A 447,334-nucleotide genomic window follows, 5' to 3' on the forward strand; every position below is an offset into this window, starting at 1 on the left:
GTACAGATGTGATGCTTATACCTCAGAATGAATCAGAAACACATAAATGGTTAAGCAATGTATGTGCTCAGACTTGCTTAGTCTGAGTCAGAACCCTTCTTCTCTCCATGAACTTCATGAGCATGGAGAGACATTCCACAACTTTCTAGACTAATAGAAAAAAATACAAGCAAGGAAAGAAGGGAGTAAATAAAGAAAATACTTGAGAGATATTTTTGTTTCAAGGACTTTAAAGATTATTAACTTAATTATCAGATTGGCAATTATTAATAACTTATAATTAAAGACTAAAAAATTTTTAATAAATTGAACATCTACTTGACATTATTAGAAGCCAACCTGAACACTACCACTGTAATGGAAGTGTTGTTGCTCATTTTGCCAGGAACTAAACACTTTTATCTCTACATTTCTTGCTACATAAACACACTTTGTCTTCTGGCATCACACCGAAATATCCCTAAGAACATATTTGTATGATTCAGTGCTTTAGTACCTGGGTTGCTTCCCCCAGAATTAGATCAAATACCTCATATTGGTTAAGAAAGTAATTTTTAATAATAACTTCCCACCATTTCTAGAAACAAAATGGCAGAGAAATTACTCCATTCCATGGAATGCATTATTAAAGGTCAGTATTAGTGAGGGAATTTATCAATTTGCATCTGAGCTTTGTTCGTTCTCTTCACACTGTTGCCCAGCTCACACAACCTAAGCAACCACTCCCAACTGACAAGACAGCAGGAACAATGTGCACTTCATTTTCCCCCTAATTTTTTTAAGACAGACTTCTTTTCATCTTTGAGCACAAGTTTATACTGCACTGATTTTATTCAGCTTGCTATAATCTTTACCCTTAATGCAAAAAAGTCATCTGCTATGTGCGTTAGATGGGGAAAATACATTATGCATGCAACAGAGAGAATGCACTGAGTTAGATCTTAGTAAGCATCTACATCTGCCACTCAGTCATTGCTGATAACATTTTCCTGAAGCCATATATATTCCAAACTTTGGTTTAGGAGTTGGGGGGGGGGGAGTGTTGTCACTGAAGTAAAAACCACCAAAAACTGAGACAGAAATACTGAAGTGTTTCTACCTCTGATTCTAGCAGTGTAGTACCTGTATTCACTAATTTCATACAGAAAAAGCATGCAGCTATACAAAAAGCAGAAAATCCTTCCAAATTCATTGTTTCATAAGCAAGTGAAAAAGTTGACTATGTAAACACATCAAGGTTGTACTGATTATGGTCAAAGGAACAAAAAATGAACATACCATCTAGAACTGTTGTTCCTGGGAACCTTGAGACACTGAGATGCATTAGTGTATAAAACAGAACAGGTATCTCGACTTGTTAATGTGATTAAGTGCCATCACAAAGATTCTACAGTACACAGGACAAAAACACAACACATTTAGCCAAAGCATGCTTGTGCTGTGGCTATTTGGCATTTTATCCTTGAATTTAGACTAGCCTTTGTGTGCTCTGAAGTGCAATCTTGCTTTCTGCCTCTGTTATTGGTCAAGAAGTTGAAAGTGATCAAACATGCAACAGCCCAAAGTTAAGACAAGGCTCTCTGTCCAAGAGCTGTCAGCATTGTGCTTTCCTACAGCCAGCTACCACAGTAAAGGCTTGACTTGAGACTTCGTGAAGGATAATAAATGTTCCTTCCTTCCCCTTGCCTTCAGCAGCTTATTTCCACCCCAGTATACATATTTTTGGAAGATGTGCTAAAGATGGCAGTGGAGAAAACGTGTAATTTTCACAAAATGAAGGATTTAATATACACATATACATTTTAACTCCAATAACAATCTCCCCGGCATTCTTCCCAAATGTGTTAACATTTTTGATGATATAAACATGAAAAGCAGTAACAGCTTTTTATTTCCTCCTTGACTGCAAACATCTCTCTCAGCATAATCCAGAGCAAGGTTATCCTACACTAGTGTTTGACAAATTCCTATCAAACATTCCTGATGTAAGGAGTGACTACACATTTGCTGTTAGCCCACACCAAGTGCCAAGGGAAACCCTAACAAGTGCAAAAGCTTTCAGAATGGGACATGGAACATATTCTTAATTAGCACTTGATCACATTTACATTTGTCATCTCAGTTGAAAAGGACCCCCATGAAAGCCTGAGCTTTAAAATAGGAGCTTGAAAAACACAATAGCAAAATGAAAGGCAACATGGCAATTCTAGACAGTGCACTTGAAAGAACAGTATTTTTTTTCTGATTTTCTCCCTGAAGGATGATAGGTACAGAATCAAGCTTAAAATCAGGAATAAAACAGAAGAATATTAAAGTTATATTTTGTTTATTCTTCTTTGGTAAACTTTACTGTCTACGTAAAGCACTTAACATAAGGTCAGTTTCATGGTCCTGTGGCACTACATAAAGTTCCTCAGGCACTTTCCTGTGCCAAGTCAGAGCAGGTACTGAAATGAGTCCTACAAGTGCAGCCCAAGCACCTTGGGCATGCAGCTGGCAGCTCTCTTGCCACTCATCAGCTGCACCACCTGCTTCTAAACCTAGGCTGCAACTGTTCTCCTCTGCCTTTTCCCAAGAACAGTCATATCCAAAACCCCACACCCACTATGGGAGCATCCCACTCTTGAAGGGAAGTGCAGGACTCACCTCCAGCATAGAGACTTACCAGTGTAAGTATGAACTGTAATTACAGTGGGATAATTCCCTGAAACACACAAACAAAACTACCTTCCCTTGGAAACAGAGCACCTGTGCCTTGGACAAACAGGTATGTTGGTACGATGTATCACTGCTCATTAACCTGCTTCCTCAGCTCAGCTCCTCTGCTGCAGGGGACTGTCTCTGAAGTCTGCTGGCAGACTTGCTCCTCTGAAGGCTCCTGTAGCCTGCTTCAGTCAGGCTTTCATATTCCTCCAGCTAGTCCACACCATTGTGACTCACTGAGGTTAGAAAACACAGTATGACTAACTCTACAAAGAGCAACTAAATAATGACAAATAGTTAAGTGCATCTTTCATCACCACAGATGGATGTGGATCTCATCAAGTATCTAATCAGTCAAGGACACTGAAAGAGTTCCTCCAGATTCACACTGGCTGTGTAGCTACATTATTAAGCTTCCTGAGATCAAGAACCCTTGAACATTACATTCCAAGTGAATTTGGGGCCCACTCTGCTAAGTCCCTATATATTTGAAGACTAGTAAGAACTGTCCCTCTTGAGCATTCTGTTCCAAGTTTTTGAAAGTGACTCCCACTGCTGCAGCTTAAAAAAAAAAATTAAAAAACAGGTATTAAAATTTTGAATGCCATAAATGAAGAGTGACAGTAAAGAGGGATGTGAAAGTTGCACATTACTATAATTGAATTTATAAAACTAAACTTTTAAAATTCAAACATATATTCAAATATGAAAGTTACATCAATTAGAAGTGTCAGGAAGCACAAAGAGGTACAACTTTGGAGAAAAGCTTTTGGATTTATGAGAGGAAGATAATTTGTAATATTATATCCAACAGCAGCCTCAAGAGAATTTTATGAAATATTCTGTTCACAAAGACTACACTATAACTGGACCATCAGAATTTTTCCCCCCCTCACATCTTTTGAGCATCTCCACAAGGCAATACCAACAGTACTCCTGACCCCTTGATGCAGAAATTTTCATTTCAACAGTTAAATACAGTCACACAACAGGACTCAGTTTGTAATGTGTCTTATACTCACAGGTGCAAAAAATGGAACAAAACCAGATCTGTCCTATTATACATGAGCATTCTTAAAATAGAAAGGATTAATTTTGAAGTTTCAGGCAGCATTCCTAGACTAATCTTGTGTTAGACAGTTTGTATTTTTTTGAACTGTCTTTTAGAGAAACAGCATTTAAACCTACAATGAAACATGTTGGCAAAGTTTTGATGTACGTGGATTCTGCTAGGGATTCAAAACTTCTGTCATTTGAGAATGACGAAAGCTTACAAATATGGGGTCTTCTTGCTACAAGAGAAACATGTTTAAAAAAGAGTAGTGCTGCTAAATGGCAATTTTTAGAATTAACAATCATCAAATCTGCATGCGTCCATGCCACTGGTTTAACAACTGAGCTGAGCAGACTCTTCATAGAAGGTTTTTTTTTAAAAAAGAGAACCTAAATTACAAAAACCCACGTAATCCTAATCTTTTGAGTACATAAGCTTGAGCACACCACAGAACTCTGAAAAGTGACAATTAATATCAACAGCAGATTTTACATTTCTTTTGGCCTCAGCCCAAGCTTGCCATTTATGTGTGAAAGATGATGCCCTCAAATTACTAGTTTTACAAATGTGAGGAAACTTGAGCTCTGCATTATAGGTGGAAGTTTTCTGAACCAAGAACGACTACAGAGTGATTAATGCAGTCTGTAACCCAGAGTCCTGTTTTCTCTCAGTGCTTTTAAAATCTGTGTCTATCTTGATACAGTCAAGGATTTTGAAGGCCAGTGTTCTATGTCCTGCACGTGGTTTCCGCAACAAGAATTATGTTTCAATTAATTTCTACTGAATGTGTTGTCACATTTGTAGGAACTCAGTTCTCACTGAACTGCTATTTCCAGAGCCAAAGTGTCTAAAAAAGTCTAAAGAGACATCCTTCAAGTCTGCAGAAGAACATCCAATGATACAGAAAGGGCTCCTCTCCATATGTTGTCAGTGCTCCCACCTCTCATTATACGCACACTTAGCACCCTCAAAAATACTAATTGAGCACGAACAAGATGTTTTAGACAGTCAAAATCACACATCCACACAGCAGCCACTGTGAACTTTATTAAGAAAATAAATGTTTGCCAATTAAACTGCAATGACTTCACTGACTTTCCCATTCACTTGTAGAAAATGAGTTCTTTCATAACGGCTCTGGAAATCATTTATTGCCAGGTAAATGCCGAATCCCTGGCTGTGTCTGGTCTGCTCAGAACCCTGCCAGCTTTACCATGAAAGGTCTATATACACCTCTGCAAAATGCAAAGTCAGCAACACATCTTTCATTCAAGCAACAAAGTCATTTTTTGAGGCAGATGTCACACTAGCCAAATAGCAAAGCCACCTTTACATTAAGCAATCCTTTCTATCATGACAGTTCCACAGATGAAATGTAATTTTTGAGGAAAACAATCCATAAGATACCAGTCACAAATTCTCTTCATGTAACTGTTTAGTCAAGTCTTATTTCTCAGGCAGGAGAGGCTGAGCTACAATGAAACACAGCATGGTGATTTATCTTCATGAGAATGTCCTGTTGCCAATGCATCTGCTTTTGCCTCCTTTGCTTTTTATTACTCTGTGTAGTCCTGTGCAGTAAAGTCAGAACAAGGCTTCTTTATTCATCTGGAGTCAGATTTATAGCCAACCCTCTAAGTGACTCACACCACTGTTTATACACATCTGTGAAAAGTAGTTCTCCATTCCTAAGTAATGCAACCATCATAAAGATATTTTTCAATGTCTTCAATTCCAGAAGTTGTTTTAATTCCTTTCTCATCTTGTAGCCATGTAGCAGAATAGCATTGTCATGGGCTATGTATAGTAGGATTTAATCCTTATTAATAGCTTCAGTAGATGGCCCGAGGATTTTTAGTACTGTAGTAGGCTTCACATGCAGCTACATAAGCAGATTCTGGGAAGAAATCATCATGGTATTCTGCTAAAAACCTGAGAAGAAAGCACACCAAAAAAAAGAACAGAATATGAAACATTTAAGAGAAAAGCTTTTTTCAATTTGATTTTTAAGCTCAGCAAAAACACAGCCTGGGAATTAAGAATTATTACTCTTTGAAATTTGGCATACAAAGGATTTGCCCTATTTTTTACAAGTTTCGCATAGTGAGAAACAGCCTTCCTCGAGCATTCTGAAATCCAACAAGCATTTTAAAAAATTCCTCAAGCTCAATAAGAAAACAAAAAAAATCTGGAAGTTAAAGCTATACTCAGAAAAAGAATTCAAATAACTAGGACAGAAGGAAAAAAAAGAGATCTTTCTGCAACTTCTGTAAGTTACCTGCTTAGCACACTACTTTCATTTTTGCCCAAACCAGTATTTTCAGTTATCACTTTGTCAGTATCTTATACAAATAGCCAGGAGCCATTAAGTCAAACTATAACTTTTAAGGCAAGTAAAGCTATGATTTTTCATATGTTTCATGTGCCTTCATCTTTCTGATTTAAATATGGGTTTCAACGACAAAACACATCCTTTGCAAATTCAGTTCCTTAATTTCATATTTCTGCAAGATTGTCTGCAAATACTATTCAAACCATCAAGCACCCAATATTTTATAATGCTTTCCTGCTCTGCTAACACACAACTTTTTCTTTGGTTTAGGTCTGAAAATGAAAATAAACAGTGTTGCTACAAACACCAATAACAAACAGCTAAAATGACTATAAGCTCTCTGCTCCTTCCTTTGATTTCAAAGACACTGGGTACATAAATGGGGGCAAAAGGGCAAAATGGTTATTAAACTCATGATTACATTCAAGCTGTACTTCACAAAAAAACCCACAGACCTACAAAATACCTGGATATTAAAGATCAGCATCAATAAACATGGCAAAATGCTCACTACATGTTTTAAGAGTAGGAAGCAAAAGAAACAACAGAAAACAATGTCATTTACAGAATCTGTGTTCTTTCAAGAAACAGTGGCTGGGGTGATGACTTCACTATTGGAAGCTGAAAATATCAGTTCTGCATAGCCAATACTTTGGACATAGAAAGTCCAAATTAAAAAAAATGTTCATGTGAATGGCATAAAAACTACAGGCCTTCTCCAACCTCAATAAATGCTGCACCGCCTGAACTAGGCATGTTCTTCGATCCAAAGAGAGCCAAAGCATCAAAGAATACTGGCAAGATCCTCTAAATAAAGTGCTTAAATTTAATAAGAAATATATTTATTGCTCAGAGCTCATAGAAAATGGTGACAGTACAAAACTACAGATAAATGAAAAAGGGTTGATTTTTCCCCAATACTTTCAAGTGCTAAATAAGTGCTAAACTGGAGGAATAACTACATCCTACTAATTCTAGAAAAAGCAGTGACAAATAGAAACTCTTTTAAAAGAAATCAATCCTATATGGTGTCGCTGTTAATTTAGAAGGCACATTGTCAACTTCTTCCATACTTCCTTATTTCACAGCAGCTCTATAATTAACAGTATAGAGAGGGACCTAAATGGTTTCTGATGTAAAATGTTTCAAACCACTAAAAAAGAACACTCAAATTATAGCAATTTAGAAGCTAATAAAATACCCAAGTCATCAACTGCTATGACCTCTGACTTTAGTTAGCTACAAATCACTTTCTAGGATGAGGGGTTGGTATGAAGCAAGTGTGGAAAAGCCTAAAACTTAACCAACTTGAACCTAACTTTGAATGTACTTAGACTGTATACAGTTAAGATGAGCAACAAGTGGTATTTGATTAATAATTCTTCATTAACACACATTAATGACTCTAAGACATTAAAAAAAAACACAGGGGCTGATGAAAATCTTACTATCTTTGGATAACATTCAGTAAAACACAGTACTAAGAGCTAGATCATACAAGAGAACATGTTTTAAAAGAACCTTCAGAAGGCATTTGGGTAGCTGACAGTTCCCAGAATTTTAACAGCAAGTAATGGGAAACAGGTTCACTTTCTCTTACAAATTTCCTGACTTTTGCTTAAATCATCAGTGATACATGCCAGTTTGGTGCATGCTAGAGTGACAGCTGGTACAGATGAGAAATTTTAGCTGAGGTGGTGGGCCACAGCTACACCTCAAAAAAAAGGCACACAGTCAAACATACATCTCCCTGTTCTTCATGTAAGAGTTGTGAAAAGCAAAATACCCCAGAGCTAGCAAACACAAATTATTTTCTGCAGAGAAGTAAACTACTGAAGGAACACAGTCAGCCTCTGTCCCACCCCCTTCTATACCTGCATACAAAGAGATGGGGCCCTTCTGAAGCTGCTTTCTATTCAAAAGGCATCAGAGTGCAGAACGCTGGCACAGAAATATTAGGAGTCTCCTAAGACTTTTGCCTATCAGATATTTCACTATGGCTTTGCTCTTGGACAAGCTAAAACAGCACCAAGATCAATTACACTGCTACCTGAAAGTCATGAGCCAAGATTTGAAGACGGAGGGAGCTGTAATTAGCAGACAGAGCCAATGTTCAGCAATAGATCAGAAAGCATATTGCTATTGAGCTATTCAGAAATTGTTTCATTCTTAACTTACAAATCTGATCCATTCAGTCACCTGTTGCATTATTGCCTTTTTCATTTTTATACTTTTTACAGAGTTCATATGCATACATCTATAAAGCAAGACTGCTGATGAGCAACCAAGTTCTGGGATGCACAGTCCATATTGATTTGACACTGCGTGCATTTTTCATAATGAATGTTCTTAAAAACAAACTCATGCTTTATACTCATGCTTAGAGAACAGAGGTAACATGGCACAACGCAGTTATTTTCCTCCCTACCACAGGTTCCTAGAAAGGCAACACTTCAGAAAGTTCTAGAGGGGATGGAGACAAGGGAAAAAGATGTGGGCAACTTAGGAATTCTTCAAGCTATGTTCTGATCTTCAAGTGTGGGTGTTTTTAAGCAAGCAATAGCCTCACAAATACACTACCATCTGACTGACTTATACAGGTAGATCTACCAAAAAGAAGAACTGAATCACTATCCACATTAGAAGGCCATTTGACACATGTCATGAACGTATCTCAAAAAGAGTCACTGAATTAGTATGAGTTTTAAGAGCATACTCTGGTGGGCCTTGCCTTGACACCACCAACAAAATTTATTACTGGAAGTCTCTGAATGAAGAAAAAAAACTTTTAAATGTCAGCTACCATCACATGAATAAATTTAGGGACAGCCCAGAAAGTGTGAAAATGACAAAGAAAACCTTAGTTTTTAGAAAGATATCCTCAGCCATTAAGGTATAAGAAGACAGAGTCCAAAGGAAAAGTTCCCAAGAAGGTGACCTTACAAACTTCTCCAACAGAATTTTAAAAGGTAAGCAGATGCTTTGATGAGATCAGTGACCTGTTTGAAAGGCTACTGTAATGATCTATCTAAATTTGCTAGAAGACCTATTATGAGTCCTAACTCTGTGAGTCACCTCATCAAAAGAAATGTCATTTGCAGATTAAGAAGTTACCCCATCTCTGACACTACTACTCAAATGCAGGATTTGAAAACTAAAAGGCTTTAGGTTCATGAAGAAATGTATATGCCACCATCTGACCCTCACCCCTCCCCAATTTGTAGGCCTGTCTCCATCTGGAAAGCAGTTCAGATGACTAAGTCCATCATAACCCCATTGCAGTCAACAGAAGAAGTGAATTGAGGTTTCAGATGTTTGTTCTAATAACCAATGGCTCAAGAACCATGCTAAAGGAGTAAACTGGAGTTTAAACTGGATTCCTGTCACTCACTGATATATAGAAACTGAGATAACATTCCTTGGCCTTTTAAGAGGAAGTGTGGAGAACTCTGAAGATACCAAGCTACCATCATAACATTTCCAAGAATCAGATTGAGTAAGTGAGAATTTAATTTTCCCAAAGACCTTTTGGGAAAACAGTCCTAAAAGAGCTCAATACAGGAGTCCTTGGTTTGTCTTGAGGATGAAGACCCTGTGACCAGGCCAGCACAGGTCCCTAGAGCTGCTTTCTAAAAAAGCTACCATAACACATTTAAAGTACTTGGGGCAACCTCTAAATGTAGATACATGATCCAAATCTCAGCTATTGACTAGCAATATGCTCATTCAAATTCCCAGGCACCTGATGATTGGAAAGCAGAAGGAAGAGAAGCAAACCACATGGAGAGTTTCATTAACAGTTTTTGGCAATGTAACAAAACCTTAGTTGAGGGCAATAAGCACCAATGAGCACATTCTGCAGACCAAGCAGCCAACAAAGCCCACTGAAAGTAAGAACCTGCACAATATCAGGTACTCACTAAGAAGCATTCTACCTGAAGGTGCCAAAAGTTTGAGCGGGCCCCTTGTTACCCAACTGTGCCAGGAGAATTCCTTCAGTTCAAAGTGTTTCAAAACTTGGAAAAAAATGTTGCTTTACATGTTTGTGCACTCTAAACCCAGGTCCCCATTTATACTCAGAAACTTGATTTTCTCACATTTAGGTTCCAAGTCCATGAAGTTTTCTATTGTGTCATAACCAAGTAACTGGTTAATTAAAAAAACTGAGAGGAAAAAGCCCAGTATAATTCAACAACATTAATCAGTTAAGAATACAATATAAGAAACACTGGCACAATTGCATTCTTTTCCATCTTTCAGAATGTGATTTTTAATTACTTGCCCTTTTGCAACTGAAACCACAATGACTCACAATGAACAGGAACTCTATCACAAAGCAACTTGGCCTAACTAAAGATGTCTTCTAATCCATTCACCATTTGCAATGATTAATTTTTTCATTCTCAGACACAAATAACCTCTCATAATTGTACATTAGCACAGACTAGTGGTGATGATTCACCACTGCAGTTATATATAATAAAATTACTACACTCAAAATGTGCTGTCAGCACCAGAGATCTATTTCTTAAGGTTACATGAAACAACTTGTCATCTTTGTATATACACATTTTATTATTACAGTCCTCTGATTTGGCTTCCTTCTCAGAAAAATTCATCAGTATCAAAATATTTTCCTACCCATGGAGCAGAGTGGCACAATAGATACAAGCAGATTTTAGAGCATCAGTGGGGGAAAAAAAAAATTTAAGCTTAAAGGAAATACTGAGTTTGAAATACCTGTGGGTTTTTAACAAAACTAAAATATTTGACTATTAGCTCTCCATAATCTGAACTAATACATTGGCCTCATCTAAAAAGAAAACTTACTAGAAATTTTAGAAGCAATATTTTAGAAATATTTCATCACTTATTTATTCTTCTGTATTTCATCAAAGTCAAAATATCTGTCTAAACAGTTCCACTACATATATATATATATATATATATATATATATATATATATATATATATATATATAATATACCACTTCAAATGACATTCTCTGAAATTACCTCAGTGAAGACGGGTCTTGCTCTTGTAAAAACAGACATACTGTATCCTCCTCCTAACTCTTAAGCAGCTCCTATTGGTTAACAGACTTGGGAGGGAGCCTCTGATTCCAAAATGGTTTTCCAAGCCAAGGCTGTGTGCAAGTTAATGGAAACAGCAAAACAGAAACAGGCACCTTCCTGCCAGTCATTTCTCATCACTGAGGCAACCTTTGGAGGCATGTTAGGCACCTTACAATGTCAGGGAATTGTAAAATAGAGCATTTGCAGCATTTTATTTCAAAAGCAGCTGAAATAATGGAATTAGTTTAAAGCTAATACTTCCTCTTACTCTAAAGCTATTAACAGGCAAGGAGATTTAATCAGGGGTGTTTCACTAGTCCAATTACCAGTTAGCACCAGTAAGCACCAGCTAAAGCATTAGCTCCCACTGCTCGGTCCTAAAGACTAAATGTGCACTAAGTGACAGTCACTGAAACCAACTAGTGAGTCTATTTAGACTGCAAGTACTATGAATTATTTCAGAAGTAAATAATTTAAGATTCAGAGTTTTGTACTTAATTTGAGAATCTGATTTTATTCTACAAATTCTATTATTAAGAAATCAACTTTCCTGTTCTCCATGAAGAAATTTTCATTTTGCACACTTGTAGAAAGCTGGACTAAACACAGAGGGTAGAGTTTCTACTTAACAAGAAAGTAAAAAAGACGCATTTCATACATTCCTTAAAAATATCTGTTGTCTGGGAAATTGAGAAAAATCTTGTCTAAGCAGCAGTCTGAGGGCATGACTGGAAAACATTATCCATGTAGCATCACAACGCTAATTTAATGCATCTATCATGGACTAAGCAAACTCAAGACAACAAATGCCCAGAAAAAGAATTACATTACATAAGTGTCAGTTTCTCAGTCCACAGGAGATTTATAGTATAAATGGTAAACTATAAATTTTAGCCACAAAATCGTAATTCAAAATTATATCAGTATCTATGCAAGAACTAAATCAGTTGTGTACTGCATGAAAGTTTTATTTAAGAATACATAAACTACTAATGCTTGGACTACTCTACTAGACATCAAAGAAGATTCAGGAGTAGTTTAATTAATGCAAGCACACCCATCAATCTTTTGCCTTCTATTAGAGAAATAAAGAAAAGGAGAGTACTTCAGCTTCTCACTCAAGAGCAGTTCACTAAAAAAAACCCAAAAATAATTAAGCAGTCCTAAGTAAACTGGGTGCTATTACCTAATGCATACAGATGTTGTAGGGAAGACCTTACTGTTCAAAAGTTAAGCCAGAACAGAACTGATATAAAATATTTATAATAATCATCCATTAATCCTTTAATTCCCAAAAAAGGAAACGACAGAATGTGAAAATTGAAGAACTAGTACTGATGCCTAAAGATTTTTAGCTTTTTGTATCTTTCATGTATTTGTAGCTTTGTAGATTGCTAAAGCATGGGTGTAGTTTCTAGCAATTTTCCTACCTTTCTTCCCTACATTTAGAAACTATAAGCTAACCTTATAGTGTTTAGTCTTACTCCAAGAACAAAACCAACTACACAGACATTCTGTTTTCCAACCAGAACCTGGACCAGACATAAAAGTGGGGCAAAAGAAACCTCTGCCTTCAGTGGGGCAGGACCCCAGGGATTATTATCTAACCAATTAACCTTTTAATTGGACAGTATATGGTACATATACTACTTGACTGACTTAATAAAAATTGTGGAATTACTATACCACTTGTGATTTTTGCCATATTGTCTATCTGAAAGCTTTCAAGTAAAGATTTGCTTTTGTATTCACTCTAACATTGTTGGGAACATCTATGCTATTTTCCAGGCATCAGTACAAGATGTCACCTCAAACTCAAGTTTTCTTGTGATTAGAAACAGATAATGCAGAACTATTTCTGTGACAAAAATCAAGCATGAACAATTGTCTAGAAAATAATTGTTTGACCACTTTCAATGACAAGCAGCATGAGACATAAATACCCAAATGAAAAACTTTTCACAGCCCCATGTGAATACATGTTGAGAAAAAAGTATCTAATAATTTGTACTGGATTCTGCTGCCCAGTAGCATAGCTGACAAGGAAAGTAGACTAAGGAAAGTATTTATTACAAAGCTACCTAAGATCAAATGCTTCCTACAGCAGTAACTGTAACTTTGAAGCTTCCTTGACACTGTCAAAAAAGAAAGTGCTTGGAAAAAACAGCTTTCAAATATTTTGCTGTAACAGATACGTGATATCCACATTATGCTTGCCTTGTAGGGCTCATTTTGGTTTTGTTGTAGCCTGGCCTCAAGGACTGAAGCACACCTCTGGTTAAGTGTTTTCTGAAAGGAGCGCAGGTTGTGTATTTGGAGGGCTCTCCACCATGACACAAAGCACAGGAAGGGGGAACTACTGAGAGATTTGTTCTATCTCCCCTAAAAATGCTGATGTGGAAACATGATTTTTAGTTATATTTATAGACGACTACACATTTCAATGGAAAAGTAAAACACATACAGATACTATCACTAGAAATTTCAGTTCCCTTAAGCAACCCTTTCCCAATAAGCAACCTTTATTTTATGGGGTGTAGGGGACATGTTTCTCATTTCATCTATTCTAATCCAATAAAGCTTATCCACAGAATGGATATGAAAACATGGTTATTAAAGACACTAAAGAATAGAGATCTGCTCTACCAACACAGAAGAATCTGAACAGTCAAAAGTCTGATAAAAACTGATCTGATCCACAGTGACTTAAGCTCCCTGCTTAAATATTCACTTCAAGCAAAAACAGTCTTCCAACAATGAGCTCTAGTTATGTCCTGTTTAATTTAAAGGTATTTTGAATGCCAACAAAAATCTGACAAAAGAGATGCAAAATGGAATCAGTTAAACTTGACAACTAACTGCTCTCAGAGAAAAATTGTGTATTGTAGAAACTTTCACATTGGAAACATCTCCAATTTTCAGTAAGCAATTAAAGTAAAAGAATTTTAAATTTTTCATCTCCCTGATATCTAATGCAAGTGGTTTTTTATGCTGGTGTAATACTATGTTACCTTTCCCTAAGTGGCTACTGAAGTCACTGACCAAATTTACGTTACAATTTCCATATCTGTTCCATTACCATCTACAACACCTTCTCCTGAAGGTTTCCTTGGTAATTTTGTTTTCCAGTACTGACTGCACACAACACAGTGCCAACACTAGATATCTAACCACATCCTCAATGTCATGCAGAAATACTAATTACACTACCTGATAAACCAATCTGATCATGGTGCAAGTATGACCTTACTGAGTCCAGTGGTGGAGCTAGTGTGGTCAGACAGAGTTGTGTATCCCTACAAACAACTGTGCTACATTACAGAGAAACCTTTCTGTTCAAAGCTCAGTTAAGACAGACATTTCTTTTAAGAAACCATCATAATTAAAAACACGTTTTAAAGAACAAGTTTCTCCTCCTGCTAATATTGATAAAAAATACCAATGCAGACTCTGCATTTCTTCATAAAACATGCTACTTAACCAAGTCAGACTTGTCATTCCATACATATCAACAAACTTTCACACTTCAGTTCTATATCAATGTGTTTATCAAAATTCAAAGTAGAAAATTCTGGTTCCCTTCAAGTGGAATTAAAAAATAAGAAAATCTTATATTCATCTTTACTCAAATTGCTATTGTTAAAATGGTATACTAATTTTATCCTAATCTTGTAGTTGTAGAAAATGAGTATCTTATCTTAAACCCCCTTTACCATTGCAGGACATTTAGATCTATGTAACAATAGAAACACTGCTGTGGTACAGTGTGTCATATTACCTCAGAAACATCTCGAAGTGTTTTACTAAAGCCTTTAGGTTTTTGTCAGGAAAGCACATCTTCCCCAGTATTTCTGGTAGTTTTACTGTGAATAAAAGAAATAATGTTTATACCTCTTCTTGTACATGCAACTTTAAATTACTTTTATCCACTACGTAGAAAAGAATATAAAAGTTTCTTCTCAGCACAGACCCCACTTTTCCTCGCAAGCTACTTTTGATCTTTCAAAGCCTTACTAAATAGAAACATGCTGAGAAGGTGAATGTTGCTGGGTTTAATGATGTTTGATAGTGTACTGGAACTAACACTGCTTTGCCTTTCTTAAATGAAGGCTTACAAAGCCAATGAAAGATAACCAAATCTATGAATAGCCTAAAAGTTCCAAATAGATTAAAATGTACATTCCTGCAAGAATAAAATAAATTTAATAAAGGAAACAGAAAAATCACAGATATCAGGACTGGAAAAAAAATAAAGCAACTTTGATTGAGCAGAGAATTTTGCATTAGTTTACCAAACATCCTCAGCAAATGTTGAGATCCATAGATATATGAGGGAGGTGGTGGCTGATCACTTGGTGGATAATTCTCTGGCATCAATTTCCAGGACAAAACCTATATATAAAACACGAAAATACTGGTTATGAAAACTTTATAACATCATAAATAATTTAGTCTGTACAGAACTTCAAATTCAAAGCTGAAGTAAATAATACCAACAAAATCTTTTCTTACATAGCCCTACTCTGAGGTCCACAAAACATTTAATCATTAAATCTAGGAGAGTAATATCAAAATGCTACCTCATTCAATTCGTTGTTTCTTCTACCTTCAAAGCCAGTAAACACCGTGCTCCCTTCTTTGCTAGGAGTCAAAGTTATAGGTGAAGACGACCCGCTATGGACAGGGGTTTCTTCAAAACAAAAGGAAAAACAAAACAAAAGAAGTAAGAAAAATTTTACTACTTGGAGCTATAAGCCATTAAATGCATCTAAGGCATGCTGCTAAAATGTTTGAAGTCTTAAAAACACTGAAATTCAATAAAGGTTACCCTAAAACAGACTCTCAGAAAAGCAGCTCATTGCATTCTGTGGAAAAATATACCAAAGTACTGACAATATTGCCTTGTATTTCTCTCTTTGGTAATAAGGCTTCATAGCTAAAGAATTGATACATAAAGTTAACTACTTCAATTTCTTTCACTGAGTTTACAGCCCATTCAGCACTAAAAGAAGAACACAACTTTATGCTTTGTTTAGGCCCACAGCGTAAAAAGAAAAGCCTACTTTTTTCCAGGTGCAGGAAGAGCTTTGGCATGGACGCGGGGGTGTCGAGGTGCCTCCGTTTGGGCTGCGGGGATGCGCTGCTCTCCGATAGCCTGTCACAGTTGGAGCTGTGGCGCGTCGAACGCCTCAGAGACTGCAGGATTTCAGGCTCAGCTTTCCTCCTTTTCGGCGTGGCTGGCTCCCCTGTGGTGGGCTGGCTGTCAGTTGACTGAGGCGTGGGAGGATTCAGCAGAGGAGGGCTTGGGGAAAGTTCCTCCTGATTTCTAGGAAATTATGGCAGGTTTACAGAATTGAAGAGGTCAGGGCTCTAGACACAAAAGAAATTCTTCTAGTTTCACAGATCTTATTTGTAGCTATGGTATTTTCTGAAAAATCCTTTCTTTAGGATTTTTCCTCCTGAGAAGCTGAGAGGCCTCAGGAACAAAATGTAAACAACGATTATCTGCAGCTGTGGAATGCAACAGGTGCATCTGTGATTGGTCTCATGCAGTTGTTTCTAATTAATGGCCAATCACAGTCAGCCGGCTCGGACTCTCTGTCTGAGACACAAGCTTTTGTTATCATTCTTTCTTTTTCTATTATTAGCTAGCCTTCTGATAAAATCCTTTCTTCTATTCTTTTAGTATAGTTTTAATGTAATATATATCATAAAATAATAAACCAAGCCTTCTGAAACATGGAGTCAGGTCCTTGTCTCTTCCCTCATCCCAAGACCCCTGCGAACACTGTCATGCTTATTGAACACTTTTATTCAGGTACAACAGTTTCCTCCCAATAACTACTAAAGTGATGAGCTCTTCTATTAAATTCTATTTTCCAGAAGTATACTTATCTTCAAATTAGTTAAAAACCATGAATACCACATTCTCCTACATTTTGAGATAAGGCATATTAAACTTCTTATATCTAACCTACCTGTTGGTATTTGTTGAGTTTTCTTTGATGGGAAGAAAGAATTTTGATGAAGTCACCTTCTTAAATTGAGCTTGTTCATAAGGATAGAGCAAAATTAAGGGAAGTGTGAAGTCAAAGGTTATTCTCAGCCCATCCACCATCTCTTTACATAGCTCGACACTAGAGGGGAAAAAAATATTAATTTCTAAGTTGCATGGCACTATTTTTCAGCATAATTGCACAAAATTGCTCTTTAATACAGTCCATTAACATCATAACTACAATATGCTGATTCAATCACTAAGTCATGATAAGCAAATAAAAACACACTTTAAAAAGAAGGTGATTGCTCTTGTTAACTTCAGAAATACAAGTTCTTTTAATAGGTCTGCTTCATAACCTCAAACAAAATCAGACAGCTGTTGTATTATACTATTCACTAAACTAATAAAATCTACTGTGGAGTAAATCAAGTTAGATGTTTTTCAGGTAAACATTCTTTTGGTTTTCCAAGTTCACTACACTGAAAAAGAAGCACCTGCCAGAACAAGTACAAAACACACTGAATCTCTGTCTAAAAGGCAAAAGCAGAATTTGACCTATAGCCACTAAGCTGCAGTTAAGGCTGTGCTCAAGAGATATCCAGTGAACCAACAAAACGAGATAGATTTGCATGGGAGAGCAGTTTCCGGTGATCTGCACTGCTAATCAGAGCACTACATTTGGAGGCTACCGAGAATTTCAGTTTCAGGTCTGTGTGAAAGACTTACAAAGTTAGATATGAGTACATGAGCTATTACAAGAGCCAAAAACACAGACTGCAGCACACCTGTGACACCTCTCACCTTTGTGAAGGTCCTCCCCTCTCATGTTTCAAGTGCACACATGTGTACAGTAAAAGAATTTGATTCTGCCAAAATGATCCGTGTTTGAAATTCCAAACTTCCAATATTTCGTATCACCTACCAAAACTGCTACACATGAATTGGGTCAGGGGACCATCATGTGCAGAAATTCTATAAATCCAAGAAGGTCAATAACCTTCAGTGCTAGAGCAGTAAGGGAAATACAATGACGATGCCAGCTGAATCTCTCCTACTTAATGATCACTGAAACTATACCCAATTTTTTAAGTAAAGCACTGTTTTTATTGAGGAAGTGGCTTGAACATAAACCTGTAAAAATCATAATGTGTGTAAAACCTTCTGTTCATATTTCTGATATTTTATCTAACCTTTTGTTTGGGAGATTATACTACAAAGAAGGAAAAGTGTCATTCTGTCAAAGAATGAATGACACCAACATAAAAATAGCATAATTACACACCATTGAAATAGAACACTAACACAAGTCAGGATTTCTCGTTGATAAAATAACAAGATTTTACCCCATTGTACTTAGATAGAAGCAGTCTCATCTAATATCAAAAATCTTTAACTTAAGAGAAAAAATCCCCAAAATAATCAAAAACCACCACACTGCAAACATGCATGGTTAATGCATTTGTAACATGGTAGAATAACACACAGCTCAGCTGAGAAAACAGACTAGAACACGAACTTCAACAAATCACGATTTGTATTACCACAGTTCCCCTACACGCTGACTCTAGGATTTAAGAGCATATGTCAATTTAAAACAAACAACTTGCACTTGGAAATCTCTATAAGTGTTTGTATTAAATTTTTATCCTTTTTAAAATGTGAACCTATTCAAGTTTCTCTAAGTAGGCTATTCTTATATTAGATATTAAATTCTCCACATTGACAACCGCAACACATTCTTCAAAGCAGATCTCAATATCTGTAAGAATTTACATGATAAAACAGAATATTGATACTTTTGCATAATGACTTTTCAGAGTACAGGGACTCTCTCACTGGTAAACAAATTATCAGTGTTACTCTGCTATAGTTAGCTGTCAAATACTTTGAGCCCTGTAAACAGATATACACAATGGTATAAGCTCACAGAAGAGAACAGCCATAAAACACAACACAGAATGCAAGGTCATTCTTCTTGTAACAACAGCAGTGGATGAAAGATTACTCACTTCTTCTCTGGTGGCACATAATGAAGATTCATATTAGCATGTGGAGCCATCTGATGGTGCCGAGACCTTTCATTGGCTGAAAAAGCAGCATTAATTGCAAAGTGTTTTACATATGACTCCAAGATGGTTATTATATTTGTCTGGCAAGGAAGCTTCACTAGCTGAAAAAGAAAAAAAATTAATGTCTTATAAAAACAGTAAGTTGTAATGTACCAACTAATTCAGTAAACATCTAGTGCATAAAGCAAATCCACGACTATAATTTCAACCCTTAAACTGCATTTTTTATCAACATCAGGAGAAGCAAGAAACATGGTCAGATTAACAAGGCTGCTGCATTTCCAGCTTTCAAAAGCAATCTGCATTCTAAAGCACAATCAGGAACCAAAACAGTACACTGCTAAATATGACAAACTGGTGTTATAGCTATAGAGAACTCTACTCCCTACACTCTTTGTATTCTTCCTTGCCCTGTCTGAACTCAACATGAAGCTAGAAAGGTGAAGTTAAAAACCTCCAGGAGCTGTAAAAACAAAAACTACTTTTGACACCCTCCTCACACCCCTATGCACATTAGAGCCCCAACTTTTATTTTATACCCTTTTTCTTCTATTAATATAGTAGCAGTCTTCCTCAAGCTTCTTTTTCAAGACTTCAGGAATTTCTATGCTTATTGCTCTTTCTTCCATGTCCCTTTTTGTATGAGCGTCTTGTTCTTCTTTCTACAACAGATCCGTGAAAGAAAACAATATTTGGTTGTGAAACAATAACTTCAATAGTAAGGATACAAGTGGATAATAGCCTTAAACTATTTAACAATACTGCTCTTCAAAATATCTGCAAATTCATTTTTTAAACTTTTTTTTTTAATTTAACGTTCTCTTAAGTATTTAACTAAAAAAAAAAACAGAAATTTGTTAGGTGTTGCTGCTTCAGATCACCCACACTGTAGCAGTAAAAATCTACACATCTTCAGACCAACTGTTTACTGTAGAAAAAGAAATGTTCCTTTTTCTTGAAAACAGTCTTCTCTACATTTTAACTTAAGACATGCCTGTCTCACGGTAAAATACAAGACAAACATCCTGCTGCTATCAGGGTTTGTCCAACCTGCATAGACAAGCAAATTTTTACAGCACCCACAAAAGTGGGAAATCTAGTCTGCTACATTTTCTCCACATAAGCCTTTTGTGTAGAATGAGAGGAAAAGATACAAATGTGTATTTTTAGCACTATATCATACAGTTCTGTAAGTAAATGACATTGTATAATTTTCAAAATCACAATCACAGTAAACACCAGGAATAAGAAAATTATGCTTTTAATTCCAGCTAAATTACCAGTTGTGGCCTATATTTCATCTACTTCAATTTTCCCAGAGTTTCAAGTGCAGATGTTTAAATTCTATTAACTTAATGAACACACAAAAATACCATTTCTGTCCTCTCATCTATGTCACTTTCTTCACTCTTTATTTCTTCATCTGTTCCTTCATCACTGTCATCAGAAGAAGAACTACTTATAGCTGCATAAAAGAGATTTCATATATTTATTATTACATTACAGAGCTTATGACAAATCAGTTTGAGGCCTCAATGCAAAAAAAACCCTCAAAAAACAAAAAACCCAACCCACTAAAAAACCACAATTATCTTGTTATATTTAATGAGGATGAGTAATTCTAATTGAATTAAACATGCATTATTTACAGCCCACTACAAATATTTTAAACATGTAAGATGAGTTAATAGGAAGTATTCTTGCCTCCTCTCTAACTGAAAAACACTAAGTTTTAAAAGCTCCCTACATTCCTGAGCACCCACATTTTCATTGGACTTGAGTTCTGCACAGGGGATTAACATATTAATCATTCAATCAAAAGGCATGAATCTGTGCAGCAGCAGTTCCCAGAACATCAGCTAAGTGCCAGCCAGTGTTCCTGCTGGCTTTCTAGTCACAAAGGAAAATGCAGGAAATTAAAAATCTGGCTTGAAAGTGAAATCAGCCAGTCAGCTGACAAGAAACAGACCTTTGTGTGAGGTAGACTGGGGAAAAAATAATCTTATTGCCCTCAAAAATACACAAACACTAGCAGGGAAATGTTGTGTTTCCGAACATCAAACAAAGAAATCTGAGGGGTTCTCACACCTATTAATACTACACTAAAGAAAACAGCATTGAGCTCTGAAATCACTGATTAAAACAGTTGAGTAGAAGAGATGCAAGGAGAAGCCTCTGGACTACAAGAAGAAAACAGATATTCCAACTTAACAGATGCTTAGCATGAAACATAGTTCCCACTCTTCATATGACTGCCTTTGAATATTTCAGATAGGGCCATGATACTCTCATGGCAACTGACACCATGCACTTATCCCCCAGATCAAGGCATCCCACCAGTCACCAAAGGAGGAAAACAAACTCACAGTTTTCGCTACTCTCATCATTTTCTTCAGCAGGAAGGCTTTTTAACACAGAGTCAACACCAGGCAACCTGCAGCGTCTCTTCTTTCTTCCCTTTCTTCTCCTACAGAACATAAAATGATTCACTGACATTTGGGTATTATTATTTCATTTGTTTATCCTAACTAATTTGATTATGTGCAAATGCACAGGAAACCTATGCTTGAGTTATTTTCATTAATTAAAGCTGAAATTATTTGGACAATGCTTATTTGAGAGTGGATACCCCAATGTCTGTACATTACCTCACATTCATGTTCTCAAGCAGATCCTCTAGCCATGGCCAACCAATATTAGATTATTGCCTTTGACTCAAAAATACTTCAGGTTTTCCTGAAGTACATTTCTTTGGGAAGATGCAGATCCAATACACAGGCATTTCACAGCAATAGCTAAGAATAACACAGCTATTGAGTTGTTAGTCTTTTAGAGTGTTAGTAACAATCCACAGGTCTCTAGCTTAGAGTAGCTCTCCAGAATGCACTGACTGCATTATGCATAGTTCTACCACCTACAGCATGAGCTGAGATGCCAAGCTCAGTTGTAGACACCTGGATATATTTGTCTGAACCTGAAAATTAATCTCATTTATTTTAAGGCCAAAAGGATTCCTTACATGCGAGCTACAGCCTTCCGTGCCAATTTACGCTGTAATCTGCGGTTTTCGTCTGTATCCCGAAGAACATGATCTTCAGCTGCCCATCTATCCCAGCTAAGGACAGGTCAAAAGAAAGTAAAGAATGACTATGAATATATGCCACTCAAGATTACCAATGAATTAATATACTTTAAGTCTACAAAGGACTCGTTTAATGTCATTCAGAAGCGACATCTGCATCACAAGGTTTGCACTCTTCTCTGTTGACGTGGCTTCAGCTCTCACGTTGCCATCTAAAATCTGTCAAGCCTTGACTTAGCCCAAAACAGCATTTCTAGCACTGACACATACTATCAATTGCAGTCAAGACATTGCACTCATGTACTGATAATCAAACAATCCAGAGCTAGATTTAACAAAGCATAAACCTTTTGTTAATGGAAATTTAGGTGCCATAAGTAGATGCCACAGACAGATACCCCATAAGGTTTAAACTCATGTCTATCAAATAGATTCACTAAAATTTATGGATACAGACCAATGTGAACATTAAAGGCATCCACAAAAACAAAAATACTCCTGCAAACATTGGTCCTTTGATATTCTATGCAAAGCCTGTCTTTGCAGAATAAAAGAGAAAAAATGGAAGAACTAAAACCACACGTATAGGTTCTTACCTTCTGTTCCAACCATTAAAATGGATCAGATATTCTGGAATCTTTCTGCCTTTCTCATCTTTTCCAACAACAATATCAACAATCTGAAACAAATATTGAAGGGTACATACTAAAAGGCTTGAGAGAAAGTTTATGCACAAAGAAAGAAAGAAAAGAAAATTAAATAGACTTGATATTTTGCCAGTTAATATTGACATGAACAGAAGATATGGATTATACTAAATTATCAGAAAACCTAGCTTTCTTGTTGACTGCTCTTAACATTGCAGACTGCTCACTATCTTTGTCCTATCCTCAAAGGTTCCATGCTTTCAAGACAGACAAAGGGAGATGTCAAACAGCGCAGTAGCACAGTACGGATATGCAGATTTGGGCTACTTACATTTTCTCCCCAGTGCTGTCTGCTCAAGTGCCCTAAGCAGGAAACACAGCTCTCTATACATAAACCTCAGAAATACTGTTCTGTTGAACACGACAGTCTCTCAGCCACAAAACATTAAGAGGCTTTGGAAATAACCCTTGTTTTCTTCCATTTTCACAAATGTGCAATAGCCAGTCTGAAAGGGCCTGCACCTCAGAAGAAAAAGATATGGTGCCTACACTTGAGTAGCTTTCAATAGATCATTATCAGTACTTAGGCCACAGTGATGTTTTAATTTGGGTGTCCACAATTTAAGAACTATTGATGGATTCACAGACAATTATGCTGTTTACAGTACTTAACGGTAAAGAAGAAGAGGTACAATGCATTTTTGTACTCAGGTTATAGGTTTATAGGGATTGCAACTACAGCTCCCAGGTTGTTAGGACATTGGAGTAAATGTACAAACAAAAGGTCAGCCCAAAATATTAGAGGACAGTGGCATTCCTAAACAAAGATGTTTGAGAAACACGGATAAGCACAACTCGTAAACCTGCAGCAAAAAGTACTAATTTCATCAAAAATCCAGTTACAACACTTCCCTTTTTATCCTTCTCTATAACAAAAAACCACCCAGAACTCTGTTTCTAAGTCAGACATAGATGATTTAGGATTGAAAAATAACCATGTGTACCACTGATACCTAAAAACAACACTATTTACATAAAGCTCCGTCATTACTCTCACTACTCTTATGGTTAGGCCCTAACTGAGGCAGTCACCTCTTACTGCAACACCTACGGCCCACCGCGCACTGCTCACTCTCCTATTTCCGTATACTCTTCACCAGCGGTACCACTTATACCGTTCTGAAACGCAGAGGGGCGGGCAGTAAGCGTGGGAAAGCGTGACAGGAAATAAATCCAGCTACACTACAAAACTGCAGGGGTGGCAGTAAGACTTCAGAATTACTTTGCAGGTGTTCAGCCGGGAGCGGAAGGCGGGAAGCGCGGCCGGCACTCCCAGGGCGGCTCGGGGCCCCGCTGTCTACCTGCCGCGGCAGGCAGGCCCCATCGCCTCTGCTCCGGGCGCGGCCAAGGCCCAGAGGCTCCCAAACAGCTGCTACGCGCACCCCCCGCCCCCGGGGCTCTCGTGGCGCGGGGAGAGAGCTGAGCCCCACCGGGGCACCGGCCTGAGCCGCCCGCAGGAAAGCAATAACGGAGAGAGGCCAGGCCCGGCGGGGACGGCACCGCCTCGCTTCGTCTCCCTGTCCCGTGGCGGCCCCCGCACCGCGGCCTCCCCGCCTGCTCCCCCCTCCCCGGGCCGGCGCCCGTTTCCGCAACAAGTGCAGCTGTCGGCGGAGCCGCCTCCCCGGCCGGGCCCAGAGCCGCTTCCCGCGCCGCCTCCCGCCCGGGGGCGCGCCCAGCGCCCGGCGGGAGCGGTAACGGGAGAGCAGGAGCCGTAACGGGAGCGGGCGGGCCGCGCGCCGGCCCCGCCCCGCGCCCTCCCGCCCGGGGAGACGCGGGAGGGGGAGGCAGGAGCGCGCGCGGCCGGTCACCTTGGCATCATAGAGCACTTTGGCTTTGGTGGGGTCGGGCTCGAAGCAGAGAACTCTCTCCCCCCGGTGGAACTTAAATTTCATTCCCCGCGAGGTCATTTGTTCATCATGGCGCAAGGGAGAGGGCCCCCGCCCGCTCCCGCGGGGAGGCGCCGCGGACGGCCCGGCCCCGCCCCGCCCCCCGGCTCCTCGGGCGGGGGGCGGGCGGCCGGGACGGAGCGGGGATGCAGCGCCCGGCTTCCTCTGCCCTCGGCGGGGAGCGGCGTTCGGCCCCGGGCGCTGCGGGGACGGGCCGCCCGCCTGTGCCCGCCCCGCCGGTCACGCGGGGTGCGCGGCGCGGGATGCGGGAGCCGGCGGCGGGAGGGGCGGCAGCGGCGTGGGGGACGCGTCCCGCCGGGCGGAGGGGCGGCCGCCCGCCCTGGGCCGGGGGCGTCCCTGGAGGTGGCGAGAGCTCCCGGCCCTGGCGGCGATGCCTCGGCGCCGTGGGAGCCGGGGCGTGCGCTGGGCCTGTGCCCGCCAGCGGAGAGGGTGCGGGTGAGGGTTAAGTGCGCCCCGAGAACAACTGCCCTTCTCTGCTGCTGCTTTCCCTAAACATCAGCAGACATCCCCATCCCTCGCCCTCTTTCCCGCGTTCTCTGCTAAACGAAGAACCGCCCCTACGCCCAAGATGGCTTTGTGTACATTGTAACCTCCCGCAAGGTTTGTTTTGCTCGCCGTTGTTCTTTCAGCCTTCCTTCAGGAAAATAAAACCAGGAATAAACAGGGTGTTGGGACTAGAAACCCAATCCGCTGTTTAATTTCAGATTCTACAAGCACACATATAGTGCGGATAATCAAAATCAATACACAGCTTTCTTGCCAGTTTATACTGAGTGATGCCTGGAAGGGACCTCATGGGGCTCAGCCAGGGGAACGCTGCAGTTTCCCACACGATGTTATTAGATGCTCCCTCAGGCTGTTGTAGTTTTTATGCTAGTTCTGGATTTCTGATTTACACAAGACCATAACAGGGCTGGGAGGCCTGGGCTTAGCCAGCCTTGTGGAAAGACCAGTTAATTTGTGATTATTTAGCATTTCTGAAATTGTTTTTCTGTGGAAGCTGTTCAGGAGATGGATGACTCTAGACTGTGCCACTGTGCATACACTAGTTTGTTGTTAAGGGGAAGAGGATTTTAAATCCTCATATCTTTTTTCCAGTCACTGAGGCTGATAGCAAAGCTGGAAGCTGTAAGGAATGCCATGGGAAAGAACATGGAGTTCTAGTGTACTACCAGAAAGTTTCTGAAGGTAAAAAGTGATAGGGGGTACCCAGAAAACAAGATCCTGAGAAGGTGACTGCTCCTTGGGATAGGATGGACTGAGCACTCAATTTCTTTTGTTTCAAAACGTACATATTTTTATAGAGGGAATGATAAGAAAAGCCTGTAAACCTGCTGCTAAGACTGGGTGGGGTGAGAGAAGCCAATTGATGGAAAAGAGTGAGAGAAATTAAGGAAGCATTCCTGAAATTGTTCAGAGCCCAGTGATGCTAAGGTTAGAAAACAGGCTCCAAAAGTGCATGGATGCAATGTCAATTGCAGGAAGTGTTACTTAAGTTACTTTTTTTTTCTTTTTTTTTTTATTTTTTCAAGATAAAGAGTATGGTGTTGGACATTTGGAGAACAAAGCTGCTTCCATGCTTTAAAAATGGGGGGAAACCAGCAACAACAAAACAAAACAAAGGAAGAAGAATCACCAACTATTGCTTGTGTCCCTGCCTCCAACCTGGTGATAAGAGTACTCACACAAGAGGAGCCTCACACCACTTCTGCATAAACAGCTTATGTGTTTCCACACTGCCGCCTAGATTCCTCCTTCTCCTTCCTCCCCCCTGGTGTCCACTTGCAGACTCTGCTTCTTGTTCATCTCAGCTTCTCCTAGTTCACCCCAGCCCACTTTTGTGGCTCCCACCCAATCTACTCAAATCTTTTGACTCATATTTCTTTCTCCTTGGGTCTCCTAATACTTATATACAGCTCTCTGCCATAGCATTTGAGATCCAGTTGTTGCCCTTTCTACTCTCTCCCTGCTCCCAGGCTGGATAGATGCACATGTGCATCCATCGTATCTCCGAGCCACCTTGCTGTAGATAATCCTTGCCTGCAGATCCCTGGCCTTGCCAGATCTCCTACCAAGGCTCCTCCTCTAGCAGGGCTCTCAAAATCCTGTATGTGAGCTGTGCTTAACTAAGATCCACCCAAAGGGAGATGGGAGAGGAGAAATGCTGGTGCATTTATGGAAAACCTATGATAGTGCTACCTAGGCAATGCCTACTTCTAGATAAAATACAGAACGTGAACTTTTCAAAAGTACTGAGTTCCCCATAGTGAAGACTGCCAAATGGCTGCCCAAAATCAAAAATATAGAGTGATAGCCACTTGGAAAATGGTGTTTGTGTGTGTATGTACATACTGCCCACATAGCACCTGCTGTGAGTTGTTCCTGCCATGTACAGCACACAAACAAAAGGCGCGGTACAGACCTGTGAGATTTAGCAAAGCTTGAACTACGGCTCCTCACTCATAGGCAGCAAGGCTACGGCAAGGAGAAAGCACAGGCGGCAATGTCAAGCAGCATTGGCAGGAAAATCGTCCCAAACACGGAGGAACTGTGAAGGGGGGTGGGTTGTGGGAGAGGCCAGCGGCCGGGTTTGCTGAATATTGCTGAAGCAGGAGATGAGCTGACCCACCACGTATTTTGAGGACATTCCCAGGACATTACATCACCTCCAGGAAAGAAAAGCAGATTTACAGCTCCTCTGGGAGGCAGAGCAGCCCGGGAGTGGAGACTCCGGCCTCTTGCCAAAGTGAACCCAACGAGATCATGAGGGCTAATTCGAGGATCTGTTTCAGCTGCGCGCCTCCCCGCAGGCTCAAAGCACGCTCTAAGAAAGTTTTGTTCAAGGACAGGTTATATTTCAACAAGGCGCAGTGTTTCAAGCACGAAACCCGCGGCGTTTGTGAGGGGAAGATGGAGGCGGCGCAAGGCTCGCTGGGAGCTGTAGTCCTGCGGCGGGCGCGGGCAGCGCCCCGGCCCTGCGGGGAAGCGGTGTCGGGGTCCCCTGAACAGGAGAATTCCCTGCCTGGATCCTTCCTGCGCAGCGCACTGGGAGCACCGAGGGGAGAACAGGGGTGCCCGCGGCCTGCCCGCGGTCTGCTCTGTGCGGAGCCCCCAGTGCCGCGGTTACGCTGAGTGTACCCTCAGTTTTAGCCGCACGGCTGCTGGTGCCGAGCTTCTCGCGGCACGTCCGCAGGCAAACACAGAGGTGACAGCAGCCTAAAGACACACCCGGATAGTCTGGCAAGATGCAATATCCAAACTGTTAGTTGCTGTTGTTTGAATCTGCCCTGCTTTTCATAGTTTCTCCGGGGATCTCAGTTCAGGTGTGTATTTACCTGGCTCACCTGGATTGGTGCGGTGCCGAAGGGAAGACAAGGCAGTGGAGACAAAGAGTGTTTTCATGAACTCCAGCACCCACACTGTCACTGCTCCTTGTAAATCCCGGTGAGATTTTAGTCATACCTAAGCAATCAATAATTCTTTTAGCCCTGCACTGAGTTCTTTAAAATCCTTCCTTGGTTTTTTTCAGCCTGGAAATGGCAAGCAGACGCTTTTAAGCATTCTGAGAGTATTTTGGCTTTATGAAGCTCTCATCACATTGGCTAGATTGGAATATCTTAAAACTGTATGACTTTCTTCCTAAACTTTTATTCAACAGCCATCACCTGCATGTTCTCCTCTAGGTTTTGCTTGTTAGAAAGCAAAATTATTTGTTCTGACATTGATTAGGGTAAGATAATAGATTTTTTTTTTCTCCAGTGACATTCTTCTTTTTTGCCCCCTCATTTTTTAAAAGTAATTATAACGAGGAGTTTTAGTATTAGGATCATGGAAATTTCCCCAATAATATTACAGGACACTCAGAGGAAGCAGAAGACATCCACAATAAGCAGGAGGAGGAGGCAGTTAGAGTCAAAGCACAGCTCACAAGAAAGAGACAACAATCCTTTAAGAATAATGTATTGTATAAAAATCTTGCTGTATTGCAGTGCAGAGAATACAACTTCACTGAGTTTCTGCACATTTAATGAAGCAATAACCTACTTGTCTTCTCCCTAAAGTTAATAAAAAATTAGCTTAACACCAACATAATGCTATCCTTGATCACTTGAGGAAATCCTCAAAAAGCTCAAATGGTGAATGTTTAATAAGGGGAATGTACTTCTTCAGGACTCCAAACTATATAGAGAGATATATAGAAACACTAAACTATCTGCTTAATTTTATTACGGCAAACCCTGTTGCTTTCAAATCTCCTAAAGTCAATCCCTGGTGTTTACACTCATTTTGCTGTTTACATTGGCTTCATGAACCTTCAGTGTAAACAGAGAAAAAGAAGTAAGGACTCTTCCCATGAAACAGCTCAAGAAAGAAATTCTGACATCACTTAAATGAAGCGTGCTTCCTGTTGCAACATAATTAAATTCTGAGATCTTAAAATAAAAACAAGGAGAAGAAAAAACCACCCTAATTTACTCTTAAAGCTACAGACATCTCAAGGATAAAAAAGAACTACAGATGGTGAGATTATTGTTACCTATGAAGGACATTCCTCCTGATGTTCTTATTTGGGTGTCTGTTTAAACAGAGAGGCTTCAGCCAAAGAAATTGTTGTTTCTAGGATCAAAACTAACATTTGTTCTGCACAAGGAAAAAAATCTTTCCTGGTTCTAATGCCCTCAAGGGTTTCGGCAGGATCACAGAATCACAGAATATGCTGAGTTGGAAGGGACCCACAAGGATCACTGAATGCAGCTCCTGGCCCTTCACAGCTCCAACCCCCATGTGCCTGTCAGTATTGTCCAAATGATGGTGACCTTCAGGTGCCTTCTGCCATCCCTGTGAAGGTAAGACCAGATTCTTGCAGCTGGACTATATTTATAACACCAAATAAAACAAATAATAAATAATAAAGTGAAGGCACTTGGCTTTTTGGCCAAGTACCAAGACCTGACCAGATCCATTTTACAAACCAGTTGATTCCTTTTCATGGACCTACAATATAACTGTTAGCATGTTTGTGCTTTTTTATTGGCTCTTTCTTTTCATGAAAAAAAAAGGGTTATTGGAGTGACATTTTCATAGTATGAAGCTGAGAACACGTGTCCTATGCTCTGGAGAGTCTGAAGGCAGTGAGAAAAGGTGATGCCAGGCACAGGAAGAGGGAAAAGGGGAGGCTGGTCTGGTGTTTGCCTGGTGCATGCTGCCTGCTGGAATGGGCTGCACACTCACCATCTCCGGGTCTGGATTCTGTCTGGGACAGTGTGAGCTGACATGAGCCAAACCTTTTCCAGGACACATGCTTGCAGTTAAGCATAATAGGCAATTAGCAGTTCAGTACTTAAGCTCATTTCCAGGCCCTGTTTTTTCTAGTGCTGTGGTCATAGCTTTAGAGTCCTTTGGGCAAAAAACCCCCATCCCACATTATACTGCATGTGACTGGTAGAGATTTGTTTTATTTTAGAAGGTCTCAGGCCAGAATTCCTTGAAGAAGCTTAAGAAGTTTCTGCTGCTGGCTCTTTTCCCCCTCCAACACCAGCTGTCCTGGCATGGCTGTGTGTGCAATAAGGAGTCTCCTTGGAATATAGGTTGAGCAAATATAGCTATGGCAAAGTTGAGCAGAAGCTTGGGCTGAAGTACAAACAACTTATTAGTGACAAATATTCTTAGAAACTAATCAAGATTTTAATAACTCCAGGTAGAGTTATTACAAATACACATTACGTTTGACTTCAGTATTTTTGCCTTGGTTTCTGTCTTATGAAATAACAATAAAACTTCAATCTAGCAGAGAGCTAAAGCTAAAACTTTTCTACCTTTCTGGACTGTGAAGGAATCATGCAGCGTGAAATGGTGCTGGCATCAAGGTATGGGGCCTGCAGGTGTCCAGGCAGCAGGCTGTACAATCTTCAGGCCTTCAGTTGTATTTCCAGTTTTATCTTCAGGTTACTGGTGACCCAAGACTTTTAGGAGAAAACATACTGAACACACTTATTGTGAGAGAGGCTTGACCACAGTAGCAGAGTGGGGTAAATGAAGCTGCAGAAGTACTTAAGGGGGGGAAAAGGATAAAATAATCATAATCATAAGTAATTCAAAGGGTATGCATTGAGGCTTTATAAATGCTCATCCCCATCTGCATAGAATAAATACAAGTAAAATGGACAAAATTTTGCTGTTTTCCTTCAGGGTCTGTCATTATTTTATGTTGCTATGGAGGGCAAAAGTTGTAGGAGAAGAGGTAGAAATAAGGTATTTATACATACCACGTATCATGGAAATTATGTGTCTGTAGTAGAAAACATACTCTGGGTGTTAGGACTGTGCATACTTTTCATGGGAAAGAAGTGGCTCTCTTGGAATGCAAACCTCCCTCATTCCTGGCCTTGCACTGCGACGTCGTAAATAATACAGCAAGCTGCTGCCCCAAAGTCAGAGCTTGGAAAGGAAGAAAAAGATACAGACCTTGTGTCTGCCTTGCTGAGCAGAGAAGTGCTGAGCAAGGCAGGGTGTGTAAGAGGGTATGTGCAGTTCCAGTCAGGAGAGAACAGCTGGGGCCGCTGCAGGACGGTCAGGTGGGTGTTGTGTGGCACATCAGATGCAGCCAGGGCCAGAGAGAGCAGAGGGCACCCCAATGCCCCGAGGCCGAGGGCAGAAGAAGCTGCTTTCTGGATTTGTGGAGCCTGGCCAGGCTGTGCAGCAGCAGGCATCCCCCAGCTGTCAGCCTGGGTCACCCAGGCTCTCAGGAACACAGCCTTAGTCGTCAGCCCTTTCCATCCTGCAGTCCCATAGCATGGAAGTGTTCTTTGCTTTCTTCTTTTCTGTAGAGCCACTCCCTGGGTATTGATCTTGTGTTGCTCTAGAGCCTCTAGAAGTTGCAGGCAGTCCCTTGATGTGGTCTGCAGAGAAATCCTCAATTCAGGCAGTTGCACAGGCCGAGCTGAAATTCTTTACTTTTGCAGGGGTCTTGGGATGCACACATGGCTCTTGTTTTCCTCTTTAATGTAACCTCTGTAACCCCAGCAGTCCTGCTTTTTACCGCCTGCATTTTCTATTTCAACACTGTTTACTTTCCCCCCTTTCATTTGTATCACTTGTGATCCCACACAACCATTTGGTTTTTCTGAAGTGTTTTTCTCACCCACTTTCCGTTTTTGTAGGGTGGGGAGAGATGAACTGACACTTTGTTCCATAACAAAATGGGCTGCTTTTTCTACTTGGCATGGGACAAAATTTGCATCTGCTTTTTCACCTGAGCCTTTTTTTCCTTCTCATTCTTTAAAAAAAAATAATAATAATAATAAAAAAAAAAGTAGCTTGAGAGTACCTCCCTGAAGATTTCTAGTAGTGCTCAGGAAAGAATCCCAACAAAAGAAATTTACCCAAGCCACAGCTTCTGGTCTCCTCTCACAGCCTTCAGCTCCTCTGACATCACACTTGCTTGGTTGGAATGCATGCTCCCAGGAATGTCTTTGGATGTAAGGGGTTTTGCATGACTCTGAAAGGGAAGGGTGAGAATATGCATGGGTTCAAGATTTTTCCTCATGTTGGTGTAAGAGTATAAACTGCTAATTAATGAAAATAAATGGTGATTGATTAAAAAAACCCCCAACCAACCCAAAACTGACTTTGTGCATTTATTAAAAGAGGCAGAAGGGTTACTATAAAGTACAGGTAAACAAATTACACCTTCCCTGCTTGATCTATGAAATTACCTTTTCCAAAGAAAGGCATGTCCTCATGCTGCCAAGCATACTGTGTAGTTTCAACTGATGTATGGTACAGCAAAGTCTTTCTTTTCACATGCCCATTCTTTTGCTAAGTTCTATTTTTCATGGTCACCTTATTCCAAAGTATAAAGAAGGGGAGAGACTTTAAAAAAGAAACACCTGAGATATCAAGATACAATGTGGTCTTTTATTCTGTAAGATCATTCACTGGACACCTTCTGTTCCTCCCTTTGCTTCTTTACCTGCACATTGAACAAGTCAGCCAAAGCAGTTTGAAAAGTCAAAGTACAGAGTGATATTGACATATGATTTAGCATTCTTGAAATGTTTAGCTGTTTCTAATACAACAGGATGTGAACTATACTTGAAGATCAATGTAAAAAGTTACCAAGGTAACCTTTAGAAGACCCAAATAACAAGCCTGCTATAATGAAGATATATTTCCTTGAAGCATTCTTAACAGTTTTTCATTTGACATGACAAGAGCACTTCTGAATTATTTCTAAATGAACTGAAAAGGAAAAATCCACATGGGGGAAATTGTTTCTTGACTTAACCTACTTTTACTCTTTTCATCAAAGAAATAATGGTGGAGATAGGACCAATTTGAAAGCTTCAAATGAACATTTTCATGTGTTTGTAATCTGTCCAGTAGTTTTGATATTTTCAATGCTTTATTTGGCCCCTATGCTTTTAAGTGATTTTTTTCTTTTCAGAATTCACAAAAGTTTTTTAGGGATCCCTTAGGTTATTTAGACCCTAAACATAAATTTCCATGAGTAAAACATTTTTGGGATATGGATTTCCTTTTCTTCCTTGCATGGATAGCTCCAGAATGACTTTAGCTACAAACTTGGCATGCAGTTGCTTTGGAACAGAATGTTGTTTTTCTGAGTGTGCAAAAAGAAAATTCTCTCTGAAACAGTGAAGCCCTCCATGCTCTTCCCCACATGACATGTATTTTCAAAAGAGTGCTTTAGAGTGGCAGTCCTGATTTCATGGGAAATAACCATGAGTGGCCTTTGCTATACTCAGAGTGAGGATCTGACTGATGGCTCTTAGAAAAATAAGTATAGAAAGGAGTGTAGTTCTGGAAGCAGTTATGTGTCTTCCCATATTTTCTTCATCTCTTCCCAAGCTGAGACAAATTATTGTGGACAGACAATAGCCCTGTCTACAATTATAAAATGAAGGCTATTTGGCACGAGGTAGAGGTCAGAGGTGGGTTTATGAGTCACGGACTAGGAGTGGTGAGCAGCAGATGGTGTGGGAAAGAATTTGAGAAGCCAAATTGATCTCTGTGAATTGTCTTTGTGGTGTGAAATCCCATCCTTTCAGTCCTTCCTTTGCTTCCAAGCTCTGACTTGGAAACCAGTTCAGAAAAAAAGCGCACAAGTTCCCCATCCCTTCTTCCCACTCAGTCCATCCTAATTAATTTATAAGAAAGTCTACACAAACCAGTCTGAAAATGAGAATGGAAAAATAAAGCTTTTGTTTTCCCCACATGCTCATTGCCAGAGATTTTCTCCCATTTCTTAGAATACCACCCAACATGCAATTCGCAAAGTTGTTCACAATGAGCTTACTTCAGGCTTCCCTTAATATTGCTTTACTGTGTATAAATACTGCTGTGAAACAAGACTCAGTGATGGGGACTGACTGCTCAGGCCACTGCCTGGATCTTTCCTCCAGGAGGCAGGACCTGGACCTGCCCCTGCTCCAGGCAAGGTTTATTTACAGAGACTGAAAGATGACAAGAGTTAAAACTGCCAGTCTAGCCTAGTCCAGCAGCTGGTGACCACAGCAATTCCTCAGATACGAGTAGAGGAGGATTTAGATATCTAAGGTAGAGAAACTACCATAGCCTGGTCTACCGCACCTCCAGTGAATTCTCCTCAATGAACTGAAAATAACAGCTTTCCCTCTGATAGTTCTGTGATTTTTCCCTAATCAAACCTCTCTCATACCTAATATTTAAATTGTTTTCCCAGTAAACATGAATTTTTGATTTTTTTCTTTCACTCCATTTTAGATATAAGATTTATTATTAAAAATCTAGTAATATAAATGTTCCCACTGTCTTTTATTAGTAAAATTGAGCATTTAGTTTATGCTAATTTTAAGCAATTGCTTCCTCTTCTTGATTACTCAGGCTGCTGTCACTGTTACATAAAGAATTAAAAATGTGGGTTTATATTCTTTCAAGCCTTGAGTAACTCCTTTCTCAACATATTTATTTTGTGCTAAATGAATGTGTCTTTGTTCTTGCTTTTAATTCCTGCCTTCTAATATTACTTGGTGTACTCTGGACTAACCAGCCTTTCCCAGGGAAGAATGGTTCAACTAAAGAACACACAGCGCAATTTATTTTTTTTACCATTTGCAAATACAAGTAAACAGAGGTAATGCACCCTGGAAAGAGGAAGAAGGAAGGCTTCTCAGATGGTGGGCTCGCCTCTGTTCTTTGGTTGTTTTGCTGGAGGCTGAAAATTCAGCAAAACACATGATTAGCCCATGTTTGAAAGTCTCTGGTTTGTTGGAAATGAAGCAAGAGTTGAACTCTGTTCCTATTCAGCAAAGAATATTAACACATGGTGAAATATTAGTAGCTACTTCAGTGTGACAACAGTGAAGGTCCCTGCTTTGTCACATCCAAGTCAAGAGGTGAACATCATCCCTGTTTATGTACATGGGTTCTCCAGGGACCCTCTTGAGGGCAGAAGAACAGACTTGAGGGTGATGTCCCATCTGTAGTAGGGACAGGACATTAAATGACAAGTTAATGTCCTAATTAAATCAATCACAAGTAGTTTACCCCTTCAACAAAGCTATATTTGGTGGATACTGTACTATGATGGGGTGAAAGGGGAATTTCAGTCAGAATACAGTCAGTAGCTCAAGGCCAGGATAAAACATGTCAAAAACAGTGGACCCAAGTCTGGAGAAAATGTGAAAATCTTTAAGGATGATCTTCTTGACAGCCTACTAAGAAAAAAGAAATAGATAAGATATCTTGGAGTCAGCCAGCAAGACTATAAGATGTGTTGTGCTTATTTTCCTTGCAGGTGCCAGTTAAGAATGACTAAAGGTGGCTGGCAAACCAGAGGCCTTCAAGCCCCAGAGGAGCAGGGGCCCTCAGCCCTGGTCCAGCTCTGCTCCTGCTATGCCCAGCACCTCAGTGCTCAGGGAGCCTGGGGAGGGCTCTGGGATTCATCTTCAGCAAGCATCAGACAAGGGCTGTTTGGGGACTTCATGACAAAACCTGCAGAGCTGGTGCTGACTGAAATCTTCTTGGGCAGTGGGTGCTGAGATGAGTCTTGGGGTCTTCTCAGCTTGTGCATAACATAGGAGGAGAGCTGGGAAAGGCTGAATAAACCATGAAGTGGATCACTCCAATAGCCTAGAATATTGTTCTTTCCAGCACTGATATTGGAAAGACAGGATGTTGGAATTACAGAGTAGCTCCTTGGAGCAAGTGGCTCATTTTTATCCACTATTAATACAGCATTTGGCATCCAAAGTATTACATTTTGCACTTAGATTTCTGTGTAAACTAAATCACATTACATTACACTGTTGTTTTTTATATTTCTACTTAATTTATTTATTGAATGCAATTGTTTATGTGACACTACTCATGCAATGTCTGAACTTCTTTAGATCATGTATACTAAGAATAGCCTTGGCTACTGGAAGTGGCATAGATTTATATTTCATACATATCTGAGAATATCAAGGACTAACAAATAGTTTCTAAGAAAGTTTTAAATATCTTTTGAAAAGGAAACACAAGAAAACTGACTTATGCCTATAGGAGATGATAGAGCATAAAATGTTAAGAAACATATGGTATATATATAGAAGATGAACTTAAAAATGAAAACTGAAAGATATTTTACTGATTGAGTTCCAGAAAAACCTAACAGATGTGAAAATGGTTATTTAAAGCCTGAAAAAGGAACTCAAATACTCTTGGATTCTGACTATGTTTCAGAGAGTAAACAAATGCAGTCCTTACTCCACAGTAATGTAACCTGTCATTCCAATGCTAAACACAGTCTGAGGAAAGGAAAACACTTCATCTGATTGCTTTATGGCCATGTCCCACATTTAACGATGTCTTGAAGTGAAATCTAAATGTGGGCAAACTACAAAAGAATACAGGGACTCTTTCCAACTTAAAAGACACTATGAATTGTTATAGTTTACTTCCAGGGAGGGACTGAAGCCCATTTATCTCCTAAATGGGAGATAAGTACCCAAATAAATGGCCTGGGCTCCCCAGGCCAGCTGAGGGTATTGCAGTCTTTCACCCTGCTGGGGATGCTGTCACTGACTTGGGCACTGTGGCGCTCCCAGCAAGTGGCCGCTGCTGAGCCCCTTCTTGTGCAGGGAAGCAGGGCTTGATGGATAACTACAGCTTTCTCCTCACCTTTCGGGGACTTCTTTGTGGCACTGTTTTTTTCCTTGTGCAGTAGTTAGTTTTCAGCATTTCAGGACAGCTCTGTGTACTCTTGGCATGGATGCAATAAGGTGTATGGAAACGCCTTCAGTCCAGCTTGGCATTGCCTGGCCATAGCTCGGGTGCCAGGTGTTAATGGTGTTCTGCTCTGAGTTCAGACAGACTATTTCAGGGTAGAGGCACAGCACTAAACTGATTACCAGATTACATTTTATTTGTTAAATGTTTACTGCCAACAGTTTATAGCCTCTCTGGAGACAGATGATTATGTTTTCCACCCTATTATGAAAATAAATCTCCTGTTTTCCTCAGGATGTGTTTTCTGTTTAAGCAAAATTAAATATCTGATCTTTTGAGAGACTTGCTGTGGTCACATCACTGCCTATATTTCCTTTAGTAGTGATCTCAAAGGAGTTTGGGAAGATAGTAAAACTTTCTTCAACACTCCTAATTAGTAGGGCTGAATAGAGCCAAAAGTACAACTTCCAGAATAGTCACCCTCATCCTGGCATGGTTCTGTGTTGTTAGCAGTGTCATTTAAGCACGCTGTTGCATTTCCTGGACTTTGGATTGGGTTTTTTCATGATGTTATAGGATAGCATTTTTCAAATAAATTATTTTTGGTGCAAATAATTTGCAAAAGCATCCTTGATTCTTGTGGAGGCAAATGCAAACATTCTTCCTGATATTTGGCTGCTTCTATTAAAGAGCCACATAAGAGAATGAACACTCCATATTTTAACAACAGGGAAACACTCTTCTAAGATGTGCCCTTTTCATATTTTCAGGTGCAAAGTGTGCCTCTGATACCAGTGAGAGCCTCTGGACCTGTGGTACATGAACCTCTTGAGAATCCCAGCTGCAGAGATTGCAGAAATGTGTTATAGCAGCACTGTTTGGATCTTATCATGCAGAAAACTTCTTGTTTAATATTTCCAGCTGAGGGTGGAAAGATATTCTTCCAGCCTGGAATGATCTCTGGGGTATTAGCTAAACATTGCCAGGTTTATGGCCAAACTGAAATGTGGAAATTATGGATTAACCTCCCTTTTGTATAACTTCTCAGCTAATTACTTAATTCTGAACATGAGGGATTCCCTTGACCATGTGTGTGTTTTCTGTTTTCAGCTACATGACTGTGCTTGTAAGATTGAAATTTTACTTGAAATAGCTTGTTTTATTATGTGCTCAGGCTGTGGTTTGACATGATTATTTAGGATGTTTCACACCCTATCTAATAGACACAAATTGCAAGGTGCTGGGCAAACTCACTCTGCTGGTTCATACTGGTTCAAAAAAATGTATGTAGGAGGTATATATCTTGTCCTAGACTTACACAGGCTGTTTGAATTCTTATTACATAAGCTATATGTAAGATATTACATAAGGTATTATAACACTTTCTTTTGGCTGTGGTATTGTTTGTTCTCCTGAACCTGGCAAGAAATCAACATACCTAACATACTTTTCACTCTGATATGGCATAATGCAGAGGTGTTCACATCTGATACCAGATTTGTGGTGCCGGGTGATCCAGTAATAAAACTTCTGTATCCATTACCATGACTTACATCACTTTTTATGGGACAATCTAATCCAAAAATGAGCAAAACTCTCTCTGAAGTCAGATGGCTTTGGATCAAGTCAGTCTCTTATTTGCCTTGCTTCCTCCAGGTTGAAACAGACTGGGGATCTTAATAGGCTTTAAAAGAATGCTTCATTTTTCAAGAGAATGATTTTGACTTAAGGTCATTTAGTAAAATGCTATAAAAGTGAATTTGCCACAAATGAGGAGCAGTACATTTTATATTTAACAGTGGAATATCTTAGCTAATTTTTAAAAATTATGTTTTTATGGGGCTCTTGAAAGTAATCTTCAGTGTAGTTATTGACTTGTTCATACAGTAGTCCTGGGGAGAGCAGGAAAGGGACATGTGGTATGATTTCAGTCATGAGATCATCCCTGACTCAGCCTAAGACAGATAGCTAAGGTGTCTAACAGCAGCATCTGCTTAAGCTACAAAAATTAGATGTAGTTTGGGATTTCAAAGACCTCAAATTATGAGAGTTTCAAAGTGGCTTTAGTTTTCACCTGGCTTAATTACAATGCTCTGTTACCACAGGCTGCTGCTGGTTTCTTTTCCTAGTAGCAAACCTGAATGCACTCCTGATTCTCTTGACCACAGCCCTTCCCCGAAGTCATACCCATGATAAGGCTTGTGACTGGAGTAAAAAATAAAAGCTGCCCACAAAGCTGTGCCTCAAACCTTTCCAGACCTGTAGAATATTCCCAATATATGTTTCTCTGCCTTGTCTTCCAAAAGGAGTGCACCTGCCACGCCGAGTGGAGCCGGTCTTATCAAGGAGCTCATGGAGTTGGGGAGGTTTCTCATTGCAGTGAAACCACATTGCCTCATCTCTCCAGATAATCATTCACCTGCTTGCACACACATGCTGCTGGCTGCAGAGTCACAGTGTGACATGCTGAAGCCACAAAAAAGGGCTGTAGGTTGTTGTGGGAATAGTTGGAAAAAACAGTCAGCAGGCATTTGTGGCATTTCCTTTGAGTTCCTGCATTCTCTGCTTCCCTGGAACATGGCAGCTATAGACCCAAAGGCTTGGAAGTGGAAGGGGAGCAATTAAGCCAATTTAGGTGGTATTATGGGCATATAGGACACACTGAAAAAGGAGATTGTTGAGTGATGGCAGTACAATTTAACAAAAAATTGGCTGCAAAATTTACAATAACCCCTGCACCAGTACAGGCTGGGGGCTGATCTGCTGGAAAGCAGCTCTTTGGAGAAGAATCTGGGGATGCTGGTGGGCAACAAGCTGTCCATGAGCCAGCAGCGTGCCATGCTGGCCAAGAAGGCCAATGGGATCCTGGGATACATTAGGAAGAGCATTGCCAGGAGGTCGAAGGAGGTGATCCTGCCCCTCTGCTCAGCCCTGGTGAGGCCACATTTGGAGTGCCATGTCCAGTTCTGTGCTCCTCAATACAAGATGGACATGGAGCTCCTGGACTTGGATCCACTGGAGGGCAACAAAGATGACTAAGGGACTGGAGCATCTTTCTTGGGAGGAAGAGCTGGGGAAGCTGGGCCTGTTCAGCCTGGAGAAGAGATTAATGAGAGGGGATCTCATTAATGTCTGTTAGTATCTGCAGGGAGGGTGTCAAGAGGATAGAGCCAGGCTCTGCTCAGTGGTGCTGAGCAGTAGGACAAGAGGCAATGGGCAGAAACTGATGCACAGAAAGTTCCACCTGAAGGTGAAGAACTGTCCTACGGTGCATGTGACTGAGCACTGGATTGCTCAGAGAGGCTGTGGAGTCTCCCCCACTGGAGATATTCCAGAACTGTCTGGACTCAGTCCTGACCTTACCCATTATGTGGTTCTGTGATTTGCTTCATCTGTCCTCCTTACTCCCACTGTGTGCCATTTTACCTCTGTGATTTCTATTAGGGCAAGAGTATTTTTCTGTGTTCTTTTCTGATTAGAGACATGAAAAGCCTTAACGATTTATTGATTTATTTATTGCAAAACCAATGCCCAGGGTTTCACCCAGATCCCAGGTTGCTTAGGAATGTCAGTGGGTGAGACGGAAAATACAGCATCAGGAGGAACAGGAGAATTTCCTAATCTGAGGGCTGATTTGGGAGAGCAAATGCAGGTGTCAGGGAATCCAGTGGGGACTGGGGTGTGGGCAAGCATGAGGACCACCTGAGATTGAGAGGGACATTGATGGCACCCTGAAGTATGAAGAAAGATCAGGTGGGAGGACATGCAGAGCCTCGGCAAAGCAAGAGAAGCAGAGGATGGTGGTATGGGGAGATGGGGCGTAGAGAGGCTCTGGCATACAACACGAGGAGACAGTCGTGGGAAACTGGGTGCATGGTGAAGGTCCCAGTGGTAAGGCAAGGAAAAAAAAACTTCACAGTGGTGTTTTAAGTCAAATTAACAGTAAAAAGAGTTTTTAAAAATTAAAAAAGGGATTAATGGCAGAGGCAGAAAGAAACAAACAGCATAGTGACTATGTGTAAAGAGAAAGCTCAGAGGAAACTTTAGAAGAGGAATAGTTCAGATTTAATAATTAAATCTGTATTGTAAGTATGTATTGACAAGGAGCAAATGGCGTCATTGAAAGGCGCCTTGTCAAATTATTGTTTCTTCCTCATCAGTAAGAAATAGGTCTGTGTCTTTTTACTCCCTACAACTTCCTCTAGAATTTTTTTGCTTAAAAGGAAATATTTATTTTTTCAGAATAACAAAAATTCAGCTTAAACAGGCAGAGAGTGCTTTTTCTTTTAATCTCTTGGTTTGTTTAAGGAGCTAAAAAATCAGTCTGAGGCTCAGCCAGAGCAGTTACAGATACTTTGCAAGCTGCAAAAGTTCATCCCTCTCCAGGAGAGGCTGAAACACTTCTCTTAGCAAGGCAGAGTGGGAGCACACACAGAGTTACTGACAAGCACTTCCCTGGAACTCACTGACACAACTTGGAAACATGCCTCATTTCCATTGCTTGGCTAAGGATTTGTTCAGCACGTCCTGAGGAAAATGACAAAGTGCCTTCATCCCCACGAGCTGCTGCCAGGCTGATCCTGAGGACTGTGCTGAATTTCAGTGCTCTGCAGTAGGGACCCTCCTGCCAACAACAGGCATATTTCAGCAGTGCACTGAGTGTGACCTCTTGCTTTCAAGCAGGCATGGCTCTGATGCTGGCAGGAGACCAGATGAGTGCAGAGCAGGGCCAGCTTTGCTGATTCACATCAGCCATACATCTTCCCACACCCCTGAAATCCTCAGCTGACCTGTAATCAAGACAAAGGAGGATGGGTCCATTGCTAATGCTGTAACTCAGTCTAGCTTTATGATATTAAAATCTCACCAATTACTGATGCACTGTGGGATGGGTCTATATAGCTAATCAAAAGCAGAGCTCACACCTTCTTAAATTTTCAAGCTGAAAACAAATGAGTATCTAAATGTAGTGGGAGCAAAAAAGACTAACAATACGTAAATAACCATTGCAATATATTTTCTGTTGGTTCATCAGGACTTGTTACAGTATTCCTGCTTAAACTGAAAATGCAAATGTTAGCTGGATGTGAACATGCAGGCAGTCACTGGAAAGAATGGGCAGATTCTGTGTGTTCTTTCTTTTGATTCAAGATACCAAACTACTGCACATGCATGAGAAGAAGTATACTTGAATTCTTGCTTTCCTCTTTGGGCAGCTACTACCTCACTATTTCCATTCCAAATGTTCATTTATTTTGTTTATCTTTTCTCATCTCTTTCCCAGGACACATGGTTGTCTCCAGAACAATTTCTCCCTACTAAGTATCTGCAATGTGTTAGAACTTATTCCTCCAGCCAAAACAACAATCTGTATAATAATTTCTGCATTATGAAAACAGGCCAACTACTAGAAGTTGGTAAAAATCGAAGTACTCATTATTTCTCTGTAGTCTGCTAGAAGAATAAAAATGGAAAGACTATCAATGCCTCAGGAGCATATTGCCCAGGAAATGAAAGTTTACATTGAAACTTTGTGGATACCAAGCCTGTGCATGTGAAGTTTCATCCTGTTTTAAAAAAAGATTTTTTTTTGATGGCGGGAACTTTTCCTGGGATATAGGAATGATGAATACCAAGAGAGCAACCAAAAGACACTGTCTTACAACTGTTCATGGTCAGATTTTCTGTCCTCGTGCTGCTTGCCCAAGTTGGTCCAACTGGAGGTGCCTTTTGTGATGCACTTGTGAGATGGTAGCTGAGCCCCCCAGCCACCCCAAATTTCAGACAGGGACTGCTGTTGCAGTTAATAGATGTAACACACCCATGAGTAGTGCATCACCTGAGGCAGCTGGCTTTCCAACAGAAGATTCTCTCTCTGCTTGAGAGCTGGGGAAAATCTGATGGCTCCAACAAACATTTCTGAATTGGAAATGCAGCTTTGAATAAAACAGACACATATAGCCATTTATTTATTTTTTTATTTATTATGCTTAGACCATTGACATTTATTTAAAACTTGAGAATGAAATCCACTTGGTATTTGCATATAAGAATTTTACATTTATATAAAGTTAGCTTTATATTTTGGGGGGAGGAGAGTAAAGGTAGCAGGCACAGTGCTTTGGCATCCTGTACAGTAACTCACAGCTCAGTCACATGCAGGTTTAGTCATTGCCATGGCTGGGACTGGTGTGACTTGGGTCCAGTGCTCTCCTATGCTTAGACTGCTTTGTGAGTACATCCTAGCTCTGTACCTCACACCACAGAGGTGCACGTCTGCCTTGCCCAAAAGCCACAGATGGGCAGCAGTTCACCTCCTTTGTGTTCCTGCTGGGGATGCTGTTTATAGCCAGCAGGGACTGGGACTCACCAGGGCCCACATCCCCAGGATGCTGCCACAGCTCTGTGGCACCTGATGACAGGATCAGCTCAGCTGTCTCTGCACCTCCCTGCTCCTGCAGTGACACTGAAAGTCAGGGAGCATGCAGAGAGTCACCTCCAGGGATTTTTCATCTGTTTCTTTTTATATTGATATTGGTAAGACCTAATATTAATCTGCTTGCAAGTTTGGATGAGAGAAATTCAGTGCAGCTTTACCAAGCACAACACAGCCCAGCTACACCAAACAGCTCTCGAGAGGCATCGTGTTGCAAGTGTGGACTGGCTGGTACAAGTCATGTCCTGGGAAGGCCCAAGAGTCTCCAAAGAAAAAATCCACCCATCTGCAATCACTTGTATGAGAGCCCATGATTTCTAAATCCCTAAGTGCCACATCCTACAGTCTGCACATACCCAAAAGTATGATTAGCATTGACAGGGGAAACAGCTGCTTTAAGCAATCTTGAAATGAGAGCTTATTTGTGTTAAATACAGATTCAATTCCAAGTTTAAAGCAGCAATGAAGTTTTTAATTGCTCCTTTCAGCTGTGATTTTCTAAGTAGAAAATAACTGCACAAGTGTTGGTTAACTTAGAAAAGTCTACTTGGAAAGGAGATTTTGCAAAATGTTCAGAATAATAAAAGAGAGCCATTTTTGCATTGTGCCAGAAAAACTCCAAGTTAACAAAAAAAAGTCTGGCTCCAGGCCAGACCACCAAAATAGAAACTAAAGACAAATATAGTTTCAGAAATTGGTTCACATAATTTGTTTATCCTCTAAGTAAAGAGAGAAATTATTTTAAAATTCTGTTTTAAAAATGTTTTGAAACATCTCACTAGTATTGCAAGCCATCTTCATTAATGTAAAAGTCAAGACTCATGTTTGTTACCACACACACCTTTGTGCAGTAAAAAGTGCATGAAAAGATTGTTATAATGTACTTCTAGGGCTTTGCAGTATAGTGGGAGAAATTTCAGTGCAAATTCCTACATCAATCAAGTTTCCTTTCAGGGCATAAAAAGGAAGAAAATATCTTAGAATAATTGAGATGGGTTTTCAGGACCTTTTCTGTTTTATAGGAATTGCTTTTCTCTGGAAGAAACAAATAACTTTTCTGATGCCACAACCTGTTAAAATAACATCTTCAACAATGAAAACACTCAATTGGAAAATTAGAAATAAATAAATGTACGTGATTGGGCTGAACATAAGAGGCTCATCTGTTGAGAAAAAATGGAGTAATTTTTATATAGCTGCAGTAGGAGCAGCTTCACTTTGAACAAAATGGGCTGAATGATATTTTTTTGACATAATGCTGCATCCTAGGTCAGGTGACTAAGCTTTGTTTTAAGAACATGAGAAGTAAAAGGTTGCACTGTAAAGAACAGCACAGTGTGTCACAGGACAAGAGACATGACAGGAACAAAATAAACTCCAAGACACACACAGAAGTTGAGCTTCTCTTACCCACTACCTAGCAGAGGTATTTAGAGATGTTGGAAGCATCTTCATTCAGAAGAAATTAGAAGGAACATTGGGATATTTGGAAATTTGTGGGCTGAATAATTATCTTTAATGGAAACAGAGAAATTGCCAAGGGCCATGGAAAATTACACTGAACCACAGGAGGTAAAATCCACCCTACATAAAAGGAGCATACATGAAAGGTAAACCATGAGTGTATCTAGGAGAGCTCTAAAGAGTTTCTACTCAGGGCATTGCCACTGACTGCCCCTGGGAACTCCTAGTTTAAAAGAAAAAAAAAATAGAAAAAGTAATTCCGGGACAAAGATTGGAGTAGAAACTGCAATAGGAAACAACACAGGGAACAAATATTCATTTGGCACCCTCAACAATTTGATCTACACAATGCATCACTATAATTTATCACTCAGTATTGACTGTCCTTAACATGACACACAACAAAGTCTTACAGACTCTATTTCCTTACTGCTTGAAAGAGGCCTCCAAATAGAGTATTTCCCCTAGTTTACTGTTTTCCCCTAGTAGACTATGTTTTCTCCAGCCTCCTGTGGCTCTGCAGTTACAATCTGCAATACTTACATACAAATTTGCCAAACGAATCTTTTCTAGACATCAACTAAATTTCTGTTTCCACCATGAGCTCCTAGAGCATGATGAGCTCAGGCAGCTGTTGTGCAGCCCTGGCACAGCACAATGTGATTTCCTGTATTGCTCCCACCAGCCCTCAGCCACAGCTCACCCACCTCTCCCAGCAGCACCAGCTATTCCAGCATCACCTGGAACTCCACAAGCCAGGTGTCACAAGGAACAGGGGTGGTGAACTGACCCCTTCCTCCTGCCAAAGCCTCTGCAGCAAGCACAGCAAAGAGACAAGGAGGGAAAGCAGGGAATCTAAAGCCAGCCCCAAACTTCACCCCTTTTCTAGAGCTCTGTGTAAGTACTAGTGTGTGCGGTGGGTGCATTTCCTACTTCACCAAATCCTTAGAATGGACGCCATAGGTGAAAGTTATTAAATATTGACAACTTTCCCATCCTTACTTTCCCATCCTTACCTATCTTAAAGGACTCACTGGTCCTCACTGACCCACTCGGGTGCTGCTGGCTCTTGGCCTCTAGTCCTGCCTGTTTTCAAGATGTGCAGCAACAAAGAGGAGAACATCAGGCAAATGGCACTCTCTGAAGCTCCCTGAGTCAGTCCAGCCTTCACTTCAATGCCTGAAACTGCTCCCTTTTCACACTGGCATCTCTCCCACAGACTGGGATGGGAGGAACAGGGAAGGAGGGGGTGGAGGAGGGGAGATGATAAATCAGAAGACTAGGTCCTGTGATTGCTGTGCATAAAATAATTAATCAATAATGACACTGTAAACCTGTGATGCAACTTCACAGGCATTAAAATATGAATACATCAGTTAATTTAATTGCCAGTAGTCTTGAGCAGAGCACACTCACAGATGAAGCATCTACAGCAAACATTTCAAAGCTTTCACTTCTTGCTTGACAGGGCCCATCATTTGCATCATTACTTTTAAAACACTCTACATCAAAAAGGCACAGACACTCAAGGCAACAACATCCTCTCAAGAAAGTAACTTCTGCGCTTTGAAAGAGAATTACAACATGTTTTACTTTCCTGTGGCTTGCCAGGTTAAGCCAGAGAGTAAGTCATCTTACCAGAACACATCTATTGAGTAATTTTTACCTCCTACCACAGTTAAATCTTCCCATGCTCACGCCATTCAATATACAGGGCATGCTGTGGTACTCTCCTGGGCAACACAAGCCATAGCAATAAGTAGGTTTATCTTGTCCTCTACCACTGGGAGATATTAACCAGACTATAACAAAGAATTCCCAGACTTAGGAAAGCTAAGTAGCATTGCACTTTTCTTACACTCAACAGTAAACATCTCAGCCGTTTCTGTTTCTGTTACAGCACTTCTTGCAGGAGCTTCAGAGAACAAGGTGTCAACACTGAAGCTGCAGAATAATGGTGGGGGGGAAAGTAACACAAAAGGAAGAGTTTCTTTGTTTCCATGCTCTGCAGAAACTGCTCTTTCAGGGACTGTGGGCTGGGGAGATCAAGAGAAGCAAAAAGGTACAGTTTATTCCAGCTCAGCAGCTCTGATGTAGTGAACCACTGGGGAAGCAGGTGACCCAAGGTCTCATTCTCAGTTTCTCCATTCGGGAAAGCACTCTGTATGAACAGCTTCCTCATACAAGAGGCAGGTAAAGGATGTGCCTATCCATTCCTCCCCATCTGATGGGGAACAACTGAGATTATTTACACCTCTGTGCAACACAGGCCTGTGAACAACTTGTGCTGTTCTCAGCAGTGCAACAGCGTTGCAACCTGCTAAGCATTTGCTTTCAATGCTTTGAGCACTGACAAAAAGCCCCAAACAAATCAAACAGGTTTTTAAATGCTTGCTAACAAAAGTAAAGAACATTTTGTCTTAACACACAGGTAAATTATTATTTTCTAACCCTGAAAAATTCAATTTTACTCCATTTCATTTGCAGGTAATCAAAATGTTTAAAACAGAAAATGCATGGTAGGAAATGTTGCATATCAGGTATCATCCACTGTCCTCTCAGAAAGCATTTGCAACTATATTCCAGTCTTACAATGAAAGTACTTTGTGGCTGTGTGATTTTCTGTTGTTTTGGGTTTTTTTTAAGGCATGCTAAGGCACAAGAAGAAGAGTGGTCTTTTAAGGTCCCTCCTTGGGCTCCACAGTTCTGTAATCAGTTCCATGAAATACCCTCAAGCTTGGTGGATCAGCATCACTGACAGCCTGGTCAGCTTCACCTACTGGCCAGGGCTCCTTTTTCTGCTCACATATTGGCCCACAGAGTGCTGCAGCAATACTGGTGCACATGTAAGTTACTTTCTGCAACCAAACCCCATTGAGATATTCTGCCCAAATCTTTTCCACTGGCCACACTAAGCCACAAAGCTGCATTCTCTTTTGCTCAGTGGGAAAATAATTGACAGACTGGGTACCCTCAAAGTCACTATTTTTGCCTTTGAATACCAATTTTTTTGTGCTGCTCCTGGAAAAACTTCATGATCTTACAGGTGTAAACTCAGTCATTTCTCCCAGCAATCCCATGTAATGGTAGTGAGATCTCCCCTGATATCCACCTATACTCAATAACAAGGTCACATATCCTGCCTGGGAGAGTACTGGTGAGGGAGAAAGGACAAGGAAAATGACACAGGCAAGGAAAACAAAGTGCTTCTCCCAATCCAATACCACTTCAAGGGCTCTATTGCTTCAAGTCCACTCAGTCACACCAAGTGCAGCAAGACACACACCTGCATGCCCTGAACAAAGGCACTCTCAGAGGTTTCCCCACCTCAAACCAACCTTACTTGATTATTGCCAGTGTGGACTTGCTAACATTTGTAATCCCAGCACCTCTGTTAAGTACTTGTGTAGTTATCATTCCACAGCTAAAAGATGGGGAAAAGAATCTTTTCCCTTAGCACTGCATAGACCATCCCAGGGAGATGCACACAGCAGGGAACCATCTGCCTGCCCTGGTGGTATTTGTTTGCTCCAAACACCATCAATGACATTTCACTGTCACAAAGTGAAAAAAACCCAGGAGCTGAGACTAGGCAGGTATGGTGGGAGACTATACCATGCCAGAATGCCCAAGTGCAAGGTGGGAAGTTTAAGCAGAGGAGGTTTGAACTCCTAGGTCATGTTACACATTTCAAGGACATGCCTTGTCCCTGTTTACGCCAGCAACATCTACTCCTGGACACACAATCCAGGTCCTCTGCTACCATGCTGTCTTGCAGGTTATCAACTAAGCAGCCCAACAACCAACTTAAGCACACTTTACTGCCCACTACCTTCATGTAACCTCATATTTGGGGGTAACAGAGGGCATTTATGGACACTGACTATCAGCAATGCAGATGGTGCTTATATCAAAAGCACTTACACTGCAGCCAGTGTAAGCAATGTAGTTGGTTTTAAACAACCACTCCTGACTTCAGATCATTAGAACTGCCATTTGAAGTGGCAGGTGGGATCTTCTACACCTGCTGATGTAGGTTCAGATAAAATGTTCACATTGCACTGTTCAGAAAATTAAAAAAAAATCTGGAAACTGAATATGATCCAGGTTTTGCTATGAATGGAATAAATAACAAGCAACCTAAGTTTTGTGCAAAGGATTTTATGGACACAAATATTTGCAATTAAAAAATTTAAAGAAAACACTTTGGTGTTTTTATGTAAACATTCCCCTGCTGCCTTGGAAATATTGACACAGCAACAGTGCACTGAGACGTTGCAGAAAATAAAGTATTCTTTAAAATAAAGAAAGAGCTACAACCACACCAAAAAAGGGAAAAGTACTTATTGAATTATTTCAAGATTACAAATAGATATAAACATGTTCCTGCTATTTAAATCCCTGCTGCTCTTTTGCTGATTGCCCAGTAAACTGCTAAACTGCACCAATGCCAGGTGGTTTTGATGAGACTTTCCAGGTGAAGAAAAAAAAATCCTGGACCTAGAAGATTTTATGGATCAAAGTGTCCTTTATTGGGTTGGGCTGAGGCATGCTAAACTTCACGATAGGGTAAAAACCAAACCTGGGTACCAAAACAAGAGGGGAAAATAAGATCTTTATCGTTTCTCCAGCCAAGTTTTCAGACACGTAATCTCTTTGTAGGAAGAGTTACCAAAAGCACTCCCACAGACGCTATCAATTGTTGCAGTCCCTGTTAAGCCTATGACCTGAAAAGAAGTTTGGTAACTTCACCAGGCAACACCTCCACCAACACCAAGGCTGTTAAAACTGACTCACATCCCTTCCCTCGATAGTTACAACAGTCTTGGGGGCTTTGGGGTTTGATTTTACCAGAGGAGTGGACAGAAAAAAATGCTGCCAATGCCACTAGCTTCTCAAAACCACACAAGCCTTGCAGGCAAATGGGGAGCCTCCTGTGTGCTCTCCACCCAGCCACACCAGACACTCTCTGACTTCCTTCATGCTAGACCACACAACCTGGCAGAACTACCCACACAGAGTGAAAGGCTCTGTACATACGGACAGGCTGATCAGACGCTGCCCTCAGAAGATGTCTGCTGTGCTCACCAGATTTTTATAAAGAAGATAACCAAGTTGGTACAATGATTCAAGACAGCAGAAGATTGGAAAGCAATGTTTGAAGCTTAAATTGGAAGTCACACTGAGAAGATCTCATCAGAAGTTGGAAGTAGTTTTGGTCAACTGAAGTTGCAACAGGCTACCTCATGTGAAACACTCTGCTGCCACCTTATCTTTAAAGACACATCATTGTACTAATAAGGCCAGAGGAGTAGTAACAGCCTTGTCTTTTCAGATGCTTTAAATACCTCAAACTGAACTGCTGCACACAGGTGGAAGTTAGAAATCCCAGTTATTTGACTACTTCTGTTACAGCTCAACTCTGAACTCCCCAAGCATGTCAGCTTACTGAAAGAACTACGTATTTTAGTCTTATCCCTACATTGCAACTTGTTTTGTGTTTTGTCAGAATCACACTGCATTAGTTTTGATTTGTTCTTTGCAATAACAATGCATATAAGTCCAGAACATGAAAAAGCACATCTGTGGGGGAAAAAAAGTTATCCTGCTAGAAATCCCTAAAAATAAACTTATTTGAAATTACTCCTCAAAAGTAATTCTAGTTAACTGAGAGAAAACTGGTTTTCCATAAGCTGCTGGTCCTCCCATACAAGTAAATTCCCACACACTTCACAAATATTCCCAACTGGAAATTCCATCAGTCTTAGTGAAAAGCTTTGCATCACCTTTGCACAAATGCTCAAAATCTTTAGAGCAAAGCATAAGAGATTTCAACTATACCAAAGACATCCCCCATGCTATGAAATAGCCCTTAGAGAAATAGTATTTGTAGAAAAATAACTCCCTATGTGTCACTGGTTTCCACTGCAGATCACAGTTACTCCGAGAGGAACAGAATCATGGTTCAATCCCAAACCTCTCTCCAAGTGTGTGCTCTATCCTCACATATCACTTAATTAAAGTGTTATCCCCAGTGTCAAGGATAGAGCCAAATCCATGCAGTAACTTAACTGCTGAAATTTGAAGAAATCCCTTGAAGTCCAACATTTTAATGAGAAACTAGTGTAGAAGGAGATTTCCTGCAGAATCTTACAGCACAGCAATGAGAGGCAAAGCACACATGCAACAATAAACCCTAATGCAAGGATGCACAAGTACCACAGTGAAATTACAGGGCGGCTCAGAGTGAGGAAGAAAAACAGCAGAGGGGAGGAGGTCCCATACATTGCAAAACATCACTGCCAATGACATGAAACACAACTTCATTATGAAAGCAGGCAGTGACTTTAAAGCAGCCACTGACACTGCAGAGCAAGGTAGAGCTCTGGCAATTCTCTACAGCAGATAGGGAAGACAGGGTGGTCCAACCCAGAACCAGCAGCAACCAGGAGACTGGGTGGTGACAGTGCCAGGAAGGGCACCAGACTGTATGAAAATTGGAGAGAGTAACAAACAAACCCAAAACATTCTTGGCAGAAGGACTCAGCAAAGAACATTAGGAAGTGTTTTAGACTCCGGCTGGCTATGCTGCTTTCAAAGCAGACACAAAAACCAAAACTTGCTGCTTTGTGGCTCTGAGTCTGTAGGTTAAGACCCACACTTGTATAACTCTTAAGGGAGGCAGATGAGACCAGTTTTTGCTCACTCTTCCTCACTCCACATCCACCTCTTCCCAGACCTCTCCTCAAATCCTGACACTACAGCCCTTGCTCAGGCAGAGATCCCTGCAGTGATGGAGCAGCCATGTGGTTCATGTAGCAATGATGGTAACAAACACAGCACAGACCAGTGAGTAACCAGGTTCTGATTTCTTAAAACCGGAGGACAAGGGAAAAATAGCATGAGTGATCAGATGATTGAGCTTAAGCCCCTTCCTGAAAACAAAAAGTACTTTTGTAATGTGTAAAAGTGGTCGATATTCTACTGTATCAAATGCAAGAATCTCAGCGTTCACTAGATCAGTTTTGGAGACTATTAAGTATTTTAGTACAGAGGCTATTTCATTTTCAAGGCCCAATATGTGCATCACTGTCTCAAAAACTGGCAGATGAATAAGCTATGACAACTACAGCTACACTATGAAGTCTTTATGCAAAATCTTGGAAGAAAATTCCAAAGATTAATTTTCACTTGTTAATTAAAATTCAGTTGCGCTTTAATAACTGAAAACCAGAAATTGTGTAAAAAGTCAGGTGATAAAGTGAATACAAAAGCAAAGTGGCAATACAAGAACAAGGGAGGAAAAAACCCGGTAAGATTAAGAATAGCATTTAAATATAAAAATTTATTTAGGTGAAGTCACAAACAGTTTGATATCAATTTACAAACACTTTATGTTATGCATATTATTGGAAATATTGAGAAAGGGAGAGGACATAAGGGCAGCTTTTTCCTGAAACAACTAAAGGCAAACCCTTACCATCATGTGCATTACTGGATCATAGTATTACCTCGACCATACCCCTTAGTATGCAAGGAAAAAGGAGAACAAAACAAAATACTGAGATGCAGAATGAAAACTGTGAATCAGTGAAAAAGATTTTCATGAACACCAGACTACAAAGGTCTAGTCTGATAGTCATGATTCTAAGTAATCTACTAGGATAAAAACAAAATTATAACTTAGGTAAATCATTATAATTGATGAAGAATTTTGTAATGCACAACTGGGCTATCTGACAATGACAGTAATGGTTAATGCAGAACAATGGAAAGAGGATACTGAGCCTAACAGAATAATTCTGTTGACAACCTGAGTTATTATCCCAAGTGTATGATACTTTTCTGAGTGAAATACACATTTATGTTGCAGATACTCTCAATGAAATGGCAAAAGTAACAGCTGTAACAAGACAAGTTATGATTTATTTTTTTAAACAAATATAATACAAAGGGTTTTGAAGTGTCCGGTTGTGATCTGCAAAGATCCAGGATTGCACACAGGTTTAGTCAAATGAGAAGGTCTAATCTGCGCATTAAATTGGCTTTTACTTTCAAAGCAGTATTTTAGGGCAGGATTCTCCTCCGGGAGAGTGTTCCTGACCTCATTCAACCAGTGTTCAATTTATTCACCTTCCTGAATCTTTGCCCTCTTTGGATAGTCTGTGACAAGTGCTGCGCTGCAGGAATTCCTGTTTTCCAGCAAACTGGCTTGCTCTGCAGGTTTGTAGTCCATTGTTACAATTGCTGATTGGGTAAAATGAATTTCCTACGTCTTCTCTAGCACAGCTTGCAACGCAACAGAAGCAGAGGTAAAAGAATGCACTAGAATACCAGAGCTCCACTTAAACACCAACGGAGTCAGGCTGTTGGCACCAATAAGAAATTCTGTATTTAACAAATCTGCAAATATTTAAGATCCAAAGTTATTCAGTTTTATAAATAAACTCACCCACTTAGTCTGACTCCTATCCCAACTGGTCTTCTGTTTTCATGGAGTCTGGGGAAAAAAAAGAGTTGTCTGAAGTTATACACACAGACATAAATTTGCAGGAATGACTCTCAGCTATCCTACACACACACCAATTATCGCACTCAAACTACAACTAGGATTTCTCACTTTGCTCTTTCCATGTAATGCAAAGTTACAGCTCTTCACCAGTGCCTTAGAAAGGACAGCTGTGTTCAGACACAATGCTTTCTACACTTTGACTTAATTTCTATTGTTTAACCCGCTGTGAAAATGCAGAATTAGAGATACAGGCACTAAACTAAATGATGCTGAAATTCAAGGAATCTTGGACTAAAAGGGGGAATGAAATCCAGTCAGGCTGCCTAACACTATCCCTCAAAACTACAAAAAGAAAATAAGTTCAAAACAACAGCCTGGTAAAAAAGGTTTTTGTAAAACACCTCCTCTTCCTCTTGACAGTGTGAATGTTGAAAAGCTTAGGTTCTGTCCAAAGTCTTGAGGCCATAAAAAGGTATTCTCTCCCATTTTAATTCCCCAGTTCTTTTGCCCAAGTGATGTCACATCTTATTTTGCTGAAGTAGTTTTACACAACGTAAAGAGAGCTTGCAATGAGCTGGGGAGATATGGGGAAACACACAGGTCACCTCCAAGAAAATATTTCCTTGCTGTGGCCAATGACAAATTCATGCTTTATCCTAGGCCTCATCTACATTTGACAGCTGCCTAAACCATCATTTCATTTAAGGACATTTTTAAACAGTTATAAGAGACTATATGCTACCAATTAAAAACTGCTCTAATAACAGAAAGGTGGCTGAAACCACAACAGTTAATTGCCCAAGTTTTACTTTTTCATTGTGCTGCTAAAGTACTACTCATTTTACAAACATTAAACCTTTGATATTTTGTAAGAGTTAAAATAAACATGTTTATTTTTTTCTTTACACTTTCTGGGGGAAAAATACAACAATGCCACTGATAAAAATCAACTAGGAAGTTTCCATGAAATCAAAGGGGATTGAGACCCCCGGTGCCTCAGCAGAACACCCAGCAAAGCTCAGCACTGACAGACCAGCTGCTGTGGAAGAAGTTACAAGAGTGGTTAACATGACAAGATGAAGGTCCAGTCTCACATGAGATGAAAACCATAAGCCATTGCCCATCTGGTGCTCACATAAGATCTGCAGGAAAAACAAGAACTGAGCTGTTCACCTTGAGAATGGAGAAATGTAAACAGACATATCAGAAAAAGCTGCAGAACACAGAGCATCAACCACAGAAGGTGCAAGGCCAGCAGGCCTGGGTTTATCTATCTTACTGTGTGGTGTTTGTTCCCCTTCTTTGTCACAGGTTGGCCTAGAGAAGTTACTTTTGATATGTACCAAAGGCAAGACTTGGTGTGATACACCAAGCACTTTCAGATGCCTTGAAAAGGGACCAGGCTAACATGAGTCAAAGCAAAGAACTTAGTCCCCCTGTGCTGGCAATCCCGGACAAGCACAGCATCTGCTAAAGCAACAAAAATTCTTATGGAAGGCAAAAGTTCTTTCTACAGTTGTAAAAAATAACTGGGTAGAAATAAACATAGCAAACATAACAGAATCTCTCTGTCACTATTCAGCTGGCATGAAGCTCAACATTCAGCATTCAGCTAAATTTTTTGGGCTGGGGATCTGGCAGACTGCAGTCACCAGTGTAAGAGAAGCAGCACAACCCCTAATATAGACAGGCAGCCGGCTGTGGAGCTCAGCATCATGCCTCAGGCAGGAGAAAGGGCAGACCTGCCTGCATCCACCACAGGTTATACCAATTCATACAGTGAGGCCTGTACTGAAAGCAAACCAAGTACACAAAATCCCCCCTACTTCTCCTAATCACACTCATCATCTTTTCCCAAAAAACAGGCTCTAACTTATGGATTAAATCTAGTGAGCCCCAAAACAGGTTTAATCTTCAAATCGTGGTGAATTTGCACACTGTGGGCATTCTTAATGAAGTTTATCTTTATTCATATCAATTTTTTGCCATCCCATGCTGTCTGCAACCGCCCACATGCTCCCATAGTAACAGGAGAGTCTGTACTCTATGCCTTACATAAAGATAACTGTATTGCTGAGAAAGTTGATTTTTAAAGACAACTCAGAGGAAAAGAACAAAACCACAGAACATCTTTAGTCTAATGTCTTCAGGAAAATGCAAAAAATACACCAGAAGAAGGAATTAGTGGAGTTCCTATTTTCTGGTGGCTGGAGCAATAAATGCTCAAACATTTGCTCAGAGCATACATCCGCATGCACACTTCTCACGGTGGCCAGCTGGGCACCCGTGATACCGTGTCCCTATGGTCAACACGAGCAAAGGGTCAGGGCCATGAGATGAGAGCTGCCGACCAAACAAGGGCACCCTAACTGCCCCTTTCTCCTCTTCCCATCCGAGGGAGCGCCATGCCTGGCCAGCGGAGCAGAGAAACACGCGGCCATCGGCCCATCACACCTGGCTTTTCTCCTCCTCCTTAGGGCTCTGGCCCGGCGGTGGCGGCTGGGCCGGCGAGGCCTGTGTCTCGCTGTCAGTACGCAGACGTCGGGGGACAAGCGACTTGAGGGGCGCCATCCACTTCATCCACAGGTCCAAGTCGACGTCGCCCCAGGGCAGCGAGGGGTTCTTGGCCGCCCGCCGCCGGAAATCCTCATCGTAGTTCATCCAGGAGGTGCCCCCGTAGGTGGCGTGCAGCTTGCGGATGGTGTCCAGGTACTTGAACATGGCTCCGCAGCGCGCCGGGTGCTTCTCGCACAGCACGCTGGCGTACACCAGGAAGGCCGAGACCCACTGGTCCAGCGTGTCCCCCGGGCGCGGGCCGTGCTCGGGGGCCAGCTCTGTGTGGAGCAAGGAAAAGAGGTCAATGAACTCCCCCCGCCAGATCCGCTCCTTGGTGGCCTTGGCCAACTTGTAGCCCAGCGGCCGCCGCAGCCCCACGTAGGGGGTGGCCGCCGCCTCGGCCTCGCCCTGCCCCGCCGCCGCCGCCGCTGCCGGAGCCGGAGCAGGGGCTGGGGCTGGGGCCGGGGCTGGGGCCGGGGCCGGGGCCCCGGCCGCGCCGCTCGCCGCTGCCGCCTCGGCGCAGGGACTGGCGGCCGCCGCCGCCGCCGCCGCCGCCCCCAGCGCGGCCTGGCGCTCCAGCCAGCGCGGGTTCACGTAGACGGTCCGCAGGCGCGGCGCGGCCCCGGCCGCCGCCGCTGCCGCCGCCCGCGCCGAGCCCTCGGCGCCGGGCTGAAGCCGCAGCACGGCCAGGGCGGCGGGCGCGCCGGCGGGCAGGTCGCTGCCGTCCCGCCGCGGGGCCGGCTGGGCCGCCGCCGGCACCTGCAGCAGCGAGGGCGCCGCCCAGGGCGGAGAGCCGCCCCTAGGCCCGGCCGCCGCCGCCAGCGCCTCTAGGCCCGGGAGGCCGAGCCGCGAGCCGGGCGCCACCGCGCCGAGCACCCATCGGGTCTCGGCGATCCCGGTGCGGTCCCGGGGGCTCCGCGACCTCCCCTCCTCGCGGCGGCCGGCGAGCGCCGTCCCCAGCGTTAGCGGGGCCGCGACTCCGGCCCGGCGGCGGCGGCGGCTCCGCCGCCTCCCACGTGGCATCGGCACGGCGGCTGCGGGCGGCGCGCGCGGCGGGGGCGGGGCCGAGGGGCGGGGCCAGAGCCGAGTCCCCGCCCCCGGGCGGCCCCGGCCCCGCCCCCCGCGGTTCCCCGATCCCTGGGCCGTTCCAGGGGATTGTCCGGGCGGCGCTGGAATGCGTGGAGGGGAGCACAGAGAGCGGAATACTCTGCCTCTCGCTCAAAAAATGACCCCCAATCCCGGTGTATATATATGCATGCTCTATACATATATGTATATCTAAATGTACATATGTATATCCACACACATTTACAAATATATACCCCACATTTAGTTAGATATATGATATGCTATATAAAAGATTTGCATGCTGTATATATAACTTCTGTAAGGATATGTAGTAGGCGCCCCGATGTCATTATTATTGCTTCAGTATAGCAAATGTTTTGAGGAATAGTGGCATTACATCGCTTCTCCCTTCCAGTATGAATAAATCTCTTTTTCTCTTTACAGAAAATGGCTTTTTCTTTAATTTTTTTGGGGGTGCTGCCACACAGATTCAGCTTTCCTAGCTAAGCACTGAGTAGGTCACCAGCTGGGTGAAGGTTGAACCCCACTGGAGTAAAAGCTGGGTGCTGGCTCCTTGTGCGGACTCATGCACTCCACAGCTGCTTCCACAAACACTTCTGTAGCACTCTCTTCTGGAGGAGCAGCCTTGACTGCTGTGCTGAAATGTTTATAGATCAATTCCACTGCAACAAAGACATAAGTTCTGTAAAAAAATATACCAGTTCTTTCAGTTTCACAGAAAGACTGGAAGAGATATATTTCAGATTAAATCCTTTTTGACCAAATAATTCAAATCCCAGGAATGACAAACTCAGCAATTCTTCTGTAAGAAAAAAAAAGTAAGGTAAAGGAGTGGCTTTGGGGTTTTGTGTGGTTTTTTTTTTTAATGTTTAATAGATTCTAAAGAAATAATTAGAGTGACAAAAACTTACTATTTTCCAAATCACCTTTATTTTCAGGGATTTTTCAGAAGTCTGAACAAAACAGGCTTTATTTAATTCTTGAGATGAATACACTCTCATTTTGATAAAAAAATATTTTTTAAAAAATTCAACCAAAACAGGTGACAGTCACTTCTTCCAATTTCAGTTTAATGGGGCATTAATAAAACAAGACATTGTTAAAATAACAATAAGACCATAGTTTATCTAAAACTTAGCCATGTAACATGCCTGTTATTAAGTCAGGTGACAGGCATTTACACAAAGTCTCTGAAAATTTTATGAAGGTTAAGATTTTCTTGACTTTGCTTCAAAATTAATATTTGTTTAGAATCAGAAAGTGATCAAAGTTAGAGGGAATCTCAAGCGGTCTATACTCCAACCTCCTGGTCACAGAAGGGCAAAAACTAGTGCCTTCTTCAGTTAGATCTTGAAAACCATCAGTGACAGGGATTCCACAGCCTGTTCCATCACTGATTATTACCCTTGGTAATCACATTACTCTTCCAGTCACATTTTTCTCCTCTATGTGCCCAGAAATGGCTTCCAGAGAGAACTTGCTTTTGTGATTTTCCTGAAGTGAAGACACCAGCCTTTAGCAGCTTGGGTAGTCCTTCCTCTATTTGAAGACAGGTGCAGCATCCAGCCTTTTCCAAGCCATTAGGTATTTCTCCAAATTTTGATGGCCTTTCAAATATAAAAAGTGGCCTTCCTGACATAATTCAGCTCTTTGAGCACTCTCAGATTCATCCCCACTGGCTCCTGAGACTTGATTGGTCTGTGACTCCTCAAGAAAAGATCCATTACTTGGTCCTTTTCCCCCGTTTACAGGTATTTCCACCTTGAGGCACAAAGGGCTGCGAGATTTTGTTGGTGAAGGTCAAGGCAATGAAGGTATAAATAGAAATAATTTGGGCCACTTCTACAGGTTTTTTAAATACTTCCAGGGACAATGCCTCTACCACTTCCTTGGGCAGCCTGTTCCAGTGTTTTGCCTCAAAAAAGAAGGGCTAGCAGCATCAAATCCACTAGTATTATCTCACTAATTCTCTGCAGATATGGCTGCCCAGACAGTATCTTGTGGCTGGAAGTTATCAGGAAAATTTGGGAATTAGGACTGTGTTTTTGTCCTCTGCTAGTACACTGCCCACTAAGAGCTCAAGCCTATTTCAGGATGGTGATGCCAGGTCTCACAATAATGCAGTTCACAGTGATAATGAACAGAAACTTCCAAACTAATCAGTAAGTGCTTTTATTGCTGTTACCCCTGAAAGATGCAGACAGCAGCTAAGACCAGCAGTGAAGTTGTCTACATGGAGCATCTCTATGCATATGCTGCCTTTACTCTTTGAATTGTAGCTGTGATCCTCTCTGTCTCATGAAAACTATAATTTTTCATGGAGGCTTTAATGAAGAAAACCAGCTGGGCAATAAGTAACACCTGGGCTGAGCAGGTGGAAGGAAGAATGCTTTGCCTCCACTTCATTGAGAGCTGCTGCTTGTGACGTATGCTCCTAACTATGCACTTATCTGATCGTTTCAGTCTCCTTTCACAGGCTGTGTGTGCAGCGTGTAAGGATCTGAATCGGAAACTTGGGGGTTTGCCTGCTGGCAACTGGCTGTGCCCAGGAGTACCAGCCCTTCAAAGCGGGCAGGGCACCTCACTGCTTCAGGGAACTGCTTCTGGTGAATCTTGGAGGCAAATGTGATTGCCCTCATGTGATGAGTTCCTTACAGTTCTGAATTTCTCTCTCTGCTTTTTCCTCGTGTCTTCCTGTCCCTTTATGTTCCCATGATATTTGTACAGGACAAAAAGAGCAAATACTTGTAGCCACATGTATGTATATTTGTATTGCAGATGTGTCTCTCAACTAAACTAGTAGAATAGGCTCAGAACTGCAAAAACAAATGCAGATTGTTTTATGCTTCAGACCTTCTTTTTAGTCTCAAGCATGAGACCTTATTGAAGGCATTAATGAGGAGGCAAAATGAAATGAAGCTCTAAACAGAAACAGCTGCAACCTTAGCTGTGGAGGAACTTGGAATTAGGCAATAGGACAGTTTATGAAAATAAGAGGGAAAAGCTACTTTGCAGACCAAGAAAAAAAAAATCTCATTTGGAAACATTACCTAAAAGCAGAACACCTCCCTTTGAAAGTGGATGTACTTGTGTGCTGTTGCTGTTCATGAACCTTAAACAAAGCCACAGAGGACAGAAGTGCCTACTCTATTGATGAAACCAGAAAGTGCTGCCACAGAGCATTTACCTGCATTGGCTCCAGGACCCCAGAGAGAACAACACAACCCTGCACTAGGGTCTGAGGAGAAAATGCAGCATGAAGAGAAAATAACCCTTGTGTCATGCTAGAGCTTTTTTTTTTTTTTTTTCCAAAATAACCAGTCTTTCTAGGCAAATTTTCTAAGAGCTGCTTGCAACAGTTTTGGGGAGCTGGTGGGTTTTCAAGTCAAAAGAAGGATGCTTAGGCCCCATGGAATCAGCAGTCTAACTGTGAGCTCATCTGAGAGTCGGGAGGTTTGCCACTTACACAGGGGTTGTCCTTGAGCATCTTCAACTTACTCCATAAATAAAAGTATAGATCAGGAAGAAAAACAGGATTTGGTGCTGTGTGTTTTGCTTTCCAACTAGAAAAATTTAGCAGTTGTAGCATTCACTGACACAATAGCAACAGAAACAAACCCACCCATGAAGCTAAAGGTTACTTAATAAGGTTTAAACACTGAGTAAATGATGGTGTTGGAGATCCAGGAAAACCCCGACAAACATCGCTGCTGAACTCCCGCAGTGAGGGGAGGGGGACTGCTAATATTCCCAGCTAGGAGCAGCAGCAGGAGCCAGATTCTGCAGCTGAGGGGCTGCTTCCTTCACTCCAGGTGAGAAGGAGCTGGCTGCCTTCACGGAGCTGCATGGTATTGTCCCTCTCTGTGCATTCTGTTTCTGCATTTCTTTACAATTTTGCTTTCCCCAAGTTTGTTCCGTCTCTCTAGTAAATGTTTCCTTGCCTATGCTTGCAGTGGGAACAGAGAAAGTCTCAATGGAAGATAAACACGTTCAGTTACTTGTCCTGGGGAGGCTTAGCTTCACTGGTCCCACTCCTGTCCTTTTCTGTGGCCGTGAGGTACTCAGCAGAAGAGTTACAGGTCTCGGTGACCCATGCTGCCTGTGGGGCTCACGTCCATGCGCCCTCAAAGGAGGTGTTTCAGAGGATGGAAGAGAGACGTGGGCCAGAACACAGCTACAAATCGAGCTCCGTTGAAGACCCTGTCCCGTGTGCTGCACAGCGTGAGTATCCTGTTTGTTGCTGGAAGTTTTTTCTGGAGATATCATCTCTGCCCGACACAGGTGGGGCGGACGGGGGTTCCATAAGCAGCAGCGGGGCCGGAGTGGGATGCGGCGCAAGGCTCAGAAGGGTCAGACCGAGGCTCGGCTGCACCTCGGGAGCGATCGTTCCGGAGAACGGCTGCCGCCGCTGCTCGATCGCTCCCCAAACGCAGCTGCACCGGCCCAGGGTGGCACCCGCAGCGCCGGTGCCCGCGCAGCCCGGCGGGGCTGCCTCCCCCGCGCCCCCGACCTGGACGTCCCGCGGCACAGCGAGGTGCGGGCGACACCGGGAGCGGCTCTTCCCGCCCCGTGAGGAGAGGCGGACGGGCCTCGCCACCGCCGGACCCGACCGGCTGTGTGTGCGTGTGTGTGTGGGGCGGCCCGCGGCTCCCGGCGCATCGCGGCCGAGGGGGGAGTGACTCTGGCAGCCTGCGGCGAGCCCAGATAAAAGCTCCGCTGCTGCCGTTTTCCCTCCCCTTTTCTCTCGTAACTTTTTTTTTTTTTTCCCTCCCTCTCCCTCCCAGCAAAGTGACCGCGCCGGCGGCAGCCCCGGAGCAGCCCCAGCGCCGGACGCCGCCATGAGCCCCGCGGTGCCGCCGTCGGGCCGCGCTGCCGGGGGCTGAGCCCGGCCGTGGGGGACGCCCCGAGGGCCGCTCCGCGCCCGCCCTGGCGGGGGCTGGAGGCAAAGGCAGCGAGAGCCCAGGCAGGACCCCCGGCCGCCCCGCCGTGCCCGGGGCAGCGCCCGCCGCGATGTCGGCGCAGAGCCTGCTGAGCAGCGTTTTCTCCTGCTCCTCCCCGGCCGCCGCCGCCCCCGCCGCCGCCAAGAGCCTCTCCAAGCGGAGGCTCCGCCAGACGCGCAGCCTCGACCCCGCCATCATCGGCGGCGGCCGGGAGGACGGCGAGGGCGCGGGGCGAGCGCCGCGGGCGCGGGCCGCCGGCAGCCCCTTGGGGGAGCGCCGCGCTCCTCGGGGCGCCCCGCCGCTCCACGGCGCCTCCTTCTCCACCCCCTGCACCCCACTGGAGCGCTCGCCGCCGGGCAGTGCTCTCTTTGACGAGGAGAGCCTCCGCGGGAAGCGGAGTCCCGGCTGCGAGCTGCCCTTCCTGGCGCGCACCCCCTCGGCCCTGGCGCTGAGCGGCACCGCCAGCCCCTCCAACAGCATCTTCTCCTCGCCCCGGCGCTGGCTGCAGCAGAGGAAGGGGCAACCCTCGCCGCCCGAGCCTCGCCCCGCCGCCTACGTCGTGTGGAAATCCGAGGTAGGCACGCCCGCCCCCGGGGGACGGGCACTCGCCGCGCCGCCCTCGCCCCCGTCCCGGTGTTTCGCCGCCACCCGGCCCGGCCCGGCCCGGCCCGGCGGGGCTGCCCCGCGGGGCTCCAGCAGCGCCCGCGGTGGGTGCGCGGTGCAGCGGGACCCGTGCGGGTCTGCCCCGTGCCGCGGGGCCGTCGAGGCCGCCGCGGGTGTTGGTGCCGGGAGCTGGCATCTGCGGCGCTGGAGGGTCGGATATTTGAGGTTCCCTCGACGGGTTCCACGTGTATTTGTCCCAGGCCTGTAAAACCTTCCCCTCCCAGTTTCACACCTCTTAAACTGAAGCATGTGATGGCTTCTAACAAGACAGACAAATTATTTTTGATGTGAACACACCCAGTGAGTTGTGATTTATTTGAAAACGCACATCTGTCAGTACCACATGAAGAGCAATTGTATTCCAAGACAAATCCAACTTTGCAATGCAAGTATTTATTCATTTAACTTGGATGTCATCGATGTTGGGCTGCAGATACCATACCATGTGGATGAATGTTTTCAAAAAATGTGGCATTGTTTCCTGGTAGCAATTGCTCATCAAGTTGGTTATGCTGAGCCCTTTGTAGCAGAAGAAATTTTTTTGTTTTGAGAAATTCTCCATCCTGTTCGTGTTGATGAGGTTCCCGCTTAACTGTTCAGTAGTGCCTTCTGGAGAACTGGGATCAGAGCACAGCATTTCCATTTCCATTTCAGATGAACTTATTATAAATAGTTGGCAATAATTAGATGCATCATTAAAACAGCCCCATTGTTGCAGTGGGATGTGGAAGTCCTTGTAAAATGGTTGCCTTACACATCAATATCAGATCAAAACCAAACTGGGCATCGTGATAGCACAAGATTACAAAATGCAGTTTTCATGGGCAAAGGCTGCATCTTACCCTGAGCTCCCATATCTCCCTGTTTGCTTGGAGTATAAAAGTCGTTAGTGTCTGCCAATTGGGATGGAGTGTCAACATGTGAGTGGCAACTTCAGGCATGATGCTGGCTAATGTTGAAAGAGGTGGTGAAGAATCTTAGCAGTTTTAAAAATGGATTATTATGAGATCTTGTAATCAGAAGTTAGTCTAAGCAATATTTCATCCTGATGCTTGAATTCTAAGATAATAAAAAATTCATGGTCTCAAAGAACTTTGTGGGATTTGTAGCATCAGTGAACAGTGAGAAAGTAGGTGACCACGCTAATTAAGGATAAAAACCTCCAGTGGACAGTAAGATAAAAGGTGATCACACTACTTAAGGATAAGTTTGCCGCTTATCCACTAATGATGTTATAAGGTCTATCAGAACATACATAGGATTTCCTGTGATGAGTGTCCTGACTGAGTCCAAGACTCACAGCATGGCTTCTGGTATGTAAATCTAAGCAGGTCTTCCTTTTTTCACTGAATCTATGGTGGTGGACACTTGGGGCATTTTTTTCAGATCTGCTGTGTGTCAAAACATGCAGCACATCACATCTTCAGACTGCATATTGCAAACTACTGGTTCTTACTTAATTTGGTGTGTGTTGAGCATTTTAAAATAGTCAACGCCTTTTTTTTGGGAGGGATGTCATTGTCCCAGCAGTCACGGTGGTGAGGCTGTGATGTCAGGAGCAGGGTGTGCTGGCCTCCTGCAGTGGGCCAGTGTTGTCATTGTGAATTGGTAGTGTTTTATGTCAGTCCTCATGTAACCTGATACTTGCTGGTTTCAGAGTTGCTATTTCAAGACATTATACAGATATGAACTTAGTTGTTCAGCAAAGACATCTACAAATTATATTAATCTATATTTTAGAAGAAACTGCTCATACATAATATTTATCTTATTCTCCCTATTGTTTTAGGGATGCATCCTAATGGTCATTCAGTCTGGTCTCATTATAAAACAGCATTATTAATAAAGGACTTAGTTGTTTGCTTCCTATTTAGTGGTTATTTGAAGAGGTGCATTTTTTTGTAAGTGAAGGATTTTTTTGTCTCTAGAGCTTCATCCTGGCTGTGGCAAAGCAAATGTGCTTGAGGAGGTGGAAAAACCCACATTTTATTGGGTGAAAAGGAAGTAACTGTTTATAATATTATAGCTTTAAAAGGTCCCATTATTCAAATTATTGTATTCTCAGTAGAAGTGTGTAGTTCCATTTCTGTTCAACTTAGGAAATAAAATACATCACAATAATGATTTTACTCGGCTGTAAAAAACAACTGAATAGATGACTGCCTAATGAAAATGAACAGTGAAAGTTATAGTTGTAGTACTTAAAAATTCCCATCCTGTAAGTTGGGAATAAAATAAATGCAAAATCAGTTTTCTTTACCTTCATTCCAACACCTTCAGTTTAATTGCCCTTTTTAGGAAATACTGCTCTACAGCCACTGTGGAAGCAACAGGGTTATGGACTAGGAGATAAATGGGGTAATTATTTTCTCCCCCACTACCTTAATCTTTAAAGGAGTAAAGAGAAGTAAAAATGCCATGGAAGTTCCCTTCAGAACCCCTTCAAAATTATAACTTCTGGGCCAGGCCTCCTGCACCTGTCCCAAGCTGGATCAGTGTGGTGGCATCCACAGGGACACACTGAAGGTGGGATTTGCAGCCTGTGCTGATGAATCCTGCCCTGGGACAGCTGGTACCTTGGGGCTGTAGGGGTAGGGCACCTGGCCCAGCTCCAGTCAGGTTTTAAAGCAGGCATACCCCACTGATCTGAGATTTCTGTATATGAGGCCACAGTGTCCATATTAGCTTTGTTATGACGCCAGGAGAATAAAATGCATTGCTTATTTTACCTTTTTTTCATTGCAATTCTTTGACTTCTGCATTTTATATGACAAGTCTATCAACTGGCCTAGGGAGAGAAAGGTTGCTGCTAAGTTCATGCCACCACTCATAAATAATTTTTAGTGGAATTCCTGAATGCACAGGGGATTTCCAATTTCAGCAGCAGGTCACACCTAAATGTGTTTCTTAGGTCCACAGATTTTTGAATGCGAAGCACATCTGAGACAGATGTGTCTGTCACTGCCCAGTGACCTGGCAGTTCTTTATTGACATGTTGTTTTCTTCACAAGAACCTTTTTACAACTGTAAAGATTATTTTTTGGCAGAACTTTACTTTTATGATAAGCATTCTTTCACCTTTCTATTTTCTGCTTATGTATATAAGCTGCTTAAACATAAAACCTGTTCCTGGGTCTGTGGAAATCATCAACTACATTTCCAGTTGTTTCAGCAGGACAAGGCCAAGGGGGATTTTTAATAAGAGAAAAAAAGCATTCATCTTTAATTCCCATCTGATCTCAGCTGTCCTTTTATGCCGTTTTCCTTGAAGAAAATTCACTTTCACTTGCAAAATTAAGTCTATTATGTTTTCATTAAGTGTTTCACATGCTCAGGTAAGTCTCTAAGTAAGCTAAATATCATGGATAAGATGGTAGAAATACCTGGAAATACCTTAATGCCTTGATTCTGCCAAAATTTGTCATACATTTATGCTAACATACCTGGGTAGACCTGCACAAGTTAAGGATGCAAGTGTTTACCCTGACTGACTGACTGACTGAAATACATTTGTTGGGTCCAGAATAGCTCAAGATTAATAGATCTGTGTGAAATCTCAAGCTGTGTTAATTCTTGTGCTTATTTTTCTGTCTTAAAAATGGTGACGGAAAGCCACAGCAAGTGGATTAAAATATGACAAATCATGGGAATGTGTCCAAGTAATCTATTTGTTGTGAGAAACCAATTCTAGACACTTAAATTTATACGGCCTGATTATTTTGCTGTCATAATCTGTGTGTTACTAACCAGTTAAATATTACCATCTCCAACTAGTATGCTTTTTTGGGGGGAGAGGTGATTTTAAAGTAACGGTAGCATTAACATCTGCAGCCTTCCCACCTGCATGCCTGGCTCCTGGGAGGCAGGGGGCAGCGTCCTTAGCTTGCAGTTTGCTTCTCAGTGAAATCGGGTTGCTGCGGGTGGACAGGCCCTTCCACACCACCACCACCTCCTCCTCCTCCTCCTTCCTCCTTCCTCCCTCCTCCTCCTCCTGTCTCCTGCACTGCTGGCTGGCCAAACTGTGATGAGCTGCAAGGATGTTGGAGAAGCTAATCTGCGCTACCAGAACATTGGTTTAGCTGAATTATTTTATAGTATGGCCATCAGAAGTAGTGAACGTTCACAGCACAGGTTTCAGCTGGCAGGTGCCTTGGCAGGTCAGCTTTGGTAAATTCACTGGCTTGATACTTCAGGAGTTTAAGTCCATTGGGAAGGCAGTGTAGATTCTCTTTCCTTGTACCAAGTGGGGGTCCTCTCTTCTCTCAGGCAGGACAAGAGAAAATGGCCTCAAACTGTGTCACTGGAGGTTCAGGTGGACATCAACTGTGAGAGCAGTGTGTTACCCTTAAGCACCTTGATACCTAACCCAGAGATTTTGCTGTATGGATAGAAGACATGTTGGCACATATTCCCTTTCAGAGCTCTGATTAACTGTCCTGGAAGCAAAATGGGGGTCTAGCATGTTTAAATCTATAACTTGCATTTTTTCTGTTGAGGGGTCTTCTTAATGAGATGTGTGAAAACTGTACTTTTGAAGTTTTTTTTTTTTTTAATAAACTAAAAACTGTATGTGCTGGTATTTACCAGTGAACTGCTCTGCTCTGGAGAGATTATATATATAGAGCACTCTTCTGCTTTATTTTCTTGCCTAAGACATTCCAAACCACTGGACATACAGATTAGTCTCAGCCTGAGTCTGTTCCATTCAATGCTGTAAGTGTTCTATAATTACAAAATTTGGTGGGCAGGAATGTTGTGGGTCTCTCATGACAGGAATGCAATTAAAAGTAACTAAAAATATTCAGTATTTCCGATTTTGGCAAGTGGACTCTTCCCATTCTCGACTAAATTACGTCTGAAGACATTGGATGAAAATATGGGGATTGATGGCTAGGACAGACAGAATTTTTCAAGTGTGCATTGCTTAAGTAATGGGAAAGGAACTTGTGAAAAGAATAGAAATGAGACTGAAAAGTAATTTTCAGTAACCTCTAAAATATTAACAACCCAGGCTGCTGTCTTGACTTCACGGTGGATTTGAAGCACATTTAGTTTTGCAGACTCTATTGCATGAAAAGAACTGCACCTGTGACAGCTTGCAGGTGAAGAACATTTCAGAAGTCTCTTCTGCAGTGTTCTGGCTGTACAAGTATTAAGGCTGTACAGGTATTAAGCCTGTTTGGAGGATTTGTTTTTTCCTTCCAGATGTAAATTTCATAATTGAAAGCAGCAGGGGGTTCTGAGCAAGTAGGGCTGAAGAGTCATGATGACATCGTAGTAACTTCAGTGTACTAGTGTCAGAGTTGTAGAGTTAAAATCTTAATTAAAAAAGGTACTAAAAATCAAAATCATAATGGCAATCCTGTCTTAGTCTCCTTAAATGTGATATAACGCTGCTCATATTTGATTCTCTGGCTATGTGGCGCAGTATTTGAGAGCATAAGCACCACTGGAATTAAGTTAACATTTGAAAATGCAGCTTTTGTGCATCCTGGGTTCCACTGGTTGCTAACTGGACCAGGTGTCTGGATTGTGGCCAAATATTTCATTCAAATTGTAGAAACTGTAAGGAGAGCAATAAGGAGGTTCAGAGCAAGGTTCAGACTTCATTTGGCCTTGCAACTTATTGGCCAGTTTTGGAAGATACTGAGCTTTCAGACTTCAACAAATACTCAAATGTGTGCCTTCCTTTTGGCTGGTGACTGCTAATCAAACCAGAGCATCAGGAGGGAAGCAAAGTCTTTAGTTACCATTCAATCCTAGGAATTTACTTTCTTCACCTCACTTTAAAACCTTTGTATCAATTATTGTGTACAAATTTTTAAGCTGTGCTTGTTCAAAATAATTTTTTTAATCTTTTCTTATCCTATAACACTAATACATGTCAATGGAAATGTATGTTGAGGCTTTCTGGTCGAGTTTTAGTTTTTCCTAGATGTGTACAGACTGGCTATTTCAAGTTCCATGTTTTTTCCACTCCGGTTGTCAGCTAAGAATTATTAAATCCCCGGGAGAGTTGAGAGTGTTTTTGAAGGATTTGATGAGCTTCCAGTGCCTGATGCTTGCCACATTGTTGTACTGGAACCAGATGTTGGGTACCACATGTTTGTGTTTTTGGACCGAAGTAGGTTAGGTACTGTGTCTCTGGCTCATAAAACCAAGCATCAGTTTCACACCCTAAAGCTGTCATCCCTGGGTCATCATCCTCACAGTCCTGGCCATGGGAACAGCTTGCATCAGCGTCCCCAGTTATGAAACCAGAACTGTCTTTTCTGGATCTTCCTACTTCATCTCATCTGTATCCTCTCAAAGAAAAGACCTTCTGACTTACACTATTTACCCGTGAGGACTCTGAGTGTGTGAGGTCAGAAAGAGATTTTTGAGCACTGCACTTAGTGAGAATTCACATGAGCAGTCAGTCCAATGCAGAAACTCTCCTCATGGCTGCTGGGAACTTGTTTTTCTGTCGTGTTAGGTTCTGAGTTCTGTTCCACACACTTGGACCTTTTTATGTTGGGCTTGTCTTTTATCCATTTCTAATACACCTTGTTATGCATAGCTTCCTTTATCCTCCCTGCCAAAAATTAAAAAGGAAGATACTGTGTCTTGTTCCTTTCATCACCTGAAATTCATACTGAAAAAGAAAGGAAAAAAAAAAAGCTGCTTTACTGTAGCTGTTGCCTACTATTTGGATTGGCCAAGTCAGATGATAAGTACTTTTCTCATAATTGGACAAACTGGTTTTCAGCAAAGTACAAAGTATGTTGCAGACCTTGCTAACAAAGGAAGGATTTAGTTTTAGGTTTTTTAGTGCAATTAAGATTTCTTTTGCATTGCCTTGGAATTAGCCTGGACTTGATTTTCAGTGGTGGAACTACATGTACCTCCGCTGAGCACATATAACTGATTTTGCAAGAGGAAGACTAATACAAAATTTCCATTTCTATTTTCAGGTTTTATTTACTTTATCCCTTTGTTTTCTGCCACTGTTGTAATATGGCAAGATCATTTCTGAGCACTAACTTTTTCATTTTTCTCTGAAGGGTAATTTCAGTTGAGTAGCACCCTACTGAGACTAATGTGGTGAGAAACCAGTTGGCTGTGCTGTGTTCAGTTTTCATTTGCCTCTCTCTGTAAAAATTTAAAAATACTCCTCCTACAGGAAATGTTTTCAGTTCTGTTATGTCTTTTGCTTCCCATAGGAGGTATTCCTTTTAATTTATTGAATAAACCCATAAAAATTTTGGCACAATAGGGTCTTTGGGCAAGCTGTTTAAGAGATCTCACCATCTTCCGTTTTTAGAAGATGTGCAATTGTTTCTTTATACAGTGCTATGAGGCTCTGGGGCCAGCTAACAATTATGTGAAATGGGAGAATTTGAAGCTAAAGAATGTGAATTGACACATCTGCTGTCACTTCTCAAATATTGTTATTTTGATTGTTTGTATTTCATATTTATCCTTCTTAAACCATAATCAATCCCTTTTCTCTTTCCCCTGTCTTCAGTCTTAAAAGGATTCTGGGTAATATTTTGCACTCAGTCTCATCACCACAATTCCTTTTGTAAGTGTATGTGTGTATAGGAATATTAATAAAGCTTCATAGGAAGGTTAAATCCTCATAACGTCCTGGTTGGCAATCAGATCTGTTTAACTGTTAATTTAATTTGATGACAGTGCAGACTACTATTTGAAAGGGGGGGTGGAGAAAGAGAGATTGGGATAAATTACATTTTCATGCTCCAAAATAAGACCCTATCTACTCTATCATAAATTAGAAAAATATGGTTGAGTTTTCTTGTGGCTGTTTCATAACATTCCTACTGACAAAATATGGCGTGCCTCTTGCTCATTGCTTCACTACTGTTTCTCAAGCATGTGTTTGTGTCTGCATCCAGTGACAGCTTTTGTTCCAGCACACCACAGGGACATGTCTTGTAGGACTTTAGAAGGGGGCAGTCGACTCAGAAATGCTACACAGAGTGGGCTCTGCCAGGGAGTGGGTACCAAACCACAGCAAACCAGGAAAATGAGGCAGCCGGGTTACTTAAATAGACACAATTAGAAGTTTTTCTTACTTTAGAGATAAAGGGCCTTAATTCTGTATTCACTGAAGGAATCCAATGTAGTTGGCAGCCAACGTATATGGAGGATTTTAAAGAAACTTTTTAGCCTAATAGTTGGTAAGATTTACATTGGCAAATTGACATATTTTAAGTCTCTGGCACACTATCCAAAAGGCATCTCAGCGCTTTTCTCTTCTTGAGGTATGAGAACATATGATTTCCTCGCCCTGCCAAGACTCAGATGGAACCTTTCTGTTCCATAAACCTCTCCTGAACAGAGGCAGAGTGAATGTAACAGATAAACATACTTTTCTTTCTTGGAGTAAATTATATAACAGAGCCTCCCGCCTGTCTTTTAGCCCAAATGCAGATAAATTATACCACCTCACGTGGACCAGAGGAAAAGGAGCTAGCCTAACTCATTTAGTGAGCTGTGGAAGGTGTGTAATGTGGAGAGCAGGATATCTGCATACTGCATGAGCAGAAAGGTAACAGGCAGGTCAAGGGAAGGGATTTCACCCTTGTGAGGCCCCATCTGGGCACTTTGTACATGGGAGATGTTGACAAACTGGAGCAAATGGACTGGAGGGCCATCAGGACTATGAAAGGATGAGAGTGCTTAGTGCATGAGGAAAGGATGAGGTTTGTTTCAGGCTGGAGAAGAATCAAGGGGGAATGAAAATCCACTTTTACTACCTACATGGGGGACTAAGGAGAAGGTGCAGCTGGATATTGTCAGTTGCACAATGACAGTCACAAGTTGCAGCAAGAGGAATTTTGAGTAGATCTAAGTAAAAAAGCATTCACAGCAGGAGTGGTTAACTGTTGAGATGGGCTCCCCAGAGAGGCTGTGGAGTCTCTGTTCTTGGAAATTTTCAGCCCTTGACAGGTCAAGGCTCAAAGGATTAATTCAAATTTTGAAGATAAAACCCAGCTTTGAGTAGTAGATTGGACCAGATGACCTGCAGAGGTCCCTTCTGACCTAATATTTTCTGTGATTCTGTGACTCCAGGTATGATTTCTTTCCACAGTAGAATGAAAACTGCTGTTCTCCCTTGTGCTGCAACATACTTTTGATGGGACAGAAGTTGCTAAGTTGCAGAAATTATGATGCTCTCCAGCACCAGCATTGGAAGCAGGCTTGTAGGAAGAGTAATTTCTTTCATTCAGTCATTCTCCAAAGCTGTTGGTGTGTTTCTACTCTGTGAGGCATATCCTTACTCTTACTCCTACTCTCCTGGTGTCTCACAAATGCAAAGAAAGCCAGGGTAGCTCTTTAAAGGTATCAGTAAAATTCAAAACAAACCCCAACCAAAGCTTTCTGAAATTCAAGTGTTTTGCAGAGGCAGATAGACAGTGGCCTAGCAGAACTTCAGCAGGGATTTGGCAGGGAACTTTCAGTAACTACTTGCCAGGTTGGTTTCCTGCCACCTCATTTAACCAAGCCAGCCTGCTTCTTCCAGCACCAGGGAGCCCAGGGCTAAGAAGGGCTCACACCTTTAGGACAGCGTGTTGTTAGGACAGACTTGTTCTGACATTGAGCTTGTCTTTTTTTGTGGGTTGTTTACATTTAAAAATATTGAACATATGGCAGAACACCATTAACTTTTCCTACCATTTCATGGTAGCTCAGTGTGCTCGTGACAGGCCGTGTGATGTGCTGCCTAGAACACTTGAGTTCAATGCCTGTAATAAAATGATGGTACAGAAGCATTGCTGTCAATTTAGCTTTTCTAACTTTCATTTTTGTCATCTTGCATTATAAAAGGAAAAATAACCTGTGAGAGAAATGGAAGAAGGAAAAAAATTGAAGAGGTATGCAAGAAGGAAAGGAAATCTCCTGCCGAGCTTTGAGCTGGGAATTGCATCAAATACACAGAAAAATAGGTGTGGCAATGGGACTGTTCAGGACTTGCCTATATTGTCTTACACAGCAAGAGTTTAACCTGATACTGACCTTGCGATTTATGAGCTTAAGGGTACAGTTATGTAACTGGGATCAGTCAAAGCTAAACTGAACTGGAATAGGCAGATGGGGCCACACAGCCTGGAAAAAGCTGGTACCAAATTGGCTTGCTGAAATAAATGCTTCCATTCTGCTATTTAAAAGGAGCACAAGTCATAATTTGCTGCTGTTTATAATGCAGCAGTGGGCTTTTTTGAGCTTCTGAAGCGTGTTGATCAATATCAGACCTGTGTGTCTTTTCCTTGCTCTTAAGAAATTATTTTGAAAAGTCTTCATTTAGCTGGCAGAGGTTTTGTCAAGCAGGTGCAGCCTCCAGCATTGAGTATGAAAATGGGCTGACAGAAGGATCTTGCCCACAGTAAAACAAAGCTTGGACTCATAAGTGTTTGCAGTCTTGGTAAGTACTTGTTTCCTTCATGGACCAGAACATAAGAGGAAGAAAAGGTGATTCCAGCTGTGTGGTTCAAATAGAAGAAGACAAGGAAGGGCAGAAGACAGCACAGTATGGTAAATGAGTATGTAAGTGAACATCAGCAAGGCTGTAATGCAGGATTGCCACTGAAGTGCCACCACCGCTGGGCAGAGGAGAGCTTTGACTTCTGCTTGGGTGTCCCTGCCCTGTCTTGCTCATGGTGTGATGTCCTGCTTTACTGCTGGGAGTGCTGAGCCCAAGGTGCTCAGGTCATGGCGTGGTTCAGCACGCTGTGGCTCTGCTTGCCACACCACCTGGCCCTCAGTGTGGTTCAGTCAGATGAAAGGCTGGGGCTGGACCCAGCAGTGCGGGGTCTGTCCTGGCTGCCATGGTGCTTGGTGCTCCCTGAATAGTTCTCACCATCATCTCTGCAATGAGATTTTCTGAAGCTTTTGACTCACTTTTGAAGATGAACTTTGAGTTCCTGGATTATTTGGATAGTTTTTGAAATCTTAATCTAGATGTTCTGTATTGTTACTTTTTGTTATTGTAATTAGAGCCTTCTTTCTTTCTTCTTTCTCAGAAAAGGACTGTAATGCTGAGGTCTTCCACACAACTGAATACTTATTTTTAGCAGTAGAGGGGTCTTAAGCCTTGTTCATATGTTTCCTTGTGCAGTTTTTCATTTTAGTAGCATTTTCAGCTGTTGTTGTTTCAAATGTTCATGCTTTGTTTGTGCTTGTTTTGTGATGATAGATATGTGCTTTAGCACAACTTGCTAAATTATATTTGTCTCTACTATGATTGGTTGTTTTTTGCTTGTTATAGCTTACCTGCTTGTTTTTTTAGAAACCCATCTGGAGGCTGTATCAGTGCATTGTTGAAGTCCAAATGTGTTCATTTTAGCTCTTTAAACCAGGAGCATCCAGCTGATCAGATGGTAAATGGAAATTCTGATTGCTGTAGAATATGGGGTCTGGCATAAGTGCCAAAATTAAAAAGATAATATCTGCTGTTCTTTGATAACCCAATGTTCTTTGGTAACTTATGTGTGATAGCTGGCTGGGAGGAGACTTCCAGAGAGGGAGCTAGGCTGCACTGCTATATGAACTCTATTTGTCAGAGCTTCCTCTCTGGAAATCCTTTTTAAGCAAAGCCCTCAGGTGTTTGAAGGCCTGGTTGTTTGGGAATCTGTCTGACAAACTGGCTAGAAACTAGATACCATTTTGCTTTTTACCAGGGAAATCCTTCCCTTACCCTGACAGGCTGCTGAAGGCTGCAGCCCTGCAGAGACAGTGAGGTGCCCCTGCAAGAGGAGTGGGTGGAGATAACAGGGCATGATCCCTCTTGCCTGTGCTGTTGAGCCCTGGGAATAGAAGCACTGGGAGCAGCAATGAGCTTATCTTCGTGGCCATACTGCAGTTGTGGTGGCCATGGTCTCAGGTGGCAGGACACCTTTCCTGAGTGGTTTGAGCTCTTGGAGCCCCTTCTTTTGGACCAAGTCCAGCTACTTGGGCTTAGCATTCAGCATGAGATTTAACTATAGAACTTCTATGAGCTGAAGATAGCAGGCTTAAGATGAATTAACTTGAATTATGGGTGAAAAGAATAAGATTACTGCAGTAAATTATTTATTTCTGGCTTCCTTACAGTTTTTTGAAATACACTCCCTTAGTTGAGATGAAGGCATTTAATAACTATATTGCTCTGCAAGAGGGTGACTGGCCTCTTGTGCTGGATCTGACTCAGACAGATGGAGGTGGAGTGGAAGCCAATGGGAAAGAAAAAATATGGTTGTCAACATCTGGGCCAAATCAAAGAAAAGCTGGAAGGGAGCAGTTTGTTAGGATGTTCCCAAAGAGAATGTGAGGATTTCTGTAGAAGGTACATAGCAGGGGGAGCTACAGAAGGGCTTTCTTGCTGATCCTTCTTGAAATAAAGTCTAAGGCTAGAAGAGGCTGAAAACAGAAAAGCAGATGGGAGTTTGCATGGCATATTCCTTGGAGCCAGTGAGAAAGGGCCAGAAGAGCAAGGGAAGGGATTTGCTTCCAAGTTTGCGTGCTGGGGGTGTTGGTGCAGCAGAAGCAGCTGCTGAACTGTTGAGGACACAGAAAAATCAGCATGTGGGAAGTGTAATGGGACCTCCCATCAGGTCCAAAGATTATTTAAATTTTTTTTTTTACTATTTTGGTTATTTTATAACCCAGCCTTTTCTGACAGAGAAGCCCTACTGGGGAAAGGCCTGAAAGATTTTGAACAGACTGGGATGACTGAATAGAGATCTGTAGATCAGTGAGCATGGTGTGAGGTGGAACTGGGTTAGTTGTTCCAAGGCTTTGAGTGTTGATGCACTCAAAGTGTCATATATATATTTCAGGATAAGCAATTGAATTACTAAGATTATTGTGTGCAGTGGCAAAGCACTCTGATTTATTTGTCAAACCTTAATGAAGCTTGGAATTGAACCCTGGAGGAGAGAAATTGGGAATTACATCTCTACATTATCACATGCTCTGTGAGGCCCAGGAAAGCCGGGCTGCAAATGTTTGATGGGAGAAAGGAGAAGAGTTTGGGAGCACAATAAGGGTAAAGGAAAGTAGAGGTACTTTGGGGTGCTTGAAATTGTGAACTGCAGGGAATTATTTAACCTTTGTGACAAAACATTTTGACTGTAAAATGTATTTATATTTAATACATATACTGTTTCTTTCTAAACTTGGAAATTATGTTTGCTATGTTATATTTTTGCACGGGAAATACTTATTGTGTCTGTATTTTTTTCTGACGTGAATGATTACCACATGGAAAAATGTTAATTTAAGCATTTCACAATAATTTAAGTACATCTGGAGTCCAGGTTACTAAAAAGCTGTTACTTATACGACATTGCAATGTACAATGTCAGGGAAAAGAAAAATAATACAAAATATACTATTTCTTAATAATGTAAATCAAGATTTTATTGTCCATCTTTTTTGTTTTGTCAGGAGACATCTCCCATCCTGAGATGCTGTTTCCTGGAGATGAGACGCTGCAAAGCTGGGTGGGTGAAGGTTGTAGTGGGTAGAGCCAGGGCTCCTCAGACGTGTGTGTGAGTGCTCACTGAGGTGAGTCAGTGTGATACTGCCCTGCATTCCAGTACAGCAGCTCCACAGCTCCGTGCTCCACCACACCAGGGACCACTGTGCTCGCTTCACGTGGCATTGGGTGTCCTGACCCAGCTCCTTCAGATGCCTCCCATGGAGGAGTTTCCCAAACAGTGAGGCACAGGAGTGGTTGTGAGATCAAATAGCTGGAGGTCACTTGCTCCCAAAGACAACTGGAGGGCTTTTGCCTTTACTTTAGAGTGAGGAATTTGTGAATTATGTTCAACTGGCTCAACATCAGTGTGTAGAAAGGGATCTAACATACTGTATTTGAAAGAAATGAAGAAATATTTTTTCCGTGCTTTGTATTAGGATAACTCTGGAAATATTCTGTTTCTGATTTTGCTTTTGTTCTTCCCAGCTTTTTAGGAAATATTTGAATTAAAAGGATTAGAGACAGTGCTCAAGACCATTGAGGGAAAAATTAATTTGCTCAGCTTGGAAAAGGATCAATTACAGATTTTGCTGCAGGGACTAAGAAAGATTTTGCATATTCCTTCTTCCTCCTCTGGTGCTATGGATTAGGGCTACATCCACTCTGTAAGAGTATATAATTTATTTACAGTATGCACAGCTCAGATGCTTGTTAGAGTATCTTTTGACTTCCAAGGAGTGGGACAGAAGCAGTGGGCAAGTGATTGCTTGGTCCTTGGGAACTGCCTGGGGGTGCTCACTGAAGCACTGGGGCGGGACAAGGCTTGAAAAACCAGAGCTAGAGATGAGCCTGTGGATTTGGTGGCTGATCCACACAGGGCTGTGTGAGAGCCAGGTCTCTGTGCCAAAGGGCCCTACAGAGGAGGGCGCTGGGGCTTCGGTGGGGTTTGGCAATTGCTGCTGGGTGTGTTTCCCTGATGGGGGAAGGGGATGCAGCATCAGTTATTTCTGGAAACCACGCAGCCTAGAGAAATGATATTTAGATGTTAGATAACTGGTTTAAATTGGGATTATGCCCAAATTAGGGATGAGACGGTAAAAGTGAGTGATAAGAGTATCTGTTTCTGCCCTGACTGTGGGGGGTTGAGGGACAGAAATGGGCATCCAGCCCTGTGCAAATCCATAAAGAATCCAGAGAATTTGTGTGGGCATCCCTGCATCACAGGTTGCCCTGCATTGCAGAGGTGATTTTTACGTTACCATAGTATCTTGGCACCCTATTTGTGGGTTAGGACATCACTGTACAAGGTGTATAAACACAGGAGATTTTATTTCCAGAAGTTTTGCATAAGAGACAATAGATAGATACAGTTGCACCAGGATTTGTACAGAGACTGTTTTGTGATATATAGTGGACAAAGCAAGGAAATGTTTGGCCTTCCTAAGTTTTAGAGATTCTTAAACTATGGGGATAATGTTATAATAATAAGCATAACAATAAATATAATAAAAATATATTAATAAATATAACAATAAATATAATTCATATAATATAGTAACATTTAGTGGTAATTTCTTCAGAAACAAGGGGAGAAGGAGACAAGTTCCCAGTGCAGAAAACTGGGTGACAGAGACCTGACATGGTGGAATGAACATAGGCAGTAAATGAGGATGATGGAGAGGATGGGACTAGTTAGGAAGGAAAATGCTTAATAACTGGTGTGATAACAGGATGAGGTACAATGGAATGCTACAAAGAAAAAGATGGCATTGTCAAAGCCAAGATGCCTCTGCAGAGCATTGTGGGTGAATGTAAGCAGAGCAGCATTGTATTGGAAAGGTGAGGGAAGAGAATACCAGAGCAACGGAGAAGAAAGCAGTCTGCACAGGATTTCTACGTGGTTTTTGTATTGAAAAGGCTGTGTATTAATAATTTGTATGTAAATATAGCGTTCTTTAGCTCCTAGGCAAGGATCACTGATAGGAGGAATACTGATCTTTGTTACCTTCCTGCCTCCCTTTCCACAGGCATCAGATTTTCCTAGTGTCCTGAGGACTGTGTGTAGATGCACAATGTGGTATGGTGTGAAGATCTCTAAACTGAGAAGCTGATGCAGTGTATGGCTGTGCCACAGGGTCTGTTGAGATCCCAAAGTAGTGCAGCCACAGTCCCACAGTGACTAAGCTAAGCAATATAATAAAACCTACTAATCTGGTAAATCACAATAATAATAATAGATTAAAAGTAAATGCATTTAAGGATCAGTCTCCTTTTATTTCTACAGAACTAAGTCTGTTTGGATTAGCACATATTATAGCTTACTTGGGTGGTGTTGGATGATGCTTGTGCTGTGAAAGGAGTCTGACATCTTTATGTGTGAGATTAGCCAGAGATGAAGCTTAAAACCAAGTTCAGCTCCTGCCCATGCAGGGATAGCTCACCACCCCACTTGTCTCCTGTCCCAGCTGGCTGGATCTCTGACAGCTCCTCCCCTGGGGCAGTTTTACTCCTCTTCCCAAGAGGTGTTGTTCAATCCTTTTTGATCCCCCTGGGCAGTGTTATTGTTACCCCATCAATCTGCTGAGTGTGTGGGATGGTGCTACTTATGAATCAGTTACCCAGGTACTGTGGTGGCTGTTTGCTACCACCACAGGGTACCACCCCCTGTGGTAGGCAACTGAATCCTGGTGTCTGGTTGACACTTGATACAGCCCCGTTCTGCCCTTTTGGCTGGCAAAGGCAGAGGAATCATCATCAGAAAAGGAACAGGTTATATGTGTGATTTTAAGTACACAAATATAAACATTAGGCAGAAACATTTTTATATGAAAAAAATATAAGAGCAGCAAAAGAAAGTCTTGATGAACAATACTAATACAGAAAGCAATTCCTTTTGTTTGAAAGTTATCCGTTTATTCCAAGGACCTTTTGCAATGTTCTCTTTGCCCATTGAATGTCTTACTGGAGAGCTGGCATCTTGCTGTGAATTATTAACGCTTACCTAATGGGTGTTTACATATGTTTGCCTTGAAACTTAGCTCTGTAATTCGGTATGAAAACATTGAGTTTGCAAGCCTGTGCTTTAATGAAGGTGCAGAGGATGTAGAAGAAAGTGCCTGGTTTTTTTATGTGTAACAGTTGTGCTGAGCCTCCTCCAGTGTTGCTATTCATGAACTTTAGGGTTTCTTACCTGTTTATTATGACCACTTAACTACTTCTGAACTGTCACTCTGTCAGCAGCAGCAGCAATAGTAAGCCTCTTCTCTAAATTCCTGCTTCATTAGTTCTCCATGACAGGGTAAACCAGCCTTCAACCATACACAGTGGTCTGGAGTGCTCCATCCCTGGAGCCCCATTCCTGCCCATACCCCGTGCCGGACCACAGCAGCTGTGGGGCACAGAGCCAAGCACAGCATTTCCCTTGTCAGCACCTCAGCCCTCTGACAAGGAGAGGTGCACACCAAAGCTCCTCACTGTCTCCATTTGGATGGGTGTCTTGTGTTCTCCATTCTGGACTTTTTTGGGGACAGACTGTCAAGCCTCCACCTTGTAATTACATCTCTGGAGGAAGTGGTGGGTATTATAGCCGAGGTGGCTTGCTACAGTTCCTGATCCCAATCCTCCTGCCTTCAGAACTGTCATCCTCCCCTAACCAGGGACTACTTCTGTGAGAACTTGCTTTGCTAAGAAGGAAACTTAATTCAGTAAAAATTGGTTTTGCAGTGGCCACTTTGTAGTACTGGGGAAAAAAGGGAGAAAAAGATGCAGTAAAACCACCACAACCTGAAGACCCTTCTCTGTTTAGGAGGCCAAATATCTTACTTGGAAGTGCAAGTTCAGGAATGTGACTTGAATTATTGGTGCCTTGTTACTTGAGCCTGAATTGTTAAGAATTGTTATCTTTTGTCCTTGAAGATGGGCATTTCAGTTCCTTGAGTGGAACAGGGAGCTCCTCTTTCCAATATTTCAGCCTTGTTAGGGCACTGATGGCTTTTACAGAAGTCCTTGCCCTGGTAGTTAGCCATTACCAAGAGGAATCGATCTAATGATTTACCTTTTTCTGGACAAACACCTCCTGAAAGGAGAGCAGAAAGGATCCAGTGGCAGATGCAGCGAAGCCTGTTCTGCCAGCTCTAAATCTGTTTTTTTTGGACGCAAAGCCTTTCCTGTGCAGCGTTTCTGACATGTGGGACAGCTCTGCATGCCCAGGCTCAGCCACTACAGGGTTGCTCTGTAGCAGTGGTGGCACTGGTGACACAGCTGAACATCCCTGGCTGTCCTTGGGTGTGTGTCCCCATGCCCCGTGGGATACCTTTCTCCTAAACACATGCAACTCCATTAACAGGACAAGAAAAATTACAGTCTTGAGTGAATATTTAAATGTAAGATTTTGCATACTTTTATTTTTGAATATTTTCATCTTAAATGGCAGCGACCAAGTTGAATTTTAGAATTAGCTGAATTTTTTTTTCTTCTTAATTGATGAATCTCTCTATACTATTTGAAAAAACAAAAACTTCAATTTTAAAGGAATACAGTTGGTTCTCCCTAAAGTATCAGCTTTTGTTTGATTTCTGATCCTGGGCTCCAGTTCTGCTCACAGACATAGTAGGAGAGAGTTGCTCACATGAAGAATTAATTAGTATTTATGGTACATTTATCCTGCTAGAATGTGTCTAACTTCAAATAGCCATACTTTGATTGTTTTGTAAAAAAGGCATTAGTCTGTAGGAAAAATATTTCTAGTCAGAAAATCAGAGATTTTTGTAGCAAATTCTTTTTTTTAACAAAACAAAGCAAAAAACCAAAAATAAACAAACAAAAAAAGAAGATTGTTATGGCCAAGAAACATGAAGCTTTATCAAGCAGCATGCTGATATTAATTGTCTTGGTTTCTTTTTTAGTGGTGGTCTTATTTAAAACATGTCTTAACACCTTGTGGAATCAGTTAACTATTAGTTTGCAAATTATATGGTGTTTCAACAGATGTGTAAACACCCTGCCCTTCCTAACAGGAAAAGGTCACAAATAACTCCGCTTTAAAGTTAGGGTTGATCGTGTAATGCTCATGAAGGAAATGTGTTCTTTTATACTGGAAAAATAGAGGGTATCCTGGTTCCTATTTTGGGACTGAAGCAATATAACTTTTTGTCAGGGAATCACAACACATGGTCCATTTTTAACTAGTGTTTATTTTATAAAATGAAAAGTATTATTCAGTAAAAAAGCTGTGGTGTGATGTTGTCAGTCAGGACTCTTGTGCAGTCTTCACTTGACAGTATTTCTTTCTGTCTATGATGGGGATTTGTTTTTACAGTTATTTTGCCTCCCCATAGTAGGGAGGAATGTATTTATTAGATCTTACCCTGCCTAATCTAACCTGAACACCTGCTGGGAAGCTGTAATACAATGTCAACTGCGGTGGTGAGATAAGGACCTGATTTGCTTTTACTTGACACTGTTTCATATTTACCATATTTCTTTAAAGAACGTTTTGAAAATTTTGGTTTTGTGGGCATATTTGTTTAGGCTGCCCCATCAATCACTGCTGTGTTTCACTCCCATAAGCAATGCTGTGGCTGACTCCAGTATGTCCCTGCATGAGTGTCTTGATAATCTTTTATATGAGGTGCAATCTGTCTCCTTCTAGACTTCATACACCCAAAGGCTTATTTAATTTTGAGGCTCCTTTCACTTCACTATTCTTTTTTCTGTAGATAACTCACTACTTCATGGCTTTGGCAATTTTCATAGAGACACTCGATATCGCAGGAGGAGTAAGCAACATTCATCTAGAAAGCATGTTGCTCCTATGACTTGCTCCAAGGTATGATTATTCAGTTACCTCTTGTGCTGTTTGCAGCTGGTCAATTAACACATGAATTAATTTATGAGATAGCATTTGTGATAAAATACTTTTCATCATTTTTGTATGGGGTATTACATAGCTATTCTTACGTGTCTTACCACACTTTGGAGACAGACAGTTGATATGTCATTCATGTTAGAAATAGCATTCAACAAGATATGTATTATTTTGTCTCTATATATACAAGCAATATTTTATTCTGTATTCCCTGAATTGAAGGACATTACTCATTTTGATGTTTCCATAGAAATATAATTTTACTTATACATGCTGAGACCAGAAACAAATATGCAGCTGAAAAGATAAGATTTGAAAGAACAATATCCATATATCATTACAAATATATTTCTTGTACATCTGTATATTCCTGTATAGATTTGTGCATGAATAATGTGTGTGTGTTCAAATGAAAGACAAAGTGTTTCCACATTTGGCTCTGGCAGGCTGAATTTTATGTGTGAAAACTGCACAAACGTAAAGATTGATTATTGGCCTCACATCTGAGGAAGCTCTAGAGCATATTTTCCCCCATAGTCCTCTTTAGGCTTGTATTTAGTAAATGAGCGCAGATCTTCTGTTGAGTGCTGTTCTAGCACTGGAAAAGGAGCTTTGGCTCGTCAAATACTGCCCAGGAAACTGAGAAGTGAGTGTAGCACATCTCCACCTAAGTGCTCTGTTAGGACAGGGACCATGCTGGGGAGCTGATCCCCATCTGCTGGCGTCCAAGAGCCACCTGAATAAATTAAATCTTGCTTCCCTCGTGTCTTAACTCTTTCCTTCATGTAGAAGTGAAGAGGCCAGGGTGTGGGCTGAGAAGGTCTAGTGTGAACCAAGGTCCTGCCCCTGGGCTGGGAGAAGAGCCAGCAGGACCTAAGGGCACAGAGGACCTCCTGAGTCTGTCACTGAAGAGGTACTCCATGTAGCTAATTTAGCTGAAAATTTAGTTTGGCTGTCTCTTTGCATTCTTAATGCTTTTCTGTGTATGAGGGAGAAAATCTCTGTGTAACTGGTGACTTCTATTATGTGACTTTCACAAGTGCTCTTTGATTTTGCATGTGACTGGTTTTTCACGTGATGTGTCCACTGCTTTTTCCAACAACAATGCTATTATGTTTAGAGTTACAGAAAAAGCCTGTAGAGCATCATGCTAGAGAAATTCTGGTGATTGTGTACTTAATGACTGCTTCCCACTTGAGTTTAGAGTCAAAGTTACATGAGCAATTTTATCATCAAAAGTTTCTGGGTTTGAACACTTTGTCTTCTTATGAGGTGGCCTCTCATGTGGGATTAAATTTACCAACTGCCAAAAAGCCTGAAAGAGAAGGATGCCATTTTTCTTTTTTTATTTCTCTAAGTCAGTTTATCCAGATCAGAATTCTGGGAACATTCAAAAAATAACAGTTACTTTGTTACAGTTCTATATATGTGTGGAAATGTGGAGTGCTTGCAGTTGATTTTTTTTTGGTGTTGTTTTATTTGGCTTTGTTAATGGTGAGCTGCCAAAGAAATGATTAAAATTCCATCCACTTCAGCACAATCTGTATAAACATAGGCCTTCAGAAGGCCAGGGCTCTTTTAGTTTTAATCTGAAATATTTTCAGTCTTCATTCAGTGTCTTTATTATCTTTTTACACTCTGATCTGCTTTATTGGATCATCTGCTCAATTTAGATGATCCAAAATGCTTGATGCTTCCCTGGCTAATGACAGGGGTGGGTGAGGTGTTGTCTCCTATTCCTGCTCCATGGTTTCCTGGTTTCCCTGTTGTTTGTCAGAGCTCAGGTGAATTGTAGATTGGCTATTTTGGTGAAAATGCATTCACCTTTAACTCTTTCAAACTGAGTTAATTTCTTTAGGGTAATGTAATTGTGGGTTGCCAAACAGCCTTCAGGAATAAGGGATAGACTTCCAGGGAAAATGTAGCTAATTTGAAGTGATTTGGGGGCTCTCATCAAATAGCTTTGGCAAAGGTTTCTTCTGTGTTTTGAGTAGGTAAACATCAAAACTTTGCCTTATCCCATTACTAAAATACATGTAACTGCAGACACAGCTGTGGTTATCTAGAGAAACAAAACTTCCTTTAATCAATGAAAAGAGAAGGAAAGTGGTCACTGGGACTATCACTAAACCTGTAAAATTTTTCTGGAAAATAGAGACAAACGTGTGAATCACATCTGTAATTTCATTAAAATTACAATAAATTAGAAAACTAAGAATTATTCAGTTGTCTTTTGTCCTCAGGTGCTTTTGGCATTCTCTAAGTTTGTTATTTGGTCTTTTATGAGAACTTCGCAAGTGCTAAGGATGTCATATGCTGCCTATTATCTGAGTTATAACCCTTTGTCTCTTGACTGTGTCTTCAGTTATGTTTTTATTAGTAGACCTTTAAATCATATTTGGGGTTGCAGTTTGATTTTCATCACTGATTTTAAATGTGTACTTAATTTAGTAAGTGAGTGGCTTAAAACTTTTTGGATCATATTTCAGAGTTATTTTTCTTGCAAGATGATTTGTATTGATTGATAGCTGTTTCATGTGTTGAGTGTCAATGGCAATATAATCTTTTCCTTAATTTAGTACTTCTTTTGCTGTACAGACTGACAAATTGCATACATACTCTTTGTTATAAATGGTGAATAATATATATAACATGTGGTCGTGTTTTATTTGTGATGATGTATTGGAATTCAGTTCATGAGGCAGAAAATCAGTATTATAGAATTGGTTAAATAATACTGAGTACATATAAGAGAAGAAGTGAAAAATATGTAAAACCACATTGTTATTGAAATTAAGGGAATTATCAGAAAATCAGTTAATGTGCATTAAAATGATGAATTTAATTTGGATCAGGTGTGTGTATTTTGAACCACTCTGTTGGTTAGCTGCACTCATTGAGCTTGATTGGGTTCATATCCTGGAGCAGCCTTGGAGAATGTGGATGCAGTTGTTTTTACATGAAATTAGACTGCCAAAGGCACCACTGTGTGCTCAGCCTACATCGGGTACGCAGGATCTTTCAAAATGCAAACTGTGCTTTGCCTCTACAGCTGAGGGCAGGTTCTTGGATCTCTTGGACAGCATCTGTAGGTAGGAATATGTAGGTGTCTGAACGGACTGGTTTTGGTCTCCATTTCTTTTTTGGAGCTGTGTCAGCCTCTTCTGCCAGGTGTGTATAGATTGGAAGTAAGGACTTTTCCTCTTCCAAATCAGTTCTCTAAGCTTTAAGGAAACCTGTTCTTGAACTGAGCTGAACTAAAGAAAATGCTCTTTATTATCAACAAAATAGTTTGTGATTAGAAGTTTGTTTCTCTGTTGAGTGTTTGCTTCCTTGCAAACTTCATCAGCAGCTATTTACTCTTTGAATTTAATACAAATTCTTTAATACAATAACTTAAGTTTATAGTAATAAAATTTTCACATTCTGAAATTTAATTTTTTGGAGATATTTTCTGAGTGTTAATGACAGTCATACACTATCTGTAGCTGAGTTATAATGACTTGTGTGCTGTTTTAAAGTTTTTATCTCTACAGAAATAGTTATCTGTTCTGTCAGTCACTGATACTTCTAGTCTCCAAAAGCCTTGGATGCAAATTATACCTGGCCCTCATTATTTCTGCTCTTTCTCATGTTTATCTCTCAACAGTATATTTCAGAAATATATTTCATTTATATATAATATATAAATTTTGATATACCCTTTCTGAAATATATATATTTATATATATTTCAGAAAGGGTAATATGGATGTTACTTTGCTAATATCCTTCCACTATAAATATAGAATACAGAAGATGCAAAGAAATCAGGCATCTTTTGTGTATTTTCCTTATTTTCTTGTTTTCCTTTCTTGTACCTGTTTTGTTTGCTGCTATTTCAAAGTGGCTCTTCCAGAACATGGGTAGGAGCACCCTAGGCAGGTCAAGGGAGATGCTTCTTCCCCTCTGCTCTTGTGAGACCCCACTACCAGCACTGGATGTGCTGCATCCAGCTCTCAGGCCCCCAAAATAAAAAGGATGTGGATAAGAAGGATGTTGGAGTGGGTCCATAGGAGGGCCATGAAAATGATCAAAAGGCTGGACTGTCTCTCCTGTGAGAACAGGCTGGGAAAAGAAGGCTCCAGTGAGACCTTGTAGCACCTTCCAGTACCTGAAGGCGATAGGACAAGGGTGAATGGCTTTAAAGCAAAAGGGGATAGGTTTGGGTTAGATGTTAGGAAGGGACTTTTCTCTGTGAGACTGATGAGGCACTGGAACAAGTTATCCAGCAAAGCTGTGGATGCCCTGTTCCTGCAAGTGTTCGAGGCCAGGTTGAATGGGACTTTGAGCAACTTGGTCTAGTGAAAGGTATCCCTAATATGGTAGTGGGTAGCATGGTCTTTAAGGTCTTTCCACCCCAAACGAGTCCATGATTCTGTGTTTCTAAGATGTGGTCTTGGAGAAAATGATCTCTTCTGTGCTCATACTCAGATCAGCAGTGATGTAAGCACAGAAATGTCAGGGATGGGTGGGAAGAAAAATCATGCTCTGCTGCCTCCCGGTGACCAATTGTGTCAGCGTGGGTGTCCCATATACTCAGAGCTGTCTGTGTCCTCCTGAGACAGCTGGCGCTGGGCTGTGACAAATAAAGCAAAGGAGCAGTGCATCTGTGTGCTGGGAAGCAAGAAGTATTTCTGTGGCTGTGGCCCCTTGGTCTGTCCTTAGTGCATTTTCAGAACTGGCCTCGTGGGCTTGTTGCAGTCGAGACAGCCACGATACAGAGTATCACCATATAATATCGGAAGGCTTCAAGCACCTACCCATACAGAGTAACACCATATCACTTCAGAAAGCTACACGTCTGCCCTTCTTGTGCTTTAGCCCAGCCTTTTATACCCTTCATGTTCATGCATTGCCCCTGTGTGCCCTCTGTTCCCTTTGGTGGTTGGTCAGTGCACCTCTGCACTCCGTGGCTCATTGCTTTCAATGCAGTTCACCTGCTTTTCACAGCTGCAGCCCATGGGGGATGGGGCTCTGCCTCAGCCCCACTCCCAATTACCACAAACTGTGTACCTACATGGGCTAGTAGGGACTGTAGCGGGGGAGGACAAGTGGTTTTGGGTTTGTGACTTTGTACTTTGCATAGCAGAGTGTGAGCCCCAGCCTGGAGCTGGCCAGGCAGGCAGTGTATGAAACTTTTGTGTAGTATCCATGTATCCCATGAGAGCACAGACTATGTGCCCAGTGGGATGCAGATCAATAAACTCATTGTCCTTGTGCTTACCTGGCACAGGGTTGCAGTTGTCTGTATATGCAACAACTGAAAGTGGAGGAAAAAATTCCCCTGTTGCTTTTGGACTTCCTAGGTCCAAGGTAAGCACCGATACTGAAAAAGAAGACTACATTTTGTTCAAAGTGAGATCTTTGCAAAATCTGTGCTTTTGTCTACTAAGGAAAGTAGTAGATTCCTTTCAGTGCTTCTTTCTTCTAACTGATGAGTGTACTTGAACAATGTGTTAAGCATCACACTCCCTACTCAGAGTAGGGAGTACTGTCAACTCTTGGCTTATTTTCTCATGTGTGACTACAGCAGCAAAATTTCACAATGTGTGCACAGAGTTTTATGTCCATTCTCTACAAAGTTTTTCTTTGGCATATTATGTGCTGTCATTTGATACTGCAGTTTTATATTCTTCCCTTCCTTTCCTACCCTGCCCCTACTGTGGTTTTCATATCTGTTGAAGTGGCATTATGGCTATTTGCAGTTATTTACCTTTTTCACAACTCTAGTTCAGTGTGGTTTATATTTTCTTCCAGATTGCTACATTACACTTTCAGGTCATTAATCTCTACATTCTCTGCCCAGGGAGATTGAGGAGAATCAGACCTCGATGGTCTCCTGGAATTTTCTTTAGCAGAGTCCAAGGTCATGAGGCTGAATGCATTGTTTGAATATTCATCCAGCAGGACCTTTGGATATGCAGTGACTGAACTCAGCTGAGCACTGCTGCTTGCAATGATCAGTCTTTGTTTATTTAACCCAGGCTGTACTTTAAAGAGGTTTTGGTTACAGGCATGTTTGGAGTCCTTTACAGATCCCAGCGTCACCAATGTCCTTGTATTATCTCTGAGAATCTTTATTGTTGAGAGGGAGGCTCTATTCTTTTCACATGGTTATATAATTAATGAGTTATTCTAATGGGTTTTAAATCTTATTATTCAGGGATATTTTCAAAGTAGAAGGTCATCATTTCAGAAAAAAAGTGAGGCTGTATTTTATAGCTGAGGGAGTAAGACGCCTGCATTACCAGCTCCAGTAGAATTTAAGTTCAGCTAAAAACATCTGTAGTTCTTTTGGTTTCAGGAGGACCTCTCCCCCAGATATGCTGAGCTAAAAGCTCTTTTCCAGATTTTGCCATTAGACAGATCCAGAACTTGCCACTTCACAAACTTTGCCAAACTGCAGACAAGTGATTCTGATAACATACTGGGCAGTTTCCCTGTGGCTATTTCAATCTTTGGGACAGAAAGGAAAATGGCAAAAGTCACATGTGCTTCCACTTAAATTTCTTCTGGATGACAGGAATAGTTATAAAAGCTAGCTCATGAATATTCACAGGGAAGGAGAAATACAAACACTAAAAACTGGAATAGAGGACTGGAGGTACAGGCTTAGGATGCCTTCATCCTAGACCCAAAGTCTGAAGAACTCCTGATGGGGAAGATGGATCATCTAGAGGGAGGGAGGTAGATTTTGGGTGTTTCCAGGGAGATTTCTTGTAGGACATATTGGGAGCACTCATTCCACCTTTCATATATATTAAGAGGTTTTTTCTTTAAAAATGATACATAAATGAAAGAAATCTGCCAGACCTGCAGTGTTCAGTACTTCAGTCCCTTCGGGACTTTGAAAAGATACCTGCTCAGAGCAGGTTTGGTGTTTGTCTGTAGGTCTGTGGGGTGCCGTGTCTGTAGGTGCAAACCCATGACACTTTGTGACATCAGACAAAGAAACAGGGTTTTGTGTCCTGCTTATGATCACACTGCCTCTCCAGCTTCCTGAGACAGAGAGGTCCCCGTCCAGCTGCTCACAGGCTGCTCCTACCTGCACAGCAGTGCTCCAGGTGAGCAGCACAGCCACTTGTGGGATCCGTGCTGTGTTAAGTCTCAGTTGTCCAGGCTAGCTTCCAGTACTGCGCTCTCTTAGTGCAGCTGTTTCTGCTGAAAAGGTGCTGGAATTCTCTTGGGGGTGGCTGTGCCAGCAGTGCAGGGCAGGTGTTAATCTCCAGTGAAGGGGAGATGACAGGCAGAGGGGCAGGACAAGGGCTGTAACCTTTCAGTCAGCGCAGCTGGCATGGCAGAGCGACACGTGGCCAAATGCCTCTTCTTTGGGAAGGCACTTAATACCTACTGTGCTTTTATTTATCATTATACGCACCAAATATGTTATCTTTAACTTATGCAGTGAGAGGTTTTTGTGGTGGGGATAAAACTCATTGATTGCAGCTCATTGATTTGCAATATCTATCCATTCTGCATGGGATGTAAGAATCATTTTGCAGTCCGAAGGTTGCAATATAAATGTAGGCTCCACTGCAGCCATTTGAAACATTTTGAATGGTTATGGCAAAAAGCATCAGGAAATGCAGTATCTGGACATCACTATAAGTTAAGTTAGTGCATGCTGCTGAAGGAGCTCTGCACTCGTCAGACCTTATGCTGTGGAATCAATCTATCACTGGCTGTGCCTAATGCTCAGTTCTGTAGAAGCAGATGAAAAATTCATAATGCAAGTGTGTGTGCCTGTGTGAATACAATTACAGAAGGAATTCATCCACAGTAACTTCAAAGAGCGCTCTCCAGCAGGCAGAAAATCACAGTTTAACGCATGGAGTCTTCTGTCCCAAGACATTCGTCCGTGTTGCCTTACAGGGCACAGTTTGTCTTCTCCAGCAGATGCAGTACAAATGATGCAACCCCACTTTCAAACACTCAGCTGAGACACACAGCCCTGAGAAACACTCATTATTCCTTGGCTTCACTCTTCCTTTTATTTCTTATTTATTCAAACAGATTACATTCCCATTTGGATAGGATTAGCTGTGGTTTGAGAGTATTGCTGCGGTTTGTCCTGTGAACATGAGTGTAGTATTTAGCTGAGTGAGGTCTGTTTCATGACCTGAAACCTCTTGGATAGAGCACACAAGAGTGTCAGCATTTGAATCTAACTAGATTTCCTGTTGTATAAAGGCATGAGGCACATTTGGGGACCTCTTAGGAACTTTCCCATGGGGTAGAAACAGCATTTGGGGGTTTCTTCATAGCTTTTTATAGGAAATTTTTTTTCCTCCTTTGCTGTTGAGCTTCTGATTAACATTAACGAATGTATTCAGAACAAGCTAAAATAGTAGTGCTCAACGTTTTGCCGTGATGGGGCACACAAGAACATCCTGCAGAGTGACCTGTTGTGCATTCATGTCCCCAGTGTGCCCCCATCCCCGTATGGCCTAATGAAACCTGTATACAGCTGTTTCATAACAGTCAGCAAAGTGACTTTGTCCTCAAACAATTCCATTTTGAGGATTAAAAATAACCAGGTAAGTGCAATAAGTGTGATTTATGTTTCTGTGATTTAGTATGGCAAGTCCCAATTTTTTTTAGGCTTATGCAGTTTTTCTTCTAAATTATTTTTCAAAATGCAAAACAGGGCATTTAATCTGCTCTGAATAGCTGTGTTGCTCCTATGAACATGAAGTATTTTTCCTAATTTCATTTAATAGTTTTATTTTGGATACAAGTAATTTTGTTAGTGTTGGAAACCCATGCACTGTAACATAGCTCTGATGTTGAAGAAGTGACACTCTAATTGACTGGCCTTGCCTCTCTGAAGGCAGAGTGCAGTGTAAACAAGAAAACACGAGCCATAAATGGTGAAAAGCTTACTTTTTGGATTTTAACCTCCTGAGCTAGACTACCGAAAATTGGTGCTGGGAACTAACCTCAGTGTGAACTCATACTGTTATTTTAATAGGAAACATACAGGTTTTTATTCTCTGTAATTGAGGTATTATCAAAGCACAGTGTAACTGTTTTATGCTAAGTATGTGTTTCTTAGCACAAATTAAATTGTTCCTAGAGCCTTCCTTGGCTCAAATTGAAGTAAAGTAAGAATTTGTTTATATTAATATTAACAGGGTGCACACTAAACTAAGCTCAATGGCAGTCTCTTCCTTGCTCATTCACCCCTGGGGAAGCACTTCCAGCACCCCAAGGGAAATTTGTGTCCATCTCAGGCCATCCTTCTGCTGAGGGGGACTCGCTGTACCTGCACTGCTGTTCTGAGGTGGATGGCATAATCCTCAGGAGGTGTAGCATAATCCTCACATTAACTTAAGTGGCTTTAACAAAGCCACTCTGAGAATCCTTATCTTCAGGGAAGATATGATTACCTGTAAAGTGTCTGTGTCTGAGGAAAAAAGTTTCTAACCTTCTTAAGCATAGTGTCAGGAAGAATAGGAGGTTTTCTTGCCACTTTGGTTTTGTGTAGCAGCAGCCACAGATATACCACAAGATGACAGGTTATAAACCTGGATTGCAGATGTACATCTTAAGTTATGTGGACTCAGGCACAGTCAGTTCTTTTCCTGACTATATTTGCTTAAACGAAGTCTAAGACAGCTTAAAAATTTAAGAGTACCCGAATGTCTGCAGCCTTAAATGGGAAATAAATGTGTGTACCTGGTTACAGTGCTTTGTACTGTACCAATCCAGTATGTTTTTGATGTCCCAAATAAGTCTGTATCTCTTCATTTTAATTCATGAGCTCTGAAGAAACTTGTGGCTAGTGTTACATACAATGACTGGTGCAGAATTCAGCATCAGGAATGTGAAAACCCTGGTCTGGTGTCTTCTTTTAGCATTACTGTGCAGTTTGGCTTTTCTGCCCATAGCCAAATATCCTTTCTGCCCACAGGCATCCCTTCAGGATCTTCCTTGTGATGGAGACTGCTCTTACCAGCTGTATCCCATCAGGTGCTGATGTTGCTGTTCTATAAATGATAGTCACCTTGCATGGTCCTCTGTACCTGATGTCAAGCTCTCTGTAGTCAGAGAGAGACTTCAGTGAACTTAGTGTCAGACCCTTTCCCGGTAGGTGAAGCTACACCAAAGAACCTCCATTCCCACTAGAAATTGGAACAATCTCAAAACTCTCCATGTTCATAACTGATTGCAGCTCCTGTGGTATAGCTTATCTCATCCTGAGTAACACTGAGAACCAGAGCTTAATACTTCTCCAGACTGAACCTAGAAGAGGAGAATCAGTTCTTTGTTTCTGTTTTTATACCCCAATGAAAAGCAGTACCTAGTAGTGATTCCTCATTTTCATTTTTCCTAGACTGTTCCCATCACTTTGAGCCAGTGAATAAATTACCCCTGTGCTGTCTTGGCTATAATATATCCTCACTGTATTCCACAACTGAAATGAGTTCTCAGAGAGCAGGAAACTCTTTTCTGAAATGTATTTGTAGTTTATCCTTATTTTCTTGATAAGGTTGGACTCTTGAACTTTTTCTAGTTACTTATATGTATACATTTCTTAAGAAAATTGAATTAGTCCAATTCCCTGTTTTATCTATGTGACTCTTTAACAACATTCAGATACACATGATCAAGGTGATGGAACTGTTTTTTACAAGAATCCAGCATTGAAAGAAGGGTGATTCTTTGATTGCTTTCTGAGATGCTAAAAGAGAGAACCTTAAGTGTTTTAGCAGTATAAAGTAAGCCAGTGTATTTTTGTATTTCAAATTGTTACGTAAAGACATTTGAAGCCTCCTGTAGTTATTAGGCTTTTTCAGATGGATCCAAGGATATAATGCAGAGCTGCAAAAAGCATTTTATGATTCAGGCTGGTATCTGGTGATGCAGTCTTCAGAAGAACTGATTGATGCTTTTCAACAGCACTTTACATTTTAAGGTATACTAATAATTTTCCAGATACATTCTGAAGGGCTGGTAGCATTTCAAGAATGTGCAGAGTGACGGGGTGCAGAATCTAACAGGCAAAGCGAGGTGAGGCTGCTGTGGCTCTGTGTCCCCAGGGGTGGTTGTATCCCCAAGAGGCACGTGTGCACACTATATATGTGTGTGTGTGTGTATAAACACAGTTACACAGACACACAGATCAGCACAGACAGGATACACAGCTGTGACACAAATAAGAGTGCCATCGGTGGCCTGGTTGGTTTGTCCTCTCCAGCTGTGTAGGGTGAAAGTCAAATATAGACATCTATATAGCACATCTTTGTACACAAATATACAGTGTTTGCATGCACATAGATGCTCTCAGTCTAGCCTGTATCTGCCTCTGGATCCCTCCCAATGTCCCCAGCTCCTGGCACCTGGGCATGCAAGCCAGTGCAGTCGCTGCTACCCCAAAACGGGGACCTCTGCCCAAACTGCTGCATTCAGAGCCTTCCACAAACATGTGCAGGCAGAACAGACTTCCCACAGGGATGGCCCCCTCCTGTGATAGCTTGGGGGTGATGAATGTCTTTGGTAATTAATCAGCCACCCTAATGAAGGGGCTCTGTGCTCAGAGTTGCTGAGGCTCAGGGTGTGTGTTTCAATTGAGATGTTCCTCCTATTTCTACAAACTGGTGGGGTAGGCAGGAACCCTGAGGTGTGCTGGTACCTAAAGGTTATGAATTATGCTCGTTTCCTTAAGGACTCTGTTGAATATTTGTTACAGCATTGTTTGTCTTCTTTTCTTTCTTTCTTTCTTTCTTTTTTTTTCCTGGAAAGCTGAGTGTAAATATGATTTCTTTTGATATTCGAGTTCTCAGATTTTCTCCCACTGACTTCACACTGCTGAGAGAGGGGGACTGCACAGACATAGCTTGTGAGAAACTATAGCTGAAACCTTGTGCCCCTGTGGCAGACTGCTGGGAGGCTTTCAGGAAGGCTTTGAGCTATTCAGTGGGAAACAAAGAGAGCACTGGTTTGCCCTGGAAAGATGAGTCGGTACCCTGGAAAGAAGGAGGTCTAGGTGTGTGTCATATTACTCTGAGTCAGCTTTATCACTGAGGAGATTTAATGATAAAAGCATGTTTATTCAAAATACAGATTTACAGGAATGGAATGAAGTCATAAAAAAAGTTAAAATCACAAAAACATATTGCTAAGGGTACACAATGCAAATTCTTCTTTCCAGCTTCAGCAATTTAGATTTGTGAGGCTATTTTGCTCTTGCAGTGTGCTCTGCAAAGTACTTCCAATTAAATGATGAGTTATGGGGATCTGGCTTTGGTTTCCAGAGAGAGCTGCCCTGGGTAGTCCCCTCCATTGCTGGCTCAGGAGGGAACAAGCTCCTGCCCCTTTCCTGTGTAACTGACCCTGGTCCCTGTGGTGGGTCAAAGCCACTCACACCCACATCTCACCAGCCTGGATGGATGAGCATTTCCTCATAGCAGTGGTTTAAGTAGGCATTAAACTGCCTTCATTGTGTTTTTATACTCAATGCAGCATGTGACTTAAGGGTTTTATTTAATGAGCAATAACAGTAATAGATTTTTTTCTTCACTATATTGATTATACTTACTACTCTGCAGAGAAGCTACCCCAGGTCTGTAAACTCATGGGAGGAGGAACAGAGCACCTGGGCACTGTGATCTTTTCCTGTCTAAAAGATTAACCTCTCCAAGGACCTGCCAGAGTCTGGTTCTTACGGAGTTTGTTTTGTTTTGCTGCACTGGAAGTGGTCTTTGATGGAATGGAAATAATGAAGAGGGAATGCCTAAAGAAGAGGAAGTAAGCTTATTAGAAATTTTGAGCTTCAGATCTGGTTTTGGAACTTGAAGTAGTCAACACTTGGTTGAAATTAAAGTACAAGCCCCTGGGCTGAATTTGTGACTGAAACTGAAGGAAAGGACAGAAGATAGGCTGATCTTCAGATATTAAAAAAATATGATTCTTTTTGCATTTAAGGTGAAATTAGAAAGGGCTTCTGTCCTAAGTAGAGTGAAATTAGTTGATCCAAGGGGACCTTTTCAGTTCATTGCACTGGTTGGCTGTCCTGTAGGATGAAACAGCTGAGGACCAGAATCATGGGGATAACATCACCAGGAAGGTGTATTGATTAGTAAGATTGTCCTGAGTTGTGAGCCAGTAAACTGCATTTCAAATATCAACATTTACCCTGAAACAGTGAACCAGCCTTGAAATTAGAACAGTTTTAGTTACATAATGATGGGAGTGCTTGCAGATAGATATTTGAGATGCATACCATCTGCTGCACCAACATTAACTGTAGTCCTCAGTTTTGATGTGCCAAGTACTTCTATAGCCTAAATGTCTGAGTCTGTGATTATAATATCGAAGGTTGCTGTAGTCATGATAGCTGCTGATATGCACTGTGTTTCTCCATGGAAATAACATCATTCAAGCAGTTTGTTCCAGCTGCTGCCTCTCAGTAGGTGTCAGCTGGAAGCAATGCATTGGCACTAGAAGACTCACTGTTAGAGCAAAATTGGTGTCATTGCTTCACTGCTTACTTGGTTGACTTCATCTCGACAATTTTTTTCCATTAGCTTTGAGAGCTATCTTATATAATTCTCTGCTGAACTGCTGAAATCTCTGGTGTCCTTTGTGGGACAGATCTGTTCAGTTTTTCTAATTCAAGGAGGTTCCCTAGGTCCTGTGTTGTGAGCATCTGGTAGGGATTTATTTATTTTTTACTGTAGAAAACACTGGATTTAAATGAAAAAGCAATAACTTGACCTTATTTTAATACCAAATATTGATTTTCCCCCCTACTGATAAATGGGCTTTGGCAGTTGGTAATCAATAGTTTCAACCTTTTGAATGTTTGTGGGATGCTGCACTAGATGCAGAGCAATTAATTGTTTCTAGTTGCTGGAGAGGAATTTGAATGTTCTGCTGGGCAATGATTAAGTTTTATGGATCTTTCAACTCTGGTAAGACTCCAAAAATGTGTAAAAACTCTGTTTTGTAAACTAAGATCAGAAACTATTATTAGCTTTTGTTTGTAGTTCAAGCATGATGTCATATTTGGCATAGAGCTAAAGAAAAACTCCCAGCTCGTGGATCTGCTCTTTCTCAACTTGGTGTCTTCGGTGTTTGCTCTTGAGGCTGTCTGTCTCTCCAAAAGAGGAATGGTTTGTGTGATAGCAGCTTTCTGAGGGCTGATTTAGTGTTATCACCCTCATGGGAAGAGGGACAAGAGGCTTTGTTTGGAGCTGGTCATGACTGCATGATTTCCAGCCAGCTTATCCTTACATGAAAGTGTCACAGCTTCAACTTTTTTTGCTGGTATAAAGTTCTCTAAGGACATTCCAGATAGACAGCCCTGGCCTTTGTGGGAGGGGTGCACAGGATTTGTTGACTAATTTAGGGTTAAAAAGCATTGAGGAAGCATAATATCACAAATCCCCCTCCCCCACGTGTTTGGTTTTGTAAAGCATCACAGGAGACAACATTCTTCCAAGTTCCAAGAAGCTGCAGTGTGTTAATGGCCCTTCTGTAACATCTTTTTAAAGTCTTGCTTTTACCCCTCCACAAGGAGGGTGGAGGCTGCTGAATTTGGGAGTAACTACATTAAGTAGGAGTCACTGTAGTTGTGGAGAAATAATTTGGTCTGTAGTAAGTCTCTTTTATATCATTTGAAGTTTTCTGTAATATTTATTTGAATAAAATTTGAACTACAAAACGCTTGAAACTCTCCTGTGTATTGTGACTATTAAATTTAATTTTTTAATTTACTTTTGCTACAATCAGGTATAAACAAAGTCTGTTCATTGGAAAGGCAAGTATACAGAAAGAGGAATACTATTTATCATTCACTTAAAAAAAATTTCTTTCAAGGCAGTCACATGATCAGTTTGTAAGGACTGTCTTACTAATTTTCTGAAATTATTGTTTCTAAGTTCATTGGCCAAGTATGCATATGTGTTTAACAAGAACACTGTAGAGTTTGCAGTTAAAGGTAAAATATATATTTATCAGATGACTGGTTTCTGTGTTTTGTTTGCTGGCTGAAACATCCTCTTTACTGTTGTCTATAGAAATGTTTCCTTCTTCAAAATGTGGAGTTTCTTTCTCCTGTAACGTTGAAAAGCATGTGGTAGCTTGAAGGGCAGAGGAGCCAAAATACAGTATATTAGAATAATGGCAGATGTACAGCCTGGTAACTTGTGAATTAATAGGACCATAAAAGTAAGCCTCACACTACTAGAAAGCAAGCACTCCCCTCTTCCTAGAGGAATTGTCCAACATTTATAGTTACACTATGTCCTGAGAAGAGGCATTTTACACTGTTGTTGTATTGGGCAAAATAGAGGAAATACTAAAGAAGTAGACACTGAAGAGATAAACAGAAGCGTAAATATTTCAGAGTTGGAATTTACATTTATAACTCCACATTGAAGCTAGATGTCATGAATGAAACAGCTCAGCCTTGCAGGCACGTGGACAGAAGTGGCAGCCCAATGAATTACCTTTGTTATGGCAATGGGGAGGCAGGGCATTGTCAATAAAAAATGGCTGATGCTGTTGTGTCTCAACCTCACATGGCTCCTGCAAGACCAAGCAGTCATTCCTGCATGTGCTTTGCAGCATTCCTTGTCAGATAAGGGCTGTGTCAAGAACTGGCACCAGCCCTTGGGGCTGCAGAGGTTATGTGTGCCTTTTGTCTTGCTGCTGCCCACTGCAGGCTGGAAATTCTTCTGGCTGGATCTCACTACAGAGATTAATACAAACCTTCCCCAAACAGTAATGACTTACAGAAAACACTTGACAGCTGAGCTTTGTGGAAGGCTTTTGTTGATATTCACTTAAGATAAACAACATCATTCCGTGGTGGTTTTGCAAGTCATGAGCAGTGACATGATTTTGGAGTATTCTGTTTAAAGCCTTTTGACCATAATGGCAGTGTGTGCGTTGTGCAAGTACTGCTCTTTTGTATGGGCTTGTTTAAACTCTTAACAGGTGTCTTAAAGGCACTAACACCTCCAGAGCATTTTTGGAAATCATTATTGTATTGTAGTGTGCCATAAGTTGTCAAAATTAAACAAATGTTTCATCTTCCCTGTTCCTGTAAAAGTTCTGCCTCAAATGTTCAGCTTAGCCTGGTAAATTGTCCTGATGTGGCTTGTCCCTGTTGCTTTACGTTCTACATGTTTTGCATTTGGTCAATTATTTCTATGAAATATAACCTGATATTAAAATATCCAGTTTTCAGGGCTCTACAGAAAGTAACTGCTCATGAAGTACTGCCTCACCTTTTTACTTCAGTAGCTCTAGCCTGAATGGTAAGAATCTCATAGAGTTACAAAGGATGGGATCATAACAAAACAGCACCAAGACAGTTAACAAATGTCACCATGCACACAAATGGTTTATTAATAAATAAGCCATTTTAAAGGCTACGCCAGTTGTTACTCCAAAAAAACCCCAACAGCTTTTATTATGATAACTTTTTAAAACTAAACTTCAGGAGATGTGAAGAATGTTCTCTGTAGAACTGTGCTCACACTAACTGTTTTAGAAATGGCTTTCCAAATAAAACAGCTGGATTTTGTGTGTGTGTAAATGGTCTTGGTTTCTAACTAATGTAATACTTCAGTCAAGGAAATTCAGTATGAAATCTGTAATGTAAATATTTTTATTCTCCTGCTATCTATCTATATATATATGTAAAGTTCTGATTGTGCTGTCAGATGCTATAGGCTAATGTTTTCTGAGACTTTATGAGGCAAAGGAGGTGGCAACTCTCTGAGCTTGTTTAGTGCTCTGCTTCATATCCTTCCAGATCAGAAGACATTGGGCTTTATTTTCTCTCCCTGCTCCAAGTATTTGCAACCTCAACAGCCAGCAAAGAAAGGATAAAGAGTGACACTGCTGAAGGACATTCATGCAGGAATTCATCTAAATTCCTGCAGCAATTGATGTATCTACTGAGGATTCATTGCATTTCTGGGTACTAAATAAACCCAGACATTTACAGTTGATATTAAGATGCCATTTGTCTCACAGCCCAGCATGACTGGTTTTTTGTGGCTCTCCTATCACATAGTCAATAAAAGAATCAAGAAAATGGTTCTTGGATCTCTGCTGCTTTGCTGTTTAATTGCTATTCATAATAGTTGGAAGAAGCTTTCTGTCTGTTACTGACACATATTTAGTCCAAAATAATCGTGAAAATCAATAGCCTACAGAGCACATTACCAGCTTTAAAAGATAACTCCCACACCCCAGGTTGGATGTCCACAGGAGGTATTTTGTGAAGTTCTGTCTGAGCTTCTAACTTAAGCAGTCTTCTCATGGAGCCCCAAATGTGCTAAGTTGTTACAGGGTGCTTACCATAGTCCACCAAGGTTTTGAACTTTGCCAGCTTCTGAACAGAATATTATGCCAGAAGTGTTTATTTCTTTTTTCTTTCTCCTCTTCTCTTCCTGAGGTTCAGTAGTTTCTTTTGGAGTTGAAAACACCTAAGGCTCTTTTATAGTGCTTTGAGCAAATAGTCATGCAGTTCAAGTTTATAGTAATTAATTGAATTTAAAAATTCTAGAAATGTGATACTTGACGGTTTATTTTCCTCCTTAATTGTGGTTCTTATGTGTCTGATGGTGGATTTGTATAAAGGAGCTCCAAAAATGACAGTAGCATTTCCTTACCTTATTCCTGATGCATCTGTTCCCAGTAGTATCTGCTAACCTTTGTTATCAAGTTAAGTTTATGCTGCAGAACCAGCTGATTTAAAACAGGGAATTTATTTTATTGATTGTGAACTGAAATTTTTGTAGTTTGCCCTTATTTTCACATTGTTCAGTTTTTGTTCTTGTTTTCTAAAAACTCTTGAATGGTTATTTTTTACTGCCATTTCAGTACATACAACAAAGCAAAAGAGGTCCAGGTCCCTACTACGCTGCCTCCCAGGATATTGTTCACAAATCAGGAAGAGGAAAGTTGCATGTAGAGGATTATCCCACTGCCAGAGATGTCCTCACTGGACTACAAACTCTGTAACTACACCAACTAAAAAACTTTTGACTTTCTGTAATGCAAGGTGAATTTAACTAAACTTGAGATTTCTTTGGTTAATTGAATACATGATGGAGAAAACCTATAGTGATTATTTCATGATGGATGCCAGGAAAAAATTTTTAATATTTATGTTAGATGAGAGCAGTTAGGTTGATGAAATACAGTCTCCATTTCCTCCTTATGTTTGTGAAATCTGAGCACAAATCCAATTGTTACTGATTTGTTCCTCCACATCTTTAGGCATTGGAATTGGGGTGGCAGGAAATTCAGCTGAGACACTGTTATTTTTGTTCATCATACGGAGTTTATATTTAAAAAATAAATAAAGTTATTTTTACAGAAGGGCAATAATGCGTGTGAACATGACAGAAAAATCACAGAGGAGACATCAAATCTTTAAATGTTAAATAAACTGCTTTACAAATTAGAAGAGTTATGCCAGTTCCCATCCTATCTGAGACCTTTCTGCACTGAGAGTTTGGAAGACTGAAATGTGTGTTTTGCAATACACAACAGTGTATATTTCTGCTTTAGCGTTTTTCTTTTTTTCAAATGCAGATACATAAAGAAAATTTCCCTGTGTGCTCTTCAGATTAATTTCTGCTGTATCCAAAATAATGTATTAGAGTTTAAGGCAAGAATGGAACATGATGATTCAGGTTGACCTCTGTTGAGGCCAGCTGTTCCTATATCTACCCCAGCATCTTGTAGTTGAAATAAATCAGCTTGTGATATTTTTTTCATAAGTACAAAATTAAATGCAAATGAACAGTTCCACTAATATTTGTTAGATACATTGGCTCCAGATGTCACATACATAACCTGTTTGAAAATTTGATCCCTTTTTTCTCCTTAGCCTTTTTGTGTTTAATAGAAGAAGTATTGTGGACTGGATAACCTAACGAAATGTTTGATATAACTTATTCATAGTGAAGCTAAGCAGAGCATTATAAAAAGAGCCAAAAGCCTGAAAGCTTCCTGGTCCCCAAATTTCTGTCCTTTGGTTGGCATAGAGGCTTAACTTTAAGTCAGAATAGGTACTCCCTGGGATGGGAAGATGGTGTGTTAAAAACATGAGTGGTTAAGGAAAAATCATTAGGAAAGCAGGACACAATCAGAACAAAATCTCCACAAGAGTGGAGAAAATACTGTGACCAACAGGTTTTTCAGGCTAAGTGTTGACAGGATAGGGCTGGGAACCGTTAAAGAAACTCTCCTTGCATTGATTGTCCTGTGTAGAAGGGGAAAGGGCACTGCATGCTTTTTGCAATAGAGTTGGGCTTTATCAGGCAAATGCACAGTCCCATTGTGATTTCTTTTTCTGACATAATTAACATGCAAAAGCAGAAATTTGATTTTATGGATTAGAAATGCATAAATGCTTATATGCACTATATGCACACCTTTGAGCACACATGTAACTTACATTTCTGATACAGCAGATTAACTAGACAGAGTTAGTAATGAAGGTCAAAATCTAATAAGGTTGTCTGCTTCATTATAATTTATTTCATTTCAGTACAGAAATGGTGAAGCTGGACCTGACATCTAAGCCAATACTCATGCAAAACTAATGAATACATTTTGTACTTATTGACACAGTTTGTCTTGCTCAAACTTCTTTGGCTGCAGGAAAAAAAATAACTATTGACCTAGTTCTAAAAATATAGAGGATCAGGTAATATCTTAATTCTGATTTATTTGGTTCAAAATTTGAAACGCTATCACTTGCAGCTGGAAGATAAGCAGTGGTAGGGAACAGTGCCATCATGAAATGCTGCAGACTGAAAAAAATCACCTGCTTGTCCTGGGATGAGTGCCATTGCTGTCTGATGGAAACACTGGGCTGGTCTCTCATCCTCTGAAAGGGATGCAGATGTTTCTAATGGAAGAGGAATTTACCTGTACAGCATAGGGGATGATGCAGCAAGAGGTGACACCTAGCATTTTGCATGTGACTTCTTGTATCCAAACACTGGACTTCTTTCTTTTTTTCTTTTTCTCTAAAGGCAAGCCCACAACATGGTAAATATTAGAAGCAGATTGCTCGTATACTGGCAGAGATTCTTGGCAGCTCTTTGTTTTGGCTGACTCCATTTTAAAATAAATACCTAACAAAATCATAGAAAGAGTATATGTGGAATATTGTACCTTTGTTTGGCATTTATGCTATAGTGAACAAAGTTGCATTAGAGTTCTCATCATCATTTTTATATGGTAGTTGGGCATTTAGTCAAAACTGTGTATATTCATAAATAACTAGGCTATGCCTGGAATATTCTGGCAATATATGACATTGGTTGTCCTTATTGCCCTTGCTTTGCTCTTTTTTATTTTCTTCCTTTTTTATGGGCTGGGCATTAGATTTGAGATCTGGGTCCAATGTTTGAATCCAATTATTGGATTATTTCAGTTACTCCTCTCAGCCCTTTCTGCACAATCCTTTGATTTCTTGTATTGAAAGTGGGCTGCAGTTAATCTTCCAGGATGGTCTTACTGAACAGGGAAATTGAGTGGATTTATTGATGTTTTCCCATTTTTCTCTATCTCCTTTTAGATCCCAACCAAAGGCGAGACAGCAAAATGAAAATCAAAATCCTGGAGTCTGCAGATTAGAGATAGAGGTATCAATCTCTTGCAGTCCCTGAACATTTGCTTCAGCAAGCTCCCACCAACAGCCAATTTGTTCTGTAGGATATTGCAAGCTGCTTTTTATTACCTCTGTTGACAGCCAGTTCCTACTCTCCATGCATGCAAGAAGGTTTATGGGCCCTGAGCTGTCACCTTGCCTCCCCTTTTAACTTGCATCCTTGGATGAAATCTGGACCTTCTCGTAGACCTTCTTCCTTGCATATTTGTTTAATTTCATGCTCAGTTGACTGACTTCTTGCTCTGGACTTTGCCTCGATGTGACCACATTTTGTTTTCAGTATATAAAGTTGCAGTGAACTTATTTTCTGTTTTGTTGTAATTCTTTAATTTAGTACATTTTAATGCATCTGTCCATGTTTTTTTTTTTTCTTGCGTATATAATATCAAATAGGAAAGAAAATTCAAGATGATTTGAAGGAAAGCTTTATCAGCACTAACATGGGAATAGTTCTGTTATTTTTGGGCAACGGCCAGCAAATGAGTTATTCAGGACATGATAAATGAAGGGGAAACTATTCTAAGAAACTTCTCTATCATGTATAACCCACATAAATTACTGTATATATGCAGAGGAATACTTTCAAGATTTTTAAATTTTTGTTGAAGACTAGAATGAATTCAAAATATAAATGTAAATTTATTAGAACAATCTTACTGATTGAAGAAGCTGATGGTTTCTAGAGTAGTTTAGGTGTGGTGAATTCTTACCAAACGAAGACAGGCTCCAGGAGATGCTTGACTAGATGGGATTACTGGCTGACTCCCTTGAGGACCACATCTCCATCTCCAGTACAGTTTGTCTGTTGTGAGGTCACCACTTCCAGAGCCCATGGGCCTGAGGCAGGAGATGTTCCAACTAGGATGACCCCAAAGTCAGGAATTTCTGTCCCCTCTCTCACCTGTTTGCTCATTCACAGCCTTTGTTCTAGCCCCCCTGGTGCAGCCCAGTTAGGCACACTGTCGCTGCATCTCCAGCAGCAGTGTGCTGTTTTGCTGAGCAGGCATAAGAGGAACCAAAGAGTGCTTGTATTTTTAGCTGAACAACATTCTAGGCCAGGGTTGATTTATAATGACTTTTATAAGGATCAGGTTTGCTCAAGAAAGAAAACAAATGCACTTGAAGCACGCAGGCAAGACCCACAAAATTTGGTGAGACATGATTTTTGTCATCTCTAGTGGGGCCTCTTCCATGTTGTGCAACTGGGATCACTGGCATACCTTGGCCCTTTGCTCCAGGGACCCCTTGGAGCTGTGATGAAACACACATGTTGCCTCTGACATGAGGATCCTCTTTTTCCAGGACTGGATTATTTAGCTTGGTGCAAATGGAGTTTGAGAAAGTTCTCTGGTGGTGTAGAGGACTTCCTTTCAGTCCTGCAGAGATGCCAGCAGCCAGACTTACTCATGTGATGACCTTGTTTGTAAGAGTGCAGTTACTCTTCCTGCTTTTCACCACACTGTCTTGCCCAGTGCCTCCAACCATAACATTTTTATTCTGCAAAGTGGAAGAAAATAACATCTTCCTCTGAGATGCTTAGTCAAAATAAGTAGTTCATTTGAAGCTCACTGACGATCAGGAATGTTGAGAGAAAATCTGGTGGAGGAATTAACTATGGTTTTGGGGATGGGATATATTTGATCATAACTGTGATCTGATCCTTAAAAGAATGTAGAAAAAGCTGGGTGTGGTTCAGGTTTCTTTTATCTAATTTTTCACTGCTGATAGTGGATCTAAGCAACTTGATAGGTCTTAGGAATAAGATCTTAGGTTCATAACAGCTAATTTTGTAGACACAGTTCAGTAGCTGTCAAAAAAAGAAGAAAAAAAAGGGTTAGAAGTTATAGAGAAGGAACAAAGAACAACCAGAAACAATTTTTGAAGCAGTTGCCTGATGCATCCCTGCCTCCTGTGTTTTGGCTTGCCTGGGAGTAGCTTCAGGCCCTCAAGCTGAAGTTGTTTTAGGTGAAACTCACCCAGAAGATGGACTTGGGAAGTACACCTAATGTTTTCTATGTGCAAAGGGACATTGAGTCTTATCTGTTCCAAAATAGCGCCCCCAAACAGGTATATAGGGCCAGGTCCTCCTCTCTGCACAGCAGCCCCTGTGGTGTTGGAGATGGGGTGGACAGGAGTGTGCAGTATGGCTGAGCTCTCTGTGCCCCTGTTCTCCTCTCTGGGTGGCTCCAGGGACTGGGGACCTGACACTGGGCCAGGCTACACCTGTGGGCTGTTCTGCTTGGCTGAAGGATCTCAGGACCTGAATTGTAATGGAGACACTAATAGAAATATTACTGAGAGTTACTGAAAAATAAAAATGGCCATATTGTTTTGGGTCATTTGAGTCAGTTTTTGGGTCATTTGATAACTAGGGGCATTACCAGGAACAATGTATTTGTTGTGTCCCTTTCTCCATGCAAGAGAGAGGAACAAGCATCCTGTAGCTAATACAGTCCACATCCCTCATTAAGCACAAGCTTATCTCTCTCATGAGAATTAGATTTACTGCTGCTGTTAGCAAAGGCCTGGGAACGGGATCCTCTGGCTGAACTGCACTCCAGCTCTGTCCATCCTGGAAGCTTTGCCTCTGTAACCTTTTCATGTCAGGGGATATTTTTTTCCTCCTGGTGATGCTCCAACTTAATTCATTCTGTCCTATGTAACTTGAATATAGTGTCCTAGTTAATTGTCACCATCTGTATGTAAACCACAACAGTTTTTTTCTACCATGTCGCAAGACTAAACTCTGGCTACTTGAAATACACCCAGAAGCAGACACCTAACTCTGATCCTTTGAGTCACTCTCTGTCAGTCACTACTTCTATTTGCCAATTCCACATGTTACTTGGAATCACAGGGCCAAAGAATGGTTTGGGTTGAACGTCTCTTAAAGATCCCATGGGCACTAGACCAGATTTCTATAAGCCGCATCCAACCTGGCCTTGAACATTGCCAGGATTGCAGCATCTACAACACTGCAACCTGTTTCAGTGTCTCATCACACTCATCATAAAAAATTATTCCTCTATGTCTAGTTTCAACTTTCCCTCTTTCTTTTTTAAAACTGTTACTACATGTTACTGCATGTTGCTACATGCCCATGGGAAGAGTCCGTCCCCAGTTGTCTTGTAGCCCCCTTCAGGTACTGGAAGGTGCTGTGAAGTCTCCCTGAAACCTTCTCTTCTCCAGGCTGAGCAAACCCAGCTCTCTTAGCCTGTCTTCATGGGGGAGGGGATCCAGCCTTGTGGACCCACTCCAACAGGACCATGTCAGTCTTGTGCTGGGGCCCCCAGAGCTGGGCAAGAATCCAGGTGGGATCTCACCAGAGAAAAATAGAGAGGCGGAGCAGAATGGAGGGGAAACTTCAGCTCCTGCACTTTGGTGACTTGTTTTAGCAGTCTCAACTTGCTGGGAGTGGAAGGAATATAGACAATATGTGTTTTCTGAGCCACAAGTTACATGAAACTGCCTGGGAAGCACAACCTGGGGACAGTTAATTATAGGGGCATTTCAAGTTGCCTCCAATTTCTTGACACATAACAGTCTTTCAGTTTGATGCAATTCCTTGGTGCAGTGCCCAAACCATGTGCCATGAGGCTGAAAGAGGGTGTCAGCAGCAGAAGGTAAGCAGCCCTTTGAGAGGAAGTGGGATAGGTACAGATGCATAGAAGATTTGAAAACTCCTAATTGCTCCAGTAGTGAGTGAACTGGAAGTGAACATTTTAAACCAGAGCATTCTGCAGAAATTGTGAGACTTGAGGGAAGGCTCTGGCTCCATGCTCTCAAGGCAATTTTTTCTTTCTCATCCAGGTATCCTAAAGAATTTTCTCAGTGGCCCTGCCTACATGAGCAGTGAGGTTTTTGCAGATGTCAGTCCTATTCATCCCAAGGCCATAGGCCCTGGTATCAATCTTGGATTTTTAATATAAAAAATGATTAGTAACTAACATGCCTATGCCCATATAGCAGGAATGGTGCTGATCAGGTGGTGGGCTGTCAGTTCTCCCTCTCTCTCTGCTTTTCTCTGATTTATGTGCAGGCTTTGGCTGCCATCCCTGGAACCAGCTGCTATTGGGCTGTGGAAGATCTGATGCCAGAGCAGCATCTGGATGCCTGGCACAGCTCTTTGAACAGTTGTCTTGATTTCTATTGCGGTCAGCGTGCAGCTGGAATTTTTTATCCTGCCTGGGCAATTTTTCTCTTTGGCTCACCTTGAATTATTTGGAATTTATGTGTTTCCATCCCATGGGGGAAACAGGACTCTCTGCAGTTACTTCTCAGTACTTGCATAGAGGGTCCTTGCAGCTGAAATATAGGGAGAATTCCCTTCTGCCTTTGTGTTTGTATGTGGTTTTTACAGGAGAAACACACTAAAATTTACTCTCACTCTGAAGCTATTGCACACTCACAGAGCACATGCTGGGACTGTGAGTACAAAATGAGAAACTTTTGTAGAATTGGCTGCAAATTTTTGAAAATATGTTTTGTATAAGAAATTTCTAATTATACAAGCAGAAACTTTCTATATTGTGTATTTTTTTGGGACCTAGGGTAGGATTCCTACTGGCAAATACAGATATAAAAGAAAAAAAAACCCCATGAATTAGTAGTGATGGACCTCTCCCAGTCTGTCATCTGGCTATGAGGAGCCAGGTTCAGGGTCTTGTCTACCCTATTCAGTGCTGTAACAACCTGGCTGAAAATTTGGGGTGTTTTCCATAGCAGCCTTTTTTTAGTCTGACTGAGATGTAAGCCTCATAACTCGCTGAGGAGCATTTGTGCCTGAGACAGGGACTTCCCTGAACCAAGGGGTGAACTGGGGAGATGGAGGAGGATGTGTCTGCCCCCACAATGTTAAAGAACTATGTTTTGTGAGGTGAAATTAAGTGTCAGTTCTGCAATTTCTTGCAATTTCCTTATTAAAGGTCTTGTTTGTGACCTGGGCCATACTAAGCCACGCATATTTTTCTCGTGCTTCCTCACTCTTTTACTGCATGTGGGCCCAAGATGTTTGGGGTGCAGGTTTCATCATCCTAGAAATTCACCTCCACTGCCCTTTGCTGTGCTGAAACAGATCCTTGCCTGGCAGCAGTTTCCTTGGTCTGCAAGCAAACACACAGCCCACAGCAGGAGAAGCCAGAGGATTGCTACCAAATTAGGAGACCGGCTTGCTGGCTAGGTCAGCAGAGATACTGTGGAAAAGTAAAAGACAGCTTTCAGATCCACAGCTGCTCTGAAGAGGCCTGAAGTAGTTTCTGGATCAACAGCTATTTTTGGGATTCCAGTGGAAGAGAGCAAATGTTATTGGGTTACCTGGGGCTTCCTTTACTTAGAGCTGGGTGGTCATCACTTTTGGCACCTTTGGATGTCTTTGTTTTGGAGAAAAAGCTTCACTGTGTACAAAATGAGATTCCCAAACTGCACTGGGAGAGTCCTTCCTGGGGAAACACAAAGCAGGGTGTTGGCCCTTCTGGTGTGGCTGCTGTTGGGCTTACAGCTGTAGCCACAGTGTGAGCTGGGCTTGTACCCTGCCCAGCTCAGCTGCTCCTCTGCTGTACTGCTGGAACAGAGGAAAAGGGGGTTTGGCCTCCTCAGACTCTTGCATCTCTATGGAAGTAGCCAAGGAGCCAAAGGGAGATTTTTGCAGGTGATTGCTTTGAGTTCCACCCCTCTGAGTTGTTGGTGGCAGAAGAAGGAAAGGAGAAGCTGAGTGTGGGCAGCCAGGAATATCTGCTGGTCCTGTTAAGAATGGACAGGCTGGGGACTGCTTTCATTTGTCCCCACTGGCCCCTGTCACCCGAGGTCCCTCCCAAGCAGCAGTGATGCCCCTGCCTCCCCATGGCTAGCCCCTCTCAGGTGATTTTGGGGTGCAAATCAAAACAAGGCAGAAGTCTTGTCAGCAGATATTCGTTGTAGCTCTGACCTCTTCAAAATAATAAGTTTTATTTAGGTTTTGAACCAAAAAGGTTGGGACACCTTCAGTTCATTTTGTGCTAACAGCAAGTCAGCGGCATTACTCGGAGGACTTTCTGCAATCTTTCTTTCCTACCTGTGTTAGCTCAGTATTTCCCTCACTTGGCAGATGTGTTAACTGAAATAATAAGGGAAGATGTGACTGTGGTTGCACATGGTGCTTGGCAAGGACTCTTTGTCCTGTACGTTAGCCACAGATTTATCCTTCTGCTATGCATACCGTCAGTTTTTAATTTCCTCCCTTTATTCTGTATTCCAATTTCCCTTCTGTTTTTCTTCATTATCTTTTCCTTTGCCTAGCCTTGTTTCTCCCTGTGGTTCGGTGACTGCTGTTTGTTACCTTGGATCTCTCCTTAAGCACCAGGGAGAACAGAGAGTGTTCACACGTACCACACACAGACATTTCCAGCACACACACACACACACCATGCACTGGGATCCGTGCCTGTGAGGACACATGCACATGCCCAGCTATGTCTGGTTGGTTTTGCACCAGTAATTTAACCTAAGCCAACCAGCTTTTATTGAACCCACGACTGTCAAATAGGGTATAGGCAAGAACCACAAACCATATGTTTCTTCTGTTCCACCACATGCTGCTCTGCATGTGTCTTAGAAGTAACATGGATATGCCCCTAGGGAAGTTACAGCAAGGTGGGGTGTTTATTAGAAGACAATCTTGGGATTTGTAGTTTGGACTGATCCTACTGCAGATAAAAATCTGTATGTTCTATGCGTTTCAACTATCAGCTATTATTACTACAGGCTTTTCTTTTTTCTCTTTTAGCAGGTGAGGAGTGATTCTTGAGTATTTTCTAATATATTGCTTGTATCTTAAAGGCAGGTTATCTGAAACATGAAGCTGTGTGCTAATTCCAGCTCCATTCTAGAAGATACACATTAGTTAAAGAGGAGGTTCCAGGTTCCTGGGTGTTATCCAGAGTTCAGTCGAATGACACTTTAAATAGAGTCAGAAAAAAGAATAATTTCAGTAATTTTTCTTTCTAGCAGTCTAAGAAAATATGGAAGGTTTTATTTTGTTTTCATGGACATTTACTTTGTGGCATAATTAACTGGCCCTCCTGGTGATATATACCCAATCTAAAAATATCCCTTAATTTATAAACTGTTTACACTGGAGAATATCCTTCTTCAAAATTGTGTTGCTATTTTTAGTTCTGTTAGTGTTGGTGTATGGAGGATGACTGACAAGAACTGAACATTAACAGTGATCTTAGGCTGCTCCAGAGAATGATAATTCCTATCTGAAATGTCCTTTATAAATATGCTGTTTGAGAACTTAGTAACATGTTAATAGTTGTGTTAAAAAGCATTAAGCTCCACTTAGACTTATTGAAAAGAGAGATCAGTCTGAAATATTGTTCATTGTAGGAGAAGTAGAGGACACTGCTTTGTCTCCCACAGACCTGACTGAGCACACAAGGAGGGTGAATGGCTGTGGCAGGTCCTCTCCATCCCTCCCACTTGTTGGTTAAATCTCCCTTTCCTTGATTCTTCGTATTTCTAAAATTCGGGTTTCTGTTTCTTTTCTGACTGAGCAGTTCTAGTCTCATAAGATTTTTATGAAATAAAGTCTGGACTCATTATGGAAAACACAGGCAGTATATTGAACACCTCAGTAACTTTTCTGAAGGCAATATCATTCCTTTGTTAACCATTTATTTTCGTACAAACTGAGTGGCTGTTGGAAGGTTTTTGTTCCTCATACTGAATGCAGGGCCTGTCACCAATCCATCTAACTTTTTGGTCCTAGTTATCAGATCAGAAATGTTGTGACCCTGTGGAGCAAAGCAGTCATCCAATGTTGACTTCTTCTGCTCTTCCAATATTTAGGAGTTAACCTTATGCCAGCAAGATTTCTCTCTGTCAGATGTTGTTTTGGCCTTCTGCAGCCTGCATAACAGTATAGTGATTTGGCTTATTCAACAAAAATGTAATTGTGTGTCTGTTCCTGGCCTGGATCAAATTTCTATTGCTGTGTTATCCAGCAGTGTGCAGGGTGAATATAGTGGAGCATGGAACCACCCATGATCAAAGGCCCTTCCTGGGTGTATTTTCATAGGCTTTGCTATGACTGGACCAGGAATGAAAGGGTCCATAGTGAAATGTAGATCATCATTAGCAAATTTCAGAGTTTTATCTGTTAATGTTATTCACACTGCTCTTGGTACTTAGCATGCAGGGTCAGGCAGGCAACTCTGCACTTTTAGAACTCCAGTGATAAACCTCTCTGTTTTTGCATCTGCTTGGCCTGGAAAGAGTTGATGTTTCGTGCTGTGTGAGCTGACTCTGTGCTGCACCTCTGTGTGTGGGACAGATGTTTTCAGCTACCACAAACAGAAGCTAAAAAAAAATAATGGTGATCTTAGTGTATCATCTCACTTTCTTGCAAGTGACAAATGGAAAAATAATATTGTTTTCATAATATTTCAGGCATACTTCTTGACTGCTGTGTTACTACTCAATCCTGAATAGTTAGGAATCTCAAAGGGGAAATACAATAAAATGAAAACATTAGGAATTTTTGAATTGTCTTGCTGTATCAATTTAGCTTAGAGTACTGAGCAATGTTGTATTTTAAACCATAAAAGTTTTGCTTTCAGTGGTGCTGTGAAATTGAGCTGCCAGTCTACCTCAGTTTATTTTCTCGTAATTGTGTCACTACTTCTACGGAAGCAGCACAAAATACTGTTTTTGCCTGCTGGGATTAAGATTCATCATCTTGGGGAGATTTCATTTTTCCTTCTATTTCCATGGTAAAGCAGTGGCTGATCAAAATCATATCCTTGAATACTAGCTGAAAAATTTTAAATTGACAAAAACCATCAGTCTAAAAGAGAAACCAGCTTTGCCATAACATCTGTTTCTTTCAAGGAAGCAATAGTTTCATTTGGGATGGAAAATATATATTCATGGATATGAAAATGTTCTTTTGTGGTATTTTGGTGCATTTGCTACATTCCAACACTGCATTTTATGTTACTACAGAGAGTTTAATGCTATAAAAGAGCTGCTTGTGCTAACTGGTAGATGATTAACCTTCACAATGCAATTCATACCCCCAAGCATTTTTCACTGTAGCACATTTCCCCAATAATCCTGATTTCGTTACTTGAGCACCTGTATCATCCAAAATAGATGATTGCTTTAAGCATTAAATTCAGAGGGAAAAGCTCTGTAAAATGAAGTTGTTAAATAACATTTATCCAGGCTGGGAGAAGCTCCGACAAATGCTTTTGAAGACCTTTGGTGGATTTATTGAATTGTTATAATCACAAACCAATCTTCTCAAGAGGACAGGTGACAAGGAAAATAGCCAGGCACTGATTTTGGGAGGAGAAAACTCTTATTGGCTGACCATCATGGCAAAGGCCATGAGAGCAGCAGTGAGTAAAGCAGGGCTTGGTGAACTTGTGCTTCAGGATGCTGACTGACCTCACTGCCTTGGGCCTGAGCACGTGTGGATGCCCATGGATGAGATAAGGCATGGTCAGAACAAGCCAGGGGAGGAGACAGAGGCAGGAGGTCAGACACAACTACTCTGTGAGCTTGGAGAGCTGGCTGGGGCCTGGGACCACAGTGGGATGGAGGAGCTGTGCTGGCACACATTAAGACTAACACTTTCATGTAAAGAAGGAAAATTGTGTATTACTAATGGGAGGCTGGAGGACATATGTATACTTTAAAGACCTGATTGTGCTTAATTTTTAAGGTATTGATCTTTTTTCTTCTTTTCACTGTTTCTGTTTATCTATTAATATCTTCTTGGGTGGATAGGAAAATAACTCTCAAGAAGTGCAATTACTGATAAGGCATCAGCTGGAGAAGTGTTTCTGCTGTTCTTGTTGGAATGATCTTAACAGAAAGACAGCAAACTCTGGACATGGGCAGATCAACAAAAAAGGGTAATTTATTACACTTGGCTGTGTTTGTTGTTGTAGTGAGTGGGTGTGAGAGAAATATTTTCATGATTAGCCTCAGATTCAGGGCAGGCATTGGATCAGATTGTTAGTAATAATGTCTATCTGGTCTTAAGTTACTATGCTTACAACATGGGTTGCCTACAATTAATAGCTTGTTCCAGGGCATAAAACTTCATTGTGTCCAATTCCATTTTGTTGCAAGTCCTCACTTCATTACCATCGGGTCACTTGTGGCAGAACTCCAGCAAGGAGCTGGGGCTGCGAGTCTGTGGGGTTTGTATTCTGGGTTTGTGGAGAGGGACAGCCTCTCCCTGAAGAGGAGTCCTTGTGGCTGCCAGCAGGGAGGTCAGGGCTGTGATGGGGAGCAAGAAGGCTGCATGGGAGAAAGGAGATGCCAGTCTGTGCTGCCCACGTCCCAGATGGGAGGCACCACAGGTGATACCTGCCAGCTACCTGTTTTCAGCACCATCCCTGCTCCATGGGGTCTCTGGGTCTCCTCTGTGGATGACCTCCCCCATATTTAAGTCTCCTGTTCGATGAAAGTTGGCTCAAACGGATTAAGTTGCAGGAAGTGGTGTCCTATTGTAGCTCTGTTTTCCCTTTCTGTAATGTCATGGGATTCACCAAGAATCTCACCCATCTTCAGATGAAGGAGGTGTTATCTCTTGTAAGCAAAGGGGGAACATCCTCTTTGTGGAAATGTAAGTCAGAGATGAGCTCTAGTAAAGTTTCTTGCTCTTCTTTTTCTTTTTCTCTCTTTTTTTCTTTTTTTACAGAGATTAGTGAAGCAAAAAAACATTTGTAAGAAAGTAACTCTGGGATTTTGTAGCATACTTCAGTAATGCTCAGAAGGATGGTGATGATACGCAGCAAACATATATCATGCACTGTTGAAAAGACTGAGGAAAAAATCTTGGTGTTTTTGGAATGATAGAAACTTAATGCCCTGACTCTGTCAGGCAAAGATATGTGGAGAAAGCCTATTTAAGAGATTATGGGAATTCATCAGGCACAAACAGCTGTGAAGGCAGCCTTAAATTTTGAGATTGATGGGATTTTTGCAATACAGAACATTTTAATTACTTAATTTAGGTGCTGGTGCATTTCTTGTCAGCGTGCTGACTTTTGGCACTGGTGTCACAGTGTTTGAAAACACTGCATCATATATGGAAGCAGCAATTGCCCATGCATGCCCTTGCACTATAAAATGCCCTGGGTAGACTCGAACATTTCAGTTGTTTATCACATACAACGACGGTATGACAGGCTGGCTAAATACAGTAAAACAGGAGAAGAAGAATGTGGGACCACAGCCTTCATTTTTCTGAATTGCATAACTCCTTCGTGAAACTAATCTCTTTAAGGACAGAGGATCAAATTCTAATCTCTCAATGTAGCTGAAGTTACCCCAGCAAATCTGGAATTACTCAGGAGACGCTCAATTCCTCAAGCCCTTGATCTTTGCATAAACTCACATAGCATGAGCCACTTGCTGTGGTGGAAGCTGTTGGGCTGCAACAGCCAGAAGGACCAAGAAACCTTCAAAGCAGCAGAAACAATGGAGTTCAAAGTGAATCAACTTACCTGTCTTGTTATTCTGCTTTTGTTACTAATTTTTTATCCTTTTTATCCTTTCTCCCATTTTGCTGGGTTTACATTATAAATTTATATATTGCAACATATATGTAGCCCAGCAGTGAGCCTCCTTAAACACTCAGTCTAAACTGAGTAAGTATTGCTGACTGCATCTGTATTTACTAAACCACAAAGCAAAATATTCAATAAGGAAATAATACATAATGACAGACAGTAGTAGTAACAAAAAGATAAGATAAAAACAGATAAGGGAAGCTGCAAACATCAAAGACATTCCCTTTTCCAGAGGAGTTGCTCCATCCTTGCCCTCTTTTCACACTGAGGACCGATGCTTTTCTTGGCTAGCAGAAAGCAAAGGCACCTTCATGAAGCAAAACCCAGCACCTCCAGTAGCAATCTGTCTTGCAGACTCTGCAGGAGCTTCTGATTGTGCTTGTGGTCATCATCGCATACACAAAACCCTTTTGGGAATAAAGTTCATGTGGTGCAGAGCAGGAGAGAGCCCTTTGCCCTGGGACAGGTGCTGTGCGATGCGCTTTGGTACATGAGGTGTGACACAGCAGTGGAGCTGCAGGCATGGCTTTTGCCAAGTGCCAGTTGGAAACATGCCCATGGACATGCTTCATCTTGGCTTGAAATGCCTTCTGGGATGCTGGATAACCTGCCTTGGGATCAGCTTGTAAATTAGCCTCCTCCTACTCTCTCCATTCTAAGAGTGACCTGTTTCCTTGGACAAAGAGTTCAGGCATCATAAACGTATTAAAGATTTCATTTTACCAGAATGGTATGGAAATGCTTCAGCCTCTTTTAGCAAAGTCCTTCAAAGCCCATGGTTTTCTCTCAAAGGAAAGAAGCAAGTAGTGTTATTCTAAATTTTGCCTTAGCTAATCACATATTTTACAAGCAGGTCACCATCTGCACTGTAATGATTTTCTTCCAGGAACATTCCTTTTGTTATGTTCAAATAAATTTTTATAATGGAATTGTTTTTCACTTAGCTTCCAGTAATGCTGTACTAAGAGAAAGAAACTCTACTAGAAAAACTTCTACCTCCATGTCAGTCAAATTGTGTAAGTCTTATTACAGTATTCCTATAAATGGCTTAGTAGCTAAAGAATATTTTCAATGGAGAAATATTTTACTATTATAACTTTTATAAGTAGCAAGTTTTGACTGGTATTTGCTTGCCTCACAAAATAAAAGCACCAAGTACTGATTTTTGAGGTTTTATCTCTGTGTGTGCCAATGATGAAAATATATTTAAGGTTATGGAAACAAATTTTTTTCTGTATATTTTATAACATCCCCACACAAACTGTGAACTAGATTTTCTGATGCCAGAATTTTTTTTCTTCATCTGGTTATTCCAGTGTTACTCTTGCTTTTCTAGTACTACAAAATAAGAAATGCAAACTTTTGCTGCCAGTCTCGATAAAAGATCCTCACTTCTGAAATATGAAAAAAAAATATTCTTTGTGACGGTGGTCACAAGGGTTTTTGGGATGAAGGAAGAGACGAGATGGGCTCTATGATCAGAAGGCTTGATTTATTATATTATGATATATACATATACTATACTATACTATACTAAAAAGAAAGGAGAGTTTCCAGAAGCTGCTAAGCTAAGCTAAGAAAAGTAAAGAAGAATAACACACAAGCTGGCCTTGACAGACTGCGAGAGCCAGCTCTGCTGTGACTGGTCACTGAACTAAAACATCTACACCAGACCAATCACAGACTCACTTGTTGCATTCTACAGCAGCAGACAATCTATTGTTTACATCTTGTTGCTGAACTTCTCAGCTTCAGCAGGAAAAATTCCGAGAGAAGATTTTTCATAAAAGAAATGTCTGTGACATATTCTTAGCTTCCAGTTTCAGAGAACTGCATTACAGCTGCTTGCCTTGTACCTTGCCCTTGATTCAGCACAGCAACTTCAATGTGATTATTAATTAGATAGTAAGACATGACTAAAAAAAGTGTCCCTGAAGCAGAGTTTATAGTATACAACACACTTTTCCATTTCTTATCTACATAATAACAGTGCCTTGAGAGAGCAGCAGTACTTTGCAGGCAGCACTTCAGTTTCCATCTGCTTTGCAAGTACAGCTAGAGTGAGTTTCAGTGTTGGGTCAGCAGCCTGCTCCTTGTGGGTTACTGCTGTGGCAAAGTGTTCCCAGCCACCTTTGCCTTCCCATAGAGTTATCCTTGCTCTTCACTCTTGGGCTGGCCTTGCAGGTCTCTGGGATGAATGCTCTCTACAGTGGGGTTTCTTATAGAGCAAGTAGATCAGATGCTAAGGACAGGAACATAGAATCATAGAATGATTTGGGTTGGAAGGGACCTTGGAAGATCATCTTTCCGCCCTGCTGCCATGGGCAGGGACACCAAGATGCACTGCTGAAGTCAAGGTGGAAGCAAATGTCTGGGGACTACACTGCTAACCTGCTTAAGGGCATAAATAAAGTGTAAGTTTTTACATCAGCCAGACCTGAGGAGGCATTTGAAGGCTCTGGTAGTGTCACTGGGATGTCCTTTCACCCTCTGGTTTGTGGTATATTGTTCCTGTTCCCCATTTACAGCTTTGAGCCTGCACTTTGGTTGCTCTGGAGAATCCCACACATTGAAATTTGTCTACTGCTTTCTCAAACTCTGATCTAGCCATTCCCTCTACTCCTCAAAACACTGGTATATGAAGTGGTTTTTTTCCCAAATGTCATTTTTAGCTTCTTACCCACTTACAGGTCAGTGAAATAGTGGGAATGGTTGTCACCACCAGTTTGCTCAATTACTATTTTTCCTTCTCTTGCTAATGTCTTTGTTAGTTAGTTTGTTTTTAAGGAATAGTGTTTTATCAGACCTGGATGTGGTGCCAGAGATCTCTTACCTAAGGAGAAGGAAAGAAATCACACCACAAGGCAATCAGATTCCCATGTAAACGACATCTCTTTCTAGTACTGTCAGGGGCCATAAAAACCATTTATAACCTGAGGAGGTTTAAGTCCATAGTTGCTCCTTTGGTGTCCTTCCTATACATTTCTGCAGCAATGCTTGATATTTTAATTTCCAATTTGCACTTGAATTTTACTTTCTTATGGGTAATAGTGCTTGTTTTGGAGGAAATGAAAATGTGGCGCTTATATTTCTGTTTGTAATATACTTATAAGATAATAAATTATCTTATTGTTACTTTAACATAACCTTAATTCTAGTTTAACATATCATTTGGATAGAAAATTTGCTGTGTCATTTTCCAGATATTGTTTAGGTGTAGGCATTTAAAAAATATGAATAGCTTTTTTTTTTGGTGTCATGGAAAAATAAAAGGAAAGCACAAGTTTTAATGTGCCTGAGTCACTCTGTCTTGCCTATCATATATAGAATATATGATATCATGTTAAAGGAATATCCTTTTATTTGAAAAGGGAAAAAATCAAATCTGAACCTCTATGAAGCAACTCTTTTTCTTTCAAGCTTCCTGTCTAGACTTGTAGTTGGAAAAAACTCTCCAGGAACTGGCTCTTCCGTTGCTGTCTCTAGCATGGTGCTCCCTTGGGCTGGGTGATAGGCAGCTCCACTCCGTCCATTCAGCAGCATCTCCTGCGTCCCTCTGAAGAGTCCCAAGAAAGCAGCACCATTTTTAATCAGATGTCCACAGGATCCCTGGGGAAAGAGAGAGATGGTTTCCTATCTCTGGAGATGTCACTATAGTGTTTACATGGCTGAAGAAGAAAGGCGTGAGACAGCACTTGGGCCTACCAAGGACTTTGCAATGGTATGTGGGTGTCTGATAGTCCCTAGGTGAAGATCCACCAAGGGCCTCTCAGTATCTTGTTTGATGGTTGGGGTTTCTTCATCATATTTATGTGGATTTTTTTTTATTTTTGTTTAAAATATCAAGGGTAAAATCCTGGCATCCTGCTGCAGTTGGTGGGAGCTTTGCCAGTGGGTTTAATGGAATTCTGGAAATGTAAAAATGTTTTCTTCTGAAATGTTGCATTCCATGTTTGTTTGTAAGAAGCCCTGCTGCTGGCAGAGCAGGAAGCTTGGGCTTTGTTTGGAAGCTTGGGCTTTGGGGCTGCCCACGGACCATCAGGGTGGCCTGAGGGGCTTTGCAGCCAGGCTGTTCCTGAGCTGCTCAGCCCAGGTGGGCTGGGCTGGGCTGGGCTGGGCTGGCTTCTGCACTAGCCAGGGGCCAGATCTGGCAAGAGTTGCCTTGTGCTGCTTGCTAAGGAGAGCTGGATGGACTCTGCAGCTTGGTGAGAAGTTTGTGAGCAAACTCAGAGAAGCACTGGCTTACGAATGTAAGGACTGGGAAAGCCAAACAGGTTGGTGTAACTCCTTGTGACACTTCCAGGTTTTTTGAATGCACTCTTATCCAGTAATTGCTGCTTAAACATTGAGAGTCAGAGAAGCATACTGGCTACACCATAAAAAGCACAGGCCCTTGCCTTGAGGAGAACTCCTCTGTTCATTTTACACGTGAATTTGCTTTGTGCATGTGCTTTGGGAAATAGCAGAAGGTACTTCTGTAATTCCCTGCATGGCAGAGACCCTTCCTGTGACCTTGTCTAACCCTATGGACTTATTTGAGCTCTAGGCTGGTTTTCAGCTCCAAACCTAATGAGGAAATCCTGTTCTCTTCCCAGCTTCTGATGGAGGCTGCTCTCAAGGAGGTGTGGATGCTCCTTCAGCTCTCCCCTGGGCAGCCTGAAGTGCACTGTTATCCCAAGGAGGGTACATTTGGCTTCGCGGGCAATGCTAGTGCTTAAGGAAGCAGATAATAAGAGTATGAAAGTGTTCCATTCCTGAATTTATCATCAAGGCCAACTGGAGAAGATAATTCTTCCAGATGTCTTCTAAATGCAAATTTGTTATTTTTCATAATCATGCTATTATATTGTGATCAGAGAAAATCAAAGCAAAGCTACAGTTCTTGTTATACGGGAATTTAAAGCAGACTTCTAATGGACAGAAACCAATTACATACACTCTGTAGCCTTTGCATGTGGCTCACATCATTGCTGTTTCTTGCACAAGTCTTGCACACGCTTGTTTAGTTTATTAATACAATGTTTATTCCCCCCAAAAATTCCCTTTGGCTCTTTTGACATCAGGGTTTGCTTCTGACTGAAGGCTGTAATAGACTGAGTCCTCATACCCCATTCCTCTTGTGATCCTCTTTGCTTTGGAGAAGTGTTTCTGGGAACTTGGAGAGTTTTTGCCTCCGGCATGCTGCAGGATACAGGGAAAGCAAAGTGTTTAATCCATCCTAAAATGGTAGAAGTGTATTGAAAAAACACAGGTTTAGCACACAGCATCCCATTTCACACAAAGTTTCCTTTTTTTACTTTTCTGAGAAGGAAGACAGTGGGGTCGTCCCCTGGTGTTCCTGGCAGCTGGCCATACCAGGAGACAGGATTACAGCCAGGAGAGAGGCAGAGGGAGATACCTGCCTCAGCCTCAGGTAAGGCTACAAGACTCATGCAGTTCAATTTTTTGAAAATATGTATGTCAGGGAGAAGGATTATAAGAAAGAAACTAAAAGGACTTTATAGGAAAAGGGTTAATTGTAAACTGTTCCCTTTTTGAAAGTTGAAGGATATTGAGGTTGTGACCTGATACATGATCTCAGAGAGGACTCAGCTCCAGATGTTGTTTTTTCCTCCTTGAATGCTTATTATGAAGAGGAAATGTAAATTTCTTCACTAAGAATTCACGTGATGATTCTGGGGCTTCCAAAGAAATTGGTCTGGTTGTTTCATAGTGTCCTGTCTGGAGGAGGTGTAAGCGCTGTGCAGAAGGGATAAGAGCTCTCATAGCTGCAGAAAGGCTGTACATTTTGATCCAGACTGAAGTGGGATGAAGTTTAGCAATTATTTACAGTGTTCACTTCCTGAGTGAGAGGGGGCTTGGAGCAGTGCCCTGGTTTTGCTGGATGCAGGAAGCCTTGTCTGCCTGCATGGTGGACACTGTGGTTTCTGCCCATCCAAGGAGCAGGGGCATGTTCCCTGGCCATTAATGGTGCAGTGGAAAACCTTGGCAGAGTGCCTATGGCTGCACCATGCTGATGAGGTGTTGTATGGGGAATGTGAGGGGCAGTGGGATTCACACCAGCAGACTTCTGGATGAGGATATCGGACTGGTGCTGGGTTGCTGCACTGGAGCATCATGCCTGGGGACCCTGGGGAATTGGTGCCCCATGCTGCCAGCACAGACTTGCTGGTGAGAGCTGTGTGGTGCTGTGGGTGTTTTGCAGCAGGGCTGGACTTGGTCACCACCGTGGTGGCTCCCAGAGGAACAGGCTGCATGGAGATACTGACATATGGTCTGTGCTGCCCATCTCTGGTGCTTCCTGCTTCCAGTCCATGGTACATAAAAACCATCTGCAGCTGCTGAACGGTGCCCTGGTTGGCCTCAGCTCCAACTTCCTGCTTTTCAGACATGTAATGATGTTTTTCAAATGGTGACAGTATGTTTTGCTGTTTCCTCCCTTGTGCTTAGCTAGTCTCATTGCCTTCGATAAGGGTGTGGGTTTCAGGCCACTCGACAGAGTTTGTAATTTCCCTTCTCCTGTGGCTTTTCTTTCATTCCAGGCATTTTATCTTATAGGACACTGAAGTAGCATTCTTACAAATGGAACATTTTCCAAGCTCTCATTTAACACAACATCCAACTTAGACAAGTAGAGGATAAGTCTCAATCAGGCCATGACAAAGGGCTGGATAAATGGACATAAGCTCAGTACAGTCAAACAGAGTCACTTTAGGGACCCATGAAAATGGAAAATGCTGCTTCTCTTCATAGATATATATTTCCAGATGATGTTTCAAAAAGAGGATTTATTTTTTTTAATGTGAGGATCAGGAGAATCCTGTGCTGAAATCTGCTCAAAATCTGTAAAAGTACTTGTCCATACATGTTGTGAACTGTTCTCTGCTTTCAGCCTTCCATTCTGTTTATATTTTGTAATTATTTGTGGTCCAGCTGTTACTGCTCTGTATATATAAGAAACTAATGAAAGTTAATGGGCTTTCTCATCAGAAACCCTTCAGAATGTGTTTTGTTATTCTTGCATGTGCCATCTGTTTTTAACAAGAAGGGCTTGGATTAATCAACTATAACAACTGGTTTAGTGGTATTATATATTCTAAATAGATCGGTTTCATAAGTGTGATTATATTTGGCATGAAGAGCTGGTAGATCTTATTCCTGTATATGTAACTTTTTCTTTTCTTCAAAGGGAATTCTTTTTAACTCTGAAAAATGTCACTGTCACTGAAGAAATGTACAAAAGAGGTAAATTGTGTTTCATCAGGCATCCTAAAATCCTTTTACTCCCTATCAAGGCCATTCCTGAAGGAGTTTCTAGAGCAGACATCATTTAAGTCTTTTGTCATATAATGAATATACAATTTATCAATAATTGTTTCCATATATTTAGAGATTATAGTCAGAAATTGCAGGGTTTTTTCCCCCCATGTTTTAGAATTGCCCCCCTTTGCTTTCAAAGATGATGTTAATTTATTTACAGTTTTCCTAAACTCAGCTGGAGGCACATGAGACCCATGTGTGAGCTAATAATTCTAGATAACAGGGCATGGATAGGATCTGAACATTTGTTTCTCTTTTTCATTCTTCTCCTGGTCTATATTGAGTGGTTTTGCTAATTTATTGTATCAAATAAAATAAACAGTCCACTAAGAAGTAACAAATTTGTGTCAGAGAGTTTGGTTGAACATGGAATAAAAATGACGTACACCTTCAGTGAATAATTTCAGCTGGAAAAACAAGGAGACACATTACTGAAAAATCAAAGCATTTGTCATCTTAGAAATTAATGTTTCCTTTCTTTTATTGTGAAATAGCAATTGACACCAAATATAAATAAAATTTATTTAAAAGCAGGTAAAAAGTAGCCCCTAGCTTCCTAGAAGAAGGAATGGGAAAGACTGAGTTGATGAACTTCTTGATTTAATTTATAGTGATATTGATTATGGCCAGTTGTTTGAGGAAGAAAACAGAAATAGCTTCTTACAAGAAAATTGTATTTTCTGCAATTCTTCAGTTTTTCCATTGATTCAGAAAAATCAGTTTATGACATGAATATAGCAATACATGTAGTGTCTCAATGCCATAAGGTGTCAGAATCATATGGGTCTTCTCATTTTAAGGATATGTGTGTAATAAACAATACATATATAAATAAAAACTGCTAATGTGTAGAATCATAGAATGTTTTGAGTTGGAAGGGGCCTTAAAGATCATCAACTTCCAACTCCTTTCCATGTGCAGGAACACTTCCCCCTAGACAGGTGGTGTCCAGCCTGGCCATTGAACACTGGGGCACCTACAGCCTCTCTGGGCACCCTGTTCCAGTGCCTCACCACCCTCACTCACAGTAAATAATTTCTTCCTTGTATCTAGTCAAAATCTGCCCTCTTTCAGTTTAAAACCATTACCCATTCTCCTATCACAACAGGTCCTACAAAGAAAGTCTGTATTCTTTCTTGCTCTAAGGTTTTCCTGGAATCTTCTTGAGACTGAACAACTCCAGCTCCCTTAGTCTTGTCCTCACAGGAGAGGTGCTCCAGCCTCTCATCACGTCTGTGCTCCTCCTCTAGACTTGCTCTAACAGGTCCCTGTTTTGCTGAGCTGAGGACCCCAGACCTGGGTGCAGTGCTCCAGGTGGGATCTTACAACCTGGGACATTTATGTCACTCTTGCTGGCAACTGAAGAATCTCATCAGGTTGTTCTGACCTGATGAACACTGTTGAAAGTTTGAATATAATATTTTAGCAGATGTTGACATAGTTTTGGAAACAAGTCTGTTTAAAGTCGGGTAAATACATCTATGTTAAAAGACATTTCACTTTGACAGCATTGTATAGTTTTATAGCATTTTATTATTATGGCTTCTTATGGTCTCATTTCAGATGTGAATTGTAGCATAAACACATAAAGTGAGTTGTTAATGATCTGGGACTTGAGGTTCTGTTTGGATTTAGTCCAGGTGTAGTAATTTTACTGTACACATAAAATGAAAAGCACATGGCCTGAAACTTCAATGCTTTGCATATAAATGGTTTATTGCAACCAGTATGGCTTCATGAACGTGCTATTTGCAGGATACCCTCCATGTACTGAAATATGGAAGTCGTGAGAAAAATGTGTTTACACATGACAGAAATAGAAAAAGAGTGCATTCATAGCTTGTGTCAGAGAAAAAACCCAAACTGTTTATATACTGGTAAAATAATCAGATTGTGTGATTCACATTTTGGAGGGGCAAATACATATAGCAAACAGTTGTTTCTATTTTAAATCTCATTGCATTAAAACTGTACCTAAGTTAATTTTTTGTTAAGTTAAACATCTAATTTTAAAATTATCATTTCTTTTTAGGATGAGAAAATATGACTCTAATCTTACTGTAACAAATCAGCCTACCATATATACATACTTATATATATATATATATATGTATACACACACACACACACATACATACATGGCCTTGAAAAATATTTAACATCCTATTGAAGTTAATGCTGATGCCTATTGAGGTAGGCTAGAAAAAGTGTTATTCTGGTACTTCATTACTTGAGGAGCTGTGGGCATCTCTTGATGCCACCCAGAGACTCAAACTGCAAGTGAGAAAGGGAATAAGCTTCCCACTTTACCCCTTCTATGTCACTGAGTACTTTGTTTTTCAACCCTAAATTGCTGACTAATTGTTCTCCCTCTGAAAGTCCAGGAGCAGCTGTGCAGAGTGGGGGACTGAACTGTAGGTCAGCAGCCATGCTGCAGGACCACAGAAGCTGTGCTGCTCTCTGAAATGACAAGTTCACATTTGGGACAAGGCAATACAGCTGCTTCTCAGGTTTTTTTGCTAGTGAAGACTCATCTTGGGTGATGTGGTGAGCCAGTGCTGTTTCCCTCACAGCTCCGGGGCTGCCTGCACCTGGGGCAGTGTTGCTTTTGGTTGGAAGAAGCAAAGATTTATGATGCTCATTTTACTCTGGGAATCCTAATACTGTGGTCCCAAGAATTGGTCTGGTTTGTCTCACTGCAGGTCCTGAGTGGTTACATGTCTTTCAGATGTGTTTAAAGGTGAATCTCCACCCCTGTGCCTTTTCTAGTTTTTGCTCATATTTCCTTGGAACAAGTGTATGCTGCCAGTTCACTGTTTTGGCCCTTTTGGTGGAAATAATGCCCTTGTGTCACAGCCTGGTGGTGCTTGGGGCAAGGCAGAGTTGGTGTGACCCTGCCCTGGTGTTTGCAGGTGTGCACCAAGGGCTGCCAGCCCCACTCAGCCCCCTGGTGCTGGCCAGGATGCAGACTGGGGCAGTCTGCAGCACAGGCTGACTGCAGCTGCATTTTGACTCCAAGCTTTATAGAAGTTAAAGCAAGATTTTCTAAACCCCAAATATTTTGACAATGCTTGTTCCTTGTTGCATTCAGTTTCTCATCAATAAAGAGAGGATGAAGTGAATGAGACCACTTCTTCTGCATGTACAGGGGAGGCTGCTGAAGAAACAAAAGCACCAGCTGTGTTTCTCCCAAGGAGTCAGCATGCTGACATAAAAGGAGAATATCGTAGTCTGCTTGCACTCATTACATTCATATTCTAAACTCCTGTTTTTATTAATTTACATGTTAATTTCTACTGTGCCACTGATTATGCTCTATTTTTGTGTCTACTTCACTTTTTAATATCAATTCTTCTCTTAAACATGTTTGACACATGATTATCTCCTTTTAAAGAGAAGTCCCCATTGCTGTCCCAAAAGGAAATATGTTGGCCATTTAGATCAAGAGGCTTCATGGGTGAAAAATGGTGAAGATCAAAGATCCTCACATATCTGGTGATCTTTACAGCAAATTAAGTTTCTTGGAGAAGATGCTATTTTTGCTTAGTGTCAGGCACCAGCCTGTTAATATCATGCTCTATTTACAGAGACTGTTTTCTTTCCTTCTCTGTACAAAAGCAACTTCCTTTATGTCTCATCTGTTTCCACCATCACTGTCTGCGGGATAGAAATAAATTTCAGTGAGACTGTGAATAATAAGGAGATGAGTAAGTAAACCACCCAGAGAGAAAACAGGGAGAAGAGTGCAAAGCAGCCTAATCCTTCTGCCCTGGGTAGTGGAGGAGAAGGGCTGGGGAGAGGAGACAGCAGAAGCAGCTCTATGAGATGCCAGTGCCCATGGAGCAGCCCTTTCTGCTTCTGCAGGTGCCCAGTTCAGCTGCTAATGGCACAGGGTTCAGTTCTCCCTGTGCTGTTTATGGGCTGTAACAGGCAGTAACAGCAGGTAATGTATGGGTACAGGCACAGGGGCATGGCTGGGGGATGTTAGTGTGGGCAGCAGGCTCCCTGCCCAAATGTAAAACATGACCCCAGGGCTCTCCAACCCTTGCTTAGCACCAGCAGCTCCCCTGCTGTCCCCCAAGGGCTTCCCCTGCCAGTGGGACATATTAGAGCAAAACAATGAAAAGATGTCTACTCTTGCACCTTTTTGCAGTGAAGTATTTAAATCTCTGAAGCTGGTCTTCACATAAATTATAAAACATTCAGTTAGAGGCTGTATGAACTGGTCCTACACACAACATTCTCTGTTGTTTATAATTTGCCATTTGAGGAGGTAACATTCCCTGACCCAGACAGAATTGCCTACTGCCCAGGAAGAGTGCAGCTCAGAGAACACTTTCTCCTCTTCATGTGCCTCTCTCAGTTCTGTCTCCAAAGAAGAGCCAGCACAGGCAGGGTCATACTCTGTGACCTCTAAATGGCAATAATTTACCCTGAAAGAAGGAGGCAGAAAAATATTTTCTGAAGGTTGTTAGAAACGTTGGAGTCCGTGCTCCCAGAGGATGAGTTTTATGTAATTATAAAGGTGGCACATAAAAAGTTTTAAATAGATATCAGTGAGGGTCTTTATGCTGTCATGAGATCTGGGAGCCTGATTTTTGGTCTCCCACAGGCACAGATTGCCTGCCAGCCTAGGAGCTGTCAGGGAGGTAAGAGGTACTTGGGAAAACATGACTATTTCTTCTATAAGGATATGGGTTTGACAATATCTGCTGAAATGTTTCATGCTCCAAGAACTGTCATGTTCCAAAGGAAAAGCATTTTGCCCAAGGAGTTTCCAGGAATGATGATAGCGAGGTTTTGTGGTTTGGGATTTTTTTGGTGCTTTTTTTTTTGTTCTTGCAAGTGGGTTAACAAAATGTATATGAAAAAATAGCTAGAAAGTCCAATTGCTTTATTGTAATATTCCTTTTTTTTTCTCTTTTCTCTGACACTGTTGACAGACTGTAACATACAAGGGATATAACCTTTTAGTTGTTTCCCAGCTAAGTGAAAGAGTTGAATTTAGGACCTGGCTTTGTTTGTAGACTGTGCCAAGCACCTGTGATGCCCTTGTGAATGTGGCTGACAGACTAAAAGCTGCCTTCATACCACTGTACAGATTCACCAGATAACCTGGGGAGATACATACACGTGTCCCAGCAGCACCTGCCCCTGCAGCGACAGTGTGTGGAGACAAGCAGTTTGTTTTTTGATGTGTTTATTCAGTTGCTTTTTCAGCTGAGACTACTTTAATTTCAGCTTCAAAGTTTTAAAAACCACTACAAAGAAGCAAGTTAGAAGAACACAGCTTCATTCAGGAGAAAGATACTGAACAGTTGATTGATATCATGGAACTGCGGCATTGCTTTTGCCTGCCCCTTCCTCCTCTCTTGTCTTCAGATGTGAGAAATTTGGAGAGATGGCACCACCCAGGCCTCTATGGTATTTCAGTGTTGCTGTGATCCTGCTGCACTGGGTTATTTTTCAAACCTATATCAAGTCCCCATTTCTGTCAGTGCGTCCCTGCACTCTCTTAATTTTTCTGCCGTTGTGTATACTGAGCAGTGACCTTCACGCTGTCGTGCTTCATTTTCGTGGAACTGAGTACACCAAAGCAACAAAATGAAGTCGTTTATGTTCACATTCAGGTTTCCTTGAACATGGTGTTTATGAGAGAAATAAGCACCTTTGCAGCACAGGGAAAAGGAGAATAAATTTTGCACACATTGAACAAGTGTTGTTATGTATTATCTGTATTTTTACACATCTTTTGTCTGCTGTCATAAAATTAACATACAGTGAATGGTTGAGAAAACAGATGAATCCAAAAGTATTCTATCAATGAATCAGTTTATATTTATAGTTTCTAGGTTTGGCTGGTAAATCTTTCACATTGTTTTAGTTTGTATGTTCTGTCACATTGATTTATTGCATATTGTTTCATGGTATCTAGTATCTATCTTGAAATCTGTATATAGCTCATTTTTTCTTCCTCTCTCTTTGTGCAAACCTACATTTTCTGGACTCATATAAAATCAGTTTCTCCATATGCCTTGGCATCTTATGTGAGAATTTGCTCCTTATCACTGTGCAGTAGAAATCTTAAGGACTTTAATTGATTAATAAATATTTCAAAGGTCTTTGCTCTCCTTGTTATCTGTTTGGTTTACATAGATAAAATGCCTAGAATGAAACGTTTGGTAGCTGTGAGTGTAGGGGTTCATTTATAAACCCTCCAGAGAGAGACTGACTTTCCATTCATGTAGAAATATACTGGGAGCTCCTGCCAGCCCTCGCTGTCTGGTTGGGAACAGCTACCAGTAAAACTCCTGACATGGCAGTGAACACAGTGAGGAGGAAAGGAGGCTTTGGGTTGTCAGATAGTTTTCTCAGCCACAGAGGGAATCTGTTGCTGAGCAAGTGCTGCTCTGTGAGCAGGTATCTGGAAGGGTTTTGATTTGCAGGAAAAACACCATTTTCTAGAGTGGTGCTTTATAAACTAGAATTCTAGCAGGACAGTGTCTGCTGGGGCTTGGCAGCTGGGTGGGGAACTTGTGGCACTGCAGATGTGGAGGGGTCAGCAAATGCTTTGCTTTAGTGATTTAATCAGCCCACTGCCCTGAGCATCTGTCTGCCTCTGGCTCACAGATAAACACCAACACACCCTTTTACCACCTCACTTCTGGGGAGAATGGACATTGCTGCTGCCAGCACTGTTCTCCTTGGGGTGTACAGATATGCCCATGTGCTCTTTTAATAGTTGTGATTTTGTTTCTTGATCGGCTGTTCACAGCACACTGAGCTGTGGGCCCAAAAACTAAAACAGCAGAGCTTTGCTCTATTTTCCATCTCTATATATTTTATATATAACACAATAACAAGCTGTCCTGTGAGCAAAAAAATTAACAGAATGTGTTCCTTTCTAAGTCTCACCCTTGACTTGGTAGTCGCTTGACTTGCTAGTTGCTGGCAGTCACTGATATTTCTGGTAGTCTTTATTCCCATCCTTCCCTGTATGGTCCGTCCTGCTGGCACAGTCCTTGGCTGGGGGGAACAGGCCCTGTCCCTCCTAGGTCCCCTTTGATGGCCTGGCTGGCACATACAGTGACAGGCAGCCCAGCCCAGCAGGTCAAACAGACTTGTGCTGTGCTCACTCTGGGGTTTTTCCCTCTGGGCTTCTGCTTGTCAGCCAGGGATGTTGCAAAGTCTGTGGCAATGCAACTCATCTTCTGCCAGTCTTCTCTGCTCCTGGAGAATGTGGCTTGAGCTGTCCCAAAGTGCTGCTGTAGGAGGACTAACAGACAGACAGACAGACAGACAGACAGGAAAAAGGGCATTAACCTTGTTACCTTAGAGAACTGGACTCAAAATGGAAGAATATTTATCAAACTCCCCTTTCCAGTGTGGAGTCTTCCCTAAAAGCTGTTAATGCTTCAGGACCAAGAGCTCTGCTAAAATGAAAAGCATAGAAGTGTTTGGAGCTTCTTGTCACATCAACAGTGGTAGGAATACTAACAGATGCGTGAACAGCAGGCAAGGTTGGCTCTCTGTATGGTGATTATAAAATCAAACCTATAATTAGAGATATGAGAGTTTAAAAATTGGTGAGATTTTGTTGAATTAAAACATTTAAAATAGTTTCTTTAGGAGGAAAGACCTAGCAGCACACATTGACTAACACAGTCCATGTTACTGCTGTACAGAGACCCAGGTTTCATGAGAAGTTTTGTTACAGAATAACCCTGCCACTTTCGTTTTGGTAATCTTTAAAAAAATAGCACACCATTGTGCTTGCAAGTATACTGTTTTGATGAAAATCTACATAGAAAGATTTTTCTTCCTGTTACTTTTAAATTTTTGGCACAATCTCTGAAAGAAACTTAAAGTAACCACATTTGCCTTATTTAGGGAGGTAGCAAAGGTGGAAGAGAAAGCTCTGGGTCCTGAGTAGTATATGTTGCCATGTTAACCATTTAGGATTTTCATGCTTGAAAATGAGGCATCCTGATGTTATTCTTAACATAGTGTTTTCAGCATGCCCAGTGGTAAGGGCAAAAGGATATATTTATGTCTATCTGTCAAACATATGTATTATATGACCTCACTTAAGCAAAATATTTTGCTGCTTCTTTGTGCTGAAAGAAAATGAGATGATTCGGAACTGCAGCCTAAAAATTGTCAAGTGCTGAAGCTCTGAATGTAATTCTGTGGTTTTGCTCACACAGCTTATTTTTAGATTAGCCTGTCTTCTCCTTGCTGAGGAAATAAATCAGAAATCATTTACAAACAGCAGATAAAGAATTGCAAAATTTCAGGCTATATACCCTTAGCACAGGCTGGTGGACTGATTCTCCTGAAAATATTAGATGCCGTCCTGATTTTCATTGAGCAGTGGAGAGTGCTTTGCCTGCCAATGCATTCATCTTGCAATATGTTAGATTCAGGGTCTGATTCTTTCCCTTGCCTTTTCAACTATTTCTTGATTGATTTTTTTTCCTCTTTTCAGGGCTCATACTTTCTAAATTCCATGCAGGTGCTTCTCTGAGTATTTTTCAGTCACATTTTGGAGAGTTTTGGTTTGGTTTTCAGATGTGTACTGAAAGATGGGAGAGACAGACATCCCAAATGCACTCTGGCTTCCTGGAAGTGTCCCCAGATCTGTGTCACTGCCAGAAGTGTGAGACATGAGGGATATGAGGGGCTCAGCCCACCTGGGGGTGCACAAGGAGTTCCCACCAGGCAAACACTGCTTTTAGCAGCTGGGAGTTTATCAGAGACCGGACATGGCAGTTGTCTCTGCTTGGTCACTTCTCTTCCTGGACCCTGTTTTCAAACTGGTAGGAGTCATTAAATGATCAGTTTAATCTCAAAATTGAGTTATAATTATAGAATGAAAAAGCATTTCCCCTTACCTCCCCATCTTCCTCCCCCTCCACTGGTTTTCCTCATTAAGGGATGTCATTTTCCTGTAAGCCAAGGGACACTGAGGACAATCTCAGGGTGGATCCAGTTACTAAGCAGGCATTTGCCATGGCTGGCTTTTGCATGCTTTGGGAGATTTACTGAATATATTTAGTAACTGCAATTGTTTCTGGTTGTGCTTTTTTGTTGGGAGTGCTTGTAAGTGTAGCTGCGCTGTTTTTAACATCCTAATGTCTCCAACTCGCACTGGCAGCCATGAAAATCGATAGCGTTGGATGTGAGCCTGGGGTGTTACTGGTTTGTCAGCATGTCCAGAAATGCATACATTCCTTTGGGGTCAAGTCCTCAAAACTATTTAAATGAATCCTGGATGATAAATAACAAGCATATTTATTTCATATATAATGAATGGGACTGATTAATTTCAGGCTGAATGAGAAGATTAATTTCACAGGATTTGGTGGATTTTTTGCCTTTCAAGTATTTTTGCTGTTTATGCAAATAACATTTTGAAACTAAAAGATTGCTTTGAGGAAGCAGAAGATTGTGATGCCATGATGACTGTGTGACATGCATTGGAAAGTCCTGAGGGAGCATTTCATCTTGTACCCAAATCTGGCCCCACTGGTTTGGAAGTCCAGGAGTCCTGTGTGAGCAGCTGCTGCCTCAGGGGGTGACAGTCACAGGGTGTCAGAGGGGTAGGTAAGTAGGTAGCCTAAACCCAGAAAGGGTACTGAATCCCACATCAGCAGCTGAAGAACAAGGTGGTCAAGCATTAATTCACTCCTGAAGTTGCACCCAGTGTTCCTGGTGCAGAGACCTCAGCTAAAAAAAGGTGTTTGGTTGCTTGTGATGGCACAGAGCTGCTTCAAGCTTCCTGCAAGGACATCCCCTCATGGAGAGTGAGACTTGTGCCGCCTGTGACTTTGATGAGCAGCAGGGATACCAGAATTAGAGCTAGCTTTTGCCTTTTTGAGAATAGACTATTAGGTCTTGCCTCATGCTGCTCTATACCTTGTCAAGGGAATATCAATTAAATGACTACAGTGAAAGACGCATCTGTTTGATGCAAAGGAGTTTTACTAAGGGAAATGTCAAATTGTGGCTCCAGGAAATGATGGCAAGAATTGCAGGAAATACTCCATGTGTTGAAAAAGACAGCAGCATCAGCCTCTCCCTAGAATCACAGCATAGCCTGCCCCTCTTCCCCTCCCTCACCATCCAGAAAAGACATAAAACCAGAGGGAGCAAACACTAGTGTGGCCAGTCAGTGCTGCAGTCTGGAAACATCAACATGGAGGTATGGTAGATTTCATCTACATCTGCCCACTTCATTTATTTGAATTTTTTCCTGTTCCTCATATACTTCCTTTGCTGTATTAAAGCTTTGGAGAAGGTAATTTTGAATGTTACTGGAGAAAAGATTTTAATCTGACACAGGTCAGGACAGAATAAATTAAATTTCTGTTTGAAACTGGCTGTTAGCACTGTTTCATATTAGCTTTATTTTTCCCTTGTCACTTACTATTGGAAAATACAGCATAGGATTCCCTTCTTAAAAAATTCAAGTAATGCTTAGGCTTTTTGTTAAAGATTATATGTAAATATTTAGCACTGCAGTCCATTCATTGTTCTACTCTGCACATTTGATTTCTTAACAGAAAGGTATCATTGAACTGTGCATGGTTGAGACTTGGGCACAACTGACACTTAAAATTGTAGTAACGATTGATCCCTGTAGTAACCATGACAGGCTGGTCAGTGCCAGGCACAGGGTGTTGGATATAGGAAACTCCATTACAGCTAGGTATCCATGAAACTTAACTTGGATTTTAATCATTAACAGCAGCATCAGCTTCCAGTTAATGGACTCAGAAGCTCGCTCACAGCAGAGCTGCAGTGGGTACTGCCTTCCAGATGAGGCAGGAGCAGCAGCAGTCCTCATTCCTGCAAGACCCCTGTCCTTCAGGATGTCACTGAGTTCACTTTTTTGTCTCCATCTTACTGAGTGGCTCCATAATGACTCTTCTGTGTAAACTTTAACTCATAAGGTACTTCTCCACCAGCTGCTGTTTGCTAAAGGATGCAGGTTTAGACCTGCCATGGGTAGATTTCTGTTTTTAAAATGCCCTTTACAGCTTGCTAGAGAAAAATGTGTATTCATTTTCTCAGAATCCTGATTTATTTCTTAGGTGACCCTGGCACTGAGAGGGGCATTTGGGGTTCACAACTGTTTGGAACAAGTTGAGGTGACCTTGGCTGTCCCACCTGCTGTGAGTCCAGCAGAGGGCTCACGTCACTCCTCTTGGTCCCCCTAAAGTACATTGGAAGTGGCACTAGATGGCTGTGCTTAGGCCCCAGCGTGCCTCCCAAAATATATGCACACACCCTGATGAGCTGAGTGTTTTAGTGCCTCTGATTCTTCTGAGCTCACCCTGTTACTAGGGGGGAAGAAAGTTAAAATAAGATAGGATTATTCTAGAAAATTTTATTTCTTCTGATTAGAGAAGCATGCTAACTAATTCTTCTGATTACAGAAGCATGCTAAGAATTCAGTTCGGGATAATATTTGACTGTAAAGCTCATCAGCTGTTGCTGTGATGCTCAGCTGGTGTAGGTCTAGGACTGCCCTCATCCCATCTCAGACAGCTTTGTGAAACTACCATGTCTCTGTTCTTTCAGTACAGATGGAGATCCCAGCTGCTCTCCAGAGACTCTGTACTCTAATTTTGATCAAGATAAAAGCTGCTCTCTCTTGCTTCTTGTCACTCTGCTTTTCCTCCCTCTTTGCTTTGCTGCTCCCCCTGGATTCACTTCATCTGCTATTCTGTGTTGCTTGGAGTGACATCCAAAGGCACAAGATAAGGACAGCTTCTAGGGTTTTGGTCTAAAGTGAAGATGGCAGAAAAGAGAACACATACATAAAGCTGCCTCTTTTGTAAGGCAATTCTCTGACTCTTGAGAGTGTCAGCTGCCTCTTTTGTAAGGCAATTCTCTGACTCTTGAGAGTGTCTGATGAAGATTGTACTGTTTTGTATCATTCTAAAGCTGTACATTAAGCAGCAAGACACCACTCTAAGCTGCATGCAGCCAGGAAATGGTACCCTACCATACAGAGCTTAACCTTGGCATTTGTCATCTGTATATTAGCAGAACTCTTGAGCCACTTGGTGCAGATCTTCACTGCTGCTGCTCCATGGATGGTTGGTCCAGTGGGCTCTGTATATGTCTGCCCTATAGCACTGTGTGGAGAGGCTTTTTTCACCACCCAAGAGCAAATTGAAGGGTTTTAATATTGGAAATTTTTAGGCTTGAACACTACAAACCATATGCAGCTCTGAGGCCGTGATTTCTGTGTGAAAGAATCCTTTGAAATTTTTGTATTGAGGTTATCGATACCTGTGCATGCAAGAGAGCTTTTGTAGGTTGAGAGCTTCCCCAGAGCAAGCAAACATGTCCAGGAGTGCCCATGCAGCAGCTGCATGTCCCATTGAGACCTGGAGCAGGGAGAGCCCTCGGGGCCTCCCAGAGTGGCACACAGAAAGCACACTGCCAGCTAATGTGCCTGCTTGGCACAGCGTGCGGGATGGAGCCTCAGCTGCCCCTCGAGGGTGAGTGGTGGGTTCTGTGGGGTGGGTGAGACAGCTGGACCTCTCCCCTTGGTGTGGGGAGACCGTGCTGCCCATCTCCAGCCTGGCCCTCAGCAGCATCCTCCTGCTGGACCCAGGGATTTTAGCTGCAAAGAACTTTTTTTGTCTCTTGAGAGGAGCGCTTGTAAGAAGGGTGGACCAAAGGACCTCAGTAGCTCCAGATGAATTTCCAGCTGCCTCGTTAATCAGCTAATAAAATGCAATGAATATGTTGCACTTGGAAATCCAAGTGAGAGGCCTCACAGTCCCTTACACTGAATTTCCCACGTTGTCCTCATTTAACCTTGCTGTGCAGTGGCTTTCCTTTTTTTTCTTACATTATTTATAGAATGAATATTAGTAGAAGGCTTTCTCCTTCAGCAGCTGGTAGCATCTTCAGAAACAACAATCAAGTTCAAATGAAAAACAGAGACCCATATAATTTCTGAGTATATTTTACAAACCTATTTGTAATGGCTAGAGAAGAAAACACAGTTAATAAGGAAACAGGGAGTGGAAGCTGCATTCTTTTATCTGAATATTTGTTTTGGCAGTGATCTGGAGTTCTCTGACACATTGGCTTAATTGTCTCTTAAGTTTGCCAACTGTAATTTTCCCTCCTATTATTAGAAATAAGGGCATTTTTTTGGTTTGCTCAAAGAGATTTATTTTCATAGCAAATGCATTATGTGTATCCTGTTAATGTAAAAATAAAACTTTTTGTTAATATCTTGCATGAAGTTTATTTTATGGGCCCAAGCTCTGAGATTTAACTCTAATGTATCCTGAGTCAGATCACGTGTGAGGAGCTGCTGGCTGCCAACTGGTACCTTCTGTGGACTTTCACACACAGCCCCATCAGAGTGTAGGGCTTTAAGGGAAAGAAGCACAGTCAGAACCTTCTGACCCTTCTGAGCCCGAGCATTTTCCTCTGGTGAAGCACAGACTATGTCTCCTACATGGGTAACCTCTATATCCAGTAATGAGTTCCTGTCTCAAACTGTGCAAGTGCTTGGGCTTGAGTTCATAGCAGCCCCATGCACTTTACAGTTGTTCATTAGACTTTTAAATGTGAAATCTAAAAGCAAGGAAGAACAGCATTTGTTTCACTTTTTATATGGAACCAATAGCATTTTTCTTAACACATTTTAAAGTAGTTTATGAAGAACTTTTTCTGTAATGGAATATTCACATTATTCTTGATATTAAAACTACAACCAATTAACACTAAAACAATCACTGCCTGACAAGTGATAAAAGTATGAGAAAAGTATGAGATGGTTGCCTTTACAAAAAGATTTTCTCTGAATAGTAACTGTGCTGCTAACATTTCATGTAGAATGTGGAATGAGAAATATGCAGTGTCTGCCAGAGGGGACAACTTTGCTGTACAGTTTGGCCTCAGGGGAAGCTAAAGGAGCCATTATAACTGGCAAACTTGCAAAGTATTTATGTTTGTGTACAAATAACACAAATTAACAAAGTCACATCCATGTATGCTTTATCCATCCTGTTTTGAGGTCCTTCAAAGGAGAAGGCTTCCTCTGTCCCTCAGCACCTGCTGTACTTTTGACTGCTGTGCTGCAGTTTATGCGAGGGATGTTTCTCATAAATGTTCCTTATCCATCCAAAAAGAAAACACTCAATTTTATAATGGAGTAGAGAATCCTGTCTTTAAAAAACATCTTTCAATTTATACTGTTTGTTTTTTTTCTGGCAATTCCCTGTGACCATTGTGCTTTAATAATTTCAACATGTTCCTTTTTCTGTTTCCTTCCATCTTTTCCTATACTGTTAGAAGCAAAAATTAAACCAACCTTAGTGGTTTTTTTTCCTCATAGAATGATTTGCAAGACTAAAGTGAGAGTAACTGGTTTCTTATTGTGACACCAGCATTCTCTTTAAAAATAGGGTAGGAATGAAATTATAATTTAGAATGTTTTGTCAAGAGCTGGTTGTTATAAGTTTCATACAGCTCTTTGTAATGAGATTTCCATATTTACAGTCATCTTGCTAATTGATAATATTCTTAGGCACTCTGTAATTGTATGTCTTGTAATATTGAATGCTCTTTCTTAATACCAAAGGACAAGTTTTGTTAAACTCCAGTGAAATTTGGTAGGATATATTAGTAATGTGGTGAGGGAAGGGAACTGAATTACAAGACCATTATAGCTTCCAAACACTGCATTTGCAGTCTAAAAAAGCAATTAAAACTTAATGAAATTATGAGTTTGGGAGCACTGCAATAGATACATTGGGCGTCAGTTGCATAATCACATTACTGCTGCTCCACAGTGTACTGTATTTTAGTAAAGAAGCTGTTTTGTAGTAGTGTGTGCTCATGTTCCTTGGCCATGGAAGGGACTAAGTAATCCAATTTAGCTTAGATTGCAGTGAAAGTAGGAGAATTTAAGTTGTACTGCTTGCATTTATCTAACTCTAAGCACGTGTAAGAAGAGGTAATGTCACACCAGCTGGCACACAGGAACTTGTTGACTCCAGGGAAGAACCATGTGCTCAAGCCCTTAATTTTGCCTAGGAAGAAAATTTCCACCAAAACAACGTTCAAAAACTTTAACAGTGTTAAATGTCTTGGTCATTTTATTTCATCTTAGAAAGGAGTGGAAGACCTTACATTTAACCTAAAAGTGGGGTTTATGGGCATTTTTTTTGCAGTGGATCCACATAAACCATGAAAACCATACTTTTGAGTTGAACATTATTTTTGAAAATAGTTTGTCTCAAAATGGAGTGTGATTTCTCTGTGCAACTATTTGGAAATATAGGATGATTGGCTGAATAGGTTTGGAAAACAAAATGCTTCAGACTAAAGTGATAATTCTTGATGAAGAAGTGATAATGAATGGATTGAAGACCAAAAGGACTCAAAGCCATATCAATCATCTCTTAAGAAAGTAATATGGTCTACAAAATATATTCGAGGGTATATCACTCCTTATATCTCCTTTCAATCCTATTCCTTTAAAAACAATAAAATAAAAGACTTACATATTTGGTGAGCCCTAGGAATTAAGGGTGGGGGTGCCAGCATGGTTAGGGCACATGCTCAGGTCCAGACCTGGCCAACATGGTTATCTATGTGCTTGTAGCAGCTTGTAATTTCCAACAGCTGAGCACCTTGCCACCACCACAGCTGCTGTCCTCCCTTCCCTATGGTGATAGAAAATAGCCCAGGGAACAGGCATTTCAGTGCAAATTTTAATACTTCCTTTCACTTGCAGTAAAACCATGGGCTGCTTTTCTTGTTTAACTTCAACGAGAAAACTTTGAAGTTTTTTGTTGGTTTTTTTTCTTAAATCAGTCTAAATGTTCTTTTTCTCTTGCTGAATCTGTAAAATAATAAAGTACAAGCAGGTACTCAAACAGTTGCAATTCAGATTCATTTTGCTACCAAAACAGGTATCCCCAAGTGGGTTCACTTCTCTGTAGTTTTGACCCAAACAGTGTCATCTCTCTCACCTGAAATGTGTGGTGATCTTGCCAGCCTTGTGTGACTCCTCTTGCTGCTCACTCTGGATGTGTAACTACCAAAACTGCAAAAGATGTTGCAAATCTGGTATTGCAACAGCCTTTGGAAACTTAATCATGAAAGTAAATTCCAGAGAGTTAGAGCAATAGAGGAAAAAGTTGGTGGCAATCCTGACTATTTTTTTCTGTGTCCATTTAAAACCTCTTTCCACAGCACCTCCTTGTTTACATGGTTATTCTGGCTTGTAAGAGTCTGTCTGATACACCTTGACTTTTAACTTACCTGAAAAAGAAGTAGAATGAATTCACTTACTGTGGGCTGGTGAACTTTATACAAGAGATAGGGAGCACATTTTTAGTGAGGATATACATGATTACTGTCCTATGAAAGGATACAGTGGGATGCCTATAACCCTGTTTTAAACCAGGGTTTTCCAGCTGCCAGAAATTTGAAATGTGCTTTCTGTAGCATTTCTGTCCTTTAACTGCTTGAAAAGTTGAAAATTAAAAATTTCAAGGCAAAATTTTTTAGCTTTGGAGTCTTTTTTGATAGAATTAAAACATTTTTATACAGACAAGTCAACACATTTTTAATTTTCACTTAATTACTGTATAGTTTTGGAACATTTTGTTTTTCAGATAGTTTCTTTGTAATAGGCAAATTTTCCAGTGAAGATATATTATCTGTTAATTGGATCATGCTCCCATGGTACCTGTAGCCTAGAAACAGGGTAGATGAACATTACAAACCTATTAGAATTCAAAACCTTGGACGAAAAAATTTTTTCAGATAATTTATTTTTGCAGAACTAAGTTTTCTAAGTATGAATTCCAGAAGGATAAAATGGTTTTTATTGTTCAGTGTTGGTGTTTGGCATTAAAAGAATGCATGACATTTTAAAGAGAACAACAGGTTCCTTTTAAAAATAGTATTTAATTCAGGAATAACTCTACCCAGTGAAAGATCATGAGTGGCAAAGTGTGTACAAATGCTCACTTGAATTTAAAGACTGTATATTTTACCCTTCTTCCTAATAAAGTTGTAAATGAACTGAGAAGAGATATTGCTTGTATTTTATATATTCTATACTCTTAAGATTACAAGCCACTGTAGGAAATTTTGTGGTTTGTTTGGGTTTTTTTTAAAGAATATTCCACTAAAATCAGGAGATATTTGTAGCATAAGGCAACCTATAGTAACCCAAATCCATGCTTCTCATCAGTGTCAAGCAGGGCTTTCTGAATAGCAAAGAGGACTTTAAAATGAGCTCTTGGAGAAAGCCAGCCCCCTGCTTTCTTTTAATTTCCCTATTCTGTGGGGAAGGCAAAGTCCTGCACAGTTAAGTCACAGGTGGTCACATCCTGGGAGAAAAAAAGAGAAATTCGTGTCTGTCAAAACTAAAAACATTTTGGGAAAAAAATTAAGTGCGTGTTTCAAAATATTGTTCAGTTTGGAACCATCAACTTTTTCCTGGTCTCCATGGTGTCTGGACTGCCTTTAGTGTCTTTTGCTAGAGAAAAAAGTGACTCTGCTGCTTACCCTGGTGTCATAGACCTAGAAGGGTGTTCTATGTGGTGGAAGGGAAAAGGTCACCATTCCCAGCCATCCTTATGCTCTGAGATACCTCCCAGGGAGGGAAGTGGAGTGACAGGGACCCTCATTGTTATCAAGAACCTGCTCCCAAATGCTGCAGGCCATTGGGAAAAGTTCTTAAGAAAACTGAGTCATTTTTAAAGAAAAATTATATTTTTTCTGAGATTTTCCACTTACAAAACCTGTGCTTTTTGGGTTAATGCAAGCTGTCTTTTGAAAGTTTTGGTTTGGATTGTTTGGGTTTTTTCTTTGTGGTGTGAATGAGACTTTGAGAGACCACACCCCAGTCCCAGTAGAGAGGCCAGATTCTAGCTTTCCCTCAAACCTGGCTGCCAGATTTCATATGGGGTTTTTTTCCCTCTCTCTCTGCAGACTAGGGTGTAGCAATGACAGCAGGGACAAGCCCTGGTTAGTTTGAGGCAGGTAATTTTGGCAGGGATCACAGAAGTGCTGTGTATTCCAGAGGTGCTGTGTTGCACTGAGGTGCAGTGTGCTCCATCACGAGTGCCTCCCTGCTGAGGGGCATTCAGGTCGATTCTGAGGGGAAAGCAAATTGCTCTATAAATAGTAGGATCCCTACAAAAATCCCTTAGAGGGCATCAGTGACCATATCTAGTGTGATCCTAGAAAGCCAGAAAGCAAGGCAGTGACAAGTTTAAGTGGGATGAAAAACAGAGGCACAGCTCAGTTTTTACTGGGAGAGACAACTGTAGTGTGCTCTTGGGGTAGGTGTCTGTCTCCCTTTTTTTCCTTGTGTTTATAACTTGCTTGACTCCTGTGAATGCCACTGTGAGAGCCCAATGCTAAGAGCTCATGTGATTTTAAAGAGGTGCCAGCCTTTGGGGTGGCAGTAAGCTTGTGTGACAGAGAAGGGGAGGAACAGTGGAGCTTGGTGGGGATAGGAGAATCTCCCAGTATATACTTGGGACCCAAAGGAAAAAAGCACAGGGAACATCTCTGGCAGAAGCTGCTGCAGCTGCGGTGTCCTGCCCTCAACACTGACCCTCCAGCTGGAAATGGCACTGACCACAAAATCCTTCTCTGTGTGGTGAATGCTGGACCTCCCTATTCAGGATTTCTGTGCACAGGATGCTGCCTCTGTCACAGTCCCAGATGCAGACACAGCTTTTGTTGCTGGCAGCAGTGGAGATGCTGTCCCACAGTGGGTGAGCCCTGGGCACACAGGGAGATGCTGTCCCACAGTGGTGAGCCCTGGGCCCAGTGCTCTGCTGCAGCCTCACATGCTGCCAGCCCAGCCTTTCTGCCCTGCAAGGAGCCCCTGCTGCCAGGTTGGGGCTCAGAGCACTTACATGATCCTGCTGAGTGTTTAAAGAGGTTTAAAATAAACATGCTGGGGAAAAAATAAACACACAAAAGACCTCAGTTACAAAGACATTCCCACTCCTCTTTGCTTTCCTGTTTAAGTACTGATAGGTTATCTGTTGGGTGGGGGGTGGAAAAAGAAGAGCAAGGGTGAGGAGTGAACAAAGCAAATGACTCCTGAGTTCAAGACTCAGAAGAAATCTAAGCTCATACTGCTCATACCATCTTCTTCTTCCGTTGTCTTTCCTCTCAGAAAAACAACATGATGGTAAAAATAAAGGTGTTGTCAGCAAGAGATGTATTTTGTTAGAGGGACATGGAGCAGACCAAGGTGAATTACTCACAACTGTCCCTGTTGAAAATGCAGGCGAGCTGTAACAATTTGCTCCAATTGCACACAAGTTAAATAGATTGTTTATGTATAATGTCACATTTCTGCACCAATTCTTGATAATATCATACTTCATTTTCTTCTGCCATTTATGCACTTCCCTTCATTTGTGGCTACTGCAATAACTCCTGTATAGGAAAATAAAGTTATTTTACTTTGTTCTGCAAAGTCATTTTACTTTGTTCTTCTATTTAATATGCAGAACATTAGTTCTGCACATTAAATAGCAGAAGTTACTGTGAAGGCTCAGAACTTGTTTAGCGTTAAGCTTCTACCTTTTTCCTCTCTATAAGCTCTTGGTCCCCAAGGTGAGTCACTGGTTCTCATTTTATTACATTTGTGGTTTTTTTCTTATCTCCCATCTTTGGGTCTAATAAACACTGATGGTGAACAGGAGGATAAACTAGATTACCATACTAGAGCTTACAAATTTCAAATTAACTGTTACCATCTTTCCGAAGCAGACAATAAAATAAAATATTTCTCATGTGTACTGCATTTTAATAACAAGAAGGAGGAACTTGATTTTAGCTGTCATCTATTGCTGAATGCTTTGTTTCAGCCGCTTGCAACCACGGGTGGCCCTTCTGTTTAATTATACAGTAACTGCAAAATGCTGTGATTGGTGTGGTGGGTTTCCTTCCCCAAAACAGAGGGAGCCAGTTTTAGAAGCGTTAAGATAATGCCTTTGGGATTCTGTTTTCATTAGAATGCTGAGCAGTCCTAGATTTACAGCTCTCTTTGCAGACAGCTATTATCTCTTTCTAACGACTCTTTTGTATTAAAGAAAAATTATGGAAATCTTCCAGTACTGTTAAAGTGCTTCTAATCTTCCTCAATTTGCAGGAAGACAGCGGAAATCAGCAAAGGGTGAGAGGAAATAAACAAGGCATCCATATAAGCTATGCTGGCTAAGGAAATGCATGAAAAAGTTTTCACCACCTGGATACAGAAAGGAGCTAAGAACATTCATTCTTGGTAATAGGAGTGTAGCACATCAATAATAGTAATTTTTTGGGCCTCAAAAAGAGCATGATGTCAAAAAGGCTTGCATGGAAGTCATAGTTATGTGGAATCTGCCACATGAGAAGTGTGTTTTCTCATTGAAGCTCATACTGCAAACAGAACACCAGTCTGTGGCTTACAGAATGGATATGCCTTCTCACTTGGTATTTGTTTAATGTTGCTCAGGTTTTATTTTATTTATTTTATTAAGCTGTTGAGGGGGGAAGAGATTTGTTTCTTTTGATATTAGAAGTTTTACCCTCTGCTGCTGCCATCCTGCAGAAGACAGTCTCCACTAAGGACAGGGTGACTGTAGTTCCTCCCTGAGTTCTTGAGACTGTTTTAGGAGTCCTGAATATTTAAGTACAGACTTTTTCAATCAGCTTAAAGCCAAATATCACTTACTGGATAGGACAAGCTTTCAGGAGAAGGGAGCTAGAAAGGAAAGGTGAGTTACTGCTGCTCAGTGAGATTGACAGCAATCCCGTTTGGCATGCAGGTGGAGAACTGGATGGTGATCAGGAAAATATTTAATGGAAATGTTTGCAAGAAAGCAGCATGTCGTATTTTGAAGCTGAATTAACTCTGTGCTTTGAACATTTTTAATCAATTCTGCAGAGGATATGCTGAAAATTCCTGTCACCAGCAGCTCAATTTTATGCCTTGCATCCTCATGATTTCACCCTGTAGTGGTGTGCAGTTTTCTTTCCCATAAGAGCATCATTTTTTGTTCCCAGTGGCATTTAAGGTCACTCTGTCTCCAGAAGTGAATGGTGATTATGTTTATTAATTCTAAGTACAACTGCAAAGCTACCTCAGCAGTACAAAGAGGTGCCAGTGTCTGGTGTGTGCCTGTACTGCTGAGGCAGGGCAGGGCCAAGGGCAGAGCTGGGGGCTGTGCCCAAAGCCAGGTACCCATGCTGGGTTCAGCCTCTGCTGACTCCTGCCTGCACTGCCATAAGGAAGGTGAAAGAAAGACAGCAGAGAGAGGGTTGCTTGGAAAGGCTCAAAGTGCATCCTGTGCTTGATGATTTCTGCAGCAGTGGCCTGTTGGAAGGGTCTGCCCACGAGTGTGGCACAGATGAAGAGCTGGTGTGGGCCAGTGCTTATTAATGGATTATTTTGTTTCTTGCATGTTATACTTTGAGGTTCAACTCCATTTCACAGATATTTCTTAATTTTAATTTCATTAGATGGCACACTCTTTAATAATTTTCCCTGCCTCTGGTCCCCCCTCCCTTTCATGTAAGAAATTCCTAAAAATCATCAAAATATTATTATTGGGTTCTTCTGTGTTAATCATGGTTTTGGTCAAAGATGATAATAAGTAGTCATTTGATTGAACTGAATTTCCTGCCAAGGTTAATAAGAATGATCATAGTAAATTTTTATGTAAAATACACAGCTTGAAATTAGAAACTAGCAAGAACATGATGCAAAAACTCTGATTTGTCCAGGGAGATGCTGATGTTGTTTTATTATTCTGCTTTCCTTTTTCTTGTACATCATGTGACAAACTCTATTTGTGTGAACTTCAGATACTTTCTAGACTCCAACAGAAACTTAAGGCAGTTGATTTGGTTGGCTTTTCAGGCCCTTTTTAGACAAAACAAATATTTGGACCCAGGCAATAAGCCTAACACTTTGTTTTTAAAACATTGTATTCAGAATTGGGTAACAGGGTAATTCTAAGACATTCTGTAAGGTGAGGGTTATATCCGATTTTTTTAAAATAGCATTTGCTAATATTCTGCCATAGCTACTTATAATTGTAAGCACGTGTCTTGTGCTTGTTTTTTATTTTGAACAGTTCTCATTGCTGTCCAGAGGCCTGGGGATGCTTTACAGGTTTCTGCATTGCATCAGAATAGGTACTGGCATTTTCACAACTGAACTGAACTGCCTGGTAATGAGCTGTAGCAGTGTTGAGGAAGAAGGCAGACTACAGAGCTTGTCTCATCTCCAGCTTTTTTTGTTTACTTTTTTATTATGATTAAATGCCTCTAAAAATGAGCCAGTGATTGAATCCAGTCCTTAATTTGAAAGGATTGAGATGGAACTGGGAGTAGGAAATGTCACGCTTGAATCCCTTAATCACTGAAAATCAAAGCTTTTGCTGGTGTCCCTAGCTGAACCTTTTCTCCTCACTGGGGGCCTGTGTCTTTCAGATAAGGCAGTGTGGATGTATCTTCAGAGTAACGTGCCTGGAGCCTTGTAGGAAAATCTTTTGCTTCCAAAGAAGAGGGCAAAGTGTTCTGCCATGTGGGAGAAGACAGCCAATACTTGGGAATAAAGTGCCAATTTTAGCATTGTCAAGGCAAACCATTACTGCTGTGATGCCATGGGCTGGAAGCCACCCCAGTGCTGGTGTGTTGGATGCTCTGATTCCAGCTGGATGTGCTGGCTTCATTGTGAGACAGCCATACCAACCTGTGCCCCTGAGAACAGCTCATCCCCAGGCTCAAGCTGCACCCTTCTCATCCCAAGGCTTTCTTTCTCCCCTTCTCCTTGACCTTAGGGTAGAGATTTGTCTAGTCTAATTCTGGATGCTCTCAATGTAAATCTCTACATGGGCATTATCCCCCCAGGGTCTCTCTGCAGTCAGTCCTGTGGGGAGAATAACACCAGCACTTCTTGTACCTGTTAAAGAATGGCATGAGTACTATCCTGGAAGTGTTGCTCTTGCCTGTAAAAAGCCTCTTGATGAGCAGTTTGGATTTGCAAGGTTGAATCCTAGCCTGTCAGTCCCTGATGAGGAGTTCTTAAAAATGGCAGTTAATCTAGATGAATGGCTTTGGTTTTATCTGGATGCATATTCTAGTAATCCTTTATGTAAATAACACGTATTTCACATTTGGTTGCTCCAAGTACTAGGGTTTCAGAAGAGAGTGGAAGTGAAGGAAGTCAAAGGCATGAAGTCTGCCAGGAAGATTCCATGATTTCTGCTCAGGAAGGATGACCTAGAAACTGGTCTAAGAAAGCATTTGCTTTTCAGGGACTGTCTTTAGATGCCTTATAATGTAAGAAACAGTCACAATCATGGTTTCCCTTCAAGCAAGTATACTGACTCTTTTTTATTCTTTAATCCAGAAATCCTTTGTACTTTCTGTTGTAAAACTGAGCGTGCACTTCTGAAACTGAGACCTACACAGACACTTGTAGGCATGACATTTCCATGAATATTACAGACATAATTACAGATCTCTGAGGGCTTTCTTGTTTTGGTTGTCATTTGCTCAGCAGCCCACATTGTGCTGTCACTTGCCACAGTGTCTGTGCTTCTGACCAGAACATAGGTTGTGCTGCCCATGTGCTCTTCCCATGAAGGAATTTATTCTGTAGTCCTAGATTTTTATAAAGGGAAATCCTATCATCCTGTATCTTCTGTTTTTTGTGGAGCTATGTCTCAGGAAGCTTCAGGACTCCTGGCAGGAGAGGAGATAATGCACTAGAAAGGGATCACTGCAGACAGTGTAGGTTTGGGTCTCCCCCTTTACTTCTTTGTATACAAAAAACATTTCTCCTTGAATTAAAAACTAAGCTGGACCCCTGGCTTTGGGATGATAAAACAAACTCTTCTTGGAGAGTGGCAAAAATAAATAAAGCGTGTCCCTGTCTTTTTGAATATGTACAGTACAGTTGCTTTTCTTCAAGAAAATATCAACACAGCCAGTCCACGATCTGGCCAGGATTAGTACTAATAATCCATTTCACCTTTGGCAGGGTCAGGTTGTGCTTGGGCCTTTTGATTTCAGCCTTTTGCTTTGAGTCTTTTCTGTGCTGCTCCAGAGACACACTGGTCTTTCTCCAGATGGTTGCTGTATTACAGCATTGCTTTTGTGGATTTTTAGGGCTTCTACTCTGAGGACCAATCTTGCAGGCTGGGCCCATCAGAAGCTGGTGCAAAGGCAAGGCAACAACATGTTTTGTCCTCTTCAAGAGAAAGATTAGACCCTAAGTCAATCTTGGTGTTTGGCAGTGGTGTTTCAGCTCTGTAGAAACAACATTAAATATGCACAGAACGAAGAAAGAATGGATGCTAAGATAACACTGAATCTTTGGGGATGCTCTGGGGAGCTTTCTTTGCTTTGAATTTTCTTAAGAAATGACAGAAGTAGGGATGTCACATCCTGTCCTTGAACTCTTGGGAAGCAAAATGTTGACTGGCTTAAGAGCAGCTCTCTCATGGTGGTATACTTTAGTATAGTCACTTATGAGAAGAACTTGTGTGTCATTAAAGAGATATTGATGTTAGTGGTGGCAGAATGCTGGCAAGAAAATGACCAAATGTTAAATAAATGGTAGTTGTGCTTAAGCCTCATTGGATCCATTAAAGAAGCCTCGTTTAGATTGCTAGTGAGTACTTTTACTCATTAGTATGGAAGTGGACCTCCTGTATGTATGCGTGGGTGTTTTTGTTAAATTGAAACTCTGAAAGGATGTGGGAGAGACACACTTGGAAATTTTCCAGACTTAGACTCATCCTCTTCTTTTCACAGAGATTATTCATGAGACTTAAAAGCACATATTTATCATATAATCACAGCAGAAAATAATTGAAGACATGTTGCTATCACCCGTTTTCTTTACCATGTTATCTCCCAGAACTTAATCTGAAGAACCTCTGGGTTTAATTTTAACACTTTATTTCTGATGAAAAAAGAAGTTACTGCTAAAACTGTACTCTTTGTAGCAGCTTTCTGATTATTCCTCATGTTTGCAGGCAAGCTTCTGTGACAGTCCTTCAGTTTCTGAATCAGATGAAAGTATTTTCTCATACAGAATTTATTGCATTTTAAAACCAGGCAGCTTCCTCCAAAATGGGCTGCCATAAAGAAGAGAAGTGAGGAAGCTTAAATGTAAACACTCATTTGGTCATGGAAAATATAAAAGCATTTAAGGTCATTTGGGAGAATTATCCACAAAATGATCCCATATTAGAAGAACTCAGCTGTTAAGTTTAAGCTTGGTTTCATGCTAGAAGCATTGTGTAAGAAACATTGTGTAAGAAAGAGATGCAGGGGTTTTTTTTGCTGATTATTTATAATCGTTTCTATAGTACCTATGATTCCATGGGGAATTGTGAACCAAATATCAAAGGATAAATTGCTTATTTCCCCAATAAACAATTTCTAAATGTGGGATGTGTACCAAGCATCCTTAGCGCTTGCTGTGGTTCTGGTTTCTCACTGGTGTGAAGGTGCTGGTGTTCTGCTTTGTTGATTGACTGTGCCTGAAAGGCTCAGCATGCCAGTGGCCTGTCATGTTGGAAAACCCTTCTTCAGGGAGCTGGCAGGGCAGCTCCTACCATCCTGCAAGAATCAGATGCTGTGCTTTGAGGGAACATGGTGCGTCTGCCAACATCTTGTCTTCCCTTTGGCCTAACCACAGGCTGGCTTTTGTGGATTCTTTTCAGAGTATAGGTGGAGTTTACACATGAATAGGGAAGAGTTGAAAGGAGTTTTCTCCTCAACAAGTGTTACGGACCAGGTAGCTCCTGGGTAAAACAGCATCAGTGGCATTTACTGCATTTCTTCCATTCAGGAAGGAAGTGGCCACCAGGGCCAGTTATGGTTGGTGGAAGGCACCTGGTCTGCAGCCTAGCATGAACCCTCAAGGTCTTCTATTGTGCCTTTTGCTGGATGTGAGAAGTACTCTTTCAGACCAGCAAAAGACTTTGTAAATTATTTAACTGTGCCCCAGTGTAGCTGTAGGAGAATTACTGTCCTGAGAAGGTGTGGCACTGTATCTTCCACTTAGTGGAGGCAGTAATCCACAAGCTTGTATTTGTTCACGCTTCAGTTTCTGGTGTTGATCAGTGAAACAGTTCACTTTCTTGATCTAAAAGTCGTTTTGGTTATTCACAGCTTCAAAGGGCAGCTACACAGTAAAACATGAGTGCAGTAAAGCATGAGTATGTGTATAGAGATAGTAAAAATTAGATATTTTAGAAGAAAACTTACAATGATGCAGGTCAAAAGGTGCAGTAAGGGAGTGTTCTGTACATATCCTGCAGATAACATCTAGCAGCACTGAGCTAATTTAGAAAAGTTAGCAAAGAGAAGAATCTTGCTTTGAAAGATCTGCAAAATCCATGTTTATAAAATGATAAGAACTGGCCTCTGAGTAGGAAATGAGCATTTTCTTGAAACAGATATTGTTTAAGATAAAATCTTCACAAAAGGATCATTTAATATTGAAGAGGCACAGATCCCTGGGGTATTCTTCCGTGTTTTAATATCTCTTTCACAAAATGACAAGATGAAGATGTTACTATAAAGGCAAGACAAAAGTCCTTTATTTCCTTATATCACTGGTGGATAATGTCTAAAAGTAGTGTTGCAGGATAATGAAATGCTATCTCAGTTCAACAAAAAAGCCTGAGAAAAGAAAGATAATTCTTAACAAAATCAGTTGCAAACTCATCTCCTGTAGTGCCTGAATTCTTGAAAATGTATTTTACTTTAATATGAAAGTATCCTGAAATGTGTATTATTGAAAAAGTCTCCTGCTGCTGAGGGGCAGCTGTCATCATCCTTTGGGTCAGTCCTTTGCAAATCCGTCATCCCTGGTCTCTGACTTTTAAAATATATTTTTTCTTATTATGTGACTTTCTGTTTGTTTTCTGTCATGCAAACCTTTGGTTCCTATGGAAGCTGTTGGGGGAGTCCTTTAGAGTGCATTTGATGCAATTTTCTTTTGATGGAGCTGTCTTTCAAAGCTTTTCCTGTGCTGGCCTCCCTTTGGATGGAGCACAGAACCTGGTTTGTATCTGGTAGGGACTCATGCTTTGGAGAGGTCACACTCTGAGCAGCCCAGGAGAACAAACAGATTGTCCCAGAGCACACTCTGTGAATTTGTGGACAGTGAGGTTCTGTTCCCTGGCTGTGGGCTGGTGTGGGTGCTGGATGAAGGTGATGGGAGCTTTTCCTGCTGGCTGGAGATGAAGGGGTTGATATAAAGGAAAGGTCACAGAAACTGCTTCAGCCTTTGCTTGAGATTCTACTACTTGATTTTTTACTCAGAAAATGAGGATGGCATTAGCTAGAAAGGTTAGAGCAGTCAGATGTCTTGAAATAAATGTTTCTTCTTTGTATTTTCTTACAGAGGTGGGGTTTTTTGGGGAAAAAAAAAGACATTATGAGAGCAAAAGAACTGATTTTAATAGTAGTTTCTTCTTTGCTTTTGGCATTGGTGGCGGGCTGCTGTCTCATTTTGACTGTTTGATCAGGGTGAGAGACAAAAACATTTGGAAGGAAAAATGTCAGTGTATTATCTGAAAGGTAATCTGAAAGGACAGAAAAGTCAATAAGTGGCACAGCAAAAAGGACTCAAGTTTGCATGGCTTCATGGAGATGAGCCCAGGGAAACTCTTCCCTCCCTCTGACCCTGTGCCAGAAAGTCAGCATTACCAGACTGCTGGCACTGATCATCACAACAGGTGGGGAGGTTGGAAAAAGTGGTTTTCAACTATTCCTAGATGTAAAAGGCTCTCACCAAATAACCAATGAAGCTGTTAATACTCTTTTATGTGTGGTTTGGTGCATAGGGTTAATATTACAGAGGAACTGGAGGTGGTGTTTCAAACTCAGGAGAAATGCTTGCAGAGCAGCCTGCTCAGCCCAGTCAAACAAAGAACTTTTTGAGGTAGTTAGAAGCAAGCAGTGCATTTTCCACAAAGATTAGAAAAAGAACAGAAGCCTCAATGAAGAAATGTCTAAAAGTCAGAAACAGAGACCTGTAGTAAAAAACCATGAATCCTGCTTGGTTACCATAAAAGAGATGTGCCAATAGTAAAGTTCTTTTTTAGAAAATAAGGGATTGCATTTGCTCTGCAGAGATAGCAGAGCAGAGAACCAAAATGATTAAATGAAAAAAATGCTCCAGCTGTCAGTGATGTCCATAGAAAGAAAGAGAGCTACTGAAGCAGAGGTTGGAAAATAGCACAACCAAGTGGACTCAAGTGAGTGAATCAGGGATTGTTTTTCTGATTGTTACCAGAATCTTAAAGTGAATTAAATAGTAGATCTGACAAGGATTTTTTAATGACTATCGATTCTGTTAAATTGGTGACTGTCCTTAAAGAAACACACAGCCAGAAACATAGTACTCAATTTTAAGAACAGGTAGAAAAATGTGATCTAGGCAATATGAATTTGTTAACTGAATGGGATTAAAACTTGTTTTTGTTAGCTGGGTGTGAAATTGAGTTGAGTACAACAAGTTGAGTACAAAATTCTGTGTTTGCTTATGAGCTATCAAGGGCACATCCCTATGTTAGGGAATGAATTGTTTGCTTAGCAAAAGGTCTGCAGAGGAAGATGTGGTGATCATTGTTGCCTTGCATTTAATCTGTGGCTCAGAGTGGCATGTGTTGGAAGCAAAACCATCCAGTGGGCATAAGCAGGACTGCTGTATACAAAGACATACAAAAGCTGTATGCAAAGACATCTACCTGCTCTACTTAGCTCTGCTGAAGCTTGACTGAAAAAGTATCATGTCAATTTTTGGGCACCCTTCGTCAAGAACTATGTAGGCCATCTTGAGGTGGTTCTGAGCTACCAAAAGTTTACAGAATTTTATGTATTAAAAAAATTTGAAAGGAGTGGGTTTGTTTAATGTACAGAAAAGATGTGAGAGAAACACTCCCAAGTTTCTTGCATATAACCACAGGCAAAGATGCAATACAATTCTCTGCATCCACAGGAAATAAGACTCTCCAAAACAGAATGAAAGGGAGACATGTAAACATCAGTATTTCTCTGATGATAAGGATAGTTCAGAATTGAAGTAGATTGTCTAACCTGTTCTGACCTTCTAGGTAGAGTGATTTCATGGCTTTGATAGGTAGCTGTATCTTGGAATAGCTCAACTGCAGCTGGTTGTGGCTGCAGTTTTCCAGTTGTCTTCAGTGACTTAATGTTTGTATACAGCTGAGCACAAGGGTTTACACAGTGATAAGAACAAGTAGAGAAGGTTACAATGTGTTGTTTTAGGAAGAGAAAGTGTGTGTAGATCTTCAATGCCTAGAGTTTGTTGGTGAATTCTACTGTAAAATGAGATAGATCTGCTGTATTTTTTAAATCACCCAAAAATGCATGACAGAATGTCCCATTGAGTGTCGAGTGAAGGAATCAAAGACTGCATCAAGTCCTCTGTTGACAGGCTGCTTTACAAAGAGGATATAGCAATTAATAGCAGTGCACCTTCTCCGATGTGTACATAGCCTACATATCCAGACACCTGAGAGATCTGTAGGATTATTTGCAAATCCCTCATATGAAGAAAAAGACTGCTCAGACCTGCTGGCCTGAGTGCATTTTAAACCCAGCCTTTCTTGGATATGGCGAGATGTTTCTTGGGCACAGCGGTGCAGCTGCAGCTGCGCGTAAGTTAGTCAGTCAGTCTAGCTGTTGTAGCAGGACTTTTTTTCTAATTGCTAACTTGTACATAATGTGGCATATGGAGCTGAAAATTGCTTATTCTGTATACTCATTAAAATAGAGAGCAACATCTTTTCAAGGATGGTGGGGAGCATCACTTGCCTCAGCATGACCAGAAATGCAGTTCTGGCACCCATGGTATGTGCCAAAAAACACTGGCTCTATCTTCTAAGAGCTCAGCCTCACAGTGAGGCTCTAGCCCAAGATTTTGGGAGTGAGAAACAAGGAGGAAAAAACCTTCTCTGCCCTTACTATAGAGGTATGGCCAAGTTCTGCAGGTGACACTGCCTCTTTGATGTGATTGATATGGTAAAGGAGCAGGAAGATGTGTATGTTGGCCAAACCCCAACCAATGCCCAAATGCATGAATGGAGATTACAGTACAGAAAGTACCTTCATAAGGTGCTGATCCAAAACTCATTTGAGTGGAAGAGGTTATTCTTGGTGATAGATTTGGCTCATGTGGTTGCTGTTTTTATTTTCCCACTAGAGCTTTTCTTCCAAATTTGTGAAATAAACATTTTTTTAAAATGAACTGCAAAAAGTGTATGTGTGTAGGACACCTGGTATTACATTTTCTTTCTTTCTTTCTTTCTTTCTTTCTTTCTTTCTTTCTTTCTTTCTTTCTTTCTTTCTTTCTTTCTTTGCTTTCTTTCTTGCTTGCTTTCTTTCTTGCTTTCTTTCTTGCTTTCTTGCTTTCTTGCTTTCTTGCTTGCTTTCTTGCTTTCTTGCTTTCTTGCTTTCTTGCTTTCTAGAAGCTAGTCCAGAGATGAATAGAAAAATCATGAAGTCTCAGGAAGCAACAAAATTAGATTAAATATGGATTCTAAATGTAAGTGAAAGAAGGAAAAAGAATTCCATCCTTGTTTCTGTGGGGAGGTTTTAAATACAAACCTTTCAGGGAAAGACAGATTTGGCTCTTTAATCAAGTTCTTACCCAAAATGTACATGCTTGTTGAGAGAATACCAGAGCAAAGGAAGTAGTGGGTAGAGCATATCACAAAGAGGTTTCTCTTTTTCTAAATTACATTTACATTAATTCAGCAGTGTAGAAATGCACTGCACATTGTGTCTTGAGCTTCCCTTTGCACATGCATAGGGCTGGGCGTGGGCAGCCCTGTCCATTGTGCATGCAGGGGTGGGGGGACAGGAATGCACAGCTCCCCTTCCCTGTGTGGGAGCCAGCTTGGGCATGCTCAGGCCTCTCAACTTGGACTATAAATCCTTTCAAGTGGATTTTTCTGGAATAAATATAAAAGAAGAAAGGTGCTGTCCAATGTAAATGGTCCTAACCCTGGGAAGGTTTTATTCTCATTACTAAAGAGGGCGCTACTGAAGATATGAAGTCTTTGTATTTTTTATGTTGGAGGAGTCGAGGTCAATATAGGAAGGTTTTGGGTTTTGGATTTGTTTTCCTGGAAAGGTTGGTCAGGACAGATTCCTCTGTGTTCCTCCTCCCAGCTGTGAAGGTGCTCAAGCCTGGGATAAGGCCTGGAACAAAATAGTAACATGAGCACAGAACTCCACAGTGAGGGAGCTGCCAAAAGTCCTGGATTCACTGTCCTGTCATTAATTGTGTGCAAGTCCTTCAAGGATGAAAGCCTCACATGCATTAGGTGTGTGCACATAAAGACAGTCTATTTCAGGGGTCAACAGCAGTGTTTGTGGGGAAAAGCAGTAGAGAAAGAGGATAACCAAACAAACAGAACTCAGGGATCATGGTCTAAGACTTACAGTCAAACCAGATTAAAATTAAATCCTTAACAATATCAGAAAATCTTTTTAGGCTGTTATCCTGTAATCTAACCCCCCTCTATCTCTTAATATTTATTTATATGGATTCTTGAATATCAACTGGATTGATCTTTTTACTATTGACCTCCTACTTTTTAACTTTGCAAAAGGGAGGGGAAAAGAGAGCTTGTGAAGTTTTCCTATTCCTCATACATTTCCTGGTAGTGCTGCATGGCTGTCTAAACAATGACCCCAAATATTTCCCAACTCAGCATTTGTGTGTGCACACCAGTTACCTCCTTCATGCCAACTGACCCCTAACTTGGATTTTAAGCTTCTTCCCTCCTTCCCTACACTTTGGTTTTCCTGGAAGGAAAACTGGCAGAATGGTCATGGCACATGGTGGTGGGATTTATGGGATGCTCTGTAGAGCCCAGGTATCTTGTTCACGTGCAGCACACAATAACATCCACTCTCTTGCCTTTTCTTCTGACATCCTCAGCACACTTCATCAAGATGTACTTGTGAGCTTGTGGCACACTTCATTGGGACTGCTTCACTGTTTGAACACTGATATTTGCTAGAACTCAAATGCTGTTTCAGACCTAGAAGTTGTGAGTTATTTCACATCCAAATTTTCTTCTTGTATTTCTCTGTTTCACATATAATGACAATGTTTTTACTATATTAATCCATCCCTCTGGATTTATTCTTTGTAGAGATGATTCAACATTGGCAAACACAGTAGAATGAATTAAGTTAAGATGAAATGTCTAGTTTTTACAACAATACTTATCCAAAACTATCAGACACTACTATTTGGGTAAGAAGGGGTAGTTTTGCACATCAGCAGACTAGGTTAGATGGCTGTCTCAGGATGGGTGTCTCAGGTTGTCTTAGGTGGTTTAATTCTATAGATTCAGAGCAATAAGGTGTGAGAGACATTAACTTCCTGTGGTCGTCAAGCGCATCACTCGGCTGTGCTTCACTTGCATTACTCTAGGTAGTAGTGCCACCCAGTGGAGAAGATCAATATGGTCCGCTTCTGAACAAAGAAAAAAATGCAAATAGGGATTTCTTACTAATAATGATGCAAACCCACTAATTTTGAGAAGAAAATAAGAGTTTTGTTCATTTTCTATAATAATTCATTATTTTGCTATTGTCTTACTATGATACCTTAATTTTTTCCCGCCAATTCTGTTTTCTTCTTAAAGTAATCTGTATTTTTAAATTGTGCTGAAATGAAGTTTATAGAATATATTAAATTCCATTATTTCAAACCCCTGTTTTTCATTGAATATGATGAATGTTATCTTATTTTGAAATGTTTTTATATAGGTCATAATTCTATATAAAAGAGAAAATGAAACATGTAAAAAAGTAATAATTTAATTTTGCTGTTCATAATCTATTTCTCCAATTCAGCTATCCAATACCTCAAATCTGGTTTTCTAGCAGAAAACTGGAAAAACGCATAAGATTTTTTCTTTGATATTCATAAATACTGTTTTTGATAACTTGAGATCTTATCAGGAACTAATATGTTCTCAAATGGCTGGTACACTATACTTAGGTACTTGTAGTCAAATTTGTTCTTTTAAGTGTCACATAATGTGCCATGAGTCCTGAAATTCTCAGGAAAATTAGGGGTTAAAGACATTCACAAAGGAGGGAGCTTGGCAAGGTGCAGCTGACAGAAGTGTGAAGCTCTCTGCATGCTGCCTGAAGCTTCCCTTTCCCCAGCTGTGAGTGGCATCCCATGGTTTTCCATCGGAAGGCTGCTGGGCTCCTGCAGAGTCACTGGGATTGCTCGTGCTGCTTGCTGAACGCAGCAAAGGCACCAGGGAAGGAGCACAGGTGTGATGAAGGTGGCTCTCATGTTCAATAACTTTGGTTCCTCCTCCACCACTGCCTTCACCTGAAAGGGTGGGATTTTAGTTGAACAGTGCCTGTCTGGTGTGCTGCTGAATCCCTGGAGCTGTGAGCCCTGTTTGAACCTGTCACGAAGGGGTGTCGGGGACAGACAAGGGTGATACAGACACTCCATCATCAGAAGGCATGAAAAGGCATTGTTTTATTAGAAACCCACAGTTCTTATAGAAACAATGATGGACCTAAGAGGACCTATTAGAAATCTACAGTTCTTATAGAAACAATGGTGGACCTAAGACCTACTTGGCCTTTTGGAATCTTCTCTCACCTATTGGTCAAGAAGGGACAACTCCTTGTAAACATCTTTGACAAACAGAGGTTGCCTGCCAGGTGCAGAGATTGAGATAATAATTGTTTTAATTCTTTCTCTGAGCTTTTTCACAGCTTCCCAGGAAAATCCTGGGAGATCTATGTCTCTGTCTGTTCAGAGGATATGTGTTTACCACACGAGCCCAAGTGGAACAGCCCACCTTGACATCGACACTGTCCCATCCCAGAGCGCTGCCTGTGTCCTCTGTCTGGTCTAAGACTTTGTTCAGGTCTGCTCATGAGCTGCTGCAAAACAAATTAATTTTTCAAGTAATTGATTGCTTGGCAGGTGAAAAGAGATAAAATTATTTTCACTCAGTGTTTCTTGGCAATCTGACTGTTTCTGTTGTGTTGCGAGGGAGACGCATCCATTGTGGCTCACAGCCGCGCTGTTAGTCATATGCTGGCCTGGGTCAATGCTGCCCAGATTTTGGAAAAATGAATCCTCTCAGGGAAAACTCAGCCTTTGCCAGCCCAGTGAATTGATGCTGAGGGGCCACTCAACTCTGTGTATACCTGGCTTGTCTGAAGCTGTAGTTGCAGGCTCATGAAATATCACCCCATAGTGCATGAATGTTTTGACAGCCCCACTGCATCAGGTTGGATTTTTCCAGTACTGTTTCTCATGGCCTGGGTTTGCTGTTTTCAGCCCCACTGCAACTCTGGGGTTCCTCCAGGTGTGGGCAGTGGGGACTGCAGGGCTGGGATAGGGAGTGGCTGCCCTGTCAGTGGGAGCCAGGCATGGTCACGGCCAAAAGAAAGCAGGTGTGGACTTCAGAGAAACCTCTCTTGTTTTGTTACTAATGTTTCAGTTAGAAAAGCAGTTCCTGAGCAAATTCTTTTCCAATCTTCACCTAAAAAAAAAAATTCAGCTATTTTTATTTTTTAGCTCCTTTAGTTTTGTTGCTTAATTTTTTTCATATTGCCCATGACCTCAGAGTCATGCCATAGCCATCAGATTTGCTTTTAAAGCTGCTTCTGTAAAGGCAGTGGGTGTATGTGAGATTTTTTGAAAGAAAAAAGCTACAATTTGCCATGTGATATTTCTTTATATGTATGGGAATAAGGAGACAAGTGGTGATTGGGAGTTAGAACATTACACTGCTTTACTTCAAAGGTTTTGGTGACTGTTCTTTGTGATGGAATAATGACTAATTTTTCAAAAATTATTAATTAGAAAGAACTCTGCTGAGTGATTTTCCTTACTTCCTGGGGACTTGTACATGGTGTTTTGCAGTGACTCTGAATGGAACAGCAGGCCATGATTACAGCATGTACCAGTGGAGATGTGTTCATTTGGACTGACCAAAAAGCTGAGGCCTGTGCGTCAGGACATGTGTCTTTACAGCCTGTTTGCTGCAAATGTAGGCATCAGAGTTTGAAAATGTTTTGCTTAATCATTATTCAAGCTGTAGTTTTCAAGAAGCCTGATGATACAGATATAAACTTCACTAGACTGAGATTAGAGGAGTGTGTGTATGCAGCTTTGTAAAGTAGAAGGGAACGTCATTCTTTTTTGTTTATGTACAGACATACACAAGTTCCTGCATCTTCAACTGTCGCAGATACTGCGGGTGCTGCACGGGACATCTGTGATGCAAAGAGTGTTCAGTGATTCACTGATACAGAACATGAGGATGCCTCTGATGACTCACTCTTTCCCTCAACGCTTTCTTTTCCCATTAAGCAGAAACAAAGCTTAACAACTTCTACCAGAATTTAAGGAAAGGTTCACACAGGCTCTAATAATTTGGGAGTTAGATGTATTTGAATACAAAGTAAGTTTTCCTTGAGAAATCCTCAAGGGAAAAAAGAATCCCTTATTTCTTTAGATAAGGAAAAAATGAACTAGACAAAACACTTGAGAAATGCTACAAGTATTAAGCTTGAAGCAATGCCTATTTCTGATACCTAGCTACAGGAAAGATGGCTAGTTCTTGGGAAAAAAAGGATAAAATTATATGAAGAATATTCTGTTCTTCCAAACCCTAGCTTTTGTTCTCATTTACAGAAATAAACAGATGTTTCTGTTTGACCACCTCAGAGTTTTCCCATAATAACTGAAAATGAAAGAAATTCTTTTGGGAGAAAAAAGTACAAAACTTTGGAAGCCACCACTCCTGGGGAGGAAAAAGCTGGGCATCTGCTGTGCTGTTCAATGGCACCTGTTTCAGTAAAAGTTTGTGATGGGATAGTCCCTCTTGAAGGGTTTAGACTTTTTTTGCCATTGTTTTTCAATGTCCCTGATTTGATGTCAACGTTTGGCTAAAGTTGATAGAGTTTTTCCCAGCCTGCTATTTGGTGGTGATTCTGATTCAGCTTTTCAGGAAGAAAGAACTCTTATTTCAGAGACCACACGAGGGAGTGTTGTTCTGCGTGTCTGTGTGCAAGCAGCTCGCTTGTTAGCAAGGGCACTTAAACTCTGTGGTTTTTCACCCTGTTAAAGGAAAACATTTTCTTTAGCAGTTCTCAACTTTTTTCAGGCTGATGTAGTTTCTCAATAATCCCAAACTTTTTTTTTTCAGTGGAGAGTATTGGGAATTTGTTGCTTCATAATGGCACACCAGCTTTTCTGCCTGTGCACCATCCGTGCTGGAGTGTGTGTGGTGTGGGAAGATGAGTCAGGGGAAAGCAGGCAGGGTTTGCCTTGCATGCTTTCTGCTTCTCTCTTTCCCTGCCTATAGAAGCACAAGTTCAGTTGGAGCTGACTTGCAAACCTTCTACCTCCAGATCACTCGTTCGTGTTAGAGCATCTGCTATGTTGGAAATGTTTGTCCAAAGTAATTAATTTTGCTCTAAATTTTGGTATATAATCTTCTCAGAGCATCAACCTTTCTGTGTCAGAAATCAGGTGGTTGCTTTAAAGCTTGCATAGACAAATTCTTTGGTGCTGCATTGCTGCCTCAAGCTGGCATCCTACATGAATTAAATATAGGTGTTTGGTAGCTGCATACTCACGTGTTGCTTGACTCTTTTCTACTGCTTGTGGCATCAAGGATGATGTTTGCATTGAAGAAACAAGTGGTGCAGTTTTAAGTCTTGAGACACAAAGATAGAACTGGAGCTGATATCTGTGTTTGCATGTCCCATAGGATAGGTGGCTGCTGGATACTGCCAGGACTTATAACTGTTCAGGTGTTAAAATCAGGTCTATATGGTAGATGCACCCAGAACAAGACTTTAGGCAATTCTTCCAATATCTACTTTTCTGTTGAAGACTGGGACCTATTTTTTGGACAAAATGCTACCACACATCAAAAGGCAAATGTGAAGAGCCCTGCAGAGACCCCTTGCCAATCAATTTGAAGAGGAACATTATCTGTGAGTGATGCTCCAAGAGACCCCTGAGAGGACAGTCCCTTTGAAAGCACTATTTTATGAGTCTCTCCAGAAGTGTGATCTCTCCCTGCAGTGTAATTTAACACATGAATTTCAGCTAATTTTCCTAGCTACATATGGCCTAACACTTTGTTGGTTAGAAGAAAGTACCTCTCTAATAATGTGTCAGCCTCCTACTGACAGATTTTCCCAAGTGGCCTCTATGCTGGAGATTGAAATATTTCATTTTTTATTTTTTACGGTATCTTGTCCATGCATTCCTCCTTCATGAAACTTCAGAGGTCATAATTCAAAGGCTACAGACGGGGATGCACAGAGTTCAAAATGCTGATGTGCTAAAGGCACTGTCATGTGTGGTGGTCATACAGAAAACTGTCAGTTTGGCCATGTGCTCTAGCTTGGCTTGTGGGAGTTAAAGCAAAGAAAGCATTCTGTTTGACAAGAGTAGTAAATGATCAAGTAATTCTCTCAGGACTCCCTAAATAGCTCCAAATTGTTCCAGGAAACATTTGGTTCATCACAGCGGAAAGATGCAGAATCAGACATGTGGATTTAGCTTCCTGGAGCAGTCTCAGTGGAGCAAATGGTAACACAGTTTTGTATAGTGGTGTGATTAAAACCTACAGATGAACACAGATGATAGGTTGCACCTCTTTTTACAAGATCAAGTATTCCAGTCCACTGCAAAATGGAGTAAACACTCCACACTGGAATATCCATTTCAATCAGCCAACTTGCAGATTGTTTCCACCATACTCAGTCCCACAGGACATAAAATATTCCTTGGTATGACTTAATTCTCTTCTTCCCAAGTTTAAAAATTTCCAGTTTTTGTGGAACAAATGCTTCTGTTTTCTGAAACCAGGAAACACATTTTTAACTATATGTCAAAAAACCTTTAAATAACTGGTCAATCTGCAAATTAGAATATACCAGCTTTTTGCATTCTTTATGCCTGACTTTTCCATTTTTCTTCCCTCTTTCCCTATGCAAAAGTATATTTCTTATCCAGCAGAGCATTTCGTAACACAACTGCCCTTGCGATTGTAGAGGCAACACTAATGTATCTATGACCTATTTCCTTGACAAATTCCACTTTTTCTCTCAGAGGTAGCCTCTAAAACTGCCCAAAGTTTTCAAAAGTCTGTTCAGTTCCTGCTCTTGTGTATTATTCGGAATATTGGGCAAGCTGCTGTGAACAGTTCTCCTTTGAGAAAGAGAAAGCTGGAAGGCATGGCTATGCCGTGTCACTGGTGATCTTCCAAAAGCACATGGTTGCACAACTTCTCTTCATTCAGCCACATCTCCTCTTGTTGTTGACCAGGCTTTCAACAAGAAGCTCCATCAGCCAGGAGAGCTGAGTATTTGTTAGACCTCTGGTTATGAAAAGGATTTTAACCTTCTGCCCAGCTTCTTTTCAAGATAGAACAAATACTGCCTTGTAGCATGTCAAATGTACCTGACAACAGCAGTGATACTGAATTTATCATTATCTGGACAGAGGGACAGATCCCTTCCAGCAGAGGATCACAACATACTTTTTGCTGAGGCATGCTGAAGGGTGCTCCCAGGTTATATTTCTGCCATAGAACTGGTGTTTTTTGAAAGTGCATGATTGAATTCCTGCAGGGTGTGAGGAGGGACAAGTATATAGATAAAAGCCAGCATGTTTTGAATGTAGCTTGTGGCACTCCTTACACTTTGCATTGCTAGAACTGAGGGGGAAGGCATTCAGTGTAAGGATAACTTCATAATTGTCCACTGCTTACATGCTCTTGTTAAACATGCAGTGACAAAGGAATGGGCTGAGATCGAGCCAGCCTTTGCTCTGACACACCAGGACTCAGAGAGACTCATTCATAGGATAGAAAAGTTTTTGTGCTGTAGTCTTCCAAAATGATGACCTTTAAATCTTTAGACTTTCAAGTGTTGGTGTATTTGCACAGCCTTCTCAATGCTACAGATGTTCCAAAACTGGTTTAGGATAGAAATTGTAAAGATTTATGAGGAACACTTTGGAGAATGAGTTGCTTTACTGTAGCAGAATTTGAAGAACTGGAAAATGAGTTAAAAATGGAAACTACTTTTAAATTTCACAGTAAGTGCACAAATACTTGCCCCTAGTATTTCCCTTCTCAGCATAGAGTCTTAGCAATATTGTTGTTTCATACCTCTACCCTTATGAGTAGGTTAGGCATCAATATGAGCTGCAGGCCACACTGCTTTTGATTCAGCCCAGCTCACAATTGGCTCTCTGGGCTGCAGGAGCAGGTCATGTTGAGCTTCTTGCCAGCCAATACCCCCCAGGTTCTTCTCCTCATGGGGGCTCTCAGTCTGCTCCCCTCACAGGCTGTATTGGTGATTGGAATTGCCTGTGCCCAGGTGCAGGACCTTGCATTTGGGCTCACTGAAAGTCACGAGGTTCACACAGGCCCACCTCTCCAGCCTGTCCAGGTCCTTCTGGATGGCATCCCTTCCTTCCAGTGGGCCAGCAGCACCCCACAGCTGAGTGATGTGTGCTAACTGGCCAGGGGTGCACTGGATCTCCCTGTCCATGTCACCAGCAAAGACACTAAACACCACCAGCAAAGACACTAAACACCATAATACCAGCCCCTAAGGGACAGCATGCTTGGCACACATTATGGTCTTTGTAAAACTATTGATTTACATGTGTATATATAATTTTATTTGACAAAGTGTTACTCCATTGTACACAGTATGACTAAGACTTCTTGTGCAATTTTGGGCATTCCTATTCAGGTAAAATGAGCCAGGGCTGGAGTGGATCCAAGTAAGTGCTGCTAAAATCAAGGAGGGGAAAGATCAAAAGATTTTAGATTGCTTAGCCTCACAAAAGAAGGACATTGGGAAGGCAGTAGGATTATCCTTTCTTAGTAGGGACCAAATACTAGGGATGAAAGAGAAGAGCTATTTAAGCTAATGATTTAAAGGCCTATAATGTGGCACTGAATAACCTTAGGACAGAAATTAGAAGATGGTTTCCAGCTAGTGAGACTTTAAGACTCTTCGGAATGAAAGTAATGGGAGTAAAGGCAGGTTTATGAAATATTTGTCTCCTCAGGAAGCTGTGACTGTGGCTTGAGCAAATACTGTCATATTTGTCCATACCCAGGGCTCTTATCTCAGAGATGTCTTCCAGTCTCTGAACTGTAGTTTCTGTAGCTATAGGCCAAGCCTAGTTTACTTCCAGGCATACCTTTTAGAAATACTTTTTATTTGTCAGCACGAACAGATATCCAGAAAAGCCATTGGGCACAGTCAGCACACACTCCAAATGGACTCTTCAAGCAGGCTGTAAAGCTTGCCAACTCTGTGGCTTTGGCTTCAGCTGCTGAAGCATTGTGGTAGTGTTGCTCTGTAGCAGCATCTCCAGGTGTAAGACGCTGCTTCTTGACTATCAGAGCCAACTCTGTAGGGAACTGGGGCAGTCAAGTGTGGGATGGAGTTAGGAACAGGGCTTGTGAGTCCCCAGGTAGGTGGTTACTGAAGCCCTGAACTCTGTTTGAGAATAGTGCTCTTTTGAAATGATTACAGGGTAAGCATGCTTCAAGAGGCCTGTGGGAGGGAGGGCTTACCTAAAGAAGGGATTCAGTCTGGACTGCCATCAGGTAGGAGTAAAAAGAGGTCTGTGTCTATGTGCCATGTGTGTAAAAAGTGGTACAGAATCAATACATGTTGCTTCTGTTTTCTGTTGGGTTCTCTCTAGCTCTTTCTCTCTATCTCTCTCTTTTGTTTTTTGGATTTTTTTAGCACTAATAAAATTATCCTTTAAATATCCACAGTTTTTTTTTTTTCTCACAGCTTCCTCTTTCTGATTCTTGACTTTGATTCTTGAAAAATATTGGTGTAGGAATTTAATGGTTTTGGCAGAAAGGTAAAAAGGCATTATTGTGGCTGGTGTGAACTCCTGTTTTTGAATAACTAGCTAGCACTGAACAAAGAAACAAGAGAGGCGAGTGAACAACAGATCAAATGTAGCTCCAGAGAGCGTCAGAGATTGTAAGGAGGCTCTCATAAGCCAGTCTCCATGGTACACAGCATACATTTCCATGGTCTTGTTTATACAAAGAAATATTGAGTAGGCAGTTTAGCTGTTTTTCTTCTTTTCTCCAGGCAGTCTTACATTAGAGGATTTTAATAATGCAATTACCATTGTACTGCTTAGTACACCTACAAATTATCTAGCATTCTCCCACCTCTTCCCCAGCACAGGAGGCATACCACAGAATAATGCTGGAGAATAAGCTGTTCAGAGATTTCCACTCCTCCCTGCTCCTCACAGCAGGAATAAGCCTGACTCCATTTTGAGGGAGAGGAGCCACTTAAAGGGCTGGAAAGGGAGTCAGAGGATGACAAAACTGTTTGAAGGATATTGCAGAAGAGACTGGGTGGAAGAGGGATTTGGAGAGAGACAAGTGGTGGCAGGGGAGCAGTAGAAATGGAGAGGCATCCCTGGCTTGACTCCCACTGATTTCTCTTGATTCCAGTAAGGCCATCAGTTGTACCTGGACAGACAGAGCAGGCAAGTGATGCACTGGACTTAGCCATCTCCTGCACAGCCTTATGGCTTTACTGCCTGTTTTAGGTGAGCACAGTGCCCTGTTACAGGCCAGAGAACTGACTGACACACTGTGGTTCACCTCCTGGAGCCAAGGGTCAGGCTGAGAATGGGCCAGGTCTTCCCAGCAGGTCTGGGGTGCCCCTGTTCCTTCACACACTGTTATGCCCTGACACAGCAAGAGGCATTATGTACTAGTTAAAACCAAACTTGAGTACAGCTTTTGAAATCCATTACTTTTGTTTGGGAAAGGGAAGAACTGCTTAAAGGGCTGCCAAATGTACAAATCAAGTATGTCCCATGTACTCAGCAGCAGTTCTGTGACTGGGGTCTCATGGAGCTGGTGGGACCAGAGTCAGATAGATGAGCTCCTTCTTCCCCAGATATGTCCCAAAAGTGTGTGCCAGGAATAGAGATGCCTAATCTAAAGGCCTGGAAGTGTTTGTGAGAAGGGTCATGTGGATTTGAAAGTTGGTGGCAAGTATCCTGCCCGTGGGACTTGAACTTGCTGAGACAAGTTTATGTAGATGGAAGTTGTTTGTCCAGATGGCACTCAAATATCTTCACTCTCCATTTCCTTGTAGCAGTAAAAGAATTGCACGTGGATCACATTCAGGAAGTTGGCCCTCTTTATTTTTCAGAAGCCTAAATATTTATAATTTTCTTTCTGGGAGAAAGAAAACCAGGTGAAATTGGATAAAAGTCCATCTATCAAGAGGAATTAAATGAGTTGACTCATCCTGCTGACAGAGAGGAGAGTTCTGTGGTTACAGCCCAAAGCTGAGGCCAGCTCTGTGCTCCAGACCTTTGCCAAGGCAGCTGGGTCACATATGGGGTGTGAAGCTATAAGAGCCTTGAAATCCATGGTTTTTCCTGGCAGGAATGCCTGGTGTGCAGGTAGTCCCTCTGGCAAGGCTGCACACAGCTTGCTGTGTGTTTCTTCTGTGGGCTGGAGGTTTTCTGTGCAGCAAAAAGTGGTCCTGCTGAAACAAGGGTATCCCAGCCAGAGGCAGGTTTAACAGATCAGCCTTCCTGTGGGACTGAAATGGTTGGGAGCCTTGGGATAGGGAAATCTAGAAAACTGATTTGGAAGATTCCCTGTATATTTAACAACAAGCTGCACTGGGGCACTTGGGGATGGGTAATAGCTTTCTCATCAGCTTGCTCTTGTACCTTTGTCCCTCTTGATATTCCATTGCTACATGGTAGGGCTGCAGCACTCAAAAACTCAGTTTGTGGATGAAATGCTGCATTTGTTTTCTGTAGATATTAAAGAATAGTCATGGGTGATTTTGTTTGCCCAGCCTGAAGTATCTTGAAAAAGGCATGGATTACTGCATGCTTTTCAGAAAATGTGGTCTGCATGTAAAATCCTTCCAGTTTTTCAAAAGGGACTAGCAATATTAGATGTCTAATTTAGGCCAGCAAGCCTAAGATAGAAAGCACTAGGAAAATGCCAACACTTTTAATGTTGGCTGCCACTGGACAGGATACAGTAGGGTTTATATGCTGTGGCAGATGCAGCAGAATTAGTTTTTTATAGTGTTAAACCATGGCTCTTTTCAGTGAGGTTATTCTGTATGTTTCCTTCTTCTTGCCTCCAACAAAAACACTGTAAAGTGTGGGCTGTGAGGGCAGGGAATACTAAGAATGCCATGAATGCTTTTTCTCACTGCTTGAAAGAGAATTGGCTGGAAAACTTAAGCCACAGGATGGTTTCTTGCTGAATGCTGGTTCAAGTGATGTAAGTTTAGTATTTGGGGAACACATCTGTGGAATACTTTTGTGAGGTAAAAGATGATGGCAGAGACCATTGCAAGTTCAAATCCAGAGGGGCTGTGAAAAAAATTTAAATCCACAAATTACATGTGAAGTCAAACACGTGGCAGAGAAATACCACATATTAATCATGTACCGAAAAATAAGTATTTTGCCTGTGAATTTGAAACATAAGATGACCCAAAATATAAACAGACTGGTTTAAAATAATGACTAAAATAATATTAACTCTCCATAGCTGGGGTATTTTTTCTAACTTCTACTCTGCTTTGGTCTTGTTTTCTAATTCCTCCTGGAAGCAGAATATTTCATTGATCTTCTCAACACTTAAGGAAATGCATTCCATACATCAAGAAATTATCTTAAAATGGTTGCTCACTAGTCCCCATCCTTGGTTCCTTTCATCCCTTTCCTCCCATTGCTTCTATTTCATCTCCAGTTACTGTCTTCCCACAGTAGCCTGTAGTTTTTGTGTTCCCATCCCCAAGTCCTTTCTCTCCCATTTGCATTGCTCAGTTGTTGATGCTCCTGACCAGCTTCCCATTCAGTGGAAATGTGAAGTGAAAGGTACATTTTCCTTCTTAAGGCTCTTTTCAGCTTAATTCACAGCATTTTCCTCCTCATCTTCACTAGGTTTAGGATGAGAAGCCTGTTGTATTTTGCTTCCTTCAGTGGGGGAAGCAGAAACCTCACAGAAAAGAAAGGTACAGGTGGAAATCAGTCCAGTTCCAGCTGCACTGATTCCCAGTATCCTCAGATCTGGGGGACTTCTGACTATGCTGAAATCATGTAAAGTCACAATTTTCTTGTGTGCTTTATAGCCATGTACAAAATAATAGGCTTTATATGAATACAGTGAATAATATATATTTTAATCCTACCATAAAAGCAAAATACCAGTGGCCAATAAATACTGGGATGCCCAATAAATGATATTCTTTACATTCAAGTAAAGATTTTAAGTACATGTAGAAAGGATTTTGAATGCGAAAAATTAAAAGTGTATGGCAATATGAGTTTTAATTCACTCAAGAAGTATCCATATTCTTTCAAAATCAGTGGGAGTCACATACTTATTTTGCATCTTTTATTATTGCTGTCTTTTATCATAGTTACTGCCTTTTTGGCTAAGGAAAACCATCTTCTAAGATTATATGTATGACTTCTTAAACACTGAGACATATGAGAAAGGGGTAGAAAAAAAGGAGCTACTGTAGGCAGTCATATGTTTCCAGAAGCAAATTAATTTCTCATTAGGTGACAGGCCAGCCTGATATCATGATCTCTCACTGCCCAAGCACTGGATATTCTTCTATATTTCATTGTTCCATAAGCTTGCATGGAAGCGTGGCATTAAAAGGTTCCTGTTGGAATTCAGTTTAAAAAAGCATGAATATGAGTGAATTGGCACTGATGTGATCTTTCCTAAGGGAACAAGTCCAATGTTGAGCTGTGAAGGACAAACTGTTTAACCATAATCTTGTCTGCAGGCTTAGAAAGGCTAGACTGATTTTTGTTAGGGCCTCACAAAGATGAACATCAATACCACTGGAAAGGAGACTTTTAAAACTTATGGTCTCTCCCATTTTAGACAAAACACACACAGCACTGTCCAGAGATACCGTAACACAGTTGTCTGTTTTCACTGCCCTTTCTCCTTAAGGTTTGTGTGGAAATGAGGAGTTTGCAATGTTTTATTTATCCATATTTTATTTTGTTCCTTCTTAGTCTCAAGTACTTCCACAAGAGTTGCAACATGCTAGTTTAGGTCTCCATCTTTCAAATTTTTACATAGCCCTAAAATTTAGTACCTATGGATAACTGCAGTGAGATCAAGTAGTTCAGTGTGTAGAAATCTGAAAGATGTACATGTACATTTTTTGAAGCCTAATGTTGCTAACTTTTATGAATACAACAGTTCTGCATGCCAGAAAGGTTTGTTGGTTTGAGTTTCTTAATATAGATACATACAATGGAAAGTGACAGATAAACTAAAGCCTTCAAGTGGGGTTCAGTGTGCTGCAGTGGTTTTGTGGTTGTTTTTCTCACACAGACTTAATGATAGCTTGAAAGCACATTGCTATAAAAATGTCACTGAATTGTTTGCACTTATCATAGTTATTTGCTGGAAATAGTTTTTCACGGTTTCTTGCCAGAGATTAGGATCATAAGAGGAAAGGAGAATTATTACTGTGCTTGTCAAATTTGCACAGAAATGCATTTGCTGTGATACAGCAGTGAATCACCTTTTAAGCATGGCGCAAGTGTTAAAACTAAAACTCAAGGAAAGCAGCATCTTAAATGTGAGCATGTGTGGGACTGCAAAAATCCTTAACAAAGGACCAATCCTGGCTCACAGGACTCTTAAGTCACTTTATGAGTAGGTCAGACTGAGAGCTCACATCTGCCAGAAGGGACAGACTCACTCTTTCCTCTCTTGATCGTCCCCAATGTGTCTTCCCCCTCTCATTAGGTCTTGGCATTTTTTATAGTGAACCAGTTCATCTCTCAACCCCAAACTTCATTTCACTATCAGACTATTAACTGCTACTGAACCCTGAGGTACCATTTTAGTCACTTCTCACTCAGAATGATCTGGAAAGCTCCAGTTTACCACTTGGGCATCTAAAAAATGTCTTACTGTACTTTCAGTGACTAAAACTTTCAGTATAAGGGACAGGAACTCCTTTGAGAAATTAAATTACTGGAACCAAACTTAATTATCACAGAGAAGTCAGAAAATCAGCCTTGATGTGCCCTTGAGGCCCGATATGAACCAGTCACATATAAACTTTGTTTTGTTGAGAATATGGGATTATCATGTTAGTCATCAAGGCTAAGATCATGGGGGAAGTGAAGAGCTAAACTGGATCATTCCCAGTGAAGTTTGTGTGCTGCTTTTTCTCCTTGTGGCAAGGAGGACACTGTGTTTGGCTAACCACCGGCTCATGAAGCATGAGTTCTGTGTCCAGGTGGACAGGTCACTGTGTAGGAGGGCAGACTGTGCACTGCAGTGACTCCGATGTCCCCCACAGCAGGCTGACAGATCACCTCTCTGATACAGGTCAGGATGTCACACAATGAGCTGGCTCACCCAGAGCTGCCATCCCACTTAAAGTGGAGCCAGCACAAAACCAGGCTAGCATTTTCAATCTAGATCAGCACATTAGCCTGTTTCACTACCCTTCCTCACTCCTACCTGTACCTGGGAGAGGCTTTCGTGGGGCTTTCCCCCCTGCAGAATGTTCCTGCTTCTTCCCTGGCATCAGTGTGATGGTGGAGTGATTCAGATGAGCTCACAGGTACAGAAAGGAGCTGGCCTGCCCTCTGAGGCAGCTTGACATGGTCTGTGCAACCAGAAATCGAGCTCAGCACCAGGACTGGGGGACTGATAACTCGTGAGGAATGCCTCCACTTCAGTGGAGAGAGGGACCCCAGAGGGTGCAGGAGAATGTCTCTTGGAGGGGGCTAAAAAAATCATGTGGATGTGCTGAGGATCCCCATCCAGCTCCTGATGAGCCACTCTGGCTAGAAAGAGATGCCCCTTATGTGGGGGCTCTTTTCTGTGTCACATCTCAGCTGATGAACCCTCGCTTGCCAAGGTAACCCTGTGTGCTCTTGACATTCCAGTTCAGCATGGAAGCATGAGACAATAGGAAAGACAAAGAAACCACATGTCCCAGTTTTATGGTCTGATAAGGATTGAAGGAGGGAGATTGCTCCCAATCCGAGTCAGACCTCCCAGTTTTGTGTCACCACATGATCCAGAGGCCAAAGATAAGGTTCCTGTCAGCTGTCCTCCTTGCAGCAGGGTTAACATCACCCTTGTGACTGCAGTGTGTTTAAAGGAGCCTGGGGAAAACAGGAGACAACATTCATAGGGATTGTTATAATTAAAATCAGTGAGGAGCTGCATTCACACCTTTCAATAGGTCTTTGTTACAGTAGCATTTTCCAAAACAGAACTCATCACAGTCCTAACTTGAGCTGTTGTTAACTCCAGTTATTTGGGTCACATTTTGGGGACCAAAGTTAGTGTTCAAGGAACTGGAGAACTGACATTAACTCCACAGTTCACTGCGGCAGGTGATTATTGTGTCAGCAGGTGATATTGTGTCAGTGCCACACCATGTTGGTGCTTGGTGACATTTTCATTTTACAGCAGGATCTTCAAAAGTGTGAACTGGCTTGCTATAAGACATTTCTGGGAGGGGGAAAACATTTTTTATTGAAAGTTCTTGCTTTAGTTTCCGTTCTTTGTGACAGCTGCTGGACAGATCTGTGTTCACAGATGGGGTCCTTGCAAACCCAGCAGACCGTGGCCAGGAGTGCCCTGCTGATGTGGAGCTGCCCCCATGTGCTGCTTTCTCCTGCTGAGGAAAGAAGCACCTCACATTTGACTTCTTCTGGAGGCAGCATCTCCTTGTCTTTGGCACAAGGCTGGGCACAAGTATGTCTCATAAATCAGTGTTTCTTTGAAATGGTTTCATGGCAGGCTTTGTACCTTTTGGTATGTTCTTAGTTTGTAGTTCTACTTCTGTTGACCTGTCATTCAATGTCACCTAAATTAGACAAAAGCAAAATTTAACATCAATTAGATTTATTTAAAATAAAATTTATATAAAATTTAACATCAATTAGTAGAATTATGTGGCTATATTTGATGCCAGAAATTTAAAAAGTTAGTATTTGTGTCAGCCATGTCCTACAGGATTAGGCATTTAATAAGGTGATAATGAATCTCACAGAAAACTTTTTCTGAATGTACAAATCATAAAAACACAAAAGAAGGATGCAGAAGTGTCAGAGCCAACCATTCCCTGAAATGAAAGTATGAAAATATCTGAGTAACTAATGCTGAACAAAAGCAAAATGTCTGCAAAAAGGTCCAGCTTCCTGAGTTCTCACAGAAAATTGCCTTGCTGTTTTTGGAGAGGTGTTTGTATCAAGCCTTTCTGATAACAATAACTGCTGCTTGTGCTCTTCTTTGCTCAGCACCATTAATATACTGTGACACAGACACCCTTAATTGTGAGGGGAGTGTGAGGGCCCTGCTTGCACTGCACCCATCAGACTGCTGAGGGGTCCCTGGGGTCATGCATGTGGAGATTTCCTTGTGGCACCACTCCCTTAACTGGACTGATACTCTGAGTAGCTCTAGGGGGCACACAAAACCTTCAGCCACTGTTGCCATATTTTGGGTAGGTTGCTATTTCATGATTTAAGGCAGTTGGTGTTTTTCTGTTTCCTGTGTCAGCACTCAGTAAAGACATGACTACATAGCAAGTTGTTGGACCAGAGAGCTGCTCCAGCTGAAAACTCATCTTTTGCTGCTTTTTTTTGACACTGGGTGAATTTACAGTGAGTCATTTCCTTTATCATGCAGTCACACAATTTTTAGCATTGTGATGAGGAGGAGCCTGGGACCATGAAGGCAAAAATGATGGGAAGGTGTGACCATCACTTTAGGAAGCAGTTACACTAAAACTGGATTAAACAAATCAGGAAAACATCTTAATTTTTAAGCTGACATAAATATTTAGTGACTCTCAGTGGGATATAGACAAACCTGTGCAAAGAGGTTCTCTTTCCCATAGCCAAACAGACATGCCTGTATAAGCAGCCTCTTGTGAAGAGATTAGAATTTAGTACAGTGATCTCATACTGCTCTGGGAAGGGAAGATAATTGAGAATTACTGCCTCCAAGTATGCAGCTGGAGAGCTGGAGGAACAGAGTGGTTCAGAACACTCAGTGATACGTTTCTGGTGACTGCTTCTTTAGCAGTGCTTGCCTGGTATAAATTTTATAAACTTTCTATGATGGAGAAATTGCATTAGAGAGGTAGAACTGCATAACAAAGAATGTGTGATTCAGGAATGACAGCACCATCTCAGCAGTTTTATGAGGTGTTCTTTGATGTCTCTTCAGGTGTCAAGGTACTGTGCTGGCCAGCAGTAAGCTTTACTCACCTATGCACAACTCAATCCCTTCCCTCCCATGATCTGCAGGTGGGCTTAGTCTTTGGCAGTCTTTTGGATATTTTGAGACTGGTACATCCAGAGATTTAGGCTGGCAGTAGCCAAGCTTTGAAGGCCTGAAAATCCAGATATATTCAGAGGCTGAAATGCTTGTGTTTTGTTTTTCTCTGCGCTTGTTTGTTTCTTTTCTTCTTGGTTTTTAATGAAAAACCTGGAATGAAAATTTCTGCCATTGAATAGGACTTCAAGGTCTTACACTCTTTTGAGAGTAAGCTGTCAGGAAACCAGACTTACTTTTGGGCATCTCTCCTGTGAGGAAAGGCTGAGAGAGTTGGGGTAGTTCACCTTGGAGAAGGCTCTGAAGAAACCCTACAGCATCCTTCCAGTGACTGAAGGGGGGCCTGCAAGAGAGCTGGAGAGGGACTTTTTGCCAGGGCCTGTTGTGAAAGGACAGGGGGGAATGGCTTCAAACTGAAAGAGAGTATGTGTAGGTTAGGTATTAGGAAGGAATTCCCTACTGTGAGGGTAGTGAGACTCTGGAACAGGTTGCCCACTAAACTTGTGGCTGCCCCATCCCTGCAAGCATTCAAGGCCGGGTTGGATGGAGCCCTGAGCAACCTGGTCTGGTGAAAGGTGTCCCTGCCCACGGCAAGGGGCTTGGAAATACAAGATCTTTAACATCTCTTCCAAGCCAAACCATCCTGTGGTTCTGTGTTTCTATGACTTCATTACACCCAAACAATGTTGAGGCATGTAGAACAAAAGTAGCAAGCCTTACACAAAAAGGGAAATTTGTGAATCTTGAATTCTCTTGACATTTTGTAAATGACTTAACATTGCTTTAATTTCACTTTGTTGGTTTCTTTGCTACTGCTTGTTAGCTGGACTACTAAGCAATAATATTTTCACTTTGCTTTATTATTTATTATTCCTGTTGAAGTGGAGTTCTTTTACCCCTTACTGTTATGAAGAAAGTGCTGAAGTTTGAAGTTTCAGACTTGTGCTTCATGGTATCTAAAGTTACAAGTACGTCTCCCTACCAGGATATTTTCCAGATGAAGTAATTCTTGGCGAGGCTAAAAGACCCAGAACATAAAAGATGGTATGTTGTTGTATGTTGTATAAAACAAAACCTGTTTCTATACAGTTTTTTTTTTTTTGAGTAGTCCATAGCATTAATATGAGAATCTTGACTGAGATCAGCTTTTACTTAGAAATCATTTGTCATAGTAAATTACAATATTCATACAGCAAATATTTACAAGAGTTTAGAATTTGTAATATTTGTATTATAAAGTCAGTAAATGAATAGGAAAAAATAACTTGTAGCAAAAAATAATGATAGATAATTGAGAAAAATTCAGATACCAACAGTTCAGCTTCTTGGAAAATACTTCTAGGTTTTGTACACTGGGATGAAGTTAGTGGAGAGCAAAATAAAAGTGATATTTCTGAGGATTTCTGAATGTCCAGATGGAAACAGAATCCTCACTTTTTACATTGTCTTTTTCCTTCCAACTTTCTCAACTTTCTAACCAGAGAAATTTAAGAACAGATTATCTCTGTAAACTGTGCTGATACAGAGCTTTCTGATTAATTATTCCAAATGCAGGCCTTCCTCTGGCACTGGTCTCCTATTCCCTACCCCTGTGCTCCAAATTGCCATTCTCTGCTCTGCTGCCAAAACTCCTGTGGTCTCAGTGGGCACAGCCTGTTTGACAGTGCAATCCCATGTTGGCACCATGAGGTGTGGTGGTGCTCAGCCATGGGCAGAGAAGGGAGAGAGACATTGGAGAGATGAGGATGCCTTATGCCAGTGTTGCTGCCAGAGGATTGGTTTGATAGAGGTTTGGCTGCAGAAGTCAGCAGGATCAATAAATTTGGCAGCAAGTCTTCTTTTGTCAGCCTTCCATGTTGCTTTAACTCAAGGCAGAAAGAGAGACCTAACTCTGGCCAAGTATATGTGAAGTGGAAGGTGCCCTGTCCTCTGATTTGTATGGTGAGATTGACCTTCCAAAGCTGCACAAGGTTCACACTATGTGTTGTTAGAGAGAGAAATGCGAAGAGAAATAATAACGAAGTATGTGGGGTAAAGAGGTGGCTATGTCACAGCCACACAAAATGTCCTATAGCATAAAATCAAGAATATATGGTGGTATGAGAGCATGGGGGACAGCATGAGAGTGCAAAGCTTGTAGAGATACTGCTCAGGACTATGCTGGTCCATCATGTGCTGCGTGTGTCAAATGTGGCAATTTGGTCTAGCAGTTTATAGTGATACTTTTAATACTTTGATGTGATTCAGAATTTTAAATTTTCATTTTCATTCATAGTTCTAGTTCTACCATGGTTAGTAGCTCCTCAGCAAGACAACTCATGGGACTTTCTGTTATTTCAGAGGAACATGATTCATCTCAGATGATGGGATTACACATGAGCAGGATTTACAGTATTGTACATTATTTGAAGTTGGGTTTGGAAATACTTTAAGAAGAGTTTCCTGGTTGTGTATGAAGAATGTACCTAAGTACATAAACATGGACTTTTCCATCTTCACCCTTCTACAGGAAAACAATACAGCCTTTCAAACAATGGGAGATTACTGCACTCCTTGGGAAGCTCAAATCTTTCACTTAGGCATGTGGAATAGGTGATATGGCAAAACTTCCTAATGTTGATAACAGCACTCACAATTTTGTCGAGAGGAATCTTTAGAAGGAAGCACATGAATTAAAAATGTTAGCATATCTCATTTGAAATGCCATATTTTATGAGAAAAACTTACTTTCATCTGCAAACTGACTGCCTAGAGTATTTGTGTGCTTTAAAGTTCTGCTGGGAAATGAAAAACATTTTCATTCCTAATGTAGATTTTTTCATTCTGAGGGTTCAACAGCTTCTGTCTCCCAGACCACTGTCATATTTCTGGTGCAGTATTTTAGACAACACAAAACTATATGCTGCAAAAGTTAGCTCAACACAAATTCTTTAGAAGTGGGTGTAAGAGTTAAATGGACATAAGATTAACATAGGGCTAGGATAGATTTCCACTTATCTTTCTGAGGAAGTGATAGCTACCTCTCTGGTGATCAAAACCCCAGATCCTTCAGTGGACATCCTTGCTGCATTTTGCTGGCATGACTTTAGATGTTGCCTGAAGTAGGAAAACAGACCTGGATGATGATGCTCAGACAGGCCACCTGAGCACAGACACATCCATTTTTGTTGTCCCTGTTACAGGCAAAATATTGTCTGGCAAGGGGACAAGACAGACAGCTGGGGATGGGAGCGCCCAACTGTGAATCTGGGCTCACAGGCTTCACTGGCACAGAAAAAAAGAAAAAAGGAAAAAGAAAAAGAGAAAAAAAGAAAGAAAAAATAAGAAAAAGGAGAGGAGAGGAGAGGAGAGGAGAGGAGAGGAGAGGAGAGGAGAGGAGAGGAGAGGAGAGGAGAGGAGAGGAGAGGAGAGGAGAGGAGAGAGAAGAGAAGAGAAGAGAAGAGAAGAGAAGAGAAGAGAAGAGAAGAGAAGAGAAGAGAAGAGAAGAGAAGAGAAGAGAAGAGAAGAGAAGAGAAGAGAAGAGAAGAGAAGAGAAGAGAAGAGAAGAGAAGAGAAGAGAAGAGAAGAGAAGAGAAGAGAAGAGAAGAGAAAAGAGACAGAAGAGAAAAAAAATTGCATTCCTTCTATTTAAGTCTTTTTAGAAATTGTTTTTGCAGGCAGTACAACTGCCTGATGAGTATGCTTATTCCAGTAAAGCTTTAAACAGCTTCACTAGTGCTGGCATTGGTGCTTCTGGCAAACTGCTTGAGAGAGAGAAGCAACTTTCTGAAAAAACCCTGAAGTGATAGTTTTTATTCTGTCTGAATTTCTGGTATCAGCACACTGTAAGGTCAGGCAGGAGCTGGTGCAGCTGTGCTGCACCTCTTGGTGGCACTTCATCATAACCTGTAACAAGGAATTGCACCGTTGATTTGCTTTAATTCACTTCATCTCCTGATTTAGGGAGATTAGTTTAAAATGCTCTTTCTAGCATGTCATTGTAGGTGCTCTTGAAAACCCGACTTCAGCTGTGTAAGAAGTTATTCCCTCCTTTCTCACTCCATCTCCCAACAGGACATGGTGCCCTCACAGCAGCTGAGGCACAATGAAACAGAATAAAAGGTCTGTCACTTGGGTGGACACTGTCAAACTTTGGCATAAAACCACCATCAGGAGCAGCTTAACTGAGCAGCCAACACCCTTCCAAATCACCTTTGGCACAAGTGCTCCTACAATGCAAATAACCAGAGCTGAGGTGAAAGCCATGCCACGCTCACTTTGTGTGCTCGGACAAAAGGAAAAGGGGGCTGAGTGTTCCCCACTGGAGGACTGGCCAGTTAGCTGATGCTTTTACTCTGTTACGGCTCTAGTGGTTTTGGAAGATGATTTCATGAAGTATTTGCCCGAGCTTTTCTCTTAATATGGTGGTTTTTTAATGTATAGTTCTTTAATTGACCAAAATGTTTTTATTACATGAAGAATCATTATATACAATGAGTCAGATTAGTAGGAGAAAAATCTGAGATGAGTAAGGAATTGGCTAATGGGGATATGACAATTAGTGCTGGAAGCTGAAATGTTGGAACTTATTAGAGAAATTCCTGTTGGTCTTGGGAGCAATTTAGTACAATAGATCTTTGCAATAAAATAACAGTGCTAGTGAAATATGTTGATGACTCAAAGCTTGGAGTTGTAATGAAGAGAAAGGAGGATTCACATATCCCTTTCTTAAAGGGAAGGAAGGAGCTGGATCTTGCAAATCAGACAAATGAAGGGATGTGATATGGGGAGCAAAGTGACTTTTTAAGGAGGTGAGATGAAGAGCTTGGCAGTTTGGGTTAGAAAAGCAAAACTTGAGAGAATTTGATTGTTACCTGTCTTGAAGATAAAAATCAGGGAATGCTTAGGACTGTTTAATTTATGGGCCTGTCCTCCTGTATAAACAGGTTCTCTGAAGAGCTGCACATGTGGGCTGGAAATTAGAAAATATTTTGAGCCAGCAGAGGACCAAAATTCTGCAACAGCTTCCCAACAAGAGAAGTGGGGATGTTTCCCTAGTTTTGCCTGTGTGCTTAGGTGATTTACAGAAAGTTTTGTCTGATGTGAATGTTTCTGAGAGGAGCAGATTTGACTTGAGATTCAGAAGTCAATATTATTTTTTCCTGGCTGTGAATATCTGAAAAAACAAACCCACTGGCATTATCGTAAATGCTGTTCATAAGCTATTCAAGCTGCTTATTTCAGAGTGTGATCTTCCCTCTTCTGGTAATTTCATTAGGTTCCTAACAAAGCTGACGTTGATTTGTCACTAGTTTTCAAAATTGCTCTGAGCTGAGAAAGGTCACACCTCTCCCAGCTGTTGTTGCAGGTTGTCAGCAGAGCTTGTTCAAACATTGTGCCACTGGTATGCATTGAGTCAGAGCTTTGTAAGTGCTCTTTGCAGCTTGGAGAGACAGGGATTTACCCAAATTTCCATCAATAATCTCATAGATAGGAGATAAAATATTCCCATTGCAGGAAGGTGTGCCAGGTGTCTGAGTATTGTGCACTAAGCCCACGAGGCCAGCTGGGCTCAGCAGGAGGATGTTGGCACTGTGCCACTTGAGAAGTGCTGACTTCCTGTAGGGTGGCACATCAAAGGTTCATGAACTTCAGGCAGAAGCTTTGGATATAGCAAGGTACTGCCAATTGCCATGATCAAAGACAATAGCCAGCTACAGTAACACATGGATTAGGTCAGAGTGAATTTAGATAGGGTGAACAGCATGTGTGTCTGGGAGATTTCTAGGACTGCTCACCTCAGTCTCAAGTTCCTATGTCTGTCTACCTGTGAGTGTAATGGCTCAAAGTGAGCTTTGCTTATATAGAAGCAAATTCTATTAATCTTAGCTTTGTTCCTGATTTGATTTTTTTAATTTATTGCCATCACAATCTCAGCCCCTTAGCTGTAGCTGGAGCCATATCTGTGGAAACTTTGGTGAACTACTGTCCCTTACCACACCTCCATTCTGTATCTACAGGCCTCTTGTTGTATACGAAAAAGAAGTCTACAAGGGCTGAGTTTTTTCCCAAGGCTTTTCCAGTCTTTTGAGTAGAAGATGTGCTCTGATAAGTGTTCTCATCCTAAAGATGATCCCATTGGCTTTCCATTTTTATCATCATCTCTCGATACCTCATACAGACAAAATGACAAGGAATTTGCTTGGTCCAACATCTGTGCACTCTCCCCTGTACCAAATGATATCTGGATGTGAACACATACATGTGCTGACCACAATGTTCAAACACACTTTTGTTCGGAGAAGTCTTGTATGTAAGAATCAAAATATCCCTGGTGATGTATGCAATTCTGCTGTAATTCTTGATAGAGGTGAAGCCTGCATTGCCCTCCTACCCATCCAGTGCAGTAGATAAGCTATGAGCAAGGCAGGCTGCTTGAAATGCTGAGTGACAGCCATACAAGGAGGTGGTATGACAGGCTGTTATTTCTCAGAAGTATCTATTCAGTAGAATATGTCACATTTCCAGCCTTTCATCCCATTTTAAAGTGGAAAAAAGAACAGAAATACAATTTTTTTTCATAAAATGGATGCTTATGATTCATGCACACCTCTAATTCGTGAGATTTTTCGAAGAACTGTAACATGAAAATTAAAGTATTAGAAAATATTTTGTTGACTGAAGGAAATGAAACATTGTTAACACTTAATGAGCTCTGTTACCTGCTGCCTATGCAGCTCCATATCTAAACTCAGAAGAATGGTGCTGTTGGAACTATACACAGCAATGGACTTAAACCAACCATGAATTAAATGAAATAATTTCAAGTTGTTTAAGTAAATGGAAAGCTATTTTTATTTTTTAATAATTGATCTGGACTCTAATGAACCATCTGTAAATTACATGTTTCCAATATAAAATTGCTCATAGAATGAAAAGATGACCACTTTGAGAAATTTGTAAATTTTGTTTAAAACCTATATTACGGATTATTTGAGAGGTGGGATGCTGTTTAAAAACCCAACAATTTTCTGTTCAAGCCACCTGACTGAACAGTGATGGTTCAGTTCTCTGTGTATTTCAGGTTTCCTGCAGTACTGGGCAAAGCCTCACTCTGACTTTGGCTACTTCTGCTCAACATCATTCTGCTTCTGTGTTTCTCTAGATGTACTGTTCCCTACATGCCTGGAAATTTTGTCAGGGTAACTGCTGAGGATTTTTCTGTGATTCTTTCAAGTGTCTTACATCCCAAACTGAACTGCCATGCAATTGTGTAGCACCAGATTCAGGTAAATCCAGTGTTTTATATGAGCTTCAGTCTCAGTGCCATACTTGTGGGTAATTGCAGATGAACTCCACAGAGCTGCTTGTCTGTCTACTGATGACTTAATATACTGATGACTATTCATTTTTTTTTAATTTGCCACTCCAAAACTTTCTGGGCAGTCCCAAATAGACCCAGTGGGCCTAATGCATACAGGAAGCAATAGATTTATTGCATCTGCTTTAAGCAAGGACTCTGAACCAGAGAATCCTGGCTTGTGCAATGAAGTTCTTAGTAGTTGTTCTTGGTACAAGTGCACTTGTTTGGGGTAAAACTCTGGTTTGCAATGGAATGTTCATGGCAATTATTAGACTTCTGGGAACACTTCACCTGGTAGTTACTGAAAAAGTTACATTATCAGGGTAAAACCAAATGATGTGTCCAGCCTGTTATGAAAGCAATCCTGAGTTGGGCTTCACATGAGTTGCAGCTGCATAATCATCTTTACTATTGCTTCTTTTTCTGGGCTATAAAGGAACTGAGAACTCATTGCTTCATCTGACATGTTAAGTAAATGAAACAGCAGAAAAGTGTACACCGTGGGAATTGCAGAGCTTGGAAGACTTTAGCTTCAGCATATTTCAAAGGCATCCCTGACATCACTGCTGCTGTTCCTTGTACGTGTGCATATATGATGTAGCAATCCTAGTGATTAGTGGGCTATTAGCAAAGAAGAATTTTGTTCCAAATGCTCCCTTGAGCATTGTCTGTTCTAAGGAAAGGAAGAAAGAGCCTGGTGAGGCAGACTGAGCTTTGCCATGCAACATGAACTACTGTTTTACAGCTACCAGTTTAATAAAGTTGTTCTGAATTACTCTGATTTTCTCTGTAGCCTTTTTATGTCCTTCTGATAACTGAAAGTTGGTGATGGCTTATTAGAATAACTGGTGTGATTTGGCTGTAGAAACATCTTTATTTTCTGTGGGAGAGGTAGAGATATTCTGTTGCAACAGAACTGGGTAGGAGCAGGTACATCACGACCTGGGTCCTGCTCAGCAGTGTTCAGTGCTGCTGGTATGTGGGTGATTCATTAATGCTTAATAAGAAACTAGTAAAGGCCATGCATGACAAGAAACAGCCCTGAAGTTGTTACAGTTTTACAAAGCAACAACAAGTGTGAAGTTTATGATGTCACTCTGTGCAGTTGTGTTATTACAAAGCAGGTATGTTAAGGTGCATTAAGGATGAGGTAGGAAACCACAGTCCTTTTGCTGTGCAGGTGCAGATGCTAGAATGAAGGATGCAAAATCTTGCTGTGTTTTGTGTCAGCACAGTGGTGTGCAACCCTTAGGACAGTCAAGCTCAAGCTTTGTACATTTCTCCTTAGATTTCTCCTTATTCACCTTTCTGAGTGATCAGCATTCATTTCCTTAAAGTTGCTTAAAACACAACTTCAGTTTTGTCCTTTTTCTGTATTTAGTGCCATTGTTCAGTTCCCATTAAATCTGCAGAGGGTACACAGCTGCAGTTGCTCAGAGCACACAGCACTGGCTTTACTGCAGGCAGCACAGGGAGCAGTGAATTAATAGATCCTGTTGCACCTATCCTGTCCAGTTGCTGTTGTACTATGTGAAATGGAGTAATTTTCCTCAAAAAAGGATTAATTTCCCTTGTACACAGCATGGCATCTGAAGGGCTTTTTCATAGTACACAAAAAAAACCACTGACTTTGCTCTTACTTGTAGAAGAGCCACACATGTACTTCACAGGTGTATGATAACAGCACCTGGATGATGGTCAACAAAATCAAGGCCTCAGCATAGTAAAAGATGGAACATTTCAGAAACAAAACCTAGCTACTGTAGTAGAGCTGTATGGGAGGGGAAAGTAGTTTCATTTTAAACTAAAATCCATTTCACACACTTTCACCTACTGTCTCATACCCATATATGTACACAAAACCACCAAAACCAAATCTCAAAGTGGTCTGACATTCAATCATATATGACAAAAATAGCAAATGTCAAGGGATGCAGGTGAATAATAGTAATGCCAGTGTATATCTGCTTACAGTGGGATTAGGAGCCAGACCTGGGGGAGCTGGCAGCATTGGCCAGGCTGTGGCTGTGGGTATTGGGACATGCAGTGGCTCTCAGATCGTCTTTGTTGCACAGGAAGGAATGAGAAATATTCTTAATTTAAACAAAAGGAGCAAAAAAAGTGGTTCCTTTATATGCATTTACCTGCCCTTGTGTTTCCTCAGATTTACTTGTAGAGCCAGGTTAATCAAACCCCAGGGACTGAGTTATCTTGAATCATTTGGGCATGAGTTGGGAAGTCCTTGGCCGAGAAAGAGAGCCTGCAAGCCTGAAGGGGCTTCACCTCCTGCAGAGGGGCTGTGAAGGAATTGGGAGGCATGAATTCTTCCTCCAGGGCAGCCCAAGCCACAGAGTTCTCCAGAAATCTGTTTACTGCTTTATGTCTCATCGCTGCTTGATCTGTTGTTGCTAGAGTAGCTTGGTTTAGGAGGGTTTCTTTGACACATCTGGTATAAACACATTAACCTCTAAATTCTAGAAATAGTCATATCCATCCAGAAACTGGGTGCATAGATCAGGCCTCAAGCAGTATCTTTCCAAATACAATTTGAAGCACTTGTGTGTCTGTGGGTTCAATCAGTATTTTCAGTAAGTTTATTTCCAAGGATTGAGTGCACAATGTTTTTGAGGCAATTATGAATGGGCTATCTCTATGGAAGCGTCAGACTGATACAGTAACTGAAACATTTAGAAAGCAAAGAACTGTTTTGATTTGCCAGTGAAAAAGCCATCACTTTTCTTGAATAGAATAATGTCCTCAGTGAAAGTGCAGGTGCGGGTTTCCCTGACTCCTTTCTCTTGAGCATTCTTATTCCATCCTCTTCGGCCCACATGTCCTCTGGCCCTGCACCCTCTGATAAATTCATTCACTGGATCCTGGGAGTAGCAGTTTTCCTATGGGGGCCAGTTGCCTCTGTGAGCCCACAGAAGAGGTTGTCAGGAATCATATTTGGGTTTCTTGGGGAAAAAAGTTGCTGAGGCTGCTCCTGGACTAGCTCACAGCTGTATTTACTAGCGTACACCTTTTTTTTTGTTTGTTTGTTTTGGAAGGGCAATGCACAGCAAAAAAGAGTGTTTAACCTTCAACTTTTGTACAATATATTTTACAACTATGGTTACATTCCTGTCTTTTCAGAAATTTCCCATGCATCCTTTCTCTCTGTGCAGGGTGTTTCATTTCCATGCATTGAGCACTGCACATGGATGTCATTGGGGCTCAGTCTGTTCCCAGTTTATGCTCTGTGCACCCCTGCTCCTCTAGCTCATAGTTTCTAAGCAGGGAAAAGGGCAGCATTACTTGCAAGGGCTGAAATGTTATGCTCTCTGTGTTGGACATTGGCTAAGTACACACCAGGGTGAGACTCCTTTGGAAAGACAGGAAGAATCTGTGTGTCCACTGACTGTTTCTAGTGGGCTAAGTTAAATCTTCTTGACTTCTGAATAAGAGTTTTCATGGAAAGTTAACTGTGATCTTCTTGATAGGCTTGGCTTGTATAACTTCAGCGTGTTAGCTTGCATTTCTGAAACAAACAAATACGGTATGTAGAGGCCAAAGTAACTAACACAAATCTCATCCTGAAAAATCTGGTTTATTGCAAACACTTTTTTATGGAAAACCGATTATGTATTCAGGTTTTCAAGACTGTCCTGTATTAGAAATCCTCTCCTACTTCCATTACATTTCCATATGTGTACAATCTGTGTGAACTTAGAACCCCTTGCAGGAGAGCTGATGGGAGAAGAAAGCCACATGATGAACTGCTGGACAAAAAACCACTGCTCTGGCTGCATTCTGTCACTGTGTCTTTAAGCACTGCTTGCTTGTGTGTCCAAATTACACCTCCCTGCTTAACTGGTCTGCGTTTTGTGCTCCCTGCTAATGATTTCATAGCAATTATGCCTTGCTTACTTTAAGCTCTAAAGTATATCCTTGCTCCCATTTCATCCACAGACCTAGCACAGTGGCTGGAGCATGTGCTGTGCTGTCAGGCACATTCAGCCAGGCTCATCTCTGAGTTTTATGCAAAGAGAATTTGAAGGATGCTCTCCTTGCAGTGACCATGCAATCCCAGAAGATGGAATGGCAGGAAAACATGACATGAGAAATAAAAACCCTTTTCAGATCCCATGTTTAATTTGGGAGCTGGCAGTTAGTGAAAGCACCCTTTAGCTTGAAAACTGTAAAAATGTGCAAAGAAAATTAGTAAAAACCAAAGAAAATGGGACCCCTGAATATCAGATTAATTAAAATAATTTTTCAGAGGAGAACAGCATTTTAAATGCATACTATCTTAGCGGCCCTGAGAGAAATATTAGTAGTGATATGAACTAGAAACTGACAGTCACTTTTGGAGAAAAAACAGCTCAAATTGGTGGGCACAGTCAGATATGCCCTTTCCAGGTCCATGTGGAGCTGTAACAAACTTACTGCCCTACTCCCAGAAGTGACTGATTTCTCAGCTGAGTAATTGAGGACGTGAGCACTTACACTTGGCTGTCATAAACCAGGTTTGCTTAAATCCCCCAGCTGGGGGGTGCTGATTGCTGACGAGATGAGGGAGCTAACAGCTGTGGCCAGTAGCTTTTAAACAGCTCTCTCTTGATTGCTTATAATTACCTAATTATAATTTGAATAAATTAAAAAATACACTTCTACTTAAACTGTCATTAAGGCATGTTGGAGCTGGGACTGCTGCCTTCTAGATCAACTTTCCTAAATAACAACAATTTAAAAAAAAATTACATTTCTTTTGCTCTCAAGCACTGTGAAATCTGTTTCCATAAATTGCAACATGGTGTGTTAACTCAGAGCAAAAAGAGCTAAAGCCTGGGAAATACTGGCATCCAGAACCAACATCCAAGGGCAGCTAGCAGCTTTCATTTGTTTCATCAAATGTTGGCAAGTCTATTAAAAAAATATTTATCTTTGTTGTTTGTGATTCTAGGGGCCCCCTTGTCTACTCTGGACTTTTTCTTCATTTTTCCTGTCAGTCATCAAGGCTGTGACAGCCTTACAAGCCTTTGCTGACTGACTGGTTGCTGAGGATGTTTTATTCCTCCTTTCCCAGGGCCCCTGGCTCAGGAGTCCCCATCTTTGAAGTATCAGTGTCAGTAGGAAACCTAAACTTAAACAACGTCAGGTTTGTCACGTCCTTGTCCAAAGACAACCTGACAGCTCAGAGGCTTCTCTGCTTGTTTCCTATGTACTCACCTGCCCTAAAACCTAGATATTTGGGTTATATCACCACTGGTAAAATAAATCCATGCATGTTTATCCAATACAATCTTGTTATACTTTAATAATCATTTCTGCTTTCCCAGTGTCGTCGAGTTTGTTGATACCGTAGAAAGTCACTGATAAGATGTGATGAGGTGATAAGAATTCCATTGTGAGAAAAACCACATAAACAAATAAATCTGTCATTTGTGTATGAGCACACACAGACTTCACATCTATTGAGTTTTGTTAGCTGGAGGCTTGGGTTGTGCAGTTATCCTCCTCAAGGAACGTTTGTGTCATTGTTTAAATACGATAGAAGTACGTATATGTTTGTGTGTATAAAGCCAGCCTTTTGACCTGGAGCATGCTTTGAGGTGACAACAGCTATGAGGGTTTAAAAACCACATAAGCTGCAGCATTCAGCTCTTTCATAATTGTGAATTCAAGTCACATCTCAGAAATGCTGTTAGGTCATGGTTGCTGAGAAGTCTTGGATAAATCACTGCTGTCAGCAGCTGAGCAGTCCAGGTTGGGGAGGTTTTCTGTTTCTGCTGCCTCTGTGGAGGGAGCCCAGAGTGAGAAAAAGCAGCTGTGAACCTCAGTGGCTTTCTCTGGAGCTAGACAAAGCCTAAGATGGGAGGAGGAGAGACCATACTAAGAAAGATTGGGGGTGTAAGGGGAGCAGTGGTGCCTGAAATACAGGAACTCCTTTAAGTCAGTATCCTGGCTTTCTGATAAAATGAGGAGGGTGGAGGTTGCTCCAGAGCTGGGCAAATCCCCTGAACCAAAGAGATGCATTCCTGGACTGCATCCCACAATGCAGATCTTCAAAGCTGTGCATGTTGAACTGCACAAGTTGAGGGAAAATTGCCATTTACTGGGGATTTACCAAATCTGACATTTCTTAATATGAAAAGCTGATGCCACAGCAAATACAGATCCATGGAAAACTGAGTGAATCATTGCAGCTGTTAATGGGTTTCTGAGGAATCTCCTCTGTGCCTGGTAAGAACTGTGTTTTTATTACTTTGAGTCCACTAGAACAGTTTATCTGCCCTGTGGGTGTTATTAACATATGCCAAGAATATCAAGATAATATCAGGAACACAGAATGAGAAATAATAATTTAGGGACTGAAATGTAATGGACTCAGGGGGACATGTGGACTAGTGAGTGAATAAAATGGGAAACCAAACATTACTGGGAGGTTTCTTTTTTCTTTCAACTATTCCACATTTAACTTCACTGTGCATGAGTCTATAATGAAAGTACTCATTTTTATTTATCTTCAATGTGTGTCAAACCTTTGTCAGTGAAAGGCTTTATGATATTACAGTTTAAAATACTGAAGATGTGCAAGGTTTATCATAGTATCTTAGCCACAAATATCCCCACACACAAAAAGTTAGTGTGGATTGGCCCTGTTCCTTGATTGAAGCAGTCCATTATTTTCTTAACATGTTGCCCTTTCCTTCAGAAAGGCTTTTCATTACCAAAAGAGTGCTTTTGTGAAATGAATATTTATGAATTAGTGTCTTGATTTATATTTATTCCATTCCATCAATCTCATAGTAAAATGACCACGGCCTTGTCGTTTCAGTCTGTGTCATTCACTTGAACTGCAGGATTTTTGCACCAGGGAGTATCCCTTACTCTGTGCGCACTAAATATCTTTCCTGAGCTCTTCCTGTGTTGCTTTAGTATAGTAACCACGTGGAGGATCACAATGAAGGGATTACAGGAAAGGACTCACTTATATAAAGCCTGCATTACTGCTAGATTATTTGGGCTATTTTTATAGGTCAATTATGGGCTATGTGCAGCCAAGTTTGCTGATAATACTTCTAACAAGAACAAAAAGTGAGTGTGACCACAGTTTTGACTGCCGCAGATTGAGACACATTAGTTTATTTTAGTATATAGCCAAAAAAATCTGTAAAAGGCAGTTAAGAAAACAAAGTAATTTTAATATGTGGATATGAGAAAAAAAAGATTAGTCTCTTCACATTTGAAAGACATGGTTAAAAGTGACAATGGAAACACTGAGTGAAAGGGCATAGTAGTGACTGGGATGGGCTGGCATGGTTGTAACTAGCATTTAAAAGTTGTTCAGTTTTGCAATTAGCTGTGAAAAAACACAGTGAAGGGAAGGAAATCACGTCTGCACCTTATTCTCTAGATGGATATCTGGATTTTCTTTCCATGCACGAAGCTGTTGAGAACAGAGGTTTCATAATTTCTGTGTCTTCTTATTCAAAGTTCAAGCTATGATAACAAAAAAAGATATTAAAGATTGCATAAAACATAATATTCCTTAAGTAGTTCAGAAATGCAAGACCTAAGCTGTATGTTTTCCATTGAGTTTTGGAAGCCACCATAAAAAAGAATTAAATATATGTGATGCTATCCCATGGAAAATGTGTGATCAAACTCCATTTTTACCACCATACTGATATAAAAAATAACCCAGTGTTTTAATAATGGGCCATGACAATATGAACTGTTGGCACAGAGGCCAGATATACTTTTTGAACAGAATTTAGGAGGCCCACTGACGTCACTTGTTTAAAAGCTGAGTATTGATTTGCATTTACTCTGTGTCACAAGAACACATCAGACCTCTTAACTTATTAATCAGCTGAAAAATGAAAACATATCTTTATTGTATAGATATGCCTTTTAAATACCTTTTTCTGTTGTCACCTGAAATTATAAGAGTGTTATTATTTCTATCCTGATTTTTTTGGGATACACTCTTAAATACCAACATGACAGAGACCAGTTGAGTACCTATGGATGGATACCTGATAGAAGTGAAGAGCTGAAGAATATATATTTTATAACCTATTGTCTTTACAATTCTGAATTCTTTTTGCCAGCCTTTTTATTTAAAAGTCAGAAATTCAAAGCTTTTGGTAAGGGCCATACTGTTTGCCAAATTGAGTAAGATTGGCTGAAGTTAAGATGTCTCCATGGCTGCAGATTCTTCTGGTTCCTTACAGTGTCCACCTGCTGTTGAAAGCCAGAGCTCCTAGTTTCTGAGTGATATTTTTGCGCTTCACTTCTCCACTGTGGCAGCTTGGAAATATAATTTAATGTAATGAGTCAGAGGCTCAGTTTCATCACATGAAGATCAGGTGAAAGCAGCCATCAGTTACGCCTGGGGATTGTGTCCCACTCATCTCTTCGGCTCCTTAGCTCATTTCCTCATTTCATCCAGGGTTTACACCAGATATCTGGAAGCAACATTTGGGCACCACTAATGCCTTGGCTGCTTTCATAATTGGTCTTCTTGGTGCTTACAATTTAAAATACAAGTGCAGATTTAACCTGTGTTGAATCTCTTTGATGATACCTGCAAGGCAAAGGCTTGAGAGCATTCCAGAGCCACAGACCCCTCCAAAGGATCAGCTTCTGCTTCAGTGGAGCTACTAATCTCTTGTCAGTAGAGAAGTGTGGTCCTGCTCACTCTCAAAGAGAGGCTCATGGTACTTTATTGCAGGTGGCCCAGAGGAGAGGTGGGTTGATGCAGTGTTGGAGTCAACATGGCCAGAGCAGGGAAAGTAGGGGCATTACAGAATCCATCTGGGACCTGCAGGCATCTTGTTTACATTGCACATTTCAGAAATACAAATTAATAACTGTTATTTTTTGCATTGCTTAGAAGAGAAATTACATAACCTTCCTGTGGAATTGTACTTCTCCAAGTATGGCCTAAGTTACACAAGCTAAATGGCCTCCTTAAGGGCTGTGTCCTTGACAGTGTACTTGCAGTGCTTTTTGTTGATTTATGCTCTTGTGTTTGTCCTATTTTGCAAATGCAAATATTTTCTCAGGTATTTAAAAAGCCACATCCCTGTTTTCTGTAAAATATAGCCATCCCTCACCCTTCTAGTTATACAGAGTAAAGCCTTTAAAGTAATTAATCTTGAGCAGAGCATCAAATAACAAATAAATCACATATCCAATAATATATCCAGTAAAGAACCTCTTAGTTGAATAAATACATACATAACATTTCTAAGAATCATTGCTGCATCAAACACCTCATGATACCCTGCCTTTTCCCTCTCCAGCCTCCCATGAAATTTAGTAAAATACCAATAGACTTGACCTCACAAAGATGAAAATTCTTTGTGTTTGGGAAGTGACACTGGCACAATTAATGGACCTTGAGAATGTAATCATGACTGTATGCAAGTTTGATCTCAAGCCCCAGAACTGTCCTGGTTTCTGGAAGCTGTCTAGCATGGGATGGGTTCCTGAGCAGGGATGTGCCATAGATTTTCCCTGGCAGGCTGAGTGGTTAGTGCCAACAAGTGCTGTGTTGTCTGGATGCAATAATGAAGGAGGTATTCAAGCCACAAAACAGATTACTGGGATGCTTTTCAATTGCTGCAATTAAGATGAACAGGCCAAATCAATGTATGGAGGTGGCTGGCATGTTGCTCTAAAATAATACCTGTACCTTTTAAGTATAAATTATTCTGTGATGTGAATTGCACATGCCAGGTCTCATTTAAAAGGCACAGCCTGAAAGCATGGCAGCAGGAAAGAAATGAGAATGTCCCCATTCATCTTAGCTTTGATGTCTAAACAACAATTTAAATACCCATTATTGATTTGCTACAGAAACAGGAACATCCAGCAAATGGTTTTATTTCACTTTAGCTGGAAATGCTAATATTTGTTCAGTTGCCTGATTGTTCCATGTGTGCATAAGTCCATGACAGTGATATGAATGAAATATAACAAAGTCATAAAATCAATATAGGCTGATGACATTCTCTTTCACTTTCTGAGAATACTTGCAAGGAATTAAGGAGCTTAGTAACCAATCACTTCACATTTAAAATTAGCTTTCAAAAAGTGCAGGATATATAATTTTTTCTGGAAATAAAAAGAATACAAGTTTTGGTTATAAAAAGAATACATGTTTTGGTTATCTTTCCCTTTAACACCTTTGAATGTAAGTACTGCCTCCACATAGCCTGGAAAGTGGGATGTAGAGATGCTTCTTCCCATGTTGCCTCCAGATGCTGCTTGGGTTCAGCACTTTGGGGTAAGACTGGGCTGCTTTGGAGACACAAGCTCAGACTTCCACCCCATGTGCCATTGTTCCATACAAAGGTCCCTGCTTGGACCTGTGCTGGCTTGGGTGCAAATGCTGCATTGTGTGGCTTTATGTGATGAAGCAGCACTCTCTCTGTCTTACCCTCCACTCATCTCTTCTTCCCCTGGGGCAGCCTGGGGCCAGCCCAGCCACCCTGTAGAGCAGGATAGGGGCAGGTGGGGCTGCACAGGGACCTTCATGTTACCTCCATGTTACTTTCATCTCCTGTCCCTTCCCTGCTCTGTGTGCCCCTGTGAACATTGGACCAGTTGGATGCTGTTCCCCTGGGTGCCCAGTGTCTGGGGTGAGGCTGGGTGCAGTAGGTGACAGCAGGTGACATTTTCCCCAGGCCTTGGCTTTCATGGACTGAGCCTTGCTCCCTGTGCATGCTACCATAGGCAAAGAGAAAGTAATGCTGGGCAGGAGGCATTTTTCCCCATCTTAACCTTTTTCTCGTGCTGTTTTTGCTTTGTGTGGTGGGAAGGCAGCCTGTGGCATGCCAGGGGCTGCCAGGACACTTGACCTGCTCTCAGTCTGCCAGTGAAAAACCTCTGCTGAGCTCAGTGCCTTGTCAGACATGGTCCTTCAGGCCCCTTGTGTGGCTACATGTTTGGAGAGGCCCTGTCACAATGAGGTCCTTGTGTTGATGACACCTCTGGTGTCAGCATGATGCTGACATCCCCCTCACTGCCAGGGACTTTCCAGGGGAGGTGAAGAGGAGCAGCAGCTTTTGGGGTGGTACAGCCCAGCAGTGCAACTGGCTCCCTCCTCCCTGCACTGCCTGGGCTCTGCCTGCCACCCCCAGAGAGAAATGCTCGTGTTGGTGTGCCTGTGTTTCTTTTTTCCCCACTTTAATGAGGTCATGACCCCTAATGGAGATGCTGCCCATGTAAAGGGAACTTCCAGCCATGGCATATGTAGCTTTGGCACCATGTGGCCAAGTAGGGCCGTGCATATGGACCAATCAGACACATTTACTTTCTCTTGTAATGCTCCATTCAAATTAAAAGAACCCAAGGAGCACTTTGGTAATTCTTAGCTAAAAAGCAGATACCTCCAGTTGGTAGCTCATGTCTCTAAATTAACTCTGTACTCAGAGGTGACAGTTCCAAGAAGGGTCTTGTGGAGGGCTGGGTCCTCAGCTCTATCAGTGCCTGGCACAGCAACCCCGTGCCAGCCAGGCTGATAAACACAGCAGCAGGCGCAACGTTTGAACCACAGGTTAGTTCTAACAAAAATGCATCTTTTCTTACTCCTACTCTTTGTATTCTTTGTACTGTGGTTTTGTCATTATATGGAATGGGATTTTTGGCTTATTGAGTGCTACACTTGCGTGTCTATATTCAGTAAAAAGGGATGAATTAAGTGGCTGTAACCACAGCTTCTCTGGAGATGAGGCCAATTGCAGCATGGTCAGGAGTCCCTTATATCTGTGGTGAAAGATAAAATTTAACAGAGCATTTTACAGCATTAGCACAAACCTGCAGTTATAGTAGAGCACTCTGCCAGTCAGACTCTTGAAAAATCAATAGCAAGGTATGCACTCAGTTTTTCTCAGAGAACATTATGATTTTCTTACAGTGACAAAATTAGCATTAAGAGCTGGCTTCATGCAGACATTTACATGCTGGCATGAGTCATGAACTTGAAAAGGAGTCTGCCTAGGTAATTAATTTTCTCTGTTATTGCAGATCTTGTCTTTGGTCATGTATTTATTTTTTTTAAGGCTACATTTAAAAATTATTTTAACCCCAAGATTTTGGGCTGAATTAATTTTAATAATACTCCTCAGCATGACCTCCAATACAGGACATGGTGGAAATTCAGTTTTAAATTCATGAGAGTCTTGTGTTTTAAGTACTTGTCTGGAATTAAGTGGATCTGCCACAGAAGACTGACCCATGTGTGTGATCTTTTGCAAGTTCTTCTCTGCTTTTGTTGCCAGCTTTAAAATTAGGATAATTATATTAATTGTAAGAATGTCCCAGGAGTTGAAAGTCTTTGTGGAGAAGCCTGATTTCATGATGGCAGAGATTCCCTGATCTATTGCATGTCACAAAGCTGGGATCTTCCAGGGCCAGTGGAAATGCCTTATACATCTGTGTAGAGAGCTGAGTCATTTACCTCATTCTTCTGAGGCTGTGGCAGAGTGGAAAACAAGCACAGGCTCATACCAACACTACCTTTTATAGCATCCATTTTTTTGCTTCAGACTGATGTCCCTCTGGAAATCTCATCTAGGAACACTCCTCAAGGTGCTGGGAGATGCCCTGAATCTCAGACAGCATTGCAGAGCCTTTTCTCCCCACCATCATTATTGCTTCTCTTGCCAATACTGTCCCGTAGATGAGAAGAGGTTCAAAATACAGGGCAGAGCTAATGAGATCTCACAGGCACCATCTCAGCAGGCAGCATCTTGTTGATGCTGAAGATCACATGAACACTGCTGATGGGCTGATACATAATTTGTGCACATGAAGCAAATGAAAAGTTAGTTTGCATCGCTGCAAACCTCTCTAGATCCTCATTTAATTGTGCTGGCACAAAGCTTCTGAAGGCTTTCAGTGGCAGAGTCTTATTACTACAGCTGCAAAATGGCAGCAGATTAAATCTCATCCTCTGTGTTACTGAGAATGTCACTTGATGTACTTAACCATGCTGAGCCTCAAAAATACAATGGTGAATTTCTGGGGTATAAAAAGTACAGCATGATAGATGGATTCTAGTGCAACCTGCAGCACCAATGAACACAAATAAAAACACATCTACAGTAAATATGCCTACATGAGCAAATCCATCCTTACAAAAATCCATGCTTTAGGTATTAAGTGTTGCTGGCTTAGAAAAGTACTTGTCATTAAACATATTTTTTTAATGCTTAGATGCATATCTTAATTACATATTTTGGTTACTAAGAATTTCTCTCTGGATGAAAAACAAGTGGGTTTTTTTTAGCTCACTGAACTTTTGAGTAATCAATTGGTAGGACATTGACACCATATATGGATATAGGTAAATGGATATCTATGGATATAGGTAAATGTATTCTAAAATTATGATTAATATGATTTACAAGTGTTGCTGGGAGAATCAATTTGAAATAGCTTGAATACCTAATGTGATAAGAAATCACTGTTCATTGTGATCATTTGCACGACAATGTAATGTTTTCCTAAGATTTGTGTGGTGTGATTTTTTGGAACTTGCTTTCCTTCAGGAAGAAAGGTAGTTTTTGTCTGCTACTACTTTGACAACAAGAGGAACTATTGAAATCCTTTGGATTATTGTAGAATAATTGAGTTGAAAGAGACGTTTAAAGGACATCTGGATCCAATCCCCTGCAGTGACCAGGGACATCTTCAACTAGATCAGGTTACCAGACTCCCATAACCTCACCTTAAATGTTTCCAGGGTTCAGACATGTACCAGGTTGCTTCCTGGACAACCTGTTCCAGTGTTTCACCACCCCCATTGTAAAACACTTCTTCTTCATATCTGCTCCAAACTGATCCCTCTTTATTTTAAAACCATTGCCCCTCGTTCTATTGCCACAGGCCCTGCTAAAAAGCAGATTTCTCCTGGATTTGTTAGTGCCAAGGCCTTTTTTAAACAAGGAAAGAAATTTCTGGAAAATAAATAAGAGTCACAAGCACCAAAATTCAGCACGACTTGTGCTTCCTTGTGGGATGTGTGCTTGTCCCACCTGCACTGGGTTTGTGGTAGAACAGAGTAGACCCCCTCCATGTCACCATGTGCTGTGGACACCAAATGCACAGGAGTTAGCCAGACCCCTGATGTCCCACATGAGCATACCAAGTCACCATAAGCAAATTCACTTTTCAGATTTATATCCTTATGAAGGCATTGCTGCTAGAAAAGGCCTCTGGATGTGTGACTTGGGTTGTTAAAAGGACACCATCTTGAGAGCAATATGCTCAGAAAAATGCTCGGGAAAAACTGTCCCAGCCAGTATATGTCTCAAATGCCAAACTATGCAGCAAAACCAAGTTAAATAAATTGCAAAACCTATTTCTACTGCTGATTGATAACTGCTCACTGGGTCTCATGATTTTGTCCTTTTGCTTGGGTTTACTCTTTTCCATTTTTGAGAATCCCTTTTTTGAAATCTCTCTTTACCTTAAACCAAACAAGTATGAGAAGCGTGGTGTCCCTTTTTTTCCTGGGTGTTGAAAAAAGGCAGAATTGAGGAGTCATCCAGTCCATCTTCTTGGGCAAAAGTCAGATTCCTGTCCTTCTCACAGACATAGCATAAGAACATTGTCTCTGTCTTCTCCATATTAGCTCAAATACCTGGTAAGTGATGATCATGCTGTTCCCAGTAGTGTGTTGTCAATGGGCTTCCTTCCATGATGTCCACCACTATTCCACCAGATACTGCATCCAGGAAAATACACTTGGGAAAATGCACTGGCTTCAGAGGCTTAGTGCTGAACCTGCTTGCGATCTCAAAAGTCCTCTTTTGTGTTGGAACAAAACCTGATAGCATCTTTTCTAAGCCTGGTTCCTTTTTTTTTCTATTTTTTTTTTTTTTTTTATTTCTCTCCAGTGGTAGAGAGAAATAGGTTAGAGCTTTTTGCTCCAAAGCCAAGAGTGAAAATAGCCATGAATTGAAGGTTGAGAAAATTCCCACTGATTAAAAGAATGCTTAACTATTCTTTCAGGACAGAAGAAATTAATTGTGTTTTCTTAAAACATATTAAAGCTGGTGGGAAATCATTCTGATTCCTGGCAACTGTGCTTCTTTCTCAAGATAACCATTTTGAGAGGCTCACCCTTTTTCTGAAATATTTTCTAGGCTAGACACTAATTTCTCTGCTGGCTTCTATTTATCTATCTCACTTATTTATTTTCCCTTCCTTTGCTCTGGAGGAAGGGAGTGTCCATTTCAGGTTCTGGTTGCTTTTTCAGTACACTGTGGATTTATGCTGTTTGTGCAGCACCTGGCAGAGAGAGGTCTCTGCTCCCGCCCAGGACTCCACTATCAGAGCTGTGCTGAAGGAATCATGCTGCTCTGGGAATATCACTGGTGCATGGAGCTCGGGAAGGCTGCTGGCTCCATGTGTTTGCAGGTCTATCTGGCCTCCAGCCAGCTTTGGTGAAGTGGTTCTAATTTACAGCTGTTGTCCATTGCAAGAGGAGAGAAAGAGATCCTGAGAGGACTGAGCTCCTCTCTGGGAGAAGTGGCTGTAGGGAAGCACCACTCATGGGTGCTGGCTTTGGGGGGAGGCAGCAGCCACACAGACATCTCCCATCCCATCCAGTCTGACCCAAGGGACCTCTTACAAGAAACAAAATCAGTGTTCAGGAGGCTGTCTTGGTGCATGTGACTGTAGGGTTGGCCTGCGCAGTTAATATTTTGGATAACTTGAACATAAGAGATGGGAAGAGAAGATCCTTTTACTGTGTTGTATTTTAAGGGAAGTTACTTGGGTAATTGCCAATAAAGAAAATTTTGCTTCCAGCCTTAAGGGAAAATTTGCATTGCCCTTCTTCCTTTTCCATATATATATATATATATATGGATATATAAATATATTATATATATGTGGAAATTATTTTGTTTTGTAATAAGGGGTTTTTTGTTCAGTACACTTTGATGTTTTACCAATAACTTTTTTATTTCAACAATAGAGTTGCTCTAAGACATGCTATGAAGTTTTGATCATTTTTGATGGCTGCCTTCTTGACTACTGGATGTGTTAAGAACACATATGACACATATGACATCAGTTTGGCAAGAAGTGCCAAACTTACTTGAGGAGTGGTTTTGAAATCTCTGAGCTTTCTTGTCTCCACGTACAGCAGTTTATACTGAAATTCTGCAGCACACCCATCCTGAGTACTAGAGGAGAAAGTGTAAAATTTTCAGTCCAATACAGTTTTGTGGAGTAACCTTTGATGCATGACTGCACTGAACTGAGAGGAAAAAAGCAAAATCTCCTGAATGATGCAGCTGAGAATTGGCTAAGTCTGAGCTGGATCTTAGGTTGTCTTATTTCTCAGCACCATATTTCTCTTCTTTGCAAGTTATATTAAAAACCCCTCACCTTCCTGCGCTTGCTTTTCCCTCTACAGGGTATGTGAAGAACTCTGTGTGATGCCAAAAACAATATTAATTTTTGGAATCAGCTTTCAGGATGTGCTGAAAGCTGTGTAATCAGCACCTTACCTCTCAGAAAGACTGGATGCTTTACTCTCCAGCATCTCACAGGCAAGCAGGGCCTGGGAAAGTTGGTTCTTTTGGATACTCGAGAGACCTGAGTAGAGAATTAAATAGTCTGGAAGAGTATCAAAAGTTTCTCCACCCTGGGTTCAAAGCTAGGCCCATCTTGACATCAGAGTCTTTCTCCAGGCTACAAAAATATTTGGGGGAAATAAAAAAGGAGTCAAAAGAAACTTTGAAAATATCACAATAAGTAGAAGAATACAGTCGAAAAATGCTAAATAAGGTTATAATTTTTTGCTAAAACCAGAGGGAAAGCAGGAATAACATTGTGAGAAGCACTTGAAAAGAAATGTGCACCAGCAGGGGAGTGAGCTGCTGGCAGTACTGCCTAGTCCACAGGCAAGCTATGATCCAGCATAAGGAATTCCAGGTGATCAGAAGCCATGGCCTGTGCTCTCAGCTTCAAAATCATGTTCCTTCTACAGACTACAGCATTGCTGTTCTAATATGAATGTGCATTCAGAAATCTCCTTAATACAATATAATCGTGTTTTACCTGCCTTTGGTGATTTGAAACAGGAGCTGGTTACTGTCATACCCTTCCTGAGTTGTACCTTCCATACAGTGATACAATTTCAATTTACTTTGAAGTACTGGGCTGTGGGGCTCTAGAAAGTGCTTCAGATGTTGTTCAGCTTTCCCTGCTGTGGTCACTGTGTCTGAGCAGCAAATGGTTGGTGGATGTCAGTACCCACTTCATCACCTCGCTGCGTGTGAACCACAGCTCTGACTTGCAGAGAAGTGGTTTCTTTTTAGATGGCTTAAATAATATTTGGGTTTAGATGATATTTGTGAAGCACCTTGTAGTCCACATAAGATAGGCCATTCAGGACTATGCATGTGTAAGCAACTTGTCTCTCCTTTTCAGCAGCTGCCTAAGCAAGTTTCGTGATTAAACGTTGTGTGTTTTGGGCTGTGGTTCCACAGCGCGAGTGGTTTGGCAGCAGCTCTGGATGAACAAGTTCCTGCCCCTGGCTCTGTGCTTAGGGCAGTGCAACTGCTGTAAAGTGGGGCTTTGCCTTTGATGCTGCTGGGAGGGAGACAGTTCTTGGGCATCAAGGAATTCTGGGTCACCAGGCTTATGAATGGCTGAATGCATTTTACAGTGTGATACACGGTAGAATAATTATTAAGTGGTCAAATGGAACTGACATGAGCTCACCTGGTTAGAGCATGGTGCTAATAATGCCAAGGTTGTGGACTTGATCCTTGTGGGTCCCTTGCAACTGAGAATATTCTGTGACTTGAAAGTAGATTTTTGTTCAGCAAAGAATGCTCCTCCTGTTGCATGATAGTTCAGAAAAGGCTGGTCCATGTTCCCCAGGGAATGAGCTGGCACTGTTTGTTGGTGGGACAAACAGTGCCAGTGCTGAGAGACTCCAGCTAGAGCCATACCCTGCTCCTGGCCTCCAGAGCTCACACGCAGCCAGGGTTTGTGCACAGCTCCAGGGAGGAAAAGCAGTGTGTTGTTCCTTACTCATAATAACAAACTCTGTGGTCTCAGATAAGTAGAGCACTTCAGGATAAGCTAGACCTGGAGATTTGGACCAGAGCATCCTGAAGGGAGAAATAGAGCCATTCAGATGATATAATAAGGGGAAATACCAGCACTTATTTCTGCCGAGATCTCTTCTTTGTAAACAGCTAAGTAAACAACCCAGGGAGCTGCTGGCCAGTTTCTCTCACTTCATTATGTAGCATAGCAAAAAGCAAATAGAGATTCTTCTGTAAATGGAGAGGTTACAGGTTGATATACTGTGGGGAATATATACTATACATATATAGTACATTGATATACTGTGGGGAATATATATTTTTAGAAAACAGACAAAACTTTGCAGTGCTTGTCTATTTTTGAAGAAATCACAAGCTTTTCAATAAGGTAGTTGATATGAAATTCAGGGCTGGTATCGTCACTGTGAAACCAAGTTTAGGAATTAATGAACACCTTTAAATATCTTTGTGTCAAGGGTAACTCCATATTTAATTTTGCTTTCATGAATGATCTGGAATTCTAAACTAGTTGATTCTTGCAGTTTGTGGGAAGTTACAATTTTGGAGCACTGAAACTGCCTTGGAGAGTTCTAGCAAAATCTATGACTCCCAAGAGGAAATTCAACATCATAAAGTTATGTCTATGAGAGGAAAAAGAAAACCTCCAAAGACAAACTTTTATCAGTCAAAGCCCAGAGAAAAAAAGGTTATATAGTAACAGTGAGGGAGAGGGTCTGAGCATTAATAGATAACAAATTAAACATACCACATAGTAATTTACAAGAAGGCCAAGTCTGTTCCAGGCAAGGCTCCTAATGTTTCAGCTGCATCTCATCCAGGATTACATCCAGTTCTTCCCTATAGAAAAACTGCACAGTTTAAAGATGAAATGTGTTAAAACAATGGCAGATTTTAGTTTCAGGTTGTTTACAGTGGGGGTTTCTCAGTGGGTGTATGCCCTGGACATGTATTATTACAGGTCATGGTAATGATTGAGTTCTTTTTATCCTTTGTCTTCCCTTTAAGTCCTCAAAGTGATCGTTTTCTCTCAACAAGACAGAACAAGACTGAACAAGACTGGCAATGATCAGGAAGCACTGGGAAGAACAGAAAGCAAACAACAAGCCACTTCAGTGAACAAGGGACAGGGATAACTTCAAAAGTTAGGAAAAATTAGGCTTAAGGCCACCCTTCATGACAAGGCAGGTAGAGCTGGAAATACACAGTCTAAGAGGAGAGCCATGAGCACTATTAAATTATTTTAAACCAAAATGTTAGTATTGTTAAAAGTAGTAACAGAAAGAAAATAACTGCTGCTGGTGACCAAAGAAATAAGCCAGCAGAGAAAAGGTGAGTCAAACAAAACAATGTAAAACTGGTTAAAAAACAAAAAAAGAAGGACCTGTATCTCCTGTGGAGTTTGACGTGCTGAAAACCAGCTTAGTTCTTAGAGTGATTATAAGGAAACTTTATTTTCTGTGGAAAAGCTGGGCTTCAATGAAACACAATATTACCTCAAAAAGTCCTCACCATACTGAAAAAACAACTTTTTGTCAATAGATTCCCTCAAATTAAATTACTAAATGTTGAGATTTTCTACTGATAATTTACATTATGTGCTAGAACAGAAGCAACATTTTTCATAAAGGTTAAGTTTTTTCCAATCACCTCCCTGTGTGGCTTTGCTTTTGTGAACAAGATGTGGGTGTATAATGGTGCTAAACCTTGGAGAGTACATCCATGATCAGGCATCCAAGAGGGCAGAGTACCTCAAACTCTGAGCTTCCACTGTCCCCAGCTGCAGAGATGCCTGAGGGTGATAGGGATGTTAAAGCAGTGGCAGCAAGAGGAAAGAGGCCACCCAGGAGCTCCTTTCTTCCTTGCAGCTCTGAAATATGTGGCAGGAGAGCAGTCTCCATCCCCTATGGTTCTTCAAAACCGTTTTCTTTGCAGAAAAGGGAAACTTCTGCAGTTTTCTGCCTTCCCTTTGCCTCACTGCCCTGGGCTCATGGAGAAAAATATGAAAAATATGTCAGTGGAAAACAAGGAGTAAAGCTGTGGTGCACATTGTGCTTCTGTTATGAATCCTTAGCATTTAGACAGCAAAAATAGCTTTAAAAAGCAACAGACACTCTTGAGTTGAGGTCCATATCTTCTGCAGACTACAAATTATCTGACTTGCAAACTCTGCAGTGTGGTGGGCTAAGTAAATGCCCTTTTGCTTCTGGACAACAAGCCCAAATAATCTAAAAGTAGTGTCCGGTTAAAAAAGTATCAAACAATTGGGTTTCTTTCCTAGTCTGTGCTCAATAAATGGCAGCAGCCAAGGCATGCATGGGTTTTTCATGTCTGAGCAGCAATAAATGAGTGGGGCTCTCCAGGAGAGCCGTCTCCAAGCCTCCAAAGCACTTGGTAGTTGAGGGGAGCAGAGAGCGTGGTGACAGTGGGGGAATGGGGTGACAGTGACAGGGACTGCTGGTGGCCTCTGCAGAAGGGCAGGGATGAGGCTGTTGCTTTACGTTGATCTTTCAAAGCAGTAAGCATTTCTCAAGAGAGAATATCTGCTTTTTTTTTTTTTTTTGTTAAATACAGGCCTGCCTTTCTCCTTCCCTGTCAATAAGTGTGCTTGGCTGTGGGCACCAAAGCTGTCTGCAGACTCTGTCCTTTCCACTCCTCCTGTCCCACTCGTGCCTTCTGTGCCCAGCTCTGTGGCACAGCTGTTGAAATAAACACGGGCAGGAGACCTTTCTCCTTTTTAATGCCTTTATTAAAAGTGATCAGCTCTGGGGGGAGAAGTGACGGGTCTGTGCTCACACCGCCGCTGCTCCCAGGAGTGACTCGGAGGAGGATGAAGAGCGCAGCTTTGTCCACTGGTCTGCGGGCAGAGCTGGGGGTTCCATCCTCATGAGAGCATCAGGAGATTCCCTGTTTTCTGGTTTAACATTTGAGCTTCTCTGTCTAGCAAACATCTTGCGGTTAGGGTGAGGGTTAAAAAGGGTCTTACTGGATACAAGATTCTGTTCCTCACGTTTAGTCGTCACTTTGATTCATCAATTTTGTGTTGGCTCGTTGTTTTTAGGGGGTTTTGGCTAGGTTTGGTGAGGGGTTTCTCCAGTTGCATGCTGGATCCGATGTCATTTGCATGCTAACTCGATGTCCCTTCCTCTTCACCATCTGGGTGCCATCCTCCAGGAAGCAGCTGGGTGCCACTTGACAAAAGGGGGAATTCTTAGCCATCAGTGACAGGTAGTTAACAAAAAAACGACAGGTGATTACAATAATGAACAGTTAGAACTCCACCCTGGCAGCAAACTAGCCCAACCTGTGAACTCTGCAACATAATAAAAAAAATGGGCAGCTGTTCTACTCATAACAGCTGTGAAAGCTCTGCTGCTCCCCCTGCGCCTGCTGTTCCCAGCATGGAGCCTGTGCTGGGCAGGGAGCAGGACCTTCCTGCCCTGCTGTGGCTGTGCTCTAAGGAGGCAGGTGTGTGTCTGGCTGTGCACACAGCTCAGGGGGGATTTGGGGCTCTGGACAGAGTGTCTGTCAAATTATGCTATGCTCTGCCAAGCTTTCCCCGCCACTGATGAATTGAAAATAAAAGTCAGAAGAGCCATCCAGCAGAGGGTCTTGTTCTCGGAATATGAGTCTGTACTCATATCAAAGGACTGTGTTTCAATGTCATGAATTAATGCAGGCATATGTGAGTTGGGTCCATACCAATCCTCTGGCTCCAAGTTCAGCAAAGCATCCTTCTTCAAGAGTATTCTTGAACACCTGCTTTCATTTGTAGATCGGTTGTATAGCATCCTGATTTCTAGAGTGAAAGGCAAATTAATGTCTTGTGAAATGGGAGCACCAGTGAACAGCAGTACTGAAATCTCTGACTACATCCCCTTCAGCCTACTGAGACCTAAAGGCCCCTTCTGCAGAGAAACTTGATCTGTCTAAACCTGAATCTTTATGCAAAAGCTTAAGTTAATAAATCATGTGAAATTAAAATCAAATCTGAAATCTAAAATTAAAAAAATGTTTCCTCTTAGTATTTGTTCTTATTTATCCTTTTAGTAAAAAAAAATCACTTTTACTGATATAATTTGGTCCAAAAGCAATTCACTTTGCAGCTGTACTGTTTTTCCTGCTCCATTTTTCTTTTTGAAGACATTTGGCTTCATGGTTCCCCTTTCTTTCCTCCCCTTTTCAGGCTCCCCTTTTCAAGCAACTCTTTATGGAGGAGTTCAGCATTTGTAAACTTTTGGTAGTGGCAGGTCAAGAATGCTAGTGATAGCACTGTGTTTTTCTCTGAGGGACTCCACAGATGAGGTGCCAGACTCCTGTGAGGTGTGGGTACATTAACATAAGAACTGGAATCCTGGTGGAGATGAAGAGAGGATCCCTAACACCCTAATGCTCTTTCCTGTGGGAGGCAGGAGTGATGATTAAAGAAAGTGTAGTAGACAGCAGAACAATTAAGAAGTGTAAGACGAAAGTTATGTTTTTTCCTTCCTTGTGGTTAGTGATTTAGGGTCTTCTGCACAACAGGCAGTACTGTCCAAAACAATCTGAGTGATGTTGTTTAATAGCCACTGATGGCTGGGAACATCTTTATTCAGTTTTTAAACTCCTTAACCCATTTTTACTCCTGGTTCTCGCTGTTGCTACAGTAAATTCCACAATAGAATTATTTCCTAATGCTGATAAAGGCTTTCCTTTTGTAGAAAAATCAACACATAATGTCATCTCTTTTTGGAGTAGTGTGCGCCAAATACACAGGATTTGGGAAAAGACAATGTACAGTTGCACCAAATGTTTAATTACTCCAGTTTAAAGCAACCTGAAATCATCCATTGCTCCCACTTCCCCTACAACACTGCAGCAGTTGAGTGACCTCAGGGGGAATTGATGTGTCAGACAGTTAATCCACCACAAGACTATTAATTTCCCTTCAGAGTGGCAGCCTTGCCACAAACACACTAAACCTGGAGTGGATGGACATGAGAAGAGTAGAGGAATGCAGGACCACTCCTCTAGTGGCAATCCACCCCCTTCATGAGTCTGCACAGAATCTCAGTGTTTGAAAGGTGCAGGGCAGCTGTTTAACATACTGCACAGATACCAAACCTTTTCACGGCTTTCTCATTAAGTGAGAAACTTCTTTGGTTTTTGGCAGTCCGTTAAGACAAATTCCACCCTCAGTGACATGGGCACAGCCAGCTAAGTTGGAGTGAAACACAGTTCAGTCACCTCCAGGAGAACAACGGGCTTCAGTCCTATTGTGCTTGACAACGAGGAGCCTCATAAATGTAGGTCTCCAGCCTGTTTTCCTGACCTCACTTGGGGAAAAAAATCCTACCAGCTATGATAAAAATTGCAGCTCCAAGTTTTCCTTCTCTTTATTATTGCTCTTCAGATCTTAAATTGAGAGTTTCCATTACAACACAAGGCATGAACGTACTGCTGTTTTTTGTAATGCACAGTGCTTATCCACATATTGGCAGCACCTTTATGTTCCAGTGCTGGAGGGAAGAAATAAGAATTTACTTGCAGACAAAGTGACAGACACTGTCAAGTTCACTTAGGTATTTGGATTTAACTTCTGAATTAAATCAAAAGAAGAGTGATTCACTTAATTTCTTTTCCTTTGGATAGATATCATATTGTTCAATTACAATAATATCAATTTTGCCATAATGGAATTGCTCATTTAGAATATTCAACTGAAAATAAATGTGATAGTTAAAACATTAAAAGTTCCTGAGTCAGTTAAAAAAGCCATGAAGTTCAGACCTTAAAGGATTGGGAGATTCTAATAGAGATTTTTTCTTATATCTATTTAAAAAATTGAGCCTGATTTTTTAAAACAGAGGGAGGGGAATATCTGAGTTTCCCTTCCCTCACTTAAAAAGTCTGCAAAGCTTTGTTAAGAAAACAAACAGAAAAGCCTCTGAGAAATACATGAGCTCCAAAGGAATGCTATGGTCCAGCTGCAGCAAGCCTGAGGCACATGGGTGGCTTCAGTTCACTGCAGATACAGTGAACTCTCCTCCCTTCTGCTGAGAGTTGCTCTGCACTTGTTTTGGTTGGATTCCCACCAAAAAAGGGAGAGTGTAGGTCTGTGTGTCATGCCAGCCCTCGAGCACTCTTTTTAGCCTCCATCAAGTGGGCACCATGGTTCATGGGCTGGCACCTCCTGCAGCATTTTTTGTGCTGCACCTCTGTCAGGATTACACATTTTGGAGTCCAAAGTGAAACACTCTGCTCCTTGGATGGTACACTGTAGGTGAATGTGGAGGAACTGATAAGAGGTCATGACACAGGGTGCAATAGTGAAACTTTCCTGTGTGGCTTTCTCCAGTTGAAGTACAGTGCCTGAGAGTTGGCTTCTCCATCTGAGACCCTTAGCTGGATCTGAGGTCATACCAGAGGTAGCAGATCAAGCTTTAATATAGCAGATATCACAACCAGAGGTGTGTAGTTTCCTCTGCCTTTGGTTTAGAAGTAATTTTCCATGTGAATCCCATAGTTAAAATTTCCAGGGGTCACTGTGGGATTCACCACACTGCTCTAATGCTTTATAAACAATCAAAGGCAAAAAAGAACCAAATTAGATTTAGAATTTTAAAAGTATGAACAGTCTTTGGTACAGACATACGCAAAGCTATGTGAGTAGTTAGCTGCTACCTTGAATTACAGCCATTGTCAGCAGCCTGTGATTAAATGAAGAGTAAGAGGGAGATGTGTATGAATGTGAATGTTTCACAGTGTTTTTGAAGTGAAGTAACACAATACTGAGAACATTCATTCACACATCAGCAGGGCAACCACAGCAGTCTAAAAACTATCCCATTTGTTGGAATAATCCAGATGGTAGGCAGACATACACAAGCATTGTTTTCTGGGTCCCTCTAGGCTGATGGAACAGATCACTGCAACCATCTGTTCATCACTGTACTGTGCTGGTGGGTCTCAGAGCTACCAACTGACCAGGATGTATGCAAGCTGGATGTTTATGGTTCAAGCAAGAAATCAGTCAAATCTTCAGTGTGGACCATTTAAGTAAGCCAAGATGCTTTTACTTGAAATTAAATAAGGAACAGCATACAGTTTTTTCTCTCTGTGAACCCATGGGATCAGTAATTTCTGTTAGCATACAAATTTACCCAGGATCACAAAAGAACTTTTTGTGCTGGTACGGCTGTACATCTGGGAGCAGACAGTACAGAGGGAGCAGAAGAGTCTGTCATGGGTGATTTTCAGACATGGCTTTGTTGTCTCATATCTTTTGTTGGAGTGTTCTGCAGAAAAACACCAGGCCTGAACACCATCATCAGCAAAATACTGCTGCCTGCCTTCTCATAAGAACCAACAAAAAGTGACAATCTACCTTTTTTCATCTCGGACAGTGTGCCTGGGTCTCTGTCATGTGAACATTGCTCTCGTTTTGTTTGGAGTCTCTTACGGGTTGTAGCCATTCTCTCCAGTCTTCACAGGGCATTTCAAGGGTTGTAATTCCATCATGAAGCAGCAGGGGAGTTGAGCTGCCCAGCGACTGATCCGTATCCTTGGCTGTGAGTAAGAGCTGAGCCAACAGTAATTGCTTGGCCAACCTTGCTGGGCTGACTGGGTTCCCAGTTTCAGAAATTTAGTGGTGTCTCAGACAGGAGCAGTGGGAGCTTCTGGCTGTGTTCATCTCTGAGAATCTGTGTCCATCTCTGTTCATCTCTCAGAGATGTGTTCATCTCTGAGAACTGCTCCAGCAGGCCCTCAGGCTCGGGCATTGATCACATGAAGGTGTCCATTCTCAGCTAAGGGGCAAGAATTTTGGTCATCCCTGTTGTATTGCAATATCAGTTTCTTCATTCTTTATCTGTTAATGCTACTTTTCATCTCATTATCTGTCACAGCAAGACTTAGCATGTTTGTTAACAATCCTTTGCCTTTATATATGTAAGCTATATCATACTTTAGTAGAAAAAACAAACTGCATTGCTTTGCAAATTTCAGCTTAGTACCAATGGTGGATGGACAGATGTTATAGATGAAACCTGGGGGAGGGATGTTTTCCCATCTTGCTTGCAGGCCCATGTATTACCTAAAAGGGAAGCTACAGATCCTTTGATCCTGACATCCTGTCTCTGAGTACTTTGGTGTGCTTTTGACTCTAATTCTGAGTTTTATGGGTAAACTTTTATGTGATGCTCCATCGAAAGAACAATAACGTGAAATCTTAAATTAAGAGGCACAGCTTTGGCTATGGAGTTTACAAATTCCAGCTTTTGTAAAGTGAAGAACTCTGCTATTACAGAGTGATTCTCTAATGAAGCTGCTTTAGATGGCCATAGCAATTTTGAATTGCAATGGAAATAAAACATATCCATTTGATCCCTGTAATTGCATCCACATCAGGACTTCAGCTACATGAGTAACAACTTAAAATTCTAAATTGGTTTTGCAATACAGGTCAAACTTTTCTATGAAATTTGAGTTAAGGCAGACACATAGGAAAGGGAGCACATGAGAGCTGCTGGGTGGGAAGGAGAAGGAAATACCTGAAAAACCTTTCCTTTCCTCCAGCTGTGCCGTCCAGCTGTTTCTAACTCAGACATCAGAGCAGCAGTCTGTGAAACAGAGTGGTAGAAGAAATGAAAGAGTTAAAATGAGTTGGACAGAAGCAGGGACAGTGCAGATCTGTGGAAGGAAAATACTTCCCAAATGGGTCAAAAATAACAAATACAAAATGTACTGAATGAACTTTTGTTTTTGCTTAAGATTAACTTAAATTTTTTAGAAGAGAAAAAAACACTTTCTCTAACAACACGAACCCTGTGTATATTTACCTGAGGCTTATAGAAATAGCTCATATGACAAGTCTGGCTCCATAAACTCTGCCTAAGAAGCCTGGATCAGCAAAATTCAATCTGGAAGCTGTCTATAAATTTATTAAAACTGTCTGACGTTTCTGAGTTAACTATTGAAGTAATATTCTGTTTGTAAAAAGATGTAAGTTTTATAGGTTAGTACTGAAGTCCATGGAAATTAACTTTCAACATTCAGTGCTTTAGTTAACTTTAGATTTAATTCTTCTGATAAAGAAATGCTAGCTCAAGACCAACTACATAAAGTGAAGTCTATTTGCAAATGAATTTAATTAATTTTAATATATTTTTGTCATTTTTACTCACTGGAGATTTTCAGCAGTTTCATGCTTCAAGTAAATCTTAAGGAAGAAGTCAAAGCAAGCAGTCAGCTTCTCTCAGGCCAATCAAATAGTGCTTTTCTGCATGTTTTATTGACAGATGAACAGGCAATCCCATTTATAGAGCATACTACATGTTGACAGAGACCATTACTTCATTTTGCAGTATTGGCAATTTGAGATCTTAGCAAAACAATGCTGAGGTCGCTCTCATTCTGAATTGCCATCCTTGGAATGTGGCTTGGGTTTTCATTAACTCTCTCACTACAAGGTACTGCAGATGGAGACAGATTTTACAGCGGGGGTTGCAATAAACATCAGAGAGTGGAAAGTTGTAAACAGCCTAAATTCTTTGTCCTGTGTGGATGAATTCCTTTTCCTTAACACTTTGATGTTCTCAGCATCTTCTGGACACTTTTTCTAATTGGAGGTGAATGGGTGGATAATGCACACGGAGTTTGATACCTCCCAGCTGGTGTGTGGGGAGCAGTGGTCTCAAACTCCAGCACCCAGTGAATATATGCCTCAATATAAACAGAAAAAGTTTGGATATTCAGCCTGGCGCTTGGCTCACAGCATTCTGGCTCTGCTTAGGAGCACAAATCGTGTGCAGGACCACTTCCAAGATTTCTCCTCGACTGTTTAATCAAGGGAACAGGACAAAAAGGGAGAATAAAGAGCACAGCTCTAGCACGGCTCTCTTTCACTGCTACATTATTCCTGCCTTTCCCTATGCTGGCTTCATTGAAATCATCACTATTATCAAGTTAGTGTAAAACTGCTGTGAGTCGTTCCAAGGCTTTTTCCATACTTACATTTTTTCGAGTCTTACCAAGACAGTTAAAGCAATACAAGTCACTTGAGAAGAATTTAACTACAAAGGAACTGGGCTTCCTTACTGCCAAAGGAGAGCAGACTGGTGGGAGAATCTTTAAGAACAGCTTCAGTACTTTCAATTCATAGCTTACCTTTTTACAAAACAATTGCCTGACAATGGCCAACATTTTTATACAACCCAGCCTTTCCCAAGCTGTTTTGCCTGGGGGATCTTCCCCTCCCAGATTAGCATAAATGTCCTTGCTCAGCAGCACTGTGACTATAACACCTCTGGATCCCTAGATCTGGAAGACTGTGGATTGTGCTTTGCCTTCACCTTCCTCCAACCCCTGCAAAGGGAATAGCCACAGTATGGGGTACACTGGAATAATTGCACCCAAGCTATGAGGAATTCAGTATACTTCCATCAAGTAAAGGGTCCTGCAGATTAAAACAATACAGCTCTGCAGTCGGAGAAACTGCTTGGATGATGGTGCATGTCTGATATGAATGGTGCTTTCATGTTCCTGTTGCTTTTTAAATCACTTTCTCTACAGTGCTTGCACTCAGAGCTCCAGTTTCCAGGTAACAGGGAGAACCAGACGCCCAAGTGCTGGGTGATTTAACCTTTTTTCTGAATACAACTGGGAAGCAGTTTAAGCACTAACATATTATAACTCTTCAGTTAAACTCAGCTCTTTTGGAATGTAGACTCATTTGTGAGAGTGACATGTCACATTTACATGCAGTCACATGTAGTACTGCTGTCATGACTGCTGCAGGGGGAACAAAAGTACAATAAATGCACCTTTTGCTTTATGTTTACTGGGCTGTGTTTTCAGCAATGTGCACTGCTAAGTACCGAGTTAGTCCATGGGTCTTGTTGGGTAAGGTATGAATCCATTTTGCCTGGACATATAAGAAAGGGCTTCTTACAGATCCCTTCCCCAAGCTCCAACTTGCATTGGTTTAGATTGTAGAAACACATGACTGTTGAAACAGGCTATCCAGGCAGTTGGACCAAAGGTCTTTAACACAGTCATTCCTACCTTTGGGTAGCACAGCTTGTTCTAGGGTTCTGTAATGGATGTGTCTGCAATGGCAGCTTCTCCAGGTGGGCACATACAGTCACTGCACTCATCTGGGTCTGGAAATGTGTGGAGCAGATCAAACACAGCATCTGCTTTAGACTGCCATGTCCCAAACTCTTTCAACTCTACTGTCTGTATAGAGTAGGACCAAATGGGGACCAAGATAACTCATGCATAGACACTGATGGAAACTATCTGAATCTGAAGAGGAGTCACACCTGGAACACTTGGACTTGGCTGTTGTTGTTTGCTCTTTTCCTAACTTCTTTACAATGTTTTTAGACTTAGGGTAAGAGGCATGCAGAGTGTTGAACATTCTGCATTTCTCCATCTCCACTTTGAGTACTGAAGTCTGTTTCCTCCTATTTCTATCACTTATCATGACAGGTCAGGGAAACTTTTATGCCTGAATCATTAGGTGACTGAAGTTTCTTACTAAAAAACAAATATGCTTTGGTGCTTTTGCAGCCTCAAGGTGAGAACAACAATAAACTTATGGCCAGGGAAAATGATGCTTAAATAAAACTCATTACTGCTTGAAACCCTCAGACTCCACACAGTGAAATTGTAACCATTCCTGTTCTTCAGAGTAAAACCAGGCAGTGAATGTAAATTGCTAGAGCACTCTGTAAAAATGCTCATTGCTAATTCAGTGGACAGTCATATATACAAGTTCAAAATACCTCATAAGGAACTCAGTGTGTGAGGTTATTGGATATGATTCCGTTTTATAAATACAAAAGAAGAAACATTTCAAAAGCCATTAATCACGCTAATGAGTAGAAATTTACTATAGTGGGAATAAACTGATTTATTGGATTTCAAATATTTCATTTGCAACTCCTTGAATTCACTTCTAATCAATCCAGGAAAACTATCCCTGAGTTACAAGCAGGCTGCATGGAGACTCTGGGTTTATGACTGAGAAAAAATCCTCCTGGGCTGTCCCAGAGCCCAAGGCCTGGGACTGATTCAAGAGTGTATATCTTTGGTAATGTCCATCAAGTGATCCAAGCCCAGGCCCAGTGATCCTGAAAACTCTCAGTTCCAATACCAGTGTGGGCTGGCTGGCAGAGCTGCTCTGCAGAGGCCTCCCAGCTATAGGACAGGCTGCCTGCCAGGGCTTGGCACCGCCAGAGATGGCACAGCCCTGCAGCTTGTCAGTGCCAAGACCTCAGGGCTTCACAGGACTGTGGCAAATCCTAATTCCATAGTAATTCTCAGGCTGCCTTTCTGGCTTCCCAGGCTCCCTGCCCTGGAGCAGAGATGTACTGGGATGCCTCCCAGGGACTGTCACTCCAAGGGCAGTTTGCATGAGTGCTCTGCCAGGGCTCAGAGAAAAGAGGAATTTTTGTCAGGCTCATTGCTAACCAGCAGACTGCTTCATGATTTGTCTTTATCTGGCTCAAAGAAAAAAAAGTACAGAAATTAATAGTTCACAAAAACTTTGAAAATGTTGGCTTTAGACTCAATCAGATGAAAGTCAAATTTTGAAAAGCAAAGTTCCTTCTCAGCTGGAACACTAGCTTTTCAACCAGCCTCAGTGAATACTATGAATAATAATACCCTGACTCTTAATTTACAGTTGAAATCTAGAAGAACACAATGTCCATCTGCTTACATGATCCCCAAATTATTGACAACTACAAAAACATGATGTTTGTAACCACTTCACATATAGCCTGAAATGTATTAAACAATGACTTCATTTGAAGAGGTTTGTTAACATTATGAATATTATTATTGTGGGTCACAAGAGGCTTGGTCTTGTTCCAGTCTTGAAGTAATTACTTTTACACTGCAAAACTGGTTTATGAATTACAACATTAAATCAAAATGTACAGTAGTCACGTTACTTCTTGGGAAGTTTATTGTGTAGTTATTGCTCCACAGACTAAATGGATTTTAACAATCCCATACTATTCATGAAACAATTTTGAATAAATTTTTGGTTTGTGAAAGAGCCCTTCCTCCTCCTAAATTCTTGTCAAATATTTAGATGGTAAATTTAGATAGGAGCCCATGCTGTCTGTTGATGATAAGCATTCTTCTTTCTAATCTGAGCAACCAGATCATGTATCTGTGAGTGACTTTGTTTCAAGTTAGTGGTTTAAAAACTTCTCTTATATAGCTGCAATTTCTGTAAAAGTCATATGTAATGAAAGAAAATTGTGTTTTTCTCCCTCTTCAGTTCTTGGAACACATTTAAGGGAGAAGAATAATTGCTAGTGAGAGCACAGCCCAGTTTTACTTTACAGTGGAGGTGAGTTGCAAGGAGATAAACAAGGAAGGAAATACATGGAGATCTACCCACTCTCAGGAACTAGAAAAATCTTCCAGTGAATTGTTATTTTCCCAGATGTGTAAGATTTACAGAGATGAGACTTCACTGAGGTTTTGGCTTGCATGCCTAAGTCTCCTAAGCTGTTTTGATACTCTTAACCTGGAAGTTCCATTTCTTCCCCCCTTATTTCCCTCCCCACCCCCACCTCCCCCAACCCTGGCATTCTTCCCCTTATTTTTATCTTGACCTGTGTCAGCAAGGAAAAACAAACATTAAAAAAAAATTAGGCCTGAAACCCAGTCATTCATCTTCACATGAAACTGTGAATGGTCACATTTATTTAAACTGCAGCCTCTAAGGCGAGAAAAATATGACAGGATAACTGGTATTTTCTTTTGCAGCTTTAAAACCCAAATTAATTCTAGTGACCCATGGGGTTAATGCTAATTTTTGTTGAAAAAATATTTTATGCTATGTTTTAGGGTACCTTGTTTGACCTACAAGTTAGTGGTTTGCAGTTTCAGTTTAAAGATATTCTGGTGAATTTTCACTGATGCTGGAAACAGAGACCATTGTGCATATGTAAGGGATACAAAGTAATTTAACCTTTTTCTAAACCAAAAGTATTTTAGATTAAATTTCTTTGCCATGCTGCTGATAACTCATAGTGCACTAATATGCACTATCACATGTAGGACATCACAGCCCAAGAGTCAATTACACAGTATGCATATATATATGGACTTATAAATTAAGAAGTGTAGTGATTTATCCTGCATGAGGTTCTGGTAGCACACCAGTGCTAACAAACTCCTGGATGTTTGCTAACATCTTTCACATTATGGGAAAGGTTTCCCTTGGGATTGCTCCATGGGTTGTCCATTCCTTATATCAAGTACTTACCAGAACAGCTGGTTTTGGCCTCGGGCCCTATTGTCCTGATTCTCACCCTTCCCTGTGGCTACATTTGTTGCTGCTGCTCTTTCCCTGCTGATGCCCCATCTGGCAGCAGCAGCTCTGGCAGTTCTGGCTGAGTGACCACAGGCAGAGGGCATGGAGAAGAGTCAAGGGTCCTCCTCTAGATGTGTACTGATTACATTCTTAGGAAAAGCTGCTCCTCCTGCCCCTTTGCACAGCACATTTTGGAGCTTTAGGTTATAATCTGGAGTCTGGTTTGCCCTCGAGGGCTCCTCGGCGTTGGCAGGAGCGTTCAGGAGCATTCTGTGGGTGTGCACGAGGTGCAGTTCCTCTTCCTCCACCTGGTGCAGGCACAGATAAGTGTTTGCATTCAGGTTGCTTTGTACGTGCCCCCCAGGAATAGGGCACTCACTTCTTCCTCACCAACTTGGGCAACTCCTTGAGAGCAGTAACAGGGTCACACTCTTCTCATGTATTAGGTCTCATATAACGAGCTTTCAGACATCGAGGAAATTACAGTGATCAAGTTCTTTCCAAACAGGATTTCTTTCTGTCTAAGAAGATTTGCATGATTATTGTAAAGAAGCATCTCCAGGAGTGAGGTGGCACTTCATTCTTCATGGGCATTAAGTACTGTTTCCCTAAGTTCTGTTACAAACTGGTAAGAAATTATCAACATATTTTGATTGGTAGCAAATAAATAAAAGAAAAAGAGTTTTGAACAAAATATTTTTGTAATGTATTATCCCTAAATTCTGATTCCTTAGTTTCTAGGTTTTGTTTATAGAACTTTGTGCATTTCATATACTTGTCTGTCATCTTTTCTCTCTCTTCTTTTTGGGAATTAGACTTAAACCATTACTTGTAGTGACCAAATGAACATTTGGCCAGGATAAGAAAAGTGCTAATTCCCCAAGGAAGAAGTGTGCTGCCAGTATCACTCTTGCCTCTGGTTCAGCAGCCACAGAGGCGAGTCTTTTCCAGATGTGGAGTTACCTCTGTATGGAAGCTGCTTTCGTGCACTATTGGAAAGGTCAGGTGAAACAAGACCTTCATGCTTGCTTCAGGCTTTTTCACCTGAAGATAGTGATTGTGTTTTCACCTGTATGGTAGCCCCTGCTTTTCTGAATGCAAAGAACCCAAAGAACCAAGGCACTGAGACTGTTAAGGACTTTTCTGAAAGTCAGATGAGATTTAATAGCTGGTCTCCCAGGTGGGCTTCTCCTCACTTAACTGCAGATGCCTGAAGGGCAGCCTCTGACCTAATTGTCATGAACTCCCTCTGAAGTAGCACTTCAATTTCTGTGCCCTACTTTAGATGTCTACTTGGAGTGACATACATACACACCAGATGGGTGGGCTTCTTCCTGTGGAAGTGGGAAGCATAGGGTGGTAAGCCGAGGTGGAGATTGTAGATGTTTACATTCAGGTTAGACAAATCCTTTACTGCAGTAAGGACCATGCTGGCTGTCCTCCCAAAACAGGATGCATTTGGAAACTTCTTCCTGCCTCATCTGATGAGACATCAGACATCAGGAGAGGAGTGACAGATTTAATAAAATCTGTTTGCAGGTATAAAGCCCACATTACAGCTCCTCAAAGCTGTTTAAGGAACAGCCACAATGGGAATCATGGAAAGCATGAATGGATTGAGTTGCCCTGGAATGAACATACAGGAAGCTAACTGTGATGCTTTCTCTCTTAAGAGAAGCTAACCTAGGAGGTTTGCACTTCCCAAAGTGAGCTGCATGCATTCCTTGGGTACACATTATCAGGTAAATAAAGGAGGAAGAAAATTTGGAAAGAACAGCTGGGAGGAATCATAAATGCATCATAAGTGAATAAGGATGGAATGTGAACGGGTAAAATGTAATCAGGATGGCCAGAAAGATGTGTCTGTAAATCTTGGTTGCTCAGTGGCTGAAGAGAGGGACAGATGATTGCGGGCAACTGAGTAGTACAGCTCAGTGGGTTCCTCTTCACTGCAGACCAGGGTGGGCTCCAAACCCTGAGCAGTCTGAAATCAGAGACTCCTTGGCCACCATAAATGCAGTGTAAGGGAGCTTTTTAATCACAGCCATAGCAGCTTGTGTTCAAAATGCAGAAAGCTTTTGTTGAGATCTGGCCTTTGAAAACACCTTCTGTAGTCACCAATTAGTTTTAAATTCTGATACTAGGTAGACACAGGAATCTTTTCTCCGTGTTTTTTATATTATGTGTACAGAATAAAGCCGGATTTAGTAACCTGTGTTTTTCTGGGTTGTTAACCGCCAAACTGTAAGTTTTTGCTCATAACTCTTCCTTGTCATCATAAAAAGTTCAACTGCAGTTTCCTTATCATATATTCTTTATTTTTAATCTTAGCTGCACCAATGTAACAACCTGTTATTATTGCAGAGCACTTCCATGCATGCTCTTCATCTGCCCCCAGTATCCTACTCCCAGCTAGACAGTCTCCAGATTTCTTTTGTGCCAGCTCTGGCACTCATCTCCTCCCTCAGAGGGCTGATTCAGTCTGCTAAATGGAAAGAAAGGTGTGTGCTTCATTTGCTGTATTGGTTTGTGAGAAGTACGGAGGCAGAGGGAAGGGAGGTGGTGGCAGTGTGTGGCTGGAAGAGGGGGATGAAGAGGGTTAATGGGAGGCAGACTCTCCTTTTCAGTGGCAATGAGTTTCTAGGCCAAACAAGTTTGACCTGCAAAATTTCACCTTTAGTCCTTCCCCTCTCTGGCTTCTCCCTCTAGGGCATTCTTTACCTTCCTGTTTTTCCCCCTTTCCCTGAATTACTCTGTTTTCTTTAAGTTTCGCATCTCTCCCTTTACTGGTTTGCTTCTTCTCTATCTTCTCTACCACTGAAGTTCTGCTCTCCTCCATACTATTTTCACCTTGGGGTATTTATTAGAAACAACACCCCTGTTTTAAACCTTTTGCAATGGTTTACATTTCCTTTTGCATTGCATCTGTGGTTAGAAGAAGCTGGTGATGGTATAGAACTTGAGCATAGAAATCCTGCAAACCTCTTCCCATCTTGCTCATCTACTTTCTGTGGTCAAACCTGCAGAGCAGACAAACAAATATTGGGAATCAGAGCATATGATACATGCATAGTTTCCCAACTGAAAACAAATCCTTGAAATAAGAAGCAGAAATTCAGAAGAGAAAATCAGGCATTCAGGGTTTATTTTTTTTACCCCTTTTTTCCCCGCCTACCTGCCTGGAGATTCTGATGATTTAAAGTTTGTTATATAAGGTTTCTTTCTGTTGGGTGCTGCTTTCCAATAGATGCTCTGCAACTGCTGAAGTATCTACCCTGCCTTGTTTTCCAGGAAGGGGAGCAGCACAGATTGTGCACCCGAGAGACAAAAATGGACTTTATTGGTAAATGCAGATACTGTGTTCTTTGTTCACGCCAAGTTGACTGTCCGTGGGAACACTTGAAGATTATTTCCTCTGCAATAGGGATTAAGACCCATGGAAGATCCATAACTGGAAGCTTGTTGAGTACTGTACATCAGCATCAGAGCACATAAAAACTTTGGCTCAACTGATTTATCTTTCCAGGATATATTTTGTAATATTGTACACATTTCTTTTTTTTCTCTCAAGATACCTTCTCCTTTTCCCCTAAAGTACTGCGCTACCTCTGTTTTGAGATAATGCGATGGACTAGTAGCGTTTGCCTAGATTGTAGGTTGGAAACTGATGAATTCCATTTATGTCATGCAGCACTACGATAAGGCCACTTCCTCAGAGAACAACTCAGAGTAACTGGGGGGGTTGCTGCCCTTACCAATATTTGTACAGAGTATTTAAAAATGATTATAAGGGTGAAAGGGGGCTCAGGAAATCATGTAGCCTGGCCTAGGCTCTGCTTAGGCTGTGCTTAGCTGAGGGAGGTTTATACATTTTTAAACACTTCCATTGATGGAATAATCTCCCCAGGCAAGTCACACAGAAGTCACTACTAATTATATAACAGAGCAGAATGCAATTTTCCTTCAGAATGTGTTTGATCTTCTACAGTTTGTGTAAAGACACATTCATGAAATAACAAATAGGCCATGACATAGCATTTTGTTTTGAAAAGTCTATGTGTGACAGAATCACGAGCCAGTTCACTGAAAGTACGCACTGTAAAACCATGAACAGGAAAGTTACGTTTTATTTGTCCCTCTCTCCTTCACCTTTAGGTCCTCGCCCGCAGGACCAGGTTCCTCGCCCCCAGGTGCTGCCAGGGGCCGGTGCGGTTTGCGCCGGGGCTGCGGGACGGGCCGGCCGGAGCCGCCGCTGCCGGGCGGCCGGGGCTCGGCACAGCGGCTCCGCGGGGCCCCGAGCCCGGCGGGCCCCGAGCCGGCGTCAGGGTCCGCCCGGGACGGCCGGAGCGGGAACGGAGCCGCCCCTGCGGGGAGGGCTCGCAGGTGCGCCGGGCTGAGCGCCGCGGGGAGGCACCGGGCTGGGCGGGAGAAGCGAAACCGCCGCCCCTCCAGCGGCGCCGGGAGCCGCCTCCTGCCGCTGCCGCCCGGCTCTGCCGAGGGGCTGCCGGCTCCCGCGGCGGGGTGGGGACAGTCGGGGGCGGGCTGCGGGCGGGAGTTACGAGGAGGGGCGCCGGGGGCCGCAGGCTGCCGGGCGGGAGCCCAGCGCTGCGGCGGCGGACGGCAGGTCGGAGTCAGTGCCCAGCGCCGCCCGGGTGGAGAGAGCGGCGCCGCCGCCCGCCCGTTCGCGCCCATGGGGGACTCGGTGTTCAGCGAGAGGCCAGCGCTGCGCTACGCGGTGAGTGCCGGGGCGGGAGGGGGCTGCGCGGGCCGGGGCGCCCACGTGTGCCGTGGGGTGGTGGGAACGTCCGTCTGTCCGTCCGCACAGGCGCGGAGCCGCGGGTCAGGGGGAGGTGGCTGCAGTCCTGCCCCGGCGGGGACTCGATGCGCGCAGCCTGCAGGCAGGGCGCCGAGCTGGAGGCTTTCCCCCCTTTCCCACCTGGGAGTGTCGAGCTTTGCTGGAGATGACATAAAATATATATATTTTAATTAATAAAGGAGCGGGCGATGCGGGGCAGCCGGACTGCAGCCGGCAGCAGCGGTGGCGGTGCCGCCTCTCCCCGGGGGTAGCGGGGCGCTCCGGCTCGGGGAGGCGCTCGGGGATCCCGGGAGCCCCGAGTCCGGCTCCGCTGCCTTTCTCTCGTCCGCGGGCTGGGCTGAGCCCAGCACCGGCAGGGCTCTCCGTGGCTGGTTCCGGCACCGCTCCCGCGGCCGTCCCGATAATAACACCATACTTTATTTAATTTCCTTCACGAGAGCTGGTGCTGTTGAGAAGCCGCTGCACTTCCACCAGCCTTATTAGGAACATTTTCTCGTTTGCTCCGGCAGGGAAAAAAAAAAAAAAAAAAAAAAAGCCGCGTAAAAACAACCAGCTGCCTCCTCTCCTGAAGTCATAAATAAACTCCAGCACGAGTTGTTGCTATTGCATGCGAGGGCTGGTGCCGCTCTCGTTTGCACCCATGTCAGTGATGAATACTTTTATTGCTGTTGTTGAAGTTGTGTGGGAATTGTCAGTCGGAGCTGGCTTGCTTCGCTGGTCCTGGGAGCGCGGCTGCTGGATTGGCGGGATGGGTTGATGGATTTCCTAGTGTATCAATTACGGGATACACTGCGATGTGCTTTTTTTTTTTCCTTGCTTCGCTTTGAGTCCTTCAGTATTGGACATGAAATTAAACTTCTTTTTATACACCCTTTTATTTTTAAAACCTTGTGTAAAAATTTGGAAGAGACTACTTGGGGGTTTTTTGGGCAGCAGGGTTTAATGTCTGTCTCTATACATGTTTTTGTACCCACTCAACTGTACGTGTTAGTGCATTCAGCTGCTGTAGTAATATGAGAGTTTTTAGAGGTAATGGTAAGTCAGCTAAGTTAGTTAATAGAAACAAATACCTTTGGTACTTGTAGTGATAGTGATTTCATCAGGAATCTAGTGGTCATACACCAAACAAATTGGAACCACTTCTTTCAGCAGGGTAATGGTGCCGTGAGTATTTCGATGCGTGGTGACCACTGCTAGGCACGTCACGTGCTAGCACCATGAAACTTTTATTACTTCCTGTGATTGTGCTTGTCAGTCTACCATTAACTACTAGGTGCAAACACATTATTGTTTCTGTCAGTTGGGTATCAGTCCTGTTTTATGCCCAGAGCCAGCAGCAGGTAGTGCATTGAATTCAGGACAGCAGGCATGCAAGGGAAGGAGGATGGCCAGCCATATCAGATGACCACTACCCCTTTGACAAAACCCCTGGTCTTTGATTGCTGTATATCGCAGCAAAAGGGAAATTGCACACCTGAGAATGAAAGTTCAAAGTATTTTTACTATTTTAGGATGTATTTCACTGATGAAGCAGCAACACATAGTTATATTTTGGAGGTAAGTGACATTTATAGTTGATACCACTGTCTTGCCTGGAGAATTGGGGTCTGGATGCTGTGCATAATCCATGCCCAGGCTTAACATGGAGTCTGTGAAAAACCTGGATGAGAAGAAAAGTGTACTGACTTGATGAAGAGCTAAGACTGTAGAGCTTTCTTGTATTGAGACCTTAGTAATTACCACTTAAATGTAGTGAAGTACCATTCTCATTAAGTAGTTGCGTGGTGTAAATACAAATCAAGTCCTTGGATTGTTTTGATAACTGTGAAATAAAAATTATGCAGTGTTATAGCATTTAATAGCCATTAATTTATTGGCAGAAGAAATTATAGTGATTTCTGTGGTGAGCTTCTCTTCCAGTTTTCAGGACTGATAATTAAAATTTCATGGTTTTCATAAAAGGAAGCATCTGCGCTGGCATCTTTGTTCCAAACAGCAGTGTGCTTTTGAAGGCAGTCTCCCAGTCTTCCTCAGTTGTTTGCTTTGCTTCATGTCTCAGGGTAGTCAGAGCACAGGAAACAGCATTTGTTCAGGTGATGCTGAAGTGGGGAATGTGCTCCTGGTGCTTCTCAGCTTGGAGGGTATTTGAGCCTCAGGACCAAGCTAGAGTCAGCTAAACTTGGAAAATTTGTGTTGTTTGGACATTCCATCCGCTGTACCAGCCCCTGAGCTCTGCAATGTGCTATAGCCAGTGCAACACAATAATGTAGCCATAAATCAACAGGGATGGCACTGTGATTCTGAGGCTTCCTAGTGTGTTTGCAAGCATAGCTTATGCAAACACAGACTTAATAGCTTAAGACTGTTATGTCAGTGGCTATGATCCCATCACCTATAGCACATTGGATCCTGTGTGTGTTAAGTGAGAGTGGAATGACTGATAATTATGTCACAGTTCCATTCTGAACTCTGCATTGGTGTTGACTTACCTAAAAACTCCACTAGGCAAAGAGGTGATTTTAATACGCTGAAATATTGTTTTCGGAGAAAAGTAAATTAAAAGAAACCAGCCAGTTGAAAATGAATAAAAATATATTATTAAAGGAGTAGGTGTAAGAAAAACAAACCAAAATGCAGACTGGGAGACAGTTATGCTTGCATTAGATCACAGAAACAATTTTTTTCCCTCCTGATATCTTTTCATTGGTCCAAAGACTCTTTTCCCTTTCTTATATGTTTAGATGACATTTTTATTAAAACTTAGAGAAAGGTAAATAATATCTCATTCTTGATGTATGTTGCCTGGCCAAACTGTACTCTTTAATTTTTTGACATGGGTTAGTTTACCTGTCCATTAATCATCTGGCTGAATTACTCTGAATTAAAAGCTCTTTTTGGTATCATGGTGTTTGTAACTGATACTAAAATCTCCAAATGTTCCAGGAACAGTTTTCATATAGTTTCATTTAAAGAGATGGTCACCTTCCTCATTTGAGATTTCTTTTTGTTTATTGCTAAATTCGTTTTTCCCCCTCCATCTTAGTAGCTTTATGGGGGAACTAAAAAGTTGTTTCATGTATTTTGGTTAAAACACCAGAGAGATCCATTGGTTACTTGAGATGTAGAGTTTTTTTGTGTGACAAAAATACTCAAAACAGCCTCAGCTGTTGCCCAATCAACCGGCCCCTCAATGGTTCAAAGCAGGAAGCTTGGAGAATGATCTGGTTTGGATATAGCCATTTTAATCTTAGTGTAATATCTTTAATCTTGTTTTGTCTTGAAATATTTACCAGAAAGGATTTCCCTCAAGGGAAAGGACATTTTACCCTGATGAGGAAACTCTGACTGTCTTTCACCAGGGAATATGAGAAAATGGGGAGGAGCTGGGATTTGGAAGTGGCTGCCATGACTTGAGGGATGCCTTGGGGAATTCATCTAAGGAGAAAATATGAGACTTTCTCGGGGCCAAAAATTGAGTGTTCTGGCATCCAGAGTGGAAGGGATATGTGAGTCCTTGGACAATGCAACTTTGAGTTGGTTTAAGCTTCTCACCTCAAATTCAGACATTGGAGAGTATTTTGAGAAAAGAAGGGTTTTTTCCAGCCTCCAGCAGTGTTTGGGGCTTTGTATTGTGTGTTTGCTCAGCCTGTGCCCAGCTGACTCTTGCTGGGCTGATAGGCAGACTTGCTACTCCCTCTTTGGTGTCTTAAATCCATGAGTCTGCATGGAAGGATGGAGAAAACAGAAGAAACAGTTTTCACTGGAAACTATGACACTAGGAAACCTTATTTTCTCCCATCCTGAATAGTCACAAGCAAAGTTAACTTGTTCAGAAAGTTTAATTGCTCTGTAGGTGTTTTTTTCAAATTAGGAAATTTTGAGGAAAACTATCAAATTCACAAAATAAGCAAGCTACAGAAGAAGCAATTAGCAGTAGAGGAGTAGTTCAATGTCAGATTTCTGGCATCTGATTCTTGGATTTTATTTGTCAAGGACTTATCTCACCTTATGCATGTTGGATTTTTTGGAAGGAGGAATATGATTTCTGAGGATGTTGAGCCCAGTGCTTCATTCTTCATTTGGGTGAAATTCCCAGTGACAGTGGTGACTCATGCTTGCACTTCTGCAACGTTTGAAAGTACTTCTATTGCTAATCTCTAAAGAGCATGTATAAATATAGGAAGTGAGCTCTCTTTGTCACTCAGTTTGAACACCAAGACCAAGCTTTGATTGGGATTGGTGGAATTTGAAGTGAGTCCAGCTGTTTTTTTATCTGCTACGCAAAGTGTCCATGAGTTAACACCAAAGAGCTGGAATCCAGGAAGCAAGGGGCTTGTGTGTGTTGCAGGATTTTAAAAAGTTACAGGAAGTAGATTTCCATTCTGATCAGATTCTGTTTTTTTATAGCTGTTGAACACCTCATGTATTCTGGGAGCTCTTACTGACGTGTGGATATCACTGTTCTTCCTCTCGTGTGCAGGAGAAAGATGGGGGCAGATGCAGGTGGAGTTGGGCAGGACTTGCTAGGTTAGGTGCAGAGCCACACTGATGTGGTTTATTAGTCTGCTCCCAGACACTGGCAGGAATACAAGTGGCCTAAAATACAGAGAAAGTGGCCACCCTGTGTATAGACAGCAGGAGGTAAAGCTTCCCTTTATTCATTTTCTCTGTCTGTCTCTAGCATAATCTGTCCCTGCAGAGCAATTACAGTTCTTGTAATAGTACTTGCAAAGATGCTGTTTAGTAAAACTCCCACGTGAGTGATCTTCAGGGTTTCTCTGCAGAGGGGCACACAATCATTAGGCTCAGATGTGGTGCTGTGCTTCCCCAGGAAGGCTTATGCTGATACAGCTTCTACAGGAGAAGATTGAATCAACCAGCCCCAGTCCTCTGCAAAGCTTCAGGGTGATGTTTTGGGCTGAGGTCTGCCTGAGCAGCAAGGTCATGCTTGGCTAAAATCAGCGCCTGTGCCTAGAATGAAGGTTAGCCATGTAGATGAAGTGCAAGATGAGGATTTCAGTCTCTGTTATGTCCTTGTTTGGTGACTTTAGAGCAAGGCTGTTCTCTGGTCCTTTTTCAATTTTTTCTTCCCTTGTGGAAATACTTCTCTTCCTAAAGAACCTGTGTGTGCAAACATGCTAGCCTTTAGAGATTGTTCATGTATGATGGTGGTGTGAATACAGAAGTACCCTGAAGTAAAAATGTTGAACTCCACCTAGTCAATATTCCCCACACAAACTGATTGTTTGTATTCCAGTTCTGTTTTCCAGAAGCTTTTTGAAATTTGCAAATGCGTCTTCACACTTCTTTCAGCCTGAAAAGTAAAGTAAATGGAAGATGATTGAGGTCACAGATATATTTAGGTAGTTGGTTCTACTTGTATTTATCTTCAGTTGCAAATTGGTTAACTTTTATGCACAAATGTCTGTGTACAACTGTGAGGAAGGAAATTTAGTTACTCAGGAGATTTGTTTCTGTAGAGTTATATATAGTAAAGTAGTTTTGCTGGCTACAGCTCTTCAAAATTTCATATGTATTTAGAATTTAAATCTCAAATGAAAATGACACCTAAGGAATACCCTGGTTTACATGTCATCATGTAAGTGGGGATTTTTGAACTTTCATTTGTCTGCTAAGGACCTCTGTTATTCACCCACTAGTATTTCTGGGCAAGGTGTGTTTGCTGCTCTTGTTCTAATGGAATATCTCTACCTGCAGCAGGAATACAGCTGAACTCTTAGTGACTTGGAAAAGATGTACTCAGAGTTCAAATTTCACACTATTGCTGCCTTTCTGGGACATTTGAGAATATAGAAAGACATTTCACTTCATGGAGTGAAATGGCTTTTACTTGTCTAGGGAATAAAGGAGGTCTGCATGCATTGTACTGCTTACAAAAAGAATCTGACAGCCTTTCTGTAGCATGCCTTGGCTGACAAGTCCACATGGTTCACATTAAGTTTCTCTAAAGGGGTGTCAAACCTTAGTGCTCCCTTGGAAGATACCTGGATCTTACCAGGCATGGCTGACTCAAAAAGAAAAGTAAGTAATGTTTTTTCTTTCGAATGCTTGCTATCTAAGTGTTATTGATAGCTCACATTTAAAAGGATTTTCTGAATATATTTTCTACTAAATCAAAAAATGTTATGCTGATGGAAAATTGAATATTACAGCAGTACTTAAATAGACTGTATTTAGTGTTCAGTTGCTAATGGTAACCTAAGTAAAGTTTGGGTTTTTCAGGCTGTGGTGCCCTCAGGTATGCAGGAAGAGTAAGTGCTGATCTTAACTGCCTGCTGTTATTTTATGCTTGGATGCTTTGCATTTTTGAAACAGGTGATTGAAGCTGTGGAAATTATACTGGAGGCTGTTGATATTACATCATACAATTGAATTGTTTACTTCAGAAGAATACCTCATACTTTTGTGCATTAGTTTATGTGAATCTGATTATCGGTCACTTTTGCTGCGCTGCCATGAAGATAGATGATCCTGTGATTTTATAACTACTACACTTCTATGTAACTACAGTAGATTAGAGCCAGTCTTCACTGTTTCTGTTTACCGTAGATGATCAATTTCTTTGAAGTCAAGCATCTTGTATAACTAAGTATACCTGCAGCACCCAGACTTTGGCCTGTCTAATCTCCTGAAACTTGCTGTTGTCTTCTTTTGATGTTGATAAAGGTATAATACTTGCAAAGTTTTAAATGTTTACAAAGTCAGTTGTGTTGTTTGGGGTGTCAGGTTTGGTGCAGAGACCTAAATTAAATGGTGTTTAATGATGAATATTTTTCCCCTTTTTCCTGTTAGTTTGTAAAAGGTCCTGTTACACTCATCTATACGTGACTTGGCATATGGATCCAGTATCTTTGCTGGCTGAAATTCTCATTTGTGAAATTACTGTATTTTTTCCAGTCTGGTCCTATTAATAAAGATCCTGAGGCTTGCAAAGCACTTTGTTTAAACACAAGCTGTGGAAAAGAATCTGAAGATCATTGTTCGATTAAGCTTGCTTAAAAACTTGGAAATGTATTTCTGCTTTCCAGGTGGGGTTTTGAATGAGCACAGTATGTAGAGCTATCTCTACATACCAAAAAAAAAAGCAAACCCATAAACAACTAAACAACTTGTGCAGGAAGAAAACCATTGGTACTTGCAGCCTGGTCCTGTTCTTGCTGAAATATATCCCAGCTCATGAAACAGATGTGGAGTCCAACTTTGTGCAGAGGCCACACCCTCCATTTCCCTTGTCTCACATTCCAGTGACCCTCTGGATTAAAACCATCCTTTAACTGGTACTCTGGCCCTAAATGTTTATTTTTTTCTTTTGTGGTAAATTGTTCTTGTTCTGTATCACTGCAGGCTGTCATTAATATTTGCATACTGTTATTATGTATCCTTTTAAATGTCAGATTTTGTAGCTGCACATATTGACTGTTGGAAATATTCCCAATTTCTATGAAAGTTATCTTAAATAAAAATGAGTGATTTATTTTACTGCAGAGTATGGCACTGAGGAACTTGTGATAGAATGTCAGAGGGGTTTTCTTGTTTGCAAGCAGAGATCTCTATGAGTAATTGAGGGAACCCACTGATTAGCTGGTTGCTTCTCCCAGATGCATGTTTCTGTGGTCTCCCTTATGAATGCTTTTGTTGTCGAGTTCACAGCCTGTTCTGTCCTCTGAGGAACAGGTGGCAGGAGGGGAAGTACATGGCTTGGGTTTTAACTGGAGGGTGCATGTCTTTCAGAGCTGTAGCTGCTGAATCTCTTACTTCTTGTGGTGTCTGCAGTGTCTTGCACAAGTAGAGGCAGCAGCAATGACCAGGGGGTTTTGTTTCAACCCATGAGAAGCACATGTGAGCCTCAGGGGCTGCCCCTGCAGTGAGGGATGCAACATGTTCGTGTTTTGAGCCCAGGTTCATATCTCAGTGGTGGGTTTTCACTGGAGAGATGCACGTGCATAGCTCTCAGCATTATCTGGCTGACAGGCAGCACATTCCAACACCTCTGTTTAGCTCAGGAGCAGGGGAGCTGCTGAGCCATGTCCTTGTGACCTCAAAAGCTGAATTACCTGAGCTGCCTGCTGGAGGAACACAGGAGATGACTGCCAGCTGTGACACAGACTTCGAACGCTGAGAATTGCACCCCTCACTTCCAGCTGTACGTGATGGACACAAGCTGAAGTTTTCCAGCAGTGAAAAAACTGCAATGTCACACAAGTGCATGAGTCAGTCTGGCTCTCAGCATGACCTGGTAGCTTTGGATTTAAAGCCACTAGGATTTCCAGAGGCAGTTCACAGTCCTTCTTCAGCAGAAAGTGAACCCCTGCTCAGTTGTGGTTCAGGACACACAATTTTATCTCTTGGTCAGGGGTCTTGCTGGTGCATCGGTCTGGGCGGCTTTGTTTCCTTGTGGCTGAGTGAGCCTGCAGTTGGACACTGTGGCTGGAAGAAATGAAGTTGCTAGTGATGAGCTTTGTTCTCAGTTACTGAGGCCTGATAATATTCAGTTACTGAGGCCTGAATTTCTCTATAAATACTTTTGTTTTTTTTTTTTTATTATTTTTGCATGTCTTACCCTGAAATGTATTCACAAGGTCCGATTTAGATTGATGTAAATCTGAAATTCAGTCTAAGGCCACAGGAGCATGGACTAATTAAATGCAAATTTTTGAGCTTTAGTACCCCTCACCTGTCTTCTTCCACAATATATCTGCATTTTAGTCAAGGTTTTCCATGCATGAATGCACAGCCCATGTGAAGCAATGTCAAATTGGAATTTAGGAATTGGAATTTTATCATAGTAAATTAGGAATTTACTATGATAAAATGTTGTAAGAGGGCAGAATTAACCTCAGTCAGAAATACAGAGGAGAAAAAGGGTAAAAAGAGCAAACTGTGCAGTCCCCTGTACATTGTACATTACTCTGTCAAGTGTTTTTGTTACTTTATTGTAACAAAAAGAGTTGTTTATGTTTATTTACAGAAGAGATGCTCTTGTCCTTTTTGGATGCTAATCAGTTGATTATTTCCCTTCTGGCTACCTATATTATTTTGGGGAGGCATTCTTCCTGCTGCGAGTTCTCTAATGAACAATGGTTGTCCCACTACAGGTGATTCATGGCTTTGGAAGTGGTCCTTGCAAATCTTGATTTTCTGATAGCGCTGTAGTCTTGAAAGCACTCCTTTATATGAGAAATTTGTGAGTCTCCAGCTACCGAGTCTTTCTGCACGATTTTGGATAGTTTATTGTGAGTGATGCTGAATTATGTATTTTACTTCCAGGAAGTATACACAGTGGCTGGAGAGTATTTAAATCATTCGGTATTAGAGCAGCATTTCTGGCCATGAGTTAAAATTGCCATTGTGCCCATTGGTCTCTAAATTAGGCTGAACTCGAGTCAAGACTGTGGCCCTTGCTACAGTGCTATGACTTTAATTTTGTCAATACTGTGTGTCACACCAGTTTGTATCATTTTTCCTTTCTGCATTTCCATCATCCATGTACAGTCATCCCATTATGTATTTTTGTTGGTTCAGGCTTTCTCCAACCCAGGTAAGCATGAACTATTTTTGTGCCCTTAAATATGTCATAGATGCCTTTAGTCATCTTCTTGGAAGTGATGGGAAAGAATTACTTGGCTGACTGTCAAATTTATTGTCTTTCAGCAACTTTGAGGTCTGTACAGCTGAATTTGAAAAGATGCCTTTACTAGGAGCTGTCCCTGTTCATCTGGCCAGCTGTGGCTTTTTTTCTTTCTCCTATGGCATTGCCAGATAATACCCAGTAATTGTTGCTGTGCAGCAAAACAATTCTATGCTGTTGCAACTCCTTTTCTCTCTGCAAGATTGAAAAAGGTGAAAGGGACAGTGTTTCTGCCCTACCTTAAATAAAGAGTAACTAAAATGTGCACAGGGAGGAAATCTGATTAGTAACAAGGTGCTGTTGTTTTGATTTTTTTGTTTTGATTTTTTCTCTCTCTCAAGCACAACATCAAAGTTTCTTTGACAAGAAATATTATTGCCAGAAAGTCCTTAAAATTATTATCTATGCCTGCAAATAGAGTGTCTGTTCCTTTAGCTAGCATGCAATATTAAGCAGAGTTTACTTATATCTTACTGTATTTTGTACTAGTTGTTTAAATAATTTGCCCTTTATGTAGAATTCATGCCTGAAATTCCAGCTGAAGAAGTATTATTGAATTCCTTTCCTTTACTATCATGTTTCTGATGATGTTTTTTTATCTATTGCTTATTTTAAAGCTCTCTTAAATTCTTTCTCTTGGAGGAAAGTGAGAAGATGAACCATCATCATGAAATACATATGCTGTATAGGTCATGCACAACAATTTTAATAAAAATGCTGTGCAGAGCACATTTATCAGCCTAACTCATCCTGTATGATTTCTGTTGGAATATTTACACTTTTGGATCAATTTTCTATATACCACATAATACCATACATTGGCTATTAATAACTATTTACTTAAATGTGTGAGGCTTTGCAGATTAGAGTGTCCCTTTCACTAAAAGTTACAGGAAATAACAAGGTTCTTCACTTCTCTCAAGTTATGTGTGTAATTTGGTAATATACATTCTCCCAATTTAGGGTTGGTAGAGCTCAGATCTTCATGCTATTGCCATTTATTTATTATATTTAATTTTGCTGGTGTTCTTTTGCAAGGTGGGGCTTTGGTTTGAACTCTTCAAATTCAGATAAAGACCTTCAGCTGCAAAGATTGATGTTAAAATGACTGCTTTTGTTTTTCCCCTTGTCTTGTACAGATTGTCATAGCATTGTGTGTGTTAGTCTTGTGTATTTGAGACACTTGTAGGTTTGGGGTGCAAGGCCAGGCCAAGTCAAGGTTTCATTTTACATGGATGAATATTTTCTTTACAGTATATATTACTGAAGTTTTCTGAAATGGTGCAGCTCTGCTCCCAAGGTCTGGTGGAAAACAAACTTAAAAATGGAGAGCAGATTTCAGTCACTGCTTTTGAAAATCCCAGCAGTCACATGGCTGCTTGACAAGGGGTGAGGATGGTTTCAGTGTTCATGAAGCCAGATTTATAAACTGACAAGAGCAGAGTTTGTACATAGCTTGTTCTGTAAAGTGCTTAATGCATTTTGGTGCATTTAGAAGCAATAATGTGTAATAGAGTGTGTACGTATTTCCTTGGTTTTCACAAATAACCTTGTTATGTTCTTGGTGATTCATCTTGCTGTTTTCTCCCATGAAGCTTTTTTTTCCCACTAATGGTAATACTACTCGGTTTTCTGTGAACTCAGTAGAATTTCTATTTATCTATTAAGAACGCAAAATCAAGGGGGAAAAGGGGAGGTCACATTTATTCTGGGATGAGTTACCATGAAGAATTAATGTCTTGTTATTTTGCCTAAACTGGTCTCTAGCTATCTTTGTGGATACCTTTTAAAGCAAGCTTGAATGCAGCTTTAACAGGGTGATTGGAGCAAGGCAACAATAAATACTCTGACTCATAACAGTGTGTATTTAGGTATTTAGACATAGATTTAACTCTAAGTGCAATTTCTCAATCTGGCTCCAAATAAGCAGACAGAGAAACAGACATTTTGATTCCATTTATCAGGCAAATGAGGTTGCTTTTATGTGAGCTTTCTTCGAATCTCCTCAAGGCTTCCCTGCTTGAAGCAGAAGTGGCTAAATGAATGGCTCTGGATTCCCTGTCACCTTTATAATTATGTCTTATGATGCAAATTCATTGCATTTGGGAGTCCTTTTTGTCCATGTTAAGCCACATGCAGTTCAGATGGTCCCAGCCTCTACCTAGGTGGTGCTTTCAGCCTCAATGATGGTTACAAATAAGCAAATATAGTGAAGATTGAAGATCGGGACTATCCTGACCTGCTCAGAGCTGCAGGAGTTGTTCACATTTGTTTCAAACAAGAGAAGCAATGTGGTGTTTGGGTGGGCATTGTAGATACAGTCCTGCTGACGGTGTAGCTGGATTTCTTCCTGAGCTCCATTCCTGCTGGCAGGATCACTGCCCCTTTGGCCAGCATACACCAGTGTTGGGTGCCTGCTCTGAGTAACACTTTAAAAGAATTCCTTGTACAGAAACGTGTTGACACTCAAGAAAGGGTTGAAAAAATACTCCTGTCCTCTGGTGTTCCATGAATCCTGAGTCTTGTCAACTACTTACCAATGTCTTGGTTCTCATTAGTCTTGTGGGTTGATAGTTCCCCCAGACTTCAGCTGTAGATTTTGTTTGCTCACTGAGGCATCAGCATCACTCAAGAGCAGCACTTGAGGCTGAATTACACATTCACAAAAGCAGCCCTGCTGACATAGCCATGTAGATGAAGACCAAACCATCATGTTAGCAAGGAGCAATGGTCGAAAGATGTTTCTCTGGGGAAGGATAGATCTTTGTAATCACAAGCTTGTCTGCTTTCTATATGAATGTGTATTACAGTGCATTAGTTGTGTGTGTTTTTTATACTGTTCTTGTATTTTCTGTTGGAAGTATTCACTTCAGATTATCCATAAGATTACCCAATCCCCACATCACAGTTGGTTTTTAACAAAAGTCATTGGTATCAATGGCCACCACATGGGAGGAGTGAGCAAGGCTTGCTGCTTGGCCTCCTGAGGTTGCAACAAAACTTCTTCATACTTGCTGGAAGATGCTTAAGTTACCTTGCCAAAACTAAGTTCAGTTATCCATTTAAAAATGTTTCCTTTATGAGTACAGTCATTTCTTGTATCTTGTAAAACAGAGAGCAGTGTGCCATGTTCTGATGCAAGCTTAGATTTGCTGTTCTAATCCCCAGTTGTGAGTATGGGCTGTTGTGGTGTTTTCAGTGTTGGTATTATTGAAATCTCACCTGCGAAGTTTTGTATAATTACTTCTCAGAATTCCTTTTCCTTAAAAATCTTCTCTTTTCAGTGTTAACTTTCATCAAATAAAACGAAAGAAGAAAAAAGTTGCAGTTTTGACAGCAGCAGAAGTAATTGCATTAGTTACAGAAATGAACACTATACCAACCTGGAGAAAAAGATAAGGGCCCAGGTGTGTGTATTAGTAAAGCAGAGGTGAGCTTGCAGTGATTTCACTGCTGCACTTTTACTTGTAGCTGTGCTTGCAGGAGGGTGCCTCTTCTACAGCACATAGGCTGGATTTGAGGCATAAAAATAATTCATCCAGAAGTTTCTGAGATCCTTGATTAGTTTTGACAGCCTGCTTTCTGGTGCCTTCTTTTGATGCTCGTGTGTGTTTTCTCTACTTTGGGATCAAAACTGTGTCTGCCATTTAGCCTTATTCTGGGGGGAGGTGTGTGACAATCCTGTCCCTTAGTCATGGATTTCTTTTATTTGTGTCAGGAGTGTTTGGTAGTCTCCCTGCTGACCTGCACTTTCCATAGGTTTACATGTATGCAATCTTAAATGTATTTGAATTACTTCCCAAATGACCTCTGAAACACGTACTTCTTGTCTTAGTAAATATCTGTAGGTTTGAGCATCCAGGAAAACAGGGGGAAAAAAAAGACAAAGAAATAGCAGCTTTTGTGGAGCTCTCTTAAACATGTGCATGCCCACATTGCTTTGGTACACATCTTCCTCCCATTTGTAGTAGGTTTAGATTGTTTTTATATTGTCCACTTTACTCTGTTTCCTGGAGACTCATGCAATTTAGCACTGCAGAGGCACTGGAGGAAATTGTTTCTAGACTGACTCTATTAATTATTGTTCTCCCGAGAATCTGCTTCTTCTTCAAAGAGAATGGCAATAGCAAAGAGATAAAAAGCACTCTGGAAACATGCTAGTGCAGTTGTTACTTACACCTCTGGCAAATTAGGGGACTGATCCTTTTCCTGAAAGTTTCAAAGAAGCATATTTGTTCTGCTTTATTTTTACTTTTTATAAGGAAATCAGTCTTTGAGCCTGTAACTCTTCATAATTGCTTAAAACTGGAAAGTGATTTCTTGGGAAGGAAAATACTTGAAAAGTTAGCAGAATTCACCTGGCCAGTATCTCAGACTGTAGGACTTGGGGGCCCTCCTGAGCTGTGGATCCCTGCCCCTTGCTGTTGCACCCAGCTATGTGTAACCTCTTAGATAAGCACAGCACTTCTGTGTCTCAGAAGCTGGGTGGTTTTTTCAGTTCACTGCTTCAGCTAAAGGGCTCTTCCACAGCCCTGTGACACACTTTTCATATTGACTTAAATTTATTCTTGGGGCACCATGAATATGTTTCAGCCTTTAGCTGAAACTGCACTTTTGCGGGCCTGTTAGCAAAATGAAGCTTTCCTGCCTTCATTTTGTTTTGCCTGGGGAAAAGATGCTGGCTCTGCTGTGAGGGACACCCTTATTCTGTGTCTCTGCCTAGAAGCTGTCCTCTGCGTTTGTTGCCTTCTTCAGGGGTGGACTTCACACACAGTAGAGAAAAAATGTGAGAGCAGAGTGACAGAAGCTCATTTCATGGCCTGAAGTCAAAGGGAAAATATCCTCTTGTCATGATCCCTTCCTCACCCCAACTATAAATGGAGCCCAAGCTTAGCAGCTGACATCAATGCTGCAGTGTTCTTCATTTAGATGAATACTGCTCTTGGCAATCTTTTCAGCTGATGGCTTTACTTTTTTTCTTTTTATTTTCCATCTTTTAAATAGTTGCCTTAATCAATTTATTCTGCACTTCCTTAGTTAGGACGAATCATCCTCTCAGAGACTGAGATCTGCTGCCTCTGCAGGTGGAGGAGGACAGGGAAGCCAAGGATCTACCTCATCTTCCTCATTCTGCTGGAGTGTCTCTTGAAATGTCTTTGTTAATGGTGCTTGGTTTGGGGCACAGAAAAGGAGAGAGGTGGAGTTGGGAGACAGCAAACTGAAGATAATGGGGGACAAAAAGGAGGAGAAATTGCAAAGTACTGATGGGAGAGAGAAAGGCATGGATGGGGTGACCCTGCTGCTGTTGGGTCTGGCAGCCAGCCCACAGCCCAAGCACTGATCCCTTGCAGCTGCTGCAGCCCCCTGGCTTCTCTCAGTATCTGTGCCGTGGCCCAGGGACTATAAAAACTCCTGGCACTTGGAGTAGCAGCTGTGGGGGAAGCTCCTAGGTGTGTCGCTGCCACATTAAACCACAGTAAGTGAAGAAAACGTGGGCAAACCCTCTGCTCATATGAACAGGTTCCTTTTGTTTGCACCACTACTCTTGTGATAGTAACTCCTTTTTGTATGGATAGCTTAATTGGGAGGAAAACTCCAACTTCTGCATTTCACTATCAGTGATTATGGATACATTGTCAATGGGAAAAGCGCGTCTGCCTGGAGCTTGTACAGATGTTTGACAGAGATGACCTCACCAGCTTAAATAATGTGAACATTTTCAGTCCTCTTCCTAACTAATGCACTTCAGTGGTGCTATTCTTTCTGTTTTGCCAACCTTTTGAAAGCAGAAAACATAAGACTAAGAAGTCAGAACATACTCTTTAAAGAGAATCTATTGTGAACCTATTCATTTTTGAAATATATATATATATATTTCAAATTCATATGTACTTTTTTCCTCTCTTACATGACTACTCTTAGGATTTAGGATCATTATCTTGTGCCAAGCAGTGGCCCTTTGTGCAGGCTTACCAGGGATATATTGCATTTTCTGGGGGAAATGTAATTCATACTTGCAAAATTTTATGGATGACATTGCATTAAGTAAAGGTGTTTTTTTTGCTTGTTGTGAGTCTGAATGGGTAAAGGATGAACTGGTCTATGTATGCCTCATTGTTTCAAGTGTAAGTGTGCCAGCTCTCTCCTACATAATTTTCCCCCAATGCTGTAAAGTTTTAGTAGCACTTAGCAAAATGTTAAAAGGAAATATATGCCAGTATGATTTTAAGGACAGCATAAGGCATTTGGAAGGGGTGACTCATGCAAAGTGTTAATAAATACAACTGCACTCAAGTACTTAAAGCTGCCTTTGTTACACTGCTAAGGTGAGAGGTGCTTCTGAAATGCCAAATTAAGAATAAATTGTCTTCAAACTTGTCTTTCTGTAAACATATGTCTAATAATGATAAAAATCTTTTGTTAGGTCAGACTGGCTAATTGTCTCACATTTTTTGATAGAAGGGATCCACAAAGTTAAGAGTTTTAAAAACCATGGCAAAGTTTATGAATTTTTAAATTTTTCTGTCATTCAGATGACTTCAGTAATGGATTCTGGGTGAATTTTTTATGAAATAGGCAGCAGTGTTAGTTGTGCTTGTTCACACAGTGGCAGAATGGCCTGGGGGTGGTGAGAAGGTTATCCCAGCTGCTGGTTGATGGGATGGACAAGTGCACAGGTCCCTGCTCCTTGTCCTGCTCTACCTTATCTGGGCAGGTGCGAGATGTGAGGTGCACTGAGGGCGTGTTAGGGCTCTGCTCTAGATGCCAAGTTCAGCTTTGTGTAGCAGTCAGTGTTGCTAGAGAAGGAAATACTACTGGGAGATCCATATCTATGGGAAACTTTTAGTCCTTGGAGAAGATGCTATTAATAATGATAGGAAGGATATTTCTGGATGTAGTAGTCAACATATTTCTTCTCCTAATAGTTACTGAATGAAAAGATCACTCCATTTCAGGCTTGGCTTTGGTATGTAGGAATGACCTTATGGAAGAGCTGACTATGAAAACAATTCTGGAACAAATGCTGACAACTTAACCAGTTTCAAATGGAATTTGAACAAAATTCAGGGAATAAAGTTAAGGGAATTAATTAACTAAACAGAAGAGACCAGGGGACAGTTAATTTTTTTTCCTCCAGAAAACAAAGTCCCCAAGCTTTCAGAATCATACATAAAACATTCTATTGGAAATGCAAATGGACAATTAACTGCCTCAGAATAAAGGGTAAGCAGAGATCCCGCAAACAAAGAAGGCTGAAAGCTTCTGTGCAAATTCTAAAAGGTCCAGCTGAGTCCTTTGCAGAGGAGGCTGATGCAAATAAAAGAGGTCCTTCAGATAGAATCAGGGACTGAAATAAAGTCATGATGCATTGAATAAGTAGTATACCTTAAAAAGAATACAGAAATTATCTCAAAAGGAGATATCTTCTATGCCACTGTCAGTACAGTGGTAGTGTTGGAGGTGCTGTACTAAAGCCAAGGTTGTTTGTGTAAGTGAGGGCCTGAAAAATAGAATCTCTGTTTTAAGAATAAAACCCAAGTGTCTGATCTTCCTGGATCATGGGAACCATGTGATATCCATCCCTAGATGACAGTAATAAGGGCACAAGGTTATCTCCCTAGCTGTATTCATTGTTGTAGCATATGTTACTTTCTCTATGAGGTTTGTGTTGGCTGTGTCATTAGACATCAGCTCAAAATATTGTAGGGGTTGACACATAAACCTTAAAATCTGATCTCAAGCATTTTTGGTGGTTCAGTCCTTCCAGAGCTGCTCACTTATGACTGGAGAATAACAAATATATTTTTTTTACCTGTTAAAAAGAAACAAAAATCTGACTTGAGTACCAACAGATTGATTATTCTGACATCTGTTATAGAAAGAGTTTAGAACAAGGAAGTCATTAAAAACAAAGAATAATGATAAATAGGAGAGGAAAATGAACCATAATTTTTCCATAGCCAGATAGTGTAGAATAATTTGATGGTTGTCCTTGATAGTTGTTGCATTTTTGAAAAGTATGGTATTCTTTTTATAGTTTTCTTTTCTAACCACAAGCCTTGTATTTGGTGTTAGATTTCTGGGAGAGAAAGAAAAGTGTTTATAGCATTGCAAAGAGCACAGATACAGCTTCACTGGGAATATGAGTACATTTCCAGTGCCCCATGTTCAAGAAAGATGAATTATTGTCTGGACAAGTTGTGTGAAAACAATTAAGGAAATAGAAGTATTCTCATCTTGAGGACTGAAGGAGAATTATGTTGTTTAGCGTAGTGAAAGGGAAGATGAGAAGGGTGTGATTATTGTCAATGATACATGAAGGAAATAAACAGAAAAGAAGGAATTCTTTCCATGAAAGCACAGCTATGAATCATAAAGTAGGCATAAATAAACTCAGGTTGGCAATTAGGAGCTTATTCCATAGAAGCAAGGGTGTTTCTTGAATAGCCTCTCGGTCTGCTGCAGTTCACCTTTCTCTTGTCACATCTTCTCATAAAAAATGTTGACTGAAATATTTCTGCCCAGGACTCATGGGGTCCACAAGAAATACTGATTTTCACAGAACAAGTATTTTCTATTAAAAATTTTTGCATTGAGGAATTTGTGGTGGTTTTTGTGTGTAAGGACTATTAGCGTTGTATGTATCTGTTCAAAGGCTCATATTCCACACGGAATAAATGAAAAGTAGAGCTTTGAGTAGTCATGGAGACAAAACGTGCTGGAAGACATGAAAACTGAAAAAGTTAGAAGATATTTTCATCTCTAGAATTTTTGTATTATGGAATGTATTTATGATGGGGACAGATCCTATGTACCAATTGGGTCTTTGGGCTTTAAAGTACATTAATATCACAAAGGCAGGAAATGCAGAACTGAAGCCAGCAAAGATCAGTAATCAAAAGCATTAGGAAAATTAAGATTAAACCTTAGTTTCACTGCTTCAGGAAGAAAAAATGTGTAGTTTCAGTAATTTAATCCAATTACTTTTTTTTCCTTTTTTGCGAATTGTAATGTAATTTTAATTATTCTTATATTTTATAATTTATTCTAGGTTTCTGCCAGGTGGCAGAAATGTTGCTTGGCCATCCCTTCCCCACTGGTGAGGAATGAGATGGTGGGATTGTCTGGGGACAGGGCACAGTTTGATTCTCATAAAGGGGTGGAGAAGAGCCCTGGGAAGCGCTAGTAACCCAGTCCAGCAAATATGTGAGGGTTTTTTTTTTTTAAGACAGAAGCTATGCAGCCTTAAAAGGACTTGTTTAAATTTTTGTGTGTGTGCTGAGTATGTCAAGTTTGTAAGGAGCCAGCGATTCTTGCATCCTTTTAAAGTGAAAATTATAGAATGCTTCACATTCTGTTTGTCACCAAAATGCAGATTTCTATCTCTCACTATGAGTAGAATCATAAAAGTGATTTTAGTGAGAAACAGCGTGAGGACTGTTTTGATAATTTGCTATTTAAAAATGGGTCAGGAGGCCAGGATTTGCTGGCTTCCAACAACCTTGACATAGTGCGGTCTGAAGAAACCCCCTTTCCTCCCCTCTCCCTCCCCCTGCAAATCTAAACAAGTCCTTTTAAGGCTATATGGGAAGGATGGCTGATAGCTATGGCTATAGGTGCTATGTAAATCATTAAATAATGGGAGAGGTACTGGAATAAAATGGAAACCAGAAACAGCAGCAGAAATGCAAAGCTCTGTGAAAGTTAACTAGAGGTTTGGTGTGCATCTGGGCTTCTTTACCTTCAAATTGTTCCAGGCGGCTGGGGAGTGTGTGGTTTGTGTCTGTTGTACAAACCTAGCTGAGCTAGGGCATCAAAGAGGCATCTGAGGAGTGTTTTACAAGCACTGAGTAATTAGCTTCCATGAATTACTAAAGACTGCAGTGAAGGAGGCTTTTTGGATTTCAGCATATATGGTTTGGTAATAGGATCCGAGTGGTGGAATACTCATTTGCTTGTCATTTTTTTCAGTGTGCTTCCTTAAGTTACAGTTATTATGTAGAAGGTAAATCCTGTGAGCCTTCAAACAAAGTGACAAGTAGGATTGCTGCTTTGGGACAGCTTCTTTCTTTCCTATGTGCCTTACATTTCTGTCTCCCACATGGAACTGTTGTGGTTAAATGGGGCATTTCACCTAACTTTCTTTCCACCAGGCACTGTGCTTCACTACTCTTACATGACTACATTTAACATTTGATGCCCTGTCCAATGTGTGGTTTTATTATGAAATGTATATTGAGTTGATGGTCAGGAGGTGCTTGGCTTTGCAAGTTGACAGAGCAATCTTTTCTTTTTCCTATTCTAAACTGTATTAATCTGGGTATTAGAATGGGTTTAATGCAGTATCACTTAGATAAAACATTAAAATAATTCCTGTAAATTAAATCCCTTAATGCGTCTTCTGATCTGTGAAACCTCTCTGGAATGGCCTTGGCTTAGCCAAGCTGCTCTCTAGTATGGGCAACAGGCTGCAAGTGTGATCTGGCTGGAAATGAATGTAGTGCAATAAAGTCTGAAATTCTGCAAAAATTCTTGGCATTGCTTTTATTATATGTAGAACTTCTAAAACATACTTGATTTCTGTGTGGCTTGTGGAGTACCTCTGTCTGCAAGACTCTGATCCTAATCCCTTTAACATGAATGGGAGTTGTTTCTTCTCTCACTCTTTCTTCCCCCCCAGATACTGCTGGTATGTCAGACACTCCAGCACAGCTTAAGCATTCCCAAGTGTCTGTCTATTTTACCTCTGGAAATGGCTTTATTACCAGACTTTGAATAGTGTCTCTTAAACTGGGCATTGTCTTCATTTGTAATCATCATGACACGGAGGGCAGAACAACCTTTCCTACTTTACAGTACTCAGTATTTTTATTGACAATAAATATTAGCATGCCTTGGCAGTACAGGATGCAGCTGAATCCAGCTGTGGGTAAATGCTTGCTAACCTGAGAAGTTCATTTACCTCTGTTGGTAAGGAACACCAGGCATAGAGACTTGTGCTGTCTTTTCATGTTACCTTCTCCTTAACATTGAGTCAACTTCCACAGCTGATGCTGTTGTGACATCAGTGCAAGTCACGCATCCCATTTGTCATGGAGTGTGCAATTAGCTAGTTCTGCACATCTGAGTCCCTTTCTGTGGGGAAATGGGCTCAGGAGGTGCTGAGTTGGGACAGAGCTTTTGTGAAAAAGCATCCTGGCAAGAAGGCAAGAGATTTGGTCAGGGCAGTGCTGTTCCTCCCTGAGTGTCAGCATCAGAGGGATGCCAGGATTTGTGGGTTTCGAATGGAGCTGCCCATCAACAGCCTTGAGTCCAAATGGAAGATTCCACTCTTTCAAGGCAGTGAGACAAAAACTCCTCAAAGGAAGAAATGGTCTGGCTTTATTGCTTTATGACTTCACAAAATGTCAGTTTTTATTTTGAGAATTGCTTTCTTTGGTTTGCAGCAAGAGACCAGACTGTTTCCTTGGATTTCTTCCCTAGACACACAGTCTTGGGCAACTTCACATTCACATTTGAATGTAAATTATTTGAGTCAGTCTCATCATTGGCATGAAATAGTAAAATAAAATCTAAGTGAGATGGATTTCTTTGAAATGAAAAAGGTTATTAGGTTATTAATTTCATGTAACTTGGTAATGAGTTACTCAGAGAAATGTTTTTATTATATTCTTTTTTACTTAAATTTTTTTTGTTTGTTCTCTCAAGGAGAACTGCTTTTGGCAACGATTTTCACCGGCCACATGTAGATGAAATATAAGCGTGCAGCCAGCATGTTTTCATGTGCTGCATAATGAAAAAATGTGTGCTATCATTTGAATTATGATGAAATTTGTTTTCACAAACTTTTCAATATTCTCTGGGGTGTAATTATTTAATACAATAGGTACTTTTTATTTCAGAGTACTAATTAGCATGTTAATAACTTCAAAAATTCAAGACTGGCAGTGAGGGCTTGGGGAAAATAGAATAATGTACTAATTTGGTTTTTTTAAAATATTATTTTGCCACTTATTCTCTCAGCTGGTTGGTTAGCTACTGTTGATAAAAGTTTCTGTTTATCTGACAGAAGAAATTTTATGGAGTTAAAACAGTTTTTCCTTTGTGAAGGAGGAAGAGTGAAGGTAATGACTCTCTTGAGTCTCCTGATAAAGCTTTAGTGAGTGACACTGTCAGCTTAAAAACCCCATATTTCTTTATATGCATTCTTACTAGTTTTACAAGTGCTAATGTGACTTATCTTTCTCTTTATTTTTTACAGAATTAGAGAATAGTTAAGATTGGAAGAGTTCCTCTGGAGATCATCTTGTGCAATGCTTTGTTCAGGTCAGGGTCAGCTACAGCAGCTTGCTCAGGCCTCTGTTCAGTTTTATTTTGGGCATCTTCAGAGGCAGAGACTACACAGTCTGTGTGGGCATCCATGCCAATGTTTGACCACCCTCACTGTAGAAATGCCTTCCTATGTTTAGAGTGGAATTGCAGCCTGTGCCCACTGTCTCTTGTCCTGTGACTTGCCACCAAAGAGAAGAATCTGTACTTGCTTCCTCCTTCAGGTATCTCTACAGAGTGATAAGACCCTTCTAAGGCATCTCTTCTCTTTCAGCTCTCTCAGCCTCCCCTTGTATGAGCTATTCCCATTCCTTATTCATCTTTGTGGCCCTTTGCTGGAGAACTTGCTCCAGTAAGTCCTTGTCTCTCTTGTGTTGGGGAGCCCAGAACTGGATCCCACATCCCAAGTGTGAGTGTCTCAGCCGTGCTGAGCAGAGGGCAAGGATCCTTTCCCTTGACCTGCTGGTGACTCTTTGTCTAATGCAGCTTATGCAGCATAGGAAGCTGATGGCCTTCTTTGCTGTGAGGGCACATTTCTGGCTCAAGTTCAGAACCAGGGCCTCTTCCATAAAGTTGTTTGCCAGCTATATTTGGCTCATATGCTGAGCAGTTCTTGCTTTGCACCCAAGCTTCCCTGGAGGTCAGGCAGGTCAGATGTGATGTGGGCCTGAGAGGTGACCTTGTCATTAGGTTTGTGTGCCTTTGTGCAGCATGCCTGCCCAGTCCTGCAGGCAATCTGCATTCCCATCAACTCAGGCAGCATTTGTCATCTGCAGCTGGCTTGGGAGCCTTGTGATGGCAGCTGGACATGACTGCAGTGACCTGCTAGGGAGCAGGGTCCCAGGCTGGAATCAATCAATACCAAGTGCTCTGCTTGTTCACACAGTGTGGACAAGTATACACGAGCTTGATTCCACATTGAGCTTTCTCTGTTGCAGGTAGCTTTGTGCTTTACCTGACACAAAAATGTGAGCTAGTAGCTGAAAGGTTTTAACACAGAGAGAAATGGTCTTGTCATCTAAAGCCAGTGAAGTTCTCTGGTTTTTACATACCCACTTTCCCTGAGTGGTTTGTAGATGCAAGCCTTCTTTCTCTGTAGTATGAATCTTTCACTGACATTAAGGAAAAATCTTGTAAACCAGCAAAACTTGGTAATATTCAGCAGACATAGTACCTGTCACTACTCATAGCTTCCTATTGTAGTTATGCTGGACTGCAGCTCACCCCTCCTCATGTTTTCATGTGAATGAAATTAAGGAAGCTGGAAAGCTTTATGCATGGTTCAGGACCAAGAAATCCAACATGTGGACTTAAGATATCTTACAAAATCTTCATCAAATAGGAATAATATTTTGAAACAAAAGCAAGGAAATCAAAGACCTCTAACATCGTAACTTTACACTACAGTGATTTTATAAAGGCATTTAATATTTTTACCAGATGCAAAGATGCAAAGGTCCAGTGGAAGACTGGTAATGTCTTTCAGGATCAAACTGTTGTGATGAGCCACGTGTACCTGTAGTGAAGAAGAGCACAGGTGTTGCAAGTCACTGAGATAAAAACAGCTGGACCAACCATCTTCACTCAGTGAAGGGAAAGGGGAAAGAAGGAGCAGAGTGCTGAGCTTTGTAGCAGAAAAGAAATAACAACATTTTTGTTATTTTGGGTGCTCCTCAGTACCAGTTAGTAAGCCAAATATTTCTGGGCTAAAGTGTGAGGTGATTTGTCATCTCTTTGCAGCCCTCCCAGGACTGTAAATGTGTACTCTCAAAGGTGCGCCAGAGCAAGGAATGTGCCTGCAATATATATGCTGATGTAGAAATGATTAATGATTTAGGAGACTCCTTTTCTAGCCGTGGCTATTTCTACTCAAGCTGAGCAGTATTCATCTTATGTGATGTGCACTAAGTTTTGGACTGAGCTGCTAATACCCCTCAGGACTCACAGAGGAATCCCTACAAGGTCTGGACTGAAATAAGAACCTGTGTGCAAATCCTGATAGTAAGTACATGGATGTGTGAAGTGAGGTAAGGATGTGTTGGAGTAGAATAGTTTCCTTCCTGCTCCCTTTTAAAGGTTTCTGCTCTCATTGAATGGTTTTCCCCATTGCTGTCTTGTATGTGAAAAGCAGATGTTTCTCATAAGCAAGCTTCCAGTTTCTCCTTAGTGTTAAAATACAAGGTTTTTGGATACCTCATTTTCTACTTTCCTTTTGCAGCCCACTGGCACCTCCATGGAGCTCATGGCAACTCTTGCCTGCTGTGGTTGCATGCAAGACCCCTCAGTGCAGAGATTCTCTTCATGCTGAGGCAGCAGCCTTAGTAGCTCAAGTACTCACTTCAGTTCACTTCTGTTGCTTAGTGTTCATTGAACCTGCAGAAAGCCTTTCAAGAAGCTGTCTTCAGTTCATGAGGGAGAGCTCTGCACATATCTTTTATGCACTAACCTGATCTGTTCTTTAGTTCTTAACAGCTAGGACTCAATCATACATTCTAGCTGGGAATGAGGGAGTTTCTGTTTGACTACCAGTGTCACATTGTTAATGTTTGGGAGGCATTAATGTGTTGTTATATTGTTAAACACACAAATATCCCACTGGATTGTTGGAAACATACAGAGGTTGATTTGTTGCAATGTTCTCATGGAATTTAAAATGAGAAAGCTGCTAGATCTGTTCCTTTTGGAAAGCTCCTGTCTGAAGTTCGTGGCTGTGTTCCCCAGTTCATCAGAGAAACTCTTCATCAGTGGAATGAAATGAATAATAGAAATGACACTGCACTCTATCTTTACAACAGACTTTATCTTCTCTTTTTTTCCCCTGCAGTTCCCCGAGTGTTTCACTCGGGGTGACCAGGGCTGATTGCCATGTACACAGAATCCTCTTATCCCTGGCAGTGGATGTGATTATTCTTATTCTGGATGTATTTATAACAGGACCAGGCTCAGTGTATCACTACATGAAAGAAAGAATGTTCTGACTTATATCAGTTAAATCATTCAATTGGTAGAAGCTACTTCTTCCAGATTTCTATCAGATTCTGCTTTGGAATTTACCTCTGCTAGTAAAAATTTTTGTATCTGCTTTTAACTCTGTTACTTAAAATATTCTTAGCTTCAAAATTACTCTCTCCATGCCTCTGTATTTTCTTTGGTTGAGGTGTTGGAACCCAGCCCTTTGTCATCTTCACATTAGACTTTCAGAAGATGTCACTGGTGACCATCAGGGTAGAGAATGAGGAGATTTGGTCATTTACAAAAGTTATTGGAAGATCCTTATCATATTAGATTTTGCATGGGCTGTCTCTTTTGATTTTGTCTTGACTGAGTACCATGGTGGTGTCCAGCAAGGATCTGCCTGTGGTGGCCCACCTGGCCTGTGGGTTCCCTCCCTGCTAAGATGCAGGGTTGGTGCAATGTCATATAGAGGAGGTACTCATGGAGGAAATGTGTGCATGGTGTCCCACAAGACTGTTGATGTAATTTGTTTATGCTGAGAGAAAACCTCATATTACAGTCTAGTAGGATGGCAAACCACAATCAAAACAGTTACATTCGTACACCATGTGAAGAAGCTTATTTAATCCTCAGGCAAGCTTCAGAGGTCAAGTTCTTTCATCCCATTGCCTCGTCTTGGCAGAGGCCCAGTGCCGAGGAAGAGTCCTGTCCTTGCCCTGTAATTCCCCCCTCCAGACAGCCTTCTCAGGCAGAGGAGACTCTGTCTTCCTTGGCTGTCTTATCTCCCTGGACCTTGGGTATGCATGCACAGAGCAGGATATGCATGCATACAGCTGTGCTGGAAATGTGTGTTGCTCAGTCATCTTCTAAAACAGTTCTTGATGGTTCTCTTCAGGCCCCTGATCTTACCTTTTCTCCTTGCCCAAGCTGGAGAAATGGAAGTGTGTAGGGAGCCAGGGCACAGTGAGTTTCCCCATGGATATCACTGTGGGATGGCACTATGTACAAGTGGAGGTGAAAGGGCTGAAGTACTGATGCATGGGTTTAAGGTGGAAAGAAGAGGTAGAAAGTCAAGGAAAATGGCAGACAACGGCATATAAGGGTGAATGTCAGAAGCGCTTGTAAATATTTTCTTTTTCTGCCTGATTTTTAGGATGCGTATGTTGCTCTGTGACTTGAAAAGTGGAAGAAAACCTGTGAAAACTTGGCTATATGCTATATGATTTTTCATAAACAGGGAAGCAGAAAAACCTTGCATCTTCTCAGAGTAACTTCCATCCCAGTGGTGCACTTGGATTGCCCAGTTATGTTCCTTGTGAATGTGACATTCAAAATATTCTCAGGAGCTGCTGCTCTTGGAATGCCTCAGTTAGCTTTGGGCTGGTGGGAAGAGCAGCTGTGGTGGCCTCTGCTGTGTTGCTGCCAGGTGGGGTGGCTGCAGGGAGTCTTCATCTCATCTTGAGCTTTGCTTTCCAAAGAGTTTATTTAGCACTTGTCAGTTATTTATGATGTTAAAGCCGACTTTTATGGGAAAGCCACATTAATTCATGCAAAGTAAGCTGCAGATGTATATGGCTAAAATGTTACCAAGAACTCTGTGGCTCAAAAAGGTAAAGCTTTATTCAAAGACAGGACACTGCTTACACTTCCCAGAAAACACATCATGAAGGAGATAGATTTATGTTAATTGGGTTGGCACCAAGAAATAAAAATCTCATTTAGGCTTGGTCTCGAGGGATATGGAAAGTTCTTGTTAAGCATTAAGTGTCTGGGGAAGCTCTCACCTTTCAGGTGCTCAGACCTTTGCAGGGTTGAACACCTGGAGACCTTTTTAAAGTTTGTTTTATTGACATATATTTGCCAAGTTGTCTACCACTTCCTTAAAAGAAAAGAGACAGGAGCTAGTTAGCACATGTGAAGAGACGTATTAGAAAATAAATTATAGTTTTGTGGTTAAATGGTCTTTTTGGTCTTGTAGGTTTATTTTTTTGTTTTGTTTTGTTTTTATTTATTTTATTTTTTTTAAAGAAAATTGCTTTAAGTGTGGCAGTGGCGGATTCCTTCACTTCTGTCAGGATATTCCCATCAGTGCATTATTTTTTGCTGACATGCTGCACAACTTTTGAAATGTCAAGTTAGGGGAGGATCCTGGGAAAAAAGTGATTAAACATTCTTAGTTGCTCCGTAGTATACCTACAATGAAGTTCTGTTGCATTATTTATTATATGAGAATATTGAATTTTTAGTCTCCTTCATTAAAAAAACCCACATTTGTGCAAGGTTAAAATAAATAACAGAAACAAAGCATTTTATAGGGGTTTGATGGACTCTGTCTCAGATAGAAGATTTTTTTTTGGTATGGATATGTTCTGATGCATTTTCCCTTACATGTAAAGTAAAAGGTCAGTTAATTGCAGTAACATTCCTTTACGTTTCTCTCACTGTGTAAAGCAGCTATTAGTGGTACAGTATGTATACTCTAAAGGTACCTTATGTGACAGCAAGTCTTGAAACAGCTCTCCTGAATTATTTATGTTTTGGAAATGTGAGGAAGTTCCATCAGGATAAATGTTAGTTTGTTGCATATCTATATTAAGAGGTTTCTGTCCATACAAATGTGTCTCTCTTACTCAGTGAGGCACAGAAAGTGGCCTGTTCCTTTGTCACAGAAGGGTGACAAAGGAAGCTCCCAGTCACTGTGGAGTTGCCATGTGAGCACAGTGTTCTCCACTGTGATCTTAGCACAGCGCCCACCCAGGGGCACTGCTGCTGCAGCTGCCTAATCTGCCTGTGTTCCAGGCTAAGAGGAAATCAAACTGCTAATATTTTAATAAGTGCAAGAAGAGTAGAAGCAGGGGAAACAGTACTATTTTCAAAGGGATTGTCCTTTTCTGTTAATGCATTTCTAGGATGTAGTATGGATGTAAAAACAAGTGAAGAGGAAGATGCACTGAAGAGAGTCAAGAACTCTTTAAGAGGAGGAAATGGGCAAAGGAGAATGCAGAGCTCATCCAGGCAGATGAGATGGATTAGAGGATAAATATTACAGGGAATGGGACAATATCAATGAGGGGCAGGTCAAATGACTCCTGAGAAAGATCCCTAATAATAATAATCAGTGGAGCAAATAGGTAATGTTTTGATAGGTGACTAAGAAGTTTTGTAGATCAAGCAGTCAATCTTTATTGAATGAAGGAGGTGAGTAATGGCTGACTTCAGTGCTAAACGAAGTGGGTTATATTTTTAATCTTTATCTACCATGAAAGCATTTTCCTGGGCAGGTCTGGAGCATCAGCATTAAAGAGAAAATCCTGCGTGACTGAATTCAGTGTGTGTAGACCTACTGACTTCAGCAGACTGTTTCTATTCTTAAGTTTTCAGTATCCTACTAAAACTGACAGCTTGAAATATACCTGAAGAGCTCTTTTTAAAAATTCACATTTTAAGATCTGGATCTATATAAAGATTGTTTCTTTAACAATTACAATTATAAACTTTCTAATTAATTATGTAAAATTTGGGTCAAAGAAAACTCTGAACTTTTTTTTTTAATAGAGAATAAGGGTATTGTAACAAATCTTAAATTATAGTTGACCTTATTTGGTATGTTTGACTTTTTTGAGGTTGAATATCCCACCTTGAGGCCAATCTAATATGCCAATAGAATTGTGTATCCTTTTCTTTTACTGACTTTTTTGTGGGATGTTATTTCACTTCTCAATGGTTTAAGTTTCCCTATCTCTCTATTTATTCTGAGAATGTCTGTCTGATAGTTGTTCTTGTTTCATTTTTTTGGGGATCAACATCTGGCTTTATTCCTATTTTTATAGATGCTGTCTGTAAGACATGCCTTTCTAATGTGATTGAGATACTCTGAAGCATTAGAACAGCAGTCTCTCCAAATGAAACAAAAATCTCCAGTTTCTGCCCTTCTGGGTGGAGGTTAACTAGGTTTAAAGTCTGGTGCTGGGTTGTATCTTTCCAGTGAAGTCTTTCAGTGAAGCTATCAGACATTGATGAAATTAGTAGAGTTCTTTATGAAGTTTTTTTATAATCCTTCCCCAAGTTCACATCCATGTCTGTGTATGTATGAAAGGTGCTTATAACAAGTCAGTAAATATGAATGTTAGCATGCATGCAGATTACAGTAATGAGTGGGCTATGAATGGATGAAAAAATGAGTATGTTAGGATGTCTACTTGGTGCTCCTCTTTGGTGAAATTGTTAAGAACCTGGTGACAGGAGGGGAAAGAAGTTGTTGATTTTCATAACTTCTTTTTATAAGAACACAAATTCTGACCTTTCTGTATTGTATTCTGTCTTGAAATAAATGCCACAGTCTTTTTTTCATGTATGTAATACAAAGTCTGCAATATACACATTTTGTGAAAGTGTTCATTTTTAAAATCACCTTGAAAACTAATCAGTCAAATGTAGTTGGTATATAATAATTCTTTGTGCTTACTTTCATATTTTCTTTGTAACCTGCTGACAGATTAAAATGAACACCTAGCTAGTAATAAGCTTTATTTTATTTTTTTGTATAGAAGTTTCTGATAGGTCATGGCTTACAGATACTTTGTCTGTGCCAAACGCAACAGCAACCAAAAAGAAAATCCCTCTAACAACACAAAAATAAGGGTATTCTAAACCACTGTGAGATAGAGAAGAAAGGTGGAAAAATCTGTTAATAACTTTCATTCCATCCTTTTGTCTTACATCACTTACCATTGTGTGACAAGTGGAAAAACTCCTTGAGTTTCTTTGAAAGATAAAAGAATTTGTATATTTTATGGCAGCATTCTTCAAATGTGTTTTACCTCTGTGTTTTTATTACAAATTTTCAGCTGAGCTGTGAAGTGGAGCAACTGACCTAATATGCAAGATATATACAGAGAGGGAAAACATTTAAATCATGTTTTATGTCTTTCTACAACGTTTCTGTCCAGTAGAATATAATAAAATAGCAGGAAGTTGGAAATAGAGGATGACTTGATAATAGGAAGACTTGGCTTTAAAAAATTGAAATATTTGCCCTTAATATTTTGCCTTCCTTCCTTGCCAATACAATTATTTTCAGTAATCTCAGTTCTTTTTCAAATATTGTATTGTGAAAAGGCAATTAGTGAAAGACATAAGCTGGTACAGAAAAACTGTTCAGTCCAAACTGATAATTTTCTTTCAGGGACACAGTCAAATATTGGTTTTGAATTCTAAATGGTTCCCACATGTATAAATAACAATAGAGAAAAATAATTCAAAATTCAGCTTTCATGTGATACTAATACAAAACAAATCAGAAGCTCAGCTGAGTAACTGTTTGGGAAGTAATTTAAAGATTATGAAATAACAATCTGTATAGTGTTCAGTATAGTTTAATTGATTACTTCTTGTTTTGCAAGTGATTAAACTTTGGTGTTTTTTACCTGGCTCTACAGGAGGCATTTTTGAGTCTCCTACCTTTCTGTCCCACATGTTTTATGAAGACAGTAAATTAGTTAAATTAGTTTTCAGTGCTCATCTGTGTCCTGCCCATCCTTCCTTCAAATGCATCAGAGTCTGCCTTGATTCCTGCAGGACATGGGTGTGACCATCCTGCTGCTCCCTCCTGTACCTGCTGCACAGGTGTGGCTTCTCCTGTCCCAGGGAGGGTGAGCAGGCCCAGGGCTGCTGTGGCACGAGGCTCTCCTGGCTGCTGAGTGTGGGCACTGCTTCTCTGAGGTGACAGCAGCTGGGGCACATCTGCTGGGGCACCCCTGCACGCCTGCAGCTGGGGCACATCTGCTGGGGCACACCTGCAGCTGGGGCACACCTGCTGCTGGGGCACACCTGCTGCTGGGGCACACCTGCTGCTGGGGCACACCTGCAGTTCATCTGTGCACCTGCAGCTGGGGCACACCTGCAGCTGGGGCGCACCTGCAGCTGGGGCACATCTGCACACCTGCAGCTGGGGCACACCTGCAGCTGGGGCACACCTGCACACCTGCAGCTGGGGCACATCTGCACACCTGCAGCTCATCTGCACACCTGCTGCTAGGGCACATCTGCACACCTGCTGCTCCCTCGGGCTCAGCTCTGGGAGGCGCCTGCTGAGCACCGCTGGTTGTGGAAGCTCCTGGTTGTAGCTGTCCTTAATGCTGTAGTGCCCAGCAGGAGGATTCTGCTCTGTGAGTATGGAGGGTTTGAGAGAAGCATCAGAACTGACTGTCCTTTTTTCCCCATTGGTAACAGCGTTGGCTTTTACAGAGGCACATGAGAACTGTGTGGGGTCAGTGCTCCCAACAGAGCTGGGGCTTCGCTTTTAAAAAGAGACATTTAGCTCAGACATAAGAAATGGTGGAGCTTCAGGTGCTGCTGGTGGCTGTCTGACCTCTCTCACTCTTCCAGCTCACCAAGGGGGAGCCTACTCTTCATTGCTTACTGGGCTCTCTTTTCTGCTTGTCACCACGTAAAGTATGTATTTATAACTCTTAACTGTGTAAACGTTGCCACAGAGTTTATTAGCCTATCTTCTGTTTTGCTGCTGATGTGGTTCTAAGATGCTTTTACCAAGGACTATTAGAATAAATTATAGTTAAATTACTGTTTAGAAATGCTCTGACTCAAACTTATTGTACAAATGAAGACTAATTCAATTTTTTTTTCATAAATGGAAACTCTTTTCCTCAACAATTTGAAACTGAACAACAGAAGGGTCTGCAAGCAAATTAATCAGGAGGAAAGTAGTAAAACCAGCCCTGCTCAGGCTTTTTTCCTCCCTTCTGTGTGGGAAACATGACGTTTTCTAACCCGATAGTGGGAATGTTTTCTTCTGCAGGCCTGAGTCACTTGGGAGGAATGCTAAGATTAATGCACAAGATTAATTTTCTCACTGCTGCCTTCTCCATTGCAAAAATGGAAGTTTCCTTTCCTTTGAACTTCTCTTTCATTTCTAGCAAAATTTCAGGTACTCTGAACATCTTTTTCCCTACAATTTCAAACCCAGTTTTCTTCTCTAAAATCTCTAAAATATTTCCTTGCGTTTTAGTGGCCATGGGCACAGAAGTGATTAATCTTTCTTTGCTCTGCATTTTATGCAGTTCTGCAGAATACAGAAAATCCTCTGTTCTCACAGACTGTGAACAGGAGTTTTTACTTTATCAGGGTTCCCTAGATACACAGTATCAGTTTAATCCAGTTTTTTTCCATTTTCAACAATATTAATTATACCTAATCTATAACAACAGATGTGCTGAAATGGCATTTATATTTATTTTGGATCCTCTAAGAGAGATTACTTCTGCTGTCATCTTTTTTAATTAAGCATTAACAATTATTGAAAGAATTAGTCTTAAATGCTAAAATTAAAATAAGAGATAAAGGATGTCTTCCCAGGTAGCTCCAGGGTAAGCACTACTCTCTGTACATTGAATCTCATCTAAGGCCAGATTTTAATGCACATTAATTTCATTTTGACATGCATTGCATAAGTGTTCCCATTGAATTTGAGCAAAAAGACTTAAAGCCCTATCTTAAATGAATAATCTGCCTGTTAAAGTAATTTTAGGAAAAGCAGTAGTACAAAAATGAGTTCATGTTCCCATGGCCAATGCACCTTAATTTATATAACTTTAAGACCTAACACATGTAGTTGAAAGGTGAAGCAATTTCATCATAAGTGAAAGGTGTGCAATTGGCCTTTTCTCAGTAGTTTGTAAATAACAACATGTTCTGTGTACTGTCCCTGAAGGAGCAGGAGCACTTTGGGCCAGGCATTAATTACAGCACTAATCTGCAGGGGAAATGCCTGAATCTGCTCCCTGCCCTTCCTGTGCCCCAGTGCTGCTGCCCACAGGGGCGGATAGAAGGTGACCTGCAGGTGATAACACTGGCTTTGGACCCAACAGTATCTTTATGTCTTTTGTTTGATTAAAAGGAAGTCAGTCTGGAGAACAGTTAGGAAGAAATGGAGATGCTTCAGGTGAGTATATGAGTAGCTTGGTGTGGTCACATGCAGGTACCACTGCTGTGTGTCATGTGTGCCTCCTGATGCTCATCAGCTCTGTTCTCTGTGATGCTCGTAAGGCTGGACAAGAATTATTCCAATTAAGACTACAAAAAAAAAATTAAACATAATTTCCATTTTACATAGATTGCTTTCTCAGAGAGGTTTATTTTCACAAAGACCTATAAAATCCTGTTTCACTGATGTAGCTGAAGTTTCTGCCCTGTTCTTCATTTAGGATAGACCTTTACTCAGGGTTTCTTGTAGTGTTAAGGGACAGAGATTATCTTGTAGCAAATGCCCTGTTTTTGTCATTGAAGAAATTTGGTTCTCCACTGTGATGAGGAGATTGCAGAGGTGAAAAAAAGGTAACATAAAACTCTTGAAATTCTTATTCAGTCAATTAGAAGACATAATTAGTATTTCAATTTTCAGTTGAAAAGGTAATTAAAATTTGACAGGCTGCCAAAATTTGTATATAATGTAATTTTTTTTAATAGTGGCCTGTTTTTTGAAATTATTTGTGACTCTTCTGGCCTTGTTTTTTTCTCACCTTCTTGCATTTGACTGGATTTCAATTCAATTGAAATTCATTTCAATGCTCCTCATTTTCTAGAGCCCTGAATTTTTCTTTACCTGTTGCCAACATCCTATTTCATTCTGTGTTCCTCTTGTTTACATTTGCTGCTTTTCTTCCATAGGTTTCGGACACCGTTGATTTCCTGCTCAGTCCCATATTGGCTACTCACTAACTTCCCATGAATTGTTCCTTTTGGGTACTGAATTACTTCTACAATTTTTCATGATCCTTCTTTTGTTCCTTTCTTGTTATATCACCATCAAGACTGGTCATTATTCCTGTTTACCAGCATAATTTTCTGGGACTTTTATATCATTAGGTAGAAATGAAGACAATTGTGTATTTGGGTGTACTTAATGGGTAGAAATTAATTAGAAATGTAGAAGATAAAACTGTCCCCTTGCCTCCAAGACTTAAATTTCATGAGAGTTTTCTATTTAGATTGCCTTGCAATTTCTGATTTTCCATATTCAGTTCACCCCCTATTTTCTCCATATCAATAGAGAACTTAGTTTAGAACTTGTTCTCCGATCAGTGAAAAAATTCAGATAATCTGGATGAAAACTCACATTTAGTCTAAATGGGAGGAAAATTTATCTCAGTAAGACTGAAGCATCACACAGATTAGTAACAAGCCAACGTGTCAGGTTAAACTGGAGAAGGAAACAGATTGAATCACAAACTGCAGAAGACTTTCTGAGCATCTTGCTGAGGCCTTTTCCAAAGACATTTGTTTTATTTATGGTGTATGTTACTTCACTATGTTTCTAAACAGACAAGAAAGAGGAATCAGAGTCTTAAGAGCAGAGACATGTACTTGAAATTTAGCACTTCACACTGTGTTCCAGCCTGTCTGAGAGCAGTTGCTGTAAAGCATCTGGAGAGGAGAAGGGATTAAGCCCTGGACCTTGGACATGGATGCACTCATACTTGGGCAGTGAGCTGCAGGGTGGGGTCTGCATCTGACACTGCTGCTGCGCTGCTGTTCCTGCTCTACAAATGGGTTTGTGCTGACCTTAAACAATTTCCTTGGGGCTCCATGAAAATAGGGAGGGAAGTGTCAAACTGCAAAGTTGGAACAGACTTCTGAGATGCTTGGCTTTTTCTGGAGGGGAAGCTGCAGCCTCGAGTGAGTGCCTAAGCTCCCTGTGCAATGGAAAGGATGAAGCAGGAGCTGCATCACAGACCTGCCAGTGTGCCAGAGAGGGCTCCACAGGACCCAGAAAATGTGGGTTCACTGCTCTCCAGAGTGGCCTGGAGGGAGGTTCCAAGGCCAGTTTCTTGGAACAAGCCACTGGGTTAGAGAATAGCCTAAAATTGGGAATATCTTTTTATGTTTGCTCTGGTTCATTATGTTGGTTTGGTTTTTTTTCCACTGGTGGTCACGTCTGACTTTTGGGTTTGATTTGATTGTTTGTTTGTTTGTTTGTTTTTTTATTCACCCTTTTCTTAGTTTATTTTTGGTGGGTTTTTTTTATAAATCTCATATCTGTGTAGTGTTCTGACCATGAAGCTTTTTTTTTTTTTTTTTTTTTTCCCAGAATAGCCTATTTCCATGTTTTGGAATGAAAACTGGTCATCTCTTTGTCCTGTAACCATGTGGCCTTTCACGTGTACCTCAGGGAGACCACCTCCTGTACTTTCTGCCTTTTCAGTCACTGCTCTGTGCACCTCAGTGTGGTGTGGTGGGGCTGAGCTTTGGAGACCAGACTGACATTTTACTGATCATGCCAGAAGGGCTCTGGAAAGCTGGGCAGTTTTCCTGGTCTAAATTTAAAATGTGTGTAAGTCCCTGTTAGGGATGTGGCACCAACCTTTTATTTTGGTTTTCTCACATGTAAATTGGAGTGATTGTTGAGAGCTGGGAACTTTACAGGAATATGGATTGGTCCCCTCTGCTGCTCTGGATTCACTAAGCTGTATATGTTGTTACAAATGCAGATTGCAAGCTGGTCATGGTTGATTTGTTCTTACTAGTCACAACTCTCAGATCCTGTGAGGTATTATTCCCACTTATTTCTAACACTGCACAAAAGATAGTAAAGATGTTAATTTTCAAAGTAAAATCAAGCAGTCATTTTTTATGTTCTCAAAAGTCTACCAAGAAACAAAGACTTAACTTCTTCTGATTTTTTTCTTCATAGGATCTTATGTAACAACTAAAGTGATAGTCCTTAGGCTGAACTTTTGTACATTATTAATATGACTTTTCAAGATCTTGCATGCTTTTGCACATCAGACTACAATAACATGGCATTGGGACCATCAGTAGCAATTTGGAACATTTTATCACCAGTTTTTCTTTTTACTTCATAAAATCTTTACCCAGAGGATGTGGAGTTATTCCTCAGGGACATTTGCATCTTAGGATGTCTCTAACCCTTTCTACTGAGTACATTTCTTTCAAGCCTGTCAAAATACTGTAGAAAAGCCTAGTCACCAAAAATTAGAACATCTGTCTTTCTTGCTTTACAAAGTAGTGACTGAATCTGTAAGATAAAACCTTCAGGAACCTCATGAGAAGTTTGTGAACCTTAGCCTGTCTCTGTTTTAAAAAAGGCTGTCCTTGTGTCCGGTGTTTTTGCCAGTTAAGACATTAGAAAAACTTCCACAAACAAGGTGTGAACGCAGAACAAATAAGTGTGGTCCTGCTCCGGCTAACATTTACTGAAAGATTGATGTGAGCTTCCTTTAGGGCAGAGTTGTCTTCCTGTGTATTCATAGCAGAGAGAGAGATGGTATTGGGTCTGTACTGGAGTTCTGTAGCTATTCCACCCTGCCATTTAACTTTTTTAACTCTTTTCTCACTGGCTAACTTAGTTTACTGACATTGCTAGGGATCCCTTTAAATGTGGCATCATGGACAGTTTATGATTCTATTTTCTATTTTTTTGTTTTCTTGAATGATGCACAAGCATACCCAAGTGTCTCAGAAGTGAGGAGTGTTTTGGGGTACCTCAGATTTCGGATGACAAAGTCAAGTTTGATTTTTTTCAAATGATGAGGGCGCAGCATCAATCTGCCTCAAAAAGCTTCTCAATGTGGGTCGTTGTGACCGAAGTCTAAAGCAGCATGTTTATGCAAAAAGCCATACTCCCATGTCACAGAGAGTGAGATTATCACTGTGCTCATCCTGGGGGTCTTGCTCCCTATCAGGATTTGGGAGAGGGAATACCAGAAGCAAGATGTGATCTATCCAAAGCAGCAAGGTCTTCTGTTGTGTGAGGAAATAGAATAGACTGAAGCTCTGAAGTCATGCATGCATTTTCTCTAGGGAAGTACAAACGTCTGAAGTAGAACAGAACCCAGCTTAAACCAGGACTCTTAAATACATCTACTCAGAAGAGAATCTGACCATTTTGTTCTTAAATTTGCAAGTCATAGGCAGGATTTACGTAAGTATTGTTATTATTTACAGTGATAGTTATAATGTTTGAGTTAAAAATCCTCTAGCAATCAGTGAGGAGCTAAATTTACATCCTTGCCTGGTTTTGTGTGTCACACAGTGCTATATATTAAACCTATTTGTCAGGTGAGTGTTGATCTGAACAGAACAGGTCTTGCTCAGAGCAGCCCTGCTCATGCTGAAGTTGTGCCTTAGCTTCCAGAAATGCAATGTAATTGAATGCCAATAGATATTGTTAACTTGGCAGCAGCTCAAGCACTGTATTGCAGGGAGGCTTGATTTCTTTTATGCCAAGGTAATGTTAGAGCAGCACTTGATTTATCCTGAGTTTACAAGACTGTGACAGACTATAATCTAGTTCTGGGCATTGGAATACTTCCCTGAGAAACAGGAGGAGTGAAGTTTACTGTTTGTAATCGTACTGTTGGTTTTTTATGGCTAATAGAATATTGTTCATATATTGTATATAATTCTGGGTATAGTGCTGTGAGAGCTGGATAGTTAGGATTATATAGAGTTAAGAATACTAGAAAGGCAAAGAGCCTGAGTCCTTTATGAAGAATGTAGAGCAGTATGGCAAATGTGTGAATGGGAAAATTCCCTCCTTTGTAGATTCAAGTAGCATGTATATATGTCCAAAGATCGCTTTGTTGTGGTTTTTTTAAATAAGAAAATAAATCCTCTCATTCTCAAACTTCCTTTTGGAGGCAGTAGGACTTTTTCTTACTATTTTTCTCTTTTTCTTCAAGTCTACTCATCCCCTATATTCAGCTGCAGTCCTGAATCTAAACAGTACACTGTGGATTTTTTTACTTGGATTTTGTGCTGGTGAATAAAAATTCACAGTACTCCCCATGAGAAGTAAACACGAGACTAAATATCTTGACCTGCAGTGTAATTTGGTTATTTAAGATTCTGATCTTCATCTGCTTGGTTAAGCTATAAGGGTATTCATTTTAATGCACAGGCCAGGTGGTAAGTCATGTGAATATGGATGCTTTACATGTGAAAATCTTGACACTGGTGCTTATTCATTTCAAGACACAGGAAGTTCCATGCTACTCAGCTGCTTGTTCTTCCAAAAGATTCAGCAGCACTTCTCTGTAGAAGTTCAGTGCTAGAAACAATAAATTTATATTCATCAGCTTCATTGTGCAAAACTGTACAGATAGAGCAGTTCAAAGAATATGGTAGTACTGAGAAATCTACTTCTCATTTGCTTAGCTGAGGCTGGGGTTCTGACTTCGTGTTCTGAGTGCCTTTCAATCTGGTGTATATATGATTAATGTTGGTGAGTCACTTCTGATGGGAATTTTCGCTTTTTCTCACGTTGCAAGATAGGGAGACTTTCTGCTCCTCCTACCACCAGTTCAGAAGCACTGTAGAAGACAGAAATGAGGAGATAATTTTTCTTGTTTTCAGAATTGCACTCTGTTAAAGGAACTGAGGACATTGCCAGTCCCTTTGGCATTTGCTGCACAGGTGTCTGCACACCAACTAGGACAGCTGGGATTGGGATAAAGGTGTAAGTAGATTGTTATGCGCTTGAGAAATATTCTTACTGCTTATTTTAATTCAGAATTTAGGTGGGAAGACTAGTTTAGAAAAAAATGGGAAGGAGTATTTGGGAAAGAAATTATTCTGTAGGTGCAGGAAGGCAGATCATGACCTGAATCCTTTCGGGGTTCATGGTAGGAATTGTTGGGGCTCTGGAGATCTGCTTGTTCCTGTCAGAAGTAAATAAATAAATTCCCCTGGAGGGAATATAATGCTTCATTAACACAGCTTAGCTCAAAAGCTCTATGTAGCTGACTGTAAAATAATGTAGGCATGTCTATAGAACTTTCCCTGTGATTTTAGAAAATGCTTTTCCTCTGTTTCTGTATGTGTGCCTGTGCATAAAGAATGCAGTACATAGGTTGATTGTGAGATCCAGTTACCACAAAATTCATCAAATAGGACAGAATGGCTTCCGTATTAAGGAATTGTAAAGGGCTCCACCTGTATCTAGAGACCAGATATTTGGAAATGCCTAGGTTCATAAATGTACTGGAAGTTCTCAGTGGTATTTTGCAGGGTTTAAAGCAATTTAATAGGTGCTGATTGCAGCAGGGCTTAGGCAACTGACTCGCTTCTGGTTTAGACAGCCCTGCAGGACCTCTGTATCTAATTTTAGTTCTATAAGTAATGTCAGAATATGGTCTGATGCTTCAATGAGTATCATTCAGCTAAAATTTAAAGTCTACCTGACCTCACCTCTGAACCTGAGGACAGACCTCTTGAGCTCGTGTCTTGTGGGTTTTGTGTCCAAATTGTGTTTCATGGAGCTGCAGCTCTACCCTCGGACAGGGCAAGATCACTCGAGCCAAACCACTGGTACTGTAGACAACTGCATGAGATAATTCTTGTTGTCATGGTTGTGATGTTCACTACAAATAACATTAGCAACTATTTGGTGACCTCTAGGATATTATTCTTTTATCTTCTGTCTACCTTTTGGACTTTGGTATTTCAAAACTGACTCAGCAGAAAGCATATGGCTACAGTGACTATCAATGCCCATTATTGTGGCATTAGTAATAGTGCTGTTAGTTTGGATTCACATTATTGTTGGAGATATAAGTTTAATTCATTCGGCTATGGATTCTGTGTTCTGCAGTAACATTCAATTTATATTGCTAACAGGTTGGAAAAGAAATTAACCCATGGGAAAAAGAAATTTTGTCTAATATATGCACTAACAACGCTTTAGAAAGTGACTTCCATTAAAAAAAATAAAATCTAGTAATTAATTGCACCAGAGATTGATACTTTCCCTTCTTTCCCCTCTGCTCCTCACAGCTTTTGGAGCTCTATTTGCTTTCCAGAGGTATAATGACATGGTCTGAGTGACTGAAAAGGCTTATTTCTGTCCTAGGCTTAGAGCATAAAGGATGAATGCTTTGGTAGTGTAATGCTGATCTGAACACCAGGGGAGAAAACTGAGCTTTATGAAGATAGAAAATGAAAAGGTTTTATACTGTCTTCATTACGTCTAACATTTGTTTTCAGTATTTTCTGCAGTATTTTTTCTTTCCTGAAGAAACCTACAGCTTCCACACAAGTTCCTTTGCCCTGTTGGTTTTCGTGACTCGTTATTAATTAAAAATCTATTACTACCAACAGAAGATGCTCAGGTCAAGCTCTTGGCTGCTATAAAATGCACACTAAATACTCAGTATGAATTCTAGTGGGCGTTTGCACTTACCCAGCAAGTAAGGATACTCTTGGGAACCCTGCAGAGAATTGCTCAATATTCTGTAAGACTGCAGTCTCCAAATTCAGACAGTGCATACAGCATGGCTCTTTGAAAAGACTTTCAAAAAAGTAAGGCCAGAGAAAATGTTAGGAGTGGGTAAAGAAAAGCAGAACTGTGCATGTGTGGGTGAGGAGGAGAGTGTTTCTCCTGTATTCTGATCTTATTTTTTCCCTTCTCTGTATGGTTTATTCCCCCTTTCCCATGCATCAAGGGACGCTCTGTTGTATTCTGGAACAGTTTGTGGTTCAGGAGGAGACAGATTCCAACAGCCTTACCTGGAACCAGCCAGCATAGGGCCACCTTGGCACCAGGTCTGCACCATGGGCTGCCATCCTGGAATGTACAAGTCTTGCCCTGAGCCTGATGAAGGTGGTCCAGCTGACTGTTCCCTGGTGGCATTGTAAGCTCAGGTTCCCCACAGTACATGGAAAAATGCACCTCTGTGATCACACACTGTGGCTGTAACACCTGCTAACTACTGTGACAGGAGCTTTCTAAACACCCTGTGTAGAGCATGTTTCTATTATTCTGAAAAGGGTTCAGAAAAATGACTGGGTACATTGCCATCTCTGAATTCCTCTTTCTCCAGGCACTTTGAACCTGTGTACAGACACTTCGTTTGTTTTTGGTTTTTTTGTTGTGTTTTTTTTGTTTTTTTTTTGTTTTTTTTTTTGTTTGGTTTGGGGTTTTTTGGGTTTTTTTTTTGTTTTTTTTTTGTTTACCTTTTCAAATCTGCATATCATCTGAATTGACAAAGGAAATACATCTTTCTGCCTTCTTTTTTTTTTATTTTTTTGTCACGCTACAATATCCTAGATATTATACAAGGAACACTGAGAAAGAATTTATAAAAGGAAGATGGAATAGCAGATCTGGTTTTGTAGTCCCTCTCAAAGCTTAGAGCCAGTCTGTTTTCATCCTGGCTGTTATTTCCTGAATTATGGATTATCATAATCAAAAATGGATTATGATACACAGTAAATGGTCAGTGTGCAACAGTTAAAAATAACTAAGTGATGCCATCTGCTGTCTTAAAATCTTATTTAGCATAACATCTGACTGAATAGTTTTCCTAAGAAGTGAGGACTGCCTACGCTGAGTATAATGTCAGACATGTTACCTTGATGTGTGTCAAACTTAGGCAACATAAATATTGATTGTGATTAAATATAGTAGACTATAGAATGTCAGAAGAAAATGTGATACTAGTGTCAATTCAAAACAATTCCTTGGTGAACTTACTTTGCAAATAATTTGAGAGTTTTTTTCCAGACTGTTTTTTTTTTTTTCTTTTTTTATTTCTGAGAGGAAGAAGTAGAATCTTGTGGAATAGAGGGGAGATTGGTGACACACCAATCCATTAAAGTCTATGTTTATTAAAATGTATGTTATGTGGTGAAATTCTTCATATTGCTTGTCTGTTTAGTACAGTGACTTTTAGATGCTTTATCTAGAGCACTTTTAGCTGCTTTTATTTAGGAAAGAGTTAACCTGACCATGGTCTTCAAAGTTGAAAACCACATTTCTGTAGGACATGTTGCTCAAAGAGAAGTCTCTTATTGTCTCAGATCATAACATTTAACAGTTGAATATACATTAAACTAAGCTAAATTTGAAGTGGGCTATGGACTACCATGCTCAGCACTGAAATAATTCAGAGAATATTCAGAGAAAATTATCTGAACATTCAGAGTATATAATGATATTCAGAGTATCTCTGATATTCAGAATGTCTCATTCAGAGAATATCAAATAGTTACTTATTTCATGTATGTGTTTGACAGCAAACTCTTTACTCTTGTTTGACAGCAAGAGTAAAGGATGTGTTTTGTTCTCATGCAGTTATGCCAGAGTGCAGTTCACAGGTTGCCAGTTAATGGAACACTGGCACATGGCAGAGTGATCTGAAATGCAGGCAGCAGTGCTTGGCAGGTATAAAGGGCTGCAGAACCAGAGAGATTGGATTTAACTCTTTCTGCTTCTCTTTTTTTGTTGCTTTTTGTAATGATCTGACATAATCGCAGTTTGCTGTACTTTTTTTACACCACAGTGAAAATCATCTGAGTTCTGTGAAGGTAACTATATCACTATTGCTCTGTTATAACTTCATATTCTGAATGGATATGCCTTGTTTTGTGAGGTGTGAGTAAAGATATGTTTGGACATGAACTTATGTATAACCACAGTCTGATATTGAAATATTTAATTTCTTGTGGATGTTGAGGCTTTTTTAGTTTATTATCAATACTGCAGAGATGTGTATTTTTGTTTGTATTTTTAAAAGACACACAATCCAAGCTTAGAGTTTTGTGTAGTTTAATTTTAATAGCAAAACTTACTCAATCTATAAATATTCATTTCCAGATGAAGTACACTAGAACTGCTCTTCTATTGGAGCACTATAAATAATCTGGTTTCTCTCTCTCTGGGAGCGTATCTGTAAAATTCACAAATGACCAAACCAACAGCAAATTAATTCTGCTGTTAATCCCTCAAAGTGTTTTGCTTTCCAGCTGCCTTTTATTAAGGAGACCTGCAAATCATGCTTTGACAGAGAGAAAGCTGTGCATGTATTTACATCTTTCTTGTAGCATGCCATAACTCTTTTAAACTTCTGTAAAATTCCTTTGCAGCCAAATTGTCCAATCCGAAGCATTAAGAAATCATGAGATGGTTTGAAAAATATAGAGATATATTTAAGAAAATCTGTTTTCAGTGAGCCTTAAGATTTTTGTTTTCTTAACATTCACATTTCCAAACTGTCTGCACAACTTTGAGGGCTCAAACCTTGCTTTAAGAGGTAGGAGAAAATGTGAAATTCAGATTTTCATGTAATTGTGGTTTAAAAACACAGAAATTTCACTGCACTTCACAGTTTACTGTGAAATTCTAAGTGTCCATCAACCAAAAGCTGTGACAGCATAGAATTATGATGCATTTACTTACATGCAAATCTGCTGCTGTTAATGTAATCCTAAGTGGGTGTGAACTGTAAACTCTGTGTTAGGCTTTATTTGGGATAGTTTCCAAATGAGTGGGAAGGGAAATAGTTTAGATAATATAATCTATGAGTTCCTATTATATTTCCAGGGCAAATGCTGCACTCATAATTAGAGCATCAGTAACAATGTAGGGAAATGTTATGGTCCTGCCTGTAGAAAAAGCTACCTGAAGGAAAGAGGAGAATTTAAAGGTCTTGTTGAAAAAAAACAGGAAGAGATTTTATTCCTCATGAAAACTGAAGGAGCTCCTGATATGATATTTTAAAGAAGTTGCAAAAATGTACTCATTTTCTAATTAGCTCATCTTTCTCAGGGAATGATGACTGGCTGTTAACAAAGTCTTTTTCTGGAAATGTCTGGGCTTTTGGGTAACACATCTTCCACCACACCAGGGAAAGTGTATGGAAAACTGAAATGGTCTCTGTCTGCAGGATAATGCAGTATCAGGGTGCCCAGGGTGCTTCTGATTCTGTAAGCTGATGTGGGCAGTAGAGTATGGATTAAAGGTGTGGATGATGGGGAGGTCAAGGGACCAAGGGAAGATGGGAGAAACATAGAATTAAAGGAAAACCAGGCTGTCAAAATTGTCTTTTCTTCAGTCTGCTCCCCAAGATTTTGTGCTATGTGAATTTTTCACTGTAGCAAAGTGCTTCATAAATTTAAAATGTAAAGGATTTCTTTCTCCTATTCCCTGGTGTAATTTTTACTTTTATAACTCATGTTCTTTTCCAGCTGAGTGCTATTTCCAGGGAAGGCAATTCATGCATTTTAGAAGTGAGCAGTGCTTTGGGAACTCTCCAAACTGACTGAAAAAATACAAAACCCTTAGTGAAGTACCAACATGAAGACCTAGAAATGCAAGGAACCATGCACATGATCACTATTTACCTTCATTCCAGCCATTCCTGCTTACAGGAGGAGAAACATTTCAATTACTTGTCTTTTTTTCTTTGTTTGTTTTGATGCTGAATTACCAGAGATGTCTGATTCTGAGTGTAAGCTCCACATTATGAGAGGCCTCTCTCAGGCTCTGAAGTGCTCTCTGTCACAGGAGGGGATTGCTGTGAGTGAACCTCAGGTCTGCCTGAAAGACATCACCATGTCTGACTTGCTGAAGTCTGACACACCTGTTGGGAAGATGGAGGAATGCTCATCACAGAATTTTCATCTCTGAAACAGAAAAGGCCATTTGTTACAGATGATGAACTAGATGCCAAAATGCAATTTCTCTGGTAACTGGGAGCAAAAGTGTAGCAATAGTGTTGAGAGTGCTTGTGTGATGTGCTTGGCTGAATAAATAACTGATCAGGATCATGATGCAGAAGGCTGGATCAATTTTTTTTTCTTGTTTCTCTCTTAGTCTGATACCATATAATCAATTCTTTTTCTGCAGCCTAAGATTTGAATGATGAATAGCAGCTTATTTAGCAAGTTTGGTGCTTGTGGGATAGGTTGGAAGTCTGGTGTAGGATTTGATTGATTTGGAAAGATTTGCTTTAGTTCCTCCAGCATTACCCTATTTTGTCACCTCAGCTTATTTCAATAGCCTGCTCTGTGAAAATTGGGTTGTATTGAGTCTCCCCATATGATGTAGGAATTCAAATAAATATGGTGGTGTGACACCTTAGATCAAAGTAAGGATTCAGTCTATACTTAAGAAGATTTGGGGTTAAAAATACCAAGTTACATTCATAATGATGTTTCAGTTCAGAAAATAATTACTTCCACTCACAAGGGCAAGCAAGTATGAACTTTTTGTGCTTGCTAGAGAAAAAATCAGGCAGCTGTAATTTTTAAATGAAGTTAGATAATCCACTGAGGAACAAGAATTCTTTTTCTAGGTAGGTAATTTTCTATTGTGTCCTTTTCTTTTGCTTCTTGCTTGAATTATATCATGGAGTAAAACTCTAGCATCTTTGCATTAAAAAAAATATATCTAGTCACTCTGATTTCCTTACTCTCTTAAAGTGGATGTTGTAGAAAGAGTAAGATTTTGTGAGTGTGCTGGTTTTCTTTCCTTCCAAGCAATGTTGCAAAATGCATCATCACTTCAGCAGTGTAACCGTGGTTGCTTCTAAGGACCAGGAGGAATCACCTTTGGCCGTAGCATTTAATTTGTCTGATTTGTGTGTGCTGTGCTTTATGAGAACCATTAACAGTGGCTCTTTGGAGAATGTAAATACAAGAAACTGGCTACTTAGAAAGCTTCAGAAAATGCCTCTTGAAGTGTATGCATTGTGAGGTATTTCTTAATGTGGTTAGGCAGCTTCTGTCATTTGTTAAATTGCCAAGTCTTTAATTGTGCTTTGTATCATCAGATCTGGACTCCATCCAGAATTAATGTTTCCCACTTGTAATATTTTTGGGTTTAGGGACTTGCATGCATTCTGTGGGAAATTGAGGCTAGAGATTGACAGTGACTTTGGTGATGTTCCTTGGGAAACAAGTTAGAGTTGATGCATATTGTGGAGTTAAGGAAGGGGGGCAGGGGAAAAGTAGGCACAACACAAGCCCTGGTAAATTTAGGCTCACTTTCTCTTTTTCTAGTCGCACTGGTGTATTCAAGCCCAATCTCTTTTGTCTTCTGTATAGTGTGTAGTGTTGACTATTTAGCTACTGGGCAAATTTACAACATGCTGGAAGGCTGGGAAAGGAGCAGTTAAAGAGCATGCTAGCCATGGCAGGAGAAGTATTGAGCAGAGCCAGGTCATGGCAGCTCAGTCTTTAGCAGCTTGGTAACTTCATCAGTTTTCACCTGCAGAACTGTCTTCATATAGACAGTATCAAAACTTTGTGAGGAGAAGATAAAAAAAAATTAACCTTTAGTCTCTCCACAGTACTTAGTTTCTAATGGCAAATTTATAGCAGCTAGTAAGAGCAGAGTGGAGTTAGTATTTACAGACTTGAAGTTTGGTGGTGCTAAACATAATAATTTATAATTCAGTACTGTCAATTAAAATTGGTCAATCTGTGATATGATCTGATGGTTGCAGCATTACTTTATTGTATTGGTACAGTGTGTGCATGCAGCATTAGCACTCTGCTTAGAAATTGGAGTCTGTAACATCCCAGATCATTGCGTGATAAACCTTCCTGCAGCAGCTCTTGCTGTCCCTGGGCTCTCTAGTTTCAGTCACTTCACGTTTGTGAAGGCTCACTTGCAGAGTGGAGTTTTACAAATTCCTACTCACCCAGGATCTTTTGAAGTGTATTTTATATATTTTAATTTAGTGACGCTTTTGGTTTTATTACTGAAATTTAAGGGCATTTGACAGCTGAATTTCAGGGGAAGAGAGTTTGGATAATGCCCCTGTTCTTTGAAATGTCTTAAGCTGCAAAGGGGCACTTTGCCTCCCCCTTGGGTTCTTTATGCAAGATCAGAGGTAATTCTTAGTTAAGATTGCTGATTTTAATTGAAGAGTAGGTATTAAGCCATTAATATATTTGTAAATGAAACATAAATATGCACAGTTATAGAACCTTAAATACATGTTTTTGCAGTTCTTACTCAGTTTTTAAGCCTTGTTTTCATGAACTAAACATGTTTACCTAGCTCTTCAGAAGTAAGATTTATTTTACAGATGTCCTTGCTAATGTTTTGAGCATTAACAACTCATAACCAGAGCTCCCAGATTTGTAGGTTTGTTTCTGGTGTTTCATTTTGCAGCTTAAAAGAAAAAAGTTATCTTCAGTAGAATTCATGACAGTATTACACAGTGCATTTTCAAAAAACTATGACTGAACTAAGACCCAGTTTTCAAGTGAATGACACTGAGGTATTTAACTGGAATAAGTTCACTGCTCTCGAGTTGCTGAGAAGCAGTGCATGAAGCATGCACATTTTTTTTCACGGATGAAAAAGTAATAAACCTTTGCTACCAATTTTATGCATTTTAAAACTCAGTAGAGGATAATTACTGCCTTCTTGCATTCATTTTGGCATGTTGTGCATTCACGTGAGATCAGAGAAAATAACTGAGCTAAAGGGAAGACTGACAAAAAGATCTCCTTTTAGATATTCATGTGTTAGTGACCAGTACTTATTTGAAAAGAAATTGCAAAGTTTGAATTCTGCAATATGAATGTGTTCCTCCCGTGGCATCCTGTCTGCCATTTTCTTCCTCCTACAACCCTCTCCTCCTCCTTCCTTACCCAGACTTTGACATGGCTTATCCTTTTTGCTTCTCTGACTCATTCACTTGCCCTGGTGACACAGCCCCATCTCCAAATCTCTTTTACTCTCACTCCTTCAGCCTCCTTAGGGTCACCCTACCACAGGATTCTCCTTTATGTCTCTCCTTTATGTCTCAGCAGGACAAACCTGCTTTCATCTCTCTCATCCTAAGAAGCCTGTGCTATTCCAACTGCTGCCCATCTCCTTTCTTGCTTTTCTATCAAATAGATTGATTCAGCTCCTCAAAGTTATTTTTTCATTTCCATTGGGGCTTCTAGGCTGGCTCTCATCCCCTCCATGGCACCTCACTGCCCTTGTCCAGCAGTCCATGACTGCCAAATAGCACTCCATGTTTTCAGAGGGACACCAGCACAACTTGCACTTGATCAGTGCATTCTTGCTGCCATTTAGGTCACACAAAGTGGAAATCTTTGAGCTCCACTGAATTGTTAGTGAATGTGGAGTGATTTTCTAGGGATCACATAAAGATACCTGTGATATGAAAACTATATGTAACTGAAAATGTTAACATTTCAATTCTTCTATTGTGTTATAGAAGGTAAGAGATCGTTGAGAAAATGTGATGGTCAGGGTGCAATTACACAGTATGCAAACCTCCCATACTTTTTAAGTTAAGGGTTTCTCCTCTCAGCTGTGTTTAACTGTGTTTCAGGTAAGTCTTCCACTTAATACTGTGGATTATGCTCTGACATGAGAGTACATGCAGGTATTTATTACATTTTTTTTTCCAAAACTGGGTATGTGGTTTCTTTTTCATACAATTATTGGATCTCTGATTCATGGGTACTCATCTGGAGTGTGCCAATGCTGCTGACAGCTGTAGGCATGCAGCACTTACGTAAATTGTCTGAACAACTAAACTTCTACTGGGTGATATGAATATTTTAGTGTCTCATTTAGCCAACCACTTCAGACTTTTCTTTGGATAAACTGGAGTTTCTCACCTGAAGAAATGGTATAGTCTGAAAGCAAAGGCAGGTTACTTGCAGTTTGTAAGATTAATCAGTCATCACTGGCATCAATAAAAAACTTAGGAAGGTTGAGTCAGAAATATATGAAGATATTCAGAAGAATCTTAGCCAGTTTAATTTAGTAACCTAAACTTTGAAATAACACTAAACTAGTGTTATTTCAAATCCTTTTGGGCACGGATATTACACATGCATTTTTTTTCCTACAAGACTTGAAAGAAAAGTAGTCATCCCTTTTTACTTATTTTTTTTTCCCAGATTAAAAATGGCAGGAAGTTATTTGCAGTTGTCTTGAAAGTGAATTCTTGCTAAATGGTTAGAAATAGCTACTCTTAAGTATTTTCAAAGTAGCATTAAGCCAAAGATTTTTCTGCCTTCATACTGATGACATTACAGACCAAAGGAGTTGAACTGAAGCCCAGTTTATGCAACTGATGATAGTATTTTGTTGTCAGAAAGCAGCACTCCTGTCTTTATCTCCAGCATTTTTTGAAGACAGAAAACTGTAATTTTGAAAATTGAACAGAATAATTCTATGTTTTCCAACAAATAGTTTTTATGAAAACAGGTGGTCAGCTGTTAATACTAAGAGACAACATGCAAAATTGCCCACAAACATTAAATTTAGCAAGCAAAATTCTGTGTCTTTGAAAGGAAAGCTGACTTGGCTTGGGTTCACCTTGTTACAAATAGAATATGTTTTTCCAATGCCCTTGTCTTTCTCTAAGGTAGATGCACAAGCTCACCTGAGGCACCACTGCATTTTATTGGGTAGGAAAAGAATCTGATCTCGTTTCTATTGATTTTACTCGGTTAACAAGGTCATATATAAAACTGTAGGAATGACTGGGTTTCCATTCTGTAGTTTAATACTAATGCACCACTAAAGGCACTGATCTAAATTGAATGGTAGAAGGTTGTTATATTCAACACAAACCAAAAAAAAACCCCCAAAGCTGCAGCAGAGAGGTTGGGTCTTAGAGACTGCACAGTTTCACAGCAGTGAACATAAGAACATGATCTAGAGGAGATGTCTCCTGGCTGTCTCTGTGCAGCCTGCCCTGCCCAAGTCAGCCTAACATCAAAGGGACTTGCTAAATCCTCTGCAGCAGGAGAGGGAGGCAGCTGAGTCAGTGGCTGGGGAGGTGATGCTCAAGGTGTCAATGCTGCCAGGCTGGGAGGGCTCAGAGACACGCACAGGGAGTGTTCTGCAGACCTCAGGAGGAGCTTCTCCTCTCTGTGAGGGGCAGTCCCTGGTGGGTGCAACCCTTTCCCTACTGGTTCCCTTAGCTAAGGAGTGGGGCTTTGTGCAGTGTGCTCTTGTGGCTTACAGAGAGGTCACTCTGTGAGGCTGTGGTGAGGAGGATGTGCCTTCTCCAAGGATTCCTTGAGCATCCTTTGATGCTGTGAAGAAACACCCCCTTGGCAGCATCAGTGTTGCACTGTAACCATCCTGCTGTGTGGGGTTACTGGCAGAGGTGTCCAGGTGGTGCCTGGAGCATAGGAATTCAGTGTGGAATACTGGAGCATGGTGCTGCATTGCTGGAGCCTCTGGGAAAAGCTCTGCTATAGCCTGTGAAACCTGGTGGGTCAACATGCAAGCTACAGCCTTACGTAAGGGTGCAGTTACAGAGTTAGCTGCAGATAAGGGGTGACTGAGATATGCTGACTTTTAGTAATTGAATAATTGATGTTCTGCTAAAAGGAGTTGGATATGAGTCTGTTGGATCAGCTGTGCTCATAGCCTGAGAGTGAAACTTTTGACAGTTCCAGCCCTGTTTGGACCAGTTGCAGTAGGTCTTTTTATCCAGGACCTGGTCCACTATATGGAGAGTTATGGAGTGTTATCTCTGTTGCCTAATGTCTGCATATGATAAGTTTGGTTACATGAGACTGCCAAAATAAAAAGGAAAGAAGTTCTGGTAGCTTTCTAAGAAAGGCACTCGGCTCTTTGCAAGAGGAAGCTCTCTTTGATATATGATATCCTGGAGTGTTAAATGTGAGCCCAACCTTGCAGCAAAAAGGGCTGCAGTATTTTTAACCCAAAGATATTTGGAGAGTTTTCAGTGAGGCCTGGCCTTTGTTTCTAAGTGTTTATATAATCCACATTGCCTGGAATATTGATAGTTACATGCAGTTTTACAAGGGGATGTGTTTAACATCTAATGCAACAGCAGTACTTGTGTAGGGCTGTCACTTCTTTCTCACACACTTATTTACATTCACAGGTCTGACAAGTCTTTCATCCTGGTTTGTGTTTCTGCTGTTTCCCATGCATCCTGGCCAAGCAGTGGGTTTGTCACTGTCACCTTGCCTGTGTGGTGGTGCTCGTGAGGTGTGTGAACTGTGCACACATCAAATCTCTGACTGAAAGAATTTCCATAGCTCTCTCTGCATTGGTGCAGCCTGGGTGGTTACATAGCTCTCCATGTATTTATGGATATGGAAATAATCTCTGTTAGTAGAAGCTGGTGTTGACACTCATTCATGGGGAATTCTATTAGCAAAACTGATAGGGCAAAATAGGGAGAGGAGCATCAACAACTGTACTTACAACATTCACTGATGAACAAATGCAGCTTCTGCCACCTAAACTTAACAGTGCAAACTCAAACTCCTAACACAAGTTATGGAAGAATAGCAGCCATGTGTTCACCCCTTCCTAGATGGGTTTTCCATGGAGCATCTGTGTTAGCAATGCCAAATTCTGGCACATTGTCAGAATACTATTTTTTCTCAAAAATAACCATTACCTTATCACACTGTTGTGAGGTCATTATTGACTTGGATGGTAACTTCTTCAGGGCTGTAAATGAAGCCAGGCTGTAAGAGTGCAGCATCTGTCAGCTTTTGAGAGCTTCCATACTGCCAGGGTGTTGCTTTTTCTGCAGAAGCAAAGGCAGCCGTGGAAGAGCCTCTGCTACTTGTGATGAGATTCCTCTTTTCAGGAGTGTGGGTCAAGGCTGCCTCTTTTCTCACGCAGGAAAGTTATGCTGTTGGGAGTGTAGGATCCCTTGGCAGGCAGCTGTGCCCCTGGGCTGGAGGAAACAAGCTGGGAGTTACGATGGTCCAAGGCTGGCCCTCTCTTCCCCAGCATGTGCCACACAGAGCATCTCAGCCTGGAAATGAAAACAGAATGGGGAAATGGTTGTACCATTTCCCTGGGTCTCTCTAGTTGACATTGGGTTTTCTTTCTGAGGAGTAACATGGCCTTCATGGTGATAGTCATCCCACCTAACTTGTTTAGCTTATCTCTCAGTCAAATTAAACTGTACCACTTGTTGATTGCTAAACTCTGCTAACAGGTATGTAACATAGGAGATAACAATTGAGAACAGAAGCTGGAGGTTTTTTTTCTGGTAGTTAAAAGTGCAGGAGCTTTCACCAATTAAGATTTTACATCTAGATAATAATCCTGTGCAGTTACCTTGCTGTTCCAAAACAGCTGCTTGGCAGTGGAGTGGCCTGTCTTCTCTGGAGCTCAGAAATGGGTAGGCAAACTGTGGCTGGAAAGAGATGGCAGTGGCAGGTTGGGAAAAGCTTAACTGGAAAGCTCTCAGTTAATGGGATTACAGTAAAAATATCTTGATTTGCTGTGCACGTAGTCAATCTAGAGATTTATTAACATGGTCTTGTTGTGGTTTAAGACTGGTCACTCATAGATTGTCCCCCTTAGGCTGTAGATGTGCTCACAGGAATGTAATGACAGGAGCTGTTTACCCATAGAGAGATAGTGCTGCATTGCCTTCATCTTTTACCTTTTGGGATCTTATCAGACAAATAATCAGGTTCTCCAAATGATAACAAATCTGGCATATTGGCTGAGGTGGTGCCAGGTTTCTTTGGCTCCGACAGCCCGAACACGTGGGGTGATGAATGGGCTGAGAAAGAAACACTTGGGTGCTCTCCTGCACATACCCACCCTTCCTCTGGGTGCTTGCAGGGTGCTACATCACAGAGTTGCTTCAGGCCTGCTTTGTGTCCCAAGGTTTACTTTTCCAGTTTAGTCTGCTATTGTTTGAAATGTCAGCCACCTCCGGCCTTACCCTGCCTAAGTTGTAAAGTTTTCTCTCCCTCTCTTCTCTTGGCTCGGGAGGCGGGGAGGTTTTGGGACCATTCCAGGGCTTTTCTGAAGCTGCTTTTTCCAGTGTCAGGCAGGGTCTGGCACTGAGTCAGCCGCTGCTTCCTGGTTCTCACCCTTCCCTTGCAGGCAGACAGATGACCTGCCTTAAGGGAGTGACCTTTCTTGGAAGGTGAAATCGAGCACATAAATTAAGTGCTGACTGTAAACATTAGCCACATACATACTTACAAACACATTAATCCTGTATTAACAGTCCCCAGCGCAGTGTTCATTGATCAGCTAGTTATTGTTTGTGCAGTGCTTGGAAGATGACAGCAATATGTACATTTCTCTGATCATTACAGATTAGCATATTACACCAAGGCAGAAACTTTACTGAGATAATTTGTCCATATTCTGATGAAAGAGGTGTATATTTATTAGGAGAGCTCAGTGAGGTACAGAATATATTTCTTTCAGTTTTGAAGAGGAAAAATTTGGTAACTGAGTGGGAATCTTATTAGCCACATCTTGCCCTGTGCTGAGGAGGAATAAAGTTATTAATTTACTTGCCTTCCTCTCTTTGTGGGTTGTAATGTGAACTGACTTTTCTTCCTGCCCTGGTTCTTCTCTGGAAGGCTCCTCTCTCATTTAATCAATGTTTGATTGCCCCCCGTTTTATCTTGCCCAAGCATCTGTGGAAGAGGATGAAGGAAGACGCTATTTAAGTATCTGGATGCATCCTGGGCTGCTCAGGAAAGAAATAAGTTACCTTACCTTTCTCTACAAAGTATGATCAAGGGGAGTTTGATCCTCTTTACATTCACCAGGGCTGAAGGAATTCCAGCTTGAGGTGTGCATTTCTTGTTCCTTCCTTAACCTTGTTCTTCCTATTTCTGATCTCTTCTACCCCCTCCATTTAGTCTTTACTGTTTAAACTGTTTTCCCTGGTGCCATGCTTAACTTGATCTGAGTTCATGCTTTGCATAGCTAGATGGGAGAGAAAATATGATCTGACAATAATAGCAAGCGTGCTTTTTGGAGTTACCAGTGTGTGTGTAACCATTAACCTAAGGAGGAGCTCACTTGGGTTTGAAATAACACTCCTTGCACAGACACAAAATTTAAACACTAAGTCATGTGAAAGAAGAGCCTGTGTCTAGAAATCTCCATGTTCCTGATCTTACCATTGGTTCTCTTCATAGAGATACTGCACTTGGATGGACAGTTGCTGTCTTCTGGGCTGCCCATGTGGTTGGGAAGGGATGGGAGGAACCAGGAGAGTGGCTGACCTTGCAGTCCAGGTCTCTATTAATTGCCTCTTTCAAAGCAGTATGTTCCAGTTGGGCTCTTCAGTGTTTGCTGTAACTGTGGGCTGCTCTCTTTCTCAGCTCCAGAGTGAGGGGGCCTTCAAAATCATCCCTTTCTCTTCATTAATCAAGGACCTAATCAGATTACAGAGATCTAAATGGACTTCAAGCACTAAGTTTTTAAGTTCTGTGGAAATTTTCCGCTCTTTAACATATGATAACATGCAGACTAATTTAAGTTAATGGCATAATACTTCTCTCAGGAGATAAGTTTCTAGTTGATCTTATTGCTGGTAATATTATCTGTGGACAATTAATATCTGATGGGATCCCTTTGCTCCTGCTTGGTGAAGAGATGAAGCCTCCCAGGGCAGCTGCATTCCACAAACAGCTGAGTTGCTGGGAATCCCTGTGGGGCCCCAAAAAATTCTTAACTCTCTTGTTTATAAAATAATGTTTTTCAGTCATTTTACATGGCTTTGATGGTAGAATGTAAATGATGGAAAAAATACCTGAGTCACTTCATGCTGTTCTTTTTCGTCATGTTGTGATATTTGAAACTTTGCAATTTGGTTGATTTTAGCTGTCATGAAGATAAACTTCCCATGGATACTTTAGACTTGAGAATACTTGTACTTTGCTGAAATTTTTAGGGAACAATAATAAATAGTCTTTGCATGTGAACTTGTATCAAGAGACAGAGATATTAATCTCTTGGGGAAATCATAGATGTTTTGCTTTCTAGATGAATTTCAATTAATTTCTTGTGGTCTCACATGGATTTTCAGCTTCTTTTTGTAAGTTCTCTGTCTCTTATTCTTTGCTTTACACCAGTGTGTCTTTGCTTTCCCCAAAGTTTCATCTACTTTTTTCACTTGTCTCTAATGGGATATTCAGTTTATCTCATACTCTCAGCCCAACTTGGTTTTGTATCTTAGGAAACTCCTTTATCTTCTCTCAGGTTGCAGGTTGGTAATGTAATGTCCCTTGCAATCTGCTGGAGGTTTCCACTCTTTTCTTGTCATTTTCCCCCCTTGGTTTTCTTCCTGTCCCTTACAGGATTTTTGTCTCATTAATTATCTTGCAGTTGGCTGAGACTAAAGAAAAGTTTTTTCAGGCATTTTTTATGTCTGCCTTGAGTTCCAGCAGTGCCCTGTGCCAAATATGATGTGCATTTTTAGAGGTTACCTTTTTCCCAGCAGTACGTCAGTAACTGTAGGAAGAAAAAGGAGCTCAGCAAGATGCAGGTGATTTTCCTCAAGTTGTCAGTTCCATGTATATATGTTATGCCTGTATGCTTTCTTTTCATATGAAAGGCAGTGTATCAAAGGTAAAGGTGAGGGTATAAGACCTAAATCCAGGTGTGTAACTTTTTTTCTGAGAGAGGAAGTGAAGGTAGCGGGTATGTTGCTTCATAGTGAGTTGAGCTTACTTTTTGTTCTTCCTTGCTTAATATGTGAGGAAATAAGAGAATAATTCTCTGTCAGGCATGAGTTAACAAACTGGGTAAGGTGCTTTCAAAATTTAGAAGTGGTAAATCCGTGGGGAAGGGATTCTGGAACAAGTGACATTGAAGTAGTGAGCATTTTTGTAGAAGTGAACTATGTATGAAAGAAAGATTGTTTGGATGTATTCTCTTGTCACTTCATGTCTTTTGTCAGGGTAGTCATGAAAATGGACCTTTCTGAAATTATAGATGACAGTTATAAGTCATTGCAAGGTGGTAGTACATGGACATCTGAGAGCTGATTTCTCTTGTAAAATTTCCATCTTAGGAAACAGGTTTTCAAAAGCATGCACTCAGAAATATGCATTTCTTGTGTTTGTGTCGGTTAATGGTTAATGTGCCAGTGTTCTTCCCAGTAGATAGTGGATCTGAGTTGTCATTTGTGACCTTGGAAGCCTGCTTATAGTAAGCCAGTAGGTAAGAAGATGCAGAGATCCCTCAAAATGTCAATATGCAAAATTCTGGTTGCCATTCAGATCCACTGGCCTACATGCAGAAGCTGTTGCCTCTGGTTTTTCCAGTCTTATTCAAATGAACTCATTTTGTGTCTTCCTTTTTCTGATACCAGTTCCTGATTCTCATTTCTCTAAAAGTCTCACTTTGGTTCTCAGAAACAAATGAAGGCAATCAGTCCAGTCTTAACTTGCAAATCAGCTTTAACAACAAACTGAACTGAACATCTTCCACTTGAATTCAGTGTTCTTGATTCTACTTGTGCTATAAGGTTAGTACATTTTTAATCAATATTAGTTTTGTCAGTCCCATACTGCTTATTGGTACCATTCCCCCCACCAACACTGATCTCTTCTTTTTTAATTGTCTTCCTCTATTTTTGCCTTCTTTGATTTTTTTATCTTGATTAATCTCTTTTGGAAAGGAGATTTTTCCTGCCCCATTGCTGCTGCTTTTCTCTTCTTGTGAACTGCACCTCCTGTGTTTTCTGTGTAAGCATTTATTGCTGTAAGCTGCTCTTTGAGATCCAGAGGCAGATACAGGACCAATTCAAGGGAAGCAAGTAGAGGTTAAACTCTTCTGTTTGTTGTGTTACATGGTGGGACAATCCTACGTGGTGGAGTTAGAGATTAACTGAAGTGCTTGATCCCCAGTGCTGCAATAGCTCCTTTCCAGTTGTCCTTATTTCTTCTCTGTAGGACTTTGAGATGAGCTCTGTGTAGCTTCCTAAGGCTGGAATGGACACTAAGGAATTATCTAAAATAATGGTATTCTGCAAGATGTCCAGTGTAGTGAGAAAATACTTGCTTTTTAAATAACAACACTTAGCATACAGTTATTTTGAAATGCTTGATACAATTTACACTTTCTTAGAGCAAGCATCCATGCAGGGGGATGTTGCCAGTATGTAGAATGAAAGTATCTGTGGATGGGCAGGACAATGTGAAGGTTAGGTTTCACTTTGATTAGAAAAGCAAACAGTTGGTTTGGAGTCAAGTGAGGATTTTTTCCCCTCCTTCTCTCTCTAGATGGTTGCTGTTAGTCTTATATTTCTTTGTTTTTTATAACAGAGAAAGAAGTATTTTTTTTTCCTAATTGGCCATACATTCTAAAACTACAGAATATTTTGGATGAAGAGTGGATTTGGTAGTAGAAATCTGACATCCTTTTGGCTTCAGGGGATGCTGCCCTGACAATTAAGCTAATGAGAAGTAATCTTTAGCAGTTCTATCATGCACAAAGGAGATGAGAGCAGAAAAGATCGTGCCTTGAAGAGCAGTTTTGTCAGTGATGCTGAAGAGAGTCAGAGTTTGGTGCCTGAACCTGAAGCCAGGCATTGTAGGTGTCTTCTGCTGGTGCTACTGCCAGCAACACAAGTTTGACATGGAGGCAGCTACTGCAGGTGAGCCCTGACACTTCTGGGTGGTTTTGTTCCTGTTGAATAAAGCAAAAGAGAAGTGTAGAGATGTTTAAGGGCCTGGAAGTACAGACTCTGCAAGTCTCATGGGGATCTCTGGGGGTGTGAGTGTGCAGTGGACAGCAGCAAAGCTGGGAGGGTGTGCCTGGGTGTCCTGCCATGGGCTCAGCCACTGCTCACCTCAGGGACACACTGGGGATTGCTGAGCTCCCTGTGCTCACCTCAGGGACACACTGGGGATTGCTGAGCCTGTGCTCACCTCTGGGACACACTGGGCATTGCTGAGCCTGTGCTCACCTCTGGGACACACTGGGGATTGCTCAGCACCCTGTGCTCACTGCTGGTGGCTCAATCTTTGCTTTCCCATTGCCAGCTCTGCTGCCTCTCTCCAGGAGAGCTCTGGCAGCACTTCTGCTGTCACAGCAGGCTCACAGGCAGTGTGGCTCTGGCTTCCAGGAGATCTTTTTTACTGAAGAGGTTGAAGCCTCTTTCATTATTTTCACAGCTCTTTGGGAAAGTGAATTCTGGCAAGTGTGGCATAAATCCACTCCAGCATGCCAGCCCAGTGATAGTCCTCACTGCATTGGTGGGAAATACCTCTCTCCTGCCTTTCCCTTAGATTTGTCTGTTGAGGATGCTGGTACAGCCTGTCAACTGGCACTGTGACTTGAATTGTACTGACTTTTATGGTATAAGCCTGTCAAATTCAGTTTAAGGATATTATAGTTAATAGCTCCCTGTGTGAGTGTGCCAATTTACAGAAGTATAAATGGTTAAGTCTCTCTTGTGACATGGAGCTAATGAAGCTAATATAATAATTATAATATGTTTTTTTAATTAAGTTCAGTTCTCTCAAAAAAAGGGTTTTTCTCTTTTCTCCTCCGTAAGGGAATTAGTATGGCCTTGTGTTCTTGTATAATTTGCAAAAACAAAACTAGAAACAGTCTATGGAGATTCAATTCTCTGTTTTTATAAGAAGTGCAGGGTACTTTGTAACAGTGTTATGTTCTCACTGTCTGAAGTTCAGTTCAATCGTGATATGCATACATAGTGTGGATTATATATATATATTTTAAGTAATATATCTGTATTTCAAGTAATTTTTCAGATTAAAGTTATCAGGTAGTCTTTATAAAGTGTTATATTGTAGCTTTTCAAACCCCAGTGTGACCATTTTTCAGGATTATGTGTTTATTCAGTTCAGTCACTGTTGGTTTTGGTACAACGTGTATCAAATGTCACCTTTTAAATCCAAAGTTCATTGAAAGAATTGATGCCTGGTTTGTTTTTTGGTTTGGATTTTTTGTTTGTTTGGTTTGGTTTTGTCTGGAAGTATTTTTATTCTTTTCTTTTTTACACACTTTTATTTTTTTTAAAGTTAGAGTGCTCCTTGAGGAGGAGGGTTAATGGAGGTATGCACTGCTGACTGCAGGAGATGGATTGATTTCTGAAGGCGAGTGAAAATGCCTGAAATGCTTCAGCTTTTTTTTTCTGGTTTCCTGATCTTTAATCCTGAAGGAAAAGGAAAAAATGAAATTAAAACCAGCCTTACAGAGAGCTCTCATGCAATGGTGATAGGGTTTGTGTTTTGTCTCTTCTAGTGGTGATAAAAAATGAGTTCAAAGATACTGAAAGAATGAAATTCTTTGGCCTTTTCATGAGTAGAAGCATTAGTGAGATTAAAGTATGAAATGAGGAGAAAAGTGGTGAGCTAAAAATTGTGTGAGCTTGTTGCACTGTTAGAAGAGCCTCCTATAATCTTGATGCCTTCTGAATCACTTAGTGAGCATGTGCTATACTGCTGGCTTGGTTACTTTTAAACATAACAGGGCATGTTATTAACTCTGTTGCAAAGGCCATGGTGCTTATGTTTATTATTTTCCTGTAGGATGCAAGTCCTGCAAAGTGTAGTCTTCCCTTTGTGCAGCATTGCAGGGTTTGTTAATACACAAAATTTCTTATTCTGAAATTCCATGTAACTTGATGAACTTTGACAGGACAGACTCGAGGCTGCATTGATATCACAGCTCCACAGAGAGGGATGACTGTCAGGTCAGATATCTGGCTTAATTGCAAATCAGTTTAAAATTTTATCTTTTTCTCCAATCTGGCAGAAGCTAAACTGATATAAACCAATCCCAACCTGACAAGAGTGTGACTGCACAGGGAAGGATACAGTGATTTAACTAACACACTTTCTGGCTCAGGGGAGGGTGGGTATGAGGGAGAAGCTTTTTTATTGCTGCTTCCTGCTTTTTCTTTTCGGTGAACCTCTGTGGCTCCAGATGTCCAGGAGCAGACAGGATGGTGGGTTCATGGGATACCTGGGCAGGTGGGATTCCCCTGCAAGTTGGGGCCACATGTGTTGGCTGGCATTTCTAGGATGCTGAGGCTGCTCAGGTGGTTCAGCTGTTCCCCCCTGTGCCAATGGAGCTGGCTTGGCAGGCTGGGCTGCTGGGGACACCCCCCAGCCTGAGGTGCACATCAGCTGCTGCTGCTGGAAAGCCATATGAGTCTGTGCTGGGGAGGTGGTGGGCTCTGCATCTCTGCCTGGTGGTTGGCAGGGTAGGCAGCAGCTATGGAATTGTAGCCACTGGATGAATGCAGAGCTGGAGAAAGACATGGATTGTGTTGTGTTCTTGCTGTAAATTTAGCATGTATGCTCTGGTGGCAGGTGTTGACTCCTGAGGATAGTGCCTGTTATGCTGTCTGGACTATATAATAAAAGGTCTTGGACCGCATTTTGTCTTCCCTGTGATTTGGTGGTCTGCATCTTTTTGAACCACAAAAGAACACTGTTATATTTTCCAAAATGGGGGTCCTATTATTTTATTAATATGCTCTCTTCCTCAATTGGCAGGATGATACAATAGAAGCATTATAGTGACAGGACAAGGAGTAATGGTTTTAAACTGAAAGAGAGTAGGTTTAAATTAGATATTGGGAAGAAATCCTTTGCTTTAAGGGTGGTGAGGCTCTGAAACGCTTGCTCAGAGAGCTGGCTTGAAGAAGCTGATGTCCCATCCCTGAAAGTGTTCACAGCCAGGTTGGATGTGGCAATCTGGTCTAGTGGAAGGAATTCCTGCCCATGGGTTGGAAATAGATGATCTTTGAGGTTCCTTCCAACCCAAAGCAGTTTATGATTCTGTGATAACAGAAGCATTGCAGATGGTTACCCTTGTGAGGTGTTTCAGGGGAAAGTGTCTGTCCACAGTACAGTGTCATATCTGCCCATGTAGAATATGGCTTCATACATTGTCTTCCCTTCTGTTTGAATTCAAGCTATGGAGCATGCAGGGAAGAAGTTTCTTTTGCTTTCTCCTAACTTAGATGCCCATGAGGGTACTGAGGCATTTAATTTTTCAGGTGTCTTGACACAGCACTTTTAAATGTTTGGCATTTGGGGTTTTGTGTAACAAATGTAAGCACGGGCGCAGTAGCAATCTGCCTCTGTATACACATTCACAGACAGTCAGTGAATGCCAGGCTCTCTGTGATAGAGATTTTGTGCATACCAAATCAGAATTTTGTATAGATTTGTGTAGACAAAATCAGAAGAAATTTAAATGTCACCTCAGGTCTCACCAGGCTCTCCTAGCATTTCAGAGGAGTTGCTACCTTCCAAAGAAGTTATTCCTTCATCCAGTGAAGAAAAGGATTCAATGATAATCCATAGGTGTGTAAGCTTGGTATTTTCCCTTGCCTGAGAATAGATGGCAAAGCCAAGCATTGTGTTGATTGTTCTGCTATGCTCTGAGTCAGTTGTAACACCTAGGATGGCATCATTTCCTAGAGATGATTTTCAGTATCCTTTGGGTGCTGAACAGCACTATAAGACACAACAATTTAAGGAAAATAATTCTGTGAAAAAATTGTCAGACATGTTGTATCAAAACTTACAAAGTTTGATTAAGTTCTGGCAATTCAAAGATGCAGATGTTAAATTGACAAGGTTTACCAGAACGTCTTTTCAGGTGAGTCTGGAAGCCAGAAATTTCTGGTTTAGAGTTGCTTACTGGGCCAATGTCATAACGTTTGAGAAATTCTGAATTTGCCAGGTGAAAATGCAGACAAGACATTGTGGTAAACTTTTTTTTGTCTTTTTCCCCAGGAGAACAGAGCCTCCTGCTGTAACACATTTTGAATCTTTTGTTATGGGTCTCATGAACTGAAACAAAGTTTTTAACTGTTACCATTTCATGAAAATGAAAACTCTGTGTTTCCAGTTCTGTTTCAACTTCTCCGCTACAGTCCACAAGGCTAAAACTTAAAGCCATCTGGTCTTAGAGGAATGGGAAATATTTTTCTACTAGCTGAAAGACTAAAGCAGGAAAAAACCCCAGATATCATAGTTTCCAAAATCTGCAGTTTTCTTTTCCTAATGTAATGATCAGGTTTTCTCTTATGCAGAGAACCTTTTCCAAATGCTCAACACTTCTGAACTTTCTGCTTAGGTACAGGGGAAAAAAAAAGCTCCTTGAAACTGGACAATATTTTTGGTTTTTTTTTTCCCTTTCATTTAAAGGATATAATGGACTTTTATGAATATGGTGTTACCTGAATACAAATGTATGAATATCTCCCATTTTAAGGCAAATTTCTTTGTCATAAAGTACAAAAACCCCAGAATTTAATTTACTGTGCAAACTTCCATGTTCAAAACAATTTCTGGACTGATAAACCAGGAAAATAACCAGGATATTCCTTATGGTTGGTGTGTTTTCATCTTCCAAACTCGTTTTAGAATGGATTGCCTCTGTCTGAAGATTCAGTGAGTCAGGTTCACTGTGCTGTGCTCTGGTTTTATATCACTGGAAGCTGTTTGACACTGATGTAACTCAGTTAATCAGTCTGCCTGCTGCCGGCTATTCTAAAGTGAACAAGTGTGTCAGAAGGATTAAAATATTTTACATTGTAGCTGAAATTGATAAAACCAGGTTGTGTTGGGCGGTCGTACCCAAGCAAGAAAACTATAAGATGCATTTTGTTTACCATGGTGTTATGAGGTAAAATTACTCTGAAGCAACATAGCTTTTGGCCTGGGCCTTGCTGGCAGTCTTTGAGTTCATATAACGAGTGTGGCTGTGATGAATTTGTCTCTCTGATTTACTGCTCTGCCACTAAGGGTAGGATTTTTCAAGCATGAGCTCTCTCATCTGCCAGTTAAACATATAAGGCAATTGTCTTGTACCTCACTCTAGTCAACACAGGGAGCACCTCTTTAGGTCAAAGGATGGCTGGATAAGTGAGATGATGTGCAAAATAGCTCAGCCTTACAAAACCCAGCCTGCATCTGTGATCCAAGAGATTAATTGCATACAGTAGATAGCAAAACTTCTCAAACTAAGCATGTGCTCAAATGTTTTGCTGACTGGCAAATTTGCCTTCGATCTGAAGTCATTAGGAGCTTATTTTTACATGAAGCATTTGCAGTCAAAACAGTGTTGCTATCTCTGCTTCATTTCTATGGAAAGATGAAAAAGTTTGCAGGAATTTGGAAAAGAAATCTTGCCCTTTGGCCTGGAATGGCTGCCAATTCTGTCATATCATGCCATTCCAGGTATCAGGAGAGCAAGTTTGGTTTTGCAGGACTAAACTTTACCGTGTGCTGTTCATGGGGAGTTTGGGAGTCTTCTGAAAGCAGTGATGGCAAAAGGCTGATAAATGCCATGTGCTCCCTCTGAGGCCAAGGTGGGTGTCTGTTACCACTGCCCTACTGTGGAGGGATAGAATGTAAGGAAATAAATATAGTGTAGAAGGTAGTCTCACACCTGAGGAGTTGCAGCTGTACTAATCACGAAGATTAGGAACAGGCCTGCCCTTAACAGGCTACAGCTGTGTCCAATAGGAAGAGGAGTGCTACAAAAGAGTGGCTTAGCTGGGTGAGGAGAGATGGAGTTTGTTGGTTGTGCTGTGAAGAAGAAGTCAGTGCTGTGAGGAGATGCCCAGGAGAATGAAATAAGTTAACAGCACCCTACACCTCCAGGGCACGTGTGTGTGCTGCTGGGCTGTGGCTCTCCTCCTTCTCTCTGACCACTGGCTGAGCCAGCTGTCTGGAGGAGCTCTGGGGGTTTAGAGGGACCTTGGATCTGAAGGAAGGGATCCTTCAGTGCACCCCAACAGCTCTCAGCGCCAGGGTTCTGCCTTCCCCAGCCAGTGGCACTCATTGATCAGACAAGGCTTTCATTCCCAAGAGGTCTGCTAAAATCCACTCAGAGTGCTTTGTGTACAGACCAGCTTTATTCTTCCATTTGGAATTTTCACTTTATAGTTCTGTATAGGTGTGGTTGATGTTGCATCAGAAAGTAGGAAGAGTGTTCACTGTGAAGTTTAACAACACTGAATTGCAGTTGTAGTCACAGTGTGACTCTATTACCCACTGGGGAAGCAAATGTTGCACCAAGGAGACAAGTGGTTGACATTCATTGCTTTGTCTTTCTCAAATTTTAGTGTTTATAACAAGAGGGGGAAAAATAATGCTTTGCTTGTCATTATCAGAAGAAAACAATGGTCATATATTAGCATCTGAGATATCAAGGACAGATTTTTGCAGTCAATTTGGAGACTCTGTTCATTTATTATTACGTATTTAGTGAGAACAGCAAACTGATGATAAAATTGGAGTTTGGAATTTATCTTAAGACAGAATGCAAATGCTTGAACTTTTTTTGGTTTAGGTCCCTGTTGTTTTTGCAATCTCCGAGGGCAGTTCCCTTTAATTTTGAAGCCCTGTTCATGAGGACCAACAGCAAAAGGACTAAATGTCATTTAAAAGTAATGTAGCAATACTTGCCAACAGCACAGCTTTAGCAGATTCTGAGACAGGAATGTGGGAGCAGTCATAGCCTTAAAAAAAACAACAATAAGCTTTAGCAAATGGAGAATCTGCAAAAATATTTGAGAACTGTTCATGATCTCTTCTTGCTGTGTTGAGTTTTTGCTCTCAAGATTTTTTTGTGGGTTTGGTTTACCATCTTTTTCTTAGGAAACATCTCAGAAGATTTTAAAAAAAAATTGATAAAAATATTTACTTAAGAGCTGCCTTGAAGACCACTCCCTCACTAGAGTTAAATTCTTTTTTGTCCTTTCCCTGGTTGTTTTATCTATCTTACTGTAACTTAGTTCACAGATCATAGCATTTTGTGCCAAATTCTCATAGCGTTTATTATTATAATGGCATGGTGCATTTGTCTTGCTGAAAGTATTAGCTGAAGTGACCTCTGCTCAGAAGTGTGCATCAAAGTTAAGGAGGTCACGCCTCCAGTGTGCTGCTATGAGCAGAGCTAAGAATTTGGGTGGAGTTGATATTTCCACAGCAGGAATTTGTCCCGTTCTCATAGTTTTGAGAAATAATAGGTTTCCAACAAAAAGATTTCACAGCTTCAAGATTTAGTATTGGAGGAGGAAGAGGATTAGTATCTATTTGCAGATAGTTTTAAGTGGTCGCAGAACTGTCGCCCATGCCTTACCCAGAGGGTGAGCACCCACATCTCCCTACAGGGAGCATCCTTGCTCTCCCCTGTGAGGAGGAGAAGAGTGGATGGATGATTTCCTGCATGTGGATCACATTCGGAAGGGCTTTCCATCTCCCAGCACTTAATGACTTCATGCCTTTACAAATAAGGCTTTGAGGTCATCCATCATTCCCATTGTCACAGCTGGGAGCTGAAGAGAAGGAAGGTATTTTGCTTTTCTTGCAATAAGCCAATTTAGGTCATGTTCTGTGTTAGTAGTGCTATATCAGGTCATGAAAATAAGCTTAACTCTGTGGTTTGATAATATTCAGGAATAATTTCAAGAAACAAAATTTCAGGTTTTATGTATAAAGCTCCTGTCTTCTCAGGTATTTAGGTATGTATTTTGCAAGCTAGACATAGTGTTTCTGCTGTCCTGGTGTGAAGTTTCAGGACAAAAATATTCAGGGTTTTCATGGTGATAAAAGTTAGGCTAATACACTAAATTTTTAAGTAATTTAAAAATTTTATTATACTACATGAGTTTTCAATGTGATTATATTATTAACATTATTAAAGTCTCAGTAAGGAAGAGCATTGCAGAAATACTGAGTAAGACACGGTAGATTACAGACGTTTTTTCACACAATGAAAAATAATTCAATAGGAGTGTAAAATAATCCAAATATTTTCTATGACATAAAATTTCATATCCTGTGAGAATTCTTTAATGAGGAACTGGTGTTAATGTTTTGCATTAAGTAGGAGGAGGAGTTGAACAGTGGTTTGATTGGGTAGTCATTAGCTGAGGTAAAATGCTCAGCATTAACTGAACAAAAAATGACAAGTACCTTTTCTGCTGGCACAGCCAGTCTCTATTGAAAATCCTTATGCAACCTGAACTTCCTGCTCTGCACGGCTTAGAGCCTGTTAGTGGTTTATTGTGGAGATGAGAATATCCCTTCTGCTATTGCTTTTCAAGGAGTAATGGGATCACCTTCTGCCAAAGAGTGAGAGGAATAGCTCCTTTCCTTTGGAAAGATAATTTTCTCTGGGCTAAAAGAAAAAGATTAAATAGACTGCAAAAGCTCCTTTTTAGCTTTCTCAAGGTAGGAAAATAAATCTGGTAGATTATAGATCTCTTTTTTTTCATTTGCTTTTCCAAAGTTGAGGAAAATGTCAAACTGTTCTCTTGTCCCAGAAGAACCAGGAGAGAGGGGCTTGGAAACAGTGGAATCTCCTCTCAGTAACTGGAATACTGCAGCCATCAGAGAGCCTGTTGTGTCAGAACAAGTCCTTCATGGAGTTTTTGTTTGTTTTGTTCTGGAATCAGGAGAATTGTGCGGGAGTGAAAATAGACAAATTATGCTGAACTGACAAATCTGGTTTAAAATGTGCAATGAAGACAGCACTGTGGCAGCACTTAGCTCTTGCAGAGCTAAGGGTTGCCAACAGCAAGTCAAATACAACAGAGTGGCCAAAGGAGAAATAGCCTTTGTATTTTCAGAGATTTACTGGTTTGGCTGTCCCAGAAAAGAACGAGTCATCTTGTGCGTAAGTGCTTGGCCATGCGATTCCACTGGCTGGTGTGTGCTGCAAACAGGTGAAAGGAGTCCTTGCTACTGTCTGTAAATAGCTCTGGTAGCTTCAGCTTTGTCAGCTGCAGTGTGCAACTTCACTAATTGTAATTTTGGAGAAGCAATTCCAGTGTCTGCTTTGTAAGAAAACAGCATTGAATGGTAACAACCACCCTGACTTGGGATACCTTGAGTCTTTTGGAGTTTGACCGTAATCTAGCTGAAGGTTGGGTGAAGTTTGGAGCCAATTTAAGTGTGACCCTATCAGTAGGACTGAGAGTACCTTGGAAAGATTGTCCTAATGTGGGTAAAATGTTAATAATTGTATAGCACTGATATTAATGAGAAATGTAGGTTATTTTTTGTTGTGAGTTAAAACTATAGAGTATGCACACAAGTTCACTCTTACATGAATGTTTCACAAAGCTTGGGCAGCAAAAATAAACCATAAAATGCAGTATTACCTTTTTTGTGCAGGTTGGAAGGATTGACCTTCTCAGTCACAGGCCAGAACTTTTCTCTTTTCCATATGCATGCTGAAGGTGAGGCAATAGGCAGCATGGCACTAGTACAACCATGAAAGCAGAATTAAGCCAAGAAAATGCTTCTCTCTATGCCACCTTGCTTTACTCTTGACAGTACTGTTTCATGTCTTTTCAGTTGATTGCAGAGCATTTCTTAGAGATACCTCAATGCCATGCCTGCCGTTCTGCCTCCTGCTCTGCTCTCTTGGGCCATGGCTGCACAGAGATTGATCCATGTCAGAGAACTTCCCCTGGTGCTGGGACTGGATCACCTGCACCATCAGTGTATAGAGCAGGCACGGGCTGGGAGTTATTTCTGACAGACCACTTGGACATGGCCACTCTGCAGGGGGAGGCAGTTTTGTAGTGTGGGTTAAGGCTGTTCCCTGCCAGCTGGGTCACTGCAGGAGCCCTGACATGTGTAGTTTGTGAATATACATTTCAATCTTCGGTTATGGGTTTGTGGTTCTCTCCAGCACGACAACACAGCACTTCAGCCCTGAGTGACAGAACGTTCTGGTCAACTGGCCATATCAGCACTGATAAGCCATGCTAGTGGGAACCTCACAGGGCTGCTGAAGATTAGCAGATGGTAGAGCTAAGGCAGCCAACCACAAATATGCTCTTTGACTGGCAAAACACTTTGCAAATACATTCATTTTGATCCTGTTCAGGAGCTAGCAGATAGTGTCTTTCCATAGCTGCAGGTTAACAGTGCTAACACAGGTAATAATTGCACTATGCTGTGTTCCCCTAAATGTAGGGGCAAACCTGGGGGTCACATACTTCCTGAATATTTATATAATATAAGCCTCTGTCATTGATGTACATGAAGCTGTGCTTGCTCTCTAGTCAGGGTTGGCATGGCAGTGACAACCCTGTGACTAAAATCAACTTCTCTGGGCCTCTACAAACCCCTTTGGGAACAGTGGGGTCTGTCTCTACCAGCACTTAGGAACCTTCAAAATGTTCAGAGCATGATGCCCTACAAACAGGATAGACAGGAATATTCACTATCACAGTAGAATAAACAAGGTGAGGTTAGCTCTTAACCCACTGGGAACCACTGCACATTATGAAGGACCATGTAACCTGTATCCTGCATGGCTCTCTGTATGCTCAGGCCCTTTGTTGGTACCTTTGTATGGAAACTTGTTAAATATACAGCAAATTAAAACAGGTAATAACTCTTTACAGCATGTTACAGGTTTCAGTAGGTAGGGTTTTTGTTGTTGTTTCAGATGTGTTTGCTAGTGCATTAGCAAGGCACAGGGAGAACTTTGTAGCCCTAGCGCACCTAGAGGGAGGCATACAGTAACTCAGCCTGGGTGGGAAATTGGGGACACAAGAGAAAGCTATAAGGTCTTCCTCCTTAGAATGGCCTTTTTTCCCCCTGTTCCTTAGCCTGGAGTGTTCTTATTCTGTTTTTACTATTTTGTCAATCAATTGTTCTAAACGCAAGGTATTTTTTCTCTTCAATTGGTGCATGCATACCCATATCTGTAATGCAGACACAAACATATCTGCTTCCACATTTTATGTTGAATCCTTATAGCTTCCTCAGGGCTCCAGCTGTATCTGTGTTTTGCACTGGTTTCCCTGGGGCTGTTTTACTGGTGAGGCAGAGTCCAAGATTTAGAAAACAGGTCTAGGTCCAGCATAGCACAAAACCCACATGATGGCTTAGATGAATGTTTCTTGGCTTGTGGAGTTTTAAGATCCATGGTGGCTTTCAGCAGAACCAATAAATTCTGCATCCTTGGCGTGAGACAGCAGTGCAGTACTGTTGGCAAGGTAAATGTCTGCAGTTTGGAGTTTATCATCTGTCCAGAAGGTATGTCTTTATACAGAAGGTGCCTTTTATATAAAGAAAAGTCTGTGAGGAAGTGTGTAATGTGACCAAGAGGGAAGCAGCAAATCGTGACTGTGTTTTACATGAGGACGAATGTGAAGTGATTTAGTAGCCTTATTAATTCAAACTGGAATGAGCAAATCTGGTGGTAAGGTCAGTGGGGAGCAAACACTCAGTATAATTTCTTACATTCAAAATGTGGATCCTTAATTATGAAACAAGATACTCAAATAAAAACATGAGGTAACATCCTGATTAATAATGTTTTCTTCAACAGCAGTGTACTACAAAGTGACCTTTCAAGCATTTTGTTCAGAAAAAAAAGTTCTGTACTTATTTCAAGCATTTACTGATTTTATGCCAGCATAATACAAATCTAAGCAGCTGTAGGTACACAGATAAGTAGACTATCAAATGCTTTTTGTGCATCATGCTTTAATGAGGGCAAATACATTTTATTTTAATTTTAGGAGCTGCAAAGGCAATCCCTGGTGTTGTCTAGAATGAGTCTGTATGGCCAGCTCAGGGCTACATTATACAGCAAAACAGTTGTCTGCTGAGAGGCTATGCTGTTTGGTGACAGAAGTGTTAGGAAGCAGGACAGAGTCATCCCTTGGGGCACAGCCTGCCCAGTAGGATGCAGCTTGGACTGCCATTCTCTAGAGTTGCCTCAGATAATTCATCACAGGTGGGTAAAAAGGGAGTACAGTTTACAAGGGGTAATTATCTTTAAAATCATACTGCTTCTGAAATACTGCATGTGCTGTAATACAGGAGGGGTATTAAGCAGAAGATAAATGACAGTCCTTCTCCCTCCTCATCCTTCTGATTTATTGCTGTATTCGTTTGTGATGTTAAGAGCTGCTTAGTTTGTCATTTGCCTTTTTATTGTACAGCAGTTGTTCTCCTTTTGTGGTAGTCCTGCAGGGCTGAAGGGCAGGAGGGGGAGTAGTTACCACAGAGCAGTAGGACTAGAGAAAAACATGGAAGAAAAATGGGCTAAGAGGGTTAGAAACCTAAAGTGATGCCAGCTGAGATTGCCTGGGTGCCTTCAGGACTTGCCCCTCAGCTCATGGTGACTCCCAGTGCTGGAGGTGAGTGCTTTTAGGGGTGGCACACTCACACTGAGCATCTGGGGGGACAGCTGAGGCTGCAGCCCCCCCTCCGTCAGCTCTCCCCTGGACAGGAGCCTCTTGTGTCATGCAGGGACAGTGACAAGGTGTGGGATGGCTGGCTCCTGGCTGAGCTCAGTCACACTTGTCACATACCAGTTCCTGTTGCAAAGGGCGAGGCAAACTGAGATTGGTTGTGCGAGGTGCTGTGATGGAAATCATTTCCTCCTCTGGAATGTACCCTGCTCTTTCCTCCAGTGAGATAAATGAGTTGGGTCAGTGCCTCTTCCCTCTTCATTCTACCTTCTCCTGCCCTCTTTTTCTCATAATTTTCTGTGAGTTTTTGTCTGGGTAATCTAAGGTTTAAACAAACTGTTCATCTTGCACATCTGAAATGATTCTTACCGCCTCACCCATGGTACAGTGAAAAAACAAGTAGGCACATTTTGTAAAGGCATCTTCATGAGGATGATGGATGATTCTTAGAATTACTTCTGTAATTACCAGAAGAATTGAAAATAAATGAGAACCTGAAATGTGCAGTCATGCTTTAATAGTTGGCATCTTAGTCTTTGACCTTAGAGCTGAAGGTTTAGATGAAGGAGTTCACTCCTCTTTTTTTATGCACCTATTTGTATAAAAAACACAACCAAATAGAACTTGTTGATTCTGTTCAGGTGCAATGGTAGGAAATTATTTAAGAGAACAACCTGAGACTTTGTAGGCTGGTAGAAAAATCTTTATTGATTTGGAATATTGTATAATAAACTCACAGCCAGACATTTCAGATATCAGAAAGTAATATTTCAATGTGCTTTCAAAGGCTGTATGGTGTTTTATTGTGTGCTTTTCTGCACATCCATAGAAGACTGTATGGGAAGGAAAGAGTGAAATTAATTTCCAGAGAGAAATGTTTTGGGATACTGGGCATTTTTCCACTGAACATCTCTGTGGAAATCTGGAAAAAAATGTTATTTCAGTTCTCTACAAGAAAACAATGTTCTAACTGCAGTGCTCTTTCCCATCATCAATAAATTTGAGAAAATTCTTTTGTAATTATTAACTAGAAGAAAAATGGAGCTTTTTTAGGAAAGCAATTTAGGAGATTATTTGCTTTTAAACAGTCTTCTTGGAAGTGTGAACTATGGATGGTATTTGTACTATTGTTTTCTGATTTGCGTTCAGATAGAGGGCAGTTTTAGCCCTTCGGAAAAGATGAGGCAGGAGGACAGTATTAACTGTGTCATTGCAGTATGTGGATTCTCTGCTCTTTGCACTTCTTTCTGCTACTCCCTGCAGTCCATTGAAACCTGAATGCCCCCTGTGTAGGACAGACTAGCAACAGCCAAGTCCCTAATGAACTTGACAGAGCTTTGACTCTTTTCCTGCTGAAGGCTATGGGTGGTTTTTTGAGTGAAGACAGTAAAAGGCAGGGAGCTTAAAGCATCATTGGTTTATATTGGTTTTTAGTACTTGCTGTTAGTTACATAGCCACAATGCATCAGAACTTGTGATGAGTATATTATTGTTTCATCTGGGATTTTATTCTCTGTACTTCTGATCATTTTTGTGGGAGTTCACATCCTTAGTAACAGAACTCTTGGGGCAATTTTCAGGGTGAAATTTTGTGCTGCTGGAAACCATTCTTTTAGCGGTTGGCACCAAATCAGTTGAAAGGCAGTAGTAGTTATAGTTGAAAACTGTGACCGACTGTTGTTTGTTTGCTAATAGCCAGCATATGCCCAGCTCCTAGGGGAAAAGACTCTTGCAGCAGCTGAAGAATGCAGCCTGTGATCTCCTTCTTCCCAGGGATGCTCCACCCAGCCCCATGGCTATAAATGGCAATTGAACTTCAGGGAATTTCAGCAGCCAACTAGCTAAGCAATGACAGGTTCATCTGCAGCTGGCATTTTCACTGTTGGGCATGAAATTCATGAACTATGGCCTTGAGCTGTTTAGTGAACGGTGTAAGGTCTGCAGCTTTGTGTGAGGCATGGCTTGGGCTCTGTTGGGATGGCTCAGTGCACTGAAGCTGGGGGCAGTCTCTGCCCAAGCCACTTCTCTCGGGGGACTGAGGGAGAGGCTGGGCCTGAATGAATGCTCAGCCCTGGGAAACTTGTTGGCAGGTTTGCCACAAACCCCCACGTTTTATCAAGCAGCTGTGGAGCTGGCCACTGAGAAGCAACCTCATGTATCTGCAGCCTCACTAGCGCAGGTCAGAGCTCAGAGCAGACTTAGTGGTGCTCAGCAGCCAGGGAAAATGGTATTTAATGGAAGAATTCAGTTCGTTCACTACATGTTTGCTATTTAGCCACAGTGTAGACATACAGCTCTGTGCTGGCCACCTCCTTTCCCTCCCTGCATGGGAGGAAATAGGGAAAAAGGCATTTCTGGAGGTTTGCCTTTATCTCTGTGAGCCAAATGAAATTAATTGCTTCCCCAAAAGTTCCTGTTTCTCATTGCTGGTTGGAAGTGGTGCTGAGAATGTCTAGTTGGAGATGGTGGTATTTTGAACACAATCCCACTGCAGGTCTGGTCTGCTCCACAGCTGATGTGTCAGCATTTGAAACATCCATAATTAGCCTGCACTTTTGTTATTATTGGCTTTCATTTCTCTGTCAAATGGAAAAGGTGAAATTTCACAAAGTCTAAGGGATTCCTGAAGGATAATCCAGTTCAGTCTGTAATGAGTTATTTATGGATGATAATAATAATGATAAGAGTAATAGCACCAGTAACATACACTTCCATTAATTCCATGGTGTGTGAAAAGTCAGAGAGAAAAAGCACATGTAATGTTTATTCAGTGGAGGATTTGAATGGAGAAGTGTAAGGGAAGTAGCCTTCTGTGGAACAATAAACACCAAGTTATACATTGGACAAATGCTTCATTTTTATTATTCCCTCAGTTTCCAGCTGGAAGCATTATTGACTACTTGTATACAGTGCTCTCAGACTGTCACTTTCCAGCGGCACACAGAGCACACCTGCAGGCTTCTGTCTGCAACAACTGGAGTTTTATTGTATTCCTTACGTAAATACATACAATGAGATGTGCCCAGACTTTCACATAACTCCTGGAGATAAAACTTTAAAGCAAATACCAGATACCACAAAGATATTTTAACTCGTAAAAATGCCACAAAATGTGCAAGTGTTGCAAATGCCTTTAAAATCAATGTCTTTTAGAAATGTACCAAATTTTCAGCTTGGCCCCTGGAAAGCCGTTCTTGTAGCTGAGGATATTTATTCTGCTCTGTTTTTTGAATGGGATGCAGCTGTTGAATTCTTCAGACCTGAGTAAAGGCTCTTAAAGAGTTTTATTTATATCCGTTTTTTTGTCGTCCTCTGTTTCTGAACAAACAGCAACAACTTCAGCTATTGAGAATTGTCACACTGCAGCTAAGGCAGAGAGACTTGTCTGAAGAGCTTGACACTTATGTGAGTACATATGTGTGATTGTATTAAAGTGAGTGTAACTTCTGAAGGAGGCTGGCATGAGGCAGACTCTCCCCCAGTGCAGAAGTTCCTGTAGGAGATCCCTGGGGATCTGGAGAGCAAAGAGCGTGTCTAAGGTGATCAACTAAAACTCATCCACAGCCTGTTAGAAGCATATTGCAATGATACTTAAGTGTATAATCCCTCTTATTTCAAAATAAAGGCTTTTGGACTGAGTTTCCCTTGAGTATACTTTGTGATTATTAATGAGCTGTATCAAATAATCTTATTTAGCTCATTAAAGGGCATAATGCAGATAAGAGCTCTTTAGACCTCATAAACCTCAAAATTAATCTCTAGACCCATATGTTACTGGAAATATTTGATAGTAAGCTGAAGTGCTGTGGTATTTTGATGTGAGTAGAGTTAGATAAAAGTTCAAAAGCAACATGCAGTGCTGCTATGTGTCTGTGGGATGGGGAGTTCGTTGTACAGCAGCAGTGTGAGTTTCAACAGGAAGCTCAACTTGGGAGGCAGTTGCTGGTTTTACAAGGATACTGCAGTGAAAGCTCTTTGACTTCCTGTGTCTGGGTGCCTTTTTTTGCAAGAGCTTCATACTGGCTCTTAAAGTCCACACTTTTGGTTCCCCTTCTTTTCACTAAACACTTTGCTCAATCAATAACAAAAGGTAAAATTCAAAGAGACTTTCGTGGATCTTTGAGCTGACTAATGTATATTTTATTTGCAGTAGTAATAATGTTGTCGAGAGGAGCTGTTGTGACTACTTAACACAGCCATATTAAAACAATTGGATTGGGGATGCTTACTAGATTGCCATTAAAAATTTAAATAGGAGCAGAGGGCGTTCACAGCCCTCTGACAGTCAACAGCCAAGGCATACAGAGAATAAGGGGAGGGGAAGACAAGAAATAGAAGAGGGGGTAAGGAGAGGACATTGGAAAGCTTTTGTGCTCTTCATTTATCTAAAAATAGGTTTTCAGTCTGCCCTTGAGTTTGTTTATGTTTGTCTTTCCTTTGGAGACTGTGGATGGAAACGTGTCTTTTCAAATGCTTTGGGATTAGGGCCTGTGCTCTTTGAGCTTGGTTTCTGAAACAGGACTCGGAGCTGGGGTTGCACATTTGGGGAGCTGCTGCAACCTTCTCCCTGGCCACGCAGCTCCCTCTGAGGCCTGGACAAGACTCTTCCTGCACCCTCTTTTTTAAAATCTAGTGCAGCATTTTCCAAAATATCAGTTAAGTCCCTAGTTCTCTCAATGCTCAACTTTCTGCAGGTCAGATATCTAAACACCTCCGAAGGTGGGAGTTTGTGCTTGTGGCTCAAGGGCTGGTGAGATGTGGACTGTACCTAATGCTGCTTGTCACACCTGGGTTTTGGAGCTACACTAAAAATCTACTCTGTGGCTTTATGAAAACAAAGCTGTAAAGTGGTGTTTTCAGGATATTGCAATGACTGCTTTTAAAAAGTCTTTTGAGAAAATACAGAGAATCCTCTTCTTGGAGATTACAGCCACAGCACAGGCATGTTGGAGCAAACCCAGCTTTCGTTCCTCCAGGATGGCCTTTCTATTCTCCATCAGACTTTCAGTCTCTACAGCTCCTTATGATGTTTTCCTTTTCTGGAAAAAGGAATGATGCTGCATGTTCTCTCTTCATCTGTCTCAATGTATGGGCTTTTATTAGAGTCTAATATAACCTGTCAGAGTACTTACGTCATCTCTTTTGGAGTCATCAGTTTCTGGTGATGGATAACACTTAGAATCAAGAGATAAAAACCCCCAAGTTAAATATATTTAATTGGTTTTTATTTGCTTTCTGCTTTTTAGAGATTGTGAGGCACAGGCAGAGAGTGTCTGGAGCAGATGGGTGTTTTGTGGTTACTGGACCAGACAGCAGAGATATAATTAAAGTGCCTTTTTTGCATATGCAACTTGCAACCACTTCTCTATTTTCACAGGTCTTAGGATCATATGAAGTGTAAATTTAATAGAGGTTGTTTTACTTCTCTTATTTATTTCTATTTTTGAATGAGCTGCTTCAGCTGAACCTAGTGCACATAACCTTGTATGACTGCAAATGCTCAGTCTGTCTCTCAGGCTCCATGGTAGAGTTCAAAAAGAATACGGGAAAGCCTGAACTAGTTTCAGTTACTTTTCATGGAAATGCAAAGATCCAATATGGTTTTATTCATGATAGCTCTGCTGTGTCTCCTAGAAGCCATTCTGCAGAGGGTTTTATACCCCAGGTTCTTTCTAATGAGCCTGGAGGGCTTTTGGTGGTGCATTGCCACCCCTGGAGGTGGAGGAAGGATTCTGTCCTAGGAACTCCAGATTGCAAGTGGAAAGATGCATAGTCATACAAAGTTCTTAAATGGCATCCCCCATGAAGCACACTGGCACATTTTGGACCAGACCCATCATTCTTAGCTGCCAATGCATTTTAGATTTTCACCACGCCATCATTATTGTCCACAGAAAACATATCTTTCATGAATATGCTTTTAAGACAAATTCCTATTTTTTTTTCCCACTGAAAAAAACTGAGATTTTAGGTCAATTCTGTTTCTGAAGCTATTTTTGGCAGTCCCATGAGGCATTTATATCTAGAATTGGTCATTGGTGTAACAAGAGATCAGCCAGAGGAATTCTCAGTGCCTGGTAATTTGGTTCTCTTAATCCTGCACCTCTCCAGAGTGTGAGTGAGTCCTTGGAATTTTGCACAGTTAAGAAACAAACTAAAAGTCCCATACTCCTTGTCTGTGAATGACAAAGTTACAATCTCAGAAGTGTGTAATTTTTCTATGAGAGTTTAGGCCAAACTCAATTCAGAATTTTGAGATGAACATTTTTGAGTGTTCTGGGAAAAAATCAATCCAAAGAGCAAAACAAGTGTTCATTTTCTTCCATTTTGTTGCTCATAGGGTATATTTTCTATTACCTCTTCATAAGCTATGAATATTTTGTGTCATAACATTTAATTCTGATACCATGTTTTTAAATATAAAGCTGTGCATTATGGAAATAAACCGTAGTTTGAAATGGGAAAGATAATTCTCTGGATGTGCTGGTAGCTAATAGAAATTATATACGAATAAATTCAACTAGACAGTGTGCCCCAAAGATACCTGGGTTTTCTTGCAGGGAACACTTTTAGTGTATAGTGAATAACCTGAAGAATCCAGGTTCAAAGCAGAATTCAGTTTCTAAGAAGGAAGCACTGTCAACCTGTATTTCCAATAAATATGAATTTGTACCTATAGTTCCAATATTATTTCACTTTTTTTAAAATCTAAGATAAAGGGAAAAACCCTGTCTCTGGAGCTCAGAAGTAAAAGTGGAAGAGGCTATCTCAATACTTCACAGACATTAAATTTAATCTTTATACAGGCCACCAAGAAGGATAGGTGATTTTTAGATACTTTGTTTACAGGGCAGCTGCTCTGCAGAGCTGGAAATGGCAGTTCCTTCATCACGTGGTTTGAGTAAACCAGGCTCAAGAAGGAGCACAACCCCATTTCCAGTTATATAAATAGAGTTTTGCTCATTAAGGAAACTCAGAGAATACTGGCACAAGGGATATGTGGGCTAAAGAAACTTATTTTTGAAGAAAGATTGCAAGGACTACAAATGTACAGCATATTCTTGGGAGGACTAACAGAGCGCTGCTCTTTGGCTGCAGCTTCTCAACAGTCAGTGACAGTACTTTGCTGGGGTCATTCAGCTCTCTCTGCAGATAAGAGAGCTTTTTTGCCTTGGAAATGTTGTCTGGTGTGATGCCTAATGTGCAGCGCACCAGCTGGTCTTGGCACCTCTCAGCCCTGGGCAGCAGTGTGGAAAGAGGCTGGAAATGGAGGTGAGGAGCTGCATAATTTGAGGATTTGATGTCGGATCTGAGGCACTGAAAATGCTGAGGCCTCTGCATTGATTTCCCTGGGCTTTTCATAGGGCTCCAGAATTAGGGACATCTGATGTCTGAGTTTGGTGCTATCAGGAACCAGGCTAATGGCCAAGATGTCAACCCAAGAGGGACTGTGACTTTTTGAGCTAGGACTTTCATACCCTGGCTTATGGGCAGCTCTTCAGCCTGCTGATTTAGAGGTGGACAGAGCATCTGGGTAGGTATTTGGAGGAAAAAAAAAACCCAGAAAGCTACACTACATAAACTGCTTTGCCATTGCTGTGAACTCCAGCCCGTGATTCTGTGTGCAGTCTGTGAAGCGCTAGGTCATGCCAGCCAACAAACAAACTTGTCTCTGAAGAATGACTTGGTGAAAAGCCACACAGGGCAGAGCTGCCATCAGAATAATTGGTGATTCACTGTTTGTTTCTCACAAATTCCTACACTCTCTGCCCACGCACTATCGATGACAGCATTCTGTATGGGGACTGTGAACATGACAGACATTATTTATGAAGCAGCGCCTTTATCAAGGATGTTTTTTTTTCCCTAGCAGACTGTGTAAAATGCTCAGTCTCTGTGTTGCTGTTGTCAAATTATGTTATAAATTCATCTGGCCTGCCTGAGTAAGTTTTCAAAGGTGTTTTAAAAAGCTCTCTGTGAGAAGGTCAGGCAGAGGCCACCAAGAGCTCCTTGCTGTATTCTAAGGTGCCGTGACAGCTGTGTCCAGCACTCTTGGCTATTCCTTATAGAGGGAGAGTTGGGGCAGTTGCAGATGGTTCTGAGTTTCCACATCCCCAGGTTGGAGGATTTTTGGGAGATCTGCCCCTTCCTCACAGCTCCTTGCACTAGCTCAGCACATCTCTGGAGTAAGAAGCAGGGAACCCAGTCATAGCTTGTCTGTGTGACTGAGCTTTTCCTTGGGCCAGCCTCTCAGCTTGCTTCAAAGAAGAGAAAGGAAAATACAACTTTTCGTCTTTAAGATTCATGACGTCTGGCAGCAAAAGGTGTCCTGGGAGTCGCAGCTGCTCCAGCCAGGCTCACTCTCAGCTGCTTAGTACACAGCTGCAGGTCAACAATATTGTGTTTAATTTATTTTATGATGCAGCGTATCTGGATCTGCGTCCTTAATTCAAGCCTGAATATCTGATCAAATACTAAAGAACACTGAAGACAAAAGAGAGCTCAGTTAATGGGTAAGGAAACCAAATAATCTTGTATGGCATGGGATAGAGATAAGTATGGTGAAGAACATGTTCTGAATGTGGTTTTCATGGTGTCATCAGGTTTAATATTTTTGGGCTTCAGATGGGCTTGAAGAGAAGTGAACATCTTTGATTCAGTGGGGGGAAAAAGCAGGCACTGCCAAGAACTTACCAGACTCTGGAAATCCATCAACAAACTGAGAGCCTTCAAATACTGTTTGATTTCAGACCAGTTTCCTGACCATGCCTGTTTTCGTAAAGACTGAGAGTAATGAAACTATGGATTGAGAAGTGACATTAACATTTGGAAACCAAACTGTGTATTTAGGCTGATTTGTATTTTAGTGGCTTCGTCAGGTGGTTTGCTTTGGATTCTGTGGTGACATGTTTATCTTTTTTTGTATGCTCTGTGCATGGAGGGCACGTAACCCAGGCAGCTGTGAGAAAAATACGCTGAGGATAAAGAGGGTTTGAAAGCTGATGGCAGGACAGCTGCGGCTGCATAGGTTCATTTTGGCAAATAACAGTTTTTGTATGCATCAGGTTTTATGGTCATGGCTGTGTTACTGTTGCATTTTTAAATTTGAGTTAACTGCATACGAGAAAGCAGAGACCCAGAGCTGTTCATCATCTGGCTCAGTCTGTGATGAGCTTGTAACTCTAGCAATTGTTTCTGTTTTTCATAACAGTGGGAACTTTATGGCTATTTTTCCCCTCTTCTGTCCAAAGTAAATGCGCTGTTTTAAAACAAAGAAAGAAGTGGTGGAATGTCTGGTGGGCACAGTTTGAACTTGGGGTCCTTCAGGTTGGAGGGGCAGTTTAGAAAATACACCTTTTTCCTGAAAATTGATGTAGTAGTTTTATTTGTGTAGATCCATTTTACATTTCTTACTTTAGAAGTCACATTTTTAACAAGCCTCCATGTTAACAGACAATGGTGAGCTTTAAGGTGCTTTTTAGTGAATTTACCAGGTACATACAAAGATCCATCAGTCTGACCTATAGCTATGTACCCATTCAGAGTTATTTGAATAGTTCCAGTATACTTGAAGTGGTTTCTTAAAAAATATTTAAACTCTGTTTGATATTGAACTTAATGACAAATCAGCAGAGTCATGTGTGCAAACAGTAAATTTTTTTATGAGAAATGTCAAAATAGTGCTTTTCATTAAGCTAATGTAATGTCCTGTGCTGTGCTTTGCAAAAAGAGATCACATTGTGCTTCATTGCATAGAAAGAAGAGGAAAAGTAATTGCATAGATGAAAAGTATTCATAGATTGTGCTTTTATTTGTTACTGGAATCCTAGTGTTTTTGCAACAATACTTGATTAAATGGCTTCAGACAGAATTGACTTCTTGTTTTGCATGTCTGTATCCCTTTTAAGGAATGCTGCTCTAGGGAAAATAAAGATATTTGAAAGTTAGAGATGTCCAAGAAAACAGCCTTTTGGTGAGAAGAACCTGTGTTGTTTTTTCTAGCAGTAAAAGAGATGGTTCTGTTTATTAAACTGTGCATACCATATGATGCTTCATATTTTTCCATTTGATTTCCTGTAGGGTGATTTCACTTGGAACAGCATGTCAGGGCGCAGCGTTCGGCTGAAGTCAGTTCCCGTTCAGAGCCTCTCGGAGCTGGAGCGTGCTCGACTGCAGGAAGTGGCTTTTTATCAGTTGCAGCAGGACTGTGACCTGGGCTGTCAGATTACTATCCCCAAAGGTAAGGGCTTGATAAGCTGTCTCTGTTTAGATTGTTAAGCCACTGATTTCATATCACAGCAGTAAACACTGGGGTTTTTTTTTTCCACAGATACTGTCTTCTATTTCAGTTTTGCTTAACCATAGTCATTATGTAAAAATGATGAGTAAAGTTGTCTGCTGTGTCCAATTTGGGCCACCTAGGGGTGGGATCATCTGATCAAGGGCAGATGTCTACAGGGTAGATAATCTAAATCAGACCTAGTCATGCCAGGATGTCTTGATACTCAGTTGAGAGAAAAATGCTTTTCTGACATTTCCTGATATCCAGAATTAAATGTCTATGTAGGTCAGATAGATCTTACCATAGAAGTGGTGTTTTTCACTCTGTGTAACATTGTCTTTGAAGGAAGCCAGCTGTTCAGATAGACAGTGAAGACATATCAAATAATGTGAGTCCTACCCAAGTTTTCCTAAAGACAGTGTTGCTTATTTCACAGAAAACAAGATAATTTTCAGCATAAAACGTCAAACTCCTAGGAAACAGGAGATGAAATGAAAAGGAGAAGCTCAGCTATTGGAATCCTGGGGCACGATATGTGCATGTGGTAGACCTGTACTTAGGTTACCATGGAAGAGATCTAAACCTCACTAATGAGAAAGTTTCTGTTGTTTCCTGTAGGCTGCAGATCAAGCATAGCAGAGATAGCTGTTGTGCAATCATCTGCAAATCTGGCTTTCCTGTGGTTTCTTTCCAGTTGTATACTTACATAAGGAATAACAAGGAATCACTGAATTCTCCCCTTTGACCAGAGGTGCTGTGTGGTAGCATATACACAGTGATGCCACAGGAGCAATTTTTAATGAGTCTAAGTTAAACAGAAACAAAATTGTCCCGTCTGTGAAAATAATGATGTAGAAAACAAATGTGAAAGAGACAGGCTTTTGTATTCATCAGCCTTTTAGGATCCGCAGAAAACTCCTGCCAAAACCAACAAAGTCCAACTTCATGCATATAGCAAGGCATCAGTTTGTAGTGAGATGGATTTTATCAATTTCTTCAAGCCTCACCAGCTTCCCTGCTCCCTCAAAAACAAGTTTGATAAACAGGAAAACAATTTTATCGGATTTTCATAGGAGGAACTGGAACACTAAGAGCATTCCAATAATTTCTGACAGTCTGAACTGCAAATGGCTGTTCCTGAGAGAAATGAAAATACACATATGGAGGTCCTGCATGTGGATGTGTGGTAATATCATCCAAGACAATCGAGTTCACACATTCATAGAGTAGCTTAATTTGGAAGGGACCTTAAAGGTCATCTAGTCCAGCCCCCTGCAATAAGCAGGGACATCTTGAACTAGATGAGGTTGCTCAGAGTTCCATCCAATCTGGCCTTGAATGTTTTCAGGGATTGGGTATCTACCACCTATCTGGGAAACCTGTTGCAGTGTCTCATCACCTTCACCGTAAAATACCTTTTTTACACCTACTCTAAATCTACCCTTTTTTGTTCTAAAACTATTACCCATTTTAGATATATTGAGTCTGGAAAGTGTAATTTTAAGTGTAGAAACTAAATAAGAATATAAATGTTTGTTAAACATTTAAAAATAAAAGGCATTTCAAAAAGTCAGGAACTCCAGGCTACTGTTTCATTGCTACTGCTGACCCCATCATTTCATGAATCTCTTGGCTCAGTTTGACTGAGAAATAAATTGGTTATTCAGTTCTGCTCTCCAGTTTGGATGTATCCAATGAAATTATTAATAAGAGGCAAATAACTGGCCATCTGCATTCTTGCTTTGAATGATCCGATCATTAGATTTTCTGTGATTTAAGGTATACATCACAAAGGAATAGCCAGTACAAATGAATTTTAAAATGTTGTAATACCATCTATTGAAGGAAGTGAAGGTAATAGGTAGAATTAAGGTACATTTTGTATTTAACTGTCTATCCTGTTTCAAAGCTTGGCACCAGTTTTGACAGCAGAAATAAATAATATTTTGAAGTGGGTATATCTAATAATCACTCTGTCAATCCATCATGCTACATCTGTGGTGGTACTTTGATAGGAGAATAAGAATCTAACATATTCTGAAATTATTACAGATTGGTTTAGGCCCTTTGCAGAGACACTCTGAAGTCCACTTCATGTTCCTATAATTTTTAAATGTGTGGAATGAAAATTTATGACAAGAGTTTACAGGAAGCCATCCAGTTAATCATCACAGTCGAACATCATGTGTAAACTGGGAATTTCAAGTTCTATCCATATGAAACTGCCTTGGGCACTTTGGGTATGCAAGAATGCAAATAAAATAAAATTCCATCACAGCCATCAAGCTAAAACCAGACTCAAGTTAAAAACAGACTGTTAAAACTGTGAGATGTAGAGCTAGTAGTGTCTGAGAGAGTTAGAGGAGCTCTGTAGGTCTGGAGAGATCCAGAAAAATGAAAGATGAACTCTACAACTCTCTTCTGCTTCAGAGAATGCCCTATGAAAATATTCATGAGTAGAGGCAAGTGAACTATTTATGTATTAGAAAATTTAGAAAGCTGTGTATAGAGTTGGACTTCTTTGTGTTCCTTTGGCTGCTTTTCAAAACTTGGTAGAGAATTACATCAGAACATGCATGTGCCTGCTGGGCATTTGCTTCCTGCAGGCATTTGAATAATTACATTTACTGGCAAAGGTATGGTGAAAAGTAAAAATTCATTGTTCATGGTTAACAAGTGTGTGTGCCAAACGTGCTTGCATGGAGGTTAAACCAGAGTACAGATGCCTCTGCCTTATCTTTACAACCACAGACATGCTGTTACTGGTTGCTTCTTCAAAATGCTTCAGTCCTCCCATGCTCAGACAGTCCCTTTGTCACAGCTAGTGCAGTTTACCTCTTCCAGGGCTCATCTGGCTATTCCCACACTTGTGTAGGAATGCATAGACTGTGTACCTCATATGTAATCCCTCTCCTTCACTGTATTGTAGCTATTACTGTTAATGAAAAACATTACTAACATCTCCTAGTAAAATATCCTGTGGTCACAGAGAAGGGATCACTTCCCATAGGAATTTCTTTAACCAGCCTGTCATTAAAAATATGCTACAATTGCACTAAAGTAGGTAATTCAAAATGAATTCGAGTTGATCAAGAGGTACTAGTTTTACATATTTCATGAGATGTTTCACTTTTTTTTCTTGTTGTCTTGCTTTTCTGCCTTTTATCTTTCAAATTCTGTAATCAACTCCTGTTTTGCTCCCATGTCATTCCCCCATTTGCCACCAGAAATTAGACCAAGAATCATTTATCTTGTGTTGGTTAATGTGTTAAGTTGCAAGAGGATGTAATTTCCAGGCAAAGCATTACACAGTTTCCTTACCAATGCAATTACTCTGTGAAAGATTTTTAATTTGCTGACATTCTTAATGTCACAACAGTACCATTCTGCTGATACTTCTTTGCAGTTCATGTTTACAATATAGTGTGTCTTTTCTCATTTCAGGGAAGTCAATCTTCTCTTTAAAAAAGGAGAAAAAAATGTTGATGCAACTGACTTCAGGTGTGCTTACTTTTTGGTGACATTACGATTTTGTGTATGTCCTTGCACACAATTAGTGAGAAAAATGAACCTTTTGAATGAAGGTCTTCACAAGCAAATGCTACCTCAAGTTAGATGGCTTCTGCAGAGTAAAACTGGGATCAGAGCAGCAGAGGAGCTCATTTTCTTCTGTTCATTGGCTCCAAGGAATCTCTTGAGCTGAGAGGTTGTTGAATAAGGTTTGATTGGATCAGTTTCCTAAATATCTCATGTTTATAATGCCTCTCTTAACTATCCTGTCCCACTTCACTGACCCTTGTGTTTGGAAGCAGGGGTAGGAACTACTGGGAGTTGAGCAAATGGGGAATTAGGGCTTCAACCCTAATTCAGCTCCTAGAGCATCTGCCTGGGTTTTGAAGGTGTGATGGGAACCTGTTGGTGAAGGGGCTCGAATAAGATTTGAGACTCAGGGATCACATTCGGGTTTTCTCTTTATTCCAGAAGAGAAAATTACTTCTTGTGTTCTTTCCAGTTCCTAACAGGATGTTGTCTTCTCAGCTTTGCAGTGGGGCTGGAGGATTTGTGGAGAGCAAGAATCAATAGGGAGAGCATTTTGGGGTTATATGTGGTTTACTGATGATTATGCTGGTGCTGGGTTGACAGTTGGGCTGGATGATCTTGAATGTCTCTTCAAACACTGATGATTTTTTGATTCTGTGGTGTTTCAGGAGAGAGAAAGTAATTCTAACTTTACTGTCAAACCTGGTTCTCAGGTCATTTGTTTGGTTGTAATGAAGATGATGTAAGGGTGGGTTTAGAAGCCTAAATGCAGTCCCAGTCGTTTAAGGAAGGTAATTTTAAGGAGGCTGCTGCTGCTTGAACATGTGCTGATGTATGGTTTTGCATGCGAGCTTTGTGGCACGTGACACCGTGCATGTGCTCACAGGGAGTGAGCATTGGTCGTCTGTATGACTTGTTTTAGTCAGGTGAGTTTGAAGAAGCAGGGCTGGATAAGTGTGTGATTACAGACTGAGAGCTGAGACAACCCTGCCTCTGAAATGGAGGGAAACATGGCTGGGCTTTCTGAATTTTTACCATTCATTTGTGTACTTTGCCCCCCCATTCCAGTTAAGCTCTGAATAGAAAAGGGAATTAAGAGTTACACAATTCTATGCTTCTTGTTTATTTTGGCAGGGCGTGCTTCTTTCAATCTGTTTTTTGCTTACATTACTCACCATTATATTTCATTATTCATTTTCCTTAACACTGAGAGTGACTATGATTTTTATCTGGACTTGCATTTTTGTGAGGGCTCCAAACTGCTCTTTGTTTTTAATCACTGACCATGTTGCATACATTATAGCTGTTGTGGCAGTGGAAAACATCTGAATAAACTGCAGCATATACATTGTGGAGTTACAGGGTCGGGGACTGGTTGCTTTTGAGCTGATGTCAGGGTATCTTCTGAGTGTAGAGACTTCTTACCACCCCTCTTAATGCCAGCCTCTGCTAATTCTTCTCATATAAATACGTATCTGGCATGGGCTTATGAGTCCATGGATTTTCTTTCAATGTAGTAGGGTTCATGAAGATTATATTTAAGACGAGTAAGGCTGAGATAAATTCTCCTCCTTTATAATACTACATTAGTAAATCTTGGCTATGGTGTATCAGACAGACTGGTCAGAGAGAAAAACTGTTCAACTTGCTGATTTTCAGACTGAAACTTCCCACCTTGTGCACTCCAATTTAAATATTTCATGGAAAAATATATTTTTCCAGGGATTCCTTTTTTCATTCTAAGAAAATAAAACTAAGTGTCTCTCAGTCTGGGTAAAAAAAAAAAAAAAAAAGAAGGAAATAAAATTGAATTAATGTTTTAAGCTAGGAGAAGTCCCAGCTGCTGCAGGGTAGAGGTTGTGAGACACAATCTTGAACTATGCTACACAGGCATTTATCAAAGTGAAGGTGACAGAGTTTTTCCAGGCAGACAGATAAGAGAAGAAAAAAACTATTTCATTTTTTTTTTCTTCCCAGTAAAGAAATTCACAGAAATTTTTTTCAGGATTTTTTCTTTCAAATTCACTTTTTTGCCACTGTTGAGAAAATAACAAAATGGAAATACATCAAGCTTGCAAGAATATAATTTTTCTAACATTGTAACAGGGGAAATAATTTATTATCTTCAAAACTTAAGCAGAAGAGATGTTCCTTTTTTAATTTTTGCTGTGAGGCAGTTTTTTTTTAATAAAAGACTATGCCATGCTCAGCGAATTGATTTCTGAGATTTTCTTGTATCACATAGCATGTTTTACATGTCTGTTTACATCAGGAAAGCTTTATTCAACTTAGCTATTCTGTCAGAGGTAAGCTAACAGGTTTAAAAGCAAAAGGTTTTACTCATTAAAAAAATCACTACAAACAAAAAAAATCTTGTCTTTTTACTAAATAGTATTTTGTATATAACTAGGAGCTTTGATTGATTGAGAAGCAGCATGCATTTTCGTTGTGCTGTATGAACAGAGGTAGAAAATGCTGTAGGCTTCACAGGAAAATCAATGGCACTGATAATGTAAATATGACAAAATAAGTTTATAGCCTAGCACATTTAAAATAAAGATTTGTGTAACTTCCAGAACCTACCTGTTGTGTAGGTGTATTTTGTGGAGAGAGAGGAAAGGAATGAGGACAGGGATAGACACTGAAGGAATACTTACCTGTGGAACTTGTTGGGCAGGAGCACTGACAGGAGTCTCAGTCCCTTCACAGTGAAGGAAAGAGATCTTGCTTAAATTCCTAAGGTAAATAAGGAAATATTACAGTCTGTGGTTTTATATATCATGAAAAGTTCATATATCATATATTCCTATATCATGAAAAGTGAGAGAAGATGGAATCACGACCAGGGTTTTCATTACTAGGGCAGTTGCTTATTTAGATGCTGTTGTACATTTAGGGTACTGCTTTTGAAATGTCAGATCCAGGGACTGCTTTGAAATATATTTGATATTATGTCCCATAGAATTTAAAAATTACTTCTGAGACAAAAAAAAATCCTATCTAATGTAGTTTCTTTAGGACTACACTTGACATAGCTATTGACTCGAAGTACGTGTAAGTATATTTGGTATTTTGTCTGTATTAGTGTCAGACATGAAAATCTCAGCTTTCATTTTAAAACATTGATCTTGACCATTGGCCATATTCAAAAGTTGAGACGTGGTAGAGAAAATCAGTGTTGTGAAGCAAAATAGACATCAAGATGCTCTAAAACTGCTTTGCAAAATTAGGTGTGTTTCAGTCTTTTTCCTTTGGGAGAACGCTAGTGCAGCAGAGACATTCTTGGATGTGTTCTGCCAAATCTGTTTTTAACACTTCATTGTAGTACTTACCCTTTGATTCTGAATGCCCACCTAGGCTATCCCGTTTTTTGCCAATAGTCAAATGTATATGTCTGGTGATTCGATAGTGACCTATGCATTCATGCTTTATTGTGGTTCAAAGCCAAAGAATAAATGCCAGTAAATATATACCAAGGAAAAAGCTTTTGGACCTTTATTAAGAATACTGATATTGCAGCCTACCAGTTTCCATGTTCTGTTTGCCTTTGGCAGAGCTTTGCCAGCATGGAACATCAGTATAATATGTATTCTTCCAGTATACTTCTTCAGAAATTTCAGTTGAAAACCAGACTTATTTATATTATCTTGTGTGTGTTGCTCCTTTCAGAAGTGCATTAGGGAATATTCCTGATGATTTTTTTCTTGCCTTAGGTAATAAATTTTCTCTAGTTTTTCCACAGGCATGATTTAAGCGCAGTTGTGGTTGATGCCAGAAGCGTAATGTCTCTAGTTACTGATTAGGAAAGATAAAGTGACTCGAGATAGATTTATTTTATCAGAGCTATGGTACTATATATATCTTTGTATTAGGCTTTTACACTGAAAAGGCTGCCTTGAGATTTAATGGAGATGTAATCTCCTGCTGAAGGATTTTAAGAATAGATTAGACAGATGTCCATGTGACTCTATTTCTGTGCAGGAAATCAACCCAAGTGTTCTCTGCAGAGCTCCTTGTGTCTTTTTTTTTCTGTGTAGTTTACATTTTCAACACCTGTTTCTGCTATGATTGATGATACAAAGGACAGGTAATTACTACAAAGAGACATTATTAGAAGTAAGATCCGTTGGTCATTTTTCAGAAGGATAACAGCTCAGTCATTTGAGTCACCAGACTGTCCAGTGAGAGACCTGCTGCACCATGATTTCACTTCCACACACTGAGAGCTCCTTTCTCATTTCATTTCTTCATCACAGCTCTGAGGAGGACTACTGTGGACTAGTTTAATTAGTCCCAGAGAAAGTAAGTTATGAAAGCTGTTTTATTTTCTTGTGTGGCTTCTTCTTTAAGGTGAGAGTCCGAGGACAGACTTACACAAAGGAGTCAAAACAACGGAGACCTGGGTGCCCTGAACCATCTCTGTGACCACTCACTGGTCTCCTAAATTCCAGAGATTTAGAGGAATTTTCTCTTCCTCTGAAGAGCTCAACTCATGCTCACAGTGAGAGCAATGCAGGGGGAAATATTTGAGGTGTGAAGTGTCGTTGCTCCTTCACCTGCCAGTACAGGTGTGCAAGTGACTTTATTGATAACAGTACATCCAACACCAGCTACATGCTGGTGATTGTGTCTGTTCTGGCCCTGGCCCACCCTGTAGCCCTGTAGTGTTTGGATTGAAGGTAACTCTCCTTATCAAGTTGAGTCATTTTGACTAGCAGTAGCATCAAACTACTTTCCTCCTCCACATTATAAAATTTTTATTTAAGCAGTTGAAGCCAGGAGACAGTCAATTTCTCTCTCCCTGCTGTTTCCTCAGTGAACTGAAAGCAGTTTTAGAGCTTGTATTTGTATTTTTCTATCTCAGACTATAGCGTCAAGGCTCCTGTTCGGTTTTCATTTGGTATTTTGAATTTTTTTCAGTACAGCTTAAATACCTTCATTGACTGTAGTTGTTTTCATTTATTAGTGTGGTTAATTTTAATCTGTTGTTTTTTGGGTTTTTTTGACCCGTTTTAGTGTTGACAGTTTTTCTGAGTTATGAAAACACCCCAAGAAGGGGGTGTTGTTCAGTCTTTCTCAAAGCTTTCAAACCTCTGCCCATCATCAGGGTTTCTGTGTGTCTTCTACTTAGAGAGAGGGGCAGCAGCAAGGTGCCTGGTGTATCCCAGGCTATTTAAGTCAGGAACTTTCCTATCTTTGGAGATTAGGGAAACTCCTGCCAGCTGTGGATACTGCTATAATGTGAAAAAGTAGTGTCTGTATTTTTTCTTGCACCTGCTACTTGATGTTACTGTTTCATGCATGCTGTCATCAGTGTCAATGTAGGAAATGTGCCCTGAAGCCTAGGAGGAGTGATTCTCTCGAATTTCAGTGTGCCTAGACACATGCTTTACTTCCATTATTGACACAAGGCATGCACTCCATCAAAGACCTGGACCACTTTCTATGGCTGTTTTTTAAGGGTTTTGGTGGGGGGGTGGGAGGTGGGATTTTGGTATTATTTTGTTAGATTACTGTGACTTGGGATTTCTTATGACACGGGAAGTCCTGTGCTAATGCAGGTGATGAAGCAAGCAGAGCTGTGGATGAGTTGAAAATCTGAGTGGGTTTATGCACAGGGAAGTCAAACCTGGCATTGTGTGTCTGTTTTCCCTTCCCAGGAATCTGCCTGCTTTTTCTGCTTTCCACTAACAGCCACATACCAGGGCATCTGACCTTTCCTCATAATCCTCTAAAGGGTGCCAGGTAGCTTTGCATGGGTTTTTTGAGTTACTTTTATCATCCCATCTATGTATGGCAGCAGCAGCCATTTTCCTCATTCTGGCATAGAAAAGAACTTGAGCAACTGTTTATTTTTTGTGTCAAAATGAGTTGTTTCCAGGGGTCCAGCTAAAGATTTAACAAATCAGCTCCCAAACAATTATAATTTAGTGTTTGGATACTAAAAATCGCTGAATATCTTGTTCCTCAGAGCTTGTGTAATGCAGCCATCTGAAATGTACTATTAGTTAAAAATATTTAAATGGCAAAAAAAACTATATCTGTTTTCATTACAGTAGTGGCAAAATAACTGAACAGGGTTTTTCCCCTGGCTTCTCCAACACAGTTACTTCCAGTCAATAGCCCAAATGCAAAAAGATTAAAGAATACCTTAAACCAAACAAAACAAAAAAAAACACAAAAAAACCCCAAAAAAAACCATGACCAAAAACACAACAACAAAAATCAAATTAAAAGGAAATATAGGAAACTTTATTCTTGGTTTTCTGGTGGTGTTTTGAAAAATTCTGCAACTATTAAAAATTCTGTTATTTTAAGGATATTTATACACAGCTTGCACAAACAAGGCAGGCATCCACTTTGTACTTGTTGAAGTGGTTTTTTTGGTGCAGCTGTGCTGTGTTCATCTGTAAGACCTGCAGCTTCCTGCACAGCAGGAGTGCAGTGGCCTGGGCAGGCTTGGGAAGCTGCTCCTTCCCAGCTCTTCTCCTTGCATGGGTGGGCTCTGACATCCCTCTCTGTGGCTGTGGCTTCAGGAGCCCTGACCTTGCTCCAGAGCTCAAATCCCATATTCCCTATCAACTTAGCTTTGGTTTCACCCTTACAATACATTGCACCTGCATTTGCTGACCAGTTAATGCAAGTCTGTTCACAACAGAGAATCGTGGAAGAACATATTTAAAAATACAAAAGTAGTTATTTCTTTATAACATATATACTTGGAGACTAATTAAGTCCTTAAATGCACCAGGGTACATGTAGGCAAATGGAGTGGAAATGTAATTTTTTTTTATGATGCCTTTAGTCACAGGAGTTGGGTAGTATTTGCTATCTGAATTAGAGCAGTGACCAAAGTAAGTTGTTGTTTTGTTGGTTGTGGTGGTGGTGGTCTTGGTTTTTTGGGGTTTTTTTTGTGGTGTTTTTTTTGTTTTGTTTTGTTGTTGTTGTTTGGTTGGGGTTTTTTTTGTTTGTTTCTGTTTGTTTGTGGGTTTTTATGTGAAGGAGAGTTAATGCCTATCTCACTGCAGTTATAGTCCATATTTTTGATAGAAATAGGGCTTGAAAATAGGTTTCAATAGAAATAGTGCATTTTTCTAGATTTGTGTCTAGTTTGGAACTACACTTTTCAGATTTGTTTTCCTAGAAGACAGAGAAGTCTACTGGTAATATGCTCAGCTAGTATAAATTGATACATCACCTTTGCCTTCAGAATACCTGTTCAGTATCAACTGATGTGTATAAAAACATCTATTAGTACCTGGCAAGCAAATAATGTAGGGTTGGTTGTTTGGGGTTTTTTTAAAAATTTGTATCAGAACCGCAGGAGGTTATTGTGAACTGTTATTTGATAAATAAAACTGTAGTTCCTATAGGGATGCAGCTTTCTTTTGAAGTAGGTGACATTTCCATCAGTTTTGCCTTCTAGATGAGTTACATGGAAACTTATGAATACATTCTAGATAAATAATTTAATTTGTCTACCACTATCACCAAGTTCTTACTGTTCAACAGTAAAGAAATTGTGTATAGTGCAGCTTTTAAACTTTCAGCAGCTGAATCACTCAAAACCTGCACAGCTGGACTTTGTCATTTTTCTGTGTTTCATTTTAACAATTAGTAGTGCCTTAGCCCAGAGGCACTGAAAGCTAGGTCTGATGAGATGCACTAACCACAGGTTACCAGAGAGTCTGCTGGGATGTGGAAGGGGTGAATGAAAAGCACACTTTTGTCTGCTGGCTGTGGGTTTTCTCAGGTGGTTGTACTGTATGCACTGTGTGTTGCTGAGAATGTTGTTTCCTGCACAGTTGACTTTCCTCACAGCTCTCCTGGTTTCTCATGGTTGTCCTGAGAATTGTTTGGTTCAGGTGCTGCCCCTGTCCAGCCCTGTCCCCCTGTGCACAGCCCAGCAGGAGGGATGTCCAGTCTCCTGAAAAACTGGCTTTGACTTCAGCTCTGCCCTTTTCATGCTGGTTCTTCTGCCATAAGCACAGTCTTCAGGAACTTCTCAGAGAAGGGAATGCTGGAGCTTGTTTGCTGTATCAGAGGAAGCAGCATCGGAGGAAAGCTGCCTCTGCTGTGTGTGTGGTGCCTTTGGTGAGCAGCCTGAACCTGGTGCTGTGGGCTGAGGTGAGCATCTATGAGCCAGATGTCACCTGGAAGGCCATGACTGCAGCTGTGGGATATTCTTGAATGGTTATGGCTTTCCTTCCATCAGCTGCTGGCTGACAAGCACAAAGAAATATTGATTTAAGTCAAAATGAAGTAAAGTGTGGAACACAGATCATAAGGAAAAATGGGATAATAGTCCAAGGCTTCTGAATAAATACAGTAATCTGCATCACTGATGGAGGTCTTGTGTGTGTATGGCTGAGGCTAAGGGCGAGAGTGATAAGAAATATCTGAAGGCTCAGCCTTCCCCTTTTTGTATTGCTTTGTGTGCCAGAATCCTGTTTCTCTGGTTGAATTTTATCTTCCATTTGTGTTGCAGCTGGCAGTGTTTTGGAAGTTACTCCATGGGGACAGGGCATTTCAACAAGTTTTTAAAAATAAATATTTCAAGATGAACATTTACAGTCACAGAAATGGCTAAGTAAAACCAGCACCCTCTTCTTCAGCAGAGCAGCCCCAAGTGCATATTCAGAAGTAAATTTGCTTTGATAGTGACCCAAAGAAGCAGCTACAACCACAAACACTGTGCAACTGTCAGTGAATGAAGTGCAGTCTTGCCTTTATTGTGCTCTGTCAACAGAACTTAGCAGTGTTGTCTGATTGACACTCTCAATTACTTGCAGTATTGCACAGGCCACAGAGACAACAGCTTGACATTTGGCACACAGGCTGGCTGTGGGAGGCTGGCACTTGGGAAATGAGTTGCTCTGGATGAGTGAAGTGAACCAGTGAGTGCTCAAGAGGGGTCTGACTTTGTGCTTTGTGGTGCCATTGGTAGTAATTTTCAAGACAGAATTGATTGCAATCTTGGAAGATATATTTTTTTTTTTTCTTGAAGTGCTGTTAGATCCAATTACTAGTGGCTATTAAGAAAAATGGCCATGAATAGAATTAGAATTACTATGAAGAAGTAGTTTAGAAATCTCACAATATCAACCTTTTTACCTGTTTCTGTTTTGGTAATTGAGCTATAGGTCTGATAATAATCACTGAGATAGGTCCTCTTTTTACACTGTGTTAAAATAGCCCTTAATTGTGGAAATTGACAAACATTCTTCCCTAAACAGACAAGAAACTAATTTCTCTTAAGTAAAGGAACTTGCCAATAAATGGGAAGTTCTCTTTGTTCTCCAACCCTGTCAGCAGCATATCATCTCTTATGTCAAAAGCCCCCTGAGTTAAGTTAGTTTAAAGGATTTGTATGAATTTATGAATTATGTTTTTGAGTAATAAAAATTGTTCTTGCATGTAAGTAACATAAAAGGAATATCATTCTTATAGATAATCCACTAGTCCATGTATAAGGAAAGTGCTGAAATATTCAGTTTTTGTTACAGGTTCACTTCAAGCAGATACGAGAGGGTATTTTTTTTCATTACCTGAAGCCTAATGCTGTAATATTGTCCCAGAAATTATGTACAAAGCTTGGGTGCTGTTGTACTATTTTACTGCGTAATTTATTAATTAGTAAAAGCATATTGGATTAGAGTTTCCCAGGATATTGACTATTAAGTGGCATAATCTGAAACTATTGGCCAAGACTTTCTGAGTATTAACTTTGTGTGCCACTAACTGTATAATTCTGAGCTAATTCCCTATACCTAATTTGTGATGCTTTAGTTTATGCTGAGCAACACTTCTACCTACCAGACTTGTTCATTTCCATAAATATAAATTGAATAAAGAAGTTATGGAAGTAAATAATAACAGGATTCAGCCTGCACTACTCTCTCTCTTTCAGTCATAGAAGGTAGGTGGTTGGTAGGTGGTCTTGTGCAGAGCAACAGAATAATTTTCAAAATGTACAAAGTTCTCTTTCTTTTCATGTTTTAACTGTCAAAGCTGAAGTTTATATATCCTCAGTGTGAAAACGGCTTCTTATTACCTAGTTTGTAGAACCATGGTCTCACTTAGAGAGAAATCTAAGCCCTCAAATGGTCTGTAGAAAATCTGGGATTTCATAGTATAAATGCTAAAAAAGTTGTGCTAGTAATGACACTGCAGGTGAATTTCAACTTTAACCCAAAATATTTAAGTTTTGATAATCTCAGAAGTCCAATTGTTCAATTCTTGTAAAAAGTCTGTAGATCAGTACAAATAATCTTGTATTCTGTAGGCCGTGTGGTTCACTGGCAGAGTCCTAAAGAGGTTACCTAATTTTTCAAATAGAAAAGTCTTTTTGTCATTAACTGAACCTGGAAGTGCTCACCACTTTGGAAAAACAGGTCACGTAGCAATTTAATGTGCACTCAGGAGTTTGATTCTAGACTCTTGGTCTTTTAAATATTCATTATGCTAGTCTTAATAAATAGATGCCTAGGTAGTGATGTATGCATTGCAGTGAGAAATGCAGCAAACATATAAATTAGTAAGTACTGTACAGATCAAGTCCATTTCTGACAAACAAGCTGATCTGCACAGCTGTCTGCACAGGTGTCCTTCAGGAAAAACAGAATGGGTTAGCAAAGGAAAAAAGCCACAGCCTCCTTCACTGTGACAGTTGTCATTTGAGTGCTTCTCTAGTCTTGCTGATGTTCTTGAGTGGAACCTATTGAAGGAGCAGTGTATTGTTGATCTACAGAATGAAGACATAAATTGACAATTTACTGACACAAACAGCTGGATAACAGCCCAACAGTGTTTATCACTATGTGGTTTAGACTTTTCCAAAGTGGAAGTTAAAAATAGCAGTCCATCCATACCTAATAGCACTTCAGACTGATACAATGCTATTTTGCAGAAGTATTTACTAATTAATTAAAAACCATGCAGTAGGTATTAAGAGTGGGTAATGATGCTTTGCCTGTTTCTCAATAATGTTTTGGATATTAATTATATTTTCAAAACCATGCTGCAGCTAATAAATACTAAGCATTATTATTGTGAATGGGATTAATTTAATATGTAAAACTGGTGAGGTTGCATAAGTCTTTAAACACGATGAATATTTCAGCAATGTTCATGCCTGATGTGCCCTGTATTAACATAATTTGAAAACATATTTATATGTACAGCATATGGACTGTAATTTGTCATGTCTTTTGCTGGGGAGGATGAAAACTTGAACTGACCTCAGACTTCTTGGCAGATCTTCTGAGCTTTAGTTTTTACTGAGATTTTTCTCAGCCTTATTTTCATATGCAACTCTTTTTCTCTTGCTGTGGGGTGAACTGTAAATGTAAATGATCATAGCAAAACACTGCATTTTACATCAAATTTTGATTCTTTCTCTCATTTTTTTATGTTTCAGTATATCAATAAATGGGTTTTTGGAGAATATGGCTCTGTGACTCTAAAGAAATATAAATCATCTATCAAAAAGAGTCTGTGAAGCAGTAATTTGAATTTATACCATGGAAAATAATTTGAAAAACATTTTATAGATATAAAGCCAGAACACAATGGTAGCAGGGAACCTTATAAAAACAAGCTGTACTGTCAGGTGTATGTGAGCAGGCTACCAACTATTCACATTGCCAAGAGGTGAAAGAATTTCTCTTAAAAACTCAATCTTAACAACAGGAAATGTCAGAGGGTGTGAAAAGTCTGAGCTTTTCATCAATCAGAATATGACTTTGAATTATAGCCTTGTCATGTGTCTAAGAAAAAAGGAAAATCTAATCATAGACCGCATCAGGCAATGAATTACCACCATTATACCGCTGAACTCTCACAGTATAAGGATAACTTATCCATCTAGTCAGCCTTATTTCAGAGCGATGAATTCTCACCAGAGCAGGTGTGGGAAAAGGGGAGTTAACATAACCAACACTTGGCAATTGTACCTCGAGACAGGAACCAAATATCTGAGTTGTGGGTGCTGGGAGCCCTTCCATCCGGGAGGGCTGCTGGTATCCTGGGGTACATCAGGAAGAGCTTTGCCAGCAGATCAAGGGAGTTGATCCTGCCCATCTTCTCACCCTCAGCGAGGCCACAGCCAGAGTGCTCTGTCCACTTGTGGGCTCCTCAGCACAAGAGAAACAATCTCCTACTGGCAAGGGTCCAGCAACTGCCTACAAAGATGATGAGGGGCATCTCTCTTGTGAGGAGAGACTGAGGAACCTGGGTCTGTTTAGGCTTGAGAAGACTGAGATGTCATCAGTCTATATAAGTATCTCAAAGATGGGTGCCAAGAGGATGGCACCAGACTTTTTGCAGTGGTGCCCAACAATTGGACAAAGAGCAATGGCCATAAACGAAAACACAAGAATTTTCATCTCAACATGAAAAAGAACTTCTTTACATTGGAGAGGTCAGAGCACTGGAACAGGTTGCCTGGGGAGGTTGTGTATTTTCCCTCTCTGGTGATGTTCCAAACCCACCTGGACAAATTCCTGTGTCACCTGCTCCAGGTGACCCTGCTCTGGGGGGGTGGTTTGACTAGATGATCTTCTAGGAAGGGGCTAGAGGTCCCTTCCAACCCTAACCATTCTGTGATTCTGTGGTATCCTGGAAAAAACTACAGAGTGCAAGTGGAGTCGGTTCAACCACCATTACAAAAAGTAAAAAGAAAAAAAGAAATGTTATATTTAAAATAAAAGTATATTAATTGGCTATAAAAAAAAGTTAGATTTTTTGAGCAGTCTGTCAGGTAATGATCTGGTCTTGGTTTTCAGAAGGATTTGAGGGAAAAGTATGGAGAAATATCTTGTGATCTTATGACCCCTAATTGCAAAGATGAGAGTTCATTAACAGAGATCCACTTCACTCCTTTGTGGTATGTTCCTTGCTATAAAAGACTTAAGGCTTACTTAAGACACTGGCTTACACAACTAGGAAAATGTGTTAAGACACGTTACTTGGTGACTCTCTTGCCCTAAAAGTGAAATGGATATGGTGTGCTTATTTTTGAGTTTTTACCATAATACAAAACCAGTAAGGGAAAAGTATATGTTCATTAAAGTTTATCTAGAGCAGTGTCTATGTTAGACCCTTTATATTGCTTTGGAAGTTAAAAAATTCCAAAGGTACGAGTTAAAGCAGGCCCCTCACTTAATCCCTGGTATTTGTTGAGACCTAATAAATAAAATTCTGTTTTGTTGACTTTTCATTATAAAAGATGCTGCTGAAGGAAATAATGATAGCCAACCTTTTGATATAATTGTTTCAAGAACCAACCTGCCTCTGATATTGCTTGAAACCACTGGTCCTTAATACCTAAGTGAAAACTTGGACAATATATTGGTTGTCAGAACAAAAACTTTTCTGAGGCTCTAATCCATCTGAACCAATCTGGACATGCTGTACTCTAGTGCCAGCTCCCAACATGAGTTCAGATCAGATGGGTCATGTGAAGGTGGTCAGCTATCACCCAACTGGTATGGCTGGTATGCAGAGCTTTATCCTGGAGGTTAGCAATCCTCCCTTTCCAAATACTACCTTTAGTTCCACACCTGAATCACAGCCTTGTGACCATGGATGAAGGCTGTCCTGTAGGATAAACCTTTTAGGTTTATGGTGCTTTGCTCTCAAGAGCATCCAGCAAAACACCTCCATTGTTAACTCTTCAGTGACCATGCATGTGTAAATGTGCCCAGCAGCATGCAGGGGATACATTTGTGTTCCCCAGTACAGCCTCAGTGTTTGGGTGAGCAAAGCCACATTCCTTTGGGCCAGAGGACTGTGACAGTCCCCGGCTTTTGTGAAATGTGCCTCACACCCTTCCTGATCCCCAGTGCTGTGACCATCTCGCTGCAGCTTGTGCAGCAGTTTGTTCAGGGTTACTTCTCTTCACTTACTTCCTTTTTATGTTTTCTTTTTTTTTTTGTTTTTTGCCTCTTACAGATGGACAAAAGAGGAAGAAGTCATTAAGAAAGAAACTGGACTCTTTAGGAAAGGAGAAGAACAGAGACAAAGGTAAAAATGAGTACATATTTGGTGATCAGGTCTTAGTTTTGCATATAAGATTTCTTTCTGATAAATACTTTTGGAAGTAGAATGTTGTTGAGCTGATATACTGTCTAGGTATTTATTTTCAGCCTAAAAAATATGTTTTATCTTTTCTGTTTGACTTTAGTATAAGTCAGATCTCTTCAACTGAAAGGTTTTGGTTTGGTTTTTTCCCTGAGGAAAAAAAAGGAAGACTTACAGGACTGCATCTTTTCTCCAATTTTCTTTCTACCCACTTTCATCATTCAGTGCAGAACGTGGTCTGTATAACATGATGCAGTTCTTTACCTGCATTTGTACTCTCAATTTACAGAGCACATAAACCCAGCACTGCCCAAGCAAGTCTGTTGGTATGCTTTTATTTCTTTAACCTTAGGAAAATAACCATTGTTTAAAATATATAAATGCTTCAGTGCTACTGATCAGTTGGATTTTAATAAACTCCACGTGACATGGATTTACGGATAGGGTTGTACTCTTTTGTTTGGACACTAATCAGCTTTATGGGCTGGGCTCTAATCCAAGGCCTGAAGTTGACCTGTAATTTGGAGCCATTTGAACTAAGTCTAAATTCTGAGATGCTGGAAAGTGTCTGTGAAATTGCATGTAGGTAATTGTGCATCTAATTTTGTGTTCATTTCTGGAAAAGGTCTTGAAAAATGGTTGTAAAACTCAGTATTGGTATCCCAGTTTCAAAAACATGCACTCAAATCCAGGAATTTGTGACAGAAGTGACCTGATTACTCTGATGTCCTCACTTCAAGTCTAGTTTAGCAGAAGAATAGAACTTTGAAATTCCACTGTAAAAATTAACATCCCCATTTCAAAATTAGTTTACAGAGTTGTCAAGAAGAAAATGTTATTATTTTCATTTTTACTTGGTTGATGAGTTAAAATGCATGATTATTATTTTCTTTATTTAAAATTGGTTATGGAAAATATTTGTATTAATCTTTCTAAAACTGAATGTGCCCTGACACATTGGTTTGATGCATCCAGTGGCTTCCTGTATTATTGCATAGCAAGTACCAAACTTTTAATTTGTTACAAGAATTACTTGATATATGACTGAAGCCACATGCAGGAGGAGTCATTAAGGAAGAGATTTAATGACTTTGTAGCTACCTTTGGGGGAGAATCTTCTTTGAATTGTCCTATTAATTCATTACATTTGGTTACATTGCAATTAGTCAGTCATTGCATTGCTATGTTTTTTTCTGTAGTTGTTGATACAGATAAGAGTGCAAAGCAACATAATTCTGTGCAAAACCTGCTCTGCTCTTAGGTGTGTTTGCCAGATATTGATCTTCACAGGGCCTGTGAGGTGCTCTTCTGCATCAGAAAAGGCTAACCACATCCTGCATTTTAAAATGTTTTGTCTCTCACAAATTTTTGGTGTACTGAGAGCTTTCATCTTTCCTTCCTTAGGGGTACCATGACTTTGGTAGTCTCTGTTGCAAGTTTATTTTTAGAAGTTTGAGAGTTAAAATACATTTTGGCTTTTTTTTTTCTCACATTTTTTCATTACTGGAGCAGATTTTAACAATGATAAAGTGCTTTGATATTTCACTAAAGCCAGAATTTTGCTGTGTCACCCAAACTTGGGTAGATCTTTGCAGTTGCACTTTCAGAGCTCCACCAATGCTCTTTGGTACAGTGACTTGAGAAGTGAGAGTGTCCTTTTGGTGATGGATACAAATCCTTAACCCTGAGTTGGTCTTTATTCCACTAAATTCTCTGTTGCCAAAGATCTTTCAAACATTTTTTTTCTTGTGTTGCCTTGCATTCTATTTTATTTCCTTACAGCCATGGTTTATTTCAGCTGACCTTTGTTTCTAATAATTGCACAGCTGCACCAGTTGAGCACTTCAAGATAATATTATTTTCTGCTATTACACTTCTGTTCAGGGATTTTCGTTTGTCTCTACCTTGCATGGTAGCATTTATACTCCATTCAGTTAGTAGGTTTGGGGATATACTTGATTTTTATTCTGAAGAGTTTTCTGAGAGCACTTTGCCTTTTAGGGCTCACTAGTTGCCAGTAAAGATCAGCACTTTGCACTTATTCATCATTGTTTAAATTTGTCTATTTCCTGGTTTTCAGCCTTGCTCATACTATCTGGTTACTTATACCAAGCGTTTTTAGAAATCACTATGCTGATTCTCCTAATTTTAATTCATTTTTTTCTTATTATTATTTGAAATTCAGATGTTTCAAACACACTGCTTTTATCCTTTTTTTATCCCACCTGCTTTTTTCCTTTTTTTCCCATCTCTCACTGTCTTATTCTGAGTTATAGAAGCTTTACATGCACTCTCCACTTATAAAGTATTATAGGAGCTTCTATAAAATAATATAAAATATTATAGGACCCTCTGAGAGGAAAATACCCCAGCACTTTTCAAACAGTAGAATCTGTATTTCTCTCCTTCAGGAAAAACGTGGGTTGGTCAATAAGAGTCCAGGAAATTGGAAAGAGCCACTTTTGAGCAGGTTGTGTCAGCAGAGTGAAAAGAAAGGCATATCTACTCTTACTAATTGCCAACAGCAGATGTTAGGCAAAAATAGCCCAAATAGCACCATGTGGCATCTTACTTGTCAGGTTTTCTGGCCATGGTTGGTCCTGGTGTACTTTTCTCTGCCCTTCTGAGTTATTAAGGATCATCTGCCACTCAGGTACTTGCTGAGCAGACTCTTAATGCATGAGTACATGTTTGGTGATTAGGTCTTAGTTTTGCATATGGGATTTCTTTAGTCTGATACATACTTCTTGAAGTAGAATGTTGTTGAGCTGATATACTGCCTAGGTATTTATTTTCAGCCTAAAAAATATGTTTTGTCTTTTCTGTTTGACTTTAGTATAATTCAGATCTCTTCAACTGAGGGAATGAGCAACCAGGAGTGCTGGTTTGTGCCAGGGGGGCCATCAGCCTGGCACAGTGCTTGAGAGGTGGCTGTTTTCCTGTGGGAAGCAGCAGCACCAGCATCTCCTCCAGCCTCAGGAGTTGAGGTGACAGTAATGCCCAGCTTTCAGCTGATGAGTTAGCTCTGGAAAGAAAAATCTAAGGCCTTGTGCTGCTGGTCTCCATGAGGATGAGCCTGCTATGCTCACACCAGAATTGAGCCCCACCACCTTCCCTGAACAGTGGCCTCCATGTCACTTGGAGTCAGAATTAACCTCCCTTGACATGCCTTTCACAGCAGGCTTGTTCTGTAGAGAGGGTATCTTGCATTTCTGGGCAGCTGCTCCAAGACAAACGCTCCTCACTGTGAGCATGGGTGTGCCTCACAAAAGGCTGGGAGCACACACCACCCAGGCAGGTCCCTAGTCCTCATGCCCGGATGGAATGCCTTCCTTCTGTTTATTTTGGGGGGTTTGTGGTGGGTTTTTTAGTAACTAGTCCAGCTGCACTGTTGTGAGAAGAAAACAAGAGCAGCCCGCAGGGCACTGGAGGGCAAGCAGGGAAGCTGATCACCAGACACTCCATAGAGAGGAGATGCAGCTGCCTTAGTGCAGACTTCATTTCCATCCCTTCAGCATCACTTCTGTAAACACAGTTGCAGTTGGGAGAGTAATTAATCCCAAACATTTTGTGTTTTCTCTATCCCAGCCCGGGAGCCCCCAAGTAATGGCTGAGGGGGCCATGTTGTTGGTCCTGCCCAGAGTGTGGGCCACCTGAAAATCTCCTTTTATTAGGACTCCTGAAGGTTAATCCTGACAGTCATGCAGCACCATGTGATTGTGTGTGTGGGTTGCAATCAAAGGTAGCAGGGGTGTGCCTGGCACAGGAGGCCACAGAGATGGAAAGAAAGGGCCACCATGCTGGTCACCAGGGATGCACGATGGAGGCCTCACTGCAGCTTTTGCCTGACAAACCCTCTCCTTTAGCACTGACATGCACTGAACTGCCCCATGGTGTAGGTTTCTGGGGTTACTCTCTCTGGAGAGGTGCCATCTTTCTCCAATGTGTGCCCAAGACTGTTCTTCCCCACCCCCCCACCAGGCATCTATGCTTAGAAGGCATAACCAAAAGGAATGGTGGTCATTTTTTCTAGGACTGTTTGGAGATTTAATAATTTGTCTTTTAGGACTCAGTCCAATCTATGGAGTTTTTGCTGTCTAAATTTCACATTTTATTTAGATGGATCTGTCAACCTGTCTGTTAAGTGAGAGTTTCAGCAACTTGTCAGGCTTCTGAAGGCCAATAAAGACACCACAGTAGCATTTAATGCGCTTTAAATGAGTTTCATATATCTTTGTTCTTTTTTATATCTGTCAACATCTCGTTAAAAGTGGAGAAATTGTAAAAAAAATGTTTTTTCAATTGTTATTACATCTCTGAGTAATTCACCAAAGCAGGATAAAGGAAAACTTGCTGGATGTAAACAGACTAAACAGAAGAGCAGCACTCCACCCAGACATTTAAGCAATATTTTCAGCTTCCATCGTTCAAGTGTTTTTGCTTTACCCGGCCTCGTTATTAATGGCTATCATGACCCTCAGTCCTACTGTCTACAGATGTCTCCAAACATTGCCTTTGGCTGCTGACAAACAGTGCTCAGGCTGAAGGAGCAGTAACATGTCTGTGCTGCTTGGAATAAGACATTCTCAGGATGCTGTCTGCTGGCAGCTGGATATTGTTCCCTTATGAGTTCAGTGCTAATTTTTAAGGCAGCAGAAACAGAGTCTTTGCCATCCCTTGCCAGTGATGTGGGTGTCAGTGTAAGCAGACCTGCTTTTAGAGTACACACCGGCATTCCTGAGAGAGATGCCTCCCAGAAATTACTCGCTCTAGAAGATTTTATCAGTAAACCAAGTTTGTTTTGCCTTGGTTCCAGAAAACCCTGCAGGTTAACAAAGAGACCTGCTCAGAATTTATAGTCACTTGTTATGTGATTGCTTGAGTAACTGAGAATCATCCCTTTTGCTGATGGTTCTGCATGGGATGTAAATACTTGACAGGTTCATCTCTGGGGCCTTAGCAGAGCTGCTGTGTATGCAGGACTTCATGAGAAAATGCCTTCCTGCTAACTCTGTGGCATATGCAAATCCAGCAATGTTCAATTTTTCTTTAGTTCAAAATTCTTGAAAATGTCTTTTGTGTTTACTTCCTATTCATGCTCAGTAAATTACGATATTAATTAATGTTTGCATTTGCTCTCAGTAATTCAGCCTATCTTGGTGTCTGTGTGCCTAAAGAGGGAGCTGAATAAATGAAGTTTCTTTTTTATTGTAGTTTATCAGAAATTGTTTTTTTTAAAAGCCTTTCCACCAACTTACCATGCCTCTATAAAAAAACTTTGAATATGTTTCTCATGCTCTCTAGGCATAAAAAAGAGGTTTTTTTAATCAACATTGTGTCATATTTTTTACCGAAGTCAAGTAAAGTACCAAATAATCTCTTTAATATTTGTAAAAAAACCCCAGACCTACTCCCAGAAAAAAGCATATGTAATTGGCAGGGCCTTATATTATTCCTTAAAGGTTAGTGAGCTGTGAATAGCTGAAGAAGAGATTTTCAGCCACAGAACTGATACTGAGAACATTGTCTTACCTCGAATCTACTGGAGTCAGTGCAGGTTTTGAAGAACCTTCAGATGGAAGGAGTCTTACAGTTCCCTTTATGGACTGAGGTTTCTGTTTTCCTTGTTTTCTGCTTCCATCACTGTCTCTACAGATCTGAAATAATTGATTTCAGTTAGCAAAACAGAGTTACCCTGTCTGGCTAGCTGGGGAGATTGACTTAAAGACCCCATTTAAATATCCCTTTAAAAGTTTGTTATTCTCTGATCTCTGTTCCTGTCATTTAAATAGATATGGTACAAGCACCTTAGTAAATCTTGGTCACAGGATTTTAGCAACTCAAAACCAGCATTTATGATGTCCTTAAGAAAAAACATTATGATGTCCTTAGCCAAATGCTAAGGACCCTAACCATAGTTACTTTTCACTTTATTAGTATTGAAAGACTCATTAGAATCTAGAATATAGATCTCACTGGCTCCTAATAGACTGTTATGTTCTGTGGGATGGAAAGCAGTTTTCACCAGCTGAAATTTCGGAGAAATCTTTTAACTATGTTTGGACAGGGTGACATGAGGTCAGGTAAGCTATAACCATGTGGGTCAACATCCTGAATATTATAATTTGATTAGCAGAAAGGAGGATTTGGGAATATTATCATTTGATTAGCAAAAAGGTAGATTTGGGATCACTGAAACTCTTATTTGATCTGGCTAAGAACTTTTCTGTGATATGCTGCTTTTTAATAGAAAATGATGATTTACTGCCAAAGAAAGATTTCTTAGGAACATATCAGTTTCAATCAAAATTTTGTTAAGAATCTTGACACAGCTGCAAGACTGACTTTCTGGTAAGAGAAATTATGCACTTCCCCAAAATAGTAAATTCCCTCCTTTGCCAGTAAACACTGAAAACTGGAGTGTATTAAAAGTGGTGCTGGCTAAGGATACAAGTCTGTTTCCAAACTGATTGCCCAATCTGCCAGGTTGTTTCACATTTTACATGATGCTTTTTGCAAAATGTCTTTTTAAGCTGCCCGTCTCCTCACTGAATAAGTGATCAATTTTTTGTTGAGTTTACAGAGAATAACTTAGTAGCTTTGGCACTCGGTATGTATACAACAGACCAAGGTTTGAGCCAGTGCTTTAAGGTACATGTCTTCATGCAAATGAAACTTCTCTGACAGAGGGGATCCCCAGCACACATCTGTAAAAAGGCAGTTGGTCCTTTTACCTTTCTTGTGAGACTGGAGCCTCAAACCCACACATCTTGTGATTTGAGTTAGTGCCCTTTCTGTCCCATCTATCGGTTGCTAATTACTTCACAGAAATACAGCTTTTCTTTTTTAATGAATCTGAAATGTCAGAAGGGCTAACATTCACTCTGATTACCTGTCCAACAAGGAAGCTGTTGGGATTGAATGCTTCTGAAGAATGGTGAGTAGAACATGCTCCCAGCCACCACAGCCCATAGTGCAAGCACACACACAGTTTGGTGGGAACTTGAGGCTGCAGGCAGTCTGCAGAGGGGGCAACTGATTCTCTTAATTTCAACAAATGAGCAAAACTTTACTGGGTTTGCCAACTCTTTAATGTAATTACCACTGCCAGCCAGCACCACTGCCATCTGTATTTAGTTTGAAATTCAGCCAGTTGGTTTTCATCCAGTTCCACATCTCTGCCAGACACTGAGCAATCGAGGAAGTGGTTCATGTCCTCTGAGAAGGTCTACATCAGAACATGCTGGAGTAGAGGCTCATTGTCCTTTCTCTAGGCCACACTGAGTAAGAGCAATTAAAAACTGGAATCCCACACCTGGGAGTTTCCAAGGAGGGGCAATGCCTACCTCAAAATGCCAGCCTTCACATACTGAAGTCAGGAGAGGGTCATTTTAATGAAACTTGTTTAATGAAGCAGTGCTGAGAGCTCATCTCCTGCTGATCTTGCCCCAGTTGATGTAGGATCAATGGCACCAGCCTGCTGTTGGGCATCACATGAGCTAAGTACTGCTGTCCTCTCCCAGTCTGAATCACAGGCAGCTCTGAGCCAAACCAGAAAAATATACTGTGTTGGCTTTTCTCAGGAAATGTTGAAGAAGGACAAATAAAAAGGGGGGCTGGGAGAATAAGAAAGCACCCGCTTAGACTGCCAGAAGGGGACACGTGTTGCATATGTGCATTTCAAATTTGTCATCTTAAATGTTCATTAGGAAGATAATTCAGAACAGTAAAAAAATTAATATTGATACTGTCATAATTTTGTAGACACACTCTGCTGAGTACAGGAGGGAAGGGTCTAACTGAAGTCCTGGAACTGGCAATCCCTGCATTGCTTGATATCTGTGTGAGGATGTTCTTTCTTGTCCTAAATTAAATGCAGATGGTTTTAGGTGTCATTCTACTCATAGGTCACCTCCAGAGTTGCTTGATATATGAGGCTCTGCTTCCTGATTTAGTTTTGACTGGCCACCAAAGTTAACTCATATCTTAACATTTCATGCTTCTAAAGAGCAGGAATGTTTCTACCAAATCAGAACAATGGGCTGTTGTTTCTTTAGTGTGATAGACTAGCAGTGTCCTCATTCAAGATTCTTAAAATATCCTCTTCTTTTCAATGCCTTACTTAATACAAATCCAGATACAATTTGCAAGTGTCATCAAAGACCTAGTCAGACTTAAAATCCCAGGAGGAATTTTGGCATTTAATCATTCACACAATTGTGGCAAAGAAGAAGTATAGTATACAAGAATTTTTCCATGTGCTTCTTTTTTTTTTTAATAATTCCATTTTTGATGCTTAAATAAATTTGGTTTTAATCTCTGGCGCTTTATTTATTCCTGATCTGGGCAAGTCTGAAGCTGGAACCTAGTAGAAGTTGCACTCATTTTTACCAGGGTGAATAGCATCAATAGCTATATTTTTTTCATTACTTTTGAGCACGAGCCAGTTCTAGTTGGAAATCTGTCTCAGTAGTTTTGCTTCTGCTAATCTCAGATAGATATGATTTGAAAATTATTGATGAGAATTTCATTGTTGCTGACTGATTTGCTGTAAAACATTTTTCTATTTTGTAAAATATTTAAGTATTTTACTTTGAGATCTGAGATATGTGCTCGTTTTGTACATTACAGTTGTATTGATGTGAGAGGATTACGTTCTTTTTCTTATCAAGACAAACATGTTCTCTTATATTTCCATGTGTCCATGCTTTTTTATTGTTACAAAGGAACTTTATATTGATACACCACTATTAAACAGGTTCAATCTTACTAGTATTTAAAACAGTATAGTTCTTCTGTGAATTTAAAACTATATGCTTGAAGGCTTAGTCTGAGTGGTGAATGTACTTCAAAGCTCTCTGCACAGGTAGATTCATACTCCCTGAACTGTAGTGAAACCCATGCACGTGCCAGGACCCCTTGACTCTGGTGCCCTACAGCATTCATGAGAAAGGAGCCTGGTGGAGGGATCTGAAACATGAGAGAGAGCTTTGGCACAGTCCAGTGAGGCTCACAGTCTCAGGATGGTTACCAGAGCTCCTGATGCCCCTGTGCACCATCTACATGTAACTAGAAGTGTCTGACTTCTGACTTCAGTTTCTTTTGGTGGAAGTTAACATCTTAATTAGATTTGATCTCAAGTGATTTTCCAAGATCCTGTGCAGAGTATCTTGCATTATGTGAGTGGATATATGATTTAGATACCATGGGCTACGACAACCTGGCATTGCTGTTGTTATTATTACTGAGTCCAATACTTCATTGGAATTACTATATATTTAAAGGGACTTCAGATTGTTTTTCTTAACAGAGAAAGAGTTAATTCTTTTTGTAGTAAATGAATACCAGATGTTTGGTAACTATTAGGGATTTGTTGTTGTTGCAGAATTTATTCCCCAGGCTTTTGGAATGCCTTTGTCTCAAGTGATTGCTAATGACCGGGCCTACAAGCTCAAGCAAGACTCTCAGAGAGAAGAGCAAAAAGATGTTTCAGATTTTGTGGCCTTTCTCTTGCCATTTGGAACTAAAAGACAGAACAAAGAACTTTCCAGCAGTAACTCATCTCTCAGCTCCACCTCAGAAACACCGAATGAATCCACTTCTCCTAACACACCTGAGCCAGCGCCACGCGCAAGGAGGCGTGTAAGTAGACACACTGTAGGTCCAGAGGGTCTAGCTGGACCAGGACAACCCTGTTGTGTGTGTGGATTCTGGAATACTTTTTGTTCAAATAGTGGGTTTTTTCAGGTGGAAGTCAGCCTCATCAACATCAGAAAACTCTTAACTGTAGTGGAAATCTTCTTTTGCTGATGCTGGTGGGAAAAGGTCATATAGACCCTGTGAGTCTGTAACAGATCACAGAGAGGCAGAGAGGTTATCTAGAAGTCTTCCTGTTTGCTCCCTTTATCTACCTCCTTCTAAGTCTTTCAGATTTAACAAATTCACTCTGTCTTTAACATAATTTTTTCAGCAGTTTTAAAGTCTAAACCTATGTGTTTGATATTTATAGGTATATTTATCTTAATCTAGCTCTAACTTGATAATAACCCCATCCTTATATTAATAATTAATAATTATCCTTGACTATTAATCCCTATCCTTATATTAATAAAAATCCTCATTTTCTAACCCATATCATATCCTCCGTGGTAAGTAAGGAATTCTCAGACCAGATTTGTGCCAGGGTCTTCAAAGGATGTTTCTGCATGCAGGCTAGGAAGATGCCTTTGACAGCAAAACACAGAATGGTGGGTTTGGGTTGAAAATTAATCTGCATGTAAAATTGATCATTTTTTAGCATAAATCTGTTCCTTGTAAATAAACTTTATGCTCTGAACTTTCTAGTTCTACAGTTGTTAATTTTTTTCTATTGTTATTGTGGAATAGAGGTTCTAGACTTTCCTGCTTTTTAATTTGATTTGCAATGGAGGGAAAAAATGCATAATAAAATACTTTGAATAAAACCCCTTTTAAGAAATCTGAGCAAGAATTGAGGTACAAGAACAGACTGGAAAAGAAAGTATTTTCTTAAAAGCCTCACCTTCTTTCATCCATAGGCTAAAACCTGCTTCACAGAAATTCTCTGTTGGGCTCTTCAAACCAGGGATTAAGAGGGGTAAAACTGGAGTAAATTGCAAATTGAGAGAAGGCAGAAGGCAGGTCATGGGGCTCTTTGTTTGCCTAGCTGCCAGCTGAAGCTTGAAGTGTCTATATTCTGTCTGCAAAACTGAAAGCATGATGTTTGCAGTCTTGTATACTCATTAATGCACATCTGTTGGTCTGTGCAAACCATATGAACAGGCATTTGTGTTCACACAAAAATGCAAAGTTGCTTGACTTAAGCAAAGGGAAACCCATGAACTTCTTTCAGAGTTTGGCAGTGACAAAAAATAAAACTTCACTGTATGTACTCGTTGGCTTCAGAACCTTTTTTCATAGGAGAGAAAGATAACTCATGTGTCCAGAGGTGGCTCATCTGCTGTTCTTTTCACAAAGATTGGATGATAAGATTTCTGACATGTATGTGACCAGTGAGCAGGCAGAAGAACATGGATCCTTTGGTACGTCCACAGAGATCCATCAGGATCAAGTTCCTAAAAGCTGAGGGAGGGTTTTGCTTGTTTTGTTTGTTTGGATAGTTGGGGATTTTTTTGTCACTACTGGCATTGCAGCTTTCAGAGTGCAGAATTGGAGCGTTTAGTCCGCAGCCATGAGGATGCAGCAGGACATGGTTCAGCCACAGAGAAGTAAGAGTAGACTAAAGCAGGCAGTATGACATGAGGGAGCTGGCATTTTCTCTAGGGAATGAACTTACCTAATGAATTTCATGAATTTTCCATTATTTAACATTAATATCAATTCATGTCCCATATCTTGTCTGTCTTTATAATTCTGTTTATCAGTGCACTTATCCCTCCGCCCTGAGCTTACTTAGGGGATGATAAGGAAGCCTGCACTTATCTTTTATCTCTTGAGCACCATTGCACTGTTTTCAACTGACAAATGCTTACAAAAAAAGGAAAAAATTATTTGTTAGTAAATGCAACTGATATGACCAATTTATCGCAAAAATGCTGCACAGACACCTGGAGTACAGATCCTCTTAAAACTGGAGAGATTGTTTATCATTGCACCATTCACTTCTTTGCAGTTGTGTCATTCACTTTTGTGTATTTCAAACACAAAAGTGAGTCTTCAAACAATGAGACTTTCAGTAAGAGTTAGTAGAAGGTAATGCTGGCTGCAGAGCTCATGGTGTGAGTGCTGTGGTTCTCTCTCCAACAGCTTGAACTAAAGTCACTGTTGCTGCATTTTCTGTGCAGGAGTTTTGCCCAGCAGTTGGAAGTTGAGACTTTAAATTCCACTTTCCTTCAAGTTTCTGTGTGCTTAGATTAAGACTTCCCCGGTGTATTTAGGTTTTGAACTCATCATGGAGAGCAGGGACTGGCATCCATTATGTGCAAAGGTAATGCCTGGTAGATGGTACTTGATTTTCTTTAATTGCTGGGCACTGCAGTGTGTGTGTTACTAGACTTGGAGCAGTGGTGTGCACTCTCCTCCTCCTCTGTTCCTCAGCAGTCAGGTAGGTCAGTCTGAGCCCAGACTAATAGATCTGGCTGAGTTTGAGCTGCATTTGTGGAGTATGTTGGTAACATTTTCTTGTGCACTTTGTAAAATCAGAGCTGGCCTGAACTTGGTATTGTCAAGCCATGACTTCAGTCACAGAACTCAAGGTCACTCTTCCTAAAGCCAGCTCAGTGTGCCAGTTAATCCACAACTTTGATAAAATGCCCAAGGACCACGTTGAACTGACTGTATTTGCATCTATTTTAGGGATCTGAATCCGATTTAAGTGACTCTGATAATGATTCATGAGGTGAGGATGCTTTGCAGACAGGAAAGCACCAATAAAGGCAGGGTATAAAGGAGGACACCTGTCACACAGGGGCTGCACTGGTGAGGGTGGGGTTAGGATTTTCAGTGCCAATTCATTTATTTGATGTTTGGAATGCCAAACTCTTAAATAACATCCAAATATCATTCAGTTGGAATTTTACACACATGGATCATAGCCAGAGGTTCTTGTTTGGTCTGGAGGGTTTTTTTGTTTGTGTTTTTGTTTCCTGTTGGCAGGAAATGGTAAAAGGAATCAAGCAGATGTACTTACGAGAGACATCAGAAATAAAGGTCAAAAGTTGCATTCTAAAGGATCTAGTAATTGTTTATAGTAATGCGGGTAAAAAAAATCTGAGAACTTCACTGTGTTTCATTTATACATCTACCATGAGTTATAAGAAGCAGAACTATACCTGATAAGTTAAATGGGGTTTTTTTAAGGTATTAAGAACTAGAAATTTATCAATGAGTTTGAAATCTCAGTAGACTTTTAGTGAGTTTTGCCTATGAGTTGAAAATCTTCATAAAGTTCAGCTGGCTAGGCTGATGGAACAAAATACTTTTAGAGCTTTGAATTCCCTTGTAAGCAATTCTCATTTAATTCTCAAATTCTCATTTAGTAGACATAGAGTTCTGACTAGCAGTCTATAAATTGCCTGTCAGCTTTTAACAAACTATAGTTGTCAGAACAGTTTTGAGTAGAAATTTACATTTTCACTATTACTTCTTAGGATGGCCTGCTGTATCTCTGTACTGTACATTTTATGTTACGGTAAAATTTATGCTTTGTTTCAGAAAGAAAGAAAATCGTTTACAACAGATATTTTTAATAGGAAAAAAACCTGACTTTTTAATTTATGATGATGATGATGTGATTATTATTATTATTGATAATAATATTAATAGACTCTATGTACCCTAGAATGTTTTTTGCCTCCTAAGTTTAATAAGACTTGAGAGAAATGGTAATTTTGAAGTGACAGTAATCTTGTGCTTTGAAAAAAAAAGTCTTGTTTTTGAGGTGTGAAAATTGAATCATGCTAGAAATCTCCAGCTGCTTGTGCTGCTTTATCCTTTACAGACTGCTTGAAGTTCTGCACCTTGCTGTAATCAAAACCTGGATTTCAAAGCTTTCATTGGAATTTTAATGATTTTAAAATATTAAGATATGTGAAATATCATTATTTAAAAAATATTGCACCTCAACTTCTCTGGTGTATCTTTATTCTGTGATGGAGTGGGATTATTTCAAACTCCACAGCTGTATGTATTTGGGGTATTGACTGTTAACTGTATATGTTGTATGGTTATTAATCATTTTGCATAAATTTCACTGATACAATGGTCCAAGATACAGAAAAAGTAGGCAATAAGATTTAAAAATTTCTATATATCTCCATGCACATGAATATGGTACTTCAGAGGTGCACCCACAGACCATGATTCATCCTTGCCCTGCAGTATGTGCAGGCTTACATCAGTAAAAGGATGGAATGAAGGAGTGGAAAGCATTTCAATTTTCAGTATTTTAATTTGTATTCCTTGTAATATGATTAGAATAACATTGGTACCATTCCTATCCATTACACTGGTATTATAACTTAATTAATTTATAAAAATGTTGTAGCTAATGGTATTGTTATATTAGTTTGTTTAAAATGCAGGTAGGCAAAAGTCTATGTTGAATGTCCTGTGATGCTGAGATTCCCGCAGCCCTACTGATTGTTCATGTGTGTGTATTTTACAGGGTGCAATGTCTGTGGACTCTATCACAGATCTTGATGACAATCACTCAAGATTGTTGGAGGCTCTCCAGCTCTCTTTGCCAGCAGAAGCACAGAGCAAGAAAGAAAAGGCAAGAGATAAGAAACTAAGCCTGAACCCTATTTACAGGCAGGTTCCTCGGCTTGTAGATAGCTGCTGCCAGCACTTGGAAAAGCATGGTAAGAATATTTTGTTTTCCCAGGAGTGGCAGATGTATTTTTAATATAATATAAATAAATGCCTATTTTGAGAAGTAAGTATATGCAAGGACATCTTTGAAGGCTAGACATTTCCCCTCCTGTTTTGCCTCTTGCTAAAAATACTGTCTCACAAGTAATTCGGTACATGATAGCTTCCCAAACTGAAGATCTGTGCTATGAGCTCGTAAACTGGCCCATAGAGCACAGGGATAGAGCCTTTTCTTGAAGATCGCCCATCTTGTACTGGGCTGCTCAGCTCTGCAGAAACAGCTCTTCACACCCCACAGGTTTACCTGTACCTTCAGAACAACAAGTCTGAAATGTGCCAGTCAGTCTGGAGTCATGCACAGCCAGTGGATCTTAAGGTGTGAGATCTAGATTAACTATTTATACTGTAAGGCTTTTGATATTTGAAGATGGGGGTTCAGAATAAGAAAGAATTCCATGCTAAATATATATTAAGCTCCAAATAGCCTCTTCCTGTTCACTGCAAGGCTTGAAGGCTGAATATTCAGTTTGTCTCTGGCTTGATTCCTCCTGCTCAGGCTCAGGCCTGCTCTCTCCAAAGGAAATCACAGACTCCTGCCAGTATTCTTCCTATGTGTTCATGGTTGTCCAGACACAAGCCTCCCACAGCTTTACATAATGCAGAAACAATAGTCAATCTAGGTATCTGCTCACCATCTCTGCCAATGTATCTTAGCCTTGTAAAGTTTTTTAATGATAATTGAAATAACTTGGCCACAGCAAGATGGAGCTATCACATGGCCAGATAATCAACAAACCATAAAATAATGGTGATTGTAACAGCAAATGATGTATTAGATGCTAATTTCACCAGCAAGAAATCATTTACCAACTCTGAATGAAAGGCTTTTGCAAGATGAGGGACTGCAATTTAAACAACAATGCTGAGGTTTCACAATTCATAACTGAAACCTATCTTCCTTACAAATGTATCAAGGAACACTGCAAAAGATAGTTGCTGTTAGTCTTTTACAGAGATTAGATACCATGGCTGACAAGTAAGTATGGGATGATTAAATTTGAGATTAATGACTTCCACCCCTTTAAGCAAAGGTAGCTGAGTTTGGAGAACATGAAAGTGTCTGAGTCAGCCAAAAAAGCCGCCCAGCTGAGCATCATTCAGATACTGTGATTTTATGTCACCTGATCATCTGTGATAAATTTTTTAATCCTTTTAGTGGACTTCCATAACAAAGTTCTTTTCCATATGATGCTCTTTATGGAAATATTTCCTTTACATTGTAGTTTTCTTTTAAAGGAAATCTGTGATGAGTTATTGTGCCTTGTTTAAGAATAAACTATGATATACCACAGTGCAATAATCTGATATAATCTGGGGCAAATACTTCAATTTTAAATCTAATCTGCTTTCTACAAGACAGTCATTGGCACTGAGAGAAACCTAAAAATGGTAGAAGATGGACCCTATATCAACATCATTCCAGGCTATATAATGGACCAAGTTGCTGATTCTGAAAATACATGCCTATATGCATAAGTCCTTTTTCAGCAACAAATCACCAGCAGTTTCTGATGATTGCTTTAAAGGATAATTCTGAGCATTATATGACCAAAAATGGTTATGTTTTTAGACATTAGAGCACCTGTTCTTGTTCAGCTTCCCGATTTTCCCTGCGTTCACTTCCCAGAGATATAAAGGCCTGGCTTTCTGTAGACCTGCAGTGCAGCAAAAAACACTATATGTCTGTGTAGGAATGGGTAAGCAGTCTGCAGGTTTTGCCCAATGTGTGTAGTCTCCATCTCAGATGATTCTCTGCCAGTGTTCCTGCGTTTACTAAATGATAGTCCATCAATGTAATTTTCTGTTAACCAAAGAGAGAAGATTTGAAAAGAGGTGTTATGTTGAGACTAAAATCTAAAAAGCAGAATCCTAACTGAATTTCTGTGATGAAGATCTGCAACTCCAAATACTATTCAAGGCGACTCATCTCCAGCAAGCAAGTGTTGCCTAATGGCTGTCAGAAGGCATTTGTTTCACAAGGAAATTTTACACTTCCTGTGTGTCAGTAGAGATTAGAGCTGCAGAGTACCCCTTGTTAGACCATAAACTGCCAAGCTTATGGATAATTTCATCCCTTTTGCAAAACTGTATAACCATGTAAAATTATATTATATACACAGGCCCTTAAGGCTCTAAAATTTCCACTCACATTGTCATTGCCAAAGACCATGTCACCTCTCAAATTTTTCAGGCCCTGTTAGTCTGCAAGATATGTCCATTTGAGAACCATATTATAATTTTCTGTATTTGTAGTGGCTTTCTGCAGGGCTACAAGAAAGTTTGAACTGATTTCTTATGAAATAGCAGGCAACATCAATTTCCTAATCGCTTTAAGTCTAAATGACACACTTCTGCACTTTGCCTAAAGTACCACAATGCTTCTTTATAGCTTTCCCTCTATATAATGGCTGTTTCTACCTTATAAACTGCACACAACTCCCTGTTGAAGTTCTTCCCTGTCACAGTCTGCCTGAGTGCCCTATTTAGGTACCTTTGAAGGAGACTCTCAACTTTGATATGACAGGAACTTTAGAGCCAGTGAGTTACCCCAAATACCAGCCTCATCCTGTATCCAGATACACAGCTCAGTGCCCACATATTTAGTTGTTTTACTGCCTGTTTCCTTTGATATCAGTCCTGGAAGTTACACCTCCAAACCCTGAGCTCATAGCAGTAGCACATCCAAAGTGGCATCACAAGAAATGTCACAGAGATGCCATTTTGCAGATTAAGTGTGATCCTTTAAAACCACAGTGGATGGCTTCTTAATCACATCTTGCATCAACATGGTAACTACACATTTGTGGAGAAATATGTTGCTTTTCTTTTTATTTATTCTTACAAGTACACACATAGGTTAGAATGCTTTGGTTCGATGCAATTTTCAGGAGAATATTGAACAATAAAATAGTGCTATCATGTGTTTCACTTGCAGGTCTCCAGACAGTAGGAATATTCAGAGTTGGAAGCTCAAAAAAGAGAGTAAGACAGGTGAGTGGATATGGATATGGTTTTCTTTCATCAGCTATAATACAAACAAATCTGATTCCTTTTGTTGTTATTTCTTTCCCATCTGTAGCATGGTGAAATTTAGTCTTTCTGGGTCAGTGACTTTGCTGTTTTTTTGATGGCTCATAAAAAGCTATTTCCAGTATCTTTTACATCTGGTGAAATCCTTGTCAGGTTCTCAGCAGGTTAACAGTCTCTGTATGTTTTGCTCTGGAAAAGTAGCACAGGATTGGAGATCCAAATAAACTACAGTGAAGAAATTTTCCAAAGGTCACACTGCAGGGAAAAAAAAATCTTGGCTGTTCGTTTCATCTCAGAAACAGCTGAAGCTCCCAAAGTAAACTCAAACTGTAAATCTTCTTTGGAAAACTCATGGTATGAGAAAACATGCAAGTACAGAACAATCTCTTTGACCCTAAGATTGCTGCTCCTAAATATCACCTTTCTTTTACCCCTGCTAGACTACAAGGACAGAGCAGACCCTTCTAAGTCTTAGTCTCAGCTAAATTCTGAAAAAGCAAAGATGGTGTGCAATTAGGTTTCAGAGATAAAGTCAAATGTGGGTGTTAGCTCCTAGGTATACCTACCTAGATATTCCCAGAAGCTGGGAATGCATGTTGAATTAAAGCAGTGGAGATAGTGGTTAGTGTTTGCATGATGCGTAAGGAGGGGATAAAAAGATACAGGAAAATGTATCCCAGGAACTCCCTCCCAGGAAGTTAAAACCAAAAGCATCAAACCGGAAAAAGAAAAGCAAAAGAAAGCTTGACTGCATCTGATCCCACCATTTATAGTTCTTTGCAAAAAGTTGCAAAAACTTCATAGCGTAATGTTTTATCATTCTGGAAAGTTACCTTGAATAGCTAAACTGAATTGATTTTGGCTGGCAGGACAGCATAGCCTACTGAAATGTAGCTTATTCTCCAGCAGTTTCTATTCCTGCATTGCTGGTGTTATACTAGGCTATAAAAGCATCTGCAGAGGCAGTTTTCAGATCAACACTGAACTAGATAAAGTACTGAAGTTGCCTCACATTTGCATTGCAAGCTTCAATGTCAAAACGTACATAATCATTTAGGGGTGAGTACAATTGCATCGTATATCTGGGGAGAAAGCAGAGAGCTTCTATCATTCACTTGTGAACTAAGCCTTACTCTGAACACTAATGCCTTTCACCACTTTTTGTTCTACTTTGTTTTCAAAAGGTGAGGAAATTAAGAGATTTGGGTATCTATGTTTTTTATTACATGGACTAATTTATTGAACTAGGTAAGCTGATATATTTCATTAAACAAGGAAGCATCAACTTGGCCCTTGTAGTTACAGTAATAAACGCTGTCAACATGAACACATGGGAAAGTCTTGATTCAATTAAAATTCCACTCATTTTCTGAACCGTAGAAAGCCAAACCCAGCACTCAGATTTTGGTGTGCTTTTGCAGCTGTTCATTAGTTTTTCTTGTGTACAAAGTAAGCATATTTTGTTTTCCTTCCTTCCCCAGTTAGAAAATGTCCTGTTTCAACTGTAGTTTGTGGCAGTAAATACATAAGTAAGTAGATGCATGTGCCAGAAGTGGTTTTGATTGGTGAGCAGGAAGAGAAAACCTAGAACATATGCATCTCTTGCAAACCTCCTCCTTCATGTTTAGTGAGGTGTAGGACAGAGATTCCGAAGCTCATGTTGACTCAAGGTGGTAGATCTGGTGCATCAGGGTGCCAGGTACCATCTTGTGTCTGAGCATTGTTGCCAAGGTTGGGGTGGGCAGCCCTTGATGCTGGGCCTGGTGACATTGTGGCAGCTTCAACCCTGAGGATGAACAGTGAAATAGCTGGAGCTCTGCTCTCCTATCCCCTGTTCCAGCACAGATGTCCTCATCTCTCATATCCAAGATTCAGTGGATGCTGTAGTTCACCACCTGTGTCTTTCAAAGTCTGAAAGCATTCCATGTGAATGGAGTCTGAAAGACTTAAAGTTTAAATATACAATATACAGTTCTAACAGCCATGATACCTGGGTAAATGTGGTCACATTTCACCATAGCTTCTATGATATTTTGCTGCATAGGACATCTCTGTAGGTCTCACAGGATATCAGATCACAAGTGCCATATTCAAGTCTGTAACAGCAGTTTATGATTTAGCCAGCTATTTGGGAAGTCTGAATTCCTGATGCAGTGCTAATCTGTTTCCTCAGCTGCTTTTGGGCAGTTAAGTTCAGAAACAATCTTCTGGATTGAGGTAATTTATGGTGCTCTGCAGGGATGTTCTGCATTTGCCACCAGTCTGGAGAGTAGAATTAAGCTGGGAATGAAGTCCTCAAGTTGGTACTGGAAGATCTTTGACCATAAAATCAAAGAATAATATTAGATAAAGAACATATTCTGGTCTTCATAGCATAATTATTCATTATTAGTAATGACTGATATTAATAATGTTAAAAGTAATCCTAATAAATTAGAATGGGGGCTGTGGTTTTTAATGAATATCTGTCACACCTATTATGAAAGCTCAATCTGAGTTGAAAACAAAGGATTTTCACGCTGAACACACTGAAGATAGATTTGCATGTGACCAAGATTTGCCACAAATTTTTACAGGCATATAGTTTCTTGTGACTTAGCTTCTTTCCTCTCTTTGGTATATATGTAATATTCCTGATGAAGAAACCTGATACCTCACATTTCTTTGTTTATAAGATTTAGCTGTAATCACTCTCTGAGAAGATAGGTGTGACATTGTGATACATGCTCATAATGTTAGCAAAGGTACATTTTTTTTTTCAAAATGCAAAAGAGTAAAAGGTGAAGCTGTCAGCCTGAGGAAAGTATTCTGCTCTTGCTGCTGGAAAATCCCTCCAGAAGGGCAGGCTTTTACCTTTTCATAAGGTATTTTGGATTTGGAAGAGTGTTTTCGTCTGCCTTTGGGAAGTGTGATACCTTTGAATTATACAGCATTTGTCTGAGGACCAAAGCAGGGGAAAAAAATTAGCAGTACCTTGTAATGATGTTAGCTTGCTGTTTGTGAACTCTGTAATAGTGATTACATAATAAACATAACTAAATTAGGAAGGCAGAACAAGGTGTGTGTGAAGGAATGCTGTGAAGTCTTAGCAAACCTGTCTGCTTGATACCTATCTTTACATACAGTCTTAAATGACAAGAGAAATGTGAATTTGGTGGTGGATATTAACATGATATTACTAATAATGTTTTTCTACAAAATCATAAATGTTACAAAATGTAATTTTAGTCTTTCTGGTTCCAGGGATAATGCAGTAAGGTGATATAAGAGCCTGTCTTGTAATTTTCCTTATTCTCTCTGGTTTCTGCCTTTGCCATGAATCTTGCATTTCTGCAAAAATTATACTTGGATACATGTTTTCATACAAGAGTGTCATATATTAGCTAGAAAAAAAATTGTATTTTATTACAGCCTGGTACAAACCTTAAGTTATGTATTATGGAATAAGCAGCAATTAGATATTAATTATGTCGTTGACCTTACCAAAGACTAATCGTGCTCATCCTTGAAATTAAAAATGAGTAAATCTGTTTCTTAAAAGATTTGCAGTGTTGGGATGTATTAATTGGGACAGTAAGTGACTATGGTTTTCTCTCATAATTTTTTCAGTTACGTGAAGAGTTTGACCGAGGCGTAGATGTTGTATTAGATGAAGAGCACAGCATTCATGATGTTGCTGCCTTGCTAAAGGAATTTCTGCGTGACATGCCTGACCCACTTCTCACCAGAGAGCTTTATACACCTTTCATCAACACTCTCTGTGAGCTCTACAGCATCTTGATTTATCAATTTTCAAAGGCTAATTTGTTTGAATTCTTTGATCTCTACTAATAACCTTCTTTTATTCTATTCCTTTAATGCTCTGGCCTTGATTTTCTCCAAGTATTTGTTTAATACACTATAAATTATATAGTATATTTAATGACAGTAGTATATATAATATAATATAGTCTATATGAATATAAATAATATAGTATATTCTTTAGTATAAATTTACTGAGGTCTTGGTTTTACTTCTTGGTTTTATACTGTAGAAGTATAATCCAGAAAACTAGAACAAGGGTTTCACTAACTATACATATTTTTGCATTTGTAAGGATGGAATTCATGTTGTCTATTAAAACCTGATCCTGTCTTTAATCCAGCAGTACCAGGTCACAGACTCCCATTTGAATCCTTGTGTCTTAAAATTTTTAGATCTGTCTACTGACCAAAGTTCCAGCTTGGCTTGAAAAATTAAAGTTTCTTCATATTGTTTCTTTCATTCATTCTTCTTTGATAGTCCTCAAAGCCATAATATTAAGTACTCCCAATTGTGTTGCCTAAGACCCAAGTGCAGACTCTCAGGGATTTAGGAAAAAGTAAAGTTGGACTTTTCAAGCTTATGTAGCTGCCTGGTATGGGTTCTTCAGATGCTTTCTAGCCCTCATGTCTGAGATCCTGCCTCTGTCCCACCTTTGTCACGGGCTGCCATTTAGATGGTAGGTGGTTCATGTGGTGGTGGTAGCAGAATATCCTTTATTTCTCTGGTTGCTTTCCATCTCCTGGTACTTCTGCAAGATGAAAAACTGTAAGAAAACTGATTAAAAATGTCTGAAGCATAAGCCTGACTGGAATGCTTGACAGCTACTGTACATACCAGTAGCTATACCTAAATGAATGGAGTAAGTAAAGTAAGCAGAATATTTGACTTCAGTAACAGTGATGGAGTGTAAAACTTTTAGGATAAGAAAAATCCTATTGAAAAATCCTATCTTGTGAGCAAAATGTTGACCAACTAAGGCAAAAATCCCATAGCAGTAGTTCTTATAGTTTTGATGTTTCCTTAGAGTTTTCTCTTTTTCTTCTGATGCTGTAAGGAAAGTGATTCTTAAGCAAAGCTATTCCTATACCTTCCTTTGGGTTGGGATCAGTATATTTGTTCTGCTTTTAGGTTATTCTTAGAACATATTTTTTCCCCTCTTAGTATTAGAGCCAGATGAGCAGCTCAGCACCTTACAGCTTCTCATTTATCTTCTACCTCCTTGTAACTGCGATACCCTTCAGCGCCTGCTGCAGTTCCTCTCCACAGTAGCTGGCCATGCAGAAGACACCAGAGACAAGGATGGCCAAGAGGTAAGTCCTGGTCACTTGTGTCCTTTGACTTAATTCATGGTCTGAAAAGAGACCTTTAAAGCCTTGAAACATACACAGTGGTGGCATATCCCTGAAAGATGGGAGAGACTTAATCTGTTTGCCTGCACTTCTGCCATTTGTTTATTATGTTCTTAGGGCTGTGAAGGTTTAATTTTTGTATGACTTAATCAGTAAAGCATCTACCACTTCCTTTGGGAGATTCAGTGTACCAGCCTTGCTGTCAAGAACATCTAATGTCATCCATCCTTCCCTTGCTGCCTTGTTTTATCCCATAATATTCTATGGGAAAAGTACTCAGAAAAGGTCAGGCATGCAAGGATATGCTTCTTCATTTTCTTTTCATTCTCTGTTGTTGCTTTTTTGCATGACTTTTGGACAGAGCAGTTCACTTCTTGGTTCTCTTAGCTTTCTTGTGTGCCCTGGGTAGTGAAAAATAAACAGAGAACAGGAACTCCATCTGTACCCTTGCAACAGACAGACCTCATCACTAACTGGAGTCAGGGTTCATCTTTGCCCATTTTCTTTCTGACCTTCTTAACTGTTGCAGCCTGGACCAAATTCAGGGGAGAGTTTGATGTGCACTCACCCCACAGAGACAAGAATGCCCACAACCATGGGGCTGAGCTCTAGCTGAGCATTTTCATGTCTGCACCCTGTGCCCGTTCACGCTGGAGAAGACCTAAAAATCCAGGCTTCCTATTTCCTGCCAGGGAAGTGCTGGCGCTAGTAGGGTGCTGTGTAAAAGGAGGCAACTCTGTTAACTGAGTAAAATGGATGTAATCTGTCAGTGCCTGACAAAAAATAGACTGGTTTATCTGTGGAAGGACTTCTCAGTCCTCTGAACTGCCGCAGAGACTACTTCTGAGGCTCTTATGAAACTCCTTGAGAATTTTGTCTTCCAGATGGAAAATCCTGCTGATTTTGTCAAATCTGGATGCCGTTTGTAGTTGTCTGATTTCAACAATTAGCACTTTGAGACTTATTTTTGCCTAATTTCTGCCTCAAATTCTAACTTCCAGTTATTCCATCTTTACAAGTCCTAACTTCCAGTGTTGTATGTGACTTCAAGGCCTATTTCATTTTTAAATCTATTATTTTTGTTCTCAGCAAGGAGTTGTTAAAATCTATATCACTGTGATGGGAAGCATTTAGACAGAGCAGCCTGTAATAGTTTACTGTGCTTAAAAATGTGTATAAGCCAGCTAAGGTCATGGTCCCCCTGGTCCTGCAAAGAGTTCTCTGTTGGTTCAGGAATGTACCCAAGAGGATCTTATTGCAGGGCTAGGGGATGCTGCTTAGCAGAGTTCATTTGGCTCAACCATGGTACATCAGCTTTGCTACAGGTATTTTGGTAAGGCAGATTTATGTAAGTTATCTTGACAGTATTGTAAGCATCAGGAATATTATGTGCAACTGGATACCTTTTATAGATAATAAAGTATCCTGCTCACAATTATTTAAGCTATTTTTGAAGAATTAAGTGAATTAAGGCATTCAGGGCAAGAGAAAGTATTTTATCAGACTGTTTGCTATCACTGGAAGGAAGACAGCCAAGCTTTGGCACACAGGCCCTCTTCTTGATTTCTTTCAACAACCTTTCTCTCACAAAGATGAAGATTAATGACTAACTTTATTAAAATTGCTCATTCAGTTAATTTCAGTGGAAATGTTTACAACATTTTTAAGGATGCCCTGAGGCTGCCCTTAAGAAAAGACTCGCTGTTTGTACAAACAGCCTGCACATGCAGATCTGGGCACAGCTGGAGGCTGCCCTGGCACTCTTGAGGCCCCCTGTGCCAGTGCATCTGTGGTGGCTCAAAACTCAGAGTTTAAAAAGCAGGTCACCTGAGAAACAGCTGGGTGCTTGGTGCTGTGTAAATAAGGTTTGCTGTTCTCACAGTCGTGCTGGGATGAGTCTCTAAACAAAGAGCCAACATGTTTGCTATGACTGCCCATGCACCTACTTAGTACAGATGTCTTTCCAACACTACACACTGCTCCTACCAGTAAATAGCTTTTTACTGTCATTTCTGTGCTGTCTAGTTGAGTTCTTTAAAAAATAAACCAGGTGTAGTCATCGCAGTTTTAAGTTTGTCTAGAGTATTTGATGAATGATCAGCTACAAAAAAAAATTAAAATACTGCTTTGAAATCATCTGTTTTGTGCAACTCACTTTTGAAGTTCTATTTTTACTACCTCTTTTTGATGTCTCTTTATATCCTTTTTAAAAAGTATTAGTTCAAATGACCTCTACTTTTTATTGAAGAATGGAAAGGGAAATAAGTAGTCTAATCACAAATATGACAATGAAAGTTTTGATGTAATAATGTATATGACATATTTTTCAGGTAATTCCTGTCTAGTCTAGTATGTATTCCTAGCCTTTTGTTTCCTCAAAATCCAGGCTACTGTTTCTTCCTTGAGCACAGGTTTATAAAAGTAGGAAAAAAGATAAAACCCCCAACAAACTAAAACAAGCCACCAAACAAGTGGCATGTTGTAGAAATACAGGAAAATACTCATGGAAGAAGTGACCCTGCTCCTTAATAATCTCAACAGTTTAATCATGGAAAAGTATCACTGTATGTGTTTCAAATCATGAATGCTGCTTGAGAAAGCCGGGAGCTTTCAGCATTAGGTCCTAAGAGACAGTAATGTGCTGGGATGCTGAGGTAGGAGGGAGGTTGCCCTGAGTTCAGAAGTTTGCCACTGTTGAGCTTCCAGGGAATTAAGGGCAGAAAACACTTCCAACTTCTACTCCTCTAATCCACTTGAAAATATATCCAGAAAATGTGCAGTGCTTGTTGCAGAGATGTTCAAAACAAGGTGTTACTAAAAGTTTTTCATTTTTTTATTGACAAGCAGCAGGTTTTGGTTTTGATGAATGAAGCATCCACCAAATCAGGGGGGACAGAGAGTGTGTGTTTGTGTGTGTGTGTTAGGGGTGTGAGTGTGTATAGATGTGTCTATATACATATATATCGGGCCCTGTGAGACCCCACCTCATTTTTATTCTCTTTTCTAGATTACTGGGAACAAAATGACATCGCTTAACCTGGCCACCATCTTTGGCCCTAACTTGTTGCACAAGCAGAAATCTACAGACAAAGAATTCTCAGTTCAGAGCTCAGCTCGAGCTGAAGAGAGTACTGCTATCATAGCTGTTGTGCAAAAGATGATTGAAAACTATGAAACCCTTTTCATGGTGGGTGGATATTTTTTCATATTTCTCTTATACATTTGTAAGATAAATGAGAAAATAGCTGATTGATATTAAAGTAGATGGGGATGAAATAAACTGTAGAAGCTGCATTAAATTAGGATCAACAATTGTTGGTAACAAAGAGTAGTCTTCTAGCAAGGAGAATGATTTGCAGTAAGTAAAAATATTAAAAATGTGTGCTTATATCTTGCTTAGAATGGTTTCTGTGCAGGTAAAGGTACATTGTTTAGAAGATTGTGAAAATGATGGGGCTGGCCATTCAGTTGTACACTGTACAAGGCATAGACAAGACTGAAAATGATCTTTCACATCTCAGTTTTGGAAGTCAGGAAGAAAATTTTTCTGCAGGGATTAAGAGATCCTTGATTAATTTAAGGAATTACCTTCCCTACCCAAGATTTTTTTATTGGTTGGATGGAGAGGAAAGACAAAGCTTTCTTGTTTATTAGTTGGGTAAAGGGAATAAAACATAAATCTGTGTAGTTCCTAAGTTCCCTTCAGTTCTTTAGCTGAAGCAAGCAAGTTCTTCATAAGAAGGCTGATGGCCTTGGAGTTGGACATGTTGTTTACTTAAGACACAGCTTAGTTAGGTCACATTTCTCATGCCTAGCAGTTACCTGATCAGCTCATTCTGTGGCTTTATCTCATGCTCTTTTTGTGTACAAAATTGTCGGTCAGCTCAGCATGACTTGTGAGGGAGGGAGGCTCTGTGGGAGCCCTGCTCTGGGGATAGCAGAGGCCAGTCAGACCTAGTGGTGGTCTTCATTATTCTGTTTTCCTTTTTGTAAAAATACCCATTGTAACAAAACCAGTAATCTTGAAAAAGTGGAAAAACTTTGGTTGTTGTGTCCTGAGACTAAGCAGCACTGTATGGTTCACTGAGGAGATAAGTTCCCAAAGCAGAAAGAACTCTCTGGAAACCTTCAGTGCTTCAGCAAAGCTGAGTGCTGGAGACCTTGTTGGAAGAAGATGAACAACCCTGAACTGTGGGCTGATGGCCACATAGTACTGTAAATGGAAGATGTCTATCAGTTTTCAACAAGGGAGTAGAGCATGAGAACGCAATCATGAGCCCTGCTTCAGATGTCTTAGCCTCAGATGAACTTCTTTGTGGTTTTCCTGCCTTTTATTTTTATTCTTGTACCAGTGAGACACTTGCAGTAGTTTTCTTTTTTGTTTTCTTTCTTTTTTTTAATGTTTTTTACAGCTGGGGAAAATGCTAGGTGCTATTTTTCCTTCCACATCAGTAAAAGAAAGTGACAGAACTGCACTCCTGTGTGAAGGTCTGCTGGACCAGAGTGTGGATGGCACTATCAAGTTTGAGATAATACTTGAATAAGAATACTTAATATAGTTGAAGTGTTCTTATTGTTTTTTCTCTTTAAGAACTTCTAACAGCACAGACACAACTCAGTACATAATACTTAAGGCATGCCTTGTGACTTTCAGTGTGGAAAGGGTGGGGGTAAGGTTAGACTAACTTGCATCTGGGCTCTAATTCTGATGGATTTATTCGTTCTTCTCTTCAGTGCTTCACCTTTCTTCTGGAGGTTAAATGGAGTGTGGGAAAAGAATTTCTTTTGTTTTCCAGAGTTGTTTTTGCTGTTTATACTCAACATTTATGCTACATTAGAAAAAAGAACATCTGGAGTTAAGCATTCAGCTACAACTATAATATGGTGTATTAATGCTCAGATGCTTTTGTGTTTGGTTTTTTTTCTGTCTGTCTGTTACTTTTATATATGGGAGATTACAAAACTGTGATTGGTTTCAGCATTGAAACTGGAACAACATTTGGAACCAAACCCTAGAAAACCAAAATGTGGTGGGATACCCAGACCACAATATCAGAATGATTCTGACTTATTGGTGGATCAGAGAAATTCTGTTTGTTGGAGCAACCCAGGATATTGAGCACAATTTTTACTGAGTAACTATGGTTAATATCAGTAGCATGCAAAAGTGGATTTCCTATAGAAGATGGAATCTGATCATGCTTCATTGATGTCAGGGATGATAATCACTTTCATATTCAAATCTTGCCCATTTCAGTGAGTCTTGGGGATGTATTAAAATGTTTCATGGGGATGTGTAAAGGACTGTTCTTTGCCAGTCTCTGCAGCTGAATGAAAGGAGGCACAACTCAGCCACTCTTCATTTTTGACTTGGCTTTGCATGAAGGATGCAGATCAGCAGCTTGTTCATGTATTTCATCTCCTAGTGTCCAAATCCAGCCCTGCTGCAAAGAAGTGCTAAAAAGTATATGAAATTTCATATTTTTGCAGTTAGTATTTTACACTGCCATTCTGTGCCTCATCAGTGGCCAGGGACAGCACAAAGGAGACACTTCAAGGGTCCCTCCACCCTTCTGTGTGTCAACAGCTGTGACTCTTCATGTAGCACCCAACCCCAAAATCGCAGAATATCTGGTACTCTGCTGGAGTTCTGACAACCCTGGAGCCCTCTGATATGTCTCTGTATGTCCTCCAGAGCTGTTTTTTCACCAGCTTCCTTGGCTTCCCTTCTGTCCCAAATTTCAATTTCTCATCCATCTACTTAGGTGGAATTACCAGTGAAACAATTAATTCAGTGATAGTTATGGTGACATCTTCCTGAGATACTGCTGTTGTAGTTCCCTATAAGTGTAAGTTTACGATTACATGCATATCGATTCTACACTTGCCAAGTTACTGAACTAAACTGAAGAAAATTGCTGCACAGGAGGAACCCCCAAACCCAACAGGTAGCTAGCAAGGAGACCATCAGTACAAATCTACTTGCAGATTCATTCTGGTAAAACCCCTATGAATCAGTAGAACCATTAAGTTTGGGTTTCGGAGAAGCTTTCTGCTGGAACTGAACTTCTGGTGGAACTTTTTCAGACTTTTCGTGATTAATTTATCATTGTTTTTTAATAAGGCAAGATATATTTTTATTTTTCTGACAAAATTCTCTCAGTAGTTTCTTACAAAGTTATTTGATAAAAAGGTGAGTAGTAAGTTACAGACAAAAATGTGTGGATTTTTTTTACCATGAAACTTTATGTGGAGTTTCTTCTAGTGTACAGAAAGGCTGTTCAAATGGAGAAGTTACAGTACACCAGGTTTCGAAAAATTATATTCCTATTAAAAAAATTCATTTAAAGACTAGTGTATCAGTGACCATCAGTAAGATACTTTTCCATTTCAGAGACTGCAAACAGTATTTACAAAATGAGTATGTGGTTACACAAGTTTTTCATAGAGATTTTGGATCAGTTTGAATTAAATTATGCATATCTTTATTTATTTTCTAATGACTTCCTTATTTTAAGAAATATGCATTTTATGTAACTAGACTCCTTAAATACCTCCCAAAATGGGATATTTCTCTGGGAAACATGTTAGCAATTCTATTCCTATTTCCCAGGAAATGTCAGGGAGAACAAATGGTCCATGAAGTGTGACATGAAGCTCAAGAGATTCAGGCTTTGACAGATTGCATCCAGAAACATATATTGCCCAACTGATGACCCCTTGCTGAGATTGTCTTGCACTGACTTCCATGAGTCATGAGTGAACCTGGGCTGTTCAAGTTTCTTGGATGGTTTTATCTGTTTCAGTGTTTTGAAGTTTGTGTTGAACATTCTGCTGTAATGCAGACAAAGGAGACAAATCCTCACTTGAGGATTGATAAGACTCGTGTAAAGTGCAGTTGGAAACACAAAGTTTACTTGTGCACGTTTTGGGGTACCATTTCTGCCACCTGCCCAGGAGATGTTGCTGTATCCTGCAGCATCTGAAGCTGTCAAGGGTTTTGAAGGTTCACACCCATTCAAAGTGCAAAGAGAAAGTTAGCACATCAGAAGGCCAAACTCCAAAGAAGGTGACACAAATTCTGACTGAGCCTGTGGGTCAGAGTGGCTGGAGAGCCAGAGATGGAGATTGGTAAATGTCCTCAGATCTTTGAAGGGCGATGTAAAGTGAGGACCTTAAACTGGAGCTTTTGAGATTATGATACATAAGTAATCCTACTGTTATTTCCAGATATAATAACCAACTGGATACCAACCAGTTATTCAACAGTAATCAGCATTAAACATTGTGCAAAGTGATCTTCAGTCCTACTTCATCTGTTCTTACATGAAATTTCTCTTTTAAGTGAAAGCTTCTGAATATTTTATATACTTTCTGTAAATGTACTTGTACTTGTTCATTTAGATTAAGCATAGCACCAAAATTAATGTATATGAAAGGATATTAACCTCCAACTAAGTATTCTTTTATGTCTTCATAGGTTTCCCCTGATTTACAGAATGAAGTGCTTATTAGCTTATTAGAGACTGACCCAGATGTTGTAGACTATTTGCTGAGGAGGAAAGCTTCCCAGTCATCGTGAGTAATCTGTTTTTTCATCATCCCTTTTTCTTCTGGGAATTTCTATCTCCCACTGGAAGTGTCCAAAGGGTTCTAGTTTTCCACAGCTCTTCTGCACTGTCTACAGTGGAGTAGAAATATCCTCCCTATTACACAGACTCTGCCAAAGAAATTATGACTCTTGTACAGCATTTTCTAAAGACAAAACTTGTTTCCCTGATTCAGAGGAAAGATTGTGTTCTGCTGCAGAGAACAGAATGACATGTACATAAAAATATTCAGTGCACTATTATCTGACAGGATGTTTTTTAGTCATCTGCTGGTTTGTGTCTTGGGTTTATTGTAGTCTTCAGTAACAGGAAGCATGTATTCCACTATCCTTGAAACACACCCTAGAGTGCCTTAACACCATCACAGCGAGCTGCTTGACCACTCCGTCATTCTTTTCCTATCCTATACATGTAGGATATTGTGAACAAGCAAACTGCCACAACAGCAGCCCTATGGAGACTTTGGATATTATTTAATTGTATGCTTTGTGAAGGATCTGAAGAGAAAAAAAATCACACTGGTCACTATAGCAGCTATGATACATAATATATTCTTGTGTATGGTGTATATTTACCTGCACCCTTGTGCCTTAATGCTGTGAGTTTGTACATTCAGATTAACAGGATTCCTGTCTTTCTTATGGGACCACACACTCATTGTCTTTATTCTAGTGAATCCCAATATGGCAGACCCAAAAGAACCAAAATTTGACAGACTTGCTTTAAGTAATTTTTAAGAGGGTTTGTAGACTCTAAACTCTCTGGGACATACTGGACTTTGTCTTCCTGTGTTTGTGGAAAGTGCCTAGTGCATTCAGAATATAATTAAAATTGAATTTGTGTAGTCAGCTATGATTTTTTTTCTCTCCCTCTTAATATTTTATATTTGGAGGTAATGTAATAGTGTGCCTGGCTTCAAAGGGAAAGGTATACAAGTAATAGTGTAACTAACACCTTCAGGAAAAAGTTTTCTTTTACTATAAAATTTGGAAACAAAAATATGTGCAGTATATATTGAGTTGTAAAGGATTTTATTAGTTTGCTAACTTAACCACATGAAGTAGAAAATTATCACAGATCATCTGATTTGGGGTAATTTTCTCTGTGTGAAGTAATTTCAGCTAGTTTGTCTGATTGAAAAGTAATCATGTGTATATTTAGATCACAGTAAGTGCAGGATAGTTAGAGACATAAAAGACATAAGCTGTCTTTTAGACTTATTTCACATTTGCCAGAAACCAAGACTACAATTAGGACAGACACAACAAATCATATGACATAAGGTAGTGTGTCGAGACTTCTTCCTTTCAGCCCTTAGTTTGGAATGGTCAGATAATTTCTAACTCAAGCTAATAAAAACTTCATGCAGGATTTCACTGTCTGGATAACAAAAAAACATCAAATTGTATCTCACATGTGACTACACATACCAATTGTGCATAAGTTAGTCACAAATCATTGTGGATGTAACAGGTTAGATCCTGATTCCTTAATTGACTTTTCCTTGAACTTTCTTACTCTTAGCCAGCATGCACACCTACAGGAGAAAATGCAGCTTTTGTGAAAAGCTGGTCACAACTGACAAAAGGCATTTTGTTAGGAAATGTTCTGAAGCCAAACAGGAGCATATAGCTACAGTAGTACTAATTTATTGTGTTGTCATTAATGGGCAGATGAAATATCACTGAGATAGGAAAAAGTTACTGTCATTTTTTTTCTACTTTGCTGTCATGTAAGTGATTTACTTTTAGTGTTAATGAGATATGTTTTCACTGTGGTTGCAACTTCTTGGTTAAAATATTCCAGGCAATTAGAGAGAATGTTGCTTAGTGTTATTGCTAGGAGTGTGATGTTCTTAAGAGATTAATGTATTTCACAACATAATCTCAATTTTGAGGCTACAAATGTGTTGCTTATTTTTCCTATAAGAAATGTGAGACAGCAGACTACAAGGAGATGTTTGTCTTGATTTCATAAAAATGAGCCTCCAAAATATATCTTTCTTATTGGAAATTGCCTGGTCACATACTCAAAATACAAATGTGGATCTGTGGACAAAAAACTTTATATATTCTTGAGACAGTCTTCATCAGAAGAGCTAGTTGACTGCATAGAGTATAGAATCAACTTTGAGACTTCAATGTCACATTAATTGCTTTGAAGGTCCTGTTCTGCAATTGCCCTCACATTTCTGCTCTTGCTGTCATTATTAATGCTTTCTTGGCTCTGATCTAACACAGAAAACACAATCTCTTTTCCTTCCAGAGGAGGACAAATCAGATGTTCCTCATCTTTCAGTCCCCTTAAGAGCTAAGCATTGTGAACAGTGTGTCAGGGAATTTATGGAAGTTGTTCATGATAAAGTGCTAATTACAAATGGCAGCAATTGTGAAGTGTGCTTTTGTGGGTGACTTCCCAATTTTTTGTATGTTGGCTTGATGACAATGGAATTTGGGTTTACAGCTGTAAGATGAAGCATCTTTAAACTATCAAAAAATAAAATCTATTTCTTATGGTTATTTAATGCTTATCATGGTTATTAGTCCTTTCAGAGTAAATAAGTTTCAAAGTTACAGCATTTTTGGATTATGATAATGAGTTTTAATCCATCCTGATCTGTGACACAAAGATGAAGCCATACAACAGGTCATGCAGTATGTGTAAATGCAGTTTTTAAAGCTGCAGAGGCTCCTTGAAACATCGAGTCCTTTACCCTGTTACAGGAACAACCTCATTACAATCCCACAGTAATCTGCCTTGTTGGTAGCACCTGTGTTACTCAGATATGTGTGGAAATTAGTACTGTGTGCTGCCAAGCCATCTCACTCCATATGATTTGCCTCTTTGAAGGCGTAATTGTTTTCCCACTCAGAAGCTTTAAGTTATAACAGAAAAGGGTTTCTGCCAGAAACAGAAAGGGATTTCCTGTTTTGATAACCTTGATGCTAGAAAAGTAGGGATATCCTCAGTAGAAGCAATTATTGTGATTAACACATTTCCAGTTCACCCATGCAACTGGACTCTGGTGGACGACATCAATTCATAGAAAGATGCCTGTTGTTTTGGAATCTGAAATTGTATTTTTAAATTCATGGGGCATAGGTTTCTTCTGCTGCTTTCAAATCTTTCCATTGGTTCTTAGCCACTTTTAAAATCTTTTCCTTAACATACTTCATAGTCCCTGAAAAATACTTTACCTGCCTTCCCATTCCTCACATTTGATTGCACATAATCATCTATTATTCCTTGTGGGGACAATTATCTGCCCTTCCTCATATCTTGCATATAGAGGAGTGGGTATCTTACACAGTATTTATGTTTGCCTTCCAATTTAGTTTCTCCCCAGTGAGTGGGTAGAGAATCTCACTGTCCAAGGGAGGAAGAATTTAGAATTGTAGTAAGCATCCATTTGCTAATGAACTCAAGCAGTAAAGCAAGCAGATGCAAAACTTTCATTTTAAGGGATTTGTGAGAATTCTTTCTTTATTTGCAAAGAAGCAAACCCAAGTCTTCTTGCGAGTTGTTTTATTTTGTTTGTGAAGCAAAGCTGCAAATGTATGAGTTCAATTTCCTGCTTTTAAGTATTTAATCCATTTTGATGGTCTCTTGTAGTAAGATTGACAGAGTCCACTGCAGTTCCTTTGATTTTTAAAGCTATTTTGCCTGAACAAATTTGAAAGTGATATTATATATGTATATAAAAAATAGTGTGGACTTACCAGCCAAAACCATAAATCAGTTTAGAAACTTGAATGTTTGAATCTTTCCAAAGACTTGAAAGTTTCCATTTAGGTAAATTTTTAGCAGGAGCTCTGTCTTGAGAAGAGGTAGACTATAACAGATCATTCAAGGTAAGACATGAAATCAGTGTTTCACAAAGCTCAAGTTTATGTTCCCACATTCTTTCATTTCCATTTCCATTTCCCTTATTCCTTGTGTTACCTTGCCATGGCTAAGTGCTGGTTTACCTCTGTCTTTGCCCTGTGCTGCAGAGTTTTGATGGTTTTGATGCTGCAGACTTTTGTGCAATAAACCTTACTGTTTGGATGACATTCAGTCTAGCAGGCTGGATAAAAGGACATTTGGTCATAGGAAACTTGCAGATACCAACCATTCTCCCCTTTTCTAAGTTCTTCTAGTTCCTTCTCCCCTTTTCTAAGTTCTTCTAAGTCCTTCTAGTTCTTCTGAAGATTCCAAGACATTGCTTAAATCTCATATCACTGCACAAGCGTTTTTAAGACTTAGGAGGACAGAAAGAAAAAAGCAAGTCACAAAAAAATGAGAAAAAAGGTTTGTGATAGAATTATGCATACTTACAAAACTATAGTTCCTCAGTGTGTGTCTGTTTATAGATTAATTTACATTGGATTTATGTTCAGATAAGAAATTTAGTTGAGAAGTTACATACTTGAGTCTTTTTTTTTTAATGATTCCCCAGCATTACCATGCTTCTCTGAGAAGCTTGTGACAGAGCAACTTTGCCAAATGGCAGCTCTGCTTTTTGGGCTTGCCTGAGTTTAACTCCAGTGATGGTTTTGTCACTGAGAGTTACTGAGGAGTAACATTATTTAATTAATTACCAACACATTATGGTTGCTTTCATAATGGAAAAAAAAGGAATATTGAATAACATAATATTCATGCTGTTGATTTATATATTTTATTTTTTGGGACATGTGATATGTAAATCAGCCAGGGAAAAAGCAACAGCTTGAAAGTGGTGTTAAGTTTTGTCATTATTTTTTATTAATATTTATTGTGCTATGGTTGGCTTTGTGTTTTCTTTATTTTCTTTCTTCAGTTTTATTTTATTTGTCTAAAAAGACAGTTACTGTTCCATAGTGAGAAATGAGTTTTGGCTGCTCACTACATTCAAGCTGTCTTTGGATTTGACTATCAAAAGGGCTGACCATTTTCAGACATTTACAGGAATGGGCCTCTCTTGTATCACATTAAATTAGAACAGATATTAATGAGAGGTCGCTTAAAGAAGTGTTTGACTCAAGCAAAAAATAAGCATCTACAAAACAGGGGTGTAGAGAAATGAAAAATGAGTAATAGAAATATGAGTTAACATGGAACAACAGGGAAAAAATATGTTTATTTACAGAGTAGTTCTACATGTTCTTTGTGGATATTCAGTGACTCACAGCCTGCCTCCTACCTGCATGGCAAAGTGTGACAGTTCAAGAAATCTTCATCATTGTTCCCAGCACATTTCTAAAATTAGTTGTCTCTCTGACCTTTGGCTGTACTTAGGTGGGAGTTGTGTTTGCCTTTTCTTGGCAGAATTAAAGGCAATTCATGTTGTTGGGGGTGTGAAGGTGAAAAGGTAAAAGTTGTAGAAGGTATCAGTGGAACCAGTTGTTTGATGCCCCAGTCATAAGTACAGTAAATACTGTTTGTCCCCTGTAGAATATTTACCTTCTCGTGTGTCTAGAAGAGGATCATTCTCATAGTGTGACAGGCAAGCTGAGTGTTTGTTTTTTCTATGTAAAACTTCAGAATACAAGAATTTGTTTTAGCTTACTGCTTAGCATCAAACTAATCTTCCCTATCATGCCTTCAGTTTTATTGTTGCCACAAGCTACATTGTCAAGGTAACATAAGGAATTTATTAACTGCTTAGTTTCCTCTGGTTTGCCGTACAGTTGTGTGGGGTTTTGTTGTTTTCTTTCTTGACAGCAACATCTTTTGATTTTGAGTGGCCTCTGCTGGCCACTTCATGGCAAAAGTTTTACTCATGGAAAATCCACCTCAATAACTGTTTCTGAAGTGTTTTCATTTCAGCAGCTGTGACCATTCTCATGTGTTTGATTTTATCTGTATGATCATAGAATCATAGGATGGTTGGGTTGGAAGGGACCTTAAAAGTACCCTAGTTCCACACCCCCTGCTGTGGGCAGGAACACCTTTCACTAGACCAGATTGTTCAGAGCCCCATCCATCCTGGCCTTGATGCCAAACTGCACCTATAACTGTGAACATGAAGCATTCTTTTATTAACAATAGTTTGTTCATCAAAATTTCTCAGGAGCCCTGAGATGCTGCGGTCAGAAGGGTCCTACTCCACAGGAGAAAGACATTCTTCCACAGACTCCAACAAAGCTTCCAGTGGTGATGTCTCCCCTTATGACAACAACTCCCCAGTGCTGTCTGAGCGCTCACTGGTGGCAATGCCAGAAGAAGTTGCCCACAGCCCAGATAAGCTGTACAAGGTACCTGACCAGTACACACTGGTTGGACACTTGCAAACTAAGCCAAAGGAGAATTCTTCTGCATCACAGGCTGGAAAAGGTATGGTGCATCCTGCTTGTGCTTCTCCTCCTCCTCAGTGGCTGATGGAGACTCCTGAAATAATTGGAAAGTGCCAGCTTTGCATTATCAGCTACCACAATTTGAGGAGCTGTAGTATAAATAATATTGTAAAAAATGACAGAACAATATCCTTTTTTTGTATTGAGCCCAAAGGGTCTGTGCTGAGTCCTTCTCATTAGCTCAGCCAGCTGTCAGGGACGTTCATGGTATGGCACTTCTCAAAACTTGGAGATATTATTTAGGAAAATAGATCTATGTATGTCCAGGTTTTCAGCCTGTCTGTGACAGCATGGCAAAGTCTAGTCTGATCCATGGAGCTGTAATACCTACAAGATTATGGTTCAGGCTTTGGAAAAAGCTGAGATTTTAAGATTTCAGGCACAAACTTTCTCCAGTTGTAAAGAATTACCTCAACACTCTCTCACTGGAAAACATAGCTGAGCTGCACAGCTTTATATCTGCAACCAATTACACACTGAGCAATGCTAGTGCAGAGATCCATTACTCCCATAGCTACCTGTGGAGTGCATACCTGAGTGATTTCTTTGGTAAAGAACTGTGGTTTAAACTAATAGCTCACCAGCACTTCAAGATGCTTTTCCTAGAAAAATATATATATTTAAAAATTGTCATCCAAGAAATTTATACTTAGTGAGCCAAACTTTAAGAATTTTCAATGCTTAGGGATGCACATAACTGTTTGGTGGTATTTTTAAAACCTCCTAATTTCAGATGTACTGCCTAGGCACTTAATTCCCTTTGGACTTAATGGGATTTAGACTAATATCTCAATTATATGCTTTATAAATGCCAATTAGAATTTATCTTCTGTATTCAACATCTAAATCTCGGAACAGGTTTAATAATTTGGTCAGATTTCTATTAAGTTATGAACAGGAAATTACATCAAGTTTTATTGTATTAACCATCTTCTGGATTTTAATATGCATCACAATGATACTGGACCAGGACAAATTAGGAGGTTCCTCTGCTGACTAGTGGAATCAGAAAAAGGCATTAAAGTGTTTATAACCCAACATTTTATTAAATCTTTGTTCTGTGGCTGCATTTCTGGGTAAGAGTGGCAGCTTCCTTGGGCTGATAGAGCATGCTTTATGGTGGCCCCTGGGGCTCGTGCTGCCTGAGGGAGCTTTGACAGAAACCACCTTTTGTGAACCAAATTCCCCTATTCTTGTGCAATTTCTCTGCAGTAAGGCAGAGGACTTAAGGACTCAACAAACTCAGGCACCCTGCCCATACAGAGCTCACTGGATCCATTGCAGGATCTGATCTTCAAACAAGTAGCTGTGAGCAAATATATAGAATCATAAAATGTCAAGAGGTTGGAATGGACCCTAAAGATCATCAGTCCCAACCCCCCCCTACCCTGGGCAGGGACGCCTCCCCTTAGGTCAGATTGCTCAAGGCCTTAACCAGCCTGGCCTTGGACACTGCCAGGCTTGGTGCATCCAAAAATTTCCTGGGCAACCTTTTCCAGTGTCTCACCACCCTCACAGTAAAAAAGTTCTTCCTAGTATCTAACCTGAATTTCCCCACTCTCAATTTGCACCCATTACTCCTTGTCCTGTCACTAGTTCCTGATGGAGAGTCCCTTATTGGCTTCCCTCTTGGCCCTGTTCAGATACTGGAAGGCTGTTACAAGGTCTCCACGCAATTTTCTCTTCTCCAGGCTGAACAGCCCCAATTTTCTCAGCCTGTGTTTGTAGACAAGGTGCTCCAGTTCTCTTACCAGCTTCACAGCTCTCCTCTGGATTTTTTCCTGCACTCCATCTCCTTATGTTGGGGTCACCAGAGCTGTACACAGTACTGCTGGTGGGGTCTCACATATGAGGTGCTTGTGAAAGGTACACAGTGAAGGTGCCACTGGGTGTTAATGACTCTCATACATTACTGTTCTATTTGTGTATTTCTAAATAATGTCTTTAAGAGGATTGATTAATCATCTTTTCCCTGCTCTTACTGCTGTTTAGATATTTCTGAAGATCATTTTGATATCTGGGGCACTTGGCATTCAACGCTGAAAAGTGGCTGCAAAGATCCAGTAATCACAGGTCAGTAATTTCTCAATTTTAAAGCCCAAATCTAGCAAAGAAAAAACCAATTCCTTGTTTTCAAGAAATCCAATGAAACCAGTAGAATTCACATTGTCCAGAGCTGGACTTTTAAAAGGTGACTCTTAAGTAGAATACAGAGGATTACAGTAGTTATACTTCTCTGTATACGGAAAACAGCAACATTTCAAACTATCAAATATAATTTAAAAAGCCATATTAAAATTGCTTCAAGAAATACTTTTAAATTTTTCTAGGATTCATAGAATCATAGAACCATAAATTGATAATGGTTGGAAGGGACCTTGACGATCATCTAATCCTAACCCCCTTCCCTTGAGCAGGGACGCTTCCAACTAAACTGGTTCGTTCAAGGCCTTACCCAGCCTGACCCTGAACACTGGTTGGGGCATCCCCAGTCTCTCTGAGCAACTTGTTCCAGTGTTTAACCACCTTGACAGTAAAAATTTCTTCTTCATGTCTAACCTGAATTTCCCCTCTTTAAATTTGCACCCATTACTCCTTGTGCTACCACAATGGTTCCTGATGAAGAGTCCCTCTTTGGTTTCCCTGTCAGCCCCCTCCCAATACTGAAAGGTGCTATGAGGTTTCTGGGCAATCTTCTCTTCTACCATGTGATCCAAGGGAAAAGCAGTAGCCTGTTAAATGCCACAGGAATGGCTCTGCAGGCTCATGTTGTGTTTCTGACCCCACCCCCAGGTTCTTATGGGAACATTTATGAGAGCAGCTCGCTGCGGCCCGGACAGTGCTCCCTCTCCCAGGGGAACCTGGCCACGTGCTCTCCTCGCTGGCAGGGCTGCTCCTCGGACCTGGCCGGCGGCCGGCAGGCGATGCGGAGGAGCCAGACGACAGCCGCCATTGCCGAGTGCCAGCTCCATCCCGCGGCGTCCCGGCCATGCAGTGACCCCCACAGGGACGGCAGCTGCAGGAGCTCAGGGCTGTCCCACTCCAGGTCGGAGCAGCGCTTGACTTTGAGCAGTGTGGAGGACCTGAGCGAGCGCGACTCGAACGCGGGTTGTTTGCAAAGCGCAGCCAAGCCCTCCTACAGGAAAGAGCGGCCACCGCCCCCTTACCCAGGCCCAGCAAAAACAAGCTCGAGTGTTTCCTCGACGCTGCACTCTTTGTGGAGACTTCAACGCCCAGAAAAGAGTTCGGGGCCGAGGGCAGCTGGAGGGGCACCAGGCAGAGCCCCTGAGCAGGCCACCTCCAGGCAGGAGCAGCCAGCCCCACACACACAAGCGGGTCACAGCTCTCCCACAGCACCTCACAGCCAGAACAGTAAAAGTGCTTCAGAGGCGGACTGGAACGAGTGGCAAAGGGAGAGGTGGCAGATCTGGGAGCTGTTATCAGCTGATAACCCTGATGCCCTCCCAGAAACCCTTGTATGATCTGACTCTGTGGAACTGCCACTTTTACCCGTGCCTCCGTCTCATAGGAAAACAACAGTGACATTGGAAAATGGGGGAGGCTTGTTTGTTTTATACCAACTCAATTGCATATATTTTTTAAAACTTAGTTCACTTTAATTTCTCAACAGCACTGTCAAGCAGTTAATTTGCAACTACAGCATGTTCCTGTTTTTCAGCAAGCTTTTGAGAAAAAACAAGGTGAAAACTTTAGTGTAATAACTCTGTATTCATATGCTGTGTATAAGATAAAACTGTTGCTTTGATGTTGCTAAAAATGTATTTATATATCTGCAGTTTTGATGGTTGTATATTCTGTAATGGGTATTGTATGATAATCATGTTATGTTTTCATATACAGATGTCAATCAATCGTGACTGCTTTTTTAAAAAATCACTGCACTTACATTACCATGATATACATTGGAATTCTATAGAAAGTGCACAAGCTGGTTTCTGTGCTTATATATATATATTAAAAAAAAAAGCTGTTAAAGGGTAAAGTTGTACTTCTTTTCACTGCCTTTTGAAAAACACTAAAATAAAGTGGAACATGAAAAGCCATATATTTTATAAGGGTGGTAGTGAGCTTAGAGGGGGAAATACAAAATATTTTTTCTTATACGTGTATTTGCAAAAAACTTTAAAATTTGATACAAGATTATAAAAGTATTTTTTTAGGTTCTGATAGGAAGCAGCTCAGAGAATCTAAGAACAACATTGTGCCTAAACCAACGAAGTATGTAGTGCAAAGTCTGCCCTCCTATTCCAAAGGAAAACCAATGTTATATATGCAGGATATAATATATATATTTATAAGTGTATGATTTTATGTATTGTTTTAAAACAATAAACTGGAATCCAAATTTTAGAAAATCAAACCTAATAAATTCAGATGCGTAACACTGAGAAAGAATATGGCTTTTCCTTTGAAATAACAAAGCTCCAGTATTAAGAAAGTTAGAGAAAAAAAAAATGCAGACAGACACATGAAAGGGAGTGAAGTAGAGTTTCAGGAATGAATATGACATTTGGAGAAGCTCACAACTGTGTTTCCATAAATATTGTGCCAAAGTCGGGGTCAGTCCCCCTGCCTCACTAGCTGTATGTTGTGTTGTGTTAAATGTTGCTGTTTTATTCTCGTTGTTTTTCAGCTGCAGAGCCGCCTGTGGGCAGCGGGTGGCAATGTACTCCAGCGTTCCAGAGAAATTCCTTCTTGGCACTCCACAAGGGAAAGTGTATCATAGCAAAATAATTTCATAAAACATACTAGTCTTAATTTTAATGAAGTTGAAGACTTATTCAGTGATGTTGTCTTTAAGTTCTATCTTGTGTCATACTGATGGAATAAAACGCTAAGTAAAACAATGAGCATAATTTTTGCTCCCTTTTTTTTGAAGGTTTACAGGATATTGATGTGTTTTTATTGCATTCTTGAGTGTCTATATAAAAAACATCTAAAAGGCATAGGAGCTTAAGGGCCACCTTCAGATGCAACTTAAATATACAAGATTTACGGTTCTACTTTGGTTTGAGGTTTAAAATCCATCATATAGAGTCCTTCCTTTCAGATTTCCATTTCTCATCGTATCTCCATTTTCCCAGGTAAAGTTATAAGATAAAAGCACAAAGCCAAGTAGACAGGGCCAGGATTTGGCCTTTTGACTGTTGTAGCTCTTTTTATGCAGAATAAATAAAGTTCTCTTCTGGCAGTTGGAAGGCTTTTTCAAATATTATCATGGTATGAAACTTGATAGAAAAAGGTTCATGTGTGTCCCTTTGTTGCAGAAGCTCTGTGTCAATTTATTCCAAAAAAAAGGCAGTCCACCCCAAATTAAAATGATTGTGGAATATAAAGACAGACAAAAATGAGCTCTTACAATCTTCACTATTTGATCTTGCCTCAGTATTATTCCAGACTTGATACAGATTTGCTACAGGGAATTAGCTCCCAAGTAGTCAAAACCAGTCATAGTGTAAATCTTGCTGCAGAAGATACAATATTTACTAGATGTCCATCTCTTCATTTTAAACCCTTCTAAATATAGGAGCACCTGCACTCTTTTTAGTAAAAGATGTCTGAGGATTACTCAGCCTCATGAAGAGATTGCTTTTTTCCACTCCCTCTCACTGTATGTATTTATATATATATATATATATATATATATATATATATATCTGTGTATTCCCATCTACATAGAGTTTATGCAACAAAAGATGAAAACAAAAGACAAGACCACTGCTGGAGGACAGCCTTGTGTGCACACATTTCAACAGATTGTCATGTGGAAGAGAAAAGATACAAAATAAATTCCAATAAATTAAAGTAACACTTGGCAACACTATATAATTTCTGTCATTTTCATTTGAACAGGGCAGAGCAGAATTATCATGAGCAGATTAAGAATGTAATTTTTAGTTGTAAGTCTTTCCAGGAAGAAATAAGTGGCATAATTTGTATGCCTTTTTTTTCCTTTAATATATACTTCATAAGAAAGGTAGCCATGAAATCTTGTTTCTGGTTTTATGTTGGGTAATAAATCTGTGTGGGATATCCCATTTTAGATCGCTAAATGATCCTGTGCTCTTGAATAGCCATAAAACTCATTTTACAGGGAAAGTTTCCATTGTGATGGTATCAAAGCTTTGACTCTTTCCTTGGGAGGAGAAATCCTGTTTTAGCAAAGGGGTCATGGTCTCTGTCACATCTCCATTAATGCACAGACTTTAATGAAGAGTGTGATAGAGAGGGCCCCCTCCAGAGGTCTCGAGGCCTCTAGGCAAACTCAATTTCCCTCCTATCACTTCTTATCACACCACACTGGTTCCCACCTAGGATTGTAAATAAACCACTTTCCCCTCCTGGGCTGAATTCCCTCTCTCAGGAGGTGTCTCCCAGCTGGGAGGAGGGGTGTGCTGCACTCACAGGTGAGCCCAGGAGAGATGGGATGTGGGTGCTCCAAGGACAGGGTCCTGTGAGTTGCCCATGGGGCAGGGGTTGCACTTATGCTGCAGAAACAAAACCTGCAAGGATTCAGTACAGCTCTAGGCACAAGCCAGATGTGAGGAACCTGTCCGGCAGGGGAGAAAGAAAATACAGACTTTAAAGCATTACTTCAAAGATTACTGTTGCTGCCATCTTTTAAAACAAGATGTGGTTGCACTGTTGTGTGTATTCTAAGATCATGCTCTTTAGCTGAGGGGTCAGTTGCACCTTGTCCCTCTTCCCCAGCTTACTATCCCATCCCTTAGACCAGCTTGAATAAACATGCTCTTGAATAGCCATAAAGCTCATTTTACAGGGAAAGTCTCTAATGTGAGGATATCAAAGCCTTTTCTCTGACTCTTCCCCTTGGGAGGAGGATTCCTGTTTTAGCAAAGGGTCATGGTGTCTATCACATCTCCATTAAAGGAGTGGTGGGAGGAGTTCAGGGCTTGTTGATCTGGCTGAAACTTGTCCTGAGCAAGGAACACGTAAAATTAGTGGCTCTCACAAGTGGTGGGCACAGGGGAGGAGGGGCAGGGTCAGAGATGGGGAGAGGAGAAGGGTGGGACTGGCTCCTCTGTCAGGTGCTTGAGCAATCTTGAGGCTTGCTGCCTCAACCTGCAGGCAGGAGCCCAGCCAAGCACTTGAGAGTGGCTCTGAGGTACAAACCTGAGCCAGCCCAGCTGCTGCCTGGGGTACATGAAATCTCAAGAACTCTGCTGTCTGCACTGGGGGCCCAGGCTGCCACCATAAATTAATGCCACTCAGAATTTCTCTGCTCTTGAAATGATGAGGTTCAGTGGAATTGAACTTGTGGTTGTATGGTGTGGGGAGGGTGGTGTTACCTGGTTTTTCACTGGTTTTGTTGTTTCACAGACATTGGTAGAGGTCAGAAATCTCAATTCCAGCCTTTCAGGAGCACCAGCATGCCCTGCATGGCTGATCTGGCAGAGGACTGGGGACTTCTTTCTCCTCTGGGGAACACACAGGATGTCTGAGCTTCATCTTGCTCCTTATCTCTGTCTCTCCCTCCCTTTTTTTGCATTAATTTAAAAAAAAGAAAAAAGAAAAAAAGAAGAAAAAAAAAAAAAGAAAATAGTAGCTCCATTGTGCAATACTTAACCTCACAGAGCTGCAAAGCAGTGGAAATGGTTCTCAGTTGCATTAAAGAGTATTTTGACCAAGTCCTTTTACGTCACTGGGAACTGTAAAGCGCTGCTGTGCTACAGTTGCTGTAGGGGAAAGTGTCTGCAGCCATACAGTGCTGCAGAGACCACACAGCTGTTCCAGGCAGGTAGACACTCAGGCTGCTGGGTCATAAAATGCACCATCTCTGAGAATAGCATTAATTTAATTTTTTTTTTATGTGTAACTGGTTGGTTGGTTGGTTGGTTGGTTTTCAAGTTGGATTTCTTTATTCACTGGAAACTCTGTTCCCAGATGAAGTGAAAGTTTTTATGAACAGACTGTGATTTGATTAATTTGTTCAGTGACTTTAAAAATGAATATATGATTTCTAGAAGCAACCTAATTTGAGCATTATATATATATATATATATAGAGGAAGGTGGTTTGTATTGATTCCCAAGTAGAACAGGCAAATAGAGACAGGCAGATAAAATTTTCCTTTTGCAAGATGGGTGTTAATTCTCTTTCTTCTGCTTCTGAGAAAGTAAATGTTTTTGCCACTGGAGTTTTAGAGTCAGAGAGTAGAGTAGGAAGGAGGGAAGAGGAAAGAGCATCCACTTCTCTCTTAAATTGCAGATGGGAGGGGTGAAAGCATGTGCAGGTGAGAGCAGTATCTCCAGCTGGATGGTTGAAACACTCTCTGGGGGAGGACTTCAGCCCCAGACTCTGTGCACTCTTCTAATGATTATTCAGACTTTTAAATAAAAGAGAATAACTTTTAACAGTGTCTCTTTTAAACAAAAGGGACATGAATAGACGCTTCAATCACCATTTCCTTTTGCTGTGTTTGCTCAATTCCATTTTCTTTTGTCTACTTCCAACCATAGCTATGGGTTTTAATTTAAAAGAAATATAACAGGCCTGGGAAAAAAAGATTTCTTTCTGCATCATCTTAATAGAAATCCAGATTTTGTCTGCTTTGAAAAAGGAGTATTGACCAAGCAAGGCATCCTTTGGAGTACAGAAACTCTTCAATCATTATGAGGAAGGAAGGAAGTGGCAGGAGGAGGGAAGGGAAGGGAAGGGAAGGGAAGGAAAGGAAAGGGAAGGGAAGGGAAGGGAAGGGAAGAAGGAAATTCAGACTAAAAATCACTTTATCATGCAGAAAATAACAAATGCACATGGTAACCTGCCAAGCAGGGTTACTGAAGTAAAAACATACTGTTCACTCGAGGACAAGAATCACTTTGGGGAGATGGAGTGTTGAATATGGAAGCAGCATCTGGCTTTTATCCTAAAAAAAGGTTTAAAAGGGTGAAATGCTGAACAAACTCTTCCTTTCACCCACAGGCTATTTCTGTAGATCTGATCAGCAGCTAAAGGTTACCAGCTGTGCTTTTGCCCAGGGTGGTATTGACGTTGTGTAGTTGTGGCCTTATTTGTGATTGCGGGGAGAACTGGAGCCCTGAAAGAGCTCAGAGTTGCATGAAGGCTCTTCTGAAATATTCCTAAAAAACCACAAAAAGCCCTGGCTCCAGTATTATGAGCCACTTTTCAGCCTGTGAAAACAGGAGTAAAATTGAAAGAAAAGAGAGAGCTCTGGAGTATCGGCCTCATCCCACTGGGGCTTTCAGTGAGTGATTGTTATTTTGAAGGAACCTATTGTTTATAACTCTGACAGTGGCAAGCAAGTGGTAGGACCCAGGGAGCTGGGAAGGTCCCCTGTCAAAGGAACAACAAAGGTAATTTAAAAGATAAGGAAAGAAAGATGGAGAGAGAGAAAGTTTGTAATGCAAAGTGAATGCTGTTTCCCTGTGTCTGCTTCTAGCAGACAAGTTTCTGAATCTTCAAGTTTTCCCATCCTTGAGGAGTCAAGATGTATAGTTGGAAACATTGAGAAGTGGTGTGGTGGAGTAGAGCAAGGTCCAGAGAACACAGCAGATGTGGTGAGGCCCTGCTCTCTTGCATGTCTTGTCCTCCATGGTGCTGGTATTCTGTCTAATCCTGGTGCTAGTGAGAAGATGAGTGTGAGAATCTGTGTGAATTTTGAGCCTTGCTGCAATGGCATTGCTACACAAGTGCAGGGACAGAGCCACACTGCCTTTTGTTCTGCTTTTCTTCTGGGTTTAGGGCTCCTTTCTTCTGCCTTGTGCAGAAGACAAGGCTAAAGAAGTAATCTTCAATATGTCCCTCCTGTCATCTGGTGATTTGAGCAATACTCCTGGGATGTACCAGGCATATTTAAACTCTGAGTATCTATCATCTTTTTCTCCCATCCTGTCACCGTCATATTTTCTGAAAAATCCTTTCACCAGGATTTCTTCTCCTGGGAAGCTGAGAAGCCTCAGAGAAAAATGAAAACAATAATTATCTGATTAGCTTCTCATGTGTTTTGCTCCTTTGGAATGTGGTTTGGGCATTGTTTATCAACTGGTCATTGTTTCATTGGTTTCATGTGAATTGTTTTGACTTAATGACCAATCACAGTCCAGCTGTGTCAGGGCTCTGGAAAGAGTCACAAATTGTCATTATTATCCTTTAGCCTTCTCTAAGTATCCTTTCTGTATTCTTTAGTATAGTTTTAGTATAGCAATATAATATAATAATAAATTAGCCTTCTGAGAACATGGAGTTAGATTCATCTTTCCTCCCAACGATGGGGGACCCTGAAAATACCTCACCATCCCACTGGTTAATGAGAGGGACCAAGGACAGTGCGGCAGCTGCACAGCTCTCATCAATGGACCACACACAACTCTCAGGTCCCACCTTCCTCAAGGCTCTCCCACTGGGCTGAATTCTGGGGGGCAGAATTCAGAATTGTGTGTGTGTCTCTCCCACAACCCATGATGGCAGAGCTTAGCTGAGAAGCTGATGCCTTCCCCCAAGGACAGGGAAGCACACCTGAAGATGGTGCTGCCCAGTACTATGTGCCCAGGGATCTATGTGGAAGTTTCTGTGCCCTAGGGCCCTTGGATAGTTGCTCAGCACTGAAGATTAAATTGCCTGAGCTGTTTTGGCTTGTGCTGCTCTGAGACTCCAATGCCCCAAGGGTTTGAGCATGGGTATGGCCCATGGTGTTTTAAGGCACAGGGAGCTTGGGAGAGCTTCATGTGCCCTGTGCCAGCACCACATTTTGGGCTGGGAGTAAATAGAAAGCCTCAGGCTCTGAGGCAGCCCTTTGGACACCTTCAGACACCAAATCAGAGTCTTCCCTATGAAGAGCCAGACAAGGTGAGCCAGGAGCCTTGGGAAGGCAGCAGTGTTACTGCTGCAAAAGGAGCCCTTGCTAGCTGGTACCAGAAATTTCTGTTTCACTCCTCTTGCAGAATCATGGGGAAGTGCCAAGGGGAGGGGCTGAAAAGAAATTACAGATTCCAGAGAAACCTCTCTTTTGGTGGGGGTAATTCATCACTCCTGCCCCTACCCACAAGGAGACATCCAATTGTCACTGCAGGTAAGCCCTGAGACATGGAGGCACTCTCACACCCTCCTGGGATGGGCAGGGCAGTGCTCAGCTCCCTGCTACAAGAGCTGTACCTGGGGTGTGTGTCCTCTTTGTGGTTGCTGTGGGGGTCTTGGTTTAGTTTTGTGTTTCTTTGTTCTGTTCCTTTGTCTCTGTGATCTTCATATGCACAGGGAGTGTAGGATCTGCCCTGTGTGCTAAAGAGGGAGCAGAAACCTGCACTCCCCTGTGAGGAGAGCTGTTCAGAGGAGTTTTGGTTTAATATTCATACTACCTCCAGGCAATTTTCTACTCTGTGTTTTAAGGGAGTGGGCAGGGAGAACATGTAGTGGTTGTTTCCTCTGGTATCAAGGGATTAGCTTAAGGCCATGGATAAGGAGCATCAGGGATGCAGATGGCAGTGGAAGAATAAAAGTAACCATAGGAGACTGGGAAGACAGAAAGCTCCACCATCCCTTTTCACAGAAAAGATTTTTTTAAGAAATCTTCCATGACCATTTTTCCTTCAAGTAAGTAAGAACTACCCCATGTCAATTCTGATAAGCCAGTGGATTGAGACAGAACTGAGTATAGTATAAGGCAAGGAAATAAATTTGGGCACCACTTACAGTAAAACCATTCTATGAAGGTGTTTATGCCATGTTCTGCTGTACCAAAGCTCATATCAATCATAATGGTAAAATGTGGATACCTTCTGCCTAATTCTGGACATTTGCCACAACGTGCAGAGTCCCTGAAAACTAAAAGAAATAGGATAAGATCAGAATTTCCAGGTTGTGATTTGTATTTACCACTTAATAACAAGTACTTTCCTCCCTCTTAATTTTTTAATAAAAAAAAAAAACAACTAGTGTTTCTATGAACTTGTCTAGTCACAGCAAGGAGGGCACTTCTCTGCAGTTCTGCATATTAGAAAAGGGCAGCAAACACTTCTGCATGTCCGTTGTAGGGCTAGGTTTGGACTCAATGCCAAAAGCCAAAACCTGCCTTGTCCTGACCCTCAGGTTTGCATTTACCTCTGAAAAAACCTTAAAGGGTATCTTAGATGGGAGGGAGAGAGAAAAAGGAAACATGAACCACAGTCATGATGCTTTTGCCACTTGGTGCATGTCCACTTCACATCTTTGTAGGCAGCTTGGTGGATTTACCAGTCTCCTTGAGTGCTGTGGAGACAGCCCTCCACGTCTCTGATCCCCTCCATAACACATCCCTCCCTGCCTGGAAGTTTTGTGCAGGACAAGACTCTGTGCCAGGGGGTAGGTGGACAGGCCATGAGCCCCAGGATTTTTGCATCCTCAGCTCAGCTGCAGGCAGGATCTCAGGGTGGCCATGCATTCAGCTCTCACTGCCAGCCCTGTGTGACTCTGTCAGATCCAGTGACTGGAGAAGCCTTTGTAGAGCAGGGATGAGATTATACTGTAAGGATTAGCATCTCACACTCAGGACTTCTCACACTTGTTCCAAATCACCCAGCAGGGAATGTTGTCTATTTGGCAGGCCTATGCAAACACACTAGCAGGGCAACTAGAGCAGACCTTTCTGCTCAGAAAGTTTATGCTCACTGCACAATTGTGTTAATGTAAACCCATTATATTGGCATCAACAAGAACTGTGCTGAATACCTTAATTCTTCCACCAGCAAACAGGCTGCTGGGCTGAGTTCCTCATGGCTGCAGCCAAAACCCTGCCAAACTTGTCTCCTGTGAACTAGATGTTCAGTGAGGGGAGAGACAGGAAAAAAAGACTTTTCTTAAAATACATCCATGCAGGCCTTTCCTTTCAGCTTTTTAGATTTATTCAGTAAACTAAGATAGAAGTCACACAGCAAGACCAGCAGAAAACTCAAATATCTGTTGCATGTCAGAGCCTGTGGACCTTTTCTGTATAGTGTGATAGTTTTAGACCATGTTCCCAGAAAAGGGATTAAACAAAGAAAGAGTCTCATTGCCCAGCTGTCTGCCAGTCTGGGGGCTAGACTACCTTTCATGTTTCCTGAACATTATACTCTGGTGGATACAGCAGAACAGACATTAAATAGCTTTGTTTGTCAGATCTTTTCAAAGGGCATTAAGTTCTGTTTCAGTGTTTCCACTTGTTGTTGTCACATGTTTAACACCAGGCCCACTCTGGAGTGAATAGTGAATGGTTGGGCTGCCAGAGAAAATCTGTTTGGGGATTAATGTTAACAAGATGGCACTGCAAGGCAGAACAGACTCATGTAACACTGACCCTTCCACCTGACTGAATGCCAGAAAGCATCATTTGGAGAACTGAGATTTCAGTTGTCAGAAGAACCAGTATAAAGAAAGTGTGTGTGTTGTGACAGAAACAGCAGCAAGACCTTTGTGTGCTCTTCAGGCGGTGTCTGAAGCACATGATGGAATTATAAGCACAGTGTCCCAAGAAATGTCCTCATGGCTCACATCAAAGGTCATCTCTAACAGCCCCTTAGAATGACTTTCCTTTATTTTAGATGTCCATTCCTGGATATTGTAGGGGGTATAATCAAATCCTTGCACTGCCCCAGGTGTGGCTGGGGTGCTTTCCCAATGTTTTGGAAGAGCACCTGGGGAAAACCAACACTGTAGCCCTCCTTTCAGCTCTTCTGTCATCCCAAGCACGAGGGGGGTCACATCCTAATACCTGTTCTCATAGACAGGAGCAATCTGAAAACGTTTCTTAGCATTTACCTCTGTATTGCATGGTAGATGCTTGGCAAAGAGAATGAGATGGGCTCAGATGAACATCCTGTGATGTGATGCAGTAGTTTAGAAAGGACTTCTTATACCATAAACTTTCAGGCAGCATGAAATAAAAATTGACAGACTCCCCTTTCAGACTTTTTTACTGACTTTGCTGCCCTAGCTACCCAAAATGTTTGGGTTTTGCCTTGTTTTTCTCTCAAGACAAACCTTTTTATAAGCAAAGGTCCCATCTTTGGTAACATCCCAGCTGTGCTGCTATTCCTAATTGTGCTGTGGTGTCTTCGGCATCACCAGGGATAGCTGAATTGCATGCTGGCAACTTGTTCTCTCAAGGTCTGGGATGGCCACAGTATCCTGACCACTGGGATGATGGAAGCATCCACACAGTTTCCTAAATCTCTCCTTTGGGAAGCTCTATCTGGAAAACAGATTCGGCATCAGTGGTTCCTGAGGCCTCCACTGTCGTGGAAGACAAGAGCACACATGGGAGCACATGTGATAGAGCAGGAGGTTCAGCTTCAGCCTTGCTGATCCCAACACCTTCTGTCCCAGCCAAACAGGGAGTTACCCTGTTTTGTAATGTAAAACATCAGGATGAGTATTCCAAAGCAGCTCATCACTATGTCAGGAAGCTCTAGGATTTTGAAGAGGATGATGAGCTTTGGCTTTCAGTCAGGTTGTTACAATCTACTGTGTTCACACAGTACTGTGATGGGATAACTATACCCCTTCTAGTTCAACAGCCAGCTCCAGCAGTTTGGAGATTTTTGTATACCTATGCTTAACCTACTCAGACAAACTACCATTTTAATTTTTTTCTATCCCTATCAAAGGAATCTTTGCTTGCCCTCCTTCATCCCACAAATGTTTTCTTTCCACAAAATCTCTGGGACTCCTGCATGAAAACTGGGTATCAGCACTTAAGATCCTGCAGCAACTGAAGGCCTCCTGTACTGTGTTTTTTGGCTTAATCTGTCTCAGCTAAAGGATAATCCAGTGACCTTTTGCTGCCCTGACTGACAGTGGCACATATGTCATGACAGGGACTCCCAGCACCCCTCACTGATGTAGCCAGACATAGGAATGGTAACAAATGCTTTGTTGATGAAGTCCAGTCCTTCCAGAATATCCCTCATTTTAGTCCTGAGTTGTAGAGAAAGCTGCTGGGCAAGTTGTTAAGTCCTTTGTTCAACTAATTCAGTGTAAGCCCCCTCCTCTTGGGACTAGTTTTATAGGAAATTGCCTCCCTCCCTACAACTCCTCCCATTGTACCAAGGGCAGTTGCTGCAGCCTTTGTTTAGTGTTTCATCTGTTCTTCTCACAAAATTGTTTATGAAAAAATCCTTGTTTTCTCTTTGTTGTGTGTATCTTTGTTTCTCTGCTCTGTCCTGTTGACTTCATGCTTTCCATGCCTCTGTATTTCTCAGCCATGAGCTCCCCAGAAGCTTTAACACTTCTCAGCAGGGAGTTGTCTTCAGGGGCCATCCTGTGCTCACCACAGTGAGATAAGGATGGTGAGGGAAGATAAGTGTTTTATCTGTATCAGGATCTGTGGTACATAATGTACCACTGCTGTGAGGGACAGGGATGGAATATGAATATTTTTTCTATTGAGGGACCAGAGAGGAGAAGGGGTGGTTTCCCTGCTGTACATCTGCCTCTAGAACTTCTCTCCTCTGGGCCCATTTTAAGAAATCCCACCCAGAGGGTCTATATTGTCTTTCTTACTCTCTGAAGCAATGTACTAGATTGACTTGGCAAGATCAGTAACACACACAGGATATTAGTTGCAGGTTTATTTTCTGGAACTATATAAAAAGTTCTTTTTAAAGATATTAACTATGAATGGTTCTTTATTCGAACCAAAAAATATTTATTTACTAGATGGAGGAACTATTCTAACACAAGAGATAAATGCTCTTATGGAGTGCTGCTTTTGTATAAGCAAGCCTGGAGGGATGGGCTGACAGATTCTTTTTAATCCCCTTGGAAACGGGACTGGGGAGAGGGATTATTTCCTTGAAGGAAAAATGCAGCTTTGGCACCCTAAAGCTATGTGTCTGAACTTGCTGGGTAGTGTGCATTCTGTTGTTTTATGCTAGATGAATAGAAGAGAGTCAGTCATCTCTGCAATTTGCTCAATAGCCAGTCCAGCAGGAATGTGGAAGACCAAGTTTTGACAACTTTCTCTTCCTGAGCAGGAATTTCAACTCCTTCCCTCCTCCTCCCATCCCAGTTTTTCTGAGGACCGGTTATGAAATGCAAGGCTAAAGGCTATTTGCAGGCAGATCTTCCTCAGGGCGACCTGGTGGTGCTATGCCATCCATTATTAATGTGCAGATATTAGGAGAAAATAGGCAGCAGTGCTGAGAGTTGAGACATGCTGGGAGTGAGGCATAATGCAGCTCCTCCCCCAGGCAGCAGCCCAGTGTTCTCCACAAAGCTCTGTGGTGTGAACAAGAGAGAGAGAACTCTGCCCAGACAACACTTATCACTTGAAAAACAAGCCATGTAGAAGGTGGATGATAAAAATTAAATTGCCTTACATAGAGAATGAGATTTAAAGTAAATTTTACATGCTTCAGGTAAATGTCCTGACCATCTGAATGAAGGAGTGTGTATTTGGGGGGGCACCAGTGCTGGCTGAAATTTTTGGTTTAGGTCCTGACAAGTGTTTGCTTGATTTGGAATGAAATGTGGGATTATTTCCAAAAAAATAAACATTTTCAGTGATATGTTCTTTATTTTGGCCTAAAGACCAGGAACTGGAAATATCCATTCCAGGGCACATGAGGGTGCCTAGCAGCAAAGTGCTCATTTAGATGGATGGATGGATGGATGGATGGATGGATGGATGGATGGATGGATGGATGGATGGATGGATGGATGGATGGATGGATGGATGAAAGCAATAGTGTGGTCCTTCAGGCTGCTGTGCCAGGGTTGCCCAGGTATCTTCTGGAGGAAGAGATGCTGGTTATGGCTTGCATGAGAAATAAATTCTTGGAAGAAAAAATATATTTTTTCTCTTTCTTTTCCTTATCTCAGATATTTTTTACCATGCTGAGACTTTGGTCCTAGAGGCATAACCATTCAGTCAGTTCTGAATTGGTTCCTTGCTAAATAATCTGAAAGAACTCAAGAAAGCAGAAAAGCATGACCCTAGGTTGAGTATGAGCTCGTATTCCTCTTGTTAGTTCTCATGGTTACTTACTGCACACAACAATTCAAAATACACATCATTTACTTTGTACGTACTGCACTCATTGTGGTGTCTGAAGGTTTATACATAATATGTAAGAAATCTCAGAGGGCAATGAGATGTTTTGCATCTTTGGAGTGGAAATTACTGAACTCCCTCTAGGATTTTTGGAACAAGACCACGCTAAACACTAGGATATTATTTGCAAAGTTGGCCATGTAAATTTGTGCTGAAAACTGAGATTTTCTTCCAGATGTGTCTTAAGCCTGTTTTTCTGTTGTAACACTAAAATCTGGCCCTTGCAATCAGCAGAGTGATGGTTAAGAAATCTGTATTTACTAAAAACATGCTGGACACTGAGCATGTTCAGTCCTTGCAGTGAACTTGTCTGCCTTCAGAGCTGGCTGTGAGCAGCAGTGTGAACGCAGATGAGAGCACCTGCTGGTAAAAGGAAGTCATGTTACAATTGTTGGTGGTCCTTGGAAATAGAAGTTTTATACAATGAAACTTTAGCAGAAAAAAAATCTAGTCTATCAAGAGGAGGAAACAACTGGTATTTGCAAGAGAAAGTTCCCAAATATGACAAATACAATTGAAGTCTATAGTATATAGCTAGGTAAGTAAAGGTTGGGGTGGGAATGAGGGAATAACCAGTGTCAGTTCTTTACCCTGAGGAGATGTTATCTTATCCTGTAGCATGTTCAGCTGATTTAAATATCACTGTGCCAGTTTTAAACCCTTGGAGACAGGTGTGTGCACATTTCTGGAAGCACTACTTAACAACATTTGTATTGTCAAGGCTGAAAGTTCTATTTAAAGGACCACCTCAGACCTGATCTGCAATGGATGTTAAAAATCTCAAAATATCTCTTTTAAGACTGGGAGCTTTGCCTTGGTAGTCAGCCTGAGCCTCTGTTCTTTCCTTACCTCCATGCAGTGTAGCACATGCACCACCCAACCCTCTTCTTGCCACAGGAGCAAAGCTTCAGGTGTGCTCATATGAAACCTTCCTGCACACATCCCCCCCTTTTCCTCAGTTCATGCTGAAGGTACAGCTATTGAGACTGAACACTCTCTGTTCTGCTTTGGCTTATGAGACACACGACCTTTAACCAGCTCATTTATATTTTACACTGCATTTCACATAACTTTTTTTTTTTATGGTTCAGTTCTGCTTTCCAGTGAATATATAGGTACAATATAAAATGTATAGTATGACTTTAAAGGGATGCATTATTTTATCCTATTATACTGTCAGTATACTCTCACAATCAGGATTAGATCCTTTCTTCCACAAGGACTTCAAACCTTTCTAATGTTCTGTTTATTTTTCCCCTCTTAGGTCGTTAAGTAGAGTCTGCAAGAGTTTGCTCTTCTGGAAGATAAGCACAGAAATAATCCAACTTTTCTCTCTTTAGTAACTGACTGGATTCCTAAACAAAAGTGACTGGAAATATCCTAGTCAATGAGGATTTGTTCAATGAATGGGAAAACACTTTGAACTTCAGGAATACATGCTTTTAGTGAAGGATTGATTAATTTACTTCATTGTCTCCTGTCATCAGTACTTTGGGAGAATGGGCAGATTTTTTTTACAGGAAGTTCTTAGCACAGCTCCCCAGAGTTGACCTCTGCAATTCCTGCACTCACTGGGTTACTGCTGCCTTTGCTGCATGTGCACAAAACTTGCCTTCTCCACCCCCATCCTTTTCCTGCCTGTGTGACTCCTCTCCAGCCCAAATCCCTCCCTGCAGCCAGGGATGCTCAGCCCCCTCTGTCCCAGGTCTGGCTCTCCTTGGGAAGCAACCCAGATGCCTCCAGCCTTGCTGCATCCCAAGCTGTTGGCAACAGGTTTGTGACCCGTGGGACTGGCACACCTGACAGCCATGCATTGCTTTTGCCTATCAGGAGTTGATGCTTTACAAGTGTTGTCTGAAGAGGGTGTGGAGGAGGACTGATGTCCAGGGATGTCTTGGTTTGGAAAGACAGGAGTCTGCTAAGGAAGGCAGGAGCCTCCCCTGAAATGGAGAATGTAAACCCTCCCCACCCCTCTGAATTGCTATAATTTTAAATTAAGGGGCTCTCAGGCAAAGATATGGGAGCAGGAAATAACAGTTCTTTAATAGAGAAAAAAAAAAAGAATAAAATAAACAATGCAGTCCACTAGAACAACACTGACAGAGTCAGAACCCAACCTGGCACCCTGTCGGCCAGGGTGTTGATGGTAGTCCGATTGAAAATGTGGCTGCAGTCCTCTGAAGTATCAGGTGTGGTTCTGTTGGAGCAAGGGGAATCTGTAGAGAAGGATGTAGTCTTCCTCTAGAGATCCAGGAGGAAGAGGCAGCTGCTGTTCCTCTAGGGAATCCCGTGGAGAGAAGCCATGCTGGAGTTACAGAATCTCAGAGTATATGGGGTAGTAATGCTTGGCCCCTCCCTCTGGGCAGAGCATCTCACAATGGGATGTTATAGTTCTTATCAGTCATGCACTGATATTCAATAGTCTGTTATCAGCAGAGGTCCCCTCCCAGGGGAGGTGTGAATGTGGTCACTCAAAGAGAGAGATCAGGCAAACTGCTCACTTGACAAAGGTAATCTGCCATACAGATGGTAATGGAAAACATCTTGCATGCAATCTTCAACAAGGGATAATCTGGGGAAATGCAGAACTATTTCTATGTACTGGTCAGTATTGTGGGGCTGGGACGCTGATTGCCCTCTGGTAACCCACTACCCTTTTATCTTGCATCCCTTATCAGAGAGTTTTCATAAGCGAATAAGAAACTGTGTCTTTGGACATAGCTGAGATTCTCAGAGAAAAGACACCCTGAAGGTGTGCTTGAGCACTGCATAAATTTTCCTTTTATGAGGACTGAAACTATGGAGGGTTATAGGGGTAGGAAGAGAAAAGGAGAAATTCACAAAGTGGCTGCCTAGCTGTGTGTTTGGATGAAGTGGAAGGCGTCCGCAATGGAAGAGTAGCTCCGTCATATACCCCTGAACCCATTTCATGAGGTACTGTCTGTTTTCTTGTTTTGTGCAAGAATGAGATTTATGCAGATTTTAAACTGACAAAAATCACATTAAGTATGGGTTTTAAAGGTAACAAAAAAAGGAATTTTGTTATTTTGCATAATAATAATAGCAACAATATTAAAAAATATTAAATTTTGAGTTTTTGAGATGCTGTGTCAGGGTTTTTTCCCTATGACTCAATCTGTGCTCCAATAATTGATTTCAAGCAGCTCATACTGGTGCAAATCCCTGTTTGTTATGGCTCTAATAAAAAATTTTTTTGTCAGTGTTGCCAGACCATTCATACTTCTTGACTGGACTTCTTAGTGATGGAGGAACTCTTCAGTTGTATGTTTAGGGTTTTTTTGGTGTTTTTTTCCTCCCCTGTAAACATCCTTATAAGGGTCCTTTCCTTTTCCTGGGTTCAGGTCAGAGTGGGGTTGGGCGGGGGAGTGGGGAGCAGCAGGCTGGGAGAGGCTGGGTGGGTTTGGAGCAGGCTGTGAATGAGTTCTCTCCAGCAGAGGTAGCACAGGAGATCTGGCAGCCAGTGGAGCAGCACTGACCTGACATTTTCTGCAGGTTTCTATAAAAATGGGAGCTGGTTTGTAGCCTGCTCTGGGAGGCTCTTCCTCCACTGCCCAGTGGCCCTCCCAGGCACCTGTGCAGAAGCCATTGCACCCCATGGTGCTCCATAGGCACCTTCTGTTGAGATGACTCTGGACCACAATCATGTACATCCATGTATAAAATAAAAATGCGCATCCCCATCCCTCTCTACAAACCTTGTAGTTCTTTAACAAGATGAAGGAACAGGACACTCTGGTGAAAACCCACCTGGAGTCCTGTGTCCAGCCCTGGGACCCCCAACATAAGAAGGATGTGGGCCATGAAGATGGTAAGAGAGCTGGAGTACCTCTCCTGTGAGGACAGGCTGAGAGCTGGGACTGTTCTGCCTGGAGGAGTGTCTGGGATGACCCTATAGCACCTTCCAGTACCTGAAGAGGACCTACAAGAAGCTGGATGTGAACTTTTGACAAGAGCATGTAGAGGTCAGACAAGGACAGAATGGTTTAAAGTGGAAGAGAGTAGATTTAGACTAGATACAGTGAAGAATTTGCTTACAATGAAGGTGAGGCACTGGAACAGGCTGCCCAGAGAAGCTGATGCCCCATTCCTATGAGTGTTCAAGGCCAGGCTGAATGAAGCTTTGAGCAATCTGCTGTCGTGGAAGGTGTCCCTGCTTAAGGCAGGGGGTCTGGACTAGATGACCTTTAAAGGCCCCTTCCAAACAATACTATTCTGTGATTCTATGCTGCTGTTCTGAGGCAAAGCCCTGTGCTGGCTTACATGGTGCTCACAGCCTTTGTAGTTAATATCCTTTCACCTGGTGAAACTGCTAAAGCGACTGACTGACACCCAGTATTATTGTCTTCTAAACCCTAAAATTTTGGGGTCAAAGTATTTGGACAGAAACTGTAAAAAGAGGAAACAAAAATAAGCAGTGTGGCTTGGTTTCTGCCTGAGGACTTTTTGTAGCAGCCCTTGGGAGATTGACACAGGCTGAGGGAGCAGGTACAATCAGTGTCCATCAGGATTTTCAAAGAGGCATCTCTGGTTCTTATGGAAATCAGAAATGAAATAATTTCAGAGAAGTGTGATCCCACTTATTCCCATTTTCGCCCTTTGTTTGTTTGCTTACAATTTAGGCTTCTGAGGGTTTAAAATTAAATATTTTCTAAGCAGATAGATATTTTCTAATATCTCTTCTTCATGCTGTACACTTGGCTTGGAAATGATATCTAGCTTTTCTTCCATCTTTTGTTATTTTAAATACATTCTCAGCATTATGTCATTTACACTCAGTGCTGATAATTACAGATACATAAGGAGTAAACAACTTTATCCAATGTTACAGTAGGAGTGTTGCTGTAAAGTATAGGGCCAAGGAAAACTTAAGGCTCAGTGCTAAGTAATGAACCCTGAATATAATCCTATTAAGAAATTGATTACAAAAACCTGAAATGAAATTGCAGACAAGGCTCTCTGTATGACATATCTCGTCCCATCCAGATTAAGAACCAGCTGAATCCTACAAACAATTTAGAGAAAAGCAATTGCAAAGTCCTTCAGAAGATAACTGCATGTCCTATTTGCAGTTTAAATTAAAGACAGAGACCTAGTCAGGCAGACAGGCATAAGCAAATCCTTGGAGTTGATATGAGTTGAATTATTTTAACCAGAGGATTATATAGATTATTTATTCTATGCATTTTTACGCTTGTTTGGCTCTACTACAATAACAAAGTTTTGACTGTTTAATTTTCATTTAAGTATCTATATTTCATTTGTTAAGCAAACATAGCATAGCTTCTGCATTGTAACCCTGTGTGGGTTTATATTTCTATATACACACACAGAGCTGAAGAAGCCAAACTTACCTTTGGCATCTATATGTGAGGGAGCTTCAGTATTTTATTCATTATATGTGAGTCCGTTGCATTTTAATTTTTCCTGTAGACCATTTGCAAATATTCATGGTGGTAAATCCTTCCTCCCCAAATCATACTCTTGAACACTCAATACAGCTGAACTTTTGGATGGCATGAAATGAGGATGTAAGTGGTCTATGTGAGCCTAATCTCCATGCTGGAGGTTTAGAAGGAGAAGGGTGACAGGAAAAAGGCCTAAATAAGGCTTGGAGAGTTTTTTTTCATATGGTGTGCAAATTTTGTGTGCAATGCCCTTTGTCCCCAACTGTCTTGGAATTTCTAAAACCTTTATTTCTACTTCCTTAAGTAGGGTCCACTCAGAGTACAGATGGCTAATTGCTCTGGCACACCTGTTCAGGTCCAGAATAATTTTCCTAATTAGATTGTTTTTGGGATTCATTCAGTTATCTTCCTTTGATATCTGAGGCATTCAGAGCTTGGAGACCAAGGTCCAATTTGGAGCCTTCACAGATGTAAGCTGCTGCTTCTTCCTTCCTGCAGGGAAGCTGAACTTGCACTGAAGCATCTGGGGATTATGCACGGAGGTAAGAGACAGAATGGCTTTTCTCTAAAATCTTTTCATTGTTTCCAGTTTGTCTGCTCAAAGAGGTGAAGAGAGGGAAGGCCCATGGTAGTGACTTTCAGGGAACATGTAGAGGAGCCAAAAATCTGTTCCCTAATACTACAAAGCCTAAAAATTAAATCTACAGGGAAAATAGTAATACAGGCTTTGACTCACTATTCCCTCTGTCTTGAGGGGCATTATTGTACCTCACAGCAGAGAAGTCAGGTTATGCTAATCAAAACCACTAGCAGGAAAATGTTTCCTTTTCCCAAACAAGACAAAATAAAAAAGTGACATATTTTTTAGCATCCTGGCAGTTGTATTGCCACCTTCCTAAGAGAAACTGGTAACAAACTCCTGGGGCTGATTCTGTCAGAGTCACCAATTTTCTAAACAACCTCAAACTCAGAATTTAAGTAAAGCTTAGAATGATGCAAGAGCAGCAGCATATTGGTCATCTCTCACTTTCTGTGAAAAAGCATCCTTGCTTTGTATGCTACAGTGTCCAATTGAGGCTTTTCTCGAAGTACCATGGAAAGGATGGATGGATGGATGGATGGATGGATGGATGGATGACAGATGGACGGATGATAGATAGATAGATAGATAGATAGATAGATAGATAGATAGATAGATAGATAGATAGATAGATAAAAAGAAAGTGTGTCTTTGCTCCATACAGACCATCCATAAGGATGGTCTACATTACAATTGAATTATTTTTATTTATAGAAGGCAAGAGCAAGGGAAAAAGACCACAAACATGGTCATAAGAAACTTTAAATAATCTTTCCGGACAGAGATTATTTCATTTCCATCAATAAAAATTTTCAAATTTCTACCTTTAAAATCTTTCATGTCTGTAATTTTAACTTGGGAAAAAACTTTCAGAGAAAGTTTTAGAAGAAAAAGTTTTAGAATGGCATTTTAGAACAGCTGGCAAAGCAGAATCATTTACACATAACTTTGTTGTTGAAGTTCTTTTATTATTGGATTTCTGTTATGATTTTATTACTGAGCAGTAGCAGATTCTTGAGATTTCTGTAAAATTGGGTCTGTCTCATCAGGCTTCAGCAAACTCTTTTGTTCTTTAAAAAGAAAAATTCAGCATTAGCTAACTTCTTCCGGGTGGTTTTTCTTCCATTAGGATGTGTACACTGATTTTAGCAGTGTACATAGCACAAAAAATACTTTCAATCTTTGCATGGTATCCCAACCTCTGAAATGCCGAAGTTCATACCTCTGCTGCCAGTGAACAGGTTTGGTAAAAAGAAAACAGCCTCAGGGTCTGCATCAAAGTAAAAGATCAGCTACAAAATGTTAATGATTTTAAAGAAACCCCACAGTCCCCCTCAACATTTGCACTTTAATTCTTCTCTGACACTAAGACCACTAAAAATCTCTGGAGATTCTGCTTTTGTTAAAGCTTTGGGCCCCATAGCAGACTGGTCTTTATTCCAGATGGAGATACAGATTTCTCAAATTGACCCAACTTTTTAGGGATTAAACAGACCTCAGAAACTTCTGACATGCTTGAGGTTTGCCCATGAGCTAGCTGCCTCCCTTTGCCATTGGCTGGGTCAGAGAGAAAACAGACACAAGGACATCTGTCCTACAATGGGGAGGTCCTAGGGAGAAGGCTGCTCCACCTGCCCAAACCTGGAGGGCCAGGAGAGCCTGTGGGGCCTTGGCAGCCCTTCTGTGCTTGACACTTAATTGCTGATCCTCATATCCACCTGCCTAAGAGGGCCAGAAACTGTCACTCACACAGCTTTAGCAAAAACCCTGCACTTTTAAACATTGTGAATTTTATTACTGGAGTGCTTCAAATAACTCAAAACATTCATTGTTGACTAAGGTGGAAATCAGCTCTATAGTTTCAATACAAAATATGAATTTTATTGAAGTGCAAAGTAATTTTAAACCAAAATGGTGTGTGATTTCAGCACAGAGCATAGGTGAGCATTGCCCCCATTCATGCAAGATCAAGGAACTGCAAAATCAGTGTATACAGCTACTGTCACCTGTGTGGGGCCTGAGCTTGTAGCCACTCTGTTACAGCATACTTGCCTTTGGAAGGAGTGCTGAAAACAATAGCCAAACCTCATGCCAAAAATATTTTTGATAGAAAGTGATTTTTTAAAGTGTTGACCTGACTTTGAAGCTTGTAGATTTATTTTTTTTAAAGACTGTTCTGCTGGAAATAGCACTTAAAGGAAAAAATGCATTTACTAAACTACTCTAAGGAGAGAGTGGGAAGTGATTTCAGTTCTTCTATTTAATATATTCTACTTTTAATCACACTTTATTGGTAAACCCAGTTGGAAGAGGAGGGGGAAATAAAGGGGATCGTTGTTTGTTTCTGAGCCCCAGTGTCTGCTAGAAATTATTACTGTTTGTTTCACAACGGGGTGTGAATTACTTGGTTGCAGTCAACCATTGTTTAGAAATATATTTTGGAATGTTTCCTTTATGAAAGGTTTTTATTTGCTTAGGACTCATGATTCTGTATTTCTTTCAGCTGTTCACATATTCTGTTGCTACAGAATTGCTCACTTTAACAATAATGGGTTCAACTAATAACCAGACATTTGTTTCAAACTACATCTTGAAGCATGGTGCAAAATCTGACTCCTGAAACCTGCATTAAACCAGGATCTCCTACATTGTGCACTCTGCTAAAGGTGATCCTGGGATTTAACTTTTAATAGAAATCTTCCATTATTTCCTGGAAATAATTAAATAAAAGGTGGTCCTAAGTTTTTGCAAGTGTGGTGAACATATTTTCAAATGTGATGATTTGGATTGAGCTGTTTTGGATCCTTTTAATATGTTGGAAGACAGCAGTTGTTTTTCCCATTTTGTCTGACTGTATGTGAATTAGCTACATAAAATGCATCTGAATTCAATAGTGCTGGATGATCAGGGAGACTAAGGCCTAATTTTGGCAGTGGGGAAGAAATTGGGGTTTTCTTTTAAGTGTTGATTAGAACTGGATCACTTCCAGATTAATCAGTTTAATCCAAATATTGCCATTGCCCCTCCTCTCCCTCCCATTTGTCAGAGGGAGGAATGTGCCTGTGGGAAGGACAGACATGCGGCTGTGCTGGTAAAGGCAGGAGAGTTGGAGTGCCTTTCTCACACAGGGACAGTGGTTGAGGGACCAAGCTGAACACCAAAATTCAAACTCCGGCTTCTGGCTCAAGGGTGCCGTGCTGGGTACCCAGAATGTACAGCAGCTCACGGGGCTGTGCTTGTTCCTTGGTAAGCACTTTTGAAGACAGATTTTGCCTTTGGGACTTAATGAATTTTGGCATTCTGGAAACGAGGGTCATAGGTGAAAATTAAACCTCGCTAACCACATAACTATTTTTGATCAAAATTTTGAACTTTCAACTCTTCATCATTTTCTTGTTGTTGTTTTTTAGGAGCTATCTTACTTTATATTGGATCTACTTTCATTGTGTTCATTATGTGGAGACATACAGATACAGATAGGAAAGTGCCTCAATCACCTTGTCCAGCCCACTGCTAACTTAGACAGCCATATGGTACCAACACCTGAGAAATTAATCTTTATAGGCTTAAGTTCTAATCCCACTACTCTTTTTGAAAGGCTGCTCCACAGCTTAGCTCTGTAGATGATTAGAGGCCTTTTCCCAATTACATGAGAATGTCCTCAGTCAGAATTGTCCTTGCAGCTGGTTTCTGCCTCTGTAGGTTCTTCCCCCTGGGCAGAAGAGGCTATTTTTCTGATCTGAAACCTCTTTATACTCTTTATGTTAGGTATAAATGCTGGGTACAAACACCTGCAGCTGCAAAACGGCATTTAGATTTTCTTTTCTTCCTTCTTTTGCCATTTTCCAGACTGCCACTATGTTCTTCCTATAAAAAATTAGAGTTAGAGCTTAAGTTTGTCAGGATGATATTCCTGTAGAAGGATTTGGGTTTGTTCTGCATGATGTTTCTTATTTGCAAGTTATTGATCCCAAGTTTATTTTTAGTTTTTCTTTTGCTCATTTGTTGTGTTTGGTTTGAATTTCGAAAAGTAGGTGTAGACCTTTGTGTTTGCAGCCTCAGCAAAGATGATAATACACAAGTAGAGTACTACAGCAGGAGCCCACAAGATTGTTTATATCCTGCTGTGCAAACTGGAAATCTTGTCCTCCTTCCTCTCACCTCTCCACACTCTCAGGCAGAGGAGGTAGATGAGGGAATAAGGATGGTTACTGCATTCCTCTGACCCTCCTAATATTTTAATTACACTGAGTGGTTCTTTTAGCAAATACCATCTTGTTTTTGCTGCAAGTCATTCTGTTAAACATTTCATATGAAATGAAGAGAAACCCTGGGCAGTCTTGAAATCCTTTACAATCCCCAGGCTGATCATCTGTCAGGGCTCCAGCATGTTCTGCAGTGCCATGGCTCCCTTTCCTGTTGGCTGTTTGCTCATGTGGGTCAGCCTGAGGTGCTTCTTTCCTCTCCAAAGGAATTTGGATCTTATTTTGCATCTACTGTACATGATTATGTTTTCTCACTTTGCTTCATGCTCTGACTTCTGATGCATATGGGAAGTTCCAAGGTAAAACAGAAATGTTGTGTGTCCCTTTTCCTGCCTCCTGTGATTATCATCTTCAACAAAGACAATTTTAATTGGTGCCACTGAGACCCTGCAGGGCCAATGGTTTTGTATTAGAGATGAGAGTTGATTCAGAGTTTATAGTTGCACTTCCAGTTTCTGGTTTGTAGGAAAAAGCCATTTTTAGTAATACTTTGCTTTCTGATCCTGGCACATTTTGCACTGCATGCAATTTGGGTCTGTTTACATATACACAAGATTGCCAGGTCTCAATTGAAATTGGTATTTTGGAGGCATGGAGAGAACTGGCAGGCAGGAGGTGCCACAAATCTTACATGTACAGTATTTCTCAGTTTTTTCATTGGAGACTGAGCCAAATGCTGCTTTACTGCCTGATGATACTGCAGTTTTATACCAATAACCTCTGTGAAATAAATAGAGTTAGGCTTATGCCTGTAGGTTTTAGTGAATATATATTTTATAGATTGTTTTCTGGAGGACCTGATTCTGTTTCTCTTGAAGTCGGAATTTCACACCTTTTGTGCCCCAAACATACAGCATGCTTGCCTAGCCAGTCAATGAAGTTGCTCTGCTCAACTAAGATGCAGGTTGGATTTAATTTTTCCCTTGGTTGGACATTATCTATTCCAGTTTTGTCTGGCTTTGGAACACAAATTGATTCTTTTTCATTTGAGTTCCTCTGGGAGATCTTTAAAATTAAATCAGAAATTGATGATAAGAAAAGCAGAGCTAATAAACGCTGTGCATACCCAGCTACTGAGCTTATATCCTTGCCACATTTGGGGAAGCCTTGGGGTGTATTGGATTGGAGCCTAACTTCTTCCCCCCAGTTTATCATCATTTAGCATAGTAATTCTTATCAGCCACCTAGAGCACTGGGCAAAGGAAGCAGCAGCTGACAATGGCCTCATGATTTTCCTTTGTCAGTACAGATGGCAGCATTCCTAAAGCTGCATTAATTGGGATCATTTCCTGCCACTGTCCATGGGGGCAAATGGAGCTGGGTGTGCTCTGAAACAATTCTCTTCCCAGACCCACTCCCTGCAGGCAATGTTTGGGAGGAAGGGAATTTGGTGAACGCTGGAGCTATTTCCCATTAGGGGACAAACTTAAACAGCAAGATTTTGGAATGAAATGTGTGTTATTTGGACTGCTCAAGGTTATTAAACAGGAGAGAGAAACAGCCAGTTGTGACTCTTCAATTTTTTATATGATGGGATCAGTTTTTAGAGAGGAGAATGATTATGGGTGCCTTACAGCGTAATTGCTGTCAAGACCTCCAAAACTTCAGCCTCTCTGGATGCTCAGAGTTACAGGTGAGGAGGGAAGGCCCATCTCAACAAACAGGCTCACTGTGTCCTGGTTTTCATAGTCTCTCTTTCATAAAGACAAAGTTCAGGTATATTCAGTTTCCAAATTAGGACACCTGCATTTAGATGTCTATGTGTAGGTGTCACCATGTGGGCAAAGTGAGCTCAGCAGAAATCAGACAGCTGCCCAGGAGATCACTTACAGCTCCATTTTCAGATGAGGCAGTTTGAATGCGGTGGGACCTGAAGCCCCAAGCTGAGATGGGGTCACATACATATGACAATATGTCAGTGGTTTTAGCTGAATCCAACCCTTTATGTCTATTGTCTGCTTTGCTGTTTTGTTTTTTGTTTTTCATATGGGGCAGAAATAATTACATTCTCCCATCAGAAGCTGAAGAGGACTCCAAATAAAATCACTAAATCCTTGTACCAGCTCATGTAAAGATGGACTTTACACATTTCTTGAAGAACCTGGCTTTGTGGTGCAAACTGGTGGGGGTGATGGTCATGGAAGAGCAAAGGCATCAGCTGCTTTCAATACTAAAGCCCAGTGCAAGGAAAACAAAAGGGTATTGAGGCATTGTCTCCAAATATCTTGAGATCCACCCACCTTTATGAAGGTAAGCTGCTTCCTGTGTTTCTAATTATTCAGGAGTAATTACTTTCAGTGGTATTATTTCTCTAGCAAGATTTTACTTTGAAAAATGTCCTGTTGCTTGTGCAGCTGATGTTAATGAACATGCAAGTTTTGGCTCAGGGCTGGTGTTGACCAAATGGGATGAACTGAGTCAATATCTGTACCAGTGAAATGAATCCATTAACATTTAGATCAGATGTTTTCCCCCTCACTCCCCTTTGCATTCAGTCCATGTTTCACCAGTGTACTGTAGTGGCACCTGAATAAACACTTGCAAATATTTATAATTCCCCACCTTCTCATAGGGAGCTTTCTGAGATCTTTCCCACAACTCTCCCATATGAAACAGTTGAATCCCTCTTCTTTCTTAATATAAACATGAAGGTAATGTGCCCCTTGTCACAGCAGACATCTGTTATATGTAGAGTAGTTATTCTGTAGCTCACAAGGTTAATCATTGTGCTCCATCTCATTTTGCACTGCAATCTGCAAATTACAATGATTCCTTGAAGAGACAGGAATCAGGTTTGTTTGTTGTGTTATTAATAAACCTTAAATCACTCCCATATTCATAACTGGGTTTTTGAGATTTGTTCAAGTCTCCAGATGACAAATATTGGCTGCTAAATACACTTTACTATGATCGCCTTTGCTAATTGCCATGAATGAATTGAATTGAACATTAAATATTTCTGTAAAGAGCTCATCACAGGAAAGCCTTCTGGACTTGTGTAAATTTATATTTAACATCCCATGATAAATGCACGCCTTTCAACAATTGGTTTGCAACTCCTGACAAATGTTTTTATTTCATTTTATAAGTTATGAGTTCAGTCACTGCATCAAAAATAGCCATGGCTTAGATTTGCATTAAGACAAATAACTCTTGAAATGCATTTCCAGTCGTTAGGGAATCAGCAGGCTTTCTATAAAATGAGGATCTTCCTCCCATTTTTCCTGAGTGTTTATGTTTTATATAACAAGACAATTAAAAATATCCATGAAGGCACTGCAGTAATTCATATGTTGGACATGATGCAGTAAAGGAATTTGTTCCAAACCAGATCTGTGCTTTTTTTGGATTAGGCTTAACATTTCCATCACTGGAAAATAATTATATATTAATAGAAATACTAGTTATACTTGGGATCCATTCTCATGTAGCCACCCTGCAAAGAAGGGCTTGGAGGAATGCTGGGTCAGCCCTTTTGTGACCATCTTCATCAGCAATTTTATTCTTTAGGACAGAAATTTGGTGTTCCAAATATAATCCTGAATGGTTTATTTTGCCGTTACAGCAGCAATGGCAAACCTTGAATTGTGCTACAAAGGCTGCTTTGCTATGGCTGAGCAGCTGAGTATATTGTACAGTCTCCTATATATAGGAGACTGTATAATAGGATTTTATTTTCTGTACAACCAAGTGGTTCCTGATGCAAATATTGGAAACTAACCAGAAAGGTGTGATGAACACTCAACCCAATTGCTGATATCCAGCTAAAGGATATTTTAAGGTATTTTGATGTTAAAAAAATGAGAGGATGAGAATGTACCTAGCTAGCAGGAATGTCAAAGGACTGAAAATAAAATTACAAATACCCATAATGTCAAATATTATAGGTGAGTTCTTTGGGTTTTTTTCACAGCACAGTTTTTCAGAAGTCTTAACTTCAAAACTTATCCTGGAAAGAAGAGTTCAAGAGTGATTTCCATGAGATGTCTCTAGAGTATTCATTTAATATATGTAATTCATATAATATCATATATACATATATATGTGTGTGTATGTGTAAATGTGTGTATGTTTATCTATTGTTTTCAATAAGCCTTTGTCACACAATTTCCCTTTGCATTTGGTTTGCATTACAGCATGGGCTAATGCCATTGCTCTTGGAGAAGACTTGTACAAATATACATAAATTTCATCTATTTGTGCTAATAGAAAGGATTCTCTGTGATTTTCTTGGTTCTGTTGAGTTTATACCACATACATCCACTTTACAGTATTGTCCGTGGTTTATCTTCATTAGTCTCAGGTTTTATAATTCTTTGTCCTTCATATGGCTTGAATTTTGTGCAGACCCTGGGGCTGCATACACTGGGAACTAGGCTGGAATTCAGGAGAAGCAGGGTTTTTTTCTTTTCTGTGATATTGGGCCTTTTTGACTCCAGGCAAGCCCTTTGTGCCTCTGGCTCTTCCTGCATTTCTGTCTAGTTAGAACCTGAGACCAAGCTCTTCAGGGACTCAGACTTTGCACCCACATGGTGACTTGAGAAATCTGTGGATGTCTAGATGTCACCATGGCTCCCAAAAACTGTTTGCTTTAGGAAAAAAAATTCATCAGAAATAAAATATATTTTCAGTACTTTTTCATGACCTGCTAAGTCCACCTACAGGCTTGTTGTATGGCCATAAATGTTTTTGGGAAATATGCATCCTTTGTCTTGGAATGGAGCCTCACATAGACTTTACTTCTTTGGGGACATTTGTAAGCTCTCTCCCCTTCAGGCTGTCTCATATATTGTCAGTGCTGTGTGTTTGTTTGCAAACCTGAGTCTTGCTGTGGGGATGGAAGGGCTCTGTCTCCTTGTTATGGGTGGAGGGAACCACTGCCATCTGCAGGGCTCTTCCTTGGGCTCTGCAGAGTGCCAGGTTTGGAACAGTCAGCACTGTCTCCACTAGCTGGATCAGCTGGATCTTGAGCTACAGGCTCCTGCTGCCCACTGCTTGAAACACCTCTGGTAGTTAATCCCGTACATTATGCCGCCATAAACTGTTTAACCCAACACCCTTAACCTTACAGGTTAGCTGAAAGTGGCTGGTCCCTCTGCTGAGCTCTGCTCTGGTGTGATGAGAGCCTGGGTGAGGTTGACTACTACTGCTCATGCTCTGAAATGATGCATCTGCTTGTTATGTAGATTTTTGGGGTGTTGTTGCTTGGGCATCTGGCAGCTGAAAAAGCTGCCTTGAATGTGCAGTGGTTTGTAATCAGAGCCTGGAAGATATATTCAGTTAAAATTTAATTCCAGGTTTGTAGTTTACCCTTGAGAGGCTTCCTTCCATCTAACAGCAGCACTGAGCTCTCATCCAGACCGGAGCTGAGTCAGCTGTCTGTTTTCCAGGTACTTATCTTCTGAAGTGCTGAAACATCTTATGCATTTCACGGCCTCTTGTGTCATGGGAACCCCAGTAAAAGCAAATGACTGGAGAAGAGCTTGCCTTTCTAGCATTTCCAGGCACAGCGATAAGACAAGTTCATGGAAGAACTCTCCACCCAGGCCTATTAAACATTAAGATGCAGATGTGACTATTGACTCAGAAAGTTTTAGATTGTGCAGGGCCAGGAACTTAATAGAATATACAAGGGAAAGATCTCTGTCTGCTTTCCCTTGTCTCTTACTCTGTTCCAAAACATTCACTACTCTCACATCATCTTCTGAATTAAAAGGATCTTCAGTGTGGTCCTGCAGAGATGGATTTCTCTTCCTAACATCTTAGAGTGTTTCTCAGCTATTTGAAAGCACTGTGTGGTCTCCACAGAAAGCTGTCAAGGGACCCAGATCACGATCTGGACAAAATGTATGCATTGTATGACATTTAATATGAATGTTTTAGTAATCTCTAGTGGACCAAAGGAATGATCTGCGCTGAGTGGGGGGCAGACATCAGGCCTGACTAAGGACAGTAGTCTTAAACATGCAATTTTAGCAGTCCCATCAGTGTTCATTTTTGGATCATGTGTTCCTGGATGGCTACAAGCAAAGTGGGGCTGAAGAAATCCTGCTGAATAGTCTGAAAACCTGAGCAACATAGATTGTCATGGGGCACTTGAATTAGAGGGAAAACTTGAGTCCAGAAGAAAGGAAGCAGCTGGGGAGGTAGGAAAGTATCTGAGTTCAGAGTCCCAGGACCCACAGCAAGGAGAGGCAAGACAGAGGTTCTGGCAGAGTGGAGCTGAAAGAGCTATGCAGGAGCATAAGTATGGCTGAGGATTTTATTTGAGTTATGATTTAGTAATTTATCTTTTCTTTCTGTGCTTGTTTCTAAAACCCCTTCTTTAAATCTTGCAAAGTGGAGAGTCCTGCTAAAAATGTCTCTGCATTTGTCATTAAACTTAGGTTAAAGTAGTAGAGGTGATGCTGGTAAACCTAGGGTATGTTGTTCCCATGGTGCTGGTAGATGGGTACAGGTAATGTAATTTGCTCAAAGAAATTTAGGAATCATATTCTGCTTGCACTAAATCACAAAAATATGGGCTTAGTTCTGACAGATGCTCCTCCTTCCTTCAGGAAGGGAAGTAGTGGGGGGACACCGAGACTCTTCCAAAGTATTGAGAAGAGTTGCCATTAGCATGTGGCATCCAACAGGGCTTTTTATATATTGTGGATTATGCTGTAGTTCGAGATACATCACAAGGAACATATGGGGAAAATTATTTTTTCTTGGCCCATCCCTATGTGTAATATGGGCAGAATGATATCCCTATGCACAGGCAAGCTAGAAAGAGACATATACTGCAATAAGGTGAGCTGGTCAGAGAAGAATGACAACAGCAATAGAGTTATTTTAGCTAATTATAGAGGAGAAAGAAAAACTTACATAAGGTTTTACCCTGCAATTTGGCTTTGTGACAAAATTCAGTCTTGCCTTGCTTTTGTCATCTGAGGAGCTGTAGAACTCACTGATCAAACAGCAGCAATTCATGGCTGTCAGAATGGATAAAATTGATAGTTTATTAATAAGAACAACTAATTGGTGTTGTAGTCCATTCATTATTGCCTGTTTGCACTACTTTCATAAATTAAAAGCCCTGCACAGATATTAACCTTGGCAATAGTTTTTCTTTAGAGTATATAGTGTGCACGCCACTCTAGAGTGTGTGCTTAGCTATAGCACTTCCCAATATGCTGTGGTATTAAAGGGAACATTTTCAATAATAGCAGCTCACATACTGGGTAGTCCTGTTGTGTTCATGGACATGAATTGTTGAATAAGTTACCATTAGATATACTTAGTAATCAGGGACAGATTCTGCCTCTGAGATACTGAGCCCTTTCCCTAAGTAACTGATATCACTGAGTGCTTGACAGTTCCACTGTATGATCGTTTTCATGAATTTCCTGCCTTTGAAATTCCAAATGGACCACTTCAATCTCTATAGAGACATTAATTTTACATCTGCTTTTTTTTCCCCCTTAGAGCTGAATTTTTTAATTAACACTAAATAAATATTCTTTACAAAGTGTTATTAACAATAGCCATGAAATCCAGTGGGTAACTGGTTTGAAGCACAGCTGTCCTGTTCCCTTTTTACATCACTGGGGGCAACCCTGTCTGTGCTTTGTCCATATGAACTCCTCTGCCCACACACCTCTCTCCTCACATTCAGACATTGTGGTTCCAGTCGAATGGCAGCCTATTAGGTCCCAGTGTTTCAAAGTATACAGTGATTTCCCATCAACATCAAAGCAAATTATTCTGATTTAGGTTCTCTTTAGAAAAGGAAATGGTCGTTTATTTTCCCACTGCAATTTGTTCATCCTTGCTAAGTGTTGCTGCAGATATCATTCCCTCCTTACAACTTCCTTTTTCTTGTTTTCCCCTTCAGTCTGAGAATTTCAGTCAGGCACTTTTATTTGCTATTTTAATGGAATGTATTTTGCAAGCACAGGCCTCACAGTTGTGCTCTTCTGATGTAACTGGAATAAGATGATTTGGCCACAGAGCTTTGAAAAATTTGGAAGAGATATCACAGAGCAAACAAATAAATTTATCATATTTTGTGTCATTTAAATCTCATTTTCATATCAAAACATATAGTTTCTGAAATATTCATTTCAGAGGTTTAAATTGGTTTTTGCACACTTCATTTGTACTTCTTTAGGGCATATTTCCCCCTTCATGCATTACTGGACACCAATTTACAGATGAACTTTAAATGCCAGCAACTTTTGATAGAAAGAAAGAAATAATAATACTGAATGAAAACCCATCTCCCTCAAGAATCAAGTTGAGAAGTGAGATTTCTACAAATTTCTGAAAGTTCTCACTGAGATTTCTAGATTACTCCTAAAATAGGAGAGGAAGAGCATGATAAAAAGAGGAATTGGCAAAGTCATTGGAAATAACCAACCATGTTGAAATATTTTCCTTCATATAATTATGCACTTTTATCTGATTTTTCCCTCTTACTCAAAATTAGCTTGCATTTATGCTTTTGAGACCTCCTTAGCTTCTGTATGGAAGAGATTTAATGAGGCTGATGATTTGATGCCAGCCATCAATGTCAATGTGTGTTAATGTCATTTTCATAGGCAGTAATGTCCAGTTGTGAAAGATAGCCAGCTTGACTGAAAAACATTCAAACTATCATCCTGCATGGTCTGATGCTAACCTTGTAGGTTACTGATGCAAAATACAAGTTCAAAGTACACTTTTAGATGAAAACTGATAGTTTCCAAAGGTTAGGCCACTGGTGTTTTCAAAGGAGCTAAGAGCAAGGCCCAGTGTGGAAATCTGGACTTCTCACTACAAGCGAGGACTTACTTTGGTCCATATCCAGCAAAGATGGAAATGAGAGACCGTGAAATGCAATTTTAATTTGGTTATCCAAAACTAATGAAAAAATGAATGCATGCATGTTTCTGGGTTTGATGTGGACAGATTTCTGTGTCGATTTACTTTAGTGCTTTGAATCAATTTTGTCTTCCAAAATCTTTCAATAAAATCTAAGTGCATGAGCATTCATTGTGGTTTTGCTTATTCTCTGTTTTAATAAATGACAATGAAAGCTGGGAGGAGACAAAGTGCAGGGGGATTGGTTTGTTGTTCTCTATCTACCTGATATTGCAGACTTAAGATACAAGCTATAAAGAAATAATTAAAGCTCCCAGCATATTTTTTTCAGTGTGTATGAATAATTAATTCTTTTTAAAGGTAAATATAATTTTGGTGGCTTTTTCTATTTAATTTATTGGTCAAATTTTCCATTATAAGGAGGATTTCTACCAAAATTAGTTATTTAGAAAACTAATAGCAAAATGTTTCTCAGATTCATTATTTTGGAATAAAATCTCAAAGTAATAATTTTTGGGGTAATTTGTCTGCAAAAAAGGGTTTTAGCCAGGAATAATATAATGCATGGCAAACCCCAAAATCACAGTTTGCCTAGGGTTTTTTTAACTACCCCATCAGAATGTAGAGAGTTCTGCATTCCCGTGCCTGTGGAGCAGCCAGCCGTGGGGATTTTGCTGCCTATCCCCAGGCTTACAGAGACAGGCACGCAGCAGCTCAGTCTGTGTGTGAGAAAGGACACATAAGAAGTTGTTACAAAGCCCTTTGCAGATAGTGACCCTTTTTTCTAATTTACAACTTAATAGTCTGGACAATTAATAATTGTCTTGACAATGAATAATCTTTACTGAAGTGCAGTGTGAAAAGCAAACAACAATCTGTGATTCTTTAGCTTGTTTTCCATTTTACCATTACTGCTAGAAGAGTTAAAATACTTCCAGAGGGCCCCAGGAACAGCTGGGATTTCTTCATATACCTGTTGTGTGGTTTGGTATACATCTTTTAATCTGCTTTGTTAGAAAAGCCTAGAAAAACAAGTCTAGTGGGAACTATAAAAGTGTAGAGCAAACCTTCCCTGTCACTATGCTTCCTGCTGCCACTGTGGCTCCCCCTCAGCTGGATGAGATCATGGTTTAAGTACCAGGTGCAGTCCAAGGTCGAGGAAGATGCTTGGACTTAGATCATCCTGATCATGCCCTTTCTCCTGTCGCCTTAGAGACAGTCTTCATGACTGAGCAAAGTAGTGTTCTTCCTGCTGGTACAGAATATCCATCCTTTGTTTTTTGCTGGCTTTATAACTACTATGCATCCACACTTACACGCTATAATATTGTAAAAGGAAAATAATTACAATTAAGAAGGCTGTTTTCTCAAAGAGAGTCACGATTCTTAGGCATGCACTGAAAAGGACTTGAAGAGCTGTAAGTCCCATGTGGCTCTGCTTGTGTTTTGCAAAGCTGGGCAGGGTTTGACAGCTCACCCTGGCGCCCAGTGCCAGATGCCAGGGGGTTGGGACTGTGGGTGTTTATTAGGTTACACTGATGGTGGATACCATTCCATCAGGTGCCACATCACTGCTGTGTGAGGTGAGCTGCCACTCTTCTCACAGTAAGAACAGATGACTTTTCCAGAGGGCAAGAACTTGGAGAGAGTGGTTTATATGACCAGATGGAGCCACTGTGATAATCTGGTGTGAGCTTCCAGATAATTTAATAAGAATTGGCAAGAGCAGGCTATTAGTTCCTTGATTGTTTTTTTTAATGAGGGGAGAGATTGGTGAGGTGTTAATTGAGAGGGAATTAACTCTGGTTCACTCTGGATATACATGCTCAATGATGTGCTTTCCTCTCTTTTTCCTAGGCAGAGAACACCGTGCTAGAATCCTACTGACCTTTATTTATAAAGATTCCAGAGCCTGAGGAGGTCAGGGGAGGGAAGCAGGGTGTCAGTGGCAGTGGAGCAGGCAGTCCATCTCGATTTGCTCCTTGGAAAACTCTCTCTGGTGGCCTGACCCTGGGCAGTGACAGAATAACAGCTCAACACCACTGAGTGCCAGGGTCCCGTGTTACTGAGGTGCTGTCTGCTATTTTGGATCATGGTGAAGCTGATAAGGTTTAAATAGGAAGTCACTACAAGTGTCTGGGGCATGCTGGTGTTGGCTTTTTAAAATAGATGTCCAGGGCTGAAGCACAGTGCTAACCTCTCTGAAATCCATCTTTGGGGTGCAGTCATACCCCTGACATGAATTCTACTGAATATATAGCAGGGGTGCCAGAGTGATGAGGGCCTGAACTGCAGAAAGTGAGGGTGGGTGAAAGTCATTGAGGGTTTGATGGATAACAGCAGATTCCTGAGCTCCCCAGTCAGGGGTTTCCTGCTGGAGCAGGGCTGTGCCACTCAGTGGCTGCCAGTAGGAGATGCTCGAAGAAGATTCTTTTCTTTGGGCATTAAAAAATAATGAGAAAAAAATAGCAAATTTCTGGAAGAAGAGCAGACTGAGAATTCACTTCCTTATAATAAAATTATCTCTTCATCTGTGTAGGCATTTCTGCTAGACTGTCATTCTTTACAGACCAGAGAGCTAAATGAACAGTTGAGTATCCACTTGTTCCCTCAGCACTCACACACTGAAAACCATGGTGGAAGTGCTAAATGCTTTTCTTTTTGACTCCTGAGACAGTTTAAACTATTAAAACTCTTCAATATATTGTTTGTTTGCTAAAGAGGTGGTCATGGAAAATTATCAAAATTACAATAATTAGCAAATTGCAGAGAAATGTCTTTAGGACTTAAAGCTCCAATGTGTACGCAATAGAACTGTAATTTATAAGCTGACATACCAATTCAGCTATAGGCAATTCCAGCAGCTGCTTTGCTACTCATTAAAATAAGTGCACAGCTATCAGACTAATTATAGCATGGAGCTATGTAGGAAACTGAACCCAGACAGTGAGACAGGAGATCTTCTGACAGAAGTACTCCACAGCCCCCCTGCAGCCTGGAAATCCTGCTGCATTTTAAAGTGCTGTCTCCCTGGACATGTTTGAATGCTGCTTACCTTGTACATGTTCCTTTGTGCCTCAAGTTCCTCAAAGATACCATTGAGTCTCAGAAGGGGAGTCACCAAAGGTGTGTGGGATGCAGCAATTGATGTTTTTGTTTCTCGCTCTTTGAGAATGTAAACCCATCCTGGTGACTCCTGCTTTTTTTTTTATTAGAACAGACTTCAGCAGCTGCCTTACCATGAGGGCAAAAAAAGAATTGTTATTTTCTCCCTCATCCCCTCTCATAAAAGGAAAGGCTGGATCCAATTCCACATATCTGTTTCTGTGTTATGTTTGTGATTAGAGCTAGGGTAGTGTGCCAAATTGGTTTTAGGTGAATAGATAACTCAGGTGATTCCTAATGCCTTGTGGAAATGTCAGGTTATGTAGAAGGTGACCAGCTTCTGACTTTTCTTGCATGTCAGTGGGTTAATTTCTCTGGCTACCTGTGTTCATGTTTGTGTTCTTGTAAACTGAAGTCAGGTACTACTGCTCATTTTAACTAGGCACGTGTACAAAATAGCCAACAGTTTTGTCTCACAACCCTTTTTGATTAATGGGCTTAGCTAAGTTCTTGGCAAAAGTGCTGTATTTTATTGTCCTGGGGCAGCCAGTGAGTAGCAGGCAGGCCTGGTGTCCTCAGCTCTGCAGAAGAGGGTCCTTAGCTGCTGCCCTGCCCTCAGCAAGTGACTCCAGTCTTCAGAGCAGCTTGGATATGCTCAGCATTCTGAGGGATTTCTGAGACAAGAAGCCAGCTGGCCTTCAGCTCCCTCTGTAATGTTGGGCTCATCTTTGTGTCCCACAAGCATCCTCACTTCAAGATGCAAGCTAGGCTTGCTAATTTTGGAATCTTAAGCTGAACTTCACAGCCTTCATTTACATCTTTACCATATCTTGATTTGTACATTTTCTTAGAGGAGACATCTCAAAAGATAAAACAGATTTGGCATCAAAAGAAAAGAAATAAAAGAACCCCCCTAAAATCATATGCATCTGCAAAAACTTTCTAATCTGTCTTGACACATCTGTTTCTTTAGAAGAAAAAATTGCCTGGCTGTACTGGGGCCCTGCAGCTACATGTGTTGGGGGCCTGGGTGTATAATTTGTGGAGCATAATAATTCTATAATTGTATTGCTAATTGTGCTACCCCCTTTTTATAATAACAGAGTGAAGTGATTTATAACATAGCAGTTTTACAGGAGCTTAGACAGACTGTTAACTGAAAATGAGCTCCTTCAACGTAGCCCCTAATAACTGTTATTGTTAAGGACATGCTATCAAGCTGCCCAAATGCCTCTCTGGAAGGTGTAGTTCTGCAGAAGTGTTTCAGATTTAAAATCTCAGCCTTTGTGCCTTTGTGGTCTTGCCTTTGTGAGAAATAATAGGAGAGATGATGGAAGAAAGGGTAGGAATAAGAGGAAAGGAAGTCTGAGCAGTATCCACAAAGTTCAAAAGGCTGCAAATGATAGGAAGAATCCAAATTGCAAAATGGATGGGGTATTTGAAGTGAAAAGTATAGGAAATGGATTTTGCAAAGGTTAAAATACTTTTTAGTTCAGCAGTGAGGAAGAATTGATAGTTTGGGGATTAGACAGGGTCTCCTCTCTCAATACTTAGATGATCTAGAATTTCCAAACTTGATTGCAGAGACAAGATATTTACCTTCTTTTCATTGATGCTTTGGATTTTTGCTTTGTCTGAGCTAAATCTGGCTTGGGGGGCAAAGCTGCTTTCTGTGTCTGTGGATATATTTTTTTTTCTGGGTGCTGCCAAAGCTGCTGTTGCTTCCCAAGGCAACTTTACCTTGGCTGGGACAGGAAGGAATAGCTGTTTGGAATCATTCAGGCAACATATTGTATGGGTAGATTTGTGCTTCCACATTATATAAGATAGAAATGTGCAGCATTTTACAGAAATAAAGGGATAAAAAAAATCTTTAACACTTAGTTACATGGAAATTCTACATGTAAAAAGCAGCAGTATTTTTTCTTCCCTTAAAAGCAGAATATTCAAGTATCTGAGCTTATGTGTTAAATGCATAGCAGTAACTACCTGTTGGGACTCTTGACTGCATGCTGTTTGCTCTGGAACTGTTTTAAATTGTGCAATTGAAGTTGCATTATGAAAAGAACAATTTTTCTTTCATACATGGAATATTGGAAGATGAAACATATCCGATATTCTTTCCTCATTCCAGCAAGTTTCCTTTTATGGCGATGGTTCCTTAAGTATTTAATCTTTTAGAACTGATGATTTACTACACTTGGCTTCGATTTTTACTGCTTTCCCCATATCATTTCAAATATAACATGGCTTATCATTTCAGATATAATATGACTTAGGTTGTGAAATCGTTATGAAATATTTTCATTAAGAGTCATACTGGATTCTTAGAATTATTTTATTTCAAAGGATATTTTTCCTTCATTCATCCCTAGAGAAATTTTCAAGCCAGCTGGTTCTGATATGACGCAGACTATATACAATACTCACTTTGTACTCATAGTTGCTTGATCAGTAGATTAAAGGACACACAATTTTTGTTTTTGGAAATACTTGAACTTGGAAACCATATTAAAATGAACATATCTCAAAAAATTAGCTTACAGTGTGTATGTGTGTTTACATGTGTAACTTAAGTATTCTGCAAAATATGATACCAGACACATTGTCTGACTCAATCTGTATGAGTTGTTTTGGCATGTTCAGAATTTGCCTTACAGACTGAAGTCAATAAATAGGAATAACTTGTTCAGCATGTCCAGACAAAGTAGTTATAAAAGAAAGAAAGATTAGAAAAAATTGAGCAGTGGAAATATTTTAAATAAAGGGACAGGAATTTGGAATACAAGAAGTAAATCAGAATTTATGAATATAAGGGATAGTTTGGTATTCATTCTTTTTAGCTAAAACAGCTCTGGTCTGCTCCTGACTCTCTCAAAATCTGTGGCAAGGTCTCTGTTTTTGTCAATAGGCTGTAACTGTAGAACCTCTAGTACACATGTCCAGCCTAGGAACAGTGATGTTTTTTTCTTTTCAGTGTGACAAAGCTATTGGCTTTGGGCTTTTACTTGTGAGAATTTCACAGTCTCTGATGAACTCGTGCCATTGCTATTCCCAGAGAAGCATGTAAGGTTCTGTTGTTAGGAGGTAGGAGTTTATTTTCTGCTAAGTAGGATTTTGATTCTTTTTCATTTCACTTACTGATAAAAATATTAAAGTAGTTTAATACACTTCATGAAATCACAGCATTTGCCTTAGATTTTTTAATATTATCCTGCTAATAATAATTTCCTTTACAGCTTGTCACCCACCGTGTTCCCTTGTACACCTTAATGTAGAGTTTCCATTCATAATCTTCACTGTTTCACTCTATTTAATCTGCTTTGGTATTTGACTTTTCTGTTTTACTTGCTGTTCTGTGGACCCTACAGCTACTGGAGTACACATCCAAGTGGAAATCCAGCAGAAAGGAATTGAAAAACCTAAGCAAACAGGCTAATGCTCTTTTTCCTTGCTTATGCATTTCTCCATATTTAAAATGTATATATTACTACTTGCTTGGGATCTATGGGTGAATTTTTTGTGTGAAAGATTACCAGTATTGTCTTTTGCTCCATATATTTTCTTGCAGCTCTGCTTTCTTCTTCAAAGTAACATGAGATGCCTCTGGATGTAATTTTTGGTAGACATCTTTTCAAGCAACTTAAGAAACCATTAGAAATTTGTCTGTACTAAATATGTACAGAAAATCGATCAACTTTTTTTTCTTGTTGACATATATAATATGTTATAGGGTGTCTTTCTGTAAAGTCTACATGTCTCACACTATTAGAAATATTTCTTTTTGCTATCTGTTTTTGTTCTGTAGTTGAATCTAGACTTCTTCTTGACAGTGTTTGGTAAAGACAGGCATATAAAATTTTAAATATTTTCAGTCCGTTAATGTATTCCAATCTTAGAGTGAATCAATTTGATGGGAACAATCAAAGGGATTTGGTGGAGAAAAATAATTCTGAGAAATTCTAAAAGCTTTAATGAAATAAAATTATATTTCTTTCTTGAGGTGAATTCCATAAAAAGACAACAATACATTTATCAATATTGAATAGCCACAAGAAAACCCCCTGCAATACTACTATTAATTTACCTTTCTCAGAGATTCACACACAACTTGGGCTTGTATGGTCCTGCAGAAACACCATCCTAAATGCAGCAAGACGAGGATCATTTGCAAAGACTTGAGCCTTCCTCATTCTAACCTAGCTGAGCCTTCCTCAGTCTAACCTAGCTGAGCTAGGCTCAGCCTCTGTGGCCTAGGAAGGCTCATGGCAGCAAGCACAGTTTGTTTCAGGGGTGTGAAGTTAAATTTGTTGGGAACAAGTGCCTCTCTTCTGTATTTGCACAGTCAGCAACGGGATGCAGGACACAAATTTAGCTTAGAGGAATTCCTGTAATTTGGGCAGGATGACCTTTCATCACAATGTCCATCTTCAGCTCAGGCAGTGTGTGTGAAGGCCAACCCATTTCCCACCAGTCACCAACCTTTCCCAGTCACAGAGGCTTTTACCTAAATTAGGGCACCTTCTAGATCTGAGCTCAGCTGAGCAGCACTGTGCATAGGAGTGGTGTATGGGCTTGGCTTTTATGTGCATTATTTAGAATTTGCTGAATCCACACTTTTCTGACAACTCAAACATCCTTTAGGAAAAAAAAAACAAGATGAAAAATTCTTTTGCATCAGTATACTGAATATAAAATATCTGCAGCCTTTAAATATACTTTATGCAGGTATCAACCTAGATAATGTGTCAGAGCAGAGAGCTGGAATTTCTGGAATTATTTTTAGAGCTGCTTTCAAAGTGGGACTTTTCTGCAGTGAAAAGACCCTTTAAAATCCTCTTTAAATCCTTTTTAAACACTGAACTGTTGTTGTCTGTCAGATGTAGGGGATATGGGGATGTTACAAGTAACTAGGATTATTTCCTGTCTTTCCCATTAGTGAAACTTCTAATGCTGATTTTAAAGTACATTTTTACAACATAATAATTTTTAACCGGAAGACATGGCCACAAAACTGGACACTGAATATATTTATTCCTTTGGACACACTCTCTGCACCTTAAGAAAATACATCACAGTGAGTTAATAATTACTATTTTTATACTGTGTTATTTTATGGAAAGTGTCTCTCACCAGCAGGAAAGTACAAGGACTTCTAGGAATCACTAGGGTATTATGAAAGTTGCCAAAAATGTAAACCAATACAGATTTTCTTATGAACCATGAAAATATTATGTTTAAACTAAAACCCTAACCTTTAGCCTTTGTATGAGAACAGAAAAAAAAATATGGACAGGAATTTAAAAAAAAAAGTGGGTATATAGACATCTGAGGTCTTAGGTCCTATTTATTTAATAGAAAAAAAATGGCCTGAGTCCTTAGAAAATACCAGCCAACTAAACTAACATCAGAAGATCAATGAATGATCAGTGAGTAAGTGGAAAATTTCTATTCTGATTAAATCTGCAAAATGAATCTGAGCAGTGGGGTCCCCCCTTTTTGCTTCTCAAGTGTTTTAGAGTGCATTTAATTGCAGCAAGATACCTTTTCACCTCCATAAGGGCATTTTTCCGTGAGATTTTTCCATTCTGCTTGTACTTCCATCACTTACTAAGTCTGCAGACTTCAGCCAGCATGCCAGCAATACTCCAATAAAAGAAGTGACCTACCCAGCAAGCAGCACCCAGCAACACAATATCAGGACAAAAGAATTATTCCTCCTGAAGAGAAAAAACCAGTAAGTTTCCAGGATGCGACTTGCTAAGGTGTCAGTGTGGAAGAATATCACGAGAGGATTTCAGCTTCATGCATTGAAGATCAACTATATGGCACACAACCAAAGATGGAAGCCTATGAAGATATTTTAAAAAATGAGATAGATTTTTTTTTCAGTGATTTATTGTCTTGATGAATTCAGTTGTGGATAAACTGAAGCAACTTGTTGAGTCTGTATTAATAATTACTCTTGGCAAGAACATGTGAAACAAAATTAGTTTTTTCATTTTGAAGTTTAAGCATAAAAAGAACCATATATGAGGATCAGATAGAAAATCCAGAACACTGTTGAATATCTTCAAACTGAATTGTTGCAAAACTTGTTTCCTTTTCAGAACAGAACAAGATTTTTTTTCTCTCTGTCTTTTTTGTTTGTTTGGTGTTTGTTGGTTTTTGTTTTTTTCATTTGCTAAAGGTAATACAAGAGTTAAATAACCTCAAAGGAAACAAAAATCAAATGAAAGTTCTGCCTGACCCCAGGCATTTTTTTACAGTTCTGGTTCAATAACCCAAATGAAATATCCCTTGTTAACACGGTTCTAAGTACAAAATACCTTAACAACAATTCCCAGGAGATGTTGTAACACCTTTGTCAAATTCATTTTGATGTTAAAGTAGCTGAGAACATGTTCATTCTCTGAAATAAGAGGTATTTCAACATTTCCATTCTAATTTTGGATGAAAACAAATGTTGAAATGTTAGAATTTCCCCCAGGATGAAAATTCTAATATTTTGTTCGGCTCTAGTTTCCAATAACTCTTACACTTTAATTTTGTAATATTTAACTTAATGTTTCCCATGTGAGTATTATAGCACTAGTGGGTGAAACTTTAGTCACCTCACAGATTAGGCATGCAAAGGAAAACAGTTCTTGTATGTAGAGGGACAGATTTCTCCCTTCACCAGTACCTTCCTCTTGTTTCCCCTGCTGATGAGATGTCAGTTCATTACAGACTTGATGAATGGAGTTTCCTTTCCCAGGAAACAGTAGTCAGGCCTATGGAAGCATTTATGTAACAGCATCCATTCCCTCCCCTCCTTATTCTCCCTTCCCTCAGCAGCGTTGGGCCGCAGTCAGAGACTGACTGAAGGGGAAGAGTGAAATGCTACTGCTGCTGGGATATTTGTGGGAAACAAAACTTAGCAGTCCTGGTCTCAGGAGTTGTGAAGCCACAACTGACCCCTGCTTGCACCTCTGTCGTGCTGAGTGAGACCTTCTGCACCTCTCATCCCTCCAAATCAGGGAGGCTGATGCTTTCCATGGGAGGGCAGCTTCCCACGCACGTGCGCCACACCGGATCTCATCACCTAAAATCTCTCTTAAGCAGATAAGAGAGATAAGTCTGATAAGTCTGCTCCTACCAGGTTGGGTCCCAAACAGCCCAGGCCTGCCATGAATTATAGTCATGGGCACCTCCTAACCAGCCAACCCAAATGAATTGCAACATGAGCTAGATCCAGTTCCCATTCAAAGCAGGTGCAAGATAATGTGAGCTTCTCCATAGTATGCACTTCCCTAGATATCAAAATACAGATTAGCTTGATTGAACTATCTCAGTTTTACAGGTTGGAAAATGACATCTTGACACAAGCTATGAAATTGTCCACTGTGTTCTGTGGCATAATTAGTCTTGGAGCCTGTCAGTTTCACAGAATGTGTGTTAGCAGGTCTTGGTCTTAATTCTGTTTTCCTTCCTTAAATGCAGCACATTTTGCTGTCCCAATACATGCCTTTTATTCTGATCCATGTGAAAGATGGAAAGTGGTCAGTCTGTGTGTCTCTTTCCCCAACCGAGGTTATGGCAGTCTCTGGCAAAATTTGAGTTGTGGCTTAAAAAAGCTCAAATGGAGAAATGCTCTAACCATGTCTTCAATGAGGTAGACACAACTACTGCTGACTTTGTTGCAATAATGTAAGTACTACTAAAGGGTCAATGCTCTCATGCCCAAACACATGAGCTCAGTTCTTGCTGGGATTTCAGGCTGTGGTCTTAGGTGTGCATGAGAAAATGAAACCTCAACCTCCATAACATGTTGGTTTGTAAATAATGCTCCTAAGAATCAATTTCTTCCTCCTTCCTTTGAGCCCTAAGTACCTAAATCAACTTTGTCAGCTGTAGCCCAGGAACCAAAACTACTGATAAGGGATGGCCTGAGGTGTCCTTGCACAAATGTGAACGTCAGCTTCCACACACTCTGTACTCCTGGGAAGAGTCTTTACCAGCACTCTTAATGAGGGCTGTCTTATGGAGGGGCTAGGTACACTACAACTTAGAGACAATAAAAAAAATGCAAAAGCTCAAATGTACAGGCTTTGGTACAGTTATGATTAACTCAGTATTTGGACAAGGTTACTGAAGGTAGGTGTTGAAATATGTACAGCAGTTTATACAAACTGATACATTGTGCATGCTAATATTTATTATGTGATGGGATACAATGATGGTACTAAAACAAAGGGCTATAACAGCAAACTTAGAAATACCTTAAAACATTTATAACCAAAAAGGAAAATTATGTCACTGCTGGAAAAATGTTTCTTGATTTTTAGATTATTCTTCCAGTGCATTTTGCTCCTTGGCAAATGTAGCCAGAGAGACAGATCCAAGAAGTTCAGGTTCCTAATAAAATAATGAGTTTTTCCACCCTCCCTGTGTTCAATTCAGCAAACTACTTTTCAGGAGCATATATTCCTAGGTGCACATGGCCAGGAAGGACTCTAAACCAATGTTGCTGATGAAGCAGAGTAAAGGGAAGGTTGTTTCATGCACTTCAATGCACACTTCGAAGTATTTCAGGTTTACCTTATCTCAGAACTTTCCATATGTGCTATTAATAGTTTTTTAATCCTGGCTATTTTATTTTTGTTTTTGAAGCTTTTTGTCTGCAAGTTCTTTATTACCTGTGCACAATTCATCATTATCTGTGCTTTGTTTTTAGTACACTTTATCACAATTCATGTATCAAATATGAGTCTTTAAATAATAAACCATTTCTAAAGATTTGAAAGTATGTTTATTTTCTGAAAAACAAGTGCAGAGTTGAGCTCTAAGTCAAGTCTGTGTGAAAATCAAAGCCTAATACTTATTGACCATGTTGCTTTTGAAGAAAAAGTAAGGGGAAGCATAGGATAAAAAAATTTTTTTCTTAATGAGTCGATGTTAGGTACTTTGATAAAATCTGAAAAATGTATTTTGAATCAGATAAGATGCTAATGTTGCACAAAGCCCTAAAAGAGATTTTAAATTCTTTTTCCCTTTCAAGTCTGCTTGTAAAATCCTAGTTCTGCATTTCCCTATTCCACCACACATGACATTTGGCATCGCCACAGTCATCTCATGCAGTTTTTGGTTGAAGTCTCCTGGGACTTCTTTTGTGATCTCAAGATGATGGCAGAGGGAATATTTTTGCAAATTCAGCTGCCACAGTTAAAACTAATAAAACTTGCTTTAAATGATATTTCATTAGAAGCAACGCACCAATAGCAAAGAATTTCTGGGTAGTGTCTCTAGAAACCAATCTGTGTTTGCTAGCTCTTTATGAAGAGCTATTAAATCCCACTAATGGACATTAGAATGGGTGCTGAAACTCCTGAATTGTTGACTTTGCTATAGATTTGTTAAAGGCTGTAATGAAACAATTTTTCTGCTGTTTTCTTATTTGTCAAATAAGAAAGGAAGCTGCAAAAATACAAATACATGTTACATGTTTCTTAAATGTTAGGTAGTAAATACTGTGTAATTAAAAATTAATATCACTTAGGTGATAACACAGAACAATGATCTGCACTGAATAATTTTTTGTTCCTTCCTGAGCCAAGAAGTCCTGGGTGAATATATGATATATATGTCTTGTCAAATTTGTCTAACAAATTTGAATTATAGAAATCTCTGAGTTTCCTTAGGCAATCGTCTTTCTCAAATGCTTTATAGAACCTCCCATCTAACATGAACCTCATTCGCTTCCGTTTAAAATAATTTATTTCTGGTTCTGTGCATGATGATCTTCATAAACAGATTTATGGTTTTTTTAATTTCATCAGACTTACAAAGAAGATACTTATATGTTGAGTCGAAATTAAAAACATTGTTTATATCAATTATAGCTGTCTAATATCCACCTGTTTTGGTTTTTTTCCTATTTGAGCAAGCTTAGGTAAAACAATCTAAACTTTCTATTTTGTTTCCTCTGTATGATTTAGTAGACAGGTTTCAGAAAGGTTTTTTTTCTGATTAATCTTTGTATTGCTAGAATGCAGATACATGTTCATGCAAAAAGATTAGTGATCTATTTTACTTGGGAGGTGATGTGTGATAATTGACCAATCCAATAGAACGGTGTTCATAGGCACAGACCAAATTCCAAGGTCCCTATCTTCTTTACACTTGAATGCTTCATTTAAGACATTCAGAGTTACACACACCAAGAAATATTGTGGTTTTGAGGAAAGGATTTCTGAGAGGGCCCCACTCTCTGATAGCATTCAAGCTCAGGAGTTCAATATTGACACAGTCAATATGAGTGAGCTAAATTGCTTTACAATAATGGGCAGAAAGTCCATCTGTTCCTCCTTTGTGATAGGAATGATCATATTCAGAATTAAAATACTGATGTAGTAAGAGCTGGAATGCTCTTTAAAAATAGAAAGTTAAAGAAATGGGCGTCCCATTTAAATCCCCAAGATAAGGACTGGAACACAAAGGTTTTGTTTTGGCACTTAAGATTCCCAGTACATCTCAACGAAGACTTTCTTTGAATTTTATTGAAAGTAGGAGCTGGTTTGTTTGCAGTTTAGCTCTTGAGGAGGCCCACAGTGGGGGCAAGCAAACAGGGCCATAGGGACTGACGTAGACAGAGGTTCTTCCAGACGTGCCACTGCTCTTTTCTCAGAGATAAAACCCAAGGGATTACAGATCAACAGTAAACTTCCTTAAGGTGAGGCCAATGGTCTAATGACTCTTCTTGCTTTACAAGGCCCAGGGTGTGTTTGGGAAGGGAAGCTATTAAAATAGATGAGGTTTGGTGATATATGGTATTCTGTGCTCCCATGGGACAAAGGGATCCTTTGATTCCTGCCCACTTCTATCCCCTCAGTTGCATTGAACAGGCCATGCTACAAGCTCGTTAGAGGACCAGATGTACTTAAAACCCTTTCCAAATAATTTTGTTGTTGCTGCTGTATCTTAAAAGCTGGGTCTGTTCTGAGGCCCTCAAGCAGCAGTTTTTCCTGGCTGGGAAGGCTCAGGGGAGAGGTGTCTGGGTGGCCAGGGTCTCAGTGAATTGCTGGGAAAAGGAGTAGGTGGAAGTAAACGGGCTTTTTAATGATGTGATTGCCTAAGGCAGTTGTCTACAGAGATGAAGAGGAATGAGGAGATGGTGACTTTTGGCCGCCTGTGGTGTTCTTGCTGAAGAACAACTTTTGGAGGAGTATCTGTTACCAAACACCTTGTGATGCTGTTGCAGCTGCAGGAGGAAGCCCCAGGGGAGCTGGGCACTGCAGGATGAGTGGTGGTTGGTTCCCATCTTTGGTGGGGTAGCAAGGATCCTCAGGTCCAAGCTATGGGACCCTCCTGACTCTGGCTTCCTTCTCCCCATGGTACAAGGAGAACATTTCCCACAGCTTCTTTCCCAGTTGTGTCAGTGCTGCTGGAAGCACAGGGGTACAGGAAGGAGTGGCGTGAGGGGTGACCAAGGGAAGGAAGGGGACTTACTGGAGGAAGGAAATGCTTTCCTTGGTGAGAATGGGTGGGATGGTGAGGAGCAGACAGGGAATCAGGGTGTCTGGTCTGTGTGGGGTAAGGGCACTCTGGTTAGAGCACAAAGTCCCTTCTGGCTATAGGGGAGGTGAGAGCTGTTCCTGTGCTGGCATAGAGAGGAATATTTTAATGGGTGGTTAGGTTGGCTTTTGGTGGGGAGAGATGGAGGTCTCTGTCCCCACTGTTCAACACTGCTGGTAAACTTCCTTTCCCCTGCCTGAATACCTACTATCCTATAAAGCCTTACTGATATTTCCCAAAGCCACTGAGTGATTTAGATGTTTGTGAGGAGTTCCCAGCAGCTCCAGCTCAGCCTTGCATCTGTCTTTCATGTTCACACACATGTAGTTTTGCTGGACAAGTGGGAAAGGAAAGAAATTCTCCTGCTCCAATATGAAGTAGGTGTGTATTTCAGCTTGGTCCCCATACTGTGGGACTCCTCTTGGAGCAGCTTGCTGTCGTCAGACAGGCCTTGGGAGCCATAGCTGGGCAGGCATGGGGCCAGGCTGGGATCATCCTTTTGGAACCTGGAGGTGGGACAGCTCACTGGGCTACCTGCTGTGAATGGGGTGGAGCAGCCCCTTCCTCCTTCCTCTGTGATCCCCTTGACCACAACTCCTAGGGCAAGTTCTCTCTAATACATCCTACCTAAGTGCTAAGCTCTTCTGAAAGATGGCAATACATGCAGCTGTCAGTCTTTTGCCCTCTTCAATGCCTCCACTGAGTAAAGTGTTGTTGAGATGGATACTGCCCGTCTGTTACTGGTATTTAATTGTTCTGTGCTGATGTTGTTGAGAGAAGGATATAGAAGAGACAGTGCCTGTGTAATTTGTTTTGATCCTGTGACCTATATCTCGAATTATACTTTTACAGCTTTTTTCTTCCATGCTTGAGTGAATTGAGAGTGCCTATTGTGTCAATGAAAAGCATGGTGATCCTTAGTCTGAGCATCTGAGGCAGCTGTGTCTGCTGACACAGTGAGGTGCAGCAATGTTCCACTGAAACACCAAGCATGGAGCACCAAGGCCTGGCCACCACAAGCAGCTGAACTAACACTTCTCTGAGGTGTGTCTAGCAAATGAACTTTAGTCTGGGAGTGCATGCTAATGAATCCAGACGCTGCCTGTCCAGTCCCGAGCCTGCACAAGTGCATTTGGATAATGCTGCATCATGCCATGAAATTATCCGCATTCTTCAACAGGGAAGAAAGATGACTGAAGTGAAGGTTAACAAGTGGCAGAGCAAGTATTAAATGAAAGTTTGGAAAAGAAGAGAGAGATGGAGACATAACAGGTAAGCAAATGAGAGAAAAGTTACAGAAAATATATGAAAGTACTGACATCTGTCTTGGATTGCCAAGCAAATAGTATTCTATTTGCCATCTGTATGTCAGCTGTCTTCTGTTAAGTGGGCACTTTTCCTTATCTCTTCCACAACCAGTTCTCCCTCCAGGGAGACATCTGCTGATAACAGGCTATTGAATGTCACTGCGTGACTGATAAGAACTACAGCATCCCACTGGGAGATGCTCTGCCCAGAGGGAGGAGCCAAGCATTCCTACCTGGATATAATCTGGAGGTTCTGGAACAGCAGCACAGCTTCTCCACTGGATTTCCCAGAGGAACAGCTGCCTCTTCCACTGGATCTTCAGAGGAAGACTACACCTTTCTACAGGATCACTGCTCCAACAGAACCACACCTGACATTACAGGAGGACTGCAGCCACAATTCCAATTGGACTGCTACCAACACCCTGACCAACAGGGTGTCGGGTTGTATTCTGACTCTGTCAGTGTTGTTTTAGTTTACTGCGTTGTTTATTGTATTTTTTTTACTTTCTTCCCTATTAAAGAACTGTTATTCCTGCTCCCATATTTTTTGCCTAAGAGTTCCCCTTAATTTCAAACTTATAACGATTCGGAGGGAAGGGTTTACATTTTCCATTTCAGGGGAGGCTCCTTTCTTCCTTAGCAGACACCTGTCTTTCCAAATCAAGACAACATCATAGACATTGACATGCCCTGCAGGTTGGACTACATCAGGAGGAATAGGACTTACGTGTGATTTTTAGGGCATGTTACACAGTATCGGACGCACGTATCCCACATGCATATTGCACAGTATCTTGGATTACTGGGATGGTGTTTGTAGCCCAACTGTTGATGTCTCCTGGGCTCTCCTTGCCTTGTCAGCCCATATTTGAGGTTAGTTCTGCATATGCTGTCCATGAACAGGTGGCAGCCTTCATCCTTATGCTCCATGCATGTGAAAAACAATTCCCCCTTTGTAATTTTGAATTTATTCACAAAATGAACAAGAAATTAAGCAAGAAACCAGACCTCTCTGCAGTTCACAAAACTCTCTTCCAAATAGAGCTGAACATGGGGGTTAGACTAACTCTCTTTCTCTGAGCAATTTGTAACATAGCAAGAAAACTTACAGCATTTTAATCAGGATTATCTCATGATGTCTTGTTAGATTTTAGGACAAATGTTTTCAACTAGTGCAATATCATTTGGACAGATACTGTCTATAATAGCAAAAAAAATAGTTACCAAAATGATGGTTACCATAAGCACATGGTGTGACTGCCCATCTCTAAGGAAAATTAACAATTGGACCAGATGGCTAAAAGACAAATAATAAGTCAGGAATGATGAGAAAGAAATCAAATACATTAATAACCATGCTTGAATCTTCTCCAAGGGCAAAATGATACACTGTGAATGTGTTTGTCTAATCTTCTGTAGTAATAATAATTTTCAGTCCAGGCATTCTTTCTATTAACCATATGGTTTATCAGGCTTTTCCTCCCAGCAGCAGTCCCCAGTGAAGGAACTGTGTTGCAGTTGCAGTGCTAATACAAATATCCATGTCTGAGGAGAATGAGAAAACTGTATTTGAAATAGTTGGAGTCAGATGCTGATAAGCATTGTCAATCATGTTCCCATCTTTAGTTCTTTGTAAAACAGGTATTCTTTCTTTTAAAAAACTACTTAGTTGTTATGATTACAAATTTGTATCTGACTATAGCACGTTCTGGCAATTGTTACTTCGGATGAGGGTACAAAGAAATTGTATTGAGTTCCTGTGAACAGAACTATTTGCAGCAAAGTATCCTTCATCTTATACCTCTACATGTATGATAACTGTGTGTGATAGATAACCAGCCCTCTTATTAAGGAAAAACACAGGAACTCTCCCCCCACCCCCCTCCCCCCCAGATTGTTAGGAACAGAATTAAGTAGTTAATTAAGTTCAATGTCGATTTTTTTTACACTAAAGTTTTATTCCCTTTGCCTTAACTAATGATAATTTTCCTCTTATTTTAATCTGGAAGATGAGGAACTGCCATTCTTTTGGTACAAATAGGATTTACTTGATTATTTCTTTCCCTAGATGTTCTTCAGCTTTGGGTTTTGTGCAGAGCCTGAGGAGAGGGGCTAAGCAGGTAATGGAAACAGCTTAATATTTTGTGTTTCTTATGAGCAAATTAATCACAGTTGCAATTAAATATGCAATGACATTTGTAAAGTTGTACAGTACAGATTAATTGAACCTAAGTCATTCTCAGCAGACTTGTTCTACATGGAATATAAGAACTAAAAGAGAATATGACTTCTTTTTCCTTCTGGTATGCCTCAAGACTCCTTGCTAAAGTCATCCCCATCTTATTGTGGGCTTTATTCTGGGATGCTTATGTGAAATTGATTATTTTACTCTCTCAGTAAAAAAAAAAAAGAACTTGAAATGCAAACATGAGTAACTAAGGCCAATATTAAGCAATGTTGTGATGCCAAAGCAGTGTAAAGAGGCCTCTGTGTAAATGAAAATCAGACTTTATGTTTATGTGAATTACACATCTGCAAAATATCTATAATATAGGACATAGCAGTTGTTTAATTTTTACCTAATTAGAGAGGCTTGAAAACATCTGGCATTTGACACCAATCCATTTTTTCATTGTATCCTCTCTTGGTAAGCTGGGAATGGAATACAATATATCCCACGAGATGCGCTTTAGTTTATGACAGGTGTGCATTTCCTAGCTGGTCATTCATTGTATGACACTATTTGTTTCCCACAGATACAGCTGGAAATACATTTATTTGGCAGTGAGGAATTTGCAAGGGGGGGTGAAACTGGTTTAGGAGGAAACTGTCATCAGAGACGTAGGTATATAATGTTTGCACAGAAATCTCAATGTGGCATTTCGTAACTTTCACAAACATTTGCTTCGTCAACCAAAATATCATAAATTTAATAAAGAATTGGTGCAAAATTTCCAACATTAGTCTAAAAAGTAAAAGGAAATGTGCGTTGTCAAACTAGAATCACTCCCGTAGCATATGTAACTTTTTATTTAAGCACTGAGCAAGTTACTCCTGCCGTGCTTTCTGCTGCTAGGAATGAGGGGATGAGTGAGGTTGTCCAACTGTTGGCCAAGGGGTGCTTTGGGCTCTGTGTGGGGTCTGTGGGCAGGGAACAGGGAGCTGAACTTTCTCCTCTTTCCTCATCCTAGAGGATGTGGGAAGCCCTGGGACTGCATGAGAGATTGTGGGAAAAGCTTGACACAGCTCACATGGATACTCTCATTCTCTGATGACAAAAAGAGCAGCTCTAGTTGTGCTGCTCACAGAGTGTGCTAGCTTAGGAGCAGCATCAGCCCGGCACTGGTCTAGACTGGTGCACTCAACATTGCCTGGGCAGCAGCTCTCAGCTGTGCTGGTAAACTCCCACCCTCCAAAGCAGCCATGCAGACCACCTGTTAGCAAAGGACCCAAGCTGACTTCCAAATCACCCCTGGAAACAGTTTGTGAGTGCTCCCCACAGTGTAAGTCAAAACCAACCAGAAGGAAATGATACAAGTGGCCAAATTGTAGTGCCTGGGAGCATCTCCTTGTGTCACTTACTGGTATAGGCATACTCCAAATGTCCCTGTGTAATTTATTGCTCTTGACGTGGAGTTTCCCTAGAAAAGCCTATGAGGATACATACAGAGTTGTGAAAATTCCTAGTTTAGCTACACTTCATAGCATAAAAAAGGCCATTTCCCCAATCCAGGATTTTTTAAAATTGTAACACTTCTGGTTTTGTTGTTGCTGCTATTTTTTTTCCATTTTAAATGAAGTTAATATTTATAAAATCTTCCACAAATATTTTTAGAATGGAAAATGTCATGTAGCCCCTTGCCAGATAAAAATATGCAGGACATGTGTGTGTTCTAGCCCCATATGAATATCTCATATCTCATGAAGCATATGCATTCAGACCATGGGTACTCTGAACTTACTGTTTTGTATTGCAGGCTCTCTCCTTGTCCTCAACCAAAGGAAATTATTATCCTTTGAGTTTTTCCCCTAAAATGAATGAAGGATGGTGACTAATTTCCTGTATTGGATTTGGCACAAAAAAACCCCCAAAACAAAAACCCACAAAACAAAATCCCAAAAAACCCAAACCAAAAAAAAACCCCCACCAAAATCCATCATAGCTGTGTAATGGGAAGGGATATTTTTCCCCATATGGAATATGGAAAACCTTAATTCCAGGTGGAAACAGGCCCAGTTCAATGCTGCTGGATATGAAGAAATGAGGCTGGTGTGGTTTTTAATAATTATTTTTCACTGAACTGTTCATATTTTCTCTTACTTCACTGAAAAAACTATAGTCTTCTGTTATTCTTCTGAAGTTTTCCTTGTCCTGCCATGCCCTCCTGCACCCCTGAATAAAACAGTGCTTGATCTGAGGACATTGTCAAAATGGATTTATAGATTTGTTTACTAACCAGGATTCAGAATGGGATGAAACAAGTTTGCATTTAGGAATGGATATGACAGATGCTGCTTTCTGAGAGCTGATTCTCACCATAATTTTTAAAAATAGATTGCTATTGTAAAATGATTCATGACTAAAGAAAATTGAGGGTAAAAAAAATACTTATATAAGTTCTGAAAATGGCAGGCTGGCATTTCTAAAGCTGAGAGGTGAAATGTAACAGCTCTGTGAAAAGCATTTCCTCTTTTCTTTTTGGCATGTTTTCACTTATATCCAGGGTGGTCCTGGGGATTTGTGAGCTCAGAGAGAACAGGACAGATTTCTCATCATATATTCCTTTCCCTCCTGTTTCCCTCTTCTTTCTTTGTTTGTTCTTATACATACATATATATATATATATAATTATTTTTCTTTTCTTTTTTTTCTTTCTTTTCTTTTCTTTTCTTTTCTTTTCTTTTCTTTTCTTTTCTTTTCTTTTCTTTTCTTTTCTTTTCTTTTCTTTTTCTTTTCTTTTCTTTCTTTCTCTTCTCTTTTCTTTTCTTTTCTTTTTTTTTTCTTTTCTTTTCTTTTTTTCTTTTCTTTTCTTTTCTTTTCTTTCTTTTCTTTTCTTTTCTTTTTTTCTTTTCTTTTTCTTTTCTTTTCTTTTCTTTTCTTTTCTTTTCTTTTCTTTTCTTTTCTTTTCTTTTTTTTCTTTTTTTTTTTTTTTTTTTTTTTTCTTTTTTTTTTTTCTTTTTCTTTTTCTTTTTTCTTTTTCTTTTTCTTTTTTCTTTTTTCTTTTTTTTTTTTTTTTTCTTTTTTCTTTTTTCTTTTTTCTTTTTTCTTTTTTCTTTTTCTTTTCTTTTTTTTTTTTTTTTTTTTTTTTTTTTTTCTTTCACAAATTTCCACTCTCTCTCCTATTGTGCTTGGGTCCAAAGAGTGGCATCTCTAATGTTTGGAAACAAATATGTCCTGTATCCTTAAAGGGCAACACGTGCAGCCCCAGCCCCTCCAGAGAACACACTGTTGGCAGGAATTTCTTGGGCTGGTGCTTGGAGCAGACAGTGTCAGCTCCAGGGGCTCCCAGCCTTGCTGGGCTTTTGCTGCTGCTTTTCCCCATGTGCTCCCTCTGCCTGCCCTGAGGGAAAGGGATGTTTTGCGTTGTGCTGCCCTGCAGGAAGCCCATGGCAGGGATGAGGCTTGATTTCTCCCTGCCCCATTCCTTGCAACTCCATTGATATTTGGTTGTTTTGGTTATTTTGTTTGGTTGGTTTATCACTTCTCAGAATTGCACTTACAGTTTTAGCATAGTTGTGTTTTCAAGTCTCTGAATCGTCTCCCAACTGCTTTTCTCAATCATTGTAATCTAATATTCCCTGGTTCTTACACTGAAAATTTCAGGCCTTGTTTCTTTCAAATATGCATATTAAGGCTCTTAAACACTCCTAGACCTTAAACCCTGCTCAGTCAATCAGAAAATTAGCATTTTTAGCCATTGCCACTTCCATTTAATAGCATCACAGCCAAACCAGATGATGTGAGAGAGCACACTGGCATTGAAATAGCCCTTGCTGAGGAGAAGTACATTCCAGAGGAAATTGATTCTCATGTCACCAACTTACACATATTTTGAAAATTAGCTTCTCAGCCACAAGTTTCAGAGATGATTTATCTGTCTTTATTTTTGCTAAATTTGTTCAAATGAATTTTTAGTGAGCTAACAAGTTGCCTCTGACACAGGCTGAGGAAAGGTTCATGCAGAGAATGCACAGTGCAGCCCAGTGGGTACGTGGAGGTCAAGCCAGCCTTGTGAAATGCACAGAAATGGTTCATGGCAGTGTCTGACCAAGTCCACCCAAACAACTCAGGGATTCACGAAGCCTAAGCTGGAAGGCAATAGTGTGGTCTGCTCTCTGTATCTCACAGGCTGCTACACTTTATCCTGTTATCCATGTTGAACACATTGCTTCCTGTTTAACTTAAACATGCCTTCCCAAAGGCATCCGGTTTTGATCTGAAATTAGGGAAGGTTTGCTTTGATAGCTTTTTGTTGGTGATTGACAAAGTCCAAACAAATGATTACTTTTAATTTAACTTTATCTGGCATCAGCTTCTGACCAGTGAGGATTATGCTCTTCAATTAATGAGCCTGCTGTTTTTCTCTATGACATAACTGCATGCAGCCATGTCATCTGTCAATCTTCTCCCTGTTAAGCTCAGTCTCTATGTCTGCCTCTTGAAGATATTCTCTGTGCCTCAAAGCCTTTCTTTTGTACCTTTCACAGTGTTTTCAATAGTCTTCCAGAGGTGCAAACTGTGGATTGTAGCTGGCATCTTAATGTGTTACTGTGTGCCTCCTGGCAGTTATGGCAATTAAGAAAATATGTTCTTTGATATAACATATAAAAGTTGAATGCATTAAGTGAATTATCCCCATGTACATTAATTTAAGATTATGGATCCAATCACTGCCTTCAAGCTGGTGACAGTTTGCCTCCTGTCACATCAGTATGTGTGTGGCTGGTACTGGTTTTCAGGATTCTGTAACCATTTTAGCCTATGCCAGAAGGAATTTTTTTTCATGATGCAGCTACATGCTTTAAATTAAAAAATTATATTTGCCACATACTGTGAAATGTTCTCTTCATTTTCTCATCACCAGTCATAAGATGTTTGAAATTCTGCTGGCTCTCTTTTGAAGAATAAAGAAAAAAAAAAGATAAAAGAAAAATTCTTCTGGTCTAAATTGGGTTTTGTTTGTGTTTTCATTGATAACATGATTCACTGAAGGAGTGAGAGAAGAGGAGAAAAGCTTAGGAGAAGGTACAGATAACTCCCTGGCTAGTAGGGTGGTTTCCTCTCAAGCTGGAGACTGGTGATAATGAAGGTGTGTCATTCCCATGCTGAGGACCTTCTCTGATGACTTCAGCCTTGTGGAATCTCCTGCACCTCCTGGCAGCCCAAGGGAGAGAGCTCACCAAAGAACTCTTTTGCCATGCTTTGCTTTCTTTAGCCGCCATACTTTGCTTATCAGAACATTTCACTTAACAAAGTGTGCATCCCTGGGACATAAACTTGGCAATGGTTTTGATAATTGCTGTTTGTATTGCACATGGTCCATACTTTTCCCTGTCATTAATGCTCTCTTAATCGTGTCTGGAATTCTGCAAATGTCTGGAATTCAGGCAAGACATGGCCTGGATTTTTCAGGGCAGATGCACTTTGACCCTTTTTAGGAGATGATTGAGGGGGACTGCTGGAGTTATTAGTTTTCTTTACCTTCCCCCCACCCTGCTTCTCCAAGCAACCCCCTAAATTATTCAGTGCTAGCTGTCTGCTTGCACAGCAGAGCCAGGGCTAGGAGAGCATGCTAGTCACTCTTGTGAGCAATGAATTTATCCCAGCTATTAAAGAAAACAAACTTTTTTGTAAAAGAGATATTGTAGAGGTAGGAATAACTTGTTATATTGTACTTCTTATATGAAGTTGGGTAGGAGAAGGATTTTATCAGCAGTTCATGCCTGTCTCCCCAGTCCCATTTGGAGGTTTCTCTTTATCTCTGTCAACATGCCCTATTTTGCATATGCCAAATTGCTCTTTCTTTGTCACTTGCAAGTTCAGTCTTCTGGTGATTCATGTATTGCAGCTTTTGTGGGAATATTTGTAAAACCTTTCGCTTGGCTTTTGACTCTTTTCCATTGCTCAGGTCATGAATTAGGCAGATGTTCACAACCCACAAGCTGTGATGAGCTCAGTGATACTACCTGGGGAGCCACAGGGGTGGTGTCTGACCTGTTTAGAATAATATAACCCTGAAAACTAGGGAAAGGCATTCAGTATATTTGTGTCCTAACATATTAGGTCCTTTACTTCCTAAATCATGTGAGAACTCAGATTGTAAATTCAGCAATTAAGACACTATTTCTGTCACATCTAATTAGACATGGCTTCTCAAAATGTGCTTGATGTGGCTGAGCAAATCTCACTATAAGACATTATTTCTGAATTTTCATTAATACTCAGTTTCCGTTTCCCTGATCTGATTTGCTGGGAGGCTGATGTGTGAAGTGACCCTAATTCTGCAGAGGCTGGAGAAACACAGGAGATGCTTGGTATTGCCAATTTCCTTGTACTTCTGAATGAGCTTTGTGTTCTCTACCTTTCACCTTGTGGCTTTCAACATGAGAGCTAAAAGAAACTTATTATTTTTATTAAAGTCATATGTTAGTGTCACTTTGTAGTTTTCTTCTGTGAAATGATCATTGAAACTAAAGTGATTAAATTGGTATAACCTTGTGCTGTCCTCATTTGGTATAGCAGTGATGTGAGTGGATTATCTGTAAATGCTGAGTAATCCTTGCCCCAAACTGGGATTATATAGTTGGTAATAAACAGCATCGTAAAACTGACATCACTCAGCCAATGTTTTTTCTTTGGACTTAAGTGATGGTTTGTATACACTTTAAAGAGAAAATTTCTCCCATTAGAAAGGCTGGGGGAAGCCACCTGGAAAGTACACTCATCTGCAGATGCAGGCTTTGAGCCCAGGGTGGTCAAATAAGTTAAAAAGACAGAGAGAGAGAAATAGAGTAGAAAAAATAATGTGGACAATTCTCTGTCTTGCACATTTTTCAAGCAATAGCCGGAGGGATGGCTTTGACCTTAAAGTTCACTTATAGCACCATGGATTTATCTTGCTTGATAGTTAACACTGCTCATATTTATGAAGAGTGGGTTGCTTATCCAGAAGATTTGCTTCCTTTTTAACTAAATCATAGTGCTAAGGAGACAGTCTTTCAACATGCAAAGTGATGGTGTGTTGTTCAGCATACAATACAATTTCTTTTTTTCATAGCTGAAAAGTGAATTCAGTTTGACTCTGATCTCAGCTTTTGAAATCTTAGAATCAACTTTGTTATACTAAACATGATTTAAATATTTCATATGTTATCTGTTAAATTCTGGTAGCAGGCAGTCACAAATGACTCTACATATGTATATAAGGATAGTGAGATGTTCTGCCCAAAGTCATAAAGTAAAAAACATAGTGAAATATTTTGCCCAAAGTCATGAAGTAAAAAGCTATTGGCAAATCTCAGACATTTAGATTCATTATCTGGTGTCCCTTGCACCTAGACCCAGTTGCTCATTGACTGATGTTATAAATTGTTTGCCTCTATGGGAAAGCTTTTGGTGATCTTCCTCTCTGAGAGCCAGACTGCAAAAGATGAAAGGGGCATTTTCTATTTACATGCAAACAAGTACATAAAGTATTAGAAAAGCAAGCCATGGGTTACATCTTTGGAATTTCATGCAGTTCACTCGCATCTCAGGAAACACAACTTTAATAGGGGGCTTACTGCTCTATAGCCTCAGGAGTGAAAACCCAAACACTCCATATCTAGCTCTAATAGTTTTCCCTTTTAAGAGATTGACTAGTTTATTTATAGTTACTTTGCTTTTTGTAGCAGGGCTAATGTCAATGACAAATGAAAGTTGTGGGAAAACCCCACTGTTTTTAGAACTTTTTAAAGACAGGCTTTGTATGCAGTGATTAGACTTATATATAGCAAGCTGCTATGTATTGGTGAGAATTTACTTTTCATGAACATTTTTAATGCTTTTAATACATTGAGAATAAATGTTTTTGGCTTTGCATCCAGTTTAGAATGAAAATGGAAAGAGGACAAATGTCATGGAAAGGAGTAATGAGAGCTGAGGAGAAAGATGAAGGAATGATAGCAGCAGCTGTTGGGTAGAAAGGAACAAACCTAAATCAACTGGAAAATGGTATCTATCCATAAATATATCTCCATACTTCTATTTCTATTTCTATTTCTATTTCTATTTCTATTTCTATTTCTATTTCTATTTCTATTTATATTTATATTATTATATTTATATTTATCTGTCTATCTATCTATATATCTTATGCATACTCTTTTCATAAGCACAGTCTAAGTCAGAAGAGAAAGACATCAGAGGCTAAATGAAATGAATTTCTAGGCTATATCTGGGCAATATACCATTGTTTGACTGTTCTTTTCCTAGATCAAGACCTACCTAGTAAAAGTAAATGCATCTTTTACGGGAGAAGCAGCAAGGTTGTCTTGTACATTCTGCACCATCTGGGTAGTGTGCACTCTTCCCTTGTGCTTGGCCTTCTTGCTGCAGCACATATCACAGCTTTCTCCTCTGCTGGAAACCCAATGTTTGTATTGGATGGAACTCAGGACAGGGAACTGTGTGTATAGGCATTAATTATAGGAATCAGGTTCATAAACTTGCCTGTTAGAAAATTAAACACAGGCTTCAATTTTGCAAAGCTGCTATTTCCTCCATACCTATTTTCTTATTGCAAGAGATTTGTACAATTTTTCTCTGGATTAATAGTGGTCAGTCCACATTTAATAGCAATATGATAAGTCAGACCTTTTAAAGAGGTCCTTGTTTGTTTCCACAGCTTCAACAGTGGCTCCTAAAATTCTCTGAAATGAAGTAGAAACAGCTGTCTCATCCTGGAATTTCCCCACAAAGTTTGCTGATGCTTGAACACAGAATGTCTGAACACAGACACTGTTTTAGGACAGCAGACAGGATGGAGTTACACCAAAAGCATCTCAAATGGGAAGGGCAGCAGTGGGAGCTGGGGCTTGTGCTCCTGCAGAGAGCTGCATTCATGGCTGTGTGGGGGAGGCTGGGAGCCCTGCAGAATGAAGAGCTAATGCTATGTTTGGCCACGGGATAAGTTGTCAGCACATCCCTGGCCAGTTCAAGCTTGTGCACAGATGCGTTCACTGAGACTTTGATAGGTTAATAAAGCAAAAGGAGGGCAAACACTGGGGGCTTTGGATGAGTGTGGCTTAAACCCTAAAAGGAAAGCTGCTGGCAACTCGTGGTTTACTTTGGACATCTTCTCTAATGGGAAGAGGCAAAGACCTTTAATTTCTCAATTCTTCTAGTGTGTAGTAGAGAGGTGGTTGTTAGCAGGGTGCACTTCAACCAGCAATATTTTCTGGTGTGCTGCAGTCTCTTCAATAAAGTGTTGCTGTAGAAAAGCTGATATGTGAACTGAGGAAAATATGTCACTATGGTACTAAAACTAAGCATATCAGCCTTTGCTTTTGTAATGTAATCCGTTTGTCACTGTAAATAAGGAAGGAAATAAATTTAGATTTTAAAAAATCCACAAAACTGACTTTTTCTTCCTTTCCTATACTGTCTGAACAAAATCTAGTCACACAGATGTGTAATTCGTCCTCTTTTTAATCAAGAGCAAATTATAACATGAAAGTCAAGGTATTAAGCTCTTTTCTCAAACTACTGAGATGATTAGGCTCCAATTTGATGTTTTAATTTCCTATCACAGGAGTTTTACTGTTTGCCTTAGGAGGAATGCCTTAAGAGAGGTAGGTCTCTGTAATTCCCTAGGCTCTCATCACACATTCACAAGCCTGAATAACCCCAGACACTATATACCAGATTCCAACTTCTGCTTTTGACAGCTATTTTTAGTCTGTCGTATTTCTGCCTTTGAACACTATCCCAGTTGAGATCCAGACTGAAAAAGCTGAAGCTGCTAATCAGCATTTTGCCTCCCGTGAGTGCAGATGAGCCATCCACAGTTTGTGGCGTTGGGATGGAGCCTGAGAACGTGTGCAGTGCTCACTGTCAGCCTTTCCTGGAGATCCATTTCTCTCAGTGTGTTGGCAGGGTGGTACCATGCCTGCCAGCACTGTCACCTCCAGCATCTTGTGTCTTATCCACAGGCATGTGAGTTGTGCCTCCTGTGAAAGGCATTCTCACCATCTCCCCTGAGTCACTGTCGCCAGCTAGGTCCATTTTGGTGAAGTTTAAGGCTGAGACCTTTACTGGAGGGAGAGATGGTTGTAAGTACCTTTCAGCCGTTCCAAGATCCAGTAATTTTGTTCAGTTTGCATTACACCACAAAGTCTCAAGCCAACTTTATGCCTTGTCACCAAAAAGTGAGATCTTAACAGGAAGGGGGTGGCTTTCCCTTTTCACCACTCTCTCAAACCATGACCACTGTTTGGCTGCCCCATCTGTACGGCTGTCTGACAAAGACAATGCTGGACTTCATGAAGCCCCTGGAGGAAAGCAGAGAGTCAACTTAAAAACTAAAAAACTGGGTCAACTATTTAGTACTAAATGAACTATGGGCATTTCCCTGTGCTCACACAGAGACAGAGCCATAGGACATTATGTAGGAGAAGTAATGGATTCTTACAGTTCCGGTGTCTGTAGGGAAAATCACGAGTCCCCATGACTCACAGCGGAGTAGCAGATCTCCTTAGGACTGCAGGATTCCTTGGAAGATGGCCAGTCTCTATTTCAGGAGCAAAGGAGCCAAATTCACAGCTGAGTGTATTGTTTCTGATTTAAAACAAGCTGGGTTGATCCCGGACTAGGGGTTCCTGCATCATAACCCACTGCACAACCTTTAGGTACTGATCCTTTCAGGATAACCACCATGCTTAGTCACTATGCTGAGCCTGAGCTTGGACTGAAATAGCAGAGATCCACACCAAAATTCACTGAAAGTCTGGGTCAGAAGTGAAGTAAAGCATCAGGATGGAGCTGATTTAGCTGATGCTGTGGTGGTGAGCTCCTTAATGGAAAAATGTGCACAGAGCCATGTTTGCTGGTTACAATGGGTCACTGAGTTAGGAGACATATTGGCAATCTGTCTCATCACATCTTGGGCACTTTGTTGAAATTATCAAAGACCTTTCTAGTGTAGATGTTTGTGTAGATGTTTGTAGACATAAAGTATATTTCTGTATTTGTGAAGAAAGGCAGCCTTGCACCGCACAAGACAAGTGCTGACTGCGTACTGCTGTGTGTGCTCAGCAAATAGCTAAGATTCCTTCAGGGTTTTAGGGGATGGATCCATTCCCCAGTGCTTTTGACAATAGAATGGTAACAAAGGGAATAAAAAAGAAAAATAAGAGGCTTAAAACTGTCATTTACAGACTAGAAGCACCACAGATTTTCCCGTAAGGCTTTCACGTCTTTATTCAAATTTCATATTGGCCAGAACGAATTAAACAAAAGTGAAATAAAGTTTCAAAGGAAAACTTCTTGCAGCAGTTTATGCTGAATATTCTTCTGAATGTAAAGACCTTTCCTCTCTTCTGTTGTAATTTAGCATGGGAAAAAGTGATATTCCTGCACATAGTCCTGAAAATAATTGGGGTAGTCGTAGCTGGGAATCTTCCAGTGGAACTTTGCAGCAAAACAAATCCCTAAACCAGTGTATCCAGAATATTTGTTCTGGCAACAATTTTGATTTGACTAAAGCTCACTAAATCTTCCTTAAATTTCAAAGGAAACAATTTCTATATTTCTGTTAGTTTTATTCTAATACACACATAGGTATTTTAAGCAGATGTCTTTGAGGTTTTTTACCCATTTCTTAGTACAAATAACTTCTTCAGTGATGGTGTTAGTGGTGTCTCTGACAAAGTAATTTTCTCTGAGCTGCTATGAATGTGATCCATGCAAATTCTTTTGTTCCATCACTATCCAAATTAGGTACTGAACAATGCATGTTTATAAACAATGCATATAGATAAGGGAGGCATTAAAAACTCTTTCAGAGGCCAGACAAAAAGAAAAGAGTATTTTTCTCCTTCATATGTTGATGTGAATCTGTTAGTAACTTCAGATGTAATAGGGTTACAGTGACACAGGGACAAAAGCAAGGAAGAAAAATGAAATGAAACTGCCAATAGAAACTCTAATTTTGAAGTTTGAAAGCCTTGTCTCATTTGGCATGCACAGAAAAGAGCCAGTTTTAAATGGTGATTATATTATTTGTTGTGCAGTGCTATAATAATTCCCACTCATCTCTTTGGTAGTTTCTCCTTTTTTTCTTCCATCTGTCTCCAAGACTGAAGAGGAAATGTAGTAACATCTTAAATATTTCAGCATAATGAAATAATATTATGATTTGAAAGTTGAAACCCATGTGGTTTTGAATTCGGAAAACCTGGGGACCCAGAACTGTGGTTTGTGAAGTTTTGTATATGCTACACTGGGTTAATATTGAAGCTTCTATTTTGGTTTAATATTATATTTCACTGATTAGGGGATTCCTTCTCTTGATACATTAAAGAAGGGATAAAATTAAATTAGCTTAGCTCACTGAATTGAAAGATGTACCTATCATGATGCCAGTGCTGCAAGTTTTTCTAGCTTACTTTTTCATTGACTAGAAAGTGGATATAGAAGAATTTTTCAAATGTTGATAGCCAAATCTCTGCCTGAGTGAGGTTTCTTCCTGCAGAGCCCCATTCTGACAGTCTGGGTTTTGTGACAAGCTGATATTGGGGAAACTCACTTTTGATGGGCACTTCAGACATTACAAACCAAATGAGTTTTCTTCAATTAGTTTCCTACTAATATTTCAAAGCTGTGTCTAACTTTTCTGCTGGAGCATACCACGCATGCCCTGTGGTTCTGGTCCATGCATCACTTGCATCTTGTCTGACCCCTGTATTTGAGTTTCCTTTCTGTGGAAAGTGGGGGATGATGCTGTGTATTTGGATTCTGTTCCTATAAGAAATAGTCTGGGCCAGGGAGACAAATGTAAAGCAGGGAAACATTCTCAAGTTCCCTGATCAGATATAACCTGAGACCTCACCTATGAGAGCAAGTATTTCTCATGTACAAATACAATTCATTGACATGAGGTAATCAATGGGCAGCAGTGGATTATACTCTCTGACATTTCTATCTTTTTTGTGCATTGTTAGAAATCCTGAGATAGTAGTTCCTTCAAATTACCCCAAATTGCCTACTGTTTTTCATATTTAAGTGGCTGAAGAGATCATAGCTTCTTACATGTCATGTTACTTTGAAATGAAATAAAATTAAACCAAAGCTGCTTTTCTAGCTTCTAAGTCATGTGGCATGTCTAACTCATGTCTGCTCTCTCATAAAACATTGGTCATTTTAATAAAAATTATGATGTAAATAGGCTGAATCGAAACAGCAGATTAAATGTTCTTGTAAAGTTTTCCAAGAGGCCTGAATCCCCTGCCTGTGAAGAAGATAGTATCCTTAATGTTATTGCAGGAATTACAAAAAGGGCACAGTTATTCACTGCACTTACAGCTCTACTGCCTGTCCTGTCTTGCTGGGAATCAAACAGTCACCTGAACTTTTTGAGCCTCTTAGGCCAGGGTTGAAAAGTTGTGCCAATTTTTGTAGCTCAGAATAGATTGTGGCTTTACAAGACAGCATGGTTTACAGAGAAATGTCATGCCAAAGATCACACAGACCTCGACCTCTTGACTCAAATCAGTAAGTTCCCATTAAAGCTGAATTATTTGGAACAGACTCTAGCATGAATCTAGAATGAGAATTTAATTGCCTTTCCTCTGGTGTGAGATACATAAACTCTGACATGCTTCCAGTAGGAGTGTATATTATATAAAAAACATTATTTTGATACTTCCATGGAAAGATTCTTTTCCATTTTTGCTGTGGTGCATAGCTTTTTACAGTGAGAGAAATCCTGGATGATTCTGTGATTTAAAATGACCAGAAGTTCTCTGTGACATCTGTGAATTTATTTCTTGTGAAAAAATTTTGTCAAATTTACTATTCAGCTGGAATCAAAAAGTGAGAATTGTGTGTAGTGTAACTTAAGCTTACATGGTATAGAACATGAGAAGACCACCAGGGGAGCATAATTCTGCTAAGTCCCAAGTAGCTAAAGAGGACAGCAGACAATTCATCTGATTCTGCATGCCCAAAGTGGTAAGTCATCATCCCACCCTTACAACCATACATCCTATTGACTAATTTAAGCTATAAATTTGTACCCTGAAGTCTTCATCTTACAGTGTCCCTATGACCTGTGAGACTACTGCAGTCTACAAGACCACTAGTTTTCCTATTCCTTTCTAGCTGTCTGTGAGTCAACACATGCTGACTTGCACGGAGATTCTCCATTCCTGTTGAATTATCTTACATTTCAGGCGCTTCAATTAAACCAATAATTCAGTTGCCTCTTGTTCTCACTTGCTAAGCAGAGTTTGAGATGAATCTTGGTGGACAATTGAAGCATAATCTGTGAAAAATCCCCATCCAGTACGTGCTAGTCTATTTTAAGCCTAAACATGATGCACGTTTTCTCTTGCTGTCTTCCCCCGAGAAATGCCATTAAGTCTTTCATACCTAATCCTGCTTAAAATACAGAACCTTAAAATCCTAAACTACATGGCACCTGATGGCTCCCAAGTGCTTTAGAAGAATCTCTTGCTGCTGCCACGTGGGTGGAGCACAAAAATTACAGTTGTAGCCAACTTTTGAACATTATGCTGACTGGGTGGACAATGCCTCTTTCAGGCAGTGGTTAGACTGTGTGCTCTGGAGTCCTGCCTCTGCCAATGCAGTATCCAAACTCTGGATCCTCTCTTGGGGATAACCTGGGGCTGAATGGGAAGTCGTGGGCAGGCACAGAAAGCCAGCACTGCCTCTGCTGCTGAGCAGCCATGGTGACTCTTTCAGGAGTAGGAGACTCAGACCTTGCTCAGAACGATTTTCTCGGAGGCAGAAGAGGGAAAAGAGGCTGTTATGACAGGTTAACTGTGCACCTCTCCTGCCTTTGATATCTGGCCTCTATTATTCAAAATGGTCTTGGCCTCTGTGCATAGACTGTAAGGATAAAGTTTATGTCCTCAACAAGGCTGGTACAGAAATATTTCATGGTCATCAATTTGCTTGGGTATATATGGGTGGCTTGTTACACAAAATGGTCCATTTTTGTCTTAGCCTCTGGTATCCTTTTATCCCAGGGATTCTTTAAGGCCGGGGCAGCCCGTGTTCTAGCTTTGGACTTTCAGTGACTTGCTGGAGATGAATTCCCTGAGAGGTTAGAGCTCTGCAGCAACCAGCTGGTAGACACAAAAGCAGTTTACTTGGTTATACTTTCTATTGAAGCCACTCTGTAGTATCCTGATAGATGCTGTTTATGACTAACCCGGCCTGTTAGGACTTCCTTCCTTCAAAATTCTCTTTCCAGAAGCCCAGAGTATATGAGCAGGCCCAAATAAACTAAAATAAACATTCCCCTATAATATTGTACATTTCAGTGATGAAAATGTGCAACATGATTGTCTGGGCAAAATTGGGCAAATATTATTTCTCCAAACTAGTCTTAGCAAAGTTTCAGGACTACCTTGAAATAGTGTCAATAATATCTTAAATGTAAATACTTCATTTAAAAAAGAAATATATCTGAATTTTTTTAAATTCTGTTTTCAGTGGTGATTAGGTATGCAGGATTAATTTATTTGACTAATTTTCAATTTACAATGGTATAATCTAACCCAGGTAAAGACACACAACTGTTCAAAGCTTTTAACATTTGTTTTCCATGTTAATTCTTCAGCCATGCTTAGAAAAACAATTCTTTCAGAAATCTGATCTGCACTGCTTCATTTGTAGTGTTTTTGGCTTTCAGCTGTCTTCCAAACCTGCAGTAATAGTATTCCTCTATTACTCATATTTGCTTGCACAATCCTAGCTAAAGAATGCAAGCAAGGAATCAAACTGTCTTCTAAATCAGCAGATATTTGAACTGAATGGAACAAAAATGCCATTCTGCTACAGTCTTTCATAGTGCTTTAATTATCTCTTGTTAATTAAGACCATCAAACTTCTGCAGTTGTGCTTGTGTCAAAAATATAGTTCTCTTTCATTCAATATAATTAGGAATAACCTTTAGGAACAAGAAAAAAAGTAAATTATGCCTTCCCAATGGTATGGCTTACTTTGTCTAACATAGTAAGGTAGCAGTGTTTGACATAAGAAGGTAGTTCTAGATTTTTTGCCTCATCACTCTGTAAAGGAAATATTTTTCAGCCAAAACCCTCTTTATACCAGTTCCACTAATAACTCTCACACATTATTTCAAAGCAGGTTTAAACAGGATAGAACAGTGCATTAAATGCATCACAGCTGTTACATACACTCTTGAGTTTTGATTTCCTTCTGTAACAAGAAAAATAGATTTTTATAAATGGATGTTTCATGCTTTTCACTCTAATGTATGACATACAGTGAGACTCACATTTCCCCTAAATAATGGTTTAGCCACTGTGAATCCCTATCACAGCTGTTGAACAGTGACTCCAGAGCAGATGATTTAACAGAGACAACAAGAATTCTGAATGCTTGTTCAGAGGCTCCTAAAACAAACTTTCCAGTTTTTCATCAAAAAATACAGTACTTTGGTGTTCTAAATTTTTGTTATATATGCAAATGATAAATGTTAACCCAAATAGGCTTTGGGAAGAGGGCATTTTAAAAAGATGTTACCTTGTGTAGCTGCTATTAGGAGAGAAAAATAAAGTACAAGCCACAGGCTTCAAGGCTTGCTAATTTACTCTGAAATAAATAAATCCAAAGGACTTAAGAAAATGTGACATAAATTTGTTTCAAGAAAATGTGAATGACAAAATACCTGAATATTAATTTGTTTTACACAGTTTCTTTCTGTTAGAGATTTTGGTTTGTTTTCCTCTGGAATTATTTTCTTGCCACAAGGTAATAAATTAAAAAATACCCTTAGACATCTCTTTGGAAAATGCTTTATTTAAATTCTTTCTCCCCTTCTTTTAAATTTTAATTTTAAAAAGAACAATGAAGTCCATTAGTAAAGCTCTGAAGTAGGTCCAAATCTAAAGATTAAGTGTAGCAGGTTAAGACTTCTATGGCTTTCAGAAATTTTGATTCAGTAAGGCAAAAATACTTTATGGTCAAGTTGATGGTTTTATGGTTATTGTTGTTTTCTTCTTTCTTTCTTATTATGGTCTTGCAAAATAGAAAAACCCAATATGGATTAATTTTTTTTTTTGGAAAATGCTAAGAGTTGAAAGTCAGCAAAATATCTGGAAAACCTGTATTATACTCAATGTCAGAAGGTGTCTTTTGCCGTCTGTGAAATTATTTTTTCTTATAGATTATAAGGATGAAAATTTTATATGTTAGTATAAAAATGTATTTGAAAATGTCAATGTGCATAAGAAAGGTCTGATTTTATTATCTTTGCTTGCATATTGAGAATTTACTTTCTCCTGTGTTTTGTTCTTCCAATACCAGAGGGAACTTTTGAAGGTTGGAATATTATTTAACATAAACTGACTTTTGAGAGTTCATGAAAAATAATTTAAAAACCTCAAACCAGAAATAAACTCATCTTTCTAGGAAAAAAGGTTGCCATACATCTGTACTAACCAGGATTATAAGTTTGGGGATACATTTTGCTGAAGTTATCTTTTATAAGTACACTTTCTCCATTTCTTAATTCTAAAGCACAGAAGGTCCTGTCAATACAGACATTACATTTTAACATACCCATTTAGAGAGAAACTTCATTTATCTTTCCTGATATCTTCTTCTGCTACTGAGGAGAAGCATCTGTGTGTAACAAGAGAAAAGAAATGTAAGTTGTAATTTTAAAGAAACTGCACTTGAAGACAATGGGATTACCAATTAATGTAAAGTTAAACATGCATTTAATATTTTGCAGTAATAACTTTAAAGGAAAATGTTTCCTTGGGAGACATACTATTGTAGGAGCTAATATAATAAAAAATTGCTTTTCATTGCTTCTGAAACCCTCTGCTGTATAGCAATTTGTGCTTCATCAGGAAGGAGAATTTGTGCCCCAGTGTGCACTCCAGAAGAGGAGAAGGGTCACATAAAATCCAGGATTTCACAACATCTAAAACACACAGCTTGTTGCTTGCTCTTTTTTGTTTATTTCAGAAGCTGAAGTTTTTTATTTTCTGTTCTAGGAAATGTGCCAATCTAACACTTCAAGTGACTAAGTATTTCTCATATGTCCCAAGGCTAAGCTCTGGAGCGGAAGGTTGTGAAAGAGGTAATGGAGTAATATGTTAAATTGAAAGAGCAGGATTTTGTGCAAGATTTTAAAAGGCTTACAGTTCTTACTGCTATTATGATGAGTATCTCAGTCATATCTAAAATAATATCCCAGATAGAAGTGCCATTGTTAAAGGCTGCGCAAATTTATGGGGTGAAGGAATTTGAGAAGAGTTGAGACAAGATGAAAACAGTCATGTGGATATGGTTATTCCAGCGAGTAGATGAGGAATATAGCAGAGATGAAGTAGTTGAGATATAAACCTTTTAGATTAAAAATGTAATTTAAAAAGTATTTTGTGATAATATCTACTTGTAGCCAAACATGACATCCTAGAGAGTTGCTTTTAAAGTTCTAATATTTTCAAATGACACTAAAAATACATATTTGTCTTTTCCACCAGCAGCTGTGTTTTGATAAATCAAACTTTGACAAATATTATGAAAACTTTGGAAAGATAACTGAGAAAAAATCTTTTTTGAAAAAGACAACAAGTTTATATTTAATGATAATAACTTTCACCAGTCACTAGATGTTTGACTTAATTCAGGCCTTGGATTTAAACAGCTCACATGCCTGAAAGTCAGACCTAGATCTGACAGATATATGTGGAGCTGTGAGAACTTCTAGAAACAGACAGGAAAATGTACAAAAACATAAAGAGCACTAACCCAGTGCAATGAACTGTAAATCCACCAGTCCTACACTTTCTTATTCTATTATAAGTATGAAGCAAGTCAGTATAATTACATTAATTTCTTTAAAACTCCTAATGCAGAAAAAGAATTTTGTTTTGTTTTTGGCTTTCTATAATTTTTTTCCTTTTTCAAATCCTAAAATGTTTGGCCTGGGATTTAATTTCTTTGCTGTTCACATTTAACAAAAAAGGCCTTCCAGAATAACTATCCCTCTCTGGCATTTCATGTGACAGGAGGGAAAGAAAAGACCCTCTATACAATGCTGAGCTTAAAAATAAACTTTTCAAGTTTGCAAATAAGTGAAAGCACAATGGAATCCTGTGTTTCAATCTCGTGTGTGTATTCATCATGGATGCCTAATTATGAAGCATAGAACTAAAGCTGAACTGTGTACCCCTGGTTACAGGACCCAGGGGATGACTGGATTCACTGGTTGTAACTCGTTCCTCAGGGGCCAATTAAAGCACACCAGGTAAAGTTAAATAAAAAAATATATAACTCTTGTATACTACATGTTTTACTCATTGCTGAAAACTGGCATCAAGAGAACCTTGGTAAACTGCACTTTTTATTAACTGCTTTATATGAAACCTTTAGCACTACCTGTAAATTCCCATTTTTGTCACCATTTATTGTGAGAAATACGACTGGAGGAAATATTTAGATACATAGTTCTTTTGCTATCCTTGTGAAAGAGGTATTATCTTTGCTAAGAAATGGTCTCTGCACTCTTGCAGCCCCTACAAGAAAATATTTCTTTCTCTGCTGATGTTCATGTAGAGCACTGTATGAAGGAATTTCAGATTCTGTTTATATCAGTAATTTAATCTTAGAGTCATAAGAGTGTGTTTATTTTAGCTCTGCTGGTGATGAATTCTTTCTGCTTTCAGATAAATCATAGTTAAGAGAGTTGTTGAATAATTCATCAATATAATTTTGAATACTTTAGTGTATCAGATCTCAGAAAATATATGTAGAAAATGAACAGAAATAGCATAAAGACCCATAATGTATGGCAAATGCTTGTGCATGAAAAATATGGGCTTTGTCTGTTTTCTCATTTTTATCTAGTGTTACACTGGTGTGGTTGCTTGAGTTTAATAGGAGTAGCTCCCAGTCTGCAATGACTCAAATGGTAAAAGAAACAGGAATATGATCTGATATGCCTGGGTGAAATGGAAAACACAGGAGCAGATATACCCATTGCAGTAATGTGTTGGCTCATGTTTAAACATAAATGTCTGTATCAACAAGCCAACAGCCATTAATAAACAGCTGGTAACCCTACTGGAGATTTTATCATATGCATGAGTACTTTTTGCTAATGAGAAAATGCTTCGTTTATCAAAGTAACATTGCTTTCATAGAGATGTAATTCAAAAGTTTCTTGCGCTGTACTGGGAACACCAAAGGAAGTAAAGACTGTATTAATTTGTATTAGTGTACTGGAACAGAGTTAGAAAAAATAATTTGTGAAGAAATCTACACTCTAGTAAGACTGAATAATCCTTTAGCTGAGAAAGATACTGTTTGTGGATGGTTTGCTAACAAGCTTGTAGGAAAAAACAACAAATATTCAAGGCAAAAAAAGGTCAGGAACACTGAATATCTGGAATCCTCTATCATTTACACATTTGGTCAATAAAGATAGTCTGAACCATGCATTTAAATACACTCTGTATGTAACTGGAAAAAACAAGCATTCCCAAAGGTCCCTACATGCTATCTTGGACACAGGTTTAAAGTCAGTGATATGAACTACTGCCTGCAAGTTCTCCTGTCTCTCTGATGCGCAGCAGAGTTGCTTCCATGAGGGTCCCACATCCCTGCAGAACACACATACATTTGTTATTTATGAACAGAAAGTAACTCAGTATGCTACAAAGCGTAAGAGGGACAAGTAACAAAGAATTTGAAAGCAACTAGTAAATTAATAAGCAAATATCAAAATGACATTAATATTAAATGAACTTCCAACAGTTCCAATTTGCAAATATTAAGCTGTATTGGTTGTTGCACATAAGACACTCATTAGAAGATTTTTATTTTTCCAACAGAACAAAGCAGTTTTATATGAATGTTGTTTCCATATAAGTGTTTATAAATCTGATGCTCTGAGACATCTGGACACTCACGAAAATTCCTGAGCCTATAAACTTACAGAAACTGTTTTGTGAGGGTCAAGATGAAAACTTATCCCCAGAAACCTTGCTGTATCTGAAAATCACAAACTATGCAAATAATTTCTAAAAGGTTAATTTTTTTTTTGTTTGTTTCTATTTAAGTGTTACTTGAGTTTGTTGGCAGAACTCTAAAATTCAGAAAATAAACATAGATATAGCAACTATTAATCAGCCTTTGTTTTTTTAATAGCAAGATTGGAAATACATGAATATGTGAAGACTTGAGCTGATTTTATGGGAGTCAGTAGTTGTTGTAATTCCTTAATTCTTTATTACAGCCTGCAGCTGGAATTTTCCTATATTTGTTATATTTGTTCTTGACTTCTTGAAGTCTGTCAACTCTAAAGCTTTTGAAAAGAAGTGTGGAGTTTGGAAAGGGTCTTTATTAAAGCAAGCTCCATCAAGGACTTACAGAAGCTTGTGGAATCACGAGGTAATGAGAGCTGATCTTTGCAAAAGTCAGGCAAGCTTGGGCTAGAAGTACAGGACAATTGTTTTCTCTATCAAATCACAATGGCTGTTGAGGATACCCATTAAACTGCATGTAATTGCCAATCCTTAAATATTTTTATCATGTGTAAAGGAACAATAGGGGGTTTATATGAGCTATAAATACTGAGTAAGAAATCCTCTGCTAAAAGTGGCTTGTACTCAGAGCAGTGGAAAAAAGAGGAATGTGGCTGATGAGCAGACTGAACAGAGCAGTAGTTTGACAAACATCATGGGAACATAACCATGTTATTTATTAACTATGTTTACCTAAGAATTTCAATATTAAGGTAGTGATCCCCAAACTATGATCCTGAGACAAGTCACCATTTGCAAGCCTGTTGGAAATGGCCTCTACATAGAATCATATCAAATATTGATATTTAAGGCATCTTTCTGGCAAATCAAGGGTGTAAAAGTGCCAGGTAATTTGTCATAAATTCTTTAGGCTGAGGATTTACAAATTTGAGGATGCACTAGAAGGGAAGCTCCTGACTGGGGGTAGGACTGCTGTGGTGTCACTGGAATGACACCATGCCCCAAGGCTCGTCCCTTGCCCTGGGCACACAGGTGTCCGTGAGGTCACTGTGGCTTGGTGCACCCAGCAGTAGATCAGCCAGAGAGAAAGGCAAAAGGGTCTGGTGGCATAAGGGGCAGCACAAGAGGACCATGCACAGCACTGGCCTTACATGTTTTGGGTCTGCTACATCAGTATCTGGTGTTTCCTCCCTGAGCTTCTGCCCATCTGCCAGGCACACTGGTTACACCTTCTCCACTTTCCATTTAAGACCAATGGCTGTTGAGGGACACAATATAAGAAAATAAAGGTAGTATAGAAAGTAATTGTACCCCTTAAGGAGCTGCAGCTGAGCCAATTACTAGAGATAGGAACAGGCCTGACTTTACCAGGCCACAGCTGTAGCAAATAAGAAGAAAAGTGCTATAAAAGAGTGGATTGGTTGATTGAGGGGGGTACTAGAGTCAGTTGGCTGCTGTGAGAAGGAGGAAGAGTCAGTGCTTAGAGGAGCTGCCTATGAGAAACATCAAGGAGGTACGAAGCTCGAGCAATATGGAACCTTTGTAATGTAATGACAACAAATGCCATCTGGTATGAGTTCCAAAGAAGCCTTAGAATGAATTTTTTTTCCTTTTTGTGGGCTGTGTATAACTACTCACTGAAGTACATCATAGTCCTGGAGAAAAAAGATAAGAAATACCAGATTAATTTCTGTTAAGTCTTACTGTTTGGTTTCCTATTAGTTTACATCTAAATTCTCTCTGAAGCATCTCATGCTATCCATCTGTGAACTTAGACCAAACCTGCAATGTAGAAAAAGGCTTCTTTTTACTGCAAAGCAGACTTCAAGTAAGATGCAGAAAGTATTAGACCTCATTTAGTCAAATAACCCTATAAGCATAAATATGTAGACTTCTATGCACTCTAGCACAAACCAAAAAATGATTTTGAGTTAACCAATGTGAAATGCCAAATATTTGTAAAATTCTTATCAATACTATGGAAAAATAGGAATCTAGTTGTACTCGTTATGTTTTATGCATGACTTAAAAACATCACTAAAATAACAGCTTTCCTAAGAGCATTGATATCTAAATGTGCATGGCTTTAGGAAAAAAAAATTAATTTTACTGCTACATGACTAAATTTCTACCAGTGGCTTCATTGATAGAAGAGGAAGTCAACACAAGGTAGAATGTGGGAAATCTTCATAGTACAAATTTTTATCCTGGCAGTAGGTAAACACTTTAACAGACTGCCTGGAAAGTCCATGAAACTTCAGTCCCAGAGATACTCACTGACTAATAAAAGCCTTGAGCAGGTTGGTAAGAGATATGTGACCTTTGTGCAGGGCTGTTCAAACACTGGTTCTGACATATGGCCCTGAATACCCCAAGTAAAAGCTGCCAGGAGATCCTCATCATAGGAAAAATGGCCTGAGACAAGGCTGCTCATGGCTGCCCTGTCAATACAGACAATATCTTTCTAATAACAAAATTCAACTAGGGAGATAAGTTCCACTTACACTTCAATGAGATCTTCTAATGAAAGCAAACAGAGGGGGAAATCTGGTTCAATGATTTTTGGAAAATAGGATGATTCGGTGAGATATCTTGACAATGCTGGATACAAATGATCAATTTGGGTATAATTAATTTTCCTACACACTATGGGGCTCCCTAATATATTCAGAGCCGTATGTAGTTGACAGATATTACACAGGATATATGAGACTATGGCAGATCCTTGTAATTTGGGACAGCAGTTGAAAGAGGGGATATATCCCCTAGGGTCTGTGCTCTCACAGATGGTACTCGACACTTTGGGAGTGACTGAGCCAAGCTCTTGGCAATCTTCATTCAGACCATGTCCCAGACCATTGTTAGGGAGTGCAGCTCAGAAACTGTGCTTTGCTGGAACTGCTCACTAATACAGTGCAAAACAACAAATTCACATCATCAGGGGAGTTCAGGGAAAATTGTAACCTACATTCCCAGAAAACTGTCTTTGAAGCGAGAATTGTTGCCAGATATATCTTGAAAAAAGAAAGAAGCGACCTGTCTTGGCATGCCCACAAAGTGAGTCTGTTTTGGAGATGAAGACTGATTCCTCTAGCTTGTGTAGCACCTGCCACTGCTCTTGGTGAGACATCCTGGAGCGAAGGCAGTAGTGGGAGAAGGCAGATGATGGCAGTCCATTGTCTGCACTTCCAAGACACCAGTCTCCAAGGAAGAAGCCTAAAAATTCTGATGTTAACTTAGATTCAGCTTCCAGCCCTGCCTAAATAGCCTTGAAAATCCTGGTTGGAGAGAAATGAGGATTTTCCCAAGAAAATATTCTACTTGTTGTTTGGGTTCTGATTTTCCTTTTTTCTCTTATCATAACACCTGTGAAGATTTGAGTTCTGCTTCATTAGTTTTAAGTTCTGATTATGTAATGATGTCTGTCCTGTGAAGAAATAGCCATTTATTTCCCCTAAAAGCAAAATCTATAATTTATGTACTTACAACAAGATTTTTGGGATAATACAAGATTTAAATGGAATAAAAAGTTAATAACTTCTGCTTATAGCAAGTGACACTTAAAATTCAGCTAGAGGTCACCTATTCACAGGCTCCTGTAAATTCACATTTAGTCACAAGACCAGAAATATACCAGTGCAGGTGGCGGTGAGGTCTGTCTGCCAGCTCAGCCATTTTTATGAAACTTAGCCTTATGACAGGTTTCATTTCTCTTCCTGGTCCCCAGCTGGTCCAACTGCATCTCTCTACAAAGTTCTTTTTAATTTCTCCACCCTGTATTATTTTGCCATACCTGTGGTACTTGGATGTGGGTAGTAGTCTTTCCTAGCACCACGGAAAAATCATAAATATGAGCATCCTATTCAAAATAGAATTTTAACTCTGCTTTGTACTGACAAAGGCAAGAAAATCCCAAGTAAGGACTGATTTGTTTCATGCTGGTGTACGGGTGCTGGTGTAACCCCCAGAATCTGTGAGCTCCTGTGTGTGCATGCCTTCAAACTCAGATATTCACAGGATGATGCTTTCAGGTTGGAGGAGTCTCCTTTAGAGATGACAATATGGCATCAGTGTTACACTGTAAGAATCAGCCAAAGAAAAATCAAATTCATTGAAAAACAGTGGGTTTTTAATCCAAACTACATATATACCCTAAGTGTTTTCAAATGAATGGCTGAGTTGGCACTCAGCTCAAATCACCCAGATCTTGTGCTTTTCTAGCAATAATCCTTATGTAATTACACATTTGACATGTGAGAGCTGCCAACGTGGTTTGACACTGCTTAACAATATGTACTCTTTCATGCTGCAATCTGTAATTTTCATAGCTGTATGAGAGACTATATGCTGTCAGCTCTCTGCAGTCTGGGTTCACTGGAAGTGACAGGCTGCATATTTGTTAGCTTATTTTTGCTTGCTCAACATGAGATTGTATATTGAATTCAGACTTTAATTAAGCGAAATTGAGAGGTAATTTCTAGAGTTAGAATACTGTTAATCCACTCTTGCTGTTGTAAATCCTCAGATTGAATGGTCTGAGATTACTGTTGCTTATGGAAGACAAACTACTAGTCTCTGATTTTCCATCAAAAGATTATGGCTTCCAATTTTACATAGCTGTTCTTCGGTTGATTTCCCTATAAGTAACGAAGAAATGTTGCAAACATTATAAAATAAAGGGAGCTTTGAACTGGAGATAATTTCTTAATGTCTGACTTGCAGTCTTAATAAGAAAATTATATATGGGAGTTTCCAGACTCAAAATCCACTTTGCTTTGATTTGTACATTATGAGTGGCAGTGGGAGAACAAACATTTGAGATATGACTTCAGTTTTCCTTAATCTTTTCCCCCCATATGTAAAGGTAAACATCTGATTGAAACAACAGCACAGGCTCTAGAATTGGAGAAGGGGAAAATATTTACATAATACACAGTGTGATGGGACCATTATGAAAAGTATTTTGCAAGGTTTGCAGACAGCTCTTGTACTTAGAAGACAAAAGAAGTCATGCCTTAAAACCAAACAGATGCATTAAGCAAAGACTGAGAGATTTGCTAGAAGTTAATAGTTAGCATAACTCACTGCTTCTTCCCACGATGAGCCAGCACAGCTCCTGTATTTTTGTCCAAACTCAATTCTGGTGCTTTAACATTTTTGGCAAGTGAGTTCTTCTATAAGCAGAAAAGACCAAGTGACACTTCTAACTTTATGTCAACCATCACCATAATTCAATGAAGACCCTGGAGGCATGCCTTTAGGCTGCACACCCCAATGACAGAACAGTTTGTTTCACTACTGGTGGCTTCTAAAAACTTGTGCAAAATGTCCTCTTCTGATAGCTTTTTGATTCTACTCCCATTAATACCTCTGAGACACTATTTATGTATTCATTTTATAGACATTTTTTCCCATATCTTGGGTACTGCATAGGCAGTTCAGCTGCTTCTTTCATGAGGCTGACAAGTAATAGTAATAATCTGTGTCTAGGTAGCAAGAAGGTAGAAGACCTTGTTTGATATGTGTATGTAATTTTTGAACAAATTGAGACCTTCTCTATTGATCCATACAGGTCAAACTCTTGTTTTCATGTAAAAACTAAGCCGCCTTAGAGACATTAATATGTTGTTGTGAGTGAAAGACTGGTTGGAAAAATGTGAAATCAAATAATTTTCAATGGTTTCCTGGAAATAAGAGGATTTAAATGAACAAGAAAACTAAATTAGGAAAATTACATTAGAGCTCCAAGTTCTGCAAAAGTTCAACTGTTGTCTATTCACTTTACTTTGTTTCTTCTATTTAACTTTGTACTACACACTTTGCCACTAATTCTTTCTCTTCTCATATTCCATTGTTTTTGGAGGGTTAAAAGAAAAGGGAAGTATGTAGTTCAGTTTCATACAGCACTTAAGCTATTCCTTTAGGAATACATTTCAGGATGGGATATGAGCTCTTGACCTTATTTTTCCTATGCATAGTTTCTGCTTTACTATTTTATGTTCTCTGAAAGCTTTATAATATATGTGAACATTGAAATCTTCCTCTAATGGTGTATTACAAAATTTTCCACTAATTAGCTGTATGAATGAACTATTGCACTTTCATTTCAAGTTTATTGAAATTAAGGCAATTTTTTGGATCAGTCTTGGATGCAGTCACTATGGTATAAAATCCCTCATGAACAAATATTCACAGGCAAAATTTGCAACATTTCCTTATATTGAAGCAAAGTTAATGTGGAAATTAGTATTGTAGCACAGACAAGACCAGCTGGGTTGTGTTATTTTTTTATCAGATACTTAATCTTCCTCTCAAGCCCCTCAATCTGAATAAATGACACTTTAGGATTGACATCAAATTATCGTACTAAATTACTTTTTTCTCATGTGCCCACTGAGGCACTATCATTCTTCTTACTGTCCTGGCATCTCAATGTTTGAAAAAAAAACCCGGTTCAATAAAAAATAATTGGAGAGGTGGAGTATGGTTGAGTGACATCTATACTATATGTACCCACAGGCACACATCATTTCCTGGCCCTTGGAGCAGTGGTGAAAACGTAATGCTTGAACAGTATGTTGCTATGGCTGGCTGGCTCTTTGCCAAAGACACATATAGTTGCATGGATTTCAAGAATGCTGCCACTTTAGGGTTGGAAATGAAGCCCTAAAAATCAATAACTTGGCTTCAGTGTTAGGCTGTGTACAGTAATTTCATTGTGGTTTTATTAGATCAGTAAAATACCCTCTGTGGGACAGTATCACAAGGAACTAATTCATGTACCAAGCTTGAAGCCTACTACATGACTTAGAGTTTAGAGAAAGGGATTTGAGAGAGGTAGAGGAGTTATATAGAGGCTTTAGCGTTTAAAAGAGTTTTCTAATGAGAAAAGAGTAACAAGAAACTAAAGTCTAATAAAGCAGATATTGTAAGATTTGAAGTTTCACATTACCTTCATTTGCTTTGTAAATTGCTAAGGAAACAAGCTCCTTGGATGCTTTCCTTAATATGCCCTCATCAGCATGTGTCTCTTTCCTTCCATCCATGCTGTACACACAGAACTGAACAATTAATGATGTTGAGAATTCTTAAGCTTATTTCAATTAAATTTGAACCAAGATTTGATTAAAACATCCGCGAATGTGTTTGTTCTAAATGTTGGCATATGTCTGCCACCTTTACACATGCTGAGTAAAGTCTGCCTGCAATTTGTGAGGTTTTGAACAAATGAATCTTTGTGGTGCTCTCTCATCAGCAGTTCAGATTCTGTTCTCATTTTCATTTGTGTGCAATCTACCAAGTGACTTTCCTCTATAGGTATGGGATGTGGAATCATCCTGGTGTTTGATATTACACTGGATTTATGTCACTGTGCTTGGAAATTGGAATTTGAGCATCAATCAGGAGATCAAACTCTTGAGCAGAAGTTGCTCCTACAGACCACATTTCTTCCAGAATAACAATCATATTGGTCAAAGAGGTGCTGAAGTAAGTTGTGCCACTGGCATAGATGAGTTGGCAGAAGTCCCCAAGGTACTCACAGCTATGCCAGTAACACAGCAGGTTTTTATCGAGTGACAGAATGGGAAGATTTATTTAAAATGCTATAAAATTTATTAATTTATTATTTATTTAAAATGCTATAAATGCTACAAATGCAATTTGTCTTATAGGGCATCAAAATGAATTTGTACATTGTGTCCCAAAGAAACATTCCGCTAGCAACAAAGCACCTTAAAACAAAAAGAAACACTAAAGAGCAACTTGCTACTAATCATTGCTGGATGAAATATCAGTGTTTTTATAGTGTAGTAGTAATGGTAACACCTGACATGGAACATGAGGACCAAGTAGGAGGAAGAAGTGTGAATAACGCTGTGTTTGGTTTATGTTCATCCATCAAATGATTTTGTCAAGAATGAAAGAAATTAAGTCTGAATTCTGAGAAATATTTGAAATTTGTCAAAAGAAACTGGGAGGAATATTTATGAGCAGTTTCACTGTCCTCACGTACTTCATTACAAACATTTAACACTTCACAGAGCTGACTTTATTCCATAGCCTTAATTACTAATTTTCTACAAGATTTACTTATTTAGTGCTCATAATCAAAAGATACAGAGGAGATACAGAAAGACCAGCACACTCTGGTGATAGTGAAGTGCAAATTGTTGTTATGAATTACAATGTCACTGTATGGCAGGTGGGGGAATGTCTTGAAACCCAGAACAACACCAAGTACCAATGCTCTAATGAAAGTCATGATGAAATTGTTGTTCACTTTCTGTGCAGTCACACATCACAATGTTTCTGTATATCATGAATTTCCTATAATAATGAATTTTATGCATACAGAAAACTGAATAACTGAAGACAAATAGCTGTGGAAGCACTATCTGCCCATTCCAGATACAGTCTTTGATATTCATAATTTGTTTTCAATATCTTTATGTTTGGTAGAGAAATCCACAGGGTTTGCTTTTGTCTGTGCCAGATGCCTCTCATATGAGAGGAAGTAGTTGCCAAATTGCTCACCATGCAGTAGAAATGGCAACTGAAAGTGATTACACCCAACATATGGTCCAAAGACAGACATCTGCTAACAAAGATTAGGGGATACTGTGGCAGATTCTCACTTGTTCTAATGAGCCAAATAATCCTGAGCAAAAGTCCATTAGAACAAATGAGAGTAGCCATCAATGAGTTTTGCATCAGACCTGTCTGTCCCCATTCACGCCTATGCTTTGCCAGCCTAGGTGTGCAGAGGTATCATGGGAGGTGTGGGTGTATTTGCCAGAAATATTTCATAAAATCATTTTAATCAGTTACAAAAGAATAAGAATAGCAAACCAAGCAGTAAGAAAAGTAAACCTAACATAAGCAAAATGCAGTGAAATCTTAAGGTGGACACTGGAGATGGTAAGTAGTACACAGGGGCACAATAGTAAGTCCGTTGTTTCTCCTATCTGGAGAAGTGTGCTCTTTGCTCCCAGTCAGTTTCATCACTGGAGAGGCAGCACTCTTCCACAAACATTAGCAATGCAGTCTCTTAATTGTTAAGGGAGGAGGGGAAATTATTTTCAGCTACAGGATTGAGAATTCAGGGCCATAAGGTCTAGGTGGAAAGAGCTCAGAGTTAAGTACCTGCATGGCAGATGCCTGTCTCAAAGTGTCTTGTCTATCTCAAGGTGCTGTCTATCTCAAGGTGCCAAACTCAGTAATCACTGGGGAAGCAGGCATGGAAGCTGCAATCAGTGGCATGCAGTACTGCATCACCCCAGGGGCAGGCAGACCAGGAGTGCTGGGGCAGAGAATGGCTTGAAGGAAGGGTGAGTGCTGGTCTCTGAGGAACTCTCTGCTGACAGGTAGATCTGAGAGAGCGAATGCCAGGGACAGGAGGTGACTTTGAGAGCTGTGCATGCACTTTGGGAGGCATAACTTTAAAGCTAAGAACAAGAGTAGTAATACCTGAAGATGGTGAGGTGAAAGGTGCTGGCAGAAAGGAAAGAAAAATGACTTGTAAGGTGAGAGTGACAGTAGTGATGAAGCAAGATAATACTGACTGCACTGATCATGCCAAATGATGCTGGTCAATAGAGGAAAAATGGAGACAAAGACATTTGGTAAGGAGGCTGGTTGCTAGTACTTGCTGAGCAGTGAAAGTGCGGCTGTAGCATAACCTCACTTTGGAACAGAGATCTTAATTTGACATCTTAATTGGGAAACATTTAAATAAATTTGGAATCTATGTGAAGAGGTTGCTTAACCCATCTATTATCTAACAAAAAATCACAGGTGCCTGTGCAAGGGTTAAAATTAGGAAGAAACTTGTGATAGAGAGAATGTGTGCAGCCTTGGAGAGCAAGAATATGGAAAAATGATCATCTCCTGCAATCTTTTTTTACAACTAAAAGATTATTTTTCCACGAGATCATTTTGATATTACTTCATGCTTTTCTTTATGTGCTTAAAAAGACAAAATCAAATGGTTAAGAAAGTTATGCACCATGCTGAGTTATGAGTGAAGATATTAAAATGCTAAGTGTTTGTGAGAATGTGTGTGATATGTCTACAAATCCATGAGGAGCATATTACCATATATTACATATGCAGACTAAATGTGTATCTGTGTGTCTAGACACAACTATAGACACAGATATGGATGTATGAGCATAATTGAAATTTATAAAACCATTTTAGGATTTCTCCTCTTATGGGGAGAATATTCTGAAATGTCTCCAGGTATAAGGCAGAGTCGAGATCCTCTCCAGCTTTATGAGAAAAGAACCTCTACTGTGCAAGTCATTTTTTCTGTCTCTGGAGTGTTACTTGATACATTTTCAATACTGTTTGTAAAGTATGGTGGAAGCATTCCAGTAAAGAAGTACAGCATTAAATATAAGACTAACTTCATTCCTTTTTGGTTAGGCAGGTAGAAGGTATGCATACTTTTTAACTTTTTGAGCATTTAAAATAACCTCTCTAAACTTTTAAATGCAAGTAATTTTAAGTTATGACTTAAGAGAGATAGATAGGAGTACATCCCTGATTATTTTTCAGTTTTCTACATGCTTTGTTTTGATCTCATAACCTAAGAAGAATGCTAAGGATCATAAACTTTGATCAAATTTGATATCTTAATTGGGAAACATTTAAATAAGTTTGGAATCTATGTGAAGAGGTTGCTTAACCCATCTACAATCTAACAAAGAATCACAGATGCCTTTGCAAGGGTTAAAATTTTGCTGTTTGACTTATAGAAGAGATAGTTTTCTTTGTAACTGCAAAAATCAATGTGCAAGATTGTTTAGATATTAACATTTCAGAAGCTGACAAATTTTCCCTTTTGATTGAAGAATGTTGTCCTGCCCCCTGATCTGGAGATGACATTTTGCCATTTCTCTTCATGTAAATTGATAATACAGTGGAATTCAGACTTCTCCAGAGTCAGAATCAACCATCTTAGTTTCAATTCGTCAAATATCTGGCTGTATGACCTCTTAAAGATATTTTTGTTTTTTCCCAAGTGAAACGATGAAAGAGGACACTCTGCTTGTCAAACGCCCAAACAGTCTGCACTCATGCTCAGCCCACTATAGAGAATTGAAAGTTAATTTTCCTTGATATGCTTATTCAGTAGCCTGTTTGATTTTGACTGAGTATTCAGGCCAGAGGCTAAACTGGAGTGAGAGTCTTTTTGCCTGCATTTACCTGGCAGATCCAGTGTGCAAAATTCTCTTCATTTTTTCCTACTTTTGTTCAAGCTTACAACCAAACAACACAGTGCAATGTTTTGGGCACTCTTTAATATTAAATTAGGAAAAACTGAGACATTGAAGGGGACTGAGTAGGTGACAGCTGTCCTCAATGTACCTTCAGAATTAAGGCCGGGTTTTGGTGGTGTCATTTAAGAAAATATTGTCTACATTCTGCTGAAATAACCCACTTTTGTAATTCATCCATCTGTGAGGTTGTCTGTTAGTCTTATGTGAATGAATATAACTTTGTAAATGCAGAAAAAAACAAATAAAAAATGCAGTGTTGTAGGTAATGTATCTGTGTCATCCCCTTGAGTATGAATTGCAATGGTAGGTGGTGGCAAATAAGGGAATTAGACATCCTTTGGGTATTCAGTAATTTGTTGTTGCAATTGACTTATTTTTGAAGCATTTGGAGACTCATTTCTACTTGTAAATTGTTCTCCTAAAGTGTATTTATGAGTCAATGTGTTAAATTAGGCCTTAATGGAAAAATGGATGAAGGCTTAGGTAATTCTTTCCTCTCCTAGTCATGCAAATAAAGTTAATAACTGCTGTCTTTCTTTTTCTGTTTACTTTCAGTTACTAATTGGTTGCAGTGATCAGAATCGTATTCTTTAGACTGTAAGAAATGGAATTCCAATAAGGAAAACTGAAGTTGTCCTAAAAATAAACTGTATTCTACTAACTTTCAACCAGTGTGTAGCGTTGTCAAGCTGTTTGCAAAAGGATGCTTGCAGCACTCGAGTTGCTTTGTTTCATTCTGTGACTAATGTGGGGAAATTGTGCAGCTTTGTTGCAGTAATTGTAAAAGATAAGCTGGAAATTTACCTGAGTAGATCCTAAGCTGGAGTCTTTTAAAAATACATTGAGGAGAAAATTGTTCATAACTGCATGAAATGTTAAAAAAAAATCTTTCAAATGCGTTATAAAGCAAACTATGTGTGTGAGTAAAAAGTTGTAACTATATCACTTCAGCAACCTTGTGTCATTTATATTTCCAGGTAGTCATGATGCCTAAAGAATACTATATTTAGATATACACTGAAAAAATTACTTAAGAATCCTATTCTGCTCTCCCGCTGAGCTTGAGTTCTGAGCAAAGGCAGTGTCTACCAAGGCAGTTAATGGAGTACAAATAGGGCTTGATTTCTACTGAACTTTTAGTGTGTGTTTAAAGCAATTGGTAACAACAATATGGTTTTACTGAGAATGTCAGCTATGGAGTTTCTCAGCATTTAATTTAGAGATTGGTATGATATGACGATATTGTGGATATGCATATCAAAGTATTCATGGTAGAAAAGCCACAGAAGTGATTTAATATGTTTATATCTAGTAGGACTTCTATATGAAGTTGTGTAGCTTTTTTGTCTAGCATACATGTTTCAACTGATTTCTGCAAGTTTCCATTTCCCTTATAGATCCCATTAATTCAGAACAGTTTTCACATGTAATGATGTTGTGACCTACTTTTGTATAATTATCACAAGCATAGCAATGTTGGGTGAGCTTCTTGGTCAATTCAATCCTCTAAAATCTTTTTCAGAGTCAAATTACTATCAATGGGTAGCTGGAAAGAAATGTAGCAACTAAGCTTTGGTTTTACTGATATCTGTGAGGAGACCTAGAAATAGGTCAAATATGGGCTCTTCACAGGGATGCAGTCCTTTAATTGACCTTTTCCCCATGAATTTCAGCTCAGCCATTTTAGCATTTTATAGTTTCATATTAACAATGAGGTTCACATCTGAGTGTCTTATGCTTTATAATTCTAAGGTATGAAAGGGTAGCTTGGAATCATTGGTTTACTGAGCTCAAGCAGTGGCACTCCTAGGGCTGAGACAAGACTGAATCTTCCCATTTTGTGGCGTCTACTTTCCTTCTGAGATGCACCACATCCTGCACCTCAGAACAGCCCTGACCTGAGCAGTCACAACTGCAACTGCCCACAGAGTTACTCTGCTGAATTTCTTATATACAGACAGATGATAATTCAGCTATACTGGATACTTTATGCTGAGTATTTGTAAATTTTATTTTGCAGTCCTGAAACTGCAATTGAGTTCAAGAGGATTTATAAAACAATCTACTGAATGTTATGTAAGTCATAGAAAATCTGCAATTATCGAGGATTTAGAGGTAGTGTGGTTTTAGAGCTCCTAAGTCATAAAACCATATTGTTAGTTTATTAACATAATATAATATTCCTGCTGTGGATCATATTTTATATAATTTACCAGAAAGCAGGTTTATTTGCAGTTCAACAAACTTTGAAGTTGTGCAATGTCTTGCATAAACTGAAAAGTGCAAGGCAAGAAATGCAGTCAAGAGGAACCCCACCATACCATTACTCTGTTATGTTGCTGTAACTCTCCCATCGGTCAGGGAATGGATTTGTTAGGGTTTCCCTGCCCTTGGGCAGTTCAGGGAACCATGTCAGTCAAGGAGGTCATCCTCTTGGTTTGGCATGTCAAATGCACAAGAAGACACAGAAAAAGAGGGAAGAAATGAGGGAAACACCAGGTGGCAAATGCTATTGTTGATATTGTCTGTTCAAAAGTTCTGGGGCTGTTTTTTAGTTCTTTAAAGATGCATTGTGGGGTTCACAAGTATCAGCTTGGACAGAAATTATTAAGGGTGCATTTTTATTAGACGTTAGTGGAGCACCACTATGAAGTTTTCTGCTGTTCTTTTTGTAGGTTTATTAAAATCCTGTGCTCAATCACTTAATTCATTACAACTGAGCAAATACCCAGAGCTGTACCAAGACATTTTATTGAAGCACAACAAAAGTGAAAGCAATCTGTGGAAGCAAATAAAATTACATGTGTTTGCTGACCCCAAACTTGCAGAAAAGGGAGTTAAAATTAACTACTATTTATTGAGTAAACTCTTATTGACTTCTAACTATAAAAGCAATAAGACCCAGGATGGCTGACAAGAATTAGCAGTCCTTTCACCACAGAAATAGGAACTTAAAGAAATATAATTCTAAAATTCTGTACTATGGTACTATTACAATAAGACCCACAGTATTTAACAATTTTGGGTGGAGGCAAATGTTTCTATATTAGTACTTGATTACTCATCAGATTCTCAAGTGTTGATGTATTTTGGATTTCTGTCTCGAACTGCTTAGGAAGGCACATAGCTTTTTAATAATATGACTAATAAATAGATCCTTGTTTGTGCAGGTTAAGCTCTTAAAAAGATTGCTCACTTTTAGCATGCAGATGTGATGGGATGTGCTGCAATCCAGCTATACATTGCTGGCAATATTGACATCCAGACATCCAGGTGACAGTAATGCCAACAGTGCCTTGCCTCCAACATTTTAAATGTGCCCACATCTACAATTCTGCAACCACCAGGGATGTAACCAGAGGATGTGTAGCCATGTGATTTCATGTTGCCTCTATTCATCTTCATGAACTAGGGGAAAGAAAAGCTTAAAGAAATCTGGGACAAGGTGGTGGAGTTGGCAAAGGGGTTAGCTAAGTTTTGCCTGTATCTCCCGGTACCTTCAGTTTACAACAGTGGCAACATCTACTCCCTTTATGTTCCTCATTTTCGAAGCTGCAAAAATATCCTCAAGTTCTTGCCAGTTTTAAATTTTTTGTGCTTGAGTCGTATGAGAAAATCAGTGTTTTGTCATGCAATGTCTGTCACTCAGCCTCCCTCAGCTTGGAGTCACCATGTCTGCTTAATGCAGCAGATTACTTGAGCCACATTGTCCTCATCTGCCCTCAACTTCTGCTGTATTCCCTTTGCTGGAGATAGGTTAAAAAGCTGAAACATTGGTAACTGTTGGCAAGTTTTGTTTTATGTCCCATGCCTGAATCTGATCATCTGCCCTGTTCAGTAAGTTGTGTCTCAGAGTTTCTCTTCCATATGAGGTAAAGAAGTGAAAATATTATGAAACCATGGATTCTATATCTTTATCTATATCTATATGACTATATATATAGACATAATGTTTTAAAAAGGAACTTATACTAGTGCATAAATAGGACAAAAATTTTCCATCTCATGCCTAGAAAATAGTATGATAAGATTCTTCTCCTTAATCTGTTAAATTCATCTCTTTCCTCAAAGAATCAATACTGAAAGTAAAGTTTAGTCTTCATAACTTTTTTAGTGTTACTTTTGTGCAATAGTGAAAATTGAATGCAGCAGGGAAGATGGAGTGCCTTTTCAGACAACTGAAATGAGCCATTCCTTAATATTATTTTTAAATTACTAATGAGTTTTCCCTATTTTCTCAAGATTATGTTACAGTAAAAAGTCACTGTTGCATATGAAAGATTTTTTCCTCTCTGTGACTGGAATTTGCTAGAATTACTTAAGAAAATTTTCGTTTTTCTCTCAAATGATCCACTTCTGCTATTGCTATTTCATATTACTGTTTTTTCAGGTTTGCTTAGCAAAAAGTGTACCTATAATGTCTGTTGAAAAACATAGAGTAATTAGTTATATCAAATGTACACAAATTATCCCACCTGCTGAAAATCTTTTGAGTTACATTTTAAAGGAAGGCACAGCTCTCATGTTAAAGTAATGGGGGAAAAAGCCCATGTGAACTGAAGAAAACAGTATCTTGACTCAGATGTTTACAATGACAGCTACTTCTATTAAAAAAATTAATTCCTACATTCATCTTTGTATGTTTATAGAATCATAGAATAGTTGGAAGGCATTTTTAAAAAGTCACCTGGTCCAAGACTAGCAGGGACAGCAATGAGCAGGGACTTCTTCAACTAAACCATGTTGTTCAGAATCCCATCCAACCTCATGCTGAATGTTTTCAAGGATCAGGCATCCATCACCTCTGTGGGCAACTTGTTTCAGTATTTTACTGGAACAGGTTCTGAAGAATGTTCTGAGAACACTTTTTGAGACCCAGAGACAATTATCAGGAACTGAGGGTTTTCAGTAGGTGTAGAAGCAGCAGTGTTTTAGATGTCCTGCTGTTACCACTGTTTGTGCTATTTACCACTTGCATATTTTGATTCTCTTCAAATGCTTACTTTGGAGACAGCAACAGAAACAATGCGCTGAACTAGAGCCCAGTGGGTTTCCCCGTTTCTTGGCTTTGTCCTGGAGCTTGCCTATGAAGAGGCCAAAAAGGCTGCACTCATTCAGTGTGGTTGAGGGCAGGTTTAACGGCTTAAAGAAGCTCTTGGCATGCAGTTCTGTAAGTATGAAGCTACAAGTTAGAGCATAACCTAAAGTCAAAGGACCTGCCGTGTTTCAATTTGGTCTGAATCTCTTAATCCCAAATCCAGTCTGCTGATGCATACAGGAGTGTAAGCAAGGTCAGGGTATGGGACTGACGAGGGGAGGAGATGTTTTTGGATAGCCTGAGCAGCCGTTTACTTTATATTTTATTGCATATCATCAACAATTCATTTACCCTGATTAAGACTCTTTAAAATTTATTATGATGGTCTAAAAATGGCAATATACCAATATTTACATACTAATTATATTACACCTGTTTATGTCTCTGCCTGTTTTAGTATCTTTGGTCCTTGTGATCTCAAAAATTACCCCAGCTGAATTGATTTCCTCTCAATTTTGTGGTGGTGGAATGTTTTTTTAAGCACAGTATTGCAAAAAATAATTAAAATCTAAAGATTCATGTAGCTTTGTTTTACAATCATATATGTGTAACACATCTGTCTATTCTTTTTTATCAACTGTTTGGAAAATACATTTATATTTACTTTTTGTTAAAAATATCGATTGCACTTTGGAGCAAAATTACGGCAACATTTAATATGGAAAGTATTTTTTGGTGGGAATGATGCCCATAAAGGTTTCATAATGTTTTCATTGTCTGAAGAGCTAGTACAATATCATGTTCAGGCAACACTTTCTATGTAATTCAATGTCAAATGTCCCAACATGATATAAAAACCCCCCACTGGGGAGGAAAAAATGTCATTGCATAACCAAATTAGATTCATGTACAAATTTTTTTTTAAAAGGTCAGGCAATTGAAATCTATGCTTGGTTGAGGTAAATAACAGGTAAAACACAGCAGCTAATCTTGAGAAGGTTGCCTAAAACAATTAGGAAACTTGGACTTTACTGCCAATCAGTTTGACTAGAAAAAACCTGTCTTAACATGAGTCAGAGTAAAATATGCTTGGCTTCATTTGCACCGTGGCCCAGAATTTTGTATTATTTGTACTGTGAGAAAAAGAAGGATTTTTAATGCAAAGTACATCTCTGCCCTGGCAACTGCAAGGGCAATGCTGTTAAAAATCATATCTATTGTACAATTTGCTCTCAGTAACTTCTGTTTTCCTCTTCTTGCTTCAGGATATAAAAAAAAAGATATTGTGGTCATAGGTGCAGATTTTCTGGTGGAAACCAGGTAATTTTGTCTTTCTTTTAATATTACCTCTTGTGTCCTCTGTCTTTTTTGTGACTGGAGACATTATGTACCCATTTGCTCAGGAGACCTAAATGATGAAGAAATTTGCCAATGTGCAAAGATATGGCTTTGTCCAGTTTTATTTTTTTAAACATGTAAGTTGTCTACTTAGGCTATTTAGTAGTCACACATGCATGTAGTGTTTCTAAATCATGTTCCTTCCTCGGCCGCCTTGGATTTTCCAAGTGGAAATAAATTCAGGATGTGGTCCTGTGTCCCTTAACACAGCCCATCTCCTCTGCCATTCAGACTGTGATTGCATTTGGCCTGGTCATTGGCACAGACTGACTCTCAGCAAGAATGATCCCCTTGGCTTTTCCAGGCTGTCTGTATCCCAAATGTACACTTACTCCTCAACCACTGCCATCTTGTAGCATATGCTCTTTTTCTTCCTCAGAGTTTCTTGATGTGGTCGTACAGGCCCCCTGGGTCAAATACTGCAGCTGTTTGGAATTATCTTTTGGACACATGGGAAACCTAAGAGTGATTATAAATTTGGCAGACAAATCCAAGACATAGCCAAAAATACCCCAGATCTACAGTTGGTTTGGTGAGCTATAAAAATAACTACCTATGTGCCAAGGAAATATATATGAAAATCAGTTTTCCTCACAAAACTCTTGGTTGTTGCTTTCTGTGTTGATACCTCCAAAACATAACAGGAATACAAGAATTGACTCTGTATACATATTATTTAGTTTCTATAGGAATAGATCATGTGAATCATCAAGGAGTGGTAGATCAAAAATTCAGCCTTACTACAACTCTTACACCATTCTCACAGTCCCTGCAGGTTGGAAGAGTTCATCGAAGCTCATGAAGTTTAGTGTAGTGAGTCTCCTTCAATTTTTTCAAGGGCTTAATCTCTGGGTGGCCTAGGACAAAGGGGAATGCCCCATAAGTGAGGAGCCAAGTTGGAGTGTAACCAATGTCCTGTCTTCCCTATAGAAAATTAATTTTTGTGGAGCAATATTCAAATGCTAAAGAGTAAACAGCATGATATGTTGTACTGAAATGCTCTTACAAGGCACTGTGTAGTGGATTCAGGCTGTAACAAGAAATTTACTCTGTATATTGTCCCTGAATACTTAAACTGTTTCCCCAAAATACATTTTAGCAACAGCTAGGTTGTTCAGCTTGCAAACTGCTAGAGGAACTTAAGAGACTGTTTCCATGGTTTACAAAAACACATCTTATAAATAGATTTTCCTACTGCAAAACCTGTGTCAATTAATTCTTCCATGAACCTTAATAACATATACTTCTTGAGAATTTGCATTTGTGCCTTAGGCAGGGGAATCATGCATAGTAATTCCATGGATTATAATAGTCCTCAGCCTAGCCTGGGATCAAAGTTGTGTCCTTATTCTTCCCTGTGTTTATTGGAAGCTTTTGATTCCATCAATCACACCAAGGCAATGTCAGCTTCGAAAAGGCACTGCTGGGTTACCACAAGTACTATTTTGGCATGTTTGGAGTATCTCAGGAAGAGCTCACAGATAGTTATTCTGCTCAACCTTTTTTCCTTCTCATAGCTCTTTAGGGTTCCATCTTCAGACCTTATTAGTCTTTTGTTGTTTTTCAAATGCTGGTATCTAGGCTACAGTAGCCGTTTAAAATATTAGATGTACCATGCGGATGACAAGGCTTCCTTTTTGAGCTGTCCCTTCCAAATTTGGTTTGGTTCCTGCAGTTTCTGAGCTGCCCTGAAGACTTATTTCTGAGTTTCAGCCAAAAGAAACCACATTATTTTGCTTTTGTGACAAAACATAAGCTGTATGTGTGGAACCCACTATCACGCTGGACTAGCTTTCTTCACAGTCCCTTTGAGACTAATTTTTCCATTTCCTGTCACTACAGATTGCACTCTTGGAGGCAGTTTTAAATCAGTAATGTCTTTGATGTTTTTCTTTCACCATGCCAGGAACATTCCCAGAATGACATTGATGCTCTCCCAGGCTGTCCAAATGTGTATTCATGGCAGGCTTCTGCTAAGCTGCTGTAACACTCTACCGCTCTGTTTACTGGCTTGCCAGATGTGAATAAGCTCCACTTAATTGAAAATACCAGATTTTGAATAGGTTGCAGTTAATTCAAAATGCTATGGCTAATACCAAAATATGATGTGGCTAAATTTTAACCATTGCATCTGTCTTCAGAGAAAATCAAATGATGGAAACATTTGTCAGATGTTTTGAACTTTTTCTTCTTAGGCCTCCTGTGCCCTTAAAGAAAAATGTACAGATGATCTTTCCAAACAAAGCTGAATGCATCTGACATAACTGAGGGTCAGGTAGACTAAATGGACTCGGTCTTTTTAAATGGCAGCTGAAAATGAAGTGCTAACATCGTGAATTGTTTTCTGATACTGCTATGGAGTTGCATGCCTACAGATGGGAGGCATTAACTTTCTGTCTGTCACTCTAAGAGCTTTTTTTTGCTTGTGCCCTCTACTATGTTAAGCTGGAAACTAGACTTTCTGCATAATTGTACTTTTGTGGTTATGGCAAAAACAACTTAGAAAAAAGATTTTGTTTTGTTGTCGCTGTTTGTAAGTCATATACTTTATAGTATTTAAATTCCATCCATTTTGAAGTTGAGAGAGGTTGTTTGCAAAACCAGATATTAATACTTATACTACTGTACCTTGAATAAAATATTTCTGAGGCTAGGATTTTGAATAGTCATGCTACATTAGAATTTTTGTACGTGACAGAGCCATAGCGATTTCTGCCTTCCATGATGCTATTTCAATTAATAGAACAGGTATTCAGAAAAAGATTTTGTGAAGGATATGGAAAAGCCTATGCTTTTCATTATAGCTATGAATATGAATGAATCTGTTAACATCATATGATTCAAATAAAACCCCTGAGTAATCTACCTGATGGCAAAGAGGCTCCAGGCAGGAGGGTGTGTGCTAAGGTAATACAAGTAGCTGAAAAAGGCAGGCAGTATAACTGAAGCTATTAGACCATCCAGGCTGTCATCGGTCCTAGACAGCAGGGTGAACATCAGAATGCTGATATGGGATTTAATTATTTACAACTCAAAAGATGGGAATATGAGTCAACCAGCCTTTATGGCTTGTGGATCTGGTTTCATTCCTCTGATGAGATAAGTTTGCTTCATTAAAGCAATTGTTTCATACCATAGAAAGTGCCTTTCATAAAGCCCTGAACTGTATTATTATGATTCTGATTAGAAGCCAACACTATCTGATATTGATTAAGTGCAAATTAAATGGATTTAGACACTCGGTAGCTGGTACACATCAAAGTGGTGTCATAGAAGATTTATCACTGAATAGAAGTATTTCAAATAGGATTTTGCAGAGATGAGTTACAGGTCAAGACTATGAAATACTGTTTTATAAAAAACTGAAAAAGTAAATATAAAAGCAGCATGAACAAAATTTATGGATGATATAAAGCATGTCAAAGTATTGAGAACTGAGTAGCCAAGTTAAGCAATCTGGATGTCTTAAACTGGTAGGATGCAAGCAAAAGATGAACTTAGATGTCAGGGTTCCTGTCTGTAGAGAGTCTTGCATGAGCAGTGCACAGGCTGGGATCTGCTCCTGTTGCTCCCACTCCTCTGGCCTGACATGCCAGTTTGGCTGAGGAGAATGGCACTGACTGTGCTTGTGGCACCTAAGCCTGGCACCCTGCCCGGCTGCCCCTACACACTGGGCTGTCTCTGCAGTCATCCAGTCCTCCTGCAAGGGTGGTCACAGCCCAGCAGAAGTGGGACCCAAAAGTCTGAGGTTTGCTATTGGCTTCAGAATCGTTTGTATGAGCAGATTATAAAAGTAATATTTTGAGGTCTTAAGTTATGTCTTCACTGTTAGTTGTAATTTATTTACCAGCACAAAGCTTAAAGAAAAGCAAGAGAACAAAAAAGTTTCATATTATGTAAAATTCATTATGGAAAACCGAGTCGACAGAGACTACTGTAAAGTGATTGCACAAGTTGAGTGGTTGAAAAAGGAATTTGGAGCTGAAAGTTGGTACCTATTTTTCAGGATTCACATGAGCTAAAGATGAAGTATGATAAAATTAACATACCTGGATTTTTGATGTCTATAACATTAATATAATGCTACGTGTAAATATCCGGAACTATGTATATGTTTGTCTGCCTGTTTTCTCTCTGTCTGGTATCAAATTTTACAACGAAAGAATTTTAAAAAATTCAGGCCAATTACTGGTTTGTGCCATCATTAACCACAGGATAAATCCCCACAACTATTAAGAGGGTGCACAATCCTTGTTTCCACTTCATCTCTTTTGTTGGCACCAGCTCATGTGATGCTCCAGCATGAGGGAAGGTCAAGCAATAGTTCTTTGTAAA

The 447,334-nt window shown here is 40.4% G+C and overlaps 3 protein-coding genes across 4 annotated transcripts; 1 reads left to right on the plus strand and 2 right to left on the minus strand.

The window, feature by feature from the left end:
• Positions 1-1,623: 1,623 nt before the first annotated feature.
• On the minus strand, positions 1,624-25,059 carry MSL3 (MSL complex subunit 3). Its single transcript, XM_030952636.1, has 13 exons — positions 24,832-25,059; positions 22,913-22,995; positions 22,254-22,349; positions 21,601-21,701; positions 20,608-20,699; positions 19,774-19,896; positions 19,175-19,335; positions 17,143-17,301; positions 16,228-16,490; positions 15,745-15,854; positions 15,457-15,556; positions 14,943-15,027; positions 1,624-5,689 (listed from the first exon to the last, which is right to left on the minus strand). The coding sequence occupies exons 1-13, from the start codon at positions 24,928-24,930 to the stop codon at positions 5,590-5,592; spliced, it is 1,572 nt and encodes a 523-aa protein (XP_030808496.1). The 5' UTR covers positions 24,931-25,059; the 3' UTR covers positions 1,624-5,589.
• Positions 25,060-52,353: 27,294 nt separating this feature from the next.
• On the minus strand, positions 52,354-57,131 carry LOC115911445 (skin secretory protein xP2-like). The gene is made up of 3 exons (XM_030962431.1): positions 56,007-57,131; positions 53,493-53,540; positions 52,354-53,406 (listed from the first exon to the last, which is right to left on the minus strand). The coding sequence occupies exons 1-2, from the start codon at positions 57,129-57,131 to the stop codon at positions 53,532-53,534; spliced, it is 1,134 nt and encodes a 377-aa protein (XP_030818291.1). The 3' UTR covers positions 52,354-53,406; positions 53,493-53,531.
• A 5,076-nt stretch (positions 57,132-62,207) lies between these two features.
• ARHGAP6 (Rho GTPase activating protein 6) lies at positions 62,208-355,060 on the plus strand. Of its 2 annotated transcripts, none has more exons than XM_030943793.1 (13): positions 62,208-62,711; positions 295,534-295,693; positions 313,229-313,300; positions 322,743-322,999; positions 327,501-327,696; positions 330,702-330,757; positions 334,406-334,556; positions 335,763-335,911; positions 338,958-339,137; positions 343,431-343,528; positions 349,595-349,857; positions 351,870-351,950; positions 352,671-355,060. In XM_030943793.1, the coding sequence occupies exons 1-13, from the start codon at positions 62,208-62,210 to the stop codon at positions 353,357-353,359; spliced, it is 2,856 nt and encodes a 951-aa protein (XP_030799653.1). In that variant the 3' UTR covers positions 353,360-355,060. The 2 variants fall into 2 exon arrangements, with proteins under 2 accessions (XP_030799653.1, XP_030799663.1); XM_030943803.1 differs by lacking the exon at positions 62,208-62,711 and adding an exon at positions 215,539-215,697.
• The last annotated feature ends 92,274 nt before the right edge of the window (positions 355,061-447,334 follow it).

The sequence above is a fragment of the Camarhynchus parvulus genome, chromosome 1 (assembly GCF_901933205.1).
Source record: "Camarhynchus parvulus chromosome 1, STF_HiC, whole genome shotgun sequence".
Lineage (NCBI taxonomy): Eukaryota > Metazoa > Chordata > Aves > Passeriformes > Thraupidae > Camarhynchus > Camarhynchus parvulus.

Coding starts and splice junctions, on each gene's coding strand:
- ARHGAP6 (XM_030943793.1), top strand. CDS start 62,208: ATGTCGGCGCAGAGCCTGCTGAGCAGCGTTTTCTCCTGCTCCTCCCCG. Junction 313,301..322,742: donor GGAGAAGAACAGAGACAAAG/GTAAAAATGAGT, acceptor TTGTTGTTGCAG/AATTTATTCCCCAGGCTTTT. Junction 323,000..327,500: donor CGCCACGCGCAAGGAGGCGT/GTAAGTAGACAC, acceptor TGTATTTTACAG/GGTGCAATGTCTGTGGACTC.
- LOC115911445 (XM_030962431.1), bottom strand. CDS start 57,131: ATGCCACGTGGGAGGCGGCGGAGCCGCCGCCGCCGCCGGGCCGGAGTC.
- MSL3 (XM_030952636.1), bottom strand. CDS start 24,930: ATGACCTCGCGGGGAATGAAATTTAAGTTCCACCGGGGGGAGAGAGTT. Junction 22,996..24,831: donor AAGTGCTCTATGATGCCAAG/GTGACCGGCCGC, acceptor TATTTGTTTCAG/ATTGTTGATATTGTTGTTGG. Junction 19,897..20,607: donor TAGATGAGAGGACAGAAATG/GTATTTTTGTGT, acceptor GATCTGTTGTAG/AAAGAAGAACAAGACGCTCA.